At 42.5% G+C, this 576716-nt stretch overlaps 1 pseudogene; it reads right to left on the bottom strand.

The window, feature by feature from the left end:
• Positions 1-419195: 419195 nt before the first annotated feature.
• On the bottom strand, positions 419196-419313 carry LOC126164181 (5S ribosomal RNA; annotated as a pseudogene).
• Positions 419314-576716: the final 157403 nt, after the last annotated feature.

Here is a 576716-nt window from a genome sequence, read left to right as displayed (position 1 = left end):
TTGGGTACGAAACACAGTTACCTCTTTTTGTCGAGAGCAGGCGTTGCCAGGAAACAGCGACCTTTAAAAATTAAAATTGTTGAGTAGTCACAAACTGCACGTAACTTTTCTATATTTTGACATGTTTCACTCGAACAACGCGAGTATCTTGAGAAATTACGTAGCCGATGGCAACATGTTACCAATATGTGGCTGTGTGTAATGCTCTATTATAAATACATCCTGCACGATGATGGCGCTTTACACAGCCCAATGTTTGTAATGTGCGGACCTCGTCTATGTCATTTCTGAAGATGCTTGTGTTGGTAGTTTGAAACGATTCAAAATAATAAAAGGTTACATGCAACTCTGCTCTACAATTTTAACAGTTACCTCTAGATAACATAGCTGGTAGTTTGGACAGCAGGAGCTACATTTATGACGTGTTACGGCGGGAGATTGTGCCCTGTCTTTGATACGTTTCTGATGATATCGTTCGACAAGGGAACGCGGTGCTGTATGTTGTCCCTGGTGTTCTAACTTAACACAATATAGAGGCACATTCTCCAGATCTCCTACCCACTAGAAACGATATGAGATGTCAAGAGACTGGAACTTTACCACTAGCTAGGCACTACGATTGATCTAATATGGCATAAAGATGGAGCATGGAATGACGTTCCCGTATCTGTCATCTAAGCAAGTTAGAGCCGGTTGGAGCCACAGTTGACGCCACAGGTAGTGTGGTTTCCGCAGTATAGAATTAGCTCCCTGTACTAGTTTATAGCCCTGTACAACTACTCCAAAGTCACCTACAAATTTAATCATGTATTTTTGTATTCTACTGTACAAGTTCATTAAGTAAAGCTTATCAATTTGCTATCCTTTTTAGTAGCCAACAGTGTACAAGGGAGGGAAGGGAGATTAGTGTTTAACATCCCATCGACATCGAGGTAATAAAGGAAGGAGTACAAGATCAAAATGTTTCAAGGATGGATAAGGAAATTGGCTGTGCAAGGGAACCATCCTGGCATTTCCCTGGAGCGATTATGGCAATCACGCAAAACCTAAATCTGAATGGCCGAACGCGGATTCAAACCGTCGTCCCCCCGAGTTCGAGTCCATTATAGTAACCACAGAGCCACCTCGTTCGGTAGCAGTGTGCAATACAACTATCACAGCGGTTTATGGCATTCGATATTGTCCCCCATGGTTTTTAGAGAAAGTAATTTATTATTAGTCTTGATCTGAACACTCTCCACTAATACCACGAAATTTAGTTGACACATAATTTACGTACAAAAATCATAGTTTCTTATTTCATACACGCCAGTGTTATATTTAATTATATGAGTCACAATCAGCCACAGTGTTACTTCTTTACTAACTCTCTTCACTTGCATTATTAACTAACTTCCTTCCCTTTCAACTTATTATCGCTTCAGTACTTACGGTACACGTTATTTCCGAGTTTCATACCGAACACTACTCCACGTATGCCACTTCTCTAACTCGGGCCGCCTCAAAACTGATTCTGTCCGAATCAAAGGACTAATTCGGTAAGAAAAGTGAACAGGAACTCGAATAAAAAACCTGTATTGTCAACAACGACTGCTGGTTGCCGAAGAAATTGGTTCGTTGGATACGGTAGGCTTGTACTTTTCGAGCTACGTTCTCCATTTCAGACCTAAAGTTCACTACTTCGCTACTCCGAACATTTCTCTGCCTCACGTGAGTCCCTCATAAATTCGTCGTAGCCTCCGTAGATTTTTGCTTCGTAACTCAGCTTTTCTCCACTCATCATGCAGGAGAACTATTCAGTTGATAACATGAGAACAGAGAACGATCCGTTTGGAAAGTAATTACGAAACTCACAGATGACAGTTCAAACAATTACACTCTCTTCAATATTCTGCGCGGTGTACATCCAATTGTTTTCGATTTCTGTACACGTAAGAAACAAAATTTTGAACTTGATATTCCGTGTACGCGCACAGCATTTCCGAGAGAAAAATGTGACTCTTCCAGTCCGTAACAATTCCACGTTACATAAGAAACACTTTCTTAGCTGAACGAGTCATTCTAAATATTAGGAATGGTTCTTGTTACACACTAACTGCGGAAACCGGATGTAGGAGACTGTTATCGCAGCTCTTTTTCCGTGACGAATCTTAACGTACGATACTCTAAAGCATTAGAGGGATGTAATTACTTTATGCCCGCGTATACGGTATAGTGGTCTAAGGCAGTTTAAATTCTCATCGAGTAAGCTAATTCGTCAAGCAATAGCGGAGTGGCGTTGCGTTGTGCTGAAATTGTGGCCTAAAGGCGCCGCATTTCCATTAACAGCTTCTGTCCGCGCATCGGTGAGAACAGCTGCGAACAGTGCTTCCCCAGCCACTCTGCCTCTCAGCGCAGTCACCTCCACTTCCCGTTGTCGCCAGCAGTAGCCCCTACAGTCCAGCCAGACGCAACCCAAACTACACAAGTTCACGGTTGGCTGCCGCCTGCCCAGGAGGCGGGGCTACAGGGGCAAGCTTGCCCCTTAGGCAGCGGGGCGGTAAACACCTAAGAGAACTAGTGGCCACTCACTGTAACCCAGGAAGTTCATGTGGAACATTTTCGCAAAACTTATAGCAACTTCCATGCTGATACTGTCAACCTGTGCAGAGAATCAACATATCACCTGCATACAATCATTACCTTTCCCTACATTTTCTATAAAATTGCAGACATTAGGATATCTAACTCTCGAAGGCTCACCTCGAGATATTATGGTGACTTATAATATGTCACGATACTTGTAATACCGATAAAAATTAATACTTTCTCCCAGTGTTTAGCGATTTCAACATCAAACTCTCTTTCAAAGCAAAGATGTAATTTATTTGATAGTGCAAATTAATAAATATCTCAGCCAGAGAGACCAAAATATGAACAACTACAGAAAAAATATTTATCCGTTCTCTGGGCAGTAAATATACACTACAAACATCTGCCCACATTTACCAGTTTTATTAAGCATTCAAGAGTAATTTGTTTTCTCAACCAACAGGCAGACACATTTGACAGTCGCCAGAACCCTAGAAAACAACTTGTAAACATAGTATAATAGTGACGACAGTACAACAACTAAGAAAATACGAGAAATAACTTTAATAAGATTAATAAGGTTAAAAATGGGACCAACACCATTTGTTTAATTTTTGGCCTAAATTTTCACTCCATTAAAAGCATAGTACTTTAAATATATTAGTTGCAAATGACAAGCTGTACTGAAATATCAGCTGTACTGCAGAACACTAATCACATCGTACAGGACGTGGAGAATGATTTTAAGTTACCTCATTTGATCAAGATTTCAATAGAGGAATTTAGTTTTCGTCGTTTCTAAGTAACGTACTAACTTCCGTCATTGTGATAACCGTAGTAATGTAATTATGCGTCAATTATTTTTTAAGTGACTTACTAGTAGACACTTTTTTAAACCTTTCTACACACTTCTGAATCTAACAAACTTTCCCATCTTTACATGACCTCATTCATTTTTCTCGCTGACATAAGTTTTCAGTATATTCGCCGTCGCTGCGTTCCAATACGAATCTCACAACTTCTGTCTTGTCTTGCAGAGGAAATGTATGCAACAGGCTACGAACTTTCGTCGTATTAATGAAAATAAAGGACTAACAACGTTAGCTTTAACAGTACGAAGACGTTCACAGACACTGTAGTTTTTGCAGATTCACCCAAATATTAGAAAATGAAGCTCAGTATCTTCTCCTCAGACCCCGAAGAACAGAACTTGAAAATTAAATTGAAACAGACTAAATAACAATCTTGAAAAATAAGAATGAACGTATAGTGTAAGCAGATAACTGTAGGATCACATAAGTCAAAAAACATTGCTCTCAAAACTGGGTAGTTACAAAAGACTACAGATTTCACTGCTCCTGCTGTAAAAGAAGAAAAATATATTTAGAAAGGATCACATATTTATATAAACAAAAAAGTTGCTTCCTAAAATATTTATGAAGTCCACATTATTTTGTGGCAGTGAATGCTGAATAATACGTAAGTCAGAAAGGTGCTGTCCGAGAAAATACAACGTTGGCTGTTACGCAACCTGAGCTGATTATCTAGGTAGTTAAGAAACGTAATAGTGCAGCAAAAAGTCAAGGCAAAGGAAATTATGGACTATGCGTTGGGGTATAAAACATAATAAACGAAAATACTAAGGAGAATGGAGAGAGAAGGGGGGGGGGGGAGGAAGAGGGGGGCCAGAACAATTATCTTCATGATATTTTAAAGCATCATACAACTTCCATAATAACTGAGTCTCGAAGGAACTACTATGAAGGAAGGTTGTCTTTGAAAAGAAGGATGCGTTGATGGTAATTATTCTTTTCATCAACCCTACTTGACAAGAGGTGTTTTATGTAAATATGGAGATAATCTTTTAGGAAAATCACGGTTCTTATTTTATGTCAAGATGTTATGTTCTCGCGTCGTACTATCACTTCCCACATACTTCACTGGATACTTCTGTTTATTCACACACCAAGTCACATTCTGACGTTCTCAGGCATCGCAGCCTTCTGTTTAGAGTACGGTAACCAATGTGGCGGTCAGTTACTTCACTGATGTTCTGAGTACTGGATGCGAAGTAAAGTATTTCTGATTACGAGAGTTGTGATGTTATTTTGATTCCCACTTCGATATAAATAGAGTGAAACTCATTATCGCACTTTGTTTAAACGAACATATATGTGCAGTGACTGAGTAGCAATACGATGGTGTGACATAATACCGTCTCTGTACGTTGAATATTATCAATGGAAATATAGCAACATATATTTCAAATGTTACCTACGTCATTGTTAAATAAATTTCAGATACCATCATTGTGTCTTTCCTCGTTCAAAAAAGATTGTGTCAAAATTTTTTGGCATTTTCGCAGCAACAAATGAAGAAAATTGCATAGTATCGCGAACTGCTAGTCAGATTATTTCATCGAATATTCTAGAACAATACTCTAATGCGGACCATTTAGACTCAGTTCTTCAGCATCACCTATATAAAATAAAATGTTAGCTAGGTATTCAGCCGCGTCGTGCTACGACATAAATGCCACTGGATGAACAAAACCATCGTCTCGTCTATGGTTCCAGTAGCCTTTCTCTAATTGAGAAACTTTGAGTAATCTAACAACAATCTTACAACATGAAAAATCTCTAAACCAAGAATATTTTTGTGTAAACTGACGTCTAGCTACGGAAGCACATACACTTAAATCATTCGTACATTTAACATTTCTTCTCTGATTCCATTTGAAGTAATCTATTTATTGGCATTTACTGGAGTTACATAAATATATTGTAAGATATAAAATTTCGATTGTCTGCACACTCATTTCAAGAGTTCCAGATTCTTCGTTGTACAGTTATCCTTTCTGAAACTATCTATCATATGCTTAAATTCACTAAAGCGCCTAATAATGGGAACTTCGATTTACATAATTTTTAGAACCTTTATGAAACGACAATCTTAGCAGAATATTTTATATCAAATGATAGCGTAACAGTGCACTGTTCACCATTTAAAGGGCGACGCTACCAACGACAGTAAATAACGAAATTTTACTTATTGTAAGAGGAACGAAGCCCCAACTCGTTTAAACATGAGTAAGCGTGAGCTTCGGTGACATATTAGAATACGTCATGCCAGAGTTCACCAATCGACTCTGCTGCCGACTGGGGGACAGAGATCTGTCGAATACCCTCTGCACCGAGGTATGACAGGGCAGAGCGAGAAACGTGCGGTCTACATCTACATCTACGTCTACATAGATATTCCACAATCCACCGTACGGCGCGTGGTGGAGAGTACCCCGTATCAATACTAATCGTTTCCTTTCCTGTTCCACTTGAAAACAGAGAGAGGGAAAAACAACTGCCTTTATGCCACCGCATGAGCCCTAATTTCTCATATCTTATCCTCGTGGTCCTTACACGCAATGTACGTTCGAGACAGTAGAATCGTTCTGCATTCTGCTTCAAAAGTCTGTTCTTTAAGTTTTCTCAATATTATTCCTCGTAAAGAATATAACATTCCCTCCAGGGATTCCTATTAGTCCGTAACACTTTCGTGTTGTTCGAACATACCAGAGTCAAATCTAGGAGCCCGTCTCTCAATGGCATCGACATCGTCCTTTAACGCGACCTGGTACTGATACAAAACACTCGAACAGTACTTATGAATAGGTCGCACCAGCGTCCTATATGCGGTCTCCCCTACAGATGAACCACACTTCCTTAGAATTCTTCAAATGAGCTGAAGTCGAGCATTCGCATTCCTTACGACAATCGTCACACGCTCATTCCACTTCATATCGCTTTGCAACATTACGCCTAGATATTTAGATGACGTGACCGTGTCAAGCAGGATACTACTAATGCTGTATCCTAACATTACGGTTCTTTTTTCCAACTCATCTAAATTAACTTACATTTTTCTACATTTTGATCTAGCTGCCATTTATCACAGCAACAGGAAATTTTGTCTAGATCATTTTGTATCCTCCTACAGTCACTCAACTTCGAAGCCTTATCGTGCACCAGAGCATCATCAGCATACAACTGGTGCCCACCCGGTCCGACAAATCATTTATGTATATAGAGAACGAAAGCACTCGTGTGACATTTTCCTGAGCCACCCCTGACTATATCCTCGTCTCTGCTGAACACTCGCCGTCGAGGGCAACATACTCGGTTCCATTATTTAAGAAGTCTTCCAGCCACTAGCGTATTGTGAACCTATTACGTAACCTAGTACCTTCGTTAACTGTGTGCAATGTGACACCGTGTCGAAAGATTTTCGAAATTTAGAAATATGGAATCTGCCTGTTGCCCTTCATCCATTGTTCGCAGTATATCGTGTGAGAAATGGGCAAGTTGAGTTAGGTACGAGCGAGCTTTCTAAAGTCATGCTGGTTCGTGGACTAAAAGTTATTATATTCGCGGTGAGAATTTCATCAAAGATTCTCCACAAATCGATGTTAGGGATATTGATCTGTAATTTTGCGGGTCTGTTCTTTTGCCCCTCTTATATATACGAGTCATCTCCACTTTTATCCAGTCGGTTGGGGCTTTGCGCTGGGGGATAGATTCGGCATAAATGCAAGCTAGGTACGAAGAAATTCTGCAGAGTACCCTTCGATAAGTCAATTTGAGATTCCATCCGGACCAGGTGACTTAACACGTTATCTTGTTGAAAGATAATGTCACGGAGACTTCAAAGATAAGGCACCGGACTCGTCACCACACAGTTTCTACGGTGTATGCGAACCAGAGGTGACAGTGTTGTATCGCCCCTTTTCATCGCGACAGTTGCTGCGTCCATTTAACGACCACGAACGCAATTTGGAGATGTTCGTTCTTCTTGGATCGTCCATACATGGGTACATCCAAACTAATACTGTATTGCACTTGTATGAACAGCATGCTGTCGTAGGATGCGCCACTGTTGGCACGCCCCTCTCTAGCCTCTCCCATCGCTGCCGCGTGAAGGAAAATCCCAACAGTGACAGTGCTGACAGTCCGTGGAGCCCCAGACGCCGTCACACTATCGACATGGATACGTTCTTTCAGCCTTTATACGGAAAGAACGCTACAACAACCCTTGCTCAATTGGTGGATGTCTTGCATCAATGCACCGTCATAACACGGTGGTTAGTAGGTGCAGACGCGACCATTTGAGTGAAAGAAGTCTGAATGAAGGGGCATACATCTCCCTGTGAAGAATCTGGACTCGCAAGAGAAGTAGAGGCAAAGGTGCTCTAAGACCAATATATACAGATTCCGCCAGAAAAATGTATACACTGTTTAAGGTACTAAAAGTACAGGGTTATTACAAATGATTGAAGCGATTTCACAGCTCTACAATAACTTTATTATTTGAGATATTTTCACAATGCTTTGCACACACATACAAAAACTCAAAAAGTTTTTTTAGGCATTCACAAATGTTCGGTATGTGCCCCTTTAGTGATTCGGCAAACATCAAGCCGATAATCAAGTTCCTCCCACACTCGGCGCAGCATGTCCCCATCAATGAGTTCGAAAGCATCGTTGATGCGAGCTCGCAGTTCTGGCACGTTTCTTGGTAGAGGAAGTTTAAACACTGAATCTTTCACATAACCCCACAGAAAGAAATCGCATGGGGTTAAGTCGGGAGAGCGTGGAGGCCATGACATTAATTGCTGATCATGATCTCCACCACGACCGATCCAACGGTTTTCCAATCTCCTGTTTAAGAAATGCCGAACATCATGATGGAAGTGCGGTGGAGCACCATCCTTTTGAAAGATGAAGTCGGCGGTGTCGGTCTCCAGTCGACTTCCGCTGGCTACGCGTGAAACTTGCCCGCACGTGTTCAACCGTTTCTTCGCTCACTGCAGGCCGACCCGTTGATTTCCCCTTACAGATGCATCCAGAAGCTTTAAACTGCGCACACCATCGCCGAATGGAGTTAGCAGTTGGTGGATCTTCGTCCTGAAGTCCTGAAGTGTCCTGAAGTGTCCTGAAGTGTCCTGAAGTGTCGTTACACTGTTATGACAGACTGATGTGAGTGCATTTCAAGCACGACATACGCTTTCTCGACTCCTGTCGTCATTTTGTCTCACTGCGCTCTCGAGCGCTCCGGCGGCAGAAACCTGAAGTGCGGCTTCAGCCGAACAAAACTTTATGAGTTTTTCTACGTATCTGTAGTGTGTCGTGACCATATGTCGATGAATGGAGCTACAGTGAATTTATGAAATCACTTCAATCATTTGTAATAGCCCTGTATTACTTACGTGTTTATTTTAAATTTAATAACTTATCACACATGTTGTACAACCTTCGGTTTAGCACATGGTTACTTTAAATGTTCAAAATGTTCACCTTTGGTGGCTATACACATAACAGAAATGTTCACCGTTGGTGGCTATACACATAACAGAACGACGAACGGTCGCCGCAACTACATCAGTCAGTGTTACAGTGGAGATTGCTAGACATGTCGCTGTAATCTCCTGGCGAAGTTCCTCCAGCGTGCGGGGCTTACGTCGATAGACGTTCTCTTTCACAGTTCCTCACAAGTAAAAGCCCATAGATGTTAAATCTGGCGACCAGGGAGGGAACTCAGTGGGCCATCTTCATCCAATCCAATACACCGGAAAACTGTCGTCCAGAAAAGCTCGTACGGCTAGGTGGTAGTGTGGTGGTGCTCCGTCCTGTTGGTAGAAAATCTCTTCATTTTCTCCATAAAGAGCACGTATACCTGGCAAAATTGATGTGCGTAAAATTTCCAAGTACCCTTGTCCAGTACAGTAGCATCAAAGAAAAAGGGTCCTACTAAGCCGCAAGTTGATAGTCCACACCACACATGAACCCCTGGTAGACTGACCGCTTTATACATATAAACATGCGGATTTTATGGGCCCCAGTACACACTGTTATGCCGATTCACAATTCCATTAAGTTTAAATTGTGCCTCGTCACTCCACACTTCCTTTGCCACAAATTGCTCGTCATGGTTCAAATGGTTCAAATGGCTCTGAGCACTATGAGACTTCATCTGTGGTCATCAGTCCCCTAGAACTTAGAACTACTTAAACCTAACTAACCTAAGGACATCACACACATCCATGCCCGAGGCAGGATTCGAACCTGCGACCGTAGCAGTCCCGCGGTTCCGGACTGAGCGCCTAGAACCGCTAGACCACCGCGGCCGGCTTGCTCGTCATCATTAATCGCGTGCAGTAATCGTGGAATGTAAACTTTCCACTTTGTAGCTATCTGAATTCTTCGTACGTTTGAACTGCGAATCCCCACTTCACGTCCACATTGCGAAGCAGATTTCTGTGGAGACTTAACAAACGTTTCCATCATGAGAGCCGACGAAGCAGGACTTGTAGCTGTAGGCTGTCTTTCTGAACTTCCTTTGTGAATATCAAACACCTCCATGCAATTCAAATTTGTCAATGATGCGTTTAATTGTCAGACGGATTGGTGGTTCTGGTTAAAACTCCTGACTCCCGCCTCAATTGATGTTGCACTTCAGCGGCACTATCAAATTTGAAAAGCCACTTCACAATACATTTTCGTTGCTCGAATGTCAAGCGTGCTCCAGCCACCTTGTTTTTTCAGTACCGAGATGGAAGTACTAACTTCTGTTGAGCCATAGACCATACTACAACACACTCGTAACTCAAGTCGAACGACAATATTGATGTCTAGATAGAGCCTAACAAATACTGTATACATTTTTCTGGTGGACTCTGTATTTTACCACTCAGTTGTACACTGCAAGAATAACTTTGATAATCATTTCACAAACAGCTCTGTCCATGACCAGGGAACAAGAACTGGAATGAACTTATATTTAAGAAGAAAGAATAAATATTAAACTCAAAACAGCATTTTCTACCAAGGAATGAAAATGCACAATAAATTGGCCAAGGAGTTAAAGGGATTACTAAGGCAATTTCGTTTCAAAAGGTAGTTAAAAAGTATCCGTTATAGGTCCTAGACATTGAAGCATTGCTGAGGTAGTACAGACCAGACGCATCGTAAAAAAATGTAACACACATAAATTATAATAACGGTAGTAAAACAGATATAATTTCACACACCACTTTCAGACAACTTTTCTTTATTTTCTGAAAAAACTTATTACCAAACGTACCTTATCCTCTTTCTGAGCTCAAGATTCAGTTTTTTAGGGTAGCAAATGGTGGGAGCTGCGGGGCACAAAATGGAAAGCCTTCGTCACTATGGCCCTGACATCAGCTGATGCTGTGTAGTGTTACACTATGAAACAATGTGGGTGAAGTGTAAGTAGAGTGTGCAGTGTCTGAAAGTGAGAAATGTATGAAAAGTGTATCACTAGCCTTTTATATTATTAAATAACTCCTTTTTAAAACAGTATTGTACTCTAGGGATAAACCGGATGAGGTAGCGCTGTTTTAAACAAAGAAGTCCTGTACTCGGGAGAGTGAAGGCTCCAGTCTCCATTTTACCATCCTGATTTGGGCTTTCTGAAGGTTTCCGAAATCATTTGAGACAAATTCGGTGATGGTTGCTGCTACAAGGTCACGGCCGGCTACGTATTCCATCCTAATCAAATCTGTCCTATAAGTATTGCCTTTATATATGAATTACATTATATTTGCTGTTTGTAAATCCTAATACCAAGTCAAGTCCAATATCCATGTAAAAATGACCCAGGACGAATAAAACCGCTGCTACTACTACATATCACAGGCCAGTAGTTTCTAACCTTTCTGAGACCGTTACCCCAGATATTAACTAGTCAGCTCCACCTACACCCGTCATCAGCATTACCAGTTAACTAAACTTTAGAATGCAAAAAAAAAATTGAACACTCATTTTTAAAATGACGAAAGATAAATGGTATTTAGTTTTTGTATATATTTATTAACAAATTAATGAGTAAATAAGACAATTGGTACTGCTTATTTTTAACAAGCTTTTTTTAAAGAATGATGAAGTAATTCTAACTGCATCACGAGTGCTACCTACAATTCCTTTTTAGAAAATATCAAAACTGATGGAAGACACTTGTTACAAAACATGCTTCCCCTGCAAGACTCCTCCTCCCAGCAACGCTTGCATCTCTCACACCCTTCACCCCCAATTTAAAAACAATCCAGTTAAAATGTGTACAGTATTCTTAAGCCTACTGCTTGTAAATCTCTTTACTACTGATCTTAACTGGCAGAAATTCGAAGACTCCAGGCTGTCAAGGCCTTGCCTTTGACCATTTATTTCCTCTCTATTTTCAGCCCTCAGAAAATTATATTTTACCCCTCAAGAGGTAACTAACACGAGTTTGGCAACGACTGTTCTACGCGATAGTGGAAAAGTGAAAATCATTCATGGATCAGTTTTCAACATCTTGCACGGCATTTAGAAAACAATATAGGTCGCCCCTCGCTAACTTCTGCGATAGCTCACATCCATTCAACAAGCTTGGCGAACCAAGGCAGAAATGGGATTGTTGCGTCAGGCCAAGCTAGATGACGTCTTTAGCCACTTTAACGCCATGGACGAATGCTGCGAATATCACTATGGACCCAAAATAAAGAAGTAAAGCAGATAGTGGAAGAAAGTAGATTCCCCTCTGCCGAAAAAGGAGAAGTCCCAACCACCATCGGGTAAGATTATGCTGAGAGGTTTTCTGGGGCTATTATGTGGCAGCGCTAGCAGATTATGCTTGTAAGTGGCAAATCATCGCAGAGCATTCTAAAAAAACCTGCTGAAGGTGTTGCCAGAAGCTGGCAAAACGAAGAGCAGCGAGAAGCTGTCCAAGACGATGTTTTTGCTCCACGATACCGCCCCAGTCCCTTTTCGAACTTTTCCTGTACAGCCAGAATGTGTATAAGCGAGGTCTCTCCCAAGTCATCCGTCGCTGGCAGTATATCACATTGAAGGGTGAATCTGTAGAGAAGGAGTTTCGTTGCAATAGCTTTTTTTTTTTTTCATTACAGCTTTACGACTACTCGACGAAAGATCCGTACTCAAAGAGTGGAAAGTTGCACAGGTCACACCAATATTCTGGAAAAGGTAGTAGGAGTAATCCACTACATTACAGGCCCATATCATTGACGTCGATATGCAGCAGGATTTTGGAACATCTATTGTGTTCGAGCATTATGAATTACCTCGAAGAAAACGGTCTATTGACAGACAGTCAACATGGGTTTAGAAAACATCGTCGTGTGAAACACAACTAGCTCTTTCTTCACATGAAGTGTTGAGTGCTATTGACAAGGGATTTCAGATCGGTTCCGTATTCCTGGATTTCCAGATGGCTTTTGACACTGTACCACATAAGCGGCTCGTAGTGAAATTGCGTGCTTATGGAATACCGTCTGTTAAGTCACTAGATTTGTGATTTCCTGTCAGAGAGGTCACAGTTCCTAGTAATTGACGGAAACTCATCGGGTAAAACAGAAGTGATTTCTGGCGTTCCCTAAGGTAGTGTTATAGGCCCTTTGCTGTTCGTTATCTATACAGGGTGTTACAAAAAGGTACGGCCAAACTTTCAGGAAACATTCCTCCCACACAAATAAAGAAAAGATGTTACGTGGACATGTGTCCGGAAACGCTTAATTTCCATGATAGAGCTCATTTTAGTTTCGTCAGTATGTACTGTACTACCTCGATTCACCGCCATGATTTCGTACGAGATACTCTACCTGTGATGCTAGAACATGTGCCTTTGCAAGTACGACACAACATGTGGTTCATGCACGATGGAGCTCCTGCACATTTCAGTCGAAGTGTTCGTACGCTTCTCAACAACAGATTCGGTGACCGATGGATTGGTAGAGGCGGACCAATTCCATGGCCTCCACACTCTCCTGACCTCAACCCTCTTGACTTTCGTTTATGGGGGCATTTGAAAGCTCTTGTCTACGCAACCCCGGTACCAAATGTAGAGACTCTTCGTGCTCGCATTGTGGACGGCTGTGATACAATACGCCATTCTCCAGGGCTGCATCAGCGCATCAGGGATTCCATGCGACGGAGGGTGGATGCATGTATCCTCGCTAACGGAGGACATTTTGAACATTTCCTGTAACAAAGTGTTCGATGTCACGCTGGTACGTTCTGTTGCTGTGTGTTTCCATTCCATGATTAATGTGATTTGAAGAGAAGTAATAAAATGAGCTCTAGCATGGAAAGTAAGCGTTTCCTGACACATGTCCACATAACATATTTTCTTTATTTGTGTGCGAGGAATGTTTCCTGAAAGTTTGGCTGTAGCTTTTTGTAACACCCTATATAAACAATTTGGGAGATAATCTGAACAGCCGTCTTAGGTTGTTTGCAGATGACGCTGTCGTTTATCGACTAATAAAGTCATTAGAACATCAAAACAAACTGCAAAACGATTTATAAATGATATCTGATTGGTGCGAAAAGTGGCAATTGACCTTAAATTACGAAAAGTGTGAGGTCATCCACATGAGTGCTAAAAGGACCTCGTTAAACTTCGGTTACACGATAAATCAGTCTAATCTAAAAGCCGCAAATGCAACTAAATACGTAGGTATTACAATTACGAACAATGTAAATTGGAAGGAACACATAGAGAATGTTGTGGGGAAGGCTAACCAAAGACCGCGCTTTATTCGCAGGACACTTACAAAATGAAACTGGTCTACTAAGGAGACTGCCTATACTACGATTGTCCGTCCTTTTTTAGAATACTGCTGCACGCTGTGGGATCCTTACCACTTAGGACTGACAGAGTGCATCGAAAAAGTTCAAAGAAAGGCAGCACCTTTTGTATTATCGCGAAATATGGGTGAGAGTGTCACAGAAATGATACAGGAAAGGCGTTTTTCGTTGCGATGGAATCTTCTCACGAAATTCCAATCACCAACTTTCTCCTCCGAATGCGAAAATATTTTGTTGATACCGACCTACATAGGAAGGAACGATCACCATGATAAAATAAGGGAAATCAGAGCTTGTACGGAAAGATATAGGTGTTCAATCTTTCCACGAGCTATACGAGATTGGAATAATAGAGAATTGTGAAGGTCGCTCGATGAACTCTCTGCCAGGCACTTCAATGTGAATTGCAGGGTATCCATGTAAATGTAGATGCCATACAGAACGCAGATGGCGTTACTCCTGGTTACATTTTGAGGTTTCTTTGAAATGCAAATCATTTGCATATCCAAGCATGTGGTAATCTTCATTCCAAACTGACGTTTGGTGCATGTCACCTTCAAGATGTAGAAATTTTAATGGCCAGCAATGTATGTTGATCGATTTATAACGAAAGGCCAATTACCTACAGTTCTCTATTGAGTTTTTGCATTATACACCTGCACCTAAAATACGCAAGCTTTAAAGCATAAAGTGGAAGAAATTTCGGGTACCATCATCTACATTTATATCTACATGTACTACACACTCCGCAAGCCAGTGTATGTTGCATGGCGGAGGTTACCTTTTATCAGTACTAGTCACTTCCTTTCCTGCTCCCCTTTCAAATAGAGCAATGGAAAGACGATTGTCTGTAGACTTCAATACGAGCGCTAATTTCTCTTATGATCTTGGTCTTTACGCAAAATGTTTTTTGGAGGTGACACAATCGCTCTACAGTTAGTTTCAAATACCGGTTCTCTAAATTTTCTCAGTTGTGTTTCGCTACAGGAACTTCTTCCTTCAGCGACATTGGAGTCCGCGAAATATCTCCGTAATACTCACGTGTTGATCTAACCTACTTGTAACAAATTTACTAGCAGGCCTCTGAACTTCTTCGACGTCTTCCGACCTGGTGAGAATCCCAAACATTCGAAAAGTAGTGAAGAATTGGTCGCTCTAGTGTTCTGTACGCGGCCTGCTTTGTAGAAGAGATACACTTTCCTAAAACTTCCAATAAACCAAAGTTGGTCATTTGCCTTCCCTGCCCGTTCCCTTTCATATCGCTTTTCGACGTTGCGTCTAAATATTTAATCAAGCAGGACACTACTAACACTGTATTAGAATATTTAGGGATAAATTTTCCAAGTCATTTGCATGAACATACATTTTTATACATTTACAGCAAGCTACAGTTCATCACACCAAAACTGAAATATTGTTTACGTCGTCTTTCATCCTCACAAAGTCACTCAATGACGACAGCTTCCCGTACATCTCGTAAGCAAATAGCTCACCCTCTCCGTCAGATTATTTATGTAGCATCCCTGTCAGACTTCCTTGATATCCTTGTCTCTGATGAACACTCGTCGGCAAAGCCTACGTTCTGGGTTATATTGCCTAAAAAATCACCGAGCCATTCACGATACCTGGCTTCTACGATACCTGGGCCAAGGAATGAAAGTAGTCTTTGGGTTTATAGTGGCCCTAAAGATGGCGTAAGTTTTACGCCGAAACAAGAACTTTGAAATAAATTTCTTTGATAATGTGGCTGCTGTGGTTCGTTTTCTCTGCTTCTATCATCAGCCGCTGTCCCGTGTCCTCGAGAACGATTATCTTCCGTAAGTCGCATGACTTTTGCTCCCAATCTGTCCCTGAGTTCTGTTTGCGGAACAGCGCTGCAACATACAGTACGTCCGCGTCGACCTTTAGAGTGCTTTGGCTACGGTTTCCGCAGCAACAATCGACCGGAACAGCCGTAGAAGTTGGCAGGTGCGCACCATCGACCGATACCTACCTGCACGCGAGCCGACGAGACGGCGCCCGCCGCTAGACAAGTTTGTTTGGAGAAGTCGACTTCTTCGTGAGGTGCCAAGTTACTGGGATGCTTCACGAACTTCCTCTTTGTTGTCTGGGAAACGGAAATTATAAATCTAGAACTTCTAACAAAGTCTAGTCTAAACTACTCATTACTGAACAAGTTACTTGGGGAAATATAGCAACCAGCACTCCGATGGCGTGCCAAGTAGAAATGCCTCCAAAATGTTTTTGCGAAACCTCTTATAGCTTTTTAAAGAAAACACACGTTATCAACATTCTATATCTTTATTCTTCATGTCTACATATATGCAGTCCTCCGTCACTAGAGGCCTCGGAATTGCAGCGTGTGACATGACAGTGCGTAACGTAACTATGTCGTAACATGAGAAACCCATGTAAGCTCTTATTAGAATTTACGAGTCTACGGCTGCAGTGTTTTTAACAGCGAAGACAGGGTATACCCAACTATCTCTTCATTGGAGCTAATTTTTTCTTAGTCCAATAGAGGAATGAAAGAGAAGACTTCGTTTCATTTTGGTAGCTGAATCATATATACATATGGCACCACTGATAGCAGGCTACCGCGAAATTAGGAATCACCTACTCATTAATACAGGATAGTTTGGTAGGGACTTCCATTCAGCACTTGATTTTCTCTTCTAAACCCGTTCGTTAGCAAGCCTCTTACTGCTTAAAAACAACACAGGTCGTTTCTCCTTGCACAGAGAGAGCTGACCAACTAATAAAAAATGCTGTTCATGTGCGGGGTGTTCGGAAATTCATGTTACAAAATTCTAGGACTTGTAGAGGGCCGTGAGTACATTACATTCTAAATAGTGTAACGCCAGAAAAACAATATCCTTCAATTTCCATCTATTGCACTGCAAATTTTTTTCCTCATTTTGTTACCTGAAGATATAACGTTTCTGTGTCTTTGTATATTGTAATTGTTTTACTATTTTTATATGTTTATGCATTTATGTCGATGTATAATTGGTTTGTTTTGTAAATATTATTTGTATTTTTACGCTGGGTCTGGCCTAGGGAAAACTATGCTATCGAACGATTACATCGATAGGTCGTGTGGAGAACGAAAGTGATTAGGATCTTTGGTAGTGTTAACTCTGTCGCGTGGAACGCGGGCAGAGAGGGAGTCTGGCTGGGGTGGTGCAGTGGAGCAGGTGTGTTGTGTGACGCTCCCGCGAGTTGCCGCACTTTCGGGGTTGGGCAGCATGTAATTGCGCTCGACTTGCTATGATAGTTTCTCACACGGTGTCGCGGACGGGAAGCATTAGCTGGCGCACATCAAGAGCCCGTTTCGCCTGGTGACCGTGTCGAGAAGAAGGCGCGCCAACATCCAGCTTCTGCAACAGCGACGGCCGACAATGAGTGATTGTCGCCACCTCCTCGATCGACGGCTTCAAACCTTCAATCAACCAACAAGGAAGACTGGAAGCACGTAAAGTTTTAGAACTGTATGGCAGACCTCAGCTTTTCAAACTGATCCATTTTCATAACTAAACCAACCGCAACGTAGCATGAACCTTTGTTTCTCATTGTCCCAATTGCATTACCAAGCAGGGTCCCTTCCTTTTCCGGAATGAACCCGACTGTCGTTGAAATTCAAACCCCAGCATCATTCGATTTCACTGCTTTAATTTCAAAGTTCAGTTAAGGTATTCATGTTGTTGTTGTTGTGGTCTTCAGTCCTGAGACTGGTTTGATGCAGCTCTCCATGCTACTCTATCCTGTGCAAGCTTCTTCATCTCCCAGTACCTACTGCAACCTACATCCTTCTGAATCTGCTTAGTGTATTCATCTCTTGGTCTCCCCCTACGATTTTTACCCTCCACGCTGCCCTCCAATACTAAATTGGTGATCCCTTGATGCCTCAGAACATGTCCTACCAACCGATCCCTTCTTCTGGTCAAGTTGTGCCACAAACTTCTCTTCTCCCCAACCCTATTCAATACTTCCTCATTAGTTATGTGTTAGGTATTCATAGCTGGCTACAATATTTAGATTACACAGTCGCAAATTAAGAGTGCGAGTTTTGTTACCGTATTTTAGCTTACCTGTGACTGCAGCTCAGCTTGGTACGTACTAAATTTTACTATTGTTAATTGTTCAGAATCATTTAATTCAAGATCAAAGTTAAATCTCTTATTTCTAAATTGCGTAGATTCAAGTAGCTTTTGAAATGATTGTTGAGGTAGTCCAATACTAACCGTATTTCACTGAATTTCGATGTGCTTCTGAAAGAAAGCTCACTATTAACTTCAGTCACTAAATTAACTTTCAATTTTCCGGTTTTATTAATTATTTTGCTAAATTAAGTCAGAGTGTAGCGAAATTTATTACTTCTGACAAACTTCCAGTTTTCACGCTACACGTGTCAACCTTCAGTTGCCACGCTTCTAGTACTAATTATATGTGTAATAACCTTTCTTTTTCAGTTACTATAGTAATTGTCCATAGGACTGGCGACCATAATTTCCCCCAAATCTCAAATATCTAATTACCGGTAGTTGATTGTTAACGTAACGGCCGCACATTTACTTTCTTTATTAACTTTACCCCTTTTCAAAATTAATTTCCACCAGTTTAATTTGATTTTTCCTTTCATTTAGATGTAACCCTTTCCTCCCTCTTTAGCGACAGATTAACTTCGGTGACGATTGCTTTTTCCCAAATTTCCATTAGGTACACGCGGTTTAATTTTTCGCTGTCATTAAGGTCGATAAGTGGGGGGAGGTTACAATAGCTCATGTCCGGGAACGTATGGTTTCCGTTATAAGACGGTTTCAGTTCAGATGTTTAACTCATACACTGCTGTTTGAGGAACTGAATTAGGCGTGACACAGTACAATTATTGAGTTACAATCTGAAAGGCAACGTAACGAGTCCTAGAAGTTTGTAATGGAAAGCCGGCCGGAGTGGCCGAGCGGTTCTAGGCGCTACAGTCTGGAACTGCGCGATCGCTACGGTCGCAGGTTCGAATCCTACCTCGGTCATGGATGTGTGTGATGTCCTTAGGTTAGTTAGGTTTAAGTAGTTCTAAGTTCTAGGGGACTGATGACTTCAGAGGTTAAGTCCCATAGTGCTCAGAGCCATTTGAACCATTTTTTGTAATGGAAATTTCCAGACACCTTGTACACTGTGTTTGCCCACAGTGGTGTTCCACCACATAACCCTTCGATCTACAGCACACACGTAGTTCACATAAAAATTCAAGATTGCCAAACCTACATCTACTGTGGTATTTTCCAAGCTACAACTAGGTGTGTTAGGGACATTTTGTGACGCATAGGGCTCGTTTTACTCCTTTCCTATTCAAATCACGAATGACTGCCTGTATCCTTCTATACTTATCGGATTTTTTTATTTTATCCTTGCGATTTATACACGAAATTTATGTTGGTGGAAGTGACGCGTTTGTTGGTTTGTACTGCAACGTAGGTTCTAGAAATTTCTAGAGTTCTCTCTGCGAACCACAACGTCTTCTTGTAGCGTAACCCGCCGTATTCTGTTCAGCGTCTCCACAACGCTCTCAGTTTACATGCTGCCTCATATTACACCAGCATCAATGTTTATTTTCTGAAAAAGTCTGATTTCTAGGAAATCTCAAAATAAGCTTCCTTGTTTCTGAGGAATGTTATCCTGCTGTTTCTCTGCTTACATATTCCTCACTGACCCTACTCTCTCCCCTCTCCCATTGTATCAAATTTAATCTAAGGGCCTTGATAAGCGAATGGCTAACTCGTTTGCAAGAGGAACGGAGTTCAATTCCCAACAAACGAACCTGATTTAGGTTCGCATGATCTTCCTGAATCCACTAGCGCGAATGCCCGAATATGTACTTCCTAACAAACACAACCGATTTGCTTACGATCCATGCCCTTTCCCAACTTGTGTTCCACCTTAATTACTGTTGTGGATTGGCAAGAGAGCCAACCCACTATGAGAGGAAGCCGAAAGGCACGCGTTTTAGCTCACGCAGGCTGACGTGAGGTCTGGAACAGGACAAGGAAGTTAGAATTTAGCCGAAAAGGACGTAGCTGTTGGAATACTTAACTTTAATCCGTAAATGGTGAACATCGCTCTTGACGGTACATGTTTTACAGCATCAGTAGTAACTGGTAATGGCGCCTTGCTAGGTCGTAGCAAATGACGTAGCTGAAGGCTATGCTAACTATCGTCTCGGCAAATGAGAGCGTATTTTGTCAGTGAACCATCGCTGGCAAAGTCGGCTGTACAACTGGGGCGAGTGCTAGGAAGTGTCTCTAGACCTGCCGTGTGGCGGCGCTCGGTCTGCAATCACTGATAGTGGTGACACGCGGGTCCGACGTATACTAACGGACCGCGGCCGATTTAAAGGCTACCACCTAGCAAGTGTGGTGTCTGGCGGTGACACCACAATTACCTCGTCGCCGACGGAAAGTTGTACGCTAATATTACTTCGCTTGTACGTAGAGAACTATTAAATGACTTTACTTGTAGCTGATTCATGCAGAGTATCCATTTTAACTGAAGACAATGAAATATCTCGAAAACTACACATCGGATTAAAAAAAGTTATCATTCCAATTTATTTGACTCGGTGGTGGACATCCAACGACACCACACTCGACCCCACCCACCCCACCCCTGCGTCGGTGGTGGGGGCAACTTTGAAATCTTCAATGGGAACCATATTTTTTGTTGCAGACTTCATTTCTACGGCAAAATCTACATACGTTTTGTCTAAAGCATGTCCTTTATTTTTGCCACAGATAGCGCTGTAAACGAAGGAATAGAAATGGGTTCACAGTCGTAATTTACGACATATACTCAATGGTTCTTCAACATCCAATGACACATGGAACCTTCACCTCAACGCTGCGAGAGTAGGACAGACCAGTGTTCAATAACTTCTAACAGGAAACTCCATTTGTATTCCTCCGACATCTCGAATAGGGGATTGCTCGACGCGCCTCTGTGACCGTGTAACGAAACTATGACGTATCGTAACAGGCAGTGCATTGCGACCGGAGCTCACATGTCGTGCAGACTTGGAGATCAGACGTGCAAGTGGATGTTGCAACCACTGACAAAAAGACTGAAATGATCGTGATTTAGGTAGAATGTATCAGAAATGTTAGGCCACTGTTGCCTTAAATGCCGAACGATTTTCGGGGACAGCTCGACCTTGTTCGTTCTTTTACAAGGCAAAAGGAAACGAAGCAAACGTGTTACATGAGAAACTGCAACATTCACAAACCATGGAGGCGTTAACCGACATAACATGCATTACTGGAGTGTAGACAATCTCCACTGGTTACGGCAAGTTGACCGTCAGCGTCCTTGGTCGGTTAACATGTGGTGTGGCATCATGGGGATCAAACTCATTGGTCCTGCGGACCGAGTGGTCCTTCTCCGCCTCTATCGCGCCTTAGTGCGCTCAAAATTGGATTACGGAAGCATAGTCTACTCCTCTGCTCGGCCGTCTATTCTTCGGCGTCTCGACTCTATCCACCACCGTGGACTACGTTTAGTGTCTGGAGCTTTTTACACTAGCCCTGTGGAAAGCCTTTATGCTGAGACTGCTGAACCTCCGCTGTCCAATCGGCGAGCAGTCCTCCTGAGTCGTTATGCTAGCCATCTGTCTTCCATGCCTGCTAATCCAGCCCATGACCTTTTTTTCGACGCCTCCTTTGATGTAGGGTATGCAGGCCGCTCCTCCTCCCTACTACCCCCGGGAGTCCGCTTCCGTCAATTGCTCGATTCTCTTTCCTGCCGCTTTCCGAAAACCTTTTTGACAACTTGGGGTACAGCACCGCCTTGGCTCCGTCCCCGGATCTGCCTGCTCCGTGACCTTTGTCAATTTCTCAAGGATGGTACCCCTACACTTGTTTATCGTCGGGCATTTGCTGCTCTATGTGCACAAATGACGGACGCCACGTTTATTTACACCGACGGCTCGAAAACATCATTAGGTGTAGGGAGTGCCTATATTGTTGGCGACACCCCAAATCGCTTTCGACTTCCCGACCAGTGTTCGGTTTATACTGCGGAGCTTTACGCTGTTCTCCAGGCTGTCCACTACATCCGCCGCCATCAGCGGATACAGTACGTTATCTGCTCAGATTCTCTCAGCTCTCTCCTCAGTCTCCAAGCTCTTTACCCTGTGCACCCTCTGGTCCACCGGATTCAGGACTGTCTGCGCTTGCTCCACCTGGGGGGCGTCTCGGTGGCGTTCCTCTGGCTCCCGGGACACGCTGGTATCTGGGAATGAGGCGGCCGATATGGCGGCCAAGGCTGCAGTCTCTCTTCCTCGGCCAGCTATTCAGTCGCTTCCCTTCACCGATCTACGGAGCGGTTTATGTCGCCAAGTTGCTCATTTATGGCATGCGCATTGGTCAACACTTCCCCGTAACAAATTGCGGGAAGTGAAAGCCCTTCCTTGCGCTTGGACTTCTTCCTCCCGAACGCGTCGTCGGGAGGAGGTAATTTTAGCTCGACTCCGGATAGGGCACTGCCTTTTTAGCCATAGACATCTTTTAAGCGGTGATCCTCCTCCACTCTGTCCCCACTGCTCTCAGCCGTGGACGGTCAGACACCTTTTAATTGAATTCCCCCTATTTTAATCCGTTACGCTCCCGTCTACAGCTATCGCCTGATCTATCGTCGATTTTAGCAGATGACACGCGCTCAGCCGACCGCTTTCTCCAGTTTATTAGTGACAGTGAAATGACGTCAGTCATTTGAAGTTTTTTCTTTTTGGGGACAACCACCCCGTCTGTACTGGATTTTTAAGCATTCTTTCTACTTTTAGTTTCTCCAATTTTATGAGTTTGTTTCCATTGCTGCTGGTTTTCAAATTCGGTTTTTTACTGTCTTAAGTCACGGGCTGGGCGCTAATGACCATAGCAGTTTTGCGCCCTAAAACCACAAAAAAAAAATCTCATTGGTCCGTATTTTATCGACGACACGTTGAATGGGCGTAAATATCTAGCGTTTTTGGAACAGGAAATACCGATACTACTGCAGGATATTACACTAGACGTTCCACAAAGTGTGTGGTTTCAGCATGGCGGTTACTCAGCGCATTAATGACTGAAGCACTGGAGGTACTAGTCCACGTTTACAGTGGTTGGTGGATCGACAGAGATGGCCCTATTAATTAGCCCGCTGTGTCGCCGGATTGACCTCGCCATATTTCTTTCTGTGGGGATATTTAAAAGATAACCTGCACCAGCAAGTGTCAACAGGCCATGAAGACATGGTCGACTGCATCAGAATCGCCTTTGCTGACATTTCTCCAGATATGCTTCTGTCCTTTGTTGGGCCATTTGAAAAGCGGATCACTAAGTGTACTGAAGTTGGCGGTTGAACAATTACTCTAATTGGAAAAGTAGAGTACCGTTTCACTTGGTCCAAGGGCATAGTGGCGCGTCGAGTAGGCCCCTCTCGATACGTCGGAGGAATAAAATGTTACGAATGGGATTTCCTATTAGAAATTAGGAAATACTGGCCTGTCCTACCATCGCAGCATGGAAGTGGAGCCCCACGTGCCAATGAATATGCTAGGACTATTGATGAGTATGTAGTAAAGTACGATTGATACCCAGTTCCATTCCCTCGATTTGGGTGCCATCTGTGGCGAAACGAAGAAAACAAGTCTGACCAGAAGTATGTAGATTTTGCCATACAATCGTAATCTGTAATAAAAACGGGGATTCCCATTTAAGATTTCAAAGTTTCCCCCCGCCACACACGCACGGGGTGGTATGGGGGTCGAGTGTGGTATCATTGGATGTCCCTCTTCGAGACAAACAAATTGGAATTATAACATTTTCGATCCGATGTGTAGTTTTCGAGATATTTCAATGTCTTCAGTTAAAACGAGCACACTGTATATGCAGGGCTATCCAAAAAGAAAGCACGCACTTAAAATATTTATTACTTCCAAACTATAACAGATACAAACACAGTTCCAACGTTCCTGGAAAGAGAAAAGTTCAAATTTTTATGCATTCGATGTGAGCACTGTGTTTGAAGAGACAAATGTCGAAATGTTAGCTCATTTCCTGCCATACACGAAGTAGTTGGTCTCTCGTTATCGAGCTGGCCGCTGTGGCCGAGCGGTTCTAGGCTCTTCAGTCCGGAAGCAAGCTGTTGCTATGGTCGCAGGTTCGAATCCTGCCTCGGGCATGGATGTGTATGATGTCCTTAGGTTAGTTGGGTTTAAGTAGTCCTAAGTCTAGGGGACTGATGACCTCAGATGTTAAGTCCCATAGTGCTCAGAGCCATATCAACCATCTCGTTATCGAATTTCACAGACTTTCAAAAGTGTCAGGCATAGGGGGGGGGGGGGGGGGGGGGATAAAAACTCAATCTTTTACGTAATCCACAGGCAAAAGTCGCAAGGTGTGAGGTCTGGAGACCTGGTAGGCCACCGGCGATGAAGTTCATCTTCTGCTCCTCTTCTTCCAATCCAACATCCTAGACCTCACACCTTGTGACTTTTATCTGTGGAGTTACGTAAAACACCGCGTTCTTATCCCCCCCTATACCTGACACTCTTTGAAGTCTCCGACATCGGATAGTTAAAGCTGTGAATTAGATAGCGAGAGACAAGTTGCTTCGAGTGTGGTAGGAAATGAGTCATCATTTTTATATTTGTCGTGTAACACGTAGTGCTCACATTGAGTGCGTAAAAGTTTGAACTTTTCTCTTTCCCGGAACGTTGGAACTGTGTTTGTATATTTTATAGTTTGGAAGCAATAAATGTTTGAAATATGTTCCTTCTTTTTAGCCGGCCGAAGTGGCCGAGCGGTTAAAGGCGCTACAGTCTGGAACCGCACGACCGCTACGGTCGCAGGTTCGAATCCTGCCTCGGGCATGGATGTGTGTGATGTCCTTAGGTTAGTTAGGTTTAAGTAGTTCTAAGTTCTAGGGGACTTATGACCACAGCAGTTGAGTCCCATAGTGCTCAGAGCCATTTGTTCCTTCTTTTTAAACAGCACTGTACTGCTGATTAGTTTTCGTCAGCGGGCTGAAGCTAATCGGTTCTCGCCGGCTAGCATTATAGGGGGAAGTGTGGAACTAATCAGGCCGGTTTCGCGGATTTGGAGGCACTTACCGCCTAGTCACTCATATTTACCTTGTGTCATTCATATTTACCTCAGGGGAACCTTGGCCTATCTACCTGGGTTACTCCTCTGGTGCTGAGCAGAAAAACCAACACGAATTTCTTCGTGAAGTTGTGGTCGTTTAAACCCTAGTTTAAATCCTTCACAATGGCCAAAATTTTCTTTTTATTTTGTCGTACGAGAGGCGTTCAATAGTAATGCTACCAATTTTCTTATCGGCCATTTTCGGTTGAAAAAATACCGAATTTGTTTTGGGATAGCTTCAAGCTCAATAGTTTCAAGAAGTTTCACTATGTGGCGGTGCTATACGTAGCTTTCGAAATGAGCTCTAACGGAGGCTTGTTCAAACCAGAGAGCTCACACACACACACACACATATATATATATATATATATATATATATATATATATATATATATATATATATATATATATTTTTTTTTTTTTTTTTTTTTTTTTTTTTTTTTTTTTTTTTTTTTTGCGGAAAACCAGAGCATCGCAGATATTCATCGGCGCTTGCAGAATGTTTACGGAGACCTGGTAGCGAACAAAAGCACTGTGAGTCGTTGTGTGCGCGTCTGTCGTCATAGCAAAAAGATTGTGCAAACCTGTCCTGTATCCCGTGTGCTAGCCGACTGCACTCAGCTATGACTTCTGCAATGTTCGAACATGCGGGCATTCTCATTCGAGCTGATCGACAGATCAAAATCAAACACCTCGCTGCTTAACATGACATCTCTGTTGGTAGGGCTGGCACATTCGTCTACCAATTGCGGTACTCGAAGGTATGTGCCCGCTGGGTTCCTCTCCGCTTAACAGAAGAGCATAAAGAGCAACTTGTGCGGAATTGCTTGGGCGTTACGAGGCTGATCGTGAAAATATTTTGTTGAACATCGCCACCGGAGATGAAACATGATTTCATCGCTTGAAATCGGAAACAAAATGGCAGTCCCTGAAGTGGCACCACGAAGCCTCTCCTCCGAAGAAAAAATTCAAAGCCGCCCGTCTTGGCGACGGTCATCCGGCACTCTGAAGAGGTTATTGGGTGTTTGACGTCCTTCCTCATAGTACAACTATCAACTTCAATGTGTAAACTACTACCCTCAAGAAACTGAAGAAACGACTTCAGTGTGTTTGTCGCAACAAAAATGCAAATGAACTTCTGCATGACAACGCAACGCCTCAAACACGTTTGTGCATCCTAAAGAAGCTCAAAAAACTCCATTGGACTGTTGTTCGTCATCCACTCCACAGCCCATATCTCGCACCTTCCTAATTCCATCTGTTTGGCCCAATGGAGGATACACTCCGCGAGAAGCAGTACGTGGGTGGTGGGGAGGTTATCGAGGCAGCAAGACGTACAGGCATACAAACGCACCCAGTAAGCTGGCGTAAGACCGTCGCAGTGAACGGAGATGAAAAATAGGGCTTTGTAGTCAAACGAGTGGCGAATAGTGTGATGCACTGCAATCCTGAAAAAACCAAGCTGCTTTCAGAACAAATGTGTTGCATTACTAACTGAATGCCCCGCGTACTTCTCAGAGTTTGGAAGCTGTCCAATGTATTTACGTACACTGCTACAGTGGGATGTACTAAGTAAGCACTGTCTGTAATATTGTTCAAAATATTATTTACATCCCCACTTCCTTTCCCCGTACTTTTCTATCTGCGTCTTGTGTATGTTGCCGGTATGTATTGCGTTCACTTGAAAAAAAAAATGGATGACGTGAATGTTGACACTAACCAATAGCACAGATGAGTAAAGCAATTTTCCTCCCACAGCGAGAATTTTTTCGCTCAGAGTTAATATTTTTCGTTACTTCAGGAGAATATTACTTTCCTTAAGGACGATGTCGACGCTGAATGTTACGGGGGTGTCTGACAGTCGAGTTTGCTTCCGCAAGTGGCAGCTGACACTGCTCCAGTTGCTCAGGGTATGTTGTTCAGCTGCTGTGACACCTACAGACGTAACGCGAGGTCACGAACAGTGAACTGCTTTCAATAGCGTTTCCCGCGTCTGTGGGATAAGTTCATTATAATTTTGCATCTTCATCTGACAGCGCATACTGATCACAGGACAGACGTGGTAGTGAAAATCTACTGAGTCGACGACGTGTAGGTATAATGCAAGAATCACAAACAGCTGTCCCCGTTTACAAATGTGCCGTGCCCGTAAAAATTAACCCTTGATTTATTTTTCACTTTAGTGAAACAAGCTTTCTCGTCGATAATAACTTTAGACGTTAATGCCGCCGTAAGGTAGTAATAATACCGGACTCCATAAAATTGCAAGAAATAATCAGTTTTGCCTGAAATGCAATTTCCGTAATGTAGCCCTCTTACAGAAACTTCAAGAAAAAGGTCGAGACTCGACAGCTTATTATTGAGAAGACCGTTTTCCATATTGAGCTGCCGAGGGTGACAAAGCGAGTCGGCTTGATAAAAACGATTCACGTCTCCGGCACTGAGTTGCCGTAAAGGGGCAATGCGGTCTCGCTCTTCTAAGAGCGCTCTCTTTATAATGAGTTTCTGGCAAAACGGGCGGTCCCTGCGGTAATAAAGAGTAAATTAGTCTAAGAAACTACATTCCTGTTGAAGACTTTACGTTTCTCTAGTGTGGCAGCCCCCATAAATAGGACGCTGTTGGAATTGCTAGCGTAGCTTCAACGAAAAAAAAGCAAACGAAGAACATCAGGACCTGTTACACTGAAATAAATAACGTCGATGTATTTTATACAAATAAATTTCGTATCTAAAGTCAGTGCTGTATACGAATTTATCGACATAGCTGCCCAAAAGCTTTCTGAGGAACTTAACACAAAGATTTTTTTTTTTTTACTTTTTGTACCTGGGATTCACAATCATGAAGAACTTTATAAAAGACATTATATTTACGCCATCGACTGTAACACTTTATTTCACGATTGCATTTTCGGCCTTAGGCCATTATCGAGTGAAGATGTTATGGCTATTAAGCCATGTCAACCTAAAATGAGCTGACATATAAATGTATCAGCTCATTTTAGGTTGACATGGCCTAATAGCCATAACATCTTCACTTGATAATGGCCTAAGGCCGAAATTGCAATCGTGAAATAAAGGAAGTGTTGCAGCTAGTGGCGTAAATATGATGTCTTTCATTAACACTAAGAATATTTTTTGTAATAGGCATCGACATCATCGCTTCAGTTGTAAGGCTTCTATTTTTAAATTCACGACCGCTTTTGGGCTCATAATTGCCCATCAGGCAGGTGCAATTAGTCGTGCGCTACGACCCCTAGTACCGCGAGACTGGGTAGAGCGCTTGCGTGCGGTGGTCGCCCCCACCTAGCCTGAAACCGCTCGTGACCTTAAAAATAAAAACCTGACAATGGAGGTGGTGATTTATATACCTATTAAGATGCTCAGTGTTCCACTAACGGGATTGTTTGTAATCTGGTATGTCCATTTTTGTCACGGACAACAGCACTTACGCGTCGTGACATGGAAGCCATGAGGCCTTGGTAGGGTGCTGGGGGAGGGGGGTTGGGGGGGGGGGGAGTTGGCACCACATCTGCATACACAATTCACCTGTTCCTCTAATTTCCGCGGAGGGGGCGACGAGCTCCTACGCCACGTTCTATCACATCCCAGATGTGTTCGAATGGGTTCAGATCGGGCGAGTTGGGGGGCCAGCACGTAAGTTGGAGTTCGCCACTGTGATTGTCATACCGATCTGTCACACACCTGGCCTTCTGACATGTCGCATTATCTCGTTGAAATGTGCACTGCCGTCGGGAAACACGTTCGTCAAGCAAGTTTACACTTGGGCTGCAACCAGTGTACGATACTCCTTGGCCGATATGGTGTCTTTCATGAGCTCCAATCGATCCATGGATGTCCACGTGAATGTTTCCCAAAGCATAATTGACCCACCACTAGCTTGCTCTGTCTAACAGTACAGATGTACACTGGAAGACAAGAGATTCGCGCCTTCCCAACGACGTGATGAGGAAGGTATCAAGGTTCATCAGACCATGCAACGCTTTGCCACTGCGTCACGTCCAGTGCCGACGGTTACGCGCCCATTTCAATCGTATCTGCCATGTTGTGGAGCTAACATTGGCACATACGTGGGTCGTCGGTTGCGGACGACCATCGTTCGGAGTGTAAGGTGCACCATATGTTCAGGCACATTTGCACTCTGCCCAGCATTAAAGTCTGATGTTAGTTCCACCACAGCTCGCTGCCTGTAAAGTTTTATCAGTCTGAACAGCCTTTGACGTCTGACATCTGTAGTGAGAAGTGGCCGCCCAACCCCACTGCGTCTGGAAAGGTACGGAAAGCTGGCTGAAGCCAGAGATAAATTATGCCGAAATTTTTACAAAGGCTCAGACGGTGTTTAGAACGGATAGACTACATGCAACCGGTGGTGGCGTGTTTGTCGCTGTTAGTGGTAGTTTATCCTGTAGTGAAATAGAAGTGGATAGTTCCTGTGAGTTATTACGGGTGGAGGCTATACTCAACAACCGAGCTAGTTTAATAATTGGCTCCTTTGCTCAGCAGCATTAGTGGCAGAACAACTGAGAGCAAATCTGGAATACATTTCACATAAATTTCCTCAGCATGTTATAGTCTTAGGTGGAGATTTCAATTTACCAGATACAGACTGGGACACTCAGATGTTTCGGACGGGTGGTAGGGACACAGCATCGAGTGACATTATACTGAGTGCACTATCCGAAAATTACCTCAAGCAATTAAACAGAGAACCGACTCGTGGAGACAACATCTTGGATCTACTGATAACAAACAGACCTGAATTTTTCGACTCTGTAAGCGCAGAACAGGGTATTAGTGATCATAAGTCCGTTGCAGCATTGCTGAATATGGAAGTAAATAGGAATATAAAAAAGGGCGGAAGATTATCTGTTTAGAAAGAGTAAAACAAGACAGATTTCAGACTACCTAATAGATCAAAACGAAAATTGCTGTTCCGCCACTGGCAATGTTGAGTGTTTATGATAAAGTTCAAGGCAATCGTAAAATGTGTTTTAGACAGGTACGTGCCGAGTAAAACTGTGAGGGACGGGAAAAACCCACCGTGGTTCAAAAACAAAGTTAGGAAACTATTACAAAAGCAAAGAGAGCTTCACTACAAATTGAAAGGCAGCCAAAACCTCTCAGACAAACAGATGCTAAACGATGTCAAAGGAGGGCTATGCGAAAAGCGTTCAGTGAATTCGAAAGTAATATTCTATGTACCGACTTGACAGAAATTCCTAGGAAGCTCTGGTCTTACGTTAAATCAATAAGTGGATCGAAACAGCATATCCAGACACTCTGGGATGATAATGGCATTGAAACAGAGGATGACACGCGTAAAGCTGAAATACTAAACAACTTTTTCCAAAGCTGTTTCACAGAGGAAGACCGGACTGCAGTTCCTTCTCTAAATCCTCGCACAAACGAAAAAATGGCTGACATCCAAATAAGCGTCCGAGGAATAGAAAAGCAACTGAAATCACTGAACAAAGGAAAGTCCACTGGACCTGACGGGATACCAATTCGATTCTACACAGAGTACGCGAAAGAACTTGCCCCCCTTCTAACAGCCGTGTACCGCAAGTCTCTAGAGGAACAGAAGGTTCCAAATGATTGGAAAAGAGCACAGGTAGTCCCAGTCTTCAAGAAGGGTCGTCGAGCAGATGCGCAAAACTATAGACCTATCTCTCTGACGTCGATCTGTTGTAGAATTTTAGAACATGTCTTTTGCTCGAGTATCATGTCGTTTTTGGAAACTCAGAATCTACTATGTAGGAATCAACATGGATTCCGGAAACAGCGATCGTGTGAAACCCAACTCGCTTTATTTGTTCATGAGACCCAGAAAATATTAGATACAGGCTCCCAGGTAGATGCCAGTTTCCTTGACTACCGTAAGGCGTTCGATACAGTTCCGCACTAATGGTTCAAATGGCTCTGAGCACTGTGGGACTTAACATCTGAGGTCATCAGTCCCCTAGAACTTAAAACTACTTAAACCTAACTAACCTAAGGACATCACACACTTCCATGCCCGAAGCAGGATTCGAACCTGCGACCGTAGCAGTTGAGCGGTTCCGGACTGAAGCGCCTAGAACCGCTCGGCCACCGCGGCCGGCCACAGTTCCACACTGTCGCCTGATAAACAAAGTAAGAGCTTACGGCATATTAAAAGAGTTTTTAGCAAACAGAACACAGCATGTTGTTCTCAATGGAGAGACGTCTACAGACGTTAAAGTAACCTCTGGCGTGCCACGGGGGAGTGTTATGGGACCATTGTTTTTCACAATATATATAAATGAGCTAGTAGACAGCGTCGGAAGTTCCATGCTGCTTTTCGCGGATGATGCTGTAGTATACAGAGAGGTTGCAGCATTAGAATATTGCCGTGAAATGCAGGAAGATCTGCAGCGGATAGGCACTTGGTGCAGGAAGTGGCAACTGACCCTTAACATAGACAAATGTAATGTATTGCGAATACATAGAAAGAAGGATCCTTTATTGTATGATTATATGATAGCGGAACAAACACTGGTAGCAGTTACTTCTGTAAAATATCTGGGAGTATGCGTGCGGAACGATTTGAAGTGGAATGATAACATAAAATTAATTGTTGGTAAGGCGGGTGCCAGGTTGAGATTCGTTGGGAGAGTCCTTAGAAAATGTAGTCCATAAACAAAGGAGGTGACTTACAAAACACTCATTCGACCTATATTTCAGTATTGCTCATCAGTGTGGGATCCGTACCAGGTCGGGTTGACAGAGGAGATAGAGAAGATAAAAAGCAGAGCGGCGCGTTTCGTCACAGGGTTATGTGGTAAGCATGATAGCGTTACGGAGATGTTTAGCAAACTCAAGTGGCAGACTCTGCAAGCGAGGCGCTCTGCATCGCGGTGTAACTTGCTGTCCAGGTTTCGAGAGGGTGCGTTTCTGGGTGAGTTATCGATTATATTGCTTCCCCCTACTTATACCTCCCGAGGAGATCACGAATGTAAAATTAGAGAGATTCGAGCACGCACTGAGGCTTTCCGGCAGTCGTTCTTCCCGCGAACCATACGCGACTGGAACAGAACAGGGAGGTAATGACAGTGGTACGTAAAGTGCCCTCCGCCACACACCGTTGGGTGGCTTGCGGAGTATAAATGTAGATGTAGATGTAGACGTAGTCTCACTTTGGTTTCTCCACGTGTTGAAGAAACTCACCACAGCACTGCTCTAACACCCGACAAGTCGTGCAGTTTCCGAAATGCTCATATCTAGCCTCCGGACCATCACAATATGCCCTCGATCAAACTCAGATATATTGCGAGCCTTCCCCATTCTGCACTCGGAGAGCACGCTCGCTGATACTACATGCTCAGTGTGTGTGTGTCTGACAAGCAGTCAGTCATTCCATTCCAGGTGACGCAGCTACGCAGGTTTATATCGATAGTAGGCCAGTGGTCATAATTTCTAAAAAATGTATAATGTTACCTATTAACTCCTTTCACGTGAATGAATCAGGAAAGATAAAAAGCTGTTGTCTTCTCATTTGGAGAAAACAACAGAAACTGACGGAAACTCCTTGGGATTCTGTTCGAGTGACTGCGCTGAAATTCCGCGATGTTTCGGTGAGTGTTAGTATCATCCCCTTCTGTCGAAGATGATGAGAGCAACACTCATAAAAATTTCGCGATATTTCAACGGAGCCACCCAGATACTAGCGCGAGAAGATTTCATCATTAGTATGCGCCGGGGCAGTTTACATTCACATATAACATCAAAATCTCTTCATAGATTTGTCATAGGTAATTTCAATACCAATTCCCCATCTACTCTACTTTTAAGTAAATCTGTACCACTCAATGAAAGAACATATGTATAAGAAATAACGCCAGTGCCGATAGCTCGAGATCTGTCCATTAGTACTATTAAGAGTGTACTATCTGTCTAGGTTACGTTGCTCTGTCGAGTAGGTCTAAATGATCTACTAACTGTGAAACAGTTTTATGAAGAACAAAACATCTGCCGGTCTATGTCTTCTGGACGACACCTCTCTGAAACCAACGAAGCAACTTATCCTGTAGCAAAGACAACAATTTCATACTGGCACAGTTATCCACTTTTCACCTGATCTCAGTATTTGCGGCTTTCGTACGCAATACCGACTTTTACAATAAGTAAGACGATACACTGGACAGAGACTGCTACTGTGTATAAAAAGCACAGCACTCTACTGGATCCGGTGCACAAATAGAATTACTGCTATAACGATAGAACGTAAATTTGATAAAACATGTGTAAAAAAATTTTATGGGCAAACACTTTGAAATATGAATTATACACTTTTTGATCAAAATACGGTTTCCATGTTATGTGCATTATGTTGCCACCTACCGCCAGGTGGTAGCGACCTCAGTAGACTACAGGCGCGCGAATTGGACCCAGTTCAAGGAAACGCTTGACAGTCGCATCCCACCCACCCACGCGATTAACGAGACAGCTCAAATTGATGAGGCAGTTGAAACCCTCACCGGCGCCGTCCAGGACGCAATAGCCGACACCATACCGATCCACACACCACAACAACACAGTGCTGCCCTGCCCCAGGAGGTCCTGGGCCTAATCTCAATGACGAACCGCCTCAGGAGACATTGGCAGCGTATCAGGCGCCAGCACTTCAAACACCACGTTAAAAGGCTCCAGGGTATAATCCGGGAAAAAATACAAACACTTAAGACACAACAGTGGGACCAGAAACTCGAAGGGCTGGACACCACGCGACCTGGCGTGTGGCAGCTGGCCCGACACTTCACCAGGGAGAAACTGTACACCCCCACGTTACAAGGGCCCGACGGACCAGCATATTCTGCAGAAGAAAAAGCGGAACTGAAGGCCCTCACACTCGCAGCGTCATTCACACCGAACCTGGTTCCCTCAGACCCAGCGTTCACACTTGCTACGGACCAGGAGGTCACACGCATCTTGGCCCAACCAGCGCGCAACATCATCCGACAAGCTAGTATAGCTGAAGTCAAATGGGCCATCATGCATACCACCGCTAGGAAAGCCCCTGGTCACGATGGCATTCAAAACCGTGTCCTCCAGGAGTTCACGGACAAAGCTGTAGCCTACCTAACATACATCACGAATGCCATACTCAAGCACCAATACTTCCCCGCCTTTTGGAAGATGGCCAAGGTCCTGATGTTCAGGAAGCCGGGGAAAGACCCTCCCACAAAATTACCGACCCATCAGTTTGCCGAGCGCGCTCAGCAAGATCGTTGAGAAGGCACTCTATCACAAATGACACCCTGAGACCGGAGCAATTCGGTTTCAGGAATCACCACTCAACAACACAACAACTCCTTCACGTCGTTGAATACATAACACACGGATACAACACAAACAAAGCGACTGGGGCGGTGTTCCTGGACATCGAAAAGGCTTTCGATCGTCTATGGCACAACGGTCTAATACGCAAACTTAGTGGCGCAGGGTTCCCCGGCGGGCTCGTACATCTCATACGCTCATATCTCACGGACAGGAGATTCAACACCGACGTGCAGGGCAAACAATCGATACGACATGGTATCCAGGCAGGAGTACCCCAAGGAAGCATCCTAGGGCCGTTACTGTTTAACCTCTACATTAACGACCTCCCGGCTACATGCAACACGACGGTAGTAATCTACGCGGATGACACCGCCATCCTTGCGCAAGATTGGAATCCGTCTAACATTAATTCACGACTACAGACTGCACTCAGAACGGCGGAGCCTTGGCTGGTGAAATGACGTGTCAGAGTAAACGTCGACAAGTGCGAGGCCATTCTGTTCACTAGAAGACCGAAGCAACTGCGCAAACATCAGCACTGCAACCCAATAACACTACACACACGCCTAATACGTTTCCGCGAGCAGGTCAAATACCTCGGTGTCTGGCTGGACAGGAAACTACTCTGGGGGGACCACATTCAACACGTGACCAACAAAGCTAACGCGAGGCTCAAACAACTCTACCCTATGCTTAACAGGCGTAGCACACTGAACAGGAGGGTGTCTAGGTCCATGTACATGACACTTATTCGACCCCTGATGACGTACGCAGCCCCTGTCTGGGGATAAGCTGCGCCAACTCGCCTGCACCGTCTGCAGCTCATACAGAACAAAGTACTCAAAATCATAAGCAACACTCCGCGCTACACACGCATCGCGGAACTTCACCGGGAATACCGGCTAGATACTATCTTGCAGGTATTCCAAAAACTCTCCACACGACTGTACAATAACACGAGACACTCGCGCAATCCGTTTATCCTTTCTCTGGGTAACTACGACCACAACCATAGATGGAAGCATAACAGACCAAAGACACAACTGGCTAGAAACTAAATATCTATGGTCCATACAACGCTAACATGACAGTACTGGCGAGCCCCTGCAACACAGCTACTACTGGCAACCCCAGATGTTTGACCAGCCGAAAAACAGGCAACTGCAGGCAAACCGTACTGTACACAACCCGCAAACCAACCACACACACCCCCTACACTGTCTGTGAGCCGACCTATGACCGATCGCCCACTAATGTACAACGGCCTTGAACTGTTGCAGGGACGCATCAACTGCAGCAAGTACCGCAACGAGCCCCAGCAACGACAAAGATGATGATGCACGATACCTCGCACTAACATAACCACACCTTGCATGCACTGTCGCAGATAGCAAGCCACTACTGCCCTTACTACCCGTCCTACTGTCGCAGAGGTTTTTTTCACTTGGCGCTTGCCTTGGCACTTTTTTTCCTCTGCCCTTACAACCGCTACCCTTCGATCGCTTTCGTCCACTTCCTATCTCCTGATGGACCATGTTAATGAGTAATCTTACCCAGACTCATGGATAACATCACAGCCCGCATCCTGTGACTCCTGATTCAAAAACTAACATGTTATACGGAGGTGACAGGAGAACTTTTGGTTTGGTCACCACGTTGGTGTGGGCGTGGAGGGGCCCCATTCTTTGTTGATGGAGGGCGCCACGAACTAGTAAGTCATTTTCAGCTAGGTATCCGGATACTTTTGAACACATGGTGTATGTAAATTCAGTTCTTATTTCACAAAGAGAAAAGTTAAATAGTTCCTCCGGTGGTGGCGACCGCAAATCTTCGTAGAAGTAATATTCTTTAAAGGGGGACTGTCGTAAGGTAAGATAAAAACCAGTCTACAACCCACGGGTGAGGTGCGGATACAACTATGAGGTAGGCAGTGAGGAGATTGTACAGTGTGTTTCCTTCCACTATTCGTAATAAAACTGCAAATCTATCCCTGTTATCCACATATCGCTTTAGAGAGTGATCCATAATAAATTAGCAGGCTTGGCTCTGAGCACTATGGGACTTAACATCTATGGTCATCAGTCCCCTAGAACTTGGAACTACTTAAACCTAACTAACCTTAAGACAGCACACAACACCCAGTCATCACGAGGCAGAGAATAGCAGTCTTAATATTAAATTTACATTCCGTTAGGTTACGCATGGTAACTAAACACCCTTGAAGTCAGCATAAAATTAACGGTTTGAAGTGCGAGTAAATGCCGATGTTCAGCTGAGTGGTAAAAGCCTTCGGTTTCACTGGGAGAAAGGAGCGGTTTCTTGCTGGTGTGGCGGAGGACCCTGGGGGTCAGTCAGCTAGCAGCTCGGTCGCCGCAGACAGCGGTCAGCGCCAGAAATTCTCGGAACGCCGTACGTCGGTGAATTCAGTTTCCTCCAGTGTCTTAAACTAATACTCTCCATGTGTTAAACATTTTAAGAGCAAAGACGTATTTCATAGTAGCTATAAACTGCGATTTTTTTAATTAAAAAGAAATACTTTCCCTGTTCTGAACAATTTCAAAAATTTCGATTACAGGAGATTCATGTAAGTTAATAATTTATGCGGATCGGTCACACTTTGCAATTGTTGGGTTCGGTTACATTGCCTAAAACGTCCAGAACCCAGTTCTTCAACAACTGTTGTTTTTAGCAGTGTGTGAAATCTTATTGGACTTAACTGCTAAGGTCATCAGTCCCTAAGCTTACACACTACTTAACCTAAATTATCCTTAGGTCAAACACACACACCCATGCCCGAGGGAGGACTCGAACCTCCGCCGGGACCAGCCGCACAGTCCATGACTGCAGCGCCTTAAACCGCTTGGCTAAACCCGCGCAGCGTTTTTAGCAGTGACTCATAACCTGCATTCAATAACTCTGTCTCTTTTATTTCAGTCTGTATTGTATCAGACATTCTTTCTCGTTACTCATTGTAGATTGTCTTCATAGTTGACAAACCCATTTCATCTTTATCGATATTTTGCAGTATCATAATTCAGCGGATTCATTTCTGTCTTCCTCATTATGCATATGTTGCACTCATGCAGAGCTGTGTTCCAAGAGCGGGGTGACTGCGTGATGGTATTATGAACTTTCAGAGAAGACGGAGAACGAAAAATTTATTAAAGTGATGTAAGGGGCCCTGGTCTGGAAACGACCGAGTCGAAAGCTATAAGCAAAAATTGTTCTGATACCTCTGACAGCGGAATACATGTACCGGTATTGTTCTTGCAACGATTTTAGAGTAGATAGTTTTCAGAGGTGGTAGTAGGGATCGAAACAAGTAAAAATGTCTAGTAAACATAGGCTCTAAAATCAATAACGTAAGAGCTACCAGCACTTGTTCATTTTCCATACTGTTAAAAACACATCCTTTCTGCTGAAATCTCTTTGGTTTCCATATTTTGGGGGGACTTGAAATGTACGAAACCAATAAAAAGAAATGTGTCGTAAATATGGGCCCTAAAATGCATACCTTAAGAACTATGACCACTTGTTCAGCTTTGCTGCAGTGAAACCCGTCTCTTCTACTTAATGTGTGTCCATAGCTTATAAGGTACGCATTTTAGAGCCCATATTTACTGACCTTTTTCTTGGTTTGGTCCATACTACCTCCTCCAAAAATGCGGAAACAAAAGAGCTTGCAGCAGAAGAAATAAGTATCACAGTACCGAAAATAAGCAAGTGAACGTATCTCTTAACGTACGCATGTTAGAGCCCGTGTGTACAACACATATTTTTCTTGTTTTGGTGCATACTACCACTCAATGTTGCCCATCCAAAATTCTTAGGAACAACAGTAACCGTACTATCAGACATACAAAGAGCGATCAAAAAGTTTCAGTTAAGGAGCGTTGCTGCGTATAACGTACTAATCAATATATTTTTCCATCATAAGTCGGACCCTTGTGGCATAAATCGAAAGCAAGGCCATTTTTTATCCTGCGGCCACATGTCTCTAAGAAGAGGTACCACCTCAGGTACCAACGAGGTATGACAGCAGGAGGGAAGAGTGCAGACTAATGGACAGCACCACAATACGAACAGTCGTGCTCAAAAGTATCCGAACGACCTGAATTGCATTTCGCCTGATTCGCATACAACCCTCATAAAGCAGTTGTCTAGCAGGTCCTCTAATCGCTCCTCGGTACAGTCGTTTGACTATTGAAAATGGTTCCAACAAATCACCACTAGAAAACACTGATCTGTATCGCAATAACTCAAGAGGTAAAGTAATATCACGATACTACAAATATCGTGGAACACCTTATCACAGATACGATTGTCCTTAGGGCTTGTAAGCTCACATTTATTACAATAAATGACATACCTGAAATGTTACCACTCTCATTATTACACCAGATAGGTAATGCACGTAGTAAGTTCGTCCTAATCATGTTTCCTCTTCAAAGTGACATACCGTACTTATTGTTTAACACAAAATGACATTAAAACTTCAAGTTATTCACGATCTGCTAGTTCAGAATATGTATGAACTTCAAATGACACGACGACCTTCTCGTTCTGCATATGGATTCAAACCCAGGTCATGCAGACTAAGCAAAGATTTCGTGACTGACGGAAACAAACAGTCATTCCTGACTAGGCATACAGAGGGTGATATACCTCGATTTTAGACAGTATCAGTTAGGAAATATCAATTTTAAATTACATAACGTAAACATTTTTAACGGACGCGAATTCCTACCCAGCATCTATTGTCCCTGTTAACGAACTACGAGAGATGTTAAATATTGCTTCTTCACAAGTAACTTACTTGAAATGCCGTGAGGTAAAGCTTTGTGTTGGACAGGGGTTCGAACCCAGAACCTAATCGGATTGTTATCGAAGCACAATCAACTGTGACATATCGGATTTTCTCAGCAGTAGCAAGATGTTCTAACTGAAATGACGAGACGAAACATTAATTTTTTTCTTTCCCAGGACTTCAACCCGGCACCTAGCGCTTTTATATTCTAGAGAAAACGAACGTTAAATATGGGTTTGTTACACCAGCAGCGACATGTGAGCATGTTTGAACTAGAAATAATATGATGAAGAGTTCAGTGCTGACTGGTAATCGAACCCCACCACAAAGAGACGTCAGCGACCGCAGCTCGGAATAACATCCTTGAACTTACAGTTATCTCGCAAATAGTTTTGTGTCTCACTGGGAGTCAAAAACTCCAGGTATCGTTAGTGTTGACAACGAATGAAAATACATTAAAATCAAAATTATTATGCACCAGCACATAGGTTTCCTCATGCTAGAGCTTGATAATACATAATAAAAACTTTAGTGCCGGGCCAGGATTCGAACCCATTCACGCGCAGTATGTGGAGATGTTGAGGAAACTGCAGTTTTGAACAAACAACAAATTGTAGTCTAGCTGTATTGTCACGAAGGGATCAAATTCCGCGTTAAGGGCGGTCTGAGTTGCATTCCCAGTTCAGAACCAATTTTTTCAACATACAGAAGCTCAAATAAAATGTGGAATAAGTGTCCCGTGACCCTACATAGCGTTTGTTTCGTTCCTAGAAATAAATAACTAGTATAAGAAAGATAACTGGTGATAGAGGTTCTACATGTCGCCACTCCTGACTTTATTGTGGTTCAACCTAATGTCTACTTGGTACAGAAGGAATATCATGTTTAATGTGAATTTCAGACCACAATGCCATTATACCTTCTTCACTTGGCGTAGCCAGAAGAGAATATAATCTGTCTCTCCCTATCAAACGTTGGAATCGAACCCAGACCACAATTATATGAATCTACCAGCAGTCCAACAGACCACCAGATCCTCTTCGCTAATGTTCGTTTTTCTATTGTAATGCCGTTGCGCCACACAGGATGAGAATTCTGGCACACAGTCTCCCTGCAGTGGTTTTGCAGCACGTTCAGTACATACATTTACTTGGTTGACCGAATCGCCATGAACTAGCTGCCTCGGCTACCCAGTGCATACTTTCGACTCTATTTTGTAATCACCAAAATAAAATTACGTAACTGCCACCTACACAGAACTGCCAACAGTGTAGGATGCAGAAATTTAAATAGGAAGTGTTCCTTTCCACTTGAGCTACTCTATTGCACTATCTGTTTGTTGAATACGTCGTGCAGTGCAAAAGGAAAGCTGTAACTGTTTGTCTCTCAGAAGTCTACATCCGGCGTTATGCATTATCTCACAACACTGTGGAATGCGGAAGATCTGGAGGAATTGTTGTTGACTTCCGGAGTAGCTCTAGCTACGGTTCAGCTATATTTCAATTCTTTTATCTTGGCGGTTCGCGCATGCCCGCCCAGACGCGAGAGATTGCTGCGTATACTTTCGATATGGTCAATTTTAGTTGCCACTAGAAATTTCAAAAAATTACATTCAAACGAATAAAATTCATGAAGTAAGACACTTCGATATTGTTTTTCAATAAAGAAAATATTGAGCACCAAACAAGGTTTGAACTCAGAACCTTCCGCTTAGCAGCCATGCACTTATACCATTACGTTAACGCAGCTCATCAGTTAATGCATCACCTGGTGCACTTTAAAATATCACGCAAAATACAGACAAACACAGTTGGTATGACTATGAATTACTCACGTTTCTCAAGTACAATAGGAAATAACAATTACCGCTGTTCTTTATTGCGAAAAAGCGGTTCGTGAGAATGATGCAAACACCTTTCCTTGCTATCGCCTGAATTAGGAGGCTTATTGCTTGTTTGGTTTAATTAATTAACAGAATATGAAGCAATTGGTATAAAAAATGCTTTTTCCAAACTTTCTATAAAAGAAAGTCTGCTATCAAGACATTGCTTTTGTTCAATTACTTTATTTATGACTGAACGTTTCTAAAACTGAAGAGACTCGTCCGTGCTCTGCACTGCAGTGGAGCTCTGGCAACGTCGTTCTCTGTTCATTGGCTGACTGTGTTTTGTGACGTCAGATGCGCAGAACGAACATAAACTCAGCCGCCATCATAAATGAGGCGCACTTTAATAGGGTAGTGCACCTTATACAAAACGTCGTGAGTTCAAATACATTCAATGCTACGTTTTTTAAAAAGCAATTCTGCCGTCTACTGAGGTTATATATCTATTGGAACTCTGAACATAATTCCCTTCACTTCTCAACCCAAAATAGTCGCATGTGGAAAAAGGGCCAACTACTGCGACATTTTGTTCTTTTCAGGTTTAATAAACTGCCAGGCAGCAGATGCAGCTCGAAACTTTTGTATTATCTATGGGGAGAGAGCATCGTGCCAAAATACGTCAGAAAAGAATTTTCTACATTATCTGTCTAGTGGTAGTGGCATTTTTTTCTTCTTTAAACGTTGTTTGACAGCTTTAACTCAGAACAAGTTTTCTATACGCATTTAATCAATAAACTGCATGTGCATTGTCAGACTGTTATAGATAACATCGGAGAATTTGGTGATTAATTTCTCTCTTATGTTTACTATTGTTTAAATAACACTAAAAGAACCTACGAAAATTGTGCACTATATTATAAGAAATTAAATAAAACTACCCACGATAACCTTACGACGAAGGTCTGTTTTAATAAAGCTGAGTATCTTTACACAAGCGTGCCTCTGTCAGACTGAATTAGTAAAATACTACTCACTTAGATTTCGATTGGGTCTGTATTTAATTGGTATGCTGTGTCATACTCAAGAGGTATGCCAATGTAGCATTCCATAAATAAAGTTATGTATTCCTAGAAACACAAAATCTGCTTGTCAGCAACGGAAAGAGGCATTATCTATTAGGCAGTATTCTAAGTTTTCACCATTGCAATATGAGCCAAAAGTAGTTTCTTGCGTTTTCCTTACCGATGTTTGATCTGACTGCTTGTAGCTCTCTCACAGAAGGGATAAAAACGTAACACTCAGAGAGACTGGAACCACGAACCATAACAGACGCTTTTTTTTTTACAGGTCAGCATGTTACCACAGAGCTAGCAAAGAGGTATGTGTCTGGTATTTATATTACGAGTCGCTCTTTAAAGGACAAGATTAGTTGGGATTTCCACGTGCAACGACTTTCCCGACCTGAAAACCGTAAATTTACAATCTTCCGTTACACCTCAAGCGATAATACGTCAGATTATTCAATGGAAATGACTGGAGAAATCAAGTGATCTTTGAGGCTTAATTCCGTGCACACCAGGAAGTAACGCGTCGATCACAGAGTTGCCAAACATACCTTGCTTTGTTGCCAAATCTCAGTTCCAGTACCAGCAGGAAGAATACGAACCGATGTGTTCGTACAGGGGACTGGGAAGTGAACATAGCCGGTATCTCAAAGACGTGGCTGGTACGACCTGGAATACGTAATGCATCAGAATCGCATTTCTGTAACTAGGTTTAGGGACTACAGTGTAGTTACTAATAATACTCAGAACTGACTGTAAACTAAGCATCATAAATCAGTAACTCTCAAAGTTGTTTTTATATGTCTTTCGGAAGTGTACTCAAAACTAAGAAACTCATTCATGGACGTTTTCTTGCCTGGCCGATAGTCGACCACAACAAGTAAATAAAAATGAAAGCCAATGTTTGTGTGTGAGTGTGTGAGTGTGTGTGTGTGTGTGTGTGTGTGTGTGGAGAGAGAGAGAGAGAGAGGGCGGGGGGGGTTGAGAGGGAGAGAGAGAGATAAATATAAAAAAGAAGGAGAGAGACAGAGTAAATAATTGTTGTGAAGAAATTGCATCATTGTATGTAAAGAAATCTTTCATTAAAATGATACATTACACATCATTACGAAGTGTCGTATTCATGATCTATGGAACAAATATCAATCTAATCTAATCTAATCATTTTGCTGACTGGCCATGAAGCGTCATGACTTACCGAAATTTTCGCCAATATCAGTAACCAAAACTAAACTTGAAAATAAAAGACCACAGTTTAAGTAATGAACTGGGGCTCCTATCAAGAACATATCGTCCCCGTTAACTAACCACGAAAGATGTCTTACGTACCTCTATTCAGAAGTAGCAATGTGTGCATGCATTTAAAGATGAAGCGCATGATGTGAAGTTCTGTGATGGAGATATGAACCCAACACATAAACGGATAGTTAACTAAGTAAAATCAAATGTTATGTATCGGTTTTTCTTACCACCTGCTAGGTGTTTGAATCTAAAATAAGGATACAAATTTTTGTGCCTGAGTGACAATCGAAGCGCACACCTATCGTCATTCTTTATCATCCACAAATATAGCATAAGTGTCAATTGGTTACTCACCAACAGTAAGATGTATGCGTGTTTGACCAGAAATAACGACATCTATTGCGTATGTAGGCAACACATGAACAGACATTAAAAATTCATGTAAATTTTCACTATCAGGCCGGTGTGCACGTGATAGGTCCTGAAATAAAATTATGAATATTTTTGTACTGTATCTGTAATCGGACCCACATACTTACCTTTTGAGGAGACCTAGAATAGATTGCAGTCTTGGGAAAAGAACGAAATGACTGAACTAAACTGTTCCGAGAGATTCAGATCCTCGAAAGAGGAGATACGAATTCAAATCACAGTCCAGCACCAAATTTTTCATCCTCTGTTGCTCAATCAAGTACAAGTAAAATAAGAGCCCTGTTCCTTTAAATGGCTATCGGTTCATCAAAAAAATAAAAGTTTCTAATGTAAGTAAGTTTACTGGTTACAGTATTTCTATTTACCATGACTTCCACCTATGTCATTTCCCAACGTAAACCGGCTCTGCCCAGTTCTTAATGAAGGAAAGTGATGTTTAATGAGGATTCTGGATTATAACGTCTTTCTCTTGAGGTTACTGGAGGTAAAGTAAATCTCTTTAAGCATCTTAAAAGTAAATACCTGAACCCACGCATTGCACCTGTGATAGTTCGTTCCACCAGATAACTATGGCCACATTTCCCATCCCCATGAGTGTGCTGTAACAGATGATGTGCTTAGCTTACAAAATTAGTCACGGTGGAAAAAATGCGAGTCTATTAAATGGTTAAGTAGAAGCAAGCTTCTGACGCGGAGATTATGCTATTCTCACGTCAGCAGGATGTAAAGACTCTTCTAGGCATCATAGCCTCGATGTGAAGCCATTTTGAAATTTTCACTAATTCAGCAAATTTCTTAGTTCGAGAAAATCCACTGTGAAGTGTGAAGTTACCGGATAATTCCATTATTACCGTCATTATTACCATCATTTTCTTCATGCCGCTGCTGGAACACATGTGCTTGAACATCATTTAATGCTTTTAGGTCATTATAGAAGTAGTTGCCCAAGAACAGGTTCTTTCTCTGTCTACAGAATTATTTTCATGTTAATATCAAACATTAGCAATTACTCATAGGCTACATTAACACTGAAGTAATTGATGAAGGCGTCACTTGATAACAAAAACGCGTTGTCTTTCTTCATTTACCTGCGCCTAGAAATGGCTGTCGAATACTGCCGAACCAAAAGCCAACGGATGTTACTGCCTTCCGATATACGTCGCTGTCAGTTCTTCCATATGATTTGGTCGACGTGACCTGTTTCAGTTTGTGTATGGCAGAGAGTGTTTTAGAAAATCAATTGTTTTCCTTTGCAATAAACAAAGATTTTCATTCTAAGCTATCCAAGTTCAAAATTTTCGCAATATTAGTTCAAATTTAATATTCGTTCTGTAATGTGGGAAAGTACTTCACAGTTGCAAAACCCACATCCGACTCATTGATCTTACACTTAGTCGCTGACCATAAATTCTAGCTCAGAATGACACCTGTTTAAGTAACCTAATGTAGTGAAACTGTTTTCCAGTGCTATTTCTGTTGTGCAGCATTCTAAGTTTTTCACTATTGCAGTATGAGCGGAAAGTATTTTCTTGCGTTTTCCTTATCGATGTTTGGTCTGACTGCTTGTAGCTCTCACACAGAAGGGATAAAAACGTACTCTCTGCGAGACTGGAACCGCGAAACAAAACAGACGCTTTCTTACAGGTCAGCATGTTACCACAGAGCTAGCAAAGAGGTATGTGTCTGGTATTTCCATCACGAGTCTCATAACGGCTAGTATTTGTAAATCGCTCTTTAAATGACAAGATTAGTTGGGATTTCCACGTGCAACGACTTTCCCGGCCCGAAAACCGTAAATTTACAATCTTCCGTTACACCTCAAGCGATAATACGTCAGATTATTCAATGGAAATGACTGGAGAAATCAAGTGATCTTTGAGGCTTAATTCCGTGCACACCAGGAAGTAACTCGTCGATCACAGAGTTGCCAAACATACCTTGCTTTGTTGCCAAATCTCAGTTCCAGTACCAGCAGGAAGAATACGAACCGATGTGTTCGTACAGGGGACTGGGAAGTGACCATAGCTGATATCTCAAAGACGTGGGTGGTACGGCCTGGAATACGTAATGCGTCTGAATCGCATTTCTGTAACTATGTTTAGGGACTACAGCGTAGTTACTAATAATACTCAGAACTGACTGTAAACTAAGCATCATAAATCAGCAACTCTCATAGTTGTTTTTATATGTCTTTCGGAAGTGTACTCAAAACTAAGAAACTCCTTCATGGACGTTTTCGTGCCTGACCGATAGTCGAGCACAACAAACAAATAAAAATGGAAAACAATGTGTGTGTGTGTGTTTGTGTGTGTGTGTGTGTGTGTGTGTGTGTGTGTGTGTGTGTGAAGAGAGAGAGGGGGGGGGAAGAGGGAGAGAGAGAGAGAGAGAGAGAGAGAGATAGAGATAAATATAAAAAAGAACGAGAGAGAGAGAGAGAGAGTAAATAATTGTTGTGAAGAAATTGCATCATTGTATGTAAAGAAATATTTCACTATAATGACACGTAACACATCATTACGAAATAGCATATTCTTGATCTATGGAACAAATATTAATCGAATCTAATGTAATCTATTCGAATCATATTGCTGACTAGCCATGAAGAGTCATGACTTACCGAAATTTTCGCCAATATCAGTAACCAAAACTAAACTGGAAAATAAAAGACCTGAGTTCAAGTAATAAACTGGGGCTGCTATCTAGAACCTATCGTCCCTGTTAACTAACCACGAAAGATGTCTTACATACCTCCATTCAGAAGTAACAATGTGTGCATGCATTTAAAGATGAAGAGCATGATGTGAAGTTCTGTGATGGAGATACGAACCACACACTGCCCAAAGGGAAATAATTGTAAAATGGGAGATAAGTTCGTGGAACTGATAAGGGATCGAACGCGAGCCTCTTATCTTGCTAGTTATCACTTTGCTGCCATGTAGCTGCCACAGTGGCTTCTGCTTGGCATTCAAATTAAGGATCTCTTGTTTGTGCCTGCGTTGGCCCTTGGGCGTCACTGCACCAAAGTAAAGAGAACTGATTTGAATGTAGTGCGTTCAAGTTGGCATAAACAGAAAAGGAGAAAAATTAAACAACACAAATGGTCTCTCTTTGATGTCTCGATCGTCGTTGCCATTATGCGTCTTATGAGAAAAATCGTACACTGGAAGGTGATGTTGTTTTATTTAAATGATAACAAAATCAGGTAAAACGGACAGTGAGGTTGTCAGTAAAAGCACATTACTGTTGTCAGTATGATGTTGCCCTGCAACGATAAAGGTCCTGTTTTATATCAGGCATATTATATACAGAAGTGGAAGAGAGAGCACCACTAAATTCTACAATCCGTATGCATTGCATACACACAGCAATTACTGTTAGGTGTACTTATGGACCTGAATGGGTTAATTGCGTATTTTCCGCTGAGAAATAGCACTGGCAAATAGTTTCACTACATTACTTAAACTAAAGTTACAAGTTATCTCTCAATTTATAAATCCCTTTCAGTTGGCGAAACAGAAACTATGGGGGGATAGGAAAACATCGGCCTTATGCAACTTCATCTGTGCGTTAAAAACAGGCAGCTTGGTCTCACGCGTATCGTCCAGTGCTTCTCACCAGGCGTCAAGAAGAACTGCAAATTATCAACCCTCTTTTTTAAGGCAGCGTTCATTAATCTTTCTCTACCAGTCGCATATCATTATTTGTTTAAAAAAACTTAGAACCTGTTCCCTGTACGCTAATTCAGATAGGACGACCAGCGTATTGCCCTTATCTATCCTAATCACAAACGCATCTTGTTTTTTTTTTAGTTTACTGTTGATAATAGGAAAACCCGCTGTTTACGTCGCCGCTCCCTATTGCCCTCAGCGCTATAGCGCTGCTTAGTCAACAGTTCCTTCGCCCTGACAGTTACTTCAGTTCCCTCCTGATGACGTCTGCACTCAAGCCAGCAACACCACCAACATACATAGGCAGCCGTAGAGCGAAATCTGGTCTCTTAGTAAGCAGTGACATTTCCACTCCTGTAAAACGAATATCGATTAAACTGAACACCCTCTCAGCAAACTTATGAGACTCTGGAGCCGTTACATTCATAGCACTTTTGAGACCCAGACGTCTAAGCTTATTAAGTTGTATGCTTCAAATTTCGTTAAACTTCTCACTAACTCACTCATCCACCTTGGTCCTAAACCACTGAAACTGCAAGTCTCTACCACACGTTAAGTTTCAAAAGCACATCGTAAATATTCTTATTAAACTTATATTTAGTAGCATGATCCATTCTAAGCTCCTAATCCACATGGCGTCAGCCCTCTTTTTCTCCACCACTCGATTCTCTGATTTATCAGGATGCAGAAACTACACTCCTGGAAATGGAAAAAAGAACACATTGACACCGGTGTGTCAGACCCACCATACTTGCTCCGGACACTGCGAGAGGGCTGTACAAGCAATGATCACACGCACGGAACAGCGGACACACCAGGAACCGCGGTGTTGGCCGTCGAATGGCGCTAGCTGCGCAGCATTTGTGCACCGCCGCCGTCAGTGTCAGCCAGTTTGCCGTGGCATACGGAGCTCCATCGCAGTCTTTAACACTGGTAGCATGCCGCGACAGCGTGGACGTGAACCGTATGTGCAGTTGACGGACTTTGAGCGAGGGCGTATAGTGGGCATGCGGGAGGCCGGGTGGACGTACCGCCGAATTGCTCAACACGTGGGGCGTGAGGTCTCCACAGTACATCGATGTTGTCGCCAGTGGTCGGCGGAAGGTGCACGTGCCCGTCGACCTGGGACCGGACCGCAGCGACGCACGGATGCACGCCAAGACAGTAGGATCCTACGCAGTGCCGTAGGGGACCGCACCGCCACTTCCCAGCAAATTAGGGACACTGTTGCTCCTGGGGTATCGGCGAGGACCATTCGCAACCGTCTCCATGAAGCTGGGCTACGGTCCCGCACACCGTTAGGCCGTCTTCCGCTCACGCCCCAACATCGTGCAGCCCGCCTCCAGTGGTGTCGCGACAGGCGTGAATGGAGGGACGAATGGAGACGTGTCGTCTTCAGCGATGAGAGTCGCTTCTGCCTTGGTGCCAATGATGGTCGTATGCGTGTTTGGCGCCGTGCAGGTGAGCGCCACAATCAGGACTGCATACGACCGAGGCACACAGGGCCAACACCCGGCATCATGGTGTGGGGAGTGATCTCCTACACTGGCCGTACACCACTGGTGATCGTCGAGGGGACACTGAATAGTGCACGGTACATCCAAACCGTCATCGAACCCATCGTTCTACCATTCCTAGACCGGCAAGGGAACTTGCTGTTCCAACAGGACAATGCACGTCCGCATGTATCCCGTGCCACCCAACGTGCTCTAGAAGGTGTAAGTCAACTACCCTGGCCAGCAAGATCTCCGGAGCTGTCCCCCATTGAGCATGTTTGGGACTGGATGAAGCGTCGTCTCACGCGGTCTGCACGTCCAGCACGAACGCTGGTCCAACTGAGGCGCCAGGTGGAAATGGCATGGCAAGCCGTTCCACAGGACTACATCCAGCATCTCTACGATCGTCTCCATGGGAGAATAGCAGCCTGCATTGCTGCGAAAGGTGGATATACACTGTACTAGTGCCGACGTTGTGCATGCTCTGTTGCCTGTGTCTATGTGCCTGTGGTTCTGTCAGTGTGATCATGTGATGTATCTGACCCCAGGAATGTGTCAATAAAGTTTCCCCTTCCTGGGACAATGAATTCACGGTGTTCTTATTTCAATTTCCAGGAGTGTATTTACTAAGGAGCGCTGTTGCGGTGAGGGTAACAGAGAAGGGCGACGTAAACAGCGGACTGATGAGACCCTTATGCTCATTAACAATAGTATTGTACGTAATGCGATTATGAGTAATGGAGAGATGATTGACTTTCTGGATCTCCTCCAATTTAGTTTATCCGATAACGGTTTAGTTTCAGCAGCCAGACGGACTTGCTGTGCGTAATTGCCTCTCGGGCACACTAGCCAGGATTTTTAACACCAACCTGGAGGTTAACACTTTTAGTAGATATAAGGAGTTCTTGGATGACGTTGTGTTCTATAGAAGATATGCTGACGATGTTTTCCTGATTTTAAAGGAGGCATACAACAAGATGGTCTCGATTTTTAATCTATTTACTGAGCAATAACCTAAGATGAGATATGCACTGGTAGTTGGAGCAGGTGGGCAATTGATCTTCTTAGACTTGCATATCACAAGAAAATATGAGGGTCTCTGCCTTTTGATATTCCGAAAGCCGATACAGTTTGTTGCCGTCATATGTAGTGACTCGAACCTTCCCTCCAGATATAAGAATGATTACTTTCGGGCTGTTACTGCACGTATATTAATATTACTCTTAGATGAGGATGGCTTTAAGAAAGATTTTTCAAACACGTAGCTAAAGACTGGAATCATCATGGGTATCCGGTTTGTACAGGAAACAGATGTCCTAAAAGTCACCGCAGACAGATCACGTTGAGGAATTTCTAACATTGCAGTACAGGTGGCCCATTTCAGATAAGTTGGGCTGATTAACGGTAGGTTTTCGATCGAGTGGCAGTTGAAGTACAGACTTAGGCAAAGGCTAGAACAGCAGGATGAGGGCGACAGGGCGGCAAACATAGGTCATCAGATGTGTACAAGTTAAATGAATGTTTTTACGTAGGGCTGATAGTCAAAAGTATTGTTAAACACTTCAAAGAGCATGTGGGTCCCGGTAATAGAACCATGTTCGGGCAGCATTTAAGGGATGAGGGACGCCAAGTCGGGTACAGATAAATCTATGAAGATTTTGCATCATGCGCCGATGTATATGCAATTGATATCCTGCAAGAATAACAGATTTTGAAAAATGAAATAAAGGAAACTGATAAGGTCTTGAATGAACAGGTGGAGTTTCGTGAAATTGGTCTTTTAACCTATTACAAAATAATATCTAATGCTACGCCAAAAGATTGCTCCTGACTCGCCTTTTTCTCACCTATTCTCTCTCCTCTATTACCCCCCTCCCTTGCTCACCTACGTCTCCAGCTCCCTCCCCCTCCCCCCCTTGCCCTCCTCTATCCTCTTTCGTCCAGCAGACGTTACAGCACGATTACTTCAAATCCCCTTCCTTCACCTGATGATTGGTAGATGTAACCTCCCTTCGCTGTTGTGCTTCTTAATTTCTTTCTTCTTCTTCCCTGCCCATCCACCCCAGTTGTCTTAAGCAGCAGGTCTATGAAGGAAAATGCGACTGGCCTTCTATGATTCTATGTCAGATCTTCCTAGAAGGATGGCTCCTTTGGATGTATTCAGTAAAACACAGTAGAAAATCCCACCTTCCTGTACCCAACCAGTTTCTCCCCATATTTTCAGCTCCCATTTCCATTCTTTTAATTATGTTTTAATTATTCTGATTAATGCTTGAATTCTTTTATATTAATGCTCATGGATGAGGCAACTTTTAAGGCCTGCAGCTCTTCCATTGTATATGTATGGCTTTCTGGGGTAGTCGGTGCTGCTCTCGTGTCTAATTACTACTAGTAAATTAAATTTAATTCTGAGTAAGAGTATGATTTCAGATTTTCTTCAGCTCACTGATGTTGCGTCTGTGATACAGTAGTTTACAGGGAAATCATATTCCTAACCAGCTACCAGCTTAGAGCTGGTGGTACCTGGTAACTAGATAGTGAGGAATATGTTCTTAAAGCATGATTATATTCTTAAAGCATGTTAATAATACTTTAAGACTTTGTGGTACACTATGCCATGTAATTGTCGTGGTGTGTCCGTTAGACTGTTCTGTTCCCTCCTACTGTTATACCTCATTGGTGCCTCGATATTACTTCTCCTTAGTGACAATAAGTGGCAAAATAAAAAAAGGACTTTTGTTTGATTTAGGCCACAAGGCTCTGACTGAAGTTGAAAAATTGTTTTCATTAGTACCTTGTCAGCCATTAAGAGCTTAATGTTTGCTAAGGTTGTTACTGTGATTTTCGTTGTAAAATAGTCTCCTTCAAAATCAGAAAATAAAAAAAGTGGTTTTAGTATAAGGTTTTGTTTTAGACTATTTTTTATTTTATTTTAAAATTTAATATGTTTTCATTAAAAAAAGGTAAAATTGATTTTATTATATGATTTTGTTTTGACTATTTTTTTTTTGTGTGATCTATGCTTGTTTGTAAACGATGGCTCATGTAATGCGTCCGTGCGCCGAGTGTGGAGCTTTGTGTTTTGCTTTATTTATAAATTTAGTTCCTGTTTCTATTTAACGAACTTTGTATAAGAGAATGATGTATAATTTTTAGTGTGTGACTCACACCCTCCTGTATTCATTATTCTGTTTTACTGATGAGATTATTATGCTATGCAATGAGGACTTCCCTAATCGTCCAACAGTGGTGCCACCTGCAGGCAAATATCTTTTTTTTTAGTTATATATTTTCTGATTGGATGGTATGTATTTGATATGTTAGACATTGTACTTTGTGACACGCTCTGGCTGTTTAGTACAAATTGTAATTTTAGCCTATTGTTTCACAGGGTGATTTGGGAATGGGTTATGAGTAAAAATCAAAAATTAATCGTTATCAAGTAATAAAAAGAGGTATTTTGCAACTTCTGCTGTTTGTCATGTTGGAACATACATGTATATTTCTGAGATTGTCTATTCTTGCTAAAAATACTCTGTGTGAAATAGACTGTATGTGATTAGATAAACTACACACGTACTGTATTTCGGTACACGCTGATGTTTTATTTTTCTCTGAGGGGCGAAAACCATTACATTCTGAATGTGGTCCGCCGCCACCAGATAGAAGAACAACAAATCTTTGTCATCATCGTACAGTGTGCTTGAAACGTTTGTCGTGATATAAATCAGTTGTGGCATTACTGTCACATATCGCTAAGTGACTCTGTTATATTTTCTGCCACTATTTGGTGGTTGTTTTTATTGAGAGCACTGGACTTGTGGGCTTGGGAGCATTGAATATTTTATGCTGGGAACTGCACTCCCAGCGTGGTTTCAGCGTCCTGTTGTCAGCAGAAGGCCGCCTGTGAATTTCATTAGGAGAGGCGAGCCTCTCGAAGGAGAGAGGCAGTTTTAGCAGAAGTGAGGCTGTGGGCTGTTTGGTGCTATTGTGAACAGAGCCAGCACCTCACCTAGGTGTAAGCAGGGATGCCGTGACGCCAATGCCATCTCCAAAGCATAACTGAGTATGATATACTGGCATTTTCTGGAAGAATATTAGAGATTGGAATGCTGCGGCGCTGCCTACCAGCTAGTGAAAGATGGTTGCTTTTGCTCCAAATCGACCTGAGTCGCCCAACTACGACGTTTGGCTGGAAGAAGCCGACTTATTAAGGAGACACAGCTCTAGGCCAGTACTAACTTTTGGTTTGTTAATGAGTGTTTTGTTTGCTAAGAGGAAGAAGTTTCCGTTCCGTTCCCATGTTTTTTTCATGATATAAAAAATATTCTGGTCCGTCACATTGGCAATAGCACTGAGTAGAGTTTTTTGAAAGTAGAAACCTGAGAAGGGAGAAGTACGTTTCATGGGATTAGTGTTCTGGCCACTGTGCGATCTGTTACCAGGCCACTGTCTGGTGCTGATGTGTGCACACTTTGCTGATTTTGGGAAAATGTAAGTTTTGCAAACCGTACTCTGAGTAGCTCGCTACTTCGTTTTCCTGGCATGCAAAGTGAGTTGTCCATTCCATTATAATATGTGATTTTATCTCAGTAACGGTGAACGCGTGAGCTGCCCAGTTTGCATTTTCTCCACGCTGCCTTCCATATAATTTGGTATCTCCCAGCAGAGATAGAGTCACTTTGTGTGAATTAAATCCACATTTTTAGAAAACTTTGCTCTTTGTGAAATACTTGTGTATTCTGTTCAATAACTGTCGCACTCAGACTTCATTTAAATTACAAAACTGTCCTACAACTTTTCAAGGATTTGGTGAATCACTAATAACAAATATAACCTGTTCCACACCTGAGCTAGTTGTTCTCACTACAATGGTGTTATTGTTGTGTAAACTGGCCAAACTCAACTATTACTCTATTATTATTCAGACAAGTTAATGATCATTGCACTCTCTTGCCTCGTTTGATTACAAGTCTGTTTACTGACTAGGGAGAGCTGTGTCAGATTTCTCAAAGATTTTAAGTTTTCTTTGTGTTGTTTGGCTAACGACCTTGCGTTAATCAGATGTAATAAGCTGCAATATTGTATACGAACGTCATCGTATAATGGAGATTTAGGGCTGAAAACACACAGAGACAGATTTAACTATAACAGTAAAGCATTTTTGTTTCTCATGTTTCAAAAGGAAAACACATTCAGTTGTTATGTAATTATTAATATGTTTTTAATTACTGAGATTTTTTTCCTCACAATCATTCTCTTTTTTCATGCTGTTTAACAAAAATTTTGGTTGTAGTATATAATTAGAGTATCTAGTCCAATTTGTTAGTGGCACTGTAGTGATTTAACTAAAGCCTCCATACCTCGTCATTTAGGTCCTTTTTTGTTCATGTATGGCTGAGATTGGACTACAAGAGCCATAAGTGTTAACAACATTCTCTTGACGTGTGTACCCGAAAGAGACTCGAACTCGGGACCTTTGCCTTTCGCATGCAAGTGCTCTACCATATGAGCCACCGAAGCACGACTCACGCCCGGTACTCACAGCTTTACTTCTGCCAGTATCTCGTCTCCTGCCTTCCAAACTTTATACAGAAGCTCTCCTACGAACCTAGCAGAACTAGCAGTCCTGAAAGAAAGGATACTGCGGACACATGGCTTAGCCACAGACTAGGGGATCTTTCCAGAATGAGATTTTCACTCTGCAGCGGAAGGTAGGAGACGAGATAATGGCAGAAGTAAAGCTATCAGTACCGGGCGTGAGTCGTGCTTCGGTAGCTCAGATGGTAGAGCACTTGCCCGCGATAAGCAAAGGTCCCGAGTTCGAGTCTCGGTCGGCACACAGTTTTAATCTGTCAGGAAGTTTCATATCAGCGCACACTCCACTGCAAGATGAAAATCTCATCCTGGAAACATCCCCTAGGCTGTGGCTAAGCCATGTCTCTGCAGTATCCTTTCTTTCAGGAGTGCTAGTTCTGCTAGGTTCACAAGAGAGCTTCTGTAATGTTTGGAACGTAGGAGACGCATTATGGGCAGAAGTAAAGCTGTGAGTACCGGGCGTGAGCCGTGCTTCGGTAGCTCAGATGGTAAAGCACTTGCCCGCGATAGGCAAAGGTCCCGAGTTCGAGTCTCGGTCGGCACACAGTTTTAATCTGCCAGGAAGTTTCATATCTGCGCACACTCCGCTGCAGAGTGAAAATCTCATTCTGGGAACATCCCCTAGGCTGTGGCTAAGTCATGTCTCCGCAGTATCCTTTCTGTCAGGAGTGCTAGTTCTGCTAGGTTCGCACGAGAGCTTCTGTAAAGTTTGGACGGTAGGAGACGAAATACTGGCAGAAGAAAAGCTGTGAGTACCGGCGTGAGTCGTGCTTCGGTAGCTCAGATGGTAGACTACTTGCCCGAGAAAGGCAAAGGTCCCGAGTTCGAGTCTCGGTCGGGCACACAGTTTTAATCTGCCAGGAAGTTTCATATCTGCGCACACTCCGCTGCAGAGTGAAAATCTCATTCTGGGAACATCCCCTAGGCTGTGGCTAAGTCATGTCTCCGCAGTATCCTTTCTTTCAGGAGTACTAGTTCTGCTAGGTTCGCAGGAGAGCTTCTGTAAAGTTTGAAAGGTAGGAGATGAGATACTGGCAGAAGTAAAGCTGTGAGTACCGGCCGTGAGTCGTGCTTCGGTGGCTCAGATGGTAGAGCACTTGATCGCGAAAGGCAAAGGTCCCGAGTTTGAGTCCATGTCGGGCACAAAGTTTTAATCTGCCAGGAAGTTTGATATCAGCGCACACTCCTCTGCAGAGTGAAACTCTCATTCTGGATTCTCTTGACGCCTTAGGTAAAGGCATGCTACTATCTGTTACTTCATTAAGAACAGTTTGTGTAGATATTGTGATTTGATCTTGTCATTCTAGCAGTACATAAAAGTTTAACTATATTTTCTGAGTAAAGCCGACTTGCACCGATATAAAGATACGAATTACTGTTAGTTTCGTGCCGGCCGGAGTGGCCGTGTGGTTCTAGGTGCTACAGTCTGGAGCCGAGCGACCGCTATCGTCGCAGGTTCGAATCCTGCCTCGGGCATGGATGTGTGTGATGTCCTTAGGTTAGTTAGGTTTAATTATTTCTAAGTTCTAGGCGACTGATGACCTCAGAAGTTAGGTCGCATAGTGCTCAGAGCCATTTTTGTTAGTTTCGTCATCTTGATCGTTACTAAAATAGAAACATTGCACAACATAAAATAAAACATAACCAACTGTTTAAACCACAATATAAATGATTGCGCTCTTTCAACCCGAGACCTGTTTCAAATATAAAATACCGCTGGAATGTCTAAGGATTAGTTGCTGTACTCGTACCCGCTTCTGTTTTAAATATTGGGACCTCATTTCTTAAAAGAAAGTGTTCACTTTAACCATTACACAGGTAACAAATGAAAATATCAGTGGTAAAACGCTTGAGGAAAGTCCATGTAAATGTGCGTCAGGTTATTCGGAATTACCATAGCCTCGAAACTGACAAAGTAGTTTTTCAGACAAGAATTAGCTAATTTAAACTTGTTTCTTAAAGAGAGCAGTATTCTGAATCTCCCGTTTCTTAGTTAGTGTACTGAAATTTGTGTGTCGTTTTGCAAAACGACATAAGTTTCCACAGTTTTGTACCAACTTATTCTTGTGGTTCAATTATTCTTTACCTTCAGCTTCATAGCACAAGCGCTTGTCTTTGTGTGCTGGTGTTGGACACTATGGTACTCCTGTAACAGCACAGTTTTGCAGAGCTTAATCTGCTTCAAGCGTTCCTCGCCGTTAGTCCCTGACTTCCGCGCTCGAGACGGTTATACTAAATGTTGCATACGAGGCGTGTGCGCTTAATGACCTACCTATATCTTCACTGCTTTGATCACTTTACGAAAATCTGTGGTCACAAGAGACGGGGATTTATCTTCTCTCGACGACTTTAGGTAAATGCACTTTTTTCCAATGCAGGAGAATTCACCGGCGACTCTTATTTATTATGTAGCATTCTGGAAGTGTTCTGGATTGAAATGAACGCAATATGAACATATACAGATGGCGTTAGTGTCGCTTACACAAGGTATAAAAGAGCAGAACATAGTTGGAGCTGTCATTTGTACTCAGGTCATTCGTGTGGAAAGGTTTCCGACATGATTATGGCCGCACGGCGGAAACTAACAGAGTTAGAACGCGATGTGGTAGTTGGAACCAAACACATGGGACATTCCACTTCAGAATCCGCTACAGAATTCAGCATTCCGAGATCCACAGTGTCAAGAGTGTGCCGAGAATACCACATTTCAGGCACAACCTCTCGCCAAGGCACAGAGGCCAATGGCTTTCATTTTACGATGAAGAGCAGTGCCTTTTGCTTAGAGCTGTCAGGAAGTGTGTGTAACAGTTTGATTACTTTTTAACATTTCTTAAGACAATCTTAACACAAGTTTTCTAGCTGGAGGGTCGACCCCGAAATTAGCTTTGTCCTTTATTATTATTCTTTAAAAAACAATAAGCCACAGTCACTAAAATAGGGAACTTTCTTAAAAATTTGCCAGCCGAGACACAGACATTTGAAGAACTTTCTCATAATAAATAATAGTTTTATACCGACGACGCATGGCGGATGATAACATGTACGATTACTAGTTATTTCCTTTCCCGTTCTACTCGCAAAGACAGCAATGGGAAAACGACTATCTATATGCCTCCCTATGAGCCCTAATATGTCGTACATTATCTTCGTGGCCCTTACGTACAATGTATGTATGTTCGCGGCAGTGGAATCGTTCAGCAGTCAGCCTCAAACGCCGGTTCTCTAAATGTTCGCAATAGTGTTCCTCGAAACGAACTTCGCCTTCTCTCCAGGAATTCCAATTTGAGCTCCCAAAGCATCAATTTAACATGTGTTTCTCGAGCCTGCCGGTAACAAATCTAGCAGCCCGCCTCTGAACTGTTTCGATGTGGTCCTTTAATCCGACCAGGTACGTATCCCAAACACTCGAGCAGTATCAAAAATAGATCGCACCATCGTACTACGTGCTGTCTCCTTTACAGATGAACCACACTTTCCCAAAATTCTCCCAATAATCAGAAGTCGACCATTCACCTTCCCTACCACAGGCCTCACATGCTCGGTGCATTTCATATCGCTTTACAACATGTCGCACAGATATTTGAACGACGTGACTGTGTGAAGCAGGACACTACTAATGCTGTATCCGAACATTACGGATTTGTTTTTCCTGTACATCAGCATTAACTTACATTTTTCTACATTCATCACACTAACTAGAAATTTTGTCTAGGTCATCTTGTACTCTCCTACAGTCATTCAACTTCGGCACATTACCGTACACCACAGCATCGTCAGCAAACAACCCCCAGATTGCTGCCCACCCTGTCAGTCACCACTTCCTTGGGTACACTTGACGATACCCTTGTCTCTGATGACACTCGCCGTCGAGGGCAACGTACTGGGTTCTACAACTTAAAAAGTCTTCCAGTCACTCACGTATCGGTGACCCTATTCCGTATACTCGTACCTTCGTTATCTGCCTGCAATGCGGCACCATGTCAAATACTTCCCGAAAAACTAGAAATATGGAATCTGCCTGTTGCCCTTCATCCATAGTTCGCACTATATTGCGTGAGAAACGAGAAAGCTGAGTTTCGAACGGGCGATGCTTTCTAAAACCATGCTGATTCGTGGACAAAGCTTCTCAGTCTCAAGAAAATGTATTACATTCGAAGTGACCATATGTTCAATAACTCTGCTGGAAACCAAAGTTAGGAATATTGGTCTGCAATTTTGTGAGTTCGTTCTTATATACAGGAGTCATCTGCGCTTTTTTCCAGCCGCTTAGGACTTTGCGCTGGGCGAGAAATTCGCGCTAAATACAAGCTAGGCTAGGGCCAATACCGTAGGGTATTCTTTGTAAAACCGAATTGGAATTCCATACGGAGTTGCTAACTTATTTGCTTTCAAATCTGCAGTTGTTTCTCTACGACAGAGACACTTGTTACTATGCCTTCTATACAGGAGTCTCTCCGATAGTCAGATGACGGTATGTTTGCCCTATTCGCCTGTGTGAACGATTTCTTGAACCTGAAATTTAACTTCGGCTTTCGTTTCTCTATCTCCAACTGCCACACCAGACTGGTCAACAAGGAACTGGAAAAATTCTGGCCCTACGTAAAACCGCTAAGTGGGAAGCATTAGATCCGCTTACCGGTTTGACATAGGGCAAGAATTTTCTCGGGTTTTCTGCCAAATCTTTTGCTTCGGTATGATGGTGGCACTCGTTCTATGCTTCAAGCATAGGTCTTATCAAGACGCACGAATCTTTACTAACCTCTGCTTGTCGTCATTTGTGCGTTTTCTTTTGAATCGAGTTGCTTCCTTTGTGTAGTTCATACTGATCTATCATGGGGAGTCCTACAAATCCCCAACCGATAAAGCAGGTCCAGAAATCTGCAGCCAAGACCGTCATAGAGTAGACGATGAAGCTTTTGGTTCAGATCCTCCGCTCGGCTCCAAACCAAAGGCCCCGATCAACTCTGGTAACAATGGTGCAAATTGCGAGCTCTCCTTGCACACCACACGCGAGGCCAGCAGCCTTGGTCACCTTCGCCAGCCACCTGTATGAACTGAGGATGACCTCAGAATCCAAGCGACAGACGTCATTGGTCCGACGTGAGCCACAACATGCAGAAGACTGCACCCTGCAGGCTCCATAACCGCAGGCAAGATCACCTTCTCATGCCGGTTGAGGCCCCTGAGTAGACCTACCAAATGCACATCGGTTTTCTTTCCAGCGTTGAACGCTATCTGTCACAGAGAATCCATAATGCTCCTAGCGTTGGAGCCCCCAATAACTAGTGAACCCCTCCCCCCGCTTAGCTCGCACCCTGCTGAAGCAGCGGCCACAGGTCCACTAACAGGTTGAATGGGAGAGGCCAGATGGCCCTCTCCCTTGAGCGACGTGTACGCTTTGGCATCCACCATTCACTCTGGTGTGAGGGCGGACCCACCGCGTCGGATACACAGTAGGAGATGCTACAGCAGCAGATCCCGTGGGCGAAACAAGAGGCACCTGACGTGCGTCATGCAATGTGCCAGATTCTCCGCCATCACTACACCACGAGGTAGCAAGCCTGAAGGTGACTGACAGTAGTCAAAAATAGATTCAGCTGTTCGCAAACTACAGCCAGCTCCTCCTACGTATGCACACAGCATACAGACATTCTACCCATCCTAGGAAGGCTAACTGAAGAAGTAAACAGTGAATGCAGATAGAATCCTACATATGCAACTTGCTACCCTGCTGATGCGTCATCAATTGACTCTGATGCGTTGATGAGCTATATAGCAGGCTGTTCAGTGGAAAAGAAAAGTGAGCTACAGACTGAATGAATTCACCCTTACACAATGATAGATTTAACTCTTAAACATAAAAAACACGCACAAAATTTAAGAAGTCAACTAAGAAGCAAACACAGGAAAAGAAAGCACTTGATATGTCGCTCTGTAGATGTATATCATATGTACACTACTGGCCATTAAAATTGCTACACCACGAAGATGACATGCTACTGACGCGAAATTTAACCGACAGGAAGAAGATACTGTGATATGCAAATGATTAGCTTTTCAGAGCATTCACACAAGGTTGGCGCCGGTGGCGATACATACAACGTGCTGACATGAGGAAAGTTTCCAACCGATTTCTCATACACAAACAGCAGTTTACCGGCATTGCCTAGTGAAACGTTGTTGTGATGCCTCGTGTAAGTAGCAGAAATGCGTACCATCAAGTTTCCGACTTTGATAAAGGTCGGATTATAGCCTATCGCGATTGCGGTTTATCGTATCGCGACATTGCTGCTCGCATTGGTCGAGATCCAATGACTATTACCAGAATATGGAATCGGTGGGTTCAGGAGGGTAATACGGAACGCCGTGCTGGATTCCAACGGCCTCGTATCACTACCAGTCGAGATAACAGGCATCTTATACACATGGCCGTAACGGATCGTGCAGCCACGTCTCAATCCCTGAGTCAACAGATGGGGACGATTGCAAGACGACAACCCAGCACGAACAGTTCGAAGACGTTTGCACCAGCATGGACTAGCAGCTCGGAGACCGTGGCTGCGGTTACCCTTGACGGTGCATCACAGACAGAACCGCCTGCGATGGTGTACCCAACGACGTACCTGGCTGCACGAATGGCAAAACGTCACTTTTTCGGATGAATCCAGGTCCTCTTTACAGCATCATGGTGGTCGCATCCGTGTTTGGCGACATCGCGGTGAACGCACATTGGAAGCGTGTATTCGTCATCGCCATACTGGCGTATCACCCGGCGTGATGGTATGGGGTGCCATTGGTTACACGTCTCGATCACCTCTTGTTCGCATTGACGGCACATTGAACAGTGGACGTTACGACCCGTGGCTCTACCCTTCATTCGATCCATGCAAAACCCTACATTTCAGCAGGATAATGCACGACCGCATGTCACAGGTCCTGTACGGGCCTTTCTGGATACAGAGAATGTTCGACTGGTGCCCTGGCCAGCACATTCTCCAGATCTCTCACCAATTGAAAACGTCTGGTCAATGGTGGCCGAGCAACTGGCTCGTCACAATACGCCAGTCACTACTCTTGATGAACTGTGGTATCGTGTTGAAGCTGCATGGGCAGTTGTACTTGTACACGCCATCCAAGCTCTGTTTGACTCAATGCCCAGGCGTATCAAGGCCGTTATTACGACTAGAGATGATTGCTCTGGGTACTGATTTCTCAGGATCTATACACCCAAATTGCGTGAAAATGTAATCACATGTCAGTTCTAGTATAACATATTTGTCCAATGAATACCCGTTTATCATGTGCATTTCTTCTTGGTATAGCAATTTTAATGGCCAGTAGTGTAGATGATTGACTGGCTTACTAAACGAACGGACGCTTGTCATCAAAACAAAACAAATGAACAATGACCCTTAGCACGTGACAGGGCAGACGATACTCTCACTAATTTAAACAACAGCTGAAGCTTTCTTAATCTAAGCGCTTCATATCAGCCGCTAACACTGGCCTCACCAGATCGATTACAAAATATTCTAACTTCACGGGTGCTCATGAATCACGACAAATAGAAAATAGTGCATTTCCTTCTGATTCAGTACAATGTTAGTAAATTAGAACGGTACAGTAAAACTACTTTCAAGCATTGTGAGAACAGCTCTCTCTCGATACACGGTGCGGTCGCTTCTGAATAACATGTGCCCAGTGGACTCAATACAGGGGCTCACTCGCCATCGGAACAAGACGCACAGGCAAGTGTTGAAAGGTGGCTACACTGAGCCACAGCGCCAGAGATTGCGCCAAAGAGTATTATTCAGCCGCCTCCACTGGCAGTGCTTGTAGAGAAGTCGGAGTGGAGAGTAGCCGTTCAGATGCGGTGGTAGACAGTGCTTGTCGTGAAGTCGGAGTGGAGAGTTGTTGTGAAGTCATGGTGGAGAGTGCTCGTTCCATGTTTTATGCAGTTTTGATGGGCTAGACAGCAGATGTTGTTCGAAATGGAGTTATTGTAACGATCAGAGTGCTTTTCGTCAATATATATGAGGTAAAAAAAAATTCCCTTTCTTTTTATTATTTCAATGTCTTAAATAATGCGTCATTACAGGTTCAGTCAACAAAGCATCTGGTTGGTGTTCTTGTGTTAGAGTGTAATTCTGGTTTTCTTGCGTAATTATAGTATTTCTATTTTTTTAATTACTTCAATATAAATGGTACTTAAAATTTCTTGTCTTATTGAAGAAGAACCGTGCCAGATGTGTACGTTGAGTCACACTTCCACACACAGAACAGCTACACTTGTGTTTGTTGTTTCGTAGGTTTTTATAGTTGCTGGGGACTTAATTAATTAATTGTGTTCACGGAAATTTTCTTACATTCTTTGTTGTCATTCTAAGCAGTCAGATTGCGTACTTAAACTACTCAGGGCCAACCGTTTACGAGATTGCGTAACCGGACAGACAGCGACTAAAATTAAAAAAAATATTTGCATAAAAATAAATAATTAAGCCCCCATGCAGTGTGCCTGTAGCGTCGTCTTCGTTCGAGCGATCTCACCAGGTCGTTCGCTCCACAGGAATTTTCAGCTGTCGGGAGTGTAGTGCCGCTTGTCTTATCCGCGAAGCGCCCTCCGAACACTTGCGGCAGCCGTGTGCGTTGCTCCAGCGCCGCGCGGGTGCCACACTGATCTCCGTGCACGGGAACAGTAGTCCGCGGACACTGGTGACGGGAATGAACCGATACAACGGTCGTTCCTCTTTTGAATGCACTGACATTTTTCCATTGTTTTGTTTCAGGGTTAGAATTTGTAACTATTTGAGATGGACTGCTGGGACAACCCGAAAATCGAAGTAGTTGAGATTACCGACAACGTCGTAGGCAATAATAATACCTCAAGATTTCAATTGGCAGGCCGGTGTGGCCGAGCGGTTCTAGGCGCTTCAGTCTGGAACCGCGCGACCGCTACGATCGCAGGTTCGAATCCTGCCTCGGGCATGGATGTGCGTGATGTCCTTAGGTTAGTTAGGTTTAAGTACTTCTACGTTCTAGGGGGCTGATGACCTCAGATGTTAAGTCCCATAGTGCTCAGAGCCATTTGAACCATTTCATTTCAATTCCCAATCAAACAATGTGCCTTATGCAGTATGCTGGGTACGCTTTAATGACACAATGCCTACAGAATGTATGAAAATATTTCCGATGTACACTGTTGAGCAAAACTTAAGGACGACACTAATGAATCGCCTGCGCTGGCAGGACAGAGCGGATTAGATTGTGGAAGTGGGCCAAAATATGTTGCTGTCAGTTTCACTCAACATACAAACTTTATTCATCAACACATAACATTACAACATGGATGCAAAACACTCAAAACTTTAATCGACCTCCTTTGATTAACTTTAGATCGGCTGAAGGTCACACTCAAAATCCAAGACACAAGGCCTAAGCAAGAAATTGAAATATAAGGTCCTTCTGGAGGTTTCACCCAAGAATATTTTCTAAATATTCAATCTAAATAGGCTGAAGGCATAAGCAATTTAACAGTAATGGAACTTGGCTGGAGGCCGCATATTAAGCAATAAGAAGAGTTTCAATCAAAAGGCAGAAGGCCTTACCTTAAAACAAAAGCATAACAATCTTATGCGTTAAGTGCAAGACAAGAACATTAATTTAAGACACATTAAAACTCGGTTGAAGGCCACACATCAACCAAATAACTAAAATCCAAATAGGGAAATAACTACATAACACACAAGGAACTGCGCTCAGAAGTTTCCAAGGGTCGGCCTGGGATTGTAAAACTAACGCCAGCTTAGGTTCAAATGGCTCTGAGCACTATGGGACTCAACATCTTAGGTCATGAGTCCCCTAGAACTTAGAACTACTTAAACCTAACTAACCTAAGGACATCACACACATCCATGTCCGAGGCAGGATTCGAACCGGCGACCGTAGCAATCCCGCGGTTCTGGGCTGCAGCGTCTAGAACCGCACGGCCACTGCGGCCGGCCCCGCTTAGGTGAGACAGACAGCCTCATTAGATTAGATTAATACTTGTTCCATAGATCATGAATACGACACTTCGTAATGATGTGGAACGTGTCACGTCAATAAAATATGTCTGTACAAGATATTACATTACACAAAATATTGCATGACACTAATGTCTAAGGTGTTTTTTTTCCCTTAATTTATATCTAAAAATTCAGCCAATGAGTAGAAGGAGTTGTCATCTAGAAATTCTTTTAATTTATTTTTAAATGTTAGTTGGCTATCTGTCAGGCTTTTGATGTTGTTTGGTAGGTGACCAAAGACTTTTGTGGCAGCATAATTTACCCCTTTCTGTCACATTTAACCCTGCATAGTGAAGATCATCCTTTCTCGTGGTGTTATAGCTATGGACACTGCTATTGCTTTTGAACTGGGTTGGATTATTAACAACAAATTTCATAAGTCCAACGACTTCTTAATCAGTAGGCAATCCAAGCGACAGACAGCCGACCGACCAATCAGCCAAATCAGTTTCGCTCCACGCAACCAGCAAAACGACCACAAGATTTCAATAAACGACACACAGAATATTGGCGCCCACACCGACCAACAACACCTCAGCTGTCAAACTACACGCCACACTGGACAGCAACAACACGACGTGGAAAATACACAGCCTAAAATTACGTCAGCGACCAAGGCAGGTAAACGGAACGTCAACGGCCACAAGGAAGAAGATACCGCTGGTGAACTTCCACAACAGGGAATAAATTAAGTTAAATTTCACAGGAAGACGGCTGGAATCTTAACCGACTTAAATACACACACGTTGTTGCTTGCGAGAATGTCCCAAAAGCTACAATCCGGTTAAAACGAAGAAATGTAAACAGTTGAGGCTCGGTAGTAAGTTAAGTGAGGACTCAACTGTCCAAGATCGGTTGGCGACGAGCTTCGTAGCACTTGCAAGCAGCGCCTCACACTCCAACCACGCGTGCACGCCGCCAGCTGCTCCAGCCCGACTTAGAGCGACGGGGACTTCCTTGCTGCTCCACGCCAACCAACCGACTGCCCAGGCCCGGAAACGGTAAAAGGACCAAGTATACGTCGGCCGATGCGACGACCAACCGATCGACCAACCGACGGTCGTCCAAATCCAATATCCTTCCATCGGACAGTTCATGTGTGTCGCCTGCGATCAAGGAGCACTGGCTGTCGGCGCCTCACCGGCGCTCCGTCCCCGACTTCACTGCTGCTGCGTCCCGACTGCACTGCTGGTCCGTCTCCAACTGACTGCCAGACACACGACGTCCTGGAAATACAATCGGTCGCTCCAGAGATGGTACGACAGTGCATTTATCGATACGCGCTGCTGCTGCTGCCTCTCACGGACAAGTAAGGCAGGAAGTCAGTGACGCCAGTAAATGGAATAAGAAAACGAAGCGGCAGTACCGTAAGAGAAGATGACAAACAATAAATGGCATGAACACGAGCCGTCCGCGGCTTAACTCACTTCCGCAAGATGTGTCACTTTCAAGTAACAGCCTCGGTTAAACTTGGATTACACATAAGAAGAACTGTTACAGTATAGTGCAGTTGTAAAAAAAGTAATTACTTACGATTTGCTGATCTGTGTTTCCTCACATCTGGTCTGGAGGTCGCGACCTCAAAAAATCGCGAAGTGAACTGTTTGATAATCTATAACTAACAAAAGTGTATCGTTGTAGATCCCACTGATGATGCCTTAGAACAGGAGAAGGCGAAACGCGTATGGGATAAATAAAGAAACTAGCAGCAGGAAAAGGCAGTTTGATTTGCAAAACAAATAATTTAGAACAATACGCAGCGAGATGAAAGTCAGTAATTACACCGCAGTTAGTAATTTATTATAGTCCCCTGTACAGTAAAAATGGGGGCGGGGGAACATGGTTCTTAATAGGCTGTCTGCTCATGACGAACGCCAATGCATGCTCTGCAATGTGCTCCGTGTTGGCCACAACTTTGCTAATGAGTTCTTGTGGTGGAGTGTTCCTTTGCCCCAACTAGCACGATTGACAACTCCAGGATGGTTGTTGTTGCATTTCGACGTCCTACAATACATCTCCCCTTCGCATCCCACACTTGTCTGATGACATTTCTGTAGGGACCACAGGCAGACCAGTCCATTCACCAAATATCTTCTCGTTCCGTGAGCTCCTCCACCTGCGCTAATAGATGCGGTCGCGCATTGTTATCCACAAACATGAAGTCAGAACCGAATGCACCCCTGAAAAGACGCATATGGGAAGGAGCACAGTGTCATAATAACGTTGACCGATGAGTACCATGTCCAAAGATTCGGAGGTCAATACGCCCACGCAGCATTATGCTTCCCCACACAGTAACACAAGAATTACCAAAACAGTCATGTTCGACAATGTTCCTGGGTTCATTAACTATTCCCACCTCTCGCCATATGAGAGTACGCCCAGAATCACTACTCAGACTGAATCTGAACTCATCAAAAAAGAGCACCACATGAGCCCGCTCTCCGTTGATCCATTCCGCATGCTCTTTGCACCATCGAGAACGGTGCCGCTAATGTGCAGGTGTTAAAGGAAACACAACGCTCTGGTTGCAGGGCAAAGAGCACACACCTGTGCAGTCGGCGTGCTTTGCAATCCTTTTAAATATGGTTGCAATTCTCCCGCTGGTTGACGTGCGTCCATTCTTGCTGCAGTAGTTGACCGTGGTCGGCCACGGTCGACTACTGCACCTCTTCCCCTTCCGGCATCAGTGCCTGTGGTTCGGAATGCTCCCCTAGCACGTCAAAAAAATTCTTTGAACAGTGCTAAGCTCTTGGGCTACTCTCACCACACTTCGTTTTTCTTCCACTTTCCCGATGATTCGTCCCCATGTGACATCATCCAAATGTTGTCTCCGGCCCATGTTATAATGAATAACACCACCACTGTGCACTGTAATTGCACACTGACTGATGCACAGTGCCTATTCCCGTTCCGTCATCTGACTCGTGTAGCGGGGCCTGACCCATCTGGCGCTGTAGTCATGCTGACCACACACCCTCCACGCTCGACTTTCCGTTCGCGACTGGGAGACCACCGACAACGTGCTCCCGCACTTTCGTTCATTTCCAAAGAGCAGTTAATACGTTATTTTACTTTATCTATGTCGTCCTCAAGTTTTGCGGAGCTGCGTGTTTGTTAACAAGCCGCGTAATCGTGACAAAACAGAGGCTTGCGCTCTGAAATACGGAGAAATTTCTCATACGTCCACAAACAGTAGGAGAAAGACAAATTTTCATGTCGGAGACTGTGAATTCCGTGAGACGATGGCCTCTCCAGTCCTAAGATATGTTCAGGCCAACCACTTCCCTTCGAAGAATGCTGAAAAGCTGGATCTATCGGACCGATTCATGTCCAATCGAACAGCTCAATTGGAAAATAGAGCAGAAAATCATGCAATATCTGCGTGGGTCTTTGCCGATACTTTCCGAATCACGCAACAAGACTTCGATCTGTGTCTAGCAGACAGAGCTGGTACAATCCAAATCACATGCCACGCATTACCGACGTAAGTGGTGTCTTTTCATCGCTGTGATATCACATTTTCGTGCGAGGTATTTGCAGCTATTTGACAACTCGCGGAAAAGAAAAATTTATTGTTGCCAATAAGGCAGCACTTTCTCTACATGCCTTACAGCGTCATTCAAAAATATGACAAATCTGTTTTATTTCCTACTTTTCACAAATCATTTCACAAAACATTTGAAAGTATTTCTTACATTTTCGTCCAGGAAACATGAAATACATAATACATTTAAATATCGACGTGTATTGTATTATTATTAAGACTATACGGATGAAGGGAGAGCAGAAAATTTCAGTTTATGCTGGTATTTGATGTTCTGTAACATAAAACTTACATAACTAGCAGCAGCTATTCGTGAAATTTTTCAGTTTTCCCCCAAATCAGTAATTACGTATTGATTAATTACATTACACCAATTAAAACCTTCCTTTGAAAATCTAGCCCTCACTCTGGCCAATTTGATACCCCACTTGTTCATTTCCCAAACTTCGTATGAGTATGAAAATTCGGACAAAAATCCTTTGTGTTATTTAAAGATAATTTTGTACTACAACAATGGATAAGATTTGCTGATGATATTGCTGTCCTCAGTAAAGATGAAGAACAATTATTGAATGGAACGAACAATCTACAGAGCACGCACTGTGGGTTGGGAGTAAACCGAAGAACGACAAAAGTAATCAGAAGTAGCAGAAAAGAGAATAGCCGTAAACATAACATCAAAATTAGACGCAGCGAGGTAGACGAAGTGAGGCAATTCAGCTACCTTGAAGGCAAAATAACGCATGACAGACGAAGAGAAGGGTATAAAAGGCAGACTTTCACAAGTAAAGAGAGCATTCCTGGCTAAAATAAGTCCACAGGTATCAAACATCTACATCTATATCTACGTTTGTACTCCGTAAACCAACGTACTCCTGTTCCATCCGAAATTACAGCGGGGGAAAAACGACTATCTATATGCCACCGTATGAGCCCTAATTTCTCGTAACTTATCTTCATGGTCCGTGTGCAAAATTTATGTTGGTGAAGTAGAATCGTTCGGCAGTCGTCTTCAAATGCCGGTTCTCTAAATTTTCTCAGTAGTGTTCCTTGAAAATAACATCGCCTTCCCTCGAGGAATTCCCATTCAGTTCCCGATGCTTTCAGCAACACTTGTGTGTTGTTTGAACCTGCCGGTAACAAATCTAACAGACTGCCTCTGAATTGCTCCGCTCTATGACTATAATCCGACCTAGTACGGAACCCAAACACTCGAGGAGTACTCAAGAGTAAGTCGCTCTAGCGTCCTATATGCGGTCTATTTTGCAGATCAACCCCACTTCGCCAAAATTTTCCTAATAAAACGAAGTCTACCATTCGCCTTTCGCACTACCGATATTACATGCTCCCTCCGTTGCACGTCGCTTTGCAGCGTTACTATCAGATATTTAAACGACGTGGATATAACAAGTAGGACACTACTAATGCTGTAACCCAACGTTATGAGTTTGAAAAGCTGAGTTTCATACGAGCGATGTTTTCTAAAGCCTTGCTGATTCGTGAACATAAGCTTCTAGATCTCAAGAAAATTTATTACATTTGAACTTAGAATACGTTCAAGAATGCTCCACCATATCGATGTTAAGAGTTCGTTCTTTTATCCTCCTTACATACTCACGATTCACACGCGCTTTCTTCCAGTCCCTTGGGATTTTGCGCTGGGCAAGAAATTCGCGATAAATGCAGGCTGTGTAAAGGGCCAATGCTGTAGAGAATGCTTTGTAAAGCCGGATTTGGATTCCATCCGGACCTGGTGTATTTGTTTTCAACTCAGCCTCGGTCTGAGGAAGAAATTTCTCACAACGTACCTTTGGAGCAGATCACTGCATAGAAGTCAACCTTGCGCCTTGGGATAGTCGATAAAGGAGAATCTAAGACTTTGAAATGTGTAGCTATGGAAGGATACAGAAAATCTGGTGAAATGAAGTGAAATGATGGTACGGCATTATTCAACGGAAGATACAGTCTGGTGGTGTTCTTGCACCTGCTGCAAGTCTTTCTATGCGGCGCCACTTCGGCGACTTATGATTCGGTGAAGAAGAAGTGAAATGATTAGGACAAGTCAAGCAGCTAGTCCTCGAACAACGAAACTCGTCGACGCGGCCAAAAATCTAACACCGTACCAAACGATCTGCATGTCGCGGCGCTAACCAGTAGACCACTTGCAGCGGACAAGTGTGGACTGGTAGGATAAGAAATGAGGAAGTTTCTCTCGGAATAGGTGACGATAGAAACATGTGGAAAACATTAACAAGAAGAATGGACAGGTTGATAGGACATGTATTAAAACATCGAGGAATAACTTAGTGGTACTCGACGGAGGCGTGGAGGGTAAAAGTTATAGGGGAGGCAAAGATTGGAAAATAATTGAAGGATGCAGTTGCTGCTGTGAAATGAAGAGGTTGGAAAAGGAGAAATATTCGTGACGGGAAGCATCAAACCAGTCAGAAGACTCAACCAACAAGCACCACCAGCATTTAAAGCTGAATCTTAGAATGGAGCACTAGATGAATTTGAATGTCATAAGACAACAGGAATAGAATGTAATCAAATAATGAAAAGCAATTGTACAAAGCATTGCACAATGTAAGCGTCATAAGGGAATGGCTGTCATGTCTTCTACAGGGTCATCTCATGAAGGCGCGTGTGTAACACATGGTTCCATTGCCCATGATTCACAGTCACATCCATTGGAGACGTGGTTCAAGTCACTTCGTCCGCAGCTCGTGGTCGTGCGGTAGCGCTCTCGCTTCCCACGCCCGGGTTCTCGGGTTCGATTCCCGGCGGGGTCAGGGATTTTCTCTCCCTCGTGATGACTGGGTGTTGTGTGATGTCCTTAGGTTAGTTAGGTTTAAGTAGTTCTAAGTTCTAGGGGACTGATGATCATAGATGTTAAGTCCCATAGTGCTCAGAGCCATTTGAACCATTTTTTTCAAGTCACTTCCTATGTAGGTTTAGTGTTCACCGCTGTCGGTGTCTTGGTAGCCTGTAAATGGGATGAATGGGCGGAGTAGAACGCCGTCTTGGTAACTGATAGCGATATTGTAAGCCGTTTCTGCCTGTAGAGCTTAAACCTCATTTACGTTTCAGCTACAGTTGCGAGTGCGTAGAATTACTACAGTGCGTAGAATTGCTACAGTGCGTAGAATTACTGCGACAAAAACGTAGTGCTGCTAGTAATGTATTACAAATCCAGAAGTTAGTAACAGTGTTCCAATGTTTTGTTAAAAGTGTTAGAAATTTTTGGTTACATTACTCACGAGCCAATCATACTACATGAATATTAATGTAATTGTGGTAGCTTCAGTCAACTCACTTTAGAATGTCGAGTGACGCGTACAGGAGCCAAACCGGACATACGCACACGTATACACGGTGGGTCAAATGTAACTGTACATATTTCGTGGGTGTACTGTACGCGTCAAAATAAGACTAAAATATGAAATAAAGTTTTGCCTAAAATTTCTTTATTTCCTAGTAATGACTCATAGTCTCATTTGTGGTAGCCATTACATTAATGGTGTGGAGAACATCCTGGAGAAGGTGGATGAAAATCCGACCATAAGTATCCGCCGCATAAGTGCCACTGTAGGGGTTCCTAGTCACCTGCATGGCGATGCTACGGAGACAGCAACTCCACCATTTTCACCTGCAGAAGACCCAGCAGCTAACACCTGTAGACTGCCCTAGACGTCAGAACTTCTGTCAGTGGTTACTCGAGCACCATGTTGCTGATGCACTATTCAGTCATCGGGTACTGTTTACCGATGAGAGCCTCTTTACCCATTCGGGTATCGTGAACATTCATAACATGGACTTCCGGACGTACGAGAATCCTCGCCTAACGACAGTAACAGGACATCAAAATCGTTTTTCAGTGAATATTTGGTGTGGTATACTGGACAATCAGTTGCTCGGGCCGCATGTTATCCCACAGTGCCTGACGGGCAGTGTGTACCACAAGTAGAAAAGGAGAGTGAGGGAGAGAGGCAGAGATAGGGTATAATAAACCCCTTCCCTCAAAAACATTTCTCTCATTCATACTTCCTCTGTGTTACTACAGATGACGTGTCACTGATCTCAAGTGTACTAAGACTGTGGTGCACGCGAGGTGCCGGCCGCGGTGGTCTAGCGGTTCTGGCGCTGCAGTCCGGAACCGCGGGACTGCTACGGTCGCAGGTTCGAATCCTGCCTCGGGCATGGGTGTGTGTGATGTCTTTAGGTTAGTTAGGTTTAAGTAGTTCTAAGTTCTAGGGGACTTATGACCTAAGATGTTGAGTCCCATAGTGCTCAGAGCCAGCCAGCACGCGAGGTGCCTGTTTGCCTCCACCGCCCTGAGAGGAATGCATAAGTTCTAATAATTGTTCACCAAACAGCAGTCTCCTATAGTTGTCCCCTGCGCAGAAAACAGCACGTAGGTCGTGAATCCGTTATCTTGAGGCAGTAAGAAACTCTTAGCGAGGAACTGTTATTTTAGAAATAATTGAATTAAGAAAGAGATTTTCACTCTGCAGCGGAGTGTGCGCTGATATGAAACTTCCTGGCAGATTAAAACTGTGTGCCGGACCGACACTGGAACTCGGGACCTTTGCCTTTCGCGGGCAAATGCTCTACCATCTGAGCTACCCAAGCACGACTCGCGGCCCATCCTCACAGCTTCACTCCTGTTTCATATCAGCGCACACTCCGCTGCAGAGTGAAAATCTCATTCTGGAAACATCCCCCAGGATGCGGCTAAGCCATGTCTCCGCAATATCCTTTCTTTCAGGAGTGCTAGTTCTGCATGGTTCGCAGGAGAGCTTCTGTAAAGTTTGGAAGGTAGGAGACGAGGTACTGGCAGAAGTAAAGCTGTGAGGACGGGGCGTTAGTCGTGCTTGGGTAGCTCAGGTGGTAGAGCACCTGCCCGCGAAAGGCAAAGGTCCCGAGTTCGAATCTCGGTCCAGCACACAGTTTTAATCTGCCAGGAAGTTTCAATAATGGAACTGGTTATACGCGATGCCAATCGCTTTTTACTGGCAGACATAACGTTATCTTTCCCCTTCTGCCATCTCAACTGCTCTAAGGAGAGCTTCTTGTAGCTCAATACGACAGCCAGAAATATTACAAGTGTATCTGCAGTTTTTGGAGCATGAATTGGGTGGTCTCCTTTGTGATGTTCCACTCGCTACACGAACTAAATTGTGGCTTGTGGCTAATGCACGACGGGGCCTCTGTTCGTTTAAGGTGGCAGGCAAGAGAGTATGTCAACATTGCTTATCCCGATTAGCAGATGGTCGTGCAGGACCAGTTGCTTGGCCCGAAAAATCTCCGGATTTTAACCCGCTCCACTTCTACCTTTCGGGCCGTGTGAAGTAGTTCGTTTACGTTGCTGTAACTGAGAACGTAGCACGGCTACAGCAACAATATGAAATGGCTGCGCAGCTGTCAAGATTGAGATGAAAAGAGCCTAAAACATTTCAAGAACGGTAAGACGTCGAGGACGTCACTGTCTTCATATACATGTACATCATTTTGAAAAAGTTCTGCGATAAATCGCAGCACGTAGTTGTGTTAGATGTCGGGTCCCGGTCCCTTCGCGTCGTTGTTTCCTGAGAAGAACTAATTTTGTGTTTTTTGTGTTGCACTTTTTATCTCTACTCTGCTGCTAACTGAAATAATACCATTTCAGACAATATTTTATTTGATATTAAACTCTTATTTTGATGCGTACAATACACCCAGGAAGCGTGTACATCTATGTTTGAATCACCCTTTGTTTGGGTATAAAGCAAACTACGAGGGTTGCCCAGAAAGTACTGCACCGCATTTTGTTTCTCAGCCGAAAACAGTGATACGAATGCGAAACGCTACATGCGTATTATTTGAAGTCTCCTGAATCAGTGTGCCAAGTTTCCTTCACTTCCAACAGATAGCGTAGCTGCAGGACAGTTTCCAAATGGTGTCTGTAGGTGATGTGAGATACAAGCAACGTGGAGTCTTTGAATTTGTCACTGCAGAGAAAGGAGCTGTGGGGAATATTCACAAACGCTTGTGCAAGATCTGTGGAGCATCTACTGTCGCTGAGCACGGAGGGTGAGGTCATCAGAAGGTGGTTCGGCGGAGCTCCACGACTTGCAGTGGTCGAGAAATCATCCACGGCTGTCACACCTGACATGCTGCAGCGACCTGATGTCATTCGCGAGGACAGACGCATTGCGACTCGGCAGTTGGCGCTGCATCTGTCAATCAGCAAAGGATTGATACCGACAAGGCATACACCCCCTTGTTTCGCGCTGGAGGAAGGCTACAGAACGGGATGGAGATTACGTGGAAAAATAGACTGTGTTGATAAAACACCATTATTTCGTGTGTGTAATCCTCATTATGCACAATAAAGAACTGACGAAGAAACAAATGCGGTGTATTACTTTCTGGGCAACACTCGTACCAAGGTAATGATGTTTTATACTAAATTTCCTCTGTTGCTTTAGGAGAGTGTATGAAACGTCCCCTTAAAAAAATTTCTGAATGACTGTGCTGATAGCGCAACGCAATCTGACATTTAATAATCCGTACAAAAGAATCACCCTGACTAACAATAACCTATTCCTTTCATGAATCACTTACCTCACAAAAATCTTCGTTACTCGAACTACTGAAATACAGCGAGCGCCAATACTGCCAGCTAAATAAAAGGTTCTAACTACTGAAGTCACTAACTACTGACAGGCATAGTTAGCAAATGAAAGATTCTGATAAAGAACGAACAATGTATTTACCTTAATAGTCTTCAAAAGTCATTATATATATATATATATATAGCAGTGGTGGTGGATGTGGGGAGAGAGATGGCGGAGTTTTAAGAGCGGACGATTTGGACGTGTGTCCGCATGAAAGAGCAAATTTGTAAGACTGGATGTCATGAACTGATATATATATATATATATATATATATATATATATATATATATATATATATATATATATATATATATATATCAGTTCATGGCATGATATATATACACAGGGTGTTACAAAAAGGTACGGCCAGACTTTCAGGAAACATTCCTCACACACAAATAAAGAAAAAATGTTATGTGGACATGTGTCCGGAAACGCTTAATTTCCATGTTAGAGCTCATTTTAGTTTCGTCAGTATGTTCTTCCACCTACGCTCAATGGAGCACGTTATCATGATTTCATACGGGATACTCTACCTGTGCTGCTAGAACATGTGCCTTTACAAGTACGACACAACATGTGGTTCATATACGATGCAGCTCCTGCACATTTCAGTCGAAGTGTTCGTACGCTTCTCAACAACAGATTCGGTGACCGATGGATTGGTAGAGGCGGACCAATTCCATTGCCTCCACGCTCTCCTGACCTCAACCCTCTTGACTTTCATTTCTGGGGGCATTTGAAAGCTCTTGTCTACGCAACCCCGGAACCAAATGTAGAGACTCTTCGTGCTCGTATTGTGGACGGCTGTGATACAATACGCCATTCTCCAGGGCTGCATCAGCGCATCAGGGATTCCATGCGACGGAGGGTGGATGCATGTACCCTCGCTAACGGTGGACATTTTGAACGTTTCCTGTAACAAAGTGTTTGAAGTCACGCTGGTACGTTCTGTTGCTGTGTGTTTCCATTCCATGATTAATGTGATTTGAAGAGAAGTAATGAAATGAGCTCTAACATGGAAAGTAAGCGTTTCCGGACACATGTCCACATAACATATTTTCTTTCTTTGTGTGTGAGGAATGTTTCCTGAAAGTTTGGCCGTACCTTTTTGTAACACCATATATATATATATATATATATATATATATATATCAGTTCATGACATCCAGTCTTACAAATTTGCTCTTTCTTGCGGACACACGTCCAGATCGTCCGCTCTTAAAACTCCGCCATCTCTCTCCCCACATCCGCCACTGCTGGCGGCTCACCTCCAACTGCGCGCAACGCTATGCGCTGTTCACATCCAACTGCCCAACACTACAATAGCGAATATTACAACAATACCAACCAGCCGCAGACTGCACTCAGTACAGCCAGTGATTTTCATACGGAGCGCTACGTGACGTTACCAACATAAAAACCTAAACAGCCTACTTACAAGTGTTTCCATTTCCTCGTTGACCGTCTGAAGTAGTGTACCGTTTCTAATGACCTCGACGTGTAAGAGACGTTAAATTCTATTACTCCTTTCATTTTTTGTCGTCAGTCGAAATTGTTTTCACCTTCCATAATTAATAATCAAGAAAGAATTGGCTAATTCGATCTGAAACGTGGTACTTTAATAAGGGTTTCTGAAGACAGCAGCATCTCCCGTGAATGTTACTAAATTCTTAAAATAGTCTGCTTACCTCTGCAGGCGCTGCCACTCTTGCAGGTACAGAGAGAGCAACACACGGTGTGCTCGTCTCGCAGTACGTGGCACGTGCTTAGCGCCGGCACTTAACGCCACGGCGAAGCGGCAAATTACCCGCGGCTCGCGTTAATTGCTCTCGGCAGCAGCTTGCGTCGTTCGTCGGCTTCCTCGTGGGCCGTAATTAAGCGCTGTTAGGCAGGAGAAGAACGTCTAAACAGCTCGTATCATATCTTACCTCGCCTTTCCAACGTCCCACTGCTCTTTACCACTCATACTGCAGGGCTCGGCGTAAGCGATTGTCGACTCCATTGCGCCTGCTTGACAAGTGCTTATTAGACCCCTACCAGTAAACCCCAGTTCTATATAGAACTCCTCTCCCATGAATAAAATAGCTACAAACTTCTGATTACTTTACAAAAGAGTTAATTTGTTAAATATTTGGCGTTAAGCATGTAAGCAAGAAAAAGCTTCAAAAAGGTTTAAAATTATGTTCAAAGTTCGTTGGAAGTCGCTAAGTGCTCTCATTATCAAACATTGTGAGTATATTCTTCGTAATTTTCGCTCCGTTTTAAGCAGAAGCTAGTTTTTCACGCATCACAATGTTTATGACAACATATCTCCTGAAGCATGCGTCGTACAATAACTCAATTTTGTACATACATATGCATGATATCGGCTAAATGTGTTCTGAACAGTTTCATTGCATGGACAGCGAAAATGTGATAGTGGTAAGTGATAAAGCTTTTTCCTTTCATCGCTTTGTGTGTGGGGATGTCAGCGAGAAAAAGTTTCGCAAAGGTTTGAATTTATGTTCAACATAGTTGCAAGACATTAAGTGCCCCCCCCCCCCCCCCCCATGAACCATGGACCTTGCCGTTGGTGGGGAGGCTTGCGTGCCTCAGCAATACAGATGGGCGTATCGTAGGTGCAACCACAACGAAGGGGTGTCTGCTGACAGGCCAGACAAACGTGTGGTTCCTGAAGAGGGGCAGCAGCCTTTTCAGGGGCAACAGTCTGGATGATTGACTCATCTGGCCCTGTAACACTAACCAAAACAGCAAGGCTGTTTTGGTACTGCGAACGGCTGAAAGCAAGGGGAAACTACGGCCGTAATTTTTCCCAAGGGCATGCAGCTTTACTGTATTGTTAAATGATGATGGCGTCCTCTTGGGTAAAATATTCCGGAGGTAAAATAGTCCCCCATTCGGATCTCCGGGCGGGGACTACTCAAGGGGACATCGTTATTAGGAGAAAGAAAACTGGCTTTCTACGGATCGGAGTGTGGAATGTCAGATCCCTTAATCGGGCAGGTAGGTCAGAAAATTTAAAAAGGGAAATTGATAAGTTAAAGTTAGATATAGTGGGAATTAGTGAAGTTCGGTGGCAGGAGGACCAAGACTTTTGGTCAGGTGAATACAAGGTTATAAATACGAAATAAAATAGGGGTAATGCAGGAGTAGGTTTAATAATGAATAAAAAATAGGAGTGCGGGTAAGGTACTACAAGCAGCATAATGAACACATTATTGTGGCCAAAATAGACATGAAGCCCACGCCTACTGCAGTAGTACAAGTTTATATGCCAACTAGCTCTGCAGATAATGAAGAAATTGATGAAATGTATGATGAGATAAAAGAAATTATTCAGGTAGTGAAGGGAGATGAAAATTTAATAGTCATGGGTGACTGGAATTCGACAGTTGGAAAAGCAAGAGAAGCAAACGTAGTAGGTGAATATGGATTGGGGCTAAGAAATGAAAGAGGAAGCCGCCTGGTAGAATTTTGCACAGAGCATAACTAAATCATAGCTAACACTTGTTTCAAGAATCATGAAAGAAGGCTGTATACATGGAAGAACCCTGGAGATGCTAAAAGGTTTCAAATTATATAATGGTAAGACAGAGATTTAGGAACCAGATTTTAAACTGTAAGACATTTCCAGGAGCAGATATGGACTCTGACCACAATCTATTGGATATGAACTGTAGATTAAAACTGAAGAAACTGCAAAAATGTGGGAATTTAAGGATATGGGACCTGGATAAACTGAAAGAACCAGAGGTTGTACAGAGTTTCAGGGAGAGCATAAGGGAACAATTGACAGGAATGGAGGAAAGAAATACAGTAGAAGAAGAATGGGTAGCTTTGAGGGGTGAAGTAGTGAAGGCAGCAGAGGATCAAGTAGGTAAAAATACGAGGACTAGTAGAAATCCTTGGGAGATACTGAATTTAATTGGTGAAAGGAGAAAATACACAAATGCAGCAAGTGAAGCAGGCAAAAAGGAGATCGACAGGAAGTGCAAAATGGCTAAGCAGGGATGGCTAGAGGACAAATGTAAGGATGTAGAGGCTTATCTCACTAAGAGTAAGATAGATACTGCCTACAGGAAAATTAAAGGGACCTTTGCAGAAAAGAGAACCACTTGCATGAATATCAAGAGCTTTGATGGAAACCCCGTTCTCAGCAAAGAAGGGAAAGCAGAAAGGTGGAAGGAGTATGTTGATGTTTGGTTTGTGGGGCGCTCAACTGCGTGGTTATCAGCGCCAGTACAATTACCCAATCTTTGCTCAGTCCAATTTCGCCACTTTCCTGGATGATGATGAAATGATGAGGACAACACAAACACCCAGTCATCTCGAGGCAGGTGAAAATCCCTGACCCCGCCGGGAATCGAACCCGGGACCCCGTGCTCGGGAAGCGAGAACGCTACCGCGAGACCACGAGCGGCAGACGAAAAGGTGGAAGGAGTATATAGAGGGTCTATACAGGGGCGATGTTCTTGAGGACAATATTATGGAAATGGAAGAGGAGGTAGATGAAGATGAAATGAGAGATATGATACTGCGTGAAGAGTTTGACAGAGCACTGAAAGACCTGAGTCGAAACAAGGCCCCAGGAGTAGACGACATTCCATTAGAACTACTGACAGCCTTGGGACATCCAGTCCTGACAAAACTCTACCATCTGGTGAGCAAGATGTATGAGACAGGCGAAATTCCCACAGACTTCAAGAAGAATATAATCATTCCAATCCCAAAGAAAGCAGGTGTTGACAGATGTGAAAATTACGGAACTATCAGTTTAATAAGTCACAGCTGCAAAAAACTAACGCGAATTCTTTACAGACGAATGGGAATCTAGTAGAAGCCAACCTCGGGGAAGATCAATTTGGATTGCGTAGAAATGTTGGAACACGTGAGGCAATACTGACCCTACGACTTATCTTAGAAGAAAGATTAAGGGAAGACAAACCTACGTTTCCAGCATTTGTAGACTTAGAGAAAGCTTTTGACAATGTTGGCAGGAATACTCTCTCTCTAATTCTGAGGCCGGCATGGGTCAGATACAGGGAGCGAAAGGCTATTTACAATTTGTACAGAAACCAGATGGCAGTTATAAGAGTCGAGGGACATGAAAGGGAAGCAGTGGTTGGGAAGGGAGTGAGACAGGGTTGTAGCCTCTCCCCTATGCTGTTCAAATGGTTCAAATGGCTCTGAGCACTATGGGACTTAACATCTATGGTCATCAGTCCCCTAGAACTTAGAACTACTTAAACCTAACTAACCTAAGGACAGCACACAACACCCAGCCATCACGAGGCAGAGAAAATCCCTGACCCCGCCGGGAATCGAACCCGGGAACCCGAGCGTGGGAAGCGAGAACGCTACCGCACGACCACGAGATGCGGGCATGCTGTTCAATCTTTATACTGAGCAAGCAGTAAATTAAACGAAAGAAAAGTTCGGAGCATGTGATAAAATCCATGGAGAAGAAATAAAAACTTTGATGTTCGCCAATGACATTATAATTCTGTCAGAGACAGCAAAGGACTTGGAAGAGCAGTTGAACGGAATGGACAGTGTCTTGAAAGGAGGGTATAAGATGAACATCAACAAAAGCAAAACGAGTATAATGGAATGTAGTCGAATTAAGTCGGGTGATGCTGTGGGAATTAGATTAGGAAATGAGACACTTAAAGTAGTAAAGGAGTTTTGCTATTTGGGGAGCAAAATAACTGATGATGGTCGAAGTAGATACAATATAAAATGTAGACTGGCAATGGCGTTTCTGAAGAAGAGAAATTTGTTGACATCGAGTATTGATTTAAGTGTCAGGAAGTCATTTCTGAAAGTATTTGTATGGAGTGTAGCCATGTATGGAAGTGAAACATGGACGATAAATAATTTAGACAAGAAGAGAATAGAAGCTTTCGAAATGTGGTGCTACAGAAGAATGCTGAAGATTATATGGGTAGATCACATAACTAATGAGGAGGTATTGAACATAATTGGGGAGAAGGGGAGTTTGTGGCAAAACTTGACTAGAAGAAGGAATCGGTTGGTAGGACATGTTCGGAGGCATCAAGTAACGCGTTCGACGGACATTCTAGAGACACTGCCCACATCTGCAAAACTTCAATGGATTTTCTCTGTGGTTTCCATTTCGCGACCGATCGTTCCTCACTTTCCGAATAACCCTCGTATAACGACGCAACACAGAGTGGCAGCCGGGTGGCTGCGCCGTCTGGTCCCATGCCGGCCCGTCGAGCCGCAATGAACGAGACATTGTTTACCCGGTTTAAGCGCGCCGGCTGGCGACGCGCTTTGCTCATAGCATCGATGCGAGCGTCTTTGCCGGCATCAGAAACGGATCAAGTACGAGCCTAATGTTCGGGCTGCCTACTTCACCGACGATGGCGCCGTTGTTACATCAGTTCTAACGCAACGGGTTTCTTCCGTTCCGACTGTAGTTCCGAGAGTGAGTCGTGTCTGAGAACTCTAGCGTTGCATTCGCTTTATACTCGGCGACTCGTCCTCTCTTACTGAAGCGTCTAGGAGTCTTGACTTACTGTTAGTACGGAAGATCAGTACACGATCTGGCTGCTGTGAAGTAACACTGACATTATCGATTATCAGGATCAGGCAGCCTTTAAGGAGGCTGTGTTTTGTGGGACTGTGGAGGGAGTAAGAGGCAAAGTAACTGATGCAAAGTACACAACTGCAAATATGTTCCATTAGAGAAGGAGTGATACCTGGACTGAGTTTTATGATAAAGTCCATGCTTCAGATGAAAAACACACAAATTTCGTCTAATGCAAACAAAGTAGCTGTATTCTTGTTTATTCCACCTCAACCACTGGTGCTGGGTGCTGCGTCAAACGAGAACTGGGTACAGAGCTACAAAAAATGGCACGGTTTCTTTATTCATTTGGTTATGGCAACTTGCGTTTATGGGCTAACAGGGAGTTGTGTAGCTTATTATGCATTTCTATAATTTATTTTAACAATGGAAAAAGGAAATGAGCGTTTGGCGTCATTGGCCGGGAGGCCCCTTGCGGGGCAGGACCGGCCGCCTTGGTACAGGTCTCATTACATTCGACGCCACATTGGGCGACCTGCGCGCTGGATGGGGATGAAATGATGATCACGACAACACAACACCCAGTCCCTGAGCGGAGAAAATCCTCGACTCAGCCGGGAATTGAACCCGGGCCGGTAGGACGGCAATCAGTCACGCTGATCACTCAGCTATCGGGATGGACATTTTTCACAATTTATTACCGTTAGAGTTTGCACTTCATCCTCATGTCATGTTTTCCGGTACGCGTTACAAACTCGGTAACGCCTCGTAATTGTTACACATTCTCTGAGCAAGTATGAAACATTAACATAAATTTACAGCAGTCTTCGAAAAAGTTTTACCTATATAAACGTACGTCTAATCAGTTAATCGTTATTTTGGTCTATAACTTGCTTCTGTCATTTCGGCAGGTCGGGTGTCTTGTGACATTTAAACTTACACTTGAGAAGGCTGTATATCTGGAATCATAACGGTGTGAAATAAATGAAAGTAATTTAGAGATTAATGGCGGAAATTTCTTTCAAAACCGTTGCATATGTAGGGGGAATAAAGCTAGTCTGCGGTTATACTTGCAAACAAATGCACCCGCTGTCTTTTTCTGAGCGAGTCGAGTCCACTCGTACCCGATAACAGACTCAGGTGTCGATTCTGCTGCGGCGGAGACTCAGGAGTCGAGTCACCAGTCACAAAAAGACGGCGAGCTCGCGAGGCCCGCCAGGAAGACAGGCGCCGGCGCTTACGTCACAGCACGTGACTCTGCAGGTCTTACGAATGCCAGCAGCCGTCTCCGACAGGGAACGACTAACTATTTCACACCAGTCTTATAATTCTTGATTGCTCGTTTAAATGCATGTAAGCTCTCGATAGCATAAGAGAAATTTGAGACCTTTAATGGGTAGTTTCTCTGTTACATTTTGATGCACGGAGCCGAACGTTGGCGAAATGTTGCGAACAAGCCGACTCGAGGCCCACGAGAAAGACAGGCCGTGGAGCGTACGTCACGAAGGTAGTCCTGAAGTCGCTCGCTCAATTCAGCAGACAAACTAGGTTTCTACACCTGTTACCTCGCAGCTTGGCGTGTAAGTAGTAGCGAGAATTGCATCTTCCTCTGGAATCTGCTATTATGAAGTCTTAGTGATTAACAGTACTACAGCAAAATTTAACTTAAGATCAACACTCGATATAAATGGTATAATGGTTTGTTTATAGCATTTAGTCTCTTGTGCTTAACAGTACTCATTACGTGCTGGAAGTGGTGCCTTATGCAACTGATAATCATTTTAGCATGATTTTAATTTATTGTACACCAGTACAGCCATAACAAATTATAAGTAGGCCCATGGACTTCCCATCATTACGGGACTAATAACAGTAAGATTCCATAATAGCGGATTCCAGTAGATGGACACGCCTAGTTACGAGTTAACAGGTGCACAAACGTAGTTTGTCTGCTGATTTGAGCGAGAGAGCGCAGGACTACCTTCGTGACGTACGCGCCGCGGCCTGTCTTTCTCGTAGGCCTCGAGCCGACTAGTGTGACGTCACAAGTTCGTTGCAGGGCCGGTATATCTTGTCACCCAGTCGAGTTCGTAAATGACGCCACAGGTCTCGCTGACAAGTTTAAAGCGAGTATATGAAGCTCATTTCTAATCTCTAGAGCCTTATCATCTTTCTCAAACGATTTTGCAGAAACTATTCGGTAAAAAATTTTGTATTTACATTAATTGTTGCTTTATATGTCAGCTTAATGATGAAGTGCCCATCATCTCGCTAATGATCATCCTTTTACGATATTCGCATTTAAGCAATACACAGTGCGAAATTCGAAAAGTTTGCAATTAAGACTACGAGTCGCTATGATCTTGCGTTTGGTGAATATGTTGTTGTGTATGAATTCAGCCAACATCTTGAAATTTTCTTTAGACATGGGAGGAGTTTACCGGTCTCCTATATCGAGAAAATGGATTTTATGTAGTGTGTTCACATCCGATCTCACGTTCAAGAGGATGTAATACTCATAACATCCCCCATATCTCCTAAATCAGTCGAGACGACGAAACGAGAGTGTGCGAATGACACTACTCAAAAGGGAGAGTATTTAGTCAAACGGTTAACCTATGGAACTTTCTTATCTGTGGTTATATAGCAGTAGCTATAGTTTTTACTTTATTTTATCAATCAAGTGCTGTAATTTTTAATAGTCATTGACAGCTAGTAAAACACAGACTTAGCTAGTGTCAAAATAAACACATTTCTTTTATTACGTTGCTGCAAATCGACTCATTGACATTTCCTGTAAGCTATTGATCTCTTGGGGCACCTGCTACTTGTTTAGTAAGACATTCTGTTACAGGATTCTGTCGCTATAGCTATCGCAATGTGAGTTTGTGCTAAATACACTGGTCCAACTTAAATAAGGACAGCAATCAGTCACAAAATGCGTCCTTCATTGGGACAGATCTAGATTTTCACTATTACATAGTCATCGTCACTGCTAAAGTACAGATAGAATAAACAACAGATACAAGTATTTCTAATACCAAAGCTACAGGAGTCCATACTAGTGAATACATAGCAATAATATACCAATTACCAAAGATTGACATAGATCCCAACGTGCTGAGCATAAACACTAACAAATGTCACAAGCCTTTACGTGGCTATCACAAATCTGATGCACTTGCTTACATCCACCGCAGACGGCATGAACATGAATTATTGATGACCTTTAGTGCTTTCTATTGGAATATACATCCAAGAAACTACGTTTCAATTTGTTGGTGACTGATCTTATAAAACTGTATGTCTGGTATTTACTAATTACAATATACACTCCTGGAAGGGAAAAAAGAACACATTGACACCGGTGTGTCAGACCCACCATACTTGCTCCGGACACTGCGAGAGGGCTGTACAAGCAATGATCACACGCACGGCACACACACCAGGAACCGCGGTGTTGGCCGTAGAATGGCGCTAGCTGCGCAGCATTTGTGCACCGCCGCCGTCAGTGTCAGCCAGTTTGCCGTGGCATACGGAGCTCCATCGCAGTCTTTAACACTGGTAGCATGCCGCGACAGCGTGGACGTGAACCGTATGTGCAGTTGACGGACTTTGAGCGAGGGCGTATAGTGGGCATGCGGGAGGCCGGGTGGACGTACCGCCGAATTGCTCAACACGTGGGGCGTGAGGTCTCCACAGTACATCGATGTTGTCGCCAGTGGTCGGCGGAAGGTGCACGTGCCCGTCGACCTGGGACCGGACCGCAGCGACGCACGGATGCACGCCAAGACAGTAGGATCCTACGCAGTGCCGTAGGGGACCGCACCGCCACTTCCCAGCAAATTAGGGACACTGTTGCTCCTGGGGTATCGGCGAGGACCATTCGCAACCGTCTCCATGAAGCTGGGCTACGGTCCCGCACACTGTTAGGCCGTCTTCCGCTCACACCCCAACATCGTGCAGCCCGCCTCCAGTGGTGTCGCGACAGGCGTGAATGGAGGGACGAATGGAGACGTGTCGTCTTCAGCGATGAGAGTCGCTTCTGCCTTGGTGCCAATGATGGTCGTATGCGTGTTTGGCGCCGTGCAGGTGAGCGCCACAATCAGGACTGCATACGACCGAGGCACACAGGGCCAACACCCGGCATCATGGTGTGGGGAGCGATCTCCTACACTGGCCGTACACCACTGGTGATCGTCGAGGGGACACTGAATAGTGCACGGTACATCCAAACCGTCATCGAACCCATCGTTCTACCATTCCTAGACCGGCAAGGGAACTTGCTGTTCCAACAGGACAATGCACGTCCGCATGTATCCCGTGCCACCCAACGTGCTCTAGTAGGTGTAAGTCAACTACCCTGGCCAGCAAGATCTCCGGATCTGTCCCCCATTGAGCATGTTTGGGACTGGATGAAGCGTCGTCTCACGCGGTCTGCACGACCAGCACGAACGCTGGTCCAACTGAGGCGCAAGGTGGAAATGGCATGGCAAGCCGTTCCGCAGGACTACATCCAGCATCTCTATGATCGTCTCCATGGGAGAATAGCAGCCTGCATTGCTGCGAAAGGTGGATATACACTGTACTAGTGCCGACATTGTGCATGCTCTGTTGCCTGTGTCTATGTGCCTGTGGTTCTGTCAGTGTGATCATGTGATGTATCTGACCCCAGGAATGTGTCAATAAAGTTTCCCCTTCCTGGGACAATGAATTCACGGTGTTCTTATTTCAATTTCCAGGAGTGTAGAATACACAGGGTGAACGTTATGAGCATCAATAAAACCAACAGACTGCAGGAAATGGAGGAAAAAAGGTCATATGAACATGCGTCCAGAATTGTATGGTGTGCGTGCAGTGAGAACAAATTGTCGCGGGCCACAGTACAGAGCTGCATAGCATCCATGTCGCAACAGATGTTCAAAGCGGCCTCCATGCTGGCGGATGTCATGTAGTATACACACAATCGTGGTTCAAATGGCTCTGAGCACTATGTACTCAACATCTTAGGTCATAAGTCCCCTAGAACTTAGAACTACTTAAACGTAACCAACCTAAGGACATCACACACACCCATGCCCGAGGCAGGATTCGAACCTGCGACCGTAGCAGTCCCGCGGTTCCGGACTGCAGCACCAGAACCGCTAGACCACCGCGGCCGGCACACACAATCGTACTTTGGCTTACATCATGCTGGTGGCCCAATTGCCTAGAACTTGTATTAGTGTCCCTGTCAGTATCCTGCAGAATCTGGTTCTCCAAATCCGGTGTACGCGTAGTCCGCTGCATCCCTGCACATTCGTCTGTCTGAGCCCATGATCACATAAACGCCCAAAAAGAACTAGAATGGTATGTAATGTTATTCGCCTCTGTAATTGTATTAATTTTGTCATAGCTGTGCTGCCTCACGACCGTTTCCCTCTGCTTGGCAGTACACAAACACCATCTCGACTTGTTCCCTACATGAATAACGCGCCATTATGCTGCTTACAGTTCGCTGCGCCAATAACACAGCCTGCAACACACAATGAAGACACGGCCCGTGGTCAGAGGAACGTTCATTCGTCAGCGACATCTACCATGGCAACGATGCATTTCCGGACACATGTCCATAGGATCTTTTTTCCTCCATTTCCAGTCAGCAATCCGCCCCTGCAGTTTGTTGGTGTTCTTAAAGTTCGCCCTGTATAGATCAATAAGAACGAACAGCAAACTTCACATGCAAATAAGGTCATAGAAGACATGCGACAAATGTATAAAATATCAGACTAATGGATTAAAATCCATTTAAGAAAGCTTCCTACAACAATGGACTTAATGTGAGTCAAAACATATAAAAACATTTTAAGTAACTCTGGAAATATACAATGAAGTAAAGCAGCACAAAACGTGCTATAAGTGTCATGAGACGTCCTCTCTGGCCTTACATTTAAGTGATGTGATAATCAAAAGAGCTCCTTATTACGAAATCAAATATTGGAAATTTACAAACACTTAATAAACCATTCCTAATTAAATGTTTATCAAAAGATGTAAAGAAACGTTGGGAGTGAAGCCCGAAATATGTTGGTATAAAGAAGTGCCATAGAGGTCATAAGTCACTTTCCCTGGGTTTACGTTTAAGTAAGGCGATATTTCGAAGAGCTTAGTATTACAAAACCAAGTGTCTGAACAAATATACGTTTCGCTCTATCGTAATTTTGCCTATAATACAGGAATTTTCAACGGAATATTTTTAAACAGTATACTTAAGGAGGATTGTCGTGATACGACATTGCACAGGAAATGGTAGTAAGTGGAGTTTTCCATAACCAAACGCACTGTGGACTTGTTGCAGTCTTATTCTACAGATGATTTTGCATGTCCTGTATGACTCTATTTGCAAGTAAATTTTGCTGTTCGTTTTTATGGCTCTGTATACACTGAAGAGCCAAAGAAACTGATACAACTGCCTAATATCGTGTAGTAGTAGTGCTGGAGGGAATTGAAACCATGAATCATGCAGGACTGTCCGTTAATCTCTAAGAGTACGAAGGGGTGGAGATCCCTTCTGAACAGCACGTTGCAAGGCATCCCAGATATGCTCAATAATTTTTAATGGCCAGCGGAAGTGTTTAAACTCAGAAGAGTGTTTCTGGAGCCACTCTGTAGCAATTCTGGACGCGTGGGGTGTCGCGTTGTCATGCTGGAATTGCCCAAGTCCGTCGGAATACACAATGAACACGAAAGGACACCGGTGATCAGACATGATGCTTACGTACGTGTCACCTGTCAGAGTCGTGTCTAGACGTATCAGGGGTCCCATATCACTCCAACTGCACACGCTCCACACCATTATAGAGTCTCCACCAGCTTCAGCAGCCCCATGCTTGCATGCAGGGTCCATGGATTTAAGAGGATGTCTCCATACCCGTACGCTTCCATCTGTTGGAGACAATTTTAAACGAGACTCGTCCGACCAGATAACATGTTTCCAGTCATCAACAGTCCAGTGTCGGTGTTGACGGGCCCAGGCGAGGCGTAAACCATTAGACTGAGTAGTCATCAAGGATACAGCAGTGCTCCTTCGGCTCCGAAAGCCCAGATCGATGATGTTTCGTTGATTGATTCGCACAGTGACACTTGTTGATGGCCCAGCACTGAAATCTGCAGCAATTTGCGGAAGGGTTGCACTTCCGTCACGTTGAACGATTCTCTTCAGTCGTCGTTGGTCCCGTTCTTGTAGGATCTTTTTCCGGCAGCAGCGATGTCGGAGATTTGATGTTTTACCGGCTTCCTGATATTCACGGTATACTCGTGAAATGGTCGTAAGGTAAAATCCCCACTTTATCGCAACATCGGAGATGCTGTGTCCCACCGCTCGTGCGTCGACTATAACACAACGTTCAAACCCACTTAAATCTTGATAAGTACATATCTCTGTATTTGAATACGCATACCTGTACCAGCGTACTCGTATGTTGTAATCTGTAAACCCTATACGTATGGCTTTGTAAGATACAGTTACCAGGTAGGTTTTTACTAAAAAATTGAACATAATTTCTTGGATGTATGTCCCAGTGGAGGACACTACAAGCCCTCGACGATGTATGTTTCGCCATTTGTGATTGGTATCAGCAACTGCCTATGTTCTGTGTCAGCCACGTAATGGATTGTGTCATTTATCAGTGTTGCTCTGACACGCTGGGACCTTTGTCTCTCTTTGGTTATTTGTACGTTATTGCTATGTACTCATATATATGAATTCCTATAGCTGTAGTATTAGACATATTTGTATCAATTGTTGATTCTGTTTGTATTTTTAGCACCAGTGATGACAACGTAATAGTCCAGTACATGACGGATTTTGAGAACGATTGCTGTCCTTCTTCAAATTTGAATACTCAACGGTCGCTGCGCACACAAAGACATAATGGATTGCATCTTAGTTAAATATACTGTGTTTTGTGAGAAGTTGAAAAATGAAAGCTGTCAACAGGAGAAATTTAGCCGTTACTTATAAATGATGATGCTTCTTCAAGTGAGAAAAGGTTAACACTTTAGACTGGAATAAATCGTCAGTTCTGTTACAATTTTGGTTGAATCTCGTAACTCATCGTATTTTTAATAGTGAACTACTTTAAAGGAAGCTTACCAAAGAATTTTCTTCCTTTTCTTTATCTTAAAAGTATGAAAACTATTTGCGGCAAACAGTATACCATATTTTTGTTCCTATCCCCATTCAGAGAGAACTGGTGGACCTCTTCATCTTAATTATATTTTGACGTGTTAAAGACAGATTAAATGTATTTATTTTCTATTTTAATGAGTAGCCTTAAGAGGTTCATTAAGTAATGACTATCTTGTTTTTGTTATCTTGATATACACAGATAAAAAGGAACCAAATTAATTCTTACAAAACAACGCTGCGTTTTTGCTACAGTGTACAACTGACCCAACGAAACTCCTTCGTAGCTCTGACACTGTGAATACACTGACGACTTACAGAACCGTGCTAACTATTCATCAAAGTCAATATCACTAATGAATTAAAAGATATTTGTTGCAAGAAGATTCGCTCCCTCACTCTGAACAGTGATGGGAACGGGAAGATGGTACGCTGTTTTTCGTATTTCATATGTCAAAGATAACTGAAGTGCAGAAAGAAAATAATTTTTTAAGCTTCAGTCCCAGTCGCTTATTATTAAAAAGACGTTGGGTTACAGAGTTCCCCTGAAATTGCAACAGAATTAGCGATTAATTTTAATCTGACTTGTTAAACTCTTTTTCTTCAGAGATGTGTCATCAAAGTGTAGTTTTGTGAAATGCAAACATTTAACTACGTACCACGTTAAATTTTACTTCTTTTCCTAAAACATAACAGGAACTGAACATAGAGATGACTAACAAAACAAAGGCGTGAATCCACTGTTGGCGAAGCCGAAGCACAAGTGCCGAAAATACACTCCTGGAAATTGAAATAAGAACACCGTGAATTCATTTTCCCAGGAAGGGGAAACTTTATTGACACATTCCTGGGGTCAGATACATCACATGATCACACTGACAGAACCACAGGCACATAGACACAGGCAACAGAGCATGCACAATGTCGGCACTAGTACAGTGTATATCCACCTTTCGCAGCAATGCAGGCTGCTATTCTCCCATGGAGACGATCGTAGAGATGCTGGATGTAGTCCTGTGGAACGGCTTGCCATGCCATTTCCACCTGGCGCCTCAGTTGGACCAGCGTTCGTGCTGGACGTGCAGACCGCGTGAGACGACGCTTCATCCAGTCCCAAACATGCTCAATGGGGGACAGATCCGGAGATCTTGCTGGCCAGGGTAGTTGACTTACACCTTCTAGAGCACGTTGGGTGGCACGGGATACATACGGACGTGCATTGTCCTGTTGGAACAGCAAGTTCCCTTGCCGGTCTAGGAATGGTAGAACGATGGGTTCGATGACGGTTTGGATGTACCGTGCACTATTCAGTGTCCCCTCGGCAATCACCAGTGGTGTACGGCCAGTGTAGGAGATCGCTCCCCACACCATGATGCCGGGTGTTGCCCCTGTGTGCCTCGGTCGTATGCAGTCCTGATTGTGGCGCTCATCTGCACGGCGCCAAACATGCATACGACCATCATTGGCACCAAGGCAGAAGCGACTCTCATCGCTGAAGACGACACGTCTCCATTCGTCCCTCCATTCACGCCTGTCGCGACACCACTGGAGGCGGGCTGCACGATGTTGGGGCGTGAGCGGAAGACGGCCTAACGGTGTGCGGGACCGTAGCCCAGCTTCATGGAGACGGTTGCGAATGGTCCTCGCCGATACCCCAGGAGCAACAGTGTCCCTAATTTGCTGGGAAGTGGCGGTGCGGTCCCCTACGGCACTGCGTAGGATCCTACGGTCTTGGCGTGCATCCGTGCGTCGCTGCGGTCCGGTCCCAGGTCGACGGGCACGTGCACCTTCCGCCGACCACTGGCGACAACATCGATGTACTGTGGAGACCTCACGCCCCACGTGTTGAGCAATTCGGCGGTACGTCCACCCGGCCTCCCGCATGCCCACTATACGCCCTCGCTCAAAGTCCGTCAACTGCACATACGGTTCACGTCCACGCTGTCGCGGCATGCTACCAGTGTTAAAGACTGCGATGGAGCTCCGTATGCCACGGCAAACTGGCTGACACTGACGGCGGCGGTGCACAAATGCTGCGCAGCTAGCGCCATTCGACGGCCAACACCGCGGTTCCTGGTGTGTCCGCTGTGCCGTGCGTGTGATCATTGCTTGTACAGCCCTCTCGCAGTGTCCGGAGCAAGTATGGTGGGTCTGACACACCGGTGTCAATGTGTTCTTTTTTCCATTTCCAGGAGTGTACATATTATTGTGCGAATGGTAGGTCTGTGAGTAAGAACTACAGCACAACACTGATCTTTCGATTTTAAAGAAACAAATTGGTTAGAAATTTGTGCCCTACTGTATAGCTTGATAAAGTGTCTTCCATTTATGCCTATAATAATCAAGCTTTTTCAATTTTTGTTTTGGGAAAAGAAGCAAAATTTAACCTGGCACCTAGATAAGCGTATCATAATGTGTTTTCATTGCATCGTTGTCGAATCTGGTGCAGTATGTTACTTGGATATGAAATATCACAATAAAGCTATGACCATTAAGGAAACGATGAACACATCATCATGAAGCTGAAACGTGAAGCTACAAGTAACGTAAAACTTAAATTATTTTACCGAATAATTTCTGTAAAATCATTGTGAGAAAGAGTGCAAAGATAACGGTGAGTGTGAGTGCGCAATGTTCCACTCGTAACGTGACTGCTGCACCCTGACTGAGCAGGCTAAGCAGCGTTCTGTGTGTGTGCACAGTAGGCGGGTATACTCCACTGGACAGCGATGCGAGTCGGCATGCGGACAACCGGCTTACACTTTGGGAGCTCACAAAAGAAAGTACGTTTCCTGAGTAGCGGGGCCCAGTGGGAGGCGGCTTGAACCAGCGCGGAAAATTTTACTTCGTTACCTAATGAAGCTGCACACAATGGCAGCCGGTTAGCGGCGCCGGCTGCTGCGAACCCGCTCCTACCGGCTACCCGGAATGAAAGAGATCATCCCTGCTCGCTTTCGGCGCGCCAGTAGGCGTCGCACTACACTGATAGAATCGAAGCGCGAGCCCTGCAGTCTTTCTCAAACGACTTCACAGAAGTTATTCGGTTTAAAATTCTGATTTTTACGTTACTTATAGCTCTATATGACAGCTTCACGATGAAGTGCCCATCATTTCGTTAATGGTCATAATTATTGTGATATTTCACATATGACTAACATGCTGCACGAAATCCGAAAACATTGCGATGAAAAATTGGGATCGCCATGCATCTGCGTTTGGTACAGATTACATCATATATTGCTGCGTATGTAATGTAGCTACTAACATCAATTTTTCTTGAAACTTGGGGGAAGGGGATCAATATCTGCTTCCAGTCTCGAGAAAATGTACCTTGTGTAACACATTCACTTCCAGTCGCGTGAGCATGGGAAAAAAATGTTCATAACATACCTTATATCTCCTAAACCGGTCAATATATTGAAATGAGAATTTGGCAACTGCTAATATGCAAGGAGATAATGTTTTATCATGTGGTTAAAACACAGAACTTTCTTATCCACTGTGATATAAAAGAATCTATAGTTATTTTTTTGTTTTCAATCCAATATTGTGATTTTTTAAAATTCATCGAAAGCTAGTGTAAAGAGAGTTTGCTAGTATGAAAATAAACATGACGTAGTAGTAGTAGTAGTAGTAGTAGTAGTAGTGGTGGTGGTGGTGGTGGTAGCTTTATTCATCTGTAGATCTCTTTCTACAAGGATATAGGACACGTCAAAGTATTTACAAGTTTAGACGGATTTAAAATAAGCTAATTCGTATTCACATACATTTACAGAATTCTAGTTAGAGACAATTATTAGATTTACTCCTGGTGTACAATACTTTTTTACAAATAACTTATTAAATAATGTAATGCCACACTGTTGACTCATATCTCACTATTATTCACTGCACACTACACACACACATTGTTCCATAACACTTCACTTGCTACACACACAAACACTGGTGATCTCTGGGCCATTTTCTGTACCACAACTTCCCATTTGCTATCTTGAAAAACTGAGTCAGCATCCCTCTATAATGAGTGAGATGATGATATCAGAAAGAGGGTGCGGTGTTAGTATTGTACTGTGCATAGCTGGGGGTAAGTATTTCTAGAAAGGAAAAAAGACGGAAAAAACATAATGTGAAATTGTTATGTGGAATGTTGGATGTTTTATAATCATTATTATTATTTATTTTTCTAACATTTTTTATTAAACCCCTTCTCTGTTTTATCAAAGTAATCCTTCAATGTATAAAATGTATTGCATAACAAGTACTTTTTAGCTGCCTTTTTAAATAAGTGTATTTTTGCAATTTCTTTAATCTCTTTTGGTAATTTATTGTATAGCTTTATTCCTCGGTAGAAAATGCTGTTTTGAGTTTTATGTTTATGTTTTCTTAGAAAATGTAAGTTGAGTCTATCTCTTGTTGCATGGACAGAGCTGTTTGTGCAGTAACTACCAATGTTATCTTTGATGTGTACAACTGACTGGTAAATATAGTCACATGGAAGAGTTAAAATCCCAGTGTTTTTGGCCAGATCTTTACAATGAGTTCGACTAATATTTTTGGTTATTATTCTTATGGTTCTTTTCTGGAGTTTGAAAATTGTGTTCGTATTTTGTTCGTTGTTCCCCAAAAAAGAATGTCATAGCTAAGAACTGAGTGTACATATGAATAATATGTAAATAGACACACTGCATGTTACACACTGATGATAGGATTCTAAGGGCATAACAAGCTCATGATGTTCTGTTTGAAAGTAGCTTTGTGTGTTCACACCACTGCAACTGAGAATCAATATTCGTTCCTAGAAACTTGGCATTTGTTGTACAGTCTATAAAGGTGCCATCTACATTTAATTTAACATTGTAATTTTCCTCTTCAAACTGAAATTCATGGCATTAGTTTTCCTTATGTTCAGGCCGCTTTATTGCTTATTGACCAATCATAAACTGCCTTGAGAGTGTAAATTGCTTTCTCAGCAAGGAGTTCTTTTGTTTTCTCAGTGACTATAATATTGCTGTCATCAGCAAAGAGAATTTTTTCACCATGAGTAACACTACTGGGAAAGTCATTGATGTATATCAGGAATAGTATTGGTCCTAATATGCTACCTTCCTGAACCCCTATATTAATGTATTTTGGTTCTGAGAAGTATTTTACTAAATGCTTATATCTATTTGAAGTGTGTGTTATCTCTACTCTTTGTACCCTATCTGTTAGGTATGATCGAAACTAGTCATTAGCTACCCCTCTTATTCCTAATGCTTCTAATTTATGTAATAGAATCTTGTGATCATCCGTATAAAAGGCCTTAGAAAGATCCAAAAATATGCCTGTGACACACTCATCTTTATCAAGAGCACGTAGTACAACTTTTGTGAATTCTACTATGGCTCACTCCGTATTTTTGCCACTTCGGAAAGCAAAGTGTGATTCACTTAAAAATGGTATTTATTCAAGTAATTCACTAATATGTATTTCATAATTGCTTCTATTATTTTTGAGTATGGTGACAGCATGGAAATGGGCTGGTAATTTTCTATGTCTTCTGCATTACCTTTCTTAAGCAAAGGTAGAACTCTTGCCTGTTTTAACTGCTCTGGAAATGTCCCTGATATGAAGGATTCATTTATTGCATTTGTTAAGGGGTCTTGTATAATCCCTATGCATTGTTTCAGTACACACATTGGTACTTCATCTAAGTCTACTGACTTTATTTTTTAGTTTTTGAACAGTTTTTTTTTTACTTATTCCCTATGGTTGGAAGTAACATCATTGTATTTAGTGCAACATTATTTACAGGCCTTATATTTGTGTTTGGGAATTTTTCCTGTAACGTCGCTGCAATACTTGAAAAATGCTCGTTTACATAGTTTGTTAAGTGTTGTGGATCATTTATTACCTTATCCCCCTCCCTTAGCAATATGTTATTCTGCGTATAATATGTTTGCCTCTCCCCGTTTCCTTTTTTATAACATCCCAGACTGCTTTGCTTTTATTCTCTGCATTATATATTATTTTGTCATTAAACCACCGTTTTTCAGCAATCAGCAACTTCCTATAGAACTTTTTTGTATCTATGATAGAAGTTTAACAATTCCGGATCATTGCGAATCGTTTTCATGGAACTAAGGTGTTTAAGTGTTTGGGAGGACTTCTTAATACCTGCTGTTATCCATCTGTTTTTGTGAGATGTTGATACAGACGTGCATACTTTACAAAAAACCTTTTCAATGTTCAATTTAAACAATGTGGAGAATTTAGAGAATTTCATTTTCACATTGGTTTCTTTATACACTTCATCCAAGCTTTGTTTTGCTAGTTCTTTTGAAAAATCTTTTATTTTGATTTCTGGTAGATGTCGTTTGTATGTTTGTAGTTTAGAGAATGATTCGATGCCTGATTTTACTGTTGTTACTTGATAGAGCTGGTCTGATAATCCGAGTCCCTTACATCACATTTTTCCCTGCTTCTCTTAACGTTACTGAACACTGATACAATTATGTTTTGTACAAGATACTGAACTTTCTTTCAGCTAACTGTTTAATAAGTCACTCTGTTTCAGCTTTCTGCCGCAATAGCTACTGCAAGGTGAGTTTGGGCAATACCTTATTTGATATACTAAGACCTTTCTCTCTCTTCTCTCTCTCTCTCTCTCTCTCTCTCTCTCTCTCTCTGTGTGTGTGTGTGTGTGTGTGTGTGTGTGTGTGTGTGTGTGTGTGCACGCGCACGCGCCAGAGGGTAAGTGTGTGATGAAAGACAGTAGACCTTGTAGAACAGTATGTCACAGTCCGTTTTATCTTAGGGGGGAGAGGAAAGGGACAAGGCGAGGACGTGTTTCAGAAAAATGAATAGGTAATGAAACAGAGGATTTAAAAGAAAACAGTTTTATAGGTTTTGGGAAGAATGAAATAGGAGAAAAGCGAGGAAGAATTTCAAGAAACAGTATAATTCAATAAAATTTCATTAATTTTGGGAGAATGGTATGATGGTATGATAGGCAATTGAGACGAGAGTGTAAGAGAAAGAGAGAGATAGAGAGGTGAGAGAGGATATTAAAGGAGAATAGACATTGGAAGAAAACATATCTCTGTCAAAAGGAGCGACAGTGGGGACAGCCTGAAGGAAGAGAACTTCTTATCGCTCTAAGTCTGCCAGGAAACATCTATGGCTTCATCATGTTGAGAAGGAGTGGGATAAGACACTACGACGCTTTTGCAGAGGTTGTGAATTCGAATCCCGACCAAGGTTTTGACGATTTTGTCTTGCGTATTTGTTCATCTATGTGTGCCTGTGTGTATCCCTAAATAAACATTTTTGAATTTGAACAAGTAATTGATAGCTGAACTGTAAAGTTGCTAAATGCCTGTAGATAGCGTCTATAGCTGGTACGTGTCAGAGGCCAGATTCTTTTAAACGTATATATGTAATCAAAGAGGGAAAGTGTGTTTGATTAACCTTGCAGGTAGAAATAAGATGGTAAGCCAGAGTCCGCAGGTTCGAATTTGGTCCAAGGCACGGTGAGTGTCGGACGGTGTTAGTGTTGTCTTTGCGAGTACTCAGCGAGTAATAATGATACCGATAAAACAGAGTGAATGGCTATTTAGCCTAATAATTGTCGAAAGCCGATATCAACCACTGTATCACATACGTGTCCAAACGTCGAAACGAAAGACAACAAAATCATGTGTACTGGAAATATCTATTCCTGACGTATACTGTAATGCAAGTCAGGCTGTTGTTAGTTGGTCCTGAATACCATGCATGTATTGCGTCCAGACCTAAAGTCTGTTAATACCGCAGCTTAGTCGCTGTCGTATCGATGCAGTATATCTAAAGACTCATAAATGTGTCAGATATATGACGCAAGTGGCTTGCATATCACTTTATCTGTACACCGCATGTGTTTGCTGAATCCTGTGCACCTGCAGCTAGATTCACATTCGAGGATAGCCCGTGTGGTCGAGACCTTGGCCACCATCAGCTTCACAAGAAAGATAAATCTATATCAGATCCATATGCTATGTCTGACATTGGTCATAAAGCCCTTTGACGACACTTCACTTCAGTCATCCATCCACAATCAGCACTACGTGCAAATAACAGTTAACCGCACGTCAACGGTTTAAGTTTAACCCATAGCATGGGCAATAACTTGCAATAGTGTGTTAATTTGTTTGTCAATTTTTATTTGTTACGTTTTTCACTAGCAATTAATGTTCTAAGGCAATTCAAAATTTATTCCACAACATTGTTACAGTCGTCCAGACATGACTGCAGCTTATCTCGTCATCTTCTACATTGTCTTCCCCTTATGGTTTTTTTTTCTTTTTAGGGCAGTTAGTTTGTTGTTAATTTGGCTGTAAATAATCTTAGACTCATCCACGCGATATACATTGCCCAAGAACTCGCGTCCAAGATATAAACCGTGTATGATGAACATCTGAATAATATTATAAACCCCCATAAAGAAATTGGAGGCTTTTTTTGCAATAGACGAGTTTGTGGAACTGCAGTTCACAGCGTCAACACTTCACTGCATCCTACGCTAACACTTCAGTTATGGGAATGGAAAGTGAAATAATGGTTCGGCTCAGTTATGGGAATGGAAACTGAAATAATGGTTCGGCTAATGTGATGGAAGGTATAGATATGTAAAAGAGCATTGAGTTACAACATTTTTCTTATGTAGATCATCTTTTTCTTTCTAGTAGATTCGTACAAACGATAAAAAATGTGAACAAGAGGCTCTGAACCCTGCACTTCAGATTACGACTGCACTATCATTTCAATTGTAGTTGTCGTGATCTTCAGTCCAAAGACTGGTTTGATGCAGGTCTCCGTTCTACTCTATCCTGAGCAACGCTCTTCATCCCTAAATGACTACGGCAACCAACATCTTATGAATTTGCTTGGTGTATTAATGTTTTGATCTCCCTCTATCATTTTTACACCCCATACTTCCCTCCAGTACTAAACTGGAAATCCCTTGATGTCTAAGATTGCGTCCTAACTACCGTTGACTTCCTTTCAGTACCTCAGCACCTCAGCATTCAGCGCCATATTTGAAAAACTTCTATTCTCTTCTTGTCTAACTGTTTGTCGTCCATATTTGACCTCCATCAATGTCTACAGTCCATACAAATACTTTCAGAAAGGACTCCCTGATACTTAAATTTTACTCGATGTTAACAAATTTTTCTTTTATCAGAAACGCTTTCCTTGCCATCGCCAGTCTACATTTTATATCCTCTCTACTTCGACCATCATCAGTTCTCTTGCTCCCAAATAGAAAAATTCACTTGCTACTTTCAGTGTCTTGTTTTCTAATCTAATTTGCGCAGCCACACCTGACTAAATTCGACTACATTCCATTAACCTTGTTTTGCTTTTGTTGATGTTCATCTCATATCCGGCTTTCAAGACACTGTCCATTCGGTTCAACTGCTCTTCCTTGTCATTTGCGGTCTCTGACAGAATAATAATGTCGTCTGCAAACCTCAGAGTTTTTGGATGTCAAATGAAACACCTTTCAGCATTCTACATCTACATCTACTTCTACATCCATACTCCGCAAGCCACCTGACAGTGTGTGGCGGAGGGTACCCTGAGTACCTCTATCAGTTCTCCCTTGTATTCCAGTCTCGTATTGTTCGTGGAAAGAAGGATTGGTGTTATGCTTCTGTGTGGGCTCTAATCTCTCTGATTTTATCCTCATGGTCTCTTCGCGAGATATACGTAGGAGGGAGCAATATACTGCTTGACTCTTCGGTGAAGGTATGTTCTCGAAACTTTAACAAAAGCCCGTACCGAGCTACTGAGTATCTCTCCTGCACAGTCTTTCAACTAAATGATCCTGTAACGAAGCGCGCTGCTCTCCGTCGGATCTTCTCTATCTCTTCTATCAACCCTATCTGGTACGGATCCCACACTGCTGAGCAGTATTCAAGCAGTGGGCGAACAAGCGTACTGTAACCTACTTCCTATGTTTTCGGATTGCATTTCCATAGGATTCTTCCAATGAATCTCAGTCTGGCATCTGCTTTAACGACGATCAACTTTATATGATCATTCCATTTTAAATCACTCCTAATGCGTACTCCCAGATAATTTATGGAATGAACTGCTTCCAGTTGCTGACCTGCTATTTTGTAGCTAAATGATAATGGATCTATCTTTCTTTGTATACGCAGCACATTATACTTGTCTACATTGAGATTCAATTGCCATTCCCTGCACCATGCGTCAATTCGCTGCAGATCCTCCTGCATTTCAGTACAATTTTCCATTGTTACAACCTCTCGATACACCACAGCATCATCTGCAAAAAGCCTCAGTGAACTTCCGATGTCATCCACAAGGTCATTTATGTATATTGTGAATAGCAACCGTCCTATGACACTCCCCTGTGGCACACCTGAAATCACTCTTACTTCGGAAGACTTCTCTCCATTGAGAATGACATGCTGCGTTCTGTTATCTAGGAACACTTCAATCCAATCACACAATTCGTCTGATAGTCCATATGCTCTTACTTTGTTCATTAAACGACTGTGAGGAACTGTATCGAACGCCTTGCGGAAGTCAAGAAACACGGCATCTATCTGTGAACCCGTGTCTATGGCCCTCTGAGTCTCGTGGACGAATAGCGCGAGCTGGGTTTCACACAACCGTCTTTTTCGAAACCCATGCTGATTCCTACAGAGTAGATTTCTAGTCTCCAGAAAAGTCATTATACTCGAACATAATACGTGTTCCAAAATTCTACAACCGATCTACCTTAGAGATACAGGTCTATAGTTCTGCACATCTGCCCGACGTCCCTTCTTGAAAACGGGGATGACCTGTGCCCTTTTCCAATCCTTTTGAACGCTACGCTCTTCTAGAGACCTACGGTACACCGCTGCAAGAAGGAAGGCAAGTTCCTTCGCGTACTCTGTGTAAAATCGAACTGGCATCCCATCAGGTCCAGCGGCCTTTGCTCTTTTGAGTGATTTTAATTGTTTCTCTATCCCTCTGTCGTCTATTTCGATATCTACCATTTTGTCATCTGTGCGACAATCTAGAGAAGGAACTACAGTGCAGTCTTCCACTGTGAAACAGCTTTGGAAAAAGACATTTAGTATTTCGGCCTTTAGTCTGTCATCCTCTGTTTCAGTACCATTTTGGTCACAGAGTGTCTGGATATTTTGTATTGATCCACCTACCGCTTTGACATAAGACCAAAATTTCTTAGGATTTTTTGCCAAGTCAGTACATAGAACTGTACTTTCGAATTCATTGAACGCATCTCGCATAGCCCTCCTCATACTACATTTCGCTTCGCGTAACTTTTGTTTGTCTGCAAGGCTTTGGCTATGTTTAAGTTTGCTGTGAAGTTCCCTTTGCTTCCGCAGCAGTTTTCTAACTCGGTTGTTGTACCACGGTGGCTCTTTTCCATCTCTTACGATCTTGCTTACTCATCTAGTTTCCAAACTTATTTTATTTGGCTACTGACCAATCTGAGTCGGCAGATGATGGTTGAAGTAAATGGCGTAGTAAATCGCCAAAACTGGTAGCCAAAAAAAAAAAAAAGTGTTTCATTTGACATCCTGCATCCAACAGGCGAGTCTTACAGCTATCTCTGAAAAGATGAATATACAGAAACTCAGAGTTATTATTTCTTCTCCCTGGACTTCAATTCCTACTCAAAATTTCTCTTTTGTTTCCTTTACTTTTTGCTTAGTATACAGATCGAATAACAGAGCGGATAGGCTACAGCCCTGTCTGACTTCTTTCGTTACTACTGCTTCCCTTCCACGTCTCTCGAATGCAACCTACATCTTATGAATTTGCCTTCTGTATTAATCGTTTGGTCTCCCTCTATGATTTCACACCTCACACTTTCCTCCAATACTAACCTATATCTCGTTGCCATCTAGTTTTTGCACAAATTGTAAATAGCTTTTCGCTCCCTGTATTTACCCCTGTCACAAAATCTTTCTCTATGTCTAAGAATACCTACCTTCTATGAGACGTCGTAGGGTCAGTATTGCTTCGCGTGTTCGGAAATCCAAACTGATATTCCTTGATGTCGGCTTCTAACATTTTTTTCCATTCTTCTGTAAAGAATTCGTGTCAGTATTTTGCCACTATGGCTTATTAAACTGATAGTTCTGTAATATTCACACTTGTCAGCACTTGCTTTCTTTGCAATTGGAATTGTTATATTCTTCTTGAAGCCTGAGAATATTTTGCCTGTCTCATACATCTTGCATGCCCGCTGGAATAGTTTTCTCATGGCTGACTCTCCCAACGCTGTCAGTAGTTCTGACGGAATGTCGTCTACTCCAGAGGCCTTGTTTCGACGTATCTCTTTCACTACTCTGTCAAATTATTCTCACAGCCTTATATCTCGTCTATGTCCTTTTCGCTTTCTATAATATTGTATTGAAGTTCATCTCTCTTGTATAGAGCCTCTATATGCTCTTTCCACTTTTCGGATCAAATGGTTCAAATGGCTCTGAGAACTATGGGACTTAGCATCTGAGATCATCAGTCCCTAAGAACTTAGAACTACTTAAACCTAACTAACCTAAGGACATCACACACATCCATGCCCGAGGCAGGATTCGAACCTGCGACCGTAGCGGTCCCGTGGTTCCAGACTGTAGCGCCTATAATCGCTCGGCCACCACGGCCGGCCCACTTTTCGGCTTTCACTTTTTTGCTTAGTACTGGTTTTCCAACTGAGCTCTTCATATTTATACAGCTGCTTCTCTTTTCTCCAAAGACCTCGTTGGTTTTCCTATGGGGAGTATCTATCTGTCACCCAGTGATATGTGCTTCTAAATCTTTACGTTTGTTATTTAGCTATTGATGCTTCAGTTCAAAATGTGCTAAGTTATCATTTCAAGTCGCAAAAGAAGAAGATAAGGAATCTTAGAAAAAAAAACTTGTGAAATTGGTCTTTCATTTTTAGTTATGCCTGAATGGTAGTCAGTGAGATATTATAGGCGCTTTCTTCTGCGCTTTCTTCTGCGCCTCATAGTTTTTGGTATACAGGTATTGCCGCTGCGATTCGAACATTCAGTCAGGCCGCAACCAGTATCGTGAAGTAAGCAGTCATTAGCCCGAGGGGCATAGATGAACATAGAATGAGCACCCAATATCTCGCTTTTCCCGAATCACCGACCAGCTCCATCTATCTGACGTCAAGTCCTCCCCCGGCTTTTCTGCTGTTATTGCCAAATAGTCCAATTTTTCTGCCATTTTGTCTATAGTGGCCTAATATTCTAGATGTTGAATGTACGCTGGCGACAGTAGAATTGTTCTGCAGTTAGGTTCATATGCCAGTCCTCTAAATTTTCCCTGTATTGCTTTGCGAAAACAACCTCCAGGGGTTCACAAAGCATCTCCATAGTATTTACTTCTTGATCAAATCTGCCGGTAACAAATCTAGCAGCACACCTCTTTGTTGCTTCCATAGCATCCTATATGCGACCTGGCGAAGATCCCAAACACTCGAGCAGTACTGAAGAATTGGTCGCACTAGGGTTCTGTACGTCGTCTCCTATATAGATGAGCTACACATTCATAAAATCCTCCCAATAAAACAAAAGCTACTATTGGCCTTCCCTACTACAGACCTTACGTGCTCATTCCATTTCATATCGCTTCGCAACAGTACGCCTACATATTTAATCATCGGTACTTTGCAAGCAGCGCACCATTAATTCTGTTTTCGAACATTGCAGGATTGTTATTCCTACACACCTGCATTATCTTGCGTTTTTCTACATTTAAAGCAAGCTGCCATTCGTCACAACAAACATAAATTCTATCTAAGTCACGCTGTATCTTACAGTCACACAATTACTATACTCTCGTGTACACTAGATCGTCATCAATAAGCTGTCGAAGTTCCTGATCGCTGTATCGTTAGATGTATGTAAAAAACAAGACCTTTCCTATCACGCTTCGCTGGATCATCCTAGCCGATACCCTTGTCTCTGATAAACACTCGCCGTCCATGAAAACTTAACGGTTTCTATTATTTAAGGAGCCCTGGATATAGTTACGTATCTGACAACATGCTCTCGGACCTTCGTCAATAATCTGCAGTGGGGTACTGTGTCAAGCGCTTTCCCAAATCTAAGAATATGGAATCTACCTGTTATCCTTCATACATGGTTCGTAGCATATCGGTGGGAAAAAATTGCTTTCTAAATCCATGGTGATTTGTGAACAGAAGGTTTTCTGCCTCAAGGAAATTTATTGTATTCTAACTTAGAGTAAAGCTGAAGAATTCGACAGCAAACTGATGTTAAGGATATGGATCTGTAATTATCAGGCCGGCCGCGGTGGCCGAGCGGTTCTAGGCACTTCAGTCTGGAGCCGCGCTACCGCTACGGTCACAGTTTCGAATCCTCCCTCGGGCATGGATGTGTGTGATGTCCTTAGGTTTTTTTTTTTTTTTTTTTTTTTTTTGTCATCAGTCTACTAACTGGTTTGATGCGGCCCGCCACGAATTCCTTTCCTGTGCTAACCTCTTCATCTCAGAGTAGCACATGCAACCTACGTCCTCAATTATTTGCTTGACGTATTCCAATCTCTGTCTTCCTCTACAGTTTTTGCCCTCTACAGCTCCCTCTAGTACCATGGAAGTCATTCCCTCATGTCGTAGCAGATGTCCTATCATCCTGTCCCTTCTCCTTATCAGTGTTTTCCACATACTCCTTTCCTCTCCGATTCTGCGTAGAACCTCCTCATTCCTTACCTTATTAGTCCACCTAATTTTCAACATTCGTCTATAGCACCACATCTCAAATGCTTCGATTCTCTTCTGTTCCGGTTTTCCCACAGGCCATGTTTCACTATCATACAGCCGGCCAATGTGGCCGTGCGGTTAAAGGCGCTTCAGTCTGGAACCGCGTGACCGCTACGGTCGCAGGTTCGAATCCTGCCTCGGGCATGGATGTGTGTGATGTCCTTAGGTTAGTTAGGTTTAATTAGTTCTAAGTTCTAGGCGACTGATGACCTCAGAAGTTAAGTCGCATTGTGCTCTGAGCCATTTGAACCATTTTTTTTCACTACCATACTGTGTACTCATTAGACTGTTCATTCCGTTCAGCAGATCATTTAATTCTTCTTCACTTTCACTCAGGATAGCAATGTCATCAGCGAAGCGTATCATTGATATCCTTTCACCTTGTATTTTAATTCCACTCCTGAACCTTTCTTTTTATTTCCATCATTGCTTCCTCGATGTACAGATTGAAGAGTAGGGGCGAAAGGCTACAGCCTTGTCTTACACCCTTCTTAATACGAGCACTTCGTTCTTGATCGTCCACTCTTATTATTCCCTCTTGGTTGTTGTACATATTGTACATGACCCGTCTCTCCCTATAGCTTACCCCTACTTTTTTCAGAATCTCGAACAGCTTGCACCATTTTATATTGTCGAACGCTTTTTCCAGGTCGACAAATCCTATGAAAGTGTCTTGATTTTTCTTTAGCCTTGCTTCCATTATTAGCCGTAACGTCAGAATTGCCTCTCTCGTCCCTTTACTTTTCCTAAAGCCAAACTGATCGTCACCTAGCGCATTCTCAATTTTCTTTTCCATTCTTCTGTATATTATTCTTGTAAGCAGCTTCGATGCATGAGCTGTTAAGCTGATTGTGCGATAATTCTCGCACTTGTCAGCTCTTGCCGTCTTCGGAATTGTGTGGATGATGCTTTTCCGAAAGTCAGATGGTATATCGCCAGACTCATATATTCTACACACCAACGTGAATAGTCGTTTTGTTGCCACTTCCCCCAATGATTTTAGAAATTTTGATGGAATGTTATCTATCCCTTCTGCCTTATTTGACCGTAAGTCCTCCAAAGCTCTTTTTAATTCCGATTCTAATACTGGATCCCCTATCTCTTCTAAATCGACTCCTGTTTCTTCTTCTATCAGACAAATCTTCACCCTCATAGAGGCTTTCAATGTATTCTTTCCAACTATCTGCTCTCTCCTATGCATTTAACAGTGGAATTCCCGTTGCACTCTTAATGTTACCACCGTTGCTTTGTTTAATGTCACCAAAGGTTGTTTTGACTTTCCTGTATGCAGAGTCTGTCCTTCCGACAATCATATCTTTTTCGATGTCTCCACATTTTTCCTGCAGCCATTTAGTCTTAGCTTCCCTGCACTTCCTATTTATTTCATTCCTCAGCGACTTGTATTTCTGTATTCCCGATTTTCACGGAACATGTTTGTACTTCCTCCTTTCATCAATCAACTGAAGTATTTCTTCTGTTACCCATGGTTTCTTCGCAACTACCTTCTTTGTACCTATGTTATCCTTCCCAACTTCTGTGATGGTCCTTTTTAGAGATGTCCATTCCTCTTCAACTGTACTGCCTACTGCGCTATTCCTTATTGCTGTATCTATAGCGTTAGAGAACTTCAAACGTATCTCGTCATTCCTTAGTACTTATGTATCCCACTTCTTTGCGTATTGATTCTTCCTGACTAATGTCTTGAACTTCAGCCTACTCTTCATCACTACTATATTGTGATCTGAGTCTATATCTGCTCCTGGGTACGCCTTACAATCCAGTATCTGATTTCGGAATCTCTGTCTGACAATGATGTAATCTAGTTGAAATCTTCCCGTATCTCCCGACCTTTTCCAAGTATACCTCCTCCTCTTGTGATTTTTGAAAAGGGTATTCGCTATTACTAGCTGAAACTTGTTACAGAACTCAATTAGTCTTTCTCCTCATTCATTCTTTGTCCCAAGCCCATATTCTCCTGTGACCTTTTCTTCTACTCCTTCCCCTACAAATGCATTCCAGTCGCCCATGACTATTAGATTTTCGTCCCCCTTTACATACTGCATTACCCTTTCATATCCTCATACACTTTCTCTATCTGTTCATCTTCAGCTTGCGACGTCGGCATGTATACCTGAACTATCGTTGTCGGTGTTGGTCTGCTGTCGATTCTGATTAGAACAACCTGGTCACTGAACTGTTCACAGTAACACACCCTCTGCCCTACCTTCCTATTCATAACGAATCCTACACCTGTTATACCATTTTCTGCTGCTGTTGATATTACCCGATACTCATCTGACCAGAAATCCTTGTCTTCCTTCCACTTCACTTCACTGACACCTACTATATCTAGATTGAGCCTTTGCATTTCCCTTTTCCTTAGGTTAGTTAGGTTTAAGTAGTTCTAAGTTCTAGTGGAGTGATGACCTCAGATGTTAAGTCCCATAGTGCTCAGAGCCATTTGCAATTATCAGGCAGCTGCATCCTGCCAACATCGACCTCGTTGTCATTAGGGATGAGGTAACAACTCATTTTAGAATGGACAGAGAAGGTGATAATCCACGCACTTGAAAGAATCATTCCAGCATTAAATCAAACGATTTAGGAGATCAGAGGAAAAGTAAGGTCAGAATCGTTTGTAGCCAGAGTATTATTTGATACCCTCCTTCTCTTCTATAAATATTCCCGGTTTCGCTCTGACGGTGACAAAAAAAAGTCAGGCAACACAGAGTAACGTTGTACGTTAAACAGTCGTACACCTAAAGGGGCAGTGAGTCATTGCTGATCGCGCTCGGAGACAAGAGCTTTCTGGTCGATGTCTCTAAGACACGAGACAGCCACCGTGCAGTCTATGGAATGTGAGGGGAGAGTAAAGAAACAGGGTGAAGGATGAGGTCGCCTGGGAAGACGACAGCTGCGGCGCGGAACCGTTAGTTGGCAGCCACTCCCGTGGCAGCAAGGCGGGGGCGATTGCAGACGAGCAGAAAACTCCAAATTGAAAAGTTTTGCTTCGGTGGGATGCTGGAATGTTCAGGAAAGCAAAGAATTACGCGATGTAATCTTCCAGCTCTTTGACCCGTGAAAATGTTTTGTCGACGTCCCTATGGGTAAATCACGAAACATTGAGAAACTTGCTACACGACGAAATACTCCTTAATTGCACACACACTCACAGACATATATAAGGAGACTCAGTTGCCCCTACTCATGTCGTTTCATGCAACCTGCTATGTTATATCTAGTCTTCAACCACACGCCAGATTTTCGTATTCTCTCCCTTGCTACGCATTAACTATGAGCACTACAGAGAAAATCAACGAGAGCTATTTTATGAATTGTAATGCAGTTAACACCCCTCCCATAAACCATGGAGCTTGCCGTTGGTGGGGAGGCTTGCGTGCCTCAGCGATACAGATAGCCGTACCGTAGGTGCAACCACAAAACCACAACGGAAGGGATCTGTTGACAGGCCAGACAAACGTGTTGTTCCTGAACAGGGGCAGCAGCCTTTTCAGTAGTTGCAGGGGCAACAGTCTAGATGATTGACTAGTCTGGCTTGTAACATTATCCAAAACGGCCTTGCTGTGCTGGTACTGCTAACGCCTGAAAGCAAGGGAAAACGGTAGCTGTAATTTTTTCCTTTTTCCCAAGGGCATGCAGCTTTATTGTATGGTTAAAAGATGATGGCATCCTCTTGGATAAAATATTCCGGAGGATAAAATAGTCCCCCATTCGGATCTACGGGCGGTAACTACACAGGAGGACGTCGTTATCAGGAGAAAGAAAACTGGCGTTCTACGGATCGGAGCGTGGACTGTCATTTCCCTTAACCGGCCGGGTAGGTTAGAAAATTTAAAAACGGAAATGGACAGGTTAAAGTTATATATAGCGGGAATTAGTAAAGTTCGGTGGCAGGAGGAACAAGACTTCTGGTCAGGTGAACGCAGGGTTATAAATACAAAATCAAGTATGGGTAATGCAGGAGTAGGTTTAATAATGAATAAAAAATAGGAGAGCAGGTAAGCTACAACGAACAGCATAGTGAACGAATTATTGTTGCCAAGATAGAAACGAGGCCCACGCCTACCACAGTAGTACAAGTTTACGTGCCACCTAGCTCCGCAGATGATGAAGAGATTGAAGAAATCTATGATGCGATAAAAGAAATTAATCAGATGGTGAAGGGAGACGAAAATGTAATAGACATGGGGACTGGAATTCGATAGTAGGAAAAGGAAGAGAAGGAATAGTAGTAGGTAAATATGGAATGGAGGTAAGGAATGAAAGAGGAAGCCGCCTGGTAGAATTTTGCACAGAGCACAACTTAATCATAGCTTAACACTTGGTTTGAGAATCATGACAGAAGATTATATACGTGGAAGAGGCCTGGAGACGCTGGAAGATTTCAGATAGTTATATAATGGTTAGACAGAGATTTAGGAACCAGGTTTTAAATGTTATATCCAGAGCCAGATGTGGACTCTGACCACAATTTACTGCTTATGAACTGTAGATTAAAACTTACCAAACTGCAAAAGGATGCCTTTTTAAGGAGATGGCACATGGATAAACTGAAAGAACAGAGGTTGTAGAGAGTTTCAGGGAGAGCGTTATGGAACGATTGACAGGAACGGGGGAAATAAATACAATGGAAGAAGAATGGGTAGCTTTGAGAGATGAAATAGTGAAGGCAGCAGAGGATCAACTAGGAAAAAAGACAAAGGCCAGTAGAAATCCTTTGGTAACCGAAGAGATACTGAATTTAATCGATGAAAGGAGAAAATATAACAATGCAATTAATTGAATCTGGCAAAAAGGAATACAAACTTCTCAAAAATGAGATCGACAAGAAGTGCAAAATGGCTGAGTAGGGATGGCTAGAGGACAAATGTAAGGATCTAGAGGCATATATTGCTAGGGGTAAGACTGATACCGCCTACAGGAAAATTAAAGAAAGCTTTGGAGAACTACTTGTACTAAGCAAAGAAGGGTAAGCAGATAGGTGGAAGGAGTATATAGAATGTCTACACAAGGGCGATGTACTTGAGGGTAATGTTATGGAAATTGAAGACGACGTACATGAAGATTAAAAGGGAGATATGATACTGCGTGAAGAATTTGACAGAGCACTGAAAGATCTAAGTCGAAGCAAGTCCCCGGGAGTAGACAACATTCCATTAGAACTACTGATAGCCTAGGGAGAGCCAACCATGGCAAAACTCCACCATCTGGTGAGCAAGATGTATGGAGAGAGGCGAAATACCCTCAGACTTCAAGAAGAATATAATAATTCCAATCACAAAGAAATCAGTTGTTGACTGATGTGTAAATTACAGAACTATCAGTTTAATAAGTTACATACTGTATTACCCTTTCAATATCTTCATTCACATTCTCTATCCCTTCATCTTCAGCTTGCGACGACAGCTTGTATATCTGAACTATCATTGTCGGTGTTGGTTTCTGTCGATTCTGATAAGAATAACCGTATCACTGAACTGTTCACCGTAACACCCTCTGTGCCCTACCTTCCTATTTGTAACGAATCCTACTCCCTTTTCCCGCACCCGGGTTCCCGGGTTCGATTCCCGGCGGGGTCAGGGATTTTCTCTGCCTCGTGATGACTGGGTGTTGTGTGATGTCCTTAGGTTAGTTAGGTTTAAGTAGTTCTAAGTTCTAGGGGACTGATGACCATAGATGTTAAGTCCCATAGTGCTCAGAGCCATTTGATCCATTTGAACCTACTCCCTTTATACCATTTTCTGCTGTTGTTGAAATTACCCTATACTCATCTGACCAGAAATCCTTGTCTTCCTTCCACTTCACTTCACTGACCCCTACTGTATCTATACTGAGCCTTCGCATTTCCTTTTTTCAAATTTTCTAGTTTTTCTACCATGTTCAAGCTTCTGACCCACGTCCCAAATCGTAGAATGTTATTATTTCGTTGATTATTCACTCTTTTTCTCATGGTAATCTCCCCTTTGGTAGTACCCTCCTGGAGATACGAATGGGGGACTATTCCGGAATCATTTGCTAAAGGAGAGATCATCACGACATTTCTTCAATTAACGGCCACATGTCCTGTCGATACACGTCATGTGTCTTTAATGCAGTGGTTTAAATTGCCTTCTACATCCCAATGCCGTTGATCTTCGTTGATTGTTCCACCTTCAGAGGCAGTTTCCCACCCCTAGGACAACAGAGGGCCCTGAACATCTGTCCGCTCCTCCGCTCTCTTTGACAAGGCCGTTGACAGACTTCTTCTGCCGGAAATCTTCGGCGGCGACTGATGATCATTAATCAAAATTTAAACAGCGAAGTTACATATCTGCACACACTCCGCTGCAGAGTGAAAATCTCATTCTCAAAGATAATTGTTCCATCAGAACATTATATAATCAAAACTAGCGGATTTATCGCTAGTAACACCTTATGACTGTCAATAAACACGTCGGAGGTCTATGTGCAACTACCGTCGCTGTACTGCTCTCTCATAGGACATCTGAATCTTTCCCCCTACCACTTCACGTGATAATGGACCCATTAATTAATAAAATTAGTCTAGGCACATTATAATCACACCGTCGTATGTGCGCTAGTGCGGTAATGAAAACGGAATATCGATTACCCTTTTATGATTATAACTACTATTTCAAATCATTAATTACAAATTTGCGTAATTACTCCAAATAATCGTACAACAGAAATAAGTACAATTCATGAATGTTATAAAAATGTGAGTATGTGTGTGTGTGTGTGTGTGTGTGTGTGTGTGTGTGTGTGTGTGTGCGTGTGCGTCCACATCTACGCTACTCGACCGATTTCAACCGAACTTGGTACACATATCCCTTACTATCGGGCAACAAGCGTTGTGGGGGTAAAAACCACCTTACTATTATTGTTCAGGAGATGTGACACTGTAACAACTGAGACAGGTGAAAGCTACCGCATTGTACATTATGTTTAAATTTATTAGTTCTTTGGTACTAACTCCATTCGCAACTCATTCTGGGGACAGTATCCATATATGTCACTGGATCCACCTACAAAATTATGTCATTGTGTAACACGTAGATCAGGAGATATGACGTCATAAATACAGAGATGAGTGAAAAGTGACACATTGTGCATGACGTATAAATTAATTACTTCTTCGCTAATAACTCTATTCGCAACATATTTCACTGACAGTATCCGCATATGCCGCTCAATGTACGTACAATAATATATAATTGTACGACACACATAGCTCAAGAGATACGACACTGAGATGCGTGAAAAAATGCAGCATCTTGCATGAAGTTGTAATACATTTATTCTTTACTTATAAGACACTTCTACAGTCGAGTCAGCTTAAGGAAATCCCTGACATCTGATAGGGCTGTTCATAGCTTTCAGCTACAAAACGCAAACGGCTGTAGGCGAAAACAATAGTCGTCTATAGAGCTAGATGTATTGCTATAGAGACGTTTACAAAATCGCATTGTCGGCACGCGATGCAGCTTCGTCCAGCGCACAGAAATTCCTACGACCCATGGAGCTAAGCTGGCAGAAGCTTAAGCTCCTGGTAGGGTTACCACAGCCACACAGATCGTTTGGGCAGATAGACAAAGAGGGGGAGGTCTTAGGGGTAACGAAACCGACCCTTGCAAAGAGTGCCTTGAAAACCATACAGGGCCTATATTTATCCATTCCGCCCACGACTGGAAGCCATTTTGAATGCTAAAGATTCTCGTACGTCGTATTAGCCATGGTAATACGTTGTGTTTTTGGCGTTTCCATATTTCTGTCAATGCTCTGTTCTGGTGGGATAATTGGAACTTAGTTACGCTGGTAATCAGTTATACAGGAAGAATCAACTACGAATGTAGAAATTCTTGTTAGAGCGATACTGCCTGTGATCATAAGCTCTTAATTTCGAAAAACATGGCGACGTTTTGCTGCTCTTTTAAAGTAATCATAAACCAAAGTAGTAAACAAACGAGACCGTTATAAGTAATGACAGAGACCAGAGGCGAAATGTCGGAATACCCAGCGTTGGAGTATTTTTACAATTACGTTTAGGATCAAAGTCTTAGATCGGCTTTCAGAAATGTTCAATGTGCTCTCCGCTGCTCGAGAACGTCCAGACAGACAAGTACGTCCCCTCCATACTTGATATCTGAGGTACTGCATTCACTGCTATTGGTAAACAGAGTCGCGGTCGATCTAGAGTTGTTGGAAAGGGAGACTTATAGACGAAGTCTTTCGGAAGTCCGCACCAAAAAGAAAATCACATACACTATAAGACAATCTTGGCAGCCAATGTGAAGTATGGAACTGTACCCCTCCTGGGATTTAATAAGAATGGGATGCTTTTCTTGATAATATGTAGTGACAAGATTCTTTAAAAGAAACAGTTAATGCACATAGTTTAACGGCTACTGAACAACGTACGAATGTTATTTTTGCTGGAATTTTCCTGCTTCATATGAATTATTCGAAGTCTGAACTTCGTTCAAAATATCTCCAAGTCTGCAGCTGCCTATATAAAATAGAAAGTATCCGCGAGCTTCCACAAAAGTCGAAAATATTTCCAAATCAGGTGACTGATGTCCGCCCTCTGGGTATCGTGCACCAGGTGACCACTCGCCCTCAGCTTCCAGGATCACGAGTGTGTTAGCGCTCCTCATATTGTTCGGTGCCCGAAAGGGCGTAGCGCTATAGGCGAAAATCGCCCTACACAGTTATTGCACCTGCACCTGCTCAAGCGGAGAATGCAAAACCGTATTTGTTGCTGTTTTATGTCCATCTTGGCTCGAAGAACATTGGTCAGTTAACAAGATAGCGAACGAGTTGCATAAGGGAGGCCTCTGCCGGTAAGTGTGTGAACTGGCGGCATAAAACTTTCAGTTTCGATAGATAAGTTACAATCCACACCGTGTTTTTATCTTCATTGAAGACTCATTCTTATAAAATCGGATGAATTTGATTTGAATCTACCTGTAGAACAATTAATTGCCATTAATATAAAATTCTGTGGCCTTCGAGATCATTTTTTTTCTTTTTTCAAATTTTAAAAACAGAAATTCGCTCCTTTGTACGTCGTCTCCAGGCAATCTCTTCATCATTGTTGCTTCCTGGTGGCGATTATACACACGTCAACAACGTAGTTTTCCAGACGCTAACACTTAGTGCTCCGTGTAGAGCAGTTACACTTTGAGAGGAGGTTTTGCTGGTACAGGCAGCCCGCCCCCGCCTTCCCTTTCTGCCTTTAATTTCAGACGGAGACCCCAGTGGCGCTGGTTTCGGGACAGCCAGGCCCCCTCCAAGACGCCTCGCCATCACAAAAGGACCGCAGGCTGCGGCTGCCGCCTCCCCGCCACCGAGACTTTGTTCGTCAGGCAGCTCCGTAAGGTCTGGCACTTCTCACTATCATACGAAACGGCAGTGTAGCATAGTCAAACACTCCCGTTATTCGCGCTCTCACCAAGTTGTTCCGCTCCACATATCGCACCGCGATGGACAACACATAGGAATTTGGAATGTGTCAAGATGAACATTAACAAGGGCAAGCTGCAGTTAGAAACTAGCTCTGTAGGTTGTATTAACGCGTCGCATACGTAACAACAGACTTCAAACGAACGCACACACCCGCTGCCTGAGTCGTGACAGATAGGTACAGCCCATATGTAAGTCTAACAGATATGCACAGAGAACGGGAATCCTCGGAACTAAGATGATGTAGCTTTCGTAAAACCCCGGTGGGTAAATTTAGATAATTTATACTTCAAGGTGACTGTGCGAAGTGCCACCAACGAAAATTTCATATAGGAACCAGAAGATAAAGAAGAATGATTAGGACGCTTACAGAAGTATTTAGACACAACATGTGAATGAATTGCACTCGTGTGGAAAACTTAAGGACGAAAGTAACTTTCAGATAATGTGTCACATAGTCCTGACTTGGCGCCCAGTGACTATCACCTGTTCCCTAGGTTAAAAGAAAATTTGACCGGAAAGCGATTCAGCTCCGAAGACGAGATAAAAGAAGAGGTTCATAACAGCATGGCGGCGAGCTGGTGTGACACGGGCATACAAAAGCTGCCACAGTATCTAAAAAAAAATGCATCGACAGAAATGGTGATTATGTCGAAAAATAGCTAAATGTTCAAGCTGTAAACTGATGTAAACCATTGTAGAAATAAACAGGTCTATGTACTTATAGAAAAATAGGAGACCTTATTTTTGGGATTACCCTCGTACAATGGGAATGACACTTTTATCCAAAGACAATAATTATACTGAAGTTACCGTGATTCATGATGGTTCCCTGGAAATTACAAAATGTGGGAAATGGTTCTTAACAGAGTGTGTGATCACCACGGACGGCGATGCAAGCTCTGCGGTGTGTTCCTACGCTGGCCACAGGGCTGGTAAGGAATTGTTGTGGTAGTGTGTTCAATTCCTCCACTAGCCTGGTTGGTAGATGATGGATGGTCGGTGGTGCATATGGACGTTCTGGAATCCATCTCCAAAATGCACCTCTCATTTGCTCGACGGGATTTAGGTCGAGGGAATGGGCAGGCCGATCAGTTCTCCGAATATCCCCTCGTTCCGTTAGCTCATCCATCTATGCCGTTTATCTACATCTACATACATACTCCGCAATCCACCATATGGTGCGTGGTGGAGGGTACCTCGTACCACAACTAGCATCTTCTCTCCCTGTTCCACTCCCAAACAGAACGATGGAAAAATGACTGCCTGTATGCCTCTGTACGAGCCCTAATCTCTCTTATCTTCGTGGTCTTTCCGCGAAATATAAGTTGGCGGCAGTAAAATTGTACTGCAGTCAGCCTCAAATGCTGGTTCTCTAAATTTCCTCAGTAGCGATTCACGAAAAGAACGCCTCCTTTCCTCTAGAGACTCCCACCCGAGTTCCTGAAGCATTTCCGTAACACTCGCGTGATGATCAAACCTACCAGTAACAAATCTAGCAGCCCGCCTCTGAATTGCTTCTATGTCCTCCCTCAATCCGACCTGATAGGGATCCCAAACGCTCGAGCAGTACTCAAGAATAGGTCGTATTAGTGTTTTATAAGCGGTCTCCTTTACAGATGAACCACATCTTCCCAAAATTCTACCAATGAAACGAAGACGACTATCCGCCTTCCCCACAACTGCGATTACATGCTTGTCCCACTTCATATCGCTCTGCAATGTTACGCCCAAATATTTAATCGACGTGACTGTGTCAAGCGCTACACTACTAATGGAGTATTCAAACATTACGGGATCGCCCGTTGTCGTCCATAAAAATTAAGTCAGAGCCGAATCCACCCCTGAAAAGACGTGCATGGAGAAGGAGTGCACTGTCATAACGTTGCTCTTTCAGTGTACCGTGTTCAAGAATTTTTAGATCAGGATGCCTCTTCAACATTACGCCTGCCCTCACAAAAACACTTGGTCCACCAAAACTATCATGTTCTATAATGTTCCTGGGTGCATTACATCTCAGTGACCCTGGGTGTATTACGTCTTCCCACCTCTCACCATATGGGGGTACTTCCAGCATTGTCGAACGTGTTAGTTTTGGTGGTCGAGGTGTTGTTGTGCTGTGGGCAGGCATAATGTTACATGAACACACTGGACTCCAAATCCTATAACACAGTACATTTAACGGTCAGCGCTATTGCGACACAGTATTGCTTCCCCATGCGCGTCTTTCCATGGGTGCATTCGGCCCTGACTTCATTTTTATGGATGACAATGTGCGACCACATCAGACAGCGCAGATGATGATCTCTCGTAACGCGATGATACTGGGCGAGTGGACTGGCCTATTCGTTCCCCCGTCTAAAATCCCATCAACCACTTGTGAGATGCGTTGAGGAGACGTATTGCAGAGTGTCCACATACACCAACGACCATCCAGAAACTGTCATCCCTGCCGGTAAAAGAATTAAACGCCTTCCCAGAGAAACTCGTTACCAACCTTTTGACCACATGGGAGCACTTTGCAAAGCATGCGCTGCTGTCCGTGGTAATCACAAACGCAATTAAAAAACATGTCCCGCCTTTTGTAATGTCCAGAGGACTTTCAGTGTCTTTGCATATTTCTTTCAGTTACCTTCTGCACTGTAGTGTTCTGCACTGTATCAGTCTTCCTCATTTCGGTGAGCTATGATACTTGACAGTGTCACATAATGAGGAAGTTCCTTTCGTCCTTAAGTTTTGCACACCAATGCAGGAAAGAAAAGTAATGATGTTGGTACGATGTACTCTCCAGCATGTATTGGACACTCCTTTGTGGAGTACTTGTGTAGCCATAGATGCAGACAAAGTACAGCGTCACATAATGAGGAAGTTACTTTCGACCTTAAGTTTTGCACACCAATGTAGGAAAGAAAACTAATGACATTGATACGATGTACTCTCCAGCATGAATCGTACAATACTTTGTGGAGTACTTGTGTAGCCATAGATGCAAGCAAAGTAAATGTCGCAAAACTGTCTTTTCAATTTTTCAAATGTTTTAATGTGTGTGAAATCTTATGGGACTTAACTGCGAAGGTCATCAGTCCCTAAGCTTACACACTACTTGACCTAAATTATCCTAAGGACAAACACACATACCCATGTCCGAGGGAGGACTCGAACCTCCGCCGGGACCAGCCGCACAGTCCATGACTGCAGCGCCTTAGACCGCTCCCCTAATCCCGGGTGGCCTTTTCGATTTTTATTCATACAGTGTCCGCCCATGGTAGCTGAGTGGTGAGCGCGACGGAATGTCATACCTAACGGCCCAGGCTCGATTCCCGGCTGTGTCCGAGATTTTCTCCACTCAGGGACTGGGTGTTGTGTTGTCCTTATCGTCATCATTTCATCCCCATCGACACACAAGTCGCCGAAGTGGCGTCAACTCGAAAGACTTGCACCAGGCGAATGGTCTATCCGACAGGAGACCCTAGCCACACGGCTTTTTCATTTTCATTCATGTAGTCTACAATTTGAATACTAAAATGAGCGTTAGCCCCGTTGGCAAAAGTAGCCTCTGCTTGCACTGGTGAGGCCAAACGTTACGACCGTAGTCCACTGAGTGATTGAAGGCCGCTTGTTGGTGTTTCGGGCAGGGCCAACGAGAAATATGGGCTCCTTAACGAACTTGTGACGTCACACTAGCTGTCTTGCCCACCATATTTCGCGAACCCTTGGCTCTGTGCAGAACCCACCGGAAATCAATATGTCAATGAGAAGGTACCCACTGAAGGTCTTATCTTTTCCGTGTGCTATAGAAAGCTTATATGCAATTAAGAATTATTATACTCTCAGTCGCTCCCAACCAGAATGGGTTGCAGGCATTTGTAAGATCTGTAGTGTCACGTGCTATGACATACGCACTGCGACCTGTCTTTCTCACGGGCCTCGGTTGGGGACACGCCGTGGGGGAAGAGCATGAATGTAACAGAGGCCAGTAGGGAATGACTTAAGTGACGATATGAGCTACTAATGGGAAAATATTCACATAAGGCATTTTAGGGATTTCCAAAAAGGGCAGACGTTGCCACGCAGGACCTGGGCACAAGCATATCGCAGACGGCGAAGATGGTCGGCTGTTCGCATCCATGGAAAGTGATTGACGGATGGTGCAATACGAATAAGCGACGAAATGTTGAACATCGATGTCTAATAACAGGACGTAGCGGTAGGTGGCTTTTCCAGCCTGTGAAACTGGATAGGCGGCGATCTGTGGCAGATCTGACGACAGACTACGGTGTCAGTATAGGCACAAGTGTTTCGGAACACACTGATCACTGTACATTATTGAATGTGTGTAGCCACGCGGAGTGTCCGCGCTTTTACAGGGGCCATGTCACTAATCGTGCACTCCTCCCGCCTGAGGTTCGAGTCCTCCCTCGGACACAGGTGTGAGTGTTGTCCTTAGTGTAAAGTTAGTTTAAGCAGTGTGTAAGTCTAGGGACCGATGATCTCAGCAGTTTGGTTCCTTAGGAATTCACACACATTTGAACATTTTTTGAATGTGTGTACCATATTGACCCAATAACATCATCTTCAGTTATGATTGCAGTGAGCATAGAATCATCGAAACTGGACCATGGAGCAACGGAAATGGATCGCCTTGTCGGATGAATCTGTTTCTTGTTACACCAGGTCGATGGTCTTGTCCTGATACGCCGTTATCCAGGCGAACGGGTGCCCGAAATATGCACCGCAGCGCTAACGCAGGCCGACTGGGGAAGTACTGTGCTACGGGAGACATTCACCTGCTACCTCATGTGGTCTGCGGTAGTAATCGAAGGCACCATTGGATTACGCGAACTTGGACCGCTATCATGTCATATCGAGACGTATTGGTATTGCACTTGTAGTACACACAAATGAAACAACAATGATGTATTCAATTTAGCCATACATCTATAAAAACGTAAACAGCAACATATTTGAATAGTTATGGTGATACAGGGATTTTATCGTGTAACTTATCTCAGTAACGAAATATGGTAAGTGTCCACCGTTTAATTTTTACGAGGGTTGGCACTTTAATAGTGGCATGTTTTTATTTACAGCTCGTACTAAATAGAGACGTGTTTCAAAATTTTACTGACCTTCAAAGTAGTCGCCAGCATTGTTTATAACCCGTTCCCACCGATGTGGAAGTCGAAGGATACTCTTAGCAGTGCCAGTTGTGTTGACAGTTCGAGTGGCGCGGTCTACTCACATTCAAATGGCTCTAAGCACTATGGGACATAACATCTGAGCTCATCAGTCCCCTATAACTTAGAACTACTTAAGCCTAACTAACCTAAGGACGTCACACACGTCCATGCCCGAGGCACGATTCGAACCTGCGACCGTAGCGGTTGCGCGGTTCCAGACTGAAGCGCCTAGAACCGCTCTCCCACTGCGGCCGGCGCGCGGTCTATTGCCCGACGAATCTGTAGTACTTCTGAAGCGAATGCCGTGAAGTGTTTCCTTCAGTTTAGAAATCGAGTTGAGCTTACGAGGGCTTAAGTAAAGTGAGAGCAGTAGGTGGTAAAGGACATAGCACCCCCATCAGTCAAACAAATCAGTAACAGCTTGCACTCTAAGTGCTTGAGCATTCTCCTGCAAAATGATGGTCAGGTCCTGCAGAAAGTGTCATCACTTCTATCTCTATGCTGGTTGTGGATTGTGTTCAGTAAATGAACAGCGTAGAGACAGAAGTAATGACACTTTCTGCAGGACCTGACAATCATTTTGCAGGACAATGCTCAATCACGTTCAGTGCAAGCTGTTACTGATTTGAAACTTCCTGGCAGATTAAAACTGTGTGCCGGACCGAGACTCGAACTCGGGAACTTTGCCTTTCGTCGGAAAGTGCTCTACCATCTGAGCCACCCAAGCACGGCTCACGACCCGTCCTCACAGCTCTACTTCCGGCAGTACCTCGACTCCTACTTTCCAAACTTCACGGAAGCTCTGCTGCGAACCTTGCAGAACTAGCACTCCTGGAAGAAAGGATATTGCGGAGACATGGCTTAGACACAGCCTGGGGGATGTTCCCATAATGAGATATTCACTCTGCAGCCGAGTGTGCACTGATATGAAACTTCCTGGCAGATTTAAACTGTGTGCCGGACCGAGAAAGGCAAAGGTCCCGAGTTCGAGTCTCGGTCCGGCACACAGTTTAAATCTGCCAGGAAGTTTCATATCAGTGCACACTCCGCTGCTGAGTGAATATCTCATTCTGGTACTGATTTGTTTGACTGATGGGGCTGCTAAGTGCTATACCACCTACTGCTTTCACCTGACGTAAGCTCTCGTAAGTTCAACTCGATTTCTAAACTGAAGGAAACACTTCACGGCATTCGCTTCAGAACTGCTACAAATTCGTCGGGCAATAGACCGCGCCACTCGAACTGCCAACACATCCGGCACTGCTAAGAGTATCCTACGATTTCGACATCGCTGGCAACTTGTTATACACAATGCTGATGACTACTTTGAAGGTCAGTACAACTTTGAAACACGTATCTATTTTGTACGAGCTCTAAATAAACAGGTGCCACTATTAAAGTTCCAACCCTCGTATTATTACTTAGCAAAGACAGTGCTTTATATGATTGATGTTATTTTTTCTGAAGACTACAAACGCACGCGTTGGTTTGTTTCTTATGTCTTATGAGGGTTGCAGCTGCTAAGCGCCAGCCGAGGGAGTCTTCAATCTTGCCCAGGATGTCGACGTCGCCGGAAGAAAACATAAGGGAGCCGACTGCCGCGCGCAGGAAGCAGATGCCGGAAGCATCCCTTAGAGTCTGTGTCCTATGTTATTTTGACATTGTAAATCTGTTTCGGAAAGAAAAATGAAATGTTGTAAATTCCGTTCTATGACAGCTACGTTTGCCGGCACGCGTATGTAAGATTACTTACGTAGCAGTAATCTGTACATAATGTTACCCCATAAAACAGCTTATCTCTTCGGAAAAGAGGATAGAAGTGTTCATGAAATTCATTGTTTTGGAAAATACTGGATCCAGTTTATATGCACTGAGATGTGTTTGAAGATCATGAATACGAGTAACTGAGTAATTTTTTTCCGAATGGAAATTTGAATTTTGTTACGAAATCGGGGGAAAGTGCTAGTTAGTCTCTAACTTCGTGATATTACGCAAACGTGATGTAAACTGAATTATTAAATACTTTCAAGGCTTAATTACATGATAGATGTTATCGGTGAAAAGTGATTAATTTTCTTTTTAAGGGGGTGACTAAAGCAAACACAAATTATGCAACTGATCATTTCTGATAGTCGATAATTTTTATACGCCAGCCAGAGGTAGTTGCACTCGTGATCTTGATGTTAATAACAAACCTTGGTCAGAACAGTAACCAAACCAATCTGAAAGAGACTATATTAGATTTATCTCACTTAATTACATTTGGAAGATCAATTTTGAAGAAGGAATATCATTCAGTGACCATAATTCGACCGCAAGAGCGAAATGAACCTGTCTGAATAATATTATTATTAATATTCTGATAAATACACTGACGAGCCAAAGAAACCGGTACCCCTGCCTAATATCATGTAGGGCGCCCGTAACCACGCAGAAGTGCCGCAACACGACGTGCCATGGACTCGACTGATGTCTGAAGTAGTGTTGGAGGGGACTGACACTATGAATCCTGCAGGGCTGTCCATAAATCCGTAAGAGTATGAAGGAGATGATCTCTTGTGAACAGTACGTTGCAAGGCAACCCAGATATGTTCAATACTGTTCATATCTAGGGCGTTTCGTAGCCAGGGGAAGTGTTTAAGCTCAAAAGCCACTCTGTAGCAATTCTGGACGTGTGGAGTGTCGCATTATCCTGAATGCACAATGGACAAGAATCGATGCAGGTAATCAGACAGGATGCTTACGTACGTGTCACTTGTCAGAGTCGTAACTAGACGTATCAGGGGTCTCATATCACTCCAGATGCACACGCCCCACACCATTACAGAGCCTCCGCCTGCTTCTACAGCCCCTAGCCCCTGCTGACATGCAGGATCAATGGTTTGATGAGGTTGTCTCCATAGCCGTGCCAGTCCATCCGCTCCATACAATTTCAAACGAGACTCGACCGATCAGACCTGATGTTTCCAGTCATCAACAGTCCAATGTCGGTGTTGACGGGCCCAGGCGAGGTGTAAAGTTTTGTGTCATGGAGTTATCAAGGGTACACGACTGGGCGTTCGGCTCAGAATATCGATGATGTTTCGTTGAATGGTTCGCACTCTGACACTTGTTGATGGCACAGAATTGCCATCTGCGGCAGTTTGCGGAAGGGTTGCACTTCTGTCACTTTGAACGATTCTCTCCAATCGTCGTTGGTTGAGTTTTTGCAGGATCTTTTTCCGACCGCAGCGACGTCGGAGATTTGATGTTTTACCGAATTCCTGATATTGACGGTACACTCATGAGATGGTTGTACGTGGGATTCCTGATATTCACGGTACACTCATGAAATGGTTGTACGTGAAATCCCCACTTCATCACTACCTCAGAGACGCTCTGCCCTACCGCTCGTGCGCCGACTACAACACCACGATCAACATCTTCATCTACGTGATTACTCTGCTATTCACAATAAAGTGGCTGGCAGAGGGTTGAATGAACCACCAAACTTACTTAAATGTTGATAACCTGCCGTTGTAGCAGCAGTAACCGATCTAGCTACTTCGCCAGACCCTTATCGTCTTATATAGGGGTAGCCGTCCGCAGCACCGTATTCTACCTGTTTACCTATCTCATCGGGTTAGAAAAGGATGGGGAAGGAAGTCGGTCGTGCCCTTTCAGAGGAACCATCCCGGAATTTGCCTGAACCAATTTAGGGAAATCACGGAAAAACTATATCGCGGGATTGAACAGTTATCCTCCCGAATGCAGCGATTTCTGAAAAGAAGATAGCGGACTTCAGTTTTTGAGACCAGCTATGTAAGATGCGCTCACTCAGGAGATTACATAAGCTACTACTGCATAGGATCCGTATAACGAGATTGTGAGGTAACCACTCTGAGATATTAGCTCACAGTGCAGAAGCTGCAACAGACAGATTCGAAATTCAATTTTTTTTTTTACAAAACTGACAGCCATAACAAATTGTTCAAATGGCTCTGACCACTATGGGACTTAACTACTGAGGTCATCAGTCCCCTAGAACTTAGAACTACTTAAATCTAACTAACCTAAGGACATCACACACATCCATGCCTGAGGCAGGATTCGAACCTGCGACCGTAGCGCCTAGAACCGCTCGGCCACTCCGGCCGGCGACAGCCATAACACAACGTAGTACTATATTGAGAGACTCGTAGATGCAGTGAATAAGTGCAGTTTTCATGCTCCAAAAAATGCTGTAGGGACTTCGTTTTCCCTTGTATTTAGGCCAAAACACAGACTCACTCTTAGGAATAATAAAGGGAAAAATAACTAGTTACACTGTAACTGAATGATATAAGCTGGTTACAGGATACACGTGTGTTCAATTTTCGTAATACTTTGCATGAGAAGATACTGCTATTAAACGAATCGTAGCGGAGAACACAAAATATTTTGGGATCTGTACAAACGTACTCGAATGTTTCGGTCAGTTGTGGAATTTTACGAACTGTCGTGGTGCACTGAATACCAAGCATACCAGAATTGAAAAATTGGCTAATGGAGTTTCAACACACTTCATTTACGATTCATAACACTCTGTGGTGTCGATGCCATACTGATACTGTATGTCTGTTACTGTTTTTGAGACTAGTTATGCTGGAAGGGTTAGTGACTAAGGATTATTTTCCGCTTCAGCAATGAGATTCTGACTTAATATTGGATTCTCATCGTATTAGTGAATGATCAGAAAGTTTGTGCTGATCTGAATTATTTTGTAGCATTCCTTAATGAGACAATTCTCCTAAGAAAATCTCGATAGTTTGAAAAGGATGTTTGATTACACGATGATACAGAAATTCCCTCCCGAGCGACACGTTTTCAACTTGCGACACAAATAAGTTCTTTTTGTGTGCCTCTGATTAAGGATGGCGTAAAACCAACAGTAAAACTGACAGATAGTAATACGTGTGGCAGTAGATCCTTTCTGTTGTACGTGATTTTTCATCCTGATACGATAGGGGCATAAATTAGCGACACGGCCGATTTCAAGATATTTGCGCAACTGTCGGTGTCTTAGTGAGAAACTATACAATCGGTGAAACAGTTTACAGAAATGTGAAAACAATTGAACACGCAGTGGGAGAAAATAAAATCCGTATGTTTTAGACAAATTAAGAGCGCTATATAAGAAGACGTGGATTTTGGAAGATTAAGGCTACGTACAGAATGATTTTAAAATATATCGGGGAATTGCGGAAAATGATGATCATATTATAAGTTCAGATAAGTAGCTACTGAGAGCTGCAGAGGAAACAGTAAATACGTATCACGAATACAGAGGGCAACACTACGAGAGAAAGATGGTTAATGCAGCTGACTAGGTAATCCACGGCTCCATTCTAGGCTTCTCAGTTACTAGAATCAATGGAAGATTTAGCAACTATACTCATAACTGTTCAAATTGGAATCTTAATATTATGGAACACCAGATACATCACGTTAGATAGATGGGTATACGAAAAATAAAGTAATCACGGAATGCCGAATTTACCATTTACGTTTCTACATAATCGATCAAAACAATAGATTGAAAAACAAAACAAGAAAACTTTGACGAGGTACAGGGCAACACCTTCGAAAAAGATGTAGTGTCTTAAAAGGAGAATGTGAGATGAACATCAACAAAAGCAAGATAAGGATAATGGAATGTAGTTGATCTAAATCAGGCGACGCTGAAAAAATTAGATTAGGAAACGAGACACTTAAAGTAATACATGAAGTTTGCTACACCAAAATAAATGGTAATGGCCGAAGTAGAACGGATATAAAATCTATATTGGCAATGACAAGAAAAGCGTTTCTGAGGAAGAGAAATTTGTTAACATCGAATATGGACTGTAGTATTAGGAAGTTTTTTCTGAAGGTATTTGTCTGGAGTGTAGCCATGTATGAAAGTGATAGCCATGTATGAAAGTGAAACACGGACGATAACTAGTTTAAACAAGAAGAGAATAGAGGCTTTCATAATGTGGTGTTACAGAAGAATGCTGAAGATCAAATGGATATATCATATAAATAATAAGGTGGTACATAGTCGAAGCGGGGCGACAAGAAATTTGTGGCATAATTTGACAATAAGAAAGGATCGATTGATAGGGAGATCATCAGTTTAGTAGATTCTACCAATCAATGGGATACTGTGGAAAGGTTCCTGTGGACTTTTCGCAGTTTGGTGTATAGAAATTATATACCACCACATATCTGCCTCCTGCCGAACAAACGATTTTCTTCTACCACGGGATTCGAACCGGCTACCTCAAGATCAAGATCCACTTGACAAGGGTGCGTCAGCAACCTTGGCTGTACTACCCAACGCAAAATACCTTCGTAGCTGCAATAAGGATCAGACAATGTGACTTTAAATTACATAGCCAGAACACAAAATGAGAACTCAACGTTTATTTTGGGCTTTGATTTAATCGTGCGTTGACCACACAACATAAACATGTTTATAACGTGGCTGCAAGAGTTCGAGGCTGTTAACGAAATATTCGAGAAAAGAGGGGAGCCGGCGTGATCAACGACACGTTCCACATCATTACGAAGTGTCGTATTCATGATCTATGGAACAAGTATTGATCTAATCTAATCTAATCCCTGCCTTATCACTCGATGATAACGTAAAAATAAGTATGTGGATAAACGGAAACGTTCATTATTTTATTATGGTGGCGAGAATACTCCCGCTGCTTACAGGAATGGTGCGATACTACACTCTGATAAAATGTAGGAAATACTAACTGAAATGGACGGATTGGTGGACACAAAGCTCGACTTGAGGAAAAAACAAACACTCGAAAAATAAATGGAATTACAACAAACCACAAATCCAGATTTGTATAGTAAGTAATTTAACAGTAATTAGACAACATGGAGGTATAAAATGCGTCAATCAAAGGAGACTTAAAGGTCAGACCGGCATAGGGAAAGGACAGACTTTCAAAACAGAAATTTAATACGCATAATCACTGATGTAGGCCTACCTATTAGAAGAATATTCTGAAAGTATAAGTATTAAATGTCGTAACGTCAAAGGCTGTAAGGATGCTAGAAATTATGTGGACAGGTAGATTATTGTGCTACACGAGACACCATAAATCGTTCTATCGCTCCCACCAGAAGAAGAAAATGATTAGTCAAGAGCCCGCTAAGGCACTCTGCACAAGTCTGCTTGGTGATGGAAACGTCAGTTGACGAAAGTCATTGTAGAAGAAGACAAAGATACGCTGTAACTAGGATAAGGACACAGATAAGGAAGAAATAGAGAGTTATTCCTAAAATTAAAAAAATGTATTCCACTTCAAAGTTCTGCCTCAAGCGTTTTCCTATTATTTCGTTAAATATATCTAGAAAAAATCTGTCGACGTTTTCAAGAACAAATGAAAAGTATTAAAAGTAAAGGAATAAATAATTTCACTTTAATTGACTTCTATTTTTTAGTGGCTTTTAGCTCTTAGCTGCACAAGAAATATGCTCGGGATTATGTTTCACAAACTTTCTTTGCACATGAATTATCTTTCGATTTCCAGTTCCCGTTACTAGACTCTTCTCATCCTCGATCACATCCAAACAAAGATGTTACAGCTACCAAATAAATTCATTATAAATGCTCTGAAACTCTGGAATACTAGGCAACAGACTTCTAAACAAAGATATAAGTTCTGTGCAATAACGAATTGTGAAACACAGTCCAGAGTGATTTTTCTTATGTAATAAACAGAAGCATAAGAGGAACAATGCAAGAAATCAGTTTTAGACGATTTTAAATGTAGAACATCAAGTTTTTGATTTGTTTAACGGTGTATATAAGCGTTTGATTGGTTTAACGGTGTATATAAGAGGGAAAAAAATCAGGTTGCATATGAACAATGCTCTGTGCCCTAAGGGTGATACACTTACTCTGTGGAAGATCTGTAGCATTGTCTATGTTGACTATGTGCAAAATATCTTTGTGACTGCTACTGTACCTTCTCGTTTTCGGCGTGTACTGTGCACTATAAATTGTGTGAGTGTTGTTTAATAACTGTCAGTTTCTGCATAAAGGGACTACAATAAAACGGTAAATAAAAAGTTTCTTTCCGAAATCCACTATTAACAAGGTATAAAGATCCAAAGTTCCATCGTTAATTACAAAATTGTAAAGATAACACAATAATGCAAGGGCTCATACATCGGAAACATCATGGATAAATTGTATAATACAAGAAAAAACGCACTCGAAGGTAGGAATCATTCCCGGAAACACATCGGGCGAGAAATAAATAAAAGAGAATAAAGACTGGCAGCATAATTTTTTATTTATTTATTTCTTTTGTAAACAAATCCAGTGATTTTTACAATCGCGGGGTTTCATCAACCATTTCTAATGGATGAAATAAGAAAATGATAGCGCTAATTGGATTTCTTTTAATGGTGATAGATATTAAGTGGAATATTCATCCGTAATATTTTTTTAAGTACCGTAGAATGCTTACCACTAACACCACTGTCTCTAATTCAAGTAAATATTACGTTCTTCCTTAATCCGAAAATCTCCGACACTGATTTTATTTCTGGCGTATAAGCTGCGATAGCGCCGTAATTGCAGGGGGAAGCTTGAACTAACGACTGAAATGCACACCCTACCAGTGGGCAGGCAGTGTTAAGTGGTAGCCATGGGACCGTAGTGTGTCAGCGTTGTTGTTTCACAGATAGCAACGGAGCAACGACCTGAGCATCTCTAAATAAAGTGTTTAAAACATTCTCCAGAATGTTTTCAGATGAGAAAAATGTTTGTAAAATTTATCCCACACACCTTCACTCCCTAGCAAAAACAACGACATGTGGACGCCTGCAGTGAACCGACTGAAATACAAAACTCGGACAATTCCCTTCTGGAAAAAATCACCACGGCTGACGAGGCTTGATGTTATCAATACGAATCTACCACAAAATGACAAAGTGCAGGATGGGTCTCCGATGCCTCGCCAACAGAAGAAGGGGCAGATGTAGTGCACGACTCGAACAACATTCCAGGGAAGGACTTTTCTTACAGTTTCACATGGTTGTATGGGCGTTCCGTGCGTTATACTCAAATGTAGTTTCGTTACACCTCAACCATTAAAACTACGATCTTCACCTTTCTCTTTTTTTTTTAATGCTGCATCGAAATTCTCTGGACTGACATTACTTCATAGATGAATGCTAAGTCTGTTTCATCATAAACCGTTATCTAATAGTTTTCCATTGCATATAACTTTCTGTTGAGGGCAACTACAGTTGAAAAAATCCGTATTTCTGAAACAAATCGCTTTCAGATTTATATTAACTTTTACAGGAACACGGCCGATTTCGTGACTCCAAATCATATCTTCACATGTATATTTACAAGAAAGCGATCGTACAATCGTCATATGATAAAAAAAAACAGATACATATCCTAATAATCTGTGCTCTATGACAACCAATATGAAATACTCACTCACCAATAAACATTTAAGTCCTGATTATGTAATTTACCTCATGTGTATTTCCATTCTTCATTCTTAGAAGCGTAAACCTGCGCCTTGGATTTGTTCTAGAATGCGGTCTTTCTCGGCCGGTATTTGCGTTATCGCTGATATTTGTTAGTTGGGCATTAGGCCGTGGTACAAGGCACAGTTCTTTGCGTAACGTTACGTCTTGCAGTGCTGAAGGCATCTTCAAAGGCTTTAACGATTAAGTAAGCAGTTACAAACAAGCTCAGCAAGACGAACCGGTGAGGCATAACCATGCAACGGTCGGTTCGTGACGTCATCAGACTGCCTCCTAAGATCGCGAAGTCCCGCCGACCTGTGTTCCGGTGCTTGTAGAGGGGAACAATTGATGCTGTTTGTTTTATTTAGAACTAGGAACCACAACTTGTCTGATTTCAATCCTCCATCTTTTCTGTTGAAATTGTTTCCTTACTTTTGAATTTCTGTGGCCTCTCTGCATGTCCTAGCTATGTAGTGATTAGATCTTGATGAAACCACAGTGTCAGAGAAACAAACTGGGCTTACTGGCCCCAGTGAATGATCTGCTACTGCTGATTTATATGTATTGCTCAGGCGAAAATTGCTGTTGTGTTCCTTAAGATGGGTGTTAAATCTTCTTTTTGTAGTTTCTGTGTACATTTGACAAAAAGTGAAAGAGATGTTATACACTCCTGCTGTGGCAAGCAGCGGCCGTAAGTCCTTTGCAGTGCCCAAATATTTGCACATCTTTCTAGTTCGTGTAAACTTTGTGTTAACACCATATTTTCTGAGTTCTCTACAAATACGATCTGTGACAGCTTTTACAAATGGAAGGAAAACTTTCTCTTTGGTTGGTTCTTCTTGATGAGAAGCTCCAAACCTTTTAGGGTGTAGTGCCTTATCATCTCTTTGTCAGAGTAGCCGTATCTTCTGAAGACAGTACCTATCTGATTCAGTTCATCCTCCAAGTACTGCAGTTCACAGATTCTTGTATCCCGGTTTACTAATGTTTTGATCACTCCTCTTTTCTGCTTGGGATAGTGGCTGGGGTTTCGGTAGACTTTATGCCCTAAAAGGTCTAGAACTTCTAAAGAAAAAGAACCAAGTAGAAAGTGCTTAAACAAAAAAAAATTGGGAGGAGTATTGGAAAACTACCAAGAACCTACGCCCACCGCTTGCCACAGCGGAAATATATAAAATCCCATGCACTTGCTGCCAAATGTATACAGGAACTACAAAAAAGAAGCAATAACACTCGCCTGAAGGAACACAACAGCAATTGTCACATAGGCAACACGTATAAATCGGTGGCAGCCTATCAAGCACTGGGACCAGGGAACGACCAAATTCGTTGACCAAATTCGTTTCTCTGACAGTGTGGTTTTAACAAGCTCTAATCATTACAATGCTAGGATGTACAGAGCAGCCACAAAAATTTGGTAGCGCAAAAACAACTTTAACAGGAAAGAAGAAAGGTCGAAATCAGACAAGTTGTGGACCGTAACTCTAAATATAACAAACAACGCCAACTAATCCCCACTACAAGGTCCATAACATACCTCGGGGCGACTACGCGATCTTAGGTAGTGTTGTGATGACTTCACGCTGAGCTTGTTTGAGACTGTAACTGCCTTCTGGGTCGTTAAGACGTAACATTACGCGAAGAAATATGGCTTGGACCACGGCCATACGCCCATAAAACAAATCCTTACACTAACGTAGGCATTCTCGCAGGTTTGCAACAAAAAACTTCCACTGATTTCCTTTCGAAAACTAGTTCGCTCGTTACAGAATAGTTCTTTTTTCTTCAATAGTCGTAAAATTAAAGCGATAAAATACGTTTGATGTTATAAATGTGACCACTTCTTTGTATTTAATTTTCCAAGTGCGTAATTACTACACATGACTTTCCTCAGCACTTACGTATTTAAAACTTCCTGGCAGATTAAAACTGTGTGCCGGACCGAGACTCGAACTCGGGACCTTTGCCTTTCGCGGGCAACAATTTGTAACTAAACGTGTAGACCTACTTCCTTCTGATCTGTTACAGTGATACAGAAACAGACGTCAGTTCCAAATGTTCAAATGTGTGTGAAATCTTATGGGACTTAACTGCTAAGGTCATCAGTCCCTAAGCTTACACACTACTTAACCTAAATTATCCTAAGGACAAACACGCACACCCATGCCCGAGGGAGGACTCGAACCTGCGCCGGGACCAACCACACAGACGTGCCTATCACATTATCGTTCTGATTTTCAGTCAACCTCCTGTTCCACAGTTAACGCTCACATTTCTAGTGCCTGTATTCCGTAAAGGCTTTATTTTCCCACGAATTACGTTTAAAGCTGTTTTCTAGTACAATAACATTTTGCAATGAAGTAGGTAAATCTAAGATGCCAGCATTCAGATTTAATCCTCCCGCATACTTACAGGAACTAAAATATTAATCACACATGCCCATTCTTTCTATCGCTGGTAATAATTCTATAGTTTTCTATTGTAATTGCTTTAAAATAAGCACAATGGTTCGGAGATCCGAGTAATCCGGAGGTAATTATTCAGAGTAGTAAATGAATTTTATCTGTAGGTGAAAACTTCTCCAGATATGTATGCAGTCAACAGACTTGATGGGCAGCACATAGAAATAGTACCACATTCATCCAGCACTTATATTATAAACATATGGCCATACAGTGACAGAAATTAGCCCACTATGTTCCGATATTAATCAAAACATAAAGTATCTCTTATTAGTATGATAACTATAATTAAACCTTTGAGGTCTTTCCTATGAAAGGTAACCTTCCTCCTTTGGCATACGTCGAGTTACATCTGTAGCAGCAACAATTCAGCCGAATTGCTATTCCAATAAATGTGTGAGAACAGGATAGATATGTGTAATTGAAATGCCAGGGTTAGCAGGACAGAGCGGATTAGTTTGTGGAAAGGGGCCACAATAGGATGCTGTCAGTTGCACTCAACATACAAACTTCATTTGTGCACACACAATATTACACAAGAATGCAAAACACTCAAGGTTTTATATCGATCTCCGTTGATTAACTTCATATCGGCTGAAGGTCACACTCATAAGCCAAGACGCAAGGCCTAAGCAAGAAATTAACATACAGGGTTCTTCTGGAGGTTTCACCCAAAAATATTTTCTAAATCTTCAATCTAAACATGCTGAAGGCCTTAGCAATTTAATCCTAGTGGAACTTGGTTGGAGGCCGCATATTAAGCAATAATCAAAAGGGAGAAGGCCTTATCTTAAAAAATTTCAAGCAAATAAAAGCATCACAATCTTATGCCTTAAGGGCAAGACAAGAACATTAATTCAGAATATATTAAAACTCGGTTGAAGGCCACACTTTAACCAAAATACTAAAACTCAAACAGGGAAGTTACTATAACAGACACGGAACGGCGCTCAGAAGTTTCCATGGGTCGGCCTGGAATAGTAACTCTAACGTCCGTTTAGGCGAGACAGGCAGCCTGACCAGCAATCTCTTAATCGGAAGGCAACCCAAGCGACAGACAGCCGACGAACCAACCAACTACCTGATCTCTGTCACCAGACCAAAGAAACTACAACCAAAATGCCAGCGAGGCGAAGAGACCTGTAAAACTCGTCTTCAAATATTGGTTTGTTAATAAGCCAAGGTACAATAACTACTGACATACATGAACATTGCAACGGCTGTGGAACTACACGCCTTGGAGGACAGCATCAACACGGTAAGAAAACACCCACTCGCTGCTCTGTCGCAACCGACCAACTGACTACTGCAGTACGCAGACAGCATTCCAGCATTTAAAGCATTGCTCACTCAAACTGACACAGGGTACACAGTGTTGGACGAAACACTGTCACAAGTAACTCGAACACTCGTGAAACGAACCACTGATCAACAACTGGGACAAATCACCGGCGGACACACACACAAACCCGAAGGACTGTCGGTGACGAAAGACACGTCGTCTGACCAGACGACCGACCAACAACCAACCAAGGTCGTTGGTACTCAAACCATGTGCATCCGCTGTCCGTCGGGAACTGGGAGACACGGCGATCCGGGCACACTGGCTCGGACCCAATCGTGCAGACGTAACTCTCGCCCACCGGCCACGACGTCTCCGCACGAGAAGGAATGGAGCCACGTCCAGCAAGATGACCCAGTGACGAGGCTCAGAAACGGTCAAAAGACCAAACACACGTATCCAAAACAGGCAACCAACTGTGCGGCCGACCAACGGCGATCCCGCTGCCATCTCCGTCCGTCAGACAGTTCATCCTCTGTCGCGAGCGGTCGGCGAGAACTGGCTGTCCGCGCCTCCCTTGCGCTCCGTCCCCGACTGCTGCTACGACCCGACTGCACTTCTGCCGCGTTCCAACTCCAACCGCTCCAGGTCCGATCTCCCCTCACGACACACGACGACCGGGAAGTAATAGCCACCCAGCAAAGGTAACACGGCAAGACTAATATCTGCTGCTGCCACTTACGGGTAAGCATTAACACATGCAGGTCTAATAGGGGGAGAAGGCGCTACAGACTGTACATTGCTTTGAAGCTAGAGCCGCCATGTTAGTTTGTCCAAAAAAATCAGCAGATGATTGCTTCCTGTTCTTAACTTCAGTCGTGTTCACGCAACATTTGTTTTACATAGTGTGTTACAGCGCTTATATGAGTAATATGGCATCAGTAACGCATCTGCAGCTGTATTTCTGGCCTTAAACGTCTATTTGATACAGTAAAATAACGCAATGTCATTTTTATTACATGTTTCGAATAACCACGAAGCGAAATGTATGATGTCAAAAGGCTGCTTTCGTAGGCCAGCATTTTCCTTAACATGGAATAATTACACTGATGTTCCATCTATGTCCTTTTCCCAAAAATGCTGAGAACATACATACACCAAAAAATGTTTTCCTGGAGATCAACATTAACACCTTTTCCGCCCTTTTTATTGCTCATGAAAATCACACATTGCATGTTGTATCACCATATAGCGAGACCTTCAGAGGTGATGGTCCAAATTGTTGTACACACCGGTACCTCTAATAACCAGTAGCACGTCCTCTTGTATTGATGCATGCCTGTATTCGTCGTGGCATACTATCCATAAGTTCATCAAGGCACTGCTGTTCCAGATTGTCCTACTCGTCAACGACGATTCGGCGTAGAGCCCTCAGAGTGGTTGATGGGTCACGTCGTCCACATACAGCCGTTTTGAAACTATGCCAGTCATGGTCGATAGGGTTTATGTCTGGAGAACATGCTGGTCACTCTAGTCGAAAGATCTCGTTATCCTGAAGGACGTAATTCACAGGATGTGCACGATGGGGGCGCAAATTGTCGTCCATAAAGACGAAGGCTCGCCAATATGCTGCCGATATGGTTGCACTATCGGTCGGAGGATGGCATTCACGTATCGTACAGCGGTTACGGCGCCTTCCATGACCACAGCGGCTTACGTCGGCCCCACATAAAGCCACCCCAAAACAACAGGAAACCTCCGCCTTGCTGAACTCGCTCGATAGTTTGTCTAAGGCGTTCAGCCTGACTGGGTTACCTCCAAACACGTCTCCGACGCTTGTCTGGCTGAAGGCATTTGTAACAATTATCGGTGAAGAGAACGTGATGCCAATCCCGAGGGTCCATTCGGTATGTTGTTGGGCCCATCTGTACCGCGCTGCAAGGTCTCGTAGTTGCTATGGACGTCGGGAGCGAAGTTGCGCATCATGCAGCCCATTGCGCACAGTTTGAGTCATAACACAACGTCCTGTGGCTGCACGAAAAGCAATATTCAACCTGCGAGCGAGGCATGTCATCGACAGTTCCTGTCTCTCTTTATCTCCTCCACGTCTGAACAACATCGCTATGGTTTACTCCGAGACGCGTGGACACTTTCCTTGTTGAGAGCCCTTCCTGGCACGAAGTAACAATGCGGACGCGATCGAACCGCGGTATTGACCACCTAGGCATGGTTGAACTACAGACAACACGAGCCGTGCACCTCATTCTTGGTGGAATGACTGGAACTGATGGGCTGTCGGACCCCCTCCGTGCCAGCCGGTGTGGCCGAGCGGTTCTAGGCGCTTCAGTCTGGAACCGCGCGACCGCTACGGTTGCAGGTTCGAATCTTGCCTCGGGCATGGATGTGTGTGATGTCCTTAGGTTAATTTAAGTAGTGCTAAGTTCTAGGGGACTGATGACCTCAGCAGTTAAGTCCCATAGTGCTCAGAGCCATTTTGTAAATGATGCAACCTGAAATTTTGTAAACACTTCCACCAGAAGCTAGTTTTTGGCCCTGATAACATGGCGGACGTCGGCTTCAAGTTTGTGACGTCGCGAGAAATCCCCTTATTATACCTCCATTCATTAACATCTTTAACACCAACTTTATTCTCGCAGAATATTCGTCAGTAATCCGTACGCAAGGCCCTACGTATGTGAAGATTTTGTGGGAAGTTGGATACAGGAAAATATCCATTAATGTAATCACTCCAATTTTTGAATAAACACCAACATGGCAGCAGATGAAGAATAAGAGCACGAGTTACGTACTTTCCATAACGCATTGTCTCATTTCCCGACAATTTACCGAACTATATGATGTCTGTGCTACTTCGCCAATAACATTAGTTCTGAGTCAACAAACGCAGTTTTCAGTCTGTGACACTCGCAGAACATGTGACATAAATAGGAGAAGTGGTAGTGACACTTTCAACTTGTATTAAAACACAAAATTCGAATTCTGATTCATCAATAATGTTGAGATTCTTTTTGGCCTTTTAAATTGCTTCAAACCAATGTTGTATGGTAGCTAGGTGAATTACATGATCCTAGCGAAAGTAAAAAAATGGCTCTGAGCGCTATGGGACTTAACTTCTGAGGTCATCAGTCCCCTAGAACTTAGAACTACTTAAACCTAACTAACCTAAGGACATCACACACACCCATGCCAGAGGCAGGATTCGAACCTGCGACCGTAGCGGTCGCGCGGTTCCAGACTGTAGCGCCTAGAACCGTTCGGCCACGCTGGCCGGCTTCGAAAGTAAAGGCAGTGATCAATCCGTAACGATAGAATGTTCAAATTGACATCAAACTGAAACCTAAAAGAGAACGTTAGAGTACAAGGGGAAGCAGGAAAGTACTTTGACCTAACAGTGACGGACTGTGTATTTACTACGCAAACGGACTAATTTTTCAATGTAGTTCACTTTCAGATCATTACACTTGGTCCATCGCTTTTCCACTGGGTGGATTACGTCTCTCAAGTGCGTTTAGACTTGTTTAACAACTATAAATTTCTTTGAAAGTCAGAATGTTCCAAATTTTGTGAAGAGGGTGAATGTTACAACAATCCGTACTTCAAACCCATCATTATTCTTAGTATCAAAGCGAAGTAAATTGCCAACATAAAATAATTCTTCTTTCTTTTTCACAACGTACGCTCGCCGTACAAGAAACTAGTAACCCCAGTGGACACGCACTTACAGGGTGACAACTATTGAACTACATGAAGAAAACATAAATTAGTTACTAACCACGGCGTGCACGCACTCTGTTCAACATGTAAACGTCGCTACAGATATTCGGATTTAGGTTATGATATGTTCGATATGCCTGCCATAATTGGCGATGATGTGGTGCAGACGAATAGCGAAATTCTACATGACCTGTTGAAGCGTCGGAAATTCGATGCTATCAATGACCTCCTGAATGGCAGTTTTCAGCTCAAAAATGGTTTTGGAGTTATTGCTGTACACCTTGTCTTTAATATAGCTTCACAAAAAGAAGTCGCATGTGTTCCGATCCGGAGAATAGGACGGCCAATCGAGGCCCATGATAGTAGCCTCTGGGTACCTCAGAGGCAGAATGCGGCCTCAAAGTGCTCCTCCAGGACATCAAACGCTCTTCTGCTTCAATGGGTTCGAGCTGCGTCTTGCATAAACCACATCTTGTCGAAATCAGGGTCACTCTGGATAATGGGAAAGAAACCATCTTCCAAAATCTCACGTACCGTTCGGTAGTTTCACCAACTGCAACACAGTCGCTTGCCATCAAGCAATATCGCACCAATTAGTCCGTGACTGGACATTGGACACCACGCAGTCACCCGGTGAGGATGAAGAGACTTATCGATCGCGAAATGAGAATTCTCAGTTCACTAAATGCGCCGATTTTGATTATTGACGAACCTATCCAAATGAAAGTGGACTTCGTTGCCAAACCAAATCATGCATGCGCATACAAATTTCCATCATGTCCCGCTGCCAACCGTGCAGAGTGAACGTCCTAACGCAAACCGTTCAACAACTATGAAGATTTCGTTTCGTACAGTTCAATAATTGTCACCCTGTATGTTATTCAATCTGTATATTGAGCAAGCAGTAAAGGAAACAAAAGAAAAATTCGGAGTAGGAATTAAAATCCATGGAGAAGAAATAAAAACTTTGAGGTTCGCCGATGACATTGTAATTCTGTCAGAGACAGCAAAGGACCTGGAAGAGCAGCTGAACGGAATGAACAGTGTCTTGAAAGGACGATATAAGATGAACATAAACAAAAAGCAATACGAGGATAATGGAATGAAGTCGCATTAAATGGGGTGATGCTGAGGGAATTAGATTACGAAATGAGACGCTTAAAGTAGTAAATGAATTTTGCTATTTGGGCAGCAAAATAGCTGATGGTCGAAGTAGAGAGGATATAAAATGTAGACTGGCAATGGCAAGGAAAGCGTTTCTGAAGAAGAGAAATTTGTTAATATCGAGTATAGATTTAAGTGTCAGGAAGTCGTTTCTGAAAGTATTTGTATGGAGTCTAGCCATGTATGGAAGTGAAACGTGGACGATAAATAGTTTAGACAAGAAGAGAATAGAAGCTTTCGAAATGTGGTGCTACAGAAGAAAGCTGAAGATAAGATGGGTAGATCACAGAACTAATGAGCAGGTATTGAATAGATATGGAGAGGAGTTTGTGGCACAACTTGACTAGAAGAAGGGATCGGTTGGTAGGGTGTATTCTGAGGCATCAATGGATCAGCAATTTAGTATTGTAGGGCAGCGTGGAGGGTAAAAATCGGAGACCAAGAGGTGAATACACTAAACAGATTCAGAAGGACGTAGGTTGCAGTAGGCACTGGGAGATGAGGAAGCTTGCACAGGAGAGCACGGAGAGATACCTCAAACCAGTCTCTACGAATAAGTTCTTGTTCGGTGAGCTTATATTATCTGAACCACCTCGTCTCGAAGTAATTTTCTGAGATAAGTGAGAGGGCTCACTCTTATACATCAAGACCCGTACTGTTCTCTTTTTCGATGTTTCCCTATTATACAGTTGCAGTTTTGGGACATTTTCACATATATCACATCTACATCTATATTCCATAAACCATTTACGGCATGTGGATGAGACTATGTGTGGTGCCTTTACTACAGAGTATTTCAAAAAGGACTTTACAACATTAAAAATACATATAAATTTATTGAAAGAAGATATAGAGCTAGGTTTAGTGTTATTTTGTAGGGAAACACATCAAGTTTTTTTTTACCTTTTTATCCTGCACACATCCCACAGGAAGCCAATTTCTTCCCAAACTGGCTGTAGTATTGCAGGTGTAACTTGTTCAGTGGCGGCTTAAATTCTTGCTCTAAGTTCAGGTACAGAAGCCGGCACAGGAGGTACGAACAGGATATCCTTGATGAACCCTCATTATAAAATCGAGTGGTTTCAGATATGCGGAACGTGGGGGCCATTCCATTGGGCTCATCAGGGCCAAACCATTGACCTGGAAAGCGGTTACTGAGAAATTTACGGACGCCAGCCAGGTAGTAGGGTGGTGTACCATCTTTCATGAAGTAAACATATCCTTCATGGGCATCCTTATCGATCTGTGATATCAAAAATTGTTATAACATATCCAGGTACACTACCTCACTGATTGCTCTCTCACGGTAAAAAAAGGGACTGTACACTTTATTTTTGCTCAGTGCACAAAAATGTTCAGTTTTGGGCTATCACGAACATCTTGTAATGTTTGACGCGAATTTTCACTGCCACAAATCCTAAAGTTATGTATGTTCCCCTTGAAACTTAAGTGAAAAGTCGAATCATCAGAAAAGATGATTTTGTCCAAGAAATGTTCAACCTCATGTAATCGTTTTAACATGTCTGCACAGAAGTTCTTGCGAGCAATTTTATCAGTGTCTTTTATTGCTTGTACGATCGTCAATCTGTTCGGTTTCAAATTCAAACAGTTCCTCAACACACGCTAAACAGTCGTATGTTGGATTTGCAGTTTGCGAGATACACGCCGGGTCGATTTCGTAGGCCTGCTGACAAAATGCTGTCTCACTCGCTCAACGACGTTGTCAGATGTGCTTGGACATCTTGATGATTTCCCATGTCTTACCGAGCACCCTATTTCTACAAAAAAAAATTTATGCCACTCATAAATTGCAGGCCTACTAGGAGGAACGTTATCGTACTTGGTACGGAAATCACGCTGAACTGCTGTCGCCGACTTCGATTCTTCAAACCAAAACACACAGTTAGCACGCTCGGGTTCAGTGAAGGCAGCCGTCCTTAACGCAACTGTTGCTAGCGCTCTTTACGGTGCAATTCGGCACTAGCGAACTACATGAGACAGAACTTGATGTATTTCCCTGCAAATTGACAGTACGATCACCTCTGTAGGTACAATGAATTAATTTATATGAATTTTCAAAGATGTAAAGTCATTTTTGAAACACCCTGTATTTGCCTCTTCTCTTTTCCAGTCACTAATGGTATGTGAGAAAAAAACACCGTCAGTGAATCTTCATATGTGCTCACATTTATCTTAAGTTCTCTTCGTGATCATTTCGCTACGTGTATGGGTGAGGTTGAAATACATTGCCGAGCCATAACTGCAGAGCTGCTTGTTCAAGAACGTGCGCTGAGCGGTGTACTTCGAAAACTTGCTTCTGCACCAGCATGGTATTCTGAAGTTCGGTCTGCCACAGACCGCTATTTATCCTGGTTTACAGAGCATGGGAAGCCTCCAACTGCCATATTCCGTGATGAATGACACCAACACAAGGGCAGCCGGCAGCTTCGCCGTTTCGCAGATGTTTGTTCCCAGGCGCCGGGCCATAACATTCTGCCCTTTGCCTGTGTCCCTTATGTCAGTAGTATTTCCCGTTTGCGGCCAATAGAGTTGCTAGAATGATTCCTCATTCGCCTCTGCTCCGCTTAGAATACTTACCTTGCCAGGTCAGGTGCAGTGGGCAGTGGTCGTAACGTTTTGAATAATCAGTGTACGTTGCCTGACTCCTAAGGGAACGTACGTACCTGCAATAAACCTGTATGAGATGTATAAGAACACTCTTGTAGCGTCTTCCAACTAATACTCTCGTGGGTAAATGCACCGCTTTTAATTGAATCTTTTCTCGTTCTTCTATTAATCCAACCTACTGAAGATGAATTCTCATGCATCGGACGAACAAGTGTTATTTAAATCATTTCCTTGGTGTATGAGTTATATTTCTCCAAAGAATCTCAGCTTTGCATTTGCTTTTCCCGCCATTAGTTTCACTTGATGGGTTACTTCTAGGTATTTAACGTTTGTTAGTGTTTCCAGCGATTTACCGCCAATATTGAATGGGACAGTAATGGATCTCCGTGCCTATTTATGCTTAATACGTTACATTTACTTATTTTCAGTGTCAACTGCCACTCCCTGCACCGATGATCGATCACCTCCAACCCTCCTGCGTTCCGTTACAATGTTATGGCCCTGCAACCTCTCCATGGACAAAAATGTGCTCTGCTGACAGCTTCTGGAACTTACAGTACTATCTACTAGGTCACTGGTGGACAACCGGCGGCCTGCGAGCCGGATCGGCCTGTGATTGGCTTCAACAAGGCCCGCGAAAAAAAATGCGTGACAGAGTGAGGCGTTTGCATAGTTGTTCGTCATGGACACAGTTCTCGGATATCTCCGCCGACAATCAGATCATCTCCGGACTGCAGCTCATCTAGCAGACCAGTGGAAGGTTTACTTACCAGTCGCAAGCGTAACGCCATTTCGACGCCGCTGGAATTGAAGAAAGAGAAACACGTTTCGAGTGTAAGCGGTTACTTTATTTAGTGTTGAAGAAACAACCCATGCCTATGCGATGACTCATCAATGGAATTTTTAAATATTTTTTAAAGGCTTGCTTATAATATTTGTGGATATTTAGACACCTGACTGACCTGTCTGCGGCCAAATATAACAAAGTTACTCTTAATTCCTGGTCGACAAGGACAGCGTGTTTCATTACCTTATTTTGTTTTCCTATTCTTTCTCGTATTTACATTAGCAAATAATTATTTCCGTTGTGGACGTATTAGAACAGTGCATCTGTTGAAACTGAAGGCAAATTATAATGAATAAGCTGGAACAAGTTGCTGTTACAGGCGTTTATTTTTCATTTTGTCCATGAGGACGTTTCAACATGCCATGTTTTGCTACGGAAGTTATTGTGAAACGTCATATGTAAAGAAAAAAATCGTGAATATAAAATGATACTCTTAAAAGCGCGTGTTTTGAGGCACTGCGGCGTTATTAGTTGGCGTGGCGTATCGGGAATAGTTACCATCATATCGGTTCGTTACCCCATAACCATTAACGTCGTGGACGTCATATTTATGACTTTATGCGTTAGGAGCGTCGCGTGACGGGACCCCAGTTTAACCAAGTGTGTCAATCAGGCCCACGAATCACAAAAGGTTGTCCAAGTCTGCACTAGATCATTAATATACAAGGTGTAACTGTGTAAGTGCAGATATTTTTATGATGACTGAGGACTGTGTCCTGAACAACATTACATCAGTATTTACGACATATGCAGACTAATAATTATAACCGTTACAAGACGTACCTTTTTAGGCTGGATGAGTCCGCCATATGTTATCTGTAATCCTGCCCACTCGTCTCTTATATGGTGCCTAGGCAGCTGTTTTTTCATACAGCTAAGGAACACACAAGCAAAATCACATGAATGGAATTTATTACCGCAACTGACTTAAAAATACTTAATTTTGGTTCGCAAGCAAATGGCGACATGCAAATAATCAATATCCTTCACTATGTACAATGTCCATGCGAGTTAATTCACACAAGTTCATATGGATCACAAGTCACGGCTCTTCTGGTGTCCTCATCTAGCCCTGGTCTACTAGTGTGTCGCTTTTATTCTCTTCGTGTAGAGGCCGCTACTGTCGTGGTGACGTCTCAGTCAGCGTGCTATTGGCTGACGTCGTCTCACAGCCCTCTCTGCTGTATCGTTTTTGATCTTCGTGCCGGCGCTTCTCGTTACGCCGGAAAACCTTACTTTCCCCTGGGCAGTACGTCAGGTATTGAAGCGTGGATGACTGGACGCAAAACGGTCAGTCTATACTGACAGGTGTAGTCCACTAAGTGGTACAGTACGACATTGCAGATTACGTCTGGTCGTGAAGTTATGACGTGTGATGTGTTTCTGGGAAGATTGTTTGATGCAGAGAAAAAAACAATCAACACACTGATGTACGTAGATATTCAGATGTCGCATGTAAAAATACCTGAAATTAGACCTGGTATACCTTGAACATTGCAAATAGTAACGGCCCAGTATCACTCACTTGGTGTAACCCAGAAATTAATTGACATGATTCGATTTTGTCCCGTTAGAAACAACTATTTGATTTTTGAAAAGTTAAAATACATCGTTTATTTTTCAATCCAAGTTGCAGATTTTTTAACGGTATGACTAATTTCGATCCCTCTGGATCGTCTTCAGATCTATGTAGTAGCACCAACAAACCGCTATGTGTGTATCAGAGACAGTGTACTGATGGAAATGAAATGAGCGTTTGGCGTCATTGGCCGGGAGGCCCCTTACGGGGCAGATCCGGACCCCTTGGTGCAGGTCTTATTACATTCGACGCCACATTGGGCGACCTGCGCGCCGGATGGGGATGAAATGATTATTAAAACAACTCAACACTCGGTCCCTGAGCGGTGAAAATCCCCGACCCAGCCGGGAATCGAACCCGGGCCATTTAAGACGGCAGTCCGTCACGCTGATCTTTTTTTATATATCTCATTTTTGTTCTGTATTGTTCGTTCACTAGTCGCATCTCGTGGTCGTGCGGTAGCGTACTCGCTTCCCACGCCCGGGTTCCCGGGTTCGATTCCTGGCGGGGTCAGAGATTTTCTCTGCCTCGTGATGGCTGGGTGTTGTGTGCTGTCCTTAGGTTAGTTAGGTTTAAGTAGTTCTAAGTTCTAGGGGACTGATGACCATAGATGTTAAGTCCCATAGTGCTGAGAGCCATTTTTTTGTTCGTTCACTTTGTTCGTGGTGGACGTCCGATGACACTCGTTCAGGTTGTTCGTTGATCTGCTCACTGAGTTTTTTATTACAGAGGGTAGCCAAACCCTCTGACCGAACACGCTGAGCTACCGTGCCGGCATCATTCAGCTATCGGGGCGGACAGTATTCTGATGTGTGGTTCTGATAGACACACTATAGGTTGCTGACGCTATTACATAGATCTGAAGACGACCTAGGGGGACTGAGACTAGTCAATTCTAAGAAAAAATGTGCAATTGGGACTAAAAAAGAAGATATTTTTAAATTATTTTAAATATCAATAGAGTTGCTGTTCTCTCGCAACGAATATGTCGGCGACAGTGACAGCGTGTTGAGTTCTGTCGGCTAGAAAGTCCTGAGCCCAGTTACAAATCAGGTCCGATACTAGATAGGCGCGTATTTTGTACACTAAATGTCAGTGCGGATTCTCAGAGTGTATATGTGAATGTAAATGTAGATTTGTAGATGTAAGTGGGGCACACTCTGTTGGGATAAATGTTCTGTGGTTCCATTTGGCAACCCATTCCGACTTCTAGATGTGGATGGAAGTTCGAGGAGGAGTTCGGTGTATAATAAATAATGGGTCGAACTGCGAGACTCTATCACGCGATAATAAAGGCAAGAGATCGATAGGGCGCCGACTTCGGGTCGTTGCAGTTGTCCTCGCGTGCCGCACGCGATCCTCTGCTAGTCGGGAGGGAAGGAAACCGACGGCATCGCCGACGGGTATAAACTTTGTTCTTTGCGAGTGTGCTGTGACATGTACCCTGCACCCAAAATGAAAGGTGTTTTCAAAAACCGTTCAAGCTCTTGGAGCCTCGTGTCTGCAAAATTTCGTAACTTTTAACGATCACACACCGAAAATTTCATGTTATACATGTCTTTCAGGAACCAAAACTATCAAAAGTAAGTTACGCGGATGCATTCGAGTAAGTGAGAGACTGCTTAAAATGTAACAAGAATGTTACAGATATGTCTTTCAGCTTTTGTAACGTGGAATATGTGTCTACTGGTGCAAATAATCGTTCCATGAATTTCAAAAATTTTTAGGCATGAGAATATTCTTAATCGTCTTTCATGCACCGCTATAAACAAAGCTATATTTGGGAGATACTATTTCGTAGTTGGAAGTCCACAATTTACAAATTATTACAGGAAGTCATGGAATATTACATGGTCACTCGAGTGCTAGTTGCACCGACGCTCCTGCTCAAGAATAATGAATATTACTAAAATGCTTTCTTGTAATAAACTAGAAGGAATGATAAATTTAATTTTAGTCATCTGAAATCTGGTGATTAGTGTACGTAAGGGGAACACTGGCTGCCAAGTTTTACATATGTGCTATCAGTCGTTACCGTATTGAACCTTAGTATCAGTGAGGAAGAACATTGCGTTCATTGTTTTACCGTAATTAATATAACCGAGAAAAAACTTAATATTAAAACACAGAAAATTCGGAGGCTTTGCTTTCAGTGTACCCACGCAATTAACGTTTGAGAGGCCAAACTCTATTTCAGTAACATTCTTCTGAGTGCGTCACTGCATAACACTATGATAAAGTTACCGATGTTTCGGTTAATACTGCAGGCAACCGTCATCAATGTGACACTACGTAGTGGCTACCTACAATACCAGCCGAAACATCGGTAGTTTTATCACATCATGATCCGGGCATATACTCAGTAGAATCTTACAGACATCATGGCTAGCAATAACGGCAAGCGGAACACCCCATTTGGCAGTAATCTCTGTAATTCACACTGTTCATCTAAGTGTTCAGCTACCTAGAACATAACATCATTTCTGGCTCAAGGGGAAAGGGGGCGAGGGCACTTGACAGCCATTCCACTGCGCAAGCATCGCCAGTGTTCTGTCGCGAAATCCGTCGGGCAATTACAGCTTTGGGTGTGTCGTGTTGTGTACGCTAGTGTGCAGTCCTCTTCTCGCATATTGTGCAGACATGTTATAGGAGTGTTAAGTATAGTAAATCACGAATTCCATAGAAATATTCTTTTTTTTAAAAAACATGAATGGATATTTGTTAAAGGAAACAAAAGATGTGTACCTTAATCTTAAGTAATCCCAACCTCATAATGATTTTTTAATCACATAAAAACTGAAAAAAGGGTTGACTTAGCAAAACCAAATATGAGCCCGCCTGTTGTACTTGTGTTGAATTCTCCGCTCTTTTTGTTAGTCTCTCTTGATTGCCTTCGATCTACATTTAATTTGTTTCTGTAGAAGGAAGGCTCTTCGTTCATCACAACATCATATTTTCGCGCGATAAAAGTTCATCCTGGTGTAATATAAGAGGCACTTTTGGCTGCAGCGTGTCCGTCTTTTTCCATACCGATCGTCTGTTACTGTTATTTACTCTATTGGGTCTCATTGTGTGACGTAAGCTTCCGTTCTTGGTTTCCTTTTCAGAAAAAATGTCTAACATTAAAAAATATATATATTGAAAGCGAGAACCGTCTCTCATTCGCTGAGGCGTATTAGATTTTGTGGAAGATAGTGTCTAGGAAATAATCCCATCACTCAGTTTATTTTTTTTAACTTTAAAAAAAGAAAGAAGCCTTTTGAAGTAACTTAGGTAACTCAATCAGTAAGGTTCTCACATGTTTTCTGCTATCGTAAATAATTCGCCTTTACTGTACTGGGACAAATATGAATGAGCGCACTGCATCAGTAGTGAATAACATCCTTGAATCTGTGTTTACTATTAATGTGTAGTTGACTTGCTGGCCAGTCAGTTGGGCAGCGCTAGGACATTCTTATTTGACGCATAGCGACGAGTAGTTGAGCTTTTCTTAGAATTATATCTGTTATTTGTGAATATAGGAGAAAATATCCGGAAGACTTTATTATTGAGATGAAAACTCATTTACAATATTTTCTCGTTCCTTATATGGATAGAGAAGATTCCGGAGTAATTTCAAAGATAACGAAGGCATGCGTAGGGATGAAATTTTTGTTTGTCACAACTATGAATCGAAGGAAGACTCTGTCCCTCACGTAGCTAATAACGCTATGATAATACAAACACAAGTAGATCGAGAAAGTAGGACCAATATAAGAGCGAAGAACAGTAGTTTATACTTCAGATAAATAATAAGCTTCAAGAACATAATGCTATTAGTGTAAAATCAGATAAGGGCAATACATTGATGATTACGTCAAAAGAAGAGTACACAGGAAAAACACATGAATTTTTTGGCCAATAAATATCAAAATTATCGACCGGGAACTAACAAACAAATTTAATGCACAACTAAAGAAAGCATTAAAACATGTAAATTCATATTCAGAGAAAAATATATAAAAGACTGCACTATGATGAATTAAAAAGCACCATCATTGTGCACCCAGCCCAAAATACATAAAGAACAAATCCCAATTTGTCCAATTTTTAACATGGGTAATAATCCGGCACATGCTGTCAGTAAAAAACAAAACATACTTCTTAAGCAATATTACACATACGAGAAATAATACGCTACGAAAAGTTGTTACGATATTGTCAATAAAATTAAAAATATAAAAACACCAGAAATCGAACACTTGTATCACTCAGTATAGCTAACATGTACACAAACACCCCAGTAACAGAAACTATAGAAATCATTAAAAACAACTTTCTCAAATATAAGAAAATCACTCAAGGAGAAATTTGTGAAATAATGGAACTTCTACAATTAATCAGAACAAAATTTATGTCCAGAAAGATGGGGCAGAAATGTGCTCATGCCTAGCAGGTATATTAGCTGACATTTTCGATAACACTTTAGAAGAAAAATATTTTGACAAGTTCACTCAGACATACAAAAAAGATCCTTTATTATTGTAGATGTATCGATGACATTTTAATTCTATTCGTTGGCACATTAGATGAAAGTAACGTCATGTATTCACAATTCAACAGTTTCCATGCAAAAATTAATATCAGTACGGAGAGAGAGAAAAATAAGACACAAACATTCTGGATTTAAAAATTTCAAACGAAAAATCTGAACACATATGCGATATTTTTCGTAAAGCAACGACAACAGACATAATTATCCACAACCAGTCGTGCCACCCAAGAGCACACAAGCTTGCATATTTTCGTTCTATGTTACATAGACTAAACAACTAACCACTGAAAAAAGAAGAAAAAATGAGGAAGAGTTAGATCTTTCCGAAATGTAGCTGTAAGTAATGGTTATCCTAAACAAATAGACTACACATTATTAAAAACAACAATCAAACACATGCCAATCCCATAGATGAAATAACATTAGCCAGAGGCAAAAACGAGCCACAGAAAAATAAAGTTCTTGCCTGACCATATCCACGTATTATTTTCGATAAAATTGCTCGATGTTTCAAAAATACAAAATTATACACCAGTTACAGAACCACTAACAATCTACAACAATTATTGAAACACATGCTACGTAAAGCAGAACCTTTTTTGCAATCGGGAATCTGCAAAATTAATTGTGAAGAATGCCCACAATTTTATATTTGACTACAGGAAGAAAAGTTACTATACTATTTAAAGAACACATGACAAAAAGTGATAATAACCTATACAATCTGCTGCACACTTAAAAGATACCAACCACAAAATACCTAATATAGATGTTCAAATATTATGTAAGTTACAGAAAGGAAAAAAATCATGGATATAATAGAAGAAATTGAAATATACATCCATTAAAAGATCAGTCAGAGTTTTAAATGAGCAAATAGACCTACTAAATGGGAAATTTATAGACAACTTTTTACCAGCTCCACGACGAAGCATTACAGAACCATAAGAATAGAAAATTCTCGCTACACTCATTAACAAATATAACTGTAATGCAAAACATCATGCAACCATAAAGCAGTTTTTACTCGACTCTCATAATTTTCAGTACTGTTTCATTAGAGCACTGTGATTGATTTCATATTGAGATCATTGAACCAACTATTACAAAAAGACGTGTTCCAACAGTAAAAAAAAATATTCCCAAGTTATTTTAAATAAATTACATATAGTCGTATTTACACCAATGATGAACGAAAATTCAACACAATTGCGAACAAAAGCGTATGCATTTACTACTGAAAAATCATCGATAAAGTAAGTTATAATGTGCCTAGTATATATACAGAAATGACTTGCTCCTACATCAAAATCACAAATATCACTGATGTTTCCAGTGTATAATGCTTCTGTTTTAGATGCTTGAAAATTCCCTATGGTCGAAATAGTACAATCGTACATGAAAGAAAGAGAATAGCAGCTGAAAGCATCATGAAATCTTCCAAAAAATTCATCTGAGCTGCAGACCCTATCGCACTGAAGATTAGTGTTAATCTGATCTCTTTGTTTTCATTATGTCACAAATTACGTGATTGGTTGAGATGTCTCTAATTTTTGTACTGAGAGAATTTCGCAGTTGCTGCAGTATTCTTATGATGTACAGTCCTTTTTGCCAATAATATGAGTTTGATTTCTCAAGAACGTCTTTATTTAATATAAAACCTACCTCCATGATTGATAGTAAAATTTTGTACATTTTGTTGTATGTGCATTACACCTTACTCCACAAGATGTCACAGATTGTTTCTGGTAATCAAAAGGAGAGAAATTAGTAGTGTGAAGTTGATTTTCCTTTAGCTGCTACATCTGCTATTTTGTATTTGCTTTCGAGAACTTCAGTATTTCAGATACAAAAACAACATGCCGAGCAAGAGGTGAATCACTTTTATTTATGGGCAGATCTCACCTTGCATTCTTGAGCAAACAGGGTGTAGTTAGGATTGTCAGGTATTGTGTTAGCAAGCAGATTAATTTTCAGGGAACAGTACTGGTAATTTCAGATAGTTATTTTCTTCCGAGTAGAGCAGCAATTTATTGTTGTGAATATTCCAAGCCAAACACTGCACTTCATATCACGCATTGTTCATAATGTACTTCGGTGCTGAGTTTTAGTTATATAGTTGCCACTGGGCACACAGTTAATTTCTTTTGGTATTTGATTAGATTTATTTTCTTTATTTCAGATCTTGCATTTCATTAAGCTTTAAGTTTTATTTCACTACACTGTCCACAAGCGCAACCAAGGGGCAAACAATAGTCAGTTTTGCTCAGTAACTGAAAACGATATCTAAAGTACAAACTACATGAGGAGAAAGTTTTTGAAATCAGTATATTCAGTTACCTCACATACAATTTTTTTATAGAAAGATTATACATGTCGACCCTATTTGCCTAGGATAGTCCTCCGGTTTTCTGTTATGTAGTTAGACAGCAATACCGGTTCTCGACAGAAAATCAACGCTACACTTATATGTACTAAGTTTTGCATTTTCTATTTCAGCTATTATAATTTCATTGTCATTTTTGTGTGTGATATTGTGTGAAATTTATTTTTCTTTTTGAAAAACATGGAGTGTGAAGATCATTTCTGCGCAACAGACAATAGTAAAAACTGTGTGAAATATTTTGGAGTTACCCACATTTGTCAAATGTTTCGGTTATTTAATTATAATTTTTTTTTTACATTTTTTTTACATTTTAACATTATGGTTCGCAGCACAGTATTTCGTCGATCTACTAGATCGCTAACCATGTCATAAGGTAATGATTCAGTTATTAATGAAATAGAACAAGTAAAAGAGTCGATACACATAAATAATTTACTTGAGATTTCAGAGAATGCATATACGTTTCCAACACAGATGTGTTCTTTATTAGGAAACGTAACAGAACAGATATCTATCAGTGAACAAGAAATTTCGGAAGACATTAGGTAGGTGAACAGTCGCCTCAGCTATGCGAAATCTCGCAACAAACAGTTATTGTGACAGTGGATTCGGGTTTTGCTTCTGTTTCTTTCAATCAAACAGTACACGAGCCCACGTAAGATACTGACAATACGCACTCAGTCGTATATCCAGTAAACATGAATGCGGAGATCAATAATCCAACTATGTAAAAATGGTTACTATACATGAATAAAACTCTCGAATAAAACACAGAGTAGTTTTAGAAAATAGACAAAACACTAGAACAATATACAAAATCTCCGCCGCGCGGAGTTGCAGAACGGTTTGAGGCATATTATTATTATGTGAACTGTCACGGATTGCGCAGCCCCTCCCGCCGGAGATTCGAGTCCTCCCTTGGCCATGAATGTGTGTGTGTTGTTCTTAGCATTACTTAGTTTAAGTAGTGTGTAAGTCTAGGGACCGATGACCTCAGCAGTTTGGTCCCTTAGGAATTCACACACATTTGAACATTTTTGAACAAAATCACCTACGAGACTTCAGGCCAGGCTATACTGCCCTGAAAGTGAATAAAAAATTTAAAAACTATACAACAGAAACGCGAAGTAAATGCTAACAATACTGATAAATACTAAATTAGCCGACGCGAGTTTACACAGTATTACAAATAAGCACAATGAGAAAGTAGAACGACTCTCTAAAGAATACAATGAAATATCCTGTACAATTACAGCTCACTGAGAACAACAAATCGAAGGCCTTGTTATCTCAACCCGTGAAGAACACGAACAAAAAACTATCATTTCGAGTAACAGAAGCAGAATCTGAGATAACATTTTAGTAAAGAAACGTAAAGCTTTGAAACTGTATACAGAAGATCATGTAAGAATAATGGAACAACAGATTGTAAATAGTAAAGTAAAGTTCAAGTGTGATTATTTTGGTCATTCTTATTTATATTTAGACATTTTCACCCTAGCCATTATACTACGGTGACAGTTACATCGTGTTCATTTAATGCTCTAGCAGAATAAGCTAAATTGTTTTTTTGACTGTTACTCGTAAACAAGGGACCACCAGGGTGAATGGCTTCAGTGTGTGATACCTGGGTTCTTACCCTACACCACCATACCCGTATTTGCAAACAGTTGATTGCACCACTGGAGGCCTCTCCTTGTAAAAACTTTCAGAGATCCGGCAAGTAAAAGGTAATATTCATATACTAAAAAAAAGTAGACATTTCTAAGATAACGTTGGTTGTTATGCGATGTGAGCAGAATATGAGTTCAGACTCAGCAGTCAATCATTATGAAATGGATAATAGTTACTGGCATTACTTTTATGATGAAACTTTAGTGTATGGTTTGTATTAGCCTAGCACAATGATTTTTTTTTTTTTTTTTTTGCTGAATATGTATAGGATTAGATATTGCCCTGCATTTGCTTGCTAATGAAATATTTATCATGTTTATATGTATGTGATAATCAATTTGGCTGTATTGCTTTTCTGATTAACTGTTTCTTGAATATATGTATATCGCAGCGCCTATAGTTTTATGAGAGCCCACTTAAAATAAGCATTCACTGTTAGCGGTTATAAATGAGGTAATTGTCATGACGTGACGGAGTTATGAAAAATGGATATAGGAAGAGAGTAAGTTGAAAATGTAACAGATGCACCTAGAAATCAGAAAGAAATGTGTACTTTAAAAAAATGACGTAGTAAACTGTGTGGATACAACTGGACGGCCAGAGCGCACGCGCTTCGTTTTCAGAGCTTTTCCGACCAAGTTTAAACTCATTAATGCAAATGAAAATGGACTTCAATGGTTGTCCAGAATCCGCATGAACTTCATCCAGTTCTATTTTGATTTGCATGGCAGTCCAACCCTTCAAATGAAAATGATTGATAGTAGCACGGAACTGTTTTCACCATTTTCAATCGCAGTCGACGCAATAATGAATTCACGCGACTCTGTACAATGAACTGCATGGTGTATATTGTTGAAATTTTTTATACGATCCTTGGAACATTCAAGTTTATCAGACATGAAGACACAACTAAAATTTTTCATTATTTCATGGAAATTTACCAGACTTATCAAACCACGTTCGTATATGTGATCGTTGGACTTCAAATCGGTCTTTATGGACACTCCAGACATTTAATGGATGTGACTCCTTTAAGTGCTTGATTGGCAACGATGTAATCATACGATAAAGTGTCTCTTTGCTATTTGTGTACAGTATGTTACATATATGTATGTAGAGGAACAACTGGAAGTCCCGTCACCAAACATAAATCCTCTGCAGTTCTTACTTTTCGTTACAATTTTCTAGTGTGACAACTACCCTCTACGAACAGCCTCGTGGCCTTTTCGATGTTATCCACTAGATTACATGCACGCTGCCTGACAAAAAAAGAATAACGCCCAGAAGGGGAGGAGAAGACGAAATAAAATTTTATGGGTTGAGAAGGTACGTAATTCATTCATTCATTCAGATCATTTTTGCCCTCATGGACAGTGTTTGAACTCAAATATCTCATGATGACACAATTTTCACTTCTTTCCTTTCTTCCTTTTCTCTTCCCAAAATCTTTTCATCCTTTGACTATGATCTTGTTTTCTTTGTTCCGTCCATAATGCTCCCGTCTTCCTCTTCTCATTTAACGTAAATTTTGCGTTCCTAATTTTGTTCCTGAATTCCTTTCTGTCTTTTGTCATTTGTTTGTTGATCCCCAGCTACCTTACGTCTTCCTCTACTTCATGATACCAATTTATTTGAAGGTTTGAAGGTTTTACTAGATCAGAGATTCTCTTTGAGCCTGGTGTTGTCCATTCTCTGTATGTATCCGTAGAAATTTAGTCTGCGTTTTCTGATCATGTCTGTGAGTCTGCCAGTGTGTTGGTATAACTCGTTGGTAGGTCTTTTCATCCATATGCCATCTTTGTGTATTGGTCCGAATATTTTCCTGAGAATTTTGGGTTCTATTTTTTCTGTCTCTATAATGCCCGATGCTCCAATTGTGGTCGTTTCTGACGCATATAGTGGTTCCGGTAATATAACTGTTTTGCTGTGTCTAATTTTGGCCTGTCTTGATATGCTTTTCTTATTATAATGTGACCATGTGAGTTTATATGCTTTCTGGAGTCTTTCTGTTCGTTCTATAGTGGATGCCTTCTTTGATCCTCCTATTTGTATGTAGTCCCCTAAATATTTAAATTTTTCGACTCTTTTTACGGATCCATACGTCGTTTGCATGATGTGTACATTGTTGGTTTGTCGTTCCATGATGTGTGTTCTTGTATTACGTGTTCTTCCTAGCTGCATTCCTTTAACTTGTTCTTCCCATTGTTTGAAAAGTTTGTCTAAGACTATATTAAACAGAATTGGTGAAAGCCCATCTCCTTGTCGGACACCTGTGTGTATCTGGAAGGGTACATAATATTATTTAAGGGACAAAATCGAGTCAAATTTACAAAGAACTTGACAGAATAAGCCCACATACCAGTATGACGTTGCATCTCTTTCTGGTCTGGATGCGTGCACTGATTCGCTAGGGAAGGGTGTCGTGAAAGTGTTGTATCCTATCTTAAGGAAACCTGGCATAGCTTTTGATACTGGTCCAGGGACGAGTTGACGTCCGAGATGGGCCCACACATGTTCTGTCAGGGACCAGTCTGGGGATCTTGCTGGCCACGGGGAACTTCAGCAGTGAGTCCATTACTCGTTTTGGGACGAATGGCGCAGAAGTAAAGGTGCGCAATACGGCGATTCTCCCTTGCGGTGGTCAAATGTGGTTGACCAGAACGCTGCTGACGACTACGCCTGCCCACACGTCAGGAATGTGAGGGACGCATAACCATTTTGTACTTCATTTATTGACTGATGACCCCATGCACCGCGCAGTAATACAGAGATTGCTGAAGCAACGCAACTGCAGATGTCAGCGACCTTGCTGATCTAGTAAAGTGTCAGCACCAGGCCACAAAGACAGGTGGCTGGCACGAATCGACATCGCCCCATTGCTGGCAGAAAGCTCGTAGGATCTCCTAGCTGAACTCAAGACCCTCAACGGCTGGCTGGTGTGTCAGGTGACGGCGGTCACTGTGCGACCTCACATTGGTGGCTCTCGTTCACAGCTTGTAACCATTGGCAGCGTTTGCCAGTGACAAGAGCAGAAACTTCGACTAGTAAACGCTGCTGCACTGTTAGACACTCACTGCTATTGTTTCCTTGTTGGCCGGCCGTTGTGGCCGTGCGGTTCTAGGCGCTTCAGTGTGGAACCGCGTGACCGCTACGGTCGCAGGTTCCAATCCTGCCTCGGGCATGGATGTGTGTGATGTTCTTAGGTTAGTTAGGTTTAAGTAGTTCTAAGTTCTAGGGGACTGATGACCATAGATGTTAAGTCCCATAGTGCTCAGAGCCATTTGAACCACTTTTTTTTTCCTTGTTGATGCAGCATTAATTTTCCAGTATTGTATCTTCTTTTCAGAATGTTTCCCTTTGGTTCTGGAATATGTATAGTTATCTGTTGTATCTTAAAAGTCTTTTGAATGCTATTTTACTTTGTTCTGTAGTCCTACAAATGCGATGTTTTGAAGATATCCTGTTTCTTGATTACGCATAACTTCTGCGTGCAAGTCTTGAAGGCAGCATGAAAGATACGATCTACATACATATTTTTACTGAACAATTCCGTCTCTTTGTGGGCAGTGTCTTCTTGGTTGGAACACAACTGCTGCTAGGAACACAACTAGAACAGAATAATGATTCTGAGGAGAACTCTGATGCAATCTAATCGATGACCTGGCTTCGATATCTTCCAGAAGCAGCACTATCAAATGCTTCTGAGATGACATCATGCGCCAGTGCATGGACATCTGGTGTCATATTCACAAGCAAAGAACACACAGAATCCACGTAACGACGAATTAAAACTGAGTTGTTTCAAATGGCTCTGAGCATTATGGGACTTAACTTCTGAGGTTATCAGTCCCCTGGAACTTAGAACTACTTAATCCTAACTAACCTAAGGACACACACGCATCCATGTCCGAGGCAGGATTCGAACCTGCGAACGTAGCGGTCGCGCGGTTCCACACTGAAGCGCCTTGAACCGCTCGGCCACTTTGGCCGGCTAAAACTGAGTCTAAGATGGACCTTCACGTTAGTAGCTAAAATGTGATGAAGCTGTCTTAGTAACGACACTTCTGTGGCGATGTACCGTAACGTGGTATCTCTATACTGAGGTGACAATAGTCATGGGATAGCGATATGCAATTATACAGAGGTGTCACTTACACAAAGCATAAAAGCGCAGCGCACTGGCTGTCATTTTTACTTAGAGGGTTTCATCAGTGATTATGGCCGCACAACAGTAATTCAAATGGCTCTGAGCACTATGGGACTTAACATCTGATGTCATCAGTCCTCTAGAACTTAGAACTACTTAAACGTAACTAACCTAAGGGCATCACACACATCCATGCCCGAGGCAGGATTGGAACCTGCGACCGTAGCGGTCACGCGGTTCTAGACTGGAGTGCCTAGAACCGCTCGGCCACACCGGTCGACCAACAGTAATTAACAGACTATGAGAGCGGAACGGTAGTTGGAGCTAGACTCATAAGACATTCTGTTTCGGAAATAGTGACGGAATTCAATATTTCGAGAGTCACAGTGTCAATAGTATGCCGAGAACTCCAAATTTCAGGCATTATCAGTCGACACAGACAACGCAGTGGCCGACGGCCTACATTTAACGACTGAGAGCAGTGGCGTTCTGTAGAGTTGTCAGTGCCAACAGATAAGCAACACTGCGTAAAATAATCTCAGAAATCAATGTCGTACGTCAGACAAACTAGCCTGCATCTACATCTACATCTACATTTATACTCCGCAAGCCACCCAACGGTGTGTGGCGGAGGGCACTTTACGTGCCACTGTCATTACCTCCCTTTCCTGTTCCAGTCGCGTATGGTTCGCGGGAAGAACGACTGTCTGAAAGCCTCTGTGCGCGCTCTAATCTCTCTAATTTTATATTCGTGATCTCCTCGAGAGGTATAAGTAGGGGGAAGCAATATATTCGACACCTCATCCAGAAACGCACCCTCTCGAAACCTGGCGAGCAAGCTACACCGCGATGCAGAGCGCCTCTCTTGCAGAGTCCGCCACTTGAGTTTGTTAAACATCTCCGTAACGCTATCACGGTTACCAAATAACCCTGTGACGAAACGCCTGTTTGGATATTGTGGCGAAATTTGGAAAAAAATTGGAAATTTGTGGTAAGTCCTGTGGGACCAAAGTACTGAGGTTATCGGTCTCTAAGTTTACACACTGTCTTAAACTAACTTACACTAAGGACAACACACACATCCATGCCCGAGGGAGGATTCGAGCCTCCGACGGGGCGAGCCACGCAATCTGTGACAAGGCGCCTGAGACCGCGTTGCTACCCCACGCGGCGCGAAATTTGACATTGATGGGCTATGGTAGCACACGACCGACGCGAGTGCCTTTACTAAGAGGACGCAGCACCTTGGCTCAAAATGACCAAGGTTTGTACTCAAAAATGTGTTCATGCACCAGGATAATACATCAACCCACACATCAGCGATAACAATGCTTTCCTGATCGTTCCCCACACTTGGATCCCAGTGGCTTCTTTTGTTCCCTATCTTAAAACTTTGGCTTGCAGGGAATAAATTTAAATCAAATTAAGTAGGAGTAGTTGCAGTCAACGAGTATTATGCAGAGTTTGATGGAACTTATTTTTGGCTCTGAGCACTATGGGACTTAACATCTAAGGTCATCAGTCCCCTAGAACTTAGAACTACTTAAACCTAACTAACCTAAGGACATCACACACATCCATGCCCAAGGCAGGATTCCAACCTGCGACCGTAGCGGTCGCGCGGTTCCGGACTGAAGCGCCTAGAAGTAAGGTGTGTTGTTTGTGAAACAAACCATTTTTCTTGTTTTTTTACCAGACTCATACTAACCACGAGATTGCAGATGCCAGACTGAGATTCACACTGGAAGAATCCGCAAAAAAATGTACCTACAAACAAGGTAACTGAGAAAACCATCGTTTGACCGATACCTGAATATTGCTCGTCATCCTGGTACCATTATCACATAGGACTGGTAGCGGAAACGAAGAAGATGCAACGAAAATGCTCATATAATTCCAGTGCACAAGTTACAAGGGAAGCGTTGTGCGTCACGATGTGGTTTACTGTCAAAATTATGTGACGTTACATTCGTGGAAGAGTCAAAGAATGTACTGCTTCCTCTTGCGTATATCTCCTGAAAAGACGATAAAGGTTAAATGACAGAGATTCACGCTCACTCGGATGCTTACTAACAATCGCTCTTCCCATACACCATTTGCGACTGGAACAGAAGAAGGGGAGGAAGTGACAGCAGAACCTCAAGGAGGTGATCATGCGCCTCTCAGAGCAATGGCCCAAAGAGAACCCTCCACCCTTTCCCAGCCCCCCTCCCCAGTTTTGTAACACTTTCTGCGCAGATTCGATAAAAATGCATTATTGGAATGTGTTACTCGACTGAAGGGTACTGATGAAGAACATTGTTCGCAACTAATTAAGTGTATCATTGCAGAAAATAAATTGTTAGTTGTTTAAGCTTTCCAAAAAATGAATATAAAACAAAATCTATATCTTATTATTTCTGTCGCGCTGATGACGAAAGAAACCCACTAATTCCCGGGGCATCCACCCATCACGCAGCGATTCGCTTCGATACGCGCATACACGAACGACACATCTACATAGGCACCACTACCAGGCAAAGCTAATCCACTTTCCAATGAAATTTCACGTAAAAATTACGTGGGTTAAACGTTTCGTACAGTGATTAGCAAAGAAGCTGAAGTCTTTCGATGCTTTAGCGAGTGTACGACACTAGCTGCTTGAGTAATACAATGAATCTCCAGTAGCAGAGCATACGTTTGTTTGCATGAGGGGTCCAGTTAGATGAACATAGTTGTCTATAGGCAGGACCACTAACAACTTCTGCAATATTGTTACTCAGATACAGAACACTTATTCGCGAATTATTTTTTATCTACACGGCAGATTGTACCAACCGAAACCTGGGCACAGTATAAATACTGGCTGGATGGGCAAGTGAAGTACATATGTTCTCCACCACTTTCGCTTGCTTTTTTCCACCATCGCGTCTCGCTCCAGTCCTCAATCGGTAGAAATCTGTCAAACAGCATAATCAGCTGAGCTCTCGCTCGCTCGCTTTTGAGATCCTACAACGCCGTAGTGAAGTAGCTGCAAGAACTATCCATTGTTGAACATGAACGAGCAGTGTTGCCGGCATCATTGTAAATTAGATGCCTTATGAACCACGTTAGGGATAGATGTCTGCTGGACAGTAGTCATTTCTCTGTCATCTGCTAGACCTACACTACAGAAATGACACTGTGGTAACAGCATAAATTTACAATCGCAGACCTAGGGAAGGGGTTGTTCACTTCTTCTTGTAGTAAGAAGAGAGGAAGTACAACTTTGGCGATGGCATGTCTTGTAACCCCCTCCTTACGACCGTGAGTGACAGTGGTACAGAAAGTACACTCTGCCACACACTACAAGACAGCTTGCTGAGTATTGATGTGGATATACGTAGACTTGTTCGCCTTATCTGTAAGGTATTTTATATCCAAAAAGTAAACAGTGTTTCACACGACCGGTGTTTGCTGGACCCGTGCTGATTCTCTAACAGAAACTTTTTTTCCTCAAGGAAATAAGGCGCCTGCCATTCACTACAGAGACGGTGTCCTTCACTTCATATTAATCTGGTAGTTGTGAAGCCAGTGTGGCCACTGCCACCGCCGTCAGCTGGCGACGAGCGCCGTACACAGGCCGGGATGGCGCCTCCAGCTAATGGCGTGTTTACCGCCACGCTCCGGCGTTGTTTGAATGGCAAACGTATTTGAACATCATTAGCGAGCGTATCGGCTGCACGGAGCGATCGTGTCTGCCACTGTCTGTAATTGGGGCGTCCGATGATAGCGCTAATGTTGGTACTCATTGCCCTGTCACAGCAGATCATTAGACACAGCACGTTTCCAGCTGTCAATTGACGACAGACTGATGTGAGATTTTTGTAGCGCTTGTTACACTGTTAAAGTAATAGTACCGAGTGTTTCATATTTACAACATAAAGCATAAATATAAAGATATTGTTTTACAACTTCCGATCAGTCGCGAAATTAAAACGCCAGTGAAGATCCGGTGAAGCTTCGTACAAATGTGTTCCACAATTCCTATACTACGCCTGGCTATCGCGTCACGCTGCACTTTTCAGTTCTGATCCCAGAGAGAACACGTACAGATGCCTTCAATAACAGTGTCTTCCGCCAAGTGTGAAGTGCCTGCTGAGGGATTTTGCCTGATTTTATGCAGACCACTGTAGTGTCAAACGCTTCCTTCTTTCTCACAATTCTCGGCACAGCAGGTACAACGAAGATGCTCCTGCAGCGTTTTCGATGGGAAGTGTTTGATCACCCACAATACTGCACGGACTTGGCTCCCTCTGGTTTTCATTTCTTCACTCACGTGAACCGCCGGCTATGAAGACAACATACTCGTCTTTGGCAGAGACAACTAGCTGCAGACCATTGTAGGGACTGGAGGAAAGCACAACCTTCTACGACAACAATATTGGAAAGTTGGTACCACACCGTGCAGAGACTGTATATATAAGTAGATGGAAGGTGTAGCTAAATTTTGCAAATAAACTGTGATTTCCATTTCGCCACAGATCGGAAACTGAAAAAAAAGCCTCATAACATTCACTGCACGCACTTAAGTGACATGATCGTAACAATCTGAAAAATAAAAGTAATTTTATTTAAATACGTAAGATTAGGTTTTTCAAAGTACTCTATCACGTTGAATACATGTCCTCTATGTAGTTCCAGGATTTTACAGATGTAGGGCAAGCAACCCTTTTGTTAGAAATCTGTCACTGTTGCAGTAGATGTGTTTTGGAGACTAGTTTCAAACCAGATAATTCATTCTCAACCCTGACCCACTGAGCCACTGAAGAGGCCTGATTTTAATGACAATCTTCTAAAATTAATGATAATCATCTGAAATTGGCAATAAATTCTTACACAGTGACTGCAGATTGATGTTACAATATTCATATGCTTACTATACAACGAAGAATTAAGTCAAACTCAAACATGTTCTGCAACAAAATTAATTTTTTTTTATACGCAACAAGGAAGAAAGCGCTGAGTTTCAAATTTCACTGAAATAAGGGTATTCCAGAAATTACTTCAGAGATTTTCTTTTCTATGCGACTAATACTTAATGATTGTACAATGTAGGCTTTCACGCCCAGTATTACTTTCACTTAAAACTTCCGAACTGGCACGCCGTGGTCGATACGTCCAACTTTTCTCTATCGTTTCGTTTCCCGCAGCCGGAGACGAAACGTTAGGGGAAAGTTTCACGTATCGATCATGGCCTGCCAGTTCGGAAGTTTTAAGTGAAGGTAATACGTCAAGGATTATCTTTTTGAAACAGATATAGGCTTTAGAGTGATAGATACCATATATAATTTGTTTACTGTGCAGTAACAAACAAAACAGATAGGATCTCCCAGAAGGAATGGTCTTTCGAAGCAAAAACGTCTAGTAAACATGGGCTCTAAAATGCACACATTAAGAGTTTTAGGCACTTTTCCACCTTCGATACTGTGAAACAAACATCTTCTACTGGAAGCTCTTTGTTCTGAGAGGTGGTAGCAAGAACCAAAGCAATAAAATATTGTCAATCAAACATGGACTCTACAACGCATACCTTTAGAGCTATGAGCACTTGTTCAGTAGAAATGACGTGCTTCACAGTAGCGGAGATGCCGGCCGGAGTGGCCGAGCGGTTCTAGACGCTACAGTCTGGAACCGCGTGACCGCTACGGTTGCAGGTTCGAATCCTGCCTCGGGCATGGATGTGTGTGATGTCCTTAGGTCAGTTAGGTTTAAGTAGTTCTCTAAGTTCTAGAGAACTGATGACCTCAGAAGTTAAGTCCAATAGTGCTCAGAGCCATTTGAACCATTTTTGTAGCGGAGATGAGGAAGAGCTGATGGTTTTTTAGGTATTAACTTTAGAGCCCACGTTTATAAAAGATCTGTATGTATGTGTTATTTTACACAGAGAGGCACTCCAAAATTTTAACATCTATCTTGGGTGAGTCGTCGGTTACTACTTTTATAAAGTTTAAACTGCATGACGGTCAATAACCAATCAGCAGCAGCCAGTATTCTGCAGTAATACAGGAATACATACTAGTGTAATAATAACAAAGAAAAATTGTAACTACAACCGATTCAGAGTTCGCTAGCGAAAACTCAAAAAATATCAGAGCTACCTCACATAAGGTTTCTTTATTGGTCAGATTTATTTCCACAGAACCCTATCTATCACAGGGAAAAACTACAACTGTTTACAGTCGTCTTTGAAAACATCGAAACGAAGACGGTTACATTCAGACGTGGAATCCAAATCACAACATTCGCTTGTTTTTCCTAGCGTGAGACAGTGAAATGCACATATTTACGCGATAACATCACCAAGCTAGTGTAGGTTTCATACTTTTACAATATCAATTACATATTCGGCAACTGTTTTTTTTATTTGTTATTTACATGCGTTTATCGTGTTTATTCGGATATCATGTTCTCATTTCATTTCAATAAGATGACTTTTAAATATAAACTTTGATGCGAAACACCTTCAGTGCCGGATGACGGCCTCATTTAACGAATTTCTATTGGGTACAAGGCATGGGTCCTAAGAAACGTTTACATGAATGATGGTGTGTAATGAACTGATTTACCGTTCTGAGATCAACAGAGTCAATCTTCTAACACAGTCAGTCTCCCATACTTCACCTTTGTTAGAATTTTTGGATAAAACAATATTTATTCCAATTACTATTTGTGTTAAATGTAGTCTAGATAATTCGTACTCTCGCCTGTACATAAACTGGCATGCCTCCATAGACATCTGATAGTATTCAGCACCATTTGTCACTCACTACTAAATTCCTTTAAATTTGAGCAGGAAACACCGTTGGATTCACCTCATCCACTCGTCACCGCAATCTATCGAATAAAGCCTTATGACACATTTCGCGGTCCTTTTCATTAACCTGAGAGTGTATCTTTAAAGTGCATCCATCTGGTAAAATGCGATGTGCACAACACTCTATTCAAAACCAGAATCAGTGTTTCCACATTGTTGATCATCTTAACAATGCCCCAAACTGAAAGCATGGGACATTGCATTTCGGAAATCGTTAGAGAATTCAATATTCCGAGAGCTACAGTCTCAAGAGTGTTTGAGAATACCTACCTCTCACCGTGGACAACGCAGTGGCCGAAGTCCTTCACTTAACGACCGAGAGCAGGAGCTAACAGACAAGCACCACTGCGTGAATTAACGCAGAAATCAGCGTGGGACGTACGACGAATGTATCCGTTTGTACAGAACTGCGGAATTTGGCGTTAATGGGCTACGACAGCACACGACCGACGCGAGTGTCTTTAATAACCGTGCGACATCGTTTGCAGTGCCCCTCCTGGGCTAGTGACAATATCGGTTGGACCCTAGACAACTGGAAAACCGTAGTCTGGTCAGATGTCCCGCTTTCAGTTCGTAAGAGATGATGGCAGGGCTCGAGTGTGATGCAGAGCCCACGAAGCCATGGACCCAAGTTGGCAACAAGGCACTGTACAAGTTGGTGGTGGTTCCATAATCGTATGGGCTGTGTTTATATGGAAGGGACTGAGTCCTCTGGTTCAACTGAACCGGTCATTGACTGTAAATCATTAAGTTCGACTACTTGGAGCTCATCTAAAGCCATCCTGATGGAATTTTAGTGGATGACAATGCAGCATGTCACTGGTCCACAGTTATTCGCGACTGGCTTGTAGAATATTCTGGACAATTCGAGCGAATGATTTGACCAACCCTCTCGGCCGACATAAATCCCACCGAATATTTATGGGATATAATTGAGAGGTCAGATCGTGAACAGAATCCTGCACCAGCAACGCATTCGAAATTATGGACGGCTGTAGAGACAGCATGGCTCGATATTTCTGCAGGGACCTTCAGACTTGTTGAGTCCATGCCACGCGGAGCTGCTTCACTACGCAGGGAAAAAGGAGGTACGACACTATGTTTGGAGATATTGCGTGATTTCTGGCATCCCAGTGTATGATGTCCATTTACAGACTAACAACGTCACAAAAATTGCATGACTCATTCAGGAGAAAAAGCTTCACAAATTGTGCACATCAATGACGCGTTGCTCCGCCTCTGGCCCTTATGCAAGCAGTTATTCAGTTTGACATTGATTTGTAGAGTTGTTAGGTGTCCTCCTGGGAGATATAGTGCCAAGTTCTGTAGGGGTGGCGCGTTAGATCGTCAAAATCCTGAGCGGGTTGGAGCCCACGCCCCATAAAGCAAGGCCCATAATGCTTCAAACCAATTGGGAGAGATCCTGACGTCCTTGGCCAAGGTAGGGTTTGGAAAACAAGAAGACAAGTTGTACGAGGGTAATCCCAAAAGTAAGGTCTCCTATTTTTTCATAAGTACATGTACTTGTTTATTTCTACAATGGTTTACATCAGTTTACAGCTTGAGCATTTAGCTATTTTTCGAAATAATCACCATTTCTGTCGATGCATTTTTGTATACGCTGTGCAGTTTTTGTATGCCCATGTCATACCAGCTCGCCGCCATTCTGTTTAGGAAGTTGCGAACCTCTTCTTTCACCTCGTCGTCGGAGCCGAATCGCTTTCCGGTCAAATGTTCTCGTCACTCGTCACAATTGAGTCCAGAAAGTTGTCCTGTTCAGCTGCAAAGCGGTGAAGAAATGCGTGGGAAGCATCAACTCATTGCCGCAAGTGGTCTTCAGCCAGCATGCGTGGCACCCATCTTGCGCACACCTTCCGGTAGTTCAATGTATCCGTTAAAATTCTGTGAGCGGTGCTTCGGGAAACCTCAGGAACCAACGTGCAGAGATCATCCAGCGTGATCCGCCGATCTTCACGCATGCTTTGCTCAAGCTTCAACACTGCCTCCTCAGAAATTGACGGTCTCCCGCTCCTTTGTTCGTCGTGAATTTCGGTCCGACCAGCTGCAAAGTCTCTACGCCACTTACGAACATTTTTGACCGCTATGTAAGGTTACCGCCAATGACAGTCAAAGTGGTCCTTTTGTCCTTTTGTGATAAGACCGCGTCACTCCTGGTTCTTAGGCCGTTTGGTGGACGACAGTTAGGGTCGTCTCCAGACAGGTCTTTGCTGGTCACTGGGGCTCAATTCGAAGCGGAATTCATCATCGAAGATAATTCAGTCAATGAGATACCAGGTCGAATGTGCCGAACACCACTGCAAGTGGGCTTGTTGGCGTACAAAGATCAATAGTAATCGGCGCAAGGGGCACCGTGAGGTAAGCCCCTTTTTCTGTGAGCCGCCTATTAATGGTCCTTCCCGTCACTGAAGCAACTGCTGCACGTCGGATCGATGATGATGACTACTGCTCGGTCCTCATGACCTGTCGTCTCTCCAGGTCAGTCGCTTCCTTCTCGACGCTGTGTTCAGTTATGGTTCACCCAGTCCTGCCAACATAATCGAATTGTCGTACCCCGCTACTCAAATGTTTAGCGATTCGCCCATTGTGCCAACCGCCTTCTTTGAGCCCAAATATACACTACTGGCCATTACAATTGCTACACCACGAAGATGACGTGTTACAGACGTGAAATTTAACCGACAGGAAGAAGATGCTGTGATATGCAAATGATTAGCTTTTCAGAGCATTCACACAAGCTTGGCTCCGGTGGCGACACCTACAACCTGCTGACATGAGGAAAGTTTCCAACCGATTTCTCATACACAAACAGCAGTTGACCGGCGTTGCCTGGTGAAACGTTGTGATGCCTCGTGTAAGGAGCAGAAATGCTTACCATCGCGTTTCCGACTTTGATAAAGGTCGGATTGTAGCCTATCGTGACATTGCTGCTGGCGTTGGTCGAGATCCAGTGACCGTTAGCAGAATATGGAATCGGTAGGTTCACGAGGGTAATACGGAACGCCGTGCTGGATCCCAACGGCCTCGTATCACTAGCAGTCGAGATGACAGGCATCTTATCCGCATGACTGTGACGGATCGTGCAGCCACGTCTCGATCCCTGAGTCAACAGATGTGACGTTTGCAAGACATTAAACATCTGCACGAACAGTTCGACGACGTTTGCAGCAGCATGGACTATCATCTCGGAGACCATGGCTGCGGTTACCCTTCACGCTGCGTCACAGACAGGAGCGCCTGCGATGGTGTACTCGACGACGAAGCTAGGTGCACGAATAGCAAAACGTCATTTTTACGGATGAATCTAGGTTATGTTTACAGCATCGTGATGGTCGCATCAGTGTTTGGCAACATCGCGGTGAACGCACATTGGAAGCATGTATTCGTCATCGCGATACTGGCGTATCACCTGGCGTCATGGTATGGGGTGCCATTGGTTACACGTCTGGGTCACCTCTTGTTCGCATTGACGGCACTTTGAACAGTGGACGTTACACTTCAGATATGTTACGACCCGTGGCTCTACCCTTCATTCGATCCATGCGAAACCCTACATTTCAGCAGGATAATGCACGACCGCATGTCACAGGTCCTGTACGGGCCTTTCTGGATACAGAAAATGTTCGACTGCTGCCCTAGCCAGCACATTCTCCAGATCCATCATCAATTGAAAGCGTCTGGTCAATGGTGGCCGAACAACCGGCTCGTCACAATACGCCAGTCACAACACTTGATGAACTGTGGTATCGTGTTGAAGCTGCATGGGCAGCTGTACCTGTACACGCCATCCAAGTTCTGTTTGTCTCAATGCCCAGGCGTATCAAGGCCGTTGTGGCCAGAGGTGGTTGTTCTGGGTACTAATTTCTCTGGATCTATGGACCCTACCAGCGTGAAAATGTAATCACATGTCAGTTCTAGTATAATATATTTATCCAATGAATACCCGTTTATCATCTGCATTTCTTCTTGGTGTAGCAATTTTAATGGCCAGTAGTGTACATTCCTTCTCAAATGCTGAGACCTGCGTATATTGTTCACGCTCCTGCCTGCGTGGCATAGTTACCGTCCAACTGAATACATGGGATGAAATTCACAAAGATTTTATGCTCTGGTAGCGGTTGGTCCCCTAATTGCTATCCTTCCCAGCTTCCCCAAAGTTGTTTTGCATTTTCCGTCGATACCTGTATGAATATCAGTTTGTGACCAGTGTGCATAACTCTTTCGTGGAGCGTCGGTTTTCTTGTGTATGCGGGTGTCGCAGCTGTTGGGACTCTCAGTCCCTGTTGTTTCCCCTCTAGAAGACGAGAAGGCGTGACGGAAGGCCACTGGTAGGCGGTGCGCCAGTATTAAGTGCTCGATTCCTCACTGTCTGGAGCGGCATTAGCGTTACGTGACGCCCGGCGGTTCCGCTGCGCACGAAGGCGGCGCACAGCGCCTCGCGCAAACAGGCCGACGTCGGTACGCGGCGACGGTGATGAGGACAGCTCGGAAACTAATTCGAAGGAACAACTGGTAGTACTGAACAAAACAATCATTTTAAAAAACTCGTAAATAATTTTTGAGAACTTCTCTCGTGGAACACAGCGATCTGGCAAAGGGTACTTTAAAAATAGACACAAACGTACTCGATCACAAAAACTTTTATTTTGACTACAACCGCGTTCGGTCAGGTTTTGCCCATCCTCAGACCCTCGTACCGTGATTGATAGGCGGTGGTACTGAATGGACTTTGTAACGCCGGACATGCATATCCTCCTATTTCCATCTATTGTACTATAGATTTTTCCTTATTTTGTTACCTGAAGATATAACATTTCTGTGTCTTTATATATTGTAATGGTTTTACTATTTGTATATATACAGGGTGATTCAAAAATGCATGTAAATATTTCAAGGGTATATTTGTGAGGTAAATATAAGACAAAAATGTTCTATACAATTTTTTCCATACTTGGCTTATTACAGAGTTATGAACAAAACAGGATAATACATTCAATACAACGTAAGGTATTTAATTCCCAGAGTTCACAGTTTAATTACAGTGCATTTGGACTAACAACGCAAACTGATAAATAAACGTGACGTAACAAACTGAAACAATTCCTCGCGAACACTGTATTAATTTAGGTCCTGTTGATTGAACTACAGCAATGCACAATAACTAAGGAAAATTGAAGCATTTTACAGACTGTACTGTACTGTACTGTATTTGCACAAATCTTAATGCAATGCATGTTCAAAATGCTGTCCCTGAACTTGCAGACAGACCCGTGCTCGTCGCATCAATGATCTCTGCACATTACACAGTCCGTTCAACTCTCCACGAATAATTTCACAACCACCTTCAATTCTTTGTTGTAGCACTTCTCTGTTCGGTACTGCAGAAGAATACACCAATGTCTTTAGTCGGCCCCATAAATAAAAGTCTAAAGGGTTCAGGTCAGGTGATCTGGCTGGCCAAGCAATTGGTCCTCCGCGACCTATCCATCGATGTGGATACGCAGAATTGAGGTACGCCCTTACGTTGCGGCTGTAATGGGCGGGAGCACCATCGTGCATAAACCACATGGTGGCTCGTGTTGCAAGAGGGACATCCTGTAACAATCCAGGCAATTCTCCCTCCACAAATTCGCAGTACGCGTGCCCATTCAGCCTTGGAGGCAGAACATGAGGTCCGAGTAAGTAATTCCCCACAATACCACACCAAATGTTTATGGAGAATTGATGTTGATATCCACGCACAATTCTCGCGCCAGGATTCTCGACAGCCCACTGGTGCATATTATGCGAATTGATTACACCCGCACGAGTAAACATGGCCTCATCTGTGAATAATATCCGCCGAATGAACATTGGATCATTCAAATGACGCTCTTGTAACCACTGGCAGAATTGCTGACGGCGAGGATAGTCTTCAGGTGTCAATTCGTGCACTTTTTGCAGGTGAAATGGATGCAACTGTTGTCTCCGAAGCAGCCGCCATACAGTAGATTGTGGAAGTCGTACAGCTGCACTAATTTGTCTCGTACTGATAGATGGATCTTGGTCTACCAGGTCCAAAACATGTTCCTCGACGTTCACTGCATGCTCAAGTGGTCGACCTGAATGCGGCCCAGGACGAATGCCATACTCCCGCATACGTCTGTCCACAGATACAAACGTCTGATGACTTGGTAACCGTCTTCCTGGAAACAGCTCACTGTACCTTCGTCTTGCTGCAAGTGCATTTCCATCTGCTGCACCATACACAAGGTGCATATCAGCATACTCACTGTTTGAGTACATCATGTGCACGAAACCTTTGGCCTTCCGACGATGAATGAACGACAGGACGTACTTTTCCGTTACCAACAACATCAGCGCCATCTTCCGTACAGTAGGAGTAAACATCACGTGCAAACAAAAACAAACACTATTCATGCAGTTTCGAATCAACTGTTGGGAGATACGTATGTGAATTACGTACCAGAATATGGCATCCTGCTGCTTGCACTGCCGTCGTTTTGATACGGACATGACTTTCGTATTTAACGATAACTCTGGAATTAAACGTTTATGGAAAAACATTTATAGAACGTTTTTGTCTTATATTTACCTCACAAATACACCCTTAAAATATTTACATGCATTTTTGAATCATATATCCATTTACGTCGATGTGTAATTGGATTGTTTTGTGAATATTATTTGTATTTATACGCTGGGTCTGGCCTAGGGAAAACTATGCTATCGAACGAATACATCGATAGGTCGTGTGGAGAACCAAAGTGTTTAGGATCTTTTGTAGTGTTAACTCTGCCGCATGGAGCGCGGGCAGGGGGAGTCTGGCTGAGGTAGTGCAGTGGAACAGGTGTGTTGTGTGACGCTCCCGCGAGTTGCCGCGCGCTTTCGAGGTTCGGCAGCATGTAATTGCGCTCGACTTGCTATAATAGTTTCTGACACGGTGTCGCGGACGGGAAGCATTAGCTGGCGCACATCAAGAGCCCGTTTCGCCTGGTGACCGTGTCGAGAAGAAGGCGCGCCAACATCCAGCTTCTGCAACAGCGACGGCCGACAATGAGTGACTGTCGCCACCTCCTCGATCGACGACTTCAAACCTTCAATCAACCAACAAGGAAGACTGGAAGCACGTAAAGTTTTAGAACTGTATGGCAGACCTCAGCTTTTCAAACTGTTCCATTTTCATAACTAAAATTACAACAACTTAGCATGAACCTTTGTTGCTCATTGTCCCAATTGCATTACCAAGCAGGATCCCTTCCTTTTCCGAAATGAACTCGAGTGTCGTTGAAATTCAAACGCCAGCATTAAAGTAATACCATTCCATTTCACTGATTTAATTTCAAAGTTCAGTTAAGCTATTCATAGCTGGCTACAATATTTAGATTACACAAGCACAAATTAAGAGTGCGAGTTTTGTTACCATATTTTAGCTTACCTGTGACTGCAGCTCAGCTTGGTACGTACTAAATTTTACTATTGTTAACTGTTCAGAATCATTTGATACAAGTTCAAAGTTAAATCACTTATTTCTAAATTGCGTAAATTCATGTAGCTTTTGAGATGATTGTTGAGGTAGCACAAGACTAACCTTATTTTACTGAATTTCGTAGTGCTTCAGAAACAAATCTCACTATTAATTTCAGTCACTAAATTAACTTTCAATTTTCCGGTTTTATTAATTCTTTTGCTAAATTAAGTCAGAGTGTAGCGAAATTTATTACTTCTGACAAGCTTTCAGTTTTCACACAACACGTGTCAACCTTCAGTTGCCACGCTTTTAGTGCTAATTATATGTGCAATAACCTTTCTTTTTCAGTTATTGTAGTAGTTGTCCATACGACTGGCGACCGTAATTTTCCCCAAATCTCAAATATCTAAGTCCCGCTAGTTAACTGTTAACGTAACGGCCGCACATTTACTTTCTTTATTAAAAGAATTAATTTCCACCAGTTTCATTTGCATTTTTCCTTTCATTTAGGTGTAACCCGTTCCTCCCTCTTTACCGACAGATTAACTTCGGTGACGATTGCTTTTCCCAAATTTCCATTAGGCACACGCGGTTTAATTATTCACTGTCATTAAGGTCGATAAGTGAGGGGGAGGTTACAACTTATAACACCCGTTCCATTTGTCACCACCGCCTATCATCATTGTATGAGGGTCTGACGATGGGCAAAAACTGACTGAAACCAGTTCCCATCAAAATAAATCTTATTTAGGACTATACTGTTTGCATATATTTTTAAATAACCTATAATTTTTCAGTGTGTAAGACAAATTCTCTGAAGTATCTCGACACACCTCTCTTAGAAGCGCACGAATTTCAAAATTCCCTCATCATTGAGCTCTGTTGGCCGGACAGCAGTCGCCTGTAGGAAGAATGGAAGAAATGGAAGAAAGGAAGAATGCGGTGACCATCACAGACGTAGCACCAGCTCGAATTGGAAAAGGATGGAAGGGAAAACGGCAGTTTACTTTTCAGAGTATTTGTCATAGGCGATCTAGAGAAACCATAACTTCGAATGAAGGAAAAGTTCCAGATACACATACGTGTTGTCTCTCCAGAAACTATTCCAAGACTGGGCCGTAAGATAGCTTCGGTGCTTCGCACCTCCTTGCACAAGGCTCTTTTCTGACTTGTAGGTTTAATCGTCGAATGCCTGAAAATCTTACATAAAATCCTGATTAAAATGTGTGCTTGATTTTGGATTAATGGTTTTATTTAGCCAACAAGGATATTGGGTATTCACTCATAAACTATTGCGTCCGAATTATTTATGTGAAAACTCTGAAAGCTATTTAATAAAAAACGATATTAACTTTCTACATCTTTATTCTTCATATCTACATGTTTATTTCTCAACATGTTCATCCTGCTAACGAACACATTTCTCCCAACAAGACACCAGTTTGTTAATACCGTCAGGTTCTAATGTTTGACTTTATTTGCGGAGCCATAACCTCTCCTCTGCTTGAAACGCCTCATCATTATCAAAGTGATGTCTTCGAAGGTGCTCTATAAGTTTTGGAAGCAGATGTAAGACGGATGAAGCCAAGTGGTTTAGCCTTTTTACTACCAACGATTCTTGTCTTGCATGACTCTAGTATATATAGACTTATAGAAGAAAAAAAGTTGTAAATTTAGCTTTAATAATTATTACACATATAATTCATACAGGGATCGTACGCCTCCACTAGCTTTCAGAAAAAAATGCACATTTGCCTTATCAACTGAGATTCGTGACTGTGCTGTGTCCCGTGATTTTGCAGAATATCTTCGTATTAGGACCAACGGTAAACAAAAGCATAGAATTTTCAATGTTAACACGTTCTACGGATCGGAGCGTAGAATGTCAGATCCCTTAATCGGGCAGGTAGGTTAGAAAATTTAAAAAGGTAAATGGATAGATTAAAGTTAGATATAGTGGGAATTAGTGAAGTTCGGTGGCAGGAGGAACAAGACTTCTGGTCAGGTGACTACAGGGTTATAAACACAAATTCAAATAGGGGTAATGCAGGAGTAGGTTTAATAATGAATAGGAAAATAGGAATGCGGGTAAGCTACTACAAGCAGCATAATGAACGCATTATTGTGGCCAAGATAGACACGAAGCCCACACCTACTACAGTAGTACAAGTTTATATGCCAACTAGCTCTGCAGATGACGAAGAAATTGAAGAAATGTATGATGAAATAAAAGAAATTATTCAGATTGTGAAGGGAGACGAAAATTTAATAGTCATGGGTGACTGGAATGCGAGTGTAGGAAAAGGGAGAGAAGGAAACGTAGTAGGTGAATATGGATTGGGGCTAAGAAATGAAACAGGAAGCCGCCTGGTAGAATTCTGCACAGAGCACAACTTAATCATAGCTAACACTTGGTTTAAGAATCATGATAGAAGGTTGTAAACATGGAAGAACCCTGGAGATACTAAAAGGTATCAGATAGATTATATAATGGTAAGACAGGAAATGACATTGTAATTCTGTCAGAGACAGCAAAGGACTTGGAAGAGCAGTTGAACGGAATGGATGGTATCTTGAAGGGAGGATATAAGATGAACATCAACAAAAGCAAAACGAGGATAATGGAATGTAGTGGAATTAAGTCGGGTGATGCTGAGGGAGTTAGATTAGGAAATGAGACACTTAAAGTAGTAAAGGAGTTTTGCTATTTGGGGAGCAAAATAACTGATGATGGTCGAAGTAGAGAGGATATAAAATGTAGACTGGCAATGGCAAGGAAAGCGTTTCTGAAGAAGAGAAATTTGTTAACATCGAGTATAGATTTAAGTGTCAGGAAGTCATTTCTGAAAGTATTTGTATGGAGTGTAGCCATGTATGGAAGTGAAACGTGGACAATAAATAGTTTGGACAAGAAGAGAATAGAAGCTTTCGAAATGTGGTGCTACAGGAGAATGCTGAAGATTAGATGGGTAGATCACATAACTAATGAGGAAGTATTGAATAGGATTGGGGAGAAGAGAAGTTTGTGGCACAACTTGACCAGAAGAAGGGATCGGTTGGTAGGACATGTTCTGAGGCATCAAGGGATCACCAATTTAGTATTGGAGGGCAGCGTGGAGGGTAAAAATCGTAGGGGGAGACCAAGAGATGAATACACTAAGCAGATTCTGAAGGATGTAGGTTGCAGTAGGTACTGGGAGATGAAGAAGCTTGCACAGGATAGAGTAGCATGGAGAGCTGCATCAAACCAGTCTCAGGACTGAAGACCACAACAACAACAACAATAAATCAGCATCACTGGCTCTTTGGTTACTCGCACTTTAGACAAATGGTTGACTAGCGTAATATAAACGTGGGAGACGACTGGAGTAGGAAAAAGAGTTCCGGTAAAGCAGTCGAATATTCGACTTCACAGGTGTGCGTGTCTTTGGGCAAAGAACTTACCAGGTTCACGTCGAAATAACAATAGAGGCGATTTAGAAGCGGGGTGCCTATGCTATAAACAGGTACAGATAATATGAATGGAACAGAGTACACAATTATTTCAGCGTAACATTGCAAGAATGGAATTCAGCGAAATACTTTGACTGAAGCAAACTACACTGAAGGAAGTGGCGCTGCAGTCCGGAACCGCGGGACTGCTACGGTCGCAGGTTCGAATCCTGCCTCGGGCATGGGTGTGTGTGATGTCCTTAGGTTACTTAGGTTTAAGTAGTTCTAAGTTCTAGGGGACTTATGACCTAAGATGTTGAGTCCCATAGTGCTCAGAGCCGTTTTTGAAGGAAGTGGAACGTGTAAAACAGTGAAGCACCAGTTCGATAGTTTTCTTACTTTTTTGGCATGGTCATAACCGTTAAATTAAAATGAGCATTTGGCGTCCTTGGCCGGAAGGCACCTTGCGGGACAGATCCGGCCGTCTTGGTGCAGGTCTTGCTACATTCGACGCTACATTGGCCGACCTGCGCGTCGGATGGGGATTAAATGATGATGAAGACAACACAACACCCAGTCCCTGAGCGGAGAAAATCTCCGACGCAGCCGGGAATCGAACCCGGGCCCCTTTGGAGGCAATCCGTCACGCTAACCACTCAGCTATCGTAGCGGACACTTACTAAGTAATAATGTCAAATATAATAAGGACAAAGAGTAATTTAACTTTTTTTTCAAATTCATCTTACTCAGAGTTCACTAGCAAAAACTCAGAATGTGTCACAGCTAAATCACATAAGGGTTGTTTACTGGTTAGATTCATTTTAATGGAACCGTATCTGTCATCACGGAAGTCTAAAACTATCTACAGAAATCTCTAAAAATTACGCAATGAAGATGATTATATTCGGATTCGGAATACAAATCATGACACTTGTTTGTTTTTTTTCTACCGTGAGATTGTTAAATGTACGCATTTGCAAGTTAATATCACCGAACGAATGTATGTTCGCACACTTTTACAATATCATATATTCGGCAACTGGTGTTTTTACTTGTTATTTACATGTGTTAATCGTATTTATTCTAAGATTGTGTTTTCATTTCTCTTCAATAAGAAGTTTTCAAATACGAACTTTGATTCGAAACACGTTTAGTGCGAGAAATAAAAGTTAACAGTGGTGTTACGGGTGCCTGACAATGTTCTTCTTTAAATAATTTCTATTAGGTGCAAGGCATGGATCTTACGGAACGTTTAAATGAACGATGGTATGTGATACACCGATTTATTGTTCTAAATTCAACAGACTCAGTTTTCTAAACCAGGCTCCCGCAATTCACCTCTGTAATCGTGACTGGATAAACCGCTATTTATTCCCATCAATATTTATGTTAAGTTTAGTCCGGATAATTCGTACGCTCGCTTTTGTATAAATCAGCCTGCCTCCGCAAACAGTTGATGCTACTGAGCACCCTTTGTCACTCATTACTGAATTACGTTAAACTTCAGGAGTAAACACCATTCAGAACCGACATTCATTATTAACATCAAAATTAGGCAAGAATACAGCCTTGTATTTGTTGTGGTTGGTGGCATGGCAGTAAACAGCCGTCGAATGTCGTGAGGAATTTCTTGCTATGCCTTAGAGGAGAGTGTAAACTAGAAATGACTGTATGAATCCCGAAGACGTGGAAAAAAAATCTCAGGATGTAGAGAAAAATGAATGATTGGAAAGCCAGTTGGCAGGAGGAAGAAAAAATTGGTGGACTGGAAAAACATCTCATGACAATTCACTTTCTTACATCCACTGCCTTATAACTATTGTCTTTGATCATTTTGTTTGTTTCATCTGAAAACTGTTGCAAACTGTAGGCAAAAAAACAATGTCGCACCACGAAGCAATTATCCAAATGGGAGGAGAATCGGTAGATGCGATGTACATGTGCAGACAAACAAGTGATTATAATTTTTAAAAAAATGTGTGATTTGTTCAAGAGAATGAGCTTCACAATTTGAGCAAATCAGTAACGCTTTGGGCCATTTTCGGCCCTTATGCAAGCAGTTATTCGGCTTGGCATTAATTGATAGACATGCTGGATGTCCTCCTGAGGGATGTCGTGCAAAATTCTGTCCAATTGGCGTGTTAGATCGTCAAAATACCGAGCTAGTTGGAGGGCCCTGCCCATAATTCTCCTAATGTTCTCATTTCAAGAGAGATCTGGCGACCTTGCTGGCCGAGGTAGAGTTTAGCAAACTCGAAGACAAGCAGTAGAAATTCTCACCGTATGCGGGAGGACATTATCTTGCTGAAATATAAGCCCAGGATGGCTTACCATGAAGGGCTGCAAAACGGGGTGTAGAAAATCGCCGACGTACCGCTGTCCTGCAATTGTGCCACGGATGACAACCAAAGGAGTCCTGCTATGAAAAGATACAGCACTTCACCCCAGATCATCACTCCAGGTTATCGGGTCATATGACGGACGACAACCAGGTTGGTACCTCACTGCTCTCCTGGACGTCGCCAGGTACGTCAAATGGTTCAAATGGCTCTGAGCACTATGGGACTTAACATCTCAGGTCATCAGTCCCCTTGAACTTAGAACTACTGAAACATAACCTACCTAAGGACAGCACACACATCCATGACCGTGGCAGGATTCGAACCTGCGACCATAGCGGTCGCGCGGTTCGAGACTGAAGCGCCTAGAACCGCTCGGCCACAGCGGCCGGCTCTTCGCTGGTCATCCGTGCTCAGTCCAAAGCGGGACTCATCACTGAAGACTACTCCAGGGAACAGCTTGTTGCTTCTGAAAACAAGTAATTTCAGAAATCCGAAGGAGCGAATGTCAAAAAACTACCACTCTGTCAGAGGGTGAACCAAGGAACATTTTCGGGAGGACTGGACGACGGAGTATGGATTTTGCGAGTTCTTCGAATATCGGAAGACATTTAACGATCGTCGACAAATCAAAAATATTAGAAAGGATGTGAGGAAAATCATAACACAGCTTTAAATTTCAGTATGTTTATCGCTTCTGAAAATAATGTCTTTTTTTTAGACATCGGGGAAAGAAATTATGCCCCATGGTTTTCGAAAGAAGATTTAGTTTAATATCAAAGGGAGGAGAAAGCACTGATGAGAGGTGATATGATTTAACGTCACTTCGACAACACAGTCATTAGAGATGAAGAATAATGTGAGAAAGGAGGAAGGTTAGGGAACGGATCGACTTAGTACGTTTGAAAGGAACCATCCCAACATTCACCTCGAATGATTTGAGGTTCACGCGGAAAAACTTTATCAAGATGACCGAGCAGAGGTTCGAACTGAGGTCCTCGCGAGTGCGTGTGCTATGTGCGCCGTGTCCTCGTGATAAAAGAATTGCACCATCATTTACTTGAACTGATTCAACAAAAAGCACAATAAAGCCTAATAAGAATGCTGCACCAGGGCAGGAAGAGGTTTTTCAGCATAGGAGTGTTCAGGTCTGCCGCTGCATCCCACGCACTTTCTGTGAGTGTAAGTCAAAGAAATGCATCAGATGCACTGTATGGTGAAAATGTGTGAGCCTGTGTGTGCACATCCTGCAAATCAGTGGACAATGCAGCGCTCAGCTGTTATCGAAACGGTAATAACCAATGAATTAAGCTTATTACATTCCGGCAACGCATAGCGTGTTTTCAACCGCCGAGTATTGCCGCAATTTCATTACGACTCATTGCGGTTGGTGTATTTGTAAATGCAAGGGATTGCAGAAGCGATAGCTAAATATTACCCGGTTAAGCATCCAACTGCTCAACCTGTAGCGTAATTGGAGCGTACTATAGCGCTTTTGATAATTGTATATGCACTGAGAAAAAATATGTGCATTGCTCACGACAGATTAAGTAAACATGTAACGCTGGATAACAATTCAAAATATAAGTTCTATAGGGAAACTTCACAATAAAATCGGTATTGTCTTTTCAACAGCACTTTTACGGTGCAGCTGTACATTTCAACGTCACAGCTTCATCATCAGGACTTCAGTTGTTACGTGAGAACCTACATTACGTTGTCGGCACGCAAGAAACGCATATCTGTTGGAGTTATAGTGTTTTTTAATTACAATTTGTGAAACTGTCGTGGAAAATGTACAGAATTAAAGAAGAGTCCACACAGATTTTTCTTAAAACTCACAGTACACCTGCGAATTTTGTTGATTTCTTTTATATGCGACACAGTGAACTTCCTTTTCGATCATTGTTTAGCGTACTACCCAGCTAGTTTATAGCCAAAGATTCACTGTTAACAAAACCTATTAATTTGGCATATTAATAAACTGTTACTGCATGTTGTATAAAAATTTTCCACATTAATTCCTACACAATATGCTAGTATTTAATCCTGTCTGAAGGTCATAAGATTGTTAAACGTTTTACTTATTTTTTTAACCATTAATACTAACATTCATGTTTAAATTCAACCATTAACAAGAATGGACGATATTATTATATTTTTCTTTAGTGTGCGTAAGTCAAAAATTGTTTGTATATTAAATTGCGTTTTATAATATATACGTTAATCATTATCTCTGTACTACTGAAATATCTACGCAATTACGCGATTCTTTGAAACTTGAAATCATCTTTGAAAACTGTGTATGCTCATCTAACAGTGTATGCTGATATAACAGTGCAAACAACATGTGGAAATAACTTCATTCTGATGTCGTACACAAAAGAAACCAAACAAGTTCGCAGATATGTTATAAATGTTAATAAAAATCTACATATATTCTTCCGTACTTTTTTATATGTTACACCACAATTTCGCAAAATGCAATTACGACTGCACGATAACTTCCACAGACTTGTGTTTCTGGCGTCCTGACTTCGCCGTGAAAGTCCTTACATAACAAGTTCTGGTGGTCAAGCCAGAACTTTACAATGTGCATTGCCATTGTAAAAACGCTACTGAAAAACAGCAGACATTTACTTTACTTTCGCTGTTTTGCAAAGAACAGCCGGTAAGGGTACCATGAAGTATAAGTTTTTTTACATTGTTTTACTGGAAAACATAACGGGTTTCATGAAAAGTTTTGTGGAACTAACGACCCGTGATTGCTGTGTAAATCGACAAATATTTGGAGTCTTCGTGTACTCAAAAAAGTCTAGTAGCAGATTTGAATAGCACGAGAGAAAAGCGTAGAATTTCCCGCACGTAGTTTGTAACAATTCTGGAAAATTGAAGAATACTTGCTAAATGTTGCTTAGTACTGCCAATGGAAACGTCACATTCTTTCCTATCTGCTTACTCCGGGACCAGTAATTGCTGTAGAACATGATACGAATTCCTTTCACTATTTACTGTTTATTATTCTTCATCTTTTTAAGTGAAATTGTCATGTTCAAGAAGAGATATCAGCTGACGGGGTGCATGCTCACAATCTACCGCTGCTGGACAAGAACAGCTTTCTTTTCGACTTACAGGGAACTTTTTCTTTGCGTCATTAGTCTTCTGACTGGTTTGATGTGGCCCACCACGAATTTCTCTCCTGTAACAACCTTTTCATCTCAGAGTAGTGTAATTTATCGTAAATGGTAAAAATCATAAGTCATGTGCGGCGAATTATTAATGCCGAGAGTAGTATAAACTGCCTGCGACGTTCCGTACTACGGACGCATCTCTCTAGAATAAGTAACCAAAGACGTATATTTGAGAACTCGGTGTGAAGCGATTACGGAGATCGGACGTGTTTTATGTTGGAGATTTTGCTATTGTTGTGCGACGCTATTAAGCCCCATCGTGAATGTTTAGTTATTCGATGGCACAATAAACAAATTCAAGAAAATAATACGCATTCAAGGTATATTTTTATCAATTTATAAAAGATTTGATAAACATTCTTCAGATATCACGTGACGTAGGTCGATCGGAGGTGCAGTGTGAAATGATAGTGCGAGCCTGCATCTTTTCACGGTCAATACCATTCGAGAGAATATCTGAGAAACAATAACCTTTTCGTTGATAAAAAAGTTAGACACATCAATCCATACGCATCATACAACGTAGTACGTAGTTGTGCCGAATGATCTTCGTAGCGAAACAAAGATTTTAGAGATTTCAGATTGGGCAATTCCGTCGAGGAGTATCAGCGAGATCGACGCTGAGGGACATATATCTAGCTCTCCTGTGGTATTTATAACCAAAGACTTTTATTCTTTAGCTTTTATAAGACTGAAGCTAAAAACTAAATAAAACCACTGGAAATGATATCTAAAAATACCAAAAATAAATATGAAGCAGAGAATTTTCTTAAACAACATTTCTTAAATTAATTAATTAAAATATAATAAAGTAGGACTTGTAACCTACGTCCTCAATTATTTTCTGCATGTGTACCAATCTCTGTCTTCCTCTCTTCCTCTAAACTTTTCACCCTCTACAGTTCCCTTTAGTACCATGAAAGCAATTTCATGATGTCGTAATATAATACACTCCTGGAAATTGAAATAAGAACACCGTGAATTCATTGTCCCAGGAAGGGGAAACTTTATTGACACATTCCTGGGGTCAGATACATCACATGATCACACTGACAGAACCACAGGCACATAGACACGGGCAACAGAGCATGCACAATGTCGGCACTAGTACAGTGTATATCCACCTTTCGCAGCAATGCAGGCTGCTATTCTCCCATGGAGACGATCGTAGAGATGCTGTATGTAGTCCTGTGGAACGGCTTGCCATGCCATTTCCACCTGGCGCCTCAGTTGGACCAGCGTTCGTGCTGGACGTGCAGACCGCGTGAGACGACGCTTCATCCAGTCCCAAACATGCTCAATGGGGTACAGATCCGAAGATCTTGCTGGCCAGGGTAGTTGACTTACACCTTCTAGAGCACGTTGGGTGGCACGGGATACATGCGGACGTGCATTGTCCTGTTGGAACAGCAAGTTCCCTTGCCGGTCTAGGAATGGTAGAACGATGGGTTCGATGACGGTTTGGATGTACCGTGCACTATTCAGTGTCCCCTCGACGATCACCAGTGGTGTACGGCCAGTGTAGGAGATCGCTCCCCACACCATGATGCCGGGTGTTGGCCCTGTGTGCTTCGGTCGTATGCAGTCCTGATTGTGGCGCTCACCTGCACGGCGCCAAACACGCATACGACCATCATTGGCACCAAGGCAGAAGCGACTCTCATCGCTGAAGACGACACGTCTCCATTCGTCCCTCCATTCACGCCTGTCGCGACACCACTGGAGGCGGGCTGCACGATGTTGGGGCGTGAGCGGAAGACGGCCTAACGGTGTGCGGGACCGTAGCCCAGCTTCATGGAGACGGTTGCGAATGGTCCTCGCCGATACCCCAGGAGCAACAGTGTCCCTAATTTGCTGGGAAGTGGCGGTGCGGTCCCCTACGGCACTGCGTAGGATCCTACGGTCTTGGCGTGCATCCGTGCGTCGCTGCGGTCCGGTCCCAGGTCGACGGGCACGTGCACCTTCCGCCGACCACTGGCGACAACATCGATGTACTGTGGAGACCACACGCCCCACGTGTTGAGCAATTCGGCGGTACGTCCACCCGGCCTCCCGCATGCCCACTATACGCCCTCGCTCAAAGTCCGTCAACTGCACATACGGTTCACGTCCACGCTGTCGCGGCATGCTACCAGTGTTAAAGACTGCGATGGAGCTCCGTATGCCACGGCAAACTGGCTGACACTGACGGCGGCGGTGCACAAATGCTGCGCAGCTAGCGCCATTCGACGGCCAACACCGCGGTTCCTGGTGTGTCCGCTGTGCCGTGCGTGTGATCATTGCTTGTACAGCCCTCTCGCCGTGTCCGGAGCAAGTATGGTGGGTCTGACACACCGGTGTCAATGTGTTCTTTTTTCCATTTCCAGGAGTGTATAATAAAATACTGGAATAGATGATAATAAAATGTTGAAATGCGAGGCTTTTTAAAATGTATTGAATTAATGAGATTAATTTTTCGGCATGAATGACAAGCACAATCATCTGAGCTATGCCTGGAAATAAGTTCGTATTAGTTCATATTATTTTGCAGGGCGAAGTAGTTTCTTTCTCCGCTGTAGATTTGTGCTTACCATTCTTTATAATGCTACGTTTGGTCGCCGTGTTCACCTTTGAAGTCTTGACCGTGTTCCTATTAAGCTTATCGGATCTTCGTAATTTTCCAAAGTACACAGGTGGGCTCCAGTTCATGTAATTATTGTACTATTTGAAACAACAACTCACACGACCTTTCTGTTAATAAAACAATACTGTATTTTTCTAAACGGTGCACATATGAAATACATACTCCTCACTTATTCATAGCGACCCCAAAATGGCGGTCTACAATTACTCGCCAAAAATGGCGTGCTTCTCACTCGTTCACTAGCTGAGCGCGAATCCTTCCTTCCTCCTACTGGTACCAGAAAAAATCCTCTGTTTTTTAGCAACTGAAAGTCAAAAAATACATGACGGTAGGCATAGGCTCTATGATGGGCTACCGCTTCATCTTCTCTCTTTGCCTTTAAAGAAGACGAAAACATAAAGAAAATGCAAAAGGTTCATCACAAATGCCCCCCTACTGTGTACTGTCGGAAATAAGTCTCTTTGTTTAGGGAGACAGTATACAGTAGCCTTATTGACCTTGGGGCTCATAGTTTAGTCACTTGTTGCACGTCAATGGAGTTTTAATACCCTTATGCTACTACAAGTATATCTACAAAGCTCATTTTCTCGGCCATTACAAATTCATACACATAAATACCTACACATATACTTATATCACGTAATTACATTCACATATATTCATATTACATATCGCACTTCCATGGCGTGCTAACGTCGTAGTCTCTTATTTCTCCTTACATTTGTTAAGCAATATTACCAAGGGGAAAATGTTACATTTCTTAAATTGTCCTTTCACTATATTTTAATAATTGTTTTTCTCCTTGGCTTTTGGTTCATTAGCCATTCTGAGAAGCTGTCCTTTCGGCACACGTTATCTCATTGTTCGCTGCACTTACGGCCAGCAGCAGCTCATTGTTTAACGCGCCCGACGCAGTGATGCAAGCGCCACGTGAGCAGCAGCACTGCTCGCGCACACACTGTAATGTCGCTCCAGGCTCATGAAGTCGGTGTTGTATATGCCCTCCAGTCCGGAGACTGGACACAACGGATTCAGCTCGAACGCTCAACCTGAAGAACACCAATACCTCATCTCGCGCATGGGCGAGGTTTTCGGCCAGTGACATTGAAGATAAGAGCCGCATTGCAGGATACGGCATTATCTTCCGTCGTGCATTATAGTTCAGCAGTTCTCACACCTCAACTCGTGGTTATACGGATTTCCTCTGATATCTCCGTCGCACACGCATCACACTCTCTGTATTCACTTTGCTAGACTGTAGCGTTTACTCATATTACGGCTGAGCCGTTATTTTCAATATCATTAGGCCTTAACATTTTTGTATCACTTCACACGTGCGAGTATTTTACTCGTCCGTCGCGTTGCATTTCACATACATACATAAGTTGTTCTTCTTCAAGTATAAAATCTCATATAAAATTGATAATAGAGCATACATAGACATGAACATAATAGAGTCGACACATAAATTTACAATTCACATTCACATTTCATATACGGACTCCATGACATGCACCCTCTTACACACTAATATGTAAATCAGGAGGTATCTTTCATTTATTTTGGCATTTTCTATTCTTGTCTTGCAGGACCGACCTCCTGCGCGTTTTTACGTCCACAACCACAATAGAAAATACTACATACATATTTCCATAGACATCGACATTGGCAATAGTAAAGTTGACACATAAATGACAAGTCACATTCACATTTCCTATATGGGTTCCATGTTAGGCATCATCCATCTTACACACTAATAAGTTAATTAGAAGGAATCTCTCATTTGTTCTGAATTTTTGCTTTTCTCTTGACTTGCAGGCCCAACCTCCTGCGCGTTTTTACCATCACAAATACACATAGAAAATACGTTCCAGCACTACTCACTAAATGGAAAACAGGATTCGCTAAGGTCTGCTTCAGAGATCAAGCTACTTCTAGGATTGCTATTTGTAGAGCGCCGTTAGTGTACTTATTCTATCCTTGGCATTTGATGAATCTTCATACTGTGTATAATATTTACAAGTGCTCGTTTGTGAGCGAGTGTGGGGGATGTTTTATCCCTTGACAATCCTGACTTCATCACTCCTTGTTAATTGTCGTAATATTCCACACATATTTCAAGCCATATTTCTGCCTTATTGATTCGACGACATGTACATGTTTACCTTTGTGATGTGTAACCGATAATTTTACCATATTTTTGTCATGTGCAATTCCATTCATAATTCATTACCGCTAAATAAGAACGCGCTTATGCTAAAGTAATGCTTTCGCTCCTGCGTGCGTCAAGAACTCAGTGTAGAAAATATTGTTTCACTGCATTTTGTGTTCATTCCTCATACGAATCGTGTATCATATTTTCATTTATGTTATCCTTATAGTTTCTCGAGCTGTAACAGTTAGTCGCTAAGGAAATATTTTTCATACTAGGTTGTTTTACATTCTGATGTCTGTGTAGCAAATCACTGTGCTGTGGTGTGTTTTAAATGTTATCATGTACCATTGTTATTATCGACTTCACTGTTTCTTCTGTACTCCTCACTGCTTCTTCGTGATGTTCGTTTTAATAATTACTTACCGTACATGCATCATCATACTTTGCTTTCCACACTCATACAACCATTCATTCTAAGACTTAAAACTATATAGAGTATTCTTTCTTACGTCGGTTTCGTGGCCCATTCCTAGGTACCCTTGTAATATTAATCTTCATGTTCATCCCCGTATACCCATAAAATTATTCATTATAAATCTTCCACATAAATCGTCATTTATACCCATGTACTACTTACAGGGTTCTCACACTAGAACCACCGCCCTATTTATTTCTTCCCACAAATATAAATAAACTCGTATTACTCTAATACACTTTCATTCTCTTCCTAGATTCACTCCATGCACGGTACGTCACCACAAATACCTTCAATCGAATCTAATACCTTCAATCGAATCTAATAGAACCTTTCACTCTCTCTACTTCAAAATATTATCCAGCAGTGAAATTTCATTTATTTCTCCATATCGCTTTTGTAAACATACAGTACATACCTCAGTTCGTTTGTTTTAAGTTCATGTAATTACGTTGTGTGCGTATTGGTTGGTTTTTGTATTTACTTAGCTTATCTCCCGCGTGTTGTTCAATTCACGTTTACAGCTTTATTTTTCTGCTTATACTATAAGGTATCGTGTAATTAATAGCAACTAACATAGGTGAGTTCTGTAATAACAAATTTGTGGATATGTATTCTCCCTGTACATTAAGCTCACTACTTCTAATGTTGTCTGTAAAGAAGTGTAGTTCTATAAGTGTACAACTGCTCCTCTCGCTAAATCTTGTACGGTATGTTATTTTATAGTTTACGTCTCAGTCACACGCATTTTTCTATGTTTGTATCTCATTCTACCTTTCACATCGTCGCTCACTTATGTGTTGTATGTAAGTCGCTTAGTTCTTAAGTTATGTGCTAATCGCGTTTTTTCAAGTGTACATGTTGTTACTTCCCTTTTCAACTTGTCTTAATCCTGTTGTATATAGTCAGATAGGTCATTTCCTGTGTTTATTCTCTTTTACGTTGAATACTGAGAAATAAGTATAACTATGTACGTTCAATGGATTGTGTTACGTTCACAAATTTAGCGTATTCTACTCTCCTTATAGTTTACTTGCGTCAATGCGCTCATTTTCTTTAAGCTGCATATGCTTAACTTAATGATATACTCTCAAAATTAGTGCTCTTTACAGTATAGTCGCCGACTTTGGAATAAATGTCTCTATTCGTCTTGTCTGTGTGTTTCATTTACGTCATAGTAATTAGCTGATAGGTACTCTATTTCCTATTGCTCCTATTTTGTCCAGCTGGTTGGGCGGTGTGGATGCCGATTCGCTTATTCTAGAATGGTTTCCGTCGCGGTGCGCAGTGTGTCTTTGCGCATCGTACAGGGGACACTGAACTCAACCTTGCTTTTTGCCTACTTGGCCCCTACGATCAGCTGTTAGCCGCTTCGTATTGTTGTTGTTGTGGTCTTCAGTCCTGAGACTGGTTTGATGCAGCTCTCCATGCTACTCTATCCTGTGCAAGCTTATTCATCTTCCAGTACCTACTGCAACTTACATCCTTCTGAATCTGCTTAGTGTATTCATCTCTCGGTCTAACTCTACGATTTTTACCCTCCAGGCTGCCCTCCAATACTAAATTGGTGATCCCTTGATGCCTCAACACATGTCCTACCAACCGATCCCTTCTTCTAGGCAAGTTGTGCCAGAAACTTCTCTTCTCCCCAATCCTATTCAATTCTTCGTCATTAGTTACGTAATCTACCCATCTAATCTTCAGCATTCTTCTGTAGCACCACATTTCAAAAGCTTCTATTCTCTTCTTGTCCAAACTGTTTATTGTCCATGTTTCACTTCCATACAGGGCTACACTCCATACAAACACTTTCAGAAATGACTTCCTGACACTTAAATCTATACTCTATGTTAACAAATTTCTCTTCTTCAGAAACGCTTTCCTTGCCATTGCCAGTCTACATTTTATATCCTCTCTATTTGACCATCATCAGTTATTTTGCTCCCCAAATAGCAAAACTCCTTTACTACTTTAAGTGTCTCATTTCCTAATCTAATACCCTCAACATCACCCGACTTAATTCGACTACATTCCATTATCCTCGTTTTGCTTTTGTTGATGTTCATCTTATATCCTCCCTTCAAGACACCATCCATTCCGTTCAACTGCTCTTCCAAGTCCTTTGCTGTCTCTGACAGAATTACAATGTCATCGGCGAACCTCAAAGTTTTTATTTCTTCTCCATGGATTTTAATACCTACTCCGAATTTTTCTTTTGTTTCCTTTACTGCTTGCTCAATATACAGATTGAATAACATCGGGGAGAGGCTACAACCCTGTCTTACTCCCTTCCCAACCACTGCTTCCCTTTCATATCCCTCGACTCTTATAACTGCCATCTGGTTTCTGTACAAATTGTAAATAGCCTTTCGCTCCCTGTATTTTACCCCTGCCACCTTTAGAATTTGAAAGAAAGTATTCCAGTCAACATTGTCAAAAGCTTTCTCTAAGTCTACAAATGCTAGAAAAGTAGGTTTGCCTTTCCTTAATCTTTCTTCTAAGATAAGTCGTAAGGTCAGTATTGCCTCACGTGTTCCAGTATTTCTACGGAATCCAAACTGATCTTCCCCGAGGTCGGCTTCTACTAGTTTTTCCATTCGTCTGTAAAGAATTCGTGTTAGTATTTTGCAGCTGTGGCTTATTAAACTGATTGTTCGGTAATTTTCACATCTGTCAACACCTGCTTTCTTTGGGATTGGAATTATTATATTCTTCTTGAAGTCTGAGGGCATTTCGCCTGTCTCATACATCTTGCTCACCAGATGGTAGAGTTTTGTCAGGACTGGCTCTCCCAAGGCCGTCAGTAGTTCCAATGGAATGTTGTCTACTCCGGGGGCCTTGTTTCGACTCAGGTCTTTCAGTGCTCTGTCAAACTCTTCACGCAGTATCGCATCTCCCATTTCATCTTCATCTACCTCCTCTTCCATTTACATAATATTGTCTTCAAGAACATCGCCCCTGTATAGACCCTCTATATACTCCTTCCACCTTTCTGCTTTCCCTTCTTTGCTTATAACTGGGTTTCCATCTGAGCTCTTGATGTTCATACAAGTGGTTCTCCTTTCTCCAAAGGTATCTTTAATTTTCCTGTAGGCAGTATCTATCTTACCCCTAGTGAGATAAGCCTCTACATCCTTACATTTGTCCTCTAGCCATCCCGGCTTAGCCATTTTGCACTTCCTGTCGATCTCATTTTTGAGACGTTTGTCTTTCTTTTTGCCTGATTCATTTACTGCATTTTTATATTTTCTCCTTTCATCAATTAAATTCAATATTTCTTCTGTTACCCAAGGATTTCTACTAGCCCTCGTCTTTTTTCCTACTTGATCCTCCGCTGCCTTCACTACTTCATCCCTCAAAGCTACCCATTCTTCTTCTACTGTATTTCTTTTCCCCATTCCTGTCAATTGTTCCCTTATGCTCTCCCTTAAACTCTCTACAACCTCTGGTTCTTTCAGTTTATCCAGGTCCCATCTCCTTAAATTCCCACCTTTTTGCAGTTTCTTCAGTTTTAATCTACAGTTCATAACCAATAGATTGTGGTCAGAGTCCACATCTGTCCCTGGAAATGTCTTACAATTTAAAACCTGGTTCCTAAATCTGTGTCTTACCATTATATAATCTATCTGATACCTTTTAGTATCTCCAGGGTTCTTCCATGTATACAACCTTCTATCATGATTCTTAAACCAAGTGTTAGCTATGATTAAGTTGTGCTCTGTGCTTCGTATATAATTGTTAAAGTACGCTCTGCTTTAAGCGCGGCAGCACGGCTCCGTATACCTCATCGCTCATGCCTCTCGCTTAAAGCTCGCGCGCTGTGAATTAAGTCTTAAGAAAGTAAAATATCAAAATACAAGGAAAATTTATTTTCACTAGGCTGCATCTCACTCTCTGCATGTTAGATAGTAAAAGAAAATTGAACATTCCTTATTGATTAAGCAGGATAGTAGAAGAGGAGAAGGGCACCGGAAATATAAATATTGTACCCCCTAGCTGAAGAGGAACCGAGCGCCAGTCGGTTTATTCGTCAAAGAGCGACAAACCTCCTACCTTCTTGCGTTTTACTGATGCAACAGATAAGGACAGAATGAGATTTGAATTTTCATTTAATAAATTTCCGCAAATCTTTATGTGGATACATGCCTTTTATTTTACCATTTTTTATATTTCCTATCAGGTAGCACCCCGGCTGTGGCTTGTCAACAATGATATACGGACCAACATATAACAATTGCCATTTTTTATTCAATGCCTTTAATTTCGATGATTTCGGATGCGTTCTTAGTAGTACCTCCTGTCCAATCCGGAATTCTGTTACGTTTTTCAATTTCCTGTCGTAAATTCCTTTCCTTATTTGAGCTTGCTCTTCCAATGTTATTAGCGCTCGCCGTACTTTCTCATCTAAGACTACGTCTTTGTGCCGTAATTTAGGTATTGCCCATTCATCTAGCTCCACCTTTTCAAACATTAGCTCGGCCGGTGTGTGCCCTGTTGATGTGTGTGGTAGGTGATTTACTATGTGCTGAAACGGACTCAAGTATTCTATCCATTTCCTTTGGTTTTGTGGTATATATGTGCGGATAAACCTATTAAATTCACGGAAGCACCGTTCGACGGGACTTGCTTCCGGGTGGAACTTGGATACTAAAATATGACGTATGTTTTGTGATTTTAAAAATGATTTCCATTGGTCACATGTAAAATTTCAGGCGTTATCAGTTAGGACTGCTTGGGGTTTCCCAATGCGTGGTATGTAGTCTTCCAGAATTCGCTTTATAATTGGCCCTGACCCAACTGTTTTGACTGCGTACAGCTGGAGATACTTACTCAACACATCATACAGGGCTATGATGTATTTAACTCCGCCGCGGGCTTGGGGATAAGGTCCTGCGGCGTCAATAGATACAAGATCTCTTGGTTGCTCTGGTATTATTAGGTTTAGTACGTTAAGACATGTCCTATTCTGATGTTTGACCTTTTTATACACCGCACAGCGTCTGATTACTTGCTCTATACGTCGCCTCATATTAGGGAAATAACAATACGTAGAAATTTTGGCGGCACACTTTAGCACTCCATAGTGCCCCCATGTGCGGTGCGTGTGTTGAATTAAGTTTTCCACGTATTCCTGAGGTATGCACACACACCACTTATCCATTCGTCGATCTCTTCTGTGAAAGAGGACGCCATTATGTATAATGTAATACTGCTCTAAACGTTCGTGTGTTCTAGCCTGCAATTTTTTCCTTACCTTGCTCCATCTCTGGTCTTCTTCCTGTAAACGTTGCATGTTTTCGCGCATTTTAATATAATATGGTTTAAAAGTTCCATCATTTATTAAAAGCACCTTTAAGTCTGATGTTTGTTCCTCTAACTCGTGGAAATCGGTAAGACCGTGAGGTAACCGTGATAGTGCATCTGCCAAAACATTCTGTTCCCCTTTTATGTACACTATCTCAAAATCAAACTCTTGGACATACATGCACCACCTCGCTATTCTCTTGTGTAACAACTTGCACGTCAGAAGAAAGGACAAAACTTGATGATCACTGTAAACTTTGGTATGTTTTCCCCAAAGGTAATATTGAAATTTACGAAACGCCCAAACTACTGCTAACGCTTCTAGCTCAGTTACGGAATAAGATCTTTCACATTCTGTGAGGGTTCTACTGGCAAAACTGATTACATTGACTTCTTCCTTACCATTCTTTGTTATTATTTGAAACAGGCACGCACCGAGACCCTGATTAGCTAGCATCGGTGCTTAAACAAAAATCCAATTCCATATTTGGGTGTTTCAGGATAGGCGCGTTAATCAGCGCCTGCTTAATCTGCTGAAAATCATTTTCACATTCGTTAGTCTACAACCAACTGTGGTTTTTACGCAGTAAGTTTAATAGTGAACTACTGTTCAATTGTTGTGGCAGAAACTTCCTGAAAAACGAGGCCATTCCTAGAAAACCTTTTAATTGTTTCTTAGTATAGGGTGTTGGGAAATTCCGTATCGCATCTAGTTTACTGGGGTCAGGTAGAATTCCTACTGGTGAAATAATATGCCCTAAGAATTTTCAAAATGGTTCAAATGGCTCTGAGCACTATGGGACTTAACATCTTAGGTCATCAGTCCCCTAGAACTTAGAACTACTTAAACCTAACTAACCTAAGGACATCACACAACACCTAGCCATCACGAGGCCCTAAGAATTTTATTTTTTCCTTTCCGAATTCAGACTTTTTAAAGTTAACTGTGACATTGTATTCATCAAATTTTTTAAAAATCCTTTCCAAAATACTTACATGTTCATCCCATGTTTGAGTCGCAATTAACAGATCATCAACGTAGAGTGTAACCTGGCTAAGCAGTTCCGGTCCAAGTACCTTGTCTAATGCTTCAATAAATGCACCAGCGCTCACATTTAATCCGAAAGGCAGCACCCTAAATTGGTAGCTCCTCCTGGCATTTATGAAAGCTGTACACTTTCTACTCTCTTCATGTAATAAAATTTGCCAGTACGAAGCTTTCAAATCAAGGGATGTTAAATAGTTAACGCCATGAAACTTTAATAGCTGCTCTTCTAGATTCTCTGGCCTTGTTCTTATAGGAACGATGATTTTGTTTATTTCCCTCGCGTACACCAACCGCACCGTTCCGTCAGTTTTACCAACTGCGAGAATTGGACTGCAGTAAGGTGAGTGCGATGTTTCAATAGCCCTCCACCTAATCATACGCTCTATTTCTTTTCTTACTGCCTCTTTCTTTGCCCAAGGGGTGCCATATGACGTTCTACAATATGTTTCATGCGGGTATACTTCCATTTTATACTCACATTCCATAATAACACTAGGTTGTTTATGGAAAATGTTATGATATTTGAAGAGTAATTTTGTCAGTTCACTTCGCTGTTGATTGTTAAGACAAGTGGATTTACTTATTTTACTGTCTACTATTTGCTCATCGAGGATCTCCCTACCAGAGTCATCAAGTTCCATCTCCTTTGCCATTAAGGATTGAGGGTAGACAAGTTTAACATTAATGTCTGGTATCGGCCTAATCTGATTTGTCATTGTAGTTCTTATTAAGTCCACAGTCAGTGTGCGCTCCCCTACATGAAATTGGCATTCCCCGCTGCCGATATCTACGAGTAATTTTATCCGATATCTTCTGACCGAGCGAGGTGGCGCAGTGGTTAGACACTAGTCTCGCATTCGGGAGGACGACGGTTCAATCCCGCGTCCGGCCATCCTGCTTTAGGTTTTCCGTGATTTCCCTAAATCACTCCAGGCAAATACTGGGATGGTTCCTCTGAAAGGGCACGGCCGACTTCCTTCCCCATCCTTCCCTAATCCGATGAGACCGATGACCACGCTGTCTGGTCTCCTTCCTCAAAACAACCAACCAACCACCAAATTGACGACTCCTTGACCGTCCGATATCTTCTGAACACCTCCATACCAAGTATACAGTTCACTATAAGTTTGTCTACCAACAAGAAAGTACACTGCAAAATTACACCACATATGCTAATGGGTATGCTGGCCTGTAATTTTATAACTTTAGATTTACTTCCCATCGCCGTTACGATCTTACAGTTCTCTACAGGTAGTGTGGGAATATTCACTTCCCTCGCAATCTCTTTGAACAAGCTAGTAGACATTAGGCTTGTCGACGCGCCAGTATCCAAAACAACTAGTACATCTATGTTTCCCACCTTTACCTTTATTGTTGCTTGAATAATTTCACTTACCTTGCGTGTTGTTTCTTTCTCTTCGATAAACAAGTCTTCTTTCATTTCTGCCTCCTTATCATACCTTAAAAATAGATTCCGGATATGCTGTATGTGTAGGTTTGTTTCAGTGTCTGCTTCCTCCTTTCCGTTCCTGTTCGTTTTAGTGTTTAAGTCGCTCATATTAGGACTGTGGCACACTGACAGTTGTAAGTAGGATGTTTATGTTTTCTTCTATGTAAGTAGGCTGTTTATGTTTTCTTATTGGCAAAGTTACGTAGCGCTCTATATGAAAATCACTGGCTGTGCTGTGTGCAGTCTGTGGCTAGTTTGCATTGTTGTCTGTCATTGTAGTGTTGGGCAGCGGCTGCTGGATGTGAACAGCGCGTAGCGTTGGGCAGTTGGAGGTGAGCCGCCAGCAGTGGTGGATGTGAGGAGAGAGATGGCGGAGTTTTGTAATTTGTCATGAACTGCTATATATATTATGACTATTAAGGTAAATACATTGTTTGTTCTCTATTAATATCTTTCATTTGCTAACTATCCCTATCAGTAGTTAGTGCCTTCTGTAGTTTGAATCTTTTATTTAGCTGGCAATAGTGGCGCTCGCTGTACTGCAGTAGTTCGAGTAATGAAGATTTTTGTGAGGTAAGTGATTTCTGAAAGGTATAGTTTAATGTTACTCAGGGCCATTCTTTTGCAGGGATCTTTGATAGTCAGATTGCGTTGCGCTAAAAACATTGTGTGTCAGTTTAAGCACGGTCTTGTATAAATTGTTCTAAAGGGGACGTTTCAAATGTCGACCCTTAGCCGAGGATACCTCACTGGAATCTTCTGTAGTTTGTGTAATTAGTGTAGCTTTTGTTTATTGCTATCGCGTAATTATAGAGAGAATTTCCTTGGTAGTTGTGGTTTTTCATTGTTGCACAGTAAAACAGTTGTAGCATGCATGTAGATTTGCACCAAGTATTTCGCAGCTGCAATTAACTAGATATTATTTTCAGTGCTATGTTAATGTGTTCTCTTATTTTTGCTCTTCAAATTGTGTTTTTCTGTGTTATCGTGTGAAATATTGTCACAATAATGGCGTGTGAAAAACGCAACACTAGGCTCCAAAGTAAACTGAGAAATAATAGTGACGACGAACGTAGCTTATCAGCACCACTGTGTAGTGAATTAACAGACATTCCAAGCAGTAATTTGGTAATTGTGCATAGGGAAATGGAGCGGGCGGCAAATAATGGTGTAGGCAGTGAAACAGGTTGTGAACAGGGAAGCATTATCGATCGATCGGTCGGCAACAGCTCGCCTCAGGAATCCGAAATAATAGGACACACTTCTGCAAATACTGTAGATTCAGGTTTTGCTTCCTCACCGTTTTCTCAAATAAGTCAAGACACATTTTCTGCTTGTCAAAGTGTGAATGTTGCTGGTGCAAATGCACTGCCGAAAAGCGTAGAGGAACAGATTCCAGACACTAATGCATTGTTATTACAATTAATGCAACAAATGGGACAAAATCTTCAAAAGTTAGACACAATGGAACAAAATCAGAGACAAACACAGCAAAAGCTGCAAAAGTTAGACACAATGGAACAGAATCTTCAAAAGTTAGACACAATGGAACAAAATCAGAGACAAACACAGCAAAAGCTGCAAAAGTTAGACACAATGGAACAACACCAGAGACAAACACAGCAACAGTTAGACACAATGGAACAAAATCTTCGGAAGTTAGACACCACACTTGAACAAACACGTGAAGATTTAACTACTGAGTTACATAACATTGAATCGAAATGTCAAAAAGTCTGTAATGACGTAAAAACACAAATTTGTGAGCATTTCCAACCTATTTTTTCGCGGCATGAAAATGCATTACAGAATCACGAAGCAGCCATAAAAGAGCTGCAAACCATTGTTCATGAAAATCATGAGACCTTGTGGGCTAAAATTGACTCAGTTGCATCTACCGATTCGGTTACGCAACTGGCAAAAACTCAGGAAAACTTAAAGAACACAGTAGATTCGATTTCAACACAAATGGACACTCTGAAACTTGGTTCAGAAAAACACACTGAGGAAATGTGTTCACTATCGGAGAAAGTAGCTGAACTTTCGGATCAGGTCACTAACTTATCTACAAAGGTAGATGATGATCTGAATGACACAAGACCCGTAGCCTTCACTGACACAGAAGAGTATGAACAAATTAGAAAATTCAAACAAAATCAAAATCAAATCAACACACAGTACAAAAGAGAAATCCGGGAAGTACAAGATCAGTTGACGCAGGTAATACAAGAATTACATATTTCAGAGGACACTCGCACTCCAACACGGCAAGACGAACTTAGAAATACGGAAAAGCCACAAAATAATAGCACAGGGCATTTCGCTAATTATGAAAGGAATTGGCAAGGTGCACCGAATTTTGAGATGGAACCGCCGAAACGACGTAACAATGTGCGATGTGCGACTCGCCGACACGATGATTTTGACTATAAGCTGTTCATTACTACACGTAAATTCAAAACGTTTAAGAATTCTGCCAACGACATTCATCCACAAGCATGGCTCCATCAATTCTCTCATTGTTTCCCTCCCAACTGGTCATTGTAGCACAGGTTAGAATTTATGTGTGGCTACTTAGAGAATGAACCAGCTATAAGAATGCGATCGGTCATTCACGATTGCCACAGTGAAGGAGAATTTTACCATGCCTTTCTCTCAGCATATTGGTCTCAAGCCACACAAGACCGAGTAAAACATGGCATCATAATGATGAAACATATCGAACAATCTGAATTTTCCAGTCTTGTGAAACATTTTGAAGACATGTTGCACAAGAATCAGTACCTGTCAAACCCATACAGCCCCTCAGAACTCATCCGCATTTGCTTAATCAAACTGCCTGAACATTTACGACATATTATTTTAGCAGGACGTTGCAAAGACGACATTGAAGCTTTTCAGGGACTGTTACAAGAACTAGAAATTGACACTGACAATAGCGTAACGCGGAAACAGGAACACAACAATTACAGGTCACATCTGTCACAATTCCACGATGACAGAAATAATAACTGGACACGACAAGGCTATTCTCACAACACAAATCGTGACCAAAACAGACACCAACCGTATGACAACCGTTGGCAGAGTAGTAATAATTACAGGGAAAGATCACCTCTCCGCGGTAATGACTATCACAGAGACAATCAGAGAAACAGACAATATGGGAACCAAAACAATTATTACCAAGGGAGACAGAATAACTTTAGACGCAACGGTCCAGCGCGCAGTTACGACTCAGGGAGAAATTCTCCACCACGTGACCGACAAGAAAGAAACTATGGAATCTACCGACATGACGACAGACGATATGATCGTAACGACAGACCTGAACTGCATCAGAACTGGCGGGATTCTCGTCACGGTGAATTTGTAGAAGTTAGGTCTCCAAATCCCAATAACGACGCGCGCCAACAAAGAGACAATAGGCAATGACTCACACCGCTGGCAGCCACAAGATGTACTTATGAAACTGACGACACAGCTGCCGTAGCTAGTAATTACGTAAAAATGGAAGACATTAGGGACATCTTACTCCAGGAACACGACGTAAAACTTAACAACATTGCACATCCTGTGATTCACATTATAGTAAATGACGTAAAATTTACGGCAGTACTTGACTCTGGCAGTCCCATTTCAGTAATTAGTGAAACAGCTTTTAGCAAATGCAACAAATAGAACGATTGTCCCACACTTCCGTTACGTAAGATTAAATTACAAGGTGCAATCTTTGCAAAAAGTGTAGATGTACGCCAACAAACCAATTTAGAATTCTTTTGCCAAAGCCACAGCTTTTCTATGAACTTTCTTATTGTTCCATTATTGTCGACGGAAATTATACTGGGAGTAGACTTTTTGAATGAATACAAAGCAATTTTAAGCTTTCACGATGCTGAAATATGTTTAGAGGAAGAAGGTAAGTCAATAGCTTTGAAATTTGAAGACTGGCTCTCAAACCATGATGAGGAAATTAATCGGCTTTACGTTCTGTTAGACAACAGTTCGGAATTTTCTACGGAACTAGACACTAACAATCACTCTGCAAGTACTGACAGGGATGGTATCGACGGCATATTTGAAACTAATGAGTTAATTCAGAATAAAATTCAAACAATTGAGAATTGTAATGACACTGATAGGCAGGACCTTTTTGAGATTTTACAAGCACATTCCACAGTTTTTACTCACAAAACAGGAACAATCAAGGAATTTCAATACCAATTTCGTGTTCGTGAGCATACTAAATTTTGTGTTAGACCATACGTAATTCCGGCGCATTATAGGGACCATGTTAGAACAGAGGGCTTCTGCTGAACTTAGCTTTCGGAGGACGATAACTACGACACTCCCACAGAGATTATCTTACAGCAAGACGCATATTTAGCGCTACAGGACACGTATTTGAGTGATTAATTTTGTACTAAAAACATTTATTTTCAAAGATATTTGAAGTACAATGATACAAAGGTTTTCCGTGATACATTTCATTCCATTGCTGTAAGGGGGGTACATGCTTACTTTGTGTACCATGTGTTTGGCAAGCACAAGGAACCCTAGCTAATATGGTATTTGCTTATACAACTTTACACATCGGTACCATATTTCTCTAAAACATAAATTACACAGCTATCTGATCATTTAACTGAGAGATAAACATGTTTTTTACTACGTCAGTGACACATGTTTACGTAATTACACCGTTGGGTAACTTCACACTTACGAAATTGTATTTTGTCTGTACTGTGTGAACTCTTCGTATTTTTTCGGAACCATTGTTATACTATGAGAGCTTTGAATGATGTATTTGGTATGAGATCATGATTTTTAAAGTACGTTTGAGGCAGATGACACTATTGAAATGAGCAGTGAATATTTTATATGGTTTGAAATTATTGCAGAAAGCTACGACTTTTTTGAGATTTGACTGAGGTGTTATGATGTTATTTTTACGACAACGATGTGTATTATGCTGTTGAGGTATGTTTATGTCAATAAGATGATGCTACCATATATGAGGAATGTGATTACGTGTTTATATGTATATGAATAATGAATAGAAGTTAGGGACTCTTGACTTGTGAAAAAGGATGTTGGAAACCAAGAATCGTACTTTAAGAATTATGAAATGTGTGTAAATGCGTGAATGTATCACAATGCTGGCGAAAATTTTTTTGGACACTGTTATATTCATAGGATTTTGTTTCTACACATTTGCAACGTAAATTCTTGACCTGTGAAATATTTTTATATGAGACTGTCACTGTAGCTGAAACTGCTGTCGTAAATATTTCCATAAGAAAGTTAAGTGACCACCTGCACGTGCATCGTGGGCACACAGCTGTGTCAGACACCTGGAGAACAAGCCTTTTCAGACGCTCAGGTAGAAAAGAAAAAAAAGGGAGGCCATTATCCTCGCCATTGACATTCCTTTAGAGAAAACATTGCAAATGCGACACCCTCATTACTTGGAAGGATACTTACATCTGCACACCTGATTATGACAAGCGTCTTTCTACGAGAGTTGAGAGAATTTCTACTAACTTATTAAATGCCTCATGACTACTGAATGATGTTCTTATGCTTTACTTCGTACATAGTTGCTTATTTCATTTGATATCTGGTTTCCAGCTGTGTTGCAGCATTGCTTTTATAAAATAAAATGCATTTGCTAATGTGAACACTTTCTGTCAACAGATCTATTAAATAATAATTTTGTAATCCACATTCTTTAAAAAAGGAGCACTTGGAAAGGAAAGAACAATAAGAAGGGACTAGTAACAGTAACTGGACACATAATATTCTTTTCAAGTACATGTTAATATTCCTTTTTACAATAAGCTGTTGTGGTGCACCACTTTAATTACATAGACATTAAGATGTGAATATACATTTCCCTTATCTGCATTGTTGTTTTTACTGTAATATTTTTTCTGCCTGAGCTATGTCATGTTTAGGTATAAGTTGCTGCTGTTTGCCAGGTATAGTGTTACTAAATTTCACTTTGTATTACTCTGTTAAGCTAGTTTTACTACTGATTTATTTTTCTTGTTGCTGCACATTGGCTCATATTAGTTGTAATGTTGCATTGCTTGGTAATTTAGATTTACTGTAGCTTACTTTGCAATTTTCCATTTTTTTGGCATTGCTGTTTGTGTTAATTTGTTATGTGGTGCTGCATTGCCTCGTCCCTTGGCATATATATATCTGAGCTCAGTAGTTTTAAGTTAGCTTAAGAGGTGGTAGACTATATAAGAAACTGACTATGGAGAATAGGTAAAGAATGCATTGCGAAGTTATATGAAAAAGATTTGGGCCAAAATGAGTATTGTACAATGAGAAATAATTATTTTGAAAGAAATATGAATAGAATACAGGAAGGAGGTATAGATAGGACTTTTGGGAATAATGATGAATGAAGGGAGATCTCCATGCAAAATACTGCAGTAAAACAAACCCTGTCCTTTCCTTGTGTTATCCCACTATGTGTTTGTGTACCCTTGTGTATTTGTTTTCTTCCTGTCTCTGTGTAGTTTCATAGAATTTTTTCTTCTTCTAATACTAAGCTACATTCACTATGATGAGGAATACTGTTATCCTCAAATATAATTGGCATTAATAATATGTTATTTATCTTGTAAATATGCTTAGACATTATTTATTCTGTTTTGTTTTAATGCTCATGTGTGAAGTTGATGTTTCAAACGTTCTTCTGATCTTTTATGTATTTACTTATGTCATAATTCCTATAACACTGATGTATATGTTTATTTCTATTCTGTTGTAAAGCCTGTACTACAAATGTTGTCTGTATTGTTATGTTCTTTAATGATGTATTTTGTACCTTTGTAATTGTATTCTCATGTTATAATATTGTAATTGACACCAGTTCATCAAATTAAGTAACGTGTAAGCATTCATTTCACTGCACACATTTCTGTTGGTCATAGTAATGCACAATATGTAAGAAGTGTGTTAAAAATTCAGCAAGGGACTGGATAACAGCATTGATGGTTCTAAGGACAATTCCAAAAACTTTGTGAGTGTACAAGTGGTGGTTTATGGACTTGCTATATTGTCTGCAAGACTTCTACGGACAATTCGAAAATCTTTGTGCGTGCACAAGTGGTGGTTTATGGACTTGCTATCTTCTCCGCAAGACTCTTCGATGGTGATTGTGGACCTGCACAGTCACAGCAGATGGCTGGTGACCATCATCTCTACCAGGACTACAGTGGGCCTGTCCACACTTTCTACAAGGACTGCAGTGGGTCTGCACCTCTGGTGGCCCACCAATACCATACTCTCTACCAGGACTCCAGTGGGTCTACTCTGTGATGACCTACCTACCAATATTCTTCAAAAGTTCGAATGACTCTGCTGTGGGTTTGCTCTGTTTTGGCCCGTTACCTGTCTGCATGTCAAGAGTCAGCACAGTCTTTCCGTTGGAAGGACAACACTACTTCTGCAAGACTGCATGGACATCCACAACTTCCATGTGCATTGTCTTTTACTGCTCAGACTTTGAAAAAAAAAAAACACTGAAATTTTACTGTGATGAACAATCTGGACTGTCTTTATGGACGGTGAGAAAATTTTAGCTTTTGACCAACATTGTATCAATAAGTGTGTGCATTTGATATCTTTGTTATTGTAATTATGAAAAATTTTATCAAATCATTATTGGCCACTGCCCAAAATATTTTGTAAAATTTTTTGTGGGGAGCATGGGGGCTATGTAAGTAGGCTGTTTATGTTTTCTTCTATGTAAGTAGGCTGTTTATGTTTTCTTATTGGCAAAGTTACGTAGCGCTCTATATGAAAATCACTGGCTGTTCTGTGTGCAGTCTGTGGCTAGTTAGCGCATAGCGCTGTGCAGTTGGAGGTGAGCCGCCAGCAGTGGTGGATGTGGGGAGAGAGATGGCGGAGTTTTGTAATTTGTCATGAACTGCTATATATATTATGACTATTAAGGTAAATACATTGTTTGTTCTCTATTAATATCTTTCATTTGCTAACTATCCCTATCAGTAGTTAGTGCCATCTGTAGTTTGAATCTTTTATTTAGCTGGCAGTAGTGGCGCTCGCTGTATTGCAGTAGTTCGAGTAACGAAGATTTTTGTGGGGTAAGTGATTTGTGAAAGGTATAGGTTAAAGTTAGTCAGGGCCATTGTTTTGTAGAGATTATTGAAAGTCAGATTGCGTTGCGCTAAAAATATTGTGTGTCAGTTTAAGCACAGTCGTGTATAAATGTTCTAAGGGGATGTTTCATATTGCTATATATATTATGACTATTAAGGTAAATACATTGTTTGTTCTCTATTAATATCTTTCATTTGCTAACTATCCCTATCAGTAGTTAGTGCCTTCTGTAGTTTGAATCTTTTATTTAGCTGGCAATAGTGGCGCTCGCTGTATTGCAGTAGTTCGAGTAATGAAGATTTTTGTGAGGTAAGTGATTTCTGAAAGGTATAGTTTAATGTTACTCAGGGCCATTCTTTTGCAGGGATCTTTGATAGTCAGATTGCGTTGCGCTAAAAACATTGTGTGTCAGTTTAAGCACAGTCTTGTATAAATTGTTCTAAAGGGGACGTTTCACAGTTCATTACCTTCTTCCTCTAGTCACGCTCGATTATTATTTCCTGGGGCCGGTAAAGGTATTGTTTTATTTTCTGCCGTCACTTCTACTATGTTTACCGTATGTTCGCGTGGTCGCCAGTTCGTGTCCTGATTGTTTCGATGTGACTGTACGGGCTGCCTGTTATCTCTCGGATCCCTGTGTTGCATATTCCGTTCCTGGTAATTTGCATTTCCTTGTCGCCTATTGTCGAAGTTTTCCCTCGAATTTCTATTGTCTCTGCCATTACCGTACCTGTGGGGCTGATATTTAGTTTCGTACCCTCGGTCACTCTGTGGCTGATGGGTAGACCGATTGTACGGATTTCCGTTGTGGCACGGTGGTGCATACGGATGCCATTCATTCATACGCACACGACCGTTATAATTTTCAAAGCCATTGCCGTTACCGTAGTTCTTCCCGTTTGGGTTGTGCCCATTACCGTTACGATAACTAGGCGTGGCTTGCCCATCCTCATGAATCAGATCTACTGAGTCGAGCACTGAAAGAAAATACTCGAGATCATATTCGGGAACAGTTATTAATTTTTCCCTAACATTTGCAGGTAACTTGTTCTTTAAGATTTTCAGTGCATCGACATGAGGTATCGGATTATTCCAGTAACAGGTCTTGTTTAGGTATTTTTCAAAATAGCATCTTAGCCCCCCGAATTTTGAATGATATGGTACTGTGTTAAATACCTCTCGTCTTAACCCCTCCTGGATAGCTGTTGACCAGTATTTATCTAAAAATGCATTCTCAAACTGACATCTCCGCAGCCCACAAAAGGGCATCACCCTCGGTGTCTCCTACTACATATTTAATCTTTTGAGCTTCTGTCCAAGTCCTGGGCAGTACATTTCTGAAGGCTCAGACAAACACTACCGGGTGCGTTCGCCTTTTCTCATTTGAGAATGCGGGAAACTGTCGATGTTTTATTAAGCTCTCATCCATTAACAGTGCTGTCCAGCACGGCGGAACAGCGTTTCCCTGCGGTGATGGTATATTTGTTTCAGCAAAGTTTTGCCCACTGCTCGCGTCGCGCGTCGACATGCGGTCGCGCGGCGTGGGTTGGGCATTGTTGTCCGCGCCACTGATTTCTCCCACTGGCGAATGGCTGTTTAACGCTCCGCTTACCGCCCAGGCGATGATATTACCGTACTTTGTTTGTTAACTATTTCGTCTCTTAACCGTTGTTCTAACTGTCTGATATCATGTCCTACGCGTTTTAAGATTTCTTCTTCCTTGTCCCCCATTACTTCCTTTACCGCTTCCACATAGGTACGCTGTTCACGTACGCATTTTTCTGCGAACGATGTATTTTCGTCCTTTGCATTGCTCTTTACCGATTCATAAAGCTGCACAATGTCTGAGTTGATCCTCTTGTGTTCTTACTTGAGTAATCCTACCTCCAATGTGATTTTTTCTACTTTTTCTGGCAGGTCGTCACAGAAAGAATGTAGTTTCGCTACTTCTGATTGTACATTGTCTAAGTTGACCTGCGTATTCTTTTGCATTGCCTGTAAATTCTCTTGGGTTTCTCTAATTCCGGATAGCTCCTGTCGATACGTGTCTGTTAGTATTTCAAATTTTTCGCCCATTATGCCTTTTAATTTCTCACCCATATCGTGAACCGAAATTTGTACTTGTTCATTAATTTTCCTATCCACCTCCGTGGAGATTTGTGAAATCTGCTGTGTGAACTTCGTGTCCAGACTGTTGAGTTCTGTGCGCAAATTTTTTACCTCGTCTGAAATGTGTGTCATGTTTGTATTAACCTTCTCGATCTCGGACTTTACTGTGGTCATGTCTGCTTTCATATTAGTCATGCCTGCTTTCATATTAGTCATGTCTGCTTGTATCGTTTGTAAACTTGACATTTTAGTCTCTAAACCCGACGTATTTGAATTTATGTCTGCTTTCATTGCATTCATGCTTGTTTGTATGGATTCTGTTAAGGCTCGAAATAAGGCTTGCATATCTTCCGTATTCACTTCCGGCCTACGTCTGTCAGCATCTGCGTCCGTACTACGCGTACTGCTCTCATTTAAAATATTCTCTTGCCTCGAGGTGCCATTAGTTACGTCTACTGTAATTAACGTATTGCTTGTAATTAAATGTTCTGTATTCACGGGCGTCGAATGCAACAATGGCATGTCGCGCCCAGCATCCAAATAATCCCGCTAAACGGTTCCAAACCACTCATTGTTGCATTTTGCACATGAACATCCACTACATTGGCATTTTGATTTTCGAATGACATTTCCTTATTGTTTTGAACCTCCATTATAGAAATCCTTATACCACTGCAGTTATCAGAATAAAAATTTTCTTTTTTAAGATTTTACTTCCGGGCTACTTCTCACGCGAAAAAATGCATATACAGTTGTATGTAATTGTAGTATCAACTGTTCTTCAATCAATATATTTTCCGTACTAATAAAGAAATGTCATTATCTCTACTTGACTACAATAGCGTTAATCGCTGAAGCTTTAGGTTCTGGATTTTAGGAAATAGGTGGATGGACTTTCTAATAGGTCTACTGGGAACGCATTCTCTACATGCATTGCGCGGTCCTACCTGATTGTTGTCTTGTAAATGGTACTTCCTCTATTGTGCTTTGTTGTGTGCTCTTGGTATTGTCGACTTCTTCCTTATAATTTATTTATTATTTCCTTTTGATAGCATTTCTTCAGTATCACATCACCGTCTCTGTCACATCATCAGCGTACATGGAACATAAAGGAATTGTTAACATACATGTATATTCATTTTCCTAACAATACTAGTACTCACAGTTTTGAAACTTCCTGGCAGATTAAAACTGTGTGCCCGACCGAGACTCGAACTCGGGACCTCCGCTGCAGAGTGAAAATCTCATTCTGGACTCACAGTTTTGCCCACTACGTATCGTGCCTGTCACCTGTCACCACATTATAATAAAATAATGGAATAGATGATAATAAAATGTTGAAATGCGAGGCTTTTTAAAATGTATTGAATTAATGAGATTAATTTTTCGGCATGAATGACAAGCACAATAAGCTGAGCTATGCCTGGAAATAAGTTCGTATTAGTTCATATTATTTTGCAGGGCGAAGTAGTTTCTTTCTCCGCTGTAGATTTGTGCTTACCATTCTTTATAATGCTACGTTTGGTCGCCGTGTTCACCTTTGAAGTCTTGACCGTGTTCCTATTAAGCTTATCGGATCTTCGTAATTTTCCAAAGTACACAGGTGGGCTCCAGTTCTTGTAATTATTGTACTATTTGAAACAACAACTCACACGACCTTTCTGTTAATAAAACAATACTGTATTTTTCTAAACGGTGCACATATGAAATACATACTCCTCACTTATTCATAGCGACCCCAAAATGGCGGTCTACAATTACTCGCCAAAAATGGCGTGCTTCTCACTCGTTCACTAGCTGAGCGCGGATCCTTCCTTCCTCCTACTGGTACCAGAAAAAATCCTCTGTTTTTTAGCAACTGAAAGTCAAAAAATACATGACGGTAGGCATAGGCTCTATGATGGGCTACCGCTTCATCTTCTCTCTTTGCCTTTAAAGAAGACGAAAACATAAAGGAAATGCAAAAGGTTTATCACAGGAACAAATATCTTTCATCCTGTCCCTTCTTCTTGTCATTGTTTTCCATTTATTCCTTTCATCGTCGATTCTAACCAGTATCGCATTCCTTACCTTATCAGTCAACATAATCTTCAACATTCTTCTGTAGCAACACATCTCAAATGCATCTATTCTCTTCTGTTCTGATTTTCCCACAGTTCATATATCACTGCCACACAAGGATGTGTTTCAAACTGCGCACAACGTAAGTCAGGTTGATAAGACTGGAAATCGAGTCACAGCACGCCAAGATCTCGTCCAGTGCTGCATCGATTGGAATCATTCATTGTTTTGTCAGAATTCCGTTTAAGTAGGTAAAACTATCAGTAAGTGGGAGGGTCCAGTTAAGTAACTGTCCAGGACGCGTTCCGTCTGCCTAATAGAATACTGGTGGGTAAGGCTTGTACCGAACTCGTTTCCACGAAGTGTTTCCGTGGTTAAATGGCACTGGTCTCGCATTTGGGGGAAATACAGTTTACATCTCCATCCAGCAATCCGCATGAAAGGTTTCTGTGGTTCCCCTTCCTTTGAAAACAGTCTACTCTATTCCCTCAGCCCCCTTGTCCTATCCGAACTTAAGCGCTTTCTGTAACCACTTTCTTCTCAAGGTTCATTAACTCTTAATCTTCCTTTCCCCGTTCAACACTCAACCTTATGGTTCACCTGCGACTTTGTGAATTAAGGTCGCCAGCTGCACCGACAGTAGTGGCCAGTGGCGGCAGTGAGACTTCGGACCTGCAGTGTTCGCAGTGTTTGTAAATTTAATACTTTCATTGACGCATTCACTTACAAGTTTTATACTGTTAACCGGTTTAGGCTTAATTTGGTCATCAACAGGACGTCTGAAGCAGCATCAGGTTGAGTTACAAGTAAAACTTTGTCAACGTTGTTTGAATCCACTCCGATGCTGCTTCATTTGTCCTTATGATGGCCGGTGGTCGTCCTTACTGGTTAGCAGAATAAAACTTTAATGTGACTGCATCAATGAAACTATTGCGTACTAACAAAAGAGTCAACAATTGTGTCCTGACAACATGTTATTCTTTGCTCTGTGGCTGATGGATACTTACGGATTGTTATGCAAGTATATTTGCGTGGCCTCCCCTTTCCTGTTAGCAACGTCTATGCTGCATACTAGGGCAATAGAATAAAATCAACGAAACTGAAATTTGTAAGGAGAAAACAAAACGACAGTTGAATTTAAGAGCAACTTACAGGGGAGTGTCTATATTTATGACAGAAACTAGTTTAATAATTTTAAGTGAAATACGGCTTAATTAAAAGCCTTTTATGAATCGTCAGGCGGCTTGACCTAGATGTATTGCACTACTGTATTCTGGACGGATATCAGGTAAGATCACTGAACGATGACACACACATAACAGCGTGCATTGTAAGCCAGATGATTTGGGGTAGGTGTTTCTGATCTTGGGGGTGGGCAAACCCAGGCTTTGTGGTGTCGCTGGAGGTTGGTGGTAAATGTTGACGCTTTTCGTGCTTTTCGTGAAGCTTGTGGCAGTCATTTACCAACATCCACAGGCTGTGACTACTGCTATGAGTGAATGTGTGTTTTTCACGTCCAGCAATGACGCGCAAGTGATCGCGTGCAGTTGATGCCCGGCGGTAACCCTCGGCGAATTTACATTTGGGATGGGGGTCTCAGTAGCCCGCACTGAAGCACTGACTTTGGTTACCGTCATGCTTTACCTTACGCCTACTTAAATGCTGGCAGATGTTGGGATCTCCATATGGTTGATAGAAACGTTAAAGCACGGGTGCTAATTCAGATAGAATGTTCCATTCGAGTATATATGGGAAAATCAGGCAGGCCTAGCTCTCTTTCTCAATCAGGTAGTACTCTGTGTGCAGTCAGAACATTCAGAAGAATCGAATAATTCAAAAGTGAGAAAACGAGACAACAGCAGAGTCGGTAAGGCAAGATCGCTGACAGCTGGCAACATTGTTGGCAGCTTACAAGTGTGGGAGTCGACAGCTGCAGCAGAAAACAACAGGCGTACATAGAATCGCCACAACTCTAATTATTGGCTAAGAGACTTGTACCGAGTGGTTATAATTAAACTGCCGCGCGGGGTAGCAGTGTGGTCTAGGACGTCCTGTCACGCTTCGCGCGGCTCGCCCCGTCGGAGATTCGAGTCCTCGCTGGGGCATGGGTGTGTGTGTTGTCCTTAGCGTAAGTTAGTTTAAGTTAGATTAAGTAGTGTGTAAGCTTAGGGACCGATGACCTCAGCAGGTTGGTCCCATAATTAAACTGACGAAAACTGACAGTGCTGCGAGTGCTGCAGTTTGGCCAATATGTATCACAGGATGGTGAATCATCGTGGGTAAGCACATTAATCGGTGCGCTCATGGATTGTGGTGATAAAGTAATAGTTCCACTTTCTGCTACCAGGCGAAAATATGTAGTTGTAAGCAATCATAATGTGGTACAGGTGCAGAAAAATGTGAGGAGCGATTAAACACGCGATATCGGTGTTTTTGGTACTATTATTGGGATACGGTCACAAGTTAAACAAGTGGTCAGTATGGTCTTCCGACTCATCAAAATTCTGCATCCGTAGCCCGGTATGGTCGGCAGTTATTTCCAGCATATCTGCTGGAGTCAGAGCTATATTTCGTCGTGTGCTATCCTTCAGATCAGGAAAAGTCTACATACATCCCTGATGAACGCGATCTTTCAGATACCTCCACAGCCAGAAGTTACGTGGATTTACGTCAGGGGATATGGAAGGCCACGCGCCTTGAAATGTGTCAAGTTCATGCGATAATTACCGAAGATTTCTCGAAGTAAATCTTTCACCTGGCAGGCGACATGTGGTGCCACACCGTGTAACCTCCCCCTCACTTATCGACCTTAATGACAGTGAAAAATTAAACCGCGTGTACCTAATGGAAATTTGGGAAAAGCAATCGTCACCGAAGTTAATCTGTCGGTAAAGAGGGAGGAAAGGGTTACATCTAAATGAAAGGAAAAATGCAAATGAAACTGGTGGAAATTAATTTTGAAAAGGGGTAAAGTTAATAAAGAAAGTAAATGTGCAGCCGTTACGTTAACAATTAACTAGCGGTAATTAGATATTTGAGATTTGGGGAAAATTACTGTCTCCAGTCCTATGGACAATTACTATAGTAACTGAAAAAGAAAGATTATTACACATATAATTAGCACTAGAAGCGTGGCCACTGAAGGTTGACACGTGTAGTGTGAAAACTGAAAGTTTGTTAGAAGTAATAAATTTCGCTACACTCTGACTTAATTTAGCAAAAGAATTAATAAAACCGAAAAATTGAAAGTTAATTAGTGACTGAAATTAATAGTGAGCTTTGTTTCTGAAGCACTATGAAATTCAATAAAATAAGGTTAGTCTTGGGCTACCTCAACAATCATTTTAAAAGCTACTTGAATCTACGCAATTTAAGAAATTTAACTTTGAACTTGAATTTAATGATTCTGAACAATTAACAATAGTAAAATTTAGTACGTACCAAGCTGATCTGTAGTCACAGGTAAGCTAAAATATGGTAACAAAACTCGCACTCATAATTTGTGCTTGTGTAATCCAAATATTGTAGCCAGCTATGAATACTTTAACTGAACTTTGAAATTAAAGCAGTGAAATGGAATAATATTACTTTAAAGCTGGCGTTTAAATTTCAACGACACTCGGGTTCATTCCGGAAAAGGAAGGGACCCTGCTTGGTAATGCAATTGGGACATTGAGCAACAAAGGTTCATGCTACGTTGGTGTAATTTTGTGACTGAAGGTTTCAAGCCGTCGATCGAGGAGGTGGCGACAGTCACTCATTATCGGCCGTCGCTGTTGCAGAAGCTGGATGTTGGCGCGCCTCCTTCTCGACACGGTCACCAGGCGAAACGGACTCTTGATGTGCGCCAGCTAATGCTTCCCTTCCGCGACACCATGTCAGAAACTATCATAGCAAGTCGAGAGCAATTACATGCTGCCAAACTCCGAAAGCGCGGCAACTCGCGGGAGCGTACACAACACACCTGCTCCCCTGCATTACTCCAGCCAGACTCTCCTCTGCCCGCGCTCTACGCGACAGAGTTAACACTACCAAAGATCCTAAACACTTTGGTTCTCCACACGACCTATCGATATATTCGTTCGATAGCATAGTTTTCCCTAGGCAAGACCCAGCGTAAAAATACAAATAGTATTTACAAAACAAACCAATTATACATCGACATAAATGCATATATACACTCCTGGAATGGAAAAAAGAACACATTGACACCGGTGTGTCAGACCCACCATACTTGCTCCGGACACTACGAGAAGGCTGTACAAGCAATGATCACACGCACGGCACAGCGGACACACCAGGAACCACGGTGTTGGCCGTCGAATGGCGCTAGCTGCGCAGCATTTGTGCACCGCCGCCGTCAGTGTCAGCCAGTTTGCCGTGGCATACGGAGCTCCATCGCAGTCTTTAACACTGGTAGCATGCCGCGACAGCGTGGACGTGAACCGTATGTGCAGTTGACGGACTTTGAGCGAGGGCGTATAGTGGGCATGCGGGAGGCCGGGTGGACGTACCCCCGAATTGCTCAACACGTGGGGCGTGAGGTCTCCACAGTACATCGATGTTGTCGCCAGTGGTCGGCGGAAGGTGCACGTGCCCGTCGACCTGGGACCGGACCGCAGCGACGCACGGATGCACGCCAAGACCGTAGGATCCTACGCAGTGCCGTAGGGGACCGCACCGCCACTTCCCAGCAAATTAGGGACACTGTTGCTCCTGGGGTATCGGCGAGGACCATTCGCAACCGTCTCCATGAAGCTGGGCTACGGTCCCGCACACCGTTAGGCCGTCTTCCGCTCACGCCCCAACATCGTGCAGCCCGCCTCCAGTGGTGTCGCGACAGGCGTGAATGGAGGGACGAATGGAGACGTGTCGTCTTCAGCGATGAGAGTCGCTTCTGCCTTGGTGCCAATGATGGTCGTATGCGTGTTTGGCGCCGTGCAGGTGAGCGCCACAATCAGGACTGCATACGACCGAGGCACACAGGGCCAACACCCGGCATCATGGTGTGGGGAGCGATCTCCTACACTGGCCGTACACCACTGGTGATCGTCGAGGGGACACTGAATAGTGCACGGTACATCCAAACCGTCATCGAACCCATCGTTCTACCATTCCTAGACCGGAAAGGGAACTTGCTGTTCCAACAGGACAATGCACGTCCGCATGTATCCCGTGCCACCCAACGTGCTCTAGAAGGTGTAAGTCAACTACCCTGGCCAGCAAGTTCTCCGGATCTGTCCCCCATTGAGCATGTTTGGGACTGGATGAAGCGTCGTCTCACGCGGTCTGCACGTCCAGCACGAACGCTGGTCCAACTGAGGCGCCAGGTGGAAATGACATGGCAAGCCGTTCCACAGGACTGCATCCAGCATCTCTACGATCGTCTCCATGGGAGAATAGCAGCCTGCATTGCTGCGAAAGGTGGATATACACCGTACTAGTGCCGACATTGTGCATGCTCTGTTGCCTGTGTCTATGTGCCTGTGGTTCTGTCAGTGTGATCATGTGATGTATCTGACCCCAGGAATGTGTCAGTCAAGTTTCCCCTTCCTGGGACAATGAATTCACGGTGTTCTTATTTCAATTTCCAGGTATATATATATATATATATATATATATATATATATATATATATAGTAAAACAATTACAATATATAAAGACACAGAAATGTCATATCTTCAGGTAAAGAAATAAGGAAAAATCTATCGTACAGTAGATGGAAATAGAAGGATATGCATTTCCGGCGTTACAGCCATCTTATAGTGTTGTGGTAACAGTTGCTTTCTTGCAAAGCGGCAGTCACGTTTTTCACAAGGAGGCCGTTATAATTCCAGCTGGCACTGTGTACGTAACAGGCCCGCGACGTATCATCTCCTCGGAGGTAAACGGACTGAGAATAAAGGCGTATGTGGAACCACAAAACATCAGCACTTAAGCTTCCCGTGGCTCAGCTCGAGCACAGGCTGCAGAATTTCAGGCAGGTGCTGCACGGTCGGCTATAGCTACAGCAACTTCATCAAGTGCCACGCGAATGAGCCACCTCCCTCTCCCTGCTACACCATCTAATTCACGTCTTTCTTCAAATTTCTTGATAGTATTCTGTAGCCTATTCACTGATATGGTTGCTCTTCGCAGCTATTTCTGTCGGTGATATACCCGCAATGCAGTGCTGTTACTCATGCCGTTCCGATAAAACAACTGCACCAGCAGTGTACACTCTTTCTTCTCAATATCCACTGCGTTTCATACGAAAAACTTCAACTTTCTCCATCTTTTACACCAACAGTCACTTCACAAAAGAAATCAACACAGAGCGCTAAGCAATAAACATCATAATAACATCAAAATAGGAAACATTTCGCAGTCTGGCTGACCTGGCAGCAGAAAGTGGAACTATTATTTTCAACAGCTTACTCCGCGAGCCCGCTAGCATAGAGATCTATGAACATACTTAGGATGTTTCAGCGTCCTCCGATGTATACAGGCCGCACCGTAGCACTCGGAACACAGTCAGTTTATTTATAACCACCTTGTACAGAACCGCGTAATTAAATGGTTGTGGTAAAAGCGCGGAGCAGGTGCGTCAAATCCACAGCAATTTTTGCTGATTCTACTATAGAAAATGCTGTCTTAATATTTCGGTTTTTAATGTTTCGTGTTCTCCTGCAGCCCTCCGACAATCAGTATCGCTGATTCCTGCTATGTTGGCTTGAGAGTACCGTATCTTTCCACGAATAGTCGGACCGCTCGCTGGCGTTAGCCAGTCAAGCAGCAGCATCTGGCAGAGACAGACGCAGCAACAGGTAAATAACAGACCTCGCACGCGATAAACTGCGAGTCCACACCTGCTGAGTTGATAGATTTTCAAGACACTAATGACAGTCAAGGTCGAGAAACAGACATACATTGATATGCGAACAGAAATAGTTCCCTACGATTGTCGGCTGTATCATTTCCATTGCATCAAGGTAGTAAGTGATATCGTCCTATCCCCTGAACTGAGAACTTGGTTTGATAGAAACGAATATTCATCGCAGGCACCAGTGGAACGTCCTATGTGTTCAGCTGTTCATCCGGAAAAAAGTTGACTGTGCAAGTTATAAATGTATACATTTCAACTATCATTCTTCGTTTCTTAATCGTATTATATCATTTTATACTTATTTTCAAAGTATTTTTACCGTACGAACAACTCTCAATTTGTTCTGGTACATGCGTGCCAAAGCGTTGCCCATGCACTGTCGGGATTTAGTGTCTCTTCTGAATCTCCCTGAATAAGCTTATGGGCGTTCCTTCGGCAGGGAGGGGTGAGAGGAAACGTAGCCAGTAATACGATCGTTTACACTGGTGGAAGGACCAGCTCAAATGCGAGTCCGACTCTGAAGGAAGCACAGGAACTGATTCAAACTAAAACGCTGCAGCCCACAACCAAAGCAGTTAACATGCGTGTTTTCATTGTAGAATGGAGTGATTTTCTTACAGTCGCTTAATAGTGTAGTAATTTATTGTGCTTCGGTGATACCTCAGCTCGAAATCAAACAAGCGCACACAAACTGCAGTCATCCATTCGCAGGTCATTGATGTAAATATTCTACAGAAAAACAATGGTTTCCAAAATTAAAGTAGCAAATCACTACTTCCCGGTCTTCAGTTTCAAACCCCTGTTTGTGTACTTCTGACGCATCTTCACAGGAGGGAAGGTCTAGAGTGGTTCAAATGGCTCTGAGGACTATGGGACTTAACATCTGAGGTCATCAGTCCCGTAGAACTTAGAACTACTTAAACCTAACTAACTTAAGGTCATCACACACATCCATGCCCGAGGCAGGATTCGAACCTGCGACCATAGCGGTCGCGTGGTTCCAGACTGAAGCGCCTAGAACCGCTCGGCCACAGTGGCCGGCCGTCTAGAGTGGGAGCCGTCAACACGCCACCTGGACGGTCGGACAGTGGACCAATGTCCTTTTCACATATGAGTCCAGATTTGGTCTGGACAGTGATTCTCGACGGATTCGCATCTGGAGAGAATGAAGAACACGATTTCGGGACCCAGCTATTGCGCAAAGAGACTGATATCGAGGATGATCCCTAACAGTGTGGGCAGGGTTTATATTGACCACTCGAACATCTTTTCATGAAATTGGACAGTTAAATCGGCAAGGTTTAACTAGTGTCGAGTATCGTGACGAGATCTTCGGACCTCATGCACAGTTGTTAATGGCTCTGAGCACTATGGGACTCAACTGCTGAGGTCATTAGTCCCCTAGAACCCAGAACTACTTAAACCTAACTAACCTAAGGACATCACAAACATCCATGCCCGAGGCAGGATTCGAACCTGCGACCGCAGCGGTCTTGCGGTTCCAGACTGCAGCGCCTTTAACCGCACGGCCACTTCGGCCGGCTGCACAGTTGTTTCGAGGAGCTGTGGGTCCGGACTTTGTATTGCTGGACGATAATGCTCGACCTCATAGAGCACAGGTTGTTGATGTTTTGCTGGAAACAGAAGATATTGCACTCAAGGCGTGGCCTGCTCGCTTTCCCGATTTAAATTCCGTAGAGCACGTCTGGGATGCGCTGAGGACACGGGCTGCATGACGTCAGCATCCACCAACTACTCTCCAAGACTTACCAGTAGCGCTGCAGGAAGAATGGGCGTTACTGCCTCAGCATGAATTCGATGGCGGCATTCACAGCATGTCCCGTCGTTCGTCGGACGTCTGTTGCTGCTAGGGCTGGTCACACACCTTACAGAGGGCATTAACCACTTGTCGGAGTGTGCGTGTAATCCGTTAGGTTGGAAAAAGCTATGAGCATTTTTGTCTACCGCTATGCAAGTTGCAGTTGTTTACGTTCTGTATTCTGTACATTGTTTCCTCTTTACTATCACCTGATTATACTGTATTGTGGCAAAATAAACACAACCTAGCAAACTTTTGATTTGTTACTTTAATTTTGGACACCGGTATAGTTCGATTTACGGCTGCATTTCTATAAATAACATCTGTTTTCCGTTTTAGATAAGGGTAAAAGTACAAGCTGACCATGCGCTGACGCGTCAGATCTAAATCATCGAACACAGAAGGTTAAGAATCACGAGGAATCCGTTGTACATAAGATTGGTTATTTAGATTTATCAGTCGTTGGAGAAGCATAAATTAGGTAATAGCGTAGCTCAGCTTTCAGGCAGAATATAGAAAGACACAATGACAACCTAAGGAAAAACTCTCACGTTCTTTCCAAAATAATTGACTGTATTAAGTTCTGCGGTTAATTTGAACTGGCCTTGAGTGGACACGATGAAACATCAAACTCTAACAATCCTAGAAATCCAGAGAACTTCTAAATTTAACTTCAGCTTTATATTCAATTGTAAAGGAGCGTACGAAATGTGCTACAGTCTTTAAGGGTACACCCAACGATATACAAAATTATATAATAGAGTGTATGTTAAATGTGTTTCATGAAATTAAAGGAGAAATAGCTATGGCAAATTTTATACCTCTCATAGCAAATGAAACTTCTGATGTGTGTTATAAATTTCTGTTGGTGGTAATTTTTCGTTATCTATTATCGACTGGAGAGCTAGTGAAAGATTCTGGACATTTTCAAATCCATCTCCATCAAATTCATCTCCAGCAAATCCCATCTCCATCAAATCCATCTCTGTTTCCTTCTTAGTAGCTTGTATTACAAATGTCTACAAGAAGAGGTAAAAAAATAACATTTCAAAGTTGTCATGATGATTGCGTCATGCGCGGCAGTTATGCAGGGATCCAACCATTTCTAAAAGAAGAATATCGTTTTGTGTGTTAAATTCACTGTTATGCACAATAATTGAACTTAATTCTTTCCCAAGCTACAAGTCAAAATAAAGAATTAAATCTGTTTTTTGGCACTACTTCAGAGGAACCAATATTCTTCTCTCATTCACTTCAAAGAGTGTCTGTTTTAGATTCCATTGTTAAAAGAAGAATACTTCGTGATGCCGCCACAAGATAGTACCTTAAATCGAGAACAGTCCTTACAGAATACGCTGAGGTGACAAGTCGCGGGACACCTCTTAACATCGCGTCGGACCTCCTTCTGCCCGGCGTAGTGCAGCAGTCCGATGTAGCATGGACTCCACAAATCGTTGAAGTCCCCTGCAGAAATATTGAGAAATGCTGTCTCTATAACCGACCACAACTGCGATATTGTTGACGGTGCAGGATCTTATGCACGAACCGACCTCTCGATTATGTCCCTTAAATGTTCGACACGATTCATGTCGAACTCTCTGGGTGGTCAAATCATTCACTCGAACTGCCCAGAATACTCTTCAAACTGGTCGCGAACCACTGCGGCCCGGTGATATACCACACTGTCATCCATAAAAATTTCATCGTCCTTTGGGAACATGAAGTCCCTCAATGGCTGTAAATGGTCTCCAAGTAGACGAAAATAACCGTTCGCAGTCAATAACCGGCTCAGTTGGACCAGAGAATTCAGTCCATTCCATGTAAACACGGCGCACACCGTTATGGAGCCACCACGAGCTTGCACAGTGCCTTGTTGACAACTTGGGTCCGTGGCATCCTGGGGTCTGCGCCACACTCAAACCCCGCTATCAGTTCTTACCAACTGAAATCGGGACTTATCTGACCAGGCCACGGTTTTCCAGTCATCTAGGGTCCAACCAATATGGTCACGAGCCCAGGAGAGACGCTGCAGGCGATGTCGTGCTGTTAGCGAAAACACTTGCTTCAGTCGTGTGCTGCCATAGCTCATTAACGGTAGATTTTGTCGCACTGTCCTAACGGATACGTTCGTCGTACATCCCACTCTAATTTCTGCGGTAATATTACGCAGTGTAGCTTTTCTGTTAGCACTGACAACTCTACGAAAATGTCGCTGCTTTCGGTCGGTAAGTGAAGGACGTCGACCACTACGTTATCCGTTGTGAGAGGAAAATCCTGAAATTTGGTGTTCTCGGTACAATCTTGACACTCTGGCTCTCAAAATATTGAATTCCTAACGGTTTCCGAAATGGAACGTTCCATGCGTCTATCTCCAACTATCATCCGTGTTCAAAGTCTTTCAATCCCCATCGTGCGGCCATAGTCACGCCAGATACCTTTTCGAATGAGTCACCTGACTACAAATGACAGCTCCGCCAATGAACAGCTCTTTTATGCCTTGTGTACGTGATACTACCGCCACCTATATATGTGCATATTGCTATCCCACGATTTTTGACATCTCAGTGTAGGGAAGCCGCTCTGGAAAGTCTTCAACACAATGAAGAGACCAATAAGCAGACAACAAGTGTGATTCAAGCATGTGGCCTAAGGATGAAACTGCAACAGCCAAAATGTTTCGTTTGGTTACAGATATTGTATAAAATAATGCCCCACGTGGATATCTTGTAGGGCCAATTACAAAAGTGCACCGTTGATACCGTCTCGAAAAAGTAAGCAATACTATCAGTCAAAATTTAAATTCTGAAAATCAGAGACAACGTTGATGATGCCATAACTGAGGAAGGAACAAATGTAGCACAAAAAAGAAGCGATTACATGCAAACAGTATTGAACGTTGCAGCAAAGCAGTAATGCGACACAATATCTCAGCTGAGAAAACAGAGGTTTGAATTCTCCAGTCACTTATTCGCTTCTGATTTCCTTGACCAGCACGTGTTTCCCTCACTGAAATATAAATTTCCTGAAAAAATTCTTTTTGCTGTTGTGCAGTCCTATCCATGTATAAATAAAGCTAAAAACAGAACTACAGATCATTTTTCCTCGTTAAGATTTTCAAGAAATTAATTTTTAATAGAGAATGAGCTGCAAGGACCTTTCGATGACGTTATGAAGTTGTTGACAGTAGTAGTTACTGAACCAGTGACAACGTGTGAAGCAGAGAGATGTCTTTCCAATCAATTTATCGCTGATCAAAACGTTCCTAGAAGTACCATGGATGAAGAAAGCGGTCTGCTCTTGCTGTGCTATCAATTAAAAAGGAAATGATCCACAGATTTACAGATTTCAGTGAGGGAGTCATGGACAGATTCGCCACGAAAAAGGAGAGGGTGGACTGTCTATAAATATACCTCTAGAGGAGATTAAATTCCATGAACGCTGTCTTGCTCATCTTGAGATAATTTTAGAGCTAGATAATTAATTTAGAAAATTAAATTATTTGGATAGGTAAACTGAATAACGCAGTAAAAACAGTGAACCCCATTCTCTTTAGGCACCAGCCGCCACTGATGACGGCAAAAAGCTACGATTCCACCACCTAGTATTTTAACGAAACAAAAAATCTCCATGAATCTTTTGAGATTTCTCCAAATATTTTGGTAATTCATTCTAAAAAAAACCTGCTCCTCTGTCCAAGTCTTTCCGCCGACTGTGCGTCCTTCGCGCCATACCGTCCCCGCACTTCCCGTGTCCTGCGCCGTACTGCCGAACTGTCCGCCGTCCTCTCCGGAGACGATGCTCCCATCCAGTCTCCCTGTTCACGAGCGCTGTGATTGGCTAGAGCGCTCGCGCCATGTCTTCACACCAACGCACCCACACACATATTTAAGCACATACGAAATACTGGATTTACATTTAACTACTTGAAACTAAATAGATATTCCTAAGGCAGGACCATAAACACGCTCTAACACACATTATTAAATACATAAACAATTAAATAAACATATATCAAAAGAGAAGAAACAAAAGGTAGACCAGGAGCCTAATGTCTCTGTGCCTTCTAAAACACAGTAAATAACTGACCAGTTTCTACATCAACAGCATATATCGGAAATTAACAACGACATAGATGAATCAATATATTTATAAGCATGCTGCTATCGTGTTTTCGTGTAACTTTGGAGTACTTATGGCCTGACGCGATCGATAGTAATTGGCCACTTTGACCTCCAACAATTCATGTACTATTTAAGTTACTCGCCCGCATCTCGTGGTCGTGCGGTAGCGTTCTCGCTTCCCACGCCCGGGTTCCCGGGTTCGATTCCCGGCGGGGTCAGGGATTTTCTCTGCCTCGTGATGGCTGGGTGTTGTGTGATGTCCTTAGGTTAGTTAGGTTTAAGTAGTTCTAAGTTCTAGGGGACTGATGGCCATAGATGTTAAGTCCCATAGTGCTCAGAGCCAAGCCATTTAAGTTACATGCCTGTAATTCATACCAATTTAGCTTTACACTAATAGCTTTCTAAGGACACGGCGATTGACAAAATCGGATTAAGCGTTTATATTTTGGAAATTCGTTGCTGGGTATTACTTGTACTCGTATAATTTACCATCAGATACTAAACTTTAAACTAATAAATATATTGAAAATCTGATTACACCATCAGAATCGTCGTGCAAATAATAGTAATGTACATGTTTCCTTTTGAGGTATCATGATTCATGTGGCTACTATTAATTTCCATACGAACTGTGAAATGTCTGCCATTAAGGTTTCACAAAGTCCGCCATCTTTGGCACTCCCGGCATAGACATCTCCTTCATCGACACAAAGCACCGTCCTCGTCACAGCGGAATTCCCAGCCATGCGGCTGGACCATGCGCTGGGGCTACCCCTCTCGTCGGGCTAACGTTTAGCAACACGTGTTTGCTAACGGGCGCCGGCCGTTGTGGCCGTGCGGTTCTAGGCGCTACAGTCCGGAACCGCGTGACCGCTTCGGTCGCAGGTTCGAATCCTGCCTCGGGCATGGATGTGTGTGATGTCCTTAGGTTAGTTAGGTTTAAGTAGTTCTAAGTTCAAGGGGACTGATGACCTCAGATGTTAAGTCCCATAGTGCTCAGAGCCATTTGCTAACGAGCTCGGCCCTGCCGCGCGGCTCGAGCGATGGCCGCCAACTCTCAACTTAGAACATTTCCAGGGCGCCGCAACACGCCCATTACCTCACATCGTGCACAGTGCCTTCTCAAATTTTGATGTTTAAGTTGCTTCTACACATCATTCAGTTCCTCTACACAGCTTTCTTCTTTCATTTTTTTAAAATTCTTAACCCATGTTATGTGCTAAAGACGCTTCAGAGGATCTTTTAAGTTTTCCTTCCCTGCGGCCAGAAGGACTGCAGCATCAGCACAGTCTAGTACTGACGTTTTTTGCACTTACCTCTTTATAAATTTTAACTTCATTCGTTCGTTTTTTGGCATACAAGTTAAACACCTGTGGACCAGTCGTGATTGACTCTGATCCCCCTTACTTACCTCTTAGGGTTTAGTTTATGGTGGTACCAAATTACAGTTCGTTTTTGAAAGTGAGAGCACTTATTGTCCGTAATATGAGTGAACGTACGCTTTTCCAGAGATAAAAGACGGAAGATGCACGTTTGAATCTGATTACGTTTATTTATTACTAAGCGACGTGTTTTCCTGCAAGCAGGCTAATTTTTTAAGAGTTTTCATTCTCTAACCCCAAATCTTCTCCTTGGAAAACAACTGCTGCCTGTTCAGTTACACGAAGTAGATACTATTTATCTAATATTGGTACATATTTACTAGATTTTCAAAGAAAACAGATATCGACTTTCCTAAATAATTGCCTTTCTAGAGCGCGTAACTATTTGTCATGCATCTACACAACGAATATTACCACTTGCCGTGAAGATAAAAGAATTTTTGAATCCTGGAATCCACATATTAGAATAATTTTTAGAAATATGGATAATGAGATGTTTTTAGGTTTGTTTTGAATTTCTTTATGCTGGAGGGAAGCTAACTGATTACCTTCTCAAAAGAGTACCTATCTCCATTTTGAACCTTGGACACGAAAGCAAAGTCTGCACGAAAATTACTTTTGTCTCTTGAATTGTGATTGTCTACATTGAAGATCAGTTGGATGAGCATTCACAGTACAGCCCTGAACTAACTCTTTCGATTACCATGCATCTCGAATGTCTGACAGTCTAAATTGGCTATGAAATGAGGGTAGTAAGGTCAAAATGCGGCACACCCTTAATTTCAGATGCAGCCATAATGAGTTTTTCTTCTGATAAACAAAAAAGCTGAAGCAGCCATGTGAATACGTATTGAAAATAAGGATACTTTTGTCTCTCTCAATGGAATATATATTTCACACAATATTCAGTTTCATTTTCTTTTTTAAAGCACTATCGTTTTCTAACAAATAAACTCCGTACTGAACGGTTAAATTTTTTTTCTTCTAGTGACATCAGACAAATCTCAGAGCGTGAAGTCCAACAAATACTCTTACATTATTTTGACTTTTTCAACCTACGTGTTTTTTTTATATCCATCCGTTAATCAGCCATCAGACTGACGTCAGGCCTGTTATGCCAGTACTACCAGGAGCCTTGAGCCCCACTGTAGATACCGACGCACGGCCGTGCAGGTTGTTATCAGCGGAATCGGATTGACAGCGGTGAAGCGCGTACGTCCCTGAGACCTGTCACCTGTCAGCCCTGGGACGGCCGTTGCCCGGCTGTCGCTGTGCTAATCCCAGGGACCGATCCAAGCCCCAAATTAATAGGCAGAGGACGCCGGCCAGAAATAGGGGGGACGTCAGGTGTGAACAACGGCGACGGGATAGCTCAGTACTTTCATTTCAAGTAAGCTTGGCACGACACCGCAAGTGTGTGGGAAATTCGAATGCTAGACGAAAGCACTCTGCATGGTAACGATAGGTCAGTACGTTACATCAAAGCATAGGAATGGTAACTATCTCCAGGGACGGAGATATATGTAATTTCAATTAACTGATAGACCAGTATGTAACATAATCACGATTTAAAGTTTGACAGATTATAGAGAATGACATTTTGAACGTTTTGGTACAAGGAACGCATAGACCTATATCTGAAATAAAGCTTTTACCGAACTATGCTTCGTACTCATTCGGTAGGCTAAATGAGACATCAGAATACTGTAGACAGGAGAAAGTTCATTGACAGTAGAGTACAATCCAGTACTCAAAGTCCAGTACTGTAAATCGAATCTGTGACTTCACTACTGTAGAGTAAATGGTCAGTGTGACAACCACCTGCTTTGTTACGTAATGTGCAACGACGAACCATGTTTCCCCTATTCTCTGAAGATTCCGCACCGTAAAGCTGCGCTCATTAATCTCGCGTACTGTCCCTACTCGTGTTGAGACTTTACACAACCCTACAGGAGCGGAATGTCGCAAGTCTGAACGTAGTACGGAAGCTAAAAATTCTGAAAAGGGAAATGGTAAGGCTCAATCTAGATAAAGTGGGGGTCAGTGAATTAAAATGGAAAGAAGGCAAGAATTTCTGAACAGATGAGTATAGGGTAATATCAACAGCAGCATAAAATGGTATAACGGGAGTAGGAATCGTTATGAATAGGAAGGTAGACCAGACAGTGGATTACTGTGAACAGTTCAGTGACAGGGTTGTTTTTATCTGTATCAACAGCAAAGCAACACCGACAATAGCTCAGGTAAATATACCAACGTAGCAAGCCGAAGATGAAGAGACAGAGAAAGTATAAAGTATATCTAACGAGTAATTCAGTACGTAAAGGGAGATGAAAATCTAACAGTAACGAATGACTGGAATGCGAATGTAGGGGAAGGAGTAGCAGAAAGGATTACGGGAGAACATGGGCTTGGTACTAGGAATGAGAGAGGAGAAAGATTAATTGAGTTTTGCAATAAATTTCAGCTATTAATAGGGAATATTCCGTTCAAAAACCACGAGGGGAGGAGGTATACTTAGAAAAGCCCGGGGGATACGGGAAGATTACGGTTGGATTACATCATGCTCAGGCAGAGATTCCAAAATCAGATACAGGAAGCAGATATAGACTCAGATCACAATTGAAACGTCCCCTTAAAACAATTGTACATATGAAACGTCCACTTAGAACAATTATACAAGCCTGTGCTTAACCTGGCACACAATATTATTTAGCGCAACGCAATCTGACTTTCAATAACCCCTACAAAACAATGGCCCTGACTAACTTTAACCTATACCTTTTACAAATCACTTACCTCACAAAAATCTTCGCTACTCAAGCTACTGCAAAACAGCGAGCGCCACTACTGCCAGCTAAATAAAAGATTCAAACTACTGAAGGTACTAACTACTGATAGGGATAGTTAGCAAATGAAAGATATTAATAGAGAACAAACAATGTATTTACCTTAATATTCATAATTGACATTCAGTCTTACAGATTATCAAAACTCCGCCATCTCTCTCCCCACGTCCACCACTGCTGGCGGCTCACCTCCAACTGCCCAACGCTACGCGCTGTTCACATCCAGCTGTAGCAGTTCATGACAACAATGGCAGACAACAATGCAAACTAGCCACATACTGCACACAGCACAGCCAGTGATTTTCATATAGAGCGCTACGTGGCATTACCCATATAAAAATCTAAACAGCCTACTTACATAGCCCCCATGCTCCCCACAAAAAATTTTACAAAATATTTTTGGGCAGTGGCCAATAAAGATTTGATAAAATTTTTCATAATTACAATAACAAAGATATCAAATGCACACACTTATTGATACAATGTTGGTCAACAGCTAAAATTTTTTTCACAGTCAATAAAGACAGTCCTGATCATTCATCATAAGAGTAAACCTGCAGTTTGTTTGCTCAAAGTCTGAGCAGTAAAATACAATGCCCACGGAAGTAGTGGATTTCCATGCAGTCTTGAAGAAGTAGTATTGTCCTTCCAACGGTAAGACAGTGCTGACTCTTGACATGCTGACAGGTAATGGGCCACAACAGAGCAAACCCACAGCAGAGTCAGTCGACGTTTCGAAGAATATTGGTAGGTAGGTCATCACAGAGTAGACCCACTGTAGTCCTGGTAGAGATTGTGGTATTGGTGGGCCACCAGAGGTGCAGACCCACTGTAGTCCTTGTAGAGATGGCCAGCAGCCATCTGTTGCGACTGTGCAGGTGCACAATCACCATTGAAGAGTCTTGCGGATAATAGAGCAAGTCCATAACCACCACTTGTGCACTCACAAAGTTTTTGGAATTGTCCTTAGAACCAGCAACGCTGTTATCCAGTCCCTTGCTGAATTAGTAACACACGTGCAAACACTAACAGTCCCAACTTCTCACATAGTGTCCATATAGTATGACCAACAGAAAAGTGTGCAGTGAAGTGAATGCTTACAAGTTAATAATATGATGAACTGGTGTCAATTACAATTATATAACATAAGAATACAATTACAAAGATACAAAATACATCATTAAAAACATAACAATACAGATAACATTTGTAGTAATAGGGGCTTTACAAAAGAATAGAAATAAACATATACATCAGTGTTACAGGAATGATGACATAAGTAAATACATAGAAGATCAGAATAACTTGCGAAACATCAACTTCACACATGAGCATTAAAACAAAACAGAATAAATAATGTCTAAGCATCATTACAAAGAAAATAACAGAGTATTAGAAAAATTCTACAACATAGCTCTCATCAGCTAAACACATAAAGACAGGAAAAACACAAATACACACGGGTACCCAAACACATAGTGGGATAATAGAAGGAAAGGACAGGGTTTGTTTTACTGCAGTATTTTCAAAACTTTCTTTACTTCTCGGAGATCTCCCTTCATTCATCATTATTCCCAAAAAGTCCTATCTATACCTCCTTCCTGTATTCTATTCATATTATTTCTGATTGTACAATACTCATTTGGGCCCAATCTTTTTCATATCACTTCGCATTGCATTCTTTACCTATTCTCCATAGTCAGTTTCTTATATAGTCTACCCCCTCTTAAGCTAACTTAAATCTACTGAGCTCAGATATATATACCAAGGGACGAGGCAATGCAGCAAAAAAAAAATAATTAACACAAACATCAATGACAAAATATAGAAATGGCAAAGCAAGCAGCATAAATTAGCAAAGCAAGTGCAATATTACAACTAATATAAGGCAATGCAGGAAACAAGAAAAACTAGCTTAGAAGAGTAACACAAAGTCAAATTCAGTAACACTATGCCTGACAAACAGCAGCAACTTATACCTAGACATGACATAGCTCAAGCAGAAAAAATATTACAGTAAAAACAACAATGCAGACAAGGGAAATGCATATTCACATCTTAATGTCAATGTAATTAAAGTGGTGCACCACAACAACTGATTGTAAAAAAAAATATTACCATGTACTTGAAAAGAAAATTATGTTTTACTGTTACTAGTTACTTCTTATTGTTCTTTCCTTTCCAAGTGCTCCTTTTTTAAAGAATGTGGATTACAAAATTATCATTTAATAGATCTGTTGACAGAAAGAGTTCACATTAGCAAATGCATCTCATTTTATAAAAGCAATGCTGCAACACAGCTGGAAACCAGATATCAAATGAAATAAGCAATTACGCAAACCAAAGCATAAAAATATCATTCAGTAGTCATGTGACATTTCATTTCATAAGTTAATGGCTCTCAACTCTCGTAGAAAGACACTTGTCATAATCAGGTGTGCAGATGTAAAAATATTTCGTGTCATTTTGTTAGGCATTTCAGTAAATATCATAAATTTTTAAGTAACGAGGGTGTCGCATTAGCGATGAAAGGCACATCCTAATGGCTTATTCTCCAGGTGTTTGACACAGCTGTGTGCCCACAACGCATTACAAAAATCATATGTTTTCAAGTAACGAGCGTGTCGCATTAGCGATGCCCTCTACAAAGGATTGTCAATAGCATGGTTAACCCCTTTTTTGTTTTTCTACCTGTGCTTCCGGAAAGGCCCTCACTCTAATGGCTTGTTCTCCAGGTGTCTGACACAGCTGTGTGCCGACGACGCACGTGCAGGTGGTCACTTTCTTACGGAAATATTTACGACAGCAGTTTCCGCTGCAGTGACAGTCTCATTCACGCATTTACACACACATTTCATAACTCTTAAAGTACGATTCTTGGTTTCCAACAACCTTTTTCACAAACCAGAGTCCCTAACCACTACTCATTATTCCTTACCTTATTCGTCGACACTTGTTCAATATTTCATCATAACAGATACATAGCATACTCAAATAACTCATATAGCATCAGCTTATTGATCATAAACATCCCGCAACAGCATAATACACATAGTCATCGTAATAATAACATCATAACACCTCAGTCAACTCTCAAAATCGTCGTAGCTTCCTCCAATAATTTCAAAACCTAAAAAAATTCTCTGCTCATGTCAAAAGTGTCATCTGCCTCAAACGTACTTTAAAAATTGTGATCCCATACCAAATATATCATTCAAAGCTCTCATAATATCACATTGGGTCCGAAAAAATATGAACAGTTCACAAAGTACAGACAAAAATACAATTTCGTAAGTGTGAAGTTATACAACGATGTAATTACTAAACATCTGTCACTGATGTAGAAAAAAAAATGTTTGTCTCTCAGTTGAATGATGAGATAGCTGTGTAATTTATGTATTAGAGAAATATGGTACCGATGTGTAAAGTTGTATAAGCAAATACCATATTAGCTAGGGCTCCTTGTGCTTGCCAAACACATGGTACACAAAGTAGGCGTGTACCCCCCTGAGGTTTATTGTAATTATACCCTCAGGTGTTACAGATTACAGCAATGGAACGAAATTTATCACGGAAAACTTTCTTTGTAATTCAAAAATCTTTAAAAATAAATGTTTTAAGTACAAAATTAATCACTCAAATACGTGTCCAGTAGCGCTAAATATGCGTCTTGCTGTAAGATAATCTCTGGGAAGTGTCGTAGTTACTGTCCTCCGAAAGCTAAGTTCTGCAGAAGTCAATGTACTTACCTCATGATACACAAAAGTGAAATGCTTTGCGTATAGATAACTTAGTTATTACGCTTATTGCCGTGATGAGGAAAGTACTGTGCTGTAACGTATTGTTGTCCTACGGAAAAGGCTGTCTCCTTGTAGCAATAGCACAAAAGTCACCACTAAAACATGTCTCACTTTATAGAAGAATTCAAAAAAAACTGTGCAGATATAAAACAGATACACCGCAAAAGCAACATTGTAAATTGTCACGTATTATTAACGTCGTGATATAATCGTGTAGCTGTCACACAAACCAACCACTGTGTCATCTGGCATTTCACAGAAAGCACCTCAAATCCAGAATCCACTCGTAAGCAAACCAAAATGTTGCATGTTAACAGTTTCTTAAGTCTGACAAATTGTACAAGTAGCGTGAAGTGAAAATTGCAAAGACTAAGTTAAAAAGCAGATTATCTGTCAATAAATGGTTTTACATGAGAAATGTGGTGTAAACCTTTACTCTTCCTAGTACGCAGAGTTTCAACTTCAACGCAATTATCATGTGGTATACGTCGGATTCTGTAAGGTCCATTGTAAACTAGAAAGAATTTGTGACTCAAGTGTTTCTTCTTGTGTGACAATGAATGAGCTTTAATGAGAACTTTCTGACCAATACATAATTTCTTTGCATTTGCTTTACCGTGTAGTTTTCTCCTTTTGTCTGCTGCAGATTTTATATTTGTAAGAGCCAAATCAATTATGTCTTTGTGTCGAAGTTTACGTGTATTCGGGAAAGGTACAAGCTCTCTGATTCTGTTCGGAGGTTCTACATTCTTCAGTACAAGAGTAGGTGGTAAAGCAGTGGAATCATGAGGCATTTCATTCAGCACATTTTGAAATAAGTGTAAATATCTGTCCCAATGCTGATGCTTTCTGTGACAATAAAGTCTGCAAAGCTTATTGATTTCTTTCATAATCCGTTCAGACGGGTTACAGTGTGGTGAATACAATGAAATAAAAACAGGTTTGATTTTATGATTCCGAAGCATGCGTGACCAAACAGCAGATCTGAATTGCGGTCCGTTATCTGAAATGACTTTACTAACGTGTCCCACTTCACGTAAGAAATTTTTAACAAAGGCGTTGGATACAGACCGTCCAGTGGCTTTACGTAACGGAGTGAAAGAAACAAATTTTGAAGTAAGTTCAACAGCGACTAGAACGTATGCAAATCCATTAGATGTTCTGACAAGCGGTCCCAAGAGATCAACAGCAGCAAATTCTTTTAATTTAGAAGGAATGATTGGAAACAACGGGGCACGATGTGAGATAGTAGATGGTTTCGCCTTTTGACAAAGTTTACAAATAGACAAGACTCTTCGAATTCTCTTTTCCATATTGTTAAAATAACAAGTCGTTCGAAGAATATAATAACATTTTCGTGGACCAAAATGTGCGTAGCTGAAATGAATGTACCAAATGAGCTTATTAACAAAATCGTCTGGAATGCAAAGTACCCATAGCTTGTCATCAACAGTGCAGCGTTTGAAGAGTATGTTGTTTCGAACCAGGTAATAATGCCGAATCTGAGTGTGTGTCTTTTCATGCCATTTACTTTTGATATCTTTCCAAATCGGATCTTTATCTTGTTCATGAGCAATGTCCTTTAAAGATGTGGTGATGAAGTTTTCAAAGGCGACTTTCTGAATGTAAAGAATACTGAAATTTTTCTCGAGGTTGCCTTCTGTGTTACTTTTCTCAAGCCCAGCCGGTGCGCGTGACAGCGCGTCCGCAACAATGTTCTCCTTGCCGGGAATGTAGACTATTGTGAAGCGGAATTCTTGCAGAAACAATGCCCAACGTTTTAGCCTGTCATGATTTAATTTTGAAGACATAAGAAATTGTAATGCACGATGATCACTGTATACTTTTACGTGCTTACCAGAAAGAAAGAAACGGAATTTGTTAAATGCCCAAACGATAGCTAAAGCTTCTAATTCAGTAACGGAATAATTTTTTTCAGATTTTGTTAGCACTCGGCTAGCAAAAGCAATGGTTTTCTGAACAGTAGTGTCATTTTCTATGGCTTCTTGAAATAAGTGGGCACCAAGACCGACTTTAGAAGAATCTGTGCTAAGGCAGAAATCTTGTGACAGATCTGGATGAGCTAGCATTGGCGCGTGAAGTAACGCTTCTTTCAAAGAATTGAATTCCAACTGTGCTTGTTCGTCCCAGTTCCAAATAGTATTTTTTCCAGTGAGAGAACAAAGTTTTGGTGTAACTAGAATTTGCATATTCAGAAAACGACGGTAAAAATTTACGAGACCTAGAAAACTGCGGACTTGTCTTTTTGTGGATGGAACAGGAATGGCTCTGATTGCTTCTAACTTTTCAGGATCCGGCTGAATGCCTTCAGAAGAAATAATATGTCCCAAAAACTTCACCTTTGACCTACCGAATTCAGACTTTTCCAAGTTAACTGTAATTCCAGATTCTGCAAAAATACGTAACAAACTGTTGAGTATGCGGTTATGTTGTTCCCATGAAGCTTCTGCTATTAGAATATCGTCCACATATAAGGTGATGTGACGTTTTAAGAACTCAGGTAATATGGAATTTAACCCGCGAATGAATGCTGCTGAAGAAATGTTCAAACCAAAAGGAAGTTTCCGAAACTGATAACAAACGCCGAAACAAAGGAAAGCTGTGTATTTTCTACATTCTGGATGAAGTTCGATCTGATAAAAGCTGGATCTGAGATCAATGGAAGACAACACTTTTACACCATTAAAATTTTGAAGAAGTTCTTCCATCGTCTGCGGCCTGTCTGTTTCAGGAATGATGATAGTATTGATTTGTCTCGAATCTAAAACAAGCCTGATCGATCCATTTTTCTTCTCAACAACATGTAATGGGTTGTTGTATGAGCTTACTGCAGGCTCAATAATGCCCTCATTAAGCATAGATTGTATTTCTGTTCTAACACGGTCCCTATAATGTGCTGGAATTATGTATGGTCTAACACAAAATTTAGTATGCTCACGAACACGAAATTGGTATTGAAACCCCTTGATTGTTCCTGTTTTGTGAGTAAAAACTGTGGAATGTGCTTGTAAAATCTCAAAAAGGTCCTGCCTATCAGTGTCATTACAATTCTCAATTGTCTGAATTTTATTCTGAATTAACTCATTAATTTCAAATATGCCGTCGATGTCATCCCTGTCAGTACTTGCAGAGTGATTGTTAGTGTCTAGTTCCGTAGAAAATTCCGAACTGTTGTCTAACAGAACGTAAAGCCGATTAATTTCCTCATCATGGTTTGAGAGCCAGTCTTCAAATTTCAAAGCTATTGACTTACCTTCTTTCTCTAAACTTATTTCAGCATCGTGAAAGCTTAAGATTGCTTTATATTCATTCAAAAAGTCTACTCCCAGTATAATTTCCGTCGACAATAATGGAACAATAAGGAAGTTCATAGAGAAGCTGTGGCTTTGGCAAAAGAATTCTAAATTGGTTTGTTGGCATACATCTACACTTTTTCCAAAGATTGCACCTTGTAATTTAATCTTACGTAACGGAAGTGTGGGGCAATCGTTCGATTTGTTGCATTTGCTAAAAGCTGTTTCACTAATTACTGAAATAGGACTGCCAGAGTCAAGTACTGCCGTAAATTTTACGTCATTTACAGTAATGTGGATCACAGGATATGCAATGTTGTTATGTTTTACGTCGTGTTCCTGGAGTAAGATGTCTCTAATGTCTTCCATTTTTACGTAATTACTAGCTACGGCAGCAGCGTCATCAGTTTCATAAGTACATATTGTGGCTGCCAGCGGTGTGAGTCATCGCCTATTGTCTCTTTGTTGGCGCGCGTCGTTATTGGGATTTGGAGACCTAACTTCCACAAATTCGCCCTGCCCAGAGGGCCCAGCTCTGTTTAAAACTCGCCAGTTCTGATGCAATTCAGGTCTGTCGTTACGATCATATCGTCTGTCGTCATGTCGGTAGGTTCGATAGTTTCTTTCTTGTCGGTCATGTGGTGGAGAATTTCTGCCTGAGTCGTAACTGCGTGCTGGACCGTTGCGTCTAAAGTTATTCTGTCTCCCTTGATAATAGTTATTTTGGTTCCCATATTGTCTGTTTCTCTGATTGTCTCTGTGATAGTCATTACCGCGGAAAGGTGATCTTTCCCTGTAACTATTACTCTGCCAGTGGTTATCATATGGGTGGTGTCTGTTTTGGTCACGATTTACGTTGTAAGAATAGGTTTGTCGTGGCCATTTATTGTTTCTGTCGTCACGGAATTGAGACGGATGTGACCTGTAGTGATTGTTTTCCTGTTTTCGCATCCCGCGACTGTCTGTGTCAATTTCCAGTTCTTGTAACAGTCCCTGAAAAGCTTCAATGTCGTCTTTGCAACGTCCTGCCAAAATAATATGTCGTAAATGTTCAGGCAGTTTGATTAAGCAAATGCGGATGAGTTCTGAGGGGCTGTATGGGTTTGATAGGTACTGATTCTTGTGCAACATGTCTTCAAAATATTTGACAAGACTGGAAAATTCAGATTGTTCAAAGTGTTTCATCATCATGATGCTATGTTTTACGCGATCTTGTGTAGCTTGTGACCAATATGCTGAGAGGAACGCATGGTAAAATTCTCCTTCACTGTGACAATCGTGAATGACCGATCGCATTCTTACAGCTGGTTCATTTTCTAAGTAGCCACACATAAATTCTAATCTGTGTTCTAATGACCAGTTGGGAGGAAAACAATGAGAGAATTGATGGAGCCACGCTTGTGGATGAATGTCGTTGGCAGAATTCTTGAATGTTTTGAATTTACGTGTAGTAATGAACAGCTTATAGTCAAAATCATCATGTCGGCGAGTCACATATCGGTCATTGTTACGTCGTTTCGGCGGTTCCATCTCAAAATTCGGTGTACCTTGCCAATTTCTTTCATAATTACCGAAATGCCCTGTGCTATTATTTTGTGGCTTTTCCGTATTTCTAAGTTCCTCTTCCCGTGTTGGAGCGCGAGTATCCTCTGAAATATGTAATTCTTGTATTACCTGTGTCAACTGATCTTGTACTTCCCGGATTTCTCTTTTGTACTGTGTATTGATTTGATTTTGATTTTGTTTGAATTTTCTAATTTGTTCATAGTCTTCTGTGTCAGTGAAGGCTACGGGTCTTGTGTCATTCAGATCATCATCTACCTTTGTAGATAAGTTAGTGACCTGATCCGAAAGTTCGGCTACTTTCTCCGATAGTGAACACATTTCCTCAGTGTGTTTTTCTGAACCAAGTTTCAGAGTGTCCATTTGTGTTGAAATCGAATCTACTGTGTTCTTTAAGTTTTCCTGAGTTTTTGCCAGTTGCGTAACCGAATCGGTAGATGCAACTGAGTCAATTTTAGCCCACAAGGTCTCATGATTTTCATGAACAATGGTTTGCAGCTCTTTTATGGCTGCTTCGTGATTCTGTAATACATTCTCATGACGCGAAAAAATAGGTTGGAAATGCTCACAAATTTGTGTTTTTACGTCATTACAGACTTTCTGACATTTCGATTCTATTTTATGTAACTCAGTAGTTAAATCTTCACGTGTTTGTTCAAGCATATGTTCCACTGAGTCTAACTTTTGAAGCTTTTGTTCCATTGTGTCTAACTTTAGAAGATTTTGTTCCATTGTGTCTAACTTTTGAAGATTTTGTCCCATCTGTCTCTGATTTTGTTCCATTTGTTGCATTAATTGCAATAATAATGTATTAGTGTCTGGAATCTGTTTCTCTATGCTTTTTGGCAGTGCGTTTTCACCGGCAGCATTCACATTTTGACAAGCAGAAAATGTGTCTTGACTCATTTGAGAAAAAGGTGAGGACCCAAAACCTGAATCTACAGTATTTGCAAAATTGTGTCCTATCATTTCGGATTCCTGAGGCGAGCTGTTGCCGACCGATCGATCGATAATGCTTCCCTGTTCACTACCTGTTTGACTGTCTACGCCATTGTTTGACGCCCGCTCCATTTCCCTATGCACAGTTACCAAATTACTACTTTGAACATTAGTTAACTCATTACACAGTGGCGCTAACACATTGCTTTCGTCTTCACTGTCGTTTCTTAGTTTACTTTGGAGCCGAGTGTTACGTTTTTCACACGCCATTATTGAGACAATATTTCACACGATAACACACGAAAACACAATTTGAAGAGCAAAAATAAGAGAACACATTAACATAGCACTGAAAATAATATCTAGTTAATTGCAGCTGCGAAATACTTGGTGCAAATCTACATGCATGCCACAACTGTTTTACTGTGCAACAATGAAAGACTGCAACTACCCAGGAGATTCTCTCTACAATTACGCACTAGCAATAAACAAAAGCTACACTAAATACACAAACTACAAGAAAAAATCAGAAGATTCTAGTGAGGTATCCTAGGCTAAGGGTCGACATATGAAACGTCCCCTTAAAACAATTGTACATATGAAACGTCCACTTAGAACAATTATACAAGCCTGTGCTTAACCTGGCACACAATATTATTTAGCGCAACGCAATCTGACTTTCAATAACCCCTACAAAACAATGGCCCTGACTAACTTTAACCTATACCTTTTACAAATCACTTACCTCACAAAAATCTTCGCTACTCAAGCTACTGCAAAACAGCGAGCGCCACTACTGCCAGCTAAATAAAAGATTCAAACTACTGAAGGTACTAACTACTGATAGGGATAGTTAGCAAATGAAAGATATTAATAGAGAACAAACAATGTATTTACCTTAATATTCATAATTGACATTCAGTCTTACAGATTATCAAAACTCCGCCATCTCTCTCCCCACGTCCACCACTGCTGGCGGCTCACCTCCAACTGCCCAACGCTACGCGCTGTTCACATCCAGCTGTAGCAGTTCATGACAACAATGGCAGACAACAATGCAAACTAGCCACATACTGCACACAGCACAGCCAGTGATTTTCATATAGAGCGCTACGTGGCATTACCCATATAAAAATCTAAACAGCCTACTTACACAATTTAATACTGATGAAGAGTAAAATGCAACTTAAGTGACTTGTCAGGAAGAATCAATGCGCAAAGAACTGGGATACAGAAGTACTAAGGAATTAAGAGATACGGTTGAAGTTCTCTGAGCCTATACGCAGTGCGATAAAGAATACCTCAGTAAACTGTACAGTTAAAGATGAATGGACATCTCTAAAGATGACAGTCACAGAACTTGGAAAGAAAAACATAGGTGCAAAGAAGGCAACTGCAAAGAAAGCATGGGTAACAGAAGAAATGCTTCAGGTGGTCGATGAAAATTCTGGAATACAGAAATACAAGTCGCTGGGGAATGAAATAAGTAGGAAGTGCAAGGAAGCTAAGACAAAATGCCTGCATGAAAAATGTGAAGGAAGCGAAAAAAATGACTGTCGGAAGGACTGACTCAGCATATAGAAAAGTCGAAACAACCTCCGGTGAAATTAAAACCAATGCTGGTAACATTATGATTGCAATGGGAATTCCACTGTTAAATGCGGATTAGAGAGGGGATAGATGGAAAGAGTACATTGACGACCTCTATGGGGCTGGTGGGGAGACTTGTCTGATGTGATAGAAAGGGAAACACGAGTCCATACAGAAAATGTGTGGTATCCAGTATTAGAATCAGAATTTAGAAGAGCTTTGGAAGACTTAAAATCGAATAAGGCGGAAGGGATAGATAACATTCTATCTGAATTTCTAAAAAAGGTCATTGAGAGGAAGTGGCAACAAAATTGCTATTCACGTTGATGTGTGGAATGTATGAGTCTGGCGATATACCATCTGACTTTCGGAAAAACATCATCCATACATCCGAATATAGCAAGAGCCGACAAATGCGATAATTATCGCACAATCGGCTTAACAACTCATGCATCCAAGTTGCTTGAAAGAATAACATACAGAAGTATGGAAAAGGAAATTGAGGATGCGTTAAAAAATGGTTCAAATGGCTCTGAGCACTATGCGACTTAACTTCTGAGGTCATCAGTCGCCTAGAACTTAGAACTAATTAAACCTAACTAATCTAAGGACATCACACACATCCATCCCCGAGGCAGGATTCGAACCTGCGACCGGAGCGGTCGCTCAGCTCCAGACTGTAGCGCCTAGAACCGCACGGCCACTCCGGCCGGCTGAGGATGTGTTAGATGATGACCAGTTTGGCTTTAGGAATGGTAAAGGCGTCAGAGAGACAATTTTCACCTTGTGGTTGATAATGAAAGCAAGAGTAAAGTAAAAGCAAGACACGTTCATAGGATTTGTTGACTTGAAAAAAGCTTTCGACAATATAAAATGGTGCAAGGTGTGCGAAATTCTGAGAAAAATATGAGCGGGCTATAGGGAATGGCGGGTAGTATACAGTATGTACGAGAGCCAAGAGGGAACAATAAGAAGACCAAGTACGATGTACTCGGATTAAACAATATCTGAACATTTCTTTTTGTGGAGTTAATAGATCCCAACAGACATTCAGACACTGAGCCCCACCTCTAATCTCTCACTGCGAATCCCCAATCACATTCATTGCGGCACCTAGACAGGTGTCACATCATATGGAGCATGAAGCCATAAGTTGCGTAAAACACTTTTGTGAGCAGATGAATGACGAATACAGGTCCCTGAGCCTCTGCAGTACCAATTTCCTTGCCGTGCTGCACGTCTAAATTCTGACTGCCCTACACACTCCCCTCAGAGGCTCAGCCAATGATGGCTGGATTCTGCTACAGTGAACCTGGGGTTCCAGAGTTGTGAGCAGGTAGACGCCGCCGGTCTTCAGTTTATCACTGTAAGCTGTGGACGTGCATCAACGACTAGTGTGGGGCGTGACGCTGGAACTTGGTGCGTTTCAGAGAGTTAGGCTGTGGAGCTAACATCCTGCGTAGCGACGACGTCTTAGATCGTGCTTCATGAGCTTTCCGATCGTGGTGTTTCCGACGCTTTTGTAGGTGTCGCACGAGCCGTGGGGCTTCCTGCCAACCCGTTTTGCACCGTGGGTTTTCAGAGACTACCCCGCAGCTAATTTAGCCAGTAGCTCACCAGCAGCGGATGGTTGTCACTGTGAGTCAGGCCGTGCCTCAACGACAGCCATCGTTTCCTTATAGTTTCGTAGGCCTAAAGATACTTCAGTCTGTAACACCACAGCTCTTATGCTGTATGGATTTATTTTGCTTTATTTAATGTTACATTGTTGATCTTCTGTAAATGTGTTTGAATCGATAACATAAAATTGTGTACTCTTTTCTTTGTCAAACCTTTGATGTCGTGATTTGATTCCATGCAAAGTAGTGTATCTGCAATTTATATTCTTTGTCCCATTTGGAGGGAACAAAACTTACTGTATATGATTGTAATTTTGTGTGAATAATTTTTTGTAGAAGTGTCAATATGTGAAAATGTTCTGTCTTATTTTATGTATTTGGTTGCTGTTATGTAAATTGCTGATCCTCACTTAGGGCTCTTAGTTATTCTGTATGTAAAAGGTGTAGTGGTTCCCCTCTAGAACGGAACTGTGCAGCGCGCGCAAATTGTGGTTGGCCTAGGTGGAAAAGGTGGAACTGATAGTCAGTCGGGGACGAGCCAGCAGTCGGGGACGAGCTACGAGTTGGAGACGAGCTACGAGTCCGTGCACTGCCATGTAAAAGATGCATATTGTGCTGATTCCGAGAGAGGCTTTTCCTGCTTCTTTCCAAGGCCTCGGATGGATGGATAAATAGCTGGAACTATTCTGGAGTTTGTATCTATCATCGCCACCAAGAAATGACAGAGTCCAGCAATTCTGCCTACAATTCCACCTACCAACATGCAGTTGCTACCACATTGCGCAATCATTGCAACGTAATACTATAATGATGTACAGTGAAGGATCAGCTTAATGGACGTGCTAATGTGCTGAAATATAAGGTAATTTATATCTGAATTTATGTACCTACCTTGATTTTCTCCTCATCATAACACCTCTCAGGTTCCTCTCCGTTTGAGCTAAAGTGATATCCGAGTGTCCTTACTAAAAGAAATTAAAGCCTAGAGTTTTGCTAATTAATGCCTCTTGAACTTAGTAAAAAGAAAGTTAAAGTTAATGTGGCAATAGAGTGAGTTAAAGTCAATGATGCTTGCTGAAAATAATTTTCCTAGTAAAACTGCTTATTAAAGTTCTGTTGCTAACTTCAAAATTAAAAGTTCTTAAGACTGAGGCTTATAAAGTAAATGAACACATTGTTGCCTGTAGTAAATTCTAAAAGGTGAGTCAGTTTCTTGCAATTTTGTCAACATTGTGTTTCGCTGTAGTAAAAGTGAGAAAGCTGCAATTGTGAAACGTTACATTCTCATGTTTGCTAAGTGTTTGTCTCTCTTGTGTATTAGAAGTGCATATTAATAATAATGTTATAAAGACCATTCGCTTTGTGTAAACCCTGAAAGTAATAGTGTGTTTCGGTATCTGTTATAATTTTGAAAATAGTTTCTGCTGCTCTAACTGTTAGTTTCAATCTTACCGTAAACGTATGTATGTGTCAGAGTTCATTGCACTCGCGTGTGACAAAGTATAGGTTGTGTTTATTCGTTAAAATTACTAATAACTATTTTCTTGAACGAGAATGTTAATCATTCTCTTGCGTAGTTAGGCTGGCGACCATTTTCTTTATCCATTAAACAGTGCAGATAAGCAAAATTCCATTTGTTACTGTCCAAATATTAACGTAATTCTGACTTTCATTTCCGATAAGCCACCTCCGTTAGGAACAACACGGTCAAACTAGCAAAATTCCTCTCAGAGGGTAACACTGTTCTGTTGCTTTATACCATTATTAATCCAACAAAATAATTCTGTTTTGCAAATTGCCTCTAGTTTTGAGGTTATGGTGTAGCGGTAGCAGTTAAGGAGTGTTATAAGTCCTATACATTGTGAGTAATAGGAATAATTACAACAACGAAAGGGAAGCCGTGTTTTCTCAAGGATGGTCATCGCTACCAGATGCACAGAAAATGTGGAGAGTATACTTCTTGTTTGAGCTTTAATTCCGAACGGAATGAGCGCCGAGGCCGCTCAAATATTTCAAATGGCAAATTACGGCTGCCCAGCAACATTCTTGCCTACCTGACGAAGGTGTGCAGATTAAGAAATAAATGCGTAACTGCTGGGAAAGAGTCCACGAAGAAACGTGAGTGCCTGTTTTCCAAATTTTTAAAGATGAATTTCAAGATACGAAGGATAAACGTTTGGATTTCGTCGAAAACATACAAAATTATGAGAACTCCGAGACTGCAACGTGAAGAGAAAGTAGGAAAGCTATAGAAACGACTCAGAACGCACGCGCTAGCTCGAAGTGTCAACTAAACGAAGACATTTTGAAATCAACTGGAGATAACAGTTTTTTGGAAAAGTAATAAGGTGTGACTTTTCATGCTTTCCCGACCGATCTGTTGCAAATACGCTTCTCAGGTTTGCCACAGGATCGTATTGTGTCACTCGCACAATATTTCATCGATGCAACTGCTCGACATCATCAGCCGGTGGTCGCCGCTTCTTTCACTGCTGCAGGGAGCGACTAACGATAATCGCGCGGCGACGCCGGAAATGCTGCTGAGCTCTAACGAGTCTTGCAGACGTACTTTCGTAAACAAAGATAAAACGTCAAAGTTAACCAAAATATCCGACGCTTGTAGCTTAAGTGTCTTCAGGCTTATAAACAGCCAGTTTGAGAGAGACATTGTGGCGTTATTTAAACGTGTGCTTACCTTATTTCTCATACAATGATCAGTATTTTGAACAAGTGGACGGTGTCGCCATGGGAAACCCTCTGTCTCCCATGGTGGCCAACTATTTTATGGAAGACTTTGAGGAAAAAGCACCGCAATCGGTAAGTCTCAAACCTTCTTTGTTTCTGGCGGTATGTAGACGATACTTTTGTAGTGCGGCCCCACGGAATAGAGACATTACCTGTGTTTCTCCGGCATCTGAACTCGATCAATCCCAATATACAGTTCACAATAGAAGTGGAAAACGATGGCATCTTACCATTCCTCGATGTCTTAGTCAGAAGAAAAGCTGATGGTACACTGGGATACAGCGTCTATCGCAAATCAACTCATACGGAGCTATAGTTTCAGGCCACAATTTGCCATCATACTGCGCAACGTGGTAGTGTCCTACGCTCTTTGGTGCATAGAGCACATGTAGTCTCAGATGCCGACAGGCTATCTGGTGAGCCACAACACCTGAGAACGGTATTCCAACAGAATGGCTATTCCGATAGGCAGCTACGCCATGCATTCCGTTCCAAGCAAACTCGAAGCAGGGATGTAATTCAAGATGCGGAGGCACCCTCTGCAACAACGTCCTTGCCCTATTTTGGCGGCATGTCTTCGAGAAAAGAAAGAATACTCAAAAATCACGATATCAAGTGTGGTTTTCGGCCACCAGCATAATTGAGCAATTTATTGTGCTCGGTCAAAGACGGCCTTGGCCTTAGGAAACGTGGCGTGTATAAAATGCCAATGTGGGAAATCTTATATTGGACAGATATGTTGCGTCGAACACCATCGTCATACACGCCTGGGGAAAAACTGATAATTCAGCGGTAACGGAACATTACCTGGACACGGGATATCGTGTGCTTTACGAACAGACGGAAATTTTATCCCCAGCGTCATCTTTCTGGAACTGTGTTGTTAAGTAGGCCATACATATCCGTACGGCGGACAATCTTATCAACAGGGATGCAGGTTTCCAACTAAGCGCCGCCTGGAATCCAGCACTGGCTGCCATTAAATCAAAACAGGGAAAACTTCCGATTCATCAATGACGCAACGCGCAACTGAGATTTAGTTCAGACTTCAACCGCAGGAGCTTCCGGCAGTACAGTCATTGCCCACAGTGCAAGTGCGGATGGCCCTTCTGCGGCTCCCAGCAGGGGCACCAGGAGCGCCGCTTTCCTCCAACTACGAGCGTCTTCCCACGCAAGGGTATTGCCTGCTCCCGGCGTGATAAATTCCGACGCCGCCGCGCGATTATCCAGCCCATCTCTGTTCAAGGTGTTTAAAATAACAATAAAAGAAAAAAAAGCGCGATTATCGTCAGTCGCACCTTGCAGCAGTGACAGCAGCAGCTACCACCAGCTGATGATGTCGAGCAGTTGCATCGATGAAATATTGTGCGAGTGACACAATACGATCCGGCGGCAAACCCGAGGAGCGTATTTGCAAGTAATAAGGTGTCTGTTGCGACAAAAAAATCCGGTGTCCGGTTGTGAAGAAGCGGAGAAAATGGAACTGTTCTTACGGATGTGATATTCGACAGTTATTCGAAACAGCTGAAACAACCATACACCATATACGATGGCGTCTTCTTTTCCACCAGTCCGCTTTCATACGTAAATTGTCAACGTCTTTGTATGGTCTGTCATCTTTCGGAAAACTTACCCCTATTTCTCTGAGAAGCGGATTCAGGAGAAGTTGAAGTGCATGCTTCTTGATTCAAATATTCTTCTCTTACATAACCTGGCGAACTATTTCGTATCCAACGTTAGGCTCAGCTGGATTAGAGTCTAAAATTGCGTTTCCTCCCATGCCGAAATGTACATCGTCATCCTTCAATACTGATTGACCATCACTTTTATGAAAAACAGGCTTAACGATGTGGGTATCTTTATAGCCTGTTCTAGAATTTACTTGTCGGCAGGAGAGATATATTTACTTACGAATGCAGGTAGCCCTGAGAATTTTACCATGGAATTTGTAGCTCATTTTAGGAGATTTAACACTAGAAATACCAACGCATTTACAATAGTGTGTTTTACCAGCCAGCAGGCACTTTATGTCCACCATAATTTTTTTTAAATTCAAAATTCGCCAATTGTTGTTGATTTATATTAACAGCATACTTATGATAGAGACCCTGTTACCTAACTAGGGAACTGAACATGAAAATATTAAATACTTATGATAGAGACCCTGTTACCTAACTAGGGAACTGAACATGAAAATATTAAATATGACATTCATTGGGAAAAGTGGCATCTACAATCAAAGCTGAAATTTTTGTGTCAAGTTTTAATTCTTTCGTTAAGTTTAACTGAAAAATTTAAAACATTATTCGAATCTGGTAGAAAACTTTACTAAAAATATATTTTTTTTCAAAATTTTAAAATATATACTACAGAACTAGATTATGGTATTTTAAAAAGGTGGGTATGAAGTAACGCCGCCCCTACTCCTGTTATTGCTAGGACTGATTTTAAACAACAGATTATATAATCTTCACATTCCCAGACATCTTTATTTGTGAATTATTAAATCATCTCCATCATCATTTACCAGTGTATCACCAAAGATCCACACTTCTGATATCAGTTCAAATCTGGTGCCATACACAGGCTGACGCATTTTGTCTGTCGGTTCAACAATAAATGATGTTGCCAGTTTACCCTCTATCTTTGCTATGATTTTCTTATGCTTCCGTTTCACCAACTTGAAAATGGCCTAGGGCCGAAATTTCACAATGGTTCATCAAGCAAAGGGAATGTCAGCTGAAGCTGTCACGAAGTCTTCCAAATTATTAAAAATGCTCCATACCCCGACGTATAGCCACCCTCCCTCCACCTCCCCCCCCCCTCTCGCCCCATAAACTATGTCGTGAGCTTGCTTGTATACACTGTTAACTTCTATGACAAATCATCCTTGCCCGCATCTCGTGGTGTAAGTAGGCTGTTTATGTTTTCTTATTGGCAATGTTACGTGGCGCTCTGTGTGCTAGTTTCCATTGTTGTCTGCCATTGTAGTGTTGGGCAGCGGCAGCTGGATGTGAACAGCGCGTAGCGTTGCGCAGTTGGAGGTGAGCCGCCAGCAGTGGTGGATGTGAGGAGAGAGTTGGCGGAGTTTTGTAATTTGTCATGAACTGCTATATATATTATGACTATTAAGGTAAATACATTGTTTGTTCTCTATTAATATCTTTCATTTGCTAACTATCCCTATCAGTAGTTAGTGCCTTCAGTAGTTTGAATCTTTTATTTAGCTGGCAGTAGTGGCGCTCGCTATATTGCAGAAGTGTCGACGAATAAGGTAAGGAATAATGAGTAGTGTTTAGGGACTCTGATTTATGAAAAGGATGTTGGAAACCAAGAAACTTACTTTAAGAGTTATGTAATGTGTGTGTAAATGCGTGAATGTATCACAATGCCGGCAAAATTTTTTTGGACACTGTTATATTCATAGGATTTTGTTTCTACAGATTTGTAACGCAAATTCTTGCCCTGTGAAATATTTTTATATGAGACTGTCACTGTAGCAGAAACTGCTGTCGTAAATATTTCCGTAAGAAAGTTAAGTGACCACCTGCACGTAATGCGTCGTGGGCACGCAGCTGTGTCAGACGCTGGGAGAACAAGTCATTAGTGAGTGCCTCGTCAGAAGCACAGGTAGAAAAAAAGAAAGGGGAGGCCATTGTCCTCGCTATTAACATTTCCTTGTTGAAAGCATACTGTGGAGCTCGTAATTTATGATATTTACTAAAATGCCTAATGAAATGATTAGAAACATTTTACATCTATTGTCTTTGTAGTTAAGAGATTGCTCATTTTGTTTAATATTTGTTTTCCAGCTGTGTTGCAGCATTAGTTTTATAAAATAAGATGCATTTGCTAATGTGAACACTTTCTGTCAACAGATCTATTAAATGATAATTTTTAATCCACATTCTTTAAAAAAGGAGCTTTTGGAATGGAAAGAACAATAAGAAGGGACTAGTAACAGTAACTGGACACATAATTTTCTTTTCAAGTACATGGTAATATTTTTTTTACGATAAGTTGTTGTGGTGCACCACTTTCATTACATAGACATTATCTGCATTGTTGTTTTTACTGTAATATTTTTTCTGCTTGAGCTATGTCATGTTTAGGTATAAGTTGCTGCTGTTTGCCAGGCATAGTGTTATTGAATTTGTCTTTGTATTATTCTGTTAAGCCAGTTTTACTATTGATTTATTTTTATTGTTGCTGCACATTGGCTCATATTATTTGTAATGTTGCATTGCTTGGTAATTTAGATTTACTGTAGCTTGCTTTGCGATTTTCCATTTTTTTTGTCATTGCTGTTTGCGTTAATTGTTTTATGTGATGCTGCATTGCCTCGTCCCTTGGTATATATATCTGAGCTCAGTAGATTTAAGTTAGCTTAAGAGGGGGTAGACTATATACGAAACTAACTATGATGAATTGGAAGAAATGCATTAAGAAGCTATAAGAAAATAGTTTGGCCAAAAAAGTAGTGCACAGTGGAGAAAAACTATTTTGAAAGAGGATGTGAACAGAATACAGAAAGCATGCTTGGATAGGATGTTTTTTTGGTTGGAGCAAATGTTGAAATAAGAGGGACGACATATGGAATGAAGTTTTGGGTTGGACTGCAGTACCAAATGTTACACTGAAAACAAACCCTGTCCTTTCCTTTTGTGTTATCCCACTATATGTTTGTGCACCCTTGTGTATTTGTGTTCTTCCTGTCTCTATGTGTTTATGTGATACGATTTATGTTGTAGAATTTTTCTAATACTCAGCTACATTAATTATGATGAGGAATACTGTTATCCTCAAATATACTTTGCATTAATAATATGTTATTTACCTTGTAAAGATGCTTAGACATTATTTATTCTGTTTTGTTTTAATGCTCATGTGTAAAGTTGATGTTTCAAAAGTTATTCTGATCGTTTATGTATTTACTTATGTCATAATTCCTGTAACACTGATGTATATGTTTATTTCTATTCTGTTGTAAAGCCTGTACTACAAATGTTATCTGTATTGTTATGTTCTTTAATGATGTATTTTGTACCTTTGTAATTGTATTCTCATGTTATAAAATGGTAATTGACACCAGTTCATCATATTAGTAACTTGTAAGTTACATTTCACTGCACACGTTTCCATTGGTCATAGTATATGGACAATATGTGAGAAGTAGGGACTGTTAGTGTTTGCACGTGTGTTAATAATTCAGCAAGGGACTGGATAACAGCATTGCTGGTTCTAAGGACACTTCCAAAAAACTTTGTGAGTGCACAAGTGGTGGTTATGGAATTGCTATATTATCTGCAAGACTCTTCAATGGTGATTGTGCACCTGCACAGTCACAACAGATGGCTGCTGGCCATCTCTACAAGGACTACAGTGGGTCTACACCTTTGCTGACTCACCAATACCATTATTTCTACAAGGACTACAGTGGGTCTGCACCTCTGGTGGCCCACCAATACCACAATCTCTACCAGGACTACAGTGGGTCTACTCTGTGATGACCTACCTACCAATATTCATCAACTTCGACTGACTCTGCTGTGGGTTTGCTCTGTTGTGGCCCATTACCTGTCAGCATGTCAAGAGTCAGCACTGTTGGAAGGACAACACTACTTCTTCAAGACTGCATGGACATCCACTACTTCCGTGTGCATTGTCTTTTACTGCTCAGACTTTGATAAAAGAAACGGCAGTTTTACTGTAATGAATGATCAGGACTGTCTTTATGGACTGTGAGAAAATTTTAGCTTTTGACCAACATTGTATAAATAAGTGTGTGCATTTGATATCTTTGTTATTGTAATTATGAAAAATTTTTTCAAATCATTATTGGCCACTGCCCAAAAATATTTTGTAAAATTTTTTGTGGGGAGCATGGGGGCTATGTAAGTAGGCTGTTTATGTTTTCTTATTGGCAACGTTACGTAGCGCTCTGTGTGCTAGTTTGCATTGTTGTCTGCCATTGTAGTGTTGGGCAGCGGCAGCTGGATGTGAACAGCGCGTAGCGTTGCGCAGTTGGAGGTGAGCCGCCAGCAGTGGTGGATGTGAGGAGAGAGATGGCGGAGTTTTGTAATTTGTCATGAACTGCTATATATATTATGACTATTAAGGTAAATACATTGTTTGTTCTCTATTAATATCTTTCATTTGCTAACTATCCCTATCAGTAGTTAGTGCCTTCAGTAGTTTGAATCTTTTATTTAGCTGGCAGTAGTGGCGCTCGCTGTATTGTAGTAGTTCCAGTAACGAAGATTTTTGTGAGGTAAGTGATTTGTGAAAGGTATAGGTTAATGTTAGTCAGGGCCATTCTTTTGCAGGGATCTTCGATAGTCAGATTGCGTTGCGCTAAATAATATTGTGTGTCAGATTAAGCACAGTCGTGCATAAATTGTTCAAAGAGAATGTTTCAGTGGTCGTGCGGTAGCGTCCTCGCTTCCCATGCCCGGGTTCCCGGGTTCGATTCCCGGCGGAGTCAGGGATTTTCTCTGCCTCGTGATGGCTAGGTGTTATGTGCTGTCCTTAGGTTAGTTAGGTTTAAGTAGTTCTAAGTTCTAGGGGACTGATGACCATAGCTGTTAAGTCCCATAGTGCTCAGAGCCATTTTTTTGAAATCATCTTTGATACTGTATTGTCTATGTGATCACTCCATCATAATCAGATATCAGTTTCTGTTTAGTAGATTATTGTTTATTCTGTCTCACAAGGAGACGGCACGACCGTGGGGTCGGGAATTGTCCGAAATTTTGTGTGGTGAAAGAGGATCTCTAGCACGTCACGTGGTTAAAATATTAGGACGCACTACCCAGAAAATCCCGGGAAAAATCGATCCAAAGTTACGTAGGTGCCTTATGAGTATAAAATGTTGATACAGTGCCGAGCCGCCGTCTCGCCTACATGTTTAGGCCTCGGAGTTTTACGCCAGAGGTCTCGGGTTCGATTCCTCCTCCGGCATTTTCATTTCATCTGTTTCATTTTCTTTTGTTATTCCACCAATTATTCAGAAAGTTTCCCAAACCTACATTATCTTTAACAAATTAGTTACATTATTGAATAAAAATTATTTTCTTTTTGTCCAACAACACAATTCATGGCGGTGAGTTTTCCATTTTTAATTATAAATTTTATGAGGGGAAACATTGGGTTTTTAATCAGAATAACAAAGTCGATTGGGAGACATTTAGTTTTTATACGTATAATAATTATAAACAAGAACCGCAGTGGTAATTATCGTAAAAACAAACAAAGCAATAATTTTTGCCATATCTTGCGCAACATATAAAGGCGGATTTCTTTTCAGTCACAGGGCGTTTGCAATAAATCTGTACAAAAACATGCCACATTGACATTTACGAAAATTTTTTGAGTTTCTGATAATTTTGAGGCAAACCATACATATGAAACATGTCTCGGAATATTGGTGACGATAATTGACGGTGAATTATAGAATGAATTTTTATACAATCTTCCCGGGAATTAATTTCACGATTCTTCCGTAACAATGCGCTGCAATTTTGCAAGCAACAGAAGAAAGAAAAAAAAGTGCAGGGGGAGGAATCGAACCCGAGACCTCTGGCGTAAGGGTCCGAGCGCTAACCACGTATGCCAGACGGCGTGTCGGCAGTGGATTAACATTTTATACTCATAACGTACCTAAGAAACTTTGGATCGATTTTTCCCGGGATTTTCTGAGTAGTGCGTCCTAATATTTTAACCACTTGAGGTGTTAGGGGTCCTCTTTCACCACACAAAATTTCGGACAAATCCCCGACCCCACGGTCGTGCCGTCTCCTTGTCGTAACATTTACTACCTTGTTAAAGATGCACAATTATGAAAGGTTTATAATTAAAATATGGTTTCCCATGTCAGATATTGTAATAACACGTAATTTATGTTAGTCTTTATTCGTAAATGTTGCTCTGTGTTCACCCTTTAACCCAGGAAAAATCATGTATATTTTTTCCGTAGCTTTTTCTCTTCTGGTTGAGACAGATACCGCGAAGATGGTATATTATCGAAATCGATAATAATAATAAAGAAAGATTAGCGCAGCTGTGTGTCTTGCATTTTCTGAAGTCTATTAGAAGTCTCCCGGAAAAAAGTACGAAACGTTTCCGTTCACTGTTGTGTAACAGAAATAATGTGTCAAGTTTGTTTGCTGCTGAAGTGAAGAAACTCTCTTTTCGTCTCCTATAATATTCAATAAAGGCAACCCGTTACCTGCTATACAACGTTACATGCTATACAACGCTGTGTAGCTGTGGCTGAACAGTTACGTAACACCATAAGACACCAAAATCTAGGCAGAAAACATTGCGAGTATCCGCAACTAAATTCATTTCTTCCATTTTTTAGCCACTAATTAGTATAAAAACAGCTCACTAAACAACTGCTTTGTCACTCATTTTCGGAACCAGACGTATTTTCCCCGTTTCTGTAAATTTGGTGAACTAAGCCAAGCAGCGTTATTCACCCTTATACCTCAGTTAATTATTAATTTTACTAATATAATACACAATGATAAATAACTTTCGCATTGGTTTAACATACACAAGATTTCTTTTCACTTTCCAGAAAAAACATCGCGAAGACCTAGTTTACACTCGCACTCCGGACTTTTCCCCTCCGTACGACGAGACTATTCTATGCTTGCTCAGCTGACCTTCAAGAGATATTCAGTCTATCTAGCGGCCAACTTACGCCACGGAGTTAGAACACAGCACCCTGTGAGTTAGTGTGTGGCTCTGCTTGTTTATGCAGTGTGGGCGTTGTTCTTCTTTGCGGTCTCTCTCTCTGTCTCCTCAACTACGTTTACTCCTAAATTCTCTTTTTACCTTCTCTGCTTCGTCTCTCTCGCTCTGTTTATCTCTAGGTCCCTCTGACACCTTCCCCTACTGTTATATTTGTTCCCTTCGTCTTTTTCCTAGCTCATATTCATGTGGTAGACAGCTTTGTAGACGGATAGGCGAAGGAGCAGCTATAGAAAAAAAAACGTGAGAGCTATTTCCTCGAAGAACATCTGAAATAACCAGAAGACCGCAAACAAGGTAAAACTCGGTCATTTTGCGTTGCAATATGTTACCATAGTTGACACAGGACCACAGAAATTCTGTGAAGTATGTTGTGAATGAGGACTTGCGTCGTTCCACAATTTCTGCACGCACTGCCTAATACGCTGGTGTTGCATCCTTGCCAAGCAAGAACTGCCTGCAGAATATTGAAGCCCATTGGCGTCTTCAGAATATAATAACTCAAATTAGTACTCTTCCCACATTCATCACAGCCCTTTTTCCGACAATCTTAGGTAAATACACGTCTAGTATTTACATGGCGACGATAGTTAATTTTCGCAAGCCCAAGAGTAAACATACTCTTGAGGACCAGAAATCGTGGTAAGTCTTAGTTAGTGCTATAAAAAATTAAGTGAACTAGGCAATGCACAGATTCTACACTGAGATGACGAAAGGCATGGGATACCTGCTAACACTGTTTCGGACCTCCATTGGCCCAGAGAAGTGCAAAAACTGGACGGGGCATGGACTCAAAAAACCTTGGAAAGCCACTGCAGAAATATTGAGCTATGCTGTTTCTATAGCCGTCGATAGTTGCGAAAGAGATGCCAATGCAGAATTTTGTGCACGGACTGATCTTTCGATTATGTCCATAAATGTTCGATGGGATTCATATATCGGGTGATCTGGTTGCCCAAATCATTCGATTGAACTGTTCAGAACGTACTTCAAAGCTGTCGCGAACAACTGTGGCCCGGTAACATGACACATTGTCATCCAAAAATTCCATCGTTGTTTGAATGGCTGCCGATGATCTCCAAATAGCCAAACATAACCAATTCTATTCCATAATCGGTTAAAGTGGACCAGAGAACGCAGTCCATTCTATGTAAACACGGCCCACATCATTATCGAGCCACCGCCAACTTGCACAATGCCTTGTTGACAACTTGGGTCCATGGTTTCGTGGGGTCTGCGCCACTCTCGAACACTACCATCGGCTCTTATTAGCTGAAAACGGGACACTTCTGATCAGATCATGGTTTTCCAGTAATCTAGGCTCCAACCGTTATGGTCACGGGCCCAGGAGAGGTACTGCAGGCGATCTCATGTGGGTAGCAAAGACACTCGCGTCAGTCGTCTGCTGCCATAGCCCATTAACGCCAAATTTAGCCCAACCATCGTAACTATCCTAATCATAGCTAACACTTGTTTTAAGACTAATAAAAGAAGGTTGTATACGTGAAGACACTGGAAGGGTTCAGATAGATTATATATTGGTAATACAGAGATTTAGGAACCAGGTTATAAATTGTAAGACATTCCCAGAGGCAAATATGGAATCTGACCACAATATAATGGTTATGAACTTTAGATTACACTTGAAGAAACTGCAAAAAATGGGAATTTAAGGAGCTGGGACCTGGATAACAGAAAGAAACAGAGGCTGTAAAGAGTTTCAAAGAGAGCATCTGGGAACAATTGACAAGAATGGGGGAAAGAAATACAGTAGAAGATGAATGGGTAGCTTTGAGAGATGAAATATTGAAGACAGCAGAGGATCAAGTAGGTGAAAAGACGAGAGGTAGTAGATATCCTTGGGTAACAGAAGAAATATTGAATTTAATTGATGAAAGGAGAAAATATAAAAATGCAGTAAAAGAAGTAGGCAAAAAGGAATACAAACGTCTCAAAAATGAGATCGACAGGAAGTGCAAACTGGCTAAGCAGGGATGGCTAGAGGATAAATATATGAATGTAGAGGTATGTATCACTAGGGTTAAGATAGATACTAACTACAGGAAAATTAAAGAGACCTTTGCAGAAAAGAGAACCACTTGTATGAATATCAAGAACTCAGATGGAAAACCAGTTCTAAGCAAAGAAGAGAAGGTAAAAAGGTGGGAGGAGTATACAGAGGGTCTATACAAGGGCGATGTACTTGAGTACCATATTATAGAAATGGAAGAGGACGTACATGAAGATGAAATGGGAGATATGATTACTGCGCGAAGAGTCTGACGGAGCACTGAAAGACCTATGTCAAAATAAGGCCCCGGGAGCAGACAACATCCCATTAGAACTACTGATAGCCTTGGCAGAGTCATCCCTGACAAAACTCTACCATCTGGTGAGCAAGATGTATGAGGCAGGCGAAATACACTCAGACTTCAAGAAGTATGTAATAATTCCAATCCCAAAGACAGCAAGAGTTGACAGGTGTGAAAATTACCGAACTATCAGTTCAATAACTTACGTCCGCAAAGTAATAACACGAATTCTTTACAGACGAATGGAAAAACTGGTAGAAGCTGACCTCGGGGAAGGTCACTTCAGATTTCGTAGAAATTCTAGAGCACGTGAGGCAATATTGATCCTACGACATATCTCAGACAGATCAAGGAAAGGCAAACCTTCATTACTAGCGTTTATAGACTTAGAGAAAGCTTTTGACAATGTTGACTTGAATAGTCTCTTTCAAATTCTGAAGATGGCAGGGGTCAGATACAGGAGGCGAAAGGCTATAATTTTTACGGAAACCTGATGTCGGTTATTGTAATCGAGGGGAACGAAAGGGAGGCAGTGATGCAGAAGGGAGTGAGACAGGGTTGTAGTCCACCTACGATGTTATTCAATCAATATATCGAGCAAGCAGTAAAGGAAGCAAAAGAAAAATTTGGAGTAGCGATTAAAATCCATGGAGAAGAAAGCTTTTAAGTTTGCTGATGACATTGTAATTCTGTCAGAGACAGTAAAGGAATGGACAGTGTCTTGAAACGAAGATATAAGAAGAATATCAACAAAAGCAAAAGCAGGATAATGCTATGTAGTCAAATTAAATCAAGTGATGCTGAGACACTTCAAGTAGTAGATGAGGTCTGCTATTTGCGGAGCAAATTAACATGATGGTCGAAGTAGAGAAGATATAAGATGTAGACTGGCAATGGCAAGAACAGCAGTTCTGGAGGAAAGAAATTTGCTAACATCGAATATAGATTTAAGTGTCAATAAGTTTTTTCTGAGAGTATTTCTATGGAGTGAAGCCATGTATGGAAGTGAAACGTGGACGATAAATAGTTTAGACAAGAAGAGAATAGAAGCTTTCGAAATGTGATGCTACAGAAGAATGCTGAAGATTAGATAGCTAGATGACGAGGTACTGAATTGACGTGAGGAGAAGAAGAATCTGTGGCACAGCTTGACTAGAAGAAATGATAAGCGGTGTAGTGTAACGACGTATAGGTTTGTTTTTGTTTAGGAATGACTTTCGTTTATCATATGACCATGTGCAGACTTCGTCACCTACGTCAGTTACAACCCACTTCAAAATGATTTATATTCTTTTTAAATTGTCACAGAATGGTTCTTGAACGAAACTGTAAAACATCAGTTGAGTCGTAAGCAAATAATTTCGTCACTTGGGCCAATTGGTTTGCGTAAACTCTTGCAATTTTTAAACTTCGTTTGTTTTCTCCTCAGAACTTATATTGATACACGTTATCTTGATTGAATTAAAATTAGAATCACACATTGACTAAACCATTTAGATTCAAAGTTGCGATGACCACAATAATCTTGTCAAATATACTATTAATCAATTCACATACTTCTTCATAAATAATTCACCAGAACACGTGTTTCAACTTTAGTAACCTCCACTAATTTATTAGCTTCGTACATACAGACGTTCTGAACCTCAGGCTTAACAGATTTGGACTGACTTTTCACTAAGATTAAGATCTCTATGACGTCATTGTTATACAAAAAAGAGTATAAAACATTCTTTTTAATTTTTAGAAGCACGACGCAACAACTCGGTTCCAGGATCTTCTGTTGCTCCTCGGCTGTCGACCCGCGACGTATAGCGGCCAGCAATTTCCTCTCTGGTCGCGGCAACGAAGATGCTGTCTCCGTTCGTTGCGCCGCCCTCTCCGTACATGAAACACATAAAAAAAATACAAACTTTTAGATAATTCATATCTATTACAAATAATAAGAAAAATATATAAACAAACTAAATTACACTTATAGTCACCTGCAAACTGGGCTGACACTGGTGGATGGGTGACGCTTCAATTTCGCGTCCCACTACATACCCCACCCACAAGCTCAGTTTGTCAGGTTTTAACCGATAAATAAAACTTTGCAATATACAATATTTAACTGTTAATACATTTTCCTCACATTTTACTCAACCTAGAGTCCTTGCTCTTAAATAGATTTAATCTTTTTAATACGATATTGTTGCGACTATTTGTCATTTACTCTTAATTGTACCATTGTGGTAATTCATAACCGAATATATGGAGATTACTCCTCTTCATTTAATAGTTGCTAGTAAATACTAATTTAGTACGTTCTTTAACGTTGTTACATTAGGACAGAGCGTTCAAATTGCGATAAATTAGTTTCAGTTTTATTCATTTACTAGAGTTACTCTTTCCTAAAATGTACATTACTAATTAGTTTCTCACAATAACTAATAGTACTACCTACTTTACTTCATTCTTTTCCCTAATACCTTATTTATGCCTGAGGTCAAGAAGAAATCAAGCAAAACTTTCTTTAGCATCTCGGCACGGCTTTCTTTGCCTTCGGACACCTTGTTGGGTAATGGCAATTTATTTAGGATAAACATGCGAGAGAGCCCCGTTTGGTGTGTTCTATATTAACACTATTACAAACCTCTATTAAAGGCACTCTGCTATGTTCTCGTGAGCCATATAGCTCTGGACGCCCATGGTCCCTAAAATTATTGACCATCCCCTTTGGTTCCTACTATCCGAGTAAACATAAAATATACAAAATTCCTCTTGACCTAATAGCAAAATTTCTTCCATATAAATCCCCCTTTTGGTTATCTTTCTCCTTCTTGAAGTACCAGTAGCTTATTGTAGAACACTTGTTTAAGCTTTCTGTTATATTCTTTAAAATAATACGTAACTCTCACGAAACTTCACATGGATAAACTATGAACGCTCTTCCGTGTGTAACACATACTAAATTTTAACTTATTTAGGAATGAAGGGTTTCATTTGATCAACACTATATAATCCTTTAATTACACCTGATGAAGGTTCCATAAGAAGTAACGCTTTGGGATGTACAATCTTATGTACAACATATGGACCTTCAAAGATAAAGAAGAATTTTCTACATTCCTTACTGATCTTCGAACTTTTAGGATGCGATCGTACTAGCACAAGATCTCCTACCTGAAATGAGGGTTCTATAGCATGTTGATTATAAATTTTAATTCTCCGTTCGGCATTTTTAATAATCTGTTCGCAAACTTTTTCGTCTGGGATGCATTGTTGGATCTCATTTGCTGGTGGCCAAGGTAGAGCAGCTAGTAAAGGCTCACCTATAATTCGTTTGCCTAAAATTTCTATAGGTGATAATCCCGTCGTTAGATGAGGTAATTCATTTAATATCTTTTCGAATTCAGGCATTAGCTTGGCCCACCGAGTATGTTTATGTGCACAATAAGTTCTACATAATCGTCCTAATTCTTTCATGACTCTTTCTACTAAATTACTTTGAGGGTGATATTTCGAAATTAAGATATGTTTGATTCCATATTGTTTTATCATATCTTGAAATCTTTGACTAATAAAGGCACTACCGTTGTCAGACATAAGTCGTTTAGGAATGCCCCAGTTAACAAAGTAATTTCGGGTGAGGCAGCGTATAACGCTTGCTGTATTCGCTCGTTTCAAAGTATATAGCTTCACATGTTTGGACCAACATTCCATTACAACAAACACATAAGTTAATCCTCCTGAACTACGAGGCAGAGGGCCGAAAAAATCTAATGACAGTAGATCCCACAGACCTCGAGGAATTACAGCATATAATTTATAACGCTTAGATTTGTTATTAACTTTAACCTTTTGACAGGTTTCACAAGCCCTGATAATACTTCTCACAATACGGGACATATTTTTGAAATAATAATACTTCATTAGATGTTTAATACATTTATGAATTCCAAAATGCCCGTAACCTTCATGAATATAAGTAATTAACTCGTACACAACAGTTTTCGGAATGCAGATTTTCCAACTCTGGTGTTCCCTCTGTGCTTTCCAATATAACAAGTCGTTAAAATATAACCACACACCCCGGGTGTTAACTGTTTCGTCGCCATTATTAAGGTTTTGTATAAGGGCCCTATATTGATCGTCATGTCTTTGATTGCACTTAACAGCAGTTACTATCCTTTTAACCTTACGTTCGTTCTCCTTAGTTAAAAGGAAATAAACATGGTAATTTGTTCCTGGTTCTTCTGCAATATTAATATTCTCCATTCCTACGGGGAGTCTCGACAAAGCATCTGCAACTACATTCTGAGATCCTTTTATATACCTAATTTCGTACTGAAATTCTTGCAAGCATAATACCCAACGTAATAGTCTACGGTGAAGTAACCGACAATTGTTCAGAAAGATTAAAGCCTGATGATCAGTATATACAATTGTTTTTCTTCCCATTAATAATCCTCTAAATCGTTGAAAACCCCATACCACTGCGAGAGCTTCCTTCTCGGTTACAAAATAATTTCTTTTGTGTTTATTTAAAGTTCTACTAGCGAATCCAATAGGCCGATATAATCCCTTTTCATTGGTCAGATCACCTTGGAATATTACACAAGACACACCATAATCAGAGGCATCCGTACACATACAAAAGTCCTGATTAAAATCTGGGTGGTATAACACTTTGGCTTCGGTCAACGCTCCTTTTATCTTATTAAAAACTTCCTCTTCCTCTTGTCCCCAGAGCCATACTGACTTCTCTTTCAATAAATCTAGTAATTTAGGATTAACAATATCTTGCCCTGGAAGAAATCTTCTCAGAAATCCTACCATTCCTAAGAATGATTTCAGTTGTTTCCGATTTCTAGGACTCGGACATCGAGCAATAGCTTCAATACGTGCTGGGTCTGGCCTAATACCTTTACTGTCCACTATATGCCCCAAAAATCTCACTTCCTCCTTTCCGAAGTAAGACTTAGATAATTTTAAAGTAATTCCTCTGTCAATTAAACGGTCAAACAATTCCCGTAATATCGTTACGTGTTCTTCCCACGTTTTAGTGGCTACCAAAATATCATCTACATATAAAATAATCTTTGTAACAGTTGCTGACCCAAAGCAGAATCTAATGCCCTAATGAAAGTTGACACTGAGATATTAAGTCCAAAGGGTAAAACTTGGAACTGATATGATCTGCCTTCAAAAAGAAAAGCCGTATATTGCCGTGAATCCGGGTGTAACATTACTTGATGGTAGCCAGCAGTTAAATCCATTGTACTCATATAACGTGAACCAGCAATCTTAAGAAGTACGTCCTCCATAGGGATAGGTCTGTCTCTTTCCATCTCTATAATTTTATTTAACTCACGGGCATCCAGAACTAGTCGTACCCCACCAGTAGCTTTCTTAACTACCCACAAAGGACTGTTAAAAGCGCTACATGATCGTTCGATAATGTTTTGTTCTAGCATCTTACTTATTTCTCTACTAGCCGGTTCTTTGAATTGTACTGGAATAGGATAAGGTTTCTTAAAGAATGGCTTTTGATCTTTAATCTTAAGTTTACAAACGTAATCTTTAATTCTCCCTGGTTCATCTGAGAAGACGGCTCTAAATTCTAACAACAAAGATTCCAACTCTTCCTTTTCTTGTTCGGATAGATAATTCGTAGAATAACATTTTTCTTTCACTTCGGTTTCGATACTGCTACTAGCCTGACCTTGGTATACTTCATATTCAAGATCACTAAAATCTGTTAATAGGCTCATGGTCTGTGCGTACTTAATCTGTAAGGATTCGTAGCAATTTTCCGGTACTTGATTATCAGAAAACCTCACTTTAAAAGCACCTGCCTCCTTATGGATGGTTAAGGAAGAGTCTTTAAAATCTAATATAGCTTTATATTTACACAGCCAATCTATACCTAAAATTAGGGCCACATTTAAGTTGGCTACGACAAGTACAGAGTGAGCAATTAATTGTTTAGCAATCTCAAAAGTTAAATAAACTTCCTCAGTAATATTTTGACTTCTTTTACCAGTAACTCCTATAATTTTCACCCCAGTTACAGGTAAGGTTGGGAAATTCCAATATTTTCTTTTAAGCTGGAATAATTCTTTCGATAAAATACTTACTTCGCTACCCGAATCAATTATAATATTTATTTCGGTATCTTTAATATAACCTTTAATAACGGGTTTATAAGTTACATTCTCCCTTATCAGATTGTCTTCCTGAAGCAAATCTTGTTGCCAGTCACCGTCCTTTTGGCAGCTTAATGCTAAATTGCAATTGGGTCTTGTATAATCTTGACTAACAGTTCCCTTTAGTTGACCCGTACTAAAGGACTTTACTAGTTTTCCGAACTTTCTATGATAACGTCACCTACCACTTGACCTTCATTAATTACTTGAGGATGATTTATTTCATGATCGTTATTGTGTAATTTCCGCATTTTCGAGTTATTGCCACGATTTTGTTGGCTCTCTTTATCTTTAGATTGACGCTTTATATAACAAAACCGGCTATGATTGTTGTTATTAGCTTTTCGTTGTTCTGAATTATTATTATTATTTCGAGGATTGTCATTTCTACCAAATCTAAACTTCTCGTCTTCCCTTTCTCTATTAAGTATATCTAGCTGCTCTAAATATCCTAACAATTCGCACGGCTGTGACCATTCTTTTTCTATCATTCTTTCCTTTACATAATACGGTAACCTACTAATTAGGACTCGTATTAAATGACTTTCAATAATTGGTTCTTCAATTAATTTAGCACGGTTTAAATGCCATTCAAAATAATTCCTATAACCTCCCCACCGCTTAGAATATGGAGGAGGGTCTAACAACTCTAAAGTTAAGTGTTGTTGTTTTCCTCTTGACCAATAATGTTGTTTAAACTGCTTAACAAAATCATCCCAGTCCCTAAATTCAGTTCTATGCAGTACTGCCCACTCCGCAGCTTCTGCTTCTAAATGTCCTATTACAAATTGAATCCGTTTTTCGTTACTCCATTTAGGAGATAATGCAGTTTCAAAAGCTTTTATAAAGATTATAGGGTGAAGTTCGCCTCCTGGTTTGAATACAGGAAATCGACTTGCTACATTTGAATTTGTCGTTATATCATCCAGACATTCTGCGAGAGAAATAGTCGGATTTTGTTTAGATTGCGGAGACGGAGTTGCATCGGATTGGCTTGCCGTGATTTCTTTATTGATATTGTTGTCGTCCGAGCTAGCAAATTCGATGCGACTGTTGTCTCTGATTATGTTATTACCTCTGCTATCTGAAATGTTTTCGTTATTATCTAACTCCGATAACCGTTTAGTAATTTCCTGTATTCGCATTTCTGTATTGGAAACGCGATTAGCTAATATCGATTCTTCACTGTGTTCACGATGTGAACGCTCTGTACCTTCGTGAATGTTATTATCTTTGGCAGTCTCAAGGTTACTGCATATTTCAGTAATTAAAAATTTCATGTTTTCGATTTCGGTATGGTCCTTTTCTACTTGATGAGTTAATGTCTCTAATTCTACATTATCTATTGAAGAAATCTCTATAGGTTTGGTAGAGACCTCCTTAATAGATTCCAATAACTCTCTACGAACAGTTTCCGTTTGCATAGAAAATTCATCTCGTAACATATCGTTATTTTTCTGTATTTCATTTACAACTAAGATATTGACACTATCTAGTCTCTCGGTTAAGTCAGTAATATCGTTTCGCATGCGAGCTTTTTCCTCGCGCGATTCCTGGATATGTTCTTCTAACCTTTTACAATTATCAGCAATCTTATTACTAAGTCCTGCTAATTTTTCCTGCATTTCAACTTTAGAAGACTCTATTTTATCACTTAATCTAGCAGTAGATTCTTCATTAGACTGTTTTAGTTCCTGTTTTAGTTCCTCTTTTAATCTAGCCATAGATTCTTCGTTAGACTGTTTTAGTTCAGCTTTTAATCTAGCAGTAGATTCTTCGTTAGACTGTTTTAATCTAGCCATAGATTCTTCGTTAGACTGTTTTAATCTAGCCATAGATTCTTCGTTAGACTGTTTTAGTTCAGCTAAAAAATCCCCGTTAGACTGTTTTAATTTAGCGATCGCCCTAAAAAGGGATCTCATGCTCCTATCGGACATAGACTGCTCTTCGTCTGACATTTCACTTCCCGACATTATTGTAAGATATTAACTAGTTACACACGCAGACTCGTAGTTAACAATCCTGTAAAAGCACACTCCCTATGTACAACACTGCACTTCCAACTTGAAACAAACTCACCGGACACTAATATTGTAATTTGTAGTTCTCGATGATCAATATGCTGCAGAAGTAACAGCCGTCGATGCAGCCGCTGAGATGCTGCGACCCCGCTTCCGCAACCGGCAGGACGCTGAGTCGAACACCGTAGACGTCACTGGCTGCAACCACGCCCGGCACCGCCGTAGACAAGCGAAGCCCTCAGCAACACCTCCAATACCAGCCGGAGGAACACCCCGCAGCTGACGTACTGGGCCTATTAGTTTAGGGAGAAAAAAGGTTGTCGGGGTTTGCAGCGTTCAGCTGCTGCCCAACAGATGCGCCTTCTCGTGGAATAACTGCGTGACCGTACTGCTTGGCTGCGCTCCGTCAGATGCCCACGCCCGCGAAGTCGCCGCTGCCTGGTGAAGGCTCCACGAGAACTCGCGTTGGCTTCCGAAGGACTCTTGATGTTTCAATTTCGTACCTGTGTGCCTTAGTTGCACACAAGTCCTGTTTCTAAGGTCGCCACGGTGTAGTGTAACGACGTATAGCTTTGTTTTTTGTTTAGGAATGACTTTCGTTTATCATATGACCATGTGCAGACTTCGTCACCTACGTCAGTTACAACCCACTTCAAAATGATTTATATTCTTTTTAAATTGTCACAGAATGGTTCTTGAACGAAACTGTAAAACATCAGTTGAGTCGTAAGCAAATAATTTCGTCACTTGGGCCAATTGGTTTGCGTAAACTCTTGCAATTTTTAAACTTCGTTTGTTTTCTCCTCAGAACTTATATTGATACACGTTATCTTGATTGAATTAAAATTAGAATCACACATTGACTAAACCATTTAGATTCAAAGTTGCGATGACCACAATAATCTTGTCAAATATACTATTAATCAATTCACATACTTCTTCATAAATAATTCACCAGAACACGTGTTTCAACTTTAGTAACCTCCACTAATTTATTAGCTTCGTACATACAGACGTTCTGAACCTCAGGCTTAACAGATTTGGACTGACTTTTCACTAAGATTAAGATCTCTATGACGTCATTGTTATACAAAAAAGAGTATAAAACATTCTTTTTAATTTTTAGAAGCACGACGCAACAACTCGGTTCCAGGATCTTCTGTTGCTCCTCGGCTGTCGACCCGCGACGTATAGCGGCCAGCAATTTCCTCTCTGGTCGCGGCAACGAAGATGCTGTCTCCGTTCGTTGCGCCGCCCTCTCCGTACATGAAACACATAAAAAAAATACAAACTTTTAGATAATTCATATCTATTACAAATAATAAGAAAAATATATAAACAAACTAAATTACACTTATAGTCACCTGCAAACTGGGCTGACACTGGTGGATGGGTGACGCTTCAATTTCGCGTCCCACTACAGTGGGTAGGTCACGTTCTGAGGCATCAAGGGAACATCAATTTAGTATTGGAGGAAAGCGTGGAGGGTAAAAATCGTAGAGGGAGACCAAGGTATGAATACGCTAAAGAGATTCAGAAGGATGTAGGTTGCTATAATTACTCAGAGATAAAGAAGCTTGCACAGGATAGGGTAGCATGGAAACCTGCATCAGACCAGTATCTGGACTGAAGACCACAACAACAGCACCGTAACGAATACGTTCGTCGTACGTCCCACAAGAATTTCTGCGGTTATTTCACACAAGTTGCTTTTATTTATTACTGACAACTCTACGCAAATGCCGCTGCTCTTGGTCGTTAAGGGAAGGCCATCGGCCACTGCATTGCCCGTGGTGATAGTTAATGCCCGAAATTTGGAATTCTCGGAACACTCTTGACGCTGTAGATCTCGGAATACTAAATTCCCTATAGATTTCTGAAATGGGATGTCCCATGCGTTCTTTTCTCGTTTTAATTCCAGTCGTTTTTAAACTATGAATTTATCAGTGTCTTCTATTCGTTTACACGCTGCTAGTATGTCATCTAAGTTGGATGTGATATCACAAGTAGTGTTCCTGTAGCTGTGGGAATCATTGGTTGAAAACGAGTTTAACACCAATGGGTACAGTAGTGCTAAATATTCAAAATGATTATCAACCTGACATGAGAATAGCATAATCTCCACGTCAGATGATTGCTTCTACTTAACCATTTAATAGACTCGCATTTTTTCCACGGAGACTAATTTTGTAAGCTAAGCACATCATCCGTTACAGCACACTCCTGGCGCTGGGAAATGTGGCCACAATGGTCTGGCGGAACGAACTATCACAGGTGCAATGCGTGGGTTCAGGCATTTACTTTTAAGACCCATAAACAGATTTACTTTACCTCTGGTAACCTCAAGAGAAAGACGTTATAATCCAGAATTCGCATTAAACATCATGTTCATTATCAGTTGGGCAGAGCCGGTTTACGTTGGGAAATGACATAGGCGGAAGTTATGGTAAACAGAAATACTGTCTCCAGTAAACTTACTTACATTAGAAAAATTTATTTTATTTGATTTAAAGGAACAGGGCTCTTATTTTTCTTGTACTTGATTGAAATAGAGACGTTGAAAAATTTGGTGCTGGACTGTGATTCGAATTCGTATCTCATCTTTCGAGGATCTGAATCTTTCGGAACAGTATAGTTCAATCATTTCGTTCCTTTTCCCAAGACGGCTACCTTCTCTAGGTCTCCTCCAATGGTAAGTATGTGGGTCCGAATCCTGACCCAGTACAAAAATATTCATTATTTTATTTCAAGCCCTATCACGTGCATACCAATCTGCTAGTGAAAATTAACGTGCATTTACTGTCTGTTCATGTGTTGCCAACAATCGCAATAGGTGTCGTTATTTCTGGTCAAACACGCACACATCTTACTGTTGGTGAGTAAGCAAGTGTTGCTTAAGCTACGTTCGTCGATGATAACGTAGTACGGTAGGTGTACGGTTCGATTGTCGCTCAGGCACAAAAATTTGTATCCTTATTTTAGATTCGAACATCTAGCAGCTGGTAAGAAAAACCGATACGTAACATATGATTTTACTTAGTTAACAATCCGATTGCGTGCTGGGTTCGTATCTCCGTCACAGAACTTCACATCATGCGCTTCATCTTTAAATGCATGAACACTTTACTTTGTTCCTTCTGATGGAGGTATTTCACACATCTTTCGTGGTTAGTTAACAGGGACGGAAGGGTCTTTAAAGGAGTCCCGGTTTATTACAAAAGCTGTCGTCTTTTTTTCTTTTTCAAGTTTAGATTTGGTTACTGATATTGGCGAAAATTTCTATAATTCGTGCCTCTTCATGACTAGTCAGAAATATGATATGATTAGATTCGATTAGATTAATGCTTGTTACACAGATCATGAATACGACATTTCGTAATGATGTAGAACGTGTCATTTTAATGAAAGATTTATTTACAACAATTTTTTACTCTCTCTCTCTCTCATTTTTTTTATTTTATCTCTCTCCCTCACACACTCTCTCTTCTCTCTCTCTTTCTCTCTATCTCTCTCTCTCTCTCACACACACACATAGTCTTTTTTTTTTTTATTTGTTTGTTGTGCTAGACTATCGGCGAGGCACGAAAACGTTCGTCAATGATTTTCTTAGTTTGAGTACACTTACGAAAGATATATAAAAACAACTATGACAGTTACTGATTTATGAAGCTTAATTTGCAGTCAGTTCTGAGTATTATTAGTAACTACGCTCCAGTCCCTAAACCCAGATACAGACATGTGAATCAGACGGATTACGTATTTCAGGTTGTAGCGGCCGCGTCTTTAAGACGCCAGCTATGGTCACTTCCCAGCCCGCTGTTGGATCACATCGGTTCGTTTTCTTCTTGCTGGTAATGTAACTGAGATTTGGCAACAAGGCAAGGTATATTTGGCAACTCTGTGATCGACGAGTTACTTCCTGGTGTGCACGGAATGAAGCCTCAAAGTTCACTTGATTTTTCCTGTCATTTCCATTGAATAATCTGAGTTATTTTTAACGCTTGAGCTGTAACGAAAGATTGTAAATTTACGGTTTTCAGCCCAGGAAAGTCGTTGCACGTGAAAATCGCATCTAATCTCGTCATTTAAATAGCGGTTTACGAGTTCTAGACACTACTAGTCTCGTAAGAGGAGAGCTAGACGCATGCCTCTTCCCTAGCTGTGTGGAAACTTGCTGACCTGAGAGAAAGCGTCTGTTATGGTTTGCGGTTCCCGTCTTACTGGCTGTAACGTTTTTATCCCTTCTGTGAAATAGCTACAAGCAGTCAGATCACACATCGATAAGGAAATCGCAAGAAAATACTTTCGGCTCATAGTGCAATGGAGAAAAACTTACAATGCTGCACAACAGGTAACGCCTCTTTCCGCTGCTGTCAAACAAATTTTGGGTTTCTAGGAATACATAACTTTATTTATGAAATGCCACATTTGCATATCACTTGAGTATGACACAGCATACCAATCAAACACAGACCCAATCGAAATCCAAGTGATTATTATTTTACTAATTCGTGCCGATAGAGGCACGCTTGTGTACAGATGCTCAGTTTTATTGAAACAGACTTTCGTCGTAAGGTTATCGTGGGTAGTTTTATTTTATTTCTTATAATACAGTGCACAATTTTCGTACGGTTTCTTTTAGTGTTGTTAAAACATTAGTTAACATAAGAGAGAAATTAATCATCAAAGATATGTGCGAATTCTCTGATGTTATCTATAACAGTCTGACAATGCACATGCAGTTTATTGATTACATGCATGTAGAAAACTTGTTCTGAGTTAAAGCTGTCAAACAAGGTTTTCTGAAGAATAAAATGCCACTGCCACACGACAGCTAATGTAGAAAATACTTTTCTGACGTATTTTGGCACGATCCGCTCTCCCCATACATAATACAAAAGTTTCGAGATGCATCTGCAGCCTGGCCATCTATTAAACCTGAAAAGAACAAAATGTCGCAGAAGTTAGCCCTTTTTCCACATGCGACTATTTTGGGTTGAGAAGTGAAGGGAATTATGTTCAAAGTTCCATTAGATCGATAACTTCAGCAGACAGCAGTATGGCGTTTTAAAAAATGTAGCCGTGAATGTACCCAAACTCTCGATGTCTCATCAACAGTGCGAGAGACTTACAATTACGCTACTAGCTGACACATAGCTACAACACCTCCAGAACTCAACGACAATTCTTCCAGAACTTGCGCATTGCACAGTGCTGTGAGATAATGCATATGGCCGGATCTAGACTTCTGAGAGACAGACAGTTACAGCTTTTCTTTTGCACTGCACGACATTTCTAACAAACAGATTAGCGCAATAGAGTAGCTCAAGTCGAAAGGAACACTTCCTGTTTAAATTTCTGCATCCTACACTGTTGGCAGTTCTGTGTAGGTGTCAGTTACGAGATTTTATTTCGGTGATTACAAAAGAGTCAAGAGTCGAATGTATGCACTGGCTAGCCGAGGCAGCTAGTTCATGGTGATTCGGTCAACCAAGTAAATGAATGTAATGAACATGCTGCAAACCACTACAGGGAGTCTGTGTGCCAGAATTCTCGTCCAGTGTGGCGCAACATCGTTATGATAGAATAATGAGTGACAGAGCAAAGAATTTGGTGGTCTCTTGGATTGATGCTAGGTTCATATACTTACGGTCTGGGTTCGATTCCAACTTCTGCTGATGATTTTTGATAAGGAGAGACAGAATCTGTTCTCTTCTGGCTACGCCAAGTGAAGAAGGTATAATGGCATTGTGGTCTGAAATTCATGTTAAACATGATATTCCTTCTCTACCAAGTAGACGTTAGGTTGAACCACAATCAAGTCAGAAGTCGCGTCACGTAAAAACTCTATCAGCAGTAACCTTTCTTATGCTAGTTATTTATTTCTAGTGACGAAACAAACGCAATGTAGGGTCACAGGACACTTATTCCATCTTTTATTTGAGCTTCTGTATGTCGATAAAATTGGTTCTGATCTGGGAATGCAACTCAGACCGGCCTTAACGCGGAATTTGATCCCTTCGTGACAATACAGCTCGACTGCAATTTGTTGTTTGTTCAAAACTGCACATTCCTCAACATCTCCACATATTGCGCGTGAAAGCCTTCGAATCCTGGCCCGGCACTAAAGCTTTCATTATGTATTATCAAGCTCTAGCATGAGAACACCTATCTGCTGGTGGGTAATAATTTTGTTTTTTAATGTATTTTCATTCGTTGTCAGCACTAACGGTATCTGACGTTTTTGAGTCCCAGTGAGACACAGAACTGTTTGCGAAAACATTGTAAATTCAAGGATGTTATTCCGAGCTGCTGGTGGAGAGAAATTCGGTAGCTGGCGTCTCTTCGTGTGCAGTCAACAACGATATGAGTGGGGCTTGATTCCCAGTCAGCACTGAACTCTTCGTCATATTATTTCTAGTTCAAACATGCTCACATGTCACTGCTGGTGTAACAAACCCATTTCTAACGTTCGTTTTCTCTAGAATATAACAGCGATAGGTACCAGGTTGGAGTCCTGGGAAAGAAAAAATTAATGTTTCGTCTCGTCATTTCAGTTAAAACATCTAGCTACTGCCGAGAAACTCCGATATGTCACAGTTGATTGTGCTTCGATGACAATCCAATTAGGTTCTTGGCTCGAATCCCTGTCCAACACAAAGCTTTACCTCACGGCATTTCAAGTAAGTTACTTGTGAAGAAGCAATATTTAACATCTCTCGTAGTTCGTTAACAAGGACAATAGATGCTGTGTAGAAATTCGCGCCCGTTAACAATGTTTACGTTCTGTAATTTAAAGTTGCTATTTGCTAACTGATTCTGTCTAAAATCGAGGTATGCCTAGTCAGGAATGACTGTTAGTTTCCGTCGGTCACGAAGTCTTTGCTTAGTCTGCATCACCTGGGTTTGAATCCATATGCAGAACGAGACGGTTCGTCGTGTCATTTGAAGTTCATAAATATTCTCAGCTAGCTGCTCGTGAATAATTTAAATTTTTATTGTCATTTTGTGTTAAATAATAAGTACGGTATGTTATATTGAATAGGAAATCATGAATACGACGAACTTACTACGTGAATTACCGATCTGACGTAATAATGAGAGTGGTAACATTTCGTGTATGTCATTTATTGTAATAAATGTGAACCTACAAGCCTAAGAACCGTCTTATCTGTGATAAGATGTTCCCTGATATTTGTAGTACCTTGGTATTACTTTACATCTTGAGTTATTGCGATAGAGAGCAGTGTTTGCTAGTGGTGACTTGTTGGAACCATTTTCAATAGTCAAACGACTGTGCCGAGGGGCGATTACAGGACCTGCTAGACAGCTGCGCTATGTGGGTTGCATTCGAATCAGGCGAAATGCAGCTCAGGTCGTTTGGATACTTTTGAGCACGGCTGTACCTAATCATCCAGAATGGTCACATAATCCTTCGCAACATGCGATTTCGCGGGGTAACCATGGTGCCCATGGAATACCACTATATAGCTGCCCAAAATGTAGTACCGTGTGCTATCGATGCCACGTCGCGCCAGTCCACGTCTGGATGTTGGCAGTAACAAATGTGACTGCGCCGCCAATCTGCGGCCGGCTCCGTGACACACCCTCTTCAGTCCGCACAGCCAGCGCCTCCACAGAGTCGACAAAGGACGACGCCCCAGATCCTAATTTGTGAAACTACTAACAAGCCGAACTTGGGAGTAACATTTATCCACTATTCTCCACACATACGAAACCCTGGTTCGAACCAACCTCTCCTTTGCAAATGCTCCATGGATCTCCAACCTACCAAAGTTCTACAAGTCCCTCCAAATTCTCACACACCATGCACCCTGTCCTGCTTTCCACATCTGTTTTACTTCCCCGATATGTATTCTCTGTCATCTCATCAAATTACCTCCTCATCCACATCGAACACCTCCACATCTCCTATACAATTCGTAAATTATATTCTATAAACCCACTGTCTCCATGCTCATCACCAATCCTGGTATGGTGCTGCACCTTCAGAGACACACCCTTCCATCCCTACTACACACACTCTATATCCTGTCCCAACACAACTTCAATCAACTCACTCTCCTGGAATATAAAATCTGCCTTCGATATTTATCCCTCCTACCAACTTTAACTCTTCCCCACCCACCCCATTCCACAACATGTGTCCTCTTTCGTTTTCTCCTCTCCATCCACCCACATTCCTTTCTTCCTGTAATCACTACCATACCCACACCACTCCTCAGTCTCTGTCTTTCCCACTGTCCCCACTGTCTGTATTTCCCATTACCCACCTCAACTCCTACCTATCATCTCCACCCTTTTCCTATCTAACAGCCTCAACCCTATGGAACATATTCTGTCCTCCCATAATACTTCTCGCTCAGTGCAGGTCCTTCAGATTTTAAGTGAAAGTGCAGTGGTTCAGCGTTTCTTATAAGGAGAGTTTAACCATTCTGCGATGTGTTTTCAAAATTTATATATTTTCGTTTATTAGCTGTCTTACTTTGATTTTTAATGCTCTATATAAAAATTACCCTAATGTTTGTTTCTCATTCTCATTATATATTTTTTGATTCACTTGGCTGAAGAGCGGTATACTGTACCGCTGACAGACCACCCCCCGCTCATATGGGGCGTGTGGGACGAAATAACAATAAAGGGAAAAAGACTCTGGTCTGATAGTTCAGCTCTGCCTGTGTAATCGAAGCGTTGGCATATAACCTCTGTTGTTATTGTGGATATAGAACCAGCCTATCTCAAGGACTTCCAGTTATTCAAGTTGAGTAAAAGAAGTTATCAAACACTACATGTTCATCTCATTATTTTGCCCTGTGTATTAGAATCCAGCAACGCCTTGGCACCCAGAACCGGGACGACCAAACATCTACTTCTTACTATACAAACGACTGGCACGCCATTACTTGTATGTCTTTCTTGCAGAACTGTGGTATTTCATCGTGCTTCCCTGCCGCTTTTCTTCAGTGTTTGCAAGTGTGTTTCAGGACATGACCAAACAACTGCCTGTGCTTTTAGTGCTTTTCAGAGGCTGATATAGTTTAGTGGGTGTGCTCTATTCTCGAGTGTATTTTGTGTAACAGATCACGGTCAGTCCTCTGCAAGATCTGTCAGTAGCTCAGATTATTCGGTTTCAGGCGCAGAAAATGCAGCAGCTCATGGTTATGATGACCAGACTGCTCGCTGCGCAGACAAACACTGCTGTGCCGCCAACAGCATCTGCAGCACTGCTGCAGTAAGCAGCGCCTATTCCCGTTCGGCCATTCCATGCGTTTGATTCTACACAAGAGGAATGGTTCGAGTACAGCGTACAGCTCGAACCACATTTCACGGCGCATCACACTGAAGGTAGGAACAGGCAACCTTGTTTTCTTCCAACAGTCAGACTCTCTGTTTTCCTGTGAGCCCACCCGCAAGTGTTCCTTATGAAGAACCAACTGCTGCAATGGACGAACAATACGAGACTGGAATAGAAGGGAGAACCGATAGAGGTACTCAAAGTACCCTCCGCCACACACCATCAGGTGGCTTGCGGAGTATGGATGTAGATGTAGACAGACAAGTACTATTATGAACAGATTAGATTAATATACCGGCCGCTGTGGCCGAGCGGTTCTAGGCGCTTCAGTCCGGAAACGCGCTGCTGCTACGGTAGCCGGTTCGACTTCTGCCTCGGGCATGGATGTGTGTGCTGTCCTTAGGTTAGTTAGGTTTAAGTAGATCTAAATCTAGAGGTCTGAGGACCTCAGATGTTAAGCCCCATAGTGCTTGGAGCCATTTGTTTAGATTAATATGGCGGCTGTGCATTACACATTCTTTCAAAAAAATGGTTCAAATGGCTCTAAGTACTATGGGACTTAACTACTGTGGTCATCAGTCCCCTAGAACTTAGAACTACTTAAACCTAACTAACCTAAGGACATCACACACATCCATGCCCGAGGCAGGATTCGAACCTGCGACCGTAGCAGTCGCGAGGTTCCGGACTGCGCGCCTAGAACCGCTAGACCACCGCGGCCGGCACACATTCTTTCACTTCAGACTCGTAGGCAGTAGGTGGCTGATTAGCAAGGATTAATATATCACTGCACGGTCAAGTGTGAGTGTGGTCTTATTATAAAGATTCCATGATTAGAGACACCGTTACTCAAATGTGTCAGATTCTCGCATATGTGAACCTACTTTGCAACAGTTTTGGGACTTAGTGGAGCATCAGAACACATATGATATCGTAGCGGTTGACTTTGATTCGGCTCCTATATGTGCAGTTCAGAGTACTGTAAACCCAGTATACTTTGACCGATTTTTAGATTCAGATGTGATTAATGTAGCTTTTTTTGATTTCTGCGATATTTGTTAGTGAACATAGGGTCTTGTATGATAGGATTACGTACTGATTAGTACAATTCATTTGCTAAAATACAGAGGAAGTAATGGAAAAAATTGCAGGTAATCAATGTTAGCATGGAATTATGAACACACTGACTGGCTTATACTTCCACCACAACTCTCATATACCATTCCATTCCATTTTTGCTCAGTATTTCAAAAACACTGTGAAACTTTGACCACCCAGAAATAAATACATTCATCTAAAATTTTCTTAAGTGCTTTAGCCTCAAAGAAAAACCTAGTACAGTACATATATCGAACACTATGATCCATCACCAAAATTATAAATATAATGAAAGGTACTAAGCAGGGATACAAAACATATAGCTCCAAATTTATTTGAGCGTAATACCTTAAATTTCATCCATATTAAACGTAAATATTCGTTTCAAAACATCCGGTGCAGTTAGAACTAAGGATATCTATTCGTCATTTACCGAGTCGATATGTGGCATTTGTGGCCAAACAAACTTCATTCCTTGTTCCCGGAGATATTTGGCAAAATGTGTTATACCTGAATCACTGCCTGAACCACAAAATCTTGCAGTTTGAGCAATACATGACTGAAATTTGTTTTTCTTCGTTGGAGGCGCATTAACAGTTAGAAATGAGCCTTTATGTATATACCAATGATTAATATTTGTATTCCTTAGTTCCATTCTGCCATTGTCATCAACATCGTTTGGTAAATTGAGTGTCTGTAATCCTGGGATGGGAATGACCAGTGGTCGAAGTCCTCAAAAGAGAGAAATCATGCACATTACCTCAGAAACGGTAATATAATGACAGATATATACACGTGAACGAAACACTAATCAGTGGTCTGTTTTCAGAATTAAATGGGTAATGTATATGACATAGCTGTAAAAACCGATGGCTTTGGAATTAAGTGATACTGGTGGATTTTGCAGAACCAGATTTTTATATACTTTTTCGTATATAATTATAAGTCCAAACAGGTTCGCCAACTTTAGCGTAAAAAATTGGTATTACATGGCGTCATCTAATGTACACTCCTGGAAATTGAAATAAGAACACCGTGAATTCATTGTCCCAGGAAGGGGAAACTTTATTGACACATTCCTGGGGTCAGATACATCACATAATCACACTGACAGAACCACAGGCACATAGACACAGGCAACAGAGCATGCACAATGTCGGCACTAGTACAGTGTATATCCACCTTTCGCAGCAATGCAGGCTGCTATTCTCCCATGGAGACGATCGTAGAGATGCTGGATGTAGTCCTGTGGAACGGCTTGCCATGCCATTTCCACCTGGCGCCTCAGTTGGACCAGCGTTCGTGCTGGACGTGCAGACCGCGTGAGACGACGCTTCATCCAGTCCCAAACATGCTCAATGGGGGACAGATCCGGAGATCTTGCTGGCCAGGGTAGTTGACTTACACCTTCTAGAGCACGTTGGGTGGCACGGGATACATGCGGACGTGCATTGTCCTGTTGGAACAGCAAGTTCCCTTGCCGGTCTAGGAATGGTAGAACGATGGGTTCGATGACGGTTTGGATGTACCGTGCACTATTCAGTGTCCCCTCGACGATCACCAGTGGTGTACGGCCAGTGTAGGAGATCGCTCCCCACACCATGATGCCGGGTGTTGGCCCTGTGTGCCTCGGTCGTATGCAGTCCTGATTGTGGCGCTCACCTGCACGGCGCCAAACACGCATACGACCATAATTGGCACCAAGGCAGAAGCGACTCTCATCGCTGAAGACGACACGTCTCCATTCGTCCCTCCATTCACGCCTGTCGCGACACCACTGGAGGCGGGCTGCACGATGTTGGGGCGTGATAGGAAGACGGCCTAACGGTGTGCGGGACCGTAGCCCAGCTTCATGGAGACGGTTGCGAATGGTCCTCGCCGTTACCCCAGGAGCAACAGTGTCCCTAATTTGCTGGGAAGTGGCGGTGCGGTCCCCTACGGCACTGCGTACGATCCTACGGTCTTGGCGTGCATCCGTGCGTTGCTGCGGTCCGGTCCCAGGTCGACGGGCACGTGCACCTTCCGCCGACCACTGGCGACAACATCGATGTACTGTGGATACCTCACGCCCCACGTGTTGAGCAATTCGGCGGTACGTCCACCCGGCCTCCCGCATGCCCACTATACGCCCTCGCTCAAAGTCCGTCAACTGCACATACGGTTCACGTCCACGCTGTCGCGGCATGCTACTAGTGTTAAAGACTGCGATGGAGCTCCGTATGCCACGGCAAACTGGCTGACACTGACGGCGGCGGTGCACAAATGCTGCGCAGCTAGCGCCATTCGACGGCCAACACCGCGGTTCCTGGTGTGTCCGCTGTGCCGTGCGTGTGATCATTGCTTGTACAGCTCTCTCGCAGTGTCCGGAGCAAGTATGGTGGGTCTGACACACCGGTGTCAATGTGTTCTTTTTTCCATTTCCTGGAGTGTATATTGATGTAACTTTACCACCAAACGGTATATACTAAACATCTAACTGAGAGCCAGGAGAGAGCTGTAAAATACTTGATACTTGAGTCGTCAAAGTAACCATAGTGGTAAAAGTATAACCTTTTACGGTCATGGTAAACAGGTTGCGCCTATAGTGCAGCACGGAAAGTCTCAGCCAGGGCAGCGTGATCAACAACAGGTGTACAGGTTTGTGGAGTTAAATTCCGCCCTCGGTGTTTCACAACCCACAAGCAGCAGGCGTGCCCTCTGGTGACGGTGGACATGTGTTCCCACTGTGCCAGTTACGGTCACGTCCAGTGTCTGTTTCCAGTAACACAAATCCAACAGGCACTTTGCACGTTCACCAACGTCTCATGCAATGACTGTAAATGCTATTCTTTCGTAGCCCACTAGTGATTCTAGTGTTGCACAGCGCAACTCAAGTGTAACACTCTTGACGAAGCAACACGCTTGTTCTATCCAGCGTGAGGCCAACAAATTGTTTGTCACTCTGCAGATTGCCAAGCACAAAATAAGCATGCACTCAGACACTGTTGCGACCCTTTTGAACAGAAGCACCTACGACCTGCTAGGCAAACCCAAGATACATAAGTCATAGCCAACTCTTTCTGGTTACGGTTGACGTGACAATCCTGTGCTAGGTCTTTGTAACCTACCTACCATATTTCGTAACATTAAAAAGACAGTTTTGTTCACAGTTTTGTGCTCAAGTGACAGTGGAAAAATTTTTGGTGTACATTCTTTTGGTTTGTTTAATTTTGGACTTTCAAGACAATGATCTCTCTGAGAACTCTTCTGAGCTTACAGACAGGGCAGCTGCACTTTGTAAGGAATTAGTGACGTTTTTGAAGATGGCCTAGGCAAAATCAATAATTTAGAGGCACGTATTACCATGAAAGACAATGTGATGCTTCAGTTTTGCTGAACATATGCTATTCCTTACGCTGTCAAAGAACAAGTGGCACAGAAACTTGGCAGGACAGTGGTGTTATTTCCGCTGTAGCAGTCAGTCAGTGGGCATTACCTTTAGTGATTATCAAGAAACCTTCAGGCAACTTACGCTTATGTGCAGATTTCAGGGCAACAGCAAATCCACAGACTACAGCTGACTCTTTTTCCCTTGCCGTGGTCTAAGTAACTCGTGGACAAGCTTTGTGCAGGCCACTTCTTTTCCAAGACTGATCTTAGCGCCGCGCGGAGTGGCCACGCGGTTCGAGGCGCCATATCAGGGATTGTGCGTCTCTGCCTGCCGGAGGTTCGAGTCCTCCCTCTGGCATACGTGTGTGTGTCGTTCTTAGCATAAGTTAGTTTAAGTTAGTGTAAAGTAGGGTGTAAGTCTAGGGATCGATGACCTCAGCAGTTTGGTCCCTTAGGAATTCACACACATTTGAAAATTTTTGAACTGATCCTAGCGATGCTTATTTGCAGGTTCCCTTGGATAAACTCTCCGAACGAGTCTTTGTGATCAATACCCACAGGGGGTTATTTAACTTTCTGCTATTGACCTTTGGCAGTGCGTCTGCACCTGCAAGTTTTCAACGATATCTATCACAGTTGACTGCAACATTTCCCCTTGTTCGACCTATTTGGACGACATACTAGTTTCTGGTTGTACGTCCTACAAACATCTTTCCAATCTCAGCAAATTGTTTCAAGTGCTCTCAAACGCTAGATTGAGTGTAATAAAGCCAAGTGACCCTTCTTCCAGACTGAGGCTGAAATTTTGGGACACTTTATCAACAATCAGGGGATACACCATTTGCAGCCACACTCAACTGCCATACTGGATCTACGAGCTCCTCAGATCAGCAGTGAACTTGAAACTGCATTGGGTAAACTAACTTATTACATTCGGTTCATTCCAAATGCATCATCATATTTTCCACATCCTGGGCTCATGGCAAGTCTAACTGGAAACACTTCACTGTCTTCTAGACCTCGTTTAGTAGTCAAAGCGACCGATAGCCAACGACCAGAACCGAGTCAAAAATAAGGGTGTATCAATCTCGGGAAATCCAAAGTTCAAATGCACTAAAGGCAAACTCTGGAGGCAAAGTCTCTGGTTGGCCACCATATCCAAAGAGCCTACCATGAGACATGTCAGTCGTCTTGGTGCCTAATAGTTCAAAGCGCTAAGGCAGACAGTGCAGCATCGTCACATGTGTGTATACATGCATACCTCTTTGGATAAGATGGGGTTTCGTCCTATTAATGTCAATCGAATGAGCCGGTATGTAGACGCGTTTCAAGGTCATCCCACTGGAATAAGGTAGTGAAGTGTGCAATAACCTTTCATTGCCTGTTGGTATTTCTAAGCACTACCCAGTTCAGTCCTTGTTTATTCTGGTTCTAAACAAATTTTCCACATCCTGGGCTGATGGCAAGTCTAACTGGAAACACTTCACTGCCTTATAGACCTCGTTAATTAGTCTAGAATATGATCATATAATATTTGGTGACGGCTGAAGGTTTACTTTGGAGAGACGGTATTTGTTTTGTTTCCTGACATAGAATTGCTAACGATTTGTGTGTTCACTAGCATAGATGTGATGAAGATTAAGTCCTGTTTTCTTTTCATACAGCTCTTTTGTTAAATGTGCAGTTCTGATTTACGAAATAAGCCGAGAATCGTGAGGCACTTTTGCGTATAGTTTGGCCAAATGTGCATTTTTCATGCACTGCCACCCAAGCGTGGTTTGTCGCCTTCTTTGATATTTTTCACTGTATTTTACTAGCTTTGACGACCTAGCTTAGTCTCCTTTTAATCTTAACACGGTTCTCATTATTGTAAATATTGTTTCCCAGAGAAATATTACTATTTTGGCATTGGCATTACTAACAGATGATGGAATTGTTAAAGCCCTTCTAGAAGATATGTCAGTCGACAATGTCGTTACGAAAGTAGGGAATGATGAAGACAATGATACTGATGGAAATGATGCTAATAATTCTTCATGTTTATGTTTTGTCGAGATTTCTGAAAAAGCTTTAAATTCTGACGCAATTTTTGAAAGAGGTTTGATAGAATGTGCACCAGTGGAGCTCGAAATCAGTTAACCTGAAAGTGTAGAGAAATGTAAAAAACAGAGGACAAATGACTGCTTACATGAAAATCCTCTCACAAGTTGAAAGATGTCCGAGACTAAAATCATCAGAAGATGGTGAAAACTCAGGTAACTCAATTATTTCCGTCATAGGAAGAAACTCGGTGAAACAATGCAACGCATTGAAGCTTATACAACATGGTTACAAACAGCGGCGTGCTGCAGACCTGAAAGGCCACATTCTTGCCTTTCATTTTATTAAGGGATAAATGAAGGTTTGGAGACGACATATGAAAGTTGTGTGTGAGGATTTCAAAGAAGTTTTGTGGCAAAAACAGGAGACAGGACTCCGAAGACTTTTTTACTTGTTCCTGACTGGAGGGCAAAAACCGAGAAAATTTTGGTTTTTGTTATAATGAGGTTAAATAAAAAATTTTCCCATCACACCTTTCGCCTTTCGCTTTCTAAGTAAATGAAAAGAGTATGTCACCCTCTGGAATTGAAGTACTTTGTTGAAAGATAACAAGATTGTGTGTGTGGCTTCCAATTACCATCGAACAGAAGTAATATTTGTCTCCAGAAACCAGGAGTACGGCATTAAAATCAGCATTTAGTGCTCTGCTCTAGCAAGGGCTGCAGTTGTAGTATAGGATTTGTGAGTCATGCTAACAGACTTAGATCTACTTATGGGCTCGAAAGAAGATCCAAAAAGGATTTAGGAGAAATGTTGGTCAGGCCCTGATGAGACAGATGAATGCAAAGCATATCGTGCTAGAGCTGCAAGACAAGTTCTGAAAGAAAGCAACACATGCAACAAGAGGAAGAAACTGGCAGCAAAGGATGTAAAATTAGGAAAGAAAGCTATTAATTTTGTCGATTTTGCGCTATACAGAGAAAGATTTGATGTATGAAGTAAAACAAAGGTTCAGTTCGGACGAAACTCAAAATGTATATTTTGTGGAATATTACTCTGCTGCAATATAAATAAAAATGTTTTTGCTGAACTCCGATTAGTAAATGAGTAATTAGCTCCCTAACGTTCTCTGATTTGTAATCTTAGTACATTCTAACACATATGATATCATTTTCCAGAAAAAGTGCTACACTGAGAACTGTTGGTCGGCAAGTCACTGGAGGACCATAGTGGTACTCAAAACTACCACCTTCGTAACATAATAAAAAAATAAAATAAAATTTTGAAAAAAATTAACTGTTGTTTTGTTACAATGTACTGCCGATATCCATAAAAAACTGGGAAAATTAAAATTTTTTTGGTAGTTCAGACCACAAAGGAATAAACATCCTGTTTGAACAAGTGAATTGGAAATGCTATGCAAACACGAGCATCTGGTGAGGAATGCAAGTATTAAACGGTGAGAATATCGTCCAACATCCTGCAATATTGTCACACCATTACCATAAATTTCAGGAAGAGCATCTAGTTTGTGACTCTTGGGGACAAGTTTATGGCTCATCGCAACGGAAAGAGCAGAGAATTTTGCATCCCGCCGTACATGTTTGATCGAGAGAGGATTCGCAATGGTTAGCAAACAGACCGTATTTGGAAGGAGCGAAATACAAATCCACGTCCAGTTATTCTGATTAAGATTTTCGCTGTTATATGCCAACCGAATGCAGTAAATGCGAGGACGATTTCTTGAAATCAAATCGACCGGTTCCCTTCCCCATCCTTCTTCAGTCAGATGATGTGCTTCGTATCTAATGATTACATCGGCGACGTACCTTGAAACCGCGATTCCCTTTCTAAATAGTTGTGCTTGTCGAACCAGGAGTCTCCTTCACCAGTAGTGAACAAATAAACAACACGCTTATCTTGGAAAGCTCTTTTTTGTTGTTTTTTAGACAACGGTTTTCAATAAATGAATGCCACCTATTAAATTTTTAGTGAAACAATTAAAGGGAAATATTTTTTGCTAAAAATCGTTTAACTGTTTCTCAGAAAATTAGCCTCTAAACTGGTGTCAGCTACATGCCCATTTTCTTATCTGATTTATCTCTTTGTATAAAGAAGAGATACTGAAAGTTTTATGCCTTTGTCAGTCTTAGTTTTTGAGAGAAGTGTATCAGAATATTACAAAATGTAGTTTTGACAAAAACTGTATTAATACTAATGTGCATTACCATATAGACACCTTTAAAACATTCCAGGATTGCACTGTGGCTCGGCTTCATTCTATTTATCTTCTTTTCTTTGATCTTCTGGCTGTCCAGGCCTCACTGGTAGCATTTTCTGCAGAAATTTCAACATAAAGCCTAATGTTTACATCAATGCTTTTCAGTCTCCTTTCAATACTGATATCCTTTGGTCCCAAGAACCTTGACACTTAAGTCTGCTTTGACACACCAGCGTTGAAGCACATCGCTGTATCATGAACATCAAACTTTCAGTGTTTCTTTTCTGACAAAAACAATTTTTCATAGAGTTGTCCAAATGACAGAGTTTCATTCTTTTTGAATTTTACCTGGCGACACTTTTTCAAGAGCACTTGTTGATTAAGGACTCTATGAATGGGTTTAACAGCAACCAGGATAAATTCTGAAATTGTTTATGTCTATAACCGGAAGCTGTGCTGGGATGTTAAATTTTGCACCACCCGTCGAGTCCTCATAGGAAAAGGTGATGTAGTTTCTCGTCCGTCGAAATTTTGTGGAAAAATATAGCCCAGATACCTCCTCTCGTTGTTTCCACATTTTGCAGTTGTTCCTAATTGCCATACCATAATAATCTGGATCCCGTATATTTCGACCTCTGTCAGGCCCAGTTTACCAACTAACGTTCTTTTCGTTACACATTCTCAGAAGTCGTGGTCCCATAACTTTCCGTACGTGCCTATTTCTTAACTTTGACTGTTGGCCCGTATGTTTCATTTCTACCACTTTCTGATAACTTATCAGCCTTAGTGTCCCTAAGACAGTGTGTATACAGGAAATACAGGAAACCTCCTGACTGTTTAGACTTTCTGAAAATGTTAACAATGCCAGCCATTTCCATGCCTCGTCTTCAACCACGACAGTCATTTTTGTGCCCATATTCTGCAATGGGATGTTTGCTACAGATGTCGCAGAACTTAGTAATTGTTTCAGTATCCAGAACCTTTCCAGTATCAAAAGACGCGGATGACAGAATGCTATTTAATTATGTATGCCCACATTTCTGCCAAACGACACCAAAACCAGCAGCACTATGCCTAGGGTTAGATTTTGGGACATTCAACTGTACTACTTCTTTTGCTGCTTTCAGGATTGTAGACTCACTCACCTCAGCTACAACAGCTCAAATCGTCTTGTTGTAAACATCAGACTTTCTGGAGGTGGCGAACGTTCAGCAATGCACAAAGAACTGCATCTGAACTTCCCCTTTCCCAGTATCTCTAAATGCATATTTTAATCGTTTATTGTTTTCATACAGTCTGCTTCTGGCTGTAGGAGATGACGTTCCATAGGCAGAAAATTTACGTGCCAAACATTTTAGAAATAAATTACAATATCCTTGGTTTTTCCCACATCTTCACGCACGGTGACCTTTCCACCACAATCTTTACCGCAAATGTGTTTACCCTCAAGTTCAAATAATAATCTCATGGAAATCGTGATTTTTGAGTCAGTGGGAGCATAAACACTGTTCGCACCTCACTTTTACTCATTTGAGAGGCACTTGGGAAACAACAAGCACCTAGAAGCTTTTTACTTGAAGCACTGACACTCAGACTGACTTCACCATCAGTATTATGCTCTTCCCTCTGCTCATAAATAGCATTTTCGTGGTTTGTTCTTATTTACTTATTTCCGCTAAACCTAGGCTTAAACCCCAACTTTCTTTTTCTAGACATCATGCTTATAATTTCTCACATTACATTTGTACCACCAAAACCCTAAACAACAAAGATCAAAGAGATGAATAAACTGTAACATATCTTTCCTTACTGGCAGAATAAAATTTGGAAAAAAATATTTAGCTGTTACCACAATGTACGCAATGCATTTAAGAAAGGTTTGCTTCGGGAAAGACACGTCATAAATGCGATGGGACGATGCGGTTACTGATTTAACAGACACACAGAATTTCTAATTATTTAGTTAATTCCCATTAGCTTTAGTGTCTTACTTCTGCCATCGCAGTTTTGACGTCCTCTCGATGTATCAGGCCCTGTTGTATACTGTTCATCGTCATTGTTTGAAAGTATTGATCGTAAAGATATGCTGACTTCCATGTACAAAGTGGCGGTAAGTATGAAATCGGACTTCGTAGAAAGATAATGCAAAAGTTTGACTTTGTATATACGTAATGGTAAAACGATCCGACGCGGTAAGGTATCGGCCGTTTTAATTCCAAACAATGTATGCACAATCCTGATACATAGACCTGAAACATTAAAACTGATAAACCAGATTAGCGTATGTGATCCTAAAGGATTCTATAAATGACTGCAGACACGTTTATAACATAATAACTTATTTATTCAATAAGAATCAAAAATTATACAGAGTAATTACACATATCTCTGTTCACAAAGGAAACACAAGAAGAAACACATCAGAATAGGAATACACTGCTTCGCTACCTTTCTTTTAGAAAGTGAATAATATTTAGATATAAAACTTGCTAATTTTCGCTATACACAATCTGCGAATTAAATCTACTTTCCTCTGAATAACATTACATTTATCTTTTACGACATAGCTCTCATACAGTACGATCACCTTCTCAGGACACGGACAGAAAATTAAGTTTAGTACATTCTTGTATCTACAAGATTCTTTTCAAAACGATAGTCAGTAATGCACACAGGCTCGAAAACATCAAAACAACAATTCTCTCTTGCAACCGAAATAATATCTGTTGAACAGCGGTAGTTGCAATAGTGTAGTCAACGAAAGACAGAACAACATTGACATGGTACTTAGTTACCAATTAATAACTCAGAATCTAAACGTCAAACGTGTATGAAAGAAATGGAAATTTGTAACCAAATAAATCGAGCAATAAACAAGGCTACAAAACTGGATTTTTTAAAATCTGATTGCGAGTGTCGCTCTTTAGGTGACTGATTACCAAAAACTGAAAGATCAATTCAGAGTTCTGTTACTGAATTAGACCTTTCTGAAAATCATACTGATTCACTTAAAAAAGTCCATTCTTTCGCGACAGTGTGTAGTGTAACATTGCACAAGTTTAGTACATTATACCAAATTACTTACGGAACACCTCATTTTCACGACGAAGTGCAAAGCCAGAACATTTCTGAGTCAGAAAGGCGACAGGAGTTGGATGAAGAGATGGAATCAACAATTTTTATCGGGTGTATTCTCGTTAAACTGAGTGCTGTTGTCCGTAGCAACGGAGTTCAACAACCAAGTTTACGAAGCAGTGCAAAAGTAATTGACAGCATTGCAACTTAAGAATTTTGAGAAGATCTGGATAGTTCATGTACAATTATTAAATATGTCGATTACAGTCACATCGAAGAAGAAATTAATTAGTCCACTAGTTCGTCGGAAGATCTTCGTCCGCAACATTATAAAATCAGTGCCACTTCACGGCAGCCGCCCCGGATTTCATCTGCGACTAGTCAACCGACAGCATTGGCTTCGGCCGTGAACCATTCTCCAGCCATGCAGTATCTCGCGTCGGTCCTTTCTTTCATCGGCATCGCAGCCTGGCAAGAGATTCGGTGAGCTTTATTCACTCCGCACTGAAGTTCGTTTGTGGCTGATTGTAGTGGTGGTGTTTGCCTTGTTATGTAAATGCGAGAGGTTTGTCAACCAAAGTTTGTTGGTGTACGGATGTATGCTCTCGCGCCGATACCTATTAATAAAATTTTCTTGGTTATCAAGCCGCGTCAAGTGGTTAACTGTCCACGAGCTTTCGGCAGAGATCTTTCCTGCCATTGTCAAGTGATTGACTGTCGTCGGTTGGTTGATCTGGGGAAGAAGACCAAACAGCGAGGTTATCGGACCCATTAGGGAAGGATGGGGAAGGAAGTCGGCCGTGCCCTTTTAAAGGAAGCGATTTAGGGAAATCACTATAAACCTCAATCAAGATGGCCGGACTTGGGTTTGAACCGTGGTCCTCCGGAATGCCAGCCCAGTGTGCTAACCACTACTTCACCTCGCTCATTTTGACTGTCATATGAATCCCGCTGCCGCGCTTAAATGCTTATATAGCTGCGCCGCCGCCAGTGACGTCACTGGTGTCCAGTCTCGCACCATATATGGCAAAGCTCTGAGGGCGCGAGCCAGCCGCGTACGCTTCGCATCCCCTGTCATAGGTTCCCAGGCCGTACTCAGCTGCAATCCACCATCTTTATTGCGGGTGTTTTTCGATTTTTTGATCTCTATTGCCTCATTTATCGACCTATCTCAGAAGCCGTTGGTCCGTTTAGTGATAGAAGTATGGTCGAATGCAGTTCGGTACCGTTTACCAGTGAATGCTCCGCTACAGCCATTTTTCGGAATAGCGTAGGTGGAAACACATCTCATGTTCTACGCGGCGCTGTTCAATAATGCGAACAGTCTGATCAACACAAAACTGCCCACACCCACACAGGCTTCATTAGTTGTCGAATCTAGGGGCCTTGAAGATTGTGTCGATTTTATGTTTCTTCGAGTGCCGGCTAATCTTCCCGGCTATTGAGCCACAAAACGATAAAAACGCTGTCTCCTTTGTGTCTTCTTCGGAGTCCTTCTGCTTTCGCGACTTAGATGAAACTGTTTGCTAAATTTGTCCTTTGTTGTAGCCGTTTTCCTTGAAAACTTTAAATAAGTGGCTCAGTTCCATCAACAGGATTTCGGTATCTGAGATGTTTCAGCCCGGTTTACCGAGATCCATAGAAGACATCTTTTCCGTGCTGGATGGTTGTAACTGGTGTCGTGCAGATACCGATCTGTCTGGGTGGTCTTGCGGTAATCGCTGTGACTGAGACAGTCTTTGGGTTTACGGAGGACGAGGACGTCGGGGAACAGCAAGGACCCGACTTCCTAACTTTATGCAGTCCTTGATTTTGTTGATGGGTTCCAGGAACTCTTCCAGCTTTGCATGTCCATGACGCCATATGGCAAAGGTGCCGCCGACGTAGCGATAAAAGCAACAAGGCTTTGCAGGAGCCGTGTCCAAGACAATATCCTCAAAATGCTCCGTAAAGACTTTGGCCCGATCGCGACACCGTTTGTCTCGTTGAAACATTCTCCACCATGTAAAAAATACTACGACGTCAGGCTATGTTTAAATAAATCCACAATGGTGTTGCCAAACAATTGGGATAGTATGTCTATAGAGTCTGTAATGGGCACACACGTGGATAGGGAAGCCACATAGGGACTAACCATAATTTCTGATTCACCAAGGTGCAGACGTTTAATTCTATCGACGAAGTCCACCGAATTCTTTACATGGTGTGAACAATGTCTAACGTGCGTTGAGAGGAGGCTGGCCAAATGCTTTGCTAGTCTGTTGGTCGGTAATCGGATGGTGCGAACTGTAGGCCTTACCTTCTTGTGCACCTTTGGCAGGTTGTAGATCGTGCGTGATCTGGGTGCCTGAGGAAGAAGGTTTTAATAAGATTCTCTTCCAGCGACGACCGTATGATGCTGAGTCCTCTCAGCATCGTCCTGCCAGGTGACAAAGGCTAATGGAGCGAGCCGACTGTGACCCGAAAATCCAACTGATACTGGAGGAAGATAAATTGCAAAAACTGCATCGGGACCAGACATAGTGAAGAAGACTGTTGTGGAGAATGCACTGATAAACGCACACAGAATTGCATTCGACGATACCTCTATATTAAACGCTCCAACGGCTTCTGGGACAGCGTAATGAATGAAGTATTAGAGATCAAAATAATGGACAATACCGGCAAAATGTCACCATTGAAACTTCATTATTTAAATTAGTGTGTCTGTGCAGAATGACTGAAAAGATGAAACTTCTACGTTATTTGATTCTGAAACAGCTGAGTAAAACTGAACGTACTGAGCCTACTTTCTATTTACTTTTTTTATCATGTCAGCACTGACCCACAATATTCTAGCGCAACGCAATCTGGCTTCTCAAAAAAATTACAGCGTGACTTCAAATGATTAATTCAAAAGAGCGGCCCTGACTAAAAGAATCCTAACATTTCTTTAAGGACTTACCTCACAAAAATCTTCATTACGCGTACAACTGCAGCGAGCGTCAATACTGCCAGCTAAATAAAAGATTCTAACTACTAAAGCCACTAACTACTAATAAGCATGTGGTTAGCAAAGGAAAGATTTTGTGGCAAACTAATTAATGTATTTTTTACCTAAATAATGTGACATCCAGTTCAGACACGAGTATAAATCGTCATTGACATCTAGTACAAAGGTATATAATCATGAATAATATTCAGTCTCCAAGTTGAACATGTACAGATCGTTAGCCTACGCTAACACTTCAGACCTCTACCCTCCGTCAATGCTAACTTCTCACATCTAACATCCATCACTGCTGGCTCTTCACCTCCAACTGCCCAACAGCACTTCTATCACTGCTGGCGACTAACTTCCAACTGCCCAACACTACTGGCGATTAACTTACATCAAAGCAGCCACAGAGTCTCTCACAAAGAAAAAGCGCAGAGATCCAATGCAAAACGCTACAGAGCGCTGCCAACACAGAGGCAGCCCACTTACACCATATGTGGTGCGAAACTGGGCACTAGCGGTCTGGTACCGCGCTCCGCGGTTTTTGAATCCGCGCCAGACGTCATGGACGTCGAAGACCCATAGAGGTCTCTGCACCATCGCGCCGTAAGCTGTGGTGGCGCGCGTCTCCTGGCCCGCTTTTAGTGTGGGGGCCCAACAGTGGAACACGTGGTCCCAGCGGCCAATAGCGGCGCCCCCGATAGCGTACTTAAGCGCCTGCCTCTCGCTCAGCCAGTCCCCACGCGGATCCTCTATGACCTCATTCCTTTCCCCCATCTGCTCCTATTCCTCGAACATATCTGCATCCTCTACACCTCCAGCCGCCTTGATCCCCCTCACCCCCTGGTTGCTCCTCTCCCTCTCTCATCCCCGCCCCCTGCCACGTCTTCACTGTTGTGTCCCACCTACCCTCCATCTCTACACCCTTCATCTCCTTTCCCAACGTGGCTTCCATCAACTCTGCCTCCTGGATGATGCCCTCTCTCCTTCCATTTATCCCTCCTATCAACTCTGATCCTCACTCCCCCTCCTTTCCTCTCTCCTTTTCCCGGGCTCCCTCTCCCCCCCCTTCCATCCTCTTTTTTCCCCACCTCCCCTCTCTCTCACCCCTTCTCTCCCCTGAGTCCTTTTGCATTTCCCTCCTCTCATTCCCTCTCGCGTCTGCCCTGCCCCTCCCCCCCTTTCTTAGTCCTCTCCCTCCTTGGTTCCCCCCCCCCTTTTCGGTTTTTTTCTTCCTTCCTCCCTCCTTGTTCTTCCCCTTCCTCCAGGTCCCCCCCCCCCTCCCAATCTGCCTTTGGCTCGGGAGTGTCATCATTGCGCCGCCCTTTTCGTGCAGTGTTTTACAGTGAGTGTTCCGTGTTGTGTATTTTTGGGAAGTGTTGCGAACGGCCATCATACTGTCGCTGGGTGTGCTTTTTATCTCTTGCGAACAGAAACCAGCCTGTCGCTGTGTTTTTTAATTGTGAGTGTACTACGTGACTTGTCTGATGCCTGTGTCTTTTATTAACGTTGCCAACCCCTTTTGCTTTCTGTTTTAACTTTCCGCATTTTTCCACCATTTTACACTCTATGTCACCGTTTTATCGCCTGTTTTTCTTGTTTCTTCTCTTCTTCCGTTTTTAAAATAAAAGTCTGTAGGCTTTAGAGCCTCCCTTTCGGGAGGAATTGAAAATCGATAAAGGAAAAAAAAAAGAAAGGAGCTCAGCCAGCCTGTCTAATCTCGCGTACGTCGGTTGACACCTCGCTTCGCTCTAGACAGCTTACTTCGTTGTTCTGTGACGAGTGGACGTGTTTGTTTCTTTGTGACTCCGTTGTTCGATCTTGTTGTATTCGTTCAGTCCTTCGTTGGTCGTGTCCGTCCTCTCACGTTGTGTTGTTCGCGGGCCTATCCGCGGGTCCCGCCGCGCTTTCCGTCATTGCTACCCCGCGACCGTCCCGGTCGCAGTTACAACAAGCGGCATTCACATGAAAGTTAACCACATGAAACTGGCAGAGAAGATATCTGCTGAAGGCTCTTGTATGGTTAACCAATTGATGCGGCTTGAAACCCGAAAGTATTTTATTAAAGTTTGTTGGTGTAGTATAGCGTTGCAGTAGTATGCTAGGTTTAATTATTATTAAGTTTAATTAATTCTGCCCTGGGTGTCAAAATGGTTCAAATGGCTCTGAGCACTATGGGACTCAACATCTTAGGTCATAAGTCCCCTAGAACTTAGAACTACTTAAACCTAACTAACCTAAGGACATCACACACACCCATGCACGAGGCAGGATTCGAACCTGCGACCGTAGCAGTCCCGCGGTTCCGGACTGCAGCGCCAGAACCGCTAGACCACCGCGGCCGGCCCCTGGGTGTCGAGAGGCATTGAGGCGAATGCACCAGAAAGGTTTAACTATTTTTGTGCGCAATTAATTATAGATATAAAGATGCTAATTTCTAAATTAGAAGATGTCAATGGTAGTATAATACCTATGGAGGATAAGCTAGGTGCTAGATTACAAGGGGCAGTCAAATGAAAACGAAATGGATGAAAAAAGCTAATAAAACGTTCATTATTACAAAAGTAATCGTCTTAACTGTTAATACATTTGTCCCACAGCGAGATAAAGTGAGTGCCTCCATGAAAAACTGTTTGCGGTTGCCTGCGGAACCATGACTGTACCTACGAGCGCACCACCTCCTCCGAAGAAAATCGAGGGCCACGAATGACTTTCTACAGAGCACCAAAAATATGGAAATCGCATTCTGAGAGATCGAGTCTGTATGGAGGATGCACCCTCCCTCATGTTGCCAGTTATTTCTACTAAGCTATAGAAGCTCTACAGGGAAGCCCTTACATATCCTCCATATAGCCCCGATCTCTCCCTACGCGATTTCCATTTTTTTGGAGTCCTAAAGAAAGGCATTCGTGGCGCTCGATTTGCTCTGACGAAGATGTGCGTACGTGGGTACAACCATGGTTCCGTACGCAACTGTAAACATTTTTCCATGACAGCACTGATCTTCTCACACTGGGATGAATGTATTAACAGTTATGGTCATTACTTTCTAAATAGTAAACAGTTTGCTCGCTTTTTTCCATCTCTCTCATTTTCCTATAAGTGCCTCTCATATAAAAGCTAAAGCGGATGGACTCGCGGCTATGGTGGAGGGTACATACAATAACTTAAATTTAGAACTAAAAATGTATTACCACATCCCATTCCAAACTCAAGCAAATTGTTGAAGAATCTCGGCGGGGAAACAGGGAAATAATTAACAGTTAGTCAAACGTAGAATTTAGTGTTGTAAATATCACACAGAAATCACAGTCTAATGTAACTAAGCCGACTGAACCTATCACGCAATTATTAACTACGGCAGCGATACTCGAAGTGTATCCTACAGAGCCTTGGGGTCAGTAAGGTTACTGCGAGGGTTCAAACGAAAGAATAGCAACCTAAAGGACGAAACACATGAAGTGTTGTCATACCACTTCTATAAATATCATAATAGTGCTGGTTTTATAAAAGTTATTTTCTTTCTGAGTGCGCTGAAAATGATGTGACAAGAATTATAGTAAATGTACAATAATGCTACAATCAAAAATTATGAACAAAAGCATTTAGTTTTTACATGTAGGTACGTGGCAACTCGAAACTCGTCAGTACACACAAAGCGGTCGTGCTGACGCTTTCCTTACTAACCCCCACCCCCTCTCTCCGCGCACTCTCTCTCTATCTTTCTCTGGTTGTGCGTTGTCTCATCCACACAGGCTGCGCACATTCCACTATGCTCTCTCCATCTCCTTCTGAACCACAAAGACGTCAAACTGCGTCATAGGATTTTATCGCTTTGCTGTCTATGCTTAACTGTCCGGGGCTATAGGATCCACTGCATCATTTTGTACAGTTCCTAATCTAATATGGGATTGTAACACGCAGTACTATTCAGCACGGTGAATCCGCGCACTGCTCTTGGACCACAGTATATTCGATTCACTGTTTTTATTGACTGCAGTTATGAAAGTCAATAGGTTGTACTGTTAAACTGTTGATTTTAAAAGACAGAATAAAGCGTAGGATTACAGTTGTTGCATGAAAATCTTGCATAGAAAATTCAAAGGTGATTAGCCTAGAAGATGCAGGATCAACTTCGAAGGTTTCCGATCAAGAATATGAGATTCAAGAAGGTAATGTAACGACATCAAGCTGCATGCTTTCAAGCAGGAAGACACCTAACAGCTCACGAAAGGTGAGAGATAGAAAGTAGGATAAACGTGACACAATCTCGGATATGTTGATTCTAATGGCTCACCTCTCTGATGTTATGCAGCAAGCTACTTCAGAATAGTTCCATGGCACCTCCTACGTTACGCCGTCATTTAGCAACTATACACCCCGATTGCAAAGACAAGAATGAACCATTCTTCATATGTAAGAAACAACAATTATTATACAGTCAGAACGCTATAAAGTACACTGAAGCGCCAAAGAAACTGTTATTGGAATGTGTATTCAAATACAGAGACATGTAAACAGGCAGAATACGGCGCTCCTGTTGGCAACGCCTATATAAGACAACAAGTGTCTGGCGCAGTTGTTAGATCGGTTACTGCTGCTACAATGGCTGGTTATCAAGATTCAAGTGAGTTTGAACGTGGTGCTATAGTCGGCGCATGAGCGACTGAACACAGCATCTCCGAGGTAGCGATGAAGTCGGGATTTTCCCGTACGACAATTCCACGAGTGTACCGTGAATATCAAGAATCCGGTAAAACATCAAATCTCCGACATCGCTGCGGCAGGGAAAAGATCCTGCAAGAACGGGACCAACGACGACTGAAGAGAATCTTTCAATGTGACAGAAGTGCAACACTTCCGCAAATATCTGCAGATTTCAATGCTGGGCCATAAACAAGTGCCAGCGTGCGTACCATTCGACGAAACAACATCGATATGGGCTTTGGGAGCCGAAGGCCGACTCTTGTACCTTTGATGACTGGACGACACAAAGCTCTACGTCTCGCTTGGGGCCGCGCGGGGTCCTATAGGAACTTACGACAAATTTTCCTCGCTTGGGCCCGTCAACACCGACATTGGACTGTTGATGACTAGAAACATGTTGCGTGGTCGGACGAATCTCGTTTCAAATTGTATCGAGCGGATGGACGTGTACGGGTTTGGACACGACCTCCTCAATCCATGGAACCTGCATGTCAGCAGGGGATGCAGAAGCTGGTGGAGGCTCTATAATGGCGTGGGGCGTGTGTGGTTGGAGTGATAATGGGACCCCCGATACGTCTAGATACGACTCTGACAGGTGACGCGTACGTAAACGTCCTGTCTGATCAACTGCATCCACTCATGTCCATTGCGCATTCCGACGGACTTGGGCAATTCCAGCAGGATAACGCGACACCCCACAAGTCCAGAACTGCTACAGAGTGGCTCCACGAACACTCTTCTGAGTTTAAACACTTCCGCTGGCCACCAAACTCCCCAAACATGAACATTATTGAGCACATCTGGGATGCCTTGCAACGTTGTGTTCAGAAGAGATGTCCACCCCCTCGTACTTCCCTCCAGCACTACTTCAGACATTAGTTTTGTCCATACCTCGTCGTGTTGTGGCACTTCTGCGTTCTCACGGGGGCCATACATGATATTAGACGGGTATACCAGTTTCTTTGGCTCTTCAGTGTATCTGAACCAAACAGTGAATGAAAAAGCCACGGGCAGCTGTCGCTTTGAACAAGTAGGTGAAGCGCACACTGCAGCTGTGAATTTCATAGAACCGTGTATGAAAACATAACACAATGTATATTCCATGAAAAATCTGCAACGCATCTTCCTGCAGTGCGGCCTTAGAAAGACACTGTTTCATATATCACTAATAAAAAATAAAGCGTCAGGTTTTAGCCATTTTATCCTGCATAGGAAAGCACTCGCAAGATATTATGTGCCCGCCAAATCTACAACCGGTTATTGAGGAAACAATGAAACAAAATTTACGTTAAATCACACTCTCTTTAGTGCATATGGCGACATTTCTTTTAAATTAAGAGACCTTTTGAGCGATGTGACTTGGTTGTTGATCCTAGCTATTTTGGCATATATATTTCAAAAAATAAATTAATGAAATCTATATTTACAAGGAAAACAGACAACAGTTTTCAATATTTAAAAAAATAATCTTCCCAAGATAACTAGATTTTTGGATTGTTTGTGTTCGCAAGATAGCAGAATCAAGCAATGAAATATTTGAAAATTGGTCCAATGTCTGCATGACATGCGCGTGTCTTTTGAGACACATTTGCCTGAAGATCACAATACAAAACTAAAAATGAATTCACGGGTTCAGAATCCTGTTGTAGAAGACAGAACATATGTCAAAGGAAATCTATGAATCCTTTACTTAGTGATTTTTGGCACAGGGTCTGTGATGAATATCCACAACTTGTCAGACAGGCTCTGACTCTGCTTCTCCCGTACCCAAACACATACTTTTGTGAAACGGAATTCTCCGTATATATAGCTACAAAGACAGCAGTACACTGAATGCTGAACCTGACATGCGTCTTCAGTTCTCTCCTGCCAAGCCTGACATTAAAAAGTTGATCAACAATTAAAAAAGAACTTCATACCTTCACTAAATGGGAACAAATTTAACAGTTTACAGTGGAATCAATACAATGTTATTTATATAAAGACCACCTATCAGGTAAAAAAGGAGCGAGTATACACAATTCTACTTTTCTGAACACCTCCTGATAGCCAGTCATACGCCAAAACCTTTAGAAGACAAAAAATGGTTCAAATGGCTCTGCGCACTATGTGACTTAATATCGGTGGTCATCAGTCCCCTAGACCTTAGAACTACTTAAACCTAAGTAACCTAAGGACATCACACAACACCCAGTCATCATGAGGCAGAGAAAACCCCTGACCCCGCCGGGAATCGAACCCGGGAACCCGGACGTGGCAAGCGAGAACGCTACCGCACGACCACGAGCTGCGGACATTTAGAAGACACTGTTATCCTACACAGAGAAGAGAAAGGGCGTAGATTAGATCTGTGGGAAGAGTTACAAATTTTCAAACATCTTGAGCTCAAGGACTGTAATATACTGAACGACCAGTTGAACCTTGCTTGTAGACAATTTTTCGAAGGCTTTAAACCTGTACTGTTTACGATATAACATTAATGCCGGTAACCTTAGTGGTTTTTTCCCTCAGGAAGCTATGATGCACCTTCAGTGCTTTAGGCTCTCTACCCCTTATGTAAAGGTGGTTTTGTCACGATGTATGTTTGCTACTACATCGGCCCTTATGTGATTTAGCCTGGCTCTAAAATTTTGTTTTTCCTGTGAATGTGTATCGACAGGATCGTGTACCAGTGTTCGTAATTATTTTTTGACAAGAGCCATTATTGTCAATTTTAAATTTCTGTATACCGTTTCTGGGCTTCACTAATATATTAATGTAATTTTTTTATATATTTTGGCTGTATATGCCACTGGGCGTAAGTTTCTCGTCGTAGGCTCCATCTGCCTTTTTTTAATGTATAACTACATTATTTGTATCAATGCTTCCATACTGTTATAACGGGAGTGTTAATTTCCTTCCTTTTTTTTAGTGCTACTTTATCTAAGGACGTTATTAATACTGATAATTTACACTTTGCCTTTATACGCCAATTGGCACATGGTTCTCGGCACGAGCGCCACCTGCCCTGTTTTCAGAGTAACTACGCTCGCCGATTACACTCAGTCGGTTGTAACCTCTGCAAGATCCATGAGCTATTGTATATTAACGTGACAAACCCTAATTCTAGGGCTATATTTTATTTTTGACACATGGATCTATGCCGACAATTGTAAAAACGTCGATGGTACATTAGTCCTTACTAATGTAAAATTGTAAGTACCAGTCGTCGTTATCGTACTTCTGTAATGCAAGAGTTCTCTAATTTGTCTTAAAATTTATTCTTGGCTTATAAGTTTCATACTTTTCTAATGTAAGTTATGATGTTAATTGCCGTTAGGTTACCTTCTGAAGAAGACAAATTTATATTTGTCGAAACCTAGGTGAAGAATTTCTTTATCCATTGCAACTGGTCGGCTTTTTTAAATTTTATATTGTTATTTATTGTGTTATATTACTGTGTGATGTTTTCTATATCATTGTAGAAGTCACTGCCTATTTCTGTATGATTTTCATTGAATGATTTTGCTAAACAATGAACATAAAACTAAGTTTTGTTTATTTTAGGGCTTTTTGTTATGTCCAATATTGACTTAAGAAGTTTCAGAAATACAAAAAAGAGACTACAAGTCATGCCTGAAGTGGAGTGTCGAAAACCATATGCATATATTAAACAGACTGAGATGTGTGGGTCGATTGATGCACCCAAGATAATATTTTTCGTATTCATCTCTATGGTACAGGCACACAGGAATAACATTTAAGTGTCGTATGCCTCAGATAAATATAGCGGATTTTCTGCTATAATGTGTCAGATTTAGATTTCCGTGTAGCAGTCTCTTTCCTTTTCCCTATCTTCTTCAAAACTGTAATTTCCTTTAACTATCCTACACCTCAGAAAAAGAGGACAAAAGCATTAGTACGCAGGATTGTGAAGGGGGCGTGATTAAGAAACATTCATTACCAATCTTAAAAGCCTTCGTAAGTTTTATATTTTAAAATGACTAATTAATATACAGCGTAATACTTGTGTGTAACATGTGGCATAGGGTTACATTTCTGTCAGGATTTGTTACGGTAAACGTAAAGCAAAGGCTTTAGAAACAATAAGTTAACAATATAGTACGCCCGCATCTCGTGGTCGTGCGGTAGCGTTCTCGCTTCCCACGCCCGGGTTCCCGGGTTCGATTCCCGGCGGCGTCAGGGATTTTCTCTGCCTCGTGATGGCTGGGTGTTGTGTGCTGTCCTTAGGTTAGTTAGGTTTAAGTAGTTCTAAGTTCTAGGGGACTGATGACCATAGATGTTAAGTCCCATAGTGCTCAGAGCCATTTTGAAGCCAATATAGTACCACGACATCTCTCTCACTGGTCTACAATAATACTTTGCATACAAATATAAGTTCGTATTGTTCCAGGGTGGGTTGCGCATAAAAATTGCACTGCGGGATGGTGGTACAGTTATAAATCGGCCGTTTTCTATTTGTGAGTAACGAATTACAGCAGGAATAAAAAAGAATACTAATGCGGAATGGGGGTATGGGTATGAATCGGTCGCTTTCTTTTTTTCTTTTAGGCGAGCAGTATAACTTTGAAATACTGCAAGAATAAAGATTTAGTTGTCACGCTATTATTAGGTAAACCCGACATTCAGAAAGTACAAGTCTTCTCAGGATAACGAAAACCTGTATGTAAGAGAGTAAGATTTTGTGGGAAATTACAGATAATAAGTGTATAAAGCCAGATGGAGATATCAGCAATCATAAGCCTACAGATAAGAGGTGAAGCCTAGGTGTATCGTTTGTCGTTCATTTTTAGGCGAGTAACGTGCCTCTGAATTGCGGGAAGAAAGGAAATTCAACTGGGCCACTTCTGTTAATGAAATCCGACGTTCGGAAAATACAAGATTTGAATCTTTTAAAGATAACAGATAACGGAAACCGACAGGTTAAAGGGTAACATTTTGTGAGAAATTACCGATAGTAGGTATGTAGACACCAGCTTGAAGCCTAGCTGTCTGTTAGCATCGTCACGTTACCGGTATCTGAAGAGTCTAGAATGTCATTCGAGAGAGAACGGACGTCAGTTACTGTCAAATATAACTGATTTGAGCTCATGTACTGAAACACCTCCTTCGTCGTAAATTACTGTATGAGGTGTCCAAATACGAGTGTTGGAACCTTAATAGTGGCAACTATTTATTAATACATCGTAGAAAATAGACATGTGTTTCAATGTTTTACTAACCTTCAGAGCAGTCACCAGCGTTATGTGTAACCCGTTGACAGCGATGTGGAAGTTGTGTTGACGGTTCGAGCGTTGCGGTCTATTGCCCAAAGAATTTGTAGCAGTTCTGAAGCGAATGCCGTGAAGTGTTTGCTTCAGTTTACAAATCGAGTTGAACTCATGAGGGTTTAAGCCAGGGATGTGCAGTAGGTGGTATAGCACTCTGCAGCCCCATCAGCCAAACAAATCAGTAACAGCTTGCGCTGTACGTGCTTGAGCATTGTCCAGCAAAATGATGGTCAGTTCCTGCAGAAAGTGTCATCACTTCTGTCTCTAAGCTGTTCATTTTTGGAACACAACCTACGACCAGCCAAAACAAAACGCAGACAGACTAGCCGATTTCGAAGATTGTCTCGTTGTAGTAAGAAGGGACTTCAAACAGTAAGTTCCGAATTACTGCGGCACGCCAAGTAACTTTTCATTGAGTGCTACACTGCCTTTTTTTTTTTTTTTCAACACAATCACCAAGTCTCTGTAGGCAACGTTCGCAACGTTCTACCAATCATTCCATTCATCGACGACAGAAATTCGCCCCTTGATCATGGAGAACCGCTGTATGAAAGTATTCATCGTCGGAGAATCTTTCTCCCCCCATACGTTCTTTGTCTGTTGAAATGATGGGACTGGCATTATGCAAGTTCTGAACTCGTGTAGCACATGCTTCCAAACCTCCTATCGAAAACGAAGCGTAGTTTGTGTTGTGCGCGTCGCATGGGATGTTACAGTGTCGTTCAAGAAAACATTCTTTGCTTAATTTCTGTCGCCTCTTCCCATGAACCTTGTACCTTTGTGTGCAAGTAACAGTGATCGTGGAACCTAGCACGAGCACAATTTCCGGTGCTGCAGACGATCTCGGACGACGAAATGGGCACTGCCTATTGAGATATTAATTTGCTGATCACCGTCCAGCATAGTCACTCTGCGAATCAGTTCCTCGATTAAGTGAACTTTGTAGTCTATGGTCGTTGTCGATCATGGAGGTAAAAAATGAAGGGAGGTGTCACTACAGGCTTACACTGTACATTGTTTTGAAGTCAGAGTGGGCGGGGTCTGCCACTATTTTAAGTAGCCCGAAACATAGCAGACTACTGTTACGATTGCTTCTCGTTCATTATTTCCGTATTTTGTGGGCAACAACTGTTTCAAATACTAAAAATTATAGAGCTTACATAAATAATATAGTGTCAGGAGGGCAATTTCGGAAGTTTTTCTGTTCTTGAATGTATATTTTCTATAGTAATAAGACACAGATTGACGTCACTAGGAAGTGTCACTGCTGTGAACTACGAGGATACGAATGTGGTGAACCAAATGTTTTGGGCTTGTTAAGATGGCGGATATCGGCTTCAGTTTTGTGACATAATACCACTTCCCCTCTATTTTGTACCTCCATGTTGTCGATGGCCTTCCCTCCCGATCAGAATTACCCACATCTGTGCGGCTTTGCCAAATTAATGGCATCATTGCACTACAGCTGGACACGAAACTGCATTTGCGCAAGAATTTCGTGGTGAATCTGTGTGGAGTATAGTCGTTTGGATCACAATAATAGTGCTATCCCGCACACTTCAACTTTGGAGTACGTTTCAGTTTCTGCACCATTTCTGTCGCATACGGTGATCCACCCGTTATCCTTACAGCGGCTCAAATTTGTCTGCAGAACACGCGGAACACGTACGTTCTTCTGACAATACGCCAATCTTGATGCGCAATGATCTTAGTGTGGGACGACGTGTGAAACTGACTACGTTAAAACAGTAGCGTCACAGCTCCTCTAGTATGCGAAAAATTCGCGGCTATGATCCACTGTCGGCGTGACAATACGCCTGCATGGAGTTTCGTCATGTGACCACAAAACTGTATACGTTAGAGCGTGGGAGTAAAAATGGCATCTGAAATGTTTGTCTGAATTTCTTGCCCACAGCAACTCCGCCGAAGATGAAGTGCTTGTCAGCTGTTATTCTTGGATGGAAAACTTTCCTCTCCAGTACCATCTGTCGGAGGAGAGAAAGTTGTTTATGAACGAAGCAGCACGGCACCTCCCGTCCGATATTTCAATAAAAATATGTGAACGGATGGGAAAGTTGAGGCACCGAGAGTCTCACGAAATGAAAGACGAAGCGACGGATTTGGCGCGGGGCTGCCTTGCAAGGGGTGGGGACGGTAGAAGGTGCTGGAACAGCGCAAAGTATGGCTCCCAGCATCTCCACAAAACATTTACTGTACACATATTCCTTGTTTTGCTATCACACTGGAGATCTTCCTTCGTTCCATAGTAGTAGACGTCGCGCATGCTGTTATAAACATCATTTACATGAAACAATGTAAATAGACAATATTTACATTTACATAAATTTTACGCAAGCCTCCGTACAGTGCGTGGCAGGGGATACATCGCACCAACAGTACCAATTGTCTTTCCTGTTCCATTTGCGTTTTGAGAGACGGAAAAGTGGAGGGAAAAGCGGCTCTCGGTATGCCTGTATACTTGTCTTATCTCTCTTGTCTTTCTCTTGTGGTCCTTACTCGAGATAAGAGATCTTTTCAGAAAATAATCCAGCATTTTTAACTGTGCCCCAACAGAAATATTTAGTGATAGGCGGTTGGGATCACTGCGTTGCGAATTAGCTTCTTTGTAACCACCAGTTTTTGGAGTATTGATAGCTCGTTTAGTTTTTGTGATATTGTTATTTGAGTGCAACGTGTTTAAGTATTGTTGGAGATTATGAAAATGTGTGTGTGTTTTGGAGCAACGATACAACGTAAAGTTTTGTTTGAAAGGGGGGCAACACTTTTATAAAAACGTTTCAGATTTTGAAACATGCTTACGGCGATAATTCTCTGGATCGTGTGCAGTGTTAAAATGTTTTTGACGATTCAAAAGCGGTCGTCATTCAATTGAAAACGATCTTCACCAGGCCTTCCAAATCAAATGATGACTCAAACGTTAAGAAAATCAATGATCTGGTGCGTGTAAATCGCCGACTGACTGTCAAAAAAACCGCAGAAGACGTTAGTATGTCAACTGGATCATGCCATGAAATTTTGATTGAAAAAATTGAATATGCATCGAGCTGCAGAAAAATTTATTCTTCGTTTGATGGCACAACAGAAATAATTTGGCGTGCGCGTTGTCGGGAACTCCTTGAACAAGCCATTAACGGTGAAACATTCAAAGGATCATAACGGGAGATGAAAGCTGGGTTTACAACTACGTCATTAACGCGAAAGTTCAGTCATCACAGTGGGGTAGCAAAGCGAACTCATACCCCCAAGCAAGCACACCAGACACGATCCAATATCAAAGTGATGTCACTGTTTTCTGCCTTTAATAGAAATGTGCATTTCAATTCTTGCCCCAAGGTGAACGGTGAACCGTGTGTACTATCAAGAAGTTTCGTAATAGTGAAATAAAACGCTGGAAACGTCAGAGTTGTGTCGAGAGAAATCGTGGATCTTGCATCACGACAGTGTATCCGCACTCTCAGCTTTCCCAGTTAGTTAATTCCATGTTCCACACATCATTTTCATCAAGGGATTTTTTTTTTTACTGCCTGCCAGTTACTAAGTAAAAAGTCGTCAGTGGAATAGAAATATTGTCAGGAGAAGTGATTTTAAGTAAGATTTAAAATTTGCTTTGCTACCTGTCAAATATATAACGTTATTGCGAAAATTATCAAAGATTTTTGATGCTGAATACTGAACTTTTTTCTGAGCTTCAGTAGTCATTTTTCCCTCTAATGTTGTAGATATTGACATCACTGTTCTTCTGAAACTGCGATGGATTCTTTAGACGAATTTCAATATCGAATATATGTATTGTGACGGCACAGTGACTATGCCTAGCTACATGACGTCCAGAGATGAACATCAGATATTATTCTTACCTCTTGCTTTTGTGCAATCAGTACTTCTTTTCTAAATGATGTGTTACTCCAGAAAATAATTCTATAAGACATCATAGAACGTAAATATGCTGAATGTTTCTTTCCCGGATTAGCGATTATACGAAAAGCAAAGATAACTGAACTTAATTGTTTGAGAAATTCAGTAATATGCTTTTTCCAGTTCAAGTTTTCGTCAGTGTGTACACCCAAAAGTCTCTAGCATTCTACGCTAGTTACTGATCTCTCCTCATGTGCTATATCAGTTTTCCGTATGAGACTATTTTTTGTGCAGAACTGAATATAGTATTTTTTCTCAAAATTTAGGGAGCGTCCGTTTTCTGAGTAGCACTTCTCTAATTCTTTGGACTCTGTCATTTACCATCTCTCCCGTTGCTTTCTCGCTAATAGGATTTATTGTAACACATCGTCTGCAAAAATGTTAATTCTGTTTGTTGAATGTTAATTGGAAAGTCATTCACATATACACTCCTGGAAATTGAAATAAGAACACCGTGAATTCATTGTCCCAGGAAGGGGACACTTTATTGACACATTCCTGGGGTCAGATACATCACATGATCACACTGACAGAACCACAGGCACATAGACACAGGCAACAGAGCATGCACAATGTCGGCACTAGTACAGTGTATATCCACCTTTCGCAGCAATGCAGGCTGCTATTCTCCCATGGAGACGATCGTAGAGATGCTGGATGTAGTCCTGTGGAACGGCTTGCCATGCCATTCCACCTGGCGCCTCAGTTGGACCAGCGTTCGTGCTGGACGTGCAGACCGCGTGAGACGACGCTTCATCCAGTCCCAAACATGCTCAATGGGGGACAGATCCGGAGATCTTGCTGGCCAGGGTAGTTGACTTACACCTTCTAGAGCACGTTGGGTGGCACGGGATACATGCGGACGTGCGTTGTCCTGTTGGAACAGCAAGTTCCCTTGCCGGTCTAGGAATGGTAGAACGATGGGTTCGATGACGGTTTGGATGTACCGTGCACTATTCAGTGTCCCCTCGACGATCACCAGTGGTGTACGGCCAGTGTAAGAGATCGCTCCCCACACCATGATGCCGGGTGTTGGCCCTGTGTGCCTTGGTCGTATGCAGTCCTGATTGTGGCGCTCACCTGCACGGCGCCAAACACGCATACGACCATCATTGGCACCAAGGCAGAAGCGACTCTCATCGCTGAAGACGACACGTCTCCATTCGTCCCTCCATTCACGCCTGTCGCGACACCACTGGAGGCGGGCTGCACGATGTTGGGGCGTGAGCGGAAGACGGCCTAACGGTGTGCGGGACCGTAGCCCAGCTTCATGGAGACGGTTGCGAATGGTCCTCGCCGATACCCCAGGAGCAACAGTGTCCCTAATTTGCTGGGAAGTGGCGGTGCGGTCCCCTACGGCACTGCGTAGGATCCTACGGTCTTGGCGTGCATCCGTGCGTCGCTGCGGTCCGGTCCCAGGTCGACGGGCACGTGCACCTTCCGCCGACCACTGGCGACAACATCGATGTACTGTGGAGACCTCACGCCCCACGTGTTGAGCAATTCGGCGGTACGTCCACCCGGCCTCCCGCATGCCCACTATACGCCCTCGCTCAAAGTCCGTCAACTGCACATACGGTTCACGTCCACGCTGTCGCGGCATGCTACCAGTGTTAAAGACTGCGATGGAGCTCCGTATGCCACGGCAAACTGGCTGACACTGACGGCGGCGGTGCACAAATGCTGCGCAGCTAGCGCCATTCGACGGCCAACACCGCGGTTCCTGGTGTGTCCGCTGTGCCGTGCGTGTGATCATTGCTTGTACAGCCCTCTCGCAGTGTCCGGAGCAAGTATGGTGGGTCTGACACACCGGTGTCAATGTGTTCTTTTTTCCATTTCCAGGAGTGTATGAGGAATAGGAGAAGACCCAAACTTTAACGCTGTGTGAGTTCCTTTGTGATTTCTACCCAGTCACTATAATTTTCACTATTCTGTTGTTGTTTGAATTATCCAGCACAACCTTTTGCGTTTTACTTAAGTGTGATTGAAAACAGCTGCCTGTGAATCCCTCAGTTCCATAAAAATCAAGTGAGAGAAACATTATCTGCACAATCAAACGCCTTAGAAACATCGCAAAAAATACCATCTGGCGGTAGTTTATTATTTAAGGCTTATATTATTCGATGAGTGAATGTATAAATGGCATTCCCAGTCGAGTAACCATTCTGGAATCCAAACTGTGACATGCTAAGTAAATTGTTTCCACTTTAGTGTGAAACTGCTCTTAAGTACAGTAGGGTAATTGGATGATGATTTTTAATAAGATTCAAGAAAATTGATTTGTTCGGAAAAAGTAGTCACTAGATGTTAATGGAACTCCTTTGTTTTCATAATGCAAAAAATGGTTCAAATGGCTCTGAGCGTTATGGGACTTAACAGCTGGGGTAATCAGTGCCCTAGAACGTAGAACTACTTAAACCGAACTAGCATAAGAACATCACACGCATCCATGCCCGAGGCAGGATTCGTCGCACGGTGAAACGCCTAGAACCGCTCGGCCACATCGGCCGGCTTTCATAACGCATTTTGAGTGTAGCCCATCATCAGGTGACCTGCTAAATTCAGAATACATCTTTATATTACAAATGTTAAAGCGTACAGAAACGGATTACTACACCCACAAAGGTCTGAAAGGCAAAAGTCATAGTTTTTTTACAGAAATATATACCAGAATACAATGTAAATTCCGTGCTGTGACAAAAAATTCTTTAGACTCACAAGACCAGGAAGTTACTGTATTGATATGAGGAAAATAATACCGACATGACTTACAGACAGCTAGCAGACGAATGAATATAGCGGCCCTCAACACCACGTAAGTAACCACGCTTGTTCGAGATGGCGAAAGAAAATAAAAATTATGAATTTTGGTTTTCAGACCTTTATACCCGTATTAATTCGTTTTTGTATGCTTTCACATTTGTAATATAAAAATGTGTTATTAATTTAGAAGGTCATCTGATGGGCTACGCCTGAAACGCGCTATGAAAACAAAGTACTTCCATTAACATGTAGTGACTACTTTTGGCGACCTATCAGCTTCTTTAGGACGATATTAACAAGTATTAGAAAGGATATGCCATCAAGCGTAAGCGAGGTTACTTATGCGTGTTGAAGGCCGCCGTATTCATACGTCTGCTAGCAGTCTATATGCCAATCAGCATTTCTTTCTTTATATGAATACAGTAATTTCTTGGCCTTATACGCCGAAAGACTTATTTGTCATAGCATAGTAATTACTGTATTATGGTACGTATTTCTGTAAAAAAATATGAATTTTCGTTTTCAAACCTTTGTGCCTGTATTAATACGCTTGTGCATGCTTTCACATATGAGTGTAAAAACGTGTTATTAATTTAGCAGGTCATCTGATGATGAGCTACGCCTGAAACGCGCTATGAAAATAAGGACTTCCATTAACATCAGTGGCTACTTTTTGCGGCTTCCCTGCTTCTCTAGGACCATATTAACCTTTATTAGAAATGGTCGCACGCATAACTCACGACTTTCAGTCGTACTTACAATAACTGTTTAATTCTGTCTTCTGTATGAAGAGAGTTAGGAATTGCATATTTAAACCAGCGTGGAAAAATTTCCTTTGCCTATAATGCGCTGCGTATGTCACTAAGGATATTACTTATTAACAACTTTCCATAATTATTGAAAAAAGAGACAGCATTGGTCGTATATTTTTTCTATTGCAAAATCGATTTTCTGTCACTGAGTGACCATCTTCAGTGCTATATTGTATAACAAATTGGGATGCACTGTCACTAAGCTTACGGCAATCACATAGTCTATGTGATTGCCGTAAGCTTAGTGACAGTGCATCCCAATTTGTTATACAATATAGCACTGAAGATGGTCACTCAGTGACAGAAAATCGATTTTGCAATAGAAAAAATATACGACCAATGCTGTCTCTTTTTTCAAGTATACCTGTTACCTGGTCGTAGTGCACAAGACAACATGGAGTCGCCAATCAATTCCATAATTCTGTTTGAAATTCCTTCAACACCACATAAGTTTGCATTTTTTGGAATTTTTATAATTCATTGAAGGATATTGGCGGTAAAACTTTTAGTTGCTTAATGTGTTGTGGAATGACACTTTTAACATAGTCTCTTGCTTCTTCAACTAAACGAGTTAATCCTATTTTGCTGCTACAATTAGAAAGTGACTGTTAAAAGTACCTACAGCTTGTGAATTAATTGTTATGGTATCTTGAACACTGACAGGCTGTCCTGTCTTCAGTTTGACAATATCACATATGGTTTTCATCTTATTATCTGCATTATTTATTTCTGTCAGTACTTGGAGGTAATGATGCTTCTCGACCTACTCTTTCCTTTATATAAATTTCCCTCTTCCTCTTACATGAGATTTTAATTCCCTTAGTTATCCATGGCTTGCTTTTCATTTTTTATGGATATCCTGGGCAGTTTTTAGGGAAGCAACTTTAAAATATTTACAGAAATTTATAATGGAATAAACAAAATTTGACATTAGCATCTCTTTCCACATATACCTCATCCCATACCACCCCTTTTAACTTACTCTTAAAACATCGTACGCTGTTCTCATTAAAAAGCCTCACGGTTTTGTATAAATCTGACTAAGGTTTGAAGATGCCATATTGTTCATTTATAACAATTGTGCACCATGATTAGATAGTCCATTAGTGATTCGGTACACATTAATTGTTTCAGCCTGAACCCTGTCTATAAAAATGTTATCAGTCAATACGTCAGTTTTTGGCAAAAGACAGATGACTGTCCTACCACGACACCCTTACCTACCAGGCCTTGTTATTTGCGATTTCTTGTTTCCGGAATTAAATCCGTTTTGAAAGAATGCTGTTTTCAGGGAACTGATGAGTTCAAAGAAAATTCGTCGCAGACCGCAAAGGCCACCTCAGACGAAGCTTTTCAGGCCTGTTTCGCGTAAAGGTATTATCGCTGTCAGCGCCGGTAGCTGAGTGGTAAGCGTGACGGATTGCCGTCCTACGGGACCGGGTTCGACTCCCGGCTGGGTCGGGGATTTTCTACGCTCAGGGACTGACTGTTGAGTTGTCTTCATCATCATTTCATCCCCATCCGGCGATCAGGTCGCCCAATGTAGCATCAAATGTAATAAGACCTGCACCAAGGCGGCTGCACCTGCCCCATAAGGGGCCTCCCGGCCAATGACGCCAAACGCACATTTCCGTTTCCATTTCATCGCTGGGAAAAGTATGTGAATAGGGGAGGGGAATACTTTGAAGGAGACAAGAACAAATAATCTGTAAAATTAATAATACAGTTTAAAAAAAATAAGGCTCGGTTATTTTCCGAATAAACCTCGTATACGATGGTGGTAGCCTAACTGCCGCAGTGTCTCCTTTAAATACAGGGTCTCTAAATTTTCCCAACTGGATTTCATATGAACTATGTCGCAATTCCTTCGTGGATTCCCAATTAACTTCCCAGAGCATTTGTCTTTTGTTCGATATGTTGTCGTGCGTATTACATAAGAAGTCGAAACGATGGAACAGTAGAATTGATCGCACTAATGTTCTTGTATGCGATTTCATTATACAGTCATTGCATTTTCGCAAGAATCCTTTCAATAAACCTGTCCTCCATCGCTTTCTCTAATACCGATGTTACGTGATCGTCGTATATCATATCGCTTCTTAGTGTTATCTCTAAATACTTAGGCAATTCAACGTGCACAAGATGTTCACCAATAATCTTATAAGAGAATGATTTGAATGTTCGCCACTAATTTCGTAAGACAGTGATTTTATAATTCTCGTTTGGTGAAAATTTGTTCCCAGCAGGCTAAAGTTTCAAATTAGGGAACAGGAAGAAGCCACTCGGGGCTGAGACTGATGAATAGGGTCGACGAGGAAAATTCAGATCCCGTTTCATGCATTTGAGCTATTTTGATCGCTGATGTGTGGGATGGTGCATTATCCTGTTGAAAGAGCATATTTTTGCAAGTCAACCTTGGTTTTTTATCAGCCAGTACAAGTTTTAAACGCTCCAACAATGAAGCATAAGAGAATCCATTTATGGTTTTGCCTTCTCCCAAATAATCTGTGTGGATTATTCTTTGGGAATCCCAAAAAACAGTGGCCATCATCTTACCAGCTGACAAAATGGTCTTTGCTTCCTTCCGTGCATTTTCACTAGCCTTTGACCTTTGTTTTGAATGCTGTTTCGACTCTGGTGTGTAATTATGGAGCCAGGTTTCAGCAGAAGTCACATATCGGGGCAAAACGTGTTGCGAATTGCGACTGCGATTTTCAAATGTGCCGGGTATGCCTTTGGTCGAATGTGAGCAATCACGGCACCCATATCGCGCGAACACAGTTTCTTCATAGCCAATGCTCCGTGCAGGATATTACGCAGTCGCTCAGTCGAGATAACTACAGTCCCAAAAATCTCATGAAATTTTATTCTGCAGTCTTGCATTACAATATCATGAATTGTGTCAATATGTTTTTTTTTTGTGGTGACACTGGACGGCCAAAGCGAACTTCGTCTTCGGTGCTTCTCCGAGCACGTTTATATTCATTACTCCAAAAGTAAATGTTCTTTAACGATGGTGCATAGATCGCGTGACAGTTAGCCAATTCTGTTTTGAGTTGTGCGTTAGTCCAACCCTTCAACTGAAAATGCTTAACACAGTCACAATATTCACACCAATTCAGGCGGCTGTCAGCGATGAATTGTACGCTGTAGATTGCTTTATATGGTCCTTGGAATACTCAAGTTTACTAAACATGAAGGCATAACATATATGATCCATTCTTTCATGCAAATTTACGAGACGTATCAAACCCCGTCGTCAGTACAAACTATCAGGTTCTTTTTCTTTGTTATACGCACATCCAAACAGAAGGATACCTGTGATTCATTATCCCAAGCATAAATTTTTCCATACCATCGCTGCTCTTCATCAACGAGTATTTTTATAAATATACTCCCAGTGCTTCACTTGTTCGTTCGTTGGTAACAACCGACGAGGAGGTACGAGCAAGTTCAAAAAAATGGTTCAACTGGCTCTGAGCACTATGGGACGTAACATCTGAGGTCATCAGTCCCTTATAACTTAGAACTACTTAAACCTGACTAACCTAAGGACATCACACACATCCATGACCGAGACAGGATTCGAACCTGCGACCGTAGCGTCGCACGGTTCCGGACTGAAGTGCCTAGAATCGCCCGGCCACCGCGGCCGTGTACGAGCAAGTAGTTACAGGAAAAATTGAGTAACAAAAAGCCATATGTTCTCCCGTGCAGGTGGTGGAAAATGTATGATCATTGTGCAAGGATTTTAAATATGGAACATTTCGTGACAACGGCTGGAGTATGAATCGATATTAAAACGAATCAGGAACACAGTAGTGATAAACCTACTAAAATGCGACACGCGTTCTGGAAAGCAAGTTTACAACAAATTCACACCTTGGAAAATGCAGATTTATTTATGAATGCCAGAAAGCTCAATTATAAAACTATTTTCCCACGTAACTGTTATTGCGTTTCTAGAATTTGAAGCGGTTGTATACCACATTTGGTATGGTTACAGCACATGTTCCTGCTACCAATTTTCTTGACCGTTCATACACAGCATCCTTCAAAATAGTTTTCCACCCATGTACGCCTTCAAAATGGTCAATGAAGGGAATTTACTTGGTCCAGTAAGAAGCAGCAACGTTCAGATTATTCCAGTGAAAACCATTAAACGCTTTGTGTGTGGTCGGAGCTGAGAATTATCGTGTAGTAACCACTACACTTTCATTGGCTTCCTCTCTTCATGCTCTGAATGGTCAATAGAGACCTCTTTAGGTTTCCCCACTATATTGTATTGTTTATGGACTGACCTGTTGTGAAACTGCTCATTAATACACTCTATGGTCGATCCCGAAATAGCACCGGCAAAAATTTTTATTCGGACAGTTTGCCGCAGGGAGCCAATACATCCCACTGTACGCAATGCGTAATCGACGCCGGTGTGCACAGCCACCGAGATTTCATCCGGTGACACAACAGAGATTCATTAGTCGTCCTCCCTCTTGTAACGAGCAAGAAAATCTCGAGCTCCGTCTATGCAATTTATTTCGTGCTCATCGGTAAACTTACTCGGGAGCACCGTGCGCTTAGTTGACGGCAGTTTCAACTGTTGGTTATTGTTTATTCAGCTCTGTTCGACGAAATTGAGGACACTTTTTATGGTGTGCGTCCAAAGTAAAAAACGATCTCGATGAATCAGTCGAGAGAGTCCACAAACATTTCAGTCACAATAAAAAGCTCTGTCACCCTTCTTGCAACTGGTTTATAAATTCGACCATATTAAAGCTCCAAGCAGCATTTTTCCACTCCATCATGTCACATCATTGCTTCGTAAGTCACTATAAATTCGCTATCGGCATCGATGTGATGCACATTTCTCGTGATACTAAGGTGTCGGATGAGGATTACACATTGTGGAGCGGGAATTACTGAGTTTATGTGTGGGTATGTTGGTCGTGCAAGCGCACCCTCACTTGACCCTTGCACTGGTCACTTCTCTTCACATAACAGTACCGGCAACAGTCCCTCAGAATTATTGACACATTGTAGTGTTGCTTTCCCTTCATACCTCGTCGCCTCGACAGTGAGTAGTAAAAAATGTTGAATTTGTTATAAGGTTTTAGACCTTATGACCGTCTCCTTTCGAACTGTCTATGTGGGGTATGAACAATGAATTAGGTCGACTACTTCTGCCAGTTACTGGGACAAATCAAGCGTTGTTTCTGTCTTTGTTTTTGACAGACCGGGATTACAAGACATAGCCCACTCTTCAATAGGAAAGGGAGTAAATAATTAGTTCGAATGGCAGGAAAATCTTCACGAGGGATATTGCCTTCTTGTTGTCACTGGAGTGGGGACAGCACGTTTTTCATGTAGAGTCCAGAGCATTAAGATTTAAGTAAATTAGTACGAATGAACATTTTGATTCTGAAAATTGTGGAGACAGCAGGGAAGGTGAAAATAAAATTATTAAACCAAAATATTTGACAATTAAAGAACAACATTAACGATTTCAGTAAATGCTCTGCAACCTGCAAAGTATTTTAATATATTATGACTTTCTGAGCGTCGTTTAATCACAGATATGGTAATGCTGAGTGTGAAGAGGCATTGAATCTATTTCCCATTATGATATGCCTAATATTAAGATGAGACGACTTATGATTTCCACTTTGAAGGGATGCAAATGAAAATATTGGTATTCTTAAGTTTTTCACAGAACAAAATATTGTAGATTTTACTAAGCAAACAGAAATTCTTAGAAAGTTAAAGGTTAATGAAAACATATTAAAGACGAAGGGTTGCAGCGGTAGATTGTGAGTGATTCGTGAAACACCGTGATGTTTTAATAAATTTTTCAACTCTGAAACAGAACGAAGTAATACTAAAAGAGATTTCAATGTTTTTGCTTTTTTTTATTTAGAATATAAATACGAGTGTACTATGTGCAATTTCGTACTCTCTAATACTCATCAAAAAATTTATCTCAGAATTGTGAGAAGCAGTAGAGCTACATTTAATTAAATATTTGTAGACACACCCACACTGAAAACTCTTCCGTAAATTTCATAAGGGATCAAGATGCTAATTTGCTGACGTTTCATATCATAGTACCTGACTTCCATAACGATCCCCCCTGCGGGTCCGGGGATTAGAATAGGCCCGAGGTATTCCTGCCTGTCGTACGAGGCGACTAAAAGGAGTCCATCCCCCTCACGGGGGTAGTTAGTGCCTGCGTCCGGAGACGGACGGTTCCACGACCTATGATTGTGGTCTTTTTGGTTTTTCACTTCTCGTTTCTTCCTTCCTTTTGTTGGTTCCTTTCTTTGCTCTTCTCCACCTCACTGTCTTCCTTACTCTTTCCCTTGACTTCTCCTTGCCTTCTCATTGCCTTCTCCTTGCCTTCTCATTGCCTTCTTCTCCTTGCCTTCTCATTGCCTTCTTCTCCTTGCCTTCTCTGGTCTCCGCCTCGGCGTTTGAGACAGTCTGTCCTCTTTCTCCCTCTCTCTCTCCTTTTCCTCTTCTTCCTTCCTCCCTGTGCGTGCCTGAAGGCCGACCCACGCGTTCGCATGCGTAGCCGGTGACGGGGTAACGCGTAATTCCCCGCCCTGGGTAGACATGTAAGGCACGCGCGTACCCCCTGGTAAAGGCCAGGCCCGGGGAGGGGTGATTGCCTGAGCTGATACCTTCTGACCATGCCGATTGGTCCCTCCGTCTGTTTCTCGGGAGGTGTGACCTGAGGTGTAAACATTCACCTAAGGCGGGAGTGCCCTCTGCGAGGGTCCCCACAAGGAAGGAGCGCGCCATCTGAGGCGCTGGCAATCATGGGGGATTCCTCCGCAATGGATTCTACTCCATCTCTCTCGACTTCTGCCCAAAAACGGAAACGTGACCAGCCACCAGTGACAAAAGTACTACCGCCTGCCCCACAGTTCCTCGTCGTTTCTCGATCTGAGGACGGAAAGGATTTTTCCTCTGTCAACCCTTTCGTTATCCAGAAGGGCGTAGATGCCATAGCCGGATCTGTCAAATCTTGTACCAGGTTGCGTAACGGTGCCTTATTACCAGAAACTGAGAGTGCCTTTCAGGCACAAAAACTGCTTCGGGCCACACTCCTGTACACGTTCCCTGTCCGGGTGGAGGCCCACCGAACTTTGAATTCGTCTCGTGGTGTAGTCTATACTAGCTCCCTCGACGGATTGACGGACGAGGAGATTCAATCTTTCCTCGCTGAGCAGGGCGTGACGGCTGTCCATAGGGTCATGAAAAAGGTCAACAATGACCTTGTACCGACCCGGACGCTTTTCTTGACCTTCGATAGTGTTAAGCTGCCATCGCGCATCAAGGCGGGCTACGAGGTTATTTCTGTTCGCCCCTATGTCCCGACTCCTACGCGCTGCTACCAGTGTCAGCGTTTCAATCACACTCGACAGTCTTGTTCCAATGCGGCTAAATGTGTCACTTGTGGCAGAGATGCCCATGAGGGTGACTGTCCACCTCCGTCTCCTCGTTGTGTGAACTGTCAGGGTGACCATGCCGCATCCTCCCGCGACTGTCCTGTCTATAAGGAAGAACGCTGTATCCAAGAAATTCGGGTCAAAGAGAAAGGGTCCACCTCGGCTGCTCGCAAGCTATTGGCTAGTAGGAAGCCCGCGCTGCTCCCAGTGGGGAAATACAGTACTGTCCTCGCCTCTCCTCGGACTACCAGGGAGGTAGCAACCCAGACATGCGATCTGACCTTCAGCACTACGGTCGTCCGTTCGGCCAGTGCTAAGATCGCGCGGTCGACGTCTCCTCTTCCTCCCATCACCCCACAGACACCAGCCCCTTCATCAGCTTCTGCTAAGACGAAGACCCCGAAGTCAGATGCACGGCCTTCAAGAAGGAACCATCCCGTGCAGACTTCCTACGTACCTCGACCTCCCAGCCTTCGACCGGTACTTCCACCAAACGTCCTTCCAAAAAGGCTCATAGGAAGCACAGTTCTCCTTCTCCGCCACGGCGCATTTCTTCTCCTGCGCCACCCAGCGGTTGCCGCCCCAGGCCGTCATCCGTTTCGCCTGGCCGCACCGCTGGTAGCCGAACATCTGGCCGTTCACCGGCGGAGGAAGCTCCCCCTCCCGGCCATCCTCCCGAGATGGCCGATGAACCTATAGACCCAATGGACGATGACTGTCCGCCTACTGATAGCGGCGGCAGTGCTCGCTCGAAGCCAGGCCCTCAGCGGCCTTCGAGGTGACCCCTTCTTTCATCTTCCTTTTCTTACGATGGCACTTATTCACTGGAATATTCGCAGCATTCGCTCCAACCGAGAGGACTTGAAGTTGCTGCTCCGCTTGCACCGTCCGCTCGTCGTAGCCCTCCAGGAAACGAAGCTACGCCCATGCGATCAAATTGCCTTGGCACACTACACCTCTGTGCGTTTTGACCTACCCCCTGTGGTAGGTATCCCAGCTCATGGAGGGGTTATGTTGCTGGTCCGGGATGATATTTACTACGATCCCATCACGTTGCACACCGGCCTGCAGGCAGTTGCCATCCGCATTACTCTCCCCACTTTTACGTTTTCCATTTGTACCGTTTACACTCCATCGTCATCTGCCGTTACCAGGGCAGACATGATGCAACTTATTGCTCAGCTACCTGCACCATTTTTGTTAACTGGAGACTTCAATGCCCACCATCCCCTTTGGGGCTCTCCAGCATCCTGCCCGAGGGGCTCCTTGTTAGCAGACCTTTTCAACCAGCTCAATCTTGTCTGCCTCAATACTGGCGCCCCTACTTTTCTTTCGGACACATCTCACACCTATTCCCATTTAGACCTCTCTATATGTACTCCCCAACTTGCACGCCGGTTTGAGTGGTATGCACTTTCTGATACATATTCGAGCGACCACTTCCCGTGTGTTATCCATCTCCTGCAGCATACCCCCTCTCCGTGCTCCTCTAGTTGGACCATCTCCAAGGCAGACTGGGGGCTCTTCTCTTCCAGGGCGACCTTTCAGGATCAAACCTTCACAAGCTGCGATCGTCAGGTCGCACACCTCACGGAAGTCATTCTCGCTGCTGCTGAATATTCCATCCCTCACCCTACTTCTTCTCCACGTCGCGTACCGGTCCCCTGGTGGACCGCAGCATGTAGAGACGCTTTACGTGCTCGTCGACGTGCCTTACGCACCTTTAAACGCCACCCTACAGTGGCGAATTGTATCAATTATAAACGATTACGTGCTCAGTGTCGTCGTATTATCAAAGAAAGCAAGAAAGCCAGCTGGGCTGCTTTCACAAGCACCTTCAACAGTTTTACTCCTTCTGTTGTCTGGGGTAGCCTGCGCCGGCTGTCTGGCACTAAGGTCTACTCACCAGTTTCTGGCTTGAAGGTCGCGAATGACGTCCTTGTGGCCCCTGAGGCTGTCTCCAATGCCTTCGGCCGCTTTTTCGCAGAAGTTTCGAGCTCCGCTCATTACCACCCTGCCTTCCTCCCCCGCAAACAGGCAGAGGAGGCTAGGCCACCTAACTTCCGCTCCTCGAATTGTGAAAGTTATAATGCCCCATTCACCATGCGGGAACTCGAAAACGCACTTGGCCGATCACGGTCCTCCGCTCCAGGGCCTGATTCTATTCATATTCAGATGCTGAAGAACCTTTCTCCTGCGGGTAAAGGTTTTCTTCTTCGTACATACAATCGCATCTGGATTGAGGGACATGTTCCCGCATGCTGGCGCGAGTCTATTGTTGTCCCGATTCCTAAGCCGGGGAAGGACAAGCACTTGCCTTCCAGTTATCGACCTATCTCGCTTACCAGCTGTGTCTGTAAAGTGATGGAGCGAATGGTTAACTCTCGATTGGTTTGGCTGCTCGAGTCTCGACGCCTACTTACCAATGTACAATGTGGATTTCGTAGGCGCCGCTCTGCTGTTGACCATCTGGTTACCTTGTCGACCTTCATTATGAATAACTTCTTGCGGAAACGCCCGACCGCGGCTGTGTTCTTTGATTTGGAGAAGGCTTACGACACCTGTTGGAGGGCGGGCATTCTCCGCACCATGCATACATGGGGCCTTCGCGGTCGCCTCCCTCTTTTTATTCGTTCCTTTTTAATGGATCGACAGTTCAGGGTACGTGTGGGTTCTGTCCTGTCCGACACCTTTCGCCAGGAGAATGGGGTGCCACAGGGCTCAGTTTTGAGCGTCGCTCTCTTCGCCATCGCGATCAATCCAATAATGGATTGCCTCCCAGCTGATGTATCAGGCTCCCTTTTCGTGGACGATTTTACCATCTATTGCAGCGCGCAGTGTACACGTGTCCTGGAGCGCTGTCTTCAGCGTTCTCTTGACCGTCTTTCCTCCTGGAGTGTCGCCAATGGCTTCCGTTTTTCTGCCGAGAAGACGGTCTGTATTAACTTCTGGCGCTACAAAGAGTTTCTCCCACCGTCCTTACGACTCGGTCCCGTTGCTCTCCCAATCGTGGAGACAACCAAATTTTTAGGCCTTACATTTGACAGGAAACTTAGCTGGTCTCCACATGTGTCATATTTGGCCGCCCGTTGTACCCGTTCTTTAAATGTCCTCCGTGTTCTCAGTGGTCTGTCGTGGGGAGCGGATCGAACCGTCCTACTTCGTCTATATCGATCGATCGTCCGCCCCAAGCTGGATTATGGGAGCTTCGTATACTCCTCTGCACGGCCATCCATCTTACGCCGCCTCAACTCCATACAACATCGGGGTTTACGACTTGCGATCGGAGCATTTTATACTAGTCCCGTAGAGAGTCTTCATGCTGACGCTGGCGAATTGCCACTCACCTACCGGCGCGATATACTGCTTTGTCGGTATGCCTGTCGGCTACTGTCAATGCCCGACCATCCGTCTTATCGTTCCTTTTTTGACGACTCTCTCGACCGTCAATACGGGTTGTATGTCTCTGCCCTGCTACCCCCTGGAGTTCGTTTTCGTCGCCTCCTTCAACACCTTAATTTTTCACTCCCTGCAACCTTTCGAGTGGGCGAGAGCCACACGCCACCTTGGCTCCAGGCTCAGGTCCGCGTTCACCTTGACCTCAGCTCGCTCCCAAAAGAGGTTACCCCCGGTTCGGTCTACCACTCCCGTTTTTTGGGAACTTCGTTCGAAGTTCATCAACATGACTTTCATTTATACAGATGGCTCTAAGACCAATGACGGGGTCGGGTGTTCCTTTATTGTCGGGGCACAAAGTTTCAAATACCGGCTCCATGGCCATTGTTCGGTCTTCACAGCTGAGCTCTTTGCCCTCTACCAGGCTGTTCTTTACATCTGCCGCCACCGACATTCTGCTTATGTCATCTGCTCCGATTCCCTGAGCGCCATCCAGAGCCTCAGTGATCCGTACCCGGTTCACCCTTTCGTACACCGGATCCAACGCTCTCTTCAGCAGCTGGTGGACGTCGGTTCTCCGGTTAGCTTTATGTGGGTTCCTGGCCATGTCGGTATCCCTGGGAACGAAGCTGCAGATGCCGCGGCCAAGGCTGCGGTCCTCCAGCCTCGGACAGCTTCTTGTTGTGTCCCTTCGTCCGATTTTAGCAGGGTCATTTGTCGGCGCATTTTATCGCTGTGGCATGCCGATTGGGCTGCACTTACAGACAACAAGCTTCGGGCCTTAAAACCTCTTCCCGTGGCTTGGACGTCCTCCTCACGCCCTTCTCGGCGGGAGGAGGTAGTTTTGGCCCGGTTAAGAATTGGGCACTGCCGGTTCAGCCATCGCCATCTGCTGACGGCTGCGCCGGCGCCGTTCTGCCCATGTGGGCACTTGCTGACGGTTCGACACATTTTAATGTCCTGTCCAGATTTTAACACACTGCGTCTAGATCTTAACCTGCCAAGTACTTTCGATGCCATTTAACGGATGACCCACGAGCAGCTGCTCGTGTTCTTCGTTTTATCAATTTGACAAACCTCTCTAAGGACATTTGATGATGCTGTTTTATAATCCTATGCCTGTCAGTCTGTCTTTTATCGTGTTTTCCCTTTTAGTTGTTGTTGTCAACTTGTGCCTCGCGGTGCATTCTTAGAGTAGTCAGGGCGCTAATGACCATTGAAGTTGTGCGCCCTAAAACCACAAAAAAAAAATCCATAACGATGAAGGGGAAAACAGCAAGTGCAATTAAAGGAAATTAAATAAGTATGTCCAGAATGCAGACTCAGAATTATGTCTGTCTATTTATAGATGGTCATAAGCCGAAAATTACAAGCTGCTTTACAATATTATACAAAGCCAAGAAAACTCTATGCTCAGCATCAATGTGCACTGGTGATTAAATGGTCAATCGCATTATCACTTGCAATGTTGAATTTTAACTGCAGTCAAAAAAATGGCTCTGAGCACTATGGGACTCAACTTCTGAGGTCGTTAGTCCCCTAGAACTTAGAACTAGTTGAACCTAACTAACCTAAGGACATCACACACATCCACGCCCGAGGCAGGATTCGAACCTGCGACCGTAGCGGTCTCGCGGTTCCAGACTGCAGCGCCTAGAACCGCACGGCCACTTCGGCCGGCCTAACTGCAGTCACCAGGAAACCAAAACATATGTATTTCTAATGACAAAAAACTCCTAGGACAGCAAGGTAAGATCTGTGTGGTGTATAGGAAAACATGAGGTAGAAAAATCAAACATGAAGTTATGAGGAAAATTCCTTAAAAGTTAATGCAGAACTAACCTCTGGTGTACTCGATATCTGCAGACATTTTAAATTTCTCAAAGAACAGATTATTTCTACATCTACATCTACATACATACTCCGCAATCCACCATACGGTGCGTGGCGGAGGGTACCTCGTACCACAATTACCATCTTCTCTCCCTGTTCCACACCCAAACAGAACGAGGGAAAAATGACTGCCTATATGCCTCTGTACGAGCCCTAATCTCTCTTATCTTATCTTTGTGGTCTTTCCGCGAAATATACACTACTGGCCATTAAAACTGCTACACCACGAAGATGACGTGCTACAGACGCTAAATTTAACCGACAGGAATAAGATGCTGTGATAAGCAAATGATTAGCTTTTCAGAGCATTCACAAAAGGTTGGCGACACCTACAATGTGCTGACATGAGGAAACTTTCCAACCGATTTCTCATACACAAACAGCAGTTGATCGGCGTAGCCTGGTGAAACGTTGTTGTGATGTCTCGTGTAAGGAGGAGAAATGCGTACTATCACGTTTCCGACTTTGATAAAGGTCGGATTGTAGCCTATCATGATTGCGGTTCATCGTATCGCGACATTGCTGTCCGCGTTGGTCGAGATCCAATGACTGTTACCAGAATATGGAATCGGTGGGTTCAGGAGGGTTATACGGAACGCCGTGCTGGATCCCAACGGCCTCGTATCACTAGCAGTCGAGATGATAGGCATCTTATCCTCATGGCTGTAACGGATCGTGCAGCCACGTCTCGATCCCTGAGTCAACAGATGCGGACGTTTGCAAGACAACAACCATCTGCACGAACAGTTCCACGACGTTTGCAGCAGCATGGACTATCAGCTCGGAGACCATGGCTGCGGTTACCCTTGACGCTGCATCACAGACAGGAGCGCCTGCGATGGTGTACTCAACGACGAATCTGGGTGCACGAATGGCAAAACGACATTTTTTCGGATGAATCCAGGTTCTGTTTACAGTATCATGATGGTTGCATCCATGTTTGGCGACATTGTGGTGAACGCACATTGGAAGCGTGTATTCGTCACCCGGCGTGATGATATGGGGTGCCAGTGGTTACACGTCTAGGCCACCTCTTGTTCCCATTCACGGCACTTTTAACTGTGGACGTTACACTTCTGATGTGTTACGACCCGTCCAATATTTAAGGAGATGGGACCTGGATAAACTGACTAAACCAGAGATTGTACAGAGTTTCAGGGAGAGCATAAGGGAACAACTGACAGGAATGGGGGAAAGAAATACAGTAGAAGAAGAATGGGTAGCTTTGAGGGATGAAATAGTGAAGGCAGCAGAGGATCAAATAGGTAAAAAGACGAGGGCTAATAGAAATCCTTGGGTAACAGAAGAAATATTGAATTTAATTGATGAAAGGAGAAAATATAAAAAAGCAATAAATGAAGCAGGCAAAAAGGAATACAAACGTCTCAAAAATGATATCGACATGAAGTGCAAAATGGCTAAGCAGGGACGGCTAGAGGACAAATGTAAAGATGTAGAGGCTTATCTCACTAGGGGTAAGATAGATACTGCCTACAGGAAAATTAAAGACACCTTTGGAGAAAGGAGAACCACTTGCATGAGCTTTGATGGAAACCCAGTTCTAAGCAAATCCAATTCTAAGCAAAGAAGAGAAAGGTGGAAGGAGTATATAGAGGATCTATACAAGGGCGATGCACTTGAGGACAATATTATGGAAATGGAAGAGGATGTAGATGAAGATGAAATGGGAGATATGGTGCTGCGTGAAGAGTTTGACAGAGCACTGAAAGACCTGAGTCGAAACAAGGCCCCCGGAGTAGACAACATTCCATTAGAACTACTGACAGCCTTGGGAGAGCCAGTCCTGACAAAACTCTACCATCTGGCGAGCAATATGTATGAGACAGACGAAATACCCTCAGACTTCAAGATGAATATAATAATTCCAATCCCAAAGAAAGCAGTTGTTGACAGATGTGAAAATTACCGCACTATCAGCTTAATAAGTCACAGCTGCAAAATACTAACGCGAATTCTTTACAGACGAATGGAAAAACTAATAGAAGCCGACCTCGGGGAAGATCAGTTTGGATTCCGTAGAAATGTTGGAACACGTGAGGCAATACTGACCCTACGACGTTGAAGAAAGATTAAGGAAAGGCAAACCTACGTTTCTAGCATTTGTAGATATAGAGAAAGCTTTTGACAATATTGATTGGAATACTCTCTTTCAAATTCTGAAGGTGGCAGGGGTAAAACACAGGGAGCGAAAGGCTATTTACAATTTGTACAGAAACCAGGTGGCAGTTATAAAGAGTCGAGGGGTATGAAAGAGAAGCAGTGGTTGGGAAGGGAGTGAGACAGGGTTGTAGCTTCTCCCCGATGTTACTCTATCTGTATATTGAGCAAGCAATAAAGGAAACAAAAGAAAAGTTCGGAGTAGGTATTAAAATCCATGGAGAAGAATTAAAAACTTTGAGGTTCGCCGATGATATTGTAATTCTGCCAGATAAAGCAAAGGACTTGAAAGAGCATTTGAATGGAATGGGCATGGTCTTGAAAGGAGAATATAAGATGAACATCAACAAAAGCAAAACGAGGATAATGGAATGTAGTCGAATTAAGTCGGGTGATGCTGAGGGAATTAGATTAGGAAATCAGACACTTAAAGAAGTAAAGGAGTTTTGCTATTTGGGGAGCAAAATAACTGATGATGGTCGAAGTAGAGAGGATATAAAATGTAGACTGCCAATGGCAAGGAAGGCGTTTCTGAAGAGGAGAAATTTGTTAACATCGAGTATAGATTTAAGTGTCAGGAAGTCGTTTCTGAAAGTATTTGTATGGAGTGTAGCCATGTATGGAAGTGAAACATGGACGATAAATAGTTTAGACAAGAAGAGAATAGAAGCTTTCGAAATGTGGTGCTACAGAAGAATGCTGAAGATTAGATGGGTAGATCACATAACTAATGAGGAGGTATTGAATATATTTTGGGTAAAGAGGAGTTTGTGGCACAACTTGACTAGAAGAAGGGATCGGTTGGTAGGACATGTTCTGAGACATCGAGCGATCACCAATTTAGTATTGGAGGGCAGCGTGGAGGGTAAAAATCGTAGAGGAAGACGAAGAGATGAATACACTAAGCAGATTCAGAATGATGTAGACTGCAGTAGGTACTGGGAGATGAAGAAGCTTGCACAGGATAGAGCAGCATGGGGAGCTGCATCAAACCACTCTCGGGACTGAAGACAACAACAACAACAACAACATACGACCCGTGGCTCGACCCTTCATTCGATCTCTGCAAAACCCTACATTTCAGCAGGATAATGCACGACCGCATGTTGCAGTTCCTGTACGGGCCTTTCTGGATACAGAAAATGTTCGACTGCTGCCCTGGCCAGCACGTTCTCCAGATCTCTCACCAATTGAAAACGTCTGGTCAATGCTCTGACTCAATTCCCAGGCGTATTAATTCCGTTATTGCGGCCAGAGGTGGGTGTTCTGGGTACTGATTTCTCAGGATCTATGCACCCAAATTGCGTGAAAATGTAATCACATGTCAGTTATAGTATAATATGTTTGTCCAATGAATACACGTTTATCATCTGCATTTCTTCTTGGTGTAGCAGCTTTAATGGCCAGTAGTGTAAGTTGGCGGCAGTAAAATTGTACTGCAGTCAGCCTCAAATGCTGATTCTCTAAATTTCCTCAGTAGCGATTCACGAAAAGAACGCCTCCTTTCCTCCAGAGACTCCCACCCGAGTTCCTGAAGCATTTCCGTAATACTCGCGTGATGATCAAACCTACCAGTAAAAAATCTAGCAGCCCGCCTCTGAATTGCTTCTATGTCCTCCCTCAATCCGACCTAATAGGGATCCCAAGCGCTCGAGCAGTACTCAAGATTAGGTCGTATTAGTGTCTTATAAGCGGTCTCCTTTACCATATCTTGCCAAAATTCTACCAATGAACCGAAGACGACTGTCCGCCTTCCCCACAACTGCCATTACATGCTTGTCCCACTTCATATCGCTCTGCAATGTTACGCCCCCAAATATTTAACCGACGTGACTGTGTCAAGCACTACACTACTAATGGAGTATTCAAACATTACGGGATTATTTTTCCTATTCATCTGCATTAATTTACGTTTATCTATATGTAGCGGTAGCTGCCATTCTTTACAGCAATCACAAATCGTGCCCAAGTCATCTTGTATCCTCCTACAGTCACTCAACGACGACACCTTCCCGTACGCCACAGCATCATGAGCAAACAGCCGCACCTTGATATCCACTCTGTCCAAAAGATCATTTATGTAGATAGAAAACAACCCCGGACCTACCACACTTCCCTGGGGCGCTCCAGATGATACCCTCACCTCCGATGAACACTCACCATCGAGGACAACGAACTGGGTTCCATTACTTAAGAAGTCTTCGAACCACTCACATACTTGGGAACCAATCCCATATGCTCGTACCTTAGTTAGGAGTCTGCAGTGGGGCACCGAGTCAAACGCTTTCTGGAAGTCAAGGAATATAGCATCCGTCTAATACCCTTCATCCATGGTTCGCAAGATTTCATGTGAAAAAAGGGCGAGTTGCGTATCGCAGGAGCGATGCTTTCTAAAGCCGTGCTGATGCATGGACAGCAACTTCTCTGTCTCAAGGAAATTCATTACATTCGAACTGAGAATATGTTCGAGAACCCTGCAACCAACCGATGTTAAGGATATTGGTCTGTAATTTTGAGGATCCGTCCTTCTACCTACCTTATATACAGGCGTCACCTGGAGTGATTATGTAGACTTTTCCGGCATACTAAATGTTGATGCTCTTCACGGGTAGCCGGCCGGTGTGGCCGTGCGGTTCTAAGTGCGTCAGTGTGGAACCCCGAGACCACTACGGTCGCAGGTTCGAATCCTGCCTCGGGCATGGATGTTTGTGATGTCCTTAGGTTAGTTAGGTTTAAGTAGTTCTAAGTTCTAGGGGACTGATGACCTCAGTAGTTAAGTCCCATAGTGCTCAGAGCCATTTGAACCATCTTCACGGGTGAGCAACCAGATTTGATAGTCTTGACGACACAATATGTCGACGATCCAACTGGCTGCCATCTTCAGGAGAGATTGCGGCTGCACAATGACGTCCGTCAGTGCACCTGCACGTGCACCTGCACCTTCATCTGGAGATGGCGACCCCTTGGAGAGTCGAAGTATCGTATTGCCAAGATGAGTAATCTGGCTGCAAACCCGTGAATAGCATCAACATCTATATTATTTGGATTTGGTAGCTCATTGGTCGATAGCCTACAATATCTAAAAAGAGCATAGTAAAGTAAGTGTCATAAAATTCAGCTGTGTCCTATGTTCCCACAAAAAGTGTTTAATGTTATCAAGTCTCTTAAATTTTCCATTCAGTTTTCTATTAGTCACAATCAAATCTGTACTATTTAAATGTTACTCTCTGAGCTTGAATTGTTAAACAATAGAAATTTGAATTGATAATATTTTGTGAGTTAGCTAAGGCTTTTTATAGTTTGTTGCTTTAGATGCCTATGGGAAAGTTAAACGTTCACAGAGTAGCCAATGCAGTTGGTTCAGGGTTTTGATCTTATTTGTATCATAAAAGCACTATGCATTAGTCCCTGCCCAACACACAGCAGTAGGCACTAGAAATATGCTGTAATAGGATGAAATGTGTCACAAAAATCTGTATTTGATATATAGTATATCAAATACATATCAATGCTATCTGACTTGTTAACGCATGAGGAAGTTGTTGTTTCTTCAAACAGGATAAACGGAAAGATATTTTCTTATATACTAGTGCTTATGTTTGTTGGTTTATTGGGGACTTACAACTTCAGGTATACAGCGTTATTCTATAATTATTATGTCGGACAGTGAGGTTAAGCACTTTTAGAAGTCACAGTCAGTCACGTAATAATTGCTGTCAACTAAAGTATATGCAGCATAGGCACATACAAACTGGCTACCTTTTAGTAATACAATTTCGAATGACGATTAAGGCGGGTATAATTTCAATATTTATGTAAAACACATAGTTTATTTCTGATAATATTTAAACAATTCCGTTCATTCCACTTAAATGTGTTAGCCTGAGTTGCTCGTTCACAACAGTGACTGCTGCTGATGCAGTTCATTATATAATAGAATGAAAATTTTAACAGTGCTATCTCCAAATCTGTAACTGCTTTGTAGATGTGCCTACGAAAATATCTTTGGTTTCATCGTTCACGAGTGGCTGAAGCTAATTCATATCCTCAGATAAATGAGTTAGTGGTGTAAGTTGTTAACTTATAAGAATGGCATTAATCACTTAGTGAGACAGACACATGTACTGAGTGTATCTCCTCAAAATAACTGCCAAATTACAGGCTTCATTTCGATCTAGAAATGAAAATTAGACATTTCGATTAATCTAGAAAGTTATTCGTCACCTATGACGGTGTATTTCATTTCATTTAGGGATATTCTCAATGGTGCAGTGGTTCAGCGTATATTACAACAAAATTATATTTTCCAGTTGAGAGACACTGACAAGGTCCATGGGATGTGCAGAGGATGAAGCAAAATGTTGCAGTCAAGTAAAAGGGTATCAAACACACAAAACGTATATAATTACTGTCCTGGTGTTTCTAGAGCAAGCAAAATTAAGGCAGGTAAACTCTTTACAGGAAAAATTTTGCGGCTGCTAGAAAATAAATATGGATATATGAGCCTTTTTTCTGCATTATATTAGTGTGTATTTCACAGTTAGTCACCTATGAGCTAATACCGCTTATTCGAGAATTTCTTTGAAACTGTCAGATTTACTCTAATAAGATTTCTTACGAAAGAGTAACAGCTCATTCAAAACTCGCAGAGCACTTTGCGCATTACGCTGAGTTATTATATCTTGTGACAGGATTAGGCTGTAAAGCGCGAAAAACATTTAGCAGGGACGAAACGTACGGTGGAGAAAAAACAAGAAATTTAATGGACGCTAATGTTTCACAGCCGCCGTTCTCCATAATGGAGTTTCCTACATTTTCCGTTCACAGACAAACATTTCAGTGAATAAAATGAGTTAGAGAGACATTACTCTACTTTGAAATGAAGAAGCATCAGCTCAGCAGGATTACAGGACAGTAATAATACAAACACATTCAGTACGCCATTGTACACGCGCTTATAATGTATGGTTAGAGGGAAAAATATATCACATAAGATCAGACGAAATATAGCCTCAGTGAGTCAATAAAATATAGACTGTACGTGTAGCACGAATGAATGAAAACGAAATACCATAGACATTTGGACTTAAAAAATTGGACGACACATGTTTCGTTTAAGGCTTCACGAGGTTCGACAAACCAGAAATTCACTATTTCTGATATATTCGTCACGAGAGATTTCTGAGCTCTGTTGAATTTAGAAGTTTATTCTTCATTTCACCCTCATCGTTTCGTACTTATTTTTATGATACGGTTTCGATCAATATTTGATAATCTTCAGATCTCAAATATGAAACAAAGAAAATAAGTATCTACTTCCAATTACTTTATAATAGGTATTACAAACATCTATTTCATTTACCTATATAGTTGTGTAAACAACCCATTGCATCCAAAGAGAACTACACATCAAAGTACTGTGGTTTGCAACTGAGGGTTATGGTATGAACACATAATTGGTGAATGGAGGTGTGAGAAGGAAGAAAATCTGGGATAAGGGGCTACTGACAGGGGAAAGAAGGCAGGAAGAAGGAATGAGGAGGATGACATGACTGTAATAGGTTCACATGCAGTCAGAAATCATATTAATGTGTAATTTGCCTAAAAGATATAAGCAAACGACAAAATTATGTAAAGAGGAGATTATGTAAAACATAACTAAAACCGAATAAGTATGAAACTATGAAATACGTAAACCGTAAAATTATAGAAGTTCTTCTCTATGAAAAAAACTAAAATTACAGGTTATAGCATGTCACTACTCAAAATTACTTCTAATCGCTGCCAATTGTGACCTTTTACGGAGTGCAGGTATTGCAGTTATGTACCGAAACCAGTCCGCATTAGGAGTGTGAAACTCACACAGCCTTGGTTCGCCGTCAGGCCACTTGGAGGGCTGCAAGCTTATCAGTCCACCATTTCAGGTTCTTATTGGGTTTTGTTTTGGTTTCGTTCGAAACAGAAGCTGGTTTTATAGCGCTGTGGTCCTGATTACAACTTTGTGTGTATATACTGCACTCTTTGAATTGCGCTGCGAATATGCTACTCGTATTCTGTTCGATTTTTGCTTACATTCGTAATGTTGGGAGTAGTAAATTACACCATATTGGTTTCTGTCTTATTTAAAACAGAAGCTGGTTTCGTCACATAGAATTCTGTGAACTCATGTAAATTTGTTCCTGTTCAAAAATACGTATGTGAACCGCTCGATTTAAATGTGTTTTAAGTATATTGTTCCTGTTCTAGTTTACTTTATTTCACATCCATTTTTCGTTCTTTCTCGCTTTTAATGGAGGACTCAGAATTGGTATTCAACTTTATTACATCTTGTCACAATGTGAGTACATACTTCTGCTTTGGTGTTCCTGCTCGTCACTGAGTATGCTTTGTACTATCAGTGATACAATACTTAGTTATTGTGCCAGGTACTATTACGCAGAAAAAATATTCAACTCTAGCCGAAAAACCCGGCGTTGCACAAGTATTTATTTATAGCTGTGCGTGAGACTTAACAAGTGTCGTATTTATTTTTTACTTATAAAGCTTCCTTGTATACAACGTTTGGAGTAGTATGATTAGACACATGAACTAAGGGGTTGTTAGCTTCATTAACGCAGATGAAAGTCATGTAGTACTGGCCATACGGAAAGCAACTGACACTTGTGGCCACACCCACAACACACACTGTCTGGACTTGTACTCTGTTTATGCTCATGGCAACGAAATCTCAGCAAGAATTGTTCATGTTTAAAGCTGTATGGTAAACTCGTAGGAATAAGTGGGATTCGGAGTATAATAACTCACTCACCGGCGCCACTTCCCTTCAAAATTTCAGCTTCTGTGATGCTACGTCAGAGAGAACTTGAAGCCTCTACGAGTGAAACGATCTGAAGAGTGAAATAATTCATGACACTCTCGATCAATGTCATGTAGCACCTCGTTTTGGAAGGAGTTCCCAAGGGCTGAGTTGCAGCCTGATGTTCACGAGCTGCAGCAGGTCTTGCCTCACGACCTTCACTGGATTCTTGAGACCGTACAGTTGGCAGTCTTTTAGCCATTCTGGTGTATTCAGAAAGACTCAGCTGTTTTCATTAGTAAGCAAAAAAAAAACAAGATGTAATAAGTAGGCACTCAAATCCCAAAGCAAATTTAATACACAAAGCGACATCAGTAAATCCGTCTATTCTAGTCAAGTAAATTCATGAAGATAATATAGCGGCGCTTAATTCTGTCAGTGACATAAACTTCCGAAAATACACCTGTCAGAGAGTTTAAAAAATCTAATGGTTGTTTCGTGTACTACGAAACTAACTGCCCCGTCCATTCGTTCTTTGATGTACTGTACAATGATCATTAAAATGAGCAGGCGATTTTAGATTAAATTACTATACAGTTCTTCTGTGTTATGATTTTGATGAAATAAAGCCTATATCGCTGTGGCCGAGCGGTTCTAGGCGCTTCAGTCTGGAACCGCTAGACCGCTGCGGTCGCAGGTTCGAATCCTGCCTCGGGCATGAATGTGTGTGCTGTCCTTAGGTTAGTTAGGTTTAAGTAGTTCTAAGTCTTCTCGGCCAAGGAGGCTGTCGATAGAATACAGTTAAAGACCATGAATCTCCCCACTGACTTTGGCGCCCTGCGTGACCTTGTCAAAAAGGTTTTTCAAAGAACAAACGAAAAATTTGATCTAGACGAGATCTACAATCAGGCTGTCTTAGCCAATGGTAGGATTGCGTATGACTGGAGGAAGACCTTTCCAGAACAATATGTACACACGTATTTTCCATGACCATTAAAATACAGCTAGGACAACTAAATGCACATAAGAGCCGATTAGTCATGCAGGAGCTCCGAAGGGTGGTGGAGGAGATGAGTCTTGACGTACTCTGTCTACAGGAGCCATACTCTCTCGCAGGTAACATAGCTTTCGCTAGCGTTAATTGGCAAATAGTATCCTTTGGAGATGACCCTAAAACCACCACTATAATCATAAATAAAGCTATAAGAGTCACCGTGCTCGCTCATCTCTCAAATGAACACTGTATTGTAACCAAACTCCAGACTGCAGTTGGAGTCATTCATTTAGTTAATATGTATTACCAATACGGTGATGACATTGAGACATATTTAGATCAACTAGCACGAGTCACAACAGCACTAAGAGGCCGAAAGATAGTGGTGGTGGCAGATGTCAATGTGGCACAGTGGCACCCGGGATGGCAGAGGAGAGAAGATGGAGGAAACAGTAATGTCACTATAGTAATTAGTTGCAAATAGAGCCGGGAACCCCCTCACCTACACAGGCGGAGGAGGAGAAGGAACTAACATTGATGTAACACTAATTTCACCAAATTTTGCTGGTCACTTGAACAACTGGATGGTAAGAGACCAAGTAACAACAAGTGACCATAATTTAATCACATTTGAGCTCACTGACAAGGAATGCCACTGGGACATAGGGTGGAAGTTTCAACTAAATTACAACAAAACTGATTGGGAGCGCCTTGCAAGAGAGTTTGTTCCCCCAACATGGCCAGAAAGTGATGAAGACGTCGACAGGCCTGCTGAAGAACTGGTTAGTGCTATCACAAAAGCGGTAAAGGCTGCAGTACCAACTAGGAGAAGGGCCATCGCGGCCTCCCCGTCACCATGGTCCGCTGAACTAGGGCAGATGCGTCAGTCGGTCAGGAGGGCGAGGAGGTACTACCAGCGAAGTGTCGTCTGGGAAGAAAAACAGAGATGGCTAGAAATCTATAGGAATGCTAAGGAGGAGTTCCAGAGAGAGCTCAAAAGGGTTAGACTGGTTAGCTGGGAGAAGTATGTACAGAGCCAATTGGCTACAGATCCCTGGGGCATACCATATAAAATAGTTAGGGAAAAAATTAGGTCTCCTATGGTACTATCAACCATCCGGGATGGGAATCGGATGACAGGGACATGGCAGGAAACCGCTGAAGTCCTTCTCCGGTCCCTGTTTCCGGATGACATCGAAATTGAGGATACAGAAGAACAAGGCCTAATTAGGCAAGCTCAGCAAGAAGAGTACCAAAACAACACCGTGGTGTACCCTTTCTCGGAGAACGAGGTGGCGGTGCACATTAAGGCACTTAAAAGAGGAAAAGCCCTGGGACCAGACGGCATCATAGCGGAGGTGGTGCAATACCTCGCTCCTCAACTAGTAGCACCTCTTGCTAGAATCTACAACGAGGCCCCAAGCCTCAGAAAGTTTCCCACCATCTGGATGCAAGCAAATGTAGTAATAATAAAAGAGGGATTGGATAAGGATCCTAAAGAGGTCAAGTCCTACAGACCCATATGTCTGTTGGATCTGCTAGGAAAATTTCTGGAGAGGCTGCGGGCTGACAGGCTGATGGCACACCGAGCGCTTTGTGGAATGAGCGGCAGGCAGTTCGGCTTTAGGCCGGGGCGTTCTGCGTCTGACGCAATCGCCATGGCGGCTGAGGTCTGCGGGTCGTCCACACACAAGTACATAGTTGGCATCATGGTGGACATCAGTGGCGCCTTTGACAACCTGTGGTGGCCTTCGCTCTTCTCTCGCTTGCGAGAGAAGGACTGTTCAGGGCCGCTATATGGGTGTCTTAGGAGCTATTGCATGGATAGGGAGGTCTGGCTATCATCCCCTAGCGTAAGAGTGGGCAAGAAGATAACACAGGGGTGTCCACAGGGCTCTGTCCTGGGGCCACTCTTTGGGGATATCAATATGAAGCCTCTCCTTGAGACCCTGGAGAGCTGTGCAGATGTGCTAGGGGTGATAGCTTACGCTGATGACCTCCTCCTGTTGGTTGGCGGTCGGAGCCGAGAGGAATTGGAACCAAAAATCGAGAGGACCATGACATTACTTTCACAGTGGTGCCATAGAACCAAGCAAAAAGTAGCACCAAACAAATCCACCTACCTACTCCTAAAGGGCCAATTGGTCAGAAACCCTACAGTTAGGATGGATGGCACACCAGTTATACGTCGTCGAGAGGCTAGATATCTAGGAGTAACGCTAGATGAAAAATGGAGCTTTGCCAGACACATTGAGGCAGTAACACATAGGTCGATAGAAGTGTTAAACAATCTCATCAACATAGGTCATAGACGATTTCATCTCCCACCGAACCTCATCATGCTCTATCATAACACCATTCTTGTCTCCATCGTGGGCTGTGGGTCCGGGGTCTGGGCCGTTCCTGCTATGGCCGTGGGGGCATATAGGACATCACCAGGGGGAGCATTACTGATACTCATGAGCCTGTGCCCCCTTGATGTAATAATCAGGGATCAGGCTGCATGGTATTGGGTCAAAAAGGGGAAAATTGAAAAAACTAGGGATATTATGGGGGTCAGAGTGGGGGACAAAATAACAATTAAAAGAAGGGGAATACAACTCTGGCAGGAAATCTGGGATGGGGATGAAACAGGAAGAAGGACTCACCGATTATTACCAAACGTTCAGGAAAGATTAAGGTTGAAACATTTCCAGCCAAGTAAGGGACTGCTGCACTTCCTCACTGGGCATGGCCCGTACCCGGCCTATCTATGCCGGTTTGGGAAAAGAGCGACACCATCGTGTGACTGTGGTGCCGAAATCGGCACACCGGATCATGTGGTCTACGAGTGTCCGCTTTTCGACGACGTTGCAGCTAACTTACGGAACTCATTGCCTAACACAGACACCTTTCAACTTATTCGAGACCTACCACTTTCACCATCATCGATAAACTGGCTAACGAGGTATCCGCCAAGGTCCTAAGGGAATATATAAGGGAGATCGAGTAAATATGAAACCAATATGTGACATCACGCACCATCCCATACCGCGAGGGTGTGTACTGGCCGACCGTTAATGACGATCGGGAGCCGACGCATCCAGGACCAGGGGGAGGGTGCGACCACACCGACTAGAGACTACAGCACACCAACTATGACTGACTTATTTCTGTAGAAGTAGATCGTAGGAAATTATTTTTCTTTAAACCTACAGCGATTGCGGTAAGGCCAGCCCAGTGCCAGGGGCACGCCCACTGGGATTAGCTCGGTGGGCATGGCCATGAAATAGTAGGTTTATATTATATACTGGCACACCTGTAACGCTGTAGTTAGTAGTAAAGTAGGTTAGAGTTGATAGCATGATTGACTAACCGTAAATTATATAGATACCCATAGACCATATAGAAGATAGAACTAACTTCCTGTGGCTAATATAACAGTAGAATATAGAATATTTAGTAAATGCTGCTAAAATGTAATATTGTGTCTAATTTCGACCAACTAATGATTTTAGGTGGTGGGTTAGATTGTATAACATTGGTTTTGATGACTAAAGATTAAAAAAAAAGTCTAAGGGGACTGATGACTTCAGATGTGAAGTCCCATAGTGCTTAGAGCCATTTTTTGAAAGCCTATATCTTGCCCCAAGCTACGCTCAAATTACCTGGAATACCATCGAAAATTCGTCTGATAGTTTTGGAGATTAGTGTGTTCAAACAGACAGACACAATTGTTTTTTTTTTAACTTACAATGTATTTTTCCCCGTGATCCGATTTTGATCAAATAAAGCCTATATGTTGCCCCAGCCTATGCTCAATTTGCCAGTGAAAATCCCATGAAAATTCGTTTAGTAGTACTGGAGGTCAACGTGTTCAAACAGACGAACAGAGATACATGACAGATTTACAATTTCATTATTAGTATAAAAGATAGAGACTGAAGTGCAAATTTGTACATGGGATTCCGTATTTTAGTGTGAGCGTAATTCCACCGCACAGAATGCTACTGCTTTCAGTAACCGCTTGTTGTACAAAATTCACTAACAGGTCCAACGACGAAAGCATCAAAGTGTGTATTATTAGCTTTTAAATTTTCACTGGCGTGGAAGGATAATTGTACCACATCGAGTTCTGCTGAAATGTATTGCTTGTCGTACCTGCTGATAAAGTGTGAACTAGTACTGTATTTTCAGCATTTACAAGGGAAATGCCTTAATTACTAAGACTACAAAGCACACCAGTGGCAAGAAGCAATACCGTTCAAAGCAGGAATATACAGGGTGGTCCATTTTAATAGTGACCCGGCCAAATACCTCCCGAAATAAGCATCAAACTAAAAAACTACAAAGAACGAAATTCGTCTGGCTTCAAGGGGGAAACCAGATGGCGCTATGGTTGGCCCGCTAGATGGCGCTGCCATAGGTCAAACGGATACTAACTGCGTTTTTTTAAAATAGGAACCCCTATTTTTATTACATATTCGTGTAGTACGTAAAGAAATATGAATCTTTTAGTTGGACCACTTTTTTCCCTTTGTGATAGATGGCGCTGAAATAGTCACAAACGTATAAGTGCGTGGTATCACGTAACATTCCGCCAGTGCGGACGATATTTGCTTCGTGATACATTAGCCGTGCTAAAACGGACCGTTTACCAACTGCGGGAAAGGTCGAAATCGTGTTGATGTATGGCTATTGTGATCAAAATGTCCACCGGGCGTGTGCTATGTATGGTGTTCGGTATACTGGACGACATCAACCTAGTGTCCGGACCGTTCGCCAGATATTTATGTTATTTAAGGAAACACTAAGTGTTCAGCCACTTGAGAAACTTCAACCACGACCTGCAACAAATGATGATGCGCAAGTAGGTGTTTTAGCTGCTGTAGCGGCTAATCCGCACATCAGTAGCAGACAAATTGCGAGAGAATCGGGAATCTCAAAAACGTCGGTGTTGAGAATGCTACATCAACATCGATTGCACCCGTACCATATTTCTATGCACCAGGAATTGCATGGCGACGACTTTGAAAGTCAAGTACAGTTCTGTCACTGGGCGAAAGAGAAATTACGGGACGATGACAGATTTCTTGCTCGCGTTCTATTTAGTGACGAATCGTCATTCACCAACAGCTTAATATGCACTACTGGGCCACGGAAAATCCACGATGGGTGCGACAAGTGGAACATCAGCGACTTTGGCGGGTTAATGTATGGTGCGGCATTACGGGATGAAGGATAATTGGCCCCCATTTTATCGATGGCAAAATAAATGGTGCAATGTATGCTGATTTCCTACGTAATCTTCTACCGATGTTACTACATGATTTTTCACTGCATGAGAGAATGGCGATGTACTTCCAACATGATGGATGTCCGGCACATAGCTCGCGTGCGGTTGAAGCGGTATTGCATAGCTTATTTCATGACAGGTGGATTGGTCGTCGAAGTACCATACCACGGCCCGCACGTTCACCGGATCTGACGTTCCCGGATTTCTTCCTATGAGGAAAGTTGAAGGAGATTTGCTATCGTGATCCACCGCCAACGCCTGACAACATGCTGTAGCGCATTGTCAATGCATGTGCGAACATTACGGAAGGCGAACTACTCGCTGTTGAGAGGAATGTCGTTACACGTATTGCCAAATGCATTGAGGTTGACCGACATCATTTTGATCATTTATGGCATTAATGTGGCATTTAAAGGTAATCACGCTGTAACAGCATGCGTTCTCAGAAATGATAAGTTCACAAAGATACTAGTATCACATTGGAACAACCGAAATAAAATGTTCAAACAAAGCTACGTTCTGTATTTTAATTTAAAAACCTACCTGTTACCAACTGTTCGTCTAAACTGTGAGCCATATGTTTGTGACTATTACAGCGCCATCTATCACAAAGCGAAAATAGTGGTCCAACTAAAAGATTCATATTTCTTTACGAACTACACGAGTATGCAATAAAAATGGGGTTCCTATTTTAAAAAACGCAGTTGATATCCGTTTCACCTTTGGCTGCGCCATCTAGCGGGCCAACCATAGCACCATCTGGTTTCCCCCTTCAAGCTAGACAAGTTTTGTTCTTTGTAGTTTTTTCGTTTGATGCTTATTTCGTGAGGTATTTGGCTCGATCACGATCAATGGACCAGTCTGTATACTCATTGTGTGACAAGATATAATAAAACTGAGTACCAATTCTATCACCGAACGAGGTGGCGCAGTGGTTAGCACACTGGACTCGCATTCGGGAGGACGACGGTTCAATCCCGTCTCCAGCCATCCTGATTTAGGTTTTCCGTGATTTCCCTAAATCGTTTCAGGCAAATGCCGGGATGGTTCCTTTGAAAGGGCACGGCCGATTTCCTTCCCGATCCTTCCCTAACCCGAGCTTGCGCTCCGTCTCTAATGACCTCGTTGTCGACGGGACGTTAACCACTAACCCCCACCACCACCAATTCTGTCGAAAGCTGCTGACGTGGAGTTGTGAACTAAATGCGATAAAGCACGAAAAACGGTTGCTAACTAAAACCAAATAAAATACAAACAATACACTTCAGAAAGCAATTAAATCGAATAGTTCACTCAGGTATTTGTGAGCAGGAACAAATCTACATGAGCCCGCAGAACACTATGCGACCAAATCAGCCTCTACTTTTTACGAAACAAAAACAGGTATGGAATCATTTACCCGATATAATATTACGGATGCGAGCAAAAATAAAACAGAGTACGAGCAACATATTCGCAATCCAGTTCAAAGCGTATGATACACACAAGAAATCGTAATCAGCAAAACAATGTGATGAAACCAGCTTCTGTGTCATGTGATGTAAGATGATTTTTAAGGTTTGACATCTGCTAAGGCGCAATGATTTCCACTTTATTATAACCACACGGTCAAAGTCGCTATTTTCGGTTTTACAAATAATTAATTTTACAGTCAAGAGGGGACCGCAACGCCATCTACAAAATTGTACAGAATTGTGAATCTCAGGCATGAGAAGTTAATCTTCGTTTTGATTTGAGACTTCTCGAATTCATTGCTTTGTGGTGTTACAAAAAGCTTTATTTCTCAGGCACACATTTCACTGCTGAACTACCAGGTCAATCCATAAGTAAAAATGAAATATATTGTAATCTAAATCGTGTATTTCAAATCTGTGCGCCATAATTTCTCGTATTCAAAATTCACTGCCAGGCCACTAAGAGCGCTGCCATAGTTTTGTGCTTCCGAATCGAAACCTGAGTCTCTCACTGCCTACACTTTGGTGTTATGTGATCTGCAAGCTAGCCTGTTTCCATGTCGGTGTGTGAGGCGATGCATAGCCCCTCCCCGGTTATTGGGGCTATTGACGGTACGGGAATTTTGTTGAGGTAGGTGATAGGAAGAGGACTTCAAAGTTTCTAGAAATGTACTAGCAATAGAGTCATTCTGATGATTTAATTAATGCCAAGCTCTAGTAAATCGTGTATAAAAATCTCAATTTCTTCCAGCATGGTCAGCATATGTCCTTTCGGTTCGTTATGTAGCACTTTCAGATGCACATCATTGGGTCCGACAGAGTGGTTAGACGTTCACCAAGAGCTGTTTGTCAATATGTTTTGAAAGACCAGTGTGACCTACGTAACCTTTCGGAAAGTTCTCACGTTTTATTTCATACAGGGTGTAACAAAAATGTACTGCAAAAATTGCAGGACACATTCCCTACATGTAGACGAAGAAAAAGGGTTGTAAACGCGTTGTTTCGACGTTACAACTCATTTTCTCCAGCTCATTAATCGTGGGAAACACACACGAACAGAACGCACAAGCATATCACATGCAACTCTTTCTCACAGGGAATGCTCAATATGCCCTCCGTGGTTGCATGCATCAATCCGCCGTCGCAGTGAATCTCGGACGCACTGATGTATCCCTAGAGTACTACGTATGGTTTCGCAGCCTTCCATTACACGGGCGCGGAAACTCTGAACATCTTGTACTGGGGTTCCATACACAAGAGCTTTCAAATAGCCCCACAAGTAAAAGTCCAAGGACGTAGGTCCGGAGAGCGTGGAAGCCAGGCAATTGGTCAGCCTCCAAGAATCCATCCATCACCGAGTCGGTTATTTAGAAGCCGACGGACGTTGACACTAAAATGAGAAGGCGTTCCAACGTGCATGAAGTATGTGTTTTGCAGCACAGCTCAAGGCACATCTGCTAACAGATCAGGTAGAACATTCTCTACGAAATTATGATAACTTTGCCCGCTCAGCCTCGGCGGAAGAAAATGAGGCTGTACCAAACAGTCACCAACAATGTCCGACCAGACATTGTTAGAAGGTCTTAGTTGATGACTCGCTTCAACAGTTGCGTGAGGACTAACTTCCGCCCATACATGCCGACTGCGAAAATTTACAATATGATTTTGTTGAAACTCGTAGGAGATAATGAGCTGTGACATGGAAACAAAGCGTTTCCAGGCCCATGTTCATATAACATAATTTCTTAGCTACATGTGAAGGAATATGCCCTGTAATTTTTGGCGTACATTTTTGTTATATCCTGTGTACACGTGCTCCCATTAATCTCGAGGCTTATTCGTGTGGTGCTTCGATCTGAAGCAAAGAAATCATCAGGAACAATTTATTGTTATTTCATTTTTCTGTATGAATGAAAGAAACAGTACAAATTTTGATTAAGTACTTGCTTTTTCGTCAGGAGTTGTGGATCACGGTGAACTTGGTGGCAGCGTGTGTACTGCTAAAGTGATAATCCAGCACATATATTTTAGTCAAGAACTGGTTTATGTAGTCGCTTCACTCGGACGTGATAGAAGGGACGCTCTATTCAGTAATTAGATACTAAAATGTTCTGCTCCCTGCTCACACGTATAGTACAGCCTGTCTTTTCAACAGCTTTTCCGGTCTGGATCACGCTTCAGGGCGGACAGTAGTTCCAAATAGTGCAATGAGGCGAATACTTTAAGGAAAAGAAACGACCCTGTACCACCGCACTCTAATTAGCTGACTAAATTTGAATGATTGGATGCTACTCAGAAAATGGAAGTAGAGCAGCGATATTTCTAAACGTTAAAATATGCAACACTTCGATATTACGAGAAAAGACACTGTGTACAGTTCGTGCTTCTATGCACGGTAGCAGTAAATCAACTTAAACGAAATCCTCACAGCATGGGTATGCGATCTGAACCTGATTTGGGCGCCGATTCGAATAATCCCATTCTAACGCACACCTTAAATACTGACCTGATGAATTACAGCAAGGCAAGTGACTCGTCGTAAATGCTTGGAAAGCTTCAGTGTGTCCAAATAATTCACGTGTTGCAATATGAAGATAACGATTGACACAATTAATTCTGTTTTTCGCTATTTTTGAAATAATATGTGCATGCATTCAAATATTTTACACTTTATCGATGATTTGGTGTATGCTCGTTATTCTCTGACAATGAACCGTTTTATTAATCTCGCCATGTTTGCTGATTTAGTATCGTGTATGTCTAAATTACATGTCAGCCTCAAACTGTTCAAAAGTGATATTTCTGTTAATATTCTACAAAATAGCGAACTTAGTATTGTATCGATAGCTAGCAGAGTGAATCGATAACGATGTGCACACGATAGAGCAACGTCGGTCTTGGTCGATAAGCTTGGGAATAAAATATGAGTAGCAGCAGCCAGTGTCGTCAGAAACAGTTTGAAAAGTTTTTAATGGGGTTGCACGTTAGGTGGTGCAGAGAAATAATTGTTAAGAAAAAAATTCTATGCGTAACCTCTTTTCCGATTTAATTAATTTATGCAAAGTTAGCCAATCAGGCCCTTGTGCGCGCAAATTCAAGTGGCCTGGCAGAGACGGTGTTGCCAAACATGTTCTTTGTTTGGTTTCCGAACAAAAGAGCGATACGAAAACTGGACATCCGACGGTAGTGAGGATCGAACCTGAGCTGAAGGCTCATCACTTGCGTGCACTACCTTCTGAGGCAGTGGTTGTCAAATTTTTTTCGCTCAAGAACCAATACTGACATTGTTGGGTGGCACATCGGGCCGCATATGCACCGATCTTATTATTAATTGGCAACCTACATAAATTAATATGTTATGAGTACCCAATAGATTAGCTATAGTAAGGGCGCGATAATTTGGCCGCCAGCTCCCCAGTACAGAAGTGGTTGTTAGAAGTCGGCACCATTCGGGACACTTCGTGTCAACTACTCTCTGTTTCAGATTGCTGCCACCCTCATCGATCCCAAAGTTGCGTCATTGTAATTGCCTGACGAAATGTTCTGTTGTCTGTATGTGCAGATGATTAATTGATTAATAACAGTAACTGTACTTACATTTAAGTGCATTATGCAAAGTGAGTCACGAACACAAATCAGTGTTACTTTCCTTCTATTCATTGCGTTATATTACAACAGCCCTAATTTAATTTCATGTTCCTTGCTATAAAATGTACAACATTTAAAGTTGACCATCACTATAATGCCCACTTGCGGATCCCTGTTACTTGCGGGTCAAAATTTATACAATAGCAGCTGATCTGTAGACGGCACATATGCTCTTGTCTTGTCAGCATTGTAAGACAAACAAGAAAATATTCCCCCTATCACGTCTCCTCGCCTCGAAACAACAGGTCTATCTGTCCCTGCACCCAGCTTCGCCGCCGAACTGACTGCCCAACTTTCGGCGCCTACGACAATTCCTCTAGTATATTTTTGATTCGACGAGTGAGTCAAGTACAGTCAACAAGTACTCCTAAATCAGTGTTGGATCTTTCTTGCCTTTTTTGATGAACAACAGTGATACACTGGCAGAAAAAAAATGGTAGACCCTTTTAGAGGTTTCCAATTCACACAAGACTTGTTGTTGCTACAGCGCAAATGGAGTATATGAAATGATTACATTTGCAGATCAAAAGCACAAGCGGTTCTGAGGTACCAGGTGTCAAGGCATGCTGAGACACCACATTCGTACGTGGTGTAGCCTCAGTGGGCAGCAATGCAGCTGCTGACTCCGGCATCCGGTGGATCGTACAGACTGCGGATACTGTCTTGGGATACGTTATGCCACGCCTACTCGATCTGTTCACGTAATTCTGTAGGAGTTGTCGGCTGACGAGCTGCATCAGTCACTTCTCGTCCCGTCTTCTTCCGCACGTGCACGATTGGAGACAAGTCCATTGCAGGGAAGTTGCTGCACCTCTCGCAGACCACGTTGAGTTTCGCGGGCAGGGTGTCGATGAGCATTATCCTGTTGGAACAACACGTCACCTACCTTTTGTAAGAACGGTAAGACAATGGGTCTAACAGCACTTTGCACGTACCGAACGTTGGTTATCGACCTCTCTCGCACCCCTCCCCCCCCCCCCCCCCCCATTCCAGCCACCACAGTCTACATTGTACGCGCAAACGACCATCACTTGCTTGCAAGCAGAATTTGCTTTCACTGCTGAAGATCACGGAGTGCCATTCCATCTTCTAAGAAAACCTCTGACGGCACCAGCCGAACCGTACACGTCCGTGCTGTGACGTGAATGGAAGACGGGCTAGACTTGTGTCTGCCCGTAGTCTCACTTCTAACAACTCGCAACAGTTCGTATTTACACGTCTGGGCTCTCAAGCTCTCTTATATGTGCTGTGGTAGCTGTACGGTCTGTCGCTGCCTCCCTTACAATACGGCGCTTCTGGTGGACGTCTGTGCTGTGTGGATGTCCAGAACCTCGACTGCGGGTATGAGAATGTTCACGTGATCACTAATATCAGCGTCGTTGCACAACTAACGCAGAACGACCAACTTGGGTGGCAATTCTCCGAAAGGCCCATCCCGCCATTCGGAAGGCGACAATTTGACCCCTTTCAAACTCACTGACTTGGCTGTAGCAAGTACGAGTGCCTCTCTGTGGCATGGTTGCCTCCTTGGTTGGTTGGATGGATGGTTTGGAGAGTGAAGGGACAAAACTGCTGGGTTATCAGTCCCTTTGCCTGCTTTTTGACACGTTTGCACTAAACCTTCTGGATGTGAGCATTTCCTATTAAAGGGTAGACACACATGAAGTTCCAGTTGTTATACTACATCTACATTTACATGGTTACTCTACAATTCACACTTAAGTGCCTGGCAGAGGGTTCATCGAACCATTTTCATACTACTTCTCTACCATCCCATTCTCGAATGGCGCATGGGAAAAAGAAACACCTAAATCTTTCCGTTCGAGCTCTGGTTTCTCTAATTTTATTATGATGATCATTTCTCCCTACGTAGGTGGGTGTCAACAAAATATTTTCGCATTCGGAAGAGAAATTTGGTGATTGAAATTTCGTAAATAGATCTCGCAGCAAAGAAAACCGCCTGTGTTTCAGTAACTGCCACCCCAACTCGCGTATCATATCAGTGACGCTCTCACCCTATTGCGCGATAACACGAAACGAGCTCCCCTTCTTTGCACTTTTTCAATTTCCTCCGTCGATCCCACTTGGTAAGGATCCGACACCGCCCAGAAATATTCCAGCAGAGGACGGACAAGTGTAATGTAGGCTGTCTCTTTAGTGGGTTTGTCGCATCTTCTAAGTGTTCTGCCAACAAAGAGGAGTCTTTGTTTCGCCTTCCCCACAATATTATCTATGTGGTCTTTCCAATTTAATTTGCTCGTAATTGTAATTCCTAGGTATTTAGCCAAATTGACAGCCCTTAGATTTGTGTGATTTATCGTATACCCAAAATTTATCGGATTTCCTTTAGTACCCATGAAGATGACCTCGCACTTTTCTTTGTTTAGTATCAATTGACACTTTTCGCACCATACAGAAATTCTCTCTAGATCATTTTGTAATTGGAATTGATTGTCTGATGATTTTGCTAGACGGTAAATTACAGCGCCACTACTAACCCCTAAGTGCCATATGCTGTCATTGGATCAAAATTGACGTCCTCTTCGCAGGTGTACTAATTTTTTCCCGGCAGTATAGTATCAATCCAAGTGGAAGTAATATTCAGTGATTTCTGGGAACAGTTATATTTTCATATTTTTATTTATTTCAAGACTGTGTGCAAGGGATAAACTATACCTCAGATGAATTTTCACTGTGCAGTGAGAATTCGCTGATTTGAAACTTAGATTAAAACTGTGGCGGACGAAGACTTATAATTATTGCAGTAGCAATGTGTTACATTTTTTCTCTCTTTTAACGTTTTTTAGGTAGTTCTAACTTAATTTGACACGTAATTTTAATTATTAAATTGTAGAAGTAATATTACAGGAGATCCGCTTTTCTTACAACAGGTTTCATAAATTTGCAAGTTACCGCATTTATTATACTTTAACAATAATTATTTCAAGTTTGGCCTTCGCCTCGACCCTTGTAATTTATTATCATTGTTTTACATTAAATGCATCTTAAAAATATCTGACGTAATCAGCTGTAGCATATTAAGTCATCCGTTTGCTACGTACTTGAAATTTAGGTTTATTTCTCTTGTGACATTAGCTATAACTAAATTCTCTGTGTTAATACAGCTGTGCCTTCTAACCCATCGACAAGATTCCCCGGTTTTCCCTGGTTTATTTGTTCGTGTGTAAATGAACATAGGCACGTACGTTGCGAGAAGAAACGTTTCAGTCGCCAACTAATGAAACAAACGCGTTTAAGTATTACAAACTTAGAGTTGTTTTGTCCATTTCATTGGCAGGCGTTCTCGAATGGCACTATCTAATAGTCTCATAGTGTGTGTCTGTCACGTCCATCTACGGCCATGTACATCCATACTCAGAAAATCACAGTGAAATTCCTGGCGGAGGGTGTTTCCCACTGTATCACAGAGTTACTTCCTACTCCATTCGTGTATGGAGCGCGGGAAGAATGACTGCTTAAATTAACCTCTGCAGAAGTGGCACTGTCCTTACCAATCATTAGCACAGCTCTCATAGTCTCTCCCCCCATAGCTGCAGCAATGCTGTTGCCATCTTCTTTCAGCGGAATTACTTTTCATGAACTGGCTGGTGTTTATAACGCTTAGCAAATATTTGCATTGACTGAGTGACTCAAAATACGTAGTGCGAAGGCCTGTACTCTTAAAATGAAATCCTGAGTTTAGGAAGTATGTAACTAAAATATAATACATTAACGACAGTGATTCGTTGAAATTTTAGCGTTTTAGTTTATCGAGACCATATCCCAAATGACATTTATCATGACAAATCATTTGTTTGTTTTTCTTTTCATGAAAGCATTCAAGTAAATGCATGTGAGGGTATGTGGGCCATAGCTGTACTAAGTGAACACTTACCTTATCTGCACAAGTATTCTGGTTTTAGTATTGTGGTTTTGGGTTTTGCCACGGTCGTACTGCGTTTTGGGTTTACAGGCTCTTTTTACCGATAAATACCTTTGCTTTTCACTTATAAACATACACACGTACGTACGTATGCATGTATACCCTGTTGTGTGACAAAGGAGTTAGCGTACGTTTTTGATCAAACGAGTAACAGACTTTCCATCAGAGGATAGAGGTTTGATTCTGCAGTAGCCTGGTACGCCAATGAACCCCCTGCTGATTTTGGTAATGATGAGTTAAATTCCCACCACATTTTCACACTGCTAATTATCCATAACACACAGAAGGATTTTTCTCAAAGTTCTTGACACTTTCGCCGGAACATATGTTGCTCAAGAGGTAGGTGAACGCCCGACTGGAGCACCCAGCCATCGTCTTACAGCCTTCGTCAATTGCCGAACCACACTGAAAACACACTGTGGCACTATAGCTCACCCGTCGTTGTGCTAATATTGATCTTATCCTGCCTCTTGAGCAATTCGCAAGCGCGGTCTGCCCTGAAGCGACCTATAATGTTCTCCAGCCGAGAAAAGATATAAAAAGGTAGCTGCACTGCACGTGTCAACATGAGATGTGGCAGTCATATGTTATTTTCCTGTCTATCTTCATTTCCCAACGCAATCTTACGTGATTAGTTTCAAGAAGAGCAATACATATTGTATAAAAGGTGATAAAATATGCGATATAATTTTGATTTATTGATGCAGTAGGGATCTAAACACAGTGGCTGTTTTGAGTACTATGTAGTTTTTAATCAAGCAGAGAACCAGAATTCAGGCAGATGTGAGGTAGTATTGTCATTCAAGGTGACGCGTAACCTTCGCAGGAGACGCCAGTGTCCTAAAGGTGGGTGGAAGCCGTATCTCGGAGAGAGGCAAAAAGAGTCGTCTGGAACGTTCTAGAACAGAGGTCGCCAAACTACGGCCCGCGGGACGGATCCGAACTATTTTTAGAAAATGTATGGAACACGAGACGTTGTGATACCGTTTAAATTTAAATATTTCAGTTTAAATATTATATATTCAAATGCGTGGAGACCTCCTGGCTGCTATGTACCTTACATTTACTATATTCAACGATCAGCACTCAGTTGTAAGATGTGCAAATTTCGGGCACTCTGTTTATGCACTGCATCATATCTCACCAAGACTCTATGGGAAAAACGTAGATATTTCTTGTGTATTTAAAACAGTGTTTCCTGCTGTGAACTTCATTGGGGACGAAATCAGTCACCGATGGATCGACGCGTTGCTTGAAGAAACTGATTCCGAATTCTGTGATTAGCCTAATCATACAACAGGGATATAGCTCAGCTGCGGTAAAGTCCTGATTCCTGTTCACAAGCTCCGGAAAAAAACACATGTTTTTGTCACTGAAAAAGATAGGACTAATCCGCAGCTGTCAAAGTTGTCATTTTTGGTCGAGAGTACAACCAACGTGAATCATCTGAACTTGAAACTACGAGTAAAGGAATAACCTTGTCTTTGATCTTTACAGAATCATCAAAGGATTTCTGACTAATCTATTATTCTTTGTATCACAACAGGAAGAGAAAAACTCTTCTCATTTTCATTGTTTCAGAGAGTTTTGTGCCACAATAGCTGAAATCACTCTTGATTTTCCGAAAAAATTATTCGTGCCTTAAAGAAGCATTTTTGGAGAGTTTTTAGGATCAGAGAGTGGCGTTCTTCTGTTCCAGAAACCGTTTAATTATAACTTTGATGCTGTGCCATTTGAACTACAGTACTCTCTGATTTTCAAAGGCAATGACTTGTGTAACACAGAAGCGTAGAGAAGGAAAACTTGTTGAATTTTAGCGCTGCTTACTTCATGTCGATTTTCCCAAAACTGAAGAAATTTGCCAGTGCTGAGGCATCAGTAGCTTGAACAAGTTATACCTGTGTGTAAACATTTTCAAAAATGCAGTATGTTAAGTCAGCACATCGAACAAGATTCACTCGCGAAGATTTGGAAACAATTCTCTTGATCCGATGCAGCAATACTAAACCAAACATTGATGATATCTCGAAAGCCAACGTCAGTTTCAGAACTCTCATTAACGTGTTTTGCTGCTTAGTTTATGAGATTCGGATACGTGAACACTGGGTCCGATGGAACTATCTTCTCGCTAACGTCCTCTTCTTTGACAACATTTTTTAGTAAATAAACATGTTGGTTGGCCTTGTTTTTACATGGTAGGTTGAACTTAGGTTTCATCTTTTTACCAGAGCTTTCGTTCTGGTTTGCAAGTATTGTTATGGATGATGATGCGGTCCACACTCGTCACTTTGTCAGTTATTGGGCCCGCTATGGAAAAATTTTGCTATGGAAAAAGTTTGGTGACCTCTGCTCTAGAAGGTTGGCGTACGTATACATCCGGCGAAACTTAAAAGTAGGGCGCAGTGGTGGACAAGATACCCCTTGGCAGCCGTCGAGTGGACTCGCTTCCGTCCCTGCAGGGTGAGAAAAACAATATTATACAACAGCAATAATACAGTTTGGAGTCAAAGATACATCCTAAAATTGTCGCAAGAGACGCTCTGAGTGAGTATAAGTGTTGGTTCAAATGGCTCTGAGCACTATGCGACTTAACTTCTGAGGTCATCAGTCGCCTAGAACTTAGAACTAATTAAACCTAACTAACCTAAGGACATCACACACATCCATGCCCGAGGCAGGATTCGAACCTGCGACCGTTGCGGTCGCTCGGCTCCACTCTGTAGCGCAGTATAAGTGTAAGTCACAGTTAAATTACAAATGTTCTGCAACGAGACATGTATGACGTCATAGGCGAGAAAATTTTACAAATACAGGCAGCATTCCGCTAGGCTTGATCCAGATCGTGCCGGGCTTTAGCTCAGAGCAGACCATGTCAGTGGAGGCGGTCTGTCCTTACGGGCGTAATAATTTGCATCTGCAGTTCGTCTCACGTTGCGAAGTAAACCATGTACGAGTGGCGTTCAGTAAGTAATGCAAAATATCTTTTTTTCTGAAAGCGGGTTGGTTTTATTCATGATTCCAATACACCATATTCTTCCTACTCTTTTCGCTACAAAATACTATTTTTCAACATATCTTCCGTTCATTGCGATGACCCTTGTGCCACCTTATTGGGAGGGCCGGTATGCTCACCTGGACCATTCTTCTGGTCGACGACGGATCAAACGTCCGGCTGCATAAATAACCTCCTCATCGTCCACATACTGGTTCCCGCGGAAGGCATCCTTCGTAGGGACGAACAGATGGATGTCGGTAGATGCGAGATCCAGGCTGTAGGGCGGATGAAGAAGAGCAGTCCAGTGAAGATATGTGAGCGGCTCTCGGTTGAACAGTCATGTGTTCGTCACAGAGAAGGAGAAATTCGTTTGCATTTTTGCGGCGACGAGCACGCTGAAGTCTTTTCTGAAATTTCGTGAGGGTAGCACAGTATACTTCAGAGTTGCACCATGAGAGAGGACATCAAACAGAATAACCCCTTCAGATTAACAGAAGCCCGTCGCCTTGACTTTACCGGCTGAGTGAGTGACTTTGAACATTTTTTTCGGAGGAGAGGTAGTGTGCCGCCACTCAATGGATTGCCGTTTTGTTTCCGGTTCGAAGTGATGAAGCCATGTTTCACCGCCTGTGACGACGTTCTACAAAAAATTGGCACTCTCAGCCTCCCAATGCGCAAGCAGTTCCGCACAGCTGGTCCTTCGTTGCTCTTAATGGTCTTTACCGTTAGGCGGCGTTCAGCCCAGTGGGCACACACTTCTGAGCGCCCCAACTGGTGGACGACGGTGTCATCACTACCAATAGAGACGTCCAGTTGAGCAGCGAGGTGTTTGTTTGTGATCCGTTACCACTTCGAATGAGAGTGTCCGCACGTTCCAACACTGCAGGTGTCACAGCTGTGTGTTGCAAGCCGGGACGCAGGAGACCGGACGGGTCTGCGCAACCTTGTTGCGATGATGACAGACGCCTCGCTTTTCTCAACTGCCACGTCTCCGTAAACATTCGGCAAGCCCCCATAAATACGAGTGTCTGCGGTGCATTGGTTTTCCGCCAAAAGAAACTCAATGAAAGCACTCTGCTTGGAAAGTGTCTCCGTTACAGACGTCATTTTGAAGGTTACGTTGGGCGCCGCTGCTTACCGGAACTTCATCAAACTTTTTTGGCTGATGCGGGAATATTCCACAATGTTCCACAAGAAATTCCGCATTTTTTCAACCGAAACTGGCCGAGAAAAAATATCTGTTGCATTACTTATTGAGTGCCTCTCGTATATTATCGTCGTGTAAAATAGCAGATGCTGTATAGTCGCAATTGATTGGGAAAAAGTAATAGTATGAAGAATCTTTTGGCGAATGGTGCCAAGCTATGTCTCACATATACTGGCATTTCGTGTATAAAGTCCTGTGTGGCAGCATATTTTAGTAAAAGCGTCATTCAATAGGTGAGTGTAATGCTTGCCTGTTATTTTGTCTCCCATTGGTGTTGCTAGCTCATAGAGAGTACAATGAAAAGACAGTTACTCATAATTGTGGCACCCATAATGACTCCTTGAACTCTAGTGTGAATCACGTTTCGCTTTGATTTAGAATATATGCATTATGTACATAAATTTAGTTGGAGGGCCGGCCGGTGTGGCCGAAAGGTTCTAGGCGCTTCAATCTGAAACCGTGCTACCGCTACGGTCGCAGGTTCGATCCTGCCTCGGACATGGATGTGTCTGATGTCCTTAGGTTAGTTAGGTTTAAGTAGTTCTAAGTTCTAGGGGACTGATGACCTCGGATGTTAAGTCCCATAGTGCTCAGAGACATTTGAACCATTTTAGTTGGAGGACACAGGGCTTGAACAATATAGTCTGGTTTTGTCAGACATATTTTGGCTACTTACGAGCCAACCTACTCTTCCGTGGCCTATCATTTCATTCAAAGGGAAGACGTTTGCCACCAGAAGCAGCACAACATCAGAATTTGTGCTGTCTAGGTAGAGCGGTGAATTTTGGTGCCAGCCACGTCGAAAACTGGACTGACTCCCCACGTCAAGCAGGTGGGTAGCTTCCCGATGGTACACTACTCTAGCCCAGCCAGCCGCCACTCCACTGACTTCATTTTCAGACAGACCTTGTCTGGGGTACGCTTTTTCGTAATCGATGCAATAATGTTCGGAAATGGGTGAGATGTGGAAGTGAATACAGAACCATGTCCCAGCATGTGATCTATGCCGAAAGGTAAGGGCTGCTTCAGTGCCGATTTAGGGTTTAAGACAAAGTATGGAAGTGGTGAAACCAAGACAGCTAATAGCAATAGAACTCTTTGGACCATTGCATGTGTCTAGGGCTACCTATATCTTGTCGTGTTGGATGTGTTCTCAAAATGTGTGATGCTTTATCCCAACCACAGAGCAATAGAAGATGAGCTAGAAAAATATCTTTTCGTTCAAAGAGGGGAACCTCTTTTAGATTAAAGACCAAAGTTCATGCCTGAGAAAGTAGCAAAAACAGCATTAGACACATTAAGATTTCTCCTTATTTTCTGCAAGGCAACCCTAGTGTATGAATTATGAAAGAACTGAATGGGTTGTGTTGGACTTCCTGTTGTAGAAGAATACTACCTGGGGCAATTTTATTATGTCATTTGGAGAGAGAATCAATAGCGTTTGTGATGAAGCTATGTGATTTGCTCTCTACGCATTGATATGTGGCAGAAAGCCAATTAACGTCATTGTCAAGGAAGTGAATTTCCCCTTGGGCCCAGCGTTGACCTGAGAAGATATCAAGAAAAGAGTTAAAGAAAGAATGCAAAAGAAGGACAAAGAGTGGAAGAACCGTCGTGATGGAAGAGCAAAGCCCACCCTATTCAAGTCAGATTACTTGGTCTTAGCAAAAGTGAAAGGAAGATCGAGTAAGATGTCACAGAGAATATAGAAATATCCATTGGTTTATCACAAGATGCTTTTGGCGGAAATTTCACATAATCCAAATGTGTCTAAAACAAGAGAATCTTTTCAGATTAATGAATTAACCTCCATAAAAACGAATTCAACACTATCTTAATAAAAATATTTAGAGCTCTAGACTATATAACCTTGCATCAGATGGACTGGTCATAGACTCCCCAAGATGAATGTGTGAAATCACCTCCCAGTACCAAAGTATGCAAAAGAGCTCTTCTCTGATCATTTGAGTAAAACTGTAGACAGTCATCTTCGTATTTCATCACATACTACGCAGTAATATCTCCCTTCTAATGCCAGTCCCAATATCAATTTAAACAAAAGCTCGAACTAATAAATTGTAAAAAGCAAATAAAATGAATAAAAATAATGGCATCGAACAAATGAAATAATAGTGGCTGTCTGAAATTGAAAATATTACGTAAATTTTAGCTTTTTAAGTAAAATGTTCTTTTTCATTTATTGATGCAGTATTGGGTTCAAGCTCTTTAATGACTTTTACGCAAAACGGATTGGCCTATCGCAAAGTTACTGTCGGAGATCTCACAAAATCCCCGTTTTTGGGGACTTTTTAGATTTCAGAAGTTATTTAGACATTAAAATAAAATTCATACTGTCGCTAACTACCACAATTACTAAAGATATTTGAAGTGTCATAGGAGTTGGTTTCCTAAACATATCTGTAATATTTTCCAGCTAAAAAATGGGGGCAAAGCCAGCTAGCTTGTAGCATGTGGTGATACCAGCGACGAAAGTGTTATATAGGGCATTGATTCACTGAGTTTGGAAATAAGGTTCCTAACAGACTCCACATTAGCAATAAATATTTCTAATCCTCACCACAGTAGAAACCCTGCTACACGTTGCACCATTTGGGTATGCAGTGGGGTGGCTCTCAGCTATAGGTAATTTTCCTAAAGCTAAAATTTCACTGCAGAAACTGTGTGTGAGAAATTTCTGCTCAATCGAAGACCGGAAAGGCCACCCCAAAAAGCCTGAAAGCGACGAAGTGGTGGAGTATATGCAGGTATTCATTACACTACAATTGGTATACATTTCCCCATCTCCACTATTTTCTTTTTTATTGTAAAAAGAAACTTCAGGCAACACATCAAGATCACGGCAGCGCTTGTTAAACACCATTCTGAACTTTCTTTTCTTTCCAAAAGATGCATCACAAAAGTACTGAAATTTTCAGAGGGTATTCTGATTTAGAGGAGGAAATGACATAGGATGAGAAATAACGATGGAGGGATGGCGAGAGGGAATTGCAGAGACACATAAAGCGTGGTATGAGACCCAGGACAATGAATTTCATGACAAGCACCTCGTGCCACAAAGGCTGCGCTTCCGAGCTTTGTGCCCCGCGTCCCGCGACTGGCAACAAGCGGTGACAGGGCCGCAGCGCCCTCATCGCAGGAAGTGCAGCGTGACGTCACGTCCGAGTCCGACCCCCAATCCCGCTAATGGGGCGTAGACAGTGCCACAGCTAGGCACTCTCCCTTGCGGCGCCTCGTAAGCACCGTTCTAAGCAAACCTCCCCGCAGGTTACAATCGCTCGAAACTTGTTTCTTTTGCCTCCAAAAACAAGGCCTTCAGATGACTGTGTAGCTGTTGTAATGCTTTCCCTGAGCTCATTTTGAGAGTATCCTTATTCGCCTGCAGATACACTGTATGGACTTGATGTAAGACGCAGAAACTTTCTTGATGCCACGTTTGCTATAAGCTGTCGTCGTCTCACAGGTATTAGAGTTACTGGCGTCGTTGTGACGGACACAGAATATCTCACGCAGTAGAGGAATCAAAAGAAAAGAATGAAAGTTGAGTCACATATGGTGGTAATGTACGTACATAAATTATTTAAGACTCAGAGAAATACTAAATATTATTTGACCAGATAATAATACTTTTGTGAAGCTAAAATTGATAGAGATTGTTGATCAAGGTTACTGGAATATTGTCTAAACAACTATCAAGATATTTAGAAGTTCTGTAGGCCAGCTGGAGTTTAAACTGGTCCCATACATGGCCACTTGATGATTAATGAAGAAAATTTGAATGTTATCGATAGCACATAGCTGCGAGTTGTCTCGTTGGTAAACACCCTGCTGGCCATTAAAATTGCTACACCGCGAGGATGACGTCCTACAAACGCGAAATTTTACCAACAGGAAGAAGATGCTCTGATATGCAATTGATTAGATTTCAGAGCATTCACACAAGGTTGGCGCTGGTGGCGACACCTTAAACGTGCTCACATGAGGAAAGTTTCCTACCGATTTCTCATACACAAACAACAGTTGAATGGTGTTGCCTGGTGAAACGTTGTTATGATGCCTCGTGTAAGGAGGAGAAATTCGTACCATCACGTTTCCGACTTCGATAAAGGTCGGATTGCGGTTTATCGTATCGCGACATTGCTGCTCGCGGTGGTCGAGATCCAATGACTGTTAGCAGAATATGGAATCGGTGGGTTCAGGAGGGTAATACGGAAAGCCGTGCTAGACCCCAACGCCCTCGTGTCACTAGTAATCGAGATGACAGGCTGTAAGGTGTCAGGCAAATCCAACACCTTCCATGACATGATAAGCAAATCCAGTAGTATGTCACATAGCTCCAAATAAATCGTGGCATTAAGTTAACCAAAGTAATACGAGTAAGGAGTGAGCAAATGGAATACCACAGACTAACACAAGAATGCCTAAATGCATATCATACCTTCCCACCGTGAGACAGACGCAGTTCCGAGGGGAGAAACGAGAACAGAAGCCGAGAGCAGAACCGTGTTAAGCTGGAAGGCCCTACGATAAGGGACGGACACCCACGTCGCCAGCTAACCGCTAGGGCTACACCACCCGCAAGTTTTAGCGTGAGACCTTTTTCGCGTCTCTGTTACGTTAGGACCCCCCCCCCCCCAGCCCATGTTAAAAGATAGAGCCCTCCAGAAGAACAGTATAGATCTTCCGATAACGCTAAAAGGACCACACCAGCTGCAAGTTTTTGCGTGAGACTTTTTCGCTTCTCTGTTACGTTGCAAACTTTAAAAACATTGCCCCACTACGAAAAGTATAGCGTTTCTCATTGGATAGACAGAATTTTTGTAGGCCGAGCTTAAGGTTAACATTGAGACCCTGATCGGTCAGATGAAAACACAGCCAGATAGTTTTTTTGAACCAACTTCGGTAAATTACAGTAAGAAGAAGTTAGGAGAGAGTTGCTGGAGAGTTGCTTCCGAGAGGGCGAGCTGGACGGAGCTACGCCGCCCCCTGACGAACACCAACAAGGTAATGAACGCACGCGATGCCGCATTTTTGAGCGCATAAGGCTTCACTCAAAACTGCAGAAGTCTCATCTGTTACATCTCCTTTACGTAATACTAGTGTCGATCGTCAATTAAAGCTCATGGTGTTCACATTTGCCACTTGAAGTAAAAATCTGAAACGCGATGATTTTTCTGTTATATAGTTATTGAGAAGCCACATCAGCCACTGTAATTTACGACAAGTTAGATAAGTAATTAAAGATAATTGAGGGTCACTGTAGACCATTTTGATAGTTTTCTCTTTTGTGAAACTTAATTTAAACCTAGATTATAGATGTGATATGGCATAGGTCATCCTTCGATCCATTAACATTTTTGTTGAACGCAGTTGGTTTTTACCATCTTGTATTAAAACATTTCCTTTTATCAATAGTGCAATTTATAAACGATGTTTTGTGAGTAGAATAAAATTTTCAATGGTAAACTTAACTGGTTTTTCGACTTTATTTTACCAGCTAACTAAAAATAGGAAAGCCTTGAACCCCTTCCATTAAATTTAGTTAGTATTAAGTTTCTTTTACAGGGAGTGCAGTGGAGCTGACGCTGAAATCATTAAGTATTTGGTTATATCATCGCTAGTCTCACTGAACTCTTCTGAATTCTACATGTCATGTGTGGTCTGGCGTCTCCTTACCAGCAACAGGTCCCAGGTTCAAACTATTCAATTCCCTATAAAACACCCTCAGAGCGTCGTTGCGCGAAAGTGGTAGGGAGACACGATATAGAACAAACAGACACCACGCAGAATGTTTAGAAAATGGCGACCCTGCCAGGATGGTAAAATACCATGATTGAAGGTCGACCACATGCCTAACTAGGTCAGAAAAACATCCTGTTGAAAAATTTTTGTAGTAAAAATTTTTTTTCCTGAAGTTTTAAATACTCGAAAACAGTAGCTGCAGTGATAGATAGTAAGAAAGTGTCAGAGTCAATAGCATAATTAAGTTGTGAATTTTAATATTGTTAGAATTAAGTTTTCTCCTCAATGCAAGCGCACAGCTGGCGGATACATCGTTGACAAGTTGGTTCTGACCCAACAAGTAAGTGAACGGATTGTCAGTCTTCGTAGTGTCAAGTCGTGTGAACAAAAAGTTTATGAAATGCGTGACATTGTATGAGCGCATGTTGACTCGAAGTAGGGCACGTGAATTGCTTTTAAAACAGAAAATAAGGGATTCGGAAAGATTAGCAAAGCAGATCGAGACCTTGACCGAATTGAGGTAGAGACCCAGCATGAAAATGGACAGAGGATAGAGGACAGTACAATAGAGGATGCAGTATCGCGAGAAATAGGACATATAACGCACCATAACGAGGATAATGTACGCCAAGGCATGGAAAACGTAAGTCAGCGTACGACAGAGGAGCAGGAAAGTAGAGAGACAGTCGATGAGGATTCTAACTTGCGTCTTGAATACGTAGAACCCATAGTACAAGTAATCAGAGCTCCCTCACCACAGAGTACAAGGAATGCGAGCAGAAACGTGTCACAGCACAGTTCAATGCAATCGGTTGCAAACCAACAATTGGGCGAAAACACAGAGCGTAGGACGTCGGAAGAAAACGCATTAGGACCCACCAATCTGGCAGAATTACTACAACAAATTACGGAAACCATGACAAGACAAAATAAAGACATAGCGAACCAAATTCAAATTCAGAATGCAGAAACCACGAGACAAATGCGTGAGATGAAAGAACCAAACAAAAAAATTCAGTTACACCTAAGTCATATTGAAGACGAGGCAAAAGAATCTCGAGAAGTTATAGGCAACTTAATAACAGGTCACAATCAATTGAGAACAGACATTGACAAGGTACACGGGGACGTACAAACATTGCGTAATGACACTCAGGACGAGATCAAAACATTACGTAACAACACCCAGGGAGAAGTCAAGAAACTAGAGAAACAGATAAACGTAATTACTAGACAAGCAGCAGGTACAGCGCGTGAAGTTGTTGAAAACAGTGTGTTACACAAACGTATCACAAATGCAGCGCTGAAAATATATGATAACCGCATAGTCAAAATAGAAGCGCAAACGAAGCGACAATTTCAGAAATTGCGAACTGAGTTGTTGCAAACCATTGAAGAGCGTAGTGAACAGGACCGAACAAGACCAGACTCTGCCACGAATTTGCGATTCCAATCAATGGCGGAAAGTAACATACGTGACAATGTAAAGCCAGGTCGCGAAGAGTACAGTGCAATGCATTCAGCTACACGTTCACAACCGATGGAAGAAAATTATTGCGTACCACTCCAACGATACTACGCAAGGGTAGGCGAAAGTTACAGTGGGCAATATCCAATGGATCTACCACAACCGGAAAGAACGACGGGAGAAATGATCAGAAACAAAAGTGGCGAAGAATCGCGAATTTCATATGGAACTATGACGAAGTACGACAATGATCATTCCCTCACAGTCAGAAAATTTCAACATTTTCCAGAAGGAAACTCATTACAGCCACGAACTTTTATTGAGCAATTCCGAGTAGGATTACCAGAACACTGGACGCTAGCACACAAATTAGACTTTATATGTGCACACATGTCAGGAACAGTCGCAGAAACTATGCAAAATGTTGCAGCGACATGCCGATCCTAGGAAGATTTCAGAGAGACGTTTCTCTCACGATATTGGTCCAGCGAAGCACAAAACAGAGTGAAGTACGAATTATTACAGAACCCATATTTTGAAAATTCAGGAGAGAAGAGTCCCGTGAAATTTTTCGAATTAATGGCAAAGAAAAATCAATGCTTAGATGTACCATACAGTGACGGAGAGTTGATTAAATTATGCGCGATGAAGCTACCATTGAAATACCAGCAATCATTAGTAGGTCGCGGAGGCAATGCAATGACGTCGAAGCATTTAAAGGTATTCTAAGGGAACTAGAGTTCATATTTTCGGAAGATGATGCAAGAAAAAGACGAAGCGCACGTGAAAACGAAAGCAAAAAGCAGTGGAATCCACAAGACGCAGTACGAAGAAGCAATAATTACGAACCATGTGATAACTTCGCACCAAGAAACGACAATAGATTTCAACAAAGAACCGGTTATGGATTTAGAAGAGAATATGGCAATAACTATAATTCACCCAGGAACCGCCACAACTCTTACAGAGGGAATAACGACAACCGGAACGGGTACTGGAGAACCAATAGACTGACAACTTATCAACAAAGAAACCACTACCCACAAGCTGAACAATAAAAGAGAATAAAGATAGAAGAGGTGGAGGTAAGACCACCAAACTCCGATAAACGTTCGAATTGACAGCTAAGCGCCCATGCCAAAGAGAATGACGCACCGACCCAGGACAATTGCAGCACCTTGAACAGAGAAGTAAAAATCTTATCACGAGAAGAGAAGAAGGAAGAAACAAATCCGCAGGGACCAGATGAAAACGAAGACAAGAAAATAACAATATCGTGTTGGGACGAAATTAATTGGGAGAATACTGACGAGGAAGATGAATTACCAGAGGCATGCACAACGAATGTAGGAGGAAAGGACGAAGTAATGAGTATTGCAGAGCTATTTGAGATGGAAACCAGGGAAAGCGAATTCAATGAGGATAATGCGCAGTCGACAGAAGTTGAAAATAAGTTACGAGTGGGCACACAACCCAACGTATATAATGAAGAAAGTTATGAAGCGATAATTAGAGCATTTAGATGCGATTATGTGGAAGTAGCGACGAAGAAGGAGAAGATAGACGAGGATGGGGAAAAAGTAGAGGATATTGAAGAAAGCGTAAATGAACGAAGAAATAGAGAAGAGGAAATAAAAGAGAGAGAAGTAGCAGTCGAAGCTTATCCTACAGAAAGTTCGAATTCACAGGGGAAATTCCTAAAAAGACTCATGTATGATTCAGTGGAGGATTCATTGATGCAAGAAGAAGAACAGAACCAACCCTTTCAAATTCAACCAATTGTGAAGGCCATGGTAAAGCATATCTCAGTCAATATTGTAATTGATAGCGGAAGTGAACTGACTGCGATCTCAGAAAATTTATTCATGCAGTGTAATGCCAATGAGGAATTGCCAGTTCTGAAAACACGTAAGATTAAAGTAAGAGGTCCTATTAGAAACAAGGTTGCGGAAGTTACGAGACAAACAAGGTTAACTCTTTCGCGCCAAGGTCAAAAGATCGAAGCCAACTTCGTGATTATACATAAACTAACTGTAGATTTGATTATAGGTGCAGATTTTTTAAATGAGGGACGAGCGATAATAGATATGGGGAAAGGTAGCGTAACATTCGGGAATGTCGCACTTCTCTTTGAGTAAAAGCTAAAATTAGAAGAAATACCAGTTATAAACAAACAATTAAGAATGACGCGAGATAAAGAGGATGAAGAATTAGAATGGTATCCACAAAAGGGGGAATCGCCTCAACTCATGTTAGAAGTCCATAAAGAAATCGACGAAAAATTGCAAGAAGTTCAAGGTATTTCGGAACACAGTAAAAGAGAATTAGAGGGTATTTTACGAGATAAAACAGAGGTATTTTTACCTAAGACTGGCAGTATTAAGCACTTTCAGAACAAGTTTGAAGTAAAACAGCACAAACCATTTAGAGTGCCACCTTATACAATCCCATTAAGCTACAGGAATAAAGTATTCCAGGAGATATCTAAAATGTTAGATGACGATATTATTGAACCAGGTACCTTCACATATAACAGCCCGATCCATATTGTACAAAAACGAGATGAGAGAATCAGCTTAGTGCTTGATTCCAGACAGATCAACACAATCATAATCACTGAGACAGATCGCCCAGAAAAATTAGAGGAATTGATACAAAACTTTCACGGTGCTAAGATATTTTCATCAATTGATTTACAGAGTAGTTACTGGCAAATAGAATTGGCCCCAGAATGTAGAAAATTTACAGCATTTATCGTATTCGGTAGATGTTACCAGTTTAAACGATTGCCATTTGGTTTAAACATATCATCAGCAGCGTTTATTAGGGGATTTAATACTATACTCAGGTCCGAAATTTTACAAAAAACTACTTGTTATGTTGATGATGTGATTATAGCAGAACCCTCTTGGGAACATCACAACGACACATTAAATCAGTTTTTACAGATCATGAAAGAGCATGGGGTCACAGTAAATATAACAAAATCCAAATATGGAAGGCGAGAGGTCAAATTTCTAGGACACATAATTTCGGAGAAAGGGGTAATTTCCGACCCAGAAAAACTAACGGCGAGCAAAGAATTCTGTACTCAATATAATAAGAAAACTCTCAGAGGATTTCTAGGTCTCACCGGATTCTATAAAAAATTTATTTGGATCGACTCTCTCGCAACACCACGCCTATGTGCACTGACTGGAAAAAACACGCCATGGGTATGGGATCAACAAGCCAATGAAGAATTTTTAAAAGTGAAGAATGCACTAACAACAGCACCGATTTTAGCACATCCTGGTCTAACACAAAAGTTTTGTATGGCCACTGATAGCGCAAAAACAAGTTTAGGAGTTGTTTTATTCCAAGAATACGAACAGGCAGGGCTAAGATCATATAGAACAATTGCATTTGCCAGTCGGGTACTCACAAAAAGCGAGAAAAACTATTCAATCACGGAGCTGGAAGCATTGGCCATTGTATGGGGATTCCAACGTTTTCGATACTTCCTATTCGGAAGAAAAACAGAAGTATACACTGACCACAAAGCATTAGAATTTCTGTTATCCGCCAAACTAAGTCATGGGAGGTTAGCCAGATGGATGTTAATACTACAAGAATTTGACCTCACTATTACACACATACCAGGGCCAGCGAATGTATTAGCAGATGCTTTATCACGATGTCCACAGGGTGCATCCAATAACATAGGTTTGGAAGCAGCAGAAGACCAGTTTACAATGTACTATATGAAACAAGCACCTTTCGAAAACTACATTACGACAGCATTGAAAAACGTAGGTAAAGAACAGGACAAGGATCCCGAAATACTAGGAATCAAACACAAGTGGAGAAGTAAGGATTTTCCAGACATTCGACAGCACTATCTCGTAAAAAACAATGTTTTATTTTTTAGACGAAATGTTGCAACGAATGAATGGTTAATTTATATCCCAGATGAACTAATTAATAAGTACATATGGTATACACATTTAAGTAATGGCCACTTTGGACCAAAGAAATGCTTTTTAAAAATAAAACAAACAAGCCAATTTCCTAATATGGAAAGACGAGTTAGAACAGTATTAGTCAAATGCAAAAAATGTATGAGGGCTAAACATGTCAGTTTCAAAATCAAACCACCTATGTTTCCAATAATCCTTAAAAGATTAAAACAAATAGCTGCAACAGATTTGATGGGGCCCCTCCCATGCACAAAAAATGGATATATTTTCATATATGTCGTTTTGGAACTTACCTCTAAATATGTTACCTTGACACCATTAAAACGAGCAACAGGTCTTACGATAAGTAAAGCATTTAGACAAGATTTTCTCAGACAAGTAGGTCGAGTGGAACGAATAATTTCGGATAATGGCCCACAATACAAATCAGTGCAATGGCAGAACACGTTAAAACACAAAATAAAACTCATCTACATATCTAAGTACAAACCTAGCGTAAATCCAGCAGAAAGATCTATGAAGGACATAGGCACTTTATGCCGATTATATGCAGGCAAAAGACACAACACTTGGGATTTATACCTTAAAGATTTTCAAGAAGTAATAAATGAAATGCCACATAGCACTACACTACTACCTCCAGTTACTGTACTTAAAAATATTGAACCCCCAAACATAACCAGAGAAAATGTTAGATTTCCAATTGTACCATGTAGACAGCACAAACAAGTAACAGCAACAGCACTCTCCAACATGAGAAAGGCAGCCATTAAAAGAAAAGAAAGAGGAGACAGAACAGCAATTAAAAGAACATTCTCAGTAGGCCAGAAAGTATTTGTAAAAACACACCATCTCTCCAGCAAACAGAAGCACAAAATACATAAGTTTTACGCTGGATACAAAGGACCTGTCATAATTAGCCGAATTGCTCATGACAATGCTGTGGAACTAATGAACCCAAAAACAGGCAAAACCTTAAGACTTCACCATGTGAGCCATATCAAAAAGTTTGAAGATTAATTTTATTACTGGTAAATAATCAGCACAACAGCACAAGAATTATGTTGCAGATAAAATCGTCAGGAGAAAGAAGAATGAAGAGAGAGGAAGGTGGGAAAAAGAAAGTAGTCTCGATAAAAACAAAAACAAAAATAACACCAATAGTACCATAGGTTAAGGTGAAGGGATAAAGCGTAGATAGTCTAACAGCATGAAATTATAAAATTCTATACAGCACGACACTACACAAAAAATAAAAATAAAACGAATTTGAGGATTTTTGTAGAAGTTAAGATTCAAAATATCTTAGAATTGTAACATGGAAAGGGCGCCGAAATTTGTAAAGCTTTTTAAGAAGGCGTAAAATAATGTAGGTAATTGACACATGTTAGATGACTATAAGTAAAACGTTTTGTAAGAACCATTGTAAAAACTCCAGCAAATACCAGATGCAACAACCCACTAGTTGCAATGTGAGAAGTATCAAGAAAGAAAAGGACGTAATTAGCAAGACACGATTCCTACAAGGCAGAAGCATCGAGAGAAGGGAAAGGACAGAGAGGCCCTTGTAACTGAAGTGGGCAATAAATTTGACCGCTAGGCGGAACCCTGCTGGAACGAACACGGAGCCTCACAATGACGGAGCCCTGCAGAGACGGGACGCCGAAAGCCGAATGCCGGAAAGGTCTGCAAGTGCCCCCACTCAGCGGAGCGAGCAAAAAACGGCCCAACGAGAAGACCGCTTGGGCAAGCCACCACTGGCAAAAAATATGTGTAAAAGTCACACTACTGCTATTAAACAGCTCGCTGATGCACGAAACTGAAGAAAACATCCACAAAAGTAAAAATGACACACCCAAACAATTTATCAAACTGTTACTAAGAGGAGAACTTCAAAGCGACTAGTTATCAATAAATATTTCCATATCCTGCCCAGAGAACAACCAAGAATCAAGTAAGAAGCAGAGAAAAAGCAGGAAGAACAGAAGTTGAAGATTCGCAAGGTTGAGACCAAGAAAGAAGATGGGTGAAGAATAGACGACATACCTTCCCAAATCCCTATCCTATTGTAAACTAGTCGTCTGCAAAGTATTACAGCGAAAAACGACCGCTTTCAGCGACACATAACGATGACTTTCACGCATACAAAGCCAGTAAACTACGAGATTCTGCACTCACAGCTCCATTCCATTATGGGACCTCCACAACAGCAACACACACTTGCAAAGCCAACAAGGAATGACGAACAAAGCTGTACATCAAATACTTGCCCACATCCATCTCGCTCAAGTCCATCACCTTCGTGCAAAAACATTCGCCAACCTCATGCTTAAACATCCATAGGATTGTGTGAAGGTGTGAAATCAAATCATGTGATGTAGGAATTGTGCAAAAGAAACGTGTGAAAAACTAAATAAGTTAAGCACACCAGACAGCTAATAAATTACAAAATAACAGTCATTGACTATGGACTTAAATAAAATATAGACTATCGATAAAAATAAATCGTTAGTTCTGAAATGGACAGTATATAAAGAACAAAAGTAAGGCATAATAAACACTAAAACTTTATGCCACTTATTTTCTGCTCATAAAAATAAAAGAATAAATATATTTTACTTATATTCTCCTTATAAAAACAAAGAATAAAAAATTATCTAGTTGGATGTTTTCCCTTTTTTTTTAACATTTGTACCATTTGTTAGGATAATAGCTCAATCCTTGTCTATGTATATTTCTTTGTCAAAGCAATTCTTGGAAATAATTCTTATTTGTTAGTGTAGCAATGTTGAAATGAGTGTCTGGAAACAAAAACATTTTACTTGTACCTGATATTTAGAAAATGTGTTAGGAATAGATTTTACTTAATTACTACATTTATAAAAACAATATTTCTAAGAAAATCGATGTGGAAGACTCCTCACTTTCGATAACAAACTTCTTAAAAAACAAACTTCACACTTAAATAAAGAAAGAAAATAATTAAAAATTAATAATAGCATAAAAATATTCTTCTCTTGTCATTTTTAAGAATAATGTGGAAGAATATAAAAATATAAATTAGTAATACAAACTAGCATACAACAGAACAACGTGGCTGAACAGCAGGCAACAAAACTTAGAAAACAGAATAATTTTTGACTGACTTAGACAACGATTCAATCATTGCCTAAATTCAGTGCAAAAATTAAGTTCGAAGGGTGGTGATGTGTAAGGTGTCAGGCAAATCCAACACCTTCCATGAAAACACTGACATGTTAAGCAAATCCAGTAGTATGTCACATAGCTCCAAATAAATCGTGACATTAAATTAACCAAAGTAATACGAGTAACGAGTGAGCAAATGGAACACCACAGACTAACACAAGAATGCCTAAATGCATATCATACCTTCCCACCGTGAGACAGACGCAGTTCCGAGGGGAGAAACGAGAACAGAAGCCGAGAGCAGAACCGTGTTAAGCTGGAAGGCCCTACGATAAGGGACGGACTGACGCCCACGTCGCCAGCTAACCGCTGGGGCTACACCACCCGCAAGTTTTAGCGTGAGACCTTTTTCGCTTCTCTGTTACTTTGCAAACTTTAAAAACATTGCCCCACTACGAAAAGTATAACGTTTCTCATTGGATAGACAGAATTTTTGTAGGCCGAGCCTAAGGTTAACATTGAGACCCTGATCGGTCAGATGAAAACACAGCCAGATAGTTTTTTTTAAACCAACTTCGGTAAATTATAGTGAGGAGAAGTTAGGAGAGAGTTGCTGGAGAGTTGCTTCTGAGAGGGCGAGCTGGACGGAGCTGCGCCGGCCGCTGCCCCCGACGAACACCGACAAGGTAATGAACGCACGCGATGCCGCATTTTTGAGCGCATAAGGCTTCACTCAAAACTGCAGAAGTCTCATCTGTTACATCTCCTTTACGTAATACTAGTGTCGATCGTCAATTAAAGCTCATGGTGTTCACATTTGCCACTTGAAGTAAAAATCTGAAACGCGATGATTTTTCTGTTATATAGTTATTGAGAAGCCACATCAGCCACTGTAATTTACGACAAGTTAGATAAGTAATTAAAGATAATTGAGGGTCACTGTAGACCATTTTGATAGTTTTCTCTTTTGTGAAACTTAATTTAAACCTAGATTATAGATGTGATATGGCATAGGTCATCCTTTGATCCATTGTAGAACTTGGAAACCCATTCAGGGAATATTCGTTCACATTTTTGTTGAACGCAGTTGGTTTTTACCATCTTGTATTAAAACATTTCCTTTTATCAATAGTGCAATTTATAAACGATGTTTTATGAGTAGAATAAAATTTCCAATGGTAAACTTAACTGCTTTTTCGACGTTATTTTACCAGTTAACTAAAAATAGGAAAGCCTTGAACCCCTTCCACTAAATTTAGTTAGTATTAATATTCTTTTACAGGGAGTGCAGTGGAGCTGACGCTGAAATCATTAAGTATTTGGTTATATCATCGCTAGTCTCACTGAACTCTTCTGAATTCTACATGTCATGTGTGGTCTGGCGTTCCTTACCAGCAACAGGTCCCAGGTTCAAACTATTCAATTCCCTAAAAAACACCCTCAGAGCGTCGTTGCGCGAAAGTGGTAGGGAGACACGATATAGAACAAACAGACACCACGCAGATTGTTTAGAAGGCATATTATCCGCATGGCTGTAACGGATCGTGCAACCACGTCTCGATCCCTGAGTCAACAGATGGGGTCGTTTGAAAGACAACAAACATTTGCAGTAACAGTTCGACGACGTTTTCAGCAGCATGAATTATCAGCTTGGAGACCCTTGACGCTGCATCACACACAGGAGTACCTGCGGTGGTGTACTCAACGACGAACGTAGGTTCACGAATGGCAAAACGTCATTTTTTCGGATGAATCCAGGTTCTGTTTACAGCATCATGATGGTCGCATCCGTGTTTGGCGACATCCTGGTCAACGCACATTGGAAGCGTGTATTCGTCATCGCCACACTGGCGCATCACCTGGCGTGATGGTATGGGTTGCCTTTGGTTACGCGTCTCGGTCACCTATTGATCGCATTGACGGCACTTTGAACAATGGACGTTACATTTCAGATGTGTTACGACCCTTGGCTCTACCCTTCATTCGAACCCGGCGAAACCCTACATTTCAGCAGGATAATGCACGACCGCAGGTTGCAGGTCCTGTACGGGCCTTTCTGGATACAGAAAATGTTCGACTGCTGCCCTGGACAGCACATTCTCCAGATCTCTCACTAATTGAAAACGTCTGGTCAATGGTGACCGAGGAACTGGCTCGTCACAATACGCCAGTCACTACTCTTGATGAGCTGTGGTATCGTGTTGAAGCTGCATGGGCAGCTGTGCCTGTACACACCATCCAAGCTCTGTTTGACTCAATGCCCAGGCGTATCAAGTCCGTTATTACGGCCAGAGGTGGTTGTTCTGGATACTGATTTCTCAGTATTTATGTCTCAAATTGCGTGAAAATGTAATCAAATCAGTTCTAGTATAATATATTTGTCCAATGAATAGCCGTTTATCATCTGCATTTCTTCTTCGTGTAGCAATTTTAATGGGCAGTAGTGTAATCTAGGTAAAACACTCAAGATGAAAGAGAGAAGGCTAGAACGCAACGTCTTTATAGAATAAATGCTACCTCATTCTTATAGAATAGAAGGAAGGTTTTGGATGTTTCTTGCTTAATAAATCATTTTAGCATTAGCCTGAAGCGATTTAGGGAAACGGCTTAAAACCTAAAGTGCGATCACCAGACGCGGATATGACCCGCGTTGGACAAAGCTGGACAGTAGCAGAAAAAATCGTGCTTTCAAACCAAGAAGAAGCCTTAGAAGCAGATAATACATTTCACAAAACCTTAAAATTCATGCCAAGTTCTTCTCTTGATCTAAAAGATAACATATCAGTTGGTAAAGAAATCTCTATCCTTTAACAAACTACAATCAGTTAAAATGCTGCACTCCAATCTGTAGGCCACACGCCACCAGCAGTGCGCACTGATGGGCCCACTACTAGAGAAGAAAATAATGTTTCAGAAGACAGCCTTGAAACTAATTCATTTTACATCGATGGCTGGGAGTAGCTATAACACAGTTCGTAATTGTTTCATGATATACTGCACCGGCCGGAGTGGCCGAGCGGTTCTAGGCGCTTCAGTCTGGAACCGCGAGACCACTACTGTCGCAGGTTCGAATCCTGCCTCGGGCATGGGCGTGTGTGTGATGTCCTTAGGTTAGTTAGGTTTAAGTAATTCTAGGGGCTGATGACCTCCGCAGTTAAGTCCCATAGTGCTCAGTGCCATATGAACCATTTTGATATACTGCTTGTTGTTCACCTCTTCAGGTTATGTTCCTCCAATAGATGAATGGCCCTATGACTCACCAGCGAGGTCAGTGAATATAAAGGGAAGTTAGACAGTGGTGAATAAGTTGTGATTTATTTGGCTGCAGTACCCGCTAAGTAATTTCTCCAAATTCGTACACGTCCTGGGACCCAGCAAAACATTATCCTCTGCAACTGATGTTTTGGACAAAGTGGCACGTCTTGGACAGATTGAATTGATTCTCGGTCGAGTACATGCATTGGATGTCTTGAAGAAAGCCGGAGACGTTTCAACCGAATATGCCTTACACATTCCAGTGCGCTCTAAATCACACGAGTCACTTTACTGTGTTAGCAGATCTTGGGGCAACGATTTGGAACAAGCAGAGAATCCAGGCGTCTCGGACACACACTCTAGTGGTTTGGTACATAGTGGCGGTGAAAATTGGAGAGTTCCATTCTCCATTAAATCCTACGTAAGTGAGGCCCTGTTAGTAATCAAGAATAAAGGTAGCTTCATTTGTTGTTTGGGTTTGATATATGGTCCATACGAAATGCCACAACATTTGCTTTCAAGAGAATTCAAACTTCACTGTTGGTCGTAAGAGATTTTTTAGTTCAATGTCCGTGTGTGGTCCTCCGTCAGGTGCTAAATCGATGACTGCAGATGACAAAATAACCTTTATATGTGACGTACCCACAGGAGTCAACAGTAGATGATTGACTGTTCACGAGCCTCGGCACAGACATTATGAGCCGAATCCTGTAGCAGCATGAGACCAGACATGATGGAGAGCGTCAAAGGTCTTACGTTGTGAAGGTCTTTCTGTCAACCATCCACCCAGCCCACAATGCACGAAAGGCTTATAATCTGGAAACGAGTCGCTATGTCGAATTAAATATCGTGTGGCTAAGGCATTTTAAGATATGTCACCTGGAGGTATTTTGTTTCCATATCCTTTGGATGTGGTGATCAAAAGAGCTGAAACGAAATGAGGACCGGAAACCTCACTGAATCGTTACCAGACAAAACGGTATTCCTCATTTTCAACACTAGTATAAGACTAACGTGCCGTATATGGTAGAAGTCGAGGTACATAGACAAGACTACAGTCCACCATCTGCCTCTAGATTCATTAAGGTTCAACTATAGGGAATGTGCAGTCTACTGCCTATAGCTTCATTAAAGCGCAGTTTACATGACATGGAGTCATTAATTAATAGGACACATTGATTAACAGGAGACGTGATATCGCCACTCCACACAACGATGTGTGTGTCCGTCACTGCAAGACTGTAATGTAGGAAAGTGTGCTGTAAAAGACACGGATGAGCTGTGTAAGTCACTTTGCCACTAGTAGTGACATCTAGTGCGATTCCGGAAACTTTACAGGTCAGCCTGACCAGTATAAATTGTTCCCTGTGGGGAAATTATCTAAGGACATTATATGTACATTAAGCCAAAAACGCTGCTTTGAGTAGCAGTTGTTATTATTGTGACTTTATTTTCATTGGCTATAGGCCTATTTCGGCTCAAAGGCCATTTTCAAGCACTCTGTGACATATAGTACGGTATTTGGATCATATTTTTTCGTGATAAATAATTATTTTGTACATTTGGCGTAAAACTTACTTCCACATTACGTCGTTGACGCTCTTGCTGTCAGATATCTCACTTGGTGCGTTTTTAAGCAAAGGATAGACGAAATTATAAATTACTCGCTAAGTAATGTCTCAGCAGTGGAATTTTTCTTTGTTGGCCAGTATCATTAAGATTTGTAAGTTTGACAGCTTCGAGTTATGTCAGCGATCTTACATGGTTACACATTTGTTTTTTATAAATCTATGGAGCTGTGTGATAGTAAAATCTTTGCAGCTGTATATTGGTGTTCGTTTTATGAAATTATCCGTGGTCAATAATTTCAATAAAATTATCAAAATAGTTTTCATGTTTTAAATCGGTTTGTTCGTTTAAAATTTTTTCTGGAAATTTGCGGGTGTGTATATAGATTTCTATATCAACATAGACCAGATTGAAAATTCTATGCGAATTCTCCACACAACTCCATAAGGCCCAATACTGAACTTTCATTTTCCGCTTCAACGACATCAGGGAGGCCAGAAATATGTGATATAATTATCTATTCTTGCGTATGATTTATGTGCTAAAGACGTTGTTTATTTTATGTTTCTTTCATGTCACACGGAAAGATCCTGGCGGTTGATCCAGGGACGTCCTACCAAGCAGAAATCGGCAATGCAGGTCACTAATCACATCAACGCCGACTGGCCGTGACGCTGAGAACATCATGTCATCAGTTTCAGCATCTTTCCTGCACGTTATTATAAAATCGACGTTTGAAATGAGTTTATGTTAATTTGGCAGTTGACAAAAAGTCATGAGCTCGTAGTGACCTCTGTACGTTATTTCAAAATCCTGTAAATTTGAATAGGGTGGTAATTCTACCTGTGGAAAAACAGAATTATTCCATACATCACATGTTTACACAGTTGAGAATACAGACAACCGTCAGCCATATAATAGAATGACAACAATCAACATTTGTGCTGAACCGGGACTTGAACCTGGATTTCCCGCTTTAGGCGAGCAGTCGCTTTAACGGCTCTCACCATCCGTGTACGACTCATTCTCAGACACAAGCTTCCATGTGCCGGCGTTTATATGTCACAATCTGTACTCGTACGCACATTATGTAATTCCGTAGAGGAATTATGTAATTCCGTAAGCAGGCTAAACGACTCTCATATTAGAACCACATGCGCTATTGTGGATAATGTCGCCAGTGACTAAGTAGCGATCTATATAGACACAAGATGTTGGAATGTCCCATTTGACCAACCACTCGCTGGTCCCGAATTCAACAGGCGAACAACAGTAGATTTACTTCTTGATACTCAGGTTTTCTTTGATGTCGTAGATAAGGAAAGGCTGGAGAAATCAATTCAACCAACACTGATCGAAATTAGTCTGATTTTTGCCTCCGAGGATTCCTTCAGCATTATGCAACATGCCTTCTGTTCCGCAGTCAGTACATGCTTGGACGCCAAACCGCAAAAGATTTGGGTGCTGGAGGAACTCTCAACCAAACCATGAGTAAGCAGGATAAACTGTGTGAGACTCAGTTTTACAGTTGCACCGTCACACACCTCGAAATGAAAGTGGGAGATTTGGTTTTACGGTAGCAACATATTTCGGGAAAACACATTCTAGCGCAGGGCAGAGAAACCTCGTTGCCTTGCGATCACGCTGTTGAGGAAGCTATAAAAATAACTAGGAATCTATGGACTCTGACACATTAGTTGTCATGTGCAGCTGAAAGGTCATGATTCCTCAAAATGTGCAAGCTGTTCTTATAGCGCTTGTGGGAACGAAGCCTAGAATGGGATGAAGTTGATCCTTGCAACCTGAACGATGAATGGATTGCTGTATGTGCAACTGCCTTCCGTAAATTTTATTTCGATTAGCAGGAACATCATTCCATGCCCTCAATATGAGATGATGATGATGATGATGATGATGATGATGATGATGAAGTCCCATACTCCGTGACGGAGCGTGGGGGAACGATGCGGGAGACCCGCACCGCCGTAATAGGCAATGTCCTAGTGGAGGTGGTTAGCCATTGCCTTCCTCCGACCGTAATGGGGATGAATGATGAAGACGACAGAACAACACCCAGTCATCTCGAGGCAGGAAAAATCCCTGACCCCGCCAGGAATCGAACCCGGGACCCCGTGCTCGGGAAGCGAGAACGCTATCGCGAGACAACGAGCAGCGGACGCCCTCAATATATTACAAGAATTTCCATGCTTTTTGTGATGTTTAGCGGATGGCGTCTGGTACTTGTGTATACATGCACCTGATGTCTTTTTTCCTAATAATAACGTTGTAGTGTCATTGGCTATAACCAAATGTCGTGTAGCCCCCATTAAACAACAATCTGTTCCAGGACTGGTATTATGTGGTGCTATATCTCGCTCGACTCATTCATAAGGTGACTAGTGCCTTAGACACCATAATCGACAGTGATATCCGTCTGCCGACGGACTCCAGAGTAGTTCTCAGCTGGCTGCAACGTGGTCACTGTAAAATACATTTTGTCTCTGTAATTCAGGAAGTGAGTTCAGTTCCCCAGTGGATACATGTCAAGCTATAAGTCAGACCTCCTGATTGCCTATTACGTGCTATTAATCCAGCCTATTTAAGCTCACTTGTTCAGTGGTGGTCTGGCCCTTCATTGATATCCAACTCCGACCTCAGGTACAATACTTAACCTTCACTTATTGTAGAAGATGCGCCCTACAAGAATGCCATAAAGCTATCAAAAGGGGCACTTGGTATTGTTCAACATAGTGAGTATGATAATTAGATCTCTTTCTGTATTTCACATAACCGCAAACTAAGTAACTCTCATCCATTTGATGATGCAGACGGCAGTTTACTTGTGGTAAGGAGATTAATTGATGGTGAAATACCGTATGATGTGCCATATCCTATTATCAGATCACCAAAGCATCATTTGACAAAAATTCTCATCATGTATGAACAGATGTAACACGCCGGGTCACAATTTCTGCTGTCTATGTTATGTAGGGGGTTTATGATTTCCTACTGGCGTAACACGCTCAATAGAATTGTTAGGAAATGTTTAACATGCGTTACGTTTAAGTCACAGACCGCAGTTCCTCTTCTGGGTCAACTAACAACATCTAGAGTAAGCCAGTGTCGTCCTTTCCAACACAGTGTAGTAGATTTCTCAAGTTCTATTACTGTAAAGTATGGTAGAAGACGGAGTAAGGTTGCTACCAAAGCTCGTATATTTATTTACTTGCATGGCAATCAAGTCCATCCACCCACAGTTAGTGACTTAGTGAGCAGTTAATTTCTAGCCGCCCTCAGGCGATTCAGTGCCAGAAGAAGAATGCCCTCTCACAATGGCACTACATTTGCAGGTGCACTTAGTTAAGTTAAACGTTTTTTTTACTATAATGTTACACTCAGTGAAAATGAAGGAGAACTACAGGACCTGCTGAATCGAATGAACAGTCTAATGAGTACAGAATATGAAAAATGAGAACAAAGATTGGTGTTCACATAATTAAGAAATTCTACTACGTAGGCACGAAAATGCCACATGACGAATGGAGCAAGGAAGGCCTGAAGAGCAAAATAGCATTGGCAAAAAGAGCATTCCCGGCCAAGATAAGCCTACAAGTATCAAAGATAGGCCTTTAGTGAAACATGGACTGTGGGAAAATCGGAACGGAAGAGAATCGAAGCATCTGAGATGTGGTGCTACGGAAGAATGTTGAAAATTGGGTGGGCTGATGAGGTAAGGAATGAGGAGTTTCTCGGCAGAATCGGCGAGGAAAGGAATATATTGCAAACACGGATAGGAAGAGGGGACAGGATGGTAGGACATCTGTTAAAACATCACAGAGTAACTTCCTTGGTACTAGAGGGAGCTATATAGGGTAAAAACTGTAGAGGAAAACAGAGTTTGCAATACATCTAGCAGATAACTGAGGGCGTAGGTGGCAAGTGCTACTCTAAGATGAAAGGTTGGCACAGGAGAGAAATTCATGGTTGCTGGCATCAAACCAGTCAGAAGACCGATGACATAAAAACTCTAATAATTCTTCAGTTGAAACTGTGGTGAATTTTTCGACTTCAGAGGGTGCCAGGTGGAATTTTGATCAACCTTGGGCTCCTCACTTTGATATACTGTGGGAAGTAGATGTCAGATCGGTGTAGTCACATGTCAAATGTGTCTCTGGAAAAATAGGACTGACATCTGAAGAACTGACAGCATTGTCAAGACAGATAGGAGCATCCTTAAATTCAAGTTCTTCATGTGCTGCCTCCATTAACGCAGATCCTCCATTCACCCTCACATCTGGGGATTTTCTCCTTTGTGTCCATCCTGAACCCTCTACCCGTGGGCTGTATAGGTGGTAACTTGTACAACTGCATCAATCCTTTTGGATGAGGCGGTCCTCTAAGTTGCTGCGTCAGCTGCAGCAATGCAGTAGATGAACATTGAAAGGAGCATGGCAGCCCCAGATTAATGACCATGTGCTGTTAAGGAGGGCCGATCGGAGTGGCCGTGCGGTTCTAGGCGCTACTGTTTGGAACCGCGAGACCGCTACGGTGGCAGGTTCGAATCCTGCCTCGGGCATGGATGTGTGTGATGTCCTTAGGTTAGTTAGGTATAATTAGTTCTAAGTTCTAGGCGACTGATGACCTCAGAAGTTAAGTCGCATAGTGCTCAGAGCCATTGGAACCATTTTTTGTTAAGGAGGATAACTGGCCTCACTTGTTGTTGGTGTCGGGTGTCGTCGAGCAGCTGTTTCCCAGTCCTGATAAACATATGCGTGTAATGATAGTGATAACTGATAATAGAACGATTAAGAGGCCTATAGCAAAATTACTCCCTAAACAGTGAAACAGCAATGTGTTCCCTCTCATTTGTATGGTGGTACACGATGAAAGCCCACCACCAGTTTCCTTTATACAGCAACAGAATCTTAGTTCATAACTTCAACTTGAATATTTTATTGTGGACTGACTGATTGTTGTCAGTTTTAATTTCGTAACTGTCATACCATGTGCAGAAATATTTTTGTTGTTATTTAGAGATTAAGTGTTAGTACCTTTGATGTTTCATGAACATTGTGACTGTAATATTCTTGTTATTTTTTGGTTTATCCTAAATGTTACGGTTTTTAATTTCATATCCTGGTACTATACATCCAAAGGTTTCTGGATTTGGCAACAAAAGTTATCACTGCAGCAGCAGTAAGATCAACAGCATCAGAAACAATAAAGGAGTAACAACAACAACTGGGATGGTCTGACACAGCATGGGCTGTTGACTTGCAGGGTCTCGCACAACTGCGCAATTTCAATTTGTCAGAGCAGAAATGTTAAAATTTGTCTTAAAGAAGACATTTAATGTTTCATACTCGATAAAAATTTCAAGTCGGCTACAGAAAAGCATATAGACGAAAGACGACATAGTTTTGACAAGTACCTTAAAGTACTGTATAATTTAAATAAGATCTGGAAAATAGACACCTTGGAAGAACCGGAAACAGTCATCCTCCGCTAACAGTGGAAAACCCAAATCACAGATTTCAAAAGCTCACAGTTTTTCACAAATTTCAATTGAATATCGTCAAAACACAAAATACGTAACAATTAACGATATACATGAACTTAGGTTCCAGTAGTGGTATCCTTCTAATGCTTTAAAATAATTTTTGTTCTGCCATTTTGCACATCGAATTGTAACAGCCTGTCTAATTGTAATGTAAGTCGTCGACCAATATCAGAGATGACTGTTTCCCTTTCTTCCAAGATGTCTATTTTCCAGATCTTATTTAAATTATACAGTACTTTAAGGTAGTTGTCAAAACTATGTCCTCTTTCGTATGCAGAAGGTACTGTAAGTGACAACACGATCAACACATCGGCAGTTACATGGAAATAAGTTTTTTGACTATCATCTTGCTTCTGTCACAAAGTGGAGTTTATTGTATTGTGCTTTAAGTATCCATTGTAACTTTATCAAGAGTGGCTCACAAGATCCAACAACTTTAGTTCTTAGGGGGCCCGCAATGCAAAAAATGTATTTCAAAGACATGATTATTATGAATAATAGCCACCTACACTGCTATGTTAATTGTTTATATTGTATGTCATTTACGATGAGCCTATTTCGGCATATTTTCATCATCAGGTGCTCAGTGAATGCATAAGTAAGCAATGGTATTAATATAATGGTCAGTAATTATGATCTGAAAAGTTATAAGACATCGCTAGGTGTCTTTACCTTACATGTAACATCGTTGCTGTCATGTCCTGCCTGTTTTAGAATAATTACATTCTTCTAGGTGTATGCTGGAGATGTACACTACTGGCCATTAAAATTGCTATACCAAGAAGAAATGCAGGTGATAAACGGGTATTCATTGGACAAATATATTATACTAGAACTGACAAGTGATTACATTTTCACCCAATTTGGGTGCATAGATCATGAGAAATCAGTACCCAGAACAACCACACCTGGCCGTAATAAAAGCCTTGATACGCCTGGGCATTGAGTCAAACAGAGCTTGGATGGCGTGTATAGGTACAGCTGCCCATGCAGCTTCAACACGATACCACAGTTCATCAAGAGTAGTGATTGGCGTACTGCGACGAGCCAGTTGCTCGACCTCCATTGACCAGACGCTTTCAGTTGGTAAGAGACCTGGAGAATATGCTGGCCAGGGCAGCAGTCGAACATTTTCTGTATCCAGAAAGGCCCGTAGAGGACCTACAACATGTGGTCGTGCATTATCCTGCCGAAATGTAGGGTTTCGCAGGGATCGAATGAAGGGTAGAGCCAAGGGTCGTAACACATCTGAAATGCAACGTCCACTGTTCAAAGTGCGCTCAATGCGAACAAGAGGTGACCGAGACGTGTAACCAATGGCACCCCGTACCATCACGCAGGGTGATACGCCAGTATGGCGATGACGAATACACGCTTCCAACGTGCGTTCACCGCGATGCTGCCAAACACGGATGCGGCCATCATGATGCTGTAAACAGAACCTGGATTCATCCTAAAAATGACGTTTTGCCATTCGTGCACCCAGGTTCGTCGTTGAGTACACCATCGCAGGCGCTGCTGTCTGTGATGCAGCGTCAAGGGTAACCGCAGCCATGGTCTCCGAGGTGATAGTCCATGCTGCTGCAAACGTCGTCGAACTGTTCGTGCAGGTGGTTGTTGTCTTGTGCATCTGTCGACTCAGGGATCGATCCGTTACAGCCATGCGGATAAGATACCTCCCATCTCGACTGCTGGTGATACGAAGCCGTTGGGATCCAGCACGGCGTTCCGTATTACTCTCCTGAACCCACTGATTCCATATTCTGCTAACAGTCATAGTATCTCGACCAACGCGAGCAGCGATGTCGCAATACGAAAACCGCATTCGCGATAGGCTACAATCCGACCTTTGTCAAAGTCGGAAACGTGATGGTACGCATTTCTCCTCCTTACACGAGGCATCACAACAACGTTTCACCAGGCAACGACGGTCAACTGCTGTTTCTGCATGAGAAATCAGTTGGAAACTTTCCTCATGTCTGCCCGTTGCAGGTGTCGCCACAGGCGCCAACCTTGTGTGAATGCTCTGAAAAGCTAATCATTTGCATATCACAGCATCTTCTTCCTGTCGGTTAAATTTCGCGTCTGTAACACGTCATATTCGTGGTGTAGCAATTTTAGTGGTCAGTAGTGTAATATTGTGCACATTTCACGAGCTCTTTCATGTCCTTTGTAGGATTAGACGATGTAATATTGTTCCGCTGACTTATTTATATGGATGGTAAAGAATTTATAGTTAATGTATGACGCAGTTACATGTTAGCCATTACATGTTAGTGGCTTCTATGGACACATTTCTATATAGTTTCTTCCTCTAGTCATTTAGTACTTAACACGCTTTTATTCTGAATTTTGTTCATTTGTCTAGAATTATGAAATATTTTTATTGGATACTTACAACTGTAGCGTGAGTCATTTGTTTGTACTCACACAGTCGAGTACTTCATTACTCCGTGTTTGAAGTATCAAGAATAGTGCTGAAAGATAAATAATTAGTGGTTACGGCTTTTCTTTTTTACCTGCAAATATTATGGTAAGTTCAACTACATTTGAGCCGTGAGGGTTAGCCCCTTGGTCAAGGGCGCCTTTCCACGTTTCACGCGGGTCCCCCCGTCTGATTTTCGAGTCCTCCCTCGGGCATGCGTGTGTGTGTGTGTGTGTGTGTGTGTGTGTGTGTGTGTGTGTGTGTGTGTGTGTTTTATTTAGCGTCAGTTAGATTAAGCAGCATGTAAGCCTGGGGACCGATGATCTCAGCGGTTTAGGATCATAGGAACTTACCACAACTGAATCAACTACATTTGAAGTCGTCGAGTTATCATTTTGTAGACTATTACCGTAAAGTCTTCACACCCAAACAGTTGAACAGTAGTAGTGGTTAGGATTCCAGTGTTCGTTTGTTCAGTGGCAGTGCATTGGGTGTGTGTTTTGTTTTCTTAGCAGATCTAGTTACGTTAGACTTACTTATAGTTGTAAACCGCCATCTACCCTCCTACATTGCTCATACAACACGAACAATTTCAGCGGGCCAAAAATACTTCAACATCGCGTAGATGGATCTTATTCCACAGTCACCGCTAAATAGTTCCTTGCACACGCCAACTGTATGCTTGCAGAAACACTAATTTGAGATAGTACTGGTTAATAGGAATAGCTCATCACGGACTGTAAATTACAGTGATAAAAATTTAATGGGGGCTGTTAGTTATCCATGGTTCTCTAATATTGTAAGTAGGCTGTTTAGGTTCTTACATTGGTAACGCCACCGCCACCTAACGCTCTGTATGAAAATCACTGGCTGTTCTGTGTGCAGTCTGTGGCTGGGTGGCATTGTTGGAATTTGCTATTGTAGTGTTGGGCAGTTGGCTGTTAACAGCGCGTAGCGTTGCGCAGTTGGAGGTGAGCCGCCAGCAGTGGTGGATGTGGGGAAGTGAGATGGCGGATTTTTGAGAGCGGATGATCTGGACGTGTGTCCATCAGAAACAGTACATTTGTAAGAATGGATATCATGGACTGATATATATATATATATATATATTATCACTTTTCAGCACTATTAAGGTAAATACATTGTTTGTTCTCTATCAAAATCTTTCATTTGCTAACTATGCCTATCAGTAGTTAGTGCCTTCAGTAGTTTCAATCTTTTATTTAGCTGGCAGTAGTGGCGCTCGCTGTATTGCAGTAGTTCGAGTAACGAAGTTTTTTGTGAGGTAAGTGATTTGTGAAAGGCATAGGTTAATGTTAGTCAGGGATTTGTGAAAGGTATAGGTTAATGTTAGTCAGGGCCATTCTTTTGTAGGGATTTTTGAAAGTCAGATTGCGTTCCGCTAAAAATATTGTGTGTCAGTTTAGTGTTCATCAGAATAAGTAAAGAGAGTAATGTCTGAGTACGTTCAGTTTTGCTCAGCTGTTTGAAAATCAAATAATGTTAGAGGTTTATCAGCACAGTCATTTATAATTTTTCTAAGGGGACGTTTCAATATTACGAGAGTGAACTGGTCTGTTTGCCTTTTTTTCGTTTTCGATGGGACGTGTACGACATACACAATTACAGGGCACATCAGTAGGAGTAAGACTCAGTGTCTTACAGATATACTGAACTGTACGAAAATATACGATAAGATAAACGAAAGAAGGTTTTTAATAATAGTTTGATACGGAAGTTGACATATACAGAAATAGCGGCAAATTAATTTTATTAGGAATAGAAGATTATAGATGAATAAAACAGGAGAACTGTGGTCAGGGGTATTTATTTGAAACCCAAATTTGTTCGAAACTGTTTAAAACAGTAATTGTCTGTATTATTATTTAGTATCTTATGCTTGAAACTTTCTAGGGTTTCCAGAAGGCTTAGTACACTCCTACTATATTGAACATCGGTCATAGAAGTATTTTCCCTTTAGAATTGTCGATAGTGTGTATAGTCTCTAGCAAGTGAGAAACTGCTGCTTTATTTTGCTCTTGTGGATGAAGAGCTGCGAAGTTTTCATGAAATATCACATTATAATTATTACCATTCTGACATAGAAATGGTTACGCACGTGGGAGTTAATTTCATACTATCTGTACTGTATTAACATTTCAGTGTTATTTGGTATATGTAACAGTTCTGCTACTTGTTTTCTTTCTTTTTTTTAAATGTGCGATGTAAATATGTTTGTAAACTACTTATGTTTCATAACAAAGAAGTATATGCCGCAGCTGACGGCGCTACCTTCGTGTGTGATGTGACTGTTTAACGCCATTTGCATTTCACGAACTTCAGACAATCATTTAAGATGTGGTGCAGCAGTATATAGTGCCAGGAAATCCGACCCAATGTACAAAGATATTGTTAGAAATTTATCTCTATGGACAGAGACTGAGTCATTAATGAGACGGAGAGCTTGGCAGGGTTCTCAACGAAGAATTTTTCGTACAGCAGCATTCGAAGAGACTTCTGGGTAGCGTAACGGAAGGTTCATTAATAATCATCCGTCAAATTGACCACCATAGATACATTTCGAAAAGCACAGTGGAGAGAGCATTATTGGTACAACAATTACACTTCTGTCTTAAACAACGTGTGAAATCAATGGGCAAAATGATTCTGAGCAGAGTTCACATCTGCCAATGGATTATCCAGTACAGTACCGCGATAACTAACTTATTACAAATGGCTCTGAGCACTATGGGACTTAACATCAGAAGTCATCAGTCCCCTAGAACTTAGAACTACTTACACCTAACTAACCTAAGGACATCACACACATCCATGCCCGAGGCAGGATGTGAATCTATGACCGTAGCAGTCACGCGGTTCCGGACTGAAGCGCCTGGAACTGCTCGGTCACCACGGCCGGCTAACTTATTACAGCTAATATCGGTCACTCATGAGGCCTCATTTAACCATCATTATGCTTTCAGCTGCCGCATTATCCATGTCTGGAGGGATGAAAACCATACTCCACACTCGTTTTGTATCACAAGAAACGAGTCCCCACCAGTTTGACAAATCTAAACGTGGAATTAACATGATCTCATTTGCTGCAACGTCGAATAAACGGTGCACATTATCTGGTATTAGTCGATACATGGTGCCACAGTTCTTGTCCTCCATTGGATATGGTTTCAACACGACGCTGCATTAAACCACTTTGATATTCACTGTCCCTGAGCACTTGCGGAGGAGGAGATTAGTGTTTAACGTCCCGTCGACAACGAGGTCATTAGAGACGGAGCGCAAGCTCGGGTGAGGGAAGGATGGGGAAGGAAATCGGCCGTACCCTTTCAAAGGAACCATCCCGGCATTTGCCTTAAGCGATTTAGGGAAATCACGGAAAACCTAAATCAGGATGGCCGGAGACGGGATTGAACCGTCGTCCTCCCGAATGCGAGTCCAGTGTGCTAGCCACTGCGCCACCTCGCTCGGTTGAGCACTTGCGTAACAGATAACCTCATCACTAGATTGGAAAGGGAGTCCGCTTCCCAGTGAGGTACAAGGTGTTTATCTGAGTAAAAAAAATAGACACTTATTTCCCGTTCCAGTTCCTTATCTCAAGGAACTCACTTTGTCTTCTTACAGCGTCTATGCAATTTTGAAGCACTAAGGGTGAGCTGTGGTGCGCCTTTTCTGGCACACCAGCTCTGTGGCACGACATTATCGATTACCCGGATGTACTACGATCTTTGCCCCTGTTGTGATCTCGCGGGTGTTTCGCGCTCGCGGCAGTCGGTGTTGGATTCGCTACGGGGCGCGCAATGACGTGCGTGCGTGGACGACAGAGTAAAACACGCGTGCTCGGCCAGCAGCGGCACGGCGGGTCTACCTCATACGATGGTCGCGAGTTTGTGGTGGAGCTGCCTGATGTCAGCTCCGGGCGCTGTTCGTCGCATTGCCTTGGTGCCTGTTTTCTCGGAGAGACGGCTCTCCATCGAAGGTGTTAGTGATTTTGGTGCCTTCGTTTCGTTGAACCATTTGCGTTACAGCGAATGTACTTGTTGCTTGGTTGCCCTAATGTACGCTTTGTTGAAGTAAGAGCAGCCGACAAAGTGTGTGACCGCATGGAGATCAGCAGTTACTACTTCCTTTTAAAAATCCGCTTACTGTCTTACTATTAGGAAGCTGATTAGCACGAAGGTGTGTGTGCTATATTTTGGGTTTTTGGGACAGTATCCAGAAGTTTATGTATTGTCTGTCTGAGATTTTCAGGGTATTTTGATTGCCATCAAATCGACGTCCCTTGCATTTTGCTGTAAAATTTGGGTCACTTATGTACGTGCATTTATTTGGAAGCACTCACTCAGTTATTTGTAAAGACTTGTATTCTGTAAAGCTAGTCATTTATACATAGTTCCTTTATATACGTGCATTTATTTGATTACACTCACTCAGTTTTAGTAAAAGAGTCATTTCTCCTTCATTTATATTGCTATTTATTGATCTCTTAACTTATATTAATTGATGTTTGGTTGGTGTTCACCGTGTCTTCTGTGATCTGTTTGTGTTCCAGTTTTCGGCGAGTTTGGGTGTGTGGGAGCGGCGACACGTTTCGCTTCTGTGCACAGAAGCTGTGACGTGACGTTTAATGGGAATTGACTCCCTGTTGGGCCCCGGCGTTTAGGTGTTGTTTTGGACGGCTGGTCTGCTGCTTCTGGCATTTTAAGTTAAGTCACCTTTTGCTCAGGACAGCCTGGCGTCACTGCCAGTTTGGTAAACATATAACGTGTTTCATGTATATTTTTTTAAAAAAAAAGGTTTTTTAAATTTGCTTGGGAATGAATTGTATTAATTTGTAATTGGTTTTGCTGCTTGTGTTAGTTGGGTTCTTACGAACTGGTGTGTGTTTCTGTTAGTTGGGTTCTTACGAACTGGTGTGTGTTTCATAAATCATTTTCATATTGCAAATTATTGCTCTTTAAAAAAAGAATTATCTGTGTCACATTTCTTTAAATCACCTCCGGATTGTAATTTATTTTTCCTTTAAGTATTGAAATCTTTGTGGCTCATCTCTTTAAGCCACTTTTGGTGTTTTGGTATTGTCTTAAAGAAGGCGACGTCTTGATTGACTCTTAGCTGTTTTATAAATATTGTCTTGGAAAAATTGTCACTTTATTGATTTGGTAGCTGTTGTGTTTAAGGAGTAACATTATAGGGGCCTTGACCTTCCATGCTAAGTGTAGCCCTCATCCCGACTTCCTTAGTCACAAACGGTTTGGGATGCCCTGCATACAGCGGGTGTTTATCCGTGAGGATGAAACAAACGTTAAGGAAGTATGGAGAAGAGCAAGGGCAAATGTATGAACTTAAGATAGCAAACGCTGACTCGAAAAGTACTGAATCGAAATCTACAAGAGTAAACGAGAAACTTTTAAATTTATCGTTGGTGCAGGCGATAAATGCCCAAGATGACTCACCTCTGTGATAATCTTATTTATTACAATGAAAAACACCCTGAGTTGCTTACAGGCGTTGACATACGTCAACGGGGACAGATGAAAATGTGTGCCCCCACCGGGACTCGAACCCGGGATCTCCTGCTTGCATGGCAGACGCTTTAACCATTTCTTTTTTCTTTCTTTTTTTAAATCTCATTTTTGTTCGCTTTTGTTCGTCGCATCTGGTCGGGGTGAACGTCGTAAGACACCCTTTTAAGTTCGTTGTTGATCGATTAACTCAGTTTCTTTTATTACAGAGGCCAACCGGCTCTCTGACCGAACACGCTGAGCTACCGTGCCGGCAGCCCTCTGAGCCACCGAGGACACAGAGGCTAGCGCGACTGCAGGGATTTATCTCTGGCACGCCTCCCGCGAAGCCCACATTCTCAACGTATTGTCCCGCACTACATTCGTAGTGCCCCCACCCATTATACTCATTACTCGCGGCGCGTTGCCTATTCCCGTAAGAGTTCGGGCACTGTTTGTGCATTCGCACAGAAGAAGAAGATGGTCAAGTGGCCGGTGAGCCTTAACTATATATATACAATTTATCTGCACAACTTGTACGGTGTTCAGAGTGGCGTCCCGGAGACTGATATTGTGGCACGTAGTTGTCTCGTGTTCGCACAGACATTCACATTGGAGTTGCAACAACGCCACAGGCATCGAGAACTCTTGCCTGGAAATCCTCTGCAATCCGAGGGTAGCTATCTCGTACACAAGAAATCAGGTGGGGTCACATAATGTGAACCAGCTAGTTGAGAAACAGGTCCTGTGTAATGTACGGTTGCTGATCAGATTTTCCTATTCTGCAATGTAAGCAGTAGCACATACATTGTTCAAAAGAATTCAGAGGACACGTGTATCAACGTCCGGTACGATAAACCTATTTTGATATAGGCGATACCTGTGATTTTAATGCATGGCTTGAAGTATTCTCTTCCATTGTGGCCAAAAATTAAAATCGTACACCATCTATTGGCTGTGTTATGCATTACGATGTCAGGTGACCCCTCAGAAGGAAGCAAGTACCGATGTCCCAGCGGTTTCTAGGGAGGCACACAGATGACAGTTGTCATTTGTGGTCATTGTATACGACCAAGCACATGCAATGTGATATCTTAATGCACTGTAAGTTGCAAAGACTTTCTATTTGGTCCAAAAAGGATATACTTTCGTTCGTGTTGCTGCAGATGCCAATGCCTCTCCATGTGTCATCCACAGGTTGTGAACCCACTACGGGGAGGCAGATCAGTACACAATCGGAGTTGAAAAGGGTCGTCGATGCATTACCACCCAACTTGAAGATCGGTATCTGGTCATCTCTGCCTTTCGGCGTGCGGATACCGCCAGAGAGCTGCAAGGCGATCTCAGAAGGGCCGCTGGAGCCACTGTGTCCAATCAGACTGCAATTAAAGACTGCAAGTAACGACCTCACGATCCAGCCGTTCTGTTCGAGCACCCTGCTTGACACGTCATCATCTAGCAGCTCGCCTTCAGTTCTGCCGTTCCCATACCAACTTCCAACTTCGTTACTGGCGATACGTGTTATTCACAGGTGAGAACAGATATCCTTTGACACAAGGTGATGGCCGTGTTCGTGTGCAGAGACTCGTGGTGAGCGGTACCTGCCAAATGTTGTCCAGGAAACCGATAATTCCCATGGTTCTATGTGTTGAAGGGAAGCTTCACTGTTGACAGCCACACAGATCTTGTCGTTGTCCATGGTCACATTCATCGAGACAGAACATTGAACTAATCCCGTTGGACCATGTGGGGGCTGCTGCTTACGGTGTTGGCCCTGAACTGCTTCTAATGCCAGGACCTATGCGGCGCGCTTCTGTAGGAATTTCTTGTGAAGCCTTGACATTGAAGTAATGGAATAGCCGGCGGTGAGTCCCGACCTAAACTCCATCGTGCATATGTGGCACATGCTTGACAGACGCGTTCGTCGTCTTTTTGTTCCACCACCGAACTTTCAAGGGCTGTGCTTGAAGAATGGGTACGGATACCACAGGACTCTCTCCGTAGGTGTCAGGGCATACACGTTTCTGAAACTCTCAAAGACCAATGGAAAGCATCCAGGATGATGGGATGAATGATGGTTTCCACTTCGTTTTGGACACCTGTCGAACATTTCAGTTCCCTTTACGTAAACTATCGAGTACGTAGTGATGTTTTGTTGTGTACTTGATTTCTGAAAGATAAGGAAATAATTTGGTAACATATCCAGTCCACCACCATTGCCCAGTGGAGTACGGCAGCCGGCCGGGGTGGCCGAGCGGTTCTAGGCGCTGCAGTCTGGAACCGCGCGACCGCTACAGTCGCAGGTTCGAATCCTGCCTCGGGTATGGATGTGTGTGATGTCCTTAGGTTAGTTAGGTTTAAGTAGTTCTAAGTTCTAGGGGACTGATGACCTCAGAAGTTAAGTCCCATAGTGCTCAGAGCCATTTGGACCATTTTTTGGAGTACGGTGGACGCCCAAAGCCATGTTCCCCCAATTTTTTGAGGAATGTATAAAAAATTAATTTATTGGATTCGTAACTTTCGATTATCTCGTTTTTCTGGCCAGAGTTCCTACTATCAGACTGCTAATTGCAATTTGCCACCGTTCCTGAAACTCCATGTATATTTAATACTGTTATTAGTCATACATCGTAAACGCTTGTTGAGTATATGTAGAATTGCAAGGTATTTTTTTTTATTGAAAAGTGCTTAACATTGTGGATTTTACTGCACTGAATCCCCATATAATATAGAAAGCCGCAATTATTTACCACTTTATGTAATTAACAGTTAGTTTAAAACTGTGTTTTTAGTGACTTAAAGTACTTATATTACATATACTATTTCAGTTCATTATATTAAGTTGAAATTTTGGAGACAGTAATTGTTAGGTTATATCGTAACTACTGTCACAAGACTTTTGACTGTTCTTCTTCATTTACATCTGTTCGTTTTGTAACAATGTAACCTCAGTTTTCCACATTTTATTGATGCGTTCAGTCATGGCTGTAAGAATTCTACTAACAGGTTTTATTACCCTTGTGGTGTGTTTGCGATTAAGAACATTAGATGAAGATAGCAGCATTCGTAAAGAAATCATCTTACACTCCTGGAAATTGAAATAAGAACACCGTGAATTCATTGTCCCAGGAAGGGGAAACTTTATTGACACATTCCTGGGGTTAGATACATCACATGATCACACTGACAGAACCACAGGCACATAGACACAGGCAACACAGCATGCACAATGTCGGCACTAGTACAGTGTATATCCACCTTTCGCAGCAATGCAGGCTGCTATTCTCCCATGGAGACGATCGTAGAGATGCTGGATGTAGTCCTGTGGAACGGCTTGCCATGCCATTTCCACCTGGCGCCTCAGTTGGACCAGCGTTCGTGCTGGACGTGCAGACCGCGTGAGACGACGCTTCATCCAGTCCCAAACATGCTCAATGGGGGACAGATCCGGAGATCTTGCTGGCCAGGGTAGTTGACTTACACCTTCTAGAGCACGTTGGGTGGCACGGGATACATGCGGACGTGCATTGTCCTGTTGGAACAGCAAGTTCCCTTGCCGGTCTAGGAATGGTAGAACGATGGGTTCGATGACGGTTTGGATGTACCGTGCACTATTCAGTGTCCCCTCGACGATCACCAGTGGTGTACGGCCAGTGTAGGAGATCGCTCCCCACACCATGATGCCGGGTGTTGGCCCTGTGTGCCTCGGTCGTATGCTGTCCTGATTGTGGCGCTCACCTGCACGGCGCCAAACACGCATACGACCATCATTGGCACCAAGGCAGAAGCGACTCTCATCGCTGAAGACGACACGTCTCCATTCGTCCCTCCATTCACGCCTGTCGCGACACCACTGGAGGCGGGCTGCACGATGTTGGGGCGTGAGCGGAAGACGGCCTAACGGTGTGCGGGACCGTAGCCCAGCTTCATGGAGACGGTTGCGAATGGTCCTCGCCGATACCCCAGGAGCAACAGTGTCCCTAATTTGCTGGGAAGTGGCGGTGCGGTCCCCTACGGCACTGCGTAGGATCCTACGGTCTTGGCGTGCATCCGTGCGTCGCTGCGGTCCGGTCCCAGGTCGACGGGCACGTGCACCTTCCGCCGACCACTGGCGACAACATCGATGTACTGTGGAGACCTCACGCCCCACGTGTTGAGCAATTCGGCGGTACGTCCACCCGGCCTCCCGCATGCCCACTATACGCCCTCGCTCAAAGTCCGTCAACTGCACATACGGTTCACGTCCACGCTGTCGCGGCATGCTACCAGTGTTAAAGACTGCGATGGAGCTCCGTATGCCACGGCAAACTGGCTGACACTGACGGCGGCGGTGCACAAATGCTGCGCAGCTAGCGCCATTCGACGGCCAACACCGCGGTTCCTGGTGTGTCCGCTGTGCCGTGTGTGTGATCATTGCTTGTACAGCCCTCTCGCAGTGTCCGGAGCAAGTATGGTGGGTCTGACACACCGGTGTCAAAGTGTTCTTTTTTCCATTTCCAGGAGTGTATATTGTGGAAATAAACTTGCTGATCAAGGTAAGTCGTGAGCGCTGCATAACGTATGTAGCTGCTGATCTCAGGGAAAAAAATTTAAAAAAATTAAAACGAGCGTTTAGAGCTGCTATTCCACTGATATGGGGAGAGTTAAGGAATTAATTTAGAGATTGCTACTTCTGTAGCGTTGATGTTACTGGTTACAACTCAAAAAGTCAAAAAGTTAAAAAAGTAATCGGGTACCCCAATCTTCCGTATGCCATTTGGCGAGTCAGTCGTAGTATAGATCTTCCTGACCCTAAACTGCCTGACGTTACTGATAACATTATTCTTTTACTTGCAGTGATATCCAGTTTCATTTAGATGAGCAAGCTCATGGCGAATTTCATTGTATTGTGGACAATAAGAACCAAAGTTATTTACTCAAACTGAGCAATGATTTGGTTAGGAATTTTAGCCCGATGAAGGAAAAAGCTGAATTTGTTGATTCCAGGCTCAAAGTAACAACCTGTTGACAGCAAGAACAAATGTTCATGTATACAGGATGTCCCATTTATCTGGACCACCCTAAATAACTGTTTGTCCAGATGCAAATTACAGAATATTTCAAGCAAATGTTCTTTAGCCGTCAGGGGGACACCAATCAGCATGATTGCCTTCGTTGTAGCTTTGTTTTTTACAAAGATATGAGCAGCGGTATGACTTTTTTAAATGGCACCCTGTATTTTTTATTCGAAATTCATTTCCTCTCAGAAAGACTTACGTATCACAGTGTACCATTCACTGAAACACAACGTTATTAAGTACATAACGCCACACTGACTTTGAGCCCGGAATCACAAACTCGTCCACTTGCTGGAGTTGTCAGAAAAAAACATAACAAAAAATTGACTTTTGACCCTCCTGTACGATACGTTCTTGCATGTCCCCTGGAGTTGTTGGAATATCACAACAGACAACATCTTTAATGCATCTCCAAAGAAAAAAGTCGAGAGGATTTAAATCAGCAGACCTAGTAGGCCAAGTAACTGTTCCTTCGGTTCAGAACACGATGTGCAGGCAAGGCATTATGTGCTGGACATCCATCGTGTTGATACCACATAAGCATTCTGGTTCTTAGCGGCACTTCATCCAGGAGAGGAGTTAGAATTCGTCTGAGGAAGTCGGCATACGCTGTGCCGTTTAGATTAACATTGATGAAATAAGGGTCAATAATTGTAGTACCAAGCATCCCACACCAGACGTTAACACTCCACTGACGCTGATGTTCCACCTGTCTGAGCCATCGTGGGTTGTCGCTGGACCAATAATGCATGTTCCTTGTATTTATCTGTCCCTTGTTTGAGAAGGAACATTCATCGGTAAATAGAACATTGGAGAAGTAGTTCGGGTTGGCGAAGATTTGCTGCTGTGCCCACTGACAGAACAGTACACTATTTTGGAAATCATTCCCATGCAATTCTTGATGTAGGTGTACATAGTAAGGATGGAACCGGTGAGGTGTAAGAATACGATGTACACTGGTTTTAGGAATGCCAATCTCGTGTTCAAGCTGTCGTGGCTCAATTGTAGATTCATAGTAATGGAAGCGAGAACAGTAATTTCAGCAGCTTCGTCTGTGCGAGTGCTACGTTATCGTGGCTTGAAACTTCCCGTTTCCTGAAGCGTCGCAACAAGACGAGAGAAAACATCCGTCGGGAAGGTGGGTTCTTCGCAGGATATCGCTCTCTGTACAGTTCCGCTACCTGCGTAGCATTTCGCCTACCTTCAACAACAACAATAAAAGAAACGTTATTTCGATGCAGTTTGTAGGAAGTACAGCCTTTACTGTATGCCTCCTCTACACAACAGTATTTAAAAGGACTAAACTATTGTACTAAATGTACCCGTACATAAGAAAACAGTACTGAACTTACTGTTTTGCTAACTTACATTCCCCATAGATGAGTAGCACTTCTACCTTCTCTTCGTTGGTGTACATTCTACTCACATAACGCTTCAACTGACGATGATTGACGGAATGACGGGTGGGCATTCTACTTATGTTTACATTTGTCCTCTGCCAACGTCAGCACGTGGATGTGTTCTATTACTCCCGAGTACCTGCACTAAGCGCTGGGAGCGTCAACGTGAATATTGTGTTTTGTAATTAATAACGTTGTGTTTCAGCGGCTGGTACACTGTGATACATTTTTGAATAGGTCTTTCGGGGAGGAAATGAATTACCGAATAATAAAAGTCATATCTTTGTAAAAGACAAAGCTACAACGAAGGCAAATCATGTTGATTGATGTCCCCTTGACGGCTAAAGAACATTTGCCTGAAACATTTTGTTATTTGCATCTGGACAAATAGTTATTTAGGGTGGTCAAGATCAGTGGGACACCCTGTATAGGAGAACAGAACATATATTTTTCGTTGTTTCAAAGAACAATGTGTTTTAGGGTACTGCGTAGATATGGCCTGTTATTTGAATTAATCCGGAATTTAATATAAAATAGAATAATTAAGACATTTTATAAATTATACTAAAATAGATTGTGAGCCGTAGTGCGCCTTTTCTGGTACACCAGCTCTTTGGCAGTACTATCGATTACCCGGCTGTACTACGATCTTTGACCCTGTTGTGATCCGGCGGCGGGTATTTGCGGTAGGAGGGTAGGTCGTCGGACTCGCTACGAGGCGCTAGGACGTGCGTGAGGGGACTACGGAGCAAAACACGCAGGCTCGGCCAGCGGTGGCGTGGCCCGTCTACCTTGCAAAACGGTCGCGAGTTTGTGGTGGACCTGTCTGATGTCAGCTTCGGGCGCTGCTCGTCGCATTGCTTTGGGGCCTGTTTTCTCGGAGAGACCCATCCCTCGAGACCATCTCGAACAACGCTCTCCATCGAACGTGTAAGTGGTTTTGGTGCCATCGTTTTGTCAAACGGTTTGCATTGCAGCGAGTGTACTTGTTGGTCGGTTGGTTCTAATGTACGTGTTGTCGAAGTAAGAGCTGCCGGCAGAGTCTTTGTGACTGTATGGAGACCAGCAGTTAGTACTTCCTTTAAAATCCGCTGGTTGTATTACTATTAGGAACCAGATTAGCACGAAGGTGTGCGTGTGACTTTGGTTTTATTGCCATCAAGCGACGTCCCTGGTATATTCTTGACCCACTTCTATTGCAAATACTTATTCTGTTATTAGTAAAACTTGTATTTTGTAAAGCTAGTCATTTGTATGGACTTCCTTATATACGTGCACTTATTGAATGCACTCACTCAGCAGTAATTGGTTTGTGTATTTTATTGTTTATCGATTTCTTAACGTATATTGATTAATGTTTGGTTGGTGTTTGCCGTGTCTTCTGCGGTCTGTTTGTGTTCCAGTTTCTCCGAATTGGGGTGCGTGGGTGCGGCGCCACGTTCCGCTTCGTTGCACAGAAGCTGTGACGTGCCGTCTAATGGGAAGTGACTCCCGTTTGGGCACCGGAGTTAAGGTGCTGTTTCGAAGGCTGGTCTGCTGCTTCCGGCATTTAAGTTACGTCACCTTTGCCCAGGGCAGACTGGGGTCACTGACGATTGATAAACATAACCTATTTCATGTATTGTTTTTTTTTAAAAAAAAGGTTTTAAATTTGTTGAGTATGAATTGTAATTTTAGTTCCGTGCTGTGCTGGTTGGGTTTTTGGTGGTTCTAAACGAACTAATGCTTTTCGCAAATCAACCTCATATTGTAATTTTTTTTAACTTTTGTGCCATTTCTTTAAATCAGCTTCAGACTGTAATTTATTTGAAATCTCTGTGGGTCATCTCTTTAAATCTGTTGGTAATTGTTATGTGCTGTCTTGCCTGAGAAGCAAGATATCTGTAATATTTTATAAAAGATGGCCACGTTGATTGTCTCTTACCTGTTTTGAATAAACAATGGCTTTGATAGTTGTTGTTTAAGGAGTGACATTACACGGACCTTGACCTTCCATCCTAAGTGTACCCCTCATCCCTACTTTCTAAGTTACAAATTGTAGGCTGTTTATTAACAAACTAACATCTGCTGAGCAGCACCTGTTAACTGTTCTATACATATATAGAGAAGTTACGAAAACCTTTACATAGTTTTAAATAAAATAGTCTTCCCATGGCTGGAATATTCACTATCTGATCGATAGTATCCGGGCACCTATCAGTGGACAGTAATACGCTTTGTGTCCATCCTTCGCCTTTTGACAGCTTGAGTTCTACTGGGGACACTTTCAGCAAGTTTGAATATCCGTGCAGGAATAGAAGCTCCTCCTTCCTCAACAGTCGAAACCAAACAATTTAACGGTGTTGGACGCTGGGGTCTGCAGCGAAGTCGACGATCCAGTTCATCCGAGTACTGTTCCATTGAACTCAGATTGATACTCTGCGCAGACCAGCCCGTTTCAGGAATGCTATTGTCCATAAACCATTGCCTCACACATGCTGCTTTGTGACAGGGTGAAGTGTCATGTTGATACAAACTACCATCGCCTCTGAACTGTTGTTCTACTGCACGAAGTACACAATCCCTCCACAGTGGGCTTTTTCTTAAGTACTCTAAGGGGAACACACCCTGACCATAAAATACACACCCATACCCCATCATCATCCCCTCCGTGCTTCACCGTTGGCGCTACGCACGATGGCAGGTAACGCTCCCCAGGTATTCGCCAAATCCTAACCCTTCCATCAAACTGCCACAGGGAAAAGTGCGTTTCTAATCGTTCACTGTCCAATGGCGTCGCTCTTTAAACATCAAGTGTCGCTTAGTATCCACTACAGGATTGTGTGGCTTACTATCAGTTGCTCGACCACAATATCCCATTCTGCTTTTAACTCCCCTTGGTCTAGGGGTAGCGTCTTTGATTAGTAATCAGAACGTCCTCGGTCCCGGGTTCGAAACCCGCCGCCGCTTGAATTTTGATTAGTAATTAGCATTGGCGGCCGAAGACTTCCGGCATAAGAAGTCACCCTCATTCTGCCAACGGCCTTGTCAAAGAGGGCGGAGGAGCGGACACAGGTTCAGGGCACTCGCTTGTCTTAGGGGTGGGAAACTGCCCCTAAAGGCGGAAGAATCAGCAATGATCAACGGCACGAAGATGTAGAAGGCAATAGAAACCACTGCATTAAAGACACAGGACATGTGGTCTGTAATTGAAAATTAGTGACATGATGATCTCTCCATTGGCGAAAGGTTCCCGGAATAGTCCCCCATTCAGATCTCCGGGAGTGAATCTAAGGATGCAGATACAGCAATAGGGAATAGCTCAGCAGACAGTACACTTGAAGAGGAATAGACATCTCTAAAAAGCGCAACCACAGAAGTTAGAAAGGAAAACATAGATACAAAGAAGGTAACTGCGAAGAAACCAAGTGTGACAGAAGAAATACTTCAGCTAATCGATGAAAGAAGAAGGCTCAAAAATGTTCAGGGAAATCCAGGAATGCAGAAATAAAAGTCGCTGAGGAAAGAAATAAACAGGAAGTGCAGGGAAGCTAAGAAGAAATGGTTGCAGGAAGAATGTGAAGAAATAGAAAAAGAAATGGGCTGCAGGAGTGACTCATCATACAGGAAAGTGAAAACAACTTTTGATGAAATCAAAATCAAGGATGGTATCATTAAGAGCGCAACGGGAATTTCACTGTTAAATTCAGACGAGAGAGCGGGTAAGTGGAAAGAGTAAACTGAAGGACTCTATGAAGGAGAAAATTTGTCGAATGTGTTAGAAGACGAAACAGGAGTTAGTTCAGAAGAGATAGAGGATCCAGTATAAGAATCAGAATTTAAGAGAGCTTCGGAGGACTTAAGATCAAATAAGGCAGAAGTGATAGATAACATTCCATCAGAATTTCTAAAACCATTGGCGGAAGTGGCAACAAATTGACTATTCCAGATGATGTGTAGAATGTATGACTCTGGTGACATACCATCTGACTTTCGGTAAAATATTGTCCACACAATTCCGAAGACTGCAAGAGCTAAGAAGTGCGAGAAATATCGCACAATCAACTTAACAGCTCATGCACTCAAGTTGCTGACAAGAATAATATGCAGAAGAATGGAAAAGAAAACTGAGGATAAGTTGGTTGAGGATCAGTTTGGCTTCACAATAGGTAATGGCCCAGAGAGGCAATTCTGACCTTGTGGTTGATAATGGAAGCAAGACTGAAGAAAAATCAAGACACGTTCTTAGGATTTGTCGACCAGGAGAACGCCTTCGACAATGTAAAATGACGCAAGATTTTCGAAATTCTGAGAAATATAGGGGTAAGCTATATGGAGAGACGGGTAATGTACAATATGTATAAGAGCCTAGAGGGAATAATTAGAGTGGACGACCAAGAACGAAGCGCTCGGATTAAAAAGGGTGTAAGACAAGGAGGCAGTCTTTCTCTCCTACTGTTCAATCTGTACAGCGAAGAAGAAATGATGGAAATAAATGAAAGGTGAGGATTGGAATTAAAATTCAATGTGAAAAGATATCAACGATACGATTCGCTGATGACATTGCTTCCCTCAGTGAAAGTGAAGAAGAATTACATGCCATGCTGAATGGAATGAACAATCTAATGAGTACAGAATATGGATTGAGAGTCAGTCGAAGAAGGACAAAAGTAATGAGAAGTAACAGAAATGAGGACAGCGAGAAACTTAACATCAGGATTGATGGTCACGAAGCAGATGAAGTTAAGGAATTCTGCCACCTAGGCAGCAATATAACCAATGACGTACGGAACAACGAGGAGATCAAAAGCAGACTAGCACTGGCAAAAAGGGCATTCCTGGCCAAAAGAAGTCTACTAGCGTCAAAGATAGGCGTTAATTTGAGGAATAAATTCCTGAGAATGTATGTTTGGAGCACAATATTCTATGGTAGTGAAACATGGACTGTGGGAAAATCGGAACAGAGTAGAAACTAAGCATTTGAAATGTGGCGCTACAGATGAATGTTGAAAATTAAATGGACGGATAAGGTAAGGAATGAGAAGGTTCTACGCAGAATCAGAGAAGAAAGGAATAGGTAGAAAACAGTGACAAGGAGAAGGGACAGGATGATTTGACATCTGTTAAGACATCAGGGAATGACTTCCATGGTATTAGAGGGAGCCGTAGAGGGCAAAAACTGTAGAGGAAGATAGAAATTGGTGTACATCCAGCAAATAATTGAGGACGTAGGTTGTAAGTGCTACTCTGAGATGAAGAGACTGGCACTGGAGAGGAATTCGCAGCGTGCAGCATCAAACCAGTCAGACTGATGACTCATAAAGAAATGTACAGTCATCGTGCTAGTTGGACTGGTGGTACACTATGGAATTCTTCTATACTGGCTGGTCCACTGCTGGTGACATCTAAGGGCCAATTCCGCATGACACAGGGGTGTCCAGATCTTTTAATCAGACAGTGTATGTGACGATTTGGAAGTATTGTGTGTGCTTCTTGGTCAGCAAATTATTTTCACTAAGAATCCTTGTTTTTTATGTGATTGGGATAGTTAGACAAAGGATCGATATTTATGCAGAATAAACTGATTTGAAAAATGTGCAAGAATTTCGTGGATTCGAGAAAAGACTATTACCACATCTACACGTTTAGTTGTTCCTAACGAAGTAAAACCCAACTACGGAGAATGCTTTTTACGTCTCTGCGGGAGGTTTATCATATTTATAGCAAATCAGTATCAATCCTAGTGCAATATTTTACAATATACAGCAAGTCCTACTGTTGGGGGAGGCTATACGGCGTCACCATGCACCTGGAGACAGCACAGTCGCTGCCTATTGACTTAGGGAGGAACATCCGTATTTGTTGGCAAGGGATCTCCTGGCCCCTGATTGGCCGAAAGGCTTAAGGCAGTTGCTAGAGAGTGCCCGATGGCGATCAATTGGGCGGTCTCGCAGGTTATGCCTCGAACCAACTGCTAAGAAAGTGATTCATTTCATAATTCGTCAGTTTGGCACGGACCAGAGCTGGGTGCAGCAGCGTATATCAGCAATTATGTTAATTGTAAACAGTGTTCGACTTCACCTTGATTCACAATTGTGGTATACTGATTTATGTGAGTGTTATGCTGGACAGTACTTCCGTTAACTGTGCTATGTTAATTGTATAGCACGTAATAAAAGGCATCCTTAGAATAAAAATTGAGTTGCATTTACTGGAAAGTAGGTATCGATATTCCTACGAATCTCATTGTTACAGCATCATATCATAAGCGATGACACGATCGAGTGTTATCTTTTGCAGTGAGAAGACGCCAGATAGGGTCTGATGATGTTTATGTCCAACGACAACCCCCGCGTGAACAGTCAGTCTTTTACAACCACCGACTGGAGTCACGCACAACGGAAACGTTGTTGGTTTCCTCCTCCTTCAGAACCGGAATGGAAAAAAGGCTAGTTTGATGAACATGAAAAATGATGGCTTCGTCTCAGAATCAAAAATGATTGTAAGATGGGGACGTTTGCGTGTTATTGTGGGACGTTGTTACTGAGTTCTTAGGGGACGGAAAGAGCCCATACTACATTTCTGCTGCAGCTAAAGCACTGCAAAAGCTCTAGAAGATGGCTGATTGATTAGCCTCAGTAATAATCTTTTGAATATTGACTACTTGTATCTCTAAAAACTTAGTCTCATTCCAGTGAGGAACGAGTTAAGCGCTTGCATCAAGACTTCAGAGTCAGGGGTGATGGATACCAGTATGTTACGAGACTAATGCTGATAACTTCACCCAGACCAACAGCAATAAATTCATCGGACAAAAATCTGCACTAATGCTTTCAGGAAAAGACAGGAAGTAAATATAAGTCATTGGGTACACATTTCCTACCTAATAAAGAGAGATACTCGTGTTTGCACTTCAATAAATCCTTTGTCCATACTGAAAAATTAAATTACTTTTCATTCCGATTAAATGTGTTTTGGTAATTTTCTCGTTCATAACGAAGTCGACCCGTGAATTAAAACCGTGCATTATAGAAAAAACATGGTTAAATATTAATTCAATGCCCAAATAACCACATTATTAAGATGTTACCCAAAACAGAGTAATAAAAAATACTTTTTTTCTTTTGTTTGTGCTTTTTTAAACTTATTAACAGCCATTTTGATTACATTTCTGTACCTTTTTTAGAGAAACTGATGCAGAATGCATACTTTTAACAATTCCAAAAAGTTACTTTTTCTGATTAGATAATATTTTAAACTTTTTATTCATAGCAGTCTGTAAGTTTTCTGTGTGGTTTATGGAACTCTTACTGGAAAGATACCTCAAATTATTGACCTAATTTTTTTGAAAATTTCAGTTTCCAACATTTCGTTCACTTATCTCGAGCTGTATATCCTTTATTTGTGTAAGTCATTGTAAATTTACAAACGCAACCTCTCATTAGCGAACGGTGTTGCAGACTATCTGGAAATTCGACAGTTAATTTTCGCCTTGTGTGCATCTTTTCAGTTCCCTTGATGATCCTGGGATGTGTTGCACGTTAGATTTCATACACTTTACTAATGATGCTACAAGGTATTTGAAAATACTTGGCTTGGCGAAGAACAATTTACCAACAAGATAACGAGGCTATGTTTCATGGAGCAAAACCTTTGTGTAATAATAAATGAAAAGTACCTGTTTGCTTTTGTTCTACAGTATTTTTTTATGTTAACCAGTTTTCCGCTTACAAGACCATCTTCAGACATTTACTGACTGTTGTCACCAAAGAAGTCATAACATTTGTAAACTACACTGGAAGACAAGTTACACATCTAGATTGAAGCAGAGACATACAGTACGTACCATCTTTGTCAGAGTGGTGGTAACGCATTGAAAAAATAAAAAACTGAACAGTAAATGAAAATGGAGTAGACAGGAAAAAGATTTAACACTAAATACACTCCTGGAAATTGAAATAAGAACACCGTGAATTCATTGTCCCAGGAAGGGGAAACTTTATTGACACATTCCTGGGGTCAGATACATCACATGATCACACTGACAGAACCACAGGCACATAGACACAGGCAACAGAGCATGCACAATGGCGGCACTAGTACAGTGTATATCCACCTTTCACAGCAATGCAGGCTGCTATTCTCCCATGGAGACGATCGTAGAGATGCTGGATGTAGTCCTGTGGAACGGCTTGCCATGCCATTTCCACCTGGCGCCTCAGTTGGACCAGCGTTCGTGCTGGACGTGCAGACCGCGTGAGACGACGCTTCATCCAGTCCCAAACATGCTCAATGGGGGACAGATCCGGAGATCTTACTGGCCAGGGTAGTTGACTTACACCTTCTAGAGCACGTTGGGTGGCACGGGATACATGCGGACGTGCATTGTCCTGTTGGAACAGCAAGTTCCCTTGCCGGTCTAGGAATGGTAGAACGATGGGTTCGATGACGGTTTGGATGTACCGTGCACTATTCAGTGTCCCCTCGACGATCACCAGTGGTGTACGGCCAGTGTAGGAGATCGCTCCCCACACCATGATGCCGGGTGTTGGCCCTGTGTGCCTCGGTCGTATGCAGTCCTGATTGTGGCGCTCACCTGCACGGCGCCAAACACGCATACGACCATCATTGGCACCAAGGCAGAAGCGACTCTCATCGCTGAAGACGACACGCCTCCATTCGCCCCTCCATTCACGCCTGTCGCGACACCACTGGAGGCGGGCTGCACGATGTTGGGGCGTGAGCGGAAGACGGCCTAACGGTGTGCGGGACCGTAGCCAGCTTCATGGAGACGGTTGCGAATGGTCCTCGCCGATACCCCAGGAGCAACAGTGTCCCTAATTTGCTGGGAAGTGGCGGTGCGGTCCCCTACGGCACTGCGTAGGATCCTACGGTCTTGGCGTGCATCCGTGCGTCGCTGCGGTCCGGTCCCAGGTCGACGGGCACGTGCACCTTCCGCCGACCACTGGCGACAACATCGATGTACTGTGGAGACCTCACGCCCCACGTGTTGAGCAATTCGGCGGTACGTCCACCCGGCCTCCCGCATGCCCACTATACGCCCTCGCTCAAAGTCCGTCAACTGCACATACGGTTCACGTCCACGCTGTCGCGGCATGCTACCAGTGTTAAAGACTGCGATGGAGCTCCGTATGCCACGGCAAACAGGCTGACACTGACGGCGGCGGTGCACAAATGCTGCGCAGCTAGCGCCATTCGACGGCCAACACCGCGGTTCCTGGTGTGTCCGCTGTGCCGTGCGTGTGATCATTGCTTGTACAGCCCTCTCGCAGTGTCCGGAGCAAGTATGGTGGGTCTGACACACCGGTGTCAATGTGTTCTTTCTTCCATTTCCAGGAGTGTAGGAACAGCATGCCTACCTAACAGTTTCTATTAATAAAATAAAGTAAGTGCTTGACAAGGCTACTTCAGGAGGTATAAAACATGAAGAGTGGTACACAAACCAGTTAAAAGAAGAAACAATTATCAATGTAACTACAGAATACATAAGGAACTTTAGCAACAAACAAAAAAAGTTAAACAGAAACAGATAAATAAATGCAGGAAAATGAAGGCGTTTGAGCATTTATATCATTCGTATATAAAATGGCTTGACTCACATGGCTGTAGGCGCCATTCATGTTCAGGCCACTCACTGGAGATAATTAGGGATAATGTCTTTCACTTCCGAGAAACTGAGCACGACCCTCGTTGAAATAAGCGTGTTTCTGTCAGTGGAAAACGAGACTCGAAGTCGTGTGTTCTTGATAGCGAATACCAGTACTGCAGCTTCTTGGGTGGCCACTATATCCAAATATTGAACGTAAGCACAGTAGTAGAATTTGTCTGCAGGTCAATTGTAACTGCAGTTGAATTTCCTCGATTGGGTAGATACCCCACTCACGGAGGAAGAGCTGAAAAATCTAACATTTAGAGGTGCCTTTCGCAAAGCACGACCGCACAAAGACATCGTTAAGAAATAAATGATTGCGACACATAATTTCGGTAGTATAAAGAGCGATCAAAAAGTTTGCGTTCGAAGGCCATACAGTCTAGAATTGATATGCCATTCATGTAAAATCGCTAGGAGTACTGAGACAATCACCCTAACGAGGCACAAGGTTGAAGATACCCATTTGCTAGCAGAACGTGTCCTGCTGCGTGAAGAAGTCTGTAACTGCCTGCTGCAAATCCTAGTCTGACAAGAATCATCGACCGTTCAAGTCCTTCTTAAGTAACTGAAGGCTTGATACTTGCATGGGGAAAGATCAGGCCTATGAGGCTGGTTCTCGAATGTCCATTGTCTCCCACTTGAGTAAGACTGGCTTCCTAGATCGACCTGCGTTCTCTGTGTCTAATCACGACCAGCACGGAACTTGTCGCACAATTTCACAGGGGTGGTTTTCGACAGACACGCTCCCCCGTATACATTATTCATTCTCCAGTGGATGTCTACCGGTGTTTGTCCTTCGGCAGCCAAGAAAAGAATAACAGTCCTGTTTGGATGCATTTGTTAATAGCGTCACCGAAGTTCACGTTTGCACATGTATCACACGCATGTTGAAAAGGCGCGAATGCCACTCTAATCCCTTGCCTACATGTCGGTGCTTATATACCCACACCAGAGTCGCACTACGTTGCATGTACACTGCACTGACGCCTTCAGACGGAAACTTTTTGATCGCCCCTTACATATTGAGGTTCTTAAAAATATTTTCTGTAGTAAGCATGGATTGCCCCTGCTGACTGCATATATCATTGTTACGTGATTCTGACTCATTTAAAGAGGTCGAAAAACAATAGGATAAAGCCTTAGAACTGTCGTCTTCTGAAATTTCAAAGTATAGTCCTTAACTTTCCACATTCTTTGTAAAAGGAACAGTGTTGAGCGTAACATGCAAATGTTGCAAAAGTCTGTTAGTGCTGTAAAAAGCGAATGGCCTGGCAAGAAGTTACGCATTCCAGGAGGGAATAAATCGACGAGAGTTAATGGGACATCTTCGTGTAAGCGCCTTATAATTAACATCTCGACCCTGAGCAGTTTCTACTTCTTTGGCTTTGTACAGATCTCAGTGCTGGAAGAGCTGACCACAGTTGAGGTTCATTTGATCCTCCTTGTGACTCCAAAAGACGATCTTTTTTGAAAAACTTCCAGAAATCCAAAAGTTACTTGAATATAAATTTTTCAACAATAAACATTTATATTTTCGGAAATAGGTTTATTATTTTCTGTCTAACTAGTTCCCAAACGACATTGACCACGATTTTAAACGATTTTTAACTGGGAACTTAGTGTATGGTAATTGAACCGGTGGAAAAGCACGGTCAAGCAGTGAAGGGTGAATGGCTAAGCCTCTGTATTGACTTTCTGGGGAACTTGAACAGTTTAACGTACAACCCTAACAGTCTCAGCGTCGTCCTCTCCAAATTAATAATTTTTATTGTCTTGCTATGTCGTTTAATATTCAGAAGCCAGTCGTCTTAAGCAGTTACACTTGCCGCTACATGAGTGTTGAACTGTTGGATCAAAGTCCATGGGCGATACAGTGCCCATTCGAAGACACAGCATAGCCCAGCATTCTTTGAACAACAAATCAGGAACCATGGGACGAGGGTCACGTGACTGTTTCCAGCATTTCCTGGAGAGAGACGCTTGTAAATTACGCTCTCTTGTATCTACTCTCTTGTTTCCTGTACTCTGCATCTCTTCCAGGACAGACGCCTTCTTGCAACTTTCCGCATTTGCCAAGTAACATCGCTGTTACTTTTTAAAATCTTTTAACTTTTGCCACCGATCCCTGTTACTTATGCGACTGCCGTAATGGAATAACTATCTCCATCCTGCAGGGTCTCTTTGTAAGCTGAAAATGCAATCACAGCAGACGTTTTCCTCGATTTCATTACTTTCAGTTGCCGTCATAATCCACCTCTTCCATACCCGGCACATATCCCACACGCGACTCGCGCCGCCCTGTACAATAAGTCTAGGTATTTCTTTTTCGTGCAGGAACTGGTGAGTGGAAAGGGGGGGGGGGGAGGAGGATGCATTTATGTGGAGAGTTCATCCAGCTATACGGAAATTTGACATATCTCCAAACAGCACCTTCGGTAGCGCCCTCGTCTTTCTTTCCTCGGAAAGGGAGCGGTAATATTTTAGTTACTTGTTCTCCAAAGACTCCTAACTCACATCTTTGAAAAGTAATAGATTAGTTTCCCATTTTAGAGCATTACTAGAAAGGGCGAGGGAGGTACAGCATAAATATTTATCTCTTACATATAGGATAAAAATTTTATTGCTATCATGTTTAGATATAACAGTCAACCCAGTACATAGGAGTTTATGTGTAACATATTATTGTACCTTCATTCTATACATAAAATATTACGCATACTCTTAGTTAAGTAGACCTCAAATAGGTGTCTTCCATATTTATTATACACGGCAAGAACAAAATAAGACTAGTTCCTTAGTTACAATATTATCATGATAAACAGTACACAAAAACAAGCATTTTATTTACTATAATTTAATATCACAGTCACAGGGCTTAGGATATAAAAATAACAGTACTAGGTTCTTCTTTCTGTCGTTACATACAAAAATTTATCATTTTGACCTAATTTCCACAAGTGACGACTTCTCTCTACTAACTCCTCCATTATGGCTTCATTGAGAGGGCAAAGGCATCTAATACCTATAAAATTAATTTCAGCATTAAACAATGTCTCAAAACAGTGAAGAACTCATTATTAATTAACTCTGGATTGAACTGTGGATACCGTAGTTCTATCTCCAAGGCAAAACTATTCAGTTCTGAAACGGATTCACTGTCCTTCACAATACCAGAAGTCCTTCTGAGAAAATAATATTTCATTCAGTTTAATGTAAAAACTAGTACAAAAGGTATATGCAGCATCTCCTGGTAAACAGTCAAATTGCTTAACCAGCCTCTATAGTCAGCTTTAAAATACTAATGAATTAACTACCGTATCTTTAGACATTATTTACGCCAACGCACTGCGAATGTCATTACAGTACATGAAACAATGTTAGCACACAACCTAGGCGGAATGCCTGGGCTTACATACTTTTTTATTGGACTCTAGCAGTAAAGCGAATCAAGCTTTCCACTGGTAAGTAGAGGGGTGTAAATAAAACTGAGCACGTCACCGCACTACTTCAATGCAAGCAGAAACCAGGTGTTAGGTCACTTTTCAAGGAAAAATAATATACAAAACCTTGGATTCAAGTGAACATCTTCAACTAAATTCCATTCATTTTTGTAAGTTATCTTACAAACAGCAGAGAGAGAACAAGAAGCGTTTTTTCTTCTCTCGTGTTGATGGAGAGAACATAGACCACCCATGTTTTCTCGAATCAGGATGTGTGGCTGTGAAAGATTAACAGCAGGTAACACTGGACGATGGTCATGTCCTCCTCTGTATAGTTGGATTTATATTTTTTTCTTAGTTCTACGTGCGAGTAACACAAGCTGTTTAAGGAGAGGCATGAGATAAGGTCACTTACACGGAAATTTTGAAGACGGAGTGGACAAACGTCGTCCTGTTTGGTTAGTACACCTTTCCACATAGACTGGCTGCGAGTGTCTGAGGTAGCAAATTGAGCGATGCTGTACTTCCGTAGATTCTTTTCCGCGTGTAAGGTACCTGCGAATCTGCTATGTAAACGAATACCTTAAAAGAGGGTGCGACAGTCAACAACATAAGAAAGTCTTTTCCTATCTCGTCCTTTTAGTATACCAGAGCTTGGTGATCTACCAGTTAATAATGTTATGTTGGATCTGAAGCGATCATTGGTCGATTTAAAGTGGTGCGATTCCTGCCAGTAATTTTTCTTACACAGGGTGTTTCACAATTCATATGACAGATATCTAGGAATTATGGAAGGTACTTAGTAGATTAAGTTCTTATGAGGGACCCGGGTCCGGAAGTGTACCATTCGGATATGAAGTAAGTTTGAAGATCGCTGGTGCGCTAATTACTGATTGCAGTGCTCCACAGACGCGCCGCATTATCGCGTTTGAAGAGGACGTCAAGAGAACCCGATGACGAGTATTCGAAACATTGCCCATACCATGGGCTCCTGTAGAACACACAAGGTCAGAGCTCATTGTTTGCGCTGTGTCTGTACCATGAAGTGAGAGATTTGAAAGTAATCCGATCTTCAAAGTTATTTTATATTCCAAACGGTACGTCTCCGGGTATTAGTTCTTTATCACAACTTTACGTACTAAGTCCCCTAAAGAACCACAAGCCTGTAATAGCAACTGTGAAACGCCTTGTATCTGTGGCATTAAACCATGCACATAGCGATGACAGCAAAAAAATGCAAATATGGATGAATACATATGCGAGCAAATGTTACTTTCCACACATTTTAGGGAGACAGTAACGGTACATGATCTTCCCCAACATCTTCACATGTCAAATATTATTACTTTTACATTGTGAAAGAAAAATCACGCGACCCTGAGGTAATTTTCTACAATATTTATTATTTTACAAATCGGTTTTCATCTTTCACGTCTCGTCTGGTACAAAGACAAATATGTGTCACCGTGAAATTTTTCTGGGAGCAGACATTTTAAAATAGTATAACTACAGCGTATCTCATTTGGTTTCATGCATGACAATCGATAGTTTTTGACTAATACAGAAGCAATTATTTCGTTAAATACGCGATTTAAAATATAATGTTAGATGAATTACGTGACATTTAATATTGAACTAAATGACAATTTACAACAATTGTTCTAGGGGAAAATGAACAACATATTGCACAATTTGGTGACTCGTTTCATGGGGATACCCGAACAAGATAACGTTGAAGTTAAAATCTTCTGGGTTGTTAGGCTGCGTTTCTTCAAACAATCGGCGTTTCGAACCATTTCTTGGGATCTTCTTCGCCTGCATATTCAGCACTGTCAGAGACCAGGGTCACCTCCTCTTGTAAAGTGAAGTTTCCCAGCGCTTGTGCTGGAGAAGTGGGATTATTGGGTAAAGTCTTGGGATATCGCCGGTGGGCCAACGTCATTGGAAAGTAAGAGAAGTTTTCCCCTGCTAATGCCGAAAGTGGGTTGTTGGATATAACTTCTGTGGCTGTCATTGGAGGGCCAACGTCACTGGTTAAAATAGGATCTTTCCCGTATGCTGAAGAAGAGTTATTGGTTGGTGGGCCCATATCATTGGGTAGAGCATGAGAGGGGAAATGTTTATCCAAAAAATTATTGTCTGCCGAGGTGGCTTCCAGGGCGTTGTTTCTATTGCTCGCATGGCGCGGCCGCGTATTCACATCCCTAATGGCGGGGAACCACGATGTCTGAAGACTGTAGCCGTCCTCTCTATTGAAGATACATGTGTTTTTCGAAAGTTCAATTGCTTCTCGGACTTTTCTTCTATATATTTTGGTTTCCTTATCCAGCACATGTACTTTATTGTTATCGATGTCAAGGCCACAGTTCTCGCGATGTTCCGCTACCGCCGATTTCATATTTTCCTTCAGCTGCGTGTGGCGCTCGTGTCCCTTAATATGTCCTGTAATAGTCCTTCCCGTTTCGTCTGTATACACTTTGCTGCAGCCGCACGTGATTTCGTAGATGCCCACTGTGTGGAGACAATCGGGCGCAAATAATCTTGTACACAGACATCAGTGATCACGTTCATACTTTCAAAATTTGCGGAAGGACTACCACCACTGACATCACAATACCTGTCAATCCTCAACGCTGAGTGACCCACTAACATGCTACCTTTCATTCAATGATACATCGCCTAATATCCATCCCTAGGGCTGAAGAAAACTTCGAAACTGAATTAAACACAAAAAAAACAATTCCATTAAACAACGGCTACACTCCTGCCTTAGCGAACAACATAATGTAGAAAAAAAAAGAAGTGTCTTCTCTTCATTACCATCTACTCGACCCATCAGCTCAAAACCTTAGTAAATGGTATATTATTCCGTATTTAGGAACATCTCTCTTGAATTGGCCACAAAGCTTAAATCCAGCAATTACAGAACATTATTTTACGTGCACAAAACTTTTTTCCACATGGTAGAGAGAGCGCTTCGGCTTTGGAAAAGAATGGTATATATAAAACCACTGATAATTGTGGCAAATTGTGGCAACCACGTGCTTCGAGAAGGCCACAGTTACAAGGTATAACATGAAGTCTTACATAACATCCACAAAGGAAGGAAGTTTAACTACCCTGAAATCATGGAAATTAACTAACATACGTCATCTTGTCCATGGATAGTACTAATCATCAGGCATAATTCCCTTACTAGACACTTGTCACTGCAGGCCACTTTGTAAATTACCCCCTCCAATCAGTTTCCCATTTTTTCCTTTGTTTCAGTCACTGGAGTTTCACTTGCACTGTTAAAAATATTTTACTTTATATAATTGCTGTTTCTTCATTTGCACCTATAGGTTCACTTGTTATGCTGTACCTGTTTGTAATACTGGAGGTTTTAAGGAAGAGATTATCCTGTTCAGTTATCCCGTTGGAACATCTCACTAAATTTTACTATATTTATTGTTCATTTACTTTTTCCTCTAAGAACAATTTTAATAATTTACCATATGGTTCAGCATTTAATTTGTCACATATTTTATCTAACCTAAATAGTTTACATCCCATTTTTACTGAAAGAATACCTCTCGCTTTAACCAAAAATTAACGACTGTCATCTTTGGAGCCATCTGAGATATTCTGTAGTTTATTACTGTTATAAAATGTTTGATGCCACAAAAATTTCACATTCACACCTATTTATCCCTGTACTTGACGATGATGTAACCGCCAAAAATCGGTTTGAAAATAATAAATATAGTAGAATATTACACCAGTCTCGTTCATTTCTTTTTCATTCAGAACGTATAAAATATTCTGCCAAGAACCGATGAGACAACTAGCTAATGCAATTACTGCTTTTATATAATATATTTCTTAGCTTACTAATGGGCCCTGCTCGATAATCCTGCCCGTATTTTCTGTATGAGCAGTTTAAGCTTCACAAGGAAATAAACATGACGTTTTCCAATAATCGTTTGAAAATTTACAGACCAAGCTATATCCGATACAATGCTGTCTTCTACCTAGATACTTTTCTGTACATTTATAAGGTAGTCGTGTTTCTCTCTCGGTAGCTTCCGAGAGCTCTTCAGAGCTGTAAAGTTAGTAACTCCTACTTTATGCAGATTCACAACAGTGCATATCTGAGACTCAATTGATCTATCAGTATTCTGATTGCAATTTTGAATCATCCTGTTCAAACACTGCAACTCTGTCTTGTAAGTATACATACAGAGCAAGTAGGAGAACGAACTTCAGTTGCTTGTTCCCATATCGTAACCTAGTTTCCTCAACTTAACTGGATTTTGCGCAGAATATCGAAGTCAATATGAAATTCTCGCGAAATAACTCTTTTGATGAGAATTGTAATCGCAATCGTCGTCAAAGTCGTCGTCGGTGGTGGTGGTAGTTGTTACTGTCGGCCTTCAGAGAGCCTTCTTGTATTCGTTTCTAGAACAATTGTAGCAGCTCCGCACTACACCATGACACTGAGAATATTTAGTTATCTACACGACGCAGCTGTTTCATTCCACACAGCCCTCACTGATCTGTCTTCCGACGTGTGTGTCCAGCTCCTGTCAGTTACCAGCTTTACCCTTAAGATAAAGAAATATTTTCACACGTATCTTTGTATTTTTAAATGCATATATTTTAGGCTTTAACGTGGGTGTTATTAACAGCGATTTAAAAACGTTTACAGTTACCAGTGACAATTTATTTTTCACTACGCGCTTCAGAGGTCCAAAGATCTATCGTCGGTTGAATTTAAACACAAAGAAAACATGTCGTATTAACTCACATGAATCCACCTGATGAGAGAGGATTCAATTTCTGAAATGCGTAGTAAAAATAAAATGAACTGTGACTAGTACCAGAGAAGTAGTTGTTTCAGTTACTTAACTCTGCCACTGTACTGTGAGGTGTCAAAAGTAATAATAATGTAAGTTTGATAATACAATAAAAATGTCCACAATAATTAAGACCTTAACTGAAATTTAAAAAAAACGCTAAAAAGTTAACGCCTGATGTTTGCGATACAAGGTACTGCGTAATGAAAGTTCTCAGTGCCTCCTCTATGATGTTTGTGCTTCGGCGTTCACGTTCAGCACTTCTCGACTAGTAAGGGTGGAGTCAACAGGAGTACGTGCAGCCAGTATACGCATACTCTACAGAAATTCTCGTCGAGATGGCTGATAGGAGTAGCCGAATCTATAAAAAGCTTATGAGATAGACCGATTTTAATTGTTTTTTGGTAGTTGCCAGCGTTATGCTACCAGGGAACACAGTGTCTAGACCATCTACGTCTACGAAAGGAGAAGCGCCAGCAGAGCTTTGCTGACTGAATAATTTGTGTAACTGAGAAAGAAAAACTCTGATTTATTGAGATGCTGTATGTAGTAAACACTGTTCTTTGCTGGCTGAAGTTGGTAGCGATTGGAAAACATTTAATACTAGTCCATTTACATCGATTTCTATTGATTCAGTTACGCTGTCAGGTCACCGAGAGTCTTCTTACAGACCGTGTGTAGCATCTGTCAAGTTAAAGGCGGCCATCTTTAATCGCAGTAGTGACGGCAATACCGCTGGGAAGGCCAACACCTTGATATGCGAGGGAACGTCGAATTTTTTTTTTTCGTGTTCGTGTAGCAACTATTGCAAATGTATAGCAGGAAGCGTACGCTGTAGTTGTCGAGGTGCTCGCTCAGCGAACACTGCAGGTGAGTGGTATGCGACTTGCAGTACTCAGGCAGCAGGGGGGCACTGTTAGAGAAGTCCTTAAGAGTAACTGCCAAAAGGACATTTCCAGATACAATACGAAGTAATCGGATTCATTCTCAAAACTTTTTCGTTGTCGAGATTTCTGCCTTGATCAAAACATGATTTCTTGATTTTCTCTATTCATCCATACAAGAAAATACCCAGTGATGAGCAGGAAGGGCACCTGTCCCTTCTCCCTGACCCTACAAAAATGCTTTCTGAAACTGAACTCGAATCCTGTCCCACCAAAAAACATGGGCAGATAAATTCAGTATGTTCGAAGAAAAAAAATTAATGAATACTAACAGTTTGTGTAGCTAGAGGCATCTGACACGCAATTTCAAAACTATTTTGTCGTTCAGAACAAAACTAAAACGAACCGTTACTCCCACCCCTCCTCCCTGTGCTCAGATGCTGAGTTTGCTCTTGCGTCCTTCGATGATATTTCAACATCCTTTATTTTACTTAACGGTATATTTTGTGACGACGTCGAAGTTTTTCAGGGTGGCACCTTTGTATCAAATCTTGTCGTTGATTAGACCGCGTCATATCAGAGTTAAAAGTACGAACAATCAAAAACCTTCTCTCATTGGGAGAGATGCTGCTGGGGGTGGTCTCTCACTTCGGCCCCTCAAACGGATTTGGTGGAGGAAGGGGGAGCGTAGCGCTGCATTACCGATGTTATGTATTTGCGCTTGGAAATCACACCCTCGGGCTGACGTCACTTCCAACAGAAGTTAGAATTATAAGCGGCATCACAAGACCAATCACAAACTTCAGCTCCACTGTAAAAATAAACAGACAGCGCTCCCAGCGTACAGTCATCCGCTGACGAGAAAGATGGTGTTGACATTAGAAAGCTCGAGTTTTAATATGAGAGAAAAAAAAAAAACAAGCTGACTTGGTTGCAGAGTTTAAATTTTTTTATTATTTCCCAATGATCCGTTTCATCTTTATTTAGGCGTCTTCGGCTTGGCTGATATTTGGTAGCGGTGAGTACAGGGATACTGCCCATAAAATACCCCAGCAAGTAAATGCCCAAGACTTAAAAACACTGCGTGGTGTCCTTAGCAACACATGTGGCCCACTCCAACGCAGACAAAACGCGGTAAGGCCTACAGAGAAGTTTCACATCATAAACACACCGGAGGTGTAGAGCATTTTCTGGTTGCACACATCACACTGGATGTGAACTCGTTTTAAACAAGTATGATATGTACGACCAAAATATGCACAGCACCACCAGCATGTGTATGATGTAAAGCTTTACTGTAGGCCTGATGCCTTTCGGTTTGCATTGGACTGCAGCACAACCCGTTATAAGGATATCGTGCAGTGTTTTTAAGGCTTGGGCATTTATCTGCTGGGATATTTTATGCGTGGTATCCCACCCATCACTGCCAAATATCAGCCAATCCGGAGATGCCTAAATAAAGGTGAAACGCTTCATTGTGAAATAATAAAAAAATTAACACTGTAACCAAGACTGCTTCTTTCTTCATATCGACATACTGGTTGCTGTACCAACTCCGTTATGAACTGGAAAATGCTCGAGTTTTAATTTCGGTTTCACATGGCCTTTTGTTAATGTTGCCTTTTCGCTGTTTGTCGTCTTCAGTACAGTAACAAAAGAAACAGAACGGTGGATACATGATCGATTTATGTGATTCTTTAGTTTTTCCAGGCATATTAGCTGACCGTGAAGTCCACGGATGTACTTTTCGATCAGTGTTTGTACGCATCCTCTGCCAAATACGTAAGTGTGAACTGCAGAGTAACTATCTGGATGTGAACAAAATGCTCTCTTAAGTAAAATACAGAGCTCCTCACTGAACGTGATGCAATACTATCGACATGTGTATAGGTATGGAGAGAAAAACAAATACTGTATTTTGCTCAAAGCAGAATTCTCAAGGTATATTTACTGTTCGAGCAAACAAATTCTGTAAGCTTTCCGAAAGAAAAATCGCTTTTAGTATTCATTCTTCTTCCGTGCACGCTAAATTACGTGATCTAAGAGAAAAAGGAAGCGTAGTAAACAGGAGCAAGTACTTCGCACACGAGCGGAAAATGGTACAGTAGGGAACCAGTGGTAGCGAATATGGGGGCAAAGCAAGGTGGAGAGGGAGGAGCGGCGGTGGCGGCAGCAGCAGCAGTGGCAGCGGCAGCGGCGGACGGCAGAAGAAGCTCAGTCGAGGAAGAGCAGATCCTCCATGGAGAAGCTGGCGGCGGGCCCCCCGGCGGAGGCGGCGGCGGTGCGGGGGCTGCCGCTGTGGGCGGAGGGCGCGGCGGAGGCGGCGCGGTCGCGGCCCAGCGAGTGCAGGCTGAGCAGCGAGCCGGGCGCGTCCAGCTCCACGGGCAGCGAGTCCACGTACTGCTGCACGCTGCTGTACGAGCAGCTGCGGTCGCCCGCGCGCTCGCCGCCGCCCTTCACCACCACCGGCGGCGGGCTGCCCCTGCAACACACGCACCACGCAGCACCGTGCTACAGTGCGCCCCCCACCTGCTCTGTTTATCGATCTACACTACTGGCCATTAAAATTGCTACGCCACGAATATGACGTGCTACAGACGCGAAATTTAACCGACAGGAAGAAGATGCTGTGATATGCAAATGATTAGCTTTTCAGAGCATTCACACAATGTTGACGCCGGTGGCGACACCTACAGCGTGCTGACATGAGGAAAGTTACCAACCGATTTCTCATACACAAACAGCAGTTGGCCGGCGTTGCCTGGTGAAACGTTGTTGTGATGCCTCGTGTAAGGAGGAGAAATGCGTACTATCACGTTTCCGACTTTGATAAAGGTCGGATTGTAGCCTATCGTGATTGCGGTTTATCGTACCGCGACATTTCTGCTCGCGTTGGTCGAGATCTAATGACTGTTAACAGAATATGGAATCGGTGGATTCAGGAGGGTAATACGGAACGCCGTGCTGGATCCCAACGGCCTCGTATCTCTGTCAATCGAGATGACAGGCATATTATCCGCATGGCTGTAACGGATCGTGCAGCCACGTCTTGATCCCTGAGTCAACAGATGGGGACGTTTGCAAGACAACAACCATCTGCACGAACAGTCCGACGGCGTTTGCAGCAGCATGGACTATCAGCTCGGAGACCATGGCTGCGGTTACCCTAGTTGCTGCATCGTGATGGTCGCATCCGTGTTTGGCGACATCGCGGTGAACGCACATTCGAAGCGTGTATTCGTCATCGCCATATTGGCGTATCACCCAGCGTGATGGTATGGGGTGCCATTGGTCACACGTCTCTGTCACCTCTTGTTCGCATTGACGGCACTTTGAACAGTGGACCTTACATTTCAGATGTGTTACGACCCGTGGTTCTACCCTTCATTCCATCCCTGCGAAACCCTACATTTCAGCAGGATAATTCACAACCGCATGTTGCAGGTCCTGTACGGGCCTTTCTGGATATGGAAAATGTTCGACTGCTGCCCTGGCCAGCATATTCTCCAGATCTCTCACCAACTGAAAACGTCTGGTCAATGGTGGCCGAGCAACTCGCTCGTCACAATACGCCAAACACTACTCTTGATGAACTGTGGTATCGTGTTGAAGCTGCATGGGCAACTGTACCTGTACACGCCATCCAAGCTCTGTTTGACTCAATGCCCAGGCGTATCAAGGCCGTTATTACGGCCAGAGGTGGTTGTTTTGGGTACTGATTTCTCACGATCTATGCACCCAAATTGCGTGAAAAAGTAATCAGATGTCAGTTCCAGTGTAATATATTTGTCCAATGAATACCCGTTTATCAACTGCATTTCTTCTTGGTGTAGCAATTTTAATAGCCACTAATGTACAAAAAACACCAAATATTTTGAAACTTCGCTCAAAGATCATGTTGTAATCGGGGATCATAACACTGTCTGAGCACTAAGAGTTGTCAGTGCTGAAGAATGAAAACTGATGTTGAAAAACTCTTTTTCCCATCTTAATTTGTCCGTTTTCGATGTCTACAAGCAAATAAAGGCATGTTATATAGGTAAGAACAGCAGATCAGATACTTTCTATTTTTATTGCAAATTATGAATTAATTGTTGTTAAGTTTTTAATTTACTTCTATTATTATAACTCCCGTCCTCTTATTATTTCAACAAGTGGCAGACATGTTCAATCTGTCAAGGCAAATGAACCATTGCTACGTTTCTTTGTAAAATACTTCCTGATTAGGTTTGGTACCATTTTGATACACAACGGATGTCTGGTGAAGACCGTGAGAATCTACCATATAGACCACAAGGGACACATCTTGCACAATGCATGTACTCGCCTACCATCTATTAGCCCACGCCACATGGTAACAAGTACATTATTGTTTCAGCAGTGCTGTACCAATTCTTATGCCTTGTGCTTATCACTCCTTTCTATCGGCATGTAATTATTGTCTCACCCATTTCCTATAAAAAGGCAATATTTCAAAGCAATGCAAATTTTACAAGTGCCTTGGCTCGACAGTTGCTGTCGATGGAAATCTCTGTGCAGAAATCTCCAACCGCCTTAACAGCGCGTGGCTCAAATGGCGTTCCGTTACTGGAGCACTATACGACAAGAAAATTCCAAACAGGCTCAGTTCAAAAATATACCGATCGGTAATCCGTCCAGTTGCACTGTATGGGGCTGAATACTGGCCTTCAGCGAAGGAAGTAGAGCAAAGACTTGCTGTTATGGAGACGAAAATGCCTAGATGGACATCGGCACTAACACTTCATGACCACGTACAAATAATGAAGTTCGCAGGCTACACTGTGTTGCACCAATAGCAGACAAAATGAGAGAAAGCCGCCTACGTTGGTATGGGCATGTCCTTATAGCAGAAGGGACAACAGTGGCAAAGACTAGTTTCAACCTGAATGTAAATGGGAAAATGGGAAACGGCCAGCAGGACCACCAAGGCATCGACGGCTTGACACCCTGAATGAAGAACTCAGGCCTTCACCCTGGTCAAGCACAACATCGCAAGAAGTGGCGACAAGGAGCCAAAACAGCAGACCGCGCCAGCACGCGGCACAAACGCTAAGGAAGAAAAATAAGGAGGAGAAGAAGGAGAAGAAGAAGAAGAAGAAGAAGAAGAATACAAATTTTGCGAATAAAAGTTATTCGTTTTCTAAAAAAAATTATTTAAAACGAAAAAATATAGCACTGCTGCTGTGGCTAAGTGATATTTCCGTTTTTTATCTGATTATTAGTAAAAAAATAACAAACACCTGTTATAGCTGAGACCAAATAAATACCGATTATTCAGAACTAAAATATCGGTATAGGTTTTAACCGGTAGGTTTTTCCTTTCCATACTCGCCGCCCACTTCGGCTTTGCATGAGTAGCATTAAGTATGTACAGCGGACTACAGCTCTGGCATAGTGGTGATCTGTAGAGTTCAGAGAATAATGTATCCTGGCTTCGCACGAGTAGGACTAGAGCTGTAAAAATACCGTATGCTACCGTACACTACCGTAAGTAAGAGAAGGCTACGACCGTTTTCTTAATAGCTTTGATCAGCTAAGATCGTATTCACGTTACCTCTATGTTAGGTGTTGTAGCGTCCGCATACGAAAGGACGTGTAAACTTATGCAAAAACCATCAACAAGAATAATTATGTATGATGTACAGTATATTCTGTGTAATGTGAATTACGAGACGTATTTGGAAAATAAGGTCCGATATGGCGCGAAATGGAAACCACTGTGGAAATCCGATGGAACTTTCCACAGATGTGTTGGGCAGTGTCTTTAGTGCGGCTGTCGATCGCTTCACGTCGCTCTTTTCAGTTCAGAGCGCAAAGTGATCACGTAGAAATGCCTAAAACAACAGTGTCTCCGCCAGGTATGTGGAACTGGTGAGAGATTTCGCCTGAAGCTATGCGGCCCACAAAACATAAATGTCATGCGTTTCTTTCTTCAAGACAATTTTAAACCGCATTCTGCAAGGGGCAATGAAGACGCTCCTGCAGCTTTTTCGATGGTAAGTGTTTGATCACACACAATACAGGGTACTGGAAAGTCTGTACAACGTCACGACAAATATCTAAGTCGGACTGGTGACTATTTAGAGAGGTTGCTGGAAAGTGTGGCTAATTGTTGCGAATAAAACTTTTATTTATTTTCACTGTGGTTTTCATCTCGCGACCCATCGGACCTTACTTTCCGAACAGCCCTCGTATGTAACATTTATAATATGAGACACACTTGTGTTCAAAAATAATAATCATTGCTATATGATGTCTGTTCATCGAAGCTCGCTCTGTCTCTATTAGTAGCTGCCTCTGTGATCGGTCGAATGTATAATTAGAAAAAACACTACAGAACAAAACGTGTGTAAAAGCTCTAAATATTTTAATATGTGTATTAAAATTATGAGTTGAAATTATTTAATGTATATGGGAAACATTCCACGATAATAATCCAGCCCTTTTCAGAATTTAGCTCCGTTTGCAGCGACAGAAGGAACATCGCTGGTTATCTGCAGCCACTGCCATTAGCGGTACATTTCAAATTATTTGAACTTCGCAAAAGATGCGTAACATAGACTGAAGTAATTTAAACAGTTTCTCTTCCAGCACTGTTGCGGACGAGAATACTGTCTTCTCAAATTAGTTTTTTTTTTTCCTAGTTCATTGATTGAAAACATCCCCGGTACGCTTTGGCCTGAACTTACATACGAGTAGAAACATAGGATCTTGTTTGGAGAATTCGAACCTTTTTTTTTTTCAGTTGAAAGCACTTACATAAGGAAATCAGTTTAGTAACGTGAGATTTTCTTGTATTTTCAGCTTATTTAAGCAGGGTAACAGTCCTTTATTCCCTATTATATGACAAGCTTTATACTTTTCTCCAATATACGTATACTGTACATCAAAACAACCGCTACGGTCGCAGGTTCGAATCCTGCCTTGGGCATGGAGGTGTGTGATGTCCATAGGTTAGTTAGGTTTACGTAGTTCTAAGTTCTAGGGGACTGATGACCTCAGAAGTTAAGTCCCATAGTGCTCAGAGCCATTTGAGCCATTTGAAAACAAAATCTCGTTCTATAACTGAAAAACATGATTTACATTTCAAGAACTAATCTCATATAGAAGCGATTATAGTAATATTTGTTTTAGTCAAGTTTAAAGATTATTTTTCAAACAATTAATGAAAAATTAAATTATATCCAGAAACAGGAGAGCTAGTATAGTTTGTTCATAACTATAGGGCGTAACCTCATAACTATAGCTTTCTTTACATAGGCGATCAGTGTCTTCCTAGATTCTCCTAAAAACCTGAAGTGTCGAACGTCTAGAAACTGGGTGACGGTGTTAAAAGATCAGGTAGCCTACGGCACATTTTTGTTCTACATCATTATCCTCCTGTCTGTTACTTAAGGGGCTGGCCGGGCTGGCTGAGCGGTTCTAGGGGCTACAGTCTGGAACCGCGCGACCGCTACGGTCGTAGGTTCGAATCCTGCCTCGGGCATGGATATGTGTGATGTCCTTAGGTTAGTTAGGTTTACGTAGTTCTAAGTTCTAGGGGACTGATGACCTCAGAAGTTAAGTCCCATAGTTCTCAGAGCCATTTGAACCATTTTGTTACTTAAGGATAATAAATATTTATAGCAAAATTGGAACTGTCAATGATTAATTCACACTTTTTTCGAAAATCGTTGATTTGTAAAGTGAAACAGACGGCTGTTGTACTAAAAATAAAGAAAACAATACAAATTTTTCGTGCTTGAAAACTAAATTTCCTCCACAAAAATGATAAAATTTTACAGAAAACTCAAAACAAAGACATAGCGAACATAACTTCAATACTTCGTCAAACTTATATAAAACATGTCTCTGTTATTCATAAACAACTTTCGCATGTATATGGATAATAAGAGGAAACTATTGTCTTTGATCATGATGAAGAACGCTCTATTGAGTACAACAACAACAATTAAATATACATGCTTTTATATTTGTGCAAGTAAACTGTACCTGCATCAAAAGTAATTGCTTTGCTTGCACAGAAGCGCAGAAGTTAAGCGATTAGATATTTTTTATTACTTGTAAAACGCAGTTCATATTCTGTAAAGATATAAAATACGGAATCGCTACTACAACGGATTTGCAGTTCTAATAATGTACAAAACAAACAATCAAACAAAGAAACAAACAATCAAAGAGAAGTCGTCAACTCGCAGTCACACTCTTACAGACTCATTTAGGTTTCTTTCCGTACCGATACTACTGGTAATCCTCCATTTAGTACGCCATTTACGTATTGCACCAAAACTACCGAACCGTGGTTATAATAGAGCGCAGCTCCACGTAGCACTAAGTTTCTACGGCCTGACAACATATCAGGCATAATGGTAATTTGGTTTACAGACCAGTGCATAGTGTTAGGATTAAACTTCAGAGAATAACGTTAGATAGATGAATATAATCACTTTCATGCAGCTTACATTACATCACGAAAGTCCTCAGGGCATGAATGTTATGTTTTCTATATCTGACTGGTCTGGTACCGCGCGCCGCGGAATTTGAATCTGTGCCAGACGTCATGGTCTTCGAAGACCCATAGAGGTCTCTGCGCCATCGCGCCGTACGCTGTGGCGGCGCGCGCCTCCTGGGCCGCTTTTAGTGTGAGGGTGACATCTTAGCGGCGACCCAGATAGAGTACTTAAGCGCCTGCCTCGCGCTCAGCCAGCAATCGCCTCGTGTTTGTGTGTGGCGTCGTGTTCGTGCTCAAGTGCTCCAGTGTTTATCCGTTTAGTGCTCCAACGTTCGCGTGTGCCATCTATGTGTTTGTCCACGTGCCTGACCATTCTTTCTTGGACTCAGCGCCCGTGAACGGCTCCGTATGTTTTAATTTTGTATGTCTACGTCTGTATATCCACCCTGTCTGTTCTACGCTTGTCTTCATTGTATCTTTAGTTTTCTCTGTGGCCGAAGAGCGGCGTAATATGCCGCAGCTGGCCTAGCTGTATCAGGTGTGGAAATAACAATAAAGGAAAAAAAGAGCTCAGCCAGCCAGTCTAATCTCGCGTACGTCGGTTTACATCTCGCTTCGCGCTAGACAGCTTACATCCTTGTTCTGTGTATAGTGGACGTGTTTGTTTCCTGGTGACTCTGTTGTTCGATCTTGTTGTATTCGTTCTGTCCCTCGTTGGTCGTGTCCGTCCTCTCCCGTTGTGTTGTCGTTCGCGGGTCCCGCCGCGCTTTCCGTCATTGCTACCCCCCGACCGTCCTGGTCGCAGTTACAACATTTTGGCGACGAGGGTGGGATGGAGGCGAAGTTGGTCTGTCTGCTGGAGCAACAGCAGCAGCTCATGCAGCAACAGCAACTCCAGTTAGACGTCTTACAAAAGTCGCTGCAGTTGCTAACGGACAAAGTCGATGCCCGGGACGCGTTACTGCACCAGCTTCAGACTCCTCGGGTGTCCGATGCTTTCCCGCGTCCGTCGTCGTTTCCACCCTTTAATGACGCTAAAGAGGACTGGGAAACCTACTTACATCGGCTGAAACAACATTTCACGGCTTTTCAAGACACGGACGACTCCTTGCAGCGGTCGTTGTTTTTGTCTTGGGCCTCTCCAGACACGTTCTTTCTTCTCCGCAAGTTGGCACCCTTGTCCGATCCTGTGGCTCTCTCTTTCCAGATCTGTCTTTTGCTAACAAACTATTATTCCCAACGCTACCATGTAGTCGCCTCTCGGCTGGAGTTCCACCGGTACCATAAACAGCCTGGTCAATCGTATCGTTCCTGGGTCACGGACTTACAGGATCTCAGCCGTCGATGCGATTTTACGTGCACCAATCAGCAGTGTAAGGCTTCGTATGCGGACTCTCTGATCCGGGATGTGGTGGTTCAGCTGCCTCCCGACCCTGAGGTCCGTACTCCGGCGTTTAAACTCGACAACCCCTCCTTGGAAGAGATCCTCCGCATTGCCCACTCCTTTGAAATTGCTCAAGCGGCTAACGAGCGTCTTATTTCGCGACCGCAGGTGGCATCGATAGGGCGTCACGGCGGGTTCCGCCCTCGCGACGTCGACGTGGCCCGGCCGACAGGAGCCAGCACCATCGGGACTCCTCGTGTTCCGACGTCTCTATGGCGTCGGCGCCTTCGGTCGCCCATCGTCGCAGGTCGCGCGCGCCCCACTTCCATCTTGCCCACAGTGCTTTACTGCCCATTCGTGGGCTGATTGTCCCCACCGCTGGAAAACGTGCACGCTGTGTAACAAGGAGGGCCTCATCCGATCGGTTTGTCGTAGTCCCTCGATCCAGTCCTGCCCCTCCGGGGCCTCAACATACCCTCCATTCTCTGCGATTGGTCGTCCCACTGGATGACCCATCAGCACGGAAGCTTTTCCTCACGCTCCGCATTTTCACAGAGGATGTCAGTTTTCAGGTCGACACTGGAGCCACCGTCTCCCTGATTGACATGGCGACATATACACGGCTGGGCTCTCCTGCGTTGTCGCCTCCCTCTCATCGTTTGTGGGCAGTTCGTCGTCCAGGCGACGTACACGCGTGTTCCCCGGCTCCTTACCCTCTTTGTCGTCGACCATGCGTCGGCTTCGAATATTTTTGGCCTGGATGCGTTTCAACTGTTTGGCTTTTCAATTTCCGACGAAGTTTAGGTCGTTTCCACGGCTGTTTCCTTTTAGGACTTGGACGATCTGTGCTCCTCTTTTGCGTCGTTGTTTGCACCGGTTCTCGGATGTGCTTCCGGCTTACAGGCGCACATCACCCTACGGCCAGATGCACAGCCTCGCTTTTTCCTTACGGCCAGCGGTCAAGTAGGAACTTGATCGGCTCAGGGCAATGGCGTGCAGGAACCTGTAACTTACAGTGTAAGGGCAACATCATCGGTGGTCATACGGAAACCCAATGGGTCCCTTCGGCTGTGTGGGGACTTCGGCGCTACAGTCAATGCTCAGTCCCTCGTTAACACTTACCCCATTCCCTGACAGGAAGACCTTCCTGCCAAGTTTGCCGGGGGAGAGTATTTTTCCAAGATCGACCTGGCTGAGGCATACCACCAGTTACCCTTGGATGCCGAATCTCAGAACATCATGGTTATCAACACACGACTGTATAAGTACAAGCGCTTTCCCTTTGGTGTCTCTTCAGCGCTGGCCATTTTCAAGCGATTCCTGGAGCAGCTTCCCTGCATGTGTGCATTATCTGGATGACATCTTAGTCACCGGGCGTTCCTGCCAGGAACATTTGCAAAACCTCAGCGCCTTATTTCACGCTCTGCAGTCTGCAGTCTATGCTGTCGGCTGGACAAGTGTTGTTTTTTTTTTTCTACCGGAAGTGGAATACTTAGGCCACTGGCTTAGCAAAGATAGCATTTGCCCCTTCAGGTCGTAATGTCGCGGTCATTGAGGCCCTTCCGCGTCCCAAGGACTTATCTGAACTGCAGATGTTTTTGAGCAAGGTTACTAATTATTTAAGGTTGTTGCCCCAGGCTGCCTCCGTTGCTCAACCACTAAATCACTTGCGTCGCAAAGGGGTACCTTTTGTTTGGACTCCTGCCTGTGACCAGGATTTTCTCCATTTAAAGGCGATGCTGAAGTCCGCCCCTTGCCTTCCTCCCTTCTCTACGGACCGCCCCTTGGTTGTGGCAGCTGATGTGTCGGCATACGGCATTGGGGCCATCCTCGCGCACTGGGATGCCGATGGCTCAGAACAGCCCATCGCTTATGCCTCTAAGACGTTGACCCCAGCACAACGGAACTACTCCCAGATTGACAAGGAGGCCCTGGTGATCCTGTTCGCCATCCAAAAATTTCACACTTATCTCTTTGGCGCAAAGTTCACCCTCCTGACGGACCATAAACCCTTGGTTACACTTTTGGGACCCCACTCTCACCTGCCCGAGCGGACGGCTCAACGTCTCCAGCACTGGGCATTGTTTTTACGTAATCACACTTACACCATCCGGTATAAGCCCACCACCCACCATGCTAATGTGGACGCTTTGTCACGTCTCCCAGAAGGCCCCGATCCTGCCTTTGACCAACAGGAGGTCCTCTGCTTTCACATTGATTCCGCCTGCTGGGATGTGCTGGACAGTCTTCCTCTTATGGCTGCTGAAGTTGCTTTAACTACCCACAGCGACCCTGTCTTGCGGCAGATTCTCAACTACATGATCCACGGGTGGCCACCCTATGTTACTTGTCGGATGCAGTCCGATTTCAGCCCCTGGCGCCACCTGTCCCACAGGCTCTCCACAGTCGATGATGTCCTCCTGTTGGCCACGGAGTCGCATGCCCACCTGGTGCTCATCCCTCCGGAATTGCGGCTTTGGGTGCTCAGTTTGTTACACTGCGGGCACTGGGGAATGTCCTGTATGAACGTTTTGGCTCGCCGGCATGTGTATTGGCCCGGCATCGATGGCGATATTGAGTGCCTGGTCCGTGGGTGTACTGTCTGTGCGTGTCACCAAGCAAGCCCCCCCCCCCAGTCGTTTGCACCCTGCTCTGTGCCTCGCTGGCCCTGGGACCGCATCCATATTGATTTTTTGGGCTAGTTTTTGGGGTCCATGTGGTTCCTCATCGTTGATGCCTACTCCAAATACCCATATGTTGTCCAAATGGCATCCACCACCACGGAGGCTACACTCACGGCCCTGGCCCAGGTTCTCGCCATTGAGGGCCCGCCCCACACGTTGGTCTCCGATAATGGTCCCCAATTCACAGCATCCAACTTCTCACAGGCTAACGGTATTAAACATATCCGTAGCCCGCCTTTCCACCCTTCGTCCAATGGCGTGGCGGAGAGGCTTGTCCCCACTTTTAAACACCAGTTGACTAAGGCGGTCGACACAACTTCAACCACGTCGGCCCTCACCCTGTTTTTGAGTACCTATCGCACTACGCCAATTGACAGACGCAGTCAGGCAGAGGTCCTTCATGGGCGACAGCCGCGGACCCTGCTTCATTTGCCGATGCCGTCCTCCTCCCGCCCACACTCCCGGCCCTCGCAGTGGTATGCCCCTGGCACGGCCGTGTGGGCCCGCGTGTACGGCCTCAAGGTGGGTTGAACACCCGCCCATGGGCGGCGTGTGACGTCAGTGCAGACGTCGAAAGGGTTGGAGTGGCGCCATCATAATCAGCTCCGCCCTCGTGCTGCCACGGGACTCGCGCCGTCGCCTCCTTCCCTACCTCCTTCGGGTACGGACGTGGTCCTCGAGTCACCGTCCCTGCCCCCGGTAGCCGTCTCCCCGCGTACCTGCCGCCGGCCCTCTCCGTCTCTGGGTGGACCGGTAGCTCCCTTCCCCGCCCTGGACTCTGGATCAGCCGTCATGGATACCTCGGGCGTCCCTTCCTCCCCGCCACTTGCGGTTGATACGCCCAGTTCCTCTTCCCACTGCCGCGCACCTCGACAACGTCCGGGGCGTTTCCGCCCCTACGCGCAAATTTCAGGAGGGAGGGAGTTGGTACCGCGAGCCGCGGAATTTGAATCCGCGCCAGACGTCATGGACGTCGAAGACCCATTGAGGTCTCTGCACCACCGCGCCGTAAGCTGTGGCGGCGCGCGCCTCCTGGCCCGCTTTTAGTGTGAGGGCCCAACAGTGGAACGCGTGGTCCCAGCGGCCAATAGCGGCGTCCACGATAGCGTACTTAAGCGCCTGCCTCGCGCTCAGCCAGCCAGTCTAATCTCGCGTACGTCGGTTTACACCTCGCTTCGTGCTAGACAGCTTACTTCCTTGTTCTGTGTACGAGTGGACGTGTTTGTTTCCTTGTGACTCCGTTGTTCAATCTTGTTGTATTCGTTCAGTCCTTCGTTGGTCGTGTCCGTCCTCTCCCGCTGTGTTGTTGTTCGCGGGCCTCTCCGCGGGTCCCGCCGCGCTTCCCGTTATTGCTACCCCGCGACCATCACGGTCGCAGTTACAACTGGCGTCTGGAGTGACATCTTGTGTCAATAGCGGGTGCTGCGAACAGGGCTGGTTTAAAGCCCAAGCGGCATAAGCAGCCATTTGAGGTGCCAAAGTAAGAGGACTCCAGAGGTGTCACAGCTGGAAGATTCACAATTAATTGTGGCCACTTGGGGCGCCGAGTTGCGAGAGGTGCCAGGGGCACATAAGTGCAACATTTGTGTACAGTGCGTATCACAATTAGCAGCGAAAAGTGACTCTCGCGAAAGTGTATGAGGGAAGATAACGATGATGTTTGGTTTGTAGGACGCGTAGCTGCGCTGTTATCAGCGCTCGTATAAATTCCCAGTTTTTACAAAGTCCAGTCTCGCCACTTTCCCGAATGATGATCAAACGACAACACAAACACCCAATCCTAGGGCGGAGAAAATCCCAATCTGGCCGAGAATCGAACCCTCAATCCCGTGATCCAGAGGTAGCAACGCTAGCCACTAGACTACGAGCTGCAAACGCGAGGGAAAAGGAGGGAGAGGAGGCGGTAGGGGTGAGGGGGGCGAACGATAGGGCACTCGGGTGGAAAAATGTTGTTGAACGGCCCAACATCTGATACGTCTCGCATCGCAGCTGCTGCTATTATTAGATAATACAAATCTAAGCTACACTAATCTCATCTACGCTACATATGGTAGAAACTTTTTTGTCATTCAGGTAACTTTTACGTGTGAATGTTGTCGACAGTGAGGACACTTGCTACGAAGGTATGATCGCACCAGTAGCACAGTCACTGGTAACTTCATTCTCTGTCTAGCATTCCCATTTCACTCGCATTCACTCTGGGGTCCTACTCTCTGTTTTGCATATGCGTCAGTCTGGAAGACTTTGGTGACATTGTAAGTAGGCTGTTTATGTTTTCTTATTGGCAACGTTACATAGCGTTCTGTATGAAAGTCGCTGGCTGTGCTGTGTGCAGTCTGTGGCTAGTTTGCATTGTTGTCTGCCATTGTAGTGCTGGGCAGCGGCAGCTGGATGTGAACAGCGCGTAGCGTTGTGCAGTTGGAGGTGAGCCGCCAGCAGTGGTGGATGTGGGGAGAGAGATGGCGGAGTTTTGAAAGGTTGTAAAAATGGATGTCATGAACTGCTGTATATATTATGACTTTCGATGACTATTAAGGTAAATACATTGTTTGTTCTCTATCAAAATCTTTCATTTGCTAACTATGCCTATCAGTAGTTAGTGCCTTCAGTAGTTCAAATCTTTTATTTAGCTGGCAGTAGTGGCGCTCGCTGTATTGCAGTAGTTCGAGGAACGAAGATTTTTGGTGAGGTAAGCGATTTGTGAAAGGTATAGGTTAATGTTAGTCAAGGCCATTCCTTTGTAGGGATATCTGAAAGTCAGATTGCGTTGCGCTAAAAAAATATTGTGTGTCAGTTTAAGCACAGTCATGTATAATTGTTCAAAGGGGACGTTTCAACATCTTTCCTTATATTCTATTAAGGATTTCTTGGAGATTTTATTTACAACAGCGTTAATTACGTACAAAACAGAATACAGTAGAGAATTATCGAGTACAATAGAGAATTACCGAATAAGGCAGGGCTGTTGTTAAGACATTGACCTCATATTCTGAAGAAAGGAGCTGCTCTGTTCGGCCATCCTGATTTGCGTTTTCCATCGATTTCCTAAATCTCTAAGGCAAATTCCGGGATGGTTCCTTAATCAAGGTGACGGTCTAGCACGTGTTCTGTCACTGTAGGCTACCTGTTCTATCCTCTTAAACATTTTGGATAGGGGTGTATACTCTTTGTGGAACCTTGCGTGTATCAAAGGTTTCGCAATAAACTCCACGCCGATTGTTTCTACATACCGTGGAGCATCTTATGTAATCACATATGCACCATTGTATCCACTAGCTGTGTTTTAAGTTCAGCAAGATCACTCGCCCATCTATTTTATTAGATGAGTTATGCCCTGGTTCTCTGAGTAGACTCAGATAGGGTTGTTAGAAAGGTATAAAAAGGCGCCAGGTTTAATCTCCACGTAACTTACTTTCAATTCGGTAATTCTTTGACGGAGAATCTAAATTGGCAAGCATAATAGTGAACATAATCACGTCGTTTACAAGATTTGATGGACTGTTTTAAATAAGTAATTTAGCTGTTGTAGTCCGTTCTAAACTCATTACCGTTTTGGCCTACTTAGAAGATAATTATGTTTTAGTTTTTCATGCTACTGCTTTGCGTATGAGATACAACGCTAACGGTTCACTGTAAATGAGTCAGTTAATAGCTGCGCCACTTAAGAAATTTCCTCGGTCGCGTACGTTATGCTTACAGTCATTAATATTAACAATTGAATCGATATTTCAGTAGACGAACAAGAACTACAGAAAATGTAGGTAGCTTTCTCGACTGTTTCAATTCTTTATACTACACATTTATTCATAAATCGCATGAGGGAAAAACTTGCATCGCTGACACACCATAAAAATTTTGTTCCAGGTATCAGAAGTGGTGTAATGTTATGTACTCGCATTATCTGTCTTGTGGTGCTCTTCTTCCAGTCTCTTCCTACCTTCAACAAATAATGGGTTACGACCTCTGGACTGTAGTAAGGCTATTTTAAACTTTTTGTGCTCGTAAAATGTTCACTCTACACTTATTTTTGGATGTTAATTTTAGTAATTCTGTTTCCTGAGAACATATTCTACAACCTCCTTCTAGCTGAAGTATGCATAGTCTCCTTTCCTAGGTTGTTCCTAGTGGAACGTATTCATTAAAATCTTTGTGTGTTTATTTATGTTTAACACCCCCTAATAACTCCACAATTCTGATGATTCCAGTATCTCCTACTCTGGTTTGCCTATGGTCTACATACGTTTCCATACACGCTAGCCTCTAGACACACACTTTCAGAAACTTGTGTTTCATTCTTGGATCAAAATTTGATAGCATTCCAGCTTCTTTGTTTAGCTAGTAACGTGGGCGCGTAAACTTGTACAATAGTGGCTTGTACTGACTTCATTCCTAACCTGAGAAGATTCATTCAGTCATTGAGTCGCTAATAATAACCTAAGGTTGTCTACTACGGCATTGCTTAGGAAGCTTGCCATACCATTCACACTTGCCGCTATTGCAAACTTTTGTATAGCCGACTCCTAGAAGTCTTACTCGTCTTTATATTTAATTTCACTGGGCCTTCGTAAATCAAAATTCAGATGTTAAATCAATTTCTTCACAGAATTTTATGGTTGGAGACTTTGTTCATTCTAACTTTCCACGCATCAGTTCTCAGACCGTTAGCTTTTCCTAACCACTCACTAAGTTGCGCTCCGCAGGAATCTTTTGCCAAGTACAAGTTTATCATGAGGTTGCTTAAGGGAATCTGTTCGTTAGACACTGTTGATTTTTGTATGTGACGCTGTATTTTCCACTGTTTTCTGCTAATACCTCTACTTTTAAGTATAACTCAAAGACAAGAGGAGACCTCAAAATTCCTCCACGCTCCACGCTCCACGCTCCCAGTAGAAAATACTAAAATGTGGGGAATCCCGCGCATAGCGGATGTCTTCTTCACCTCTTATGCAGTGCAGTGCTTGAACAGCAGCTGCCAATCAGATTACCTCGAGTTACGGAACTATTTCAGTTTCTGTTGACTTGCGCATCTACTTTGTGACACGATTTTATGCAGTGCTATGATGTCGAAGTCGCACACTGCTACTGTCGGCCAAGTGCAGTGCGATGTATTTATATTTAAGGAAACTACTAGTCATTATCTATGTGGTACACTGGACCGCTGCTGTTACACATCTACTAGGCGACAGAGTAGCCCTCCTCGCAACCACATTACGATAACGGCCCCAAATCAACATTACGACCAATGCTTGACAATGATCACCCTCAAGAGCCATCACTCTCGAATCGTGCAAACCAGACAGTAATATGAGGTGGTTTATTGGCGAGATATCTGATGGTATCCTGCGAGTCATTATCGTATAGACAAGGCGTTATCTCTCTGCTTGTCAATATGCTTATAGCACCGTATTTGTAGCAACAGTCAACGTCCTTTTGGCAACAGGGGAAGAGCGCGTGTCCCAATGGGACATACGAAATTACTGCTTAAATCAATATCTATATGAATAACCGAGTGGCCAATCGGTAACTTCCCGGGAGCAAAACAACGTTGTAAGTGCGTAGGATTTCAAAGCCGGTGTCAATCTGAATGAAATGTTTTGGAACGCCTAAATGGATTTTGGCCTAACAAAACAACGATGTTTCAATGATTTACATAAAGTACGTATTCGGTAGAACTGACTGTTTAGCTCAGTGTTCTTTGTTCTAAGTAGCAAGTACGCGAGTTACCTGTTTGCTTGCAAACCAAACAATTGCTTTAAAGAGTTAGAAAATAATGTTTTTTCGCTTAAGCTGTCTCGCAGAGTTGCAGCTGTGTAGAAAATACTATCGAAAGGTACTTAGGACGTTTGATTGTGGTTGGTCCTATGACGTTATACTGATGTTTACTTTTTCATGAACATTTACAAAGAGTTTTAGATAGAATGTACGTGTAAAACACCCACATCAAAAACTACGGCCTGCTATAGAAATGACATCTCGCAACAGAAAAATGTAGGTAAATTTTAGATTATGCAGTACAGAATATAAGACGTACCACTTCTTTTCTTTGTTATTGCCGCCTGATTTAAAAGTTCGTTCATGACCTCTCTATCTCCGAGTTTCAGCATTCAGCTCTTAATCGCTGTCTTTGACAATAGTCATATGTTACTTACTTATTGCTGCTAACAAACTAAAGGTGTAGTCTCGTTACGTATTGCAGGTCGTACAGCACAAAATTTAATTGTAGAGATATTCAAGCATGTCTTCATACAATCGTTATTCGACGTTGAATAAAATTTCTACAGCTAAAATAATTCATCCTAAGCACACACTTCCTAATCCCTTAAAACTAAATATCAGTATTATATCACGTTTAGTAGATGCGCCATTTTATATAGGAATTGTGAACTAGTATTCCTGCAACGACAGGTGGTCATGTACTCAGAATCTATATTCAGCGGTTCAAGAAGAACTAAGTACAACTACACACTATAACCATATACTATATTATTTTAATCAGATTACTAATGGTTTACCCTGTCCACTGCACATTATTGAGTCCTCTGGAAGACCTTCTGACAATTTTTTTCCTCGCTCTGAGCGGCTCATCAGGAAAGCTTTCCTGGCACAACACTGTCGCCTCTACGCCCTCAGAGCGGCGCTGTGGTAGCATCCAACGCCGCGTCCCCACAGCATTCAACAGGAATCACTTCATTTCTCCTCCAACGTCACGGGAGAACTAGGCAACAGATGCCTGACCTTGGTCCCTCAGTTAGACTCACGGAAATTGTCTTTTGCCCTGACGTTCCGTAGAATCTTGACTACTCGCATTGTTAGAAATGCCACGTCTTGATCTTGATCTTGTCATAACTCCTAGTGACGTTTCTCAATGTGCGGAAGTTAAAACTTCCTGGACTATAATTACTAATTAACTGCTTTGACTGCTACTGACTTCATTTCCTTGCTCGGAACATCATATATTTTGACATTCATCTAGTTTACCTTTGGATATATTATTCGCTATAATAGCAAGTAACCGCCAAATTTCTTCATTACTGGCTATGCCACAAACACTACATGATCTTATGCACACGCCGTCAATGTATTGATCACATTTAACTAATATATGTTCAGGTACCTAACAAACCCCAGTTGCACGCCTAACTTTTTTAATTCTACATTAATACACATAATATGAATATTCCTATGGAAGGTTGAAATCTTTCACGAACGCTCGGGAAAAATCCACGCACCCGCCGTGGCGTACTTTCTGTGTCCCAATTAAGTTGCCATTCGGCAAAAATCCATTCATTTAATTGTTTGTCGGTGATGTATTGACCAGTGAAGTCTTTTACTTTTCTTAGATTACCTCTAGATCTAGTGAAAAGCTGCTAAATATCGCACTTTCCCGTGTTGCCCGAAGAGAGCATTACAAACCCATACTGAACTCATACTAACAGTCTGCTCTCTCATTCGGGTGGAGCGGCGTTCAAATCCATTTGTGGCCGTCCAGATTTACGTTTCCCGTAGGTTTTCTAAATCTCTTTAGGCGAAGACTATCCATTCTTTCCTATTTATATCTATTTCTGTTATTTTGTCTATTTCGTCTGCTATCCTCGTCTCGCGATTCCTCACTATCCTCCATTCCAGTCATCTTCCTCCCCAGATTTCATTCCTTCTGCATCGCTGCCTTACATTTCTGTTATTTGTCATTACTCACATTCGAGAAACATAGCAATTTACTTAGCTGTGTTAATTAGACCGGTATCTCAGAAATGTTATATATTCATTTGGATATGAACATCATTTACTGCTCACATACTACACATGGTATAATGTTAACTTCGTAAAGATGTCTGTTTGAATATAAAACTGAAAGTCTTAATGCCGCCAGATAAAATAAATACACAAATGAAAACTCTCTCTATTTCACGAAAATGTATGTAAGTACGCATGTATAATCCATTTCTCCTCCTAAACTACTGGATCGATTTCAACCAAATTTGATACATACATCACTTGCAGTCTGCAAAGGTGCACTGTGAAGGAAGAACGACCTACATTCCATAGGGGTGGGGATAAGAAAGGGGTGACACTGAAGCATAGCTCTCGAACACCTAGAGCAAATTCAACCTTTTTGTTAGGCACATGACATTATTTCTACAAAAATACTGTGGAAGTAAGATTCCCCAATACCGCCAGGAACAGGGGTCTAGATGAGAAGAGGTGAAGTAAAAAGGTTCGAAAACGACCTGTTGGTATTTATTTCCCGTAATTAGTTGACGTGGAATGCGCTACAAAGTATGAAGTGCAGTTTGTCTCTTATTTGTGCCGTTCAGTTTTTCAACAAGATCGCAAGAATGACCACTAAAGTGAGACAATAATTTTGTGAGCGTGTTTCGTGACCTTAAATCAGCCCATACGGTTGATAAATTTAACAGCCTCTCAGGAGTCGTGTGATGTAAAGCAGCACAGAATCAGATTCACATCTGCGCAATTTATGTCACTTATGCATATGTTCAACACCTCCTCCTAAGCCTGTGAATTGATTTCAACTGAACTTGATACCCATATTACTTACTGTCTGGAAAGAAATACTGTGGGGTAAAAACCAACAACATCACGTTGTGGGAATTAAGGGGGGGGGGGAGGAGTAGGGGCGAGGGTTATGTGATGATGCACTGAGAATTAGAGACACAGCACAAGCTCGATAAAAATTTGGGTAAAAAGTGAGTGAGCAAGTTGACCGCATTATGTGCACAGGAACTATACAAGTATTTGTCGTTAGTGGTTAAGAGAAACAACAGAGGCTAAAAATGGATGCCTGTACAGGTATTTGAACCTCCGTCCACCAGAGTGAAGGTCCAGTATCATCGGCGCGTAGTTTTTAGGGAGAAAAAGAAATATGTTTCAGTTGTGCAGGTATCTTGTCTACTGTGCACAGTGCAGGAAAAATTTGGAGATGATGATTGTATTAGTGTGACAATACACGCTGTTATAAAGCAGCATCTGTAAGACAGTGGTCTGTGAACAGCAACATTCTCGAAATGAACTGATCCGCCGAGATTTTCGACCTGAATTCAACAGAAGACCTATGGAATGAGTTAGAAAGTCGACTTCGCTCCAGACCCCAGCGTCCTCCTCTGGTGTCAGCTCTTTAGGTAGAACGGGTAGAAAGGACAGTCATTGCCCTACTGACATTCACACACTTCCCAAGTCCCCAGATCTCAATACGTATTGTTATTGCTAGTGGGTTTAATTGAAGTCGAAGGTCTACCGCGATCATCCGATTTCAATGAGGTGTTTCGAGCAAAGTTCAAACCATGGTAAAGGTGAAGGGAGGACACCACATTAATCTCTAGTAACAGGTATCCGGATGCGGTTGATCAGGCAATGTACGTTTTAATCTGTAGTCACAGTGGGGGCTGTAGAGCGGGTCTCACCTGGCGGCGTTCCAGTCGGGGTCCGGCTTGGAGTGCCTGTTGCAGGCGAGGACGATGGCGAGCACGGCGAGCATGAAGGTGAGGTTGACGGCGCAGGTGGCGGCCACCACGAGCAGCACCTCGCTGCCGCCGTAGCACGCCCCCGACACGGCGCGCTGCTCGCCTGCCAACACACGCCGCACACACTCAGTCCAGCTGCAGGCGTCGCAGCAGCTCCTGGCTGTGTCCACTATCGGAACATATCACAATATACACTGAAGAGCCAAAGAAACTGGTAGACTTGCCTAATATCGTACCGCCCCCCCCCCCCCCCCCCCGGCCCCGCGAACACGTAGAACTGTCGCAGAACGACGTGGCATGGACTCGACTAATGTCTGAAGTAGTGCTGGAGGCAATTGACACCATGAATCCTGCAGGGCTGTCCATAAATCCATAGGAGTACGAGAGGATGGTCTTCTGAACATCACGCTGCAAGGTATCCCAGATATGCACACTCCGTCGTTAGGTCACAAGTGGCCCATCGCGACCATCCGACCGCCGTGTCAACCTCAGCTGAGGATGCTGATAGGAGGGGCGTGTGCACACCGCTCTCCCGGCCGTTTTCTTTGACCGGAGCCGCTACTATTCGGTTGAGTAGCTCCTCAATTAGCATCACGAGGCTGAGTGCACCCCGAAAAATGGCAACAGCGCGTGGCGGCCCGGATGGTCACCCACCCAAGTGCCGGCCACGCCCAATAGTGCTTAACTTCGGTGATCTGACGGGAACCGGTGTAGCCACTGCGGCAAGGCCGTTGCCCATCCCACATAGGCTCAATAATAGTCATGTCTGGGAAGTTTCCTGGCCAGCGGAAGTGTTTAAACTCAGAAGAGTGTTTCTGGAGCAGCTCTGTAGCAATTCTAGACGTGTGAAGTGTCGCATTGACCTGCTGGAATTGCCCATATCCGTCTAAATGTACAATGGACACTAATGTATGCAGGTGACCAGACAGGATGCTTACGTGCGTTTCACCTGTCACAGTCGTGTCTAGACCTATCAGGGGTCCCATATCACTCCCACTGCACTCGTCCCACACCATTACAGAGCCTTTACCAGCTTGAACAGTCCCCTGCTTACAAGCGGGGTCCATGGATTCACGCAGTTGTCTCCATACCCATACATGTCCATCCGCTCGATACAATACGAAACGAGACTCGTCCGACCAGGCAACATGTTTCCAGTCACCAACAATCCAATGTTGGTATGATGGGCCCAGGCGAGGCGTAAAGCTTTGTGTCGTGCAGTCATCAATGGTACACGAGTGGACTTTCGGCTCCGAAAGCCCATATCGACGATGTTTCGTTGAATGGTTCGCACGCTGAAACCTGATGACCCAGCACTGAAATCTGCAGAAATTTGCGGAAGGTTTCCACCTCTGTCAAGTTGAGCGAATCTCTTCGGTCGTCGTTGATTCCGTTCGTGCAGGATCTCTTTCCGGCCGCAGCGATGTCAGAGATTTGATATTTTACCGGATTCCTGATATTCACGATACTCTCGTCAAATGGTCGTACAGGAAAATCTCCACTTCATCGCTATCTCGGAGATGCTGTGTCCCATCGCTCGTGCGCCGACTATAACACCACGACCAAATTCACTTAAATCTCGATGACCTGCCATTGTAGCAGCAGTAACCGATCTAACAACTGGGCCATACACTTGTTGTCTTCTGTGGGCGTTGCCGACCGCAGTGCCGTGTTCTGCCTGTTTATGTATCTCTGTATTGGAATACACATGCCTATACCAGTCTCTTTCGTGCTTCAGTGTATTTCCATATCGCTGTTTGTTTCTCTATAAATAAGAACCAGCATTTCGTGCTATTAGCAGTACTCTGGGGCGTTGAAACTGACGGTTCTCGAAAACGATCTGTATACACAAGGTGTCCCAGGAGAAATGGTCAGTATCTAGGGATATGACAGGAACGATCATTTGAAGCAAAAAATTGCTATTTTCACACGCCCTATTTAGAATGGTTTCATGTACAGAGTGATCCAAAAGTCCGTTATTTTTTGAAAATGCACCAATTCACCGAATATCGTAGATAGAGGGGTAAAACTTTACACACATGCTTTTATTGAAACCGAAAAACCGGCCAAGAGAGAGAGCGCCGGACAACAACACGTCAGTGACGCTGCATAAGAATCGTGTGTAAGATGAACTGTAGTGAGTGAGGGAGTCGGATGTGCCAGCAATAGTGGCATGTTGACTTTAACAGGAAAGGTGCTGTTAGTAAAGCTTTGCTATCAGAATGGAGAATCCGCAACCGCAGCCTTATGATCCTATTGCCCCAAGATGGGTAGTCAAACGGGAAAAGATCCTGTGACAAGTGCCGTTGTGAAGAAAATGATCACGATGTTCGAAGCCGCGGGTTATGTAGGTGATCTGGCCCATAACTGGTGACCAGACACGGGTGATCCTGCTGCTCCGACAATTCAGGAAATAATGGAGACTTAAGCGAGCTCATCTCCGTGTGGTCAAGTCAGAGCTCGTGAATACGCAAGACGCATCGGCATTCCATGCGTTACAGTTTTGAGAGCACTAAGGCGTACCCTCCAGTGCTATCCGTGCTAAATCCAACGTCATTATGAACTGTTACTCAACGACTTTTTGCCGCGGAGAACGTTTGCGGTGTGGCTACTTAAAAAACTGGGGGAAAATAACGATTGGTTGAGGACCGACGAAGTCCATTTTACATTCCGAGCATTTGTCAACATTCACAACTATATAATCTGGGCTACCAAAAATCCTAGAATTGTTGCGCGAACTCCAGTGTATGACGAGAAAGTGGTGTGGATTTAGTACATCGGTTGTGATCGGACCCTTTTTTCTTCGGAAATGCATGGGGCTGCTTTTCGAACTGTCAGCATGACGAGTGCAATGTACGCCGATATGTTACAGAATCGCATCATCCCTAGCCTTGCTGGTAAAGACCTGCTGAAAAGTAAGACTTTCATGCAGGATGGCGCTCCACTCCATGCTGCCAGACGTGTGAAAGGTTTCTGGCGCAAATCGTCCGGTGAGGACCGCGTGCCGAGACGCCCCTTCCGTCACGCGTGACCTCCCAGGTCCCCAGACCTCAATCCGTATTGTTATTGCTAGTGGGTTTAACTGAAGTCGCAGGTCTACCGCGATCATCCGATTTCATTAAGGACGCTAAAAGACAACATCCGACGGCAATTTTTCATCATACCTACTGGTATGATGTACACTGCTGTTCACAACATTGGCCCTCGATTACAAGAATTGTTGATGAATAATGGCCGACATGTGAGCATCTGTTACAGTCCCTATAGAACATCGTCTTTACTAAAATAAACTGTCATGCTAATGATTGCTTATATATCATAAGATGCGTCATTGTTGGTCATTTTGTGCATTTTTTTATTTCAGTGAGACGCCATGTCATTTCAAGCACGTGTGTCAGTTTCTCTCTCTCTACCTACGATATTCCGTTAAGTATCGAATTTTTAAATGTTAATGAACTTTTGGGTCCCCTACACTTTGACCGAGCGAGGTGGCGGAGTGGTTAGACACTGGACTCGCATTCGGGAGGACGACGGTTCAATCCCGCGTCCGGCCATCCTGATTTAGGTTTTCCGTGATTTTCCTAAATCACTCCAGGCAAATGCCGGGATGGTTCCTTTGAAAGGGCACGGCCGACTTCCTTCCCCATCCTTCCCTACTCCGATGAGACCGATGACCACGCTGTCTGGTCTCCTTCCCCAAACAACCAACCAACCAACCATCCCCTACACTTTGTTATTTATTTTCTTTATTATTCAATACATTCTTAGATATACACAAGAACAACAGTCAGTAAACATTAGAACATGCCTTTTAGGAAGTATCAATTGAAAAATACGTAGTTTTAACACATTCATCCCTCAGCATTATCTTGTACGTAAGATTACAGCTATTGCACAGTTTGAATAGTCCACCGTCACCTTCAATAAATTTGCGCTGTCTTGGGAGAACATATTGTGCAGCTTGCCTGAGTGCCTCCGGGCATACCCTGATGAAGGCAGCAGCGTCCATGGTGCGACCAAGTAGTTTATCTCGCTTAGTCACTTTTCGCACGTACACTTGAGACTTCATCCAACCCCATCAACACAGATCTAAGGGCGTAAGGTCTGGCGACCTTTGGTGGCCAGTTGATTGTACTATTATGGCCAATGCAGCGTTAAGTGTGGTTGAGATGTTCCCTCACAGCCGGCCGGAGTGGCCGAGCGATTCTAGGCGCTACAGTCTGGAACAGCGCGACTGCTACGGACGCAGGTTCGAATCCTGCCTCGGGCATGGATGTGTGTGATGTCCTTAGGTTAGTTAGGTTTAATTAGTTCTAAGTTCTAGGGGACTGATGACCTCAGAAGTTAAGTCCCACAGTGCTCAGTCCCATTTTGTTCCTCACACGTCTGGTAGGGTGTGATGAGGCTCTGTCATGCTGGAAATTCATTGCATTCTTTGTAGCCAACAAGAAACTACTCAACGTGGTCAACAAAACAATTTTCCAAAAAATGTAAGTAATTCTATCCCCTTATTCGCTGCTCTAAAATGATTGCTTCTATCAACATGTTACCGGACACGCCACACCAAACACTGACTGGGATGTCACACTGTAGCGTGTGGATTTTCCTGCAATATGTCCGAAAGAACAGATACCATATCCGTATAAGTATATAGTTCTGGCAACACCGGTCATGACCTTCTTCTTCTTCTTCTTCTTCAATGCGGATGCACACATATTCCCCGAACTCTTGCGGGACTTGGTAAGAATGTCTTCCACGAGTAATGAATGTGTTGGAGTGGGACACTACGAATACAGTGTGTGGACATACAAAGTGAGAATGTGGGTCTCGCGGGAGGCGTGCGTGACATAGTCCCTGTAGTGACGCTATCCTCTGTGCCCGCGGTGTCTCAGATGGACAGCCGGCACGGTAGCTCAGTGTGTTCGGTCAGAGGGTTATCTGCCCTCTGCAATAAAAAAAACTGAGTTACTAGATGAACAACGAACTTAAAAAGGGTGTCTTACGACGTCCGCTCCGATCAGATGCAACGAACGAAAACGAACAGAATGAAATTTAAAAAAAAGGATGGATAGAGCGGCTGCCATGTAAGCAGGAGATCCTGGGTTCGAGTCCCGGTCGGGGCAAACATTTTCACCTTTCCCCATTGATATATATCTACGCCAGTCAGCAGCTGAGGTATTAATATAATTAATTTCGTTGTAGGCGGCTGCAGGTCATCAAGTATAGCTCCGTGAATTTCCCCGTATTATTACACTAATGGCCATTAAAATTGCTACACCACGAAGATGACGTGCTACAGACGCGAAATTTAACCGACAGGAAGAAGATGCCGTGATATGCAAATGATTAGCTTTTCGGAGCATTCACTCGAGGTTGGCGCCGGTGGCGACATCTACAACGTGCTGACACGAGGAAAGTTTCCAACCGATTTCTCATACACAAACAGCAGTTGACCGGCGTTGCCTGGTGAAACGTTGTTGTGATGCCTCGCGTAAGGAGGATAAATGCGTACCATCACGTTTCCGACTTTGATAAAGGTCGGATTGTAGCCTATCGCGATTGCGGTTTATCGTATCGCGACATTGCTGCTCGCGTTGGTCGAGATCCAATGACTGTTAGCAGAATATGGAATCGGTGGGTTCAGGAGGGTAATACGGAACGCCGTGCTGGATCCCAAAGGCCTCGTATCACTAGCAGTCGAGATGACAGGCATCTTATCCGCGTGGCTCTAACGGATCGTGCAGCCACGTCGCGATCCCTGTGTCAACAGATGGGGACTTTGCAAGACAACAAACATCTGCACGAACAGTTCGACGATATTTGCATCAACATGGACAATCAGCTCGGAGACCATGGCTACGGTTACCCTTGACGCTGTATCACAGACAGGAGCGCTTGCGATGGTGTACTCAACGACGAACCTGGGTGCACGAATGGCAAAACATTTTTTCGGATGAATCCAGATTCTGTTTACAGCATCATGATGGTCGCATCCGTGTTTGGCGACACCGCGGTGAACGCACATTGGAAGCGTGTATTCATCATCACTATACTTGGCGTGTCACCCGGCGTGATGGTATGTGGTGCCATTGGTTACACGTCTCTGTCACCTCTTGTTCGCATTGACGGCACTTTGAACAGTGGACGTTACATTTCAGATGTGTTACGACCCGTCGCTCTACCCTTGATTCGATCCCTGCAAAACCCTACATTTCAACAGGATAATGCACGACTACATGTTGCAGGTCCTGTACGGGCCTTTCTGGATACGGAAAATGTTCCACTGCTGCCCTGGCCAGCACATTCTCCAGATCTCTCACCAATTGAAAACGTGTGGTCAATGGTGGCCGAGCAACTGGCTCGTCACGATACGCCAGTCACTACTGTTTATGAACTGTGGTATCGTGTTGAAGCTGCATAGGCAACTGTACCTGTATACGTTATCCAAGCTCTGTTTGACTCAATGCCCAGGCGTATCAAGGCTGTTATTACGGCCAGATGTAGTTGTTCTGGGTACTGATTTCTCAGGATCTATGCACCCAAATTGCGTGAAAATGTAATGGCATGTCAGTTCTAGTATAATATATTTGTCCAATGAATACCCGTTTATCATCTGCATTTCTTCTTGGTGTAGTAATTTTAATGACCAGTAGTGTAGATGCACTTGTCATGCTTCTGAAGTGAAGTACTGGAAAACGGCCTTATTAATACGTTTACAGTATTATTTGAATGATTTTATTCTTCGACTCTCTATAAACACAATACACAAAAATGGCTGTAAGTGGGCCAAAAATATCTGAGTCTTCACAGTCAAAAGATTGCAGTAATGGAAACAAAACGAAGAGGTGTTTTAATCCTTCCAATGACAGCTACAGTGGCAGCATGTAATCATTCAGGCACTGTGAAGTACCCTAGCTGATCAAAAGTATCCGGATATCCGTATGCGGAGATGAACACTGGATATCACGAGAGGAGGACTCATCAGCATAGAAAAAGGCTCAGTGATTTAGAACTTGGATTAGTCAGTGGATGTCACCTGAGTAACAAATCCATCAGGGACATTTCAACCCGTCTAAAGGTGCCCAAGTGGACTGTTGGTGAAGTGACTGTCAAGTAGGAATGTTAAGGGAGAGACACAGTTAAACCAAGACCAAGGAGATCTCATGTACTCGAGAACAGCTATAGTCGAACATTGCGTAGGGTGGTTGTAAGAATCGCATGAGATCAGTGGAAGCAGTCACTCCTCAGTTCCAGAGTACTGCCATCAGTCCGGCTAACATATTTAGCGTGCGTAGGAAATTAAAAAGAATGGGGTAATGGTAGATTATAAGCCACACATTTCTGCTGTCAAAACTAAGCGGCCCTTGAGGTGATGTAAAGACCGACGCCAATGGATAGTGAGTGGCCGGAAACGCGTGATTTGGAGCGAGGAATCGCTTTATATATTGTAGCAATCGGATGTAAGAGTTTGAGTTTGGCGAATGCGCCGGCCGGAGTGGCTGTGCGGTTCTAGGCGCTACAGTCTGGAACCGAGCGACCGCTACGGTCGCCGGTTCGAATCCTGCCTCGGGCATGGATGTGTGTGATGTCATTAGGTTAGTTAGGTTTAATTAGTTCTAAGTTCTAGGCGGCTGTTGACCTCAGAAGTTAAATGGCATAGTGCTCAGAGCCATTTGAAGCCATTTAGCGAATGCCTGGAGAACGTTTCCTGTATCTTGTGTAGTACTAAAAGTGAGATATGGTGGTATTAGGGATTGGGTATTTTTCGTGGTTGGAGTGTGGTTCTCTCATCGTGCTTATGGAAACATTTGAGGCACAAAAATATGAACAAAGTTTACAGAAATGAGTATTGTGTACAGTAGACGAACAGTGGGGAGACGATGATTGTATAATCTCAACAATGCAGCTTATCATAAAGCACCTAGGAGGCAATGGTTTGTGGATATTACCATTACTGAAGTGGACTTTCCTGCCGAGAGACCCGAACTGTACCCAAGGGAACGCCGTTAGAGTGAGTTACGACGTCGATGTCGCTACAAACCCAGCGTCCAACATCACTCCCCCACGGTTTCGGCTATTGAATGAGAATGGACGGCCATTCCTCTACACTTCACTGAAAGTGCCTCCAGCAGAGTTCAAGCCGTCATAAAGGGAGAAGGTGGACACACACACTAATGGCCAGTAACAGGTGTCCGGTTAGTTTTGATCAGACAGTGCAGCTGGCAGCCTGGGCCAGAGGCAAGCAACGTTACCCGGCTCGTGACTGTAGGCGGTGGTGGTGGCCGCGTCAGAGCCGGTGTCGACGTCGGGCGCGACGGCGGCAGCGGCGACGGCGACGACCGGGGCGGCGGTGGCGGCAGCTGCGGCCGCGGCTGCGGTCGGCGCGCCGGGGGCGGCGGGGGTGGGTGCGGGGCGGCCCTGGTGCTGGTGCTGGTGGTGGCGCGCCTTGCCGTGGCGCACGCGGTGCGGCTCCGCGCCGCCCTCGCCGGCGTCGGGCACGCCGGACAGGTGACGCGCCACCCTGCACACAGGCGCACCAACCTCTCAGCAACAACGTAGTACAGCAACAAGGTGACGATTACTGAACTACACGAAAAAAAACGTAGATTAGTTACAAACTACGGCGTGCGCACATTATTCATCATGTATACGTCACTTTAGATACTCGGATTCAGATTATGACATGTTCGATATGCCTGCCGTCATTGGCGATGATGTGACGCAGACGCATAGCTAAATTCTTCATGACCTGCTGAATTATCAGAACATCGATGCTGTCGATGACCTGCTGAATGGCTGTTTTCAGCTCAGCAATGGTTTTGAGTTTACTGCCGTGCACTTTGTCTTTAATATGGCCCCACAAAACGAGTCACGTGTGTCCAGATCCGGAGAATATGGTGGACAATCAAGGTCCATTCCAGGGGCCTCTGGGTACACCAGTGCCGGAATTCGCTCCCTAAAATGCTCCTCCAGGACATCACTCTCCTTTTTCGATGGGGGCGAGCTGCGTCTTGCAGGAACCACATCTTGTCGAAATCAGGTTCACTTTGGATAATGGGGACGAAATCATCTTCCAAACCCTTCATTTACCGTTCGTTAGTCACCGTGCCATTAAGATATCGCATCGGTTATTCCGTGACTGGACATTGCACATAACGCATTTAATCATTGAGGCTGAAGAGACTCTCGATCGCGAAATGCGGATTCTCAGTCCCCAAAATGCGCCAATTTTGCTTATTGACGAACCCATCCAAATGAAAGTGGGCTTCGTCGCTAAGCCAAACCATACTAATACTTGAAAGAGATGTTTTCACTCTGCAGCAGAGTGTGAGCTGATATGACACTTCCTGGCAGATTAAAACTGTGGGCCGGACCGAGACACGAACTCAGGACCTTTCGCAGGAGAGCTTCTGTAAATTCTGGAAGGTAGAAGACGAGGTACTGGCAGAAGTGAAGCTGTGACGACGGGGCGCGAGTCGTGCTTGGGTAGCTCAGTTGGTAGAGCACTTGCCCGCGAAAGGCTGAGGTCACGAGTTCGTTTCTCGGTCCGGCACACAGTTTTAATCTGCCAGGAAGTTTCATACTAATTCGTAGCGTGCATCGCGGCCAACTTGCAGTTTGAACGTCCTAATTCAGAAGTTATGACGATTTTATTTCATATAGCTCAATGATCGTCACCCTGTATCTTCTTTTGCATCACACCACTGTGTATCAGTTGTACCCCACAAGTATTGGTTAACTGTCTAGAAACTGCAAGGCATTTCAAGAACGCTCATGCTTTTCTCAAGACTCCGCATTTTATCGGGGTTATGGTAATTTACGCATCTAAATGAAATATTCACGCTGGCGCCAGTTGTAACTTGCAGGTTCATGCAGTTGCCTGTAGGAGACTGCCAGGTGGAGCTAGGTCGTTCATTCATTACTCAATGTAAGTCGAGTAGAGATACCATGCCATCAAAAGGCTTTTAAATTGCAGTATTTTACAACTACTGTGCAACACATGTGGCGGAAGGTATATAGGAAAAACCAACAGAACATTCGACAACCGATGTAAACAACATAGCAGACCATGGGAATCTGGTACAAGGTATTCAACTTCTAGAGCATATTTAAGAGAAATGAATCAAAAGCCTACTACAATATAGAAACATATGAAAATAGTTAGAACAAACAATTAAATACATTGCTAACTTTAGAGGAAAATTATCACATTTACAAAACAAACATAAGAAAAGAAACTACTACTAAACTACCAAGTGAATATGACCAACCACTCACTGTTTACACTAACTTATTGTATAACAGACTAGCGAACCCAGCAATGCTTTGCAACAGCTACATATGTTCGGGAATTGAATATAGGTCCTAATCTCCTCCTCTCTTCGCCCATCTTCTCCTCGTCCCTCTCGCTGTCTATCTCCCCCTTCTTCCTCTCTCTGTCCATTCCCCCCCTTCCCCTCACTGTCTATCTCCTCTTCCCATCTTTTTCTCACTTTAAGTCTTGTTTATTTAAACCACGGTTGGGAAATGAAGACAAATTGAATGGGTAAATCGGTTGTAATCATTAATATAAGTGGTACAGGAGAGACCTCTCCAGCTGCATGATGCGTGATGATAATAGCTTTAACGACAATTTCTCTCATAGTTTTAATCTGTGACCGGCTAAAGTTTCCATGATATTATTCTAATCATAAGTCGATAAGCTATAAATACAACATTCTTTATTCCTCTTAAAACTGAGTGCAACATAGAAAACAAAACAACACACCGTTTTGTACATAATTTTCGTTTAAAATTATATATTAGGAGGAAGAATATATGTGGAAGAAAAAATTTGTCTAATGGTTTAAATGCTCTATAGTTAAGCTAAAACTGACTGCTGGAATGCAAACAAAACCTTACATTTTCACAGCATAGTATTTTCTTTCTCGCAGTCAGTTTTAAAAGGAAACCCTTACATTACTGTTTAGAAAAGTGCATCCCAAATGTTTGAAGAGTGCTGTGTAACAAATTGAAGTATTATGCTGAAGAACTGCTAACTGATATGTTAGATATAGACACTTTCAGTCCGAATGTTTGTAAGAGCATCGTCTAAAAATCTGAAGTGAATTGATCACGAACTTTTAGACATTTCTGGTAACAATGTTAAACGACAACTTGTCTTTAAACAGAAAACATCAACACGTATAGTCAAAGAAAAAACAAGTGAAAGCAATAGCTGTGAAAGTTTGCAAACACAAATGACGCACTACACCCAGATAATGGCAGTTAAAAGTGTTAGGCTGCGAAAACGCATTGACTACAAGCAAAATTGGAGGCTTTCGACCGGTTTTCCACAATGAATTGAACGCTGATCTGTAAGTACCTTTCTATTTAATTATAAAAAATTCCCATGAACTGTTTGACACATACAACCAATATGTGACAACGAAAACGTCCTATAATATTCCAGGACACTCGCTAAAGATGGCTTGTCAAAAAGGCGAAACGCATTTGAATGTATAAAAAGTAAAAAATTAAAGCGCACCTTGTGAAAGTGTTTTACTTGGATACTATTGCAATTTATAAACAGCTGCTGCGAAAATGACCACCATACGAAACTTGTTAAAAGGCGTTTGTCTTCCTCTGTTTCGGAAGGTGTAGTCCATTTGCAACTGTGCGGCATGGTTTCCGTCGAGAGTACGGCTGTGGCCTACAGGGCACAGATCTCACGGTACGTGAGGTTTTTTTTATTGGTGGGGGGGGGCGGGGGGATTTGTGACGGACTCTGCATAAGTGCCTCCTTTCCCAATAACTACAGAAAATAAAGTAACAGCACACAAGCTCGCCAAAGGTGTGGGACGGCCTTTATTATCGTATGGAAGTTTGTTGAGAATAAGGTGGAGAGTACATTGAAAATTTTTAAAGGGTAGATGAAAACTTTGATCCTAAACATAATTTAGAAAGGGACCTCAGCCCTGAAAATTCCTGGCTTTTTAAAACCGTGTGCCGGACATTGCCTCGAACCAGGCACCTTCCCCTTTCTTGATCAAGTGCTCTACTAACTGAGTTATGCAAACACGCCTCGAGCCCTACCTCCGTCAGGTCCCAGGTACGGAGACTAAGCCGACAAACAGCTTTCATCTGCCAGGACGCTTGAAATCGGCGCACCCTCCGCCGCAGATTGAATTCAATCTGTAAGTACGTATTTCAACTTGTACAGCGTGAGGCAAATAAAAGTGGCCCAGATGAGTGGATACGATTGGACGTGAATTTGTGGCAGCATTAGTGGGAGAGGGAAAGACCTACTCTTACTTTCAACAAGATGTAGCAACTGCCCATACAGCCGGCCGAACCTTAAAGCACATTTACACTATGTTCTAGCCTCACAGAGTAGTTAGCAGAGGTCAGACTGGTCGCGGCCCCAGGTTGATCTGTTAGTGTGCGATTGCTTTGTGTTGGGAGCCTTCAAGTCTAAGGTGTATCACAACAATCCTAATAGTCTTCAAGAAATGCAACAGCACATTTCGAATGAGACTGTAGCAATTCTAGAAGTCCAGCTTCGATCCACCTTCAGCAACTTGCTGACCAGGAAGGACCCAGAAATGCCAAGAGATGAATGGTGGTCAGTTTCAACATATGCTAATGAAAACTGGCTGTACCTAACCACGTGACCAAGTAAGCTCCTAGACAGCCGGGTCTAATATTCGCTTTGCCGAGAAAAGATGACCGCAGAATTCAAGTTTATTTACAAATCCTGGATGAATCTCTCAGTTTCGATTCCAGCTGTGTGTCAACGAAACATACTTTTGATTTTCCGGTGGGCCACTACCTTTTTCCTTTTGAGATGTACAAATATGTTTACTGATATAAAGGGTGTTCAATGTATCTGAAGACGATGAAATATCTCGATAACTTCTCATCGTATCCAAACAATTTATGATTAAAATTAATTCGTCTCGGTGGAGGGAGGGGGCGGGGGGAGCTGACACATCCAATAGTACCAAATTATACCTCCCACCCTACGCGATTGTGTGTGTGGGGAGGGGGGACAGGGCAGAGAGTGGAGAGTGTGGCAGCTTTGCAATCTTAAATGGGAATCCTCGTTTCTATTACAGATTCGGATTCTACAGAAACAAAAATACATACGTTTAGTCTGAAACATTTATTTTTTCGTTTCGTGGCAGATGGCGCTATAAATAACGAAATCAAAACGGGTAGAAAATCATATATTTCAAAATGCTATTCAGTGACATTAGAATTAACGCTCATCTCCACACTGCTGTAAACCCAATTCTCAAAATAGCATTCCTCCGCCAAAACGAAAAGGGGACTGCCTTATGGCCGTGTAGCGAACTACGACTCATCATAACAGGCAGAGCAGTAAATGTTGTGAAGAGTAACGTTACTTTAACACTCCGTTGTGGTACGGCTGAAGTTACTTTTATCTATTAAGATTCAACTCAGTTCAGAATGAAATTAGAATTATATATTAATACATTCAGCTGCTGAAGAGCGTTAATACACATCAACGGGGACAGGTGAAAATGTGTGCCCCTCCCGGGACTCGAACCCGGGATCTCCTGCTCACATGGCAGACGCTCTATGCATCTGAGCCACCTTTTTTTTTTTCGTTATGGTTCGTTCTGTTTCGTCGAAGCGGACGTTACATGACATCCGTTGAAGCTCGTTGTTGATCTTTCCACTCAGATTTATATTTATACTATATATTACTGAGGCCAGCCAGCTCTGAGCTACCGTGCCGGCGCCTAGGGCACAGAGGATAGCGCGACTGCAGGGACTATCTCGCGCGCGGCTCCCGCGAGACTCACATTCTCACCTATGTCCACACACTACATTCCTAGTGTCCCACCCCAACACACTCATTGCTGGTGGAAGACATTCTTGCCAATTCCCGTAAGAGTTCGAGGAATATGTGTGCATCCGCACAGAAGAAGGTCACGGCCGGTATTGCCAGAGCTATATACTTATATGGATATGGTGTCTGTACTTTCGGACATGTCGGAAAGAACAGACACCATATCGGTATAAGTATACCGTCAAGAATGCTCTGTTTGCTAGGAACTCAAGCAGCAAATCTCCTCTGATATTCCGTACGCACGTATTTATCCATTAGATGACAGTGCAGGATTGTATCGAAGGCTTTCTGGAGTTCCAGGAGCAAAGCATCAACGGGCGCCGGTATGTACTGCCTTCTGGGCGTCGCGCACGAACAGGGAGAGCTGAGTTCTATACATTCGTTGTTTGCAGACTCCATATTGAATCTACAGAGGAGATTTTAAGTCTCCAGAAGTGTACTACGCGAGAATAAAACGTGTTGTGATATGCTACAACACACTGACGACACGACATAAGCCTGTAGTTTTGACGGTCTGTTTGCCTATCCTTTTTGTAAACGGTTGTAAACGGGAATGATCCGGATTCTACTCAACAGGAACGCTTCGCTTTCCAGCTACCTACCGTACGCTGCTGTGAGTTCAGGATTAGAGTAGTCATAAATTATTCTTGATCTGATGTTTTTAGGTAACTACTCCGTATAAGATTTAGTTACCAGACTGAATAAAATATGATGGCACAAATGTGCTAAACCATTACAGTAAGAAAATATTGTTGTTTAGATAATCAGACTGAACCCAGTTCCCACAATTTAATTTGCAAACATGCTTGCCGCCAGCCAATCATAAACCAAATGCCAGTGACGCTTAATGGCGGGTAGTGGACGGGGAGAAATGTTAATAGTGGCAGGTATCGACGGGGCAGCGAGAGGCAGCAGTGGCCAGCAAATTCCATTAGGGCGCCGTGTTGGGAGTGGAGGCGGAGGCGCCTAAGGCGGCGGCGGCGGCGGCAGGCAGGGACTTCCTTTGAGCGGCTTACGACTGTCACGGCGCGTCGCGGCGCAGCGCAGCGCGGCCTGTCCTACACAAAGCCCTCCTCCGCTATCAAAGGCGCCGAGTCAGCTGCTGAATTTTCCCCGGCAATCGGCAGCAGACTGCCACGACGAAAATTCCGAAAACTCGGAGCGAAATGAGCTGTATGAACTGAAAGCAGTCGGGAAGCCTTTTCACTTTTCTTCTTCAGACCGAAAACATAAAAGTAACGTCCGTAGGTACCGAGAATTACTGTATCTAAACACACATCTGTTTGATTTGCTGCCATTTACATTTGACATACTGACTAAGACAGGTTGTGTTTCCACTATACTGAATTGTTCATGTAGTTAAATTGAAACTAATTCGATTTATCTGCGCATTAAGAACGCTGCAGCTTTGTATACCAGGTGGTTGCTCAGTAGCTACTCACAGAGGTACGGCGTGGGCTGTAATCAGCACATGGCAGCGAAACTTGGTAGATATTCTGTTAGTGCGAAAACGATTCACGCTGAAAAAAAAGTTCCAAATTTGACCATCAGGTACAAATTTGGTGCTGCGAATGTAAGAAAGTCGTAGACAATTGAAATGTAGTGTGGCACTATCGTAACGTCAAGCTTTCCACAAGGTGGAAAAAAAGAAGAAAATTAATATGATCAATGGTGAACGAGAACAGCCGACTGAAGATTAATCTGTCGGTTCGAAACAGGTAACGGCGTTTTTTGCCAAAAAATGAATGGCATTATTAACAGTGACTGGTTGCTGTTATCTTTTTTGCAAAAATCAACCTACAGTTGAACTTATTTCTGAACTTTGTGGGACATTATTCGATAACGCTACCGCCGCGTGGAGTGGCGGCGCGGTTTAAGGCGCCATGTCACGGATTGCACAGCCCCTACCCGACGGAGATGCGAGTCCTCCCTCGGGCATGATTGTGTGTCTTGTTCTTAGCATACGTTAGTTTAAATAGTGTGTCTAGGGACCGATGGCCTCAGCAGTTTGGTCCCTTGGGAATTCACACACATTTGAACATTTGATAACCCCATCCACTGAATATATGAGTATACTTAGCACTTTCAGCTATGACCTGTTGTAGTACGGACAGTGATTGCAGCAGACAAACCATCAACCAGTGATTGAATAACATAAAATGTGTGTTGTATGACACGTAGGTATTAACAAATGTATGAACACATCTCACTTCTTTCAGTTCGTAATATGTACATACGATTATTGGCTAAACAGTTTCAAAAATGGTTCAAATGGCTCTGAGCACTATGCGACTTAACTTCTGAGGTCATCAGTCACCTAGAACTTAGAACTACTTAAACCTAACTAACCTAAGGACATCACACACATCCATGCCCGAGGCAGGATTCGAACCTGCGACCGTAGCAGTTCCGCGGTTCCGGACTGCAGCGCCTAGAACCGCACGGCCACCGCGGCCGGCGGCTAAACAGTTTGACTTGATGCATTGGAAATTGTTGGTACGATTGAATAACACAACAAACCATATTAAGAGATAGGCGCTTACAAGTGTGACAGCAATATTTTGCGCAAAACATTTATTTACTTATGTGTTTATCGTATGGTTTTTTAAGCGCAATATTAAATAAAATACGACCAATAACACATCTAATTTACAAACATACATTTAAATATTTTAATACAATCAATTGCATAGTTTATTGACATCAGGAAATCGTCGAGAGTTCCACGGTACGCCCTGCTGGGATATTCTGTAACAATGTGGCGAACGGCTTACCTGTCTGCTCCACAACAGCATTTTGCAGATGGAGTCTTACCCCATCCATGAAGGGAGTCCGCGCTTCCGTCATGACTGGCGAGAATTCTGTTAATCGTTGTCCATGTCCTGCGCGATGAGTCGTGGGCAGAGGGTTTCTTATGTTCTGGCAATGTAGAGGGAAAGCCTCTGTCCAGTCTCGTTGCCATGAGACCGTTAAGTTGAACTGAGACGTGTGCAGTTTCATGGCTCTTTTCACGGGTGGTTTTCATAAACGAAGCCGGTCTCTTTCTACGGTAACTGCATCTTGATGGATTTCGGGTTGCTGTGTATGCCTTTAAATTCACTAGGAGAAGCTGCTTTTCGTCGAAGATTGTGACGGTACTTAAGAAACTGTAATTAGTAATGACTACTTATTTCAGCATAATCATATCCATAAAAAGGACGTACAATGATTCATTAAGCAAAATTACACACGGGTCTGATTTCGGTCGTGCGACCAACATTGATTTGACGATGATTTGAGAAAAATGATGAGGCCAAAACATGTTTAGTTGCAGACGTAAGGGCAAAGAGCAGTTATGTAGAGAAATGGCATACTTTTGTATTGCTAAATGAAACAGAGTGCTTCAAAAAATTCATCGGTTTCACAAGACTATATCTTCAAGATGAGCAAAGATAGAAATTTGCAGTGAATTTTAATCAACGACTCGAAATTAGAAGTTTACATTCAAGCCAGCCGCTTTTTCTTCTAGGTCTTCCTGCAATTGCGAGATCGCGTGGAAAATATCATTTTGAAGACGACAAAACACCATTGTATTGGTAACTGTAAGAGCACTTCTTAATAATGAGCTGCCTGAACGATGGATCGGTGATAATGGGTGTTGCCCTATTGTCCTCCAAGATCGCCTGATTTCAGGGTATGTGATTTTATATTTGTGGGGATTTGTGAAAGACTCCGTCTACGTTACTCGTCTTACAACTACTTTGGGTCGGTTGAGATATCACATAGCAACAGTAGAGAAAGCCGTTAACTACAGACGTCTTCGCAACAGTTTTGTTATCATCTGATATCTCGAATACCTGTTGGTATTCAGAAGAATGGCGAATATTACATCAATATGGTCTGTGTACCTTTCATAATCTGCAGGTGCAACACGTCTGTGATCGATGTTCGATGATTGAAATTTTATTTACGGTCACTGGTAACTGATGATAATTTTACTACTGTGATTCTTTATGGAAAATCTTGTGAAACATGCAGCCATCACTGACTGTGAAGAACGAAAATTATAGGAACGAATTTTTTTTTAACATAGCTTACTTTTAGATGCGTAGTATCCTATGATCGATAATCGGTTAAATGGATCTGTAGGAATTTTTCCTGTAGATTGAGTTGCAACTGTTACTGTAAGACAGTCCTTTAACCTCAAGACAACGAACATTGTTTCAGTAAGACGAATTCCTTCCACTCTGTGCCTCAGTCAACACAGCAAATAGATTTAAGATTCACTGAAAGGCACACCCACCGCGATAGTCTCGTCAATTGGCTGTGAAGGGCGCTCGACGTAACCCTAATAACGTTTTGTCCAGGGATTCTGGATTAAAGCGAACAACTTGTTTTCATTATGCGCAGTGCTATTCCTCATAAAATCTCAGGAAGACATTTGCAGTATAGGTTCACTTAAGTATATGAAGATCGTTCCAAATTGGTTTGATGACACCGTTTACATTTCATAAAATTTAGATCAAGTTGTTGTAATTTATTAACTTATATTTCTTGCTGCTAAACGTGCTTCCGTATATTATTTGAGTGCTCTTCATCATATTATGAGCTTTACTTTTATGCACAAAATTCAAAAAACTGCAATTACCGACCCACTAAAAATAAGACTCATGTTAATTTTTAAGAACCGAAATTGTCAACACTGACTCTTCCTGTAAAATTTGAGGTCCCTGCTTAAATAAACGTGTTACTGATATTATCCTGTAATTCCTTCGTAATGGCATAACAGTTTATATACAATAGTTGAATTCAATTGGAAAGCAATGTAGGCGTCGGAATATTTACGGAAAGCAGGAGCCCGCCCAATTGATTTCACTCTTAGCAGGTTGTCTGCTACGCTTTCGGTGCGTTTTGCAAAGGACTGGGGTATGGCTTGAATTGTGGCTTAGCACAGCCTCAAGACCCACAATTGGAAACTTATGTCAGTCGGTTTGCCGCTTGTGGCGCCATTTGGAAAAGGAGAGACAGAGTATTATTGGCTCTCTCCAGCACAGTAGCAGTTGACGTCATTCGGCGCTAAAATTAGTTCCCTCCTGAACTAATCAGGTAGCCGTCGTTTATTAGCCATATGCCGCCGGAAATAAGTTTCGCAGGATATCCGGGAATTCTTCAACTGATATTGCCGGTCGTATTCAGGGCTATGAACGTTTTATCACAATAGATTATTGCATGCGTCCACATGAATATCTAGTTTTGTTCTACTGTTGTGCGCTGACATCTTTTGAAGTGGCCGAAACGTTGTGTCACAGTTTTCATCGAAGTATTTGTAATTAGAAAGCAATACTTGACGTTTCTAGAAGCATTTCTTTTTGTGCTTATAACTCATCACTGAAAAGCTGTTTTACTGCTAAAGAATTACTTCCGTCCTCGTCAACTTATTTGCACTGTATGCCAGCAATGAGATACGTTCAGAGAACGCACACTATTGGCAAAAAAGGCAAAGCACAAACACGTTTGAAAATACTAACTCATTCTGCCTAAACCCCTACTAACTATTTACTATACAGACCAACGAAACACTTAAGCATATTCGGTAATCTACTGTGACTTTATTTCATTTTATTTCAAATCGCACCGAGTATCTTCTCCTTCTTATTCTTTTCCCTCGGCTTTGCGTGTTTTGGCTGTGTCGGCGACAGTTGGTGACCGAATGGCCTTTGTTGTGATCAGGCGAAGCTACTTTCGTCTGGCCACAATTGTGGGATCTTTGACTGCTCGGTGAAACTAGAATACATGAAATATTATTTAACTTACTACATAAATGAATAAAAGGTTTACTTAACTGTGACACATTTCTTTGCCTCAGAAGCACTGGATAATTTACATGTGGCATGGACTAGCAAAGCATCACCTGATGCACTAAGTAACAAACTGTTTTCATGAAGTGGCATGTTCAACATACACGGTATAACATTACAATTTAATCTGAAACTTTACAATCGTTGGTCCTCTACTATGATGTTGACTTCTGTAGCTAATGTCTCTGATTGCGGCAGAGCTCTTGCTAGCTCGACACTATATTGACCTCAGCAAGAGGGTGCTGTCATGCTGAGAGAGGAGGCGTGGCCTTCGGGAGCGCCTCACATACGTTGTTGAGGATTGCAGTGCACCTTCGCTATCGCCTATGGTATTCCGAACTTTGATGTGGCCACGCGATCTCTGTACAATGCTACAGCCTTCCTTATGACACTATCTCCCCCCACCCCCCACCCCTCTCTCGGACGTAATTTGTATTACCTATTAGCATCCGGAGTAAATCTCATATTCTAGTGTGAGAACGTTTTCGAAATCTATGCGCAGTGTGGCACTGCGTGGGAACGTAGGTACCAGCACGGTATTAACCTAGTTAGATGTGGCAAACCACCTAAAAATAACATATAGGCTGGCCGGCTCCCAGTCTTTGTAGTTTATGCACATGGCTCATTTGATTCTTGAAAGGCACGTCTCCCCGAATCCCGGAAAAAGCGCGTTAACCCAGTCGACTATCCGGGCGGGTCATATCACACTCAGTATATCGGTTGAGAAATCAGCCCGCAATAAATATTAAAAGTGACCCACTTGCGGCGTTGAAGTAAACACGTTGATGAGAATTCTTTTAAACAGTTGTTCTCGTGTCGCAGGCACTAGTCGTCAAAGAAAGTTAAAACTTGGGATTACAGAGCAAGTCCATTACTGCTCCGTGCCATCCGAGGGAGAGGATGTCTCGTCCTGTTGTTGGCGTGTTAAACGTCTCAGGTTGGCTGTGGATTTCATTTTACATTTTACCTTCCCACAAGAGAAAACCACATTTGCATCCAGTTAGTTGAGTAATGGCACTGATGATCTCGCTATTGAGCGCCCTATACACACCACCACCACCACCACCACCACCACCAGATATGTGGTGCATTCGGACGTGACAGTGGCCCGATGTTGGACTGCATAGGAACATGGTAGCAAGCATACTTGTTCTCAAGACTGCAGTCGACCATGTCTGACAACCATAAGAAAGGATAATCAAATTGTGCACCAGGCACATCGTAACACCACCACACCTGTGGCTGCCTTCGACAACAAGTGATTCTCTGCAACACTCTGTGTCATCCCGCACAATTGGTGGGGGTCAGTAGCAGCCAAACTAGGGAATTACCGCCCCATTCGTAGGCTGCCGTTAAGACCCCGACACAGACGGCTGCATTTGGAGTGTGGAAGCACGAACTGCTGATGAATGTCGTCCCATTGAGTTCAACGACAAATGATGGCTCTGCACTACCCCCGATGACCATCTTTGACGAGTATGGCACCGACCTGTGGAGAGGTCCCATTCTTCCAATACTTCGTAGAGGCTCAGCGGCGTTACTCCTAGCATCGTGCTGTGGTTACCGATTGGGTATGACTTCCGGTCATGGCTGGCTGTGACTAGGGAAACTGTGAGGGCACAACGGTACGTCACGGACAGGACAATGATCGTACAAACATGGCACTCGTGTCTATGAACTCCCTGCTATGATGTTGAGGTACTCCAGCGCGGCAAGATTCCCAGATCTGTTTCCGACGGAACATGCGTGTGACTAGCTCAGACGTCAACACCGTCCCCGTGTCCAGGACGTCAATGACCCGTGACAAGAGCTGTGGGCCATACTTGGCTGACGAGAGGATACAACGGCGTTACAACGCCCTTCCCAACCGAACCAGTGCATACATCCAGGCCAGAGGAATTGCAACGTCATACCGGTAAATAAACTCATACTCCCAAGTTCTTTGCAAATTTCACTCGATTTTGTAATAACTGAAATAACATCAGATAACCTCCAAACCCGTGGAGTTTCGTTTCGTTTGCTTGTCTCCTACTGCGTTTTTCACCGTTTTTATTAGTCATCGTTTTCTGACTCATAATTTCTAACAGCATTTCCATTTGTAAATAAAAGTATAAAAATGTCGTTAGCACTAGTCATATTCGGACGACTGATATTACAAGACATTACGTAACGAACTTCTTTTTCACACTTAGCTATTGTGATTATGTTAATTAGTTGGAAATGTTTTGTATTTAACATTGTTCGTCAATAATATAATCTACAAAGACCGTTTTTTGTCATTTTTGTTGATAATTTTGTCGCACTGCTTCAGGAAACTGATGTCCGGACATTGAGCTTCAAATCCTTTATACGTTCACGCTGGCGCTGGGAATTCTGTTTCTCGCTGTCTGACGATTCTCGTATTCATGCTTCCCTTCATCTGGAGGCGCTACTCTCCCTGTGTCTCGCCGTGGAACGGCAGTCGTATTTAAGCATCCTGGGTTACTGTTTCAACATACTGAGCCTTCGTTTTGAAAGTGGCGTGAGTCCATTCTTTTAAAACAACGAGTTATCACAAAACTAATTTTACACAAGAGTAATCGCAAATTACGTGAACTCATTTTTTTCAGAGAGAGAGAGAGAGAGAGAGAGAGAGAGAGAGAGAGAGAGAGAGAGCTGTCGTTGACATGTCATACAAATTTGATTCACAGTTGTTGGTTGCGCCTGCCAGATAGGTAATACATCACTAGTTGGTGTATTGCTGGTAGCATAAGTCGTAGAGTAGAGCGTGAGCCACCGGTGGTATATGCCACTCGGATCGGAGAACCTAGTGTGAGCCGCCGTGAACTTTTTAAGCACATAGAATATCGAAGAGCACCACTCGATAAGGTCACACTGGAAGATATTTTATCTAATCTGCCGTAGGGTACCAGTAAACGTACACCAAAGTAATCCATTTTGGACACAATAAACGTGTGCCAACGTATCTATATTAATAAACGGCTGAAATTGTCACCTCGTCTATCAGCTGCGGGTTGCGTACCTAACAGCGTCCAGGGCATGTCATAATTATTCACGGATTTTAAAAATTTAAAATACTGTTATAATCTACTCATTAAGAGACATAATCTTGCGTTAAAGGTTCAACATAAAATGCAAATATTGAAGTTAGAAACTGTGTGTATGTCTTTAGGCCGTGTAAGTCACAGCACGCAGTTTACTGAGAGTATGTTCACCACCATTCCAGAAAATTATTTAAGTTAGAAACCGTGAATATGTCTTTAAACAGGGTAGATTACAGCGTGCAAATTACCGAGAGTATATCCACCCAGCAATTGACAACGAGAGAACTTAGCGACTTCCAACAAAATTTAAAGGTGATTTCAAAACTTTTCTGAACTTTATCTCGCCTAAAGCTCCACAAAATAATGGAAAGAATACACATTATCGCTCACTAAACGGGAGTTCGATTTTTTAAAGAATTCTGAGACTGATCGAAACATTGATATTCGACGTCTTTGGATGTTGCTCCAGACGTAGATGGATGTGATCTGATATCATAGAGCGGTGATGGATACTAAAACTGTATTTTTTGGGCGGCGATATACGCACCACGTAAAAAAAGGACGTGCTTGTAGAAACTCTTAATGCATTTTTTTGCACATTGTGCTTAACCTTGTTTACCGACTGTCGTTTCCTTCCTCAGCTACGAGACACGACGAACAACCACCAGAGTGGAAGGAGGATGAAGTGTTTGCGAATTCCGCAGCACGAGAGGCCGGGACAAACTTTACAGATTCGCTCACATAAAGCGAAGATATGATTCGCGCATAAACTCGAAGTCTCCTTCAAGAAACGCACGGCCCGGCTAGAGAGTTCCCCGTCCTGAAAGTGTCTCCTAGATGCTAGGAAGGAGTAGTGAACGGCGTAAGAGTGCTGGGACGTCCATGATGACCGGAGGCTGAATGTCGCGCAAGACCCAGCCAGTGCCGTTTCTTTCTTAGGAGTTGACGAGTGATGCTTCGCCTCGGGCCAACGTTTCCGTGTTCGATACCGCGGTGATTTCATCAAACAGACAAAGTCCACTACGTATGTTAGCCGGGACTTAGTGGAAAGAACTGACAGTTAAATTCTCATCCGATTCTGGTAATGGTCTCTAACAAGTTCCGCTTTTCATCGGGCAAATTAATTCAGAATTTAAAATATATGAGTATTTTTCATCAGCGAATATTGTTTTACAAGCCTGTGGTGACCGGCTTAATTAATTACTGTGTAGGGAATCTGAAACAGGATCATCCGATTTTGCAGCATTGTATCTTCTACGTGAATGAAAACATAAACCTGAAGTGAATTGTAACTTACGCCTAGGACTACAAAGTTAGATCTTTTACTCTGTATACTAGAAACTGTTTACGGTAATCTTTCCTTAACGAAATACGTAGACAAGAGTAGCCGGCATGGCAGCGCGTGACTATATGTGAAATTCGTTTAGATATTTTCTTACCAAATAACTACAGCAGTCTCACTTGATTCAGATGTCGGAGAAGCGAGAAGTGGACATCTGCTTTGGCCGTGCTCGCTGATCGGAACTGGATGTGTGTACTTCAAGCACCCATATCCATTCGTAATAAGTGATCAGAAGGACAGAGAAACAGGTTACCACAACATGTAAAATATGAAAATTATTGTATTCGAGATAACTAGCTCTGCCTAGAAAAAAGTAAGAGTATCATGGCACAAACTAGGAGACTACTATACAGAGTGCACTGCATGTATGCATGCCTTGAAAAACAGCGAGGTATGTTTGATCATACTGGTACTGAAAGAGACCTAGATGTATTGGCGCTAAAATACGAAATCTACATTCGACAGTTCTTTCACTTAAAAAAAGCTAAAGTTTCTCTTTCCGTTCTCCGCCTGAACAAAATAAAATGTTACAGAAATAAGTGATCGTTGAACAGAAATTTAACAGAAGTCAGATGGTAACGAGGTCAGAATGATCCCTTTGGAAAGGCTCAAACGGTTCAAATGGCTCTGAGCACTATGGGACTTAACATCTGAGGTCATCGGTCCCCTAGAACTTAGAATTACTTAAACCTAACTAACCTAAGAACATCACACACATCCATGCCCGAGGCAGCATTCGAACCTGCGACCGTAGCATATGCGCGATTCCGGACTAAGGCGCCTAGAACCGCTCGGCTACCGCGGCCGGCCTTTGGAAAGGCCACGCGTGATTCCGTACATTAGCTTGAACCGAGTCTCGATTCTAAGTTTTGAGATACCTTTCTTTAGAGAGAAGGCCAATGAAAACGGTCAAGCAAATTAGATTCTGCACCAGTTATGCGTAAGAATATCCCTCTCTCCCAGCAGCACCGGGCCTTCTGTTGCAATTATTAACTGTCGTTGCAGTTGTTCGGAAGAGACGAAGGACAAATGTGCATCCCTCACACTAAATCGTTTTACATTCATGCTACATGAATTTTACGACATATAATTTTTTTTCAGAGACAGAACAGTTGCCCTGTAAGAACTAACATGGATATTGGAAGCTCTGCACGCGATTTTCAAAAGGCTGTCGGTATGCAGCTCAGGTTGATACCTTCTTTCTTGGGGTACAGACAGCCTAATAAAGAAAACACACACCTACGGGACATTGGATCCGATGTGTAAACGGGATGAAGGTGTTATGTAAGCCTGAAGACTGTCACGGCAGTTCTGATTGATGATAAAATCTTCTGAATCGTCAGGCTACGTCATTTTCCTCTTCAAACTTCTCCACTGGTCGACGTTTCAATCCCTCTGTTGGTATCTACTTCAGGATTCCATTGTTGCCTTGTGGATGACAACACAGTCAAAATACAGTGTCGCATTCACTTGTACGATGTCATTTTCCCGCGCTAAGTAGTAGTAGTAGTGGTGGTAGTAGTAGTAGTAGTAGTAGTAGTAGTAGTAGTAGTAATATCAGTGGTAGTTTTATTCACCTGTAGGTACTTTTACAAGGATATTCGACATGTCCTGGTATTACAATTTAAGAACAAAAAAAAAAAAAAAAAAAAACATTAATATACGCGTGCATTGACATACTTACAGGTCTAGTTAGACAAAGATGGGACAGGTAGTCGGCCGTGGGAACCATCCCGGCATTTGCCTAAACTAATTTAGCGAAACGACGGAGAAACTAAATGAGGATGGCCAGATGAAAACTGGAGCCTCTACCCTCCCAAACACAATGCCAGAATAAAACAGTGCCTCATCACTCGGTGTATCCCTAGTGTACAACACGGTTTTACAAAGAAATAATTTAATAATATAAAAGGCTATTGCTATGCTGTTCATTCTTTCCTCAATCCCAGTCACAGCACACACTACACACATTGTTTCATAACGTAACACTACACAAACTATCAACTGATTTTTGGATCATAGCAATGATGCCTGGTTTCTGTTTTGTGAACCCCAACTTGCCGTTTGCTAGCCCGTAAAACAGAGTCAGCATCCCATTACAATGAATGACTTCTTGAGTTCAGAAAGAGAACAAGGAATTAATACTGTGCACTACATAGATTTGGGAATACGTTTTTTTCAGAAAAGAAATCAAGTAAAAGATAGTGTGAACTTGTTACGTGGAGTAATATATGCTTTATTATCGTTATTGTTATTTATGTGTGTTTCACTTTTTTTACCAAATCTGCAACTGTGTCTTATCTAAGTAAACCTTCGCTACATAGAATGTATCGCTTTGCAAGTATTTATCAACAGCGTTCGGAAATAAGTTCGTTTTAGTAATCTCCTTGGACAGTCTATTATAGAGTTTTACGCCTTGGTAGAAAATTCTGTTTCAAGGTTTTGCGTTTATTCTTTCTTGGCAAATGCAAAGATAGTGTAGTTCTTGTTCCACGGCTGTGAACAGAGTTGTGTACAACTGATTGGTAAATGTACTCACATTGTGCCTAAAAATCCCCAGAGTTTTGAGCATATCTTTACAATGAGGTCGACTATCATTTTTAGTTGTTATTCTTATTATTATTGTTTGAAAACTGTTTTTATATATTGTGCATTTGTTTCCCAGAAACGAATGCCATAGTAGACAATTAAGTGTGCATGTGAATACTATGTAACTGGAACACATAAGCTATTACACCCTGATGACAGGAATCTAAAGGCATAAAATACTGCTGACATTCTGTTTGCAAGTATCTTTCTGTGTTCACGTAACTTCAGCTGAGAATCAATATTCATTCCTAGAAATTTTTTGATTGTCACGCAGTCTATAGGGGTGTCTTCTACAATTAAATTAACAGTGTCATTTTCTCTTTTCAATATGAAATTCAAAGCATTTGTTTTATTTATGTTCAACGTCACTTTATTGCATCTTGACCAATTGTAAACTACTTCGCGGGTTTCATTTGCATTCTCTGCACGGAGTTCTCTTGTTTTCTCAGTGACTATAACGCTGATGCCATCAGCAAAGAGAGTTTGTTCCCCGTGCCTAATACTGTAAGGAAAGTCATTGATGTACATCAGGAATGGCATACGCCCTGATATGCTACCCTCAGGAATTCGTATACTAATTTATTTTGGTTACCGTAAGTGTTTTACTAAAAATTTAGCCTTTTTTGAGGTATGGGTTATTTCTGCTCTTTGTACCCTGTCTGTTAGGTATGATAAGAACCAATCATTACCCTACACCTCTCATTCCTAATGCTTCTAGCTTATTTACTAGAATCTTATGGTGACAGTATCAAAAGCCTTACAAAGATCTAAAAATATGCCTGTGACCAATTCATCTTTGTCGAGAAAATCAATTGTTCTTTTGCGAATTCTGCTATGGCTGATTCTGTACTCCTACCACTTCGGAAACCAAACAGAGATTCACCTAAAAGGTTGCAGTTCCTCCAGACATGTCACAAAATTTTAAAATCTTGACCACAATCGTCTCATGATCAGCCAAAATAGAGAGCAGATCTCCAGCTAAATTTGCTTCTTCCCACTTATCACAGTATAAAATGCACTCTGTTAAAATTTGTCGTACAGTTATTTGCACGCTGCAACTGTCACATACTGGTGGGTGTTCTCGCTGGAGTAAAAAATCATTCATCACGGGACAGTGTCTAATCCGGAGGCGGGTAAGAGTCACTTCACCCTGTCGAAGTGATCGACATGAGCAATGCCACGGCTGGATCGTTGGCTTCGCCATCTGCAGCTTTTTGTCCCGCACTGCCAGCCATTCCTCCTCCTCCCACAACTGCATGGATCTCCGACTCACCACCGAAGCGATACACCGCAGGGGAATGGCACTTATTATCCCGTCTTACTCGCCACAAGTGTCCTTGGTAGCTTGGTCACACCCAGCAAAACGATACACCCCCCCCCCCCTCCCATTCTAAGGAAATGCAGCTGGCCATGCATTAGCTGGTCCATTTTCTCTGCTGGGTACATGTACTGCGACGACTGTAGGTCACTAATGGAATCGGAACGGACAAAAAAATGTTCGACTCATCTGTTCGAGTTCCAGTATTTTCAGGATCACGTGGAGATCCTCAGTAAATACAGTATGTTTACAGGGAAGACGAATCCTGAAGACATGGTTGAGCAACATTACTGACTGGATAAGGGGGTTCCCTTGTTGGCTTCAATCAGTGTACATAATTGTAAAACTGAGATGCCTACCTAAAACGTTAAAACACAGAGAGCGAAACGCAAATAAAATATGGCGTGCAGGTTTCTTACAGTGTCTAATTCTAAGATCATTTTCGGCCTCTGTGGGAGCCAAGGTGAAGGTCTGCTCCAACCTTAGTGTAAAACTTGAAAACCAGCCATACCCACCTCTGAAAAGCAATACTTTTTGCGAATCCTGTAGTGCCTCGACTCCGTTCTAGATTATAGGCCTAAAAAGCCCTTCCATTGGTGGCCGAGGAACAGTATGGTGTGCAAGTGTGAATGACGTGGACAGTGTCTTATAGGCTTGGCGCAGCGTGAGGACTTTTCGCTTGATGTGAAGTGGCGGCTCACTAGCCTCAGTGCTCGGTATGGAGCTGGGTCTAGAGGCCACAGAGGCCAGCCCAATTACTTCATATTGCACTCGTCCAATATTTATAAATAAGAGGGTCGTGCAGACCCACACACTGTGTACCCATGATCAAGCCGAGATCGCATGAAGGTCCTGTAAATCTGGAAAAGACGAGTTCCGTCTGCTCCCCATAAGCTTTGGCTAAGACATTGTAGAATACTGAATGCTTTTAGGAACCGTCTCTTCAGATCCAGAAGGTGTAGTAACCAAGTAAGTTTAGTCAAATGTGAGGCCCAGAAACATCAATATGTCTTTAAAATTAAAAACAGCGTCCCTCTTCCTTAACTCGGGAAACTTTAGAACAGAACGTGAACGGTTAAAAAGAACGCACACAGACTTCTCGATGGAAAAATTAAAAACCATCTTCTCCCCCATACCTCCAGCCGTCGAATAATCCGTTGCAGCTGAAAAGTATTCGTTGCAAGGCTCAAAGACGAATGAAAGACAAAGAAGTCGTCAACAGACAATAAACACTGGACAGGACGTTTAAAACCACGACGTTATACTATTAATAGCTGCGGCAAAGACAGTCTCACGGAATACAATACCTTGAGGGACGCCGTTCTCCTCCTCAAAGCGATCACATAAGACGTTATCTACTCGAAATCTAAAATAGTGTGATGAGAGGAAGGACCGTATAAAGCTGGAAAGATGTCCCCGATTCATGAAACTGCAAAAGCATAATACGCCTCCATGTAGTACTGTAGGCTTTCTCTATGGAAAAAAATATACCCATAAAGTGATGCTAGTGCAGGAAAGCCTGTTGTACAGACATTTATAGGAGGACCAGGTTACCAAAGGAGGGGAGAAATATCTCCTGAATCCATACTGAAGGCGACTAAGGAGCTGGCTGGATTCTATGATCCAGACAAGGGCCCTCAGTTCACCATTCACTCCAAGGTCTTTTCCCAGAAACTATTGAGGACAACACTAAGCTCACTACTCGGGTATGTGCGGTCCGCCCAGATTCTAAACTTAGAGATAACATCGCCTCTCGCCACGAGTCGTGAAAGTTTCCTGACGCCCAAGTGACATTAAACCGAGGAGGATTTCTTCGCTCCGCCCTGTGAGGTGCTGTAGCATACTATAATTGACACTATCGTGACCCGGTGACATCTCACGATCTGTAGATAACGCAAAAGCCAGCTCCAACATGAGAAGGGACAGTTGCGACTCTCACCAATGATTCTATAGCGGCGGAAAGCTGAATCCTGCCTGGGAGTGGCCGTAACTGTGGCAAAATATGCCGCCATAGTCTGGTCAGTGTCATATGGGTTGGTCTGGAGACTTTCTTTCTCCTTTACACCAGCCACTGGACAGCTACCACCTCTTTGAGAAACCCTTCTGGTGTCTCCCGTACGACTGTACTCTTAGTGCAATGGAATTATTGACACAATCTCTTTTTGTTGTCTCTATAATTAGGCGACTTTCACTTTAGCTACCCAAAAGGCTGCAGTGTCCTTGGACATACGCAAAATTGCTCGCCTAGTCCTGATCGCAGAATGGCATTCATCACACCACCAAGAGACAGGCTGCTTTTTAAGCTGGCTTGAGGACTCCAGTATGGATGCTACAGAAGCTTGATGCACCATTTGATCGTATGATCAGCCCACACCTGGAAGCTGTCAAGGTGTTCAAACACAGCAACTTGGCTGGAAAGTGTCTAGTCTGTCGTACTATGCACCCATGGTGACACCGTTCCTTTGGGCACCACTCTATCTGGCAAGTGAATACAATTCAGGAAGTGATCACTTGAGTGCAAGTCATCGACCGCTTCCCACTGAAAAAGCCGGAGAGCATTCCGAGAGATCGACAGCCATGATCAACCCTGTTGCAATGCTGAAGCATGTGTTCAACAAATATGCACATGAGGACAAAAGGCTCTCAATTGCTCTACCACTGTGGCAGGTGGTTTTAGAGTCCTGAAGCCAATTTGTGTTAAAATCACCTCAGGAGAGGAAGAGTTGGGGGAGCTGTAGAATTTACTGAGAGCCTCTTTATCGAATATTTCATGTGGGGACAGGGAGGGTCAAATACTGTCAATCGGCGATGCATATGTATTGATACAGCAACAGCATGTAGGATGGTTGCGAGGGAGAGAAGTCAGGAGTGGTAGGCCTCTAGTAGCTTAGCTCTATCTCCACCAATGTCGTTGTTCTTGTGCAGAATGTAGCCACGTAGCTCAGGGCCATCAGAATTTAAAACATGTCTCTTGAAGACAGACACACATGTCTACCCTGACCTAATGGATGTAGTTCCTACACATGTGTCCTGAGCCCATTCAGGTTCCACGTTAGCATTGAAGTCCTGATAATAGTGAGTTTTCCTCTGCCTTTCCCCCCGTCGTTCTTCCATGGTGGGGGACTACAGTGGAGGGGGGGGATACTTGAGGGACCCACCACTTGCCTCAGGCAGACGTCGATGTATGGTCATCGTCTGATCCACTGGACAAGACAAAGGTATCATGGTCTGATGGCTTCGGACCTAATCGTTTTGTGCTGCTGATTTTTGTACCCATTTGGATTTCTGGAATGGTGGCAATACCGTTCCATCGCGTGATGTATGGTGTCTTTTTAGACCCCAAGGCTTGTTTAACTACAAATAAACAGTTTTAATGTGCGTGTAGACTACTCATCCTCCACATATGCCATTCACGGACTTTTTTTATAACTGGGGAAAATATTTATGATTTTATCATAGTTTGTAGTATAACAATTTGAAATTTTTGCAATGGGGTCAGAAAATACCCCAGGTACGCAAAAAATAATTTTCAGTGTTATATACATAAGTTTTTTTACGGAAATAAATCTTGGCAACGATGCACCTTCTAAACCGACATTCATTTGTACATTGTTGTAAACAATGAATAGAAAATACATTCAGGTGCATTTTTACGACAGATTCACAGTCTGGATCAAAAGCTGGAGCTATAAGGGTTGCGTTTAAAATGTTCGTTGATGCCTGAAACTTATATTACAGTTGATCAGCATCTGTGTACTTTCACGGGATGGTGTCCATTCAAGGTGTACATCCCTTCGAAAACTGGAAAGTACGGGAAAAAGTGTGGGCTGCTGCAGATTGAGAGACCAATTAAATCATAAATGCACAAGTACATACGGGTAAATCTGCTGAAGGGATGGAAATAAATGAAGGGAAACGAGTGTTATATGATTTAGTTGATCACCTGAAGGGAAATAATACGAACATTACGACTGATAGCTTTCTCACAAGTTTTGATTTGGGGCAAGAACTTCTTGCTAACAAATTGACTCTTATGGGAGCTCTTGAGGCCAACCGAAAGGAGATACCAAAATAAATGTTGCCATCAAAACAGAGGCGTCAATTATCGATCACTTTTGGGTATGCAAGGAATACTGTTTTAGCTTCATACGTTCCTACACAAAATAAATCAGTCATTTTGTCGTCTACTCTGCACCAAACATTTGATGTAAGTGAGCATGAGCGGAAAAACCTGAAATAATAATGTTCTACAACTCAACAAAGTCAGGAGTTGGTACAGTTATTAAGTTTGATAGACATTATTCAGTGAAACAAGAAGGTGACCACTTGTTAAATTTTTCGATGTACTTGATTTAGCTTGTCTCAGTGCTTACGTCCTGTATTGTAAATTTTTACATGATATGAGAAATAAAAATGCAAAAAGAGAATTCCTCTCAGAAATAGGAAAAGAACTAGTCAGACCCCACAGTCAACGACGAATCTTGTCGCCCCAGTGCAGAACACAACACATTCGTTCAGCAGTATCTTCAGGCTTCACGGATCTTTTAAAGGAAAAACAACTAACAACCAGGAAGCAGATGTTCCAAATGTGAGAAGATAACGGTGTGATTCCTGCTCAACGTCAAAGGACAAGATGGTTCAAATGGTTCAAATGGCTCTAAGCACTATGGGACTTAACATCTATGGTCATCAGTCCCCTAGAACTTAGAACTACTTAAACCTAACAACACCCAATCATCACGAGGCAGAGAAAATCCCTAACCCCGCCGGGAATCGAACCCGGGAACCCGGGCGTGGGAAGCGAGAACGCTACCGCACGACCACGAGATGCGGACAAAGGACAAGAAAGTGAATCAACAATGTGATGGCTGTCACGAGTTTGTCTGTTTGGTTGTTTGGGGAAGGAGACCAGACAGCGAGATCATCGGTCTCATCGGATTAGGGAAGGATGGGGAAGGAAGTTGGCCGTGCCCTTTCAAAGGGACCATCCCGGCATTTGCCTGGAGCGATTTAGGGATATTACGGAAAACCTAAATCAGGATGGCCGGATGCGGGATTGAACCGTCGTCCTCTCGAGTCCAGTGTCTAACCACTGCGCCACCTCGCTCGGTCAGTTTGTCTGTAAATAACATGCTAGCATAAGAGTGTTGTGTAGTGATTGTTCGCCATATGACAAGGAGAGCGAGTAAGAGTGTATTTCTAATAAACTTCCATGTAAGTGATATTACACATAATATTAATAAATTACAGTATAGTTACATACTGTGTGAGCTATGAATATTTTGTGTTAAAATTATTTTTGGAACTAAACAAAGTAAATTTTCATATTTCAAACAAATGTAGTAAATAATTACAATTTATATGTAACCTAATTATATTAAGTAACTGTGGAGTTGTAATATCAACATCGTGCATATGTTTCTCAATAAATTATAATTACTTTTGTGGACATATTTCGAATTTTATCGCCATAAAGTCGCTAGGATCATTTTGGGGTCAAAAAAGACCCCAGGCATACAATATGTTTTTCCAGAGCTGATACCATGCGAGGGTCAACACAAACATTTTTCTGGGTCTCTTCACTATATTCGGTGAGTGTCTGCTATCTTATCCGACATTAGGTTTCACAACCGCCATTATTTCAGTGGTAGGATTGGTTGATTGTAGGATTAACGATGTAAGCCTGCAGCTGTATTTACAGGCGCAGGTTGATGTTCTCCGCTCAGCTGTCAAAGTGCGAGAGCCAACACTAGTTTTCTGTACATGTTGCTTCAATCCTGAGGCAAACGACTTGACAAAAGTGGGTGGCTGTGTGGCCTTAAACGCCTTCTTCGCATCAGAATAGATGCGTTGCGTCACTTCAGTCTCTTGTGTTCCGTGAAGATAGGACACACCTTGCTCCAGACTGGACGGGTTGTGGAGCAATTGACACACATGAATGGGAGAATACTCTGAATACATGAATCATTGGCAGCGGGGCAGTATCTTCCAATTGTGGCCCGACTTCCACAACCACGGTGGTGTTACCGAAGACATGACATTTAAAGCAGCGCATAGTACTAGGTACAGACGGGGTAAACCTTAGTACGAAGGTTCGACAGCCTGAGTGTCAGCATAAAAAAAACTGAGTTCTGGAGTTCATAGCCAACACTTTTCAAGAAATTGTGTACTTCAGTGACACGTTCGCTTTTCCATTCCTGTCGAAGTTCCTTGGTATCCATATCTGTAATAAGTTGGTACGTCACAACTCCTTTACAACAATTTAGCTCCGTGTACAACTGACTAATGATAGCTTATTCGCGAAGTAATTTGGCATTTAAGAACTTGTTCACTTGGGTTGCGTTGAGTGTCTGTATCAGGAGTGTACCAATGCACAGGCCTTAATGTACCCTTCAGTCCTCCTAGAGTTCTATGGATATAGAACGACAACTGCCGATATTTCGACATGGGACTAAGGAAAAACTAAAGTAGGAAAGCTGCTGTGGGAGTAGTGTTATTGGGGAAGCAATTTGAAATTAAATTAGCTAGTAACTTTGTCAATAGTGAGCCGTGCGTGGCTCGTGGTCGTACCATCTCTTATTTAATATCCTGTTTTTGCCGTACTGCCACCACGTTATGTTAGTTTCAATTACTTGTGTCACTGAGTCGCTGCTTTGCCTGCCCGTGAGCGGCAGCAGCAGCGCTTGTCGATGTAAGCCATGCCTTATTATCTTTTCTGGACTGCTATGACTTCCCGGTCGTCGTGTGTTGTGAGTTAGTTCGGACCTGCGAGTGTTTGAGTTAGCACGTGGCAGAAGTTCAGTCGGGGCGCGGCAGCAGTGAGGTCCGAACAGCCATGACAAGCCCGACGGTTCCCGACACGTATAACTTGAGTGCGGACCACCTTGGTTGGTCGTCAGTCGGTCGTCTTGTCGGACGACGTGTATTTTGGCCGGCGATCGCTTATGGGTTGGCTGTGTGTGTGCCGACTCGTGATTCGTCCTTGTTGGTGGACTGCCACTGTCGTTAGCATTGTCCGGTTCTTCGTGGAAGCGTTCGTGAAACTGTGTGTAGTTTGTGTGATTTTGATTGACAAGTTATTTTGTCCATGTTGTCGGCGTACTGGCTGCAAGGAGTCGGTCGGTTGACGTAGAGCAGCGAGGAATTCTCTGCGGGGCGTACTTTGGCCGGGGACCGGTGGCGGTCTCTACGCGGTGTCAGAGAGTGTGGCGCAGTTCCCATTGCAATGAGGTCCGTGGCTCACCGACCCTGGACACGAAAGTTGAGTTTTGTTTTAACCTACCAGCAAATCAACATTGTTCAAATTGTGTCGTTTGGAGTTCGTTGTCGGCTGTTGAGATATACCCGAGAGTAATAACATGGTTTTCAAGTTGGAAAGTTCTAGCCACCCTAAGTTGCAGTGTCAGTGTATTTCGTTATTTCAATTGAAGTGCACCAGCGGAATCTTCTGCCTTGTGGGCGTTAACTTTCCGGTTACCTGCCCTGGCCGTTGACGTAAATTTCAGGCAGTGTAGTTTCCTCACCGTGTTGTTGCTGACCAGCTCGGTGTGTAGTTTGACAGCTCCGTGTATGATTGGTTGTGGGCGCCAATATCTTCCACGTTGTTCCGTTGAACTCGTTGTTGTGCCCTTGTCGGGTGAAGTGGAAGTTATCTTGTCGGTGGGTCCGCTGACTGTCAGTCGGTTGGGTTGTCGTCAGATTGTGAATGGTTGACCCGACTGCCTGTCTTACCTAAACGAGCGTTAGTGTTTGAATTACAGGCCGACCCTCGTACATCTGGGCGCCCTTGTGTGTACTGCCCTATTTTTTTTTTAATTTGTTCTTGTTGTTTGTGCTTGTATGGCTTCTAGCCGGTTTTGTGTTTTAAATTAAAGTTGTTTTACTCTTAAGGCCTTCAGCCTAGTTTAAATTACTGTTTCACGTAAGGACTTTGTTATTTAAAAAAAATTGTTTTGGAGTTTTAAGTTTTCGGCCTTGGGCCGATTTGAATTTAACTTGTTTACTTCAGCCTAACTAAAGAACTGTTTTAAGATAAGGCTTGTCTTTTAAATTTCTGGTTATGCTTACGTTTTAAGTTATTGGCCTTCAGCCGTTTCTAAATTAAAGTGGCTTTCAGCAGGTAATTAGGTCCAAAAGATTAAAGCTGTGTGTTTAAAAAATTTTTTGGGCTCTTGTAATGTTTGATCAAATAATAAAGTTATATGTTCGAGTCTAGCTGACAGCCCCTTATTTTGGCCCCTTTCCACAATTTATTCTATCTGTCCTGTCCTGCGGGTTAAGCAGGGCGTCTCAAATAGAGATGGAGTCTTTTGCAAAATTCTGAGTGTAATCCTACTTTTCCCCCTTGTCAAAAACAAGGGTATAGAGTTCAGGCTGCTTCACCCGTTGTTCAGTAATTTTCAGTATCGATAACTTCTGATGTCGGTCACCTATGGTTGGTGTGGTGTCATTAGTGTTGACAGGGTGTGTGTGTGTGTGTGTGTGTGTGTGTGTGTGTGTGTGTGTGTGTGTGTGTGAGCGCGCGCGCGCACCCGGCTCCATCCGCTTATGTTATCTGAACGTTGTATACGCCGGGAGCAACACAGGTACCACAATAAATAGATCGTCTATCATTATTGCTGCTTTCTCTTACATTCACAGACCTCGCAGGTGACTAAGTATGAGATATCTTTCGAGTTTGAGTATTAATACTGCCCAATGAACTACCCGAACCGATCGGAGTAGAGGTAACTGATATAGGCTTCATGGAAGACCCACGAGTAGCTTGATAAGAAAGCATCCACCCATACAGTCTCGCTTGCTTGGGTAAGTCTTATACAACTGAGGTGCGGCAGGGTCTCCAGTAGTTGCCCGCAACAGTGGTTGCCTCCAACAGCCATGCATCTCGTCTGTGGGCAGTACACGTTGATATTTAGGAATTTATTTTTAAAAGTTTTGAACATCCTCGCGATTCGGGCTGTTAAGCCAAGTACGCCATTCCTTGTGACATACAACGTTCTACCTTTTCGCTGCACGGTAGTTGCTGATGAACGCCCAAGCGGCGCTCACCAGTCCCCTGCTCAGGAAACCCAGCGTCGCCAGTGATGGTTGAAACATCAGGTTCTGACGACATTGCACTGCCTATATCTTTGAAACGTACGTGAGGTATGTAAGTCTGCAGGCTTTCGTGGCCGTTGTCACTGAAGTTAAAATCTTCTGGGTTGTTAGGCCGCGTCATGTTTGTTCTAAAATGTTCGACGTTACGACCCCTCTGCTGGGATCTTCCTCAGGATCTTTTGGTGTCCACTACGGCTAGAACACTGCTAGATCCTGAGGAAGATCCCAGCAGAGGGGTCGAAACGTCGAACATTTTAGAACAAACATGACGCGGCCTAAGAACCCAAAAGATTTTAACTTCAGCACGTGAGGTAGTTCGAATTATTTTAATCATACGAGAGTCTTTACGAAATTTTCAAGTCTTGGCTGTCTGTTTCCAGCCAAGAGATTACTTAGTTTTTGTCTGTGTGACTGCATCAGTAATGTACAGTGAAACCTCTTTAAGCAGACCACTTGAATTTTTGTGAGTAAGTTGTGATCGGCAGAAGTGGTCTTCTTAGAGGGTGATCAAGGTAAAATGTGATGCTGAACATAGTCATATAAACAAAATTAATGACAACAACTGCTAAAATGAAATACAAGCTCTTATAATGTATAATAACAGTAATAATAATGCAGTACGTTCCTACTTTTTACGTTGTAAAATACGCCGAAATTGGCACCTGCACACACTTTCTCATACGTTTGTTTGCAATCACATTCTCATATTTCTCTTCCACCTCAGACGGAAAGTACGCTGGTCTCTGGTTGGAAAGCTCAGAAGCAAGGGCCTTGTGTCTAGCAATACTATGCAGGACATCGCCTAATGGGACTGCGGACTGCTTCTACAAAAATTGCATCATCTTCACCATCACTGTTTTGGTTGTCACTGCATTGAAGACTTGGATTCATTTCCGTAACGTCGTCTTCCCAATTGTCACCACTACTGAATCATTCAATTTCTTCTTTCACTATAGAAATGTCCAATACAGTATTAGAAGCTTCGCACTGGTGACTGAGGATATTTACTGATTCATCCCCACCTCCTTCCCCAGCGTTCAAACTTTGTGAAGACGGAAAACCAGAATGAATGAAGCATTTTCTAATTGTTTCGTTTTGTGCTTCATTCCACGCACTTTTAATCCAGCTGACAGCGTCACCAACGGCCACAAACTTAGCTGGATCATACAAGGATGTGGCACTGTCCATTTGAGCAACTAGGGAACGCAAGGGCTCCTTTCGGTAATTTAATTTGAAAGGCCGGATCACTCCCTGGACAAGATGCTGACCACACGATGTTGCGTTGGCAGGAAAAAATTTTATTTTCACATTTGATAACTTTACGCTGCAGTGGCATGGTGCACTATCTACGAAAAGAGTATTTCACGTTTCTGAATGCTCTTTTTTGACTTTAAGTTATTCAGTCAATACCAAAAATGTCATTCATGATCAATGCATTTTTATTTGATCCTTAGAAATACTAAACAAGGAAATGCCATTTTTTTGAAGCACCGTAGACGATTTGCTGTATGTTGTTCTTTTTAACCACAGAGGTTAGATCGGTAACATTAGTTTCGCCATTTTTTTGCGCATTTGCACTGATCACCCTTCAAAGTTAGTGTATTTCTGGAATAGCTTTGAAAATAGACCAGTGTCAGCCATGTTGTAAATGTCACTAACATAATAGCCTCTTTCAATTACATTAAATCTCGACTTCCAGTCGGATACAACACCGTCATTAACTTTTGCACTTTCTCTACAGACTGTTCGGAAAACAATATCGTGTCAAACACGAAATCGGTCCAAGCAGCCGTTGCTTGTATTGAAATTAGGAATTACAAGATCAGAAGCACATTTAAGAGCTTTTTCTTGTAACATCGGTCCACGAATAGGCAATCCTTTGGCACGTGCTCTATTAACCAACTCTAAACAACATTATTAACGTCTTGAAATGGTTGCCACCATCTTTTCTTCGAATTTTTTTGTTTTGCATTTTCTTCCCATACCTTAACATACCTGCTGTGATTTGCAATTGTATCCTGTATTTTACTTTTTCCACAATTAAAATCACTCAGTAACTGACAATGAGATCCTCCTTTTTCACTCCCTCCAGTAAGAAATTCGCTGTTCTTGTGAAAGAACAAGTTTTGTTTCATTTGAAGTAGCCACGAGTGTTCATTACAGAGGATAACTCAAAACTGTTTCCTAACATACGTGTCAGTGTAAGGAAACTCTGATCTCGGTCAGTGCCTCGTCATGTCTTGAAGATCATAATCAAGCAACGTTGTAATGGTGTCTAGAAATGTTACAACGTTAGACCACTAGGTGTCCCGTAGAAACAATTTGGTTCTACATCTAAATCTATATCCATACCCTGCCACTGTGAAGGGAATGGCAAAGGGTACTTCCCATTGTACCAGTTATTAGTGCATCTTCCTGTCACATTCACGTATAGAGCGCGAGAAGAACGATTGCCTCTTTGCGTCTCTGAAATTAGACTAATCTTGTCTTCGCGATCCCTACAGGACAGAGTTGTAGTAGCTATATTCCTACGCTCGTCACTTGAGTTTATTCTTTAAACTTTCTAAGCAGACTTTAACTGGATTATTTCCTTCTATGTTTAAGCATTTGGCAGTTCAGTTTTTTCATCATCTGCGGGGCACTCTCCCTTGGGTCGTCAAACAAACTTGTGGCCATTCGTGCTGCCCTTCTTTGTATACGTTCAATATCCCTTGTTAGTCTTATTTGCTATGGGGGCCCACACAGTTGAGCAATATTCTAGGGTGGATTGCACGACTGTTTTGTAAGCAATTTCCTTTGGAGTCCGATAGTGTTCTACAAGTATTCTACCAATGAACCAACGTCTGCCGCCTGCTCTACCTACGCCTGAGTCTGTATCATCGTCCCATTTAATTTTCCAACAACTTGTTTGCCGAGACATTTGTGAGAGTTGATTGATTCTGAAATGGTTCAAATGGCTCTGAGCACTATGGGACTTAACATCTTAGGTCATCAGTCCCCTAGAACTTAGATCTACTTAAACCTAACTAACCTAAGGACATCACACACATCCATGCCCGAGGCAGGATTCGAACCTTCGACCGTAGCAGTCCCGCGTTTCCTGGCTGCAGCGCCTAGAACCGCACGTCGACCACGGCCGGCGACTGATTCTGACTCATAGATATTGTAGTCATAGGATACTGTTTCTTCGCTTTGTGAAGGGCACAGTTTTACATTTCTGAACATTTACAGCAATTTGGCGATCTTCTCACTATTTTGAAGTCTTATCAAGATATGCCTGAATATTTGTGCAGTTTCTTTCAGACTGAACCTCTTTACAAATACGGTAACTGCATCGTCTGCGAAAAGTATGAGGTTACTATTAATATGTTCTGCATGTCATTAATATACAATAGGAACAGGAAAATCCCAACACACTTATTAGGCCCTAAAATAACACGAACAACAGTACAACAAGGGTAATGAACGAAAGCCGAATTCAGTCAAGAGATTCTCAGGGAACTGGAGTAGGAAATGAGACATCAAATGTAGGCAAAATTTTTTATCTGAACAGAAAAAAATAAATAAAATAAAATAAAAAAACTGAATGGCCGGTGCAGACACGATATAAAACGCACACTGTCTGTAGCAAGAAAAACATTTCTGAAAAATGGGAATTTGTTAAACACACATTCAGAAGACAAAAGTCATGGGATACCTCGTGTTCGACCTCGTTTTTCCCGGCGTACTGCAGCAACTCGGCGAGGCATGCACTCATGTCGTTGGAAGTCCCCTGTAGAGATAGTGAGCTATGCTGCCTATCTAGACGTCCATAACTGCGAAAGTGTTTGAAGGTGTAGAATTTTTATACGAACTGAGCTATCGATTATGCCCCATGTCGGATGATCTGGGTTAGAAAATAATTCGCTCGAATTGTCCAGAATGTGTTTGAAACCTATCGCGAACAACTGTGGCCCAGTGACATGCTGCAATGTAGTGCTCAAAAATTCCATCGTTGTCTGGGAACACGAAATCCACGAATGGCTGCAAATGGACTCCAGGTAGCCGAACATAACCGTTTCCAGTCAATGATAGGTATAGTTGGACCAGAGGAACCAGTGTAGCCCATGTAAACACAGTCCACACCATTATCAAGTCACCACCAGCTTGCACAATGGCTTGTGGAGTCTGCACCATACTCTAACCCTACTATCAGCTCTTATCAACCGAAATCGGGACCCATCCGACCAGGCCACGGTTTTGCATTCGTCTAGGTTCGAACCGATATGGTCACGAGCCCAACAGACGCGCTGCAGGCGATGTCGTGCTGTTAGCCATAGCCTATTAACGCCAACTTTCGCCACACTGTCCTAACGGATACATTAGTCGTACGTCTTACATTGATTTCTGCGGTTATTTCACGCAGTGTTGCTCGTCTGTCAGTACTGACTCCGCTACAGTCAGTTCAGCGTCGTGGGTCAGCGCAGCTTGCTCCATTGAAGTCCACCTACCGTTCTGGTAGGCGATCAAGACTGTTTTTTAATTATCGTATTAATATTAGATTTCTGATAATGTTTTCAAAACTTTTATGATAATTTTGAGATCAAGAATCGTCGGGCCAATCGAATTTTGTTCTTCACGCCACGAACTTGAGAAATCAGAGAAAGTAGGCCAGGACCAGCCACATTAACCCACCCGTCCTTTAACATTCTCACCCAGTTTCCAACCTTACTGCCATTATAGCTCTTATTAGCGTAAAATGAACAAATCTGGCTGTTGCCATGTTTCTCGCACTCAGCAATTGAATTAAGAGTTCGTATCTAACAGTCGGCGAGTGATACGGTCTTCTTAAAACACTCTAAAGTTCTATAGCGCAGACGATACGACTCCAAATAGCGTCCACACGCGCGATGCATGCTGGGAGCAATCACGCATGCGCACTGCGACGATAGCGCGAAATTCCCACTATCATTCATAAAGGAACCTTATTTAAGAAATACCCAGTGCACTTATGTCCTGCCTACGCGCGTAGTTGTCATACCAGATCGCTCTGGTTTCGCCATTCCACTAGCAGACGGAACACGGCAGAGGACAGAGCATCGCCGGTCTCCGCCATATAGCACGGCCTTCCCTTTGCTTTCCTTTCGGCTGCAGCTGGAACTGTGGTCGGCGCGCTTCTTGCGACGCGGTACCAGCCAGTGATTGATGGCGCCAAGTCTGCGGGTCATTTATTGCTCTCTGCGGCGACGCAGACGGAAATTAATGTGTCGCTACCTGCAGCGATACGCTCCTTTAAGAGCCGAAAGAGCTCTTCCCGCGAGCGAAAACTTGCGCGCACAAAAATGAGGGCGAACAGAAAGAGTCTGTGATGGACCGTGGCGAAACTTACTTGACTAATGCGCGGGGAGCAACGGGCACTACTGCCTGTAAGGAACAAGTTTTTGATATCGACGAGAAAACATCTGCGATAAAGGAGAAACCACCGTGAAGGTTATGTAGACAATTTTTAGGTTAAGACTGCCTATAACCAAATGAATAAAGGCAATATTTATTTTGTCAGAAGCGTTTTCGCCTCAGTTTTTTATATCATTAGTGCCCTCAAACACAAACAAATTTTTCATTTGTATGCAGCACTTCCTAATTACATATTCTGTCATTTCAAATGTAAGCTACGAACAGTTCTGACTAGGCACTTTTTGTTCAGAATAATATGTTGTATTACTTATTGTGCGTACTGATATTGTTGTACATGCATATTTTCTATGCTGCTGGTGCAGCTATTGTTCTGCCTGACTCATTAAATCTCAGTTTCAACACAGGACACAAACTGTACACTCATCCTTCTAATATGCCAAGCTGTGGAGTGTTACGTATTGTCGCCATCCGTTCAGTGTATACTGTAATGCCAACGGCGAAAAGTTATATTTGTATTTGATGTGTGTGGTCACTCATCAGCTGCTTGCTTTGCGCTATGGCTTTTTGAATGTGACAGTTTTCTTGTAATGGGATGAGATATCTAATGTGATTATTTATTCTGATAATTTTGAAGTCTTGCTCTACATTTGAGGAGTGAGGGCCAAACTGTTTTAAATATTCTTCAAAGGTGAAATGGTTAGTGTTATACTTCCAACATCTGATGTGTTCTTTACATTTCGTGCTGCAATTTCTTCAAGTCATCCCGACTTACACTGCGCTGCAGGTTTGGCATTTGAACTGGTGTATGCCTGAATCCTCTAATTCGTCTCTTTTTGATTGTTGAGTCGTTTAATTATGTTTCTAGGGTATTTGTTGATTTGTAGGTGATATATTGCGAACTTTTGTGTTAGTTTATTTGTCTATGTCACTGCATAAAATGTCCTTTTCATCTGTGTACTGTGCTTTTCATGTGTACATATTACCTTTGTATATGGTCTGTTGATTTTTGTAGTGTCTTCTACACTGCATGTGTGATTTCTCTTATGTTTTATAGCTTTTATTTTGTAATTGAGATTGTCCACTGTCTCTGTATCAAAAAAAAAGCAAGACCTCCACATAGCATATAATATAACATGTACCCTTCATGCAAATAAATGATGAAAGTAATGAGACATGGAAGAAAGAAGAATAAATAGAGCCTTGTATATGGCTGTTTTTCAATACTAATTACACTAATTTTTGCGTGCAACCTTTCATCCGCATCGACGCGCAAGTCGCCGAAATGGCGTCAAATGGAAAGACTTACACCCGGCGAACGGTCTACCCGACGGGAGGCCCTAGTCACACGACATTTACATTTTTTAATTTGTAAGTCCATCTGAAAAAGAGGTAAAATTTTGCGCAACACGAAACAGAAAACCGACTGTACGTGTACATTCAGAATTACGTTACACATATATGTCAGTAAATACTGATTCTAGTCACGTATTGTACCCAACCGAGTATGTTTTGAAACTATATAAAATGAAAGGCGCATTTATTATGTACGTGCAAAGACAGGCCTTACAGATGGAGACATTTTCAGTTTATCATCTTTTCAGTGTACAAAAATACAGCTAAGTAAACAGACGAAAACAACAAGTATTAGTCTGGTTTCGTTACACCTTATTACATCACATTACACCTGAGGATAGTGGTTAGCTCTCCAAATCTTGTTATTTATTTCAGTGCAATATTAAAAATGTTTTCAGAATGCAAAACATACATTAACAGCGATTCAATTTAAAAGAAACTAACAGCGTACCGGTACACCTATGTTCTTCTCCTACTGCGCCCGCATCTCGTGGTCGTGCGGTAGCGTTCTCGCTTCCCACGCCCGGGTTCCCGGGTTCGATTCCCGGCGGGGTCAGGGATTTTCTCTGCCTCGTGATGGCTGGGTGTTGTATGCTGTCCTTAGGTTAGTTAGGTTTAAGTAGTTCTAAGTTCTAGGGGACTGATGACCATAGATGTTAAGTCCCATAGTGCTCAGAGCCATTTTTTTCTTCTCCTACTGCCTCCACTTTCGTCGATATTTGTGGTGTGCTGCGCTTCCTCCTTAGAGCTTAATTGCGCTGTAAGTTATGTATCAGGAATTCATCTGCTTACGAATCATGTCGTTTCGAATAAATTTACGAGAATGACAAGTGGCCACAGATCCTGCTCGTGTCAGTCGGCAGTAATGAATTAATGTGCGCCCCCAATTAGAGTCCTGCGTACATTCTGCTAAACCAGTGATACGGCAACCGGGAATAACAAAGTGGCATTCTTATCATTAAATCCAAAACTGTTGTTATGTACGTACCATAATTATTATGCAACGTAATTTGTGTCCGCCAGCTGCACAATATCAGTGTTTAATTATGACCGACGGCTGCCGGAATATCTGCGCTATAACGAATCACTGTGTTTGTTATGCCAGCGATCCGATCATTCTGAGAGTTTATAGCTGCACTGATCTCTGTGCAATTAAAGGTGCCTATGATTCATTTTCGGTCATATTACGTTTTGTTAAAAGGACATAGTGTAAGTTAAGTCTTCTTCTTGCTACCCCTTTTTTCTCCAGGCTGCCAGGCTGAAAGCTTCTGTATTATTCATCCTCTGTAAGTTGGTTTTCATAGTATACATAATGAGCTTAAACTTTTTTTTCATTTATGATAAAAGAAATACATTTGTTCTACTAGTGTTATCTGAAAACTAGTGTTTATATGTTCCAGATAATTAAGCCGTTGAAATGTTGTTCAAATGTGTGTGAAATCTTATGGGACTTAACTGCTAAGGTCATCAGTCCCTAACCTTACACACTACTTAACCTAAATTATACTAAGGAGAAACACACACACACACACCCATGCCCGAGGGAGGACTTGAACCTCCGCCGGGACCAGTAAGCCGTTGAAGTGGACGATTTAGTGACGTGATTATTGCGCGTCATCAGCGCACTATCGGATGTACATTTACGTCTTTCACAAATCGAACATGCAGACTAATTTTTCTTTTACGAAGCAAATCTTTTATTACATTGCAGTTAGATGTAATCACGCTCCTACGTCACCAAGCGTTCCCACTCTCCAATGACGACATCTGAGCTTGACTTTTAGACGAATCTGAGCAATTCAGGTAAGCTATTATTCAAAGTACATGGCTGAATTTCGGCATAAACATTAATGCAAAACTTTCTACCAATTCTTGATAATCTTATGTCCTTGCTATCGTCAATTTCGTGTGTCCCACCTCTCGAAGAATTAACATTCAGAATTTCACTATAACGTTTTGTTCATTTTGTGGGAGACATTACATTTACACCAACTTGGTAGCAAACTAATTTCGTCTGCTACAGTACACCCAATCACAGCAAAAACCGACGAATATACAACTGAGACAACTACATCTGCGAATGTATGACAGGATGTTATTTTTCAGGCCACAAGAGGTAAATAATACAATTAAAATTCCGATCCCATTTTATAATTGACTGTTATATAGTCTGTCCTAACACCGCGTCACATATTAAGCCATTTTAAGCGTGTGACACTCCTTCGACTCATTCCGCGATCGTTAGCGTCGCTTGAGACTGCATCTATTTGCACGCGACATAAAATTAGGGTGCACAGACTTTCCTGTGCAAATAAAAACTTTGGTAACATATCTGCGTTTTATGATATCTACATGTAAACGAACTCACACCTCGGGAATTCAGATGTTGAAGGTTAAAACTAAAAGAAACTATAAAGTGATAAACGTATTGCAGTGAAGTTACCTAACGGCTCCAGTTTGTTATATTTAAGGCAGGCTGCCTCACCAAACAGTTAACAGTAGTCCAAGAGTGAGAATCCAGTATCCCCATACGTCGAGTTATGGAAATTTGGTATCTCTATTTTATTTTATCTCTTCGGTTATTTGCATCATATGGTGGAGTTTTGTCTAACGATAATTGAGTGTTGGTCGACAGCGTTGCGAGCAGCTGGCGAGAAAGTTGTACCGTCTCGCAGTATGAGTCTGTTCACAAGAGATTACCGATATGCTAAGTAAATATGTAAATACGGATGCGCGCCAGGTTAGCCGTGCGGTCTAACGCACGGCTTTCTGGATTGGGAAGGAGCGCCTGGTCCCCGGCACGAATCCGCCCGGCGGACTTGTGTCGAGGTCCGGTGAGCCGGCCAGTCTGTGGATCGTTTTTAGGCAGTTTTCCATCTGCCTCGACGAATGCAGGCTGGTTTCCCTTATTCCGCCTCAGCTACACTATGTCGGCGATTGTATTTTACAATGTAAATACGGATAGGTTCATAGTCCATCAATTGTAAAACTGACTTTAAATCCAAAGAAAATAGATTCTGCTCATATCTGATTCTAAATAACAAATGTCACAATAATGAATGGTAAATGGGGTCAGTTTTGTTAGCTGTGAACTGAAAGAAGTTAATATGGCGTTTCCGGTTTGCAATACATGGTACAGTTGCCTAGTGGTCTATAGGAATTTGACGTTCATACAGAGGGTGTTTCAAAGTTTTGCATCGGCCATTTCGGGGTGATAGATCACGTCATGGGAAACAACATGTGTTAGAAAGTTCGCTGACGCTTTCTGGCAACGCAAGGCGTCGTTTGAGACGGGTTGTACCCCTGAGAGATGCACATGGTACGCACTCTGCCGCGTTCGTGTACATTGTACGCTGCCTTCTCATCCAACGATCTGCTTCGTGTGAAGGGCGGTGGACCAGGTCAATCAGAATTCCCGATTCGCTTCCAAAATATCTTTTTTCGATAAGATACATTCATTCTTATGGTTTTGTTGTTGAGAATCAATCTATCAATATACTAGAATAGTATGCTGAACTCCTGCTCAATAGACCGTGATCGTACGGTGAAATCTCGTCGTCGTAATGTAATTACTATTAACGTGGACCTTGGTCTATTTAAAGTGACAACTGAATGTTGAAATCATTGACTGCGACTTACGCAGATACTGTTTACAAAGAGGATACTCTTACAAAAAATACAAAAATGACGTGTAGAGGGTTTATTTACTGTTCTGCCAATTATAGACGAAAAATGTGTGTGTGTGTGTGTGTGTGTGTGTGTGTGTGTGTGTGTGTGTGTTCAAATGGCTCTGAGCACTATGAGACTTAACATCTGAGGTCATCATTCCCCTAGACTTAGAACTACTTAAACGTAACTAACCTAAGGACATCACACACATCCATGCCCGAGGCAGGATTCGAAACTGCGACCGTAGCAGCAGCGTGGTTCCGGACTGAAGCGCCTAGAACCGCTGGGCCACAACGGCCGGCTGTGTGTGTGTGTGTGTGTGTGTGTGTGTTTGTGTGTGTGTGAGAGAGAGAGAGAGAGAGAGAGAGAGAGAGAGAGAGAGAGAGAGAAATTACTTCTCATTCGTTTCTTTGACATCTGACAGATACCGATTACAGCTTAAGTGTAACCGCATAAACATGTGTAGTTCTTAAAAAATAAGGAAAGCCATCAGGACGGAAAGTTACATTAAAATCCGTTACCAGCAGTAAAATTAGAGTTTAGCGTTCAGTTTTTAAGGAGGCCGTTGTTAATGAACCACACTCTCAGAGAAAACAAAGACAAGAAATAAAATTTTCCATGCCTTTTGCGCTGGAGCCATCCAGTCATTTACAAAAACCAAGTGTACTGTTATAAGGACTGCCAGATGGAGATTTGAACTTCGCTTGTCCCAAATGAGTCCATCGCCTTAACCGCTGCACCACCTACTTGATTAAAAAACGGTTGCCATTGGAACGGTGGTAAAATAGCTTCGATAATTGGTGATCGCGTTACTAACGCGATCTACATATTTTTCACTGTATTTTGGTGACAGTGTTACGAAGATAGTTATCATCAAAAACACCTCCTCATAATATTGTCTGATACGCATTGGGGTACGTATTCTTGCACTTTACTGAACGGTCTAATTTTTCGTTAGTTTTTAGGATTGTACGCATGCCTATCAGAAGATATGATTAGGTGAAAAAAGATCGCTCCAGTCGTTCGTGTTGTAGTAATTGCACATCACACGCCTTCTTTCACATCATGCAGAGGCCTCTCGTGGATAAGGATCATCAGAACTCCAACAACAATTGTTCTGCAAATTCGTGTAACCCGAAAGAAGCTGCCATGTACCAACAGAGCATCTTAATCTCGACCTCTCCTCCACGTGCAGATTGTAATAACCAGCTGCAGTAATCACACAGACTCACAATATCTGGATTGGTCAGCCAATGCAGTACCGTCAAATTTTAATATGTCAGTTTAAGTTTCCGTTCAGCTCCTATTCGCACACTAGTCAGGAGTGCTAAGCAGCTCAATGACTTTCTCTGACTCACTTCCAACGCCATTCGTTTGGTGCGGCAGCTTAGTGCGTTTACCCAACCCAGTCATGAAACGCGAATTTGTATACATCTCCATGGCAATGACACTGTTGTCGCAGATTCCTAGACGACTATTGTTTCCGCCTGCACCCGTTTACGCAGCCAGCTGTCAAGTCATTTTCGCCGCCTTTATTATAGATAGGAGATATGTATATCAAATTAAAGTTCCCTCTATAGCAAAAAAGCGAGACCACACTGAACCTTGTACCACCATTAGTTTAGAAGATACAGAATGAGAAACACATCAATTATCTTAAATTTAGGAAAGAAGTTACTTTCATTCCATTGACTCCACAAAGCTGAACGATGGCTCAGAAGAAAACCAATCCAGTGCAAAATATTAATCCGACATCGAGAAATAATGTTTATTTAAATGTTAGTCGAGATGCTGAGTGACAGAAGTTGCCGGAGACTATGGTCTTGTGTGAGAGATTTGCTTTTGCGTTAATGTGTGTGTGTGTGTGTGTGTGTGTGTGTGTATTTTTGACAAAGGCCTTGTTGGCCGACAGCTTATTGCGCGAGTAGCAGCTATCCTTTTCATAATATTGTTACATTTCATTCTGGATTTTCCATTGTTTAAATGTTATTGGAACTATTCTACATTTTGCATGCAGTTTTAGTGAGACTATCGTAAATGTAAATTATAAGAGAAACAACAATCACAACCACCCCTACTACTCGGTCGCAGATTCGAATCCTGCCTCGGGCATGGATGTGTGTGATGTCCTTAGGTTAGTTAGGTTTAAGTAGTTCTAAGTCTAGGGGACTGATGACCTGAGGTGTTAAGTCCCATAGTGCTTAGAGCCATTTGAACCATTTTGAACTACTACTACTACCACCACTAACGCTAGTACTACCACCACCACCACCACCACCACCACCACTACCACCAATGCCACTACTACTACTACTACTACTACTACTACTATACTGCTACAAAGCTCCGCGGCTCTGGCTGCAGGGAGGCACATCGGGACCGACCGACCACCGTGTCATCCCCAACCAATAGCGTATTATGGATGCGGTGTCGAGGGGCGTGGGATCAGCAGACTGCTCTCCGACTGTTGTCGGCTTTGTAGGTCTTGGAGCAAGTACTGCTCATTCAAGTAGCTCCTCAGCTGACATCACGAGAGTGACTGGACCCAGTTCCAGCCCTTCCGCTAAGGAAAAGTCTTTGGCAGTGCCGCGAATAGAAACCGGGTCGTCCGTGTGGCAGTCAGCCGCGCCAACCACTCAGCTACGCGGCCAGACAAGAAACGCAATGCAGCATGAAAAATTTGATCTTACTACAAGTCGACGTAGGTGGCACAACCTAAGGCGACCCTCAGTCTGATTCGAAAACTCGGCGCTGAATGATTTAGAAACATGTGATCGTGGTTGTTCTTGCCTAAAATAGCACCAACGAAATAGAACTCGCTCCAAAGAACACTCGTCACATGAAAGCTGGTGTCCTACCTTTTCCTGTCCACGTAATAATATTGCGCTAATTTTAAGCAAGCTGTCTTTGTGCGAACATTTAAGCTGCTAAGAATTATTTTACTATTAAAAATAGAGATGCAAAAGAGCGCTCGACGGTCAGTCTTTTGCTAGCCATTGGGGTCGCTCTCTTGCTAGCCAGCGCAGGTACAGCAGACGAACAAAGTAACTCCCGCGCTGTTTCACGTTCAGAACTTTCACTAGTGTGTGGGACAGAAACACCCCCATAGTCGCTGCACTTAGATTTATTCGAGGTTGCGAGAAAGTTGTATTTTATGCAGACAATGGACTTTGAAATAATTTTATGAGGTGCAGGCCGTTATCTGATAAGAGGCGAAAGTTTAGTAGTGGACTGAACTTTCTATCATTCATTACTAGACGCCCGCACTACATGTGTTACTCACAACGTGCTGCATTGTTTTAGAAATATAATAAATTTGACTAACTTCGGTAAACTGAGTGATACAGAAGCAATGTCTGTCACTATATCTTATTGAAATTCATCGCTGCTTCGAGGTTTCATGAATTTGCTAATTTTCTGGTGGGCATAAAGTAAAAGTGAACAGTTCCTCTGTGAGTCCCTAGACAGGTATAAACTTGAGACGATGGTTCAATGCAATATTAAGTCCGTGTAAGACAAAGTAAGATTGCACATTTCATTACAAGCTTTTATTTTGAGGTGGATTTTCACTCTTTGAAATAAATTTTTCGTTTCTGTTTTATCCGAAAATATCGTTTATATATATTTCACTTTGAAAACAGTCATTTCATTTGTAGGTTTCATTATTCAATTATTTCATGTACCAGTTAACGCAGATTTATTGTAAATCTATAACTCTGTACGTACTTATGGATTGCTAACAATGTTGTCTTTAGAAGAGAGCCGGCCGGAGTAGCCGAGCGGTTCTAGGCGCTACAGTCTGGAACCGCGCGACCGCTACGGTCGCAGGTTCGAATCCTGCCTCAGGCATGGATGTGTGTGATGTCCTTAGGTTAGTTATGTTTAAGTAGTTCTAAGTTATAGGGGTCTGATGACCTCAGAAGTTAAGTCCCATAGTGCTCAGAGCCATTTGAACCATTTTTTAGAAGAGACCTATTTCTTAAGTAATTGTGAAACCCTGGTCCAATATGAGAGATGCCCTGATGGCCCCAATCATATCAGGTTAAATAAATGGACGGTGTTTAGGAAGTTCTCTTTGAGATCCAGTTTAGCAACTAATCAGGTCCCAGCAGGCGCTGGAGAGCTCTGGTTAGTGGGCCTGAAAACACTTTCACTACTGGTGTGCTTAGTGTCTAATAGAGCGTCTGGCTCTTTGCAGCTTTACAGTGCCGTAAGAAGCTGTGTGCTAGATGAGTACATTAATGAAAGAGGTCCTGTGGCCTCGCGTAATTATTTTCTTGGTTCTTCAGTGACCAGGGGTGAAGAGCCACTACTGCACAGGAATCATAGTAGGTGATATTGGACCGAGTGCCTCTGTTGCAACTATCCGGTATTTATGCCAGCTACAATTTTATTTGTTGTGCTGTAGGGACGGAATTACAAATCCATGGCACTACGGGGTGAGAACTGGCAGCATATCCTGAGAAAGCCACGTCTTTTCGCTGCATTGTTATCATTGTGGCACTTGGCCTGGCTCATCTCACAATGTGTAAACAACTCTGCTGCTGCAACAGGCATGCCGATGCCTTTGCGCCTTCTGTTTCTTATGATTTCTTCAACTGCTGTGACTGGGACGTCATTCGCCACAGTACTGCCCAAATAACAGTGACAGTACTGCAGTTAGTATCACAAAGTTTAAGAAAGAAGGTTTCAATGAAACTCTCATGATTTGGAAGTGTGTCTTCCATGTGGATACCTGGTCTTTGTGCCTTTGTCAGGTGAATAGATTTCGATACAACATACGGACTCTGTTTCCTTTCTTCCTCATCTGAATGGCATTTACAGCGCCAACATTTTGTGATATTTGCGCCACATCGCATAATTTCCTACACTTTACTGCATGTGATACATACGTGATCATATTCAAACTTTTGTCTAAAGTAGCAACCGCGCCAGCCAGGTAATGCGCCGCTCTTTGGTTTTCAGATGAAATAGAACAATGAACAACGGTCTGGTTTTCGCCATAAACGGTAACTCAGTGATCGTATGCTGTGAAGGTGATTTCAAGCTACAGGAAACAAAAGTGCAAAACGCCTGTTAGAAATTAATGTTATAATAATAATTTACTATTATTATTGTTGTATGGAAATGTCGTGTGGCTAGGGCCTCCCGTCGGGTAGACCGTTCGCCTGGTGCAGGTCTTTCGATTTGACGCCACTTCGGCGACCTGCGCGTCGATGGGGATGAAATGATGATGATTAGCACAACACAACACCCAGTCCCTGAGCGGAGAAAATTTCCGACCCAGCCGGGAATCGAACCCGGACCCTTAGGATTGACAGTCTGTCACGCTGACCACTCAGCTACCGGGTGTTGTTATTGTTGCTGTTGTTACTATGAGGCAAAGTCACTTAATTTTCACCTCGAAAATATAATGTTTCACAATTATTTGTTGTTTGAAGGTACATACAAGGTGTTAGTGATGTAAGTGCAGATATTTCTACTGATGACTGAGAAGAGTGTATTGAACAACACCACGTCAGTATTTACTTGATTTGCTGACTAATAAATATAGCTATTAGGAGTAGTATGTGTTTAGGTTGGTTAGTTTCTCCAAGTATGCTTGGCACAAGCAAGTCCATAATCTTTGTTTATCCTTGGACAGCAGGTCAAGGTACTGAAGCATGGACGTGTGGACGCCGAACGGATAGTCTGTAAAGGCAGGCGTAGTCCACTTCACGGTACAGTTATGACCATGCAGAGAACATCAGGTGGTAAATTATGTGATATATTTGTAGGAAGACTGTTAGATGTAGAGCCAAAACAACACTCTAAAGTTGGTTCATATTAAGGTACTAATCATCACAGCATGTGTATCTGTACCCCTAACACCCCTAATACTCAAAGATATCCCCACACAATATTACCGCAGGTTGCCACTGCAGAAAAAAAAATGGTTCAAATGGCTCTAAGCACTATGGGACTTAACTGCTGAGGTCATCAGTCCCCTAGACTTAGAACTAATTAAACCTAACGACATCACATACAACCATGCCCGAGGCAGGATTCGAACCCGCGACCGTAGCAGCAGCGCGGTTCCGTCTGAAGCGCCTAGAACCGCTCGGCCACCACGGCCGGCGCCACTGCAGGAACGTCCACCCCCGGTAGCTGAGTTGTCAGCACGACAGGATGCCAATCCTAAGGGCCCAGGTTCGATTCCCGGCTGGGTCGGAGATTTTCTCAGTTCATGGACTGGGTGTTGTGTTGTCCTAATCATCCTCATTTCACTCCCATGAACGCGCAGGTCGCCGAAGTGGCGTCAAATAGAAAGACTTGCACCCGGCGAACTGTCTGCCCAACGGGAGGCCCTAGTCACACGACATTTACATTTACTGCAGGAACGAGGCGCAGTCCACTGATATAATGAAGTGCCATGTTGTAAATCGTTAGCTATATTTTAAGAGGGACAATGCGCGCTGAGTTGAAGAAGTATACGGCAAAAATGCATAACCATATGACATAATGGTTAGATGGCTAAGAGGCTTCCAGTGTGGTGCAACAAATCTGAATGACAACCAACGAAATGGCATAATCGTCAGACTATCAGTACAGCACTCGTGGCTGCCACATCGCGGTCGGAAGTGGGTTGGTTGGTTGTTTCGGGGAAGGAGACCAGACATCGAGGTCATCGGTCTCATCGGATTAGGGAAGGACGGGGAAGGAAGTCGGCCGTGCCCTTTGAAAGGAACCATTCCGGCATTTGCCTGGAGCGATTTAGGGAAATCACGGAAAACCTAAATCAGGAGGGCTGGACGCGGGATTGAACCGTCGTCCTCCCGAATAACGAAATGGCAGACCATCTATGATTAATATGGAATCGCGAGGGGAATGGAGGCCGTGGTGCTCAAAGAGCGGCGTATCCCAGTCGAGGTGTGAGCAGAAAAAGTACAAAATAGTCACGGATCAATTTGCAGCGTATTGCAAGACATTTTGAATATGACAAAAGGACTCTGTCCGCTGGATTCCTCGACTGCTCACATCCATTGAAGAAGACTACCGAACAAAGGCAGCAGCGAAAATGTTGCAGTTGTGTCAAGTCAATTTAAAAGACTTCTTTATCCACTTAATCTCCGTCGGCGGTTGCTGGGTGTACCACTGCGACCCCGAGACAAAGAAGCAAAACAAGCAGTGCAAACGTGTGGTTTCATCATCGCGTAAAAAGGCAAAGGAAATGCTGAGTGTTTTATGAGGCGCGGTGCTAACACATTATGCTCTTTGGGGCAAAACTGCCACAGGCGCATGATGCCGAGGCTGCATGAAGTTGTCAAGACATAGCGTCGCTGGAGGCTGTCCAAGGAAGTGTTTTTGCTCTTCAACAACCCCCCAGCTCATTCTGCACATGCTGCTTCCTCAGGGAATCAAACTTTGTACACTCCCACCCTTATTCTTCCGACACGATTTCCAGTGACTTTTTCCTCTTTCCTCAGACGAAGAAACCATTGCGTGACAGGCATTTCCCAAATGACGAGGTGATATTTTGAAATGTAGCCTCCTCTAAATTACCAGAATGCACCCTTCCACAAGCATGGTCTCCATCGAGCCATGAATCGTTGGCAGAAATATGTCGCATTTAAGGACAAATATGTAGAGAAAGAGTAACACCAAGTTTAATGCTCGTCACCTGATATTTAAATTTTAATTATGACTACCCTTCTTATTAATTTTTTTTTATTTTAATATCCTACAGATTACGCACTAAGTGACAGGGACGACAGGAAAGCACCATGAAACCGAACCTGTAGAGATGAAAAGTGCAGGTTTTCATGTTTCGTTAGGACACCCTTCGTCGTTTGGCATGCTAGGCTTTATTGTGTGAGGCCAGCGTGTCAGTAGGTTGGCTGAGCCACTCGCTTTTGCATGTCTCTTTTACCAGGCCGATTGGGTGTTCTGTACAAGAGTCTGAGCATACAACGATTAAGAATGGTTCCCACATATTATTTAGAGTTCCAAGTCGATGTCCACCACCACCACCACCACGAAAAGACATTTCAATTGCGCTACGTACAATTGCTACAGGGACATCGCCGGACGAGTGTCGGTACATATCAGGTGTCTAAGGTTGTGTCAGTGCTAACCATCATGGGTGAGCGACTGTTGGATTGCTCATCCAACTACATAGTATCAGTCATGTTAAACAAGCAAATAACTCCAATTGGACGGCGTTATTTTTCTTGACCTTCCATTAATCGCAAAATGTATCGGGTATGGCGACAATTTTCATGCACGTCGGTCAGTTACGGTTCTCGTTTTCTTAATAGAAATCACAATAAAATGTGATATATAGGCTCCCACGCTATAGTCGCCACCGACTCCAACCATACAACTAATCAAAGGTTTGGCCGAGTCGGAAAATAAATTAATTTGATCACAGACCAAAAACTCATAAAAATGCATTAAATCTCTAATAAGAGAGCATTTACAGCTGATGTTCTGAGTTATATATGTAATGCATCACTAACTCAAGGTATTTTCCCAGACAGGTTAAAATATGCCATTGTCATGCAGCTCTACAAAAAGCGGGACACCACAGATGTCAATAATTATCGGCCAGTATCACTGCTTACAGCATTTTGCTGTTCCACTGAGACAGCAATATACAATTTCACTGCCCACATAATAGAGTCTTTAAATAGTAAGATGTCACCATTAGGAATTTTATGTGACTTGTCCAAAGCATTTGATTGTGTAAACCATGACATTATGTTACAGAAATTGCAGTCCTACGGTATAAATGGAATAGCATAAGAGTACCTTAAGTCGTACCTACAGAACAGGAAGCAAAAATTTTCCTTGTATATGTCAAGTGATATCAATAAGTTTGCCACTTCATCTAACTGGGGTGAAATTACATTAGGTGTTCCACAGGGTTCAATCATGGGTCCCCTTCTGGTCTTGATATATGTGAACGACCTCCCTTCCTGTCTCAAACAGGAAGCTGAACTGACACTGTTTGCTGATGATACAAGCATCATTATCAATCCAGTAAAAGAAACTCCAATTGAAAATTATACAAATAAGGTCTTTGGAAAAGTCATTAATTGGTTTTCTGCAAATGGGCTTGCTCTAAACTTTGAAAAAAACACAGTACATCCAATTTTCTGCTGCAAAAGGTACAGTTCCTTCAATAAATATAACGCATCAACAGAAGTCAGTAGACAGAGTAGGGCATACTAAGTTTTTAGGTGTACACATAGACGAGAATCTTAATTGGAAAATTCATATTTTGCAAGTTCTAAAGCGACTAGGTTCAGCAACTTTTGCAATCAAAATAATTGCCAATTTTGAGGATATAGAAATTAGTAAGCTAACATACTTTGCATACTTTCACTCTTTGATATCATACAGAATAATATTTTGGGGTAACTCAACATTTCACTGCTCAAAAGAAAGTGGTTAGAAGAAGAATGTATGGAGTTCATAGTCGCACATCTTGTACGCATCTTTTTAAAAGATTGGAAATTCTTACAACAGCCTCACAGTACATTTACTCACTAATGAAATTTGTTCTCAACAACATGGTCCAGTTTAAAAACAACAGTGACATTCATGATTATAATACCAGAAAAAAGAAGACTTACACTATCCTTCACTCAACCTATCTTTGGCACAGAAAGGGGTGAAATATGCTGCTATAAAAATTTTCGACAAATTACCGGATGAAATAAAATGTCTGACAGACAGCAGTAATAGCTTCAAAAATAAATTTAAATCATATCTCCTTGGCAACTCCAACTATACCATAGATGAATTCTTGAATAGGAATAAATAAAATCTAGTAATATAGTATATGTATTTTGTGCCATTTAAGGGAATGGGGTAAATAATAGAAATATTAATCTTTAACTCTGTATTGTAATTATATATACATATATTAAAAAATCTTGTTACATATGTGCATTTCTTGTGCACTTGACACGTTCCACATCACAATGGCTACCGTACCGTGCGATTGATCAATGGAACACGCAACCAACCAACTAACTAACTATTTGTTGTACAGGATTGAACGTAGTGTTTTTTCTCAAAATTAATTAAGTAATTAACTAATTATTTGAACCTTGAATAGTGCCCTTGTGCTGAGGTGATACCCTTCAAAATTGATTTACTAACTGACAGCGGACGAGCTGTTTACGATAGAGGTGTTCCAGAATTCGACCAGAAGGGTGAAACGAGGAAATATCTGAGTTCTATTGGGAGAGAAGACCACAAGTTCTAAATGTCTGTTGGGAGAAAAGTAGCATTATGCGAAATTTGCAAGTCTTTAAGATCGCAAATCCTATTATCATAAGTTAATAGTGGTAGAATTCAAAGTTCTTACGAAATAACCGTTTTAATGGGCTACAATGATATTGTTCCCGCAGGGCGTATTAGATAACACATTTGTATAAACATACTGAGGGATTTATTGCAAAAGCAAGTGCGTTGTATTTAATATCAGTCGTCATTGTTGCATTACGTAGGCGGCTTACTAAAAATAGAAAACTTTGTTTGGCAGCGTTTTTTCCCTATAAATTCTACGCTCTGCAGGCGTCGTTCGATGACATTTAAAGATGTTTATTCCCATTCTCAATTTGTTCTTCAAGGCATTCTTTATAGTGCCTCGAAATTTATTGCCATCGTTTTGTTACGCACTGTGAAACACTGTGAACGGCTTTATGCAGGAGAGCTGCATAATGGGATGTGCCCTCAGTCAGGGGGAGAAGATTGAAAGAGTTTATGTACAGAGTGTAACTAAATTCCCTTTACAGACTTACACGACACGTTCCTGAAAGGAAAAGAAAAAAAAATGTCCCATGAACATGGACTCTAAAATGGATACCTTAACAGCTATGAGCATTTTTTCTCTTCGATACTGTGAAACAAATCTCTTAGACTCCAAACTCGCTGCTTTCCACATGTTTGGAGGAAGTAGTACGAACCAAAACAAGATAAATAATGTCAGTAAACATGGACTTTAAGATGCATACCTTAAGAGCTGCGAGCATTTGTTCAATAGAAGAGATGTTTCATACTAACGAGGATGAGCAAGTGCTCATATTACTAGACTTTTTTCGTTGTTTTGGTGTAAGGAACGTGTCGAATCCTGCCTCGGGCATGGATGTGTGTGATGTCGTTGGGTTACTTAGGTTTAAGTAGTTCTAAGTTTAGGGGACTGATGACATGTTAAGTCCCATAGTGCTTAGAGCTATTTGAACCATTTTGAAGGAACACGTGCTCAAAATTTCAGTAATATCGGCAGAACATGGTATGGCAATACGCCGCAGAGCATTTTCTTTATCACCACAAGTCCGCAGCACGTAGTACAAGGTTGTTAACAGGACGATACCGACCAACGAACAAATAGCAGGCACAGACTTTCTCAGGAGACAGGACCGCGACATGTGCAGTGAGCCAGACACTCTGGAACATAAGATTCTGTGTCAAAAGATCGTAGATGTTTGGAAAACTCTGCCTGATAAACAGGAGCTCGCCGAACCATTTCGCAGCAACACCAACCACAGCATATGATTTTAAGCGGAAATGGACAATGGCCCACACAGCACACACACTGTATAAGCTGCGACACACTCAGAAATTACAATTTCTAAATTATCTATGGGAGCAATATGAGAAAACAAGGAAAATACCATAATGTGAAGAAACTTAAATGATTTTTAAGATTCCACACCTCAACCGGAAAAAGCCCTTATACGATCAGTTTTTTTTGTCCGTCTGTCAGTCTTTCAGTCCATCCGACAGTTAAATACCCTTTTCCTCAAAAACGGGTAGACGTATGACGTTGAAATTTATGCCATATACCAAGGTAGGCGTAAAGTCTGTTGGTAGTGTAAAAAACTGAAGCTTCTAAGTCGATGCAGCCAGAATGTACGGCCATTTATGTCATGTATTTTGATACTCGAAAAAAAACACTCATTAAAACCTATAGGGTACTTCCCGTTGACCTGTAATCATGAAATTTGGCAAGAAACAAGGTTTCACAGTACAAGTAAAGGAAGAAATGCGAAAATTGTTAATTTGTAATTATATCGCACAAAAAACATTTCTCTTGTCATTTGTTAGCCGACTTCAAAAATTAAAACATTCTCAAAAATCCTGGAACCGACATCTTACCAGTATCCATATCGATAACAGTCAAAAGTCGTCTCGATTCTCGACTCCTGGAATCGATAAATTGTCTGCATACGTAACTATATTTGTACAGAGCCCACAGAGCGCGAGTCCTGTGCTCCCACCTGGCCAAATATTTTTAATCGTTGCATTAGTTATAATGTTTAAGGGGGGTAGGACGTCAAACGGGCCGACTTGGAGCAGGAGAGGCACCACAGGACATTTTATTTTCTGCTGTCTATACTTTTACAAATAAATTCATAAAACTTTATCAGCACGATCATGAGGGATTCAGGATTCACACTCATAGCAGTGGAAGTGCAAAAACATAACAAAATAATTTTCTTTAGATATGAAATTTCATCATTTTTTCACTTACTGGTGGCTGCATTTGTTGCTATAGGTACATTTTTCTTCGCAAGTAAGAGAGATTCTTTGATGAATTTTGCACAGCATACAAACCATATTTACAGGTGTATGAAACTCTAGAATTTTCCAAATCTATTAAAAACTGTGGTAAAAATTGAGATAATTAACTACAAAATTTGATTTTTTCTAAACATAAAGTTTAAAACGTAACAGCTCATTCATTTTTTTATAAATTAAATAGATTCCAGAGTTTCAGACACCTGTAAGTATGGTTTGTATGCTGTCCAAAATTCATCGAACAGTCTCTCTTACTTTTGAAGAAAAGTATACCTATAGCAACAAATGCAGCGAATAGTAAGTGAAAAAAATAATGAAATTTCACACGTAAAAAAATTATTTAGTTATGTCTTTGAACTTCCGCTGCTACGAGTGTGAATCCTGAATCCTTCCTGGTCATGCTGACAAAGTTTTATGAATTTACTTGTAAAAGTATAGACCGTGGAAATTAAAATATCCTGTGGTGCCTCTCCTGCTCCAAGTCGGACCGTTTGACGTCCTACCCCCCTTAAAACATTGTGATGAACGTCGTCAGCCAGGTCGGCCAACGAACTGTTAAGCAAGAAACCAACGGGCTTCTGTCAACATCAAGACGCAGCAAGGGCCAGACGAACTAGGCACCCCTCTACAACGAGTCGGCCTCAGTACCACCTAGCCACAATGAACGGGTATAAGAACTGTCAAATCATTTCCAGTTTACAATTCTGCGTTAACTACGTACGTTCATAAGATAATAATAGAAATTTATTACGAAGAAAATTGGACAGTAGGAGCGTGCGTGACTTGGGGTGACCGCTCGCCGCGGCCGCGCGGCGCCGCGTCCCCGACCTAGCGCGCTGCCTGGGGCACAGAGCCTACGATCGACCGCCGGGGTGCCGTGCCGTGCCGTGCTGTGCTAGAGTTGTCCGCTCCGGGCCAGCCAGACGCTAGCGCTTACCGCGCACAGTGCGCGCGCCTTTGTGTGCGACACGGCGGTCCCGAACGCGCGGCCCACCACTGTGCATCAAATATACATTGAAAGAGGAAGGCGGGGAGCGCCGAGTGGGAACCCAAAAGACGGTCGCGCCGCAGGGCGATCACTGCCGGCTCCGCACAATGCTGGGAACAGCAGCCCGGAGCTTCACCAAAGCCTCACCTGGAAACACTCCATACTTGCTTCTTCCCAATACGACTCCAACCACCGCCAATCGAAATTCCAGCTCCTATCAAAACAACAGACCGAGACGGTAACAATGCCCGCTTGTGCTTGCTTGCAGACACCAATCGCACTCGAGAAATTTCTGCGGTACAAAAGCCGGATGGAAGAACAGAATTCAGAATTCCGCGCCGGCCCGGGTGGCCGAGCGGTTCTAGGCGCTACAGTCTGGAACCGCGTGACCGCCACGGTCGCAGGATCAAATCCTGCCTCGGGCATGGATGTGTGTGATGTGCTTAGGTTAGTTAGGTTTAAGTAGTTCTAAGTTATAGGGGACTGATGACCTCAAAAGTTAAGTCCCATAGTGCTCAGAGCCATTTGAACCTTTTTTTTTACAATTCCGCATTACGCTTTCTTAAAGAGTATTAAAGAGACAAAAAATAAACTATAATCTGAAAAAGTTCGTTCTTGGAAGAATCATCCCCACTTTAAAGTGAACTTGATAAACCATGAATATTTGATTCTGCATGATTTCCCGTCAGATAGAGTATTGTATCATTTTTTCCGGCTTGCATCTGAAACAAACCATGCGAAGTGTGCAAGAACGATACAGTGAGCACCAACTGCTGAATCGCCTTCTGCGGTTCAAGAAATCGTAGGTGTCTAGACTTTTTATTTTTATTTTTTTTTTTTAGCCTGCCGCGGTGGTCTAGTGGTTCTGGCGCTGCAGTCCGGAACCGCAGGACTGCTACGGTCGCAGGTTCGAATCCTGCCTCGGGCATGGGTGTGTGTGATGTCCTTAGGTTAGTTAGGTTTAAGTAGTTCTAAGTTCTAGGGGACTTATGACCTAAGATGTTGAGTCCCATAGTGCTCAGATCCATTTTTTGAGCCATTATTTTTTTAATCATCTGCCTTCTGACTGGTTTGATGCGGCTCGCCACGAATTCCTCCCATGTGCCAACAAAAAGAGTAGCACTTTCAAAGGACGTCCTCAATTATTTGCTGGATGTATTCCAATCTCCGCCTTCCTCTACAGTTTTTTCCCTCCACAGTTACCCTAATACCATTGAAGTCATCTCGTGATGTCTTAACAGATCTCCTACCACCCTGATCCTCAAAAATGGTTCAAATGGCTCTGAGCACTATGCGACTTAATTTCTGAGGTCATCAGTCGCCCAGAACTTAGAACTAATTAAACCTAACTAACCTAAGGACATCACACACACCCATGCCAGAGACAGGATTCGAACCGCGACCGTAGCGGTCGCTCGGTTCCAGACTGAAGCGCCTAGAATCACACGGCCACTCCAGCCGGCCACCCTGATCCTCTCTCCTTGTCAGTATTTTCCACACATTCCTTTTCTCTCCGATTCTGCGCAGAGCCTCCCTTATCAGTCCACCTGGTTTTCAACATTCTTCTGTAGCGCCACATCTCGAATGCTTCGATTCTCTTCCGTTCCGGTTTCACTACCATACAGTGCTGTGCCCCAAACGTACATTCTCAAAAAACATTTTCCTGAAATTAGGGCACATGTTTGATAGTAGCAGAATTCTCTTGGCCGGGAATGCCCTTTTTTGCCTGTGTTGGTCTGCTTTTGATGTCCTCCTTGCTTTATCCATCATGTGACATGGATTACTTTGCTGCCTAACAAACAGATTTCCATAACTTCATCTACATCGTCATCACAAAACTTTCTCACTGTTCTCCTTTCTGATGCTTCTCATTACTGTCATCTTCCTTCGATTTACTCCCAATCCATATTTTGTACTCATTAGAATATTAGTTCCGTTCGGCAGATCATGAAATTCTTCTTCACTTTCACTCAGAATTAGTGAATCTTACCATAGCGAATCTTATCATAGATAACCTTTGACCTTGAATTTTAATTCCGCTCTTGTTATCTTCCTTTTATTTCCATCATTGCTTCTTCGTTTTATAGATTCAACAGTGATGGCGGAAGACTACATTTAATCTTACACCCTATTTAATTCGAGCATTTCCTTCTTCGGCTTCCATTCTGAGCACTATACAGTGTTTGATCCTTGAAATTTTCCCAGCGTAAAGAATATTTCATGTTGTTTTGGGATTGCAGTAGTAAGACGTCGCCAACAAGATGTATGGGTTGACAACCACTCAGGCATCTTCTGGTCAATGTTTCACACTGGAGGTTGGTAGTGCACGTCGCTAACGTTATACCACAAACTGGCGAGGAGATGCATACGCGTAGCTACACCTCTGTTGCGCTTAGAGCTCTCTTCGAATACTACTCAGTCTATGGCGCCCAGGTGCATGCGTAAACGTGATACCACACTACTGGCCATTAATATTGCTACATCAAGAAGAAATGCAGACGATAAACGGGTATTCATTGGACAAATATATTATACTAGAACTGACATGTGATTATATTTTCACGCAATTTGGATGCACAGATCCTGAGAAATCAGTACCCAGAACAACCACCTCTGGCCGTAATAACGGCCTGATACGCCAGGGCACTGAGAGAAACAGAGCTTGGATGGGGTGTAAAGGTACAGCTGCCCATGCAGCCTCAACACAATAAAACAGTTCATCAAGGGTAGTGACTGGCGTATTGTGACGAGCCAGTTGCTGTTACAACTGACCAGACGTTTTCAATTGGTGAGAGATCTGGAGAATGTGCTGGCCAGGACAGCAGTCGAACATTTTCTGTATCTAGAAAGGCCCGTACAGAATCTGCAACATGCGGTCGTGCATTATCCTGCTGAAATGTAGGGTTTCGTAGGGATCGAATGAAGGGTAGAGCCACGAGTCGTAACACATCTAAAATGTAACGTCCACAGTTCACTGTGCCGTCAATGAGAACAAGAGGTGACCGAGACGTGTAACCAATGGCACTCCATACTATCACGCCGGGTGATACGCCAGTAAGGCGATGACGAATACATGCTTCCAATATGCGTTCACCGCGATGTCACCAAACACGGATGCGACCATCATGATGCTGTAAACAGAACTTGGATTCATCCGAAAAAATGACGTTTTCCCATTCGTGCACCCAGGTTCGTCGTTGAGTACTCCATCGCAGGCGCTCCTGTCTGTGATGCAGCGTTAAGGGTAACCGCAGCCATGGTCTCCGAGGTGATAGTCCATGCTGCTGCAAACGTCGTCGAACTGTTCGTGCAGATGGTTGTCGTCTTGCAAACGTCCCCATCTGCTGACTCAGGGATCGGGACGTGGCTGCACGATCCGTTACAGCCATGCGGATAAGATGCCTGTCATCTCGGCTGCTAGTGATACGAGGCCGTTGGGATCCAGCACGGCGTTCCGTATTACCCTCCTGAACCCACCGATCCCATATTCTGCTAACAGTCATTGGATCTCGACCAACGCGAGTAGCAAAGTCGCGATACGATAAACCGCGATCGCGATAGGCTACCTTTATCAGAGTCGGAAACGTGATGGTACGCATTTCTCCTCCTTACGCGAGGCATATACAACAACATTTCACCAGGCAACGCCGGTCAACTGCTGTTTTTGTGTATGAGAAAGCGGTTGGAAACTTTCCTCATGTCAGCACGTTGTAGGTGTCGCCAACGGCGCCAACTTTGTGTGAATGCTCTGAAAAGCTAATCATTTGCATATCACAGCATCTTCTTCCTGTCGGTTAAATTTCGCGTCTGTGGCATGTCATTTTCGTGGTGTAGCAATTTTAATGGCCAGTAGTGTAAGTAGAAGCAGTTTTCATAGCATACCACAGTTAGGATCCAGAAGGGTTTCTCGACTGAGAATGCTGTTTATAGAATCAGTCATCAAATAGTACAAACCTTAAGTCATAAAATATCGCCAGATTGTTTTGTGATCTGTCCAAGATGTTTGACTGTGTAACTTTTATTACTCTCCTACAAAAACTCAAGTTTTATGTAAATGATGACTTCATACCAAGCTGGTTTGAATCATACTTCAGGAACAGAATGCAAAACGTTGTGCTGAAAAATTTAAATAATGTTGGATTCAGGGATCAATTTTTGGTCCACCCCGAATGTTTGTATTTGTAAATGACCTTCCACTTAACATTCAATAAGCAGAATTGTTATTTTTGCAGACAATGCCATTACTAAAATAAATCCCATTAAAGAAAAAGCAAGAGGAGAGATTGTAAATGATGTTTTTCAAAGAATTATTAAGCTGTTCTCAGATAATGGACTGCCCTTGAATTTTGGAAGGACGCACTACATTCACTTCTGCACAACAGACAGAGTCATACCAACAACTGATGTAGTACAGGAGCAGAAGTCAGTATAGAGTAGACCCTCCAAATTTCTGGGCGTACATATTGATGGTAACTTTAACTGGAAGAAACGTATTATTGAGCTTCTCAAAGAATTAAGTTCAGCTGCTTTCGTTATTTGTGTAATTACTAACCTTAGTAAGAAATGAATTAACCTAGTAACATATTTTACATATTCCCACTCAATATTGTGGGATGTAATAGTTTTTTTGGGATAAATATTGATTGCACAAAAGCGAGCAGTAAAAATACGATGTGGTGTTTACCCACAGACGGCATGTGTATGAACATCTAGGCATTTTAATTGTTCCTTCATAGTACATATATCGGCTAATGAAATTCGTGATAAATAATATATCACAACTAGAGAAGAACAGTGATGTACACACCTACAACGCAAGAGGCAAAAATGACCTTTATTACTTATTATTATAGCTGCCAGTGGTTCAGAAAGGAGTTCAATATTCAGCCACAGAAATCTCTGATCATTTGCCCAATAGCATAGGATGTCTGCCAGGTTGCGAAGCATACTTAAAACCTAACCAAAAAATTATTTATCCTGGGCAACCCTTTCTATTCTATTGACGAATTTCTACTTAAAAACTGGTGGCATGTAAAAAAGAAAAAAGCCTTGTTTTTAAGTGCAGTTGCACGAGTAGGACTAAAATAATAATGTGTTCATTAACGTTAACACAAACCACACTAATCATGTATACATATCCTATAAACTGACTCTTTTGATATCATTTAGATAAAAGAATCATTCACATTATCTATGGAACATGTAATTAACTACCTAATTAACTTGAATAAGTAGTAATGACAAACATAGTTTTTGGTTGTCTTCTCCAGTGCTTTCAGCATGATTCCAAGGAGACCACCCAACGCACTTGTATCACAATTCAAGGGTGCAACATAATTATGTTCTCTCTTGCGTTTAGGTGGTGAATGGTTATGGTAACAATCGTCAACGTCGACATCACAAATGCTTGAAATATCCGATACCTCTGACAGCTCTGCCGTTTCCTCCTCATTTATGATTGCCTTTTGATTCTTTTCCGTCGGCTCAGTAAAGCACCCACGTACAGCTGTCCCATTCTTGTTCTTTAACCCACTCTGTTGGTTGTTTTCATTCCTTACTTTCTTCTTCATTTCAGCATCTTGAAACTTCTGAGTCATAGGGATGTTCACTCGTTCTCTTTCAGCATATCAAAACCAATTTGCTAATACATTCCAACGCGATCAGATTCTATATATTACTCTCCCACCTTTAGAAATCAAATCCATGCAACGGTTCAAGGAATCGCAGGCTCCAATAATAATTGAGATGAAAGTAAAAAGTTACCTTCTTATTTTGTGTACGCTGAAAATAATACGAAACTGGTCAGTTTTATTTGCATTACACTCCCGCATACCACAACTCAAATGGTGCCCACCTTTTTGTTCCTGTTTGTTACTTACATGGATCAGAAAACAGCAGCAGTAGTCGCAAGTCATTCTGTTTATCTCAAGTTTCAAATATTGAATGCTTACGATTACACGCTGCGAACGAGTATTTAGTTCTACCCTAGCATAAAAACTGTGGTTGCTGGGAAGTCTGGAGCTTAAGTGCCCGGCTAACATGGCTGGTACATCACTCGACAACGATGTCCACTCGCACATTCGCTCGTATTTGTTTCGCTTAAAATGCAACTGTGAGTCGTAGACAATTACTTCGCTCTTCCCGATTTACGTTTCCTCTGGTTTCTGGTAACTACGGGAGAGTCTACTGCGCGGGGAGACTATCGAGGAAAAGAAACAGGGTAACAGATAAGAAAGAGAAATCTCGCAGAGAAACAGACGTGGAAACAAAAAATGGTGATCTATCATTGTGTGTTCCACCCACGACAGAAGGAACGAAGTAAGTAATAAGTTAATGGGGAAACGAAAGATGGCTGGGCGTAGATTTGAACCGAGCAACCTGAAAGGCCAGTGTGCTAACCACTACACCACCTCTCTCGGTTGTCGTATCACAAAATCGTTTTTTTTATTTGCTACGACATTTTATGCCTTTCTGCAAGATTGCGTAAAAGAGGTGGAATTATGTTCCTTGTTGGTAATATTCTCTGGCGTAACAGCAGAGAAGGCAATCGTATTGAGGCGGGAAGGGGGAGAGGGGGTGGGGGTGAATGAATACAAAAAATTTTAAAAGTAGCAAGTTTCGTTTTTGTTACTAGCACAGCTACAGACGATGAAATCTGGCTTCATTACTGTGATCTTCAACTTGCGTAGGCTAAGTACAAGTTCGTGTTAGCTGATGATGGTACCCCATTCCTAGCGTAAAATATTAGTATCTCAGGATGAGTGTGGTGGCTGTTTGATTTGTTGTATCGGGAGTGTATAAATGTGTTTCTCGGCTTTCATAAAGTAAATACTACGAAGCGATAAGTCGAACAGCTTTTATCTTACGTCTCATTGGTATTTAGAACAGTTTATCCAAGGGCCAACAGCTAATTTTAAAAAAAACATAAATCACAATCGTCAAAGCATTTGAACGCCTGAAAGGTTTAAAGTTCTTGAACACCTTAATAATAAGTCTGATTTTGTCTCATAATTTTCCTCTTACGGATATTTTTGAAAAAAACGCTGTGCTGAATGGACTGCGACATATCTTGACGGAGAAGTCTTGCAGACAACACAACAGTCATCCAAAGATGCCGAAACATACTATTAGCGACTTGTAAGGATAAAGACGTTAACAGAGGCAGAGTAAATATTTAGATGATGTAAAATATATGGGTACAGAAAAACTACCGTACTGTCGTTAAACTTCATCATTCATTCAAAGAAGCAGCTAGGAAGTTGGGAGACTAGTATTCGGGAGGCGATCCCATTAAATTTCTTTGTGACCATCCTGCTTTTCTCTTCCCGTGGATTTTCTAAGCCAGTGTGTGACGATTATGGGACGCTTCCTTGAATGAGATTACTGTCGATTCGCTCGACCTACCTTATCCAATTCCCGTCTCTAACGAACTTTATGTCAGTATAATGCTGAACTGTAATTACTCTTCTTTCCTTCCTTGACGTTCTACACGGTAGCGAATATCTCAGCCGGCTCGTCCAAATCGTCTACTTCTCCAGAAGATCTACATATGTGTTATTTAATAGTTAACTTCTTGGACATCATTTGAATGATTTTAATATTTCGTTAGAAACTGCAGAAATATTAGAAGAAAATATAATGATTCCGTGAATTGTGATTTGAATGACAACTGTTGTGCTAATTAACGTCCGTAAAGGAAAACGCATTACCTTCCTAGCCCGAAGGAAACAGTACAGCAACAGATTGCAGTGACAACAACTGTAAATCTTTTGGTTTAACAAAGAAGTGAGAAAACAGTTATAGTTAAGCAGCATACAAAGCCGGATTCGTTTCGTAAAATCTGAACATGAATTGTATAAATGGAAGAAAGAATTACACAAACCACGAAATATGCACCGAAGTGAAGCTCTCAGAGGTGTGAGAGAAAAACTACTGGAAAGATTTAGAACTGCTCGTGAGAGCGAATACACTGTTACCAAGGGACATTCACGAAACAGGGCTTCATGATTTGTAAGTATGATGAACATTACCGATTTTCAGGCTTCTTCGGCCTAGTTAAACATGCTCAGGAAATTATACGGAAAGAGAAGTAACAAAATTACGAAGTTTACTTCATGTAAACATGTAAAGGAGACGTCATTAATAGTTAATACTGTAGAGAAATTCAAAGCTGACTGAAGACGAAGATTCTTGCCACCCACAGAATGCTGTGTATAAAGCCAATCATCAGGTTCATGCAAGAACTGCGTACAAACCGCACTTAATCATTTCGAGCGAAGGAAGACAGAATCACCTTGCAGTCAATGAGTGCTATCACACTTGGTATAAAATAATGCTGGAGGATAACTGTTTTTGCAACGGTCTCTTTCTTCAGGAAGCTTAAGCTAAATTAGGACCGAAAATTTAAAAAAAACTACTGTTTGGTTCAAAAACCGTGTAATCGACGTAGCAAAATCTTGAAAACTGGGAAAGGCAAGTTTCAGTACGAAAGGTCACTGTCCTGTTTGCTGTGATAATTCATGGATCACAGATATGAGTTATAGTGTAAATTCGATAAATTTTCTCAAGCCTTGTAAGATCGCTTTTACATTCCCTTCATACTTATACATTTCGGAACTATGTTCGAGACCAGAGATGTTGGTCAGAGAGATTAGCTTTAATTTTTCAGAGTAGACGAAGAGTGTGTTAGTAGTAAGTGTGTTGTGTTGCTGTTAGTTTTTAATGGACGGAAGTTGACCTGCCGTGGTGTGGAGGCGGCATTATTTGGTGCAATTTTAATATGATGTTTAAAGAGTGATATTAAGCAGAAGGATTATAATATTGAATGAACGAGAAAAGTAATATTTAAACGAAACGTGGTTTTTTATATTTGTAATTACTTAGTATACTGATTGTTATAACAGTGCTTATGGTATAGATTTTCTGTAATGTTTCTGTAATGAAATTACGTAGTTCTGCCTTACACTGCAGTGATAAATGCTAAAGGGACATTTTGCTAATTAGTTCATGTGTGAGAAGCGTAGAAAGTTGTATTGCTGCTATGACTTAATGAAGCCCAGTTAAAACGAAGTGTCGATTCTGTTTTTCTTTTTTTTTCGGTGAGATTAGTGCCCGATTTTTCATTCGAATTGATGGTTTTATTTGACTGCATACTTCCATTGCACATCGCGAGTTGTGTGCTGAGTAACATTTTTGAGTATTGATAAAATCCCGTTTCTCACTACACATTTCGAGGATGGTAAGTGAAACTTAATTTTGACAGTCAGATCATTATTTTATATAACAAAAAGACTAGTTTGCAGAGCAGAGCAGAGCAGCGATCCATTGCGCACAGGTAAGCCATAAATTTCATTATCATTGTAGTTCATGTTCAGAAACAGTTATTGTCAGAGTCCACCTACGAGAATAATATCAGTGTAAGTTCAGAGGTTTAATACGAGTGAAATATTTTATGAAAGTGCTACTTTGTGATTTCAAACAGATTTAACAGATAAAATTATAAGCGTTTAAATCAGTGATTATTTGTTGTGTAATTACGATATTGCTCGTAGTTCTGGTACAGCAATTATTTTCGAAACTAAGATTCGCAACATTCAACACCACATTTATCATGAAGTCATTTTGTGACAGAGTCGGGATTTTATTGAGAACAGATTTATTCATCGCACTTGTATTATTTAAATGACCTGTTACTCTGGATTTCACATCGTGTAAAGTGAGCTTCACCTATTTCCATCTCAAATTAAGAAGCTTCAGATATTTTCAGTCAACATTTCTCAACTAATCAGCGTTGCACCCTTTGCCGTTTGACGTCACAGTTATACGAATATTAAAACGTTTAAGGATAATTTCATATATTACACCTGATACGTTTTCTAACCAGTTGCTTTAATTGGACTCTCAGCCTGGATGGAACACCACCACTGTCTTTAGGGGAACGACAAAACTGGAGAACTAATTGTATGATTCAGCCTCTCAATAAAGAAAGTTTTCGACAGTCAAAGGCATTTTTCAGAAAATTGTCCGACTATGCAATTTCAGACAGCTCTCTGTCATTTCAGGTTTATCAGAGGAAAAGTATTGCTAACATCAGTGATTCGTGCATTTTCAGTTTGCATCACCACGTTCCACGAATTTGGTACGCAGCACGGCAGAACAGCAGCTACCATCACGTTCTTTCTCCAGCCCTATTCTATCAAAATAAAACTAGTAATTACTGTAAGTGCGTGGATGCTTTACTTCGTTTTCCACGTGTAAGAAAAGTTTGTTTTCGTCATTCAACACACACTTCGAATTTTTGTGACGCCTACAGGGAATAAACAAGGAACTGTTTTATTGTTAGTGATACATTGTTGAAAAATTATCGTAACAACTATGCTACAGAAATCGTTATAAAACATTTCATGTCAACAAGCTAAAGCCCAAGTTGATGGAAATCGTCTATAATGTAACATTATACAAGGCCTTGATTTTCTTTCCTTGACTAGTTTACTTGTGTAGCAATAACATCTCCAACAGTTTAACTGTCGATAAGAACTGCAAGTTATTAAAAAATTAATGATTCGAGGCATTTTGGGTCTGCTTTAAGTTCTTAAAATTTATGTGTGAGCACTTTGGACTTCGTGCTACGCGGCGTTTCGTTATTGTCACTGCTGTCTGCTTATTCACCGATTCGCGCCCGCTAGGCAGGAAAGGTTGTATAAAGCGCGCTCTTCGAGCGCCGGAAGAGCGTAACTTCAACATTTAAGAAAAAATACTTGCAGTACGCCATAGCAGCTAAAATTTTGCAATATATTTCTTTCGATGTATTCTCCCAGTGTGAAAAATTTCTGGGTAGGTTTTGACATGTCGGATTAACAGTTCCCTTGTCATCCACAGTGAACACTGAGATGGCAGAAATCATGGGATACCACCCAATATCGCGTCGGACCTGTTTTTTCCCGGAGTAGTGCAACAACTCGATGTGTCAAGGACTCAACAAGTAGTTTGACGTCTCTTGCAGAAATATTGAGCCATGGTGCCTCTGTAGCCGTCCATGGTGTTGTCGCTGCCAGATCTTGTGCGCGAACTGACCTCTGGTTTATCTCCCATAAATATCCGATGAGATTCGTGTAGGGCGATGTGGGTGGCCAAATCATTTGCTCGAACTGCCCAGAATGTTCTTCAAATCAGTCGCGAACAATGCTGATTCGGTGATATGGAACATTGTTGTTTGGGAACATTGAATCCACGAATCGCTACAAATGGTCTCGGGTAGCTAAGCGTACTACTTACAGTCAGTGATCGGTTCAGTTGGACCAGAGGACCCGAGTCATTCTATGTAAACATATTCCTACGGAGCCAGCACCAGCTTACGCAGTGCCTTACTGACAACTTATTTCCATGGCTTCGTGGAATCTGCACCACACTAACTCTACGATCAGCTCTGACTAACTGAAATCGGGACTCATCTGAACAGGCCACGGTTTTCCAGTTATTTAGGGTCCAACCGATATTGTCAGCCCAGGAGGGGCACTGTAGACGATGTCGTGCTGTTAGCAAAGGCCACGCTGTCCTAACGGATACGTTCGTCGTACGTCCCGCATTGCTTTCTGAGCTCTTTTCACGCAGTGCTGCTTGTCTGTTAGCAGCGATAACGCAAAAGCCGCTGCTCTCGGTCATTTATTGAAGGCCGTCGGCCACTGTGCTGGTGGTGAGAGGTAATGCCTAAAATTTTGTATCCTCGGCCCACTGTTGACGCTGTGGAACTCGCAATATTGAATTCCCTAACGATTTCTGAAATGGAGTGTCCCATGCTTCTAGTTCCAACTACTATTCCGGGTTAAAAGTATGTTAATTTCCGTCGTGCGGCCATAATTACGTCGGAAACCTTTTCGCATGAATTATCTGAGTACAAATGACAGCTCCGCCAATGCACTGCCCTTTCGTACTTTGTGTAGGTGATAGTACCGCCATCTGTATATTTCCATATCGCTACCCCATGACATTTTTCACCTCAGAGTATAAAGAAACCGTCCCATACGGATCGGTATTGCTGCATAGAGACCTCTGTGCACCAGCAACACAGTTATGTCCAGCGGGTTGCCGAAGTGCCGGCTCCAGGGGCGACGCTACAGCGGGAGACCACACGTTACACCGGCTTGTTTTCGTGTGATTCCAGCAGAAGCCACAAAGACAAGCGACGTCCGCTTCACCACAGGTGACATTTGTATCGCCTCTAGAGGCGCACCCAGGAGGGCACTTCGAGTTAGACAGAGCAATATTCGTTTGCCTGAGGTGTACTTAAGGGGCCCTCTAGCTACACAGGTACAGTTCCAGCTGCAGCACAGACCTGGGATATAGACCGCAGCAGCCATAGCAGCCAGCCTGCCGCCGCCGTCGTCATCGAAACCTACATCTCTTCTGGTACTGGCATGCATTCAGGAGTGGTATCAGGTGGCTGAAGTAACTATTGTGAATTTTCTCGGGAACTATGTCAGTGAAATCCTTAAAAATGGCCTTAGAATTCTACTCTCAGTATTTCTTCACGTCTGACCCGGACATATTTCTTCAAGTCGTCGTCGTCGTCGTCGTCATCGTCGTCGTCGATGTCGTCGTTAATCTTTAACTGATGGAGACAATTATTCGTTATTTAAATCAGGTCAAGAACATCGTTTTGTTAGCTAATGATTCTTCGTCCGTCGGATATAGGCTGTGTAGCAATTCATTTTGTGTGTTTTGGCATTAAGTGTGTTTTCTTTTATCACCTTTTCGAAATCTTGTCTTAAGTTGTAAACTCACGTAAAGACACCGCAGGTGTCTACTTACCTGCAAATTAACAACCCAGGCAACGCGTTTCTACAAACGAGGCTCCAATGGTGATGCCCCCGCTGCCTGTAACGTGCAGTGAGCAGATTTAGTTTAACACGTGGAAACTGTAGCTTGTGTATCCCTAAGTCACGAGATAATTGTGGGTGATAAGCTATTCACAGGCTGTTGCTATTCGGCACTGAAGTAGCGAGAGTGCTGCACTGTGCACCGTGGCGTATCTAGCCCCTTCTACAACCCTCAATATTCGACGGATACCTCCGTCTTGAACACGTTGTTGTCCATACAGTTAACACGGCCGCCGGCGGTTTTCCTGAAACTGAGGTACTCTAGGCACATCTTTGATATGGTGCATGTGAGTAGACCAGAGCTTGCACGACCTCGGACACGGAGTATCCCGTTTGTCTGTCACATACCTTATGCCTGGAATGAACCAGGAAGAAATTTCGCTTCTTGTGCAACTTTCACGTCGGTGGCATGCACAAAGTGTTAAACGTTGGACTAGTCCATTCGATATGGAAAGAGGAGCGTGGTCTCTCTCTCTCTCTCTCTCTCTCTCTCTCTCTCTCTCTCTCTCTCTCTCTCTCTAAACACAAACTCAGATGCTACCTCTAATTACTCGCTGCACCTCACTGGGACTTTATCTTGTCACATTACGAGAAAAACTGAAAGCAAACTGTTCATATTGCTTTACTGCCAATATCTTCACCTTACTTGACATTTTTGAGCAGGAGAATTGCACACATCATGGTGTCAGAAGTGGGCCACAGTGATGTGAAGAGAAAAATAAGGAATTTAAGTTGAGGCTCTGACTCCCAGAGACGTTGTATATCGATGCATCTAAACATATCTTCCAATGAAGAGGCGATACAGTGCTTCCAAATAACATCACTGTAATGTACAAACGTGTAATGACTGATGCGCATAGATCTTGTGCTGTACTGCTCCAGGCAACAACTAAGGACAGATTACGAATTACGCTCCATTCCATTCACTGGAGTGTAACGCTTAATCTCTTCAGAACCTTGTGGTTGTGCTTGTTAAAGATGACACCACAAAACCTCTAGGGTCATCCGCATTAATACTGATCACATTACTTGAAGTCTCGGCTGAAAACGTCACCACAGAAAATCTTTTAAACACATGGCTACTTTGGTTTAAGAAAGCCAGTTTTCGAACACATCGGAGTGCCTTCTCACAGCTCTCAAATATCAATCCCTTAATCTAACAGAACTGCACAACCTCAGCCAGTACATCCCGTCGCGTACGAAGGGCTTGTGGGATGTACGACACGATAAACTGCAGCTGTACTGAATGTCAACAACAAGACGTTTGACTAATGTTCTAACTGGTGAATATACACAGCCTCCGCTTCTGCGCATGGGGGACCGTATGTGTGTTAAAGGCACGAGAATACTTCCAGTACTGCTACGATTCTGTTGCTTCGTAATTATGTAGATCCTTATTCTGACCACAAGTGAGCTCAGAGAATTCCGAATTTCCCGTTATTTGACGACTTATTTCCTTTATCAACATAACAGCTTTGTAGCACTGACCAAATATATACATCTTGTGACGTTAGTGGCGGATGTGTAACGGTTAAAGCTGTCGCACTTGCAAGAATGGTAGCTTATGCTTATGCAGTGAAAACAGTAACTAAAATGTGTGGGCGGCACCTGTATTTCTGTGAAGTGCTTTATTAATGTAATTTTCAACTTCTGATTATTTTTAAACGATGAGTGGAGTTCGTGTAGAAATGACTGCCCCTTCTGAATCAATTCCGACAGAAAGCGCCACCAAACACTGTTAAGCATTAATTTCACTGTCTTTAGATATTACATTCCTAACACATGAGTATCATTTAGTTTCTACAATAAATATTCATTGCTTCGAATATAATAAAATGTTGATTACACGACAATAAACATTGTCAGAAAGCAACGAAATCAGTTCTCAGACCACGTCTTGCATAATAATACTTTTTTAAGAACTGATTTTATCAGATAAGTACGTCGTGACAAAATTTTGTATTGCACCTGGTTTCCAACCACGTATCGAACGAATTTTCATTTGTCAGGATAAATTAATTACACTGAATTGCACTGACGTCATCCTCTTTAGTCCATTTACTTCGCAGCAGATAAATTTGACACGCAATCAGTATATCTCTCAGTCCAGTGCCTGCTGCATAGTAGTCTCTTAACTGAACACTTTAGACATGATGTGGTGAAAAAGTACACCTCGTGTATGGTGGAGGTGCTGTATGAATGTTACAATTGCGTTCGTTATAACTCAGAGTACGATGAGGTGAGCAATGTTTGTTAGTCTCATCTGCCTTCAGACTGTACATAACCATGATAATTCCCATTAAAAATTAGTACAGTAAGCAGAAATGTGTGCTAGTACAGAAAAATAGGGTCAGGAGCTACAGGAGCCGCTAGAAATTCAAAGCATGGGTTTAGTCTCCCCAAAGCTGTGTCATTGGCGGCTGACGAAACTTGAGCTACGGCGGTCGAGAGGTGACTCGGAACAGTCTCAGGGCTACGATCACAAAGCCTCAAGGCTACTTCAGTCTTTCGTTACGCAATATAGCGAACAACTGAGTGGCAGTAAATTGCTGTAATTAACTCTACTGCCAAGATCAAAGTCACAAGACGCCGCTTCAGACTTTGAATGTTTTCTGCGCCAGTACCTTGACTTCGTTTCCAGTATTAAGCGAAGTGCGTGAGAAATATAAAGTGCCCCTTTCATTTTCACAGCCTCTTTTAGCCATTCACCAATCCCTTTTCTTTAATACAATTTGACTGTGTCATGGATGAAAATCTGACGTGACTTTCGTTCTTCTGTACTTACTTTTATTGAAACTTCATCCAGTGCTTTTCTGACACCTTTCATATGCAACGGGATGATTTGTTGATAGAAAGAAATGTAAGATGCAACGGAATGATTTGTTGATAGAGAGAAATGTAAGATGCAATTTTTCAAGGCCTCACGAACCCATCTCTTGGTATAAAATTCTCTTTTTTGCGTGTACAGCATTGTACAACCACTTCTCTTTCTTATAATCCTGATCTGAATTCACTCTCATAAGGAAAAGAAGTGAATCGTAGACTACAAATCCTTATACTTAACACTGTTACAGCATAAGCACATCAAATTTTGTCCTTAAAAGAAAACGGGGTGCTGATCTTAGTTTCTGACACGTTATGAATCCAGCGCATCGTTCAGCAAACCCCAAGAGGTCTTTCACAACATACATTCGCTCATCTTATCAGTAGCTAAATGAGTTCTAAAGCAGAAACCGCAAAAGTATGCAACTCAGGCCTCTACAGTTCTACCAATATCTAAAACATCAGTTGGACTTTTCCCAGTTCTAATACCCACATCAGCAGGTCTGTCAGTGATACGATATTTAACAGGAGGAGCCTCTACAATAGCCCTGACAGTGAGAAACGCCAAAAAGTCCCAGGAATAGCTTGACGAAGCCTAAAGACAGAATAAATTTATGGAATCTTTTTTTTTTGGGGGGGGGGGGGTTAGAGCGCTCAACTACTGAGGTCATTAGCGTCCAGTCACAAATGTAAGTGCACATATAATACGGTAAAACTCAAGGGGGGGGGGAGACACAAGAAAGTTCTTACAAAGACGCAGATAAAATAATTAAAAGAGTTAGATGTCTTTGGGTAAGTCCGACAAAGTAATAAAACGAAAAACACGAGCAACTGCTCGAGCGTCATCAGCTAAATTTCCTGTAGGGTAGAGTGCAGAGACAGGACAACACGAGATTGATTAAAACGGGGACACGACAATAAAACATGGCGCACTGTCAATGCATTACCACAAGGGCACTGTGGGGCGGGGTCACCGGATAGCAGGTAGCGGTGACTAAACCGGCAATGCCCAATCCGCAACCTGGCCAAAATGACCTCCTCTCGCGAGATGGTCGGGAGGAGGTTGTCCAAGCTGTTAGGAACGGTCTTATGGCCCGGAGCTTATTTCCTTGTAGTGACGACCAAGTATCCCACCATAATGACACAAACGTCTTACAAACAACCCCACTAATGTCAGACGATGGGACACAAAGGGAGGCTGGCCGAGGCAGGAGGACTGCAGCCTTGGCCGCAGCATCAGCAGCCTCATTCCCAGGCACACCTACATGGCCGGGAACCCACATAAAGCTAAGAGGAGAGCCATCATCAGCAAAAGAATGGAGGGATTGCTGGATCCGTTGCACCAAGGGATGGACCGGATATGGAGCTCCAAGGCTCTGAAGAGCACTGAGTGAATCAGAGCAGAGTACATACGGAGAATGGTGGTGGCGGCGGACATACCGAACGGTCTGATTGAGAGCTAAAAGCTCGGCCGTAAAGCTGCAACACTGGTCGAGTAACCGGTATTTAAAGGTGACGTCCCCGACGACAAAGGCACAGCCGACACCATCGTCAGTTTAGGAGCCATCAGTTTAAACAAAGGTGTTATTGGCGAGTCGCGTACGAAGTTCGACAAACCGTGAGCAATACATTGCATCCGGAATAGCCTTCTTCGGGGGCGAGCAGAGGTCAAGATGAATGTGAACCAGAGCCTGGAGCCACGGTGGTGTCGGCCTCTCAACCTCTCTGAAGGTGGTAGGGAGGGCAAAATCCAATTGTCGAAGCAGGCGACGAAAGCGGACTCCAGGGGGCAGCAGGGCAGACACATACAACCCATACTGACGGTCGAGAGAATCGTCGAAGATAAGAGGGGTGGTCGGGCATTGACAACAGCCTGCAGGCATACCGACAAAGCAGTACGTTGCGTCGGTAGGTCAAAGGTAATTCGGCAGCTTCAGCATAAAGACTCTCGACGGGACTGTTATAGAATGCTCCGGTTGCAAGACGTAACCCCCGATGATGGATGAAGTTGAAACGGCGTAAGAGGGATGGCCGAGTAGACGAGGCTCCCATAATCCAGCTTTGATCGGACTATGGTCAGATATAAGCGAAGCAGGACAGTACGATCCGCTCCCCATGGTGAACCACTAAGAACACGGAGGACATTTAGAGAACGTGTACAACAGGCAGCCAAATAAGAGACATGCGGAGACCAACAAAGTTTTCTGTCCAATTTGAGCCCTAAAAACTTCGTTGACTCCATGAAGGGGAGAACAACGGGACTGAGATGTAAGGATGGGGGAAGGAATGCTTTATATTGCCAAAAGTTGATGCAAACCGTCTTCTCTTCAGAGAACCGGAAGCCATTAGCCACACTGCATGAGTATAGGCTGTCAAGACAACGCTGAAGGCAGCTCTCCAGAAGGCGTGTTCTCTGGGCACTGCAGTAGATCGCGAAGTCATCGACGAAAAGAGAGCCGGAGACGTCAGGTGGAATGCAATGCATAATGGGATTGATCGCTATGTCAAAAAGGGCTACGCTCAAAACGGAGCCCTGAGGCACTCCGTTCTCCTGGAGGAAGACGTCGGACAATACGGAACCCACACATACCCTAAACATTCGATCTGTTAAAAATGAATCAATAAAAAGCGGCAGGCGACCACGTAGGCCCCACCTGTGCATAGTGCAGAGGATACCTCCTCTCCAACAGGTATCGTAAGCCTTCTCCAAATCGAAGAACACAGCTACCGTTTGGCCCTTTCGCAAAAAGTTGTTCATGATGAAATACGACAAGGTCACAAGGTGGTCAACAGCGGAGCGGCGTCGACGAAAGCCGCATTGAATATTAGTAAGTAGCCGACGAGATTCAAGAATCCAAACCAACCGAGCATTAATCATGCGCTCCATCACCTTACAGACACAGCTTGTAAGAGGGCGGTAACTAGAAGGAAGGTGTCTATCCTTCCCGGGTTTGGGTATGGGAACAACTATGGCCTCACGCCAACGCATGGGGACCTGACTTCGGTCTAGACGCAGTTATAGGTACGAAGAAGAAAGCATTTGCCTGCCGGAGAAAGGTGTGTCAGCATCTGAACGTGAATGGCATCTGGCCCCGGAGCAGAGGACTGGGACAGTGCAAGTGCACGTTCGAATTCCCACATGGTAAAGGGGGCATTATATTCTTCCAGATTCAGCGAGTGGAAGGAAGGTCGCCCAACCTCTTCTGCCTCTTTCCTGGGAAGGAAGGCAGGGTGGTAATGGGCGGAGCTTGAAACCTCCGCAAAAAAGCGGCTGAAGGCGTTGGAGACTTCCACAGGGTCCACAAGTACCTCATTATCTGAAGTCACGCCAGGTATCGAGGAGTGGGCCTTAACGCCCGACAGCCGGCGCAGGTTACCCCAGATGACAGAAGAGGGAGTAAAAACGTTGAAGGAGCTTGTGAAAGAGGCCCTGCTGTCTTTCATGACTCGACGACATTGCGCTCGGGGCAGTTTGTAAGTAATACAATTCGCCAGCGTAGGATGGCGGCGAAAGGTGCATAAAGCACGTCGTCGAGCACGGATAGCGTTTCTGCAAGCCTCATTCCACCAGGGGACTAAAATGCGACGTGAAGAAGAGGTAGTACAAGGAATGGAACGTTCGGCAGCATTGATGATCACAGCCGCGAGGTATTCGACCTGACTGTCACAGCTGAGAAAATCTTGGTCCGGAAAGGTCGCCAGGGAGGAGTAAAGTCCCCAGTCAGCTTTCGGCGTGTTCCAGCTCGAGGGACGTGAGGATGGGGTGTGGTGCAGGTGATGAACGACACAGGGGAAATGGTCGCTCGAATAGGTGTCAGAAAGGACATACCACTCGAACCGACGGGCAAGATTGGTAGAACAGATCGAGAGGTCCAAGTGGGAGTAGGTATGAGTAGAGTCTGAGAGGAAAGCTGGGGCGCCAGTATTGAGGCAGACAAGATTGAGATGTTGGAAAACATCCATCAAGAGGGAGCCTCTCTGACAGGATGCAGGAGAACCCCAAAGGGGATGATGGGCATTGAAGTCGCCAAACAATAAAAACGGCAGAGGAAGCTGAGCAATCAGGTGCATCATGTCAGCCCAACTAACTGCAGATGACGATAGAGTGTAGACAGCACAAACAGAAAAAGTAAAGGCAGAAAGAGTAATACAGCTATTGCTTGGAGTGGGGTGGTCAATGGGATGGGATGGTAATAGACATCGTCCCGAACGAGCAACATGACCCCACCATGAGCTGGAATACCGTCCACAGGGGTTAGGTCAGATCGCTTGGAGGTATAGTGGGTAAAAGCAATACAGTCAGTTGGATGTAACTTCGTCTCCTGGAGACCAATGACGAGCGGACAGTGCAGGCGGAGGAGCAGTTGTAATTCCTCCCGATTAGATCGAATACCTCTCATGTTCCAATGTAACAGGGCCATCGCGAATCAGAGAAAGGGGGGACAAATCGGGGGAAGAGCTGGTCACCTCGACGGCTGCGGAGGGTCAGGTTTCGAGGGAACATCGCTACAACCGTCGGGAGGCGGATCCTGTTCCATCAAGTTGTCGCCAGCTGTGGCCACATTCCTGGGTTCCACAGGAGGGGCAGCATTGTCCACTGGCGACAGGCCTGCTGAGTGCCTGGTAGCAGAGCATCCCAGTGAAACTGAGGACGGCCAGGAGCAGCGACTGTCGGATGGTGCATCAGACAAAACGCGCTGGGGTGGAGAGGGGGATAAAGACTTCTTCTTTGAGGCCTTCTTGGAAGACCGATGAGTCACAGGGATGGTAGGCTGTGGGGCCGGACCCGAAGAAGGTCCTCACGCTCGGGGTCCTTTTTTGAACGACGGACCTCCGAAGCTGGAGTCCATAACGTTCCCCGAGGGATGCCTGAGAAGAGGATCGCTTCTCAGGCAGTGGAGGAGGAGGAGGAGGAGGAGGAGGAGGAGGAGAAGGAGGAAGGGTGGCCCCTGGGGCAGAGGGGGCAGGGGCTGCGAGGGAGGAGGATTTGGAAGGGAGGGACTTGGGACGCAGAGGCATAGACCCGGATGGGGTGAAGAGGTGGAGGGGGAACAGGATAGGGGTGAGGATACTGCAGAAGAAGTGGGCGTAACCTGTGCAACCCATCAGGTGTTTAGGCTCAAATTGATGAACAGTGAGTGCAGTTACGACGCCGTTACGATGATGAGTGTTAAGGTCTTAGTGCACTGAGGCCCGCTGATACACCACGTAAGGTGTCCTTCCCCAAAAGGCTCGTACTTCTGTAGAATTTTGAAAAATGGAGGTCAAACCCCAATGGGGAAGGCCAAAACGATTGAAACTCCTTTTAGTCGCCTCTTACGACAGGCAGGAATACCTCGGGCCTATTCTTACCCCGGACCCGCAGTGGGGATTTATGGAATCTGTAGCTGTAGGAGAAGGATTTTATTTAAAAGCATTCCAAAGTGGGATGTAATTCTTCTTAAAAAACGCTCTTAGCTGTTCTACCAGCCAGGCCTCTCACAACTACAGCTCTGCTTAAATACGTCAAGAAGTACAACATCCCAAGATGTTGAGGAATGTTCATGTGGGAAGACATTACTCGATATTACACTGACGACAAAAAAAATTGCAACACCAAGGAGGAGCTGTGCAATACAAATGAAAATTGGTAGGCGTGTTTCCACAATTGAAAGATGATGTCAATTCAAATTTCGTTCCAGTTGCATAAGAGTAGCGCCAGTAGTGCCAATATGAGGATGAAAATCATGTTTGCTTTAAATACATGCGTAGCGCTTGTGATCGTGAGTTACCTTTGAGACTAGACCTGGTGAGTAGTTGTCATTCAAGAATGCCTTTAAGGTAACAAAGATGCCATTGTCAACAGTTCACTGAGTTTGAATGGCGTCGGTAACAGGGTTATGAGAAGTTGAAAGTTCCTTCTGCAATATTGGAGAGAGGCTTGGCAGGAATGTAGCCACTGTACATGATCGCTGGCAGCCGTTGTCACGAAAATGTACGAGCGCAAAAGGACCGGGCCCCAGACGACCACGTGGCGCTACCAAGAGGGAAGACCATAGCATTCGGCGTATGGCTCTGGCGCAGCGACTGCAGCTGCAGCAGCAATCTGATCAGTAGTCGGCACCATAGTGACACAGCACATTGTTACAAATAAACTGTTACTTCAAGGATATCTCTGATCCAGACGCACTGTGCTTTCCACTGACCCAAATCCACCGCCATTTGCGACTTGAGCGGTGTCAGTCTAGAGCTCATTGGAGGTCCATTGTGTTTTCTGGTGAAAGACGGTTCTGCCTCGTTGCCAGTGGTGGCTGTGTGCTGGTTGGAAGGAAGCCAGTTGAGAGCCTGCAACCAACCTGTCTGCGTGCTAGACACATTGGACCTACACTTGGTATTATGGTCTGGGGTGAGATTTCGTATGACGGCAGAAGCACTCTCGTGGTTATCCCACGCACACTGACAACAAATTTGACCTTCAGTCTTGCGATTCGAGCTGTTGTGCTGCCATTCACGAACAACATTCCAGGGTTTTTTTTGGAACGGGATAACGCTCGCCCACATACCGCTGTTGTAACCCAACACACTCTACAGCGTGTTGACATGTTGCTCTGGCCTGCTAGATCACCAGATTTGTCTCCAGTAGATGTCATGTGGGGCACCAACGGATGACAACTCCACTGTCATCCACAAGCAGCACTAATCATCGCTGTACGGCCCAAGTGCAACAGGCATGCAACTACATCCCACAGACTAATATTCGGCGCCGGCCGCGGTGGTCTAGTGGTTCTGGCGCTGCAGTCCGGAACCGCGGGACTGCTACGGTCGCAGGTTCGAATCCTGCCTCGGGCATGGGTGTGTGTGATGTCCTTAGGTTAGTTAGGTTTAAGTAGTTCTAAGTTCTAGGGGACTTATGACCTAAGATGTTGAGTCCCATAGTGCTCAGAGCCATTTGAACCATTTTGAACTAATATTCGGCACCTAAACAACAACAGTGCGACGTTACGTCCCACCTCCTATGCGATGCTTTCGATGTTTGCGCTTCAGGCACATGTCGTCACGGAGTGAAGCTGAGACCCTTTGTGGCGATTGTGGACATCCTCTTCATGAGGGACATACATGCACCCCACCACCTCGGTGCGTCAATTGCCTAGATCTTTCGACTGCCCCGCCTATCAGAAGGAGAAGAAGATACAAGAATTGAAAACCTTGGACCGTCTGTCTTATTCTGAGGCCAGGAAGAAATATGACCGCCTCCATCCCGTGATGTTGACAACATCGTTTGCTTCAGTCGTGTCCACTCCTTCTGCAGTATCCTCACCCCTATCATGTCCTTCCTCCACCTCCTCACTCCATCCGGGGTCTATGCCTCCGCCTCCCAAGTCCCTCCCTTCCAAATCCTCCTCCCTCACAGCCCCTGCCCCCTCTGCCCCAAGGGCCACCCTTCCTCCTCCTGCACTTTTGCATGCTTCCATTCATCATTCTGGCACTTACATCGGTTATTAATGTATTAGTATTTCACGTTTACAATGGTCTATATCGCACTTACATTAACCTGTGCTCTTGCAATGTTAATCACTTAAATATGTTACCTAGAGAAATGTGCACTACTGGCCATTAAAATGGCTACACCAAGAAGAAATGCAGGTGATAAACGGGTATTCATTGGACAAATATATTATACTAGAACTGGCATGTGAATACATTTTCACGCAATTTGGGTGCATAGATCCTGAGAAATCAGTACCCAGAACGACCACCTCTGGCCCTAATAACGGCCTTGATACGCCTGGGTATTGAGTTAAACAGAGCTTGGATGCTGTGCACAGGTACAGCTGCCCATGCAGCTACTACACGATAACACAGTTCATCAAGAGTAGTGACTGGCGTTTTGCGACGAGCCAGTTTCTCGGCCACCATTGACTAGACGTTTTCAGTTGGTGAGAGATCTGGAGAATGTGCTGGCCAGGGCAGCAGTCGAACATTTTCTGTACCCAGAAATGCCCGTACAGGACCTACAAAATGCGGTCGTGCATTATCCTGCTGAAATGTAGGGTTTCGCAGGGACCGAATGAATGGTAGGGCCACGAGTCGTAACACATCTAAAATGTAACGTCCACTGTTCAATGTGCCGTCAATGCGAACAAGAGGTGACCGAGACGTGTAATCAATGGCACCCCATACTATCACGCCGGGTGATACGCCACTATGGCGATGACGAATATACGCTTCCAATGCGCGTTCACCGCGATGTCGCCAAACACGGATGCGACCATCATGATGCTGTAAACAGAACCTGGATTCATCAGAAAAAAATGACGTTTTGCCATTCGTGCACGCAGGTTCGTCGTTGAGTACACCATCGCAGGCGCTCCTGTCTGTGATGCAGCGTCAAGGGTAACCGCATCCATGGTCTCCGAGCTAATAGTCCGTGCTGCTGCAAACGACGTCGAACTGTTCGTGTAGATGGTTGTCGTCTTGCAAATGTTCCCATGTGTTGACTCAGAGATCGAGACGTGGCTGCACGATCCGTTACTGACATGCTGATAAGATGCCTGTCATCTCGACTGCTAGTGATACGAGGCCGTTGGGATCCAGCACGGCGTTCCGTACACCCTCCTGAACCCACCGATTCCATATTCTGCCAACAGACATTGGATCTCGACCAAAGCCGGTCAACCGCTGTTTGTGTATGAGAAATCGGTTGGAAACTTTCCTCATGTCAGCACATTGTAGGTGTCGCCACCGGCGCCAACCTTGTGTAAATGCTCTGAAAAGCTTATCATTTGCATATCACAGCATCCTCTTCCTGTCGGTTAAATTTCGCGTCTGTAGCACGTCATCTTCGTGATGTAGCAATTTTAATGGCCAGTTGTGTATTCCTAAAAGTTCATAACTCAACATTAATTTTTTTGTGTTACGCTTTTTTTGCACCATAGTGTACGGAAAACGAATGAGCGTGGAATTGTAAATTTAGATGTTGAAGGAGAGGGTGGGGCGCACTTGGTGGCATATATTAAGAAAAATGGAAACATCTATATTTCTATGTTCAGTTTTAAATTGTTGTATTTAGATTTTCTTGTTTATTGTAGTATTTGCTTGTTTAGCGCAATTGGAATATTATAACTATAATCATGTCGACTCAAAAGTCGCCACTGCCGCTATGAATTCGAACTCGTGGAAGCGCGAGTGCTGTTGGGTGGAGCCGTCGACGGCGCTGTGAGCAGTGCGACTGTCGCGCCTCCTAAACGAAGCTGCCTGCCGTCTTCCGCGACGCGGCAGCACCGGTTCTCTTCTGCCACTAGCTTGGAACCGACAGCAACCATCAACAGAGTCCATTCCGCTGGAAACCTGGCTGGATATGTTTGATTTGCTAGATCTGCATCGTCAGTGACTGTGCCTTCTATCGGGTGGTCGAGTGTGCTAATGGTCGCCTGTGAACACTGGAGAAGCTCGTTGTATGCGCAACAGTACTGGGTGGCCTGTCTTATCCAGAAAGGTTCTGGTCGTGATTCAGGAAACCATTGGTGTAGCTGGCCTAAGGCAAATTTACTGTCTCAAGTTACGACTGTTGTGGCTCTAGTATTATTGGATGCTGTATTTAATCGTGTCTCTGTTTTGGGGCAAGCTATAGTAAGTTTTTATATTAACTGTGCTCACGAATGTGGATGGTTGTCATCCATGTAAAAAGAATTTTTTTTTACCATATTAAGGCTTAGTGACATGCACGTGAAAACGTGTCATTTTTTGAGCCAATTTTTATTCTGACAATTGATAAAGTAATGATGCGTAAAAAAGGAAAACTATACTGTAGTTATAAAAGGAGCTATAATATTGAACTTCCAGGAGTTGTAAAAGTGGTGAATGCAAAGACACTGAGAACAAAAGAAAGAGCGTTGCAGGTATATTTATATTTGTGTGTTAAACGCTATTTAAATCTATCTGTTGTTTCGGATCCGTTATTAAGGTCAAGCCATTACCTGTCTTTTAACCATTTATGCTGTTTTCTCTTCATGTTACAATCAAATATAGGCGAGGTTGGCGGCAAATTTTTCGGACACAAACGATCGGACATTATTAATGTCCTTTCGTTAATTACTTTTCAGTTAAGTGCCCGAACCCATCTGAGATATTCATATGGATTATTTCTCGTCTGTTTGCAGTATTTTGCAATTTACGCTGCGCGGGTCTGATCGGATTCTTGCCATCCTAGTCAGTAGTCTAATACCACGTAGATCAGCACGTAACAGAGGCTGAGGCTGGAATTCAGTAACGTAAACTGTTGTGTTAAAGCAGGGATTTTTCTCTGTATGCACTACGTTGTGCACTTTTTAGTAAAATTATCCATCCTCAATGAAGGTTCTCTTACTGCCGCGACAGTTAGATTCTTCTAAATTGCGCCTACAATAAACTGTTTAATTCTTGCCCCCAGCTTAAGTCATGCCTCATATGGGATCGCGGGGAGGGGGGGGGGCTTCAATGTCAAAGTAGTATGTTCAGTGACGAAGGTAATTTTCATTTGCTCTGGGGATCATCGTTACTGGTCACATGCGTATCCCTCATGGGTGGATCCCTGTAAAGATGCTGGTGGTGAAAAAGTGATGGTCTGGTGTGGGATTTGGGACACAAGGGTCGTGGATCCGGTGTTTATTGATGGAACCTTCAATGGAGAGGGGGGAGGGGTATCTTAACATGCTCCGTGATTATGAGCCGTTGAATCCAGAAGGTGATTTCCCAACCCTCTTCCACCAAGACCTGTCCACTTTACTACTGAAGTCAGAAAGTTTCTGGATGAATAGTTTGGAGGTCCTACCGAATGGCCACCACGATCCCCTGATCTTACGCCTCTTGGCTCTTACCTGTGGGTACTCCGAAACCAGTGGTGTACGAGGTAAAAATTAACAATGTAGCTCACCTTTGTCGGTGAATTGAGGAGGCGTGTGGCTATGTTGACCCACAGATCCTGCGACGTGTGCAGCAGGACAGGCAACAAAGACTCAGACTGCGTGTCCAGCGCAATGCAAGTCATATTGAGCATAAGCTGTGTTGCTGATTTTGACAAGTGTCGTAAACTTTAACAGATTATAAATCCTACACCGATAAAGAAATCTTAAAACAGATTTCATGTGTGTATTCCTGAGGAAGTGGCGGTTCAAAATGATGTGCCGCCTGATCCCTTCCCAACTGAAACACGTAACTCAAATTCAAGATGATGAATTTAAAGCTGATCGCCGCTGTCGTCATATCTCCTATAAGTTGCGCCCCCACCTATAGACACCCCATACCCACGCCATTATGATTCCTCACACTGTTAGACTTTTATAGCGTTGTATCCAGACTTTTTCCTCACCTGGTACAACTATCTTAACTCAATAGGTCTGAAGCCATGCAGTTACATTGCTTGATGTAACGTTACCCGTAGTATACGGTACTGAATTACTCGTTAAGAGTACGTCTCGCACAAACCTTATACACCAACGTTTAGTAACAGCGACGACATAAGAATAGCTATCAAACACCACGATGCTATCACTCTTCCAAGCTTTCTATATTTTGAAGGGAAATTTGCACAAACTGAAGGATCTGAGACGAAATCGTCCCAACTAACATGCAATGCTTTAACATTTATTTTTGAAGAAATACGACGTAAACTGAATGTAGTCGAGATAGACACTACTCGTAACTTACGTTTCTGCATCCACCTGAATATAAACGTTAGTATTATGACTTTTTTTACTTTCTGTAACATATTCAATTTCCTGTGTCGTAAGCCGATGAACTGCCGTTCAAAATCAATGAAAAAGAGCTTAATTGTGTTGAATTCCTTAAAAACGTCACCCCCAAATACGAAATTTATAAAATCATGTGAGAAGTAGTACACACATTTTGCTATTAGCACTGTGACTTTCTAGAAATACTTATATTTCATTATTCTCTGTTCTATCTTCTTAACAGATAAGCGAGCAGGCCAGCGACAGGACAGTTGAGAGGAAGTACCGCTTTCAGGAAAAAAGCAACATAAAACAGAAAGTTTTTTTGTACTGCGGTGTACTTTACTGTCAGTACAGTTGACTTGACTGTCATTTTGTGATGATGCAGAGTGGCATTTCTGGATAACTAATTGTGTTCTTCGCCATTAATTTGTCGAGACATAATTTGTAATCACAATGAATTTTAAAATAAGTGTTTCTACCACTAAAATAAACAAAGCATGGTCGGACAATCTACTACTGTTTCAAGAATCGCTTAGAAAAAGAAGAATCGTCCCGCTAGAAGAACAAGAACTTAAACAGGATACCGCTCAAAGTACCAATTCTTGGTCGTTATATATTCCTTGGAGTATCCATGAGAGAAACGAAGAAGCGTCTAAACGAAATTGGACAGAAATTAACAATTTTATGATAAAAGCAATTAAATTTCCTGACCTTATCGATTCATGTCGTAGAAGCAAAACTGTATAAGGTACTAACACATACAATTAATGTATAAAACGAAGAAAAATGATCAACTGAATGAAGTTTTTGACATTACAAAAGAAAATAGTGACGGCTGTGCAGTGAGGACAGGAGGTTATATCATTTTCAGATTGAAGAGACGGAACGTGTTGGCTACACAACTAGGAGACTGCGATTTCTAGGACCATCCGTCCACCCAAAAGAAAACATCACCTAATATCGAGTTTCCATTTATTCCAGAACTTGGTAAGAACGACGAATTTTCATAAGAATCAAGAGGATATTACTGAAACAGTAGGAAGCCATGCAACCTACTTCAGCAGCAGCAGCAGCAGCAGCAGCAGCAGCAACAACAACAACAACAACAATAAATACTACTGCTTCAAGTACATCAACATCACAGGCCAACAGTGAATATCAGAAGTCTGACAATTCAAATGAACAGTCCACAAATATAATGAAGAGGTATAGTAAAACAAACACTACAACTCAATTAGTAACAAGTTTAAAGTTACGAACCTGCAAAGCGGCAACCATTTGCAAACAATTACCTGAACATGGGACTGACATTGGGGGACCTTCACAATGTCGTTTTTACTGATCTACTATTATAAGAAGTTGTGAAACTCAAAGAAGAAATGAAGAAAACACTACACTTATAAAGCTGGTCGCTTCATTTTGATGGTACGCTTATTGATAACCAAGAATATCACGTGTTAGTTTTGAGGAACGAACGAAGGGAAGTTAAACTGGAAGTATTAGATTTACCAGATGGGAAAGTGAGCACTGTTTTCAAAGGAATAATAGCTGTTATTGATGAATACGATTTATGGACGAGTATTAAGATCATTTTCGCTGTCACTACGAATGTGAGCACTGGAAGGAATAATAGTACTGTAATTCAGTTACAAAGATTGTTTGCTCAAAAAAACTGGAAGAACGACAATTTAATGTGTGTCAGTACCACATTCTTGACAGAGTGCTTAGCGTGATAATGGACGCCAAACTCTAAGGATACAAAACATCACCTAATATCGAGTTTCTATTTATTCCAGAACTTGGTAAGAACGACGAATTTTCATAAGAATCAAGAGGATATTGCTGAAACAGTAGGAAGACGTAATAATATGACATTTCTATTTCATTTAACTCGAGTTTTCCGCTTTTTTGAAGACACTTTAAGGTTTCCTGAATTGAAGTTTCAGAAAATCTATCTTAAGTAACGCAAGATGGGTCTCTTGAGAAATACTAACTCTTTTGGCATTATTCTCATACCAGAGAGAAGAGACTAACTGCTCCAAATTTGTGAGTTCATCTCTAACTGACGGGGGAGCCATTAGTTTACTGACCAAATGTATAATGCACATTACTATCAGGAGCTGTGCAGCAGCTTAGAGGTTCATGAAAAAGCATTAAACTGTGTGAAAAAGTTTTGGAATCAAAAAACATCGTGTTATTAATTCTCAGAACAAATGAATGTGCAATTAAGTATCTTCAGAAAAAACACCTATTGTAAAATGAAGAAAAAATTCTGGCTTTCGACTTATTTTGCATAACGAGATATAAGAGTTATTTATGGTGCTACATTTGTACTATTTCTACTTAAAATTAGTAGGCTTGTATTCATTTGTAATGTGTATGTCATAAACAAATATGAAGTTCTGCAAGAATTGATTTTTTTTCTGGTTTGGGGTGACCTTTCTCCAAAATTAAAATAAAACTAAAATAAGTGAATACCCTTTTCATCAGCCTTGAACAAAAGTTCATCGCTTTACCACACAGGAACAAAAACGCCTTGACGTAATAAATGTATTAGCGTTTGTTAACCACTGAATATTTTAATGGGGCATTTTGAGAACTCGAAACGTTCTAACAACGTTAAGCAAAAAAAGATCCTCGTATGAAGTGCGATAGGCAAGAACTTTTACGTTCAAGGAACTGATGAATCCAATAAAGTCGTCCTTGACAAGATAATGTTGGAAGTACTACATATTTCGGTAAGCGACAAGGAACGCCTAAAATTGTTATATTTCATTGGTCGAGGGATTCAGCTACTCTAAGCTCTAGGACATGGTAACTGTCTATCTACTACCACCCACATTCACACGACGGCATGGAATATTAAAACATAAATACAACTTGAAACACGGAGCTTCATAATACTAGCACTGCAGACAAACAACAGAGTAAATCCAAACACAGATTCTAGTGAAATCGATAATTGCAAATTAAGAATTGCAGAAGTACACATTACTTCGGAATTCTGTCCATGTGAGAACTTGCAACAAGATTATGACCAGAACATTTACATGACATGTATGTGAGATTTCAAGCTCTTATATGAGGGTCTTAAAGATGGTAGTTGTGTGTTAAACCTGAGATAATTCTACATCTACATTTCTACATTTGTACTCCGCAACAACGGTGTGTGGCGGAGGGCACTTTACGTGCAACTGTCATTCCCTCCCTTTCGCCGGCCGGTGTGGCCGTGCGGTTCTAGGCGCTTCAGTCTGGAACCGCGAGACCGCTACGGTCGCAGGTTCGAATCCTGCCTCGGGCATGGATGTGTGTGATGTCTTTAGGTTAGTTAGGTTTAAGCAGTTCTAATTTCTAGGGGACTGATGACCTCAGATGTTAAGTCCCATAGCGCTCAGAGCCATTTGAACCATTTGAACCTCCCTTTTCTGTTCCAGTCGCGTATGGTTCGCGGAAGAACGACTGCCGGAAAGCCTCCGTGCGCGCTCTAATCTTTCTAATTTTACATTCGTGATCTCCTCTGGAGGTATAAGTAGGGGGAAGCAATATATTCGACACTTCATCCAGAAACGAAACCTCTCCAAACCTGGACAGCAAACTCCACCGCGTTGCAGAGCGCCTCTGTTGCAGTCTGCCAAATGGCTCTGAGCACTATGGGACTTAACATCTATGGTCATCAGTCCCCTAGAACTTAGAACTACTTAAACCTAACTAACCTAAGGACAGCACACAACACCCAGTCATCACGAGGCAGAGAAAATCTCTGACCCCGCCGGGAATCGAACCCGGGAACCCCGGCGTGGGAAGCGAGAACGCTACCACACGACCACGAGCTGCGGACTGCAGAGTCTGCCACTTGAGTTTGCTAAACATCTCGATAACGCTATCATACTTACCAAATAACCCTGTGACGAAACGCGCCGCTCTTCTTTGGATCTTCTCTATCTCCTCTGTCAACCCGCCCTGTTACGGATCCCACACTGATGAGCAATACTCAAGTATAGGTCGAACGAGCGTTTTGTAAGCCACCTCCTTTGTTGATGGACTACATTTTCTAAGGACTCTCCCAATGAATCTCAACATGGCACCCGCCTTGCCAACAACTAATTTTATATGATCATTCCACTTCAAATCGTTCCGTACGCATACTCCCAGATATTTTACAGAAGTAACTGCTACCAGTGTTTGTTCCGCTATCATATAATCGTACAATAAAGGATCCTTCTTTCTATGTATTCGCAATACATTACATTTGTCTATGTTAAGGGTCAGTTGCCATTCCCTGCACCAAGTGCCTATCCGCTGCAGATCTTCCTGCATTTCGCTACAATTTTCTAATGCTGCAACTTCTCTTTATACTACAGCATCAGCCGCGAAAATTCGCATGGAACTTCCGACACTATCTACTAGGTCATTATAAATATTGTGAAAAGCAATGGTCGCGTAACACTACCCTGTGGCACGCCAGCGGTTACTTTAACGTCTGTAGATGTCTCTCCATTGAGAACAACATGCTGTATTCTGTTTGCTAAAAACTCTTCAATCCAGCCACACAGCTGGTCTGATATTCCGTAGGCTCTTACTTTGTTTATCAGGCGACAGTGCGTAACTGTATCGAACGCATTCCGGAAGTCAAGGAAAATGGCATCTACCTGGGAGACTGTAATATGTTCTGGGTCTCATGAACAAATAAAGCGAGTAGGGTCTCACACGATCGCTGTTTCCGGAATCAATGTTGATTCCTACAGAGTAGATTCTGGGTTTCCAGAGATGACATGATACGCGAGCAAAAAACATGTTCTAAAATTCTACAACAGATCGATGTCAGAGATATAGGCCTACAGTTTTGCGCATCTGCTCGACGACGAATTCAAGAAAACAGCACCCATTGTCGTAATCTACTGTTCAAAAGAGAAACAGGTTGTTGAAAGAGAGCCTGTTGATGTATATAAAGAGTCTTAAGCCAGAGCCAACTTCCCAGCTGACATATCTACACAAGCTCTAATTTTGCATGAGCGTATAATTAACTATACGCCATTCGATGGATGGGTTGCTTAAAAGCAATTCTAAATCGTTTCACGATTGTGGCTCCATGGTTTAAAATTGTTTTAGATGTCCAAGTATTCCATGAGGAGTAATTTACGGCTAAACACTTTGCTGTCATGGTACATGGAAAAAAAATACATGTTATTGCAACATTCGATACCAAAGTGGTATCATAAAAACTATTACGTCAAAAGCTCCAAGACATCATGTACAGCACTTTGGTTGACCCACAATTTCATGGATTACCGTGGAATTAACCCAGTATTCAACACGTGGGTTTATTAGCAATGCTCTTGACGTTCGTTCACGTGAACACGGTTATTTATGTCAAAGGATGTGAAAAATCGACTTGGATGGGAACAATATTTGAACATGCTGAAGTATAGTATTTAGAAGAAGATGGTTGTTCAGCCGTACATGCTGCAAAGATAAATTTACGAATTTGTATCACATTGTATTATTACTGTTAAAATTGATCACCAAATAAATAGTTATTTTAATGGAAAAAGCTGTTGTCACTAACCATCTCACGGTGCCTGCCTCTCTACATTCCGTAGTGAGAATGACTGATGGACGTGGGACAGCCTCACTAAGCCCGGCAACGATCCCTGCGCAGCGCTGCTCACGGCATTCCCTGCCGATTTCTCTGCTGCGTAAGTGTGTGACAGAGCTTTCCACACCGTCTCTTTCAGAGTGCCGAGGTGCTCTCCATAACAATAACTTTCGATTGAATTTGCTATATAACGTAGACATATCGACAGCATTAGCAGTGAGCACAATGAAATGAATATGCTAGCTCATAATTAGGCCGCGAACGTTTAGGTTAAAAGCCTATTCACTTTCTGAGTTCCTAGTTGCAAATAAACTAATTACATATGAATTCCACGAGTAATTAAACTGGAAACCGCTAATTTTATAGCACCTAAAACATCCTGTTTCGACGTTAATGCCCATTTCTTCTATTTTAGCTTTAAAAACCTAAAAGGTACCTATTTCTTTAATATAACGTAAAATTCTTGTATTTTCAAAAGATTAAAACTGCTTACAAGACTTGAACATGGGGACCTCAGTGCAATATTTGAAAAAAATCTGTAGCTCTAAAATCCTAGCCAGCTGTTTGTTTTTATAAAGAATACGAAGAAAACACAGGCAAGAGAAAGCTGCCTACCTTTTGTAGTAAACAAAACTTTACCTCTTCTGTTATACACGGACTCTCACTGTAGTAAAGCGTAATAATTGTCGAATTTTTGCTATCCATCCCTCAAATTAACCTAGTATGTCCTGCGTGTACCGATGGACGTGTGAAGTGTAACACGTTCATTGTTGAAAATCAATTCTAGTTTCGGTGCGTGAGTAATTCAAAAGAAGAAAATGGTGAAACCACGTAAATTAACTTCTAGTCTTATAATGCTGTGGCTGCCCGAATTTCGGCACTATACGACCGATGGAAAACATATATTCTGCCAAACATGCGACAAAGAGGTTATTTGTTCTCCTTCATAGTTTTCCTTACCATTTCGGGAATCTCTAGACACCAGAGAGATTGTAAAAAGGATCATTTTGTAAATATCGTTTAAAATTATACTAAGACACACTGGGATTCAACTGTTCACTTTTATTATAACTATTAAGCTGCTGAGTTAATTTTTGATATAGTGCAAAACTAAGCAATCTGAAAATGTCATACCTACAGTACAAGGCAGAAATGCATTTAATATGACGCTCCAAGTTTTTTTAACCTTTTGAGTTGTAACAAAAATCTTTTCAATGACTGGACGGTTGGAAACCTAAAATTGCTGATGTAGGTTACAAGCCTTTTAATTTTTTAATCTGTTAAAATTAAGTACCGGTGTCGCTTAACAACAACAAATACATTTTATACACACTTCCACATAGCATCTTATTTCTTTATTGTGTTAGGCTTCGAGTGATAAAAAGTCTCACTTAACTCTCCATACACATGGAGTGTTACGTAAGGCAATCGCTTCAAACATCCCTTTTCATAAACTAGCAAACTAGAAAACCCTATTTTCAGAGGGCTTCTTCGTAAGCACTGCGATCAGTCTCTTCTTGCAGAATCAACGTTGCGTAAAAGTTACTTGTATTCAACTTACAAGGCCGCATTGCACAAATCCGAGAAGATATTGGGGGGACAGTGTTGGCAGGTACATTGGAAATCTGTTGGCAAGTTGAACACAGATGCACATCAATGTCTTACGCGATTTGTGCAAAATGATTTCCAAAAAGATGCACATCAAGGACTTACGCGATTTGTCAAAACAATTCGCAAAATTAACCATCCAAGAATTGCACAATTGGTCAACAATGAGCTGAAGGTGCTAGATCCAAATGGGTTGATGACAACAATATGCTTGTGACCGTCGCACGTGCCGCTGCATGTATGGCTGCGGAGTTTCAATTGCTCAAAGTTATCTTCCCTCTGATGCCGCATGTAACTTGTGTAGCACATGGTATCACTTGTAGAGAACAGCTAGTAAGGCTATCATTCCCTAAGATATATAAATTAATCTACACGGTAAACAAAATTTTTGTCAAGGTATTATCAAGCATACAGGCATTCAAAGAGCTAATTCCATATGTCCTCACGCTATCTGGACTACTTCTTAGCCGCTCGAGCAAGTGGTTAGCAGCAGAGAAATATTACAGCTTCCCTGACTGCAGCATTCCTGTTCAACATGTGCCGAAAGTGAAGTACGCCCCTGTTAAATTCGTTGATGTAGGATGTATGACGTAACCAGCATTGGCGGCCGAAGACTTCCAGTATAAGAAGTCTCCCTCATTCTGTCAACGATCTTGTAAAAGAGGGCGGCGTAGCGGAAAGAGGTTAAAGGCACTCTCTTGTCCTTGGGGTGGGAAACTGCCCCTAAGGGCGGAAGAATGTAATGATCAACGGCATGAGCATGCAGAAGGCAATGAAAACCACAGCATTAAAGACACGTAACGTGTATCCACAGGACATGTGGCCTGTATTTGAAGAAGTGTCATGATGATCTCTCCATTGGCAAAAGATTCCGGAATAGTCCCCCATTCGGATCTCCGGGAGGGGACTGCCAACGGGGAGGTTACCATGAGAAAAAGATTGAATAATCAACGAAAGGATAACGTTCTACGAGTCGGGGCGTGGAATGTCAGAAGCTTGAACGTGGTAGGGAAACTAGAAAATCTGAAAAGGGAAATGCACAGGTTCAATCCTCAATCTAGATATAGTAGGGGTCAGTGAAGTGAAGTGGAAGGAAGACAAGGATTTCTGGTCAGATGAGTATCGGGTAATATCAACAACAGCAGAAAATGGTATAACAGATGTAGGCTTCGTTATGAATAGGAAGGTAGGGCAGATGGTGTGTTACTATGTATAGTTCAGTAATAGGGTTGTTCTTATCAGAATCGACAGCAATAATAAACCAACCGACAACGACGTCGCAAGCTGAAGGTGAACAAATAGAGAAAGTATATGAGGATATTGAAAGGGTAATACACTACGTAAAGGGAGATGAATATCTAATAGCCAACGGAGACTAGAGTCCAGTTACAGAGGAAGAAGTAAAAGAAAAGTTTACGGGAGAACATAGGCTTGGGACAAGGAATGAGAGAGGAGAGAGACTAATTGAGTTCTGCAATAATTTCATCTTGCAATAGACAATACTCTGTTCAGTAATCACAAAAGTAGCAGGTATACTTGGGAAAGACAGGGTGATGCGGGAAGATTTCATTTCTACATCAACGTGATTACTCTGCTATTCACTATAAAGTGCCTGGTAGAGGGTTCAATGAACCACCTTCAAGCTGTCTCTCTGCCGTTCCATTCTCGAACGGCGCGCGGGAAAAATGAGCACTTACATTTTTCGGTGCGAGCCCTCATTTCTCTTATTTTATCATGATGATCTTTTCTCCCTATGTAGGTGGGTGCCAACAGAATGTCTTCGCGATCGGAGGAGAAAACTGGTGATTGAAATTTCATGCGAAGATCCCGACGCAACGAAAAACGCCTTTGTTTTAATGACTGCCACTCCACTCCAATCATGTCTGCGGCACTATGTCCCATATTTCGCGATAGTACAAAACGAGCCGCCCTTCTTTGTACTGTTTCGAAGCATCCGTCAGTCGTACCTGATGCGGATTCCACACCGCACAGCAATACTCCAGAATAGGGCGGACAAGCATGGTGTAAACAGTCTCTTTAGTAGACCTGTTGCACTTGTCTGTTCTGCCAATGAATCGCAGTCATTGGTTTACTCTACCCACAACATTATGTAAGTGATCGTTCCAGTTTAGGTTATTTGTAATTGCAATCCCTATGTATTTGGTTGATTTTACAGCCTTCAGATTTGTGTCACTTACCGCGTAATCGAAATTTTGTGGATTTCTTTTAGTACTCATGTGAATAGCTTCACACTTTCCTTTATTCAAGATCAATTACCACTTTTCACATCATACAAATATTTTATCTATATCATTTTGCAATTCGTTTTGGACATCTGATGACTTTGCAATACAAGACGGTAAATGACAGCATCATCTACAAAGAATCTAAGACGGCTACTAAGATTTTCTCCTATATCGTTAATATAGATCAGGAACAATAGAGGGCCTACAACACTTCCTTGGGGAACGCAGGATATTACTTCTGTTTTACTCCAGACTTTCCATCTATTACTACGAACTGTGACCTTTCTGACAGGAAATCACGAAACCAGTAGCACAAATGAGGCGATATTCCATACATTTAGATTACATATTGGCCAGACACAGATTCCGAAATAAGATACTGGATTGTAAGGTTTACCCAAGAGCTGATAGAGATTCAGATCACAATGTAGTTGTAGTGATGAAGTGTAGGCTGTAGTTAAAGAGATCTGTAAGGTAGAATTAATACGCAAAGAAGTGGGGCACGGATGCACTAAGGAATGAAGAGATACGCTTTAAGTTCTCTCAGGCTGTAGAAACAGCAATAAAGAATAGCCCAGCAGGTAGTACAGTTCAAGAGGAATGGACATCTCTAAAAAGTGTAACTACAGAAGTCGGAAAGAAAAACATAGGTACAAAGAAGGTAACTGTGAAAAACTCGCGAATAATAGAAGAAATACTACAGTTGATCCATGAAAGAAGGAAGTACAAAAACGTTCAGGGAAGTTCAGAAAAACAAGTTGCTGAGGAGTGAAATAAATAGGAAGTGTAGGGAGGCTAAGACGAAATGGCTGCATGAAAAATGTGAAGAAATCGAAAAAGAAATGACTGTCGGAAGGACTGTCTCAGCATAGAGGAAAGTCAAAACAACCTTTTATGAAATTAGAAGCAAGGGTGGTAACATTAAAAATGCAACGGAAATTCCACTGTTAAATGCGGAGGAGAGAGCGGATGCGTGGAAAGAATATAGTGAAGGCCTCTATGAGGGGGACGATGTGTCTGATGTAATAGGAGAAGAAACAGGAGTCGATTTGAAGAGATAGGGGATCCAGTATTAGAATCAGAATGTAAAAGGGCTTTGGAGGACTTAAGCTCAAATAAGTAAGAAGGGATAGAAAACATTCCATCACGATTTCTAAAGTAATCACACTATCAGCTTAACAGCTCATGCATCCAAGTTGCTGACAAGAATAATATACAGAAGAATGGAAAAGGAAATTGAGAATGTGTTAGATGATTAGTTTGGCTTTAGGAAACGTAAAGGCACCGGAGAGGCAATTCTGACGTTACGGTTGACAATGGAAGCAAGACTATAGAAAAATCAAGACACGTACATAGGATTTGTAGAGCTGTAAAAAGCGTTCGACAATGTAAAATGGTGCACGATGTTCGAAATTTTCAGAAAAATAGGGTTACGCTGTAGACAGGGACGGGTAATATGCAATATGTAGAAGAGCCAAGAGGAAATAATAAGAGTGTACGACGAAGAAGGAAGTGCCCTGATTAAAAAGGATGTAAGACAGGGATGTCTTTCGCCCCCACTATTCAATCTGTATCTCGAAGAATGAATGATGAAAATAAAATAAAAGTTCAACAGTGGCATTAAGGTTCTAGGTGAAAGGACCTCAATGATACGATTCGCTGATGTCATTGCTATCCTCAGTGAAAGTGAAGGAGAAATATAGGATCTGCTGAATGTAATGAACAATCTGATGAGCACAGAATATGGATTGAGAGTAAATCGGAGACGAGAGTAATGAGAAGTAGCAGAAATGAGAACAGCGGAAACTTAACATCAGATTTGGTGGTCATGAAGTACATGAAGTTAAGGAATTCTGCTTCCTGGGCAGCAAAATAACCAATGACGGACGGAGCAAGGAGGACATGAAAAGGGAACTAGCATTGGCAAAAAAGGGCATTGCTGGCTAAGAGATGTCTACTAGTATCAAAGATAGGCCTTAAATTTGAGGAAGAAATTTGTGATAATATACGTCTGGAGCACAGCAGTCAAACATGGACTGTGGGAAAACCGGAACAGAAGAGAATCGAAGCATTTGATACGTGGTGCGACAGGCAAATGTTGAAGATTAGGTGCACTGATAAGGTAAGGAATGAGGAGCTTTTGCGCAGAGTCGGAAAGGAAAGGAATACGTGAAGAACAATGATAAGCAGAAGGGACAGGATGATACATCTGTTAAGACATCAGGGAATGACTCCCATGGTACTAGAGGGAGCTGTACAAGACAAAAATAGTAGGGGAAGACAGAAATTTGAATACATTGAGACAATAATTGAGGACGTAGGTTGCAAGTGCTACTTTGGGAAGAAGAGGTTCTCACAGTAGAGGGATTCGTGGCGGTTGACATCAAACCAGTCAGAAGACTGATGTATAAAAAAAAATAAAAAAGTTCTTTTTCGGTATGCAAATTAATACTGACTGACATACGCCATAGTTTTCCTCTGGAAAGTCTACAGTAGATTTTAGTTACTCACCATGATGTTAGCTATGACCTGTATGTTTTAAACCATTCGGAATTTATTAAATTACATGTCATTCGTATTTCTACATGTGTCTGTAAGTGTTACATACAATTTTTTTTACCTTGAAAAAACTAAAAAGTTTGGTATCAGTTTGAACATTAAAGTAGTGTAATGTTTGCTGTGTTGTGCAACTGGGTACATTTTCATTTTCCTCGTTTTTAATGAATAATAATAATATGCTCATATGTCAACCAGTGTGTACTTTGCATCAGGTTTAGTGTTTCTGTATAATACTTTTTATGCCTGATTTTAGATTCTACATAGCCTAGATCAGGTACTGAAAAATCATATTTTAGGCGCATAAAATGCAACTTTTACGATCTAAAACTCCGCAGTCTGCTCATAGTAATTGGTTTTGAAAATTTCTAAGCGATGCGATTCGACGTGTGAGTGCGGTAATTACCTAGAGACAACTTTCTCTCGCTAAATGAACACCTGCCGAATGCTCAGCGGTTCACTGAACGAGCGAGGCACTAAGGGCAGTTCATGCAATTACAGCAGACGAAGAACTGGACGTGGGTTATATCTATACCACTCACACAGCCATTCGACGGACGACAATGCCTTCTACGTTCAAAAGGAAGTGTCCATAGTACATCCACGAATAGGCGAAACACTTGTGTGGAAAATGCTACGAAACAGGCATGGACAATATGAAAGAGAATAACAACATGTGGAGATTTTTTCTAGGGACAAAGCATTTAACGCTTTCATAAAAATATGAAGAACAAAGTCTGGTTACATTATTAAAAGGAAATGTGGACTGATGAAATGAACACAGAAAACGATGAAGATCTTGAAACAAATCCAGATCATCTTGAGTTCCAAGAATTAGAACATGCTCTCAGTTATGAAAAGAACCGAAAGGCAGTAGGAAGTGATAGCATTAACAGCGAACTAATAAAATATTCTTAAGTAGCATTTAAAAAAATGGTTCCTCAGATTTTGGAATCTTTGCTGTATAACAAAGAAAATACCAAAAGAATGGAAGATCTCACTTATAAAACCAATATTTGATAAAGGAGACAGATCAAAACCCGAGAAAATTATAAAGGCATATCACTATTAAATACAGCGTATAAGATCTATGCTAGAATAATAACCGAAAGACTAAAACTCATAATGAAGTGCCTGCTGTCAGAAGAACAAAATGGATTCAGAAAGGGGAGAAGCTGTACAGACAACACTTTTATGCTACAGCAAATTATAGAAAAACAGAAGGAATTCAATAAAGAAACACACGTCGTTTTCGTCGATTACGTAAAGGCTTTTGATAAAGTAAATAAACAGCTATTGTGGGAAATTTTAGTAAGAAGACGTATACCAATACACATTGTACAGGCCCCATTACCTATAGATACGCTTACAGACATTCATAACGTTTAAGAATTTTCTCCGCATGGGGAGAGTTCTGTTTGCTCAATATGAGAACTTCGGCTGTCTCCTTGCTCCTGTGACGCACTGTGAGGGTGATCCCACTATCTCACATATTACCTTCCCACAACGATACTTACCACTTGTGGCTGCGTATGAAGTTGTGTGTGCTCATGATTCCGCTCGTAAACACTTTATTAGATCCTACACTAGGGAAGATCCTGAGCTTCAAGATCTTGCAAAGAAAGTAGTTGTGATTTTCTGCTACAGCATTCCCATGACGACCACCGATAGGAGACCAGTCAGTGAATGAGAAAGCAGTTGACTGCTGCATTTGTGGGGAGCTATTTGTTAATAATGCTAAGATATCACTAAATTCTGCGGTGCAGCATATGCGTACAATTTGAATTACAAACTTCCCTGGCACAGACCCGTCTTTTTCCACAATTTGAGATATTGACTGACTTCGGTTTGCGCAATTATGAGGGTAGTATTACAAGAGAGAACTGGAAAATATATTTCGTTTTCAAAGAGGATGACGAAGCATGTCCCAGACTCCAGACTCACTGAGATTCACGCAGGCACCACTGCAGAAACTTGCTGAAACCATGCATCAAGAGGATATGCAGCTCACTCGAGCTGTACATTCAAGGGATGCTAAAGTTCAGCTCTTATGGATGCAAGGATTTGGTGTAGAGACTCCACAGAACTATATTACCTGACATAGTCGCATTCTCCTGTAAACTTACTGGCGACTGTTGATCGAATGCTGAATAAGGACATGTGCTGCGCGTTTGAGATGAGTTTAAGATCTCTGATCTAGGGGAAGGCGTAGGTCTTTACATGGATACTGCAGACTTGTTCGAACAATTCTGGACTGTGTGCATGCAAACATATAAGTTTGATCCTGCCTCGTACAACACAGCACTAGGGCTTTCATTGGATGCAGTGCTGAAAAAGACACCTGCCACAAGATAACTATTAACAGATGTTAACGTATTCCTATTTTTTGAAGGATGGACTCATTTATGATTTTGTCATTGAGTATAAACAAACAGGGGTAGGTAATCTTCAAATGAGTGGATCGCCCAATTAATATTTGTCGATTCAAGTTACATCTTGTACTTAAATGCTAACTTACACAGAAATGCCTTTCAACACACTCTACCTATTGGAAGACATCAATGACTGTCTATTAACGAAATCGTCAGATTACGTGATTTCTGATCTGGTGCGGCTGACTAAGGTAGGCTATGCCTTTGAGTCAGACATGACATATCCTAATAGTTTTCATGACATACTCAGCCCTGACAAAACTCTACCACCTGGTGAGCAAGATGTATGAGACAGGCGGAATATCCTCAGACTTCAGGAAGAATATAATAATTCCAATCCCAAAGAAAGCAGGTGCTGACAGATGTGAAAATTGTCGAACTATCAGTTTAATAAGCCACGGCTGCAAAATACTAACTCTAATTCTTTACAGACGAGTGGAAAAACTGGTAGAAGCCGACCTCGGGGAAGATTAGTTTGGATTCCGTAGAAATGTTCGAACACGTGAAGCAATAGTGACCCTACGACTTATCTTACAAAATACATTAAGGGAAAGCAAACCTACGTTTCTTGCATTTGTAGACTTAGAGAAACCTTTTGACAATGTTGACTGGAATACTCTCTTTCAAATTCTGAAAGTGGCAGGGGTAAAATACAGGGAGCGAAAGGCTATTTACAATTTGTACAGAAACCAGGTGGCAGTTATAAGAGTCGAGGGGTATGAAAGAGAAGCAGTGGCTGGGAAGGGAGTGAGACAGGGTTGTAGCCTAACCCCAATGTTATTCAATCTGTATATTCAGCGAGCAGTACAGGAAACAAAAGAAAAATTCGGAGTTGGAATTAAAATCCATGGAGAAGAAATAAAAACTTTGAGGTTCGCCGATGACATTGTAATTGTCAAAGACAGCAAAGGACCTGGAACAGCAGCTGAACGGAATGGACAGTGTCTTGAAAGGAGGATATAAGATGAACACCAACAAAAGCAAAACGAGGATAATGGAATATAGTCGAATTAAACCGGGTGATGCAGAGGGTTTTCGATTAGTAAAATGAGAAGCTTAAAGTAGTAAATGAGTTTTGCTATTTTGGGAGCAAAGTAACTGATGATGGTGGAAGTAGAGAGGATATAAATTTTAGACTGGCAATAGCAAGGAAAGCGTTCCTGAAGAAGAGAAATTTGTTAACATCGAGTATAGATTTAAGTGTCAGGAAGTCGTTTCTGAAAGTATTTATATGGAGTATAGCCATGTATGGAAGTGAAATATGCACGATAAATAGTTTGGACAAGAAGATAATAGAAGCTTTCGAAATGTGGTGCTACAGAAGAACACTGAAGATTACATGGGTAGATGACGTAACTAATGAGGAGGTAGGGAATAGAATTGGGGAGAAGGGAAATTTGTGGCACAACTTGACAAGAAGAAGGGACCGGTTGGTAGGACACGTTCTGAGGCATCAAGGGATCACAAATTTAGCATTGGAGGGCAGCGTGGAGGGTAAAAATCGTAGAGGGAGACCAAGAGATGAATACACTAAAGAGATTCAGAAGTATGTAGGTTGCAGTAGGTACTGGAAGATGAAGAAGCTTGAACACGATAGAGCAGAATGGAGAGCTGCATCAAACCAGTCTCTGGACTGAAGACCACGACAACAACAACTCAGCGATTTATCTGATTGTCCAGAGCACCAAGTTCCGAAAGCTGGACGGAAAAACAAGATACTTCATGCATTATAGAAACCTTCAGCTTTGTCTAAAGCTGGGGATGAAACCGAGTAAAACCGATCACATTATTAAATCCTATCAATCTTGGTAGTTAAAGTAATACGTTGATTTAAATACTGAAAAAGAGGACTTCTGCAATATGCTCATTTCAAAGAGGTTTCTACAAACTAATGAACAATGCAATTTTAGGGAAACCAAGGGAAAATCTTCAAAACCATCACAATAATTATTCTGAATTCGTTTGACGGAACGCAGCTGATTGCCAAGCCAAATCTTAAATGGGCTACGATATTCAATTAAGAAGTCGCTGCTTTACAAATAGGGAAGGTTTCGGGTACAGTTCACAAAACTTGTTAACTTTAGTTGTGTGTATACTGGACCTATCTGAACTCAAAATGTACCGACTCCACTAAGAACTTGCCAGATCTCATTCTGAAGCTCCCTATGTTACTTTACGTACATGGATGTTGCAGCTCCATTTATTGGATGAAGGGTCGTGGGCCATATGAAGCGGAAAGGCACGATCCTGACGAATTCGATACATTTGGATACACAGATAATAATCCATATGGAATAAAGTCTGCAAAAAATAAGGTTATCAGTCTAATTAAAAACATGGAGAATGGATCACAAGTCAGAGTTTTTAGGTCTTCGTACCAAATTTACGCATAATACACAAGCACAGGTACAGCCCTTAGACGAGCTGAGAGAGTGCGTCGAGTGGTTACAAAGGATGTCACGGCTGCAGATTAATTGAAGTGGTGATGATGCTCCTCCACATTTGGTGCGTGAAATCAATTTTGAATCAACAAAATACGTTATTCATACTGTATTGCAACTGAGAATAGGACTGTCGCGGTATGGTGATAAATGGATCATTTGCGAGAATGGGATTAATACCTAGTAGTATGACCTGTTTTATCATGGTTCTTTATAGTTTGCACACTGTGTGTGCATCCCGCTGCTGGTCATAGAATCCATATATTATATCCATGTAAATAAATAATGTAACAAAATATTGCCACTGGGAACGCTTAAAAAACGCATTGTAAATAATTATCACGAAGGTTGTTATGCAGAAATAAATATTATTGTTAACACATTTCTTATTTATTTCCCTTACGCTCTACAATATTGCTTAAATAAATGATTTTATATGCAATAAACTCCGCTTGTATAACATTCAAACCAACAGGCGTAGTAAAATACTTTGGTATTCCATCCGTAATTTCAGCTTGTATGGATTTATTACCTATAGGTGCGGTAGCAGTAGACTTCGGTACTGTACACATACTTACATCTACACATTGTTCTAAGTCGCTATTTACACTATATTGGTGTTCATAACTATCACCATCTTCGAATAGTGGCCAGACGTATGGTTGCCATCGAGTGGACATAGTTGAGGCATATCGTACTCTATTGTCATCAACCCAACGATGTAGTCCATCTCGCTACATAGATGGCTGTACTCAATCTCAGGAATCTGCACTTCAGTATTACGCGAGTCATTCTTCAGTTCTATTATGACTTCACAGTCACGATTGTCATTATGCCAACAATTACATGCTTTGACCAACATGCTGTTAACATGTATGTAACGGTAAACAGTAGTATTCTTGAATGAACGAACAACATAATCTTAATGTTAGGGTTTATACACCGAGCTTGGCTGTGTTTATACATTAACTGTGTCATATTCCCTTGGGTTGTCTAATGACCTTAGAGTTACAGGGCTGTCAGGATAATTGGCTGTATGTGAAAGTGGGGTTGTACTTAGGTACTTGTAGGTACTTTCTCGGTCAAATTTCACTCAAATCGGAAATCGGACGAAATTTAAGGAAATTAAACATGAAGGGGTTAGATCCGAGAACCTTCCGACTAAAAAGATGTTTTACAATTCGGTAATCTTGTGATGTCATATAACCTAGGATTGTCTTAGGACTCTTAGGCTGTTTGTGGGCTTGCATTGCGTCGTAACTGTTTATGACTCAGAACAATTGGCTAAAAGTGAAAGTAGGTTTGTGTAATAAGGGTATGTCCTTGAATTGCACTGAAGCATGCAGTTACCACCTACTGAAATTTGATTCCGAACTAAGTTAGTCCTCTAATTCCTACTATCAAGCCAATATTCTCCCGTAACTCAGTATTCTGTTCCTTCCCCCACTATACAGCGTTCCAGTCATCCATGATTATCAGATTGTTAGCGCCATTTACGCCCTCAATTACATTTTCAATATCCTCATACACTTTCCCTGCATCTTTACCTTCTTCTTCTGTCAGTGACGTCGGTATGTAAATCTGAATTATAATTATACGCGTTCGTTTGCTCTCGATTCTGATGAGAATAATCCTGTCACTGAACAGTTCACGATAACTTTCTCAGTGTCCTCCCTTCTCACTCATGCCGAATCCTACTCCCGTTATAGTATTTTCTACTGCTGTTGAAATCGTGTATTGGGACCAATAAAGTTATTTGTCGATTACCTCCTAGATAATGATGGAGAAAAAGTGCTCTTGCTTAGGTAATTTTAGGCATCTGCACAGTGTCCAAACTCCCGACATAGGAAACTAACTAAAAGATCAACATACAGCAGAAACAATCGGTAGAATAATGCTCTCCTCAAATATGTTCAAAAATGGTTCAAATGGCTCTGAGCACTATGGGACTTAACATCTGAGGTCATCAGTCCCCTAGAACTTAGAACTACTTAAACCTAACTAACCTAAGTACATCACACACATCCATGCCCGAGGCAGGATTAGAACCTGCGACCGCAGCGTCGCGCGGTTCCCGACTGAAGCGCCTAGAACCGCTCGGCCACCCCGGCCGGCCTCAAATATGTGAAATGAGGTAAAATTAAATTGCGTTTATAACTAAGTTCTGTTGCAGACGTGAACATCCTAAGGAGCGAATACTGACGAAAATAAAGTTCTCTCTTGAAGGTGTTAGTTACATATTATTCTCATGTGCTTACATCTCTCAGATACGCTATAGTAATCAAATGCACTCAATACGCCTGCAGTATTCAAACTACAATCAAGCAGAAAAAAAATGATAAATGTAATTATGGATAGTAACTGGACTTGTGGCACCTGACTTCTCATAAATTTAAGCACCCTGACTGCTTGTGCAAGTTATCCTTTAGTTGTTAGTGCATAATAATTTTAAGGCAGATAAATCAAAACGAGACAGAGCAACTAAATTGTTTATTATTTCAAACGTAATAGACATAATTGTTAATACCTTTATCCCACTATGAAAAAAGACCGTCAAAGCCTTCATAGAAAAATGTTTGGGTTTACCTATGTAATCACAATTGTACCAAGACGTGCACCCTTTTGCCGGAAGAAAATCGACGGGCACGAACGTCTTTCTTCATGGTTCCAAAAATACGGAAATCGGGAAGATATCAGTACTGTATGGAGGATGTGTAAAAGCTTCCTAGAAAAACTTTTGCAGCTTACTCGAAACAACCTAGGCAATACGTGGGCGGACATTAACCTGCAGCAGAATTATAATGTTTGTCAACATTCCTGCGCGTTTGGACTTGATGGTGCGTTTCAGTTTTTGCGAAGTGTCCACATACCACCTCTGCGTTAATTGTGGCGCCATGTTCCACAAAGTAAAGAGCAGCGGGCCCTTACAGTCGAAGAAAAAGCTCATCTTTGCTTTCACGGAGCTGGCGTTGCTCTTATTTCAACTACGCTGCACGAGTTTCGCTGGTAAGCCTTTACGCATCCACTATACAGTACCGATCAATCCCCATGCGGTCTCCATACTTTCATGGCCCTGTGCAAAGACATTCTTGGTCGTCAATTTGCTCCGGACGAAGAGGTGCACGCCTGGATACGATCACTGTTCCGTAGACAACCGCAAACATTTTTCAGTGATGGCACTGACCGTCTTACCTCATAGTGGAGTAAATGTGTTAACAGCTATGGTGATTACTTTTAAAATAATAAATACACTCCTGGAAATTGAAATAAGAACACCGTGAATTCATTGTCCCAGGAAGGGGAAACTTTATTGACACATTCCTGGGGTCAGATACATCACATGATCACACTGACAGAACCACAGGCACATAGACACGGGCAACAGAGCATGCACAATGTCGGCACTAGTACAGTGTATATCCACCTCTCGCAGCAATGCAGGCTGCTATTCTCCCATGGAGACGATCGTAGAGATGCTGGATGTAGTCCTGTGGAACGGCTTGCCATGCCATTTCCACCTGGCGCCTCAGTTGGACCAGCGTTCGTGCTGGACGTGCAGACCGCGTGAGACGACGCTTCATCCAGTCCCAAACATGCTCAATGGGGGACACATCCGGAGATCTTGCTGGCCAGGGTAGTTGACTTACACCTTCTAGAGCACGTTGGGTGGCGCGGGATACATGCGGACGTGCATTGTCCTGTTGGAACAGCAAGTTCCCTTGCCGGTCTAGGAATGGTAGAACGATGGGTTCGATGACGGTTTGGATGTACCGTGCACTATTCACTGTCCCCTCGACGATCACCAGTGGTGTACGGCCAGTGTAGGAGATCGCTCCCCACACCATGATGCCGGGTGTTGGCCCTGTGTGCCTCAGTCGTATGCAGTCCTGATTGTGGCGCTCACCTGCACGGCGCCAAACACGCATACGACCATCATTGGCACCAAGGCAGAAGCGACTCTCATCGCTGAAGACGACACGTCTCCATTCGTCCCTCCATTCACGCCTGTCGCAACACCACTGGAGGCGGGCTGCACGATGTTGGGGCGTGAGCGGAAGACGGCCTAACGGTGTGCGGGACCGTAGCCCAGCTTCATGGAGACGGTTGCGAATGGTCCTCGCCGATACCCCAGGAGCAACAGTGTCCCTAATTTGCTGGGAAGTGGCGGTGCGGTCCACTACGGCACTGCGTAGGATCCTACGGTCTTGGCGTGCATCCGTGCGTCGCTGCGGTCCGGTCCCAGGTCGACGGGCACGTGCACCTTCCGCCGACCACTGGCGACAACATCGATGTACTGTGGAGACCTCACGCCCCACGTGTTGAGCAATTCGGCGGTACGTCCACCCGGCCTACCGCATGCCCACTATACGCCCTCGCTCAAAGTCCGTCAACTGCACATACGGTTCACGTCAACGCTGTCGCGGCATGCTATCAGTGTTAAAGACTGCGATGGAGCTCCGTATGCCACGGCAAACTGGCTGACACTGACGGCGGCGGTGCACAAATGCTGCGCAGCTAGCGCCATTCGACGGCCAACACCGCGGTTCCTGGTGTGTCCGCTGTGCCGTGCGTGTGATCATTGCTTGTACAGCCCTCTCGCAGTGTCCGGAGCAAGTATGGTGGGTCTGACACACCGGTGTCAATGTGTTCTTTTTTCCATTTCCAGGAGTGTAGTTAACTTACTTATTTTCCCTCTGCATCGTTTTCAGTTTACTATCCCTTATACATTTTAGTACCAAGTGGTTATAATTAAAGTGCAGCTACTCACAGACGTCCAGTGAGGACTGTAATTATCGTACGGTTAGCGCCAATTAGTTTCACTTTTGACCACCAGGCGCTAATCTGGCGTTATGAAAGTAAGGAAGACCTATAGAAATTTTTCCATCTGCAGTACATTAGGAACGGGAGTGTGGCCAGAATTCATTCAGTACGAGCGCGGAGACGTCAATGAGATACTGTATCCGTAAAACGACGTGAGTTGTAGTTGCTCGTAGCATTTTCGGTGGAATACGAGCAAAGTGTTCGTATATACTGGCCTTCAGATCCACCGGAGGCAGAACATTTCCCTGGTAAAAGCATTCTTTTAGATATCCCCAGAGCAAAAAGTAACGGATTCGTATCAGTTGACGTTATATGCAACGCATCTGGGAAACCTCTGTAGATAAAACGTTCGTGGAAGGTTACGTTAAGCATATTTTTCACAGGACGGACGGCGTGTTGTTTCTCGATCTTGCATGAAACAGTAGTTTCCACAGAGCTGCGCTCTCCCGAAGCAGGAATCACATGCTGTACAAGGATGTCTCGATAACGCGCCCCACGGTATACTTGGCAGGTCCTTTGAGTATTGCTGAGTGGTACTTAAGATAGGCAAATAAATTAGTGAAATCAATGTGAAGTAGAAATTAGAAAATAAATTAAAAACTTAGTTTAGTTTAGAAGAATTACGCACTGGCAAACAGCGGGCAGAGCAGCAGTGACAGAAGAGCCAATGACCGCGAAGTCAGCGTTCAGGAGAAGCCATCGCCCTCCCCACATAAGCGGAAGCTGTCGATTCAGCCGTCAGGCCATCGCCCGAACGGCTCACGTGTTTCTCAATTGTCACATGTGATCAAAGGCCCTTGCCTACATTCCAAGAGCCAATGACCGACGTTAAGAAGATTCTTCGAGAAGCTTTTCAACGTGACAGAAGAGGCAATGACGGTGAAGTCGTTCACCTGCAGTGAACTGAAGTGAATAAATACGCGAGACGCAGTGGACCCGGAGAGAGTAGTTTTCAATTCAGTTTCAATTCAGTTTCCGTCATGCAGGAAGAGACTACATCGTACACAGAAGCACCAAGTCCGCCGCTGTAATGGAATAGCAAGCAGCAGCCTCGCCGCCAGAAGACAGAAGTTAGAACGTATTTGAAGACTGATTTTTACGGACCCGGGTGACTCGTGAGGACGGGAAGGAGACGGCCTCACATCAGCAGTCACCTGTGAGTTGGGGATGAAGATCTGACAGCCGAAGACTGGCAAGCTGGAGTCCGTTGTTCGAGTCTGGGACGCTGGCCTTCCCCCGCCGCGCCGCTCCGTTGACCGACGCACAACACTGTCACACGCGGCCTCATAGAGAAGAGAAACACTGGGATGCCACATCCAAGGCATCACCATCCGATTCACGACTTCGTTCTCAATAATTAAACGGGCCACATCACGATGCGCGTCTCCAGTCAACTGGTTCAAAAATAGTTCAAATGGCTCTGAGCACTATGGGACTTAACATCTGTGGTCATCAGTCCCCTAGAACTTAGAACTACTTAAACCTAACTAACCTAAGGACATCACACACATCCATGCCCGAGGCAGGATTCGAACCTGCGACCGTAGCAGTCGCGCGGTTCCGGACTGAGCGCCTAGAATCGCTAGACCACCGCGGCCGGCCAGTCAACTAGGCGAGACGGCGACACGAAATACACACCGCCAGGCCTAATCAGACGCCGCAGGTGCCGCTCTCCCAGCCAATACAATCCAGTAAGGAATCCGTTGTACAAAACTTTCAATAAAAGTTATCTTATGTAAAAATGCTGTTTCGTTCTACCTCATACCCGAGCCAAGGAAGAACCCACCCTGCCCACATGTTGTTAAGAGAGAAAAAATAATTTATTTAGTGTTTCTCACCCTGACATAATGCCTTAGAATCAAATGCCCTTTGCAGTAATGCTCATCCTGACAACTGATTAGCATCAAAAGAGAGAACCCTGTTACATTTAGTGTCAGAAGTGTTACAGTATATTCTATATTCTCTTCAAAAAAGAACGGACCAAGAATAGGCGTTCTTGTGAATCCACACCACACAATGACAAACAGCGATTGCAGTAGGTCTTCGTGAATAACACGTTGTTTAGCACTAAACGACGGTTCTGTGTATTCATTGCACTCTGTCGTATAAAATGTGTGCGGTCACTCCACAGAATACTGCTCGGCCACATGTCATCAGTTTTAATCGATTCTATAAGAGCAAATCCAGGACGCTGCTGCGGATCACGAAGTTTCAGTTGCTGCATAGTCTAAAACAGACAGCAAAACTTTCCGTGCTGTTGACCATAGGATGGACACTTCTCGTGAGACTGCACGAGCACTAACACTACTCGGAGCACGTGCTGCAAGGTCAGTTACAGCAACAGCTATCTCGACAGTAACTTCCACCGGGATAAGACGTCTTCGTCTTCGAGGTGCTACATCAAACTCACCTGTATTTTCAAGTTTCAGTGTCCTCCTTTTAACCGTTTAATGACATCGGCGTACAATCGGCGATACTCTCTCAGTGCAGCACTGTGTCAAATGACAGCGTGCATGACGTACCGTGCACAGCGCCAGATTATCACCTGGTGGCCAAAATTGGAAGTAATTGTTTCAAGGTGAATCGGTGGCATATTAAAGCATTAGCGTATCTACCAAGTTTCTCTGCCATATGGTAAATGCATCCGAAACGGGACCTCCGTGAGCAGCACTTTAATTATAACCACCCTTCACTTCCAGCACAAACCGTTATATCCATGGACATGAAATATCAGACACATACGCAGCTTACTCTCCCCCAACATGAACCAAACGAATAACTGTATCTACTATCACGGTATAAAACTCTACGTTAAATTTGTGAGAGAGATTAAAAAGTTATTTGAAACAGATTTCTCTCAAAATAACATGTACATATGCTTATTCAGTAACAGCAAATTTCCATGTAACGAACACAAAATATCGATTGTCAGGAAGGTACTTTTGGTATTACCATCCTTTGTGACCTATTTTTCTCTTACCGCAAGTACTGTACTGACGGAAATGGAAGACGGATATTACACCTAGAAGATCTTGCCCGAAAGATACCACAGTGATCCCGCAGCCTTTGGGATATCTTGATAAAAATTTCATCCTTACGCGAGATTATTTTCGGTATTTTCTGAATGGAAGAAACCCGTCTTTACAGATGAAGAATGATATGAATATATAATGGCTATCTCGCGTGTATAACCAACAGTGAAACTTTCCAAGTAGTGACCGAATCGCATTATGCCCAGAGGACGCCAGCGTGCAATTTACCGCCACATTAGGGGCTCTGGAAAAGGTCGAATCATTGGCATGTCGGTCATACCGACAGATTGCAAAGGCAGTTGTGCCGTAGTGCAACGGCTACAGAGCGAGTGCTGGCGAGATGGACTCAGGTCAACACTGTAGCATGAAGCGGAGATACCGGTCGTTCCAGAAGTACTGCATCACGATAAGATCGTAGGACTGTTCGTCTCAGACGATGACAACAGCTGAAATACGAGCACTTGTTTTTAACGACGATTGGCGATTCTGTTCGTGGCGGCCAGACAGACTGTAGGCGACCTGGTGAAAGATCATAGGAAGCAGCGATTCTCCCAATCCATGTCTCTCCAGTTCCTGGGACCATAGTCTCGAATAATGTACGAATCCTTGACTGGCCTGCTGTCCAATCGATTTGTCAACGATGTAGCCTCTCCGTGATGCAGTGGTTATGCATTCATACCAACCTTCAGCCTACAACTTTATGAACAGACGCGCCATGTATTCAAGGCAAGGTACGAAATGCCTCCAGACGACATGTGGAGGCTTTTAGCTTCCACGACACAAGGAACACAAGATCGTATTCATGTCTGTGGGGATCTGATGAGGGACATCAGTTCCGAATGGGATGAAATGAAAATATAATCATTTAACTCTCTTTAAATGACGAACCTGTCCACAGAATTTTTATAAATAGGGGGCTGCACTTTCATGGAGTAACACTTTCGGTTTCGTCAGTGTGAAATCTTTCCAAATGAAAAAAACCGTGTATCCGTATTCCAGCGGAATACAGACCTAATCTCTAACACCGGAAACAAGATTTAATTTCAGAAATATGCCCAATCCGGATCGGGATTATCAACGCAAGGTCGAATCAAAGCCGTCATCAATTTACGGAGACGAAACTATTTTTCCAGAATTTTAGGGCACTCGAAAAAATTCTCACGGCAACGGTATTACTATTCACGGACAGTAATGCTCGAAGTTTGGGCTCTGATCCTGCTTATTCTAGCTGTCCACAACAATTTCTGGTGTTTAACGAAATGGTGTCTAACAATACTTGCAGATACGGACAGATGGAGAAAATTTTAAGCTCCCGCCGAGAGCTTGCATGCAGCGTACGGACAATGTGAGCTGGCTTGGCGTGCCGGGGAGATCCGGTTCTGCCTGCACTGAAAGCTGCGCCCCGCCAGCCAGCGATCCTCTTTCAAAGAGTCAGTCTCTCTCTCTCTCTCTCTCTCTCTCTCCCTCCTCCCTCCCACCCATCCTCCTCACTGGGGATCACGCAGATTTTGAGAGGAAATGGCAGTCTCACACCATCGCTCCGACGGCTTTCGTTAAGTCGCCCTCTTTCATGTCAGCCAAAAACACTCCTTTTCGTGAACTGTGCTCGTACGCAGGATGGAAGTTCCGTAGCTATAATGGACTTAGCTAACAATTTCAGCAGTACTAGTTTCTCCGTCAGTCAAGATAATGTGGCTTTCTCAACAGCTTTTCATAAAGCAAGGACAACTTTTCACAAATTGCCAGCATGTATGTTAATCATGATTAATTTTATGAGCTACTGAATTACAATAATAATGGATAGGATGGATGGAATGAGATTAACTGCAGCTAATATAGCGTAGCATTCTTCTTCGTATTTTATTCTTAGTATTACAGCTGTTTCTTCACAAAATCTGCTTCTATCTCGTGTTGTTTACGTTGGACTACCTACCCTAGCCATATTGCCAGAAATGGGCATGAACTTTAGAAAAAGTAGTCTGTCGACGGATTCCCCAGGGACTCACACCTAGTGAGTACGGGGCTGGCGACCACGGGGTCCCGAGCTGAGTCTTGGCATTGCTTCCACTTACTTATGCCAGGCTCCTCACTTCTGTCTCTCCTATCTGGCCGTCCTCTGCCACCTCTTGTTTCTTTCCCGCCCTGATGCTATTAGGTTTCGAGGGCTATGGGTCTTTCATTTCCCAACCTATATTTCTCATCTCAGATAGTCAACGGCCTGGAAGACGGAAAAGGGTGATTAGTGACACCCCAACGGCAGAAAGGGCGGAGGAACCACCATCACTAAGCACATGATGTGTGGAGTTCACTAGTTCGCCATCGGACGCCTCCCCGGGTGGGGGATAGGGGAATGTCTCTCAGATAGGGGTGATACTGGTGAAATGAAATAGCCAGGGTGGACCAAAACTAGTAAACTGTACCCTCTGTCTCAGAATGAGCGGCTGCAAACAGCGTCTGACCCAGAATGGGCGGCTGAATTTCACACAGAGTGAGGGTCACTACCTCATTAGTCAAAACCACGTTATCCTTTGGGATAATCCAAAATTTCCTTATTTTTATTTTTATTCTCTTTTCATGACGGAAACACAACCTCTTGGATTACATACCCCAGGTGATAACCAATCCACTCCCGTTCATGGGACAAGTAGGCCTCCGGAATCTGAGGAGTATACAACATCATGTCGTAAGAAACCTAAGACTTTCTTGGCAACCATAAATATAAACTCTCTTCTTCAAGTTGTAAAATTGAAAGAAACGCTAGACATACTAAGAGAAAAAATGTAATATCAGCTGTACAGGAGACCAGATTCACAGATGAAAGTTGTTTTGAATCAGAAGGCTTTAGAATATTCAAAGGAAAACCTGGCAAAAGAGTCATAAAAAATATACCACATCTAGGCACTTGCTTTATTGTCAACAAGAAAATGATCGATTCACTCTTGGATTTCTCTTCAAGTTGTGGAAGAATGTCAACACTGTTTTTCAAATCTATGAATATAGCTTATACGACAGTAAATTTCCATGCTCCCACAAATGAATCAAACAAATAAGAATCAGAATCAGTCGACAAAATATGTGAAAAACTTGAAGAAACAACTGACAAAATTCCAAAACACCAATCCATAATTTTGATGGGCGATTTTAATGCACAAATTGGTAGAGAAGAAAGTATAAACAAACAGTTGGTGACTACCCTGCACACAAAAGAACAAATAAAAATCGTGAGAGACTAACTGATATTGTAAGAACTGTGATCTTTTAAAATCCACAGCCTCCAAGCGTCTACCTTGAATAGCCAAGCTTGGAAACACCCTAACGCAATGTTTGGAGAATTCCAGCTGAACCATGTAGCTATTTCTAAAAAATCCACCACGGAAATTTTCAATGTAAAAGTTTTGAGGAATGCCAACATTAATTCTGATCATTACTTGTCTCTGGTAAAAATGAGTATCATCCCAGATAGGCGAAAGAACCTTTCCAATATTTCAAGAAAAAACAGACCTCCAAAATTTGATATATGTAAACTGAAAGACGTCAACAACAAATTTACAGAAACTCTACACAGCAATCCAAATAAAACAGACAAACAGAATTAAAAAAGCCATGATACAATCAGCCACAGAAACTATACTGACCAATAAAAAATATAAACACCCGTGGTGGAACGAAGATTGTAATGAAGCAATTGAAAAGCGAAGACAGGGTTGGATAAAATGGAATCGCAAGAAAACCTCCGAAAATCACGAAAACTCTTGGAGTTTAAGAAAGATACATCAAAAGTATTGAGAACAACAAAGAGACTCTTCAACAAAAACCAAATCGATGAAATAGAAGCGAATTTTAGAAGACATCACACTCGGGAATTTTATAAAGCCTTTAAATCACAACTATCAAAGTTTAAACCTCCTACGTTACATATAAGAGGACTCGATAGAAAACTACATTTGAATGACAAATCATGTGCTGCAGCCTTTGGAAATTACTTTTCATCTATACTGAATGCTGAAAATCCAAATGAAAAGCTTGATTTCTATCCTACTGTTCCTACCGCAGGTAGTCGCCCGCCCACATTAGATAAAAACTATACATGGCTTGAAAAATAACAAATCTGGAGGTGAGGATCGCATCTTGGCTGAAATGTGGAAATACGCAGATCATGATAAATAAAACATCTCCATGATATCATAGTGAAGATTTGGGACACTGAAACTCTACCTCCAGATTGGACCGTAGCAATTATTCACTCACTTCATAAAAAAAGGCGATAAGAGTGATCTGAATGATTACCGAGAAATCTCTTTGCTACCAACGACGTACAAGATCTTTTCCAGACTATTGTTAAACAGAGCTGAATCAGTCTTAGATCAACAACTGGGCGAATATCAAGCTGGTTTCAGGACATCAAGATCCTGTGCAGAGCAGATCCATAACCTGAAATTTGTTATATCATACGCCAAATCAAGATCAAAAACGTTCGTTGTGACCTTTGTCGACTTTCAAAAAGTGCATGACTCAATTGATCGAGAAACAATAAGGAACACCCTTGCCGAATTTGGCCTAGATAGCAAAACAATCAATCTGATAAGCGCCACTTTAAATAACACAGTGTCAAAGGTCAAGTTTAGAGGTGAACTATCAGAACCATTTGAAATCTGTACTGGAACGAGACAAGGTGACCTACCCTCTCCATTGCTTTTCAGTTGTGTCCTGGAAAAGATAGAGAGTGGAAAACAACCGTACCTTGAGGTTATGGGTTTCAAACTGGATACAAAAGAAATGGCCTCAGTGAAAACTGTTTGGCTTTTGCTGATGATCTGACACTCATTACAAATAATAATGACGAAACTAAGGTTCAAGTGTCCAGCCTACAATCAATTGCTGCTAAGACTGGCCTACAAACAGCATTTAACAAATCTGAATTCATCACAAACATCAAACACGCTCCTCCTCATATTGAAATACAACAAGAGAAATAAAGCGGTAAAAAGATTTAAATATCTTGGAGAAACAATTACACCTGACGGTTCAGAAAATGCAACTGTAGAAAGTAGGTGTTCTAAACTGGAAGGTGCTTTTCATCTGTGCAAAGACTTATACAAAAGCAAAAGCCTGTCTTTAAACCTAAAACTTTGTCATTATAACACCGTAATTAGACCGTCAGCTTTGTATGCATCAGAATGTTTAAACATGACGAAAAAAGGACCACTACGAAAACTTGAAATAAAAGACCGGAAAATTTTGAGGAAAATCCTTGGCCCTATCACAGAAAACGGAGAATTCCGCCGAAGACACAACTGTGAACATACAAAAGATATCGTTACCAGCATGAGGAAGGGGAGAATGATGTTTTTTGGTTATCTGGAAAGGATGAACCCGCAAAGACTTACTCATCGCAGGATTTACAAGAAGCTGAAATTTCATTTGATGACATTCAGGATCGAGACGTTTTCAGAGAAAAAGTCACAATTACTAAAAATCTTATTTCACTTACACCCCAGTTCCACGTCCTGTCCGCAAATGGCCAAAACAGAGAAAAGAAGCACAGTCAGCCAAAATGAAAATCTACTGGCAAAAGAGGAAAACACAATCAGGGAAGAGATAAAAATCTTCGTGTTCCATAGCAGGCCGAAACGATAAAAAAAAATCCTGTTGACGGAACAGCACGTTGTGCTGCGGTACACTTTTTTAGAATCAGTATATCCTATGTATAGATAAAAGTAATTATTTCATTTTCATTTCTATTTACTGGCCGTCAGCCTACATACTATGTACGCTGACCTTGTTAGTAAGTAGTGCGTGGCATGACCGAAATAAATTTGTATAAGTACACACAAAACATATAGTACAGCTATGTTCTCTGTGTATAACACACATACAGCACGAAACACAATTATTTTATTTTCTTCTACGTGCGCCCCACTGCCTTAATAAGTATGAAGAATGACATTTTCCCACCAGATTGAGAACAAAACTTTTTATTTTTTACACTACCAATTCCGGTCACGGCCATTCTCAAGTGTGTCTGAAAACATAACAACACACCACAGCAAGAAACAGATGAACACAAATCGTATATTTACACTGAACGTGCCATTACACTAACGTAATATTTGCCTCTTGTAACACATGCAACTACATCGTCATCATTAATTTAAAAATCGCATGTCATGCATAATTTTACAAAGCACTGTCGTCAAATGTTCTCTTCTAAAATATAAAGGTGTATGACATGAAAGTGCTCATGAGAGCGAAAACGGTACCCCGTTATTTGAATGTCATATCCAGTTAGAAGCACTAAGAGAACAAATCTTGCAATATTTCCTACGAAACACACTATATACACTCACTCAACGAACTGTCATATGTGCAGTTTGCATGGGAAAATCTGAACCATTGTCAGTCAGAGAGAAAAAATATATATATGTGTCACAAGTAAGCACCATCACAGACTCTTTAGTACATATGTCGAGACATATATCATGGACTAAAGAAAACTTATTTATATAGTATATATTCAGTATAATGTTGTTAAACTATATAATATAATGTCGAAACTCAAATGTAGTATCTTAGTACGGAAAGTAGAAGATATGTGAAAATAGGTCCACTTCTTTAATGTAAAGCGAAGTGTTCCCAATGACTGCATGTGACAAAAATGGATAAATGACGTCAACAATTAATTGTGGGCAAAATAAACTTGTTAGGTGTCATAAATAAAAGTGTCCATATAGTAACTGTAGATCTAAGGTGAAAATAAAAATGACATTAATATGTCAGTCTGTATAAGCTATTGCACATGAAATGTATCTTTTTTTGTACAGCATGTGTCCACGGGCTTGTGTGTAAGTATTCATGGATTCTGATGGCACACCATAACCATCTCTTGCAGTGTAACCGTTGTTTGAAAATTAAACGACTGAGATAATTAACAGAGATAATCCTTACCACAGCATAAACTCACACATTTTGTAAGTAATCCGCCCACCTGCCGAATACATTTTGTATGAAACAAAGTTTGTACCGTTCAGTGTTATAAAATTGCAATGGTATAAAAATTAAAGTATAAAATAACATTCTGTTCAAAAGTGATAACATAGTACTAGTATAAAATTAAGGATAAAATAAAACATGGTAGCATGATAAAACTTAGAATAGAATGTAGCGTAGATTATAAATGTTGATTCTGAACATATCTGTATAGGGCAAGGTGTATAAAATAAAAATAAAATATTATGCTTATATCACATAGCGTAAATACAAATACAGTCCACGTCCAATATATCGAGTTCAGAGAAATGTTGGGAGTCTACTAAAAATCTTATGTTCTTTAGTTCTGTTTGTTGATTGACGATTATAGCGACACAGACTTTTACGGAGGGTATTTCGGAAAGTATGGAACGATAGGTCGCGAAATGGAAACCACAGTGAAAATAAAAACTGTTTTATTTGCAACAGCTACAATTTCCAGCTACTTATCTCCGTAGTCGTCGATCCAACTTCGACGTTTGTCGTAGAGTTGTACGAACTTTCCAATACCCTCGTTGTAGAAGGCAGCCGGCAGTGCTTTCCGCCAATTCTCTACGCTGACCTACAGCTTGTTGCCTGTGCCAAAATGTTGTCTTCATAGCCAGCGGTTCGTGTGAGCAGAGATGAAACTCAGAGGGAGACAATTACGGTCTGTATTGTGGGTAATCAAACATTTCGAATTGAAAACGGTGCAGGATCATCTTCACTGCCCCTGCAGAACGCGGCTGAGAACTGTCTTGAAGAAGAAACCGCACGACTTATCTAATGCTGCCTGCATAGCTTCAGGCAAAATTTCTCACCAGGACCTCGTACTTGCCGGGAGACACTGTTGTTCTAGGTATCTCTATGTACTCCATGTGTGCTCAGAACTGAAAAGAACGACGTAACGCGATCGACGGGCATACTAGAGACACTGCCCAATACATCTCGGCAAAACTTCGTCGGATTTTCACTGTGGTTTCCATTTCGTGACCGATCGTTCGTTACTTTCCGAATAACTCTCGTACAAAAAATTTATCCATAGTAATGTAACTACGTCAGACACCCCCGGATACTACATCGACAGTCATACAAAGATTATGATGTGTAATTAGGATAAATAGCAGTGAAACAAGGGCACCGCTCTCTTTCGCTCTGCTCTTTTCTTTTTGCTCTTTGCTCTCTTGCCATTGTGCTTGTCTCTCTCTTGGTTAACTGGATCATGTTACGCAATTAATTCTACGGATTTGATGAAATGGTCCTAGAAGATCTTTCTTGTACTGTTAATTATTTGCAACTGGGGCTGTTATTAGAAATCAGTATATAAAGTGCGTGCATTTTAATATCGCGCGTTTCATGTAGAGGATCATTTGTTTTAAATATTAGGCATCACATCTTTGCTGTGTTGAAAAGCGTAAGTTGACTTTCATTTCTTTAAAACATACTTTTAAAGTTCAATCATATTTTATTTACAATCCTGTCCTTCCTTTACAGATTCACAATTTTGTGTGTGTTCTTAAATACAGAAGCATTTCTGTTGGTTATTATAGTTTGCGTGCGCCATTTCATTTCATGCGTCGTGGTCTCTTTTGTTTGTGAAATCCGATAGAACCTGGAATCATTTTAATATTATGAAGTCCGATAATCAATTTAATACTAATTTCGACAAGTAAACATGTTTAAATTCACGGTCAGTAACAAATTTTACCAAAAGATTTGCTGTCCAAGCCAAAACTCTGCGCCGTTGCTACTTTCAGAAGAAATTGCATTAACTTTCGTAAAACTCCAGAAATGAGCCAATCATTTTATGAAAGAGGCATCAGTTTCTTTTAACGCGCCCACCATCGCTTTTCATTTTAATATAAAAATTAATTCACAGCCCGAAATTGCCTTCCGTATTAACTGCAAATAAAATAATTCAATCCCAATTAACGGGCGGTGACGTTAAATTGGCGACCTCAGACAGGACTGCCAAGAAATAAATAATAAATGAAATTTTATTGTATCCATAATTGTTACAATTTCATGTTTGTAATTATATGTATTATTTGCTCCATGTACGAAACACGTAACTAATGTCTGCAATTGGGAAACATCAACAGAGTGAACCAAGAAAAGGTAAAATAATAAAAGCAATAAAGCGATAAGAAATCGCAACTGTAATGTAAGCAAAAACAGTTCAAGGCCAACTCTTGTACTTAGTCTTAGAAGATAGATGGGCCTGAATTCCTTTCCTGTGTGAATTTATAAAATTATTTCGCGTCGCTTCTGGATATTTAGATACAAAAGTTACGCGCCACAAGATGGCAGAATTTATTCGTGGATACGCGTAATGGCTAGGCGTGGTTAGATTATTTAGCTTTGTAGCTAACTATTACACATGAAAGTTATTTTCGTGTGTAGGATAAGTGTTTGTAGGAAAGTGTATTTTTCGTGTTTACGATTTTTTTCTGCATAACTCATGGATATGGGTAAAATAAGAAAGAATCCGACAGTTGAGAAAAAGGAGAATGTAAAAGAATCAAAATTAAATACCGACGACCGGCAAATTCCGGACGTTGACTCAGAGGCAACAAGTTCTGCCGCAAGCAATGTTGATGTTCCGGTGGACGCCAAGATTAAGTCACCCACTATTGTATCCTGTATAAGGGACTGGCAGATCTTATACAGCAAAATTTCGAACACCTTGCGCGGGAGCAGATCGTACAAATTAGTACGTGTATTCAGAACAAAATGAACGAAAGTTTTAAGAAACTTGAAAATCAGCAGAAGGAACAAATGAGCGGCGAAATTCAGTACCAGATGTACGTTAATTTCTAATGCTTCGTTAATGAACAAGCTGTGCGAATTAACGAACGGTTAGAGGAAAAGTATTATGCAGATTTTCGGCGGCTAGCCGTAGAGCACTCTCCTGAAACAGAGAAAATGAATTCGAAGATAGAAACTGTTACCAATAACTTTGCTGAGCTACAGCTGGCATGTAAAGACATAACCGAGTCGGTAAGACAGATGAAATCGGAAGTGAGCGAACTAAAAGAAACTTAACCTGAATTGCAAAATACTGTACAACAGATCGCGTTGCAAAGTGACCAGCGGAATTAAGAGTTCGTTACCTGGTTGCATCACAAAGACAGATTACCGAGTGCTTAACAGCATTGACAGAATTAATAGCGACTTCGTGAATTTCTTGCGTTAAGAGGATTTACAGGCTAACAAAGCGCTTAGGAGTAAATTGCACACCGTAAATCAAAATTCTGGTGCTGAAGTGTTACCTCAGCCCAATAACAAAAAAATTGATGTAACGACAGAATTAAAACAAATTAAAACGATGCTAAAACGTGATCTTCCTACGTGGAAGCATGAAGGAGAAGAACACGTAGGCAAATTGCACCATGAGTTGTCAGCTGCGCGCAATAATGCCGGCGGAAACCCTGCAGCAGCGGCAACAAAGAATCCGCACATGCATTTGCCGTCTCCACAGTATGATTTGTTGTACGTAGAAACACCATACAATACGTACAACCATAAGGGTTATTCACCGTGTGATACGGGGCGGCAAATGCTTTGACGAACATCTTGCTGCATGAGAGATTGCTCAAGCACCGGCAATTTCAGATGTACAACCCAGACAAGAAACGGGGCTCAACACCCCATTGTTTTCATAAAGAGTTTCAGAGGGATACTGCCCAGATCCTGGACAGACACCCGAAGAATACAGTTTGTTGCTCCACATGTAAAAGGCGAACGTGCGCTGTGGGCAGCAGAAGTTATAGAGAAATGCGAAACATGCGAACAATTCGAGAGAGCATTATTATCAATGTGCTGGTCTTCAAGTCAACAAGAGAGATGATGAATAAAATTGTTCTCACTTGCGGTTTACAACAGTAAACGAGGTACTCTATGCAAGTTCTTTGAGAGATACGAGTATATCAATAAGACAAGAAACTGGGATGATCCCAAATGGTTCAAATGGCTCTGAGCACTATGGGACTCAACATCTATGGTCATCAGTCCCCTAGAACTTAGAACTACTTAAACCTAACTAACCTAAGGACATCACACAACACCCAGTCATCACGAGGCAGAGAAAATCCCTGACCCCGCCGGGAATCGAACCCGGGAACCCGGGCGTGGGAAGCGAGAACGCTACCGCACGACCACGAGCTGCGGACGGATGATCCCATATCAGTGAAAGATGTCATACTAATTTTAAGGGTAAAAATACCTTTAAATTTAAGACAAGAGCTACTGCATGCTGCTGAAAATGACATTGAGCAGTTCATGTCTGTTGTTGTCTAGACAGACATGTTACATGAGGACACAAAACTATGGACGCAAAGCAAACGAACAAGCTGATAGTCTGGACAATGCGTACCACAACAGTGTTAACGGGAACCACAACCGAAATCAAATCAGTAACGGTAACGGGAGTGGAAATAACTGAAATGTACTCCCGCAAGGTTATAAAAATAACGATGCACTGGAAGGTAACAACCGACAGCACTTCAAAAAGAAGGAAGGTATGATAATCGGTGTAGCCCCTGGTTATCGGAATGACAACCACAGGAATAATCAGGGCAACAACATACATGCCAAAAACATAGCCAAAAACCGAGCAAACGAATTGGCTATCGAATACCGCACCACGAAACAGGGAGCAACATCATTCGATGCAGAACAACTACCTAAACCAAAGTAATTAGAACAATAGTAATAACGCTGAACTGGCGGGTGCAAAACCAATCCGTGTGGCTAACTGATGTGACTGAAAGTAATCAACCTTCAAGTAATCTGACAGAAAACTCACATAGTGGTCGGGAATGGTGTAAGGGGAAATATGAAAAAAAAAGATCAATCTGATCCGTTATAATAACGGTGCTGATATGCCTAATGAATTGATCTCTCAGGAAAATTCCTGTAAAGAAAACAATACAGTGGTACAGGCTGCATTTGAAGCTGAAGTAAGAAACGTACCTACAGTAGTAATAATTGACACCAATGCCTCTGCGAGCGTTATTTCTTATAATTTGCTTAAACAAATATGTGAGAAGGGTACACCTCCCGTATTATCAGTCTAGAATTGTACAATTATTGGTGTGATAGACACCATGTCGAAGAATATTAGTTGGAAGACTCAGTTAGCAATATTTACAGGAAACGGAGAATTTCACTGCACGTCTCTGGTGGATGGGATTTCTGCAAGAGAAGGACGCAAGACTTGTCGGCGGGCAAATGCTATTTTACGGTTGATGGAAAAAATATCATTATGGATTTCATCAAAACAAAAGCTCGTAATGGGAAATTCCGCCAGCGAATGAAAATCAAGTTTGTAGGTATTGTACCTCCACTGACAGGTGGAAGATCAGTTGTTCTAGCTGAGGTACCCAAGTGTGCTAATATTGACAACAACAAACAAGATGTCGAGACAATACTACCTAGCAAGATTTTCGACTCATATTACTTAAAAGAGTAGCAGAGCAATGAGCTATGAAATATCTTGTATTGATATCTACAAGTCTTTACAGAAAAACCATGTATAATAAAAGGCTACATATACCACACGCAAGTGAAGCCTCATGAGACGTTTTGTCACACAACCTCCTGGATTCCCTGGACCCAGAGAATGGCCATAAACAAAGAAATCAAGAAAATGCTAGAATGGGGAACAGTAGAAACATCATATCAAATAAAATTAGGGGTTTAGACCCACATAAATATCTCAAGAAAATGATTTATAAATGTGACATTTGTGTTGTATATATCTGTGTAAATATTTCATTTCTATTTTATGTATATAGTAGAGTTAGTAGTGAGAATAAATGTCTCAAGCAATTACATATATATTGGAAAGAGAATCTGAAATGCATTTAAAGGACACGAAAAAATTACTTTTCCAAAACTCCATTTTACTTGTAAAGTCAAAACCTGTCTTATAAAGACATCTCATGTAATAAATTGTAAATCTGGGTGTAGTTTTCTAGACAGAATTTGTAAATAGTTCGTTAGTTTCAAGATTATTCATTTATACGTCAGCTCCAAAATATGTGATTAGTTGTAAATAACTGCGCACTATTTATGTTAGAAGTACATGTCCCACAAGCTCAAGATAAAAGTTTTGAATAATAGCATACGTACTCGTGTACATAAATATTAAAGAACATATTTTCAATAGAACGATGTCCTGTGTCAATGCAATGGCCATCAGGCGAGGAGCTCAGGTCATACATCTTGCAAATAAACTGTGTGCTTATTTTGGCACTTATGATGTCCTCGAACATTAGGTTTATATTTTACAGTTATTTTTTGCGTCCTTTCTTATCGCTAGGGTACAAGATTGGGAATGGCCCCTTAAATGGGTTTTCCTTGGAATAAAGAAATAAACTTGGTGACATATACGAACGAAACACACACATGTTAAACACGGCCGCACAGCACATAAAATAATGGCCAAACACAGTTCGCTTCGCGAATTTTCAAAGGTATTGCAAAACTCATATAATTAATGTTCATCTACAGCCATGTTCCAAAGCAAATATTAAACAAGTAGTGTGAAGTGATGTCATACCAAACGCTTCTCTACACAGCGAACAAACACGCTTTTTTGGACTTTAGATAAAACGCATAGCTACAATATCAGTGTAATTTGACTCAAAACACTGTATGTAACTGCAAATGAGGAACAAAACGAACGTCAAAGTCAGTGATATTAAGGACTTCCAGAGAAGGCGGTAGTATGTGAATTTCGTGTGCAAATTAACAAAACTGTGCAATGGAACTAGTCTGTGAGGACAGTGAATATACTAGTATTGCAAAGCGTGTAATAACGTTGACGCTTACCTTCAGTGAAGTGTTTAATCAAGTGTGCAGGAGCAGCATCCTGTGTAGAAACTCTTAGGTAAAACACAAGTAGCCGCTTTATGGGACCCGCACTGCTACGAACAGAGCGTACATAACGTGGAACGAAAACCTCACCTCAACAATGTCACATGCGAAGTTATGGGCTGTCGCTGTGGAATATGAGCCACGTGATCGCCCTGAACTCGCAGCATCTCAAAACATTGAGACTTATCACCGCGAAGCTATGAACGCCCTCTTAGTGCAAATAGTGACAGCGTAATATGCTAATACATAAACTGCAATGCTCAGTGCAAACAAATTACAATCATGATGTAATCAGAAAGAAACGACAATTTCGTGAACAGTACACAAAGCGAAACTTCACTGCGGCAAACAAAACACAAACAAAAGAAATTATGGACAGAACGAACTGTAAACTATCACCACGAGCAGAGTATATAATCATTATATGCATCCATAGGACAATATGTGTACTAATAGGCCATCTTTCACCCAAAACCACGTAATTGTATGCTTGTATATTAATACTCAGTTGATTGTATTTAATATAGCCCATACCCGAGATGCCTGTCCTGCGGAAGAAAAAGATCAAGATACATGTATCGTGTGACTTGCTGCAAATCCTGGCATGTCTCCGCACATGACAGTCTTGGCATCGACTACCATCCACCAGCAAGAACCGTCGTTCTTGCAATCCGTCGCAAGATCTGTCTCGTATCTACAAATCATTGTATTTGACGTTGTAAAACAGTGAAAATTTTTTAATCTAACTCTATTTTGTAAAGATTTACGAATATCGTTTGTCAGAAAGAACATTTATGATAAACTCGCATAACGAAAGACTTTTTAATGAAAAAAACTATATGATGAAGGACTCTTGCACGTAAGAATTGTTTGAAAACTGAACATTTTATGAAGCAATCCTGTTTGGCATGTGTTATCACGAACATTTTATGGACTTCAGAATTGAATTGTTTTAAAAATGACATGACAAAGTGTCTATGAATTTCTTCAATATTTGTACTGTCTTGTAACATGTAACATATCATTCTTCTTTTGCTATCACAATATTCAGATAATTTTCAGTGAATAAATAGACTCAGGACTGCACGTCCATCCCTTGGTATTTCACCCCATTTTCCTTGGGGCCGCGCCTGAATAGGGGGACGAGTACTTGCAGTCGGGGTACAAGTTAGAACACAGGCCTCAGTCAAATAACAACGACTACACAAAGTGTAAATGTAAATGTACCCAAATAATCGCCTTTTTTCTTAAATGAAAGAAAACGTTTTCATGTAATATGTAAAATATGAACTTACGCCTTTCGACTATGTAAACAACAAGTTAAGTGACTTTAGTTAAATTTTGATATCCAACGGTCAAAACGGTGTGATCTAAACGTTTAGGGACAGTTTACAATGTCACAAACTTTTACACAAAATTTACCCAAAATAATGTAACTACGCCAGACACCTCTGAATAATACATCGATAATCATACAAAGATCATAATGTGTAATTAGTATAAATAGCAGTGAAACTAGGGCACCACTCTCTTTTGCACTGCTCTTTTCTTTTTGTTCTTTACTTTCTTGCCGTTGTACGTCTATCTCTCTCTTGGTTAGCTGGATCATATTACGCAATTAACTCTCGAGACTTGATTAAATGGTCCTAGGCGACCTTTCTTTGGCTGTTACTTAAATATTTGCAACTGGGACTGTTATTAGAAATCAGAGTATCAAGTGCTTGCACTTGAATATCTCGCGTTTCATGTATAGGATGTTTTGTTTTAAACATTAGGCATCAAATGTTTGCTGTGTGGAATAAAGTAAGTTGGCTTTTATCTTTTTAAAATATACTTATAAAGTTTAACCATATTTCATTCGGCGCGCGGGGTGGCCGCGTGGTTTGAGGCGCCATGTCACGGATTGCAAGGCCCCTCCCGCCGGAGGTTCGAGTACTCTCTCGGGCATGGGTGTGTGTGTTGTTCTTAGGATAAGTTAAGTAAACTTCATTTACAAACGTGTCCTTCCTTTACAGAGTCATAAATTTGTGTGTTTTCTTAAATATAGAAGCATTTCTTTTTGTTATTTTAGTTTGCATGGGCCATTTCATGCGCCGTGGTCTTTTGTTTGTGAAATACGATACTACGATTTTAATGATACGAAGTTCGATAATCAATAAAATACTAATTTCCACAATGAAATATATTTAAATTCATGGTCAGTAAAAAATTATACCGAAAGATTTGGTGTCCAAGCCAAAACTGTACGCCGTTGCTACTTTCAGAAGAAACTGCATTAACTTTTACGAAAGTTCAGAATGAAGTCAGTCATTTAATGAAAGAGGCCGCAGTTTCTTTTAACGTTTCCGCCACTGCTTTCCACTTTAATGTAAAAAAATCGTTCATAACCCGATATTGCCTTTCATCTTAACTGCAAGTAAAATAAGTATATCCCAATAAACGGGCGGTGACGTTAAACGATCCTGTCAGGATGTTTACATAGAAGACTGTGTATGTTTATTTCTTCAAGTACACTCCTGGAAATTGAAATAAGAACACCGTGAATTCATTGTCCCAGGAAGGGGAAACTTTATTGACACATTCCTGGGGTCAGATACATCACATGATCACACTGACAGAACCACAGGCACATAGACACAGGCAACAGAGCATGCACAATGTCGGCACTAGTACAGTGTATATCCACCTTTCGCAGCAATGCAGGCTGCTATTCTCCCAAGGAGACGATCGTAGAGATGCTGGATGTAGTCCTGTGGAACGGCTTGCCATGCCATTTCCACCTGGCGCCTCAGTTGGACCAGCGTTCGTGCTGGACGTGCAGACCGCGTGAGACGACGCTTCATCCAGTCCCAAACATGCTCAATGGGGGACAGATCCGGAGATCTTGCTGGCCAGGGTAGTTGACTTACACCTTCTAGAGCACGTTGGGTGGCACGGGACGTGCATTGTCCTGTTGGAACAGCAAGTTCCCTTGCCGGTCTAGGAATGGTAGAACGATGGGTTCGATGACGGTTTGGATGTACCGTGCACTATTCAGTGTCCCCTCGACGATCACCAGTGGTGTACGGCCAGTGTAGGAGATCGCTCCCCACACCATGATGCCGGGTGTTGGCCCTGTGTGCCTCGGTCGTATGCAGTCCTGATTGTGGCGCTCACCTGCACGGCGCCAAACACGCATACGACCATCATTGGCACCAAGGCAGAAGCGACTCTCATCGCTGAAGACGACACGTCTCCATTCGTCCCTCCATTCACGCCTGTCGCGACACCACTGGAGGCGGGCTGCACGATGTTGGGGCGTGAGCGGAAGACGGCCTAACGGTGTGCGGGACCGTAGCCCAGATTCATGGAGACGGTTGCGAATGGTCCCCGCCGATACCCCAGGAGCAACAGTGTCCCTAATTTGCTGGGAAGTGGCGGTGCGGTCCCCTACGGCACTGCGTAGGATCCTACGGTCTTGGCGTGCATCCGTGCGTCGTTGCGGTCCGGTCCCAGGTCGACGGGCACGTGCAACTTCCGCCGACCACTGGCGACTACATCGATGTACTGTGGAGACCTCACGCCCCACGTGTTGAGCAATTCGGCGGTACGTCCACCCGGCCTCCCGCATGCCCACTATACGCCCTCGCTCAAAGTCCGTCAACTGCACATACGGTTCACGTCCACGCTGTCGCGGCATGCTACCAGTGTTAAAGACTGCGATGGAGCTCCGTATGCCACGGCAAACTGGCTGACACTGACGGCGGCGGTGCACAAATGCTGCGCAGCTAGCGCCATTCGACGGCCAACACCGCGGTTCCTGGTGTGTCCGCTGTGCCGTGCGTGTGATCATTGCTTGTACAGCCCTCTCGCAGTGTCTGGAGCAAGTATGGTGGGTCTGACACACCGGTGTCAATGTGTTCTTTTTTCCATTTCCAGGAGTGTATATTCACCACTCTGCCGTTACATGTAGAACCTCATTTGTGCTACCAGTGCCCCGAGAAGTCCCAGGCAAATTGCACGTGTGACAGTTCATTGAGTGAGCGTACACACCGTGTTTCGTAGGAAATATTGCAAGATTTGTTCTCTTAGTGATCCTGGCTGGATAAGGCCATTTAAATAACGTGGTGCTACTTTCGTTCTTATAAACACCTTCATGTCACACGCCTTTATATTTTAGACGAGGGTGTTTTACGCTTGTGAATTGCAAAATCATCCATGGCACGCGATTTTTAAACTAATAACGACGATTTAGCTACATCTGTTACTAGAGGTAAATATTATGTTTGTGTAGTGGTAAGTTCAATGTAATTTCATGATTTGTGTTTAGCTGTTTCTAGGCATGGTGTGTTATTTTCATAGACACTTGTGAATGGGCAATGCCCGAAACCGGTAATGCGTAAAATAACAAGCTTTATACACAGTCTGGTGGAAAAATGTCGTTCTTCATAGTTATTTTATATTACTGGGGGGAAAGCTATGAAAGAACAGTACAAAGGGACTAATCTGTTCTGCACTGATATTGTGACATAACGCTCTTACTAAACAATGGTTTACAAAGAGGAAACTTTAACGAATACCTAGATGTGACACTATCGCCTGACAGTCATGTGTGTCGTCTGTTATAGACGCTCTCCATGGGAACAGACACTCATTTAGATATGTAGGATAGAATCACATCAGAAGTTCATGATGCCAAGGTAAGTTGTTGTCTTTTGTGATACGAGGAGACGATGATACTAGTCGAAAACTGACGTTTCAGTTTTCTTAGTTTCAGGACAAAGGTACCTATCTGGTGATCATGTGATGTTGAGCCGCACGAGCAAGTTCGTGAGTGTGTGACATCTTCCGTATGGAGGTAACCGGGGAATGTTCCACTGTCGGCATTCCTAAAACGGACGGTAGTCATCATTTATCGCATATTCAAATCGTAAAACACGATATTCTGGGGTGAAATGCCACATTACTGTACTTCCATCGTGTTTCTTCCGACCGTTTTTCCCTTCTATTCTACTCCCTCGCTGTAAGCACAAGGATGTGATCGGGTGCATAGAAATCGTGGGAGGTAAGTGCATGTTGAGAGCTGCGCGTTTTGTGAGCTGGTCCGTGTACTCCTTTCGTTGTAGGTCTAGGTGCCATTGGAATCCAGAGCAAATTCACGAAAAGTTCCATACCGCCTCAGGTGAATCATCTTTCGCATTGTGTTCATAACATGAACGTCTGTGACCCTCTCTTCTTTATCGGGAATTCACAGCTGATGGGGCACTCTACAACTGAACTACCAGATCAAGATCTGCAGTAAACACAGACATGTTTTGGACAAAAGAGGGTGCTTCATACACGTGTTTGATCAGTAACTTTCAACTAGTCGCGTAATAGAGAAGTTGAACAGTACCGACAGCTACGTAGAACAAACATCAATCGCCGCGCGGGGTAGCCGTGCGGTCTGGGGCGTCTTGTCACGGTGCGCGCGGCTCCCTCCGTGGGAGGTTCGAGTCCTCCCTCGAGCATGGTGTGTGTGTGTGTGTGTGTGTGTGTGTGTGTGTGTGTGTGTGTGTGTGTGTGTGTGTGTGTGTGTGTGTGTGGTCCTTATCATAAGTTAGATTAAGTAGTGCATAAGCTTAGGGACCGATGACCTCAGCAGTTTGGTCCCGTAAGACCTTACCACAAATTTCCAAATTCCCAAAACATCGATCAATATAAATACTCTGTAGGGTGCTATAGGAGGAATAGAAAACATTGTAGGAAGCGGTAGTATACGTCGAGTAATTCGAGTAAAATATTCCATGTAATATATATCAATGTTTATTTATCACAAAGAGAAATCTGTTAGAATGTAACCCAAAGAAACAATCGCAGAACATGTGAAGCAAAGACAATTTATTAATTTCGTAGATGCTTTTCATAAATTCCACCTCATACTTCAATGCAGTTTCGAATTCTCTTGACAGCGCCACATGCAGACCTTTTGAGGTCGTCTTACAAGGAACCCCTTAAGTACAAGCCGCAAATTCAATCTTTAGTAAGGCTCATTTGAAAGTCTTGTGTTAAAAATTATGACAGGAAAAACATTAGCTGCTAATGAGACACCATGTGCATCAGGAGGGTGACAGAAAATCAGTGTCTGGGAGGTGCAGACATCAACCTTCTAAGGGAAGTATGTATTACACTTCACAAAATGGACATCGTCGACATTCAAGAAATGTTCGGAACAAACCATTAACTTGCACCATGAATACCGAATGAAAAATGGCGCGCCACAGTGATTACAAAGGTTCGCACCATCAAGATCGAAGGCAAACGCCTTGGGAGTAACAAATTGTGCAGGACGTTCAGCTAGGTACCCTGTCTTAAGAAAAAAATTGTTCAAATGGCTCTGAGCACTATGGGACTTAACTGCTGTGGTCATCAGTCCCCTATAACTTAGAACTACTTAAACCTAACTAACCTAAGGACATCACACACATCCATGCCCGAGGCAGGATTCGAACCTGCGACCGTAGCCGTCGGGCGGTTCCAGACTGTAGCGCCTAGAACCGCTCGGCCACTCCAGCCGGCCCCTGTCTTAAGGAATGGACACAGAATCGTATCGATGTATCGAGGTAATGAAAATTGATGGTATGCCAGCAATTGCGAAATAGTCTGTCGTGGAACTTACCGTGAAGCTAGCTATCATTTAAGGCGTAGCTGCAGATAGTGCGATAAAGAAAAATTTGGAGACTGAATTTGCCCGGTGGTTATGAACTGCAATGTCACACACTTTTCAGCAGGGACATTCTGCTCTAAAGGAGTATGGTTTTTATACGCAGATCAGGAATCCAGCAAAAGTAAGTGATTTTGACCATCTATGAGCCAAACCCAGTGCTCATAGCGTAGCTGTAGTTCTCTTGCGCTCATTTTCCCACTCTTGCTTGCTGTGACGTCAATTTTTCATATGTTTCACCTTGGAAGATCACGCACACGAGAAAGAACCGTAAGTGGCAGAGCGCCTCCAACTTCTCGCAGCATAATAAATAACTTTCCAGCCAATTCACCATTCAGACTAACAGTCGTCATATTATATACGAATGAGTTAAGGCATTGATGTTGGTTGATCTTTATACAACTCTCTTTGTACCTCTAATAATTTCCATGGTTCCTTTCATTGCATTTCTTCTTCAAATCTCTATTGGTAGGAGTTGAAAACAAATTCCTTACTGCGCGGTAGGATAAGTTTGTTGTCTCATCTGCAAATTTTCACGCCTATTTCGCAGATTTCTGTGCATAGTCAAGTTGACGTTTGTTTGAAATTTCGTTATATTACGTCTTCCAATTCTGTAGGACTGAAGTAACGCAACCATCCACTGATTTCACTGAAATCACTGTAATCGATAACGCGCGCAATGTAATGTGCATAACGTAGTTGGTCACTGTCATATACATCCTGTAAATGTATCGAGCATCCTTGGAATGCGCAAACACCAGTTTTTGTAACAAGTGCGCCTTGTCCTCCCTAGAATATCCGTAGTTTTTCTTGTGCACTCCACGGTCATATTGCTGCGGACTTATTCTAAATCTGTTCATAGCTTTTTTTACTCTGCTGCAGATGATCTTCCACGTACGTAGTTATGTTTAGTACCCTCTCCTTGAACAATGATTTTCCTTCATTACGTTCCACTGCAGACTGGATTTGTCGCTCCCTGCCCGACAGGGTTAATGAACTACACCTTTTTCAATATCACTTTCATTTGTTACGCACGTATTATCATCATCATCATCATCATTGTGCTGCTTATGTATACTGTCCGCACAGTCAAGCGGCCGCGACAACACATTCTACTGACCCATCTTGCAGAAACTTTAATATTTTATCTGCCACTTCTTTCTCGCTCTGCGAAATTCCTTTGAGTACCTTTCTGACGAAATGTCAACTTTGGCAACTGTTGTAGGTATAACGCAATGTTTACTTTGTTAATCGTTGCCATTGCTTTGCTCTGTATCAACATCACTAGCACTGTAGCACTGTTGTGAGTTACTTGTCGACTAAGCATTTCAGCTATGTTACGTAGCCTCATTCTCTGCTCGTCACTGGACGCCTCCAGTCCCGCCCGCTGGTGCCATTAGCAGCCAATATTGTGGCTGCATGGTAGACAATATCTGGGGCGTAGAATGCCGTGTACATCATCGGCCTTTCGCTTCCTCCCACTCAAGGGGTTTCTTGTTAGAATTCTTTCATGAGGACAACACTGTCCATAATCCGAAGGATCAGTTCGTCTCGTGTGCTTCCTTTTCCTTCGCAGACTTCGCCTTTCAACCACCCTCATAGGTAAAAATCTAGAGGAGTAAGGACTGGGAACATTGGTGGCAAAGAAACGATACCATTTCTGCCCATCCATATTTCAGGCAATTTTATGTTTTGATGATGTGTTGCCTCGCGATTAAAATGTGCATATTGCCCGTCGTGTTGGAAGAACATACCTATCCTTGTAGCCAAAGGAACCTCTTCCAATAATGCTCGAATCACTTTTTGAAGAAAGTCAAAAGTGTCCTGTGAGACTACGAGACAACACAACAGGCTCAATCAAATGACAGTCTATAATAACTAAACACTACACTAAACTCTGTCCGAAAAGGTCTCGGAAGATCCTAACAGTACTGACCGACCGCCGTGTCATCCTAACCCATCACTGGATGCGGATATGGAGGAGCATATGGTCAGCACACCGCTCTCTCTGCTGATGTCAGTTTTCGTGACCGGAGCCGCTGCTTCTCAATCAAGTAGCTCCCCAGTTTGCCTCAAGGGCCGAGTACACCCTGCTCACCAACAGCGCTCGGCCGACCGGACGGTCACCCATCCAAGTGCTAGCCAAGCCCGCCAGCGCTTAACGTCGGTGAGGTGATGAGAACCTATGATATCACTGCTGGCAAGGCCGTTGGCTGTCTATCCTGATACACCACCCATTTTCAGAGACGCATCTTTGAAAATGCTTCTCCACAAAGGCATGCGGGTTTTCGTCGGACAACCGGTGATGGTCACGAGTGATACTGTAGTGTATTCAGAACTGTGCCCCCACATTGTGCGTCATTCCAGAGCGACGTCTGCGACATGCGGGTTGCCGGGCATTGGCTTGCAGGCGCTTCTCGTCCGGAGATACTCCATGCATCTCCCTATTGCATCGCACGTTTGGATTCGGAGCTCAAAACAATCCATCCTTTTACAGGTTTATTGCTAGCAGGCGCCACCAGGAACCACCACCATCGCTCATAGGTAGCACTCGCACCAACTACGGTAGAGCTGTTAGCGGGGACTAGTTTGCGTCCAAATGTCACTTGCTCATCGAGAGTCCGTGAATATTCCTCCGCAGCTGCACTCGCAGTTCTGCTCCAGACCATTCACACAGCCCGCCTTCGGCGACCCATCTGTTGGAGCTGCAGCCGAATCCACACCCTCACACCACCACCACACACCTAAGCCCCACACCGCGGTTGTCTATCTTTATGGGGACGCAGTGCTACTGTGTAGTTGTCCTACGCTGATTACTGAACTGACATTTCTTTGGACATTGATTTGTAGATGCCTGCGAACACGGAGGATCACTTCTGTTATTATTGCCTAATGTGGGACTTCACATTTCTCTAAAGACGCTGCAATACATGTATAGGGTCATACTAGTCGTACCTGTGGAATCATCAATCATTTACGTGCAGTTACAGACTAGAGACGGAAATAAGGACACGAAAGTTATTGATATCGTCACGAGTGAAAGTGACTTCAACAGTAAACAGTATTAATGATCGCACTCGGCGATTTACAATAAGCCAACGAAGAAAGTACATTCGTCTACCTTCATCCCGTGCTTGAAGGTTGAACCGCAGTAAATGATAATGATAGTCACCGTGAATTCGTAACGGCAGCCTTATTCTTTTAGGTGTAAGAGCTCTCCGTGTGTTTGTTGAAGGATTACTTACTACCAACTGAATATTATATTTTCTTCGTCCACGATCTGTTCATTTGCACGTTTGGAATAGACATGACTGCGACAGGCTCACGCAGTTTAGTGAAGCACGAGTAAACACTTTAGAATCTTCTACTCTGCGGTTACGAAGTTGTCCAGCGTATTTTCGTCCAGCAGGAGCATTGTTTTAATATATTGTGTTTTGCACTCAGTGTAAGCAAAAATATCTCTAACAAATCTTTGAAGTGACAGTGTAAACGTAACTTATGTTACTTAGAATCCGTCTTGATTGCAAAAATTTTTTTTATTATTCATATGACCGGTTTCGGTTCATTCAGAACCATCTTCAGGGTACGTCACGTAGCATGTGAAAGGTGCTGGATTTGGACGGGTTACTCCTGTAACTGAAATATCAGATCTGAAGATGGTTCTGAATGAACCGAAACCGGTCATATGAATAATAATAAAAAAAAAAATTTTTGCAATCAAGACGGATTCTAAGTAACATTATAAAATCACTGATTGCTGTTGTCCCATAAGACATTATGTCTGTTTTTGCAAAATGTAAACGTAACTTATAGTGGAGAGCACATGCAACAAGTAGCGGTGTGTATCGTTTCTTCGACTCGACTTTCCTTGCAAGAACACTTTACTCCTGAACATTCATGTTTTCCTAACTTCAACAGTATCTTTCAAAAAAATCATTCCGTTCAACTTTGTCTCTCCCCGCCTCCACCTTGAGTCCAATGCACAGAATATCGCCGTTCCGACTTAAAATATTTGTTTTAGCGTGGTACCAACTTTCCAGTACCCTCATCGTAGACGGCAGCTATCTGTGCTTCCCACCAATTCCCTATGCTGGGCTGCAGTTCGTTGCCTCTGCCAAATTGCTGTCATAGACAGCGGTTCGTTTAAACAGAGGGAACCATGTCCGGGTCGTAAAAGGCTGCTCGAGCATCTTTGTTGCACCTACAGTGTGGGACCGAGCATTGGCATGAAAGACGAGCATGACAGTTATGTGGGATGCACGAAATCAGGTGGTCTCCGTCCGCCCTCCCCCCCCCCCTTCCCCGCATCCCGGCATGAAGAAATCGAATGATAGCACTTGGAGGGAGTCTACATTGTTCTAGATCTGTTTATATGCTCACGGTGTGCTCAGAACTGGGAAGTGCGACATGACGCGACCGAATGGAGTACTAGAGACACTGAGCAATACATCTGCGCAGAGCATCATTGGATTTTCACTGTGGTGTGAATTTCGCGAACGATCATACCTTCAAACAATAATAATAAAAGTCCTCATAGATCGAGAAAAATCATAATTGACAGGCACTAGAGAAAGGATGCTGTATGTTCGAGAGTGCATGTTCCAAGACGAAGCGGTAAATGTATTACCTTCCCTGATCTGCATCACACATGACGATTCCGACTGTAGTCTATAAAATTAGTGACATTTCGGCTTACTCGGAAGCATACCGATAGCCTTTGCTATCAACAACCCACGATTGGAATTTAAGTGGGGGAGGGAGGAAAAGAGGGAGACAGGTAATGCAGCGTCACTACATGCTGCATGCCAGAACCGTGCTGTGTCTTGAGTTGGGTGACGCTACAGCAGGTGACACGACAACTGATGTACGGCAGTGGCGTCGTATGCCCCTGTTTTTCCACACGCTCCTGTCAGTATTGTGGTGGTACCGTTTTCAATACGACGTCAACTGAGATTATTCGTTAAGCATAAATGTTGCATTTAGAATTGGATTTTGCGCAGAAATAGCACAAACGATCAAACACACTTATAGGAAGTACTACTCGTAAACTAGGATCCAACCGTGAACCACCTTAGAATAACAAAAAATATATCTCGTGTGCTTGTTGAATTGCGTTCGAGCTCCACGAAAAAATTGTTCAGTCGTGTTAGAGATACAGTACTGGCTGGAGCGTAACTACAAGCGACACTTTGATATTTGACATATGGCGATTACCTATCTTCTCTTCAGTAATATACACTGTTCCAAAAGTACATTTTCAGAGTTCTTGTATGATATGTTAGATGCTTTTTACAATGCCCTGACGCAATATTTTCACTCTTGCACCCCACATCATTAAGCAAAGAATACGTCACAGGCATTGAAAATGTTAAAGATAAGTCGAATTTTGTAGTTACGCTTTGTGCTAATGCACTAAAATATATTGTTAATAATATTGTATAACCACGTTCCCTTATTAAAAGCTACAGTCAAGCTGAAATTCTACTGCCCCCTGAAACCTAGTTACTTCCTTTCTCAAATTCATTGGACAAGCGTTTATCTACTAGGTCTACAACTTTGCCGTTTTTTCTCGACGTTCGGGGCTTTATTGTGAAAAACTTACAAAAAAAATATGATTCATAGTATTGCCCATCGCTGGCCACTACATTCTCCCATCTTTCGGATAGCATACGAATCCTTTGGTGGAAGAACTGGGCGTCTTTTGTGGGGATCCACGGATCGATTCAATTTTGAACTTGTTCATATGATCGGAAGTGCTGGTCAGCGAAACTGTATGCCACTGATCGAAAAAGGTGGTAGTCAGAAAGAGAGCAACGTATTGAGCATACGGCGGGAGGAATAGGACTTCTCATTTCAACGTTTCCGTGTATATTTTGAAGGGTTTTGCGACATGGGGTCAAGCACTGACCTGCTGCAGAATTACCTTTACTTGTCTATCGCTGTATTTTGGATGTTTGTGTTTCTGTGCTGGGCTCGAACGCATCCATTGCTTTCGATAATGATGTACTGTGACTGTCTTTGTCTGTTTCAGTAGCTACGAAAACGTTCTGTCTTCCACCGCCATGTCGGTCTTCGACATCAAAATCACCGTTCTTAAGGCGTTGAAAACATTCAAAATGGTTCAAATGGCTCTGAGCACTATGGGACTCAACATCTTAGGTCATAAGTCCCCTAGAACTTATAACTACTTAAACCTAACTAACCTAAGGACATCACACACACCCATTCCCGAGGCAGGATTCGAACCTGCGACTGTAGCAGTCCCGTGGTTCCGGACTGCAGCGCCAGAACCGCACGGCCACCGCGGCCGGCCGTCGAAAACATTCTCTGCACGTTCTTCCACTAATAGTTCCCTCACCATTGGTCTTACCCAGCATTTTAAGAGCCACAGCCGCAGATTTCGTCATGTTAAAACAGAAAATTAAAACTTCCTGCAAATGGCGACAAATGGATACGTAAGTTCACTTACTTACTCGAGAATAACCTTATTATGTAATCACAAATCGACTAATATTTTAAAGTCATTATGTTTACAGATGCCTAACCTTATTGTATTACACCTATGACCAACCACCTGAACCCCACTTGCCATTACTGCCGTCTATTGCTAAATGGCGGAAGCCAAGTTGTAGACCTAATAATACAACCATGCTGCGTAGAAACTCCGCCACGAGGTGTAAGTCGAATGCGGCTACTCGGTTGTGAGTGAAGGAAAGCGGTATCATGAAGCGCAAGTGACTAACTTTTAGTGGCATGGCTAGAAGTGGCGTTGTTCGAGTGGTGCTACAGGAAACTGTGTGTTTCCGTCCCTCTAGTTGCATGTGGAACTTGAAATTATACGAAACTAATATACAGGATGGTCATAATTAAAGTTCCAGTTTCAAAACGCTGCAGATAGAGAACCATTGCTTATAAGGAGGCCAATTTGAACAGCATATTTTTGAGGCAGGGGGTAACGTCACAGCAAAAAATAGCAAAAATTTAATCATTAGCTGGCGCTGCATGCTTCTTAACGTAAATGGGGTCGGCTACAAATGACAGACGAATACGACGGCTGTGGTCTGAGTTGCACGTCACACTATCCGTACTATTCGACGTGCAAGACTGCACAAGCTCGGCAGTCAACAGTTGTGACACTGTTTATCAGGTAACCCCATCCACCACGGGAGAATAAACGATTTACAGTTGTCCAGATGCTAAATAACCGCGTAAAATGGAAAATAACATCTGTTTTTAATAGTCCTGGGGCCGAAACTCACATGAGAAGTAAAATTACATCGCTTTTTAACTCTCCTGGAGCCATAAACCGAATTAAAAGCAAAATTTCATCTGTTTCTGTCGGCGAACTGTCACAAGACATGTTGAATATGCTGTCCATCGTTTTGTGCCACAAGCTGAAATCGAGAAACAACATGTTCCATAGTAAATCGGAGCGTCTCGGGTGTCACGTTCATAATTCGTTGCGCAGTGCCTGACTTCAGTTCATTGGAGCACGGAACACCGTCACTTTCAGATAACTGCCTCTGAGCACTATGGGACTTAAATGTGAGGTCATCAGTCCCCTAGAACTTAGAACTACTTGAACTTAACCAACCTAACGGCATCACACACATCCATGCCCGAGGCTGGATTCGAACCTGCGACCGTAGTGGTCGCGCGGTTCCAGACTGTAGCGCTTAGAACCGCTCGGCCACACCGGCCGGCTTTCATATAACTCCATAGCCAGATGTCACGCGAATTAAGACGAAGTGATCTGGACGGCCAGGCTATAGGGAAATGACGGATGATAATTCTAGCAGTTCCCAAATGCCTCTGCAACAGCCGCTTCAATGGGTGTGCAATGTGCGGAGGAGCGCCATCTTGCATAAAAATCACCCTACCCGCACATCCACGCTGTTGAAGTGTTGGTATGACGTTGGTGAGCAAAAGACTCTCAATGCGTTTATCGTTGACTGTACAGGTAACAGGACCCGCAGGACTCATCTCTTCGAAAAAAATGCGACCCTAAGATAAACGATGCTGTCAACCCAAATCAGTCACCTTTGCAGACTATAGTGTTACCAGTTTATGTGTATACGGATTTCCCGTTTCCCATATTCTGCAGTTCTACGTATTCACTTGTCCTTGGAGATGTAAATGGGTTTCGTCTGCCAACATAATGTTCCATGGCGATTCATCGTCCACTTCCGTGCAAACAAGAAATTTCAGATTGGACATTTGTCTTGATGGCAGATCAGCAAGAAGCATCCCCTCAACAGGGGTGATTTTGTGTGGACAGCAGTGCAGGATATTTCGTAGTATCTTAAGTACCGTGCTCTCAGGCATGTCCAACGTATGGGTAATTCACCGTGCACTGCATATTTGCACACCGCCGCTCGATGCCCCCTGCAATGCTGTGGCCACAGTTGGGACAAACGTCGCACCAATTGCTTTCCTCCCTCTGCCACATTGCACCTCAAAAGAACTTGTCTTTTATAATATTGTAATCGTTTACTCCAGATCCATAGTAGACATCGGACAAATCCCTTTCTTCCATAGCCTTGAGTAGCACAGTCATCGTTCTTGTAAAAGAGTTGCGGGCGATCCTTCATGGCGACAGTCCTGTTGTGCGTCTCGAATGCAAACTGAGGAACAGCCGTGTGCCACGCGTCTATTGGTGTGCATATTCTAACGCTTGCAGCTGCATCTATTGATAAAATCTTCATTATTTTTTTTGTTCCATGACGTTTCCCCCTGCGTCAATAATATACTGTCCAAATTTGACGTCATTCTGAGCAGTGGTTCTCTTTCTACAACGTTTTGAACCTGGAATTGTGGACATCCTGTAAATACAGAACACATATCAGAACGCCGAGCATCTATCGGAAAACACTAGTCTTGGGTCTGTTATTTACTGTTAGCCGTGTCTTCTCTTAGTCGCCAGGTTTACTTTTCGACTCTTTCTCCCAAAATACGAAACAGTCCAAGATGACTAATGTACTGAACTACACTCCTGGAAATGGAAAAAAGGAACACATTGACACCGGTGTGTCAGACCCACCATACTTGCTCCGGACACTGCGAGAGGGCTGTAGAAGCAATGATCACACGCACGGCACAGCGGACACACCAGGAACCGCGGTGTTGGCCGTCGAATGGTGCTAGCTGCGCAGCATTTGTGCACCGCCGCCGTCAGTGTCAGCCAGTTTGCCGTGGCATACGGAGCTCCATCGCAGTCTTTAACACTGGTAGCATGCCGCGACAGCGTGGACGTGAACCGTATGTGCAGTTGACGGACTTTGAGTGAGGGCGTATAGTGGGCATGCGGGAGGCCGGGTGGACGTACCGCCGAATTGCTCAACACGTGGGGCGTGAGGTATCCACAGTACATCGATGTTGTCGCCAGTGGTCGGCGGAAGGTGCACGTGCCCGTCGACCTTGGACCGGACCGCAGCGACGCACGGATGCACGCCAAGACCGTAGGATCCTACGCAGTGCCGTAGGGGACCGCACCGCCACTTCCCAGCAAATTAGGGACACTGTTGCTCCTGGGGTATCGGCGAGGACCATTCGCAACCGTCTCCATGAAGCTGGGCTACGGTCCTGCACACCGTTGGGCCGTCTTCTGCTCACGCCCCAACATCGTGCAGCCCGCCTCCAGTGGTGTCGCGACAGGCGTGAATGGAGGGACGAATGGAGACGTGTCGTCTTCAGCGATGAGAGTCGCTTCTGCCTTGGTGCCAATGATGGTCGTATGCGTGTTTGGCGCCGTGCAGGTGAGCGCCACAATCAGGACTGCATACGACCGAGGAACACAGGGCCAACACCCGGCATCATGGTGTGGGGAGCGATCTCCTACACTGGCCGTACACCACTGGTGATCGTCGAGGGGACACTGAATAGTGCACGGTACATCCAAACCGTCATCGAACCCATCGTTCTACCATTCCTAGACCGGCAAGGGAACTTGCTGTTCCAACAGGACAATGCACGTCCGCATGTATCCCGTGCCACCCAACGTGCTCTAGAAGGTGTAAGTCAACTACCCTGGCCAGCAAGATCTCCGGATCTGTCCCCCATTGAGCATGTTTGGGACTGGATGAAGCGTCGTCTCACGCGGTCTGCACGTCCAGCACGAACGCTGGTCCAATGGCATGGCAAGCCGTTCCACAGGACTACATCCAGCATCTCTACGATCGTCTCCATGGGAGAATAGCAGCCTGCATTGCTGCGAAAGGTGGATGTACAGTGTTCTAGTGCCGACATAGTGCATGCTCTGTTGCCTGTGTCTATGTGCCTGTGGTTCTGTCAGTGTGATCATGTGATGTATCTGACCCCAGGAATGTGTCAATAAAGTTTCCCCTTCCTGGGACAATGAATTCACGGTGTTCTTATTTCAATTTCCAGGAGTGTATTTTCTGTAAATGATGCAGGAAAGGTACAAAATGATTCCCCCAATTAAGGCTCCCTCTCATCCACCTTACAAAAGGCAATGAAAGTTATTACTACGTACCTTGTAGATGCGTTACAAAGTGGGAATTAGTCGACGTTCTTTGTTTGCGGTGCTGACTTGTCCCTGTTTATTTTGCTTGCGGCGTGTCCTCTGCAGTACGGAGGATTTGCACAAAGCAGTGCAGCCCAGCTCCTCTCGTGGCGCGATCCAAATGAAACAGTTTCAGTGAGATGACTCACAATAATCTACCAGCTACAGAATATCGCTGAAGAAACTCTATATATCATCATTGAGCGAATGAAGGAAATTAAAAGAAAACACAGAATTAAGCTTTCTTTCACACCTCGCATTAGATTTCATTTTGGATATTTGCATCGGTTCAACCAAAGATACTGTGTAAATATTTGACCTTGTTTCTCACAACACGACGGAATTTACCATAACGCGCGATCCCGATGAACAACATATGACATATATGTCAATAGTGATCTTTCCGGAAATAATCGTTACAGACATTGCAAACTCATTAGTAAAGCGAGGATTTTTTTCGTAAACTGGGTGTAAGATTTCATAAATAGGTCCAGTTAGTGTCATGTGAGACAAGACCCTGAGATAACAGCGTGTACTATGGCCAACCGCTGACCGGAGTGGCCGTGCGGTTCTAGGCGCTACAGTCTGGAGCCGAACAACCGCTACGGTCGCAGGTTCGAATCCTGCCTCGGACATGGATGTGTGTGATGTCCTTAGGTTCGTTAGGTTTAATTAGTTCTAAGTTCTAGGCGACTGATGACCTCAGAAGTTAAGTCGCACAGTGCTCAGAGCCATTTGAACCATTTATGGCCAACCAGGTTAGAAACGAGACTGAAAATCTCTTGAGACAGAACGCAGCATTTGGTCCAGGATGTGCAATGTTTTACAAAAACAGAGAATTTCAGATGTGCTGCAGGAAATATTATTAGTTGCAACCGCTGATTTTTCTGAGATGATGCAGCTATCTATGAGGCACGTCGAGAAAACACCAAATTGGCGGAACGGCTGCCAAATAGTCCATAACACAGACCAACTAAGAAGTTCTGTATTTCACAAAACAGGAAAACGAGATACAGTTTGACTGTGGGAGTAATAAGTGATACCTGTTAATAAGAACGTGTGAGCATAAGGTGTGCAACGATCGTATAGTATCAGTTGAAGCTAAATTGAATGGCATGTTTCGATTTATTGGTCGGATGTTATTTAGATATAGCATTTTTTTGCGAAAGGTAGCTTACAAAATACATGGATGGGTGACCATCCGGTCTGCCGAGCGCCGTTGGCAAGCGAGGTGCACTCAGCCCTTGTGAGGCAAACTGAGGAGCTACTTCATTGAGAAGTAGCGGCTCCGGTCTCGTAAACTGACATACGGCCGGGAGAGCGGTGTGCTGACCACATGCCCCTCCATATCCGCATCTAGTGACGCCTGTGGTCTGAGTTGGGTTGGGAGACAGCGAGGTCATCGGTCTCATCGGATTAGGGAAGGACAGGGAAGGAAGTCGGCCGTGCCCTTTGAAAGGAACCATCCCGGCATTTGCCTGGAGCGATTTAGGGAACCCGTGGTATGAGGATGACACGGCGGCCGGCCGATACCGTTGAACCTCCCAAAGCATGTTCGGACGGAATTTAGTTTAGTTTTAGCTTACAAAATATATACAGCGAAGCATCGCTTAAGTGTGTGGAATCCCTAAGAGACAGGATTAATGACATCGATAATGAGCAAGTAAGACCAGCCTAAATGCTCATACGCGTTTTGCTTGGCGAGAAAGTCCAGCGGTATTCGTGGCCGGAAGCTATTGATATTCTACTTCTACGTATCATTGCAGTAAAGACCATGTACATAAAAACACTCGTATGGTACGTGCAGTGGCTTCAAAGTAAATTATCTTCCGATGTCCATCCGTGAGAAGAATGGGAAGGAACACACAGGTGAGTCAGCTAACTTGTCAACCTCAAACTTGCGTGCAAAACTTCAGGACCAAAAGAAACTTTCGCATGATGTGTTACTGCCAACTAATATAGCTCAATGAAACATGGACTGTACATCGAACAAACGGCTACGCTATAGTACAGAAAGTTACTAAATCAAATTTGCATTGAGACCCACAGAAGTAACAGAATTATTCAAAGACAATAATTACACAGATGTCACTGCGATTCATAACACAACGGACATTAGAAAAGGCGGACATGGTTGTTAATGGAGTGTGTAATCACGACGGACCGCAATGCCTGCTATGCTTGCTCCCATGCTGGCCACATGTTTAGTAACAAGTTCTTGGGAAAAGACGCTCCAGTCTTGCACCGGCGCGGTTTACAACTATTGGATGGTAGTTGGTGCATGTGCACTTGCTGTAGTGCGTCTGTCCAATGCACCTACCCATGCTCGCAGGAAAACACGTCGAAGGAACCGGCAGGCCAGTCCGTTCTCCTAATATCCTCTCATTTTACAGGAGTTCCTCCACCTGCAGTGTTTGACGGAGTCGAGCGTTGTCATCGATAACAACTACGTCAGGACAGAATGCACCCCCGAAAGGATGCACATGGGATAGGAGTATAGTTTCGTAATAACGTTGACCGGTGAATGTACCGTGTACAAAGATAGGGTGCTCAGAACACCCACGTAATGTTATGCTTCCCCTCACCATAACACATTGACCACCAAAACGAACATGTTCGCCCACGTTCCATGTTAAGTGTTTCCATGTGTAGCCATATGAAGCTACGTTCAGCATTTTCGAGCATGATCATTTTGGAGGTTCGGGTGTTACGGTGTGATGAGACATAATGTTGTATGGACGTGAACATGGCACGCACACCAGTCAACGTTAATGTGACACTGTACTCCTTCGCTATTTGCGTCTTTTCAGGGTGCGTTTGGCCCTGACTTCATTTTTATGGATGACAATGCGCGATCACATCGAACAGATCAGGTGTAGGAGCTTTTGGAACTAGAGGATATTCGTCGAATGTATTGGTTTGCCCCTTCCCCTGACTTAGGTTAATGCCATTGAGCTCGTATGGGATGCATTGTGTAGCCGTGCTCTAGCACGTCCGCAGAGGGCGCCGTCGTCACTCCCCTGGCGTAATGTGCCCTCCGTTTACACTCACTGCTTCAGCACTGTTCACCTGTCCGTCGGTTATTGACAGTACACGGGGCACTCGCTTGAAGAGCGCACAGAATTATTGATAACTCAGGTGAAGATGGATGCAATGACAGAACTGCACAAAGCAAGTATCGGGAAGGTTTTCCGGATCGCTCCACTCCGCCACAATCTGTTTGCGACTGACAACAAGGGCGGTTGCGATAAACTGGTACATTCAAAATTAGGAGCTTTGAGTGTGGTGCTCCACAGACGCGACGCCCTCTCAACTTTGAAGAGTACGCCCTTCGTAACGTAGAGGAGAACTCTGCGACGAGCACTTGAAATATTCCCCCGTGGCTCGGGCGCGTCTCACGTGAGCGTCTGGCCTGTTCTACATGATCAGCAACTTCAGCATTACCAGTCACAGAACGTGCATAGATTGACTCTGGCAGATTTCCACTACGTGTAAATTTCATTATGTGGTTTTCACATCATTTCCATGTCGCATTCGTTCTACTGATGAAGCTCACTTCTCCAAGAAGGTTGTTTTGAACTGCTGAAAGAGTCTGGCATGACAAAAATTCCAATGCCACATATTTACGTGGATTTCAGCAACGGTTCGGTATCAATGACTCGTTCCAGTCTAACGGATCCCATATGCTTGACATTCCTGAAAGAGGTGGTGGAGCTACTGAAAGGTTTGCCACTGTCACTCAGTCAGAAAATGTGGTTCCAACGTGATGGGGCAGACTGAACTGCTCTAGATTTTTTCTTGTGGGGCTATATGAAGACCCTTGTGTATCTTACAGTTCTGCACATGGCTGTTACTCGGCAGCCATATGCTAGTTTCAAAGTAGGGTTAAACAGCCAACCGGTTGCACATAAACGGTAGGTCTACTGACCTAGGTTTCGACACCACCTAGGGGTGACTTCATTAGAATGAAATGTTGCTAAATCGTAAAATTACACTGCTAAAAATCAATAGTCAGAGGTGAAGCAGCTATCCTCAAGTCAAAAGTAAAATAAAACGATTTAGCAACATTTCATTCTAATGAAGTCACCCCTAGTAGGTGTCGAAACCTAGGTCAGTGTACCTACCGTTTATGTGCAACCGGTTGGCCGTTTGTGTAAGAGGCTACTGTACAGTCGGAAAAAGAAGATCCTCCTTAACGAGTCCAGGCGGCAGCAGAAATTATTCAACACACATCATGGTTTACGAACCGTGTGTATTGAAGCACGTGTCGCAGATACAAATGGTTCAAATGGCTCTGAGCACTATGGGACTTAACATCTGAGGTCATCAGTCCCCTAGAACTTAGAATTACTTAAACCTAACTAACCTAAGGGCAGCACACACATCCATGCCCGATGCAGGATTCGAACCTGCGACCGTAGAGGTCGTGCTGTACCAGACTGAAGCGCCTAGAACCGCTCGGCCACAACGGCCGGCTCGCAGACACACTTTATGTAACTAGCAGCAGCTTCTTTACAGCAAACAGTACACATTGTCTCCGCTGTGTGCGCAACATGAAGGGTAAGAAATTAAAGTGATCCGACCTTCAAACTTATTTTCCATCCGAATGGTACATTTCCGGAATGGGTTCCTTATCAAAACTTCGTCTAATAAGTACCCTCCACAACTTGCAGATAACCTGTAATGCCAATTGTGAAACAGCCTATATACCCAAATGTGCAGCCCTTACGGAAATAACATCAACTTTTAAGAAATTCCCTGAAATTTAAAATTATTCATTGCCACATCAAGAATTGTGAAAGAACTGTCTACTGCGTGCGGTTTCAGATCAAGGCATCATTACCTGGTAAGATGGCCATTGTTTTGTCTGTGAAAACTCACCAGCGTGCCTTCGCTATTGTGCCAGTGCGCTGAGAGTTTTTGAAAAGGACGGATGCTCTCCGGTGCCGAGGCAAAATGACGGCCACAGAAGGCAGTGGTGGAGTTGGGGTATCCACTGGTCGGCACAGAATCGGCTCTCTGTAATGTAACCGCCTCGATTAACTGCCCGTAAACGTGGCGACAGAAGCCAGCGGCTCCGAACTTTACTACAGCTCCGTGAAGGCGAAATTGTTGCATTCTGCTCCCGCTTTCTAAATGGCCAATTTCAACTGTACGATCCAAACCATTAGCCCAATCACTATCGTTCACAGAATGTGGATATGAAAACGTGTAAATATGCGTGTTCAGCGGATAATTATTACAGAATTGTTGTTCTGTTCGGTAATGCAACTGGATTTGAAAGTTGCACTGTTTGAAAGAGTTGGAGGAACATGTGAATCAACGTCCGGTATAAATTAGTTTGATACAGGTGGTGCCTGTGGTCTTATCGCTGGGTTCTTCGGTTTCAATGTATGCGTCAATTGAAATCATTGGATTGGCAGGTGAGCCCCCAGACGGAAGTGCGTACCAGTGTCCCAGTGTTTTCTAGTGAGGTACACAGATGGTAGCTGTCATTTGTTGACGTTTTATTCAACCTACCACAAGCAATGCGACATATTAACGCAGTGTAAGTTGCAAGGGCGATCCGTATGATAACAAAAGGATGAACTTTCAGCCGTGTTGCTGCAGATGCCAATGTGTCTCCATCTGTCATCCATAGGTTGTGGATGCTCTACAGGGAGACAGGTCAGTACAGAAGGCGAGTTGGATAAGGTCACCGACGCATTACAGCCCCACGTGAAAACCGACATCTGGCCGTCTCCACGTTGCCAGAGCACTGCAAGAAGATCTCAGAAGGACCACGCGAGCCACTGCGTCCGATCAGACTGCAATGAATAGGTTACGTGAAGGGACTGGACGATCCTGATGTCAGACATCTTGTACCTTGCCTTCGATTCTGCGTTCAAATTTCATCCATAAATTTCGCCCTCGAGTAATTTGTTATTCACAGATGAGTCCAGTTATCCTTTGACGCAATGTGACGAGGTTAATTGTACCTTCAATACGTTGTTCAGGAAACCGACGAATTTTCAAGGTTCTATGATATTGTGGGAAGGCTTCAATATTGACAGCCATACAGATCTTGTCGTCGTTCATGGTCGCCTTACCGCAAGGCTATACATCGAACAAATCCCGCTGGACCATGTGTTGGTTGCTGAGTTCCTTCCAATTCCTGGGCCTGTGTGGCGGGCGTCAGCAGGGATGTCTTGCGAAGCCTGGACATCGCAGTAATGGATTACCCGGCGGTGAGTTCCGACCTAAAAATCATCATGGGTATGTGGGATATGCTTGGTAGATATGTTCGTGGTCATCCTGTTCCACCAAAGATTCTGCAAGAACACTGAAGGGCTCTCATAGAAGAATAAGAAGGAGTGTCACGCGGAGACCTCCGTAGACATGTACGGAGCAGGCCACTTAGGTCTCAGGCAGCGATAAACGTTCAGAGAGGGCACATACGTTACTGAAGCTGTCAAAGTCCAATGAAAAGTATCCAGGATTACGAGATGAATGATTATTTCCACTTTTTTTTTACACCTGTCTGATATTTCAGTTCTTTTTATTTAAGGGATCGAGGATGTAATGATGTTTTTTTGAGTACTTAATTTCTGAAAGATACAGGTATAATTTGGTAACATATCCATTTTTCAGTAATTCTCAAAGAAGTATGGCAGACAAGCAACGTCATGTTCCCCAGATTTTTTTGTATAGTGTATTTTTAACCCTGTAACTGGACATGGCAGGTAGACGGATGTCCATTCCATGCGCTGCACGTTCTCACAAGGGAACCTCCCCATCGCACCTCCCTCAGATTTAGTTATAAGTTGGCACAGTGGATAGGCCTTGAAAAACTGAACACAGATCAGTCGAGAAAACAGGAAGAAGTTGCGTGGAACTATGAAAAAAAAGCAAAATATACAAACTGAGTAGTCCATGCGTAGGATAGGCAACATCAAGGAGAATGTGAGCTCAGGAGTGCCGTGGTCCCGTGGTTAGCGTGAGCACCTGCGTAACGAGAGGTCTTTGGTTCAAGTCTTCCCTCAAGTGAAAATTTTAATTTCTTTATTTTCGCAAAGTTATGATCTGTCCGTACATTCATTGACGTCTCTGTTCACTGTAAAAAGTTTAGTGTCTGTGTTTTGCGACCGCACCGGAAAACCGTGCGATTAGTAGACGAAAGGACGTGCCTCTCCAATGGGAACCGAAAACATTTGATCGCAAGGTCATCGGTCAACCGATTCCTCCACAGGAAAACACGTCTGATATATTCTGTAAGACACTGGTGACGGCATGTGCTCCACATGACAGGAATATGTTGTCGACCCACCTAACTGGTACACTTGGCGAATTGGTAAAAAGATTCTTCTACCTTTCCCGATTTAGGTTTTCTTGTTGTGGATGTGATAATCACTCCCAAAAAGTGATGAAAACATAAGAGTTTGTCACATAAACTGCAACAAATGAATGCAACAGTTTCACAGTCGCACAGTTTTCCCTGTGCTCTTTCAAAACATATCTTTTTAACGTTTTCAAATTTTTCCGTGTCTAGACCGTCAAATCCTGCATATGTCCAAGCAAATCTGAACATGTCCTGGAATTTTGGAGAGCAAAGTTGATTATGTGTGAGTGCCTGAACTTTGATAATTGTCTGAAAACAAAAAATTAAACTTGTCACTCGACGGAAGACTTGAACCAAAGACCTCTCGTTCCGCAGGTGCTCACGCTAACCACGGGACCACGGCGCTCCTGAGCTCAGAGTATCCTTGATGTTTCCTATCCTGCACATGGACTACCCAGTTTGTATATTTTGCTTTTTTTTCATAGTTCCACACAACTTCTTCCTGTTTTCTCGATTGATCCGAGTTCAGTTTTTCAAGGCCTATCCACTGTGCCAACTTATAACTAAATCTGAGGGGGGCGCGATGGGGAGGTTCCCTTGTCAGTAGCTTCCACAGATACATCCGCCCGCGGCATTTTGTAGCCTGTAATTAATGTGAGTCACGAGACACAGGCCAGAGGGAGTTACAGTGGTACTAGTTAACGCTTCCGCCACTGCGTGGTATTTCTCGTTAGTCAAAACAACGTATTCTTGGTCAGTTGTAACGTTTTTCTCTGTTTATACTGGTAAGCACACAAATTATTGCATCACTGTCCTGGAGAGAAAATAACGCCTAAAATTGTTTTCGAGTTTCGCCACGATTTTTTCAGGGAAGGTTATTTCATTTACCTCAACAACTGCTACGGTAGTACAGATTTGGTTGAGAAGCTAACGAGTAACAACGCTAATGTTATCGCCAGAATATGGCAAAACAGAAAGGATTTCTCCGATTTCATTAAGAATGAAAAACTGGAGGAGGACAACCACGTAACATCGTATAGAAACAAACAGATATTGATCAAATGGAAGGACAACAGAGACGTCGTGATTGTTTCAAGAATTAAATTCCACTAATGGCATCGTGCAAAAGCCGTGTGTTATCATGGATTACAACAAGAACGTGAGAGTTGTGGATACGAGCGAATCCCAGTTGCAAAGGTACCAAGCGGCGAAGAGGAGACTGAAAAATTACTATCAGATTATTTTTCGCTGTGTATAGGACGTACCATCCTTCAATAGACACGTAGTGCAAAATAAACATGGCGGCGAGAAAAGTAGACTGAATTTCACGGTTGCTCTCGGGAAACAGTGGGTTGTATCCTCTGCAAAACAAGGATCATGAATTGGACTCCCACCTCGGACACCAGAAGCTACTCGTTCATACCAGGCATTTTCCAGATTTTTCGTCAAGCACATCGAAGAAAAGACCAAAAAGAAGTGGTCTTCTAAAGGAGACGTCTTACTGGTTTCCACATCGTGAAGTTCGTCTCTGTGTAGCACCATGTATTAAAATATTTCACACAGAATACTGCCAGCAAGTATATGAAAATAAAATCCAGTCCTCTTCTTTAATACACTCTGTTCCATCGTAATCCATTTTAGTTTTGGTCCATAAACTAAAATGAACAGCTTTATTTTATTTATCTATCGACGACCTTGTTATGAAGTGGAAAGACGAAATAGAGTTAATAATTACATTAGAGTCTAGTGTACTATTAAATACTCTGTTACATGCTGATGTCCAGGTAATTATACAGGAAACAGCATATAATTTACAAAGAGCAGTATATCGATTCAGCCAAAACGCAATTTACTACAGTTTAGTTGTATCTGCAAATAATATAATGATAATTGCTTACAAAGGGAAGAATCCAATCACATCGAAAATAATAACAATAATAATAAATGAGAAAATTTTAGCACAAGTATCTTGCTACTATTATCTAGGATGTGATATTAGTTTCAAGTACGAAAAAGACATAGAGCGGAATGTTAATAAATCTCATGCTATCTGCGAAACAATTTTCGGAAGAAAAACAAGAAAGAAAACACAAATTAAATTCTGCAACCTACTCTTGCACCTGATTCCGAATCATGGTCGATAAGAAAAAGATCACGTATACAAGCAGCAGAGATGAAATTCATGACGTATGTAAGGGGCTATACCAAAACGGATAAAATTAATAATGAAAAAAATCGTTTTAGTTAAATATAAGATAATAAAATAAAAATTAAGTATCATGTTGATAGAAAGATAGAAAGTAGACCGTAAAAAAAAGGATTATCGGGCGCCTGAAAAGAGAAAATTAAGTAGACCTCGTAACATGTCAATGAATGAATGAGATCGGAACAGGTGACTAACACCTAATCCTCGGAAGGTGGTGGTGGTGGTGGTGGTGGTGGTGGTGGTGGTGGTGAAATTAAAATGAGCAAAGGAATATTTTAATGAATGAGCAATCAGTGTGACGCGATTGCGCCAGCCGCCACCACAGGAAATTACTCGCTCTGGCAGAGGAGCCTACACGAAAAATAACCACTTAAGGGGTTAGTAGATGGTGTAGCAAACGATTATAAAATGTGCTACGTGATGATTCCCATTCTCACTAGAAACATTAATAATGCTTTCAATGCCACAAGCGTATATTCTGAAAAAAAATCTATTTTAAAAATAAGTATTTTAGCTCGGCACAGAGTAAGAAGTAAAAATTAATGTTTGTGCAGCACCAAAAAGTCTATGCATTTTGATTTCATACATAATAATTAGTGTAATGATATATGTTCCTATACCTTTTTGTTCGTTAACAAATTTTGCGGTATTGAAATCTAATACTAAGTGATGCGCGACGCCAGCAAAGCTGTAACAGCGTGAGCTTAGACTGGCCCCAGAAAATGAGTTCAAGTAAGAATATGCTGTGACTCTGGCCGAAATTTTAAGGCAGCGACGACGACGACGACGACGACGACGACGACGACGACGACGACTTCTATTGTCATAAATGTAATGGTAGCGAAATGCACTTCTGTTTTGTCCTAGATCCCGAAAAGCAGACGTATTTGACTGAACTGACCACAAACTATCTATCGTTTCTTTAATAACTTCTGATGAGGGAAATTAAAAAACGCTTTTCTACTGCAAGAGTGTAAACAGACTTTTGCTGAGGTGACAGTTATTATATATTATAGCACGAAAGTGGTTTAGTTAGAGCCAATGTCATCTTTTTGGAATAGCAAATATTTTCTGAGAATAGTGGCAAAATAGTGGCCGGGAAGTTTATTTTATTTTCATTTTTTAATTCGCCATAGCTGGACGTAGGGCGTGAGTGTTTAGTAAGTTTCGACGAGAAACAAATTCTTAGCAGGAAATATTGGCATACTGTTCACACGCACACGGGTCAGGAGGTTTGCCACGTTGTTTCAGTAATTACAAAATCGAGGCAAATACACAAAAGCAGTATAAGTGCGCCTCCTCTGGCCTGAGTGCGTGCACTGATTCGTTGAGGAATGGTGACGTAAAGCCGTTGAACCTCTCCGGAGGCAAGGTGGTACTGCGACTGTTGTAACTGGTCCTTTATAGTTTCATTCCTGGCGCTGAGACTGATTTGACGTCCGAGCTGGTCCCACACATGTTCTGGGACTGGTCTCGGGATATTGCTGGCCACAGGGGACCTCAGCTTCACGCAGACTGTTCAAGGAGACGGGTACCATATATGGACGAACATTGTCCTGTTGAAAAATGGCACCATGATACTGTCGCATAAAAGGCAACAGATGAGGACGCAAAACGTCCGTGATGTACAGATGTACAGTTCCCTCAGCCACTATCAGCTGTGACCTGAAGTCACACCCGATGAGTCCCCCCACACCTTGACGCAGATGTAACACCGTTGGGTCCCTCCGAAACATTAAAAGAATGGGACCTCTCCACATGTCGCCACCAAACTCTCCGACGTGATGATCCGGTATAGTGCAGAATCGCGATTCGTGGCTGAACCCAATGCGACGCCTTTCCTCTGCAGCCCATCCTTCTTGGTCATGGCACTGCTCCAAACGCAGCCGTTTGTGTTTCTTATATATGGAACGGTAATTCCATAGTATGGCCGCAGGTAGTCCCTGACCAATTATGCGGAAAAAAATAGATGTTTCAGGGTGTCCATTGTTAGTTCTCAGATGGCCGAAGCACATGGGACAGGGTTGCGACGTGGTTGGTGCACAATAAGGTGATCCTCCCTTGTGATGGTCAGACGCGGCAACCGAAATCTTGACAAATATGACTGCACACACGTTCCCATGCACTCTATCATCGGCCCAGTGTTGTATTTGAATACCCCACAAATCTTGATATTGCACGATTCGACCAACTGGCCAAACGGAGAGCCACAGTGAGATCCCTTTTTAACTATCAGGTGCTGATAACGCTGTCTCATGTGGGTGCGTATTTGTGTATTGAACTGGGGACCTAGAAACGAAGGAGAGGCTTCATCCCGCCGTAGCCCTCAGTGGTTCACAATCCCACAACAGGCCACAGCAGTCCACCCACTCCACGGCCACCTCACACCGAACCCAGGGTTATTCAGGCGAATGTAACCCGAAATGTCTGCTTGGTAGAGTAATTATGGTGTATGCGTATGTGGAGACAGTGTTTGCGCAGCAATCGCCGACGTAGTCTAACTGAGGTGGAGTAAGGGGAACCAGCCCGCATTCGCCGATGCAGATGGAAAACCGCCTGGCACACCGGACGTCGACAGTAATCCAGGTGGGATCGTGCCGGGGACCGGCACGCCTTCCCGCGCGGCTAGCCGGGCGCACTCTCACGTGGGTACGTAGCAGCTCCATATCCTTTATAGTGATCACTCAGAACTCACGGTATTGGTGCTTGCTATATATTCTACCCCACCTGGTGACAAAACTCAACACGAGCAACGCTAATGCATTCTTGTGGCCTTTCTACCTGTCACAGAATTGTCATCCTAATCTTGTATGTGTAGGAAGTTACGTTTGACGTTCCACCATGTCTTTAGACTGCCTTTTTTCTTTTTTTTCCAGGCAGAGTAGTTCCAATCCTCAGCTCTGGCCTTGGTTGTTGAGAATTTTTCCATGGTTACCCGGTAAATAGCTCAGATGGCAAGTCCTGCCCATGTACTGCCAACTGGGTATTCCTCTGCCCTACTACCACCTTAGCGGGTTTTCGGTAACGAGAACCCTGACTTTGTAGTGGTCCGGGTCGAAAATAACCCTCTGTAACTCTTGAAGTGAAAAATAAGAAGCGCAAAGAAAATAACCTGCTTATTTTATCGAAGTTAATCTACATTTTAACCTTTTGGATAAAGGTTTTTTGTAATAGCCCTGTCGACTTTAACAGCTCATTGCAGTCAGATTTTCACTCTCCTAACCAAATTCTCTCCAGAGAAAGAAATATATCTACTGGATTTAATAGCAACTTTTCTATTAAAATATGTAGTTTGGAAATTTAATTTTTTACAATTAAAATAATTACACCAGAACCAGTGACGTCACAAACGATTCACATTGTTTACAGTAAAAATATCGGTATTTATACGCTGACGTGGCATCTTCGTCAGTTCACCTACGAACTATACATAAATTAAATTTCCGTTGCGATATTTGCACCCAACGTACCCAAAGAAATCTACAGTGTACGACTATCTTAAGCGAGTGTTTTAGATAAGCTATGGTAGCCATAAATATTGTATTCTTCTCGAGAGCTCATAGAACTTTCCCAAAACCTTTGTATTGCTCAAAGAAATAGACGAAACATTATTCATCCATATTGACGGACTGTTTATATTTGAATGTTGGTAAGCTGCAACCGCACAGGGCAAAAGTTATGAAAAAGAGAGGAACGTCACAAATTTATTAGGTCGATTTACTTTATAATTGTCAGACAGCATTGTATACCCAGCATTCAACTTCTGTTAAAAATTCTAACTGGTCTTAAACAACGCTTAAAATTTTTCATTGAGTTTCGTCCCCGTCTGCGCGGAATTTTTCAGAAATTAGACACTGGCGACCGCTAAGAAAATACAAAGTGATAGAATTTATAGCCGTCCATAATTGTGAAAGTGTTACAGGTGCAGGATATTGTGCATGAACTGACCTCTCGATTATGTCCAATAAATGTTCGATGGCATTCATGTCGGGCGATCCGGGTGCCCAAATCATTCGCTCGAATTGTCCAGAACGCCCTCAAACCTATCGCGAACAACTTTGGCTCGGTGGCATGTCGCATTGTCATCCTCCAAAATTCCATTGTTGTTTGAGAACATGAAGCCGATGAACGGCTGGAAATGGTGTCCAAGTAGCCGAACATAACCGTTTCCAGTCATTGATCACTTCAGTTGGATCAGAGGACCCAGTCCCTTCCACGCAAACAAAGCCCATATCATAATGGAGCCACCACCAGTTTGCTCAGTGCCTTGTTGACAACTTGGGTTCATGGCTTCGTGGGGTCTGCGCCACACTCAAACCATCCTATCAGTTCTTATCAACCGA

This window comes from Schistocerca cancellata, chromosome 2 (assembly GCF_023864275.1).
Source record: "Schistocerca cancellata isolate TAMUIC-IGC-003103 chromosome 2, iqSchCanc2.1, whole genome shotgun sequence".
NCBI lineage: Eukaryota > Metazoa > Arthropoda > Insecta > Orthoptera > Acrididae > Schistocerca > Schistocerca cancellata.
The sequence above is the reverse complement of the archived record's forward strand: the minus strand, read 5'-3'. Positions and strand labels throughout refer to the sequence as shown.